Consider the following 445,657-nt stretch of genomic DNA (forward strand, 5'->3'; position numbering starts at 1 on the left):
CTCTATTCAGATTCATGTAAATGCCTTATTTTGTCTTAAATACATGGCTTTTGGCTGAACTACTAGCAGACTATGTTAGTACATCTATGACAATGAAAAAGGTACCAAAATCTGAATTTTGATGATTTTTTAGGATCATCTGGATGAGCAAATCACTGAATGGGCCTTTGAAAAACATTACAAACCACAATCTCAAGTTGTTATTCAAACTATCGCATCCCTTCATGGCAAGGCAACTATTTACATGCAGTCTATCATTCAACAGAGTTTATCATCACTGGGTATTAATCTCTCTCAATACATGAGGTAAAGTTACTTGTTACTACATCAATTAAACCATAAAAATGCCACATCCATTACCACCCATGTAAGTTATATACCTTCCTCAGCATATGGTACACATTTCAACATACAACTGGGATGTATAAACTTGAATAAGGCATAGGTTCAACACCAAACTGATATTTACACAGCCGTGACATAAGTCACGGCTGTGTCTTTTTTCTTACAGGTTCTTTCTTTCTTTCTTCTGTCGACCATTTCATTTGCTCTGGCACTGACATACTTACACCGATTTTGACCTAACTTGGTCACAACCATCACTGACCATGCCCCTACATGTCACATGAAACTCGTGGGGTCAAAGGTCACGTAGAGGTCACAGAGGTCAAAAACGTGATTTCAACTCAAAATGCTACTTCTCCCACAAATTTAGCAGGACAGTGCGCCACTTGCACACATGCATTGTTATCACCCAGTGTCTATAAATCATACACAGATTTGAGGTCAAAGGTCATTAAGGGGTCATTTCTGGTATAAAACCAAATTCCTTCAAAAATTTTATTAGCTAAGAAAAACATAGGAGAGTGACGGTATGTGCACATAATGAATTATGTTAACCTAATGTATATGTGGTATTTTTTTTGTTTGAGGTCAAAGGTCATTAAGGGGTCACTTCCGGTATAAAACGAAATACCTTCAAAACTTTTTATGTGCAAAGAAAAACATAGGACAGTAACGGTATGTTCACACATGAATTGTAGTTACCCAATTCATATGTGGTATTTTTTTATTTGGGGTCAAATGTCATTAAGGGGTCACTTCCGGTCTGAGACGAAAACCTTCAAAATGCCCCTTCTGCCACAAGTAACACAGCAAAGTAGTGCCACGTGCACCCATGCATTGACATTAGCCAATGTCTATGGGCGTTTTCATATATTTTGGGGTCAAAGGTCATTAGGGGTCACAACACGGCTGTGTTCGTGGGTTAGACCACAGCTAAGTCTAGTTTACTTTTCTTCTTATACCAAAACAGTGGAATAGATTAAATATGAAATTTAAGATTTTAAATTACAGAAATGTTATATAATCAGTATAATCATAACTATTTGTAAATCATAAAGTGATGAGGCAACAACATTATCAGAATAGGGTCCTGCCCCAAGTGCATGTATATAATTTTCATGCCACATATATTGTACTTCAAATGGGAGAATTTGCATATATAAATCTTGTACAATCCAGAATTGTGCTGAATATTGCAGCCATATGCCACACCTGATGTAACATCATACCTTTAATTTAAACACAGTTCACTAAAATTACACACACTTCTATTCTAGTATAGAGTTAATAATCCAGAGTTCCTACACATGGGTATGAGATACAATGCCCAAAGTCCACAAGGTCGTGTGTGAGCATTAACCAATAGATACAGGTTAGTGAACTCTGCCCCCCTAGGGGAGGCTTAACATATATATGTAATGCAACTCATTCTTAATATAAACTGCTTGCTTGTGTTTTCTGCATGGGTGGATACAGCAAGCACTTACCTACTCCTACACATGGTAATGTAATCAATTTTACATCATTTGCTTTTTCCTTTCCTTTTTTTTTCCATGACTGTGCTTGCATTTTTCATGCAAGAAAAAAACTGCAATGCTTTTATAAATATTAAACTCATCATTTAATACAAAAAGGGGTTGTTTTATTTTTATAAACATGGAATAAATGTGATTCTTTATATATTTGCTGGTCTTTTTTCACACAATTTATCTTTTCAAATGTAACATTCTGTATGTATATTATGATGGTCTACAATGTATTGTAATACCCACAACATGAACAGCAGGCAAACGTGTTAAACAATCTATATTTGAATACAATTATCCAAACATTAAATTGTAAGATTTGGTAATAAGCTAGTTGCTAATGCCTGTTTCATATCACTTGCATGCGGCAAGGTTATGCAAATCAACCATTCATAGCAGGCTGACTGTAGGTTTATAGTATGTAAGTATGACCTGTCCACTTCCATTCTTTCATAAATGAACCAATAAATCAAATTTAAATTTGTTGCACGATCTCAAAATCAATAGCAAAATGACATCAGTGAAGTTATGTGCAGGGGATAAAATTTCTTTATTTTCTAGTATGGTATTTAAAGTCATAATAATAGCGACGTAGCACACACCATATTTGATATAAGACAAGATTTACCTAGGCCAGGATTTTTCGTGGTGGGTGCCGATTTTCCAAATGCAGACCTTTTTAACAGAAATCTTTATCTCCTTAAAATTTATTCTTGGAATCTATGTTTTAGACACATTTCACAGAAAGTTCATGATTTGGGGTATATTTGTCGAAAATTTTGACATTTTTGGCCCAATTATGCAGACCATTTACTGATTTATGAGAGTGTGTTGCACACCCTGGTCTGGCTAAGGGTCTGAGGTTACCATTAGCAATGGTTTGGTTTGGTCCACCTTGGATACAAGGTTTTTGTGAGTCTAAGGTGCATCATAGCAGATGGTTATGTGATTTAATTACTGCCCTAGCTTCTTGTAATGAAAGTAAACAAAAATCAACTCTTGATGTTTGTAAGTTCTAAATAAAGGTAGGAAATCATAAGCACAGAGTATGACTCATAAATTTGTGCATAAAATGTACACAAGTTTATTATATTAAAATTCACTTTACAGTATCATTCGAGGTCAAGGATCCTGATGTGTGCTTTTCAAATATTATCATCAGATGCTATAGTCTCTAGGGCAAACATGTATTTGCATGACTTTACAATATGTTATCTACTGAAAATAGCAATTTGGAATCAGCTATCTACCTAAGATAGCAAATTTACAACATGATATCCACTGGAGATAGCAATTTAGAGTCAGCTATCTACCTAAGATAGCAATTTACAATATAACTTGAAATTGCTATCTTCAGTAGTTGGCAGCTTACAACATACAATCTATTGTTGATAGTAATTTGAAATCAGCAATCTACCTAAGAGAGCACTTTACAATATGCTATCTACTGAAGAATCAACCATTTACATATGATAGCAATGTACAATATATTATCTACTGAAGATAGCAATTTGAAATCAGCTACCTATAGAAGACAGTAGCTTCCATGATATCTATGAAAAAAGCAATTTGGAATTTGCTATTTACATAAAATAGTGATTTACAATGTATTATGTACTGAAGATATCACTTTGGAATTAGCTATCTGAAGAAAATAATTTGTAATCAGTGAAGGTAACATGCTGCATACTGAAATAATTTGGAATCGCTCTCTACCTGAGATTTACAATCTGCTATCTACTGAAGATAGCAATTTGGAATCGGTTATCTACAAAAGATAGCAGTTTATAACATGCTATCTACCTAAGATAGCAATTTACAATCTGCTATATGCTGAAGATAGCAATTTTGAATCAGCTATCTACCTAAGATAGTAATTTAAAACCTGCTATCTACTGAAGATAGCAATTTGGAATCGGTCATCTACAAAAGATAACAGTTTATAACATACTATCTACCTAACATAGCAATTTACAATCTGCTATCTACTGAAGATAGCAATTTGGAATCGGTTATCTACAAAAGATAGCAGTTTATAACATGCTATCTACCTAAGATAGCAATTTACAATCTGCTATATGCTGAAGATAGCAATTTTGAATTAGCTATCTACCTAAGATAGTAATTTAAAATCGCTGCTATCTACTGAAGATAACAATTTGGAATCGGTCATCTACAAAAGATAACAGCTTATAATCGCTATCTACCTAAGATAGCAATTTACAATCTGCTATATAGTGAAGATAGCAATTTGGAATCAGCTATCTACCTAAGGTAGTAATTTACAATCGGCTATATACTGAAGATAGCAATTTGGATTGGTTATCTACAGAAGATAGCAGCTTAAAACATTCTATCTACCTAAGATAGCAATTTACAACAATCTCGGGGCTTGAAAAAATGTTACTTTTCTAGGAAGCAAGCTAAATTTCCCACAATTTATAGCATGTTTTTATATACAAGAAAGTCACAATTTCCCTCCAAATACCAGATTTCCCTCCAAACACCAATGTTTCCTGGAAAGGAGCTTCCCAAATTCCCCCCTTTTTCGAGCCATAAACATGCTATCTACCAGAGATAATAATTTAGAGTCAGCTATCTACCTAAGATAACAATTCGCATTATATTATGTTATCTACTGAAGATAGCAATTTATTTAAATTCAGCTATCTATGCCTGAGATAGCAATTTACAATAATAATAAATAATAATAAATTTTGGACTTGTATAGCGCATGTTTCCAGCTGTCATGCGTTGCCACTGCTTGAATCATCAGAATCAGATCGCATGAACTATGCTATCTACTGAAGATAGTAATATAGAACACTGAACAAGCCATCTACTAAAGTCATTTCCTTGTAAGCATTCAGTAAAATGATACAGATTTTTCAACTTTGCAAACTTGTGTATACCGGTACTAAATGTATCTATTCTTCATTTAAACAACTTTGTAAAATGCCAAGCTTTATAGAAAAAAAATAAACCAATATACTTTAAAAATTAGACAAAACATAATATTCATGTATGTTCAAAGATGTTTAATTGGTTCAAAAACAACATTTACTACACTTGCAGTCTTATATCGTACCCACATGTTTGAGAGAGAGCTAAATCCAGATCAGTTGTTAACATAACACAAGTGAGTGGGATGATAAGTATTAAGTCCTGCTAACAAACAGGATATATTCAACGCTCCCTACAGAATTGGCCAAACATTATTCAAACAGTAGATTATGCTGACATTTGCTGGCATTCAAATTATATGCCACCTATGCTTAATAAAATACAACTGAATTCTATACTGACAAATTTATTCCAATATGACTTGCTTCATTTTATTATACTTGCATTTACTCCCATTTCTTTCTCCTCTTCTCCAGCTCTCACTCCTTTTCCCCTCTCCATCTTTTTAATGTCTCTTCCCTCTTTTTTAAATTGGTTGTAATTTTGTGAAGGATATATCACATTAATGTTTAGGACCATGGATAAAGTACAATCATGTGTGCTACACATGGCATAGAGAGTGTAAGTATTAAAACCGATCAATAACCTAAATGCAAACAGCAACCTAAGACAACCACACACAGACAACCATCTCTTACTTGAGATAAAGCTAGTGGTTTTGTTTTTTTTAGTTTTTTCCATCACCAAATTTACATAATTTAGTGTTTATACAGACAAACATAATCTAGAATATCAGATATATCATGTACACATTGTTCCCCGTTCTTAAAAAACAAGTGATATTGCTAATTGGAACACACTGCTCTTACGGGCTTCATGTTCATATAGACAGATCTACTTTTGATGCTCTGATTATTTTCTAATCGCATTGGCAACCACCGCCTCTCTCCATAGAATAAGTACCATGGACAAACTACAAAAGAATGCATGCCAACTATTGCCTGTCATGATGCAGGTAATTCCTGCTGGGCAATATGCTAGCTATATTACAAGTATGAAAAACAGTATGTTGTGACAGGGCTAGCTAGCAATGATGGCAAATCCCATGTCATTTTATTGTCTCCACCTACATACTTATTTAAATTCAAATTTAAAGCCTTTTTAACCCCTTAGTGATTGTCTTTAACTATATTGGATTCATATTAAGTTGGTCAGTACACATGAGAAAATCAAGGCAATAGAAAAGCTAGGTGTGCTTAGACCCTCCCTCGGGTCCATGGAGAACGACTGGTAATGTAGATTACATAGCATTAAAAAATCAACCCAATACATGGACCCTCCCAGTCTGTAAGCAATTTGCCTTCAAGTTCCCACAAAATGCTGGGAGTTCACTTTTACGGATTTGGAGTCAGGCAATCTTTCTATATACCACATCCATGTTTTCACTACATTAACGTTTGTGTAAGCGACTAAACAACGATATTGTATCCGACCAATCAACGCAGCTTGGCAGTGCGGGGATATTTGAAAAGGCTTCCTAGCTAAATAATGTGCAAACATTTGCAAACCGAGACGCGATAATATCATAATATGGACAATAGGCCTAAGTCCGAGTCAGTGGTTGCCTTTTTATTATTGCGCATACCATGGGTCTATCAGACGTGTGCCACTTGAGCTCAATACCTCTCAGTTGTTGACAAGTGTCCCATCCGATCTTGCGTCACATCCCGCGGCATAGCTTTGTGCTACCATATTTGAATTGAAACTGGGGCGGGGCTTTCGTAAGTGACATCGGAAACAACATGCTTCGTTGAACGAATACTTGGAAGGGAGATCTCTAACAGATTGGACCAGTCTCGGGAATCAGCGCTCAATGGACTTTCGCGTTCACTTATAATACTGAGTATATTTCTATATTGCTGCATGGTTGACTGTGGTGGGTGTAATTAGTGGCGTCGATTTGTGGATGAAGAGGAATGGGTTTTGGCATTGAAGAAAATAAGGGGGGTTACAGGACTTTTCATATTTTTTTTCATAGGGCATTATGTAATTATTTATTGTTACATTATCCAGAGATGGAACCGAACCGAGACTGGGGGCCAGTCTAGGTGTGCTAGGCCTTAACCAAAAAAAAATGAAATATTGTGTTGGTCCTCACAGGTTGAAAAATAATAAAGGTTATCACTTGAACATATTTAATCTTCATGATTCATTGTTTACTGCCTTAAGGGGTACTACACCCCTGCCCAATTTGTGCCTATTTTTGCATTTTCTCAAAAATTATAAGCATTTGTGACAAGTAAGATATGTATATTACAGCTACTGCACTGGAAATTTTATTTCAACACAGACAACAGTTGTGGAGTTACAGTCAAAAATGAGGGAAAACCAATATTTGATCAATAAATCAATAACTACTTGCCTTGAAGTTGCTGAATTTTCAATGCAGTAGTTGTAGTCCTTGCCCCTATAATATACATATCTTACTTGTCACTAATGCGCTATATTTTTTGAGAAAAATGCAAAAATAGGCACAAAATTGGCTTGGGGTGTAGTACCCCCTTAATTTGTGTATAGCAAAATTGGATTCTGCTAACAAGTGAAAATGTGGCACATCTTGAGGTAAAAATCATTAAAAATGCAGACTGGCAATATTGGACACTCTCCCTTGCAAAAATGTGTACAATACCTTTTGTGGAATATTTAGGATGGTTGGTTTAGGGTTAGGGGCCAATACAAAGCTGCTTAATAATATTTGCCCATCTGTGTTCGAGGAAGTCTGGTTAAGAAAATTTCCTCTTGTAGGTAATAATTATATATCTTACAATAAGGGAAAACACCCAAGAATATGTAAATGCAGACTGAATAAAATCAAATTATCAAAGTGAATAAAATTGTAAAATAAAAATTAATAAAAAAATACTCAATCTGTGTCTTTCTATGACATACCCAAAATATGAATGCAATGAGTTTGAGCAATAAAGGCTCATGTATAAAGGATGAAAACAAAATTCATTTACAAATTGATTTGTATGCTCAATATTTCAAGTACAGTACTGAAAAAGCACTCAAAAGCTTTCGCCGTGGATATTTATCAAAGGTAGCCACTTCGGTCAAACCTAACCATGCTAACATTAACAATAAGGTTTCTTCTATTTTCTGCAAATTCTAGCAATCACAATTTTCTGTGGCTAGATTACTAATCAAATTGTGCATTTTTGTAATATTAAAATATGTCCAGCGCAACATATCAAAAATGCATTGCTTTAGTTTGTTACAAATAAAATGCTTTTGTAGTACTTGTAAGCAAATCAAGTGATACGCTCACATGGTGTGAGGCTTCTCATCAATAATTCATGCCAAGCAGCTGACCCTATACAATGTGTACAAGACTGTTTTTTCCGACCAGTGATAATGTGGCTAAAGCGTTTGTGTACATCTTCTTATGCTGATGTCAATGTGATGCCCACTGGATAGTGAGATGGTAAAAGAGTAGAGAAAGCATCTGTTCACCATAAAGGAAGCATATTTACACAACTCTTATATCAAAATGTTTTCATTTTCCACCAGGCAGACTGATGACATAATAAGATGGTGTGTTGAGTCTTAAATTGTTGTTTTTCCCATTATTCTAAGGCAGAGGAAGGATAACTGAATAATTGACTGCCCTGGAAGACCTAGGTACAGTGAATGCAATTATATTTCTAGTGGGTCAATATTTAGGGTTTTCTACACACTGGACTATAAAAGCTTGCTAGCAACAAATAATATAATGGAATAATTGTCAATTGGGTTTTCACCTTTTTAGTCATTATCATGAATGTATTTCCCCATTACTGATAGTAGGCATACATCTGTTCATAGTGTGCCCACCTGATTGATTGCACATCAAATCTAATGCACACTTAACAAAGGAAATGCTTTACAACTACAATTTTAGGGAAATTAACAAGGTCATTGTATTTGCATGTTAAGAACTTTATACATCACTAACATCATCATAATGATTAAATGAATAGTAATATATTAGTATCATTAGTATGATGGGGAAAATGTTTACCCCAAGATCGCAACATTTCCCATTATTTCTCATTATTTGGAAGCCAAAAAAAATACATATTTTTCCAAGCCTGAGTATTACTATCTTAATCTGCATTATTTTTTATCATTACTACTATCCTCATCATCAATTGATGTGGTGAATATATATGATCACAATGCAGAAGTATATTCTGAAAACTGACATCTATCTTTCAAATATATATGCATCAGACACCATTGTTACAACTGTCAAATGGCACCATTCAGTGTGTGCAGTGCCTAATTATGAATTCTTTGACCAAGCAAATGAATAATAGGCATGTGTATTGGCAATATGGAGAAAATAGGGAGCAACTTATATATAAATATAATATATTCTAATCTAAACAACATTTTTTTTAATAAACACATTCTTCCTGATAATACGTACTCTAACCCCATTAGATGTTAGTAAAATCAACAGAAAATCTTTTAATTACTGTAATTCTGAAATCCAAAAAATCTGCATTTTCCTAAAAAACATCCTGAAGAACATAAACATCCTGAAAACTTGCACCCCTTAATTCATTAGAAAAGTAAAATACGTTTTTTCCTTGCTATCGGAAGGGAAAGAAGAAATGCAAAAGGAGAGAAGGTGAAGAAAGAAGTCACTTGGTACCCCCGGGATTCGAACCCGGGACCCCTCGCATGCCATGCACACGATCACCGACCTATAGCTACCGAGGTTAGGCTGTCCGAGCAGCAATTGCCTGGGTATAGGCTGATTGCGTCATCAAGTCATGTGGAATGCATGCATGCAGAATGGTGTTAATAGTGAGCTTTAGTGAGACTTGGCTGGGTTAGGGTTAAGGAGGTCTAAATCTAGGAAAAACATGTAAATTAACCCCAACCCTACCCGTGGGTTTTTTGCTATCGGAAGGGAAAGAAGAAACAAAAAAGGAGAGAAGGTGAAGAAAGAAGTCACTTGGTACCCCTGGGATTCGAACCGATAGTGAGTTTAGTGAGACTTGATTGGGTTAGGGTTAATGCTTGTTACCAAAGAAGCAACAGGCTTACTTGATAGCTTATAGTTGGTTAGAGCACTGGCTAGATACCCAGGGGTCCCAGGTTCAAATCCATGTTTATGAATGAAAATTTGTCATTGGCCGACTCCAGAAAAATAATAAGATAGGATAATTATATCCCCTATACAAAAGTTAAATTCTTTTAAGTCTTATATTTTACCAAAGCTTCAAGTCTTTTGGTGGAAACTATAATTTTACAGATGCGCAATTCTTCTTTCCCCTGTATATAAAATACTATCAAATTTACAGCATTTCAATATTGTATCCCACGAGTATACTATTCTCCAAATATATTGGTTTCATGGTCAATACATTTTTTTTATTTTTTTAATGCTTTCATGTTATTATGATAAAATGACAATCAATAAAGGAATCCTGTTCCTGTTTGCACCGACTTATCTATATTTGTTAAACCTTTCCATTATTTTGAAGAAAACAAACATTTCCAGTAAGTTCTGCGCAAAGTATTAGAAACCAAAAATGTCATGCTTGTCATTCTTTTTAATTCAATATACATATATCTACCAAGGGACAGAAGCAGGCAAATAGCAAAAGGCTAGCAATGAATATTTTAATAGTATGAAAAGATCCACTTTTCATACTTAAGGTTGTTTCCACAACAAAAAGGTCAAATTTGTACACAAAATATTTGCATAAATTGCTTAGAAATGCTAGTTTTAATTTGAATAGGTGCGATTTGCATGACTTCAACCTTACTATTGTCACACGTCTCAATATCCAGATATTCAAAAATTCAAATGGGAATTTAGAAATTGACTTCTATTTGCCAAAAGGGAAATACTACCTTAAGACCTTATGAAACTATCATAATGTCAACTTAAAATATGGAGCAAGGTGTGAATCACTCAGGTGTTTTGTGTTGCAACTAATATGCAAAACGCATGTCTACAAGAAGAATATATGCTCAAAGCACACACACAAATACACACTTGAACTTTTTCTTTTTAAATTGACTTGAACCAATTTGGCGTTGTCATACCGGATGTTAACACATTACTATGAGTATGCCATGTAATATTAGGTGTAAAGCAAGATGTAAAACACAATTATATTAAAGCGACTCTCATAAACACGACACAATCCATTCCATTTGGCCGTACAAGCAACTCATCGGCTGCATGTTTCTGCGACTGTTAATATTTTAGAGTGGTTGACATTTCTGGCTTTACTGCGTGCAAATTTACTTTGGCCTCAGATAACAAAAGAATCTAGGTGATCTTCCTGTTTGTTTGCTTGCTAGCCCATCTCTAAATTGTCCATCTTGCTTTTTTTTATACTGATAGGCACTGTGTACAATGAAATGGGCTATTCCAGTTGAAACACATACACCCCTATTGGAAGACATGGCTCGATCTCCTACAGAGGGGGTGTAAATGTCAAATTGAGTTATCCATTCAGGTAACACCATTTGTAATTCACACTCTCCGTCTGTAATGATTAAGGATGTGCCTTCCATAAAGGGTGTATGGATTTTAACTGGAAGAGCCCAGAACACAGCTTATAACAGGTGCAACTTCATATTTCTGATAAGTTGCTATGCGAGTTGCTTCTTGTGCTTCATGTTTCCTCAATGTTGTTGGCATTAAGAGTCTTAGACCCCGTTTACACAGAGAGAAGTCGACTTCAATTGCGACATCGAATTCAGATTGCGACTAAGGATTAGCATAAATTATTTCTTGACGGGGTGTTTACACGGTAGTCGACTTCAAAACAAATTATGAATTCAAATTGTATGCCATATCACTTGCTCATGTTTCAAATTACCATTATGAAGTCGACTTCTAATTACGTGTTCGTTTACACTGCAAAAGTCGAGTTTGAAGTCGACTTTGAATTCGACAAATGTTGCTCCAGGTCATCATTTGCAGTCGATTTCTGATTGCGAGTTCAAAATGCGACGACCCTGTTTACACACAAATGAAGTCGAGTTCAAAGTCGGCTAAAGTCGACTTCAGGCTCTGTGTAAACGGGGTCATAGCTAACCATCTATCCACCCCATCATTTTTGGGAGTGCCTCTAAAAAAGCTCTATTGCCTTTGACACAATGCAAAAAAATGTATGTCAAGATTTGATCATATGGTTTGAAACAAATAAATGCAACATTTGTTATAGTATTAAACAATTGTGTGTAGTTAAGGTGGTACTACACTCCTGGTAAATTTTGTGACTTAATTTTTCATTTTTCTCAAAAAATAACTACACACTGGTAACAAAAGTTATGTATATTATAGGGGCAAGGAATACAATTACTTCACTGAAATTTCAGTGATTCAAGACAAGTGGTTCATGATGTTAAGAAATTATTTACATTTTAGCGGTACCGCTTTTCTGATCATAAATAACATACCGCTTGTCTTGAGTCACTAAAATTCCAGTGTAGTAAACTGGATTCCTTGCCCCTATAGTATACATACCTTTTGTTACCAGTTTTATTTTGCGAGAAAAATGCACAAATAGTCACAAATTTATCAAGGGGTATAGTACCACATTAAATGTGCTGGCCAAGTCCCGGGGGGCCAAGTATTCTTACATCTTCCTAAGAGGCAATCAAGCAAGATCATTTTGCTGACTTGATGCCCTGTACAATGCTGTACATCAGATCATTTACGCTCTAACTTTTGGTCACACATGAAGGAGGTCACATACTTAAATTATTAAAGGGGCATTTCGTGATCCACAGCCTCATCCCCCCACTTTTCTCAAAAAAAGTTGAGATTTTTATATCGCTGGAATACTCTGGCTACATAATGTTTATGTACAAAATATTTCTTGCAGATTAATTAGTTTAGCAAAGATGCATGAAATTTGAATTTCGCCTGGTGCACCAGAACGAAATTACAACGCATTGTCTATGGAGCAGTGTAATACACATAATCATGCATAACTCGCAAACGCAAAATCGGAATCAACTGAAATTTTGGGAATATGCTTTTTTTGTGTATATGTACTGAAAAATGTCATAAAAAGAGGATGCTAGGATCACAAATACTAAATTTTAATGTAGCAATATGTGGAAGAACATTAATTCATACCAATTCCATTTCATTTCTTAAAGCCTTTCGTAAAAATATATGAAATTTTAATGTGTGCCAAAATATAAGTAGTTTGGGGGCATCTACTATGCAAATGGGAGCTATAAGGAGTGGATATTTTCACAATACATTAATTTGTACCATTTATGGCCTTCTTAAGCTGTAGGTAATAAAAATATACAATTATTTTTTATGAAATTATTAATCATGTGGAAACATTTACAATAAACAATTGAAATAAATGATTAAGAGCAAACATATAATCACCTGAAAATTAGCGGTTAACAATACTACTCTTTATACCAAGCAGCTCCTACCATTCACCTGCCCATGTTCCATGATTTCAGCTAACAAAGATATATGATACACTCATCCATGTTATAACCATATCATCACATTCAATTAGCTCTAAATAGATCTGCATTAAAGGCACTCCTCACTATTTTATCTCTAGGCAATCATATATTAGGCTTAAAAATGGAAAATCTAGGGTCACGTTTTGTTTGGTTTGTTTTATATTTCATACTTATATTTCCACATTTTGGGTAAAATGCACAAAATGTGCTTCCTTTTATAATTCATTATTCATAATTCTGATATATTTCAACAATGAGCCCGACAAATCATTGTTCTATGTTGTAATTTGTGGGGAACTTTTTAATATCATCTGTGGCAAAATATTACTAAAACAAACAAAAAACTGACAGACCAACCCCGATTTTGGAGCTGTAATGGCAATACAACTTGTCGTTTGATTTGGCCTTACTATTAAAATAGGTGGCTCAGGACTGAGTTTGTCAATTCAAAAGTCAATCTCTACCAAAATTCCTTCCTACAATGCGATATGTGTTCTGCATTAACAAAGTGGATAACAAAGGAGATGGAATAACATATGCAATGTATCTATTGTAATGCAATATGCCCATTAACTTGTGGAAAGGCATTTTGGTACAGATTGACTTCTGGTAGAGAAACCCAAGAGTCACATATTGACTAAAAGATTAAAGCTTTTGTTTTATTCAGAAACAGTAATCATTCATTTTAATATCATTAAAGTCTCTTGTCTTGGTATTGTTGTTAGATTTCCATGTACATATGAACAGGTTTTCAGTAAAGGAATGATAAATTATTGCAAATCATAAATTCATAATTTATTAAATTTAAGCTAACATCAAAATTGATGAAGTACCAGTAACAATATGTTCTTCAAAACTGAGTCGTGAATCAGCATTTAAAGGTCATCATCAATTTCTTTGGAAAGGAATGGCAGTTTATTCTTTATTTTTAATGTAATATTGTGTAACTATCGTGTGTAGGTGTCAAGGTGTTAAATGTTACCATCTTTACCATACGGCACAACATGTCTCTACTGCCATGTATGGTAAGGTAAAGAAACAAGCATCAGCCAAGAGAAATTGCTGATTGTGAAGAAAAGCACTCCTTGCATACAATATCCACGGCTACTTTGGGAGCTTTGCCATCAAATGTCAAATGACATGAGATACTTTACACATCTATGCTATCAATTTAGTATTACCATGGAGTTTATCTTGCATCTTGTTTCCTTCCACCGTTCATTCCAACTTGTTTTTGCCAGGGAATCATTGGCAGCCAGACCCAGACATTATGAATTAATAATGACTTGTAATGTAAGGGATTTTTTTAAAAACCCATACTTTATACACCTTCAGATTTCCAACAGGTTTGCCTCTGGACTGGAATAAAATTGGCAAACTTTTGCCAGAATCAATTCCGACTTGGAGTAGAGGGTTTCGTCAATAAATCAGTTGAAACCATCAACTTCTATTATGCATACACATAAAGTGAGCATTGAAAAACCTATATGGGAGTTTTCACAGTGTCACCATCATTTGGATGTTAAATGTCATAACTGTTATTTATTGTTTTGTGTTTATTCCTTGGAAACAACCCTGCTTGGAAACATACTTCTCATGAATATTAATCTTAATCATTTTTACAATTTATAATATTCCTGTTCACATTTTGTTCACAAATTCATCCACATCTCAAACTCAACTCTTGCAAAAACCAACTCAATAACTCTTTACTAATGTCACATTTATTTGAATAAAGGTGTAAAAAAAATGATGTAAATTTTTCCTATCAATAGTTTTGTAGCACACTCTCGTCTGCTTAAAACAGATCTACGACACATAATTTAATTACATCTTGCCAATTCTGTTTCCAAGATGGTCTCTGCATTCATGAGGAAATCCCCAATGACAGGTCGCGAATAGCCTATGAAGCGCCCTCAGGGCAAATACAGCCAGCGATGACCTCATCAAAAACCCATCTCAGGTACGTACAACTGGGATGTGAAAAACAAGATCTCCATATATACAGACTTCTTGTCAGTCGGTTAACGGGTCATTCTATATGAAAGATGTCATTATTTGTTTTCTTTTTGAAGCACTTTATATAAAATTTATGCTGATTGTACTTCATCAGATTAAATATTCAGTTCTGTCAAATTCACTGTTAAAATCCCAACAACTATGTTTACAAAAGAACCAAGAATTCACATTTTGCTGAATTTTGATGTGAAAAGTCAAACTGTTTGTTAAATAAGACAACATAGCACTAAAAGTAAAACAATATTTGTATATTTGTGATTGATTTTATCACCACACCTGAAATTTAAATACCAATTTTTTGAGGCCGCAGTGATCAGTGACAACCTGTAAAAGTGTGTGCTGAGGCTTGTGGATTATTGTTTAGGTGGTGTGTCTGTGTGTAGTGCACTACAAATCACTGCGATTTTTTGTTTTAAGCAGTGATAATTTTTTTTAAAGCTTTACTCATGAATATTTGTTTTTAATCATGACAAAGGGTGAAAAATTATGACCTGTTCAGCTTCACCCAATCGAGTTACAAACACTATTTCCACACAAAGATTTAAAAACACCAAGATATAAACAAAGATTAAATAAAAATAACCAACATATAAACAGAGCTGAGATAAATAACAGCCATCATCACAAACAAACATACAAACAGACAAATTCAAGCAAAATCAAATTTTATGTGAAAGTAACTGTTGTTGCTGGTATTGTTTTGCCAATGTGAGGCATGAGTGTGTAAATATAGGAGAGAATAATCAAAACTTTTTTATGCAAAAAAAATGTTAAAGGTTACAAAAAAGCCTAAAAAACATAAAAAAGAAAAAGTGACAAAGCTTGAACTGTGAACTTTTACACTTTAATTTATTTGGCAGCCTAATTTAAAATGTAATGCATGGCAATGTTTTGTCAAAAGGCATTTTGTGACTACCAATGATAAAATGGTAAATACTTAAAATGTTTTCATGCGAATAATGTTCATTATCAAATAAGTTACTGACATTTAACCTATAAAATAAACATGCTGATGTATTTATGATACATGTAGATACATTATGATACTAAATTAACCATAACTTGAAGCAGCATATCCATAACTCATCTACTTGATTTATTTCTAAGCTTTAATCTTTAAAAATATATTTTTAACAGGTTTCTTTTGATTTAGGTTGAACATTCTGCATGTAAACAGAGGAAGATTTGAAAGAAACTATTATCTAGGACACTTGGAATGACCCCAATGTTGAAGCTGGCTGGCAAGATAATAAGCTACCGTATTTCCTCGCCCCCATCAAATAAACGCCCCCACCACTTTTTTTCAACGAAGATGCTTAAAAAATGCCGATATTTCCATGCTATCTTGTGTAGTAAGCTTACCAAGTTGCTCACATGGTCGATAATAGCAGCAATATTTGGCGAAAATCTGAATCGGAAACCCGGAAGTAAACCAAAAGTCAGTGTTTCTAGTTCATAGTTCGTCATTTTAGTGTGACTTTTAAGCTTACTTAATGATTTTAATGGGAATTGTTGTGCTAAAAATGACCTCTAATAAACGCCCCCTGTTTGGAAAATGCAACGCCCGGGCGTTTATTCGAGGAAATACGGTAGGTATCTTCACAATTGGAGGTGACAGTATCATGTCTAAACTGTAAACATTATATTTAAATTATATTTTTAGTACAAATTGTTGCCGCCCCTTCAATTATGAAAGTCTTGTTAAGCACACTTTAGCAGCTTTAAGTCCACAGGAGCTTATTCTAATAAAAAAATCCTTTAAAAAGGAATGGGCACCCAATGGGAGATGAGAAGGGGGCACTAATTGCCCTACAGTACCTATACTTTTACACCATAGATCCCACATAACCAGGGAAAATATTGCTTTCTATAATACTGTAATAGTGGACATTTTTACACTACATTTATTTTCATGCGCCAAGCAGCTATCCCGAATATATAAATGCACAAACATATTTCATTTGAGTATAGGCCTACATATGAATGTGATGATGCATAAAATTGTGAGCAAGACAAACAGTTCAAATCAGCTAAGTGCAAAAAATGAATCGAGAAACAATGTCCATTTTGACAGTACTTTTACTGTATACCACCACCGCCTTGAAGTTATTTATCAAGATCACAGAATGCTATAGAATTGTTTCAGATTTAGACATTAGTACAAATATTATAAGGCTAAAGATACCACTGGACAAATATTATACCACACTATTATTAATTACGGACAAAATACTGCTAAAAATAGAAATATTAGGAGAAATTACTTTTGGATCAAACCCTATTAGGACCAAGTTACTGACTCATCCATGGACTCAATTAAACAAAACTTTGGAGCAAAATATTTTAGGACAAAGTAACACTTGGATAAAATACAAGAAACTGAACTTCATTTTTTTGGACAAAATTAAATTTGAGACAACTTACATTCAAAATTAGAATTATTATGAACTACTAGTTCCTATCACTAAATGGTTCTTTTAAGTTTAGAAACTAATATCATTGTTTTTAAATAAAAAGTTGACACTTCAGAACAGACATGGTATTAATATCATTTAAATTCAATTAAGATCGAAACATGTTATTTGGGATAATATTTGCTAATAATGGGTTCACTAATTTTATTGTTTTAACTAATTAATAATTATCACTAAATATTAATATGAAATGATGACCAAGATGATGAGAGTGCAATCACTTTAAAATGCAAGCTCTGCTTGGTGTTCACTTGCAACAGAGAGTGAGGATGAGAGAGAGACAATCATTATCCCAATCATGATGAAACTTCAAAAATAAATATGAAAAAAAAGTGAGACAAGCAATTAAAATATTGACCTTAAAGAGTGTCAAATGTCTTGGAAAAAAGAGGCCATAATGCACGTCATTCCATAATCAGCACATCACAGTTTTTTCTTGACTGTGTGTTAAGAGATACATAACGGAAAGCGAGAGACAGAAAGAGAGAGATTTAATGTGTGCCAGCTTGTTTGCTTTCATCAGTAGACGACAGTCATGTTAGCCATGTCAACTTACCACTAGATACTGCAGTGCCATCTGAATGATCAAGGACAAAAAGATCCCAAAGAAAATAAAATACAAATGTAAATGTCATACAATCATGTTTGATAGCAGTTTAAAAGTGAGTAAATTTGAGCACTAGGCTGGATGTGTATTTGATGGCTGTGACGATGAGTAACATGATACATAAGAACAAACTATGATACAAAAATACACTGTAACAACGCTTTCACAATCCATAACCATATTGCTTACAAATTGAGACTTGTAATTTGTGTGGATGCAATGAACATTAATTTTTTTTAACATCTGCCAAGTGATTAATATCAAGAAACTACATGTAAAGCGAAACATTAGCTTGTAATGATTTTTAACGATTGTGACAGATCATGTGTGCATGTTGCATGCCCTCCAATTTAGCACTCTAATGAGATAATGACACAATAACTCTATGCTTTTGTTTTGGAGTAACCTCATTTTCAGTTTTTAGCAATTACATATCTCAACTACATATATCATACAGTGTCTCGGTAAAAAGAATTTCCAATTACCTGAACTGTCATTCAGGGATTTTTAAAGCAGCCAATTATATTCCTTAAATTTGATATGAAGATTCACTACAAAACAGGTGGTAGCATTAGTGACAGATATCAAATTTCACAATGTCTGTAAATAGTCATGTACAATATCTCTGGATTTTTGCGCTTCTTTTCCAAGCAAATTTGTGCCAGAACAATTCAATCTAGTGAGAAATGCCACTTTTATTAAATATTATACTGATATTTTAAACTATATGAGCATCATACCGATTGTATTAAAGTCGGATATCTTGAAAACCAGCCATCCCAAAAATAAATATCAAAATCAAATCCAATTCCTTTTCAATATCAAAATATTTAATGTAAATATACGTGCATGCGCATTGAGATAGGGGAAGGAAGTAGATGTAAGGCCAATAAAGTCAGAAATTATGTCCATATGTTATGATGGCACAGTTACATCACATAATGCTTAAATTCCTTTGCAACAACTCCAGCTCACTACTAACCTTTAATTAAATCAAGAGGATTGGCAAGAGGTTTATTGAAATTTAAAAAATGCTTGGACCAGTCAAATACATTTATCATGTGGGGCAAAGTACATTGCTAAAATTGGCTGAAAGTACTCACACGTATAGAATTTTGTCTTTTTTTAAATAATACTGCCAGAGAATCTGTTATGTGATTATCATTTTATCATTAAATCTTATTGATTATGCCAATATGCAAATCAGTATGGCAAGCATGGCTACAGCCTCTGTAAGACAATAGGAGCAGTTTTACTCAATTTGAGGGCAAAATTCTGCAAAATAAACCTAGTACAAATCCTATGAATGTTGTTAGCATAATATTCGCCAAACTTACATATTCATGACCATTTTCAGGCAATTTAGCCTGTTGACTTCATTGATTATTGGTAAAAAACAATGATTTCAAAAAAATTGAAATCAATGAATTATGGAAACTATATGGCTGACTTGCCTCAAACAAAAATAATATTGATCAGTTTACCTTACAATAAATGATAGCTCTATTTAAATCATGTCTAGAGCATTTTCTAATTTCAAGAAGTATCCTTTTGAAGCCCCTTGAGGAGAATATAGAATTATATGCTGTAATATTAAACCAAACATGATAAAATAAAAATGGCGATGGCAAACTAGAGCAAAAGCCCCAAAGTCAAACTATATTAGGTAGTAGTTTAACAACAGAGCCGCTGCTGAGTGAACAAATACAGCATGGATGAGCTACCAAGGTTCAACAGTGACGTCGATTCCGATAAATTCTAACCCCCAGTTGACTCGTAGAAAGCTGAAAATATAACGCCTTCTGTATTTTTAGAATGAGGAGTTAAATCACCAGTCACCAACAGGCATTATTTTGCGAATATATTCAGAATGTAATCAATGGTGTACAAGAAATATCCTATATATGTCATCAACATCTTGACTTTTTCATTGGGAACACTGTTCTTAATGCACTCTGTATTGCTTGAAATTGATACATGTGTGTTACAGGAATCTTAAAATTCACTTAGTAAGTGATCAGTGCATGCAGAATATTGAGCTACATAAGAAGGGGGTATACGACACTTATGCAGACTTGCTACTGAGTAGATGAATTAGCATGTTGTTACATGTGTGTAATGGAAGAAACATTTTGGCCAGCCAAACTCCAGTTTCCATACTTGATTCACATTCTTAATTCCTTAATTTCTTGGCAATGCGCTTTTAAAATTGACTGAAGAATAAAAAAAAACAGTATTTTGCTTTAAAGAACAAACAGAACGTGATAATTGAAATCCAATCTGTAAAAACAATTTAAAAAACAAAGCAAAATAATTGTCATTTGATGTGTGCAAATGTTGCCATTTTATTTACACTCTTCATAAAATATTAAAACTTTTATTTACAATCTTAACAAATTTAAAGGTAGTCATGAAGTTAGTCACTCACAGGCTTCATTCCCAATGTTTTGATTCCTCAATCCACCTAGACTAGTACTGGCAAAGTAATAACTTCTCATAACAATTTCATTTGATTATCATCATAATTGACCCTTGTTAGAGTCGATGAGTCAATTGCACAAATTTTTAATTATATATTAAGGGGGAACTATACCCATTGCAATTTTTTTTTGCATTTTGTGAAGAAATGAGGGGGAAAAAAGCATGTAAGCTACATTGATACCGAAGCCACCAATAGAACGAGACGATTTGCCCCTTCATTTTACATACCACTTTGTCCAATTTTTTTTCTCATTTCTTCACAAAATGCAAAAAAAAAAAAATGCAATGGGTGTAGTACCCCCTTAACAGACAATAAAATCTGCAATAACCAAACCGCAATTGATTTGATCGTCATCTCAACACTTCAACCTGTTTTGTACATAATCTCATCATTAATTCACACGTATACATTTATTTATTTTATAACTTCATTTGTGTGTGGCGCATAAACTATTCTCAAGATCTGCATTTTTGTTGACAATTGGGAATTTGTCAGAAAACCATGTTCAAAAGTATTGACAACGATTTGATTTTGAAATGATTTAATTTAAAGGTTTCTTTGTCATTAAAGGTTTCTTTGTCATTAATATTTCAGTTAATTACAGACACTCATGGTGTTTCAAATTTCAAAATAGATTATTGATTTTTCTTCTTTTTTCATTTTAAAACTCTAAATATGTTATTCCATGAAAAGTACGCTGACGCAGAAGGTACATCCTCTCATGATCAAGAATTAGATATTTTGCCTATAATTAGTCTCATGCATAAATACATGATAATATTATTGAAGGTAAATGTTTATCACATAATTGCAGACAACATTTAGAATCAAGAGAGGAAAACAATAAGGGAACTAATTAATTAAACAATCAGGCAAGAGAACAGTTGAATGTCTAATTGATTATTCACTAACAAGGACAACATGTAGCAACAATAAATCAGCATGTCAAATTGCTGTAACGAATATGCAGACTATATTGGCTGTCAAACTTGGAAGATGTATATGAAATATCTTTTTGTTTTTATCATCAACGATATAACTGCAATATAAAATAATAGTGTTGGCCGATCCAACCCAAGATCGGATCTGCCGATCTCCGATCTGAAAATTAGCAGATCGGGCCGATCCGATCCCGATTCATTAAATGTTATTCTACAACCAGTACAAGTTCATTCAAGTCGGGCCCCAGTAATGTTAACGGTCAAAGCTTAATTCCCCAAACCTGTAACTATGTACAACAAATGTAATATGATGACCGTTTTTAGAGGTTTTTCATGTCAATATCAACCCAAATAAAATACCATTTTACACCCCAAGTCCCAGCGTTACTCACTCAGTGCCTCCGATTGTCGGAAGTTTAATCATTAATCCATTTCTCTTGATTGTTTTATTCTTCTTTCTTCTCCGCGAATCAACTTTGAAGCGTGTGTACCAAGTTAGGCGAATCACTTTGCGAATTGATTCGATGACCCTGCAGCTAAATCAGCTCCATCGATATTATAATAATTTATGCATATGACGTATTGGGGAATACCGCGAATTCCCATCCTGATTGGTTGTGCAGAGTTGTTTACATAAAGAATTCACGTGTTCGGAGATTAAGATATGTAATCGTCCGTGTGTGGAGGCATAGCGCTAATGTGCGCGATTCCAACATGCCCTCAAATTCACCTTGGGAAACCCGACATTGAAGGGCGCACGTGTCGAGTGTTAAAGTGTTTACAAATTTTTCCCAGGGACGCACTGTACAGTCGGGAGTGTTGTCACTGAGTGGATAATATTATAAAATACAGTATGAAACGACATGATTCTTGCGGTGGTAACAACGTTTTTTGGAAATATATTGGCATTAAATAGTAGTAATGTTACATAAGAAAGTAATGGTAAGCTTAAAGAATTGTTGTGTACTTTTATTACTGTCAAGTTCAGAGATCGGTAAGCTAGATCGGCAGCTGATAGCTCATCTGCCGATTCAGATTCAAGGCCAATGCAGTCCATATCGGCACCGATCTCCGATTCACAGATCGGTATCGGCCAACACTATAAAATAAAGTGGACTATAGAATGTATAGGGCATAAATTACACAAATTTGCTGAGCTATCTGGAATATCATCACAACTTCACTCCAAATACCCGGCTAAACTACCCCCCTATATTGTTTGAAAATGGAAGAAGCTACAATTATCTTTGTATGAATTAAACACATGAGGCAGCTCCATTTTAATTTCATACACCCTCAGAAAATGATTCAACCTGAATCTTGCACATACATGTAGGGAAGTCAAGTTTCAATTAGAGTTGCCAATGCATTTCCATTTGAAATATACACCCCCCCCCAACAGGGGGAGTGGACTTTAAACAGATTAGCCTAATAATTCTTTCCTTCAAATCTTTAGGCGATACATGTATATATTTGAGAAGCAAGTCTTCGGTACAAGGCTAGTTTGATCATTGGAAGTTCACCAGGATATACACACATACATGCCCTAGTATTCTTGTTTTCATATTACATAACTGGGCCACAACATATTGAATGATCCATATTATACTCAGGTGAGATGTCATACACATAACATGTAACGATTTGTGGATGGGTGGGGGTAATATACATGTACATATCTATTTACAAACACCATATGTTTTGACAAACCGGCTGCCAATCTGAAAATCTAACGCGACACCGGATTAAACCTACTCAAATTTCAAAACTTGGTATATTGGTACGGTTGAAGATACAGTAGTCATATCATCATCATCATCATCATCATCAACATAATGGACATGTGGAATCTCTGGCTCAGCTCAACTCACACAAGCGTAACATGACCACGTATATGCAATAACCATACAGGAACACGACTCACTACATGTATATTACAGCAGTCGCATATTGTGGGCAACTCTGTGTAATACCTCAATATTAGTTTGCACTACAGAAATTTTTGTGCCTTTTTGGATTTATAGTAAAATAATTTTTAAAGCCTGGTATGATAACAGATAGTAAATAATATTTGGAAAAATTGAATAATTCATATGTGAATGAAAATAAAATATGTAAAAGATTTCAATAGAAACATGTTTTTAAATGAAAGGTTGATGATGCATAATGTTTAACTGTAACACAGCTGCACAGGGAGATTGATGAATAACATTGCTAAATCCTATCCACTAAATCCACATGATAAATACACTAGACCTAGTATTCATTCCGCTCTAACAGCGGGACTTGAGTAAGCATGTCTTTTACAACAGTGCTAAGTATTAAAAAAGGAAAAATATCCATAACATTCTATGATTTCATTTAATTTCTCCCCCCTGGTTTATTAATGTCCAATCTGATTCCCCTAACGATATCCCAGCCAATTATTTCCAATAATGCAGTTCACTAGTACTGTTCCACTGAAGATATAGCTTCAGTAGTAGTTCCCAAACAGTCATTATATCACAATTGAGGCACATACATACATTCCATCTTTAACCCACATCTATTCAAAACATCTCCCCGATGTTGCTGATTCCATCAAGCTCCCCGCTTCCCCGACACATTGTCATGAAAATTACCTTACTGCGAAAATGAAAAAAAGAAATTACTCGTATTCTAATAGTGAAAGCAGAGCAGTCTGAATGCCTAGTGTATTGAATGGCTTGCTTGAGCTAGCTAGATGCTGTCTGTTTTGCAATGGTCAATTTGTCTATGAGTTGCCTCCCATCTATCATATGTCAGGAGAGAATATTAAGTAAATATTAATACCCATGCATAAGGGGATACCAGCTTGGTGCAGGTGTAACGGTATAGTATGCAGTATCTCTTCAATTATGGATGATGCTACAATGACATGCTATTATCATTTTTAATTCATAGTTAATTACAAGAGTGGACACAAAGGTGTTGACGGATTCCTTTAGTTTCCATCAAATTCTTTACAACAGGATACAACAGCACTATTGTTGCATATTCATGAGATGGTGCACTGGGATCTGCTTCACTTTTCTTTCCTTCTGCCTTTCTTTCAAAATCCATAAATTGGTGAGTTTACTAATTCGAAATGTTCAGAGAAAAAACATTCAATCTACAAATTGCAGCTCTTCATAAAAATTGTAATTAGATTTAAAAATAATTTTACTTTTGCCTTTGACAAACAGTGCAGTTAGAAAATCCATAACAAATATATTTCTAATAAACATTATGTTTTTCAAGGCTTCCGTAACTTGAACTCGCTCCATGTCTCTGTCAAGACAACTGTCTGTTCCTCAAATTTATATAGGCTATGGTCTTCAAACTGTCCAACCCTCATTCCTAATAAAACAGGACCAACATTTTCAGCCCAACATTTTTTTTTTTTTTTTTTTTGCAATACGTATCATAAGGGTGGTGGCCCTTGGCTTCATTTTAAGCATAATCTCTCTGAACATTCTCTGGAACCAGAGAAAAACTGCTATTTAAAAAAAACTAAAAGTTCTGAGGTTTTTATTCAAAGCTGGATAAAGTTGTACATTTTAAATATTTTTGCTTCTATTGAACAGCTAGCAATAAATGTTAATTCAATATATCCTTGGCTGTTCAATAGAAGCAACAGTATTTAAAATGTACAACTTTATCCACCTTTGAATAAAAACCTCAGAACGTTTAGATTTTTTTTATTTTTTTTTTAATAGCAGTTTTTCTCTGGTTCCACCCTTGAATAACAAGAAATTTAGGGTCTATAACTTTTTTTTTAAATTAAATTTTTGGAAAGCTGTGGCGTGTTTTTTGGCTTCTCAAATCACATTTTTCTCTGGTGCTTAACGTTAATGATAATACATTTATTTACTTGCAGTTTGATCACCCATGTGCAATATTATACTACATGTAGACCTACACATGTAGCAGTCTTCACTGATTTCCTTTTCACACAAAAATGGTACATAATGATAATGTACGATATTTTTCATGTTAGCTCAATTACTTTTAGTATGTATACATTTGTCTTTAACTGTATGATATTGATATATTAAGAAAAAATAAGACTGTGTGATCATTGTCATATGATCATTCCACCTGATGATTGCTACATGCTTGTAGCATGAAACTCGGAGTAGTGGCCATGATGTGTTAATTAAACTTATTTAATTATTTTATTTGATATATTAAAGTGTATATTCTGAGTTGTGTATTTTTAGCTTGACATGTGAATAAAAGGTCCACAGTCCTTGTGTCTGTTAGGGGTTTCCCTTTGCACCGCACGTCAATAAACTTAACTAAACAATGTGTCTTTTCTCTGTCCATCCAACAAATTGTCATTTAAAATTATGTGCTGACTAGATACAAGTGGATGCATGGCTGAAAAAAATGTCAATTTCCCTAAAAGATAGCCAAATTTCACTCTCAGATGCAAAATTTCAAATTAAATTTTCCATAATTTGTTATGTATTTCCTACACAGGGAAGCAAAATGGTTTCCAAGTTCCAAAATTTCCCTCCAAATCTTGCCATATCCTTGGAATAAGCTTCCTGGATTGCATACATTTTATGTAGCTTGTGTTGTTCACACACATCTACACGCACACAAATTTATGATGGTGCAAACAAACCATTCGCTCTGAGACGACACCTGAAATCCTTGATGTGAGATGACATATTTTTAATCACAAACCCGTTTGCTTGGCATGCTTGAGTTTGCTCATCTCTACTCCTCATTTCCACCCATTTTGTAATTAGTAACAGCGCACTGATTGAGGACCTCTTTAGTTTAATGTATCCAGGAACTTAACCAGGCATAAAGCCATCAAGTCACATTCATTATTATGTTAAGCGAGCTACTTACCAACTCAAAATATTTTCACTTCATTTTATTTTTGTGAATTTTGCATCATTTGATGTGATGTTGATAAACAAGCACTCCAAAACAAATTAGGAAAAATAACTTGATATTAATGCATATATTACCCATCATATTAGATGTAAAATACCTCTAAAATGTCTTAGAAGAAATCTGAACATAGAATATAAGATAAAATTTATATAAAATTTTTATGGTTAGTCTGGTGCAGATGAATTATGAATCTGCCACAGTGCACTAATGCTATATCTATTGTATACCCAGCAAACAGCATTATTACAAGGTAAATGTTGACATGAGTCTACTGTCCGTTCCCACTCATGCTAGCTACGACGGAATACTTCAATGCTTACTTGTCTGTCTGCGACATGTGCGACAATATAAAAGACGACTGCGTATCACAGACTGATGCTCTGATGACAAAATTTATAATGCAAAGATGCTAGCGAAGGATCATGTAACAGGTATTAATGGTATAGCCTGTTGGCATTTAGTTGATGATAATGCACTTACAAAATTAATGAGGACAAAATGGATCTTCTATACTCATTACCCAATCAGGTATATATTTGTCAGTGCAGCTGATATCTACATACAGTTTTGAGCCAAAACAAAATTAATGTAATTGATGATAATGAAATAATACAAATAGATATTATTATTTGCATCAATGAAGTTCAAGTTCAAGTCAAATGTCCATCTAAAATGAAATGATTATTTCCTAGAAATTTTTTAAAGAATTTAAATTTTTTTAATCTTCAGAAATAAAGCTGCACTAAATCAAAAATCCTAGGAAAATTTCATCCCATACCGATGTATCAAAATATTTATTCTGCACCAATTCATTTTTATACATAAGCGCTAGATAAAAGCTAAGTCCTGATGTAAGAATTAAGCCCTGGTTTGTCTTATTACAGAGAAATTTTACACTAAATTACTCCGATGAATTTGAGTCTGCTCAAGCATAAGCCAACCATTTAATTATCGTTCAATTGGACAAAGCCACTGTATTGTGCCTTTCATTCATCCATCCACCTTGCTGCATTGAATCATGGAGAACACAAGGAACCAGGTAGCTTGCTGTAAACTAAAGCTCATCGTAATGGCGTTAGCAGAGTTCCTTCATCTAATAAGAGGAGCGAGCACGAGCGATGGAGGAACATTTGCAATATGCTCCACACTTGACAGACGGGCATGTTTGATTTCCCTAGGGAAAAAGGAGTTAAAAGGCATAAGCACACTCTATACAGGCATTATACTGGTGTATGAGGACAGATTATATGGGATGCTCTCACATCTACATAGCTTGCTAGCCATTATACATGTATGCATACTACTGGCCATCCAACCACCAGCCAGGTGTACACATATATATATGCAAACTGATGCTGAAAGATTGATGACATTTTTGATGAAAATACTTGCATTTTGTACTAGATCTCATTGTTTCGTTAAGTTGATCAAACAGGTATGCCAAATTCTGCTCTAGGGCTATTTCATTATAAATGACAACATTGAGTCCCAAAAGGGGTCAAAATTCAAACTCATTTATTTCATGCAAATTCATTATCATTTCAAAGTTCAGATGGTGTGTCAATAATTCTCAAAATATTAGAGCGTCAAACCCTCAGGAACCATTAAAAAATTAAATTGAATTTTTGCTGTGTAAAACATAGCTGCCGTCTGGAGGGACATTTTTTAAACAATTTAATACACAACTTTGAAAGAGTATATGTAACCAACATTGGGTTCATACTTATTCATATTTAGTCTGTAATAATTGTTGTATGTTCCTTTACACTTCAGTGTCTTAAATATGCCAGTTTCAATATAAAACAATTAGTAAATTGATACTAATCCAGATAAATGGTGCAAAATTACTACATATTTTAAGGATAAACTTTATCTTCACATGAAAAATTCATGAAATAGTCATTTTGTCCTGCCCAATAGCTACACTGATGCATAAGTGACTCTGCGTCAATCTGTTGTACTAGTCATGGAAAACCTAAAATAAAAGACCCCTCCTGTGTCATTTGTTCTGGATAGGACACATTTTTTAACACATAATAAAGCATACTTTAACTTTAGAAATAGCTGCATCAATATTATTGCATCAATATTATTGCATAAAAGATCCCCAGCATTTAAAATCCACTACAAACAGGGTTAATATTCTGGTTAAATTAGGAATATTGCAATTTTTAGCTAACCGAAGTTCAATGCAGAATAATATCATATGTGTTCTCAACAACTGGACAATAATTTGAACACTAAAGTGGTTTGTAAGCATAATTTGCAATAAAATGCAAAAATTTCTTGTGGGTTTGGCTCTTTGAAATTTTTATTTTTTAGTTTGTTTACCAATTCATGGAAATGACATAATTGTGCTGGAGAGGACATTTGTTAAATTGCAAACAGAATCGTGGATACAGGCTTGCAAAAATGCAACAAATACCAAATCATGTGCCACCTTGGTAGAAGGAAGACCACTCTTCCTCTACAAATTTCACATTCTATGATATAATCCTTCTTATTTCAACAATTAGTAATCAACTTCAGTTCTGGAGAGGACAAATTTTTAACGCGGAACTGTGGTATCAAGAACAAGTGGTCTACTGTATGTAAAATAAATGAATTCCTCAATCAGTGCCCTGTCCCATCAATTGGTAATATAACACAGATTATACAGGTAGGGTAAGGGTTTATATTTCCTCTTTAATGTTAACAAAAATGGAGGCATGAATTGGAGAGGACACTCATTTTTTATTTAACGCAAAATGCCAATTTTGCAAGAATCTACGGAATTTTAACATTTTTGCACCAATTTTCACCATTCAACTTGCATGATGTTCCACACATATCATATTTTCATTGCAACAAGCACATTGCCATAGAATGTACCTAATTTTTCAAAGAATTTATTCAGAATACATGGGCAAAATGAAATGGGACTCCAAAATTGGGTTAAAATGTACCTTTTGGCAATTTTTTATACAAAAATAGACAGAATTCTGTAAAAATGCTCATGTAGCTTGTAGTTTGTGGCATACTTAGAATTAAGTTAATAACACTGCATTATCACCCTAATTATATCAACCAGATATGATAAAAGCCATTTTTGTGAACGTGTCATTTATAATGAAATAGCCCTCTAACCAAACCACTATTATAGCCTACCCATGAGTAGGAAGGCTCCTTACAGATGGATATGGTACAATTGTTATTGTGAAGATAGTAGAATTGGTTGCAAGCAAGCTGCAAACTTCATGGTACTGAACTTCATATTCTCCAAATACACAATTTAATATTATCCACATATACTTTATCCTTTCCACAGGAAGTGAGAATTATTTTGACAGAAACTGTCAACCAAAACCAATTGTTCAATGTCACTGAATATATAAATATGCCACAGGAATAAGTGCTATTGCTACTGTCAACCAAAATAAATTCAATTGATAACATTGGAAATCCATTTTCTTTTTACATATTTTGTTTTTCTTTTTAAATAAAAATTACAGCACTGCTGAACTATTTTGCATTTTTCTGTAATAATCAGCTTCCTGAATTTCACATTTTATAATATAGAGATAAGATAACATAATAATAAAAAAATAGAAATTGTATAGAATTTAATTTTGTAACTGCATGCCAACAAAATTTTATTTTCCTAACTCAATCACCTTGTCACTTCATTCCCCACAGTGTAATGTACTTCCTGGTTTATTATCAAACAAATACACAAAGATAACTAGATTGTTTGTGACAAAAAATACAATTCAATACAGCCACTATGAAATGAAATGTTTCATTTTGCTTATATTTTGTTTGACTTTACTAACTTAGAATATACAAATTATATATCATATCCAAGGTACAGCATGTCCAATTTTGATGTGTTTTTAGTTTTACAGGCTATTGTAAGACAGAAAAGCGAAACAAACAACAAAAAGTGCCATAAAAAGACAACTTAGTCTAACTCCAAGTGGAGACAGATAAACCTGACAAAACATTTAAAAATTGAATGCTTTATCTAAGTCTAAAACTGATATGGATTTTTTTCCAACAACTGATTTATTTATAGTTACTGTGTTGGTGCATTCTCACATGTTGTCACCGAACTTAGTTCCACTGATCCCAATCCGAAGCACACAAGGCTATCACACCACAGTTTAATATCAACTTTCCACAATGACCACTAATTAATTTTTCTGAGACTTAACATTGTAGATATCATAAGGAAAATCTAGCTCAAATTTAACTTCATAGCAGCTGCAATCTTGATTATTTTGGACATTTACAGGAATCCTTAGCAAAAGAAACTAAAACTATATCATCAATACCAGTGCCCATTTTAAGGCTACTGTAGATGCTCAAAGCTGGCACTAAGCATGCACAGATTGCACACTTCCGTCGATAACACAGTTTTGGTTTCTTAGGCAAGATATTGGCAAATGACAATCCTGAAATGATGCATCCACTATGTGGAGTTGGTACCTGCAGTACTGACTTGATTATACAACTTTTTTAGGTGCAAAATTTTTTTAATTGGAGTGGGGCTATACTAAAAAAAAATTATGATTTGGAATGTCCCTGGACCAGTGTACCTAGAACTAGTAAATGCTAGGATCATTCTTGGTTGACTTAAAAAAAAATTGTCTTCAAATATGCTAAGTGTTATCATTTGTGTTCACATCCTTCTAGACGTCAGGTTTTAGCCTGTAGACATGCTAGGATTTGGATCAAGGATCTAGACTAAACAGTTAAGTTGAGGGCTCATAATCAGGAAGATCAGGAAGGAAATGATTCCATGTACATACACCCACAATTCCGTCCAACGGAAATGAATGAAAATGATTTAATTGTCTCGGATTTCCCAAGAACCTACTAGGTACTTTGTAAGCTGTCATACAAGTCTTATCAAATAGAGATAATTGTTCCTTATATTTGATCATATATACAACAACAACAACAACAACAACAACAACAACAACAACAACAGCAACAACAACAACAAAACAAAAATATGAACTAAGAATATTTTTCTTTAATTTTATCCACAAACACAACTTAGTTACTTGAAGACAATTAAAACTGTTTTCTGATGTCTTGAGGGACCAATCAGTAAATTATTAATGCCAGGAAATTTTGACAATTTTCATATAACAAATTTTGTTCACTTAGAAATATATTTTCTCTTTTGTCAAATTACTTATTTTAGAATTTCCGGATCCAATTTTTCCCCTCTTTTTTGTTCATAAAATCTTACTTATTCATGCACATTACAAGACAGGTTGATGTAAATTTGATGTAATGTGTCATATGAATGATGATAAACAATAAGAAGAGAAACACTTGTTGAATAACACTATCACCATAAATAGTCAAATCATATCCGTTATTGTTTCCATGAAATCTGATGATACAAATGCAAACAGTGACACGAAGAAGATGACGCACTTAGCTACTAAAATGGTCCCATTTATAGATTAATTTGTGGATGATTGTGGCTCACTTGCATAGCAACAACAAGGCTACTGATTTACGTATCAAGGGAAGTGATTTTTACCTCCATGAAGCAAAAGATTGGCTCTAACGATACATGTATCTCATTATCATGGCAAGATTGCATTCAGACCCGGACACAGTATGACGGAGTGGGGATCAATTGCACTACTATATTTAGCACGTTAGTAGGCAGGTCAGATTATTCAAATAGAAACAGTAAAGGTTTTATAGTTCTTTACGCATTGAGAATTGATGTTTTTATTCTGAGATCACTAGTCTCATCTTCCTACAAGTGGTATAGCCAGACATTCTAAAGCAAGCAAAAGCTAGGGAAGCAGATCTGGGGAGGGGTCTGCACCTCTCCATTCAAACAAAAGCCTGGGTGTTGATATGTTGTCAATTTGTCGTGATTAGAGCAGAAATACCATCTGAAAAGGTTATTTTCAGCTATATGTTACTGTCAGATGTACATTTGTATGATACTTCTGATCACAAGGTCGATTGTCAGGGACACTTGGTTTGTTTGTTTTTTGGGGTTTCTTTACAGCAAAGAAACAGTTTTTTTATGCATAATTAATATAGAGAATAAATATGCAAAATTAAACACACACAATATGCACATCCCAAACAGTGCAGCGTTGCACTCTTCCTTGACAATTCAAATGCTTCAAGCTTGAACAACCTTTAACATGTTAACCTATAATAAGTACAACATTTCTTATTATCTTCATGCTACTTGGCTATAATATATTTCTATATATTGAACAAGCATTTGTCACCTAAAAACCACTAATAATTACTGCAGATGAAGAGATGAATAATTGCGTATGCTGTGATCCATGGGCTTTCTCATCAATCTCACCACTCTGTAGAGAGACGACTATCACACCATATTGTGTTTGTGTTTCATTATCATACTTACACCACCCTTGTGAGCTTGGGTTGGTATCATACTTGGATTAGCGGGATAATAACGCTCATCGTGCCACTTGGGACGGACAGTCATATACTACCATCAACCATGTGTTTTGTATCTTTTTCAACAAACAAAACAAAGCAATCCTGAACTAAAAGAAGAGGAGTTGAGCATCTGACATACAACTTAGGACCAGCATTAGCATCGATGCATCTAATATTTAATGCCGTACTTGTTTTACTTGCAAATTAGCTTGTTAGTTTCTTAATCTATTTGGTTTGGTCTCAAAGACCTAAACATCTTCAACAAGAATGATACATGCAGATACATGTACTTTAGTCTATGATAATAAAGCAATGGTAAATTACCTTTTAACATAAATGAAGAAATTTAAACATGTTGGGAATAGACATCAAATGTAGTTTATAAAACTGGTCAACAACAATCATTCTTTTTAACCAAATATTTCAGAGAAACCATTCTCCATCATCAGCGGTGTAATGCTGTTGGTAGACTGACTGGTGATTCTCTAGTGTTTCTAAATGTTGTGATGGTGTTTCAGTAGAGAATGTAACAAGAGACCAGCCCACCCTAAATAGGGACAGGGCAAAAAACATTCCAGAATAAATGATACTAGAAACACCATCACAAAAGACAAAAAAGACAATGACAACATCTAGAAACACTGAAGAATCATCACCAACAGCAAAACACCACTAATGACAGAAAATAGATTCTCTGTAATATGAAGTTTAAAAAGTAAATGCTGTTGACCAGTTTTTAAAAAATTACTTCTGATACCTTTCACCTTTTCTTGATTCAGAAGGACATATTCTAAAAACAGGAATTTCCTTTCCTCTTAGGTTCAAAACTGAAAATTCAGTATAAAAGCAGTTTCATTATTACAGAATTACGACCCCTCTGAATTTAAGGAACATTCTAGAATGATAATTTCTGGAATGATGAATGTTCAGAAAGAGAAATTACATTTTTACATACCACAAGACTAAATTCCTCCTTTTAATTTAGATTTTTGTTTGATATCTCTTTTATTCTCACAATGTATAGTAATTAGAACTGGCACTATAACAAATTCTTTTAAAGAATAAAAATTCTTAATTAGGCCAAAACATTTTAAAAAAGGTTTGTCTAAAAGCTCACGAGTGGTTTGAAAACAAATGCGAAATGTGATTTTTTTTTATGGTATTTTGAGAAAAAAAGTCTGATTTTCGCTGAATTTTTCTGGAAAAAACTAAAAAATCTTTTTTTTTTAATAAAAAAAAATTCTGCATTTCTTTTTTGTCAAATCGCAAGATTTTACAAATGCGCGCGCAAGCTTTGAGACAAACTTTTTTTTTTTTGGCCTAAGCACTGAAAAACAAAATCAATCTCCTCCTCCCCATTATATGATAATTATCATGTAATATTTATTGATCAATTGATTTTCAGTACACTACGGAAGGTTCTTGAGTTGCCACAAGGTGACAGGCATGCCGTCACTTATCATCATTTTCCTATCATAAGAGAAATTTCCTTCTTCCTCGGTTTACATCAACACAAACACATCCATGTTTCCCACATACAAAATCATACAACAATCTCAATCAGACATGACTTATCCAACATCAATCAATGTAGTTTATGTCTTGTTTATTTCTTAACGGTTTTTTTTATATTTCAAATGGCAAAAATGTGATTTATCATCATTTTCTTTTTTATCAAATAAAAAAATCTTTGGACTTCCTTTGCAGGTGAATCTTTTGTCATTTTCAGGTCACTCAAACCCTCAGGTATTAAAGGTGGGTTTTATTTGGAAAATGCAAAATTGTAAGGACAATACAAGAAATAACCTGCAGGGGTAAAAACAGCTGTGTCAAGCTAGATGGACTAGGTTGTTAGCTTATGACAACCATTTACAGTAATAGCTTTACTACTCAAAAAAGGAAAAGATAGTTTGCGAGCCTTTAAATTTTGTCTATTTGTGCATATTTTGAGTGCAGATTAAAATTGCTGTTTGTAACATGTTGGTTCTTTGCCACTATAAAAAGAGAAGTCTTTCAGCAAAATGATGACATTTCAAATCTCTCATTTTATAAACAGATACCTCAAACTTAAGTTATGCATGTGTATAACCTCTCAATTTAACATCATTCAATATCAGAAACTGTTCTTCCAAGATGCCCAGGGTATAGGGTGTACAAACAGACAGGCATTACCCAAATCGGAACTGGTTGTAAGATCTTTGTCTTTGACCTAAATGCTGGGCCATGTTGCTCTCGTAAAACATATATAGTAAATAAATTAACCTTTTTTCATACTAGCAAAATCACTTTAAATTTATAGCAAAAATGCAACAAAAAAATATTTGAAAAGAAAGCTATGTAAATCACATCTAAGTTGACATTATATCTTGAGAAAAAAACTAGTGAATATTTGTGACTGTGTAAAAATGAATATGCAGTTGTCTTATTTTGGCTTTTCCTCAATACTTAAGATGACCTCTTTGTATCTCCTAGGTGTTGGTTTAATAAAATGGTGGGTTTTATCAGAAGCTGCATACTTGGTGATGATAAAACTGAAGCATTTACAAGTGTTATCTTTCTGTGTCAGAGCAGGTATATGGGCTCTTATCAGCGCCAGTGTGCACTACACACAACATGTAATATATATCTTCAGCTTGCTATCAATACACTTGCTCCCATTATACTGAAAAACAAAGTTATTTTTAGAATGTTGAATTAAAAAAATTAAATTTAGAAATTAGACTAAGCTGGACAGTATCCATATCTTTATTGTTATCACTGTTTACTACTAAACTTTACTTCATTTTTGATGGGTTGTGTGGGGTTTGTGTGAGGGGTGGATATGTGGGTGTGGATGTGCATTAGTGTTTGCTTGCTAAATGAAGACATGCAAGACTTCATATTTAAACCATGGATCTACCTGCAGATGAGCACCGTCCTCAGTTCACGGAGGTCTGCAGTAGGTCACAATTGCATGCCACTAATGTGAATGGTAGTGAGCTTTGGCAAAAATTGCATTGATCATTTCATAGCGAGTGTGTAGAAGAATTCAAATATCATAGATATAATTTTGTAGGTCCTGTGGTTCTTGAGTTATGTTGTAAAGAGGGCTGACGTATATCATTAACAACAATAAATCAAGCAAGTTTTTCACAAAGTATATGATTTGTAGAATGACCTTTTGCAAAATATCAAAGTGTTGTTTTTCAATAATATATTGATTTAGATATTGAAAATTGAATTTTTGGCTGCTTCGACCAACAATACCTCGTCTACCCTTAATAGCAATACACAAGGTCTGTGATTTCCTGAGTATGATGGTAGGTGTGTGTGGGAATCTATATGGCTTGTTTTCTTTATAATAAGCGAGTTCAAATTCTGCAAACCACCTTTTTGACAAATTACAGTCACCTACAATGGGAATGAAAATGTTCCCTGTCCCCTGTTGTAGGCACTAATGGGATAGTTTGTGGGAATCTACAGATTTAGGATTAGAGATAAACCAATGCTTTGAAATAGCATCATCCAAATATAAGGTACTGCTTCAAATCTGAACTGTCTTCAACCACAGGTGTGGTTTACAGGTACCAAAGTGCAAGTCATCCAGTTCCTATATGAAAACTAACAATATAGGTAGAGGTGAACTATATATCAATTCATGATACACCTACACAGATTTATTTTATCAATCAGATAATGCTCATCAACCACAAAATCTGTTACATACTGAAGATTGACTTCCTGGTTGTAGAACCCAAAAGTACCTACACCACATATGAAATGATAATTCTTGCTACGGGTACAAGAGGTCAAATTGATTCCAATTTTAGCACATCCGATCCAACTAACAAGATCTGGACTTGCTGTAATAAAACCGATTAAATAGCCTCTTGGCTATTCAACGTGCTTAATTAGCTCGTCCCTCTGTCGTCCCGATTTCCAGCATGTCCCAAGTCACTAGGATCTCTTTTAACTCAGCCTGTCAATGTCATAGTTCTAAGCTTTGTACATGCCATAACTTAGTGATTGGGTTAATTATAACTCATCCTCAGGTCATTTTCAAGATTACATTATAGGATAGAGGTTACAGAACCATGGCTACAGAGGTGATACTATTACAGTTGCCAGCATATTGGAGTGACAATTTGCTCATCTGTGATGCATGAGAATATGAGAGCCAGTGATGCATCACTGCATCTTCACTTTGCAGATGACAGCTCAATGAAATATTTTTTTACAAGTTTGCAGAATTTTTAGCAGAACAGCTCAACGGGCATTTCTGACGGTACATAATTAGCACCCTTCATTAATAAGCACCCCTACCAAAATTCGCTGTGGTCAATGGATACAAATTAAAGTACAAATGCATTTTTATGTTGTTTTATCTAGTATAAGCACCGTCTAGGAATTGTGGACATCCCCTCTTCTCGATGACCTTTGATTATAGGTGTGTCTACTGTTACTCATAGATTCTCATGTGTGTGTCCTCATTTGCCACGTTTACAAGCACGCCCCCACATACATGAACACACCCTTCCCCCTCCCCACCCCCAACACTCTTGCAGATGCTATCAAGTGTGGAGTTTTTCAACCACAGCCGTTTCACACATAAGCATTCTAAATGTGGAGCTCATTCATACCCGACTGACCGACAGTTGAGGTATTCCTATCATATAGGCCCTAATGGGGGTGTTAAATGGCTCATAGACACTGTGGAGCTTCAAGTTTGCAATAAGGTTCCACAGTTGGTATGTGCATAATATACACACATCCACAGTTTGCATGCAATTGCAATGCACATACCCCCACATAGCACACCCATACACACACACCAGTTCACCCCTGCCTTGATCAACTTGCCTGTTGGCTTTGATTGGGCCAGTTGTTGTGGTTAACAACTTGCCCACCAGCATTCCAAATTCACCACTGTAATGAATTATACATCATGTACCTAACTGGTTCACAATTGGTTTGCACACCTGTTAGCAACCCACTTTGTGTTGTGATCATTTTGATTGTGGTTCTGAACACAGATTGCCTGAACCAGTTGACTGGCAATGATAAATGTTTAGCTCAACTGCAAAATTATATCAAGTAATGTTTGATTATAAATCATTACATTTTGTTATAAGTGAGTCCTTAGGATGGGATTCTACTTCACCGATTCTAAGTTACAACTAGACACCTTGGCAAGTTACAGTCATGTTATAACTTGCCCAATCAATTCACAAATCTCAATTACCAGTGGGCGAGTGCCAAATTCAAGCCCTAACACACACACAACAAACGTGCAAAGACACACCCACACACTTTTTCCTTTTTTTTCTATATTTCAGGTAACCTGACCTATTTGTTCCAAGCACATGTTGCAAGATCACAATGCTAGACCGGACTGTCTATTCCATTTACCAATGTTACAGTTCCAATGCAAGACATTCAATCATTCCAAATAGGTGATTATGGAACCTAAATAGAAAACTAAATCATGTAAATTAAGCATTCCTTTGCATTTTGGTCTGGTCAATTAACCTACAAAATACATAAATATTGCATTAAAAAACAATCAAATTGAGGATATTATTTTAAAGGGGAAATTAAAAGCCAGCCAATAAGTTTGACATTTTTTTATAAAATTACCCAAATTGAGAATTTGTATTCATTCAATGCAAACATTTCTCTTGAAATAAATGAAGATTTAATTGAGCCATAATGAAGCACTTCTAACATGTTCCATGGAACTATTATTGCACAGGAGTTGTAACCCAAAACAAATTTAGGGGGGGGGGAGAAATTAAGGTTAAAAAGCACAAAACACTACAAGATTACACAGCATCATAAAAAAAAATAGATGTGCAGTAGGTGTTTCTTGATGAACCAATTTTAGCATTTGGTGAATTGATTGGTGAAAAATCAGTACTGTTTTTCCCCATTCCATGAGCACACCCTCTTTAATTCAATATCAATAGAGCTAGTCGTTGATCAGCAATGAATGATGAGGACTTCATATGGGTTTCATTACACATAAATTGCAATAAACAAAATCACTGATGAGCTACTAGACAGACAGGCCAAGTAAATGTAACATGAAATTTATCACCATGTTTCTACTGAGGGTTGGCTGCGGTATCATGCCATGCATTGGCGAGTAACAAAGCCCAGTAGAAACGGTAGTGGATAATCGGTTGCCGGGTCATGCCGAGTGCTGTACACGCCATCCGTAATCGCCATCGTGTGATGCGCACAGTAGAAAAATAATGTGTCATGCGAGGCACAGCTTTCTGGTCTCAGTAGAAACAAGCTGGGTAAATGGTGGATTACCTCGAAAATGGCGAGTGCAAGATAAAAAGTATTGTCATAAGCACATACTCATACTGTATGAGGTTGAAATAGCTCCACCTTTGAACGGGGAATAATCTTCTTTTTTTTTAAGCATTATGGCAATCAGAGCAAAACATGCAAATGTCTTCATACAGCATTTTATTGAGTGGCAAAGGTATGCATAACATATGGCAGAATAAACATTAGGCGTATGCGAGTTATGAATAAATATTATCATAAGAAAACGATCCATATTTGTTGAATTTTAATTCAAAATTAGTCTAGATTGAGGACCAAATGACTGATTTTTGCCTGTTTTTGATCATGAAATGTAAGTGAAAGTCTGGCATTTCTAAAAAGCATGCAGTATGTACTTGGCCGTGTACACAGATCCTGTTCTCGTAGCTGTCAAATGCATAATATTTGCATTTTGAAATACCCAGAGGTAAAACATTCATATCTGAATCAGATAAAAATATTAATATCAGTTTTAACACCTTTCTCTGAACACATGGTATTTGTAAGTGTTTGTATTTTAAAAGCATCATACTGCAATAGTAAAAATGATGCAGGACATTACTCTTTACCAAAATTGAGTCTATGATTGCAGGGCTCACATGCAGCTGATGGTCCAACTGAAATGACGCTCCTTTGTAAAATTTTCCACCCGCCTATTATCATCAATCTCAATTGGATTGTGAGAGAGCATACTGGTAAGGTCTTAAATCTTCTTGCAGTATTTGTTTTAAGTAATTCATACATGTAAACCATATGATCTTAAAAATCAAGGAAAACTATATTGGTATACTTCAACTGTCTTTCTAAAGGTGAAACTCTATCCTCCCCCAGTTCAATGCTGGACAAAGCCATGCTGTTAGCAGGAACACTGGAACCTTCCCCCTCATTGTGGAGTCAGAGCAGAGCAGAATCTGTACTTCAGGGCGTAAACCACCAAATAACTTCTCCATTGAAAAGCACATAAAAATCAACTTTTTCAAACGGCGTTTTCTACCAGGCGTGACAATATTTTTCACTTTTTTACGTCATCCCTGTATTAATTACGGACTGAAATTTTATTTCAGCTTTAATTTTGGGGAACTTTATAGAATCAGTTTTTTATTATAATATGTTGAAAAGCGACGCCGCTATTTCAACACCAAAACTAGCATTAAAACTTGTTCCGTTAGCAGTAATTCGGACAGGGCCTACTTTTCTTGTGAAATCGATTTGTATAATTTCATATCTATTTTAGTAATTAATAGGCTAGCATCTTTCATTTAAATCAGAACATGTCAACCTCACGAAGAACATGGTCCCTAAGGACACCACGTTGTCTCCAGTAGCCATATACGTTTAAATCGAACTCATCACCATTGCACCTTTCGGCAGTGATTTAGTGTAATACGCCCTTCAAATACATAACTATGGCCTCCATCTGTCTGTCGGTCCATTTTTTGTTTTGTTGACATTTATCTAAAGACCATCGTTTCGCTGTTTTGCTACTGGTTTAAATTTTATTTGGGAATTAAGCAAGTTAGCCATGATTACTACGCCCACTTAGTTTCTTACATACGCATACATAGCCAGTAAGCAACCTCTGATGTAAGCCACTATCTACAATGTATGTACAACCAAAACATTTTAGGCACATGTACTATTATACAGAATGATATTAAGTACAGATATATTTCACTAACTTATCATCTAGAAATTAAGGCACCAGTCATGCTTTGAACTAAAAAAGGAAGTTCCAAGAACTATAACCCAATCGCCTGATTTGTCCCAAATCATAACAAAGAAGCCAGACACATTAAACAAAACTTTTTGATTTTTTTGATCTTGGAAGAAAAATATTAACTTTGAATGTTTTTTTAGAGAATTCATCATCACTTACATTTTGTGCCTACATTGATCAAACAACATGCTAAAAACAAAAAGATAGTTCCACGTTGGTAAAGTCAGATGTAATTGGGCATCTATCTACATATTATCAATTATAACTTTAGGTTTCTGCTTGCTTTTAAAACCCAGCCTATCGTATTGCATGTATGACACAAAAACAAAGGCATGGATTCCACATTTACAGTATTATTTCAAATGGCAAGGATGGCAGTCCAAAAAAGGAAGTTCAAAAAATCAGCCAAATTCTTTTATTCAAATTTTGACAGCATGTGCCACAAACCAATGACAAAACTCATAGCTGGACAATCTGTCACAGCCCTTTTTTTTCTAAATACTAGTATTTGTTTGTTTGTTTTTTATTTTACTTCACAGTATTCAAAGTGTACCGGTAAGTAAATTTGTTATCCAGATTTTATACACAAAACTTGTCAAGTAAACTTTGATAATCAAGATTGTCAATCTTTTAGCTAATATGCCTACATTCTAACAGTCATCACACCCAATATTGCCTACACTTCATCACAAAACTCACAAAACATGATACCCACTGTCAAAAAATCCCCTACTTCTAGCATCCCCATTGATCACTTCTTTTTCCACCACATCGCTACTCAACATCAGCCACTGCTACCATCACCTCAAGCTCTTCCGATCCACCCACATGGTCTAATAATAAATTTTGACTTGCAAATGCACATTCTCAAGTGAAAGTTAATCACCCCCTTCATATGCAAAACACTTACTCTAAAACATGTTTTAGAAATAATTCAAAAAAAAAAAAAACATGTTTGTTTTCCCTGTGTATAAAGCTGCCGATACAAATGAAGCAAATCTAAAATGCTTGAAAATGGGAAAAAGGGCTACGTGTAATGAATCAAGCAAATATTCCACTTCGACTTAGTACTGCACACTTGTCAAATTAAATCAAGTTCTGACTGAGTTATTTATTTCATATAATGCATCAACTAAATATTTAGTATTTTATGAAGATGTTTTTATTTTCAGATGGAGCTGGGTTTTACTATCTTCTGCTTTCTCATCTGTACAAGTCTAAGTTACAAACAAATTACATAGATTTGTAGAGTGAGTGGGTGTTAAACCGATATCGTAATTTAATAATTTGGTGAATTTCACTCTTACAATCTTTATCAATTCATTAGCCTGGTACAAATCAAATCAAAAGTTTGGACTTTTCTAAATCTAATATAGAAGTATTAATTTAAAGACGGTTTCAAGAATTGACACTTAAAACATACATAGGAACACAAACAATCACTCAGAACTTTAATACTGTGCTGCAATATGCTAATCTAGAAAAAAAAAAAAGGGTGTGAGAAGGACTTTGACTTGCCCATATTATAAGTGTGGAAATAACAGGAGTCATATATCAGGGCAAGATACGCTGAAGACTGCTCATGGATGGTTGGGTGCCATGACAACCGCATCCCTGAGCAGCCTCATTCTCCCTGATGTAACATTAGCCAGGCACCTACAGCACCCATTTTAACAGGTCATGTGTGGAATAGTAGGCTGGATGGAGACAAACAATGCACTTTGATTACCACATCATTAGGAAAACAGCTTTAGCATGATTTTGCTTCATTATGAGAGGAACAATATAGCAATGATGATCATCTCATGAAGCGCTGCATGCAAATCAATTATTTATTTAGGTTGAATTTATGCAAATCTTATTTTCAAATGATGCACAAGTTCTGAATACAGAATAATGTATATTCAAAACATTAATGTGCTATATATTAATCCCCGACTGATGAATATTATCTCTTTCCTGTTTCCGAAAGAGAAGCCGAGGAGATAAAAGGAGAAATTCATCATCCCCAGTTTTATTTTTTCATGTATGTAAAGGCATTGTTATCATTATATGGTAAAGCTGACCAGTTGGTGCCCAGAGAGCGGTTTACCTCCTTTTTGAATCTGGCCCGTTTCACAGTTCCTAGGATGTGAGGCGAAGTGCATTTCATGCGCGAGCTGTAGATGGAATGAAGGACATTTCATGACTAACAAGGTTAGATCTTGGAATTACTCCACTTGCACAGTTTTAAAGAATATTATAATTGCTATCTTCTGAAGATAGCTGATGACGTATGTGTGTATATCTTGACTATTACCATGATTACTAAGAAGAAAAAAACATTCCTCTTGGACATCATTTGAACATTTTTGTAGGCCGCCAGTGGCAACTGTTGTATGGCAGACTGTGATGATATTTTTGGGACCAAATCTATGTTGGGTTAGTCTTACTGACTATTACTGTTTTCTTCCAGCATCACCACCTCTATCTACAGAATGTAGTGTCCTCCTGATGGACAGTTGCAGTGAAAATCCAAGCCAATGCAGCCCTTTGGTGTCAACAGTGATACGCTTGCATGGGATACATGTATAATGACAAAATCACACCTGATGCGAGTCAAATGTGTTGCACAATCTTTGTGATAGTCTATTGTGGGGTCAACTCTTGTGGCAATTCTGTGAGTGGAAAGTGCCAATGCTAGTCCAACTAAAAATTGTCCCCACTTTGTTCACCATCTTTCTTTTGGAGTAAATATACCAATAAAAATGGAATTTAGAATCAAACAATGCATCTCTAATGATGCCGAGGCTATGTAATGCTAATCAATACAAATTAAGTCCTGAACAAAATGAGTTATGCACATCTGCATCAATCACTTCTATTGCAATTGCAACATCACTTTCAAAGATACACTATTGAAGTGCCTAAACATATTACCTGTTTTGACCTAAACTGTATCTTTTGCGTAACTGTTAGTTTAATTGTTGAGGTGTTTGTTGCCACAAAGTGCACGAACCTCAAGTTTTATAGCTCATAACATTTTTAGCAATTAATTATCAAGCAACAAATGCCCAGTCACTTGACATAATTGATTGCAGTCCCAAGAGAAATGATAAGTGATAAGGGTTTTTTTTTCTTCAAAATTCAGCTAGGAACTTATTAATGAGACAAAATAGTTACATGGTATTCTGACTGTGTGAATCTGGAAGATGGGATTCATTCCATTCCAAAAAGGTTAGATAGATTAGAGAGTGCAGACTCCAAACAGGCAATAAGCATGTGTAATCTGCCATATTGGATCAAAGCAGCATTATGTGCTTTCTCTCCAGTCTTCAATGAAGTTAAGACTTGAACAAACACTTATCAAAATGGGAGTATAAGTGAAGTGGTTTGCTGAAATATTTGTCCATCATTTCAACAACAAAAAATCCAAAAAGCAGGCATCACAGCTGGCTATAATAGTGGTCCACCATTGATGCATGTATAGGATGCATCATGTCAGGGTTTGTGGGTTATACGTTTGAATACAAATCAATCCCATGTAATGATTTCAATGAAATATTTAACAGAGATTAATTGTGTCTGTTTCAAGCTATCTTTGGCAGGAAATGAAAACAATTGTAATGGTAATTGATAACAGGTTGCTGTGGATCTCATGCTTATTACCACATATGACATGCAAATTCAATTGATGATGGACACATTTAGATAATTAAGACCTGTCATTTAAACACAAATTAGAGAGAAAAACAAAGAGGTTTTTTTCCTTCGCTTATTAATATTATCCCACATCTGGCATCTTGGATCAAATGACCAACCCCTTAAAACAATTCCACCAACATCAGAAACCTTCACTGATGATTGACTTTTGACACTGGTTTTATTTATTTTTTTTGTTCCTGATGCTCACTGTGATCCTCTTTCCTAATTTGTATAATTTAAACATCAAAGAATATTCATTTTAAATTAAAACAATACATTTAAAATGTATATAATTCAAATTTGAAACAAGATTCACAATTTATTAAACAAGATTCACAATTTATTAAACAATTAAAACATTCGATCCCAAGATAAATTCTTTCATTCATATTTGCTACCCAAGTGAAGTCACCCAATAATTAAATTTTTAACTAAATCCTGATCTAGCAGAAGCATGTACAAGGTATATGCACCTTGTAGAATAGCAGACAGACACCCCGTTAGGCCAAGTAAAATAAAATACATGTTTCTCGTCCCCGCCCGCCTCCTTTTTGGCCGCCGCCTCCTTTTATTTACTATTTACTATTCTCAAAAAAAAAAAAAAAAAAAAAAAAAAAAAAAAATCGATTTTTTTTTTTTTTTTTAAATTTTTTTCAAAAGTTTTTAAACTGTTTTTCCTACCTTTACAAACTCTAACCCACCCCAAACCTTACTACATGTATACAAGCCCACCCAAGCCCAACTAGCCAAACACCCTTGCCCCAACCCCCCAAAGAGAATTAGGGGTGAAATTGATTTTAATAAAGTTTCAATATTTTTAGCCTCATCTCATCAAAATGGCACTTTTTATGGCTAATTATAGGAAGGAGAAACCGTTCACATTTTGGAAATTCTTTTACTCTAAAATTCTAAAAAACACAAAAAATACATTCAAGTGCAAAAGCTTTTTTCTTCTGAGTAAGAATTTTTTTCTTACATTCAACAGCTTTTTTCTTGCAGGTTAGAAATTTGATAAATAGGCCCATGCATGCATTTTTTATTATGATGACCTATTTATCAAATTTCTAACCTGCAAGAAAAAGCTGTTCCATGTAAGAAAAAAATTTTACCCAGAAGAAAAAAGCTTTTGCACTGAATGTATTTTTTTGGTATTTTTAGAATTGTAGGAAAAATTTAAAATTTTCAAAATTATTTGAAAGGTTTCTCTTTTATTTTGTTAGCGATAAAAATAACAATTTCGATGAAATGAGGCAAAATAAAGTAATTAAAACGTTACCACATTTATGCATTTTAAAACATTAAATATAGGTCCGATTTTCGGGTGAAATCAATTTCTCCCCTAATTCCCTTTTGGGGATAAGGGCAAGGGTTTTGGATTAGGTTAAAGGTTAGTTGGGCTTGGGTGGGTGTATATGTAGTAAGGTTTGGGGTGGGTTAGAGTTTGTGTAGTAGGAAAAACATTTAAAAAATTTTTTAAATGTTCGGTATTGGTTTGGTATTGATTTCAAACCGATGTAAACCAGGAAATTTAGTATATCGAATATTGTGAAGGTGAACAAATGTACATTTTCACTGTTTCTGAATTTTGAAATATGCTTAGCAAGTTGGCTAAAAATGATACAAATCATTTATTTTGTCATACTTGCATCAGTATACTCAAATGGCACAATATCGGTGATTAAATATACATTGTACAGCCACATTTAGCATGGCGGCCATCTTGAAAAAAATAGCAAAAAAACTGAAAAATAGTAAATAGTAAAGCCCTGCCTCCTCCTTTTTTGAAAAAAGTCCGGACGAGAAACTTGTTTCTTTTTTTACTTGGCCTTATCCCTGCATATTATTATAAACCCACTCCTCACATCAACCTGCAAAACATGCTGCACTCCACAACCCCATTTTTATATTGACTGAATTTTAGAAAATTTCATGCTTAAAAAGTATCAACATGTTGCACGCAAGCTGTTGGGTTTTTTTTTTCATTTCTGAAATGTACATTAGAGAAATAGATACAATTGATGTGCACAATTTAAGATTTGAAATTTTTCAATGAAACAATTTGCTATAATCTGGCAAAACAACTACCACCTGTGTAAAAGAAAGAAATTATTTAGCTCTCTAAACATGGCATCGTCACACAAGTAGGACCCACAGGCACTGCATATAGAGATGGAGAGAGACAGAGCTGGCTGGCTGCAAATATAGAGCTCACATCTTACATTTGTAACTTTGCTCAGTTAGCTTCTTTTTTTTTTTTTATATAAAAGCTTCATTTTGCTTAACAGTTTGATGTAACATTGAAATTTTAAAGTGCTTTTTATCTCAATTTTGTTTTAAATCTTATGTTATTCTATCACATAACTGCACATTTTCAGTCATATTTTAGGGTTGATCACATGCACAGCAGCCAATGCATGATAATTAAATGCAAATCAGTCACTTCAAGTTCCCACATTACTTGCCCACTAAACCCAACAAAAATGTAAGTAACTTTTTCAGGCCACTTGTATTTTTAGTCATATCATGACCATATGGAATTCAGCACTTATCATTCAATAAAAAGACATGTATTTTGTTTTGTCATCTTTGCCATGTTTAAAAATAGTTGTTGTTGACAAGAAATCTGCATTGCCTCCAATCTTCTTATTTATAATCACCCGTTATTCATTACAGAAACAGTTATTCTAGATGCATGCATCAATTGTCAATTATACAAATCAGCAAATGACCATGACATTTACACAAAATCAAATGGACACAACTAAAACACACTCAAGCAATAAAACAGATTTGTGTAGAAATATCTCAAGTGGTTTTTTTTCTCAAATTTGTAATGTCATAATTATTTTGTTGATATGTAAATCGGCGATGGTGACCGGCACTACTAAATTATTAATTACTTATCATTATGTGTACTCATTTATTGAATCATTGTTATCACAAAAGTAATGCCCTCTTGAGTCTACTGTAGTTCCGTTACTTCAGATGTGAGATGTAAACAACAAGGGATTTTTTCATAACAACAGCGTCGTTCAGGAAAACATTAAAACTTCTCCATATTTGTTGCTGTGTTGCTACTATTTTACACTCACTACTGCAACAAAATCAAAGGTTTTAGCCAGCAGGTGTATTGGGCGGATTCCGATCAATGCAGTACGACACAAATGATGCACAATTTACACACACATGGGCTTGGTTTTGCATTATACAAGCATTTAGCAACACCGTTTTGTTTTTCACTATGCTCGTTTGTTGTGTAAATATGTGAAGTTTTCACCATTAGTTTTTCACTAAGTCCCTTAGTTGTGTAAATGTTTACTCCAGTAGTGTTTTATATTATTTTTTGTGCTATTCCAGTTTTTTGGGTTTTTTTTTGTAAGTGAAAAAAAATTCTAATGTGCAAAATAATCTGTCAAAAATAAAATGCGCACACTACCGGAAACAAACTTGTTTTTTGGGGCTGTGTTTCATTTGGCAAAACAAGCTAATATTTTTTAATTTCAAAAAATTAGTCCTGCATTTTTCTGGAATCAGTAATAGACCTGCATCAAAACCATTATAACAACTTTCAACTTATTTGTAGCCATGATGAGGATGTGATATACATGTATTTAGTGTCCGACTTACCTGGTTAATTCTCTCAGTCGGGGCTGTTCCATCTATTGCACTTGCCCACTTCTCATGTCTGTCAAAGGGGACACCCTCACAAAAAACCCTATTGCATTGGTTACAAGGCGTCTCAGTTCCTAAAGTTAATTTTCTCAGCACAGAAAATACCAACTTGCCTTATCTTTGGTCATTTATTTCCTTGATCTAAGAAATCAATAGGAATTGTTTCATCAAGATGTATTTATTTTATTGCATGTTTTGTGATTCCCCCATTTTTCGAACACTGAGTGCAACAGTAAGTGTCCCCTTCATGTCCGAGGAGGCGAGATGGAACAGCCAAATCTTGGCAAAAGCAACCAATGGGAAGAAGCAATATATCGCAAGTGACATCATGCCAACCGAAAGAATTGTGTCATAGTCAAACTGTAATCCTACTGGTAACTGCAGAGCACATATGCATCTATGCCTAGTCCATTTGGCTTCCTCTGTAAACTGGCACCACAACACACATACCCTATTAAAGTTTGTTCGGCTTATACATGCACATATATAAGGCGGAAATTATTTGGCTTTTGTTACTGTCAATAAAGTCCCAACTCACGCTCGCTTAAATTCACATTTATAAGCGTGCGCCAGTCACACATTATGCAACGCACAACTAGTGTAAGCATTTCGCCCAACTGCGTACATGCCATTCTATATCAATACACGGTATTATGCATCTTATTTTTTCGCCTAATATAAACCGAACAAACTTTAGCTACAGCCCTGATTATAATACATTACTACTTTGTAGTGATGTACATGTATAGGCCTAAGTTTTTGTCTGTTGTTGTTGGGTTTTTTTATTGTGGAAATGAAGTTGGGTAAATTGGAGGCAAAAAAAAGCAACAATGTATTTGCAAGATGTGCTTATTTTTTTCAATCAATATTGGAGGAGTCTGTCTGACAGAGACTTTAAACAGCAATACAAATTTGAAAGGATCTTAACATTTTTCGACACTACTGCCTATTTTTTTTTCGTTTTGTAAATTGTCAGAAATAACTACATGTAAGGGGGCTGCTATAATTTTCTTCGGAAGGGGGGTCATGAATATGTCGACCACCAGAGTCAATTTTTGGTGACCCTCCTATTGCAGGCTAAACATTTTTTGACCCCTTATCTTGGGTTCAAAATTTTTATGACCCCCTCCTTCCACCCACAAAATTATTCATTGTTGGAAGCAAGGAAAGGAGAAATTTTGCATCATATAATAACTAAAGATTGTGCACATTTTGATTGCAAGTTCAAATAGACTATAGTCAATTTAAATAAAATAATGGGTATATCTGGACAAAATGATCGGAATACCAATGTTTTTACTTGCTAGCGTCTGACAGTCTCAAAGCACCCTCCTGAACAACATATAAAAAAAGGATTTTAAAAGGGAGCAGGGGTAGGGGAAAATGCTAATTTACATTTAAAGCAAAAAAGGCAGCTAATGCAGGGCTCAAATGTCAAAATTGGGTGAACATGGATATTGTATGATTCCTCTTATTATTAGGATTCAGAAAAAGTATAGTTTGACCTATCTCTGATGTACAGTTTTAAAAAGGCATAGAGGTTAAATGTCAAATTTTGATCTCCACCATTGTCTACAGGGGTAAAAAAAAATAAAAAATGCTCCAATTTTGACCCCAGATACAAAAGTGGTTTCAAAATCTACCATTGTGCTCTGTACACACAAACACAATAGTGATGTTATTGTCCAACCATCAATAAAATCAAACTAGATAATATTGAAGAGAAATACCATTTTGTATCCAGTCCTGCATCTAGGGTCCCCAATATTGATCAATCAAACAGATCGTGTATATGGGCCGCCAGGTGGTATGTGCTGTGCATTCTCTAAATTCAGTAAATTTCCATCGTCAACAGTGTTTTGAATGGGATTATTTTGAAATTTTAAAACGCTTGAAATATCATAAACAAATAGGTCTATGTTAATAAATATAAATACAAGCTAAAACCGTTGGGGTTCAATGATGAACCCTACAAAACTAACCGAGTATATGGAAAATGCCATACGGCCGGGCGGTTTCACAAGTTGCCGGCTCTATCATGCCACTCGCCGCCTGTGGGCCGCATTAGATTTACTTCCAAAATTCTTTTCAATATATTAAAGTTATTTTGGAATTGAGGCTTCTTTTATAACTGTTTTCAAATTTTCAGCCTATTTCCAGTTAAACTCAAATGACCTTTGAACTTAGTGATGCCCTTAACACTGACACATGAAGGTTACCATACTGCGCTTAATGACCCATTTTGCAAGTTGACCTCAAATGACCTGAGACCTTAAATATATGATTTGGTCATCAGCAACCCAAGTTTGGATGCAAATGGATATCATTTGAGATACATGTCATTTTTTTACAAGCTGAGGTTACATAGGGATTTCTCCGTGGGGTGGGGGTGTGTACCATTTTTGTAACATTGTGCAATTTCCTGAACATGAATTTTAAAAATCTGTGTGGCACTTACCAAAAAATTGGTTGAGTCCCAGTCCCCCCCCCCCCCAGGTTTTAAGAGTAACACTAATGTGTTTACAACACAACAATACAATCCAGGGGTCAATACTAGACTACTAGTGGATGTACAAATCCTGTTACCAGGTACTTTCCTATTCAGATGACAATTTTGTCATCCTTGTTTGTTTACAAACAGAGAGAGGTAGACAAAAAAGACCTGTCAAAACTGTTGTGGTTGCCCAAAAACTCAAGTATCAGAAGGATAGAGTGATAAACACAGCATGAATACAGGATTAAAAAGCTGTGAAGTGGGACCAAGAAGTCCCTGGGACCATGTGCTTCTTTTGTCCAGGTAAATCAAGGTTTCAAATGGAAACAGTTTGTAAAATTGTTCTGAGACTGAATGTTCAGACTTGGTTAATGCATGTGCAACCAAGATGTAGATTTTGATGGAATATATTGTATTAAAAAAAATCAAAACATGACATTGAAAACTATAATTGAAAATAACAATCTCTAAATCTACAAGTACAACTATTTAAACTCTTATTTACTATTACTAGCATTACTAGGGATCTGGTTCCCACATCCCTAACAGAGGTCAGGAAATTTGCTTGTTTATACCAGTACTTCCGTGTTTAGCAATAAATAACACCATGTACACATACACATACACCGTACAGGTGTACTACGTGTCCGTACATGATGCACAGCCAGAGACACAAAATCACCGGCATGTTTGCTTTTTATTTCCAACCATAGCACCGAAAATCACCAATAACTTGGTGGAAATGGAAAGCTTAATTCTTTAGCTTAGCAAATATGTGCAAAAATTGAGGTGAATTGAATGCATAATGTATTTTACCTCTAGCCGACAGTTTCTTCGTGTTGATTATTTTAGCTGCATATTCGTCCTTAGAAGATTTCCGCACACATCTCCGTACAACGCTGAATGCACCTCTGTACACAAGCAAAAAACAAGAACATCAGCCATGTAAAAATGCCTAATTATACAACCAAATCAAGATGAAATATCACAAAATTTCTGGATAATATGCTTCACTGTTTCAACTTTCAGATTATAGCATTAAAATGGCACAGTACTCACTTTCCTAGTTCTTCTTTTAGCTCATATTCATCCGTGAATCTTGTCGACGAGGTTTGAGCCGCCATGTTGAAAATGAGCATTGGAAAATACTTGTTTATGATTGACGTATTCGCCAAGCAGGTGGGCGTGGTTCGCGATAACAGGGTTAAAATAAACAGCAAAATAACACAAAATATAAAGCAATATCATTCAAAATTCCAAAATCAGATGCTATAGGGCAATTATATGAATCAATTGAACATTTAGAATAAAGATTTATCCTTTAAATTCATTTTAATTGATTGTTTGATTGGTTAGTTGAACGATTGATTGATTGATTGATTGATTGATTGATCAATTGATCGATTGATCGATTGATCGATCGATCGATCGATTGATCGATTGATTGATTGATTGATTGATTGATTGATTGATTGATTGATTGATTGATTGATTGATTGATTGATTGATTGATTGATTGGTTGGTTGATATATTGATTGCTTAATTGATTGATGTTGATTGATTGATTGATGTTGATTGATTGATTGATTGATTGATTGATTGATTGATTGATTGATTGATTGATTCATTCATTCATTCATTCATTCTTCATTCGTTCATTCATTCATCCATCGATTCATTCATTTATTCGTTATTCATTACTATAATTAATTATAAGATGGGACATACCGTACAAAATAACTGTGTTGCAAGAAAGTCGTACAAGAAGATGTAGGCCTATATAAAGCCAAACCTAAATGATTTTAGTCAAATTTTATATTATGAAATAGGCCTGTTATTATAGCAGCATGTTATCCCAGCAAACACAAAACGTTTTGGATATCATTCGCAAAAGGTTGCGCAAAAAAGTTGTCAGAAAAAATGTCGGATTATATAAAGGACATATATTAGGGTATAAAACATTCAAAAACATTTGTTGATTTTATCTACTGCAAACATTCAAACATCATGTTATTTAAGTGTTGACAAAATATTTAGCAAAAAAAGTTTGTAAAAAATATTTTACAATAACATTAAGGGGCTAGGGGTGGGGTATGAACGTTTGGACAGTATTTATTGTGGGACATTAGAGCACATCAGACATATCGAATTGCATTTTGAATACGAAGAATGTCCTTCTGATATCAAACAATTTTGATTTTTTTTTTAATTCGCAATGTGATACACATTTTATGGCAAATCATTAAAATTGGATATTTTTGATATTTAACAGTACTCGAAGTAAATTTTATAAATCTGATGATTTATACTTGAAGTGTATGTAGGTGGGATGAAAAGCCGACGATCAATGGAAAATTTTGACCTTTCGTATTGAAGATATGGATTTTTTTTTCCAAAACACCAATAAAAATTAGGTTTTTTGGGGAAAAAATCCATAGGGCCTATCTTTAATATGAAAGGCCAAAATTTTCAATTGATCGTCGGCTTTTCCTCCCAGCTACATACACTTTAAGAATATATCATCAGATTTATAAAATTTATTTCGAGGACTGTTATATCAAAAATGTGACAAATATCAAATTTTAATAATTTGTCATAAAATTTGTATTATATCGTGAATTTCAAAAAATGAAAATTATTTGATATCAGAAAGACGGCTGCGTATTCAGAATGCAATTCGATATGTCTGATGTGCTCTCATGTCCCACAAAAAAATACTGTCGAAACGCTTATAACGCTCATTCCAGATCCCTTAACTAACATTTTGAAAATATTGTTGTAGTGTGTTTGTATACAAAAGATTTTAAAACGTTTCCATGATCTTTATAGGCCTATAACATGACATTTAATGTTATTAAACGTTTTTATCTAAACCAAAATCCAAAGTATAACATGTTTAAAACCAGTGGCGGCGCTACGCCCTCTCCCCCAGTTTGCCCCCCCCCCCCCCCGGCTTTGGAGGCAAAACCTCCAAAATAACGTAAATTTCCACTTCTTGCGACAATTTTGTCGATCCGCCCCCCCGAAATTCACTTTGCCCCCCGAAAAAAATATTCCTGGTGCCGCCAGTGTTTATAAAAACTTTTAAAAACATTTTTGTGTTTACTTTCCTGCATGATCATCTGATGTGCTCAATATCTCAGGTCCAACAAAAATACTGTCTCGGTTGAGCCCATATTACGGTAGGCCCCTATTGGTCGAACTATGAGTTTTAATATTGGACAAGACGTAGTCGAGTCATTGCGAGACCACTAAATATTGGGTGTAATGCATCCAATTTTATCATTATTATGTTTTGAGTCCAATTTTTTCACATTATACTTAAAACATAATAATGGGCAAAGGGGGTGACCGAGCCCGTAAGGGGCTGTGCAATAATTATGAGCCCTGGTGGGAGGGTAACATTGGGGGGAGCAAGAAATTTTTGGCGAGCCAAAAGGGGTGGCAAGCAATTTTGGCCAGCCGAGAGGGGGGGGGCAAGCAATTTTGGCCAGCCGAGAGGGGGGCAAGAAATTGGCCAGCCGAGAGGGGGGGCAAGCAATTTTGGCAGGCCGTTCGGAAATTTTACCCCCCCCCCGGACTCATAATTATTGCACAGCCCCTAACATGTCGAAGGCGGCATGGTTTTTGGTTCTTGATCTCGTGATGGTTTTCAGGAATTGACGATGACCATGATGAGTAGCGGGAGGTGTTTTTTGTGTGTATGTGGGTGGATGTTTTTGTGTTGTTATTGGTGTTTTTTGTTTTGGGGTTTTTTTTGTGTTTTTTTTGTTTTTATTTCTTTTTTAATTTTTTAATTTTTTATTATTTTTTTTTGGTTCTATTGTTGTTGCTTTTTCAAAGCAAAATGAGCAATATAGCTAGCTGCAGTTGTATACTCCTTTTTCGACCGCACTAGTCTTCCCCTTTAGAACACGATGTACCCGTACTTTCGTATGAGGGGTAGAAATGGACAAAAACCTCTGTAGAAATGATTCATGTCAGTTGCTTTTTATAATACAAATACTTGAGAAATCCATAATAATTAATTTTATGCGCGGCATTTAATTCTTAAAAACTATTAAACGGGGGGGGGGTATGTTGCATTATGTCTGTCATTTCATTTAGAGGTATAGCTTATGACAAGAAATGATGGCGCTCTTATTTAAAGTAGAAGTTTCCCTGGAAGTGCCAGAGCCTGTTCCAGACCCTAGATTGTAGAAGTTCAGAACCGGCAGGTATGTAGAAGCTCTCATCAGCATATGCACGCATCATATTCCAGCATATATTTTATTATATTTCCTTAGTGCCTGATTTCAAGGATTCAAATTCTTAAACTAATATCGCAAAACAAAGACATGATGTAACATGACATGCAAACAAACAAACAAACCTCACGAATATTATTTTTCATTCCACCAGTGGCAAAGCATGGGTCATCATCATATTGGGGAGGGGGGCACCGACCATGATTGGGGGAACCGGGTCGGGCACAAGCCGCTTTTCGGCAATTTTCCGGGATTTAAAAAAATTTCATGCAGATCGATTGGGGCACGCTGAAAAGGGGGTCTTAATATCCGTATAGACGCGTCACCTCCAAAGTGGGACTCCCCCCCTCCCGGCAAAGCCAAAATGGAATAAATTCTAGTTTTAGCATTTGCCATGAAAAATATTGGTCTCAAAACTAATAGCACCCCCATGATGTAAAAGATAATAATAATCAGTTTATATTCTTGACATTTTGGAGGCGCTGTTATATAATTTAAAACAGAGCTAAACAGTATACGGCTTTATTGCTGGATTTTGATAATAAATAACATTGAGATATTTGATTTCATTTTAAATGAAGATTGAAGAACAATTCGAGACAATTTCCTCCCATTTGTGAACTTGGGGTCACGGGCACGGCATCTGTGATTGGCTTTTGTCAAAACCCCGAATGTTCCCTTCATCCAATCAGAAAATTGTTAGTATCGAACGAAAGCTAACACTTCAGATTGTTGGAAGTGTCGAAATTCTAGAATTCCGACGGGTGTTGGAATTCTGGAATTACGACAGCTGTCAAAAAGTTGGAATTATTTTGCAACGTCGGTTTTTTTTTCATTACGTCAACAGGATGCAATTCATTCAAAAGCCTTAAATTTAAATGTTTAAAGCGAATGTGGTTAATCTGTGAAATGACCTATTCACACACAATTTTTGACAAGATGTATAGGTTTTAAAAGTCAAAAACCCGATTGATCATACAATAATTTGCAAATTTCATGTCATTAAAGGAGTATTTCGCGATCTTAGCATCTTCTCATGACATACCTAAAAAAGCGGTACATGCAGGTAATACCGGACCGCAGGTAATACCGGACCCCTGTTATATTTTTTGGCAAAAACCGGCTTAAAGAAGGTAGGCTCTTAAAGTTTGTGTGTTAAGTATTCAGAGACATCATTTGTGTGTCTAGAAATGTATCATTGGAGACTATGCAGCAAACTGTTTGAAATTAATGCCAACAAGAATTTGTCTTTAAAAAAGACAAGTTCACGGATTAGGTGTATGTACTTTGAGCTACTTTGGTATAACATTCAATATTCATATAAATCATATCTAACCTACTCTGCACTTATTCAACAATAAATAAGTGATATGAGGCTTAATAATGATACCTACGTCTTGACTCTGGAAAACAATATTTTTTAAAAACCTCATTTTGCATTTAGTTTTTTAAGCCACCTCGGGAGCCACCTACAGGATCTCGTTTTGCATTTAGGTTTTTATTGCGTTGCAAAGTAGCAAAACTTTCTTTATATATGGACCAATTCGTGCTTGGAAAAGGCTATCCCCTCTTACAACCTATCGACAGGTCTGATTTCTATAATGAGGTGTCACCGGGTTTGCAAAAGATAATAATACCAAATCTAAACACCATGAAATTTACCGCATCACGACCAAGCTCACATTGGGCGCCCATTCCTTTTTAAAGGAATTTTTATTAAGTCACCTACTAGGAAACAAATTTGGCTATAACTATGAAGAAAATTGTATATTATCACTAAAGTAAACAAATTACACAGCTTGCTCTTGCTAGCTTTTGTCAGGGTCAGGGATATTTGTCTCTTTATAGTCCTGCTTTAATATGAACACCAATATTATACAGGTTTATACACATGGGTTATTACAAGAGTCAATAAACATTCAATTAACTATAGATAATGGACTTAGTTTTGTGTAATGTAGTAATTTTCTGAAGTAAATCGTCTGCTGCACAGTTATCTATACATAATGATATGTTTACTTTGGCCATGACCTGTCTAGTTTTGATTAACCAATCAGTTATGTGTATTGTCAGCATGTGATGGCTATAAGCCAATTGCAAACATGTTTCTAAAAAAGGCTAACAAATTCCTACACTGGATAGACTCTTTTCAGGGTTAGGGCTAATTAGTAAGTTGTCATGTGCGGCAAGATTAGATAAAGGTATGCATGCAAACTAGGGTATGAGATATTAGTAATTATTTCCTAGACTCTTAACCACCGGGCTGGTGGGCTACAATACCTATTCATGACACAGGATATGTAAGGGATAAACTGTGCATATGAGATGTGGGGGAAAGTGGCATCATTTCACTGCCGTGAAAAAATAGTGAAATCGTCCAAAAAATGATGTAATTTATTTGGCCTGATAATAAAATCAATAATGTCGCATTTTATGATTGTATATCCAAATACTCTGGTACTGAGGGTGCATTTGTCAATATTTATGATCGTTCGTTAGGGGATGGGTTAAGCTTATCAGGAGGTATACAATTCGTCCGAGGAGTAGCACTTTCCTGTTATCAATGATTATTTCAAACAGAATGACACCGAAAGGGTGCTGGTAATACCGGACACACGGCTAATTGTGTGCATTGTCAATGCGAAAACCAATACAATTAAGAAATTGGTATTTTCTTGTTAATTTAGCATTTTACATTAAAAAAACATGTAACATAACTATTTTTAGCACAAACGAATGATTTTCTGAAAAAAAAATCACCATAGAGATTACACATGGGTCGGTATAGGCCTACCTGCACATGCAGGTAATATCGGACACTTGGCGATGACATCATTTTGACGTCATAGTGTCCAAACAAACGTAAAAACAAGATAAGATTGCATGTTTTATTAATCTTATAGGACAGCGTGTTAATAACAATAACTTTTTGGCTCATCTTCTTTTGTTTTTATGCAAATTAGGTAAATGTCCTTAGTGGTCCGGTATATTACCTGCACGTACCCCCATTCCCAAAATTGTCTTATATGGAAAAGTAGTCTCCTTTGCTCAAATAAAAGGGGTCCCACAGTAAAGCAATGGGAGAAAATTGTCTTTTTTCACTTTCAACTTCAATTATTATAAAGGGAAAGTCTCTTATTGTTTGGCTCACTCTTAATTGTCTCATGTATATATTAAACTTTACTTTCCCCGATTTTCAAGGAAATCGGATGAAAGACCTCGTCGTACAGGAGCACTTTAAACACCGCAAGGTATTCCCAAAATCTCACTCGATTTACGCGAAATACACTGACATGCATCCCGTGTCATTAAAGAAGTTTGTTATAGACGGCCCTCACTTGATAATAGAAAGTCCGATTGACTTGGCTTAAACGGTATTTCCTAGAAATACTTTGCCAGATTCTACTCTCTAAAAAGGAATCCGATTGGTTACAAAATGACGTCGTACCGTAGGAAAAACCATACCCTCTTCCGTACCAGAGGATGATTTAAGCACTTCCCAGCAAGTCTTGCGGTTAGCACAGCTGTGTGAGTGAACATGACACCACTGCCCGCCCACTGCATACACACGTGCATGGTTAAATTTGAATTTGGACAGATATATTTACAATAAAAACCCTTCAAAAGGTTGGTCGATTTCACATTTTATGATATCTACAAAAGGTGTGAATTATCCTTCATGCATACATCACTTTAGATCTGAAATCGACCAAGTAATAATGACACACGGGCAATTCTAAAACAACATCTTTTGCACAGAGTTCAATGGGATTTGAAAAGTGAAGTGGCAGTTGAAACTCTAGTGATAACACTTTTACAGTGCATGATGGGGCTTCCTTAAATCATCCTCTGCTTCCGTACAGCCCTGCTTAGTGTATCGTGTGGTAATGTATGCATTGTGCATTGACCTTCAACGCCTCTGTACACACAGCGTGCACACACTGGAGTCGAGTATAATTTATTTAAAGAGACTTTCATAGGAAAACTTTTCCATATTCCGATATTGCGTTTGCGAGTAGGGGAGAGCGGGGAGTGTTCAGCCCTATATTTTTCTGACCAGTCTAGCGATGTCAATTTTAAGGTTAGGGATGACCTGATTAGCCCAAAATGAGCCCTATGTCTTATAGATGGCCACAATCCCAGAACTATTATAGGCCTTACAATAGCAACAGGATAGAACAAACAAAAAAGTTTTGCAAAGTGGCGAACTTGCCCCATATTGGGGCAGGTTCGCCCATATGGTGGGGTAAGTTCACCCTAATCACAAAAAAGTTTTAAACATTGCAAAACATATTAAGGGATCTAAAATGAGCGTTTATTGCGTTTCGACAGTATTTTTTGTGGGACATGAGAGCACCTCAGACCTATCGAATTGCATTCTGATTACGAAGCATGTCTTTCTGATATCAAATAATTTTCATTTTTTGAAAATCATAATATAATACAAATTTTATGACAAATTATAAAAATTTGATATTTTTCAATTTTTGATATATAACAGTCCTCGAAGTAAATTATATAAATCTAATGATATATTCTTAAAGTGTATGTAGCAGGAGGAAAAGCCGACGGTCAATTGAAAATTTTGACCTTTCATATTGAAGATATGGATTTTTTCCCAAAAAGACCTAATTTTTTTGGTGTTTTGGGAAAAAAATCCATATCTTCACTACGAAAGGTCACAATTTTCAATTGATCGTCGGCTTTTTTTATCCCACCTACATACACTTTAAGTATAAATCATCAGATTTATAAAGTTTACTTCAAGTACTGTTAAATATCAAAAATATCAATTTTAATGATTTGCCATAAAATGTGTATTACATTGCGAATTTCAAAAATCAAAATTATTTGATATCAGAATGACATTCTTCGTATTCAGAATGCAATTCGATATGTCTGATGTGCTCTAATGTCCCAAAATAAATACTGTCCAAACGTTCATACCCCATTTATCAAGAGTAGCCTATACAGGGCATTCTGGGGAGTCACTAAATTTGTTGCCAGGGGTCGGGTCAGGGGTCCAAAGTGAGCCTAAACGTATCATGTTTACAACTTCAGGGAGATTATGGATTAGGACATAAACGGTGGTGTGAGTAATACTGATACCACAATAAAACACATGCTTTTCAGTAGTTTTACCTTGTTTCGTATAAAAATAAACAGGCCTAGGCCTTTTGGTGAAACATTTCTAATTTTTTTCACGACGCATGATCTGCATGATTGGCAGCCTAATAGCCTACAAAAGTAAAGGCAAACGTGAGAAATGGGTAAGTGTAATAGATGGAACACCCCGATCGAGAGGGTGGGTAAATCGTCAGGTCATGTGGTTCTTGAAGGTAAAACAGTATGTCCAACCCTGCCTGCTTAAAAAAAAAAAATTTATAGCGCCATCTAGAATCGGTGGGATATGTGGGATTGCGCATGCGTTCCATAACATTCAAAATGGCGAGTAGTTCATGCGATCGGTAGTTCGCTTTGTGCAGAAGAAGAAGTATTTCGCCCAATTGTCTGAATTAATTTGATATTTTAATTAGTTGGTGAGTAGTGTGTGATCTGGTCATCTTTGGGTCAATGTGTCTAAGTAGACATCGGGTGGCATGCTCGTTGAATAGACAACTTTCAATTCAAAACAATAGGTCATGTAATGATGATGTACAATGATGTACGCAGCCTTGTCTCGCATTCGTAGACTAGACGTAGTCGACGTAGGCCTAGGATTACGAATTTCGAAGTACGATCATGCGATACACCTTTTTTAACGGGTTTATTAAACTTTATGTCAACTGGCTCTACCACTAGTCCTGCCAGCAAGACTTCAGTCTTTATCATAAACATAATGACATCTACGGACCTGAAGTCTTGCAGCGGTACATAGGGATGCACTGCTGTACGTTTTTAAAAGAAATCCAAACTTCAAGCATCAAGAAATATACCTTGTATTTGTCAGTTTTACCTCAGAGATGCTGTAGACCCTCTCTACACAGTGTAGAAACATCACAAGTAGAATGCTGCTCAATATTATAAATCCAAATCATGAAAATCAAGACATTTTGCAGAGCAATATTTTGACCACTTTTAGGCTAGCTAGTAAATTACTCCCATGAAGATTGCAGGTTTTTCCAACTCAGGGAATTTTGAACCTACCCAAAAGATGAGATCAATGTAGATCAATTACCTCAACTTTGTGAGTATAGACTTACTCGAGAACTCTAGCCAAGAATTTGCTCACCGATAGCTTCACATTATAGGCCTAGGCTAGAGACCTTTGCATTCAAAATCTAGTCGGATCCGCTGAAGCATGACACCATGTAAAGCAATGGAAGGTCAGAAGTAAACACAGCCGATCACGACAGGCGATTGCATCAAAAATGTTGCTAAAATTACACTTCAGCAAAATTTTAGACGGTCCAAAATACGCATAAATCTTGCTCAAAAGATACAGTTGACTCATCGAAAAACTTTCATTCAAATTTCAACATTCACACAATAAATAACCTCCGGTGTTAAAAATTGCACCGCTGTCCGACCAAAAAACCATCGAATGCGTAGCTATCGTGTGCAAATTCGAAGCTAGAGTTCTCGAGCAAGTATAGACTAGTACAGTGGGATTAAAATCATCCAGGCACGCCCAAACCCTGGTACAATGGGATTAAAATCATCAGTGCATGCCCAAACTGTCCTTGAGAGAGTTCCTCAGCTACATCCTTAGAGCCCAAAATGAGCCCACATATTGTGATGTTTCTTGTGGAAAAGATAGCAATAGAGTGCACTGTAACAGTGTAACTCTAGGTATGCCGAGTTACAGTTACTGGAACTAGCTCTACCACCTGCTTGAGTGCAAAAGAACAAGTTGAAGTCCAATATTATGTGGTAATGTCATCTATGTATGTATCTAGGCATTGAATGAGCATGCAATGATACATGCCATCATTCACTCGGTCGGACATCCGGGAACATTGTCCCCTTCGTCCCCTTTGCACAAGCGCGCGCATAGCAACCAGCTCGAGAAAGGGGAACTGCACATGCGCACACTGGTTTTACAAGGCTATTTCCCCTTTGTGACGTCAGCCCGACCAAGAGAATGATTGAGGCATTGACATTGTCATTTGTCAAATGGATTTTGATTTTGCTTGCAGCAAGTTGTTGATCAATAAGTCGGCGATCTTTTCTTTTACACCACCCAAGCTATATTAGGTTAAAATTACGAATTTATGAACTTTCGCAGCAAAAGGTTAAACATGTACATACATATATGTTCTTAGCTACAAACGTCAAACGTAAAAACCTTTTAGGCCAAGCCTCATGGGCCAAGGAAAGTCAATTTTGAGTTTCCCGTCACCCACCCTCACTTCATTTTCTGACTCTCACTTGAATTCATTATTGGGATTTTCCAAACAATATCGATAAAAACTGGTTATATTTGCCAAAAAAATTATGAATATCCCTTTACATTTTGTGGGAAAAATCAAAATCAAAACATGCATGTTGCTGTCAACCTTGCAGACTCTTTTTACTTTTGAATTTCATTTGGGCTAAACATCCATCTTCAAGTACGGTAAGTGAGCGGCAAATAACAACACATTTAACATGCGTGTTGGTTATATAATGAAAGGTAGAAAAATAATGAATTATTATAATGAAAAAGTTACCTCACTTGTTTTTAGAAATTATGTGACGGGAATCTCAAAATTGACTGTTAGGGGCCTGAATATTTCGTCAAACAAGCTTTATTTTGTTCCAAAATCCATGTTTTTATTGCAACATTTGACGTAAAAGAGCTGAATACAAAACCGGTGCTGCAAACCCTAAAACTTTCGCATAGCAAGCGCTTGAAGTTGATGTACGCTTGTTTTGACGGTGATTTACGCTCACGTATCAAGCATTTTCAAGCGCGTTTGACAGTATTTTACTGCATGACGCAATTTTGCATTTATTCAAGATGGCCGATTTCTCGAAAAACACGATGTATTTTTCTTTTAAAAAATACCTCATTTCACAAATTCTTTGCCACTTTTCACTCATCTGATCATCTTTTTTATGTGACGTAAGTGATGCTGATTGTATGAATGAAGGTATGATTCTTGCTTTTCCGATCATTTTTAAATTGTTTTTTGAGACAAAAACTTTTTAGCAGAATAGCCTTTTTCAAAAAGTTGTTTTAACCTTGTTTTTTTACCCCATAATTTCCCTCATTTATCGCAGCCCTGCCCTTCTTCCAATACATTAAACCTTGATTTCAAAGTGCTTGGCAACTGTTTAACCTTGATGTAAAAGTAAACCTTGAATGCAAAAGTAATAATTTAGTCCCTATAATAGCGCGGGTGGTCTAAAGGAAAAGATCGCCAATAAGTCTATGGACGCATTCCACAGGTCAGAATTTCGGCGAGAATCTGAGAATTGATTCGCGCAAAGATTCTTGTAAACAGATTTGTGTGAGTCAAAGTTGATTCTTGCAAACTTAAATAGTTTGCACACACAAGTTAAATTAAATTGCAAGAATAGAGGCCGTCAGGCTCAGCGTGACGTCATATGCCGCCATCTTGTGGGTACACGCTGCGATGGTCGTTCGATCCCCATGCGTGAACAGCAAAATCACTGTGTCGAACTGTCGATGCGCGATAACAGCTGCATAGCAAGCTGCGCCCTTGCCGTAGTGTCCGACGCATGCACACACGTATCATTTGTACCCACAAGATGGCGAAAGGCTGACGGCCTCTATCAAATGATTGGCGATCTTTTCTTTTTATTTAGACCACCCTCACTATAGGGCCTTGATTATTACTTTTCAGTCTTTTGCATCAAGGTTAAACAGTTTTAAAGTCCAGGTTTAAAGTCCGATTCTTGCTCCACATCGCAGTACGATGCGATGCTTTTAAAACCTCACAGTATCGCGCAATGAAATTAAAATGTACATTTCAATTTCATTGCGCGATGCTGTGATGTTTTAAAAGCATGTGGGGTCTGCATCTCCTTTTATGGTCAGTTTGCCGACCTTGATTTTCCAGCAACCAATCACAAGCGTGCACGGCTGCGATATCGCAACGCGATGTTATAAAGTTGAACAAAATCCAACTCCATCGCGGACCAAAATTTCCACCGCGCAATGAGAATTTTTATCGCAGAGCTCGTAAAAACCTGGCTTAGATTTCAGTTTTATAGCATCGCATCGCGCTGCGATGTGGAGTAAGAACCAGACTTAATGTATTGGAAGGAGAGCAGGGCTTCTATATATGAGGCAGATTATGGGGTAAAAAACAAGCTTTTTGAAAACAAGTGAAAATGTCTATTCTGCTAGGAAGTTTATGTCTCGAAAACAATTTTTAAAAATGATCGGAAAAGCAAGAAACATACCTTCATCAAATCAGCATCACTTCCGTCACATAATAAGATGATCAGATGAGTGGAAAGTTGATCGAGAAATCTATCTACTATCCACGACGACACGATAGTTACTGTGTGGATAGAAGATAGATGGTGCTAGTATAACACGTTCAGTCATTTTTATAGCGTTGTCAGTTTTAAAACGCATTAAAACAATTTTTTAGATTGTCCAATTTGGCTACAATTTAGCTTGGCTAACATTTATGTATCTTAGCTGAAATGTTTGCTTACGAGGGGGTATCAAAAGTTTTAGAAATTGCCCAGAAGTGAAAGAGCTATATCAATGAAATTTTGTCAGTGCAATCACTGGTCCTTATGTACACTATGGTGCAAAAATGGTCTCATAAGTATGTTTACTTTTTTTACAGGAGCTAGATGCCACTACCTGCCTATGTAACCGCATAACCAGCAAAATGGAGAAAATTGAGGCATGCAGCATGATTAAGTTCCATTTTAAGGGTAGCAGTGCCCAGAAAATCTGTGATGAAATAAAAATTCCTTTTCCAAAAAGCAACAATGACTTATCACAATCACCACCGAAGATAACTTTCATTTCATCATCAATTTTCTAGGCACTGCAACCCTTCAAAAGCAAGATCTTAATAATGCTGCTTACCTCAATTTTCTCAATCTTGCAGTTTATGCGCAGTAACTGGGGCAGCGGGTTATTGGCATCTAGTGCCACCTGTTAAAAAAAGTAAACATACCTATGAGACCATTTTTGGACCATAATGTACATAAGGACCAGTGATTGCACTGACAAAATTTCATTGATATAGCTCTTTCACTTCTGGGCATTTCTAAAACTTTTGATATCCCTCGCACTTTTAACCGGAAACACAGGTGCTGAAGTACAATTCTGACCATATTATGAGTCCGTTTAATTCTGCAACCTTGCTTGATCAAAGTTGTTTTGACGAATGACCATCGCCGCTCATTACATATCAATGGGAAAATCCAGTGCTGGGCAAATCAATCGATCTCCCGATTGGCAAATGTTGACTTGTCATTGCAATGCAAACTGATGGTGAAATCCTTCCGGTGTCGTATTTTCTTGAACATGTGAGTGAGCCCAGCACTACATTTGTTGATCACCTATTACATTGGCGACATTGATTTGATGAAGGAATATAACACATGTGTCACTAATATGTCAAGAACAATATCCTCATATTTTTGAGGCAATAACTAACTTGAAGAAGAAGTTTTTATTCATATGCATGACATTGGGCCCCAGTGTTCGAAATAAGCACTTATCCTCTTGTCCTCTTGTCCAAAAATCACTGGGGACAGCCATATTGAGCTATGTACTTATCCCCTGGACAACCACTATATTTTACCTCTAAAAGTATGACACATTTTGGGGACAACCAAAATGTAGTGAGGACAAGCAGAATTTATGCTTTAGTTATCCTCGGGATAACCTCCATATTTTCCTTATTTCGGACACTGTTGGGCCCTGTATGGCAACTGTGTAGATGTGCCAAACAAGGTACGTGACATGAGTACAAATACTTGCACCTTCTAACTTTTGTATCACAAGCTATTGGTTGTTAATACTAAAGTTAGAACTTTCGAACAAGTGGATTTTGTGAAAGGAGGGATTTAAAAAAATAAAAATACATTGTGTTTTTCAAGAATTAAGCCATCTAATCTTGAATAAATGCAAAATTGCGTCATGCAGTAAAATACTATCAAAGACGCTTGAAAATGCTTGATATGCGACCCAGGCCTAGAAATCTGTGGCAGTGCGGGCGAATTCATTTGGATTCTAGCAAGAGAATTTTGCGAGAATCCTTGATTTGCGCAAATCTACATCTCGCTCCCGCTGCACAGTGATTGAAAAAAATACTGCCTCATACAGTCTGATTTAGTCATCCAAGATGGCGACAGGCGACTCTGGCAAACAAAAGATTGGCCCGTTTTTTGGTTTTAAAATGCCCTCTCAAATCAGTATTATTGTACAAATTATTAATGATTAACCATAATTCACCATTTTGGGGGTTTCGCCCGGTTAATGTTTTACAAGAATATTTACGTGAATCGATTCGTGGATTCGCGTTGGATTTCTGAGTCAAGCGACCTTAAATCTAAAATCACCATCAAAATGAGCGTACATCAAGCGCTCGTGCTACGCGAATGTTTTGGAGTTTGCATCACCTGTTTTGTATTCAGCTCTTTTACGTCAAATATTGCGATAAAAACATGGATTTTGGAACAACATAAAGCTTGTTCAACGAAATAAATTAAGGTATGTTTGTGTACCTAAGAACATGTTTAACCTTGATGGGAAAGTTTAATTTGATAAATTCATAAAAACCTTATTAGTTCGGGTGGTCTAAAAGGAAAGATCGCCAAATGATTCCCGCAAATTTATTTTGCAAGAAGTCAAGATTGATTCTTGCACTGTGAAACGAAATTCTGACCCTGCTATCCACATTCCACAATCCAGTAACATCACAAAGAATTGTTTTAAGGGGGTACTACACCCCTGTCTAATTTTATGCCTATTTTTGCATTTTTCTCAAAAATTATAGCGCATTGGTACCGGGTAACAAGTAAGATATGTATATTATAGGGGCAAGGACTACAACTCCTGCACTGGAAATTTTAATTCAACACAGACAACAGTTATGGAGTTACAGTCAAAAATGAGGGAAAACCAATATTTGATCAATAAATCAATAACTACTTGCCTTGAGTTGCTGAATTTTCAGTGCAGCAGTTGTAGTCCTTGCCCCTATAATATACATATCTTACTTGTCACCAACGCGCTATAATTTTTGAGAAAAATGCAAAAATAGGCACAAAATTGGCCAGGGGTGTAGTACCCCCTTAATACGTTTGAAAATTGACAACAATTGAATGACTAAAGTACCGGTACTATAGAAAAATTATTTAATTCATGTACATCTTGGAGCATTCAACTACGCTTGTTACTCCACTACTAATCATGCTAACACTAGAGTGTACAACGCTACTCTACACGTCCATATTAGTGAGGTTATCTGCGTATGTAAAGAGAATGTTCCACAATGCACATGAATTGAATAATTTTCTGTTTAAGTAGTTTATAGTTCTACAAAGTAACTATCGAAGATAGATTGATAGATTTCTCGATCAAGCAAGTAGCAGTATGTGCAGTGTCAGTGTTGCTTTGCTTGAAGTCTAGCCACAAAGTATTGATCAAGAAATCTATCTGCTATTCATGATGACACAATAACTTGAATAAGAGCATGGAACTATACCACTTCCATGACTTCAGTCACTCAATCATCACCAAACACATTAAAAACAGTTCTTTGTGATGTTTAATATTATTGGTACCAAAGTTTATTTTGATGACAATGATTATGGCAAATCATTAAAATTGATATTTTTTGATATTTAACAGTACTCGAAGTAAACTTTATAAATCGGATGATTTATACTTAGCGATGTATGTAGGTGGGATGAAAAGCCCGACGATCAATTGAAAATTTTGACCTTTCGTATTGAAGATGTGTATTTTTTTCCCAAAAAAAAAAAAAAAATTAGATCTTTTTGGGAAAAAATCCATATCTTCAATATGAAAGGTCAAAATTTTCAATTGATCGTCGGCTTTTCCTCCCAGCTACATACACTTTAAGAATATATCATTAGATTTATAAAATTTACTCGAGGACTGTTATATATCAAAATTTGAAAAATATCAAATTTTTATAATTTGTCATAAAATTTGTATTATATCGTAATTTTCAAAAAATGAAAATTATTTGATATCAGAAAGACATGCTTCGTATTCAGAATGCAATTCGATACGTCTGAGGTGCTATCATGTTCCATAAAAAATACTGTCGAAACGCTCAAAACGCTCATTTCAGATCCCTTAAGCATATTCAAGTAAAATGAAAATTGAAGGATTCACTGATCATGTTCCTGGTGATTACAAAAATGGCAAATTTCTTTTCATTTTAAAAGTAAAAACAAACTCAGTGTTACTCGAATGATCAAATCTTTTCTCAATCTGTTGCAAAATATCTGGAATGATGGTCTTGTATACAAGCATTACCCCTGTTTTAACATGGTCTTACATCAACAAGGGATTCCATTTGGATTTGCATGAAAAGATAGTCCTATCACATAATTAGTCAACAAACAAGATTAATTGGCGGTTGTGTAAGCTTCTCATCACACCACAAGCCCATTCCTTGTATTCTTTTCTTCATTTAGCGGTATTTTCCACGGTGATATTTTACGCACATCATCAGTGATAGCATATGGTCATCATCAATTTTCTCCATTATGGTGCACATTTTAGGTTCACTTGGCTTAGTCCACATTGCGAACAGCGTATACTATTTTGCTGTATTTCTTAATTGATTCAATGAAGCAGCTGATTATGAAAACAAATATAAAAGTCACATGTGTAAACTTTCACCCATTCATAGATTACTCGGTCAATCATGCAACTGTGGCACCCGAAGGGTAGGGGGTTCAAAACCGCATCCGAGAAAAAAGTTTTCTCTTCTTCTTTCTTTCTTTCCTCCTTCTTTCCTTCCCTTCGCCAAAAAGCAACCTGGATGTTAGGGCTAATAACACCTTAATTTTCCTCCTATATGTTTACCTTAACCCTAACCGTACCAAACATCAAAAAACCTCAATTCAGAAAGCGTAGGCACAAGCAGGTATCCCACGTGATGCTATTTGCGTCATCATGCAAACAGTCATATGGCGAGGGAAAGCTTGGCCGGGCAAGCTACTCCCCCGTGGCAAGGTAGGCCAGTGCACGGGCGTGGCACTCAAAGGGTCTGGGGTTCAAAACCTCACCCGATAACAAAAATTTTCTCTTCTTCTTTCTTTCCTCCTTCTTTCCTTCCCCCTCGCCAAAAAGCAACCAGGACATATTCACTGTTGGTTGGGAATCGGACATGACAACAACTAAAATATTTTCTTTAAATTTAAGTTTACTGCATTAAAATGTTATGGTTTAAATACATTAAAATGATGCACCGCTTGGATAATATTCACAGAAAACAAGTGCTGGAAATTCAGGATTATTGCTCCAAAATCATAGCTATGCTAGCCTATGTACATTTCGGTAGAACGCCGCAGAGGCCACGGCTGGCAGAATTCTCAGCCAGACTTCCAGCAAAATCGATGTGCGTCCAAACATCAAAAATAAAATATGAGAAAATTTGCTCATTTGATTGATTGCTATCTGAATTGAATCTCTACACACGCTGGATCCAACTCATTACCCCATTGACCTTAACTCAGGTGTGATGAACAGGGCAGTAAAGACACAAGTATGCAACTGGAACAGCAATATTTACTGCCTCTTATGGCAAGAAACATTAACCACAAAAGCTTGGTTGAAAAATAAATACTTAGCACGGCCACCAGGTGAATGTGTTATTTTTGAGAACAAATTTCGCACACCAGTTTTGGCAAATTTTGGCCCATTTTTTTTCTAAGTTGGAATTTGCAGTTTGAATAGTTTTTCCCTTTTTTTTCTCACACTTTTTTACCCTGGCGCAGTGCATTGGTTAAAATTTTCCAACACTTGATCCACACTTACTAACTTACCAGACTTGCGTAATTCAGAAATTGAGTTATTGAAAAATTAATGGATATCTTGGGGAAAATCTTAAAATTTCGGTCTGATCTAAAATTTGCGGTTATATCCAAAATTAGTAAAGCAGCATTTTTTACGCGTCATGAATTCTCCCAGTGCTTACTTGCAGACCTTTATTTCTGAAAAATGCAGGAGCTTTGTTACTAACTCTCCTGATTTTTGTGAGGAGCTTAATAAGGAGCTCATATTTTTTAAACCTGTCATAAAACACAGGATTTCAAATATTAAGGGGTTCTACAAATCACACTCCTATAATGCTGTAAAAGGAGAGCTGTAGGAGCTCTGGAGTAATTGGGCTCCTTAAAACCGAAGGCCCGACTTGTCAACCAGGACTTGTGTGTTTATTAGATGTAACCACTGACATTGTGACCAAAACCTTTGGTCTTCAGCTTTTCAAAGTAAATCATTATCTGCCGATATGTAGAAGCGGAAAGTTGATAATTAATATTATATTCTGATATATGTACAATTGGGAAGTTGTTAGCATCTGCCGACGTGTAGTTCAGAAAGTTGTTATTGTGTGGTTATTCCATCGGCATGTACTCTCCTATGCTACAATAGAAAGACTGTTGTGATAGTGTGTGCTGACATTGAGATGAAAATGCGGTTTGTTTCCCCATTATTTAAATTAGTGCAACAAACTCCATGCCATTAAATTTATAATATAATATGGTACTTCAGAAACCAAAGGATGGAGATCCTTGTATGCTATGCCAAGCCTTGTCAGTAACAATACTTAAATATTTATCTGTTCAATGTTTCTTATTCCCATTACAGATCATCAAGATCACTGATAATTCTACGTACCATTTCAATCTCATCTATATCGGAGACAAGATATTGTGTTCATGGATATTTTTGAAGTGCTGGCAGTTTGATGAATCCTCAGGTGATTCATATGCAAACTTTACCGGAACATGTCACGTTATACTGCGAAAACATACGGGAAAAAAGGTGGGCCTGATCCTAAATCCAGCCGTCAATTTGATGAACTGCTAATTGATACTAGAACCACCCGACGTGGGACCATCAGGTTATCGCCTTCCCCAAGTCCAAAAAAACATTCACCAACCAAACAGCCAACAAAGGCACCATCATCACCCAGAACGACTAGACGCACTGCATCAGAGATGTCGGTTGAAGGATTCGACAGCCCCAAACGTCGGAGGATCGCAAGTGGGAATGATGATCCTTTCAATTTCAGTAGTGATGATGAAACGGCAAGGTCACCGACACGCCGATCCTCCACTACCAGAAGTATCCCTAACAATGAGACAGAACAGCTTCATCTAGTTATTCCCTCGTCACCAAATGCAGATGGAACTAAGCGTCAGACGAGGGGAAGTATTGCTATATGGGAGCAAGAGAACAAGATTCAGACAAGATCATCAGGCAGTCCATTGTCTCCTGGTGGACTCCCATCAAGTACCTCCCCAAAGAAGCAGCCTGCTGCACCTAATGTCAAGCAGTCTAAGAGGTCATTATTTAATAGTGCAGATTCTGAATTTGAAAATTCCGCACAAATTAATTCATCTGGTAAGGATAGTGAACTAAGAGTACAAAGAACTTCTAGATATGATATTGGCAAAAGGTCAGGAAATCAAAATGCTACTAAAGTATCAGAAAGGAAGTCGGCCCCATCTTCTGCAGATTCGTCACCGCCTAGTTCACCCCCTGGATCTCCTACGACACGCAGTAGGGCTTCAAGAACAAATAATGTTCAACCTAACAAGACGCACAACAATTCGGAAAATAGCAGACAACACAATGTAGTGAACTCTTCATCAGCAGCCAAGGCATCAACGTTGCAAACAAGTGTTGCTAAACTAGCATTAGGGACTAAGACGTCTAACCAACCAGCACCAGCTAAACCAGAAAGTCTCTCCAAAGATGAATTTGATTTTACCGATAGTGAGGATGAAGATGAAGCTTCACCGGGTAAAGATGAAGAGAAGAACGCAGATGAGGGACAAGGAGCTAATGCTGTACCCAAGAGAATATTTAATAGTCCAAAGAAGGTGAGTTGTAAATCTGTTGTCTATTCTTTGGATCACCTCAAGTTTGGTAGTGACATCAGTGCTTTTTCACAGTTGTGCTGGAAGTGGTGCTGAACACTGAACAGCCCTTGACAGTGTGTGTAATGTATAATCTGCATGATTAACTCTCAGCGCACGATTTGATACTGCAACCAGCGAAATATGCAAAACTTGAGGTGAACCAATGTCTATATGGTTATGTAAATAAATTATGCTTGATGATAGTGGCATAGATTTCTTTTTTTTGACGGGGTATGGAGGATGGCATAAAATCGATCGGGATAATCCATCAAGCAGAGTGAATGGAAAGTCTTTTGCTGCCTATACCGGAACAAATGCACATTTGAAAATTTGCCAATTTGAAGCAAAAGCAGTCATAAGATATAACCGCATGTTAAAATGTGCAATTTTAAAAGCTAAATTGGTCAAGCAACACACATTTGATATAACATTGGGGAATGATTGCATGACCCATCCCCTTTGTCAAGCATTTGGGACCCCCCCCCCCCCATATGCTTGGTGAACCCCCATATGCTTGTTGTACATTGTTGTTTCAGAGAGATTTGTCTTTGAGAATTTTGTTTTTCCTTCATATTTTGTATGATACATGTTTGTTGTTGTTTTGTTACTCATTTTGTAGCCTGTTCCAATTAGCCAGTCCTAAAAAAATGATTATTTCCTGGCAAGATAGATTGAATTTCCTGCCAACAAAGTAGTATTTCCCAATATTGCTTATGTATTTCTTTATCCAGAAAAGCAAAATTTCCCTCCAAATGCCCAAATTTCCTGGCAAGGAGATTGCCAAATTGTCTATTTTTCCAGGCCTGCCAATTAGCTGTGCTCAACAATTGGATGAAGCCAGTTCCTTTTTCCCTTCATGGCCAAGTGATAGTATTCAAATATTGACTGCTATGAGGGGCATACATGTACATGTAGTCATGGTTTTGAGATCAATGCGGGCTTATAATTTTAACCATGCCTCAAATATAAAGCAGTCAATACGGTATATGTTTTATATACCGAATAAAATAGATTCTTGTTCTGTGATTAACTGATTATTTAAAAGAATATGTTTGGCTAGGTCAGATTTAAGCTTCAGGCCCTTTTGTCAGAGTTCAGTTTTGATGTCATTCTTAAAAAGGGGGGCATAGCTATTAGCTAATACAATGACTGCACTTTAAACCAATCAGCAGGGTCCGCATTAAGCAATTTTTTTTGTGTAGCAAAAATGCTGAGATATATAATTTAAGTTTATAATGGAAGAATTACTGTATCCAGATCTCATGGGAACAAACCTAAAGAATGACAATGTTCTATTTAATAAACAAAACTAATTTAGTTATAGGCGTGCAGGCCTGCAAAAATCCAGGAGAATTTTGCCATTTGATTTGTGAACCTGAAATTTTGCTTCCTAAAATAAAGAAAAGCACAAGAAATTGATGAAAATGTTGCTATGTTTTGAGGGAAATTACGCTATCTTTCATAATTTGGGTGAGGGGTTCTTAGAGACTAAGTCATCTGGGGCTCCGGCTCATTTAAAGTCATTGTTAAAATTAAAAATTTCCTTTCCAATTCCAAAGTTAAAGGCCTCTGTCCAAAGGTCATTTTACAAAATGGTTAAAAATGCTCATTTGTCTACAGAATCGGGTAAATTTGGATATACAACATCAGTGGGGTGATCCTTGGGTGAAGGTTCCTCAGAAGCGCAAATTTTTTTTATAGTGAATTGGGCGGAAAAACATGAATTTTGCGGAGAAAATGAAATTGCGTGGAGAAAGGAAAATTTGAGCTGTGGAGCAAGATTTTTTCCACCCCAGATGCTGGCATTTCCTGAATAATACTAACCTGACCCGAACCATCCCGAAACATTTGGAACAAATTTTTTACACCCCTGACCGGCAGATCCGAATTTCTGGTAGCCTCAACCCGATCCATTCTAGCTTTTCCATCTCCCGATTCGAAGTTTTGAATTGGATCAATGATCCCATTCATTTTTATGGATTTACATAATACCACATGCACTTGCATAAATTTGCAATTTTAGTGTGAATTAAGAAATTTAAGTAAACAGAAACACAACATCACTGTTGTGGGATACTTTTTTTTCTTGATAGACCGAAAGAAAGAACCCCAGTCAGTTTCAACGCGACGAGAACTCACCCCGATCCGGCCTAACCCGATGATATATGCCCGATCCGCTTTTGGTCCGGATCGGTCCGGGGTATTTTGGATTTGTCAGGTTGCCCCGCAGGGTCAATGTTCAAAATTATGTGAAAGCAGGTGAGACATAGTTCGAGAACCCAGGTGTTAATTGCAGAATACTGAAATGTAAAAAGGGAAATTTTCGCAGAACACAGCTGCCGGTACCACAAAAATAATAAAATATGTTCCATAAATCTGAGACGAATATACCTACAGGGGTTATTCGTCTCAGCATAAATGTATGGTACTGTTACCGTATCTATAGGTCTAGTACCATGTAAGGAAACTAAAAATCAAGAATAAACAAAAATTACTCACACAAAAATTACCAGTTTAACTTACAGTGCATGCATGTATATACATGTACACACATAAGTATGACTACATGTATATATTGCTGTATACTAGGCACCGGAGTTTCGCGCGATTTTGGGGGTCCATTGCGATTTTGGTGGTCCATCATGAATTTTGAGAATTTTGCCAAACACACTACTTTTCAATGTAAATTCACCAATAAACAAACACAAACTGATAATAAATAGTTTTCATGCAAAAATCGCCAAACCTGCGCAAGATAAAATTCCATTTGATGCAGGCCCAGCGCCTGTTTACGTGAGTCCAGACCAGCACAATATCCTCCCCGGAAGCCTAGACTTGATCCACCAGTCCTTCAACTGCTTACGCACAGTCATCGGGTTGTGCTTGCAGGTGAGGACTGGTAACGATTGCGTTCGAAAATTGGAGCATTTATTAGCTCATGAATAATTAATTAGTTCTTATCACGTGGTCACAGCATCTCCTTTTAAGGACGGATAATTTATTATGAATGAAATATTTGCATTGTTTACTATAATCATGACATTTGACATGAAATTATAAATAAATAAACAAATATGTACTGCCTGAATATTTATTCATTCTAATTTCAAACATCATTTTCCAGGCCGTTTTCCATACTTTTTTGAGTTGTCACTCGTCTCCTCATGCTTTAGCTCTTTGACTTGCAAAATATGCATTGTTTTTCCTTTTTTTCCTTCATCATTTAGGCCTAATACGAACGTGGGAAATTGAAAAAAAAAATATATATTGATTGTAATACAATATTTCACTTTTTTTACTGTTTATTTTATTAATTGTTCAACTTGATTCACGTGTATTTTGTTTCTATGACCAGTGTGTTTGTTATAGGGGGCTGTCATTTTCTTCGAAAGGGGGTGGGTCATGAATATACTGGGGATCATAGAATTTTTAGAGGGGGTTATAATTTTTACCTCAAAATAGAATAGAAGGCTGATGACACAAAATTTGCCCAAGCTGCGCGTGCATTCTTTCAATTTACGCTCAAAATGTACGTACAATCTTTAGTTAATTCAAAATAATATATAATTCAAATTTTTTGCCCGCTCCACGCACCCTCTTTACGCTTTTTTAACCCTATGATCAAAATTTTAACACGCTCCACACACTTTCTTCACATTTAAGTTTTGCATGCCTCGCGCCTTACTAGTTCCGGTGATGAATAATTTGTCGTCAGTCTGTGTAGGTGGGAGGGGGTCATAAAACTTTTTTCGACTCGAGATAAGGGAGTCGTAAAAAAAATTAGCCCGCGATAGGGGTCATAAAAAATTTACTTAGATTATACCGTTTGTAAGTCATGTATAAATGTGCAGTTGGGAGTGGGCCTAGGACTACGGTGCGGGATTGGTAGTCAGTATAGTGTTACGGCACGGTAGTCACAATGTTACGCAACTTACGTCACACAACTTACGTGATGCGTAACTTACATTGCGTTGTTAATTTACGCAACGTGACACCCCTTTACGTTTCGTAACTTATGTTGCGTTGCGCAATTTACGTTGCGTTGGTTGTTAAGTTACGCAACTTACATTGCGTAACCGATGTTACGCAACTTACGTCACACAACTTACATGACGTAACTTACGTTGCGTTGCATTTTTAATTTACGCAACGTAACTTACGTTACGCAACGTAACGTAACTTACGCTGCGTAACTTACGTTGCATTGCGTTGTTAAGTTACGCAACGTAACTTACGTTATGCAGCATAACTTACGGTGCGTTGTTAATTTACGCAACATAACTTAACGTTGTGTAACTTACATTGCATTGCATTGTTAAGTTACCCAACGTAACTTACAAACGTAACTTACGTTGCGTAACTTACGTCACAATGTTACGCAACTTACGTTCTAATAATGGTAGGTACACGGCCAGGCTGTAGACTACAGCAAGTCATGCAAGTGTAACACCGTGCATATATAACGATACGATGTGTGTATAATAGGTCCAATCTTAGACTAATGTGGGGTGCGTGAGACGTAGACTACGGCAAGTATAATGCCCTGATGGTACGATGCATGAGGGCCCAGCCATAGACTACGGTAAGTGTAATGCCTAAATGGAGAAATGCGTGCAAGGCCCAGCCGTGAGACTTGGAAAAAGTTAGGTAAATAGGATTACATGTACCGTACATAGTCATGGTACTACTAGCATAATACTAGGCTTAGCATGACCAGTATTTTGTCCTACATTCATGCAAAACATACCATGACAGGCTAGGCTCAGGCCTATCATTCTTCTAGGCTTACTCACATTTGAATACTTTGTGGCTAAGCCCAAGTCTAAGCCATGAAGCCCGAGCCTAGGCATGATAGGCCTAGTCATAATTGTGGGACTCCGTTTTTTTTTTTTTTCTTTGTCAAATTGTAAAATTGAGTCTTGAGATCCAACCCATGATTTGGCATGAAGACATGAACTTACCAGTTTTTTAACATGAAGAATACCATCCATTCGATTTCAAGTGCAGTGCAGCGTCTGATGTATGAGTCATGCAGTTGCACAGCACAGCTCTCGGTGAGGCAAGTTACAATGTATTGACAGCGGGACTGACAGTCGTGCAATGACAAGCATACTCAGATTCAGACTTGACATACACTGTGACATCGTAATTTAAATTTGTAAACCAGCACCATCACGGTCACACTGTTCATGGTTTGATTATGACATTGAAGACCCGGGCGGGTTCAAGAACATGACAACATTAGCTCTTCGTGCAGCATATCTGTCAATTATGCATGTCTGAATCTGATGTACGGTACATGATATGTATGCCGTAGGTCCTACATGCCTATCATGCCATGGTATGCAATCATCATGATCATTCATGACCATCACGACAATGAATTTCTTTGTCTGTCACTCTGTCTTGAGACCGTGCATGACTTAGTAGCTTTCTGTAGTACTTACATGCTTAGCCGGTGCCTAGGCTACACTGATCAATGAATAACATACAAATTACGGTGTGTATACAATCCGTATAGTTGAATTTATCTGGCTGCTTCTTGACAGTGTACATACAATTCATGAATTGCAAACTAGAAAATACCGATCGCCGTTTACATGGCACAAAAATGCCTCCTATTTTGCTCTAAAATAACCCATGACTTCAGATAAACGGTCTAAAAGATAACTAGCAACGTCACCTTCAACTTCTCCAGCCAAAGTTTCAGCATTGACAATCAGGTTTGAAATTAAACATATTTTGTTGTTTTTTCTATGCACTTTCACACAGACAAGCTGTGGCATCTCTCTGCTCTGATTTCACACAAAAAAATTAATTTCATGAATAATTAATCACGTATCATCTCTTCTACAAGCCCTAACTGGCCGTACAACAAGCATGGCGCAGGCGTCAACGATAATACTGCTGATGAGTTTGAGCTAGTTTCTACGTCATTGATTGAGCTACTGCGCAAGACGCCCGACGTGTTTTCGTGCGTGAAAACAATACAATACAAAAGAATTAATCGCCCCACTTTTTTGCACGGTTCGTTCTCAGGCCCCGAATCGAGAAACGGCCATTTTATTCCGCCATGTTGATTGTTTCGAGATCGGGGCCGAGGGACTCAGGCTACCGGAAGCCCTTCCGTGATATGCAAATGTCCGATTTTTTCCATGACGTGTTACCATGTGTGGTAGTTAATGCTTTACATCGATCGTATGTATGAGTGACGTCATTAATCATATGCATAATTGATTGAGCGAAGAAGGGTAGGATATAAGTCACAGAGCGCACGCGAGATATACGAATCAGTTCATGACAAAAACAACATTTGGACGCCAAAAAAGTACAGTTATGCATTAAAATGTTTATTGTACAGTACAGTAGTAGCTTTTCACATAAAATTTGCATTGTTCACATAATGTATCAACTTCATGGAGAGAAAAACATCTGACTAGCACGTGTGAAATAGGTGCAGAATTCGGCATACTTGATTTACTTCGAATTGCGTGCGACTTCATCAATGGATACAAAAAGTGGTGGAAAACGCATTTTCGCGCTTTTTGACTTGAATTTTCGCGCATTTCGCGCTTTATAAAAAACCGGCCGCGCATTTTGCCGTTTTAAATTGCGCGAAACTCCGGTGCCTACTGTATACAGCATTATATTATTTGAAAGGAAAATTGTGAACAAGTTCTTTCTGCAACATGCATGGTATAAATAGTCTCTTGCTAGGTCTATATTTAGGATGTACAGGCTGTATCAAAATGATTGGTACCCATCGATTTTGATGTTTCTTGAAAAGCTTGCCTCTTTCAATTGCAACATTGGATACTCTTGAAATGTCCAGACTGTAAAATTTATGACTTGTAACCTACAAATTATTTACGTCTTGTGTTGATTTTTGATGTGTCAGACTCATCCATTATCAGTGAAAACTGATGGGTACCAATCATTTTGATACAGCTTGTATAGCAGATGATATCAAGTAGTATTTCCGCATCCATGGTATTGTTGCAGGTACAATTGTACGTGTACACTGGCAAAGATGTGTGTTTACAAATTCAGAAATTGAATGGACATAATGTCATGCTGTACAAGTGTGAAGCATGCATTAAATGTTTTACATGGTGTGCATATTGTTTACATGGATGGACGAGATGTGCTTAAAATTCTCCCTGGTCCATGATTCAACCTTAGAGCCATGATATTTACATCTTACATGTTTGCCCAATCGTAACAGCTGATTGAGATGCTACATGCATAGTGTACAATAATACAGAGATTGTTTCTGTATGGGGTAATGGAACATTTGGTAAAACAAAAAATAAGTTGCAAAAATCGCAGAAAATATCAAAACTATAGAAACAACCCTCATTGAAAATGCCATTTTGTTTTAAATGAGATGAATATGAGGGCTGACGTCGACAAGGCTGTTGAAAATATTGTTGACAAAGCAATAGAGGTTATCCACTTCACTCATGTGTGACTTCTAACAAAAGGCGCTGGTTCCCATAGTATTCCTCATTCATACCATTCAATGCACGACCTCGGAGTTACCTGCATGACTTTGGCACGGGAAAATCGGGCGTTTTTATATAGCGCTATTTTTCTCAAAAAGTAGACCTAAAAGATGGTGTCAGACTCAGTACACCGGTCGATCATACCGTTTCCGATGTTGATTAAGATACTTCTTGCATCGAACAAAAAAAAAAGAAAAAACCAATAGTCATTTTGTCCCACATAAATGAATAAATAACAAAAACCCCCCGATCCCCCGGTGGACTCACCCAAAAGGTGACGTCACACCATATGATCGTCCCTTATCCTCCTTGGTCTCCGACTGACACAGACGTGCTCTATCGATTGTTCATAGCACTGTGTATCAATTTCTCGACCAAGGCGAGATATACGGTTGTAGTTTCACACCTTAGGTAAAACCAAACCGGTATTGTTCGGCTGAGGATAGTTTTGACGGCATTTTCTGGCGAAAAAATAAAAAAAAACGATCCAAAACTTAGCTACATATCGTGCCTCCGTTTGTATACGGGACACACGAGCAATTCAAAATGGCCGCTCGTTGACGCCATTCATTTTGTTTCCCACGTAAAACAACCATTGCAGCCTGTAAGTTACAATAGATGTTTGTACATACACATTGTATTTCATGTACGGTAGGTTATTGTTGCTATGTTAGGGTGATTACTCTATCGTTATGTCTTCATTACCGTCCAATAAAGACGAAGTTAATCAGATATTCATACGGTGGGGATTGGTAGGGACCCGTCTGACATTTTAGTAATAAAGTTAGCCAGCCCTTACTTTACCACTAACGTTAGCGACCAGCCTCCGTGCTCAGGTTTGCTTACTGGGCTTGAGTCGCGTGTTGGGGGGTAGTGCCCCTCCCTTTCTCCTCGCTTCGCCTCGGCCCTGTCGGGCTTGCCCTTCCCTGGTGAAGGAGCGGGACCCACACCCGCTCTGTTTCACCCACAGGGAGTGCTCACGATCTTCTAGATGTCTTTCTTTTGCTTAGGACTCTCCGAGTTCCAGCTTGACGATTGGGATAGGCTCCGTCATCGCCATAAGACGAAGAAGAAATCTACCAAGGGCACTGGTAAGGTCGACACGGTGGATTCTGCTGTGACAGCCCCTATGGGTCATGGCAGGTCTGTTTAAGGGGCTCCGGTCCCCGGACAAGCAGGCGGTTCCTTCGGGACTGCTAAGCTGGCGTCCAAAGGCTCAGCAGCCAGCGAAAGCACTGACTATACGCCGGAGCAAAGTAGCAGGCAGCAGAGCGGTAACCACCAGCGAAAACCCTAGCGGGTTTTGCAGCAGGAGGATACCAGTCGACACGGTAGATTCTGCTGTGACAGCCCCTATGGGTCATGGCAGGTCTGCTTAAGGGGGCTCCGGTCCCGGACAAGCAGGCGGTTCCTTCGGGACTGCTAAGCGCGTCCAAAGGCTCAGCAGCCAGCGAAAAGCACTGACTATACGCCGGAGCAAAGTAGCAGGCAGCAGAGCGGTAACCACCAGCGACAACCCTAGCGGGTTTTGTAGCAGGAGGATACCAGTCCTCTAGCGAAAATCCTCACGGGTTTTTAGCAGGAGGACACCCGTCTGTTGCAGGCATATCTACGGGCTCAAACAGCCACAGTAGTAGCCAGCGACGGGCAGCATGCAAGGGGACCCCGGGCTTGCCTAGGTTGAACCCTAGCATGCATGGGTTCAGCAGAGACGATACCGCTGCTAACGCTGTGGGTGTAGTCTTAGCAGAACCAACTGGGGTTGTCACGCACGGCAGCTTCCATGGCGGGACCGCCGAGTGATACCCTGGGCCCTAGAATAGCTGCTGGCTGTCCACAGGGACTGGCTGGCGATTATTCAGGGGTTGGGCTCGCAGTCTCTCACGGGACAGCGACCCAGGTGCATTCGGGTGGCAGCTACAAAGACGAGCACGGCTTGACTTCAGTGGTAGCCGCTATGCACCCGCCCATAGCTGCGTGTGAGTGGTCCGCCACACACAGCGACCTTGGGCGAAGCTCTAGAGGGTACAGTAAGTAGCTTGAACAGCCTAGCTGATCAACAACCCACTTATGTCCTCGAGAGCCAGCGGAGCGTGGGTGATCCATTACCGTCAATGGGTCAATTACCTCTCTTGATCGATCACTGTCAAATCAACAGGGCATAGCTCCATTGATTGACGCTGCCTATTCAGGGGGCGAGGGGATTGATCGGGGGGTATGCACGCTCAGCTACCCGTGGTACTAGGCAAGCTCCCTCTAGCCAAGGGACAGCCGGTATAGCGGGTACCCATACACACGGCTTGATTCCCCTTGCGGGGAACGCAGTGAGGCATGGGTACAGTGGTACACAGCCGGAGCCCTCACGGGCACCTACGCTGGAACCACGCATACAGCGGTACACAACCGGGCACCCTCACGGGTACCCATGCTAGTACCGCGCCGGTACCACGCCAGCACACAGCTTGATCCCCCAAGCAGGGAACGCAGTGTGGCGAGGGTACAGCGGTCCACAGTTGGGAACCCTCACGGGTACCCACGCTGATACCGCACCGGTACCGCAGCACTCGCTTTAGTCGCCACAGTCTCTGTGGCAACAAGGGGGAGGCGGTGCTGGTACTGCAGTACCATGGGGTTACCCTGGTGGCGGATCCTTTCAGGGTCAGCTGCCGGCTGGGTCGGCCCCGTGGTACCCGCCGCAGGGTGTTTCTTCCACGGCCCAGCACCGTGGCAAGTGTCGCCAGCGATGGCCACGCAGTACCAACATCAGCTGTTGACCAGGCCAGCCGGCATGGGGCTAACCCAGATCTTGATCAGGGTAGGCCCGTGCTGCTAGCGCTAGGGACGACGGCTGCGAGAGCATGCGGACCCAGTGGTGCCATGGCGGATACCTCAGGGTCTTGCGGAGTACTCCCTCTTCTGCTGGCAGGTAGTCGGCGAGCCACACAGTGGTTATGCCTTCTTACCCGCTTTCAGATGCCCGTCCTCAGTTACCGCCATCATCGGAGCATGATACGGATACTGTGGGCGAGGGAAAGGAGTCGGAAGCTGAGTCCGTAGTGACATCACTACAATCTCCTTCCCCGCTGCCCCGCCGAGGGGAGCAACAGCACTGATCTTCCTCCGGACACCCCTAAGGGGGAGTCCATGGAGGAGGACCAGGGATCCTTTCAGTAGGATGCTCAGCTGCTGCTTCCTCACAGGGGACGCCTGCACTCTCATTCCCGGCAAACCTCACGGGTAGATATCGTAGGGCTGTCGAGCTCAGTAGAGCTATGACGCCGCGCGCTTGCACGCTTCCTCTGCGTGTAACGCGGGAGGACCACGGGACCTACCTGAGGGGATCCGAGAGGGACCCAGATGTCGCCAAGCGTCTCACGCTCAGACAACATCTGAGCTCTTCCGCGAGGTGAGCCTATTAGCGGTGCTAACAGCTAGCCTCAACGAGAGCTCCATGGGCCTAGCCCATAGGGTGTCCACTCAGCGCCGGAAGGAGGGGCCTGCCACTCCAATCGCTCAACGCGATGGAAAGGCAGGGTCCTTTTTCTCTTTGGATGCTTCTGCGCCACGGTGGAGGACCGTGCAAAGAAGCTACCAACGGAGCACTCTGAAGAGGTCGGAAACTGCCCTTACCATGGGTAGGAGCTCCGACTTCAGCAGGCCGTGCACCACCAACAGTACCCGAGCCCACTACCTCTGCAGCACCCATTTCTGGGAGGCGCAAGGGTAGCACAGGAACAGCTGGCAAGCCCCGAAGAAGAGCAAGCGCTCTTCCAAGGGAAGCTAGGCAGAGCATTCCTGGGGGGGCTCAGCGGTTTTTCCACAGGGGATCTCCCAGTGGATCGACCGCTTATGGCTTTCACCCAGAGGTGGGAAACCATCTCTTTGAGCGCCTGGGTATGGTCAGTGGTGAGTGGGGGTTACAGACTGGCAACCCAGTCTCCCCACATTCGCCTGCACATTTCAGAGGTCCACAGTAGTGCCGCCAGACGGCCCCCAGCGTCGGGCACTACTGACAGGGATCACACAGCTTCTCACGAAGCGGGCGATTGTCCCGGTCTACCCCCCGTTCTACGGGTGATCTTGGAGCCATTGGCTCCAAGGAAGACCGGCGACGGGAGCCCCATCCGGAACCGCAGGCTGTTGAACACGTTCTTCAGGCCCAAGAGGTTCAGAATGGGGACTCTCGCCTCGGTGCTAGCCTGCCCCATCAGGGGCATGGGAACAGCATCGCTAGATCTCTCGGACGCCTATCTGCATATGCCAATCGCCTCTCAAGATCGGAGGCATCTGCGCTTCTAGGTACAGGATCAAAATTACCAGTTTTGATACCGCCATCCGCCTGTCCATCTCTCCCAGGGTGTTTAACACTCTTGGTCAGAGCGGTGGCAGCGCACCTGAAGCACAGGGGTGTCAACATCAGTTGCTACCTGGACGTTTGGCTCATATACGGACGCACTCCACTGAAGACTACGGGTCTCATGGGGTTGATAGTCCGTAGGGTGCGGGACACTGGATTTTCTGATCAGCTCAAAAAAGTCCAGCGTGGTCCCGACGCAGACACCACTATTTGTAGTGGCCCGGATCACCCTCACGGAGGGGTTCGCAGTGCTCTCACCCGAAGCGGGTGACGAACATGGTGCGGTGTGCCTGACTCTTGGCCGAGTCTCGGGCACAACCCGCTGTGGCATGGATGAAGGTGGTAGGCCTAATGGCCAGTATGGTAGACCTCGTACTGTACTGCCGCTTCTACGTTAGGCTTACCCAACTACACCTTCTAGCCTGCTTGCAGGCCCAGTCGTCACCCAATATCCCTCGCGGTTCCGTTGTCGGAGATCGCGCGAGAGGAACTCTGGTGGTGGACCCATCAGCCCAATTTGACCCAGGGTGTCAGGTTTCCTGCACCCCGGTATGTCACGTAGTGACGACCATAGCGTCGAAACGGGGCTGGGCGGTCCACATCCACGGCGGCTCCGCCTCGGGCCTATGGGGGCCATAGAGACAGAGTTTCACATCAACCTCCCTCGCTTACGAGGAGGTGATCGTGGAATCACATACCGTTGTCCTGACGGATAACACAACCGTGGTAGCCTACCCCAACAGACAAAGGGACTCCGGGCCACCACGATTGAGCCTGCATGCACGACACCTGATAGGGTGGTGCAAGTTCAGGCAGATTACGATGAGAGCGATACACAGCGCGGGCGTCACCAGCATCCTCGCGCACAATCTGTCACGAGGAAGGGTGTCGGGACCAGCAGAATGGTCCTTGTTCAAGAGGTCGCTCAGACGATCTTCAAGGGATGTACCCCCTCGAAAGATCTGTTCGCATCTCATCGCAATCATCCACTGCCGGTGTACTGCTCAAGGGTCGCGGACCCCAAGCATTCACCGTGGACGCTCTGTCCATAGACTGGGGAGGGATGACAGCTTATGCAGTCCCTCCGATCTCACTACTCATGAGGGTGGTGGCCAAGATCGGGTGGGAAGACTGCATTGTCATTCTGCTAGCGGCAAGGCCGCTGGCACTCCCGAGTACCAGATCTACTCCGGATGCCCGGAGCGGAGGTACCCAGTCTATCACTAGAGCACCTGCAGTTAGCTGCATGGCCCTTACCAGGGAACACGCAGCGGAGGGATACTTTTCATCAGAAGCTGTTTTTCTCATCGCCGGGGCTAGACGGAAGTCTACCCTCCGTACGTATAGCCAGAGTCTGGCTCCATACTACGCTTGGTGCAATGAGACAAATAGCTCTCCCGCTAGAGCCTCTGTGCTGCTAGTTCCGGAGTTTCTGACAGAAAAGTTCCAAGCAAGACTTCAGCGGGCCACTGGGGCCAGCTATAAGTCAGCTGTCCTCTCCATTCACCGAGGTTTCGAGACGGGTCGACTATCATAGCCGATGGTTACCTTATTAGTCTACGCCGACGGTATGTTCAACGAAAGTGTCTACCAAAAGGAAAGTGATCCTCCTAAGGGATCCCAACACAGTCTTAGATTACTTTAAGGGTCACCTTTTGACCTTCCGTCAAAAGCGACGCTTAAATACGTAACTCTCAAGATGGCTTTCCGGTTTGGCGTTGGCTTCGGGACGGCGGTGCTGAGTTGCACACGGTCTCGAGGTTAGCTTCCGTGTTCACAAACACTGGAGCGACACTGTTTCGGAGCTCTGTTCTCGTGACTACGAACGGGCGCGGTGCAGACCGACATTCGGCCCTCTCCAATCCCCAGGGTTGGGCAAGGTTCGGCTGAAGCCAAAGATAGGCTGGGGTGTCCGATAAGGCGCTGCAGCACTATTTCTTCCGAACACAAGCCTTGCGAGGGACTCACGACCGCATTCATCACCCTTACAGAGCCTTTCGGTCCAGCCGCTGTCGCAATGGCTGGTCCAGGTGTTGGTGGGGTCCGGGGATCGCGAAGGTTTCGGCGTCCCACCCACCCACTCGACACGAGCTATCTCATCATCTTGGGTATACCGCTCGGTTGTCCCTTGAGGAGATCTAGCAGGCGGTGTCCCGAAGCCACCTTCGCCCTTCTCTACGATACTTCCGTTTACGTTAGTAATCAGAGACGGGCGGAGGTTTACCGGGACATTGTTCGGGCGATCATAATACGGTGGTGTACGGGTACCAGGTTTTCAGACTATACAGAATACTCAGCATGGTAAGAACCAGTGTCGCTATTCTTAACCACCAAACTTATTAAGTAAGGAGGTATATGTCTGTGATCGTGTGGTCTTTTTTGTTTCCCGACCGTTGGGGGAAAATATTTTCTGACCTCGCGAAAACCATCGTTACCCGCCCCCGATCCCTGATCAGATGCTGACCAATCTTGTACCTCCATCCGTCGGTTACTTGCTAGATCGATCTTTCAGATGTTGATGCAAGAAGTATCTTAATCAACATCGGAAACGGTAAGATCGACCGGTGTACTGAGTCTAGTCCCAAACAGAAATGTTTGGTAGACTCATAACGGTGCGATCTTACCTTTCCGATGTTGATTATCCCGACCCCGCCACCCCTACAAGTTTGGTCCGGTAGGGGATCCCAAGTCGGATAAGGGGCGATCATATGGTGTGTGACGTCACCTTTTGGGTGAGTCCACCGGGGATCGGGGTTTTGTTATTTATTCATTTATGTGGGACAAAATGACTATTGGTTTTTCCGCATCTCGGGATCGATGCAAGAAGTATCTTAATCAACATCGGAAAGGTAAGATCGCACCGGTTATGAGTCTACCAAACATTTCTGTTTGGGACTATTTTCAGATATGTTATGCAGAATTTTGTTCTGATTAAGATGATATCAAATATATATTTCAAAGTAAGACGTAACTCGACTTATAGCCTAAAACGTGACCCCTATTTTGCAAGTAAAGTCTATGGAAAGCTATTTAATGGCATGTACCCTCAATTGGTGGTGTTCAAGGTCATATACTAAGGTCAAAGGTCATTTGAGGTCAACATCTTGTAAATTCACAAATTTGGGAAACAGTTCAAATCCTGTTGCAACCATTATTATATTTTGGTGAATCCAAGTGTGTGAAAATATTGGATCCAACACATAATAATGATAAAATTGGATGCTTTACACCCAATATTAATGGTCTCACTATGAGTTTTAAAATATTGGACTTGACTACGTCCAGTATATTAAAACTCATAGTGAGACCATTAATATGGGCTATCAAACTTGGGTCATAGCTGCACTGTGGGAAGGGAACCCTCAGCTATTGGCGTTTTCAAGGGTTCATACCACTAAATCCGCCTGTGAAGCGGTTTCCGGCAAAAGTTTATCACGCCTATAGTCTCAACTTTGCATAAAAATTGTGCAAAATCGGTACAATATTAACAATTTTAGTGTTGAAAATTGTGTTTTACCAGAACTTGTGAATGCCGGGCCTATTTTTCAATGAGAATCACAGAATCGATTCTCGTTATGATTCTCGCAAAATTCGGTTGGGAGAATCAACTTCTCTCATTGTTGCATACAGTACGTTGTAAGTGCAGTGACTATGATGGATTTTGATTCTCGCAAACCAAGACGAAATCTAGGCCCTGAATTTGAATAGAAAACTCAAAAATTTGGGCGATGTTTACGATTATGTGCGCATGAACATACGAGGTCAAAATGTGGTTAGCAGTCAGATGTAAACACTGGAAAATCGGGTCTTTTTATATAGCGTTATATAGCGTTAATTTTCTCAAAAAGTAGACAGAAAATATGGTGTCAAAGTTCATTAAGGTAACTTGACTTATGGCCTAAAACGTGACCCCTATTTTGCATGTAAAGTGTATGGAAAGCTATTTAGTGGTCTGTACCCGTAAGGTCATATAGTGAAGTCAAAGATCATTTGAGGTCAGCTTGTAAAATACCATTATTTTGGACTTATTTTAAAATTATTTTAAAATTTGGTCTCATATGAACAGAAAATCCTAATGCAACCAAACTTTGTTGGTACTATCCATGGTCACATATGGAGGTCAAATGTCATGTGAGGTTATGTTTGTTTGCCACTCGTACAGGTTAATATTGATTTAGCTGTTATAATATAATATCTTTCCGAATTTAAATCGCCCCATGATGGTGGAGGCATCAAAACTGACGTTTCTAGTCTGTCTATCCATCCGTCTGTCTGGAGCTGTTTCTTGGAAATGTTGGATTTCGCGATGGCATAAATTCAAATCAGTGCATTTACGCCAGTGTACAGACAAATCGCCCAACTACGAGTGTATATGAATATGCCCCGCTGGATTAGGTTAGTGCGCACAATTTGAATCTGGGAAATCCTACAACATGACGTTACACTCAACTTCAGACAAGAGAGACTATAGCCACCAGGTTTCTCCAGGAAAACAAAAATCCCCTTGGATTTTCGAGGGGTGGTAGTGTAAGAGTAGCCTTGGCGAAGTTGGGACTGGGTGTGTATGGGACAGGGCTCAAAATAGATGAGGGCAAAGGGCAATCCACCCCCCCCAAAAAAAAGCTCACATAGCCTTCAAAAATTAAATTACGGCCTAGTTTCGGTCCCAGCCGATTTGTGCTCCTTTGTCACTAAACAAACTGTCTGGCGACAACCTCATACGTCTTTTCTGATTTAAAGAATAAACGATAGGAATTTTTGTTTTTACTATCCTCTACCGTGTGATAGACGACAGGCAGGTCCAATATTTTGAGTAGTTGATGCCGGCGCAGCCGGTATCACTACGATCATTACAACCTCATAGTACGTCTTTTATGATTTAAAGAATAAACGATAGGAATTTGTGTTTTTACTATCCTCTACCGTGTGATAAACGACAGGCAGGTCCAATATTTTGAGTAGTGGATGCCGGCACAGCCGGTATCACTACGATAAAAATATTGGACCTGCCTGTCGTCTATCATAGGTAGAGGATAGTAAAAACAAAAATTCCTATCATTTATTCGCATTCTTAGTCAGTTTTAATATTATTTTAATAACTGTAAACTATTTTTTAAAGCCACTTAAAAATCGATGTTATGTTGTATTGTGTTGTAAACTTTCATCATTCTATTGTCTACGTGTAACACGGTTTAAAATCCCCGCCAAAGATCCCCCAAATCCTAAAAGTTGCCCCTGTCCTCCCCCTCCCCCAAATGTTATTCTTGCGATTTTTCCCCCAAAGTAGGGTGAGGGGATGGGTGGAGTGTGGTGATAGGTGTAGAGTGGTGGACTTTGCGGGGAGTAGGGTTTAGTGGGGTAGTAGGTGTGATGGGTGGGTAGAGTGTTGGGGTAGGAGTAGGGTAGGGTAAGGGGTTGTAGAAGAGATTGGGATGGGGTACAGGTAGGCTGTGGTAGGGTAGGTGGAGTAAAGGTAGCCTGGATGAGGTTGGAGATGAGTGGCGTATGGGGATAGAAGTACAATGTTGGATGGGATAAAGGTTAGGGTGAATAGGGTGTGATTGAGGTAGTGTGTGGATGTTTTAATGTTTTGGCCCTTATTTCCAAAAATTAACCAAATAATAAAAGTTGACTTTCATTGCCAGTTAGAACTAAGCGATTAGGATTTACCAGGATATGCTTCTTTTGGCAAAACAAGATAAAATAAAAATTCCCTTTAAAAGGGAAAGCCAGCCTCAATGTAGAAGAGGTCTTGTAATTAGTTTTGGTCAATGTGAAAGGCATTTTTAGGATCACGCTTACATCTACATGACAGTCCACCAAACCATCAACGATGAGAACATGCACACTGAAACAGCAGAAAACATTAATTCCTAATCTCATGTCAACTCTTTTAATTCATTACATGTACTCCAAATTGTTCTGGTCTGTTTGTTTTGTTGTTGTTGTTGTTGTTGTCGTTGGGTTTTTTTGTCTTTTCAGCTTTTTACCCACGATATCTCAATTTCCAATTTTGTAATACCAGAACTTACGAACTCAATATCTTCGCTTAGGAATGTCCGATTTCACTGCTTTCGATATATACACTGCCGGTTTGAGTTAACTTACATGTACATTTTATTTTAAAATAACTTAATTAATTCGCAATGTATAGTTTAAGCCTACTATATTATAATAGATAGTGGCCAGCACATTTATAAAGGACTGGTTACTCACTACAATCTTCACTCTTAAACTGTGTTTTTCTGAATGTGCTGATCATGTTGATTGCTAGTCGGAAACTCCCATGAAGCTATGGACATGGCATCTTACATACTCCATTCTATAACAGTCTGCCTAGTGCCTTGTGTGTTTTCTCTTCAATCATTTTGTTGAATGTAATTTTATGAATCAAATAGTTATGTGTCATTTTATTTATAATAAAGAAGTTATTAAATTAATAAAGTAAGACAATTTATTTATCTATAAGTGCATGTCAAATGGGGTACATTGTTCAATACTATATGCATAAATTATGCCCATATTATAGCTAGGCCCTAAAAACTTTATTTTGCATCGGATTTTTCCGTTGAAAAGACAAAACTGATGTTTATGATAGCAACCATTTCATCAATAACATTTTGAGTCATTTTTATCCATAAAACGTCACAGGATATGATAGATAACTACTTTCACATCAATATGGTCCATATGATCACAGATTGTTGAGAATCTGTGATATAATCAGGGGATATCATGAAGATTTTGATTCTATAGATCTGTTATCAACATGATATCACGCTGTTCAGTGGTCAAGGAGTAAGGACCGCCGGTCAAGGACACTGATATGACATCATAGGTGATGTCAGATTTTCTTCTGCTGACATTATTATTGTTACATTTAGGCCTTTAAACTTTTAAAGTCATAATTAATTAGTTCAAACATAACTTTGGTAATACTCACTCGTTTGCGTTCGTTGAAACGGCAAAACATACTTACTTTTCCTAACAAATCGAATTAAAATATTTTAAAAAAAATTTAACCACAAAAAGTAAAAAAAAAAATCATTCCAATACCACTAAAATATAATCTCTTGAGTAAACTGACCCCAAACCTGAAACAGGTACCAGCCCGAATGGGCTGGCGAAAATTAGTGCTGTATTTTCCTGGAATATGGAGTACTCTAGGCTCTATGGGGGAGTTCGTGGCCATCTCTGTTGTACTCAGTCAACCATGATTTTATTGTTGTACAAGTCAAGGGCTTTCAGAAAAACTTGGGTGATTGATCTGAATTTGCCTAACTTTTTCTATAGAGGGCGTTTTTCAAAATGGCCGCCAAAATTATTACTTTTGACAATTTCTCAGTTTCTGGAATGCGTAGAGACACGATTTTGGTGTCTATACCTATGTTTTTACTACCAAGGAATCCAATAAGACCAGTTGTTTAGTCACTGGCACCTCCTTCGGATCTTACATTTCAAAATGGCCGCCAAAAATTAACATTATTATTTATAAATTAGTTATTTATAAGCAAAGAGTCATAGTTTTGGTGGCTATACCTTTGTTTGTAAGGTCTTATAGTATCCAATGGGAGCATTAAGAATATCTTACATTTGTATTCATTAAGTTTAACATCTACACGGTTTTTCCATGCTTAAAATGCATTTTATATGGTATAATACTATTCAAATCAGACCTAAGCTCACATGACTATTAACCTGACAGTTTCGTCTGGTCGACAAAGTTTCTCAGGAGCCTCCAAGGCATTAGGCAGACTCAGTACACCGGTCGATCTTACCGTTTCCGATGTTGATTAAGATACTTCTTGCATCGATCCCGAGATGCGGAAAAACCAATAGTCATTTTGTCCCACATAAATGAATAAATAAACAAAAACCCCGATCCCCGGTGGACTCACCCAAAAGGTGACGTCACACCATATGATCGTCCCTTATCCTCCTTGGTCTCCGACTGACACAGACGTGTTTATCGATTGTTCATATATAGCACTGTGTATCAATTTCTCGACCAAGGCGAGATATACGGTTGTAGTTTCACACCTTAGGTAAAACCAAACCGGTATTGTTCGGCTGAGGATAGTTTTGACGGCATTTTCTGGCGAAAAAGTGACGAAAAACGATCCAAAACTTAGCTACATATCATGCCTCCGTTTGTATACGGGACACACGAGCAATTCAAAATGGCCGCTCGTTGACGCCATTCATTTTGTTTCCCACGTAAAACAACCATTGCAGCCTGTAAGTTACAATAGATGTTTGTACATACACATTGTATTTCATGTACGGTAGGTTATTGTTGCTATGTTAGGGTGATTACTCTATCGTTATGTCTTCATTACCGTCCGATAAGACGAAAGTTAATCAGATATTCATACGGTGGGGATTGGTAGGGACCCGTCTGACATTTTAGTAATAAAGTTAGCCAGTCCTTACTTTACCACTAACGTTAGCGACCAGCCTCCGTGCTCAGGTTTGCTTACTGGGCTTGAGTCGCGTGTTGGGGGGGGGTAGTGCCCCCCTCCCTTTCTCCTCGCTTCGCCTCGGCCCTGTCGGGCTTGCCCTCCCTGGTGACGGAGCGGGACCCACACCCGCTCTGTTTCACCCTCAGGGAGTGCTCACGATCTTCTAGATGTCTTTCTTTTGCTTAGGACTCTCCGAGTTCCAGCTTGACGATTGGGATAGGCTCCATCATCGCCATAAGAGGCGAAGAAATCTACCAAGGGCACTGGTAAGGTCGACACGGTGGATTCTGCTGTGACAGCCCCTATGGGTCATGGCAGGTCTGCTTAAGGGGCTCGGTCCCCGGACAAGCAGGCGGTTCCTTCGGGACTGCTAAGCGCGTCCAAAGGCTCAGCAGCCAGCGAAAAGCACTGACTATACGTCGGAGCAAAGTAGCAGGCAACAGAGCGGTAACCACCAGCGAAAACCCTAGCGGGTTTTGCAGCAGGAGGATACCAGTCGTCTGACGGCAGATTCTGCTGTGACAGCCCCTATGGGTCATGGCAGGTCTGCTGAAGGGGGCTCCGGTCCCCGGACAAGCAGGCGGTTCCTTCGGGACTGCTAAGCGTCCAAAGGCTCAGCAGCCAGCGAAAGCACTGACTATACGTCGGAGCAAAGTAGCAGGCAGCAGAGCGGTAACCACCAGCGAAAACCCTAGCGGGTTTTGTAGCAGGAGGATACCAGTCCTCTAGCCAAAAATCCTCACGGGTTTTTAGCAGGAGGACACCCGCCTGTTGCAGGCATATCTACGGGCTCAAACAGCCACAGTAGTAGCCAGCGACGGGCAGCATGCAAAGGTACCCGGGCTTGCCTGGGTTGAACCCTAGCATGCATGGGTTCAGCAGAGGCGATACGCTGCTAACGCTGTGGGTGTAGTCTTAGCAGAACCAACTGGGGTTGTCACACGGCAGCGTTCCATGGCGGGACCGCCGAGTGATACCCTGGGCCCTAGAATAGCTGCTGGCTGTCCACAGGGACTGGCTGGCGATTATTCAGGGGTTGGGCTCATGAGTCTCTCACAGGACAGCGACCCAGGTGCATTCGGTGGCAGCTACAAAGGCGAGCACGGCTTGACTTCAGTGGTAGCCGCTATGCACCCGCCCATAGCTGCCGTGAGTGGTCCGCCACACACAGCGACCTTGGGCGAAGCTCTAGAGGGTACAGTAAGTAGCTTGAACAGCCTAGCTGATCAACAACCCACTTATGTCCTCGAGAGCCAGCGGAGCGTGGGTGATCCATTATCGTCAATGGGTCAATTACCCTCTCTTGATCGATCACTGTCAAATCAACAGGGCATAGCTCCATTGATTGACGCTGCCTATTCAGGTGGCGAGGTGATTGATCGGGGTATCTGCGCTCAGCTACCCGTGGTACTAGGCAAGCTCCCTCTAGCCAAGGGACAGCCGGTATAGCGGGTACCCATACACGGGCTTGATTCCCTTGCGGGGAACGCAGTGAGGCATGGGTACAGTGGTACACAGCCGGGAGCCCTCACGGGCACCTACGCTGGAACCACGCATACAGCGGTACACAGCCGGGAACCCTCACGGGTACCCATGCTAGTACCCGCGCCGGGACCACGCCATCACACGGCTTGATCCCCAAGCGGGGAACGCAGTGTGGCGAGGGTACAGCGGTCCACAGTTGGGAGCCCTCACGGGTACCCACGCTGATACCGCACCGGTACCGCAGCACCCGCCTTTAGTCGCCACAGTCTATGTGGCAACAAGGGGAGGCGTGCTGGTACTGCAGTACCATGGGGTTACCCTGGTGGCGGATCCTTTCAGGGTCAGCTGCCGGCTGGGTATGCCCGTGGTACCCGCCGCAGGGTGTTTCTTCCACGGCCTAGCACCGTGGCAAGTGTCGCCTAGCGATGGCCACGCAGTACCAACATCAGCTGTTGACCAGGCCAGCCGGCATGGGGCTAACCCAGATCTTGATCAGGGTAGGCCCCGTGCTGCTAGCGCTAGGACGACGGCTGCGAGAGCATGCGGACCCAGTGGTGCCATGGCGGATACCTCAGGGTCTTGCGGGAGTACTCCCTCTTCTGCTGGCAGGTAGTCGGCGAGCCACACAGTGGTTATGCCTTCTTACCCGCTTTCAGATGCCCGTCCTCAGTTACCGTCATCATCGGAGCATGATACGGATACTGTGGGCGAGGGAAAGGAGTCGGAAGCTGAGTCCGGTAGTGACACCACTACAATCTCCTTCCCCGCTGCCCCGCGAGGGGAGCAACAGCACTGATCTTCCTCCGGACACCCCCTATGGGGAGTCCATGGAGGAGGACCAAGGATCCTTTCAGTAGGATGCTCAGCTGCTGCTTCCTCACAGGGGCGCCTGCACTCTCATTCCCGGCAAACCTCACGGGTAGATATCGTAGGGCTGTCGAGCTCAGTAGAGCTATGACGCCGCGTGCTTTGCACGCTTCCTCTGCGTGTAGCGTGGGAGGACCACGGGACCTACCTGAGGGGATCCGAGAGGGACCCAGATGTCGTCAAGCGTATCACGCTCAGACAACATCTGAGCTCTTCCATGAGGTGAGCCTATTAGCGGTGCTAACAGCTAGCCTCAACGAGAGCTCCATGGGCCTAGCCCATAGGGTGTCCACTCAGCGCCGGGGTGGGGCCTGCCACTCCAATCGCTCAGCGATGGAAAGGCAGGGTCCTTTTTCTCTTTGGATGCTTCTGCGCTACGGTGGAGGACCGTGCAAAGCAGTTCCCAACGGGAGCACGCTGAAGAAGTCGGAAACTGCCCTTACCATGGGTAGGAGCTCCGACTTCAGCAGGCCGTGCACCACCAACAGTACCGAGCCCACTACCTCTGTAGCACCCATTTCTGGGAGGCGCAAGGGTAGCACAGGAACAGCTAGCAAGCCCGAAGAAGAGCAAGCGCTCTTCCAAGGGAAGCTAGGCAGAGCATTCCTGGGGGCTCAGCGGGTTTTCCACAGGGGATCTCCCAGTGGGACGACCGCTTATGGCTTTCACCCAGAGGTGGGAAACCATCTCTTTGAGCGCCTGGGTATGGTCAGTGGTGAGTGGGGGTTACAGACTGGCAACCCAGTCTCCCCACATCGTCTGCACATTTCAGAGGTCCACAGTAGTGCCGTCAGACGGCCCTCAGCGTCGGGCACTACTGACAGGGATCACACAGCTTCTCACGAAGCGGGCGATTGTCCCGGTCTACCCCCCGGTCTACGGGTGATCTTGGAGCCATTGCTCCAAGGAAGACCGGCGACGGGAGCCCCATCCGGAACCGCAGGCTGTTGAACACGTTCTTCAGGCCCAAGAGGTTCAGAATGGGGACTCTCGCCTCGGTGCTAGCCTGCCCCATCAGGGGCATGGGAACAGCATCGCTAGATCTCTCGGACGCCTATCTGCATATGCCAATCGCCTCTCAAGATCGGAGGCATCTGCGCTTCTAGGTACAGGATCAAAATTACCAGTTTTGATACCGGCCATCCGCCTGTCCATCTCTCCCAGGGTGTTTAACACTCTTGGTCAGAGCGGTGGCAGCGCACCTGAAGCACAGGGGTGTCAACATCAGTTGCTACCTGGACGTTTGGCTCATATCACGGACGCACTCCACTGAAGACTACGGGTCTCATGGGGTTGATAGTCCGAGGGTGCGGGACCCTGGATTTTTTTGATCAGCTCAAAAGTCCAGCGTGGTCCCGACGCATGAACACCACTATTTGTAGGGGCCCAGATCACCCTCACGGAGGGGTTCGCGGTGCTCTCACCCGAGCGGGTGACGAACATGGTGCGGTGTGCCTGGCTCTTGGCCGGGTCTCGGGCAAAACCCGCTGTGGCATGGATGAAGGTGGTAGGCCTAATGGCCAGTATGGTAGACCTCGTACTGTACTGCCGTTTCTACGTTAGGCTTACCCAACTACACCTTCTAGCCTGCTTGCAGGCCCAGTCGTCACCAATATCCCTCGCGGTTCCGTTTGTCGGAGATCGCGAGAGGAACTCTGGTGGTGGACCCATCAGCCCAATTTGACCCAGGGTGTCAGGTTTCCTGCACCCCGGTATGTCACGTAGTAGCGACCATAGCGTCAAAAGCGGGCTGGGGGTCCACATCCACGGAGACTCCGTCTCGGGCCTATGGGGGCCATAGAGACAGAGTTTCACATCAACCTCCCTCGCTTACGAGGGGGTGATCGTGGAATCACATACCGTTGTCCTGACGGATAACACAACCGTGGTAGCCTACCCCAACAGACAAGGGGACTCCGGGCCACCACGATTGAGCCTGCATGCACGACACCTGATAGGGTGGTGCAAGTTCAGGCAGATTACGATGAGAGCGATACACATCGCGGGCGTCACCAGCATCCTCGCGCACAATCTGTCACGAGGAAGGGTGTCGGGACCAGCAGAATGGTCCCTTGCTCCGCAGGTCGCTCAGACGATCTTCAAGGGGATGTACCACCCCTCGAAAGATCTGTTCGCATCTCATCGCAATCATCCACTGCCGGTGTACTGATCAAGGGTCGCGGACCCCCAAGCATTCACCGTGGACGCTCTGTCCATAGACTGGGGAGGGATGACAGCTTATGCAGTCCCTCCGATCTCACTACTCATGAGGGTGGTGACCAAGATCGGGTGGGAAGACTGCATTGTCATTCTGCTAGCGGCAAGGCCGCTGGCACTCCCGAGGTACCAGATCTACTCCGGCTGCCCGGAGAGGGGGTACCCAGACTATCACTAGAGCACCTTCAGTTAGCTGCATGGCCCTTACCAGGGAGCGCGCAGCGGAGGGATACTTTTCATCAGAAGCTGTTTTCTCATCGCCGGGCTAGGCGGAAGTCTAACCTCCGTGACGTATAGCCAGAGTCTGGCTCCATACTACGCTTGGTGCAATGAGACAAATAGCTCTCCTGCGAGAGCCTCTGTGCTGCTAGTTCCGGAGTTTCTGACAGAAAAGTTCCAAGCAAGACTTCAGCGGGCCACTGGGGCCAGCTATAAGTCAGCTGTCCTCTCCATTCACCGAGGTTTCGAGACGGGTCGACTATCATAACCGATGGTTACCTTATTAGTCTACGCCGCGACGGTATGTTCAACGAGTGTCTACCAAAAGGAAAGTGATCCTCCTAAGGGATCCCAACACAGTCTTAGATTACTTTAAGGGTCACCCTTTTGACCTTCCGTCAAAAGCGGCGCTTAAATACGTAACTCTCAAGATGGCTTTCCGGTTTGGCGTTGGCTTCGGGACGGCGGTGCTGAGTTGCACACGGTCTCGAGGTTAGCTTCGTGTTCACAAACACTGGAGCGACACTGTTTCGGGCGCTCTGTTCTCGTGACTACTGAACGGCGCGGTGCATACCGACATTCGCCCCTCTCCAATCCCCAGGGTTGGGCAAGGTTCGCTGAAGCCAAAGATAGGCTGGGGTGTCCGATAAGGCGCTGCAGCACTATTTCTTCCGAACACAAGCCTTGCGAGGACTCACGACCGCATTCATCACCCTTACAGAGCCTTTCGGTCCAGCCGCTGTCGCAATGGCTGGTCCAGGTGTTGGTGGGGTCCGGGGATCGCGAAGGTTTCGCGTCCCGACCACCCACTCGACACTGAGCTATCTCATCATCTTGGGTATACCGTTCGGTTGTCCCTTGAGGAGATCTAGCAGGCGGTGTCCCGGAGCCACCTTCGCCCTTCTCTTCGATACTTCCGTTTACGTTAGTAATCAGAGACGGGGCGGGAGGTTTACCGGGACATTGTTCGGGCGATCATAATACGGTGGTGTACGGGTACCAGGTTTTCAGACTATACAGAATACTCAGCATGGTAAGAACCAGTGTCGCTATTCTTAACCACCAAACTTATTAAGTAAGGAGGTTTATGTCTGTGATCGCGTGGTCTTTTTTGTTTTCCCGACCGTTGGGGGAAAATATTTCGGACCTCGCGAAATCCATCGTTACCCGCTCCCGATCCCTGATCAGATGCTGACCAATCTTGTACCTCCATCCGTCGGTTACTTGCTAGATCGATCTTTCAGATGTTGATGCAAGAAGTATCTTAATCAACATCGGAAGCGGTAAGATCGACCGGTGTACTGAGTCTAGTCCCAAACAAAAATGTTTGGTAGACTCATAACCGGTGCGATCTTACCTTTCCGATGTTGATTATCCGGACCCCGCCACCCCTACAAGTTTGGTCGGTAGGGGATCCCAAGTCGGATAAGGGGCGATCATATGGTGTGACGTCACCTTTTGGGTGAGTCCACCGGGGATCGGGGGTTTTGTTATTTATTCATTTATGTGGGACAAAATGACTATTGGTTTTTCCGCATCTCGGGATCGATGCAAGAAGTATCTTAATCAACATCGGAAAGGTAAGATCGCACCGGTTATGAGTCTACCAAACATTTTTGTTTGGGACTAGTTTAACTTAGGTTGTGATTGAAAGAAAATCGTACCAATTTACCATTTGATTTGTAAGGAACTTGATTATCTTCAATAATAGCCCGGAATAATAGTTCATATATATTGTCTATCAGGTCAGTTGTGGAGATTTTTACAGCTATCTGTCTTCTGACACTTGCAGAACAAACTGCATTTTACCATTGCTGCACGGCAAGGACAAGTTACACAAGCACATTTGCCGCAATGACACACCACACTCCAACATGGCTCCAATTAGGCTGAAACAGTATACCGAATTTCTCAGTATTTCCCGGTATGGAAAACATACCGATACCGTCGGTATGTCTTTTATTCAAAGACCGAAAAACCAAAACCGTATTTTATACTGGTATTCACGCATTGCACATCGTTTAATAGGCGATATTTCATCGGGAAAACATAATTTCGTAGCACTACTTGTCACCAATGTTTTTAAAAAATCGCCGTAATAAAAGCTTTAAAAACTAGCTTTACACATCTCCATGATGTCAAAGGAAGAAGGTTTCCATTCTCATGTAGAAAACCATAGTCTAGTGGATCTAGATCCGCTGTTTGGACGATGAGTTGCCTATCCAGAACATGCATGGTGGCATATGCATTGAAGAATGCACGGTAGATGTGAGGTTCCAAACCTTTAGATGTTGGTGGCAGACTCTGGTGTAAAGCTGACTTTGAGAAGTGAAACTGATGTGCTCTGAGTTGCAAAAAATTACTGGACTTGTTTCTAGCATCTATGACTTGCACCAAGTACTGTTCTGCCTGCTGGATAGAAGAAGGCTGCTTTCTTTGTGCTTATTTTACTGGTTATGTCACATCCTGTGAGGCTATGTAGCGCAGGAAGCACTATGTACATCTGAGGGCCCAATCTTGCATACAGAATGTGGAGAGGGACAAAACAGGTAGTGTTGCCTCTCCCTGCTCTTACCCACAGTTCCTGAAGACCCTCGTGAAGAAAGGTAGCCATATAAAACAACAGGGCAACTGTTACATTAGTATAGTTGGATATAACAACGCATGTTTTGTGACCAGCTGGGACACTATTAGTTATTAGGTGAAGCGGAGAGAGTGCGGGGAAATTATCGTGCGCGAAGTGCCATACTGTGTGAGGAGACACTGAGCGCACGATAATTTCCCGTACCATACCGACGCTGAACCTAATAACGAATTTATCATACCACTAAGTATTCTAAATATTGAAATAATTACGTTTTTAAACATTTTAATTGCTGCTAAATAGGAAAAACATTACAAAAAAAGATGACTGTTCGCGTGATTACAGATTGCGTGCATTATGCGCTACCGGTTTACGCTGAATCGCCTTTATACTGGCGTACCATTCGCCGAACACGCTGCGATCGGGCTTTGAAATACGCTCTCACTGACTAGATATAAAGCGTAAAATACGCACTCACTGACTAGATACGAAAAAATATCAGGTTAGCGGTGTTCTTTGATGTTTCCCTTAGTGGTATGATAAAATCTAGGACATGCATGGGTTTACAGAGATCTGCCTCTTCAACTTAAGACTGCAGGTGCTGCATGTTATATTCTGTTCCATTATGGATCTTTATGCACTTCCATTTGCCACTGTCAATGCATAGCTGGCTAAGAACAGTTGGCTCTTTATGCATTTCCATGGACCTATCACGCAAGAATGCATACACTAGTGTTTCAAGCAGCAGTTTATTTTGGCTTGACGGCCAGAACGTTGACATGTCCTTTGGAATTGGTGTAGATACATGTAGCTCAATTGAGCTCAGTACCACTGGAGTTGTGCTGCATCTCCTCAACCTCTCTGTATCTTTCACCGATGGTTCGTCATGGTAAATGTCAAAGATATAATCGCATCTGCCATGGTGATGACTCAGAGAGGTTGTTTCTGCAAACTTTGAGAGCAGATCAGAGAAACGTGCAAGTCCTGATAGAGGCACTCTGCGGATTGCTGCCATGACATCAATCAGGAAGGTTGAATCCTCTTTATGTCGGTAGCAATAGTCATCAGGCTTAAGGGTTTCCTCTAATTCCCGAACAAGTTGGCTCTTTTCTGGTTTGGCCATTAAACCGTCATCACCAAACAGCAATGGGGAAGGTACGACATCATATGTCAGAAGATCATCAGTGCCAAGACCTCTATCTCTAGCCACTTCGATGGATTTGTCAGTCATATCCATGGCTGCGATGACTTTCTGGACTGTTCTCTTGGATTTGTCTTTTATTGAGGTCATTGTTTTGAGATTCCCTCTCTTAGTTTTACAGATTTCTTGATTATCTCTTAACTGTGGAAAGCCTGATATTTGTTCTTCCTTTTTTCAGACGCATTTAGTACATCGTTTCTGATTACTGATGTCATCACCTGCTTGATGACGAAGTTGTGGAGCTCTGTGGGGCACTCTGGAGAGAACGGCGACCCTCTCTTTTCAATGAACTTCATCATCTCTTGAACGTGCCCTTCTTGTTTGTTAGTGACTGAAGATCATGACTCATGATGGTGCCATGCCTTTGAGGTACTCCCGTAGACACCAGTAAATTATCTGTGCAGGTTTTTTCAGGATGGCTGTCCACCCCTACTGTGTCAAGTCTAATATAGTAGTATTGTGGGGTTTCTTGACCCTAAAAACACATGTTTAGACACCAACGTCAGGTCTATGAACCTCTAACGCTAAGATAAAGTAAAAAGTAGTCAATTTGGTGGCCATTTTGAAAAGCGCCCTCAATAGAAAAGTTATTCATATTCTAAATATATTCTATTAGTTTTTTCGGGTTCCTTGCCCCTGAAAACATATGTATAGATACCAGAATCATATCTCTATGAGCCTCTGGAGCTAAGATATAGTCAAAAATAGTTAATTTGGTGGCCATTTTGAAAAGCGCCCTCTACAGAAAAAGTTCACCCAAGTTTTTCTGAAAGCCCTTGACTTGTACAACAATAAAATCATGGTTGATTGAGTACAACAAAGATGGCCACGAACCCCCCCCCCCCCATAGAGCCAGGAGTAGAGTAGAGATAGTGGATAGAACTGTGGCAAGGGTACGTGTAGGTTTAGGATTGGGTGGGGTAAGGAATGAGGTGTGATAGAAATGGGATAATACTAGGGATAGGGGGAGGTGAGGGGGGGATTGGTGGTATGGTACATGGTGAGTGGGTAGGAGTAGCAATAGCATACGGATGGGGTAAGGTATAGTGACAGAGGAAGGTAGGGGCTGGGTAGGGATGGGGTAAGGATAATGGTGATGTTGGGGATGATGGGTATAATAGAGTAGCATGGGTTGGGGTTCATACATGTCTATATGTGAGTTTAGGTGGGCAGGGGGAAGGGTACTAGGAGTGGGGTAAGGGGTGAAGTAGTATAATAGAGGTGAGGTAGTAATAGTATAATAGAGGTGGGCTAGGGTGAAGTTTTTTGCCAGGTCCTTCTTTTAGCAAGAACATTTCTCAGTTTTTAATACAGGTGGTAATAAATGGAAATGAATATTTTGCTCTTGTCCAGTCCCTCTTTGTGAGGGAAATTTTAACCAATTTCGGATTCAATTGTTTTGAGAACTCAAAATTTTGTTGTTGTTCCTGTTGATGGAATACATACTTGTTGATGCTAATACATACACATGTACAAGAGGGCATATGGTTCATTTGGACTTTGCTGGGGGTGTCTTTTTTATTTAAATTATCATACTGTCAAGCACAATATTTTTGTGATACAAAAAGTTTGCAAATAATTCCCAAATTTGTTGCATGAAATTTGCATCAATTTATGTATGAAAGTATTGATTTTAGGACAAATATACAAATTATACAATTTCCATAAACACAAAACCTCACTCACAAAATTTGCATGCACTATAAGCATTTCTTGTGTAAGTTTTATGCACATTTCCCAATTTCCCATCTACATACATATGTATTTATTTTTGGTGCAAATTTTTTTTATTTTTGAGCATGAAGTGAGAAGTGGTATTTTAAGTTTATTTATGTAGCAACAGGATACAATAATTCCATTATTTTCCTTTTAAAAATGAATTTCCTCATAAAGTCACAGTGATGGAAATAATGTTTCCCCAATTTTACTTACATTTGGAATCAAGGATGAAAGAGGTCAGCGGTTCTTCACACCAATTGGTGTCATTTTTAAAAGGCAAACCATTCTCTATGTCAAATAGACCTCTAAATGAACCTATCATGTACATAATGCTGTGCATGTACACAGACTAGAAAAGGTCAGTCTCTGAGCAAAACATGTGCCATGATTGCAAGCAGAAACGAATGTATGAAAGAGACATGCGTACATGTGATAACACTCATAATAATAGTTTATACACAGCCCATACAGGGTTAGCTCCATACAGTGTGATACTATAGACAAAAGCGTTGATGAGTCTTACACACAGTCAGTGCATGAGCTGTAATAAATCTATTATTATTAAAGCTTTCATGTAGGATTTTATTCTTCAATACGTAATACAAGTCAATTGAATTGTGAATTACACAAGACAGATTTGTTTTGGAATGTTTTGGAAATATTCCAGTGAGCTGGATCTAGACATGTTATTTATATTTTTATAATTGTCTAATATTTTAATTGAAGATGGACCTTGATTACACAGAGGTTCCTCTAAACTCATGGGTGAAGAATAACTAATACACATTATAATCATAATACATTAGGCGTTTAATATGCGCAAGAGTAGCCTTGATTCAAGTCTGTATCTTTCCAAAGTCAACAGTTAAGTCAGTACTACATCATACTGCAGTGAGTGTGTATAATTCAATGTGTGTGAGACAACGACAGTGATTCTCTAGCGATAGGCATGGTCAAAGATGGCTCAAGATACAACCTCAATCAATCTGTAGTCTTGCTTAATGTTTTACCTTCTACCATGATTCTGGATTTTTACAAAATACCATCCAATCACATACTGAGATCATGACATATAAGTTTCGTTTTGTTCTCACAGTGCAACTACATGTACCATTTGAAAATCTTAGCATATATTTTGAGAAATTTTCAAAAAAGGGGGCGTGTTTATTAGAGATCATTTTTACAACGATTCCTGGAAAAATAGGGCAAGCTTAAAAATCACTCCAAAATGATAAACTATGACCTAAAGGACCGTTCACAAACACCGTTCAAAAATTTTCGGCACCCCTCCCCCCTTTACAGATCTCAAAAATTTCTGGTCCCCCCTTTTTGACATTCAGAAAATTAAACCATTAAACAATCCATTCTACACTGCAAAAATTGTGCCTAGCATGGAGACATGTCCCATTCTGATCTTATAATTAAGACATGACTTAAAGTCATAATGTACGATCTTATATTATGAATTTGGTTAATTTTTTTCAAACCTGATTTTTTTGCATATATTTGTAATGTTTGCACATGTCACAACTTGCACCTAAATGGAATCAACCAAATTTGTTGTGTTTGTAGGTAAACAGAGCAAAGTTCGACATAAAGTCATAGTTCAAGAAATTATGACTTTATGTCCGCCCATAGAACTGCGTGTTAAACGGCCAAAATAAGAAGCAGTGTTTCTTTCACGTTACCTCCAGTGTTCGATTTTCATCTATTTTTTTGTGTAGCAAAAATTGCTACTCACTTTCAGATTTGAGTAGCAATTCCAAAATTTTGAATAGCGGTTTGTTTTCACCATATTTTATCGATTTTTTTGTATTTTCTTATCTTCTCACAGATTACTCAATCCCAGTACTCAATGCTTAAAAAAATGTTATGCAACTGCAGTGTTGCAGACCGAATGTGGTTCAAAATTCGGCACCTAAAGACTCAGTACACCGGTCGATCTTACCGCTTCCGATGTTGATTAAGATACTTCTTGCATCGATCCCGAGATGCGGAAAACCAATAGTCATTTTGTCCCACATAAATGAATAAATAACAAAAACCCCCCGATCCCCCGGTGGACTCACCCAAAAGGTGACGCCACACCATATGATCGTCCCTTATCCTCCTTGGTCTCCGACTGACACAGACGTGCCTATCGATTGTTCATAGCACTGTGTATCAATTTCTCGACCAAGGCGAGATATACGGTTGTAGTTTCACACCTTAGGTAAAACCAAACCGGTATTGTTCGGCTGAGGATAGTTTTGACGGCATTTTCTGGCGATAAAGTGACAAAAACGATCCAAAACTTAGCTACATATCGTGCCTCCGTTTGTATACGGGACACACGAGCAATTCAAAATGGCCGCTCGTTGACGCCATTCATTTTGTTTCCCACGTAAAACAACCATTGCAGCCTGTAAGTTACAATAGATGTTTGTACATACACATTGTATTTCATGTACGGTAGGTTATTGTTGCTATGTTAGGGTGATTACTCTATCGTTATGTCTTCATTACCGTCCAATAAAGACGAGTTAATCAGATATTCATACGGTGGGGATTGGTAGGGACCCGCCTGACATTTTAGTAATAAAGTTAGCCAGTCCTTACTTTACCACTAACGTTAGCGACCAGCCTCCGTGCTCAGGTTTGCTTACTGGGCTTGAGTCGCGTGTTGGGGGGGTAGTGCCCCCTCCCTTTCTCCTCGTCGCCTCGGCCCTGTCGGGCTTGCCCTTCCCTGGTGACGGAGCGGGACCCACACCGCTCTGTTTCACCCACAGGAGTGCTCACGATCTTCTAGATGTCTTTCTTTTGCTTAGGACTCTCCGAGTTCCAGCTTGACGATTGGGATAGGCTCCGTCATCGCCATAAGACGAAGAAGAAATCTACCAAGGGCACTGGTAAGGTCGTCACGGTGGATTCTGCTGTGACAGCCCCTATGGGTCATGGCAGGTCTGCTTAAGGGGCTCCGTCCCCGGACAAGCAGGCGGTTCCTTCGGGACTGCTAAGCGTCCAAAGGCTCAGCAGCCAGCGTAAAGCACTGACTATACGTCGGAGCAAAGTAGCAGGCAGCAGAGCGGTAACCACCAGCGAAAACCCTAGCGGGTTTTGCAGCAGGAGGATACCAGTCGATCACGGTAGATTCTGCTGTGACAGCCCCTATGGGTCATGGCAGGTCTGCTTAAGGGGCTCCGGTCCCCGGACAAGCAGGCGGTTCCTTCGGGACTGCTAAGGCGTCCAAAGGCTCAGCAGCCAGCGAAAGCACTGACTATACGGCCGGAGCAAAGTAGCAGGCAGCAGAGCGGTAACCACCAGCGAAAACCCTAGCGGGTTTTGTAGCAGGAGGATACCAGTCCTTCAGCGAAAATCCTCACGGGTTTTAGCAGGAGGACACCCGCCTGTTGCAGGCATATATCTACGGGCTCAAACAGCCACAGTAGTAGCCAGCGACGGGCAGCATGCAAGGGTACCCGGGCTTGCCTGGGTTGAACCCTAGCATGCATGGGTTCAGCAGAGACGATACCGCTGCTAACGCTGTGGGTGTAGTCTTAGCAGAACCAACTGGGGTTGTCACACGGCAGCGTTCCATGGCGGGACCGCCGAAAGTGATACCCTGGGCCCTAGAATAGCTGCTGGCTGTCCACAGGGACTGGCTGGCGATTATTCAGGGGTTGGGCTCGCAGTCTCTCACGGGACAGCGACCCAGGTGCATTCGTGGCAGCTACAAAGACGAAGCCTACGGCTTGACTTCAGTGGTAGCCGCTATGCACCCGCCCATAGCTGCCGTGAGTGGTCCGCCACACACAGCGACCTTGGGCGAAGCTCTAGAGGGTACAGTAAGTAGCTTGAACAGCCTAGCTGATCAACAACCCACTTATGTCCTCGAGAGCCAGCGGAGCGTCGGTGATCCCGTATCGTCACTGGGTCAATTACCCTCTCTTGATCGATCACTGTCAAATCAACATGGCATAGCTCCATTGATTGACGCTGCCTATTCAGGTGGCGAGGTGATTGATCGGGGGTATGCACGCTCAGCTACCCGTGGTACTAGGCAAGCTCCCTCTAGCCAAGGGACAGCCGGTATAGCGGGGGTACCCATACACACGGCTTGATCCCCTTGCGGGGAACGCAGTGAGGCATGGGTACAGTGGTACACAGCCGGGAGCCCTCACGGGCACCTACGCTGGAACCACGCATACAGCGGTACACAACCGGGAACCTCACGGGTACCCATGCTAGTACCAGCGCCGGTACCACGCCAGCACACAGCTTGATCCCCAAACAGGGAACGCAGTGTGGCGAGGGTACAGCGGTCCAGAGTTGGGAACCCTCACGGGTACCCACGCTGATACCGCACCGGTATCCGCAGCACTCGCCTTAGTCGCCACAGTCTCTGTGGCAACAAGGGGAGGCGGTGCTGGTACTGCAGTACCATGGGGTTACCCTGGTGGCGGATCCTTTCAGGGTCAGCTGCGGCGGCTGGGTATGCCCGTGGTACCCGCCGCAGGGTGTTTCTTCCACGGCCCAGCACCGTGGCAAGTGTCGCCAGCGATGGCCACGCAGTACCAACATCAGCTGTTGACCAGGCCAGCCGGCATGGGGCTAACCCAGATCTTGATCAGGGTAGGCCCTGCTGCTAGCGCTAGGACGACGGCTGCGAGAGCATGCGGACCCAGTGGTGCCATGGCGGATACCTCAGGGTCTTGCGGGAGTACTCCCTCTTCTGCTGGCAGGTAGTCGGCGAGCCACACAGTGGTTATGCCTTCTTACCCGCTTTCAGATGCCCGTCCTCAGTTACCGCTCATCATCGGAGCATGATACGGATACTGTGGGCGAGGGAAAGGAGTCGGAAGCTGAGTCCGTAGTGACATCACTACAATCTCCTTCCCCGCTGCCCCTTGAGGGGAGCAACAGCACTGATCTTCCTCCGGACACCCCCTAAGGGGGAGTCCATGGAGGAAGACCAGGGGATCCTTTCAGTAGGATGCTCAGCTGCTGCTTCCTCACAGGGGACGCCTGCACTCTCATTCCCGGCAAACCTCACGGGTAGATATCGAGGGCTGTCGAGCTCAGTAGAGCTATGACGCCGCTGCTTGCACGCTTCTCTGCGTGTAACGCGGGAGGACCACGGGACCTACCTGAGGGGATCCGAGAGGGACCCAGATGTCGTCAAGCGTATCACGCTCAGACAACATCTGAGCTCTTCCGCGAGGTGAGCCTATTAGCGGTGCTAACAGCTAGCCTCAACGAGAGCTCCATGGGCCTAGCCCATAGGGTGTCCACTCAGCGCCGGGAGGAGGGGCCTGCCACTCCAATCGCTCAACGCGATGGAAAGGCAGGGTCCTTTTTCTCTTTGGATGCTTCTGCGCCACGGTGGAGGACCGTGCAAAGAAGCTACCAACGGAGCACTCTGAAGAGGTCGGAAACTGCCCTTACCATGGGTAGGAGCTCCGACTTCAGCAGGCCGTGCACCACCAACAGTACCCGAGCCCACTACCTCTGCAGCACCCATTTCTGGGAGGCGCAAGGGTAGCACAGGAACAGCTGGCAAGCCCCGAAGAAGAGCAAGCGCTCTTCCAAGGGAAGCTAGGCAGAGCATTCCTGGGGGCTCCATGGTTTTTCCACAGGGGATCTCCCAGTGGACGACCGCTTATGGCTTTCACCCAGAGGTGGGAAACCATCTCTTTGAGCGCCTGGGTATGGTCAGTGGTGAGTGGGGGGTTACAGACTGGCAACCCAGTCTCCCCACATTCGCCTGCACATTTCAGAGGTCCACAGTAGTGCCGCCAGACGGCCCCCAGCGTCGGGCACTACTGACAGGGATCACACAGCTTCTCACGAAGCGGGCGATTGTCCCGGTCTACCCCCGTTCTACTGGTGATCTTGGAGCCATTGGCTCCAAGGAGACCGGCGACGGGAGCCCCATCCGGAACCGCAGGCTGTTGAACACGTTCTTCAGGCCCAAGAGGTTCAGAATGGGGACTCTCGCCTCGGTGCTAGCCTGCCCCATCAGGGGCATGGGAACAGCATCGCTAGATCTCTCGGACGCCTATTTGCATATGCCAATCGCTCTCAAGATCGGAGGCATCTGCGCTTCTAGGTACAGGATCAAAATTACCAGTTTTGATACCGCCATCCGCCTGTCCATCTCTCCCAGGGTGTTTAACACTCTTGGTCAGAGCGGTGGCAGCGCATCTGAAGCACAGGGTGTCAACATCAGTTGCTACCTGGACGTTTGGCTCATATACGGACGCACTCCACTGAAGACTACGGGTCTCATGGGGTTGATAGTCCGTAGGGTGCGGGACCCTGGATTTTTGATCAGCTCAAAAAGTCCAGCGTGGTCCCGACGCAGACACCACTATTTGTAGGGGCCCAGATCACCCTCACGGAGGGGTTCGCGGTGCTCTCACCCGAAAGCGGGTGCGAACATGGTGCGGTGTGCCTGACTCTTGGCCGAGTCTCGGGCAAAACCCGCTGTGGCATGGATGAAGGTGGTAGGCCTAATGGCCAGTATGGTAGACCTCGTACTGTACGGCCGTTTCGACGGTAGGCTTACCCAACTACACCTTCTAGCCTGCTTGCAGGCCCAGTCGTCACCAATATCCCTCGCGGTTCCGTTGTCGGAGATCGCGCGAGAGGAACTCTGGTGGTGGACCCATCAGCCCAATTTGACCCAGGGTGTCAGGTTTCCTGCACCCCGGTATGTCACGTAGTGACGACCATAGCGCCAAAACGGGGCTGGGGGTCCACATCCACGGAGACTCCGCCTCGGGCCTATGGGGGCCATAGAGACAGAGTTTCACATCAACCTCCTCGCTACGAGGAGGTGATCGTGGAATCACATACCGTTGTCCTGACGGATAACACAACCGTGGTAGCCTACCCCAACAGACAAGGGGACTCCGGGCCACCACGATTGAGCCTGCATGCACGACACCTGATAGGGTGGTGCAAGTTCAGGCAGATTACGATGAGAGCGATACACATCGCGGGCGTCACCAGCATCCTCGCGCACAATCTGTCACGAGGAAGGGTGTCGGGACCAGCAGAATGGTCCCTTGCTCCGCGCAGGTCGCTCAGACGATCTTCAAGGGATGTACCACCCTCGAAAGATCTGTTCGCATCTCATCGCAATCATCCACTGCCGTGTACTGCTCAAGGGTCGCGGACCCCAAGCATTCACCGTGGACGCTCTGTCCATAGACTGGGGAGGATGACAGCTTATGCAGTCCCTCCGATCTCACTACTCATGAGGGTGGTGGCCAAGATCGGGTGGGAAGACTGCATTGTCATTCTGCTAGCGGCAAGGCCGCTGGCACTCCCAGGTACCAGATCTACTCCGGATGCCCGGAGCGGAGGTACCAGTCTATCACTAGAGCACCTGCAGTTAGCTGCATGGCCCTTACCAGGAACACGCAGCGGAGGGATACTTTTCATCAGAAGCTGTTTTTCTCATCGCCGGGCTAGACGGAAGTCTACCCTCCAGACGATATAGCCAGAGTCTGGCTCCATACTACGCTTGGTGCAATGAGACAAATAGCTCTCCCGCTAGAACCTCTGTGCTGCTAGTTCGGAGTTTCTGACAGAAAAGTTCCAAGCAAGACTTCAGCGGGCCACTGGGGCCAGCTATAAGTCAGCTGTCCTCTCCATTCACCGAGGTTTCGAGACGGTCGACTATCATAGCCGATGGTTACCTTATTAGTCTACGCCTCGACGGTATGTTCAACGAGTGTCTACCAAAAGGAAAGTGATCCTCCTAAGGGATCCCAACACAGTCTTAGATTACTTTAAGGGTCACCCTTTTGACCTTCCGTCAAAAGCGACGCTTAAATACGTAACTCTCAAGATGGCTTTCCGGTTTGGCGTTGGCTTCGGGACGGCGGTGCTGAGTTGCACACGGTCTCGAGGTTAGCTTCCGTGTTCACAAACACTGGAGCGACACTGTTTCGGCGCTCTGGTCTCGTGACTACGAACGGGCGAGGTGCATACCGACATGCGTCCCTCTCCAATCCCCAGGGTTGGGCAAGGTTGGCTGAAGCCAAAGATAGGCTGGGGTGTCCGATAAGGCGCTGCAGCACTATTTCTTCCGAACACAAGCCTTGCGAGGGACTCACGACCGCATTCATCACCCTTACAGAGCCTTTCGGTCCAGCCGCTGTCGCAATGGCTGGTCCAGGTGTTGGTGGGGTCCGGGATCGCGAAGGTTTCGCGCCCCACGACCCACTCGACACGAGCTATCTCATCATCTTGGGTATACCGTACGGTAGTCCCCTGAGGAGATCTAGCAGGCGGTGTCCCGGAAGCCACCTTCGCCCTTCTCTCACGATACTTCCGTTTACGTTAGTAATCAGAGACGGGCGGGAGGTTTACCGGGACATTGTTGGCGATCATAATACGGTGGTGTACGGGTACCAGGTTTTCAGACTATACAGAATACTCAGCATGGTAAGAACCAGTGTCGCTATTCTTAGCCACCAAACTTATTAAGTAAGGAGGTTTATGTCTGTGATCGCGTGGTCTTTTTTGTTTCCCGACCGTTGGGGGAAAATATTTTCTGACCTCGCGAAAACCATCGTTACCCGCTCCCGATCCCTGATCAGATGCTGACCAATCGTGTACCTCCATCCGTCGGTTACTTGCTAGATCGATCTTTCAGATGTTGATGCAAGAAGTATCTTAATCAACATCGGAAGCGGTAAGATCGACCGGTGTACTGAGTCTAGTCCCAAACAGAAATGTTTGGTAGACTCATAACCGGTGCGATCTTACCTTTCCGATGTTGATTATCCCGACCCCGCCACCCCCTACAAGTTTGGTCCGAGTAGGGGATCCCAAGTCGGATAAGGGGCGATCATATGGTGTGACGTCACCTTTTGGGTGAGTCCACCGGGGATCGGGGTTTTTGTTATTTATTCATTTATGTGGGACAAAATGACTATTGGTTTTTCCGCATCTCGGGATCGATGCAAGAAGTATCTTAATCAACATCGGAAAGGTAAGATCGCACCGGTTATGAGTCTACCAAACATTTCTGTTTGGGACTACTTCCTAAGCTGATTATCGTGTGCCCTTTCTAAACGCAAATTTTCCTTCAGTAATCAAGAGAAGTCCTACATTTTTGAGTAGAGGAAACTCACTAATTTATTAGCTGAAGCATTAAAATAATGTGAGGAATCTATGAAATCCTAAAAATCTTGTATAATTTTGGAAGATTGTCACCAAGGACACACAATATTTCCATCTCACCACTGAACTATACACCATAAAAACAGTGCTACTTCTATGACGTCTTAAAATTAATATGCACGTTTTTGGGTGGGTGCGGCATGTGCGGCATGCCGCACCCACCCTGTATTCTCTGACTATTGACCTACTTTTTCACATGCCGCAGTGTTGAGAAAATATTCGTGTCGTTTATATCCCAAACACCCACAGAGGTGATAGTTTACTGGGCGAGTTTTGTAATTATTACTTGATTTTGATATGTAAGTAATACGATAAAGTCGTCATAGGCAGTAATGTGTTTGAATTAAAAGAAATAACAAAAATAATTATTTAAGTAATAGAAATACTATTTGGAAATTGCAGCAAGATTTGCAGATGTTTTTATTTGAACAGTACCAGTTCACCAGTTTTGCTAGTTTTCCTAATCTTTGGGCTAAATTAGCACTGGCTTCTGTGCTGTACTCTGATACCTGTATGATGATTTTCCAACTGTAGGATGTACGCTCGGTGCTCCCTTCGGTCGCTATTCGAGAGGCGTTGCGGTTTGTGGAACGGTGCTAGTTCTAGGCTAAATTAATAGCATCGTGAAGGTCATATATATCATTTTATACTGACAGCTTGTATGTGCATTATGTTCAGTGTGTACATAGGCTATTTACTTTTCAAATCTTGTGACAAATAGTGCTTGGTGATGCTTGTTTAAGGTATTATAGACAAATTATTAGAATGCATGTGCACCAGTAGAAATGGCCCAGGTTGAATAAAATAAATAAACATATGAATGAATATTTTATTCCCTGGATTATTTTTGTTGGGACAAAATAATTATATAGTTTGACGCTTTGAAATACAGTTATGTTAATCATAATAAAGTTACAAAGTTAAAAAATAATATCGAAATATTGTAAAATCAAACTTTTCCCCTCATAAGTTGTATCAAAACAACATATTGAGGAAATTGATATGACAGATTTTTAAACTTTGATATGGAAAGATACCCCAGCCCTGTTGTCTCACCAGAGAAGATGAGCAGAAGTCTTTCTATCTAATGATAAAAAAAAATCTAGGTATGATTACAAAAATTGTTTTAAATAACTATTATCTACAAAAGTTTTATAACCATGTTTTATATAAAATGTTAACATAAAAGCGTCTTGTGTTATGATGTGAAGGGTTAATATAAAAACAGGGAAAATCTGTTCCAACTGACCAACAGAGAACAAAGGATAAGCAATAGATCAGATTAAAATCAGGGAAAATATGACACAACCTCCAATGGGGAATAACAAGCGTATAAGCGTATAAAGTTAAAAACTCTTAACTTTGTTTATACGTTTTGTGTTATTCCCCTATTGGAAATCAATGTTGTGTCATATTTTCCCTGTTTTTAATTGTGAACTTGACTTACTCATTCTTTCATTTCTCTTGACAATTTTTCATTTGCCCACCCTATTCCTTTTAAAGGAATTTTTATTAGTTATCTGGTAATACATGGAAGTTTGTAACACAACACGTCATGGAAATAAATTTGCATACAAGGGAGGATACTGTATTTAGTTTAATGGCGTAAACATCACGATTTAGGGACTTTTCCTAAGCGATATTGTGCCTATTGTGGAACCATGTGAATCCCATATCCCTTCCCATAATGCACTTTACCTGATGGAGTACATACATCTACATGTACATTTGTATTCATGCATTAGTGTGACTGAGGAGATGGAGACTTGTTTGCCCAATGATCCTAATAGAGTTCACTGCACAGTATTTATTATGTACTTGAAGTAAATTTAACATAAAATCAGCCTACACATGCACACAGTACTACTGCAAACAGATGAAGGGGATTCGCAGAATTTTACTGGTTTCACTGATATCTGGCTTGATCCAAATTGGAAACCTGACAAATGGAATTTTAAATGGTTCATTTATTTTCATGCTTTTGAAACAAAATCTAGCCTCCGTAAAAATAAAATGTGTGAATATATTCAATTGTGAATGGATGTAACTACAACCTTAAACCATGCTTTGCTCAAACCATGAATTAGGCCTATAGAAAAAATCAGGGAGAGTAGCCAATTTGTGAAGTTGAAACTTGAAAATTACCACCTTAAAAATAATTTGTAGTGTACCTTGCCAGGACTCATAGGCATGAGATTTGAGGAGAGATTGGTCAACAAAAGCAGCCAATCTTTCATTGTTGCTCAAAAAAATATGTGGAGCAACATAAATGCCAACAATGAATAGTACCGTACTGTGACTGAACATTGTATAAAATCCACAATCCCCTGTAATAAACGCCCCTATAATATTTTCATTGAAAAAGTGACCATAATTTCCATGTCATGTTGATTTGATTCTTTGGACACCATTAAATTGCTACAGAGAAAGTAATATCCCACGGCTTTATCAAACATACTTCTTGTGATGCAGAGATTGAGAATTGCAGTAGCTGGGTTGAGTGTCAAGGAGGGCTAGTGAATTGTAGAATTAAAGAATGTTTATCTGCCAATAGCGCTTAGCAGGAAGTAACATATAATATAGGTTCTTTTAGGGTACTTGTTGGCCTATATTGGATATTAAAACCATAACGCTGTGAGGGTGGTTTGGTCCTTCATGTAGCTAAATGCCCTATGTGTTACTGTTACCTTCCGCCACCCAGTGGCGTAACTAGGGTTGGTAGCGCCCATGCAGTGGTGTAGCTAGGGGTTGTGGCGCCCAGGGCTAAGGATACATAATGCCCCCCACCCAATTCTTGAAACAATTGCGCACCAAATTTTGGACAAATGAGGCCTACCACTAATTAATTTTGGTTACTAGAAGTTGAATATCGGTCTTAAAATGTTCGTTTAAATGAATTTGTGCTGAAATGCGCGAGACATTTTTGACATTCATTGCTTGAAGGGGCGCAGAATCGATGCTGAGTTGGTAAATTTGGCACCCTCCTAAGGGTTGTGCCTGTGGCACGTTGCCCCGCCCCTAGTTATGCCACTGCCTCCACTTCCTACTGAAGGGGAGGCAGCCAGGCTGAAGTGTTTTGTAGTATTCATTAGAGCATAGATAGTGAAGATGATTAGAGTGAGTGTTTACAGAACTTTATTATTTATCATGTTTACATGCCCTGACATTTTTGTTTCATGCTAATATATCCATATTGGCAATTAATTTATGTGTGGTGCAGAATATGACACCTGCAGAGGGAAAACATAGTCCTATTTATGACAATATTTTTTCTGTGAACTTATCTTGATAATTCTTTCATGCTCACGATTTTATCCCTGGCAGCGTAATTTTGATCAAACTGGTAAATCATGTAATGATCAGAAATTATACCAAAAATTTGCGTATTGTATTCCCTGAAAAATAGGTGCCCCTGAAATGTGAGGATGTATTTGTGATATGTTTTAGTTATGATAGGAATATATCCATACACAGGGGAAAGCTGGCTGTATGGTTTTTAGTGTTGACTGTTGATTAGTATGCAATATGAAGAGTCACAATTTATGATCATTTGATACTAGTTAGTGTTATTCTGGACTATGTGTAGATTGTTGTGGTGGAATTTTCACCAAATATGCAGTCGGGAACTTTGAATATGGTAAACCTTTGGTTATGCTTCACTTTGCACTCATAATCCACTCATCATGTTTTTCCTCTCTCTCTTTATGTCATTGCAGTCTCCTGCTAAGCCCAAGTACAATGCTCGTTCCTGGAACACACCTGGCCAATCTAACATAGAGGTAAGTCATTCAAAGTGGATGTAAATGCTGACAAAATTGATATTAACCCTAATAAATATACATAAATCTTACAAAATCTTACAAGGAAAACCACTGCGCATGCATGCATTCCACGTGATGCCATTGAGCAATCGCCCCAAGTCATATATGGCAAGCGACTCCCCTGTGGCATGAGGTCGGTGATCGTGTGCGTGGCACCTGAGGGGTCCCAGGGCCAATTCACATGGGTGCCAAGTGAAATCTTTGTTCATCTTCTCTCCTTTTTCGTTCCTTCTCTGCCTTCCGATAGCAAAAAAGCATGATCCTTGTTAGAATTAACAGAACCAAAGCATATTGGTACTACCAATGGTAGATGAATGTCCATTGCAAGTTGCAGTTCTGCATTTCGGAACAACACTTTATCAGATATCCTAAATACATGTTGTCATTTGGAAAATTTCTAGAAATAGCACTTCTCTTTGTTTGGATATATTATCTCAGTGATTTCCATTGATACTTCTACAAAAAATGCTGTGTCATCAAATTGACATGATATAGTGTACTGTGGCCAATTTCAGAAATTTTTGGATTTGAAATGGGCCTATATAATACAAGCAATAAATACCTCAAAATGGCACCGTTTTCATTGCTATCATTGGCTTGAGTGGGTCATAATAGTTGAGGCTGTACAAATTATTTCTGGGAAAGTGACGTCACACCATTGACTTCTCTAAACATAAAAATGAATGTTTGAATCCATGTTGAATGGCTGCTGATTCCTTGTAAAAACAAAGAATCACATTTATAAACTGTTGATGTTATGATGGTCCGTGTCACTTGGATATATTTTGCCGGTGGTGGTCGCCGTGCATTCTCTATATTCAGTAAATTTTCATCGTCAACAGTGTAATTCAATGGGATTATTTTGAAATTTCAAAACGGGCGGTTTCACAAGTTGCCGGCTCGATCATGCCACTCGCCGCCTGATATTTTGCACAACATGTTTAATGTCATATTTTGGTGTAAATACTATAGGTCATGTATAGTAACAATTGCCTGTGTTCAGAAGTATTTCAATATTTGCTGTGCAGTCTGTCAGTGTTCAAATCAAACCCATTGTTGATGGCCACATCTTTATTGGACTGTCTGTGACAGCATGAATGGATCATTCAGTAATCAGGAGAGAAAATTTAATACATTTTAGAATATACAAAATTGCTTATCCAGCAAACTATTGTGTTAGACCTAAGTTTGACCCTCAGAATTTTTATAGTGTGGGTTTGCCCATTTTATAAGCAGTCAAGCACACAACTAAATTCTGTCAAATATCTAAATAAAATACCATCTAATCCTGGCTTAGGATTATGATTATTTTGACTTCAGATACACTATATTTGACTTTAGTTTCATTGTTTTAATTAGTGCCTCCTGAAAGTGACTTATGTGCCCTGGTTGCTGATAAGGTAAAATGTGACACGGTCTGGTCCATGGAGGTCAAAGGCGGCAAATTTGAAATTGGGATAAAGGTAAAAAACAATAAAATACATAAGAAAATAGACATCGCAAAACTTCATACCTTTAAAACCAAATATGCTAGACCTGTGGTGTTTTCATTATAGCATGATGTTTGTACAAGGTAAGAATTGTGGTAACTCAATTTTCAAAAATGCCTCCTTTGGTCTCCATGTATGGACCAGATCGTGTCACAAATATGCTTTCATGAGAAAACACCAAGAGGATGAGGCACAAAATCTGAAACAAGCAAGGTGATGCCTTTAAAAATTAGCATTATGAAGGATCATGAAACAATGCTATGTGGCACAGACAACAGTGTCTGTTGAGGTTGCTGCGTAATAATAGTGAGTCACTCTGATCATACATGTATGCTAGCTTTTCTACTTGAAATGAGGTCACACACATACATACCTCAGTCATGCTCAGAAAGAGACAAGGAAGTTGACTTCGCTTTGATTGTATCGTTAGTGAGGCTAAAGGTATGAACAAACTTATTCCAACTTCAAATTATCGTATTTGATTAAGGGCTAATTAAAGGTAATTTGTTTGCATAAATTTAACATGTAGATTTATTTGCATAGGAATTGGCTGTTGTTGATGCTGGCAAACCAAATTCAAACACACATCAGCAGCCCAACACCAACAAGAATCGAAGACCTGGAGATCCACAAAAGGTGCCCTCCACTGGCATAACACGCTCGGTGAAGTACCCAACCAAACTTAACCACTCGTATGTGACAACGCTCAAGTGTGACAAGCAAGAAAAGCCGGTAAGCAGCTATTATACTAGACAACTGCAATGAATCGTACATGAATATCAGATACGTGAAGTGGCTTGTCAAGGTGTGTGCTTGTAAAACGTGTGAAACAGGGATACATTTGCATTCCATCCCGATAAATTAGGGATACGCCTGCAAATGGAGATATCCCCGATTTTTTTAGTATGCTAATGGGGCTATATAACCCCCTAGAGGGCGCTAAAGACATTAGTTAGAAATATGGGGGTGAGGTCCCTATTGCATACAGAATCAGACGATATACTTATCTGATTCCATACTATCTAACTGGGGATGCACACACATGATTTTTCACAGCGAAGTGGGGACATATCCACACATGCATAGCAACATAGTAGAGTCACTGTTGGATATTCCCAGTTGGATGGCTACACACACGTGGCTACACACAGTGTCCCCGATTCACACGTTTTACAAGTAGTGGTGTGTGTGTTTGCACACATGCGCATACATTGGGTAATCCCCATCAAATGAGAACACCTGCAATCACTCATGCAAGTCTAACTGCAGACAGTCAATCCATCCTCTTTTTACAAAACCATAAAATGCCTCTGAGCCATGCATTATAGTTCCATAGTGTTGTATTGAATTTGGATAAAAATTTATGCAAAAAATAGTATTGATATTAGCATATGGTGGAAACCATCCATGGTGTGCTGATATACCACAGACGGAAGTATACCGTTTGCTCATGGTCTGCTTGTGTGTAAAACCAGTGATTTGCATAGAAAATATATATAATTGGTATGTGTTTCCAAGCAGCAGCAAACGAGGACATACACATCTCTGTGTATCAGTAGATGAACACACAAATTATTATATTAGAGCATTGGGAAAAGGTTAAAGAGCATTGGACCTTAACCATTGTCTGAAAAAAGAATGGAATTAAGTATTATTGATCTCTTCCTAACTGCAGAGAGTTGAGTCAGTGAGTCCTTCAATTTGAAAATAATACTTGTACAGAAATAAAGGTTACTCCAAATGAACGTTGAACTTATAATACTAAATCAAAAGCAGCATAAAAATACATTATTATATAAATAAACAACGACCGCTGTTGGCGGTATAGGGTCAGTCCACATTCAGATAGTAAGACTATGCACGGTAAGGTGAATAAATAAAACCTTTCTATATTTGGATAATGAAAATTGTGTATCACTGTCCATGTTTACCGCTGGTTACATGCAGGGGTGTGGGTGTTTGCCTTACATTATTTCCGAGGACTCCAACATAAAAATGCACCGACACACTAAGGACCTTGTGCATAACGAGGACCTAAATACGTGTCCTCGCTACGGAAACCTAATTAAAAGGCGAGGTCTTATACCCTACTACCCCCTCTGTAGCTTAGTAGCTTACATCCTTACAGCGTTAACCGGTTTTAACACTTGTTCGGTTTTACCAACGTTATGAGCACTTCACATGACAATACACTGACACACCAAGGACATTTGGACTTGTAAAAATTTCATAATTTTTCAGATCCTCGGAAATATTAGTTAGGCAAGTAGGTGTGGGGTGTGTGTATGTGGATAGGGGTGGGTGAGTTACCGGGTGTCCCCAAAAAAGGTTACATGTAGGTTTAATATTGAAAATAATCTAAGTTAATGTTAACAAATATAACTGTCCTTTTCATGACATAATCTATGTACCCTCTACTAGTACCCCTGTGAATGTCAAGTTCACAACCTACTTACTTAGTCCACATTCCAGGCATTCCTGACCAAGATCTTTACGTGACATAATGCAACATGAGGTTTATTATACCACCGTCACAGCCACCGTGCATTTGGCGGGGCACTTGAGTAGGCCCAGCCACAGCATGGCAGATGCAGTGTTTTATTTTGATAAATAAAGAATAAAACTTGTTCAGTTTTATTTCAAGAGTTCGGTCAGAAATATAAAAACAACAGCAGCGATTTAAAGTCAACAAAATCCAAGCAAGGCCAAAATGCAAAAGATTGTTATTCATTTCACTATGTTGATGATAAGCGCTACAGCGTGCAGAACTGCTTTCACCAAAAACGTGCTCTTCTCTAATGACCATATTCCTTTATTTGTCACCACCAAGAGTCAAGAAGTTTTAAAAGTGATTTATTTTCAGTGTGCAATATTTAATTTTTCAATATGTTTCTTTTAATATGTTTCTTTTGTGCAATAAGTTCAACAATGAAAAATTAAGAGAAACATAAAAAGTAATAAAGAAAAAAATCTGAAAACAAAGTTGTGCTTATGATCAACTTTCGTTGTGCGATATTTTGATGGGTAGGTACTCTTGAGTCATGACACCCTTGTCATCTTGCGCTCATAAGTTAAGTTGCTTTTAAGATACGGAATTGAAACTTAGCAGACAGTTACAAGAAGGATCAATAAATAATATCTGAAAAAATGTCATTATTTTGTTGTACCATCACAAAATGCGGTTCATTTTCTACATGTAACCTTTTTATGGGACACCTTGTACATCTCATTGTTTAAAAATAGCTCTAAAATTTGAAGTTTATGAACATGTTATGGAAATCAAATGCCTTCGTAATAAACTCTGTTTATCACTTTTATCAGTGTCCATGAGCCTGCTTGTGTGCATGCTTATGCCTTGTAAATTACCAATTCTAGAATCGGCGCAATATTGAACTTATACAATAAAGTCAAGGTATTTATCAAAAAATACTGACTGCTTTTATTTAGGGAATCTGTTGAGAAAAAATCGTTCAAATCCCTGAATAAGTTGACATTTTGCAGGGCATACTTGAGCATTCATGATGATTTCAGGACTGGCATTGAATAGCAGTTGGTTGTGTATTACATGTTTACATGTACTCATGTCTCTCTGTGTGTCTTTGTGTGATAAATACTAGCAATATGTCAAAATTGATAGCCCTGATCTTTGAGATTCAAACATTGACCCCTAACTCGCTCACTCACTCATGTATAGATTTCATTTATGAATGAATGAACCGATGTGTGCGGATATCCACAAGCTTATTTGTCACTCTACTCTGTAAACTCTTGTTCTATTTATAAACAAGGATATTTTTGCTCAGATTTTAATTTCAGTTCAAGCAACAAACAAGTTTAGGTCCTACATGTCCAGTGACACACAGGTATATTTAGCTCACGGACTTATGGCTTCATTTTAGTGGCAATATTGTACATCATAAATTAGGGTGTCATTGTGCTCAGAATTTTTGGCATTGGAGAGTTTTCAAAGTAAAATGTCACATATGTTATTTTTTCCTTTCCCAATGAACAGATAATGATGCTTGGTGATCAGGCCTGTAGACAGATACAGGATTGGGGGGGTGCAGAGAATTTAAAAGTGGATCTTTTGTGAATTTTTCCTTATAGAAAGCTATTTTTTCAAAGTTTTTACAAGTCTACAAAAATGGACCCGTTTTTCGGATTGGCTATAGGTTTGTTGGTGATGGCCAAGTATGTCTTACTTTAAAAATGTTACTACCACAAAACCAAATTCACAGTGATTAACATGGCAATTTGGTAAAGGAATCATTTTGAAATTATAGTCTGAATTTGATTATGAGAATAATGAAACAAATTAGGTTATTTCAGGGATTGTGTATTTTGTAGTAATAAATGTATATCTTGTGTTTTAAAATGTAGAATAAATTATAGGTACAGAAATGGAAATATTTGTAAAATTAAGAAAATGTTTTTATTTATAAATGAAGTAAATGAAAAGCAAGCCACTGCACTATTTGAAATTGAATGGCATAAATGCAAATTAATGTTTTTTGCCGGCTTCATATGGTGTGTTGGGAAAACGTTAGTTTGTTCACTGCCAGCAAGAATAGCACTCACACACACGTGTATGAAAATAGTGTGGGAGTATTATCAAATCACACTTGGTTTATGAAAATAAGATAAATAGTTGTATTTATTTGTTTTGTTTACCATTCATTTGTAATTGAATCCCTGTACTGAGATTTCTCTCTTCTCTGTACATTAGATTTTATCAATTTAGATTTGATCATTTCTGAATTCACTTGTTTGAACATGCTATATAATATGGAACTTCTACATTATTAAGGGGTACTACACCCTGGCCAATTTGTGCCAATTTTTGCATTTTCTCAAAAATTATAGCGCATTGGTGACAAGTAAGATATGTATATTATAGGGGCAAGGACTACAACTACTGCACTGGAAATTTTATTTCAACACAGACAACAGTTGTGGAGTTACAGTCAAAATGAGGAAAACCAATATTTGATCAATAAATCAATAACTACTTGCCTTGAGTTGTTGAATTTTCAGTGCAATAGTTGTAGTCCTTGCCCCTATAGTATACATATCTTACTTGTCACCAATGCACTATAGTTTTTGAGAAAAATGCAAAAATAAACACAAAATTGGCCAGGGGTGTAGTACCCCCTTAAGGTCACAAATTCTTCAGAAATATGAATATCATTTAAGTCATTTGAAAAATAAATAGTACCCATATTGAGAAATTTGGTTTCACTCAGATTTTAAATTTTGGAAATATGGTTTCACTCAGATTTTGAATTTTTTCCAAAACTCTGATAAAATTATAATAAAGTGCACAAATCTGGAGATTGCTTTGATACGATATGTCACTCACAAGATAAATGTACTATTACTAAACAAATTTGTGTACATGTCTTGGAAATATTGTCAACAAATAACAACAGTTTTAAAGAGTTGATCAAGCCATATCTCCTTGATTTTTGTGAAATCTGCATGCAAGTGCAAACATTGTGCATTTTAGATTTGTAATTGGTAACTTGTTTCATTTATGGAAATCAGAATTAATTTTTTTAAACACTGCACACACAATAAAAACACTATCATGTATGAATATAAATGATCTGAATCCCCAGCTGTGATCAAGAATGACTTTGCATGGATGTGAACGTTCCAGTGAACTATTGAAATTTATTGCACACAGCACTGCTGACCATAATTTATTTCAGAACATATTCTGTGTTAATTAGTTACTAATTATTATAGCCTACATGTATGTTGCTGCAGGGTATTTTTAATTAGGACATTTTTGCAAGATTTTTATTTTTATGCTTTTCAGTGAACTTGCGAAAACTAACACAAATATTTTTCACCCATAGAGTTTGACGTTTAGTTTTTGAGACTGAATAAAACAAACGGAATGAAAAGCGTGACACTAAACAAAGCGCAAAAATTGGCACTTTTACAGCATCCCACTAAGCAGTTTATGTTTGCAGCAAAATATTTTCACAGCAAAATAAGTGATACTCTTTCCTAGCAAAAAAATTCACAAAGTTCTTTGAAATTCCATGAAACCATTCAACTAAATTAATGAAGAAAAATCAGTGTTCAAACAAACTGTCATATTCTCCAATTTCATAAAATGAAAATTCTTTTAACTTGAGTTGAATTTCAGTTATCATGGTCTTCCAGTGAATTCTGTAGAAATTCTAAGCGTGCAAACATTTGATTTATCATCAGACATTGTGTTATTTAATTTGTTAGCTCATTAAAAATAGATGAGGACTGCTGTTTGAATAAGTTATACAATGGAATGGAGATAGTACAATCAATCAGGGAAATAAATAATTTGATTTCCAGTCATGTTATGAATCAAAAACAACCTTTAATTGGGACCTGGAGAGAAGACTAGGGTGTCCTCAAAATAACGGCATACAGATTCAGGTTGTGGTTTGACAGTGGTTACAAGAGTTTGAATTGGGCATTTCTGCAGAATTATTCATAAATTATTGATGCTTGGACATATTTTCGTAACATATAAGTTCAAATATTTGTTTGTGGTTTTTTGTAAATGGCACAAACAGGAAGTTGTGACTTTCTTTCTCTGTTTTCTTTTTGTTTTATTAAAGAAAAATATTTTTAAGAAGAGCAAGGAAATATGGACACCAATGTCAGAAATATTTCACATTAAAAGACAAAAGCAATGCGGCAATCTACATACGATACTTAGATCTGCACCAGTGTGCAACTTCCATAAATCTAGATCCATGTGCACTAAATGCATAGCACGCTTCAGGACTATCTACATGCTGCAAGTGTCTCGCTGTAACAGTACTACAAGTGATGCGACATTTGAAAACAGCTACTGCGTAAATGTGTGTCATGCAAGGTGTAATGAAAGCAGGCATTTAACTTAGTGTTGCATTACAAGGTGCAGTCAAAATTGGACTGGCAAAGATGCTTAATATACACTTTGACCATGCAGTGCAGTAGTGCAGTATTCCTGAGGAGATGTGGTGCACTGGTGCATGCCTTGCAAGTACCACATTCATGTGGATATATGCAGATATCCTCTCGTATCTAGATTGCCCCAATGACTATAATATTAACTTGTTTACTTTTTATGGAAAAATTAGATTTTTTTATTTTGAGATGTGGTGCATGTGTGATGCACAAATTGGTATGTCTTGCACATATTTTTGTAGTTTTGACCACGTCTTTGAATTGGTACATGTACGTATGTGATGCATTATGTGCTAAACTGTAAGGCACACTTACTGACACTGTAATTTGAGGTCAAAGTATACACACAGTTGACTTCCTTTCATTGGCCCTATACTTATGTGTTTAAACAGTGATTAGAAAGCATATATGTATGTGTGGCTAAATATGCACTCTAATATTGCTGTAATTCCTGTGTTTACACTTCCTTGGTTAATACAAAAATATGACAAATGATTTAGTTTTTGTAGCCATCCATACCAATGGATAATTGAGTGATTCAGCAGTTTTAGTTTCTTAGCACTGATTCAATGCCAGGATCCCTGAACTTGAGGTGTGATTTGTGGAAATATTCGAGACATTATCCCATGAGAGTAATCTTCTTGCTTCTTGATTCATTTAGTGTTGTCTATGAAACTGATTTTTCAAATATTTTCATCATTAGAAGTGAGAGGGAGGAATAAAATAGGTTTTGATTGCTTGAGTTTGCTTTGTATCAGGGCTGGAATTGGCCGCATGCCTTGGTGAGATTTGTTAGACAAGCCAGGTTTTAGTAGAAATGTCGCTGACAAATTGTGAACCACAGTGACAGGGCAGATGGACATGTTGTAAAAAAAGTCAAGCAGGAGTCCTGTTTTCTGTGCGACTGTGCATAATTTTTTTTTAAACAGGTACCAAAATTTGTTTGCTTGGGACTGCGCATGTAGTTCATGATCCATTCCGCTGACAGATTGGATTGCAATATGAGAAAAGCCAGCTGGTCATAATCTCTCCTGATTGGTTCTTAACATTTGTTTCTTTTATATATTTTACACAGTTATACACAGTGGTACGACATGTGAAGCAAGCCCACCATTGCCAGGAGTCTGGAGAAAGTCAACAGTTCATTGATGACATAGAGTACCTCTTGGATGGCTTGAAAGAGTCCACCAGTGTTTCCACCAGGTGCCTGAGCACCATCAGCCTTATGGAGAAGAGTGCAGCGCCTGCCTTCAGGATGCACCTACGTGCTCATGGCATGATCTCCAAGCTGTTTGGTGCCCTCAAAGATGCTGCTCAAGATCCGGTATGTAGGACAGGTGTTATCTATTTGTTTGTAAAACATGTTTTATTTGAAATTCCGTTTATGGTTTCAATAAATAAATCATTATCATGAACGACCTATGTTAAAAACAAGTTAGGAATAATAGTCCAAATAAGTTTCAGCATTCAGTTTATTATTATGGATGCCCCTTATAATGAATGGAAGGTTTCTTTATAATTTAGTGTCAATTATACACAGCAATTGGCAAATGAATGCAACACTGGCTGTGTTGAAATATTCATACTAGCTATAGCTTTTAATTATAAGTATTCCCAACAATTGGATCTTATTTCTTTATTTTCACCATGATTAATATCATCTATATTTTACTTTCAGAGTCTTGCATTATGTACAGCTGGCCTCATGTTCATGTTGAGCAGAGATCGTCTCAACATGGATTTGGACAGGGATAGCCTAAACCTCATGGTGCAGCTACTTAGCTCTGACCCTCAGAAGTCTGTTGATGAGGCGATACAGCAGGAATACGACCGTAACCATGAGAAACTTAAGAGTGTCATGGTAAACCTTCCCAAGACTTCACCTTTAGCCAAGGATCTTGACTTTGACAATATCTCGGTAGGTGTGATTTTATTTATTTATTATTTGTCTTATTTATTTTCAAAATACACGTAAATAGTTACTGCAGTTTGTAATTTTAGTAAAATCAAACTTATTATGCAGTTCTATATGAAAATTTCTCATCTAAGTGGTCTCGTCTCAAGTTGAGAGTAATGCTGTGTGTGTATTTTGCAGTGACAGTTTTTAATCAAATGCACAAGTCTTATCCTGCTGGGCATATGTATACATATGTGACATGCTCAAGGGAATTAGTCACATGTTGACCCTGGTTGAAAATAAGCTTTACATGTATGTTTTTAGAGCTTGCAGAAACCTCATATTGATACAACTTTTCTTTGCATAGTTGCGTCAATTTATCAATCGCTGAAAACAATATTAAAAAAAGAAAGAATTTTAACACTTTCTTTGCCAGTGTCTCAAAATCAATATTAGCAACATCCGACTCATTTCCCATGATTGTGTCACATATGTTTAATGGCGGTTTGTCTGCACGCTATGCCAGTGTAAATGCAACCGCGTAAATGCACTTTCGACGCTCAACTTGAGACGAGAAGCAGTATATCATCGATAGCAACAGCGATTTTGTTTTGGCAAAATATTTTGAAATCACTAATTTCACAAGAGTGCTTCCAGAGCCATCAGTATTATAGCATTAAAAATTCTGTATCTGGGAAGTGCTTCAAAAAAAATTCAGACTTCTATAAGGAACACAGAATCTGTATTCTAATGAAGTACTTGATTTCTTTTCAGAGTGCCTATCTTGCAATGGAATCTCTGCTTTCATTGACGTCTCGTCGTGCAGGGGAATGGTTTAAAGAGGAACTAAGAATGGTGGGTGGTTTGGACCACATTGCACAAGCTGGTAAGTAGACTTCATTCAGATTGCATGGCTTTGAAGGGTGTGCCTCTGTCTCCATACATACAGATGGCAGAGAGGATTCATGTGGTTGCAGAGTACTGCAAAGGTAACAAAGACAAAAGGAATACAGTTGATTTTTGTAATGGTTCATCATAGTTGTAGAATCACTTCGTCAATGCAGAAATGAGTACTGCATCTGGAGGTGACTTAACAAGAAGTAAATTGCCTTGTAGACACTTTTATAAGTTCATTATCATCACTAGCGACCAGAGAAGAATGGCACCCACTTGCCTGTGGTGAGAGTACATACATGTAGCATTAACACAGAAGTGGGGGCTGATTCTATCATAACAGTTTAGTAATCTGACCGAGTACACGTCAAAGCTTCGCTTGGGGCATATGACACTCATAAAGGGAACACAAAGCGTGGCGTATGTCGCTTATTAACAATACAGGAACGTTGATCAAAGCAAGAAAGTGCCGTATTCAAGACCTCACACTATAGTGTGTCTTGTCTAACCAAATCTTATTTGTCTGATTTCAGTGATAAGATTAAATGTGCAGCTTAGTACAGTTGAAGAGGAATCCATCAGTGCTAGGACACTGGAGCTGGTGCGGCAACTTAATGGCTGTCTTCGGGTGCTTGAAAACGTGACATTTATGAATGTTGAGAATCAGCAGCATCTGCTGGAGTTGGGTCAGTGCAGCTTAGTCAGAGCATTGTCAAAGTAAGTTTGTTATATATAGTCTCTCTCGTCTCAAGTTGAGAGGAACACCGTGTTGGATTTTACAGTGACAGATATGAGAGGCGCGATTTGTCCACATGTTGGTGATGGAACGCTTGAACATACTTATTCAAATCTGCCACTGGGAAATCCAACATGGCGTTACTCTCAACTTCAGATGACACACTATAGTCTGATGTTGTGCATGCATTTTGCTGTTACCACAAATCCAGGGGCAAAGCAGTAATAATTCTGCCACAGCATTTTGCAAATGCGGCAAAGATGTGCCACTGCAACAGTGTCACAAAGAACAAAGCCATTAACAAAGCTATCATGTTAGTGAAAAACTGAAAACACAGCATTTGTTGTAAAAACATTGAAGTGTGTACTAGCCTGTAGCTAATGATGGTCTAGGTATTGATTTTTGGTCCTTCTATCTCCTAACTTGATACTTTCATTTTTGGAAAAAAGGGTGCATGGTTGCATGATTGACTCGAAACCATCAAGATTCAATTTAGGGCAGATTTTAGGGACTGAAAAATACAGAAATTGTTTCCCATAAAATACGTAAGAATGTAAGGGCTGCTACAGACTTTTTAATGGATGTAGAATATTTGATGCAACATGTCTTCTTATTTAATCTATTCCCATTCTATTTCCAGTCATGTTTAACTTATAACGAATGACCCAAAATTGATAATATACTTCCACCAGACATTTGACGTAATGTATTTTATGTCATCAAATATTCAGTAGAAGTTAAACATTACTCAAAATAGAATGGGAATAGATTAATTTGATTACTTTGAATATTCTATGTGGAATACTAATACTAAAGAGTCTATATGCCCACTAAGAATGGGTTAGGGGTACATCCATCACCATGGATTGTTGAGTGAGCAATATATCACACTCATGATGTGGAAACATGACTCACAAACGTTGATTGTCAATGCCACTTTACTAAATGATCAGCTTACATTATCTTGTCATACTCTCCATCCATCAGCTCTGCCTGCCTGCCTGAGATCATTTGGCACCTCATTTTGTCATTTCAAAAGATGCTACCTGTTTTCAGTCCACTTTTCCTTCTTTTGCCGGAATTCTTCCTTTTTTTTAAAGTACAAATTTCCGCATCTACTTATATTCAGCCCGTTATGGGACTTTTTAGCCCAAAATTATGCAATATTTCGAGCTTTTTTTCACAAGTTCAGGATTTGAGAGAGGTACCAAGTGATATTTCTGCCTGTCAGTCAGCTTGATTGACTCTTCATTTTTCTTTGTTTTCAGTGTGCTCAAGGTGTGTGAACAACTAGTGGAACAAAACAGTGTTGGCTTGGAGCAAGGGTCAAGCCATGGGACAAGCAAGAAAGGACCAGGAGCCACAGTCAGACTCTGTATGCTGTCGCTATTAAGAGTATTACTAAACATAACACATGATAATGGTAAGTTTTACTGTTCAGTTGCAATCCTAGTGGTGCAATTTCTTTCCAAGAAAGTATTTTAGGTATAGAGAAAGAGCTGAAACAACATAATATATGTTGAAGATAAAACATGTTATGAATTGAAACTACATAAATAAATATATATAAAAATAAATATAGAAGATATCTAGAATTTTGCAGTTCTTGGCCTGTGTGGTTCTCGACGCAAAGCGCCGATCACAGTGCCCATACAAGCTATGAAGTAAGTTTATTTATTGTCTTTGTTTTCTTCATTTTCTTCATTATCATTGTTATTTTGTGTACTTTTGTTTTAGAATGGGGCAGTATGAAGGTTGGTGAACAGACTGGAGTTATAAGTACAACCTTAAGTTGTGTGCTACAGGGACCTCAACATTTACCTCGAGAACAGAGATTTGATCTACTTGTACTGGTAAGAAGTAGTGACATTAAAGGCCTATTCAGTGATTCCAATGAAGGTGTAAAAAAAATAAAAATTGTTTATAAATTGCCTAAGAGTGAAGGATAAGTCAATAAAACCAGAAAACATCACTTCCATTAGTAATGACAAACTTGAAGCCCTATTCAAAAATACATGTAGTTAATTTCTCTACTAAATTATAGAAATTAAAGGTTCATGTAAAATGTCTGGGGATTTGCCATTTGGTCTAATACCATTTGGTCTAATACCCATTTCGTCTATATCCATATAATCTAAACCCATTAGGTCTATATCCAGTAAGTCCAATAAACATTTGGTCCTATAAACATTTGGTCCTATAACCATTTGGTCCGATTACCATTTGGTCCGATAACCATTTGGTCTAATAATCAATAAGTCTAAAACCATTTAGTCTAACAACCATTTAGTCTAATACCCATTTGGTCTATAGCCAATAAGTCTAATACCCATTTGGTCTAATAGCCATTTGGTCTACAAACCATTTGGTCTAACAAGCCATTTAGTCTACTAGCCAATTGGTCTACTAACCGATTGGTCTAATAGCACGTGTGAGGCTGCATAGGTGCAATAACGCTATTACACATACTGTGAGTGTGAGGTCATAATCCAGGGTCACCGTGGTCTTAAAGGAGCATGTTTCATAAACAGTGTAAACAGGTCTATAGGCCTACATGTATTATCTACACATAACTGCATATGCAAATGACAAAAACATGAAACTTAATTTGTTTTAATGTTGGAATGGCAATACCGGCAAATGTTCTGTACCTGTGGCACCCCCAGTGATGCGTGATGAGCCTGCTATCACTTTCACTCGAGTAGGCAGTACATGCAGGCTACATGTATCAGTCTTCATTTTTTGGATATATCAATAAACAATAACAATTATTCTACTAAGAATGCATAAGATTTTATACATATAGTACCTTTGTTTACATGTGCTCATCTCATAACACATGCTCGCCTCATTACATGTATTTTCAGCCCGTAACCAGTAGTAGACGAAATGGCAATTTTTTTAGACGAATTGGCAAATAGACGAAATGGTATTAGACTAACTGGTTATTAGACCATAAGAGTATTGGACCTAACGGTTATTAGACCAAATGGTTATTAGACCAAATGGTTATTGAAAAAATATTAGACCAAATGGTTATTAGTCTATATGGTTAGTAGACATACTGGATATTAGACCAAACAATATTAGACTAAATGGACATTAGACTATATGATTATTAGACCAAATGGCAATTATTCTTTCTGGTAATAGACCAAATGAATATAGACGAAACGGGAATTAGACCAAATGGTATTAGACCAAATGGCAATAGACCAAATGTCTCATGTAGTCTGTGATACACAGTTTTCGGCTTAACCACTAAATAGGCTATGTTAGCGCATCTGTGACACTAACAAATGTGCCAAAATATGAATTTTTATGTTTTTTACGATACTCCGTATGAGCAAATCACTGAATGGGCCTCCCAGACAGCATGCGTACACTATCAGGCACACTGTTTGAATGACTTGTACCCACCATCCAATTTGGATATGTCATGTGTTTTACACTTCTTGACAACTTTTCATGCAAGTTTGAAATTGTATATACAATAAGGCTTGCCCCTACTGAAATTTATATAGGTACCATATTGGGAAAGATTGGGATTTTTCCTTTCAAGAAATGTATACTTTTGCTGTAATAGGGTCTAGGGTTGGTGTTTCAAGGATGTTTCAATGATATGTAATCCTTGACATTTATAGATGAAACTAAAAAGGAATCCCATTTCATGATACATGGCCATGTTCACTATTGCCAAGTTCACTAGATACCAATTATAATATACAAATATTGACTGCTATGAGGGGCATGGTTAAAATTATAGGCCCAAGGTGATCTCAAAACTATGCCCCAAGGCGTAGCCGAGGGGCATAGTCATGGTTTTGAGATCACCGCAGGCCTATAATTTTAACCATGTCCCGAATAAAAAGGAGTCAAAACTATGCCCGCTCTTTTAACCAATCAGATGGCGGGAATCTTTTGATGAGGTATATAATACCTCTTATAATTCTATTGCAAAAAGCCAATCGTGTACTGTTCTGGTCTACATGCCTACAGATAATCTAATTATATTTCCCATAGCATGGGCTATGTGAATTCTGCCTATTTTTATTACAGTTCTTTGAAAGAAGCTGATATTACATGTTGTATTACTCTTTATTTTATCTGCAGAGTTTGGGTGTGCTAATTAACTTAGTAGAACATAGTCCTGGCAATGCAAAAACACTAGTGCAAACCAAGACCATGTGTTCCTACGACTCCCAAGCATCAGATGATGATAGTATAAATGTGGATGCAGAGGTTGTTGGTCTAGAGGCTCTTACTCAGGTTTGTATAGTTATTATAGTCAATCCTGAAAATCCAATCCCAACAGAGTCTAAACTAAGGCTGGTACCTTTAAACGTAAATACCACAATGTCATTATAATATTATGATTATAGAATCAACAGAAACCGTTTCTAAGAATCCAATTTTCAATATTTTGTCATGTTAAATGATACCATCTGATGATTTCTGTTATCACCACATACCAAGTGTGGCAGTAAGCGTCTTAATCAATCTGCTGGCATATATATTTTAAGTGTTTTCCAATTTAAGGGGAAAACACCTGATTTGTAAAAACAGATTGACAACAAATGTTAGATATTCATGACTCAATTAACAAGGGAAAACCTCAACTTTCATCATATTTTCTTTACATCTTTTGTATCATCGTTATTCATGTGCATATTTAATTCCGCTGCATGGATTCAGCAATTTCCCAATATATAAAATGATGGAAGTTAAATCACATCAAAATAATTTGGTTGTAATCTTGTATTTTTGCTGCTGATATCAACAGCTTTTCCTGCAGCGTTACCGTGCTGCTATCAAAGCAGAGATGGCTGGGTCAGAAGACGAGGAAGAAATTGATGAAGACTTTGAAGCACATGCTGGTCTGGAATGGGTGGAAGGAGTAACGGTAGAAACAGAAGGATCAGGAGCATCTGGGCTCACCGAAGAGGAAATTAAGAAGTCTGTCAGGAAAGGTGGGTACTCAACAACCACATACTGAAGAATTTAAATCTTAGAATATGCGCCTGTAGTAGCCATTGGCAATTGAGAGTACAGGTGGAAAGTTGTAACATGGCTTTTACTTGACCTGGCTGTATGCTGAACAGTTGTAAATATGGGTATGCAATTTATGGTAACAACACAGAGGAGAAAGAAACAGAGTGTGTGCGACCAGTCAAAAGTCTCAGCATCACCCGATAATGAGGGCCGATTGTTCCATGAAATGCGACAGGCGAGACTGCTACGCAATTACCACATATTATCACAGTTTATCACGTAATCGTGAAAGCACGCAACGCTCTATTGCGTATACGCAAAGGCACGCAGTGCTGGCGTGATTGTTAGACACGGCACGATCGAACAATCGGCCCTCGTGAATATGCAAGAACTTACATCATACAATACACGGGGACTTTGACTGGTTGCATGCGCTCTGTTTCTTTCTCCTCTGTGGGTAACAAAACCTCAAGACTCACTCAGCAAAAATATTTACACAAATATATGGGCAAGTTGCTAAATGCTCTCCATACCAACTGGTCATATCTTGCTAATAGGCAAGGTAATCAAATTAAAAAGTTAGCTGATATGAGCTCTGTACTCTCACTACAGCCCTTTGTAACCATGACATATGTGGCATTGGGTGCCTCCACAAAATGCTACCCCCATTATATGTATTCATCCCGCTCCGACATGCTCATCTTAATTACCATTTACAAAGAACCAGGTCAGTATCACATTAGGGTTGAGCAAAGCTACAGAGATGTCAACATTTTATGAGTTGTTGCAACTAGCCAATCAGGACCCACTCTCATATTTACACAGTAAACACACTACATTGGTAACAAATTGTAAAGGTACTCTGATAAAGGGTGTAGTTGAGAGTCCAGTTACCTTGCTGGTGTTCTCTGTGTGTTACAACATTAAATCAATGTCACTTATGATTTCTTATGTATTGCTTATATAGCTCTTCATACTGCTGGTAAACATGGAGGATAGTATTATATAGTAATGCAGGGTTATTTAAATGGTTTTTTAATAGTTCTTCACTGCTGGTAAACATCAAAGATAGTATGTAGCCTCTTATACATCACTATCAATGTCACTCATGTTGTCTTATTTCATTTGTTTGCTTACAGCTCTTCATACTGCTGGTAAACATATGGAAGATAGTATTGTAGCCTCTTATACAGCATTGCTGATTGGTTGCCTTCTCAGGAACAATCATGTAAGTAAGCCAGATTGTAGTAAATTGTTGCAAACCTTAGACGAAAGTGTAGCTCTGCAATGTTAACAAGGCACAACTCACAATGTGCCATGCATACATACTACGCTTTAAAGGCGTCTTGTTAACATTGAAGGTGTACAGCAAAATACTATATGACCATCAAGCCATGGTTTATCCTACAGACAATTTTAGTGCCAAATCCAAATTACAGTGATACACTTGATAATATTGTGTATACAGAACAAGGTTGGAATATGGAATGAGAGGAGCAGGGAGTCAATGTGTATCCCAACCGTTTGCAATTGATCGCAGGTTGTAACAACATGTGGAGGGATTTCGTCTTTCAGAATTGGTAGTAGTTGGCTAAATTTAATGAGAGATAAACACACCGAAGATATAACTCAAGGCAGAGTTAGAAAGACTAATTTGTGTATGACGTCCTGTCAACTAGACTGAAAATGCCTAGTCGGGATCCAATCACGCCGCGCCTTTGCCCTGATGTCAGACACAAACTAGTCGTATTTGATGTTGTCTTTGATTACACTCATATGTTATGTTTTCACGTTGCATGATCCTGAAATTATAAACAATGGATCATGTGACATGAAACAAAACCTGAGCTATCTTTGGAGTGTTTAATTTCAGGTGACAGAATAATGCAATAAACTAACTCTTATTCATGCCTTCCCTTCATTCCATGCATTTAATTGCTGGTCTGCTGATGGATATTTATATATTCATCATATTTGTCTGCAACTTGCAGCAATTTATTTGTCTATGTCATATTTCATATTGCTACATATGCATGTTTCTTCTCCATCAACAGTGATTTATAGATATCATAATTTGTCTAAATATAATTATATGACCTGATGGAACCGAGACTGTGTGAGCAAAATACAAATAAATTACGGGTTATTGCAAGTTAGGCTAAACATATTGAAGGTTACTGAAAACATTTTATTGCCTTATTTGAGTAATCAGCAGAGTTATCTGTCATCTATGAACTGTATGCATCATATCTATTCTGATCACTATATATTATACCTGAGAGTTTAGGTAGTATTTCAATTCATATATGTGTATTATTTTATTACAGATGAATGTGACTAATGTGCGTAGTTATTTACCAGATGGGGATTTCACTTGCATGGTGGGCATGTTGGAAAAGTTCTTGTCATTTATTGAACTCACTGTAAGTACAGATATTCATCATAATACTAATTATGGCGTGTCCGTCCGTCCGTCCGTCAGTCCGTCCGTACCTGTGTCCATGGCGCCATCGCGTCGCTGCTGAGCGCTTTCGCTGATCCGCTGCGCTATTGCTTCGCATGAGCGCTTATGCGTTGAGTCCATAGCGATATCGGCGTGCTTGCGGATCGCTTTTGCAGAGTAGCAACGGCAACAATAGGCCTAACAGCATCTCATCGGACCAATAGGCCTATTTTAAACACATATTTCAATACGGAACGCATGCATAGTAGAACATGACTATTTCCGGGGTCATCCAGAATGGTTAACATTAAAATAATCAGTTATGGTAAGGCATTATAACCCGTTATATAGGCGTTATTATGCGTTTACTAATTTGGGTATTTTCGGGATCCTCCTTGGATCCTCCTATAGGCGCTAGGCCTATATCATAGTAGTCCGATGGTAGTTAAAAAGGTCAGGGAAGGTATTATTGGTAACGGGTGTTGGGCAATTAGAGATAGGCCTATTACAAGAACTGCCCGACCCGAGAACCGCGAAATCTAGTTGAGTATATTTCGGCAGTAATTACGTTCATAATCCGCCCTTTACACGGGCTTTCACAATAAAATAAAAAAGTGGGCCTACCATAGTTGCTAAAAAAAAAAAAAAATAAATGTAGACATTTATATAGCGCTTTATGCCGTAAACAGCCTCTAAGCGCTTTACATTTATTCCGCCGTCATTAGAATATGTCGGAACCACGTTTGCAGCCTACAAGTGGCGCAGGGTCCATCAGTACAACGACTGTGACTACCCTAACAGCTTCCCATTGCACCTGGGTGGGGTGAGGCAAGCGAGGCAAAGCGCCTTGCCCAAAGGCGCAACTGCGGTGGTGGGACGGGAATCGAACCCACGCACGTCGAGCAAGCTCTCAGATTATGAGTCCAAGGCCGTAACCACTGAACCACCGTGCCCTCAGTGCTATATCTTCATTCTGACATGAATGGTCAGTCTGTTATCAATAGAGATTGCTTTCTTATATTGATCATAATGCAAGGGTGTTATTTGATTGTCCAAATTCATAGTATAAGATCGCAAACTATTCGATAAATACTTCTAATAAATGTCATACAGAAAATTCAACTACGACTTCAAATCAATTTATTGATATGTTTGTTTCAATTTGAGCGATCTGAACCAGACAGCCGTAACATAAAATCAGCTCTCACATCTATTTAGGCCTGTCCAATTCACACTAAGTGTAAAAGACACTTCAACACCAAAGCAAACATGAAGTTAACACATAAACACAAAGAATAATCATATGACGGTATTAAGATCCTAAACATCGGACATGTTGAGTTCCAAAATTGTTTAAAAAGTAATAAAATACAACAGTAAAACATCTACCCCCCCTTACAAAAAAATTCATCACAGATTCCAAAATTTCAAAGATTTCCTTTGACGCTGCTTAACCCTTTTAATCAGTTGTCAGCCTACGCGTCACTGCAGCTGGCCGGCAGCGCGTCGGCGCCTCGTGCGTAATGCGCACTACGCCAATGGGCGCGTAAACGGCGCAGAGCCACGCGTCTGCGAGCCAGAGACCAGTGGACATGATAATACGGAAAGAAGGAAAAATAAAGGACAAAAAGGTGCATGGACTGGTCACAGGATTATGGTATAACGGGTAAACATAGTGAACACGTCCGCAGACATAGACACGCTATGAGAGGACGTAATAAATACGGGAAAAAGATGTGTGTTGTATAAACAACATGAAGCGGTATGAGTAGGCCTAATAGGCAAACGGGTTAAAGTAACTAAATGAAACGGGAACGAAACAAAGAAGGAAAGAAACTAATCAGGAAATGTAAGAAAAAAAGAAGCTAAAATAATGAGAACAGAATGAAATAAATAAATAAATAAACAAACAAACAAACAAACAAACAAACAAACAAACAAATAAATAATATGGAAACGGAAAATCACAAGCTAAGCAGAAGAAACTAAAAAAGAAAATGTAAGAAGAGACAGATTTAGATAAATAAAAATGTACCTTTTCAATGATTCTACCTGTTCAGTAATTCTTCCTGTTATAGTGAACGCTCCCATTTACTCATCTAGCGGGGAGCCGGGGACCCGTGCGAAGCGCGGGTATCCCGCTAGTATTGTATATTTTTACTTGGGGTTAGCGGGAATGGCATGTGAACAGATATTTCGAATGGTGATCAAGGTACTATATTTGATTTTCATAATAGGAAACCAACAATTATAAGCCTCTGTTTGGGAAAATGAAGACTATCACATAATTTGCACACAGAGCAGCTTCAAAAATATTAAAAACAAGTTTGATGAATACATCACAAAATTGTGCTGATTTCTTCACAGATTATGCATTCCCCTTTTGATTTCCCTGGCTTAATAACATTTAATTTTACTTCAGTTTCATGTATTGAGGTGTTCAGAAGTCACTTGTTCAATTTAACAACAAAGCTAATTATATAGATTCAGTCAAATATTGCTATTAGGATTATAAAATTCAAAATTCATTGAAACAATGTATGGGCAGACATGTCAGTGGTTTTGGGTAGAGAGGACTCTTTAACTTTCTAATGACATGAACCTGGGATAAACATACAATTTAACTTTAAACTAAATGATTGATCAAGGGTGTGATCCGATCAACATCCTCATTGCCCATTTTTCTTCATCAAAACTGAGATTTTGGTATCAGAAGAAAGCTCGTATTTTCTCATTACTCCAGTAAAAAAAATTTAACACCCTAAATATGTTTTGTTTTATGATGTGAACAAAATGGGGAAAATTGTGGTAGCCACAATTGGAAGTACATGCTTATGGGGCTGTAGAAAACAGAATATGAACAAATTGGACCAGGCCCCTCTGAGATGAACTGTATCCTTAATCATGTGAAATGCAAAGCTGAAACAAGTGTTTTAAGGTTTGTAACAATTTTTGTTTCCACACTATGATTCTCATTTCAGAATGCAGCCGGAAATAGCGGAAGTAAATCAATTTCCAAAATCATAGAAGTGCTGGAGACATTATAACCTCAGTGGGTCAAGACATTTTAGTCAACCCTACCAACTATATCATAATTATGTACAGTCAGTATGTAGAGGAAAAAAGTATCATGCACCAAACTTTTTATCGATTTGGGAATTCAATTATGTGGATTTTCACTGTGTGGAATTTCATTATCAACATAATTGTGGAATCACTTACAAGTGTGTATGAGGATGCTATTGGAATCTAAATGCAGCAACTATTTTTATGTACAGACATTTGTGAATATTTGTAAACTTAATTGTATAAATCACATGTGTTTTTACTTTGGTCATGAATTGTTATCATCCAAAGTAAATGAGTTGATCAATATGTACATTTTTTTTCATTTTTTTTTTTTTCTGTTAATAACTATTATTGATTATTAGATATATTGCATATTTTTCAATGTTTCATATGATTATTCACTTGATATTAATTGAAATAAAAGTGTGAAATGATATTGGCCTAAAAATAGAACAAGCCAAAGCACCCTTATCGGTTGGGTACAGATATGAGTAAAGAGACTCTTTTTAACTTCGCATCACTGGCAGGAAACAAAGTATGGGGTGGGACCCTGAACAGTGGCACATCATAAAATGAGTATGTTTTATGATAATATTATATTGTACTTGTTTGTCTGAATATAATGAGAGTGAAGTGGGTCATGTTTTTTGACATTGTACCACTGTGGTGCTTCACAACCAATCATTGCAGCCTGGATGTTTTAGTGTGTCTCGAGCATCTAAAGTTGGACCTCTTCCCTTCATTTGTCTCATCATTTGGTATTTGTGCCAGGAGCATCTTTTTGGATGGACAAACAGTGTTACAGGCATGTTCTGCATGTTCAAGTTCCTGTGTATGAGATGCTCAAGGCCCAGATGGATGCAAACCACAGAATTAAAACCAGAGAACCAGGACTCGACCGCCATCTTGATACAGGCATGGAGCAAAAATTGGGGGTATTCGGTTTCCCTCGGAATGCGCTCGAGGCATTCGTTGTCATACAAGCGCGACATGGATGATAGGCGCATTTGAGAGACGCACTTGATGCGACCTGCACACGAGTACCAAGACGCTTCAGATGAGACGCAGAATTGTTTTCGTTCGTCTCCGCGCACCGTCGGCAAGGACCCGAATACCCCCCAATTTTCTCCCCATAACTGATGGCGCGATTGTACGTGGCGGTATACGGAGTCCTCTAATTCTGTGATGCAAACACAAAATACAATTGAATGGTTTCAATTTTATTTAAAATTCAACCTTGTTAGAAAAGAAACCATTTCCAGCAGTTTTATGCCATCAATTTTTTTTATCTCCCTTCATTCAAAGCTATGGATAACGGAAATCATGTCAAACAGTGTTGATTGAAAAATGAATTTATGGATGTTTAATTTATTATCAAGATAAATCTACTGATTTACTCCAATTGCTATGAAAATTGCTGATTATAAATTGTTTTGATAAAAATGGTTAACTAATGATGCTAATGTATGAAGTAAAAATCATTTATCATTATCATGTTTTCATGTACAACTGTGTAGGCAATTGTGTATGGAATTTTAGTTTTCACAATTTTCTGTGAGTGTGTATATGTGCATCAAGTGACTTGTTGACTAGGCCCTTCACGCTTGATTCCAAGTTTCCTGTTGCTCTGCATTTGAATTCATTGTTGTGACTTTTCACAAATTAAATTAAAAAGTTTGTTTTTACATTAAAAAAACGCCTGAATTGGTGATTTTTTTAAAAATTGGGACGCAATCTAAATTCACTTCATGTTCTGATTATTCCCGCCTCCATTCTTTATCAGGTAAATTGGCATGTAGAAGAGACTGTGTTTAATTCCATGTGTTCACTGATATCAGTTTTGCTATGATATATTCACAAAGATCTTAGCTCCTGATATAATTGATGTATAATTTCTTTACAGTAGAAGCTTCATTACCTTATTCTAATTTGAGTGAAAGTACTGTTTTTCAACCTATAGTGGGAATTCCAATTGAATGAACGCAGCTTTCAATAGCGTGACGATTTTTTGCGTACACTTCCTGATGTATGCTAGCGTGTGGGACTGTGTGTGAGTAACGTGAAGTGAATCCAACCATGCCAACGCACTCGTGATTGGTAAGCACTATATCTAAGGTCGTTTGTTCATGTTGTAGTTGTACGATCGCGGTTGGATCAAGTCCAGCTGTTGAAAACTGTTCATTCAATTGGAATTCCTACTAAAATTAATGCTGGTGTGTAAGTCAGCATTTTCAGGGGGGGAGCTTAAAATTATTAAATGGGAATTTGCACACCTGCATAAACAGTTAAAATACTTATTTTGTGTGTGCTTGGTTTTATTACATTCATATTTAAAAGGTTTTCCAGAAGTAATCCACAGTTTTGTTTGCCTTCTTTATAAAGATAACAACGTTATTTAGTGCAGGAAATTCACGTTATTTTAGATGTCATATTATATATGACTTGTATGTTGACCTTTATAATGTTACTTAAGTTGGTATGAGAAGTTTGTTTACAAGAATGGTGTTGTGTGAGAATTACAATTGTCAGCTATAGAAGGAAGCACATCCAAGCAAGTTATGGCCAAAAAAAACATGATCCCCTTGTCCATTCAAGGGCTTGTACCTCACATTGTATTTGAAAGGTGACAAGTTGTGGAGATGTTCTCAAATTAAAATTATTATCTGTTCCAAATCCAGTGACACCTCATGCATATTTTCCTGGGTAGGATTAGGCCTATGTTCACTGGAGGGGCATGGAAACTAGCACTACAGCCCTGTTATAATGATTTTCAAAGTAAAATGCTCATACTTATTTTAATGCAGCCAAAGGTCCAGGGAAATTAATGAGGTATCACTGTTGGAATAGATAATACATTGAAGTCTCATCTCTTTTATGCGGCTGTGGGACCAAGTATGACATTTGCTAAATTTGACAACAAAATGTTTCTCAATATGGGTAATAACACTGAAGTGATGTATGCAATGTAGATATGTCCTTCTAAATGCTTCAGAACATGCAATTAAGGTGTTAACATATCAAAAATCATGTTTCCTATGAAGATCACTGAGCCTATGAAGATCACCTATGAGGCCCAGATATGGGAGGTTGGATTGTATGTCATTTTACTCAATTGTAAGCACCTGCAAGTCAAATTGGAAGTGTAAAGAAAGAGGAATAGGTGCCAATTATTGCAATGTAAAGGTAGTTTGAGCATGAAAGAGTTGTAATTATTGAGTGTAGTTGCAATGATTCAATTTTAAGCAAGTGTATGGCATTTAGTGAAAGTAGGGGCACTAAGTGGTACAGAGTCTTCAAATTTCATGTTTTTGAACTTACTCAAAAGATTTTGATTGCATATTCCCCTTTCAAATTTTAAAAGAGCTAGTATTTCACTGCCCCTTGCTCAAGGAAAAGTTGATCGGCACACCATAAGCTGTTGTAATAGTGTCTTTACATAGGTCACTAACTGCTGATGGAGTAAATATGTTTTCAGGATGTCAGCCCTCTGTTTTCTTGTTGCCAGTTGAAGAAAGTTTGTACCTGTAAAATTATGATGTATTTGGACAGTTTTTATGACAGAAATTTGCAGTATTATCGGTGTAATATAAAGGATGTACAAAGAATTTTAAGAAGATCAGAATGATGTTGGAATTGAAAACTTCTAAAATTATGTAAAAGAGATGCAAGTTGAGGTTGGTCATCAAAATGATGATTGAAATTTAAAACCTGTTTCCTCCATAGCAGTATCATTACATAGATATGAATTATGGTGTAGTATTTATTGTCTGGGTAAACATTTGGACTTTGAGACCACTTTGTTCAAAATGACAGGACAAAATTGTCCACAACTTATGTGATTTTGGGAATGGCTGAATTATAATAAAATTGGGCAAATTTGGCACTGCAAGTGTGATTAACTACAAATTGGTGCAACCATATATTTTGAAATGAAATTTAAATGCATTTAAATATTCTGGCTTGAAAATGTCCTTGTCCCCAAAATGTACAAAAAGAGCAACTAATTTGCAAAAAGTAGAAATATATTTTGCTTTTTTATGTTGTCCATTGTATTGTTAAATTTATTTGTTTATAGGCCAAGTAAAAAAGGTTTGTCTCAGGAGTAGATGGAAAAAAGGCAAAGCCTTGTGCGCATTATTTCCCTTTTTTTTAATAAAAAAAAGCTATGCTATATTATGCTAACCCCCTCACCACCAACCCCTAACTCCCACCCCAAATTATTATCTTATTGTATTTGTTGAGCTTCTTTTTTTGCAGCTTTGCAGACACATTTTCTTATATAATTTTTTTACTGTAAAAAGAAAAAAACTAATGCGCTAAAATGTGAATTTTAAAAGCTACATGCGCAGTCTGCTGAGACAAACCTTTTTTTTTGCCTTATCAAGATTGTGATGTGTAAATAGGATTTGTACTATAAGTGCACAATGGTTTCCTCAATTAATTTGTGATTCATTTTTGCATCAGTGATGTGCATAGCACATGTTAAGTATATTATTATAAGTCTGGTTTGGGGAGAACTGCAGAGTTTGTTAATCAATTAACATGATGTTGGAGATTATGGGAAATCATTACGGTATGAAGTGAGGTAAAGTTCATTTCGAATGTCAAACTTTATTCAGGGGGTGTGAAAGTTTTAGAAAGTGGTTCCACCATTCAAGTAAAGGAGCAGTGAATTTGTGTTCATTTTGTCTTCCGATTTTCACTGTTATTCTTTTCAAATAGGCCATCATATGAAAGGACGAATTGTATATTCTGTGAACTTGGAATTGTAGTTCTCTAATTCAAAGAGTTTCTTCCTATACTTTGTTTTATTTAGTGTTAATTATTTGGTAGTGATGTCAAGGCTTTTTATATAGTTTCATTGCAACCACTGATGAACCTCCTTGTACCTGTGTGTAATGAATACAGAATTAGGTTAACACACACAATTGGAATATGAACCTACATCACTATCAAACTATGAAACAAAGTATACTGGTGTATGTTTGCAACATCCACACATCGGTAAATCCTGTGTTATGGCCAATAGATCCGAATCACTCTACAAAGTCATCTTTTGTATGATGACATTCATCAGTGATTACCAGTTTTGTTAGTTGTATTTTGTTGCCACATTCTGAATGTAATAAGATTGCGAGTTGAATTCAGAAGGAAAAAGGTATTTTGTGATTCACAACTCGACTGCTCGGTGCTGGAAGTGGGTAAGTGCAAATTACATGTTACTCATTTGGGCAATAAATGGACGGTTAATTCTGCCCTCCATAATAAATGTAAGTGACTTCAGGGTCTTGATATGGTCACTTGCATATAACTTGCATATATTAAGTGACTATGCATATGCCCAAAAGTTACTTGCATTTATTATGGAGGGCAGAATTAAGTGTCTATTTGTTGCTGAAGTGAGTAAAATGTAATTTGCACTTATCCACTTCTGTCATTGACGAAGATCCTTGTAATCATGCCAGATATTTCATACAAGAATACTACACAGAATCTAGCATCACCTGGTCATCTAAAGCTTATTGAAAGTGACCTTAAAAAATGCTATGCTAATATTACAACACAAGAGCACCTAATTAAAACCTTACACAAATCAGATGAATGGAACTTGGATTAGAGCAAAAGTGCTTTTATGCTTATTAAATGTATATCAGGAAACGGAAACTGAACAGACTAATTCTCTAAAAAAAAATAGGTCTGCTATGTTCAAATAGCGATGTTGATCTTGAGTTGCCTGCCATGTGGTTACTGATTTGAAAAGATTCCCTTAAAAAGAATGTGATATGCAAACATTTGTATAGATATCAACTGTATTGTGTTCTCCACCTGTAAACTTAAAAAAGGTTGTGGACAAAATTACTAATTTATTTTTTCAACATGTGTAGTTCTACTTGTGAGTTTGTTTTTTTTTTTTTAAGATGAAGTGTTTGAGTTGTGAGTTTTCCTAGTTCTGTAAATTGTTACACTTATTATGTTCTTTTTTGGGAACAAAGATGTAACAGATTTTTTTTCTTGTACATGGAAATTCAATGGTAAATAAATGAGCACTTATAAATGAAATGGTTTTCTTCTTGATTTTTGTGTATTTTGTTGTAATCTTATAAATCAAAAGATGGTGGTTGAAGTCATGTGTTTGAAGGCCTATGTTGAAGTATAGAGTACCAGCCAGGCAGGAGCATAGCAAGAGCCTTGGGGCCCATGGACAAGGAGCAGTGCGGGACCTTTTAACAATATTTATCAGCCGCTATTTCATTCTGGCTTTTGCTTCGTCCACCCTGTCCACCCGCTTGCTACGCTCCTGCAGCCAGGCCCAAATTGCCTTCTATGGTTCCTTTGTTGAGCATCACATGATCAAGTGCAGCCTTATGTGTGTATCTTCTCTGCTTATACTAACACCAGTTGAAAATACACGCAACATTGGACTTGTCATAATACTGGTGTTAAAATCAAATTTGCGATAATGATGTGCTGTAATCAAAAATATGTAATCGCTTAAGAAAAGAGATGACTGATTGATTTGGGGTCCTTGCACTTTCTAATGTAACAGACTTAAACTAATCAAAATATTTTAAGTTGCACACATTATTTTTTAAATAACATATATCGTCACCCTGCTACGATAATTACCTAAGTCATTTTCTCCCGGCATTTTCTGTAATATTGAGAACAAAGTACAAAAGGTGGTTCAAGCATGCATAAGTTGTATAATTACCCTAATTATTTTGGATTATTACCTTGTATCATTATTTGTTCCTGTGCAAAGATTGGTGAATAAATATATTTAAATACATGCTTGAACTATTTACACAGCCGTGACGTTACAGGTTCTTTCTTCTTTTCTCTTTCTTTCTTCTTTCTTCTTTCTGCCGACCACTACATTTGCTCTAGCACTTACATGCTTGTACCGATTTTGACCTAACTTGGTCACAACCATCATTCACCATGCCCCTACATGTCATATGAAACTCGTGGGGTCAAAGGCCAAGCAGAGTTCATAGGGGTCAAAAACGTGATTTCAACTCAAAATGCTTCTTCTCTCACAGATTACGTGGGAGAGTGACACCACTTGCACACATGCATTGTTATTATCCAGTGTCTATGGGGTCCTCACAGATTTGGGGTCAAAGGTCATTAAGGGGTCACTTCCGGTATAAAAGCGAAAAACCTTCAAAATTTTTATTTACTAAGAAAAACATAGGACAGTAACGGTATGTTTACAAATAAATTGTAGTTACTCTGTGCATATGTGGTATTTTTTTATTTTGGGTCAAAGGTCATTAAGGGGCCACTTCCGGTATAAAACGAAATTCCTTTAAAATGCTTCTTCTCCCACAAATTACGTATGACAGTGCGCCACTTGCACACGTGCATTGTTATTACCCAGTGTCTATGGGGTCCTCACAAATTTGGAATCAAAGGTCATTAAGGGGTCACTTCCGGTATAAAGCGAAAAACCTTCAAAATTTTTTATTTGCTAAGAAAAACATTGGAGGGTGATGGTATATTCACACATGAATTGTGTTTACCTATTGTACATGTCGTATTTTTTCATTTGGGGTAAAAGGTCATTAAGGGGTCACTTCCGGTCTGAGACGAAAAACCTTCAAAATGCCCCTTTCTGCCACAAATAATATAGCAAAGTGGTGCCACTTGCACCCATACATTGACATTAGCTAATGTCTATGGGCGTTTTATATATTTTGAGGTCATTAAGGCGTCAAAACACGGCTGTGTTCGTGGTCTTAGACCACAGCTAAGTCTAGTTTGTACTTTGTTCTGAAAATTACAGAAGGCAATTAGCGTAGTAGGCTGACGATATGTGACCTGTTCCCACTAGTACGGAACATGTCGCATTGGCAGATCTTGGAGATAAAGGCCTTTGAGAGATATATTGCCGATGTACACATATTACTTAAGTATTAATGAAAATGTACAAATTTATTGCCCTTTTTTGTCTTTTGTAATACCGACTTATTGCTGTGTATTTTATTTTTCAAATTACCTGTGAAAATTGCACCATATCTTCCAAAATATATACTACAAAAAAAATTGGGTGTAATTTTAAACTTATTTACCAATATGAACAACTGTATTAAAATCTCAAAAATGAACAATTTGCCATGCTCCTGGCTTTGTGGAAACAGGTCACATATTGTTGATGTAACTCCTAGAGGACTATTGCATTTCTTATGGCATTTCTGATTGGACAATTTAGCAATATTTTAATCTGATTGACCAATTAAAATACAGCTTTTAAATATTTAAGCATAATCCTCATCAGCCCTGCCACCAATCTTAGTACTCATAGGGTTAAGTTAGTTGTTGTGAATTAGTTGAATTGTGGTATCTCGTGCAGTGGCGTAGTGTGGGTCATCATATGGGGGGCACCGACCATGATTGGGGGAGCACTGGGTCTGATTTGGGGCACACGCTGTTTTTTGGCAATTTTCCTATGGGATTTTCTCAATTTTAAAATCGATGGGGGGACATCCCCTGTGCTCTTATGGCCTACGCCACTGATCCTGTGCATAGTAATAACCTCTAATAAAAATGCTGTTTATTTTGCACAGTTACACTTTTGTAGGTCTTGTGGTTCTTGAGTTATGGTGTAAGGAGTGTTGAAAGGAAACATCTTCATAAAATTAAAATGATGCATATTTCAAGAACCACAATACATTAAGCAATTTTTGAAAGTGCATGTTTTGCATTACGTACCCTTTCAAATCTTCAAGGTGTAACTGTAACTTCATTAATCCCCTAATTTAGACAATGAAAATTTATTTTTTGTAGTTGAACGACCATGATGCGCCATAAGAAATAAATAGACTACACAATACACAATTTTCACAGTATGGGTTCCAGGGGCCTACATTGAAGGGCCCTTATGGTCCAGGTTTTAAAGCTCCTGGTGCGGTCCATGGCACAAAAGCCCCATTAGCTCTCAATATTTACTAAGTTTCATATAGAGGCAAAAATGGTGCCAAACTAACTTTGACCCCACTGTGACATGAATTAAAATGCAACAAAATCAAAACTGTCAGCTGCCCGGTTGCTATTGTTCTAAACAATGGAAACCAGGTAGAACCGGCGGTCATCCCTTAATTTAGATAAAATTAGCACCAAAATGTCAAAATTCACTCCAAAGACTCGACAACATGAATTTCTATCAAATATAAATATGGGATATTTTGCTCCTATTGGCATTTATAGATGTTCAGGTGCATAAATGATACAAAAATTCACTCAAAGGTGTATCAAAAGAGACGATATAAGCCTAAATGGAAGGGTCCAGGGAAGACTACACCTCCTCAATTTTGGGTTCAACTTGCGGCTGAGTGGCTGAAATATGATTTTCATAGGTGGTAGAAGTGGGAGGACATGCCCCAAAAACATTATCCATGGGGGAATTTCCCCCCTAAAATTAATAGAAGAAAACAAAGGAATATTTGCCATGTTCATCTTCCTTTTGAGCCCCCAAAACATGGTTTTGGGCCAAAATAGGGTACAGTAGCAAAAATGTGTATGCTTTGTGCCCATCAAATATCAAAATTTACCTTCAGTTTCGGCTAAAGTTGTCTGAAAATTAAAATTCATGCATGGAAATACAGTGGCGTAGCGTGGGTCGTCCGATGGGCACCGACCATATTGGGGTGTGGGGGGCACCGGGTCTGATTGTGGGGCACAAGCTGTTTTTTTGCAATTTTCCTATTGGATTTTGCAATCTATGATGCTACGCCACTGCACAAATATATTTATTTATTTATTTTATTTATTCAAACTTCATCTAAAAATATCCAGTAAAACCCCACAGAATTAAAATCAGAGAACCCTGGCTATACCTATACCACCACATACAATATCGCCGTCAGTTATGGGGTGAAAATTGGGGGTATTTGGGTCCTTGCCGGCGGTGTGCGTGAACAATTAAACAAAAACAATTCTGGGTCTCATCTGAAGCATTTAGGTATCCCTTGCAGGTTGCAAGTGTGTCTAGTTTGTGATGTTGCACCTATGTGACAACAATTGCCTTGAACTCATTGGGAGCAAAACTGAATACCCCCCATTTTTGCTCTATGCGGGTATTAAGATGGTGACCGAATCAATCTTCTCTGGTTTTAATTCTGTGGTAAAACCTTAACAAAAATGTTTCCCCCCCCCTAAATTTTAATGCTTCTACTGCTGATTTTGCATGCTTTTTCAAGAAAAGAAGGGATGGTTGTGCGTCGCTGTCACCCAAAGTCCCCATATATTTTTACGAACACATGCTCAGTCACCCGAAGACCCCCTATTTTTCCATTTGATCTGTCACCCAAAGATCCTTACAAGTTCAATTTGAACAGCAACTTTCATTTATCACTGATTTTGTTACTTATTGTGAAAAAACAAAGAAATTTGAAGCCATTTAGAACTAGAAATCAGATTTTCGAGGTTTCTGTGGCGCTGTTGCGGCTCTCACCCAAAGATTCCATTTAAGAAAAAGGTCATGTTCTCACCCAATGACCCCATATTTTTTACATTTTGCTCTCACCGAATGCCCCTAGTGCGAAAGTGGCAGCCCTACATCTGTATTATCACCTGTATCCATTTCATATTGAAGTGCCCCCCCACCCAGGCCCTCTACCCAATTCACCACCCCCATGAAACAACAATATGTAAAGCAGCTAAACAAAGCATATGAGGTCATGATCAAGCACCACACATTTATTGGGGGAATATAAACCTTCATTCTGATTTTTTAACATACCTTACAGAAGTTGTTAGGGCAATTTCTATCATCATTTTAATAATTCATTGTCAGGTCTGAAATTTTCAATAGGGAATTTCCCTGCCTCAAAAGTATTATTATACCGGCCGCATTACACATACTTGTATAACCATCCGCGGTACTGCAGTGTTTTTCCCAAAAAAATAAAAAAGCCAACCATATTAGCTCAAGAGACTAATTATTTATTTTATTCAAATTTAGTTGGAAACATAAGAGGATTACATAAAATTCAAACGAAAGCCTGTAAAACCCCTTTAACCAGTAAAACAACAAACGGGTTAACTTTTGCGTATGAATATGAAAGTTTGCAAGTGACACGGCCTTGATTAACTTTTGCCTGCGTGCGTAATTTGGTAGGCACTGCATGATGCTCAGTGTGTGTGTTGAAGACGTGAATCACAGTCGGGTCGTTCTTGCATATAAAACTCGCAGTATCAAATGATTTTAGAATCAACATTTTATTCAATCTGGCGATTTTATCAACAACTTGACTGCATGTAAGCTTAGCGTTGCAGCTCAGCTACAGTGGATTTTGTTACCAGTGTTATACCATAAAATCAGGACGTTTAAAACAATGGATGGACATAAAAATTTGGAGAAAGACTGCACACCACAGCGGCAAGGCCAAAGGAGATGGCCGCTCGTGCTGTGGTCCAGCGTGTTGACATGCTTGACTTTATTTGCGGTGTTTTGCTGCTTTATTTTGAACGGGAAGATAGCTCATTTGGAAGGAGAAGTTAAACGATTACAAAGTCAAGATCACCAAAGGTTATTCGATGATGACGTCCAAAAAATATTAAGTGTGGAGGTCGACAGGCTGATACAAAAGGTAAGCGTTTCCAAGGAGGAGGAGGAGGAGGGGAGGGGAGATGTGAAAACCGGGGTGAAAACACGGTTGAGGGGACCGGCGAGGGTTTGGTGGGGGACCTAGGCCTTGCAGAACTTGTGATTTTCTCGAATTATTTTGGTATTTTATTGCTACCTATGAAGAAGTTCCTCAAGGTCTTTCTGAGATTTACCAATACCTTCATCACCGTAATAGGGTTAGGGCCTATAAATATGGAGTAAATTGTCTAAGGACACTCACTAGGTCAAATTATGAAGGTTACAATTCCAGATAAACATGAAATGTTTCCATTTATTCCCACCACAATTTATATTATTGTAACCAGTACTACGACATGAGTGCTTGAAGTTTACACAACCTGGCACATCATTCAATACACACAACCCTGTCAGGTAATAAATCTGCCTAACTTTGTAACATACAAGATCATGAAGGTTTTTTTTTGTTTTGGTCAATATCATGATAGCGATTCAGTTATGTTCTTTATTTTTAAAGTCTATAATTATTTGGAAAAAGAAACTCAATGTTTTTCAATTGAAGTCGGAAGAAAAAATGGTAGCAGAATCAAAGAATGGCGAAAAATCCAATCTGCAGCCATACTACAAAATGATGGTCAAACATTTGTTAAATTTATTTTAATCACAGATAGAGGGAATATATAATACACTTGTAATGAAATTTAACAAATATACAGATTATGCATTGACATGTTTGTTTTTTATTCCATTATTGATGAAAACAATACAACAATTTTAAACTTCCTAATCATGCTTATATTAAGTAATTTCCTGTAACAAGACAATGAAGTCTTAAAACTATTACCTGGAAACCAATGTGAATATATAATTAAGAAATAAAGGCTAAACAGTATCCTCTACGCCCAAATAATATGTCTGCGGCAGGTGTCTGAGGCAGCTAGTATTCAAACATAATGTGCCTAATCCCATTTTGACATTTAAATATTTTTACTACTGAAGACACATTATTTGCATGTACACCCTTTATTTCTAGTATTAATACCACAAAATAGCGCGATTTAAAGAGAAAATATCACTTTTGCCCAAATAAATTATTTTAAACTTGTTTTCATCAAGGTGAAGCATGTATCCATGTGTAAACTGTGACAGAGTATATTGATTGATATAAAATTGATATGAAAGTGAATCAATTGAGCTCACATTTAAGGGGGTACTACACCCTGCCCAATTTTGTGCCTATTTTTGCATTTTTCTCAAAAATTATGGTGCATTGGGGACAAGTAAGATATGTATATTATAGGGGCAAGGACTACAACTACTGCACTGGAAATTTTATTTCAGCACAGCCAACAGTTGTGGAGTTGCAGTCAAAAATGAGGGAAAACCAATATTTGATCAATAAATCAATAACTACTTGCTTTGTGTTGCTGTATTTTCAGTACAGTAGTTGTAGTCCTTGCCCTATAATATACATATCTTACTTGTCACCAATGTGCTATAATTTTGAGAAAATTGCAAAAATAGGCGCAAAATTGGACAGGGGTGTAGTACCCCCTTAATTGGTCTCACTATGAGTTTTGAAATATTAACTCATAGTGAGACCAATAAAATGGGCATAACGCATCCATAAAACAAATTACCAGCATATCATGGACTATCAATGCAAATTATGAAACATGGTCTTCATCCGTGGCATTGTCTTTTTAAAGACATTTCTTGTTATCATTATTATGTTCTGGATCCTATATTTTCACACAGAATAATAGCAAATAATAATGTGCCTTGTGACACATTTGGACAAATCACAGTGCATCATTTTGAATAATGGTCTGTGGAAATACTATACAAATAGAATCTGTGGCACTACTTTTTACTTAAAGCCATATTATAACATTTGCTGAGGAAGACGCCCTCACTGAATTTTTAAAATTCCCTTTTTACACATTAAATTGTACTTTATTAAACCAATATACCCTGCAAAAATCAAGACTCTAGGTGCTGTAGTTTTGTCAAAATCCGAGATTTTGAATAAACGCCGGAACCGGCGCTTTATTATTACGATGGAATTATTAGTTGAACGCATACACGATGTTCATAACACACAGTACGTACACGGCGTGCGGGACGGTGATATACACAAGAAAGGGTCGTACCACAACATGAACAAAGGAGTGGTACGTGTTGGCGATATATATGCGCTGGTAGTAAATTCCAATTTTTTGCTTTGCCGTAGTTGTTCGGCTCAAAAATAAAAGGGGATATATCTGACAGTAATATTAAGCTAACATTTTATGGCAAAGAAATGCTAATCTATTTTGTTTGAAAATGTTATAATATGGCTTTAATTTTTGTAACATTTTTGACTTTTTGCACACCCTATAATTGTCTGTCTGGTCTCTTTTATTTCAGCACCTTGATTCCCACACAGAAAAACTGAGAGCACCAAGAAGCATAGATTCTGGCTGCAAATGTGATGCAGGTATGTAGGAAATAGGATTAGTTAAACATTTCCTCTCTTCTCACTAATTTTAGTGAATATTTTCACTTCAAATGTAACTTGACTTTCTGAATGTACAACCTCAGTGATGTAAAAAGTTTACAAATTCATCTATTTACAACTTTTTAAGAAAAGAGAAGAATTGGAGTTATACTATAATTGTTTTACATTTTTGTATCAAGAGTGTCATTTATGACAATGTGAAAATTAATATTGTGAAGTTTAATTTTATAATCACATCAGGGATATCCAAGAACAATGAGGTCATAGGTGTAACTTAACAATTAACACTATCTGTATTGGTGGATATAAAGGTGCTAATTTAATTTATTGTATAAGCATATAGGTTTAAAAGGTTTAATATAGTTAACCATTACATAAAAATCTGTGGATTGAACAGCAATGTAAATGTAGCTTACTTTTAGAGCTTTTAAAAGCTCAGCCTTTTGCAAGATATAAATGTAGCTTACTTTTAGTGAAGAGCAGGTTATAGCCTTTTGTAAAGGGGTATCCAAGTAAAATTGACCTAAACTCACTATCTGAACACATGAAAGTATGAATGTGAACTTATTATGTTGCTTTAAAAATGATAAAATGTACTTTTTCTTTCTTTTACACACAATAGTAATGAAAACTTGTTATGCGCTGGTGCCCATCAAGAAAGACGATCATGGCGCAGCAACACAATAATGCAAATCAAACAAAAACTATTTGTTTCTGAAAGAATATTTTGTAGTTTTATATATAGAAGGGAGCTTTTTCTGCAAAACACAAAATTGGAAGTTTAATTTCCTTAAAGGGGCACTTTGTGATCGACAGCATCATCCCACCAACTTACTCCAAAAAAAGTTGATATTTTTATACCATCACTCAGAAACCTAGGACTACATCATGTTTGTGTGCAAAAACTTCCTTACAGATTCAGTTGTTTGACAAAGATATTGTCCAGTTTGTATCTTCCGGTTGTTGACAGCTGGAAAATACAACCTATGGAACACTGTAATACATATGATATTCATGATAATCCAATGTCCGCATCACCTGAAATTTTGGAAATAAGCTTTTTTTCATGGATATCTATTGAACCATACCCTATAAGGAGGATGCTAAAATCACAAAATACCCCTTTCATTTTGTTTTCAAACTTGATCAGGTCTGGAACTTACACTAGTACATTTTGAACTAGGGAATCAACATGAACATGAAAGCACTCGTTTCAAAATCAATGAATCTTTCAGTAATAATGGCACTATTTTTGGTCAATTTTACCCAATGTCATTTGATGGATAAACTTGAAATATTGCAGAGCTGTCCACTACAAGACTTCACCTAAATACTTGAAAATAAAGTCGTGCTGGGCCTTTGCGGTTAACCCCAAAGCACTATTACTAAGCCATAGTACAGAACTATCACTGCTGTGCAGCTTTATATGAAATCATGAAGGAAAAATTGGCATATTTGTTCATCATTTTGTGGATGTCACAACTGTCTGTGACAGCTGTCTGTGCATAGACAATTTGTATGGTTTTGATTTGAAATGATGGCTTAAGGGATCCAAAATGAGCGTTTATTGCGTTACGACAGTATTTTTTGTGGGACATGAGAGCACCTCAGACCTATCGAATTGCATTTTGAATCTGAAGCATGTCTTTCTGATATCAAATAATTTTCATTTTTGTAAATCACAATATAATACAAATTTTATGACAAATTATAAAAATTTGATATTTTTCAAATTTTTGATATATAACAGTCCTCGAAGTAAATTATATAAATCTAATGATATATTCTTAAAGTGTATGTAGCAGGAGGAAAAGCCGACGGTCAATTGAAAATTTTGACCTTTCATATTAAAAATATGGATTTTTTTACAAAAAAAGACCTAATTTTTTTTTTGGTGTTTTGGGAAAAAAAATCCATATCTTCAATACGAAAGGTCAAAATTTTCAATTGATCGTCGGCTTTTCATCCCACCTACATACACTTTAAGTATAAATCATCAGATTTATAAAGTTTACTTCAAGTACTGTTAAATAGCAAAAATATCAATTTTTAATGATTTGCCATAAAATGTGTATTAAATTGCAAATTTCAAAAAATCAAAATTATTTGATATCAGAATGACATTCTTCGTATTCAGAATGTAATTGATATGTCTGATGTGCTCTAATGTCCCAAAATAAATACTGTCCAAACGTTCATACCCCAGCCCTTAAGTATTCAGTGCTATTTTTGTGTCATAGAGTGCACTACTTGCACCATAAATTTCATATGTGGGGACAGAAGCTGACAGAATACAACTTTCAGAAGCGCAGGAAGTTCTTTCTTCTGTTTAATGCTATTTTTATTCATTTTATATTTTTATAGCGTCCCTATTGTACACCGTGTGAGACATTTAATTTGATTATACATGGAAACTAACTGCTATGCAACAATTAACCTGCAAGTCTATAGAGAAATACAGACTAGTAATTTATGGGATGCCCAAATCACTCATGATTGCGAAGAAATACATTTTCTATGAACATTATTTTAAGTTCTGTGTCCAAACATTGGCATTTGCATCTTTCTGAGAGAGGGGACTGTAACTTGGCTGGTAGATGGTAGTCTTTCTTGTAATGCAGAGTCATAGTTAAGTCTAAAACTTTTCCACTGCTTCCGCTAGAACAAGATTTTGGGTCTTTTTGCGCAGTAAAATTGCATTTTTCAAATTTTGGAGTCCACATGTATCCCATAATTTGAGACCTATAACTTGATTACCATGTCGGAATTTGTATGGAACTCTCCCGGGGGACTCTATAGTTTTCAGATGACAGATTATTGGGTACAACTGGACCCCATCATTTTTGGACCTAGTGGGGACCTAAAAATGCTTCAGTGCACAATTCAACATGCTAAAAATTTGTGAATAACCTTACCCTTTATTGCCTGTTAGTGTTGTATATGAGTAATGCATATAAGGGAAAGTGACAAAGTGTAACACTAACTGGTATCATGCAGGACTGGTATATAAGGGAAATGTCTAAGTGACAAAATATAACACTATCTGGTATCAGGACTGGTATTCTAGATAACAATACTGTAACTAATTCACACCTAGCAGTAGCACTATACAATGGAAATGTATCATGAACTTCATGCATACAAAAATAGAAACTTCTCTGACCATTGAATAAATCATTGTAAATCACTTTTTGGTCAAGTTTATGAAACACTCACTGTCCAGTCAGTCCAAAAAAAGAGTCCTTTGTTGACTCAAATTTATGTCAATTTTTATAGATGAGTTGACATCATTGCCTGACAGTATGCATAGCATCATCACAATTTCCATTGTTTTTTGCCTGGCAGTATGCCCATCATATTATATTCAGGGCCTGTGCTTTCAAAAGTACTGCCACATCATAAGACGGCTATTGATCAATGTAGTGGTTGTATGCAATTCACCTAAGCATATCGATATACCAGTCCCTTGCCTTTGTCGATAAACATTGAGATCAACTCATCTATAGATCGAATATCGGCGTCCAACGTACAGGGTAAAATTATGCTGAAAGTTCTGTCAGCTTGGTGATCAAATTTAAGTTGCAATTCCAGAGCTATGTGGCAAATTAATCAAATACATTAAATAAATTGAATGTTTCTTGATTTTAATCTCAAATCAATTTGAGCAGCAAATGACACTTTGCTTGATTGCATCACAATTACAGATATTCAACAGTTGCCAGAGAAAGGGTGCCTCAAAGTATGAAAAAATGACAAATTATATGTCAATTTGTGAGTGTAATGAGCGTAACATTCCAGAGTTTTGTTTGCCTTGTTCTCCTTTGCAGTAAACATAAATTGTAAGGGCAGATCCTTCCATTGAAAGTTGAGCATATATATATATATATATATAGATATATATATAGATATGTAGAGGGAGTTAATAGAGCAATTAAACTATTAGCAGACTATATCTGAATAACACATGATTTCCTCCCAGTCTGTTGAATTTCAATAATAGAAATCAGTCTAGTAATCAGATTGCAATAAACACTCAATATGTGAATTTGATTAATGCCTGAAATAAACTGAAGGACACATCATAAATAGTATGAAAGAAGGCAAGAATTTGCCAAGATGGTTCAACAAGACAGTTCCACCTAGAAAATTGAACAAACAAATGATCTGAAGTATTCAACTTTGTAAATTCAAGTGGGTGTTTTATGAGTAGAATTTCTGGTTTTTGTAACAGTCCTTCAACAAAAATTTGAACCATTCTCAAAAATGAAGAATGCTTTTACTTCATTAAAACGAAAAAAAACCCCACCAAATTGGCAAATAATCTTCAGCTGGGCTCCAAATTTATATGAAAGATGACAGAAGACATTGTTGAAAATGGAAATGAATGATCATAATCATGCATAGCTTAAAAGATTGTCCCATAAATATGTCATGCTACATCTTCACATACATGTATCCTAAAAGTTGTCACACAGCTGATTTGAATATCAGGTAAACTATGAACTCTTCTCTGGCCAGGCGGAGACAACATGGACATGTTTGACAGTCAAAGACGGCCATTTATCTTATGTGTCCAGTCATGCATTTTCTTTCAGTAGTCTGCATGTATACACGGTCTGCAAAATTGCACGCTCCTGAATGTCTGATGTGCTATTTTATGTTCATCCTTTTAAATTCTGGAAATGTGTTGGATGCTTGATTTGTATGGTAGTGTCAGATTAAATTGAGGCAGGCATTCCATCTTGATGTGATTTGGATGGGAGGGATGCACTATGAACTAGATAATATAAGAAGACAAGTTAAGGAAGTTAGCTACAAACCAAACGTTTGATGATGACCCTGCATGCCTGAAATACAAGTGTGAAATGTTAAAAATTCCAACCCAACTTTGACCAATATTTTAACATTTTGGTTGAAAGTTTTGAGAGATCAAAGATTTATATGCTGGACACATCAAGTAAATTTGTCATAGGTCATCATTTGACCATCTACTGGTACAGGAAATGTCAACAAAGCTGAGTGGGTTGGTTTGTGAGGCTTAAATGTTGAGTGAAATATGTTACTGGATATAGATCTGTATTTGATAGATTATTGTAGATGAGCCTTGTACAGAACCCATACTTCACTGATGACAGCGCAATCATTTGTTAGAAGTGCACAGAGATTTATGTAGATGTTGGGATTGAATTAAATATTATGAGATATGTGTGAGGTGTTTAGATTTGACTCATCTTCCACTTACCATTGGTTATTTGTCACCTTTCCATATTTGTCACCTTTGTTGAACAAATTCTTTCTCTATGGTTGGGGGACAGGTTCATGAGTTACAGGCAGGTTCTTAGCTAGCCACTCTTCCCTGGTACTTGCCCACCTGTCATTTTGGATGGGTAGTTTGCTTCTGGGACAGACAAAATTAATGCCTGTGATATGCTAATATTCCAAAAATAATGCTTGAATAAGTTCTGTGAACTCAAAACAAGACCAGACTAATAAATCAAGGATATAGCAATAGCAATTTGAACTGACTGCACCCCCAGAATGTGCAGAGGTTATGTTTTCTGGGTTAAATTTTGGACAGGCAGTTTTGGTGAAAATGATGGGCACTTGTCGAATCCTAGCTAAAACACTGATTGTAGAAATGTAGGCCATATGCATAAGGGTTGCGTTGTCCGAGTTTAATATTGGTGTGTTTGCCATATAAGTGTGTGGCGTGGGGTGCTCTTTTGTAAACACTGTCAATTGGGGACCAAAACATTTTTGATCTGACACCTGGACCATGCACCTCCTGGATTTATTGTGTGGGCATGATGGGTGTGGGCATAGTGTTATATTATGTCTAGATAGATTAGGCCTAAATATTATTTTCTTATAAAATAATATTTGAAACTTGGTAGGGCCTAACTGGAGTAATTCATAACCAATTCAAATATTACGATCATATTGCACATTTAGCTCAAACCAAACAAATGATGTGTGAGCATCAAATATTTGACATTTTTGGCATGCAAAAATAAGACTGGGGCATAGAAATCGGAAATAACAAATGTTCAATGTTTTGATTTGAAACCTTAAAACACCTTATAGTCAGCAGGGGTTCTTGAATTCTTATGTTTTACAAAATATCCATCGGATGTTTTGTCTTACAGGTGCTCAGTATTTGGTAAACATTTGTCATATTTAAAGATTGCAAATAATTCATCACAAGTTCTCTTCTTGAAAAACAAATTGATATTTTTGTAATGAAAATATCAATTGGAATTTTTACCTGAAAATATTAGGTGTTAATTATCCTATTCAGAGTGAACAGGAATAGAAATGTGATTTTGGAGTATTGGGATTATATCCTGTCAGTAGAGCTCTGTGTTCATACAGGAGTCAGACACTCTGAGGTTCAAAACCCTTGAAGAGTTTTTGGCCCTATGAACACATTTAGAGGTTTGAAACTTAAAGGGAAAGAGGTTTGACCAAAGATACTCAATATTGAGTCTCATTGTGGTTTGACCCACCTAAAATAAAGATAAAGATATCTAAGGGCATTTTTGAACCTCTGCGGATTACTGCACTCAGTAATATGCTCAAAGGAAACTTGCAGGGAGTGGTGGAGCCAGGCCCGTACGCAGGATTTCATTTGGGGGGGGGGGTGCTGATTTTGAAAAAGTGGACCTTTTTTCCAAATTTTGTGAAAAGTGGACTTTCTTCCTAAAATTTTGACCTGTTTTGTCCAAAAAAGCGTAAAAACCCTGATTTTTTGACTCGCTATGCTCGCAAATTCTGACAATTTTGGACTTTTTGTATACTTTTCCAAATTTGGGGAAGGCGTCGCACCAAGCACCCCCTGCGTCACGGGCCTGGGTGGAGCCAGGACTTTTTCAGAGGGAGGTGGAAGTTTAGGGGGAAAGCCAGCTGAAGGGGGAAAATGTTGACGAAAATGGGCTAAAATGTACAAACAAAGTCTAAAATCCTAAATATCAGGGCGGCCAGCATTCCACAGGAGACACCGGGAGGAGACAACTTCTCACAGGGGCAATTGCCCCCTGTCTCAGATGCTCAGAGTGGCTTTTAAAACCTTAAAAGGTTTTTTGTATTTTTTTAACGTTGGAACCATTAGTTTAGTGGTACATGCCCCTCTGAACATGGCCAGTACAGGTGAACATGTTTAAATTTGTTTTGGGTTTGTTATTATTTGCAAAGTATCATGACAAGTGAAATACCAGCTTCTTACCTCACAACATGTTTTCCTTGTTGTATATGTTTTCCTTGGTTATCTTGCTTTTTATTGGATGCTTACAACAAATACCAACATATTTGTCTTCACATTTCCTTCCACTTGTGGTTTGTGTGGTAGTAATCTGTTTTGATCTTCTTTGAGTTGGTTCTACTAATCTCTAGACATGTTTGCATGCTTCAGTCTTTTCCCAATGTTTTCTATAATCCTTCTTAGCATTTGAGATTTGTCACTTTTCAAAAGTAGCAAGCATCTCTCTTTTCTCATTCATTTTTTAAACAACATCTAATCTGCTGTTTGTGACCAATTTTGAGTAGTCCTACTGGGAGGAACATATTTCTTGCATCCAAATGGAAAACAAAATCATTCAACCATAAAGGATTTCATGAATGGTCAGGATGTGAAAAATGGTCACAATTTTATAGATGGCTGAAACCAGGTGGATTTTGCATACATTTTCCTTGCAGAAGATTTCACTGGTGTCCTCAGGCTTATAAAGACACACTCTCAGTGGGCGTGCGCAAAGGGGGGGGGGGGGGCCGGGGGCCCTGCCCCCACTTTTGTTGGTCCTTCGGGGGGTTTGGGGGAAAAACATTAAAAACATCAAAATTTGCTCTTAATCAGATTCTATTCGGCGGAACTGAACAACCTGGCCTCCCACTTTCAATGTGCTGTGCACGCCACTGCACACTCTTGGGAATGGGGTGGAGCGGGATGAGGGAGGTCCTGCAGGCTGTATACTAACAAATATTTTTTTTTGTATCTTTGATACTAACATGTCAAGTTTTGGTTCTAGGATTCATCATTACAGTATGCCTTTGTCCATCCAAAAAATCTGTCTATAGTACTAGTAGGAGGAAGTGGATAAATGATTGCTGCATCAAATTAATAACTTTATCAACCGGCAAAATGGTGCTGAACAGGGCTTCAAGCAGCCCTTAATTTCCTATTTTTCCAAAATTTATATTTTCTCTATATTTTTCTATATTGTTACAAAATTTCCTATAATTCCTATATTTTTTCCGAATTTATGAAAAATTTTATGTAAAAATTTTACACCCCCTTGTGTACAGGCCTGCCCCTCTGTATGAAAGTTAGTGAATTATATGCAGTGAAAAGTAGACATATAAGTAGGACTATCAATCTGTATAAGTTAGTGAATTATATGCAGTGAAAAGTAGACATACCTATTTAAGTAGGACTATCAATCTGTATTATTCTCATCCTATTTTACACTTGGTCAATTTTGAAACGTTAAATATTTTATTATTTTCAGATTTCCTGTGCATTAGAGTAACAATTTCAATTTAAATTGAGCAGCTCAACAACAACATTAGGCCCCCCCCCCCAAAAAAAAGATTGTTTGCTTGGCCATAGACCACTTTTTATAGCTCATGAGATGGGGTTGGTAGAAGTTTTTTTCTTTATTTTCTTTTTTTCCCAAAAGTGACCAGCAGCATCAACATTCATGCATTATCAATGGGGTCTATAAGTTACTAAGGACGCAGTCATGATAGGATGCTTCAATTCTTGTCAATTTTTGTAAATTCCTTATCTCAAATGCAAATGCAGTCGCGTTATATTGGTACATATCCGATGGTGGCAAATATTATTATTAGCATAATAATGAATTAAATTATTACATATAGAAATTTAACCAAAATATTGATTGGAATTGGATTAAGAAATAGGACGATCATCTTGAGATGGTATGCCTAATCTAAACCGAGGACAGAAATATAAAATTAAGTTTTTAAGTAATTCGATCGCACCATTTTTCACTTGCTTAATGGCTTTATTTACACTTCAGTTGATGGTGCATCGCTGAACTATTAAAAGGTTTTAACTTTTTTTTATTTATTAAAACTGTTTGAAGGGCAAATGTGAAGAAAATCAGACCAAAATTAGACAAAAATCACAGAAGGTCAATGAATTTTAAGTTGTTTAAACATGAAAAAGAATGACTGGTGCGAAAATGATCATTTGTGACAGAGAAGTTATCTGTAATTGTAGGCAATCGACTCGTTAAACATAGATGAGTGTTTTATAAGGCCATCATTGTGGTCTAGACCATTCACCAGTAATTATGAATGCTGTGCAGTGACCAGAAAATGTCTACAGCATGCATGATGAGGCCTAAAAAGGTTCGCAACATAACTGGGCCACGTGTGCACATTACTTCGTTAACTGAAGCTATAAAGCAGGGGAGGGTGTACTCAGTACAAATGACCATACAGGGACGTATTGCAAACATGGGTCACATTTTCAGTCATTTGGTGTATGAATTACCTTATTTCTAGCCAATTTTGATTATGGATGAGTCTTTTTTTATGTAAATTTTTCCAGAAAATGCCAATTTTGCCTCATTGTAATCAAAATGTGTGGACAAGTTCTAAAAAATTTGCATTAATTTTGGCTGAAAATTGTGACTTTTGGTAGTATGATAGGCCCAAATTTTGTGGGAAATTGGCATGGATAGCCCATTTCAAATTCATCAGTGGCACATCCCTACCCAAACCAAACTTGAGTATCCCTGGACTCAAAAAGACATGATTATGTCAGCATTCATCTACATAAATGCAGGTACCAATGGTCAAGACATTCAATTGCATTCATTTTTTACGAATGTGTATTAATACTCGTATACAGGCCTGGAAAAAATGTGGAAGATGGGAAGCTCCTTCCCAGGAAATTTGGAAGTTTGGAGGGAAATTAAGGTCCTTAAGGGGGTACTACACCCCTGGTCAATTTTGTGCCTATTTTTACATTTTTCTCAAAAATTTATAGCGCATTGGTGACAAGTAAGATATGTATATTATAGGGGCAAGGACTACAACTACTGCACTGAAAATTCAGCAACTCAAGGCAAGTAGTTATTGATTTATTGATCAAATATTGGTTTTCCCTCATTTTTGACTGTAACTCCAGAACTGTTGTCTGTGCTGAAATAAAATTTCCAGTGCAGTAGTTGTAGTCCTGCCCCTATAATATACATATCTTACTTGTCACCAATGCGCTATAATTTTTGAGAAAAATGTAAAAAATAGGCACAAAATTGACCAGGGGTGTAGTACCCCCTTAAACAAAGAAATACATAAGAATTTGGAGAGAAATTTATCTTTTTGAAGGGAAATTTTGATCATCTTCCAGGGAAATTTTAATTTTTTCCAGCCCTACTCGTACAGTCGTAGATCTTCAAATCTTGTATGGTATACTTCAGTCAGACTATAGGACACATGATTGGGATCTAATCAGACCAAATTTGGCAATAAATGAAATTAAGATATAAGTAAAAATATGAGCTGAAATGAATTCAAAATTATTTTAACAAAGCTTCAGTTTGTCTGACTGATTGTTTTTAAATTTTGATTCTATCTTTATAGTCATGTTAGTATCTTTTAATCCAGAAAGCTCCACCCGGGGGGGCCACTATAGTGTCAAGAGGGGGTATCAGGCGCGTCCGAGGACTCTCAAAAAGCACCCTAAACAAGTATTTCCGAGACTGAAATTTTCCCCCTAAACAAGTATAAGTTGCACGATTTGCTACCCTAAACAAGTAGTTGTCTTTTCTCCAACCCTAAACAAGTAATTGATGCAATTATTACCCCTAAACAAGTAAACACACAGAACCCAGGCGGCGAGTGGCATGATAGGGCTAGCAATTTGTGGAAAGCCGTCTGAATTTTGAGTCATACAAGTTTACGTGGTGCTAAAGCTTACCTCAAAGTTCATGCAGTATGTCCAATATTTTTCAAGATTTTTGGGCCAATAATTTCCCCCTTTTTGGATCACAGGTCCAACCCTTTTTATTGAAATAGTGTAGAATTTATTCTTTGGGATTGGGATGTACCCATTTCTCCACATATCCAAGAGAATTTTGAACTGCAAGTCCAACGCAAATTACGACCATGGCGATTGCAAACCACACATTGAAGTTGGAAGAAGGCGGCAAACACGGCCAGTTTAGCTTGGTTTATTTCCTAATTTCGTCTCGATTTAAAACATCCTAGAGCATTAATTATCATACTGGATTTAGTGGTAAACCCAACAAAATCCTGAAACTCATTGATTTATATTTTAAGAAAGCCAAAATAGTTCCAAATTATTCAATCGTTGTGTTTGTAAATACCCGGTAAAATTTCACACATGTCAAAAGTTCATTGACATAGCTTGTTTACAAACCTAGAAGTTCGTGGTTGCTTTGTTGCTCCTTTAGACCATGTTCCGATCAACCAAATTTTCTGGGCTGGGAGCCACCGAGACTATGAATATTAATGAGTTTAAAGAGGTTCGGCCAATCGAAAATCCTCTTATATTTTTCCTCATAATTTATTGACTCCACTAAAAGAAAAAGCATGCTGATTGGTTGTATTCTGAACAAGTTGTGACCTCGTCCGGGGACCTCGTGTTTAGTATGCTAGCTGGGCCAGTCCTCTGACAGCTAAAAGATGGCTTTTAACTGCTTTTGGCGTGTAGGAAGAAGACACTTTCCTTTCACTTTTCATGAATGAAGGAGAAAGCACAAAATCCCAAACTTGGCAAAACTACCCTAAGTACGTAAGAGCTCCAAAAACATACCCTTTTACACCAATTTTACATGAATTTGATACCCTATTCACGTTACATGCGTAACGTACCTAATCTGAAAAAATACCCTTTTTACGTGAATTCACGGATGGCGCCTGATACCCCCCTTCACCATTACAGTGGCCCCCCCGGGAAGCTCCATTTTCTAGCTTTTGCAACCACATGTATCCAGAAAGTGCAGAGCCCTTCTGATAGCTATGTTGTCCCACAAATACCATCAGCAAACAAGAGCTTAGAAAAGGCAGGCTTCAAATCATAAAATGTTGACACTTTTACTGATTTAACCAAGTTAAGTAACAAAGGAAGCCATTGTTGGATTAGCTTCAGCAATAAGTACTTCACACCCATTCTCCAGACTTGTTCAAATTGGAATGACTTTGTTATTGTAACAAGGGGTCTCACAGAATGTATAATGAGCTTGTCAAAGGGACCTTGAAGATCTGCAAGGTATTCACAAAAATGCACTATATTAAAAATAGAAATTGGAGTATCCTGCCAACCAGTTTCAGTTTCAAGGAAAATGGTCCTGAAGGTTACAGAGGCCTAAAGTCCTATTCAGACTCCACATTGCAACATTGTGTGATGCATTTTTACACCGCAGCATCACACGATGAAAAATTTAAACTTTACTGCAACGATATATCATGTCCGCAATTAAAGTCCTGTTTTTTTAGCAGCCAATCACAATTAAGCATGCATGGCTGCGATATAGCAAGAGAGAGCAAACAAGTTGAGCAAAATTTTCACCGCTGAGCTCATAAAATCTAGCTCAGATTTCATTGTGGCCAGTGTTCTAGCCGCACTGGTAGGGGATATCCGGCTCAGAGTCTTCCTGACCGGTACTAAAGCTTAAATATATTGGTCACCGACCGGCACAAAAAATCTGTAAAATCACAGAAATTGCATAAGTTAAGCGCTTCAGACTCCATATTATACGTACAATATTGTATGTACAATATTTTCAAAAACGTCAAAAAGTATTACACGTGCAATAAATAGTATGTACCGGGAAAATATATATTTTGCTACAATCATAGGTTGCTTAATTGATACGGAGTTGCCAGATTTCTAAGAGTTCTAAATTTAGTGAGTGCACGGAATGATGAACATCTTAATGTCTTCTTGTATTAAACCATGGTAGGTATCATAATACCTACCATGATTCAACTGTACTTGAATTATTATATAATCAATGGGCACCTTTTTAAAGTTAATAATACGTCGTATTAATACTAATATTAATAATAGTAAAATTGTAATAATAATATAAATGGCACATTCAGATCTTATTTATTTATTTATAGATTTATCTATTTAGGCCTATTTATTTATTTATTTATTTATTTATTTATTTATTTATTTATTTATTTATTTATTTATTTATTTATTTATTTATTTATTTATTTATTTATTTATTTATTTATTTATTTATTTATTTATTTATTTATTTATTTATTTATTCATTGATTGATTGATTGATTGATTGATTGATTGATAACTGATTGATTAATTGATTTAGAGATTCATTTATACTGATATTTAGTCATATATATATTGATTTAGAAAGTTTAAAAGTATTATTTGTAGGTCTTTGTATTTATTCTGGTTCTGATTTTATTGATACTGATATTTTTTGTTAATTTTTTTAAAGTTTTGGCATAGCATTCGTTACATTATAACACGCTGTGTTATGAATTTGCAACACCTTGTTACATATTGATATCGTTGAGGCATGTTATGATAGGCCTACTTATGATCATCACAATACATCCATAAGCGTGTTAATGCAGTAACCGAAGCGTTAGGGCACGTAAAGCCCCCCCCATTGATCTGAAATATTAGAAAATCCCATAGGAAAATTGCGAAAGCGGCTTGTGTCCCTCCCCTCATCAGAACCGGATGCAACGCCTTCTATACTTTTTCATTCATTAATTATAGGCGTTGAGTTTTAAAAAGTAATATCCGCCTTTTTTCTTTCTTTTTGAAATGACATACGGTACTTGTTACAAAAACAAATCAGCATGAAAAACATTTTTTTTTTTCGTCAGAGGCAGATATTTGGCCTATTCAGTGTCATAAAGCTACAAAATAGATAATCTTTTAAAATCATTTTTAAATGGCTATTTATTTTTCAACCTTATTGTTTGTATTTGTAATGTTCACACAATCTGAACATGTGCTTGTAGGACAACGATTTTGAATTAAACATGTTAATTGTGATATCTTAATTCCCCTAGAACACCACATGTCAGTTAAGCGTCCAAAATTGTAAGTGGGTTTTCTTTTATTTAACCTCATTATTTCGCTAAAATTACTCGAAAACCGCCCTAAGAGTTGTTGTTACTAATAAACATTTCATAATTTTGGGCAAAGGATAGCCAAATAGTTGACCGAAATCGTATATTTGCACCAATATTTGACTAAAATCGTATATTAACATTACCGCCCCTTCGTGGCTTTATTGCAAGCCAAAGTGTGAAACGAGATTACTTGAAATGTATATTTCAGAGTTGAAAGAGTTTCAAGCCTACGAATATATTTCTGAAACATGTCTCTCTGATTGGTTGATGGTCAAGAGGATTACGGCATCCTCAAAGCCTCTTGCTGTAATTCTCTAATCGATATCTATTATAGGACCGATCTTCTGAAATCCATACAACCGTGTCAAATGAAATAGTCTCGAATCATAATTGGTACGCGATACAACGTTGATACGTCAGATTTGAATTTTATTAAAAATAGGCATAAATCACATTGAACAGGTTGAATGCTGGCAAAAGTAGATAAAATAACTATGGGTCGAATTTACATTAATCAGTGTCCTGGGGCCAGGATAACATTTAGGACTCCTTGAATTCTAAAACAATACTTCGCCAAATGTCCTTGCTTTCATTTTCTCATTTAATTTGTTTTAATTTTAATTAATTTCTTTATCCACTGGCTCACTGGTAAATCCGGTATTGCCAAATATTTCTTGTCCATTACCAGTGTTAATCTATTTATTAATTAAAATGAACCATCTATTAAAGTCCTATAATACAATGTATAGGCCTAGTGTATTTGATAACAAATTTGTTTTTATTTTTGATTGGAATTTGGGTTCCATTACACGATTTCATAATAAGATATGTTTGGGCATGGCGGAATTAGTATATTATTAAAATAGACATACTCTTAGGCCCCTTTTTTAATGTTTGTAGGCCTACATTATTGATATCAATATTTAGGTACAAAATGCAAAAGAATGTATATATTTGATTGTTTTGTAAACATTAAATTTGATGTTTACTCATAATTATGTCTGGAAAGTCAGGGAAAAACTAAGGAGTATCGGTATTTAGTTTCCTGGGAAAGTGGATCAGATGAGCAGTGAGTAAAAACATTTGCCCTAAATCTTTATTTGATTTTTATTGTTTTATGAATTTATTAGGGCTACTGGTAAAGGGCAGAAAAAACCTCCAAATGCACTCTAGGATTTTTCATCAGCAGCAGCAGAAATTTCTCTTGCATAGATTTTCTGGTGACCTCGCTTGGATTTAGCAAACAATGAACCGTCAGGGTTATAGCGCGTTATTTAATCTGATTCAACTCGTGCGTGGCACGTATATTTATTGCACGTGTAATACTTTTTGACGTCACGAAAAGTATTGTACATACAATATTGTACGTACAATACGGAGTCTGAAGCTAGCCTTACAACCAAGACCTGAGAGAACAGTAAGAGATGAATTTGTTTGTGTAGGGAGATTAAGAGATGAATTCGGGGAGAACAGCTTACACCATGGATGAATTCATCTCTTAAATCTCCCTCCACAGATGAATTCATCTCTGAATCTCCCTCCTTACACACACTCAACTACTAAAATTAGCACTGAAATTGTGCTGGCTATAACTCTGATTGCAGTTGTGATACGGAGTCTGAATCAGTCTTAAAATGTATATGAATTTGCTTCCTGATATACAAGGACTGATATTTTCTATAAGAATGCCTGACAAGGGCCTTACAATCACAGAAAGTACAAAGTTATCATTTTGATGATTTGTATTGAATATTTTGAGCACCACTTGATATTATTTGATTGCCCAATATTTTAGTTATTATGTCCTTTGATACATTTCTGTGGACATTTGCTACAAACAGTTTTTGTGATAATGTTGAAAAGTACTCAAGACTAACAGCTTTTACACTTTTACTTGCATTTAGCCATGCTATTATTTTCTTTGTTTGAAATATGTGCAATGATTGCAAATATTATCAACATTTTATCAACAAATGCTTCATTTTGTGAAATATTTATGACAAGCAGATACAGGTAGATGGGACTTGAAAATAATTAGGACCTTAAGGGTAGACGAGGTATTGTTGGTCGAAGCAACCTAAAAATCGATTTTCATTATCTAGATCAATATATTATTGAAAATGAACACCTTGATGCTTTGCAAAAGTTCATTCTACAAATCGTATACTTTGCAAACTTGCTTAATTTATTGTTGTTAATGAGTTATGTGCGTTTTACAAAAGTGTTGTTGTTTCAGACCTCTTACAACGTAACTCAAGAACCGCAGCACCTATAAAAGTATATCTGTGATATTTTAATTCTTCTACACGCTCGCTATGAATTGAGCAATGCAGTTTTTTGCCAAAGATCACTACCATTTGTAAGATGCTGCGAACTACCAAATCACAACAGTTTAAAATAATTAATAACCTTAATTTCATCTAGTCTTAGAATTGAAAATTGGCAAAATAGATACTGTACTTGTATGCATGTAGCATGTGTGGTGAGAAACCCAAAAGAGAATGGTGTGCCTGGGCTGGGTAACCATACATTTACTGAAGTAAAACCAATTCCAGCAATTACCAGGGACTAATATTTGTAAGCCATTCCTAGGAGTGATCTGATTGCTATGTTTTACCTGTATTTTCCTTAGCCAAATGTTACTATTGTTGAAGAAAGAATGCCTGTAACAGTATTATGATGGACAGTAAACATACTTCACAATAAATTCCAAACTTTGCATTAACTAAATTGAAGATTTTCACAAAAGAGCATCTAAACTACATAAATATTACATAAGATTTTAAAACTTTCACAATACATGTATCTATAGGACCAGTGTGTGAAAAGGTTGGTGACCTGTGACAAACGGACTACAAACATGACAAAAATGAATTCATGGTGGGCTGGTCTCTGCTCCTAGTACCTCTGCTTGATTTTTCCATATTCAGAGTCTATGATTTTTCCCTGAATTTGAAAAGACTTGTGGATATTTCCTTCAAAATATTCGGGTGTGAAGAATGTTCGAGTTTGATTTGCGAGTTGTAATTTTAAGTTGTGAGTTAAAATCTGTGAGTTGGGAGTTGAAATTTGTGAGTTGTGTAGGAAGTTGCAAGTTGTTTTGCAAGTTTTGAGTTGATATTTGTGAGATGAAATTTCTGAGTTGCAAGTTATTAAGTACCGTTAGCAGATCATTTCGATTTGTGTAGGTTTCTAGGAACTCAAGTTTTGCATCCAGCTGTACGGTTTTACTTTTTATATGAGTTATTTTTGGTTCTCAATATTCTATTTTAGCTATAGTTTTGGGCAAGGTTCTTCAGCGATCTACCAATTTGGCGTTGTTTATGGCGTAAACACGGACTTGGGGTTATGATTGGTTGATATACATCATCATCACATCTGCACCTCATTCACGTTATCACATGGCCTAGTTCTTTTCGCCAGCGTTAGCTGGCTATGATCTAATTCGGAGATCGTCTTTGTTTGCTAAAGAGATTACGGGTACTAGCATTGGTTTGAATTACTTTGCGGAACTTTTTATGGTGAAAATATATAATAGACCTGTTATTGGATTTGTAAGAAAAAGAAAGTATGTTTTGCCGTTTCAACGAATGAAAACGAGAGAGAATTTCAAAAGTTATGGTTTGAAGGAAATATGACATTAAAAGTTCATGCCAGGCCTATAATAGTTTCCACAGCATATCAACGAAAGAAAATTATAGAATCCTTGTTATCAGGCGTTCTTAGATTTACATTCATGCAGACCTCCTGGAGATCAGCACAGCATGAGATGTGAGTGTATTGATAACATGATTAAAACCTTTATGGACGTAAAAGTCAAAGTAAAAATATCCTATAATCTGTATCGTTTTATGGATAAAAATGACTCAAAATGTCATTTATGAAATAATTTATATCTTAAACATCAGTTTTGTCTTTAAAAAAGAAAAAATTCGATGCAATTTCAGGGCCTATTTTTGATATGGGTATAATTTATATACATGTAGGCCTATTATAATTGAACAATATCAGTCTTTATACATTTTATAATGTGCTATATTAAGTATAAATTGCGAATTAATATAAAATTAATGTGCATGTATAAGGCAAGTAGGATGGCAGTTTTTAGCCAATTAACTAAAAACTGCATTTCTTTTAATAATGAGCTAAGGGTAGCCTAAAAGGCAGAAAAGACAAAAAGACAGAACAATTTGGAGTAATTAATTGACAGGAAGTTATAGGAGTTGTTTGGTTTGCTGTTTCTGTGTGCATGTTCTCATCATTGATGGTTTGGTGGACTGTCATGAAACATGATGGATCATAAAAAAGAGTGATCCTAAAATGCCACCACCCAAACTAATTACAAGGCATCTTCTGCATTGAAGCTGGCTTTCCCTTTAAAGGGAATTTTTATTATAGCAATGATCAGAAAGAGCAGTCAGACCATGGAAGACTACTTGTACTTACATGGTCTGACACAGCTGAAGGACCTTGCCCAGCACTCTAACTTCATCCAAGATTTGAGTATATTGGAGGTCAATGTTCACCCAATGAAGGTGTCATATACTTTGCACTATATATATGGTCATTGAATTGGCTTAGAGCTAATGATGTACACCTTGAAAATGAATCAAGATAATTTGTTTCTGATTAAATCTTACTAAATGCTTTGTGTGATGATGAAATTGCAGTGTTAGCTTCTTGTGTTTATATTGTTCAATTGCCAGGAAAACGGCCATGTTTGTTATTAGAAATTGCTTATTACCATGATGGCCATCGCTATGGACCACAAGAGCCTCATCCCAATGGCATAGTCCAATAACCTCGAATACATAATCATAGTGCAAAATTTGACCTCAAGTTGCAGAGTATGAATTTTTGTACCCAAATTTTCAAAGGTCGTTCAATGAGTGACACATTTATTGGGGTTAAAGAACTGCCCCTGATAGATGAGCATGTTGTGGATCCTAGTGAATGCATATAGATTATATAATTATCTTGGACTGGTGTTAAGGTGATAGTTTTCAAATGTTTGTGACCCACTTTTGTGTTTACACACTCACTTGCTGAAACTAACATGAAAAAATTATGATCAAATTGCTGGCCAAATTGTTCATAAATTGTTCATAATTTCCAATTTTGTATTAATTTATACTACAGATTTACACAGCCTTTACTTCTAACCCCGCCACAATTTACTGTGATATAGGCCTATTAGCCGGGCTATTAGCTTATATAATTGAGTGAACATACTTTGAAAAAAGAGACGTGGAGAGCATCACCTTAAGACTTGGTCAGAGAGACAAGACTTTACATCCTCTCTTGCAGTAAACAAAAGCCCACGCTTGACTGCTTTCATAACCTTTGTCGTTTATTTATTATTACACCACAAATTCATAAACTTGGGTCTCTTCCCAATTCCATCATGATTATAAGTAGTGAAAGAACCAATGGAAGTGTATTTAATTCACACTTAAGACAGGTGAAGTTGTGGGCTTTATCAGAAACTTAAAAAGATGATTGTGAACTTGTTCAAAGATTAAAGGTGATTGTTTTTTACATAACTAGGACCCTAACATATAGAGAGTTTAAGAGATTGTTTGTCATGTACTTTAAATTTTAAAAAGATTTTTGAATTTATGTCATTGAGGTTTTGCCATAGTAAATTACTTCCTTTTATCCAAAATGCTTTAAATTTTGAGGTGATTTTCCACCAAATATTATCCAGTGATTAAATGGCCCATAAACTATTACCAAGCATAAGCAGACCAACATCCAAAACAAGCATTTAAGTACCTGTGCCCACACATTATAAAATGCATTGGTGGAAATAGCGTAAATGTTGCATTAAATTGAAACATGCAATAACATGGAAAAGATCAAAAGGAAGTTGTTGGTTTGTGGAATTGTTTTGTATTGAATTCAATCTAGTTTGGGTCATGTTCAAGGACCTGTTCACACTCAGTCAGCACTGTCAAGTTCATTCTAATAATCATTATGTCATATGTATATGTGTCTGATTGACTTATACAGAAGTAGTAAATGACTATGTTTCAAATGTAATGAATATCACATTTCCATGTTTGAGCTCTCAACTTTTATTTGTTTTCCTCGTTAACATGCATGTTCCTGCCTTATTTTCTAAGTTAACCCCGGTTGTAAGGATATAGGCCTACATTTTCACCCTAAAACAAATAAAGAACTTAAAATCGCTGCAGCTGATTGCTTATGGCTAGGATGCATAATATTTATTTCCTTTAAATATTATTTTTGTAAAGGTAAACATTTTTGTTTTTTAAAATGGAAGGAAAAATAATCAGTAATGTTCACTTTCAACAATAATTAAATTGACACTGAATAATAATTGAATATATTGCAAATAGTTTGTGTTATATAAAATCAGACTCCTTCAAGTAGACTCGCCCAAGATGAAAGACCAACTTCGCTTTGTTCCTCTTGAAGAACTGAATGAGTTGGATGTCTGCCAGTGTTTACTTTCCTAAATTAATAAATTACACTTTGCAAATGCTAAATTTTGTAGAAAATGTCATAAAAATGTAATCACTTGATCTTGAGTTGTGAACTTTTTGTGCTGCTCAAGTGGAAGGATTCAAATACAAAGCAAGTTGCACTTCTTTGACCATGTCTATCTCAAAACCAATTTCCTAACATCCGACTCATTGCACTTTATCCCATCACTTGTGTTTAACAAGATTTGGATGATAGGCTCATCTAGGAATCTATTTAATATAAACTAAGTGAACTTGCAGTTGAGGATGGGAGGAGAAAGGAAATAGTAATGTGAAATGAGGAGCAGATAAGGATATCCAACTCATTGTATTTATCACTTATGATGACAAGATATAGATGATAATCTCATATTGGAAGATATTTATCAGTTATAAGTGAACTTCCAGTTAGGATGGGAGGAGAGCAGAAACTGTAATATGAATCAAGGAGAAATAAGAAATAAATATGGATGACACAAGGATAGAGGAATTGAACAAGTTTAGTTGGACAAGATGGCAGGGTTTGGTAATCTCTTCTAGGAAATCAGGGAGTTGTTTGGATTTTCAGTTCTTTGTTGTCATGTTTCTTGTTTTCTTGTTTCACTTTGCTGTTAAAAGGAATGAAGTTCTAAGTAAAATTGGGGTGACACAAGGAAATTAGTCAAAGTTTTGGAACTTAGTTGACATTAAGCTGACCATTATTGGTAATCTTTTCTACGAAAATGGGGATGGGAGAAGGAGAATTTATCTTATGGATGGATACGACAGACATGGTGTCAAACCACAAAAGTCCAGTGACTGTGTACTAATAAGATAGGAATGGGAGGGAATGGATGTGTAGGAGAGGGTGCTAACCCAGCAAACACAAAAACGTTTTAAAAACATTATAAATAGGTTATATTTTGGCTTTTGGTTTAGGTAAAAACGTTTTAATAACATTAAAATGTCGGGTTATATAAAGGACATGAAAACATTTTAAAACGTTTTGTATGAAAACACACTACAGCAATATTTTAAAAATGTTTTCAAAATTTTATTGTAAACTATTTTTGCAAACATTTTATGCCAAATATTTTGTCATCATTTAAATAACATTATATTAAAATATTTGCACCCGCCAGCAAACACAAAAATGTTCTTAAAATCTTTTTGTCGAAACGTTTTAATAACATTTAAATGTCGGGTTATATGAAGGTCATGAAAACGTTTTTAAAACGTTATTGCAAATATTTTGGGAAAACATTTTTCGCAAAATATTTTTTCAACACCAAAATAACATTCTGTTTAGAATGTTTTGTATCAAGTTTTCAAAAATGTTTTTGGAATGTTATTAAAACGTTTTTATACCCTTTATATAACCCGACATTTAAGCGTTTTCTGTAAAACATTTTGTGTTTGCTGGGCAGTAGATTATCAAAAAATGTTTTTTAATGTTATGAAAATGTTTTATACCCTTAATATACCCTTTATATAACCCGACATTTAAACGTTTTCTGACAACCTATTATAACCTTTTTGCGAATGATGTCGAAAACGTTTTGTGTTTGCTGGGAAGGCTCATCATTTTTGATGCATGCATGATGATCTCTAGGCAATGAGATTCTATGAGGCTTCTTGTCTGTGCCTCATTTTCATCATTGATGATGTTTGTTTTGTTCCATCACATATCTCCACAAGGGGATGATCGACATATTGTTTATACTCTCATTTACAGGTAGGTCAGTGCAGTTTGAATGTCAAACAAGAAAAGCCTTTAAAAAACAGTGCAGGCTAAAAAAACACATGCCAAAATTCAAATCCTATATTTATAAACTTCAAAGCTCAACATTGCCATTGCAAGCCTAACATACACCCCCCACCCACACACATCAATGGGCACCCCTCCCCTCTCCAAACGAGGACTTCAAAGTAAAAAAGCATTGTAGTATCTAATCGAGGACACACATTCCTGTAGTGAATCAACACACCGTGGACATACACACGCACACACTATGAGATGCCACTATCTAAGGGGTATACACTCTGTATAACACCAAGAGGGGACATGCTCTAAATAGCATTTTTGCATAATTTCCATCATCCTGCACCTATCAACAGACTGTGGACAGTCCATGTTTGGGTGTGTGTCCACAGATGGAGGTGTGTTACCACAAATATGGCCTCGTTTGGCGGCGAACACCTACCCAGTCACACAATGGCCCTGTTAAATAGCAAGTCAGCTTGATAACAACATTGCCTGTTATGAGTACATTTATTGTGTTTTCTTGAAAATCACTCATGGAAAATTGCATTGTTCTTCCACATATTGTATGCCCTAAGGAAGGCATTCCATACAAGTCAAACATGATGTGATCTGGATAATCATAGATATATGGGTACAAATTGGACATTAATTGCCAAATAAACCTAGTCAAATAAGACTAGCATTAGGTCTGACAAGTTAGTCTTAAACAATTTACAGGGTGACTCATTTATTCATGTTTTGAAATAGTTGTCTGTCAAAATGCGATTCCTCCGATAGGGAAGAACCTGTTGTATTGGGATTTGAGGGATTTCTGTAGAGCTTATACTCCAGGCTAGGCCGTGAATGAAGCATGGGAAAACACTGTGTGTACAGGATATGTGCAGATGAACTTTGACTGTGTACTTTCTATGTTCACTTCAATATTGTGTGGAAAATTTTGATGAAAACTTCTTGGCTGTAATGCTTTTAAAAATATGACATTACATTGGGCAAAAGACATAATTGAATTTGGTTGTTTTGAATAACGGCCGATGATATGCCTAAATTTATTTATGTAGCATGTGTTTATACTTAATATGATTCTAAACTTTGATTCAGAAGTGTCCGAAGTATCATGGGAGTATCAAGGCCCTAGTTTACATCAAAAACAATTTTTTATTTAAATCAGTCTATTTTGGGCACTAGCCCTGTCACCCCAGATGAACCCCCAGCCTCCAGGATTGAAGGTTTCTGGACACATCTCTGAACAGGGTATATGATATTGGTCACTGTTGTATAATTATACCAAGTTTTGTTACATTGTCAGTTTGGAGAATATTTTTGGGAAATTTGCTGTCATGGTTGATTAACAAGATACTGGACATTCTTTTTTTCATTCTTTTTTAAGTCATTTTGCATGGGACACACTGCACATGCCCTTTTTATACTCGGTCAAAAAAGAATCTGTATGAATATTTCACAAAACATATATGACCGGTAAGCAATAGTATACAGCCCTAAAGAGCAGAGGAAATGCCAGCGTCAACATCATGACTAATTGGCAGATGTCGGATCATGAAGTACCACCTTAAGATTAATAAATCACCTATTTCATGTTTAATGTTTCAAAAAAAAGCAGAACATTTTCTATCAACATTGAACAAAACCCAGCAAAGTGCTATAATCCAAAGCAATGACAGTTCAGAATTTCTTAATTTTCTATTGCTCACTGTGTTAATAGTACTACATGGTGATAGGCAAATGGCCAAATTACGTAGCTGGGGTAACATGAACTTCTGAATGTACTTTTTTAATGTGAATAATTGTCACCACGCTAGGTATCGTCAATTTGTTCCAATCCTGCATACTTGCATGTTTGTTGTATAGCATTTATATGTATTGTTAGCTGATTGTTGCATAAGTAACACTGTGGGTAATAGTTATGTTGTTATCCCCTTCACTGTATCTACCACTGTTTCACATCATTGAGTATAGAGTTTCTCTCAACAATCTATGTTGACATCTTACTTTAAAATTGAATTACCTTCACCTCAACCTAAATTCTATGCATGATGTTAACCCTTAAATTAGATCCTACACTGAGACTAATTTAAACTAGACATGAATATAATAACCCCCCTAAAACATGAGGTGTGAAGGATTCTTCTTGGTGTGGAATAGGTTTGCACAATCACGGTGTCATGTATGCTAGTTCTATACTGTGTGGTTGGAGAGGGATAAGAGTGAGTAAGAGGTAGAGACATACAGACAGACAGACAGATACCCAGACAGACACACACTGACTGACTGACTGACTGACCAGTGGCATAGCGTCATAGGGGCACAATCGATCTGAAATTAAAAAAATTCCCATAGGAAAATTGCCAAAAAATGACTTGTGCCCCCCCCAATCAGACCCGGTGCCCCCCAATCATGGTCTGTGCCCCTCCAATGTGATGACCCACGCTACGCCATGCACTGTAACTGAATTTAGGGAGGCAACTGAGAGAAACCAATGGCATAACCAGGGTTTGGCCGATGGGGTAGCCTACCGGTACCCCCTTGAATTATATTTTTGGGTAAATTTTGGATAAAAGGATGAAGTTAATGTTAAATAAGCCCTCTTGGAATCCTGTTTTCCTCTAATCAGATGGAACAAAGTTCTTCATGTTTGGAATATTGCCCCTTGGCTTTAAAGAGTGGACTGGTTTATATGCACCACACAATGAGAGAAAGAGACGGTTCTTTCAATCATGATTTGCATCTGCAGAATACAATACATTGCAAATCTATCACTTTTGATTTGATTAGGGGCCTCATATCTTTACCAATATCATCTTACATTACTTTCAGATCAAATTCAATCAATTGTCTTCTGCTAAAGAATTTGTAAATCAACCTGCAAAATGTAAGGTCAATTTTGCGCTGAAGACAATATTTACCTGCACAAAATGGCTCACTACTCCCCAGGGCACTAAAAGCCCCACCCCGGGGAGCTTGTTCTCCAATTTCACTTCAGTTTTAAGAAAATCACGATTTTGTTCCAATCTCCTACTACGCATTCTTGTAGTCTTTCACTCAAGTCTAGCTCAACTATAGTTTACTTTATACAGGATTCCAGAAGGATGCGAGGGAAGACTAGTTCTAATTTGTCATGCCTTAACTAGTTCCAGATTGGGTATTTTCTAAAAATAATTTTTCACCTTAACATTTTAAGAAGCAGTTTGTCATGTCCTGAGGTATATGAAGTCCTTCCTACGCTGCATGTCAAAAGTATCTCTAGCTTTGTACTTTGCTGTACTTGTTCATATAATAAACAATAGCATGCATACTGCTTCAGGCTTAATAATAAGAATGAGCTACTCAAGGAATTTTAAACAAGTTTGTCTAAACATCAAATTTGCATCATTAAACATACTTTTTCGGTCAATTACAATAAAATCACCTGTAATCTAGATTCAAAATGCATGAAAGCATATGGACTGCTAGTACCTCTCTGCTCAACAAGCAAGTTGTTCTATATATTTGCATGGATAAAATAAAACCAGTCTATGTAAAAACTGATCAGTCTTCAGTAACTTTACCATGTTTGTGGCAACCTTTTATGTTGACATTAAACCTTGGTGGCCACTTTTGGGTCAGATGTTCGGTTTTGTTATCAGAGTGTCATACACGATTTTCAAGTGCTTTGACAAAAAATAGCCAAGTAGCTAGTACACTTGTCATCAATGAGGTAAAATCAGTTATGTGCATACATTGAGTGTTACATGATTGATTCAATGTTATTTTTAGTAGAAATTTACAATCAAGATATTTGGTTTGGTAAGCCTGGCAAAAACCCTCGTTTGGGCTAATTGACCTCAGAACTCATTCGTTTTATCCAACAACATCATCATCACCACTATTTAAAAACAAGATTTTAACATATCGACCCTCCTCCTTCATTTTTACCAATTCGGCTGCGCCTTCAAAAAGTAGGGAAATTAGGAACCTTCTTCCAGGAACAAGTGTTTGAAGGTAAATTTTATGCTTGAAAAATAAAGAAATCTGTAAGAATTTAAAGCAAAATCACTTTCTTTTTGAATAGAAATGTTGAGTTATTTGTCCAGCTCTGACTACCAATGTAGTCCAATTGTCCACCAAGTAATATGAACCCATTTTAACAGTCGGCAACAAAAAGGAAAAATATACTCAGATTAATATTAACTATTTCCGTCCCTATTGATTTGTTTGATGGTGTTTGTGTTAATATGTCAATTGTCAATTATGAATTCTTAACTGCATTTTAATATTTAATGCCAAATACCAAAAGGTTCCAGTGCACAGAGTGGCACATACAAGCAAGTTATTTAATACCAAATTGGTTTAACAATAGCTCAGAATCCTTGGTTTTTGTTGTTAGTTATCCCGTCAATGTGTACATTACATGATCTAACCATGTAGGTGGTAAAATCTACAGATTTAGTATTGTGTAAGATATTATTATTATTGAATAGTTTTAATAAACAACAATGAGCAATATAATAGGGGAATTGATTGTAAGCTTGGTTTAAGACACCATTGCTTCAATGACTTATGAAGGGTTAGACTTTACAGCATCTTGTCCTGATAATTCTGTGATCATGCTGCTATCAATGTCAATGTCCAAAATTATAATGAAGCAGCTTTTTGAATGGATGTTAAACATCGCTGAACCTGAAAATTGATAATTATAATTAAGGACATTCCCCTTTTGTTCAAATTAAGTTTGTTTTCTGGAAATCTTATGTGAAATGATCCTTGAGACATACATGGATCAATACAATGCAATTGGGGGGAAGGGGTGAATAGGGTCCTAAATCATGAGCCTAAAATAAGGTATTATTTACTGATTTGAGCACTATTTAGTAAGTGATTTGAGTGGTAGGGCCTAAGCTTATAGCGTCCTGATCAAATTTCTGTAGTCAATGTCATCAGCTGTACTGATTAATTAAGCTTTGTCTGAGAAACCTCCGTGAATGAATCCCTAATGTGTGTTTCACTGAACCTGAAAATTGGTGATTAACCAATTATCTATCCCAGGACTTAGATTAACCATTGAGCCTGTATATTATAAGCAGGAATGCAGGATTGTATTTGTAGAAGTTCTAAAATGTGCATGTGGACCTCTCCTCCCTCATGCAAAACTTGACTTATTCCCCCATTCAGAGGGACGTTTCTGTGAGGTGCATTTATATACATGGATTACCATGGTTACAGTTCAATTTGCCACATGGAAAAGATGAACTAAAAGTAAAAAATATGAAAGGGTTTTTCTTCTTTTTATTTGAATGAGATAATATGCTTCAACATCAGTGGACTGCTGCTTAGAAAGATCATTTGCAAAATGCACTTTGTTATGGGAACCAAAAGTAAACTGAGCAGGAGCAGGTGCCAATCCGCAATGCATGATGCTTTGCTTCCTAGTCCATATACCATTGTGCATAGGGTATGGATAGCATACATTTGACAGGGCTTGCTTTGGTTTGGTGACCTTAGTCGGGACATCAGCAGGGGGGTAATCAATATTATTACACCAAAAACTAATTTGCTATTGACAGTTTGATCAAGATGCCTCAAGCACAGGACTTGCTACTGTGTTAGGCTGAAGTGAGCCCTGCAGCCAGTCCTAAGCTTGCTGCCATTGCTTGTTGACCCAGTATTTGGGCTGACCACTACACTGACCATGCTGACCATCAGGCCTAACAATTTCTGTATTACTTTGTGTAAATGACCCTAAAATCTGAAAGAAATAGTTTTCAAAATCGAAATTTTAGCCTACATTTCCCCCCCCCCTCAAGATGTGGGTGATACCGGGTATTTGGAATGAGTGAATTTTGTTTACAACTTAGGGAACAAGTTATGTATTAAATGAAATCATGACCATGATGACCAATGACCCATGTACAATAGGGTTCTGCCCTCTGACATGGTCAAGTGCACAGGTCACAATATTGGGGTCATCATTGTAGTTGTTATTTTCTCAGTAATTTCACTGAGGACAAGGGTTGGTACAATGGATTGAAATGAGACTAATTGCAAACTCCCCCCACACCTAAAATGGGGACGGAGAAGCGGAAAAATGGGGACGAAAAGGGGAGAAAAGAGAGAAAGAATCGGGAAAGAGAGAGAGAGAAAGAGAAGAGAATGGGGGAGGAGAGGGAGGGAGAAAGAGAAGGGAAAGTAGAGGGAAAAGAGAAGGGAAGGGAGGAAGGGGAGGGAAAAAAGGGAAAGGGACGATACTGATGTTTGCCACCGTGGACTGACAATGTTACCTACGTGCCTGCCCCCCTAACAAATGCAGGCCCTAAATTCCTGGCACAAGATCCCTGCTTCATATCCACATGGATCCAGTTTTGTTGCCCCTTCTTGTATATAATGTTCAACATGAATTTGGTGACTAGAGGTGCTCTGTAAAATTTCACTTTTTGAGACAGTGCAGACATCCAACACCATGAATGTTTCCTATACACCTGGATATTTATTCTCTAAACATTCGGATCTTATTCCCAAAATGGTAGAGCATGTCACTGGGTAAACCATGTACATACATGCAAGCTGGTTGGCTAAGTGTAACATGGGATTGACAGGAAAGCAACATACTTGATGATACATGAAACAGGATTTCACTGAAATGGCAAAACAGTTTTCACTCACTGCCTGTTTAAAACTTAAACGGGGAAAATTACTTGATTGAAGACATTGGTACTGTCATGTGAATCTATTAAGAGTGTGCAACTAATGTTGGTACGTGCTTGGTAGGCAAAATGTCAACAAAATTTATTGTAAATATCATTTCCATTTAAATTTGAGAGATTTGTTAAAAGTTGAATTTTTTTTCTTTTTGAATTTTCAATCTTTTGTACAGAAAATATTCTATACAAGTTATGTTGTGCTCAGACATTTTGCATTTAAAAGGGAAGAATTCATATTTTATTGCCATCGTTTTACACATTTTTTTGGTTAAAGAAGGTCTGTGTGAAGAATTTTACCATTTTTTCACTGTTCATGAAATTCCTTTCAATGGAACATGTCTTATCTTTTGATCTCAAATTAGTATGATTATAGGGCAATTGAAATTGATTATAGCCATAATTTGTATATAGGTATTGTGCAATTTTGTTACATGTTTTGTAGCATTCAGTTGATAATCAGACTGACAAAGTGGATGTCAAAAAAGACAATTCTTTTAGTTATATTAAAAGTCAGTTTGAATAGATTTGATATTGTATCACTGCTGTTGCTTAGCAACTGTAGTTACCTAAAGTAGACTGTTATTGTATTTATTTCACATTATTTGATCAAATTTATAATCCTATATACCAATATACAAATGTGATATAATAACCTATTTAAATCTGCATTTATTAGAGGTCATTGTTGAGTTCAACTTGTTCAAATGAACCAATAACTTGCAAATTATGCACCATGATGTAGTATGTCTGTGAAGTTTTGCTATCTTTGATGAAATCATGAAATGTTGTCCCCCATAACCTTGTTTTTGTAACATTTTCAAAAGGCGCCCTGCAGAGGTTGCCAGAATATGCATAAATGCTGAGTTATAGAAAGGTTATAAAACATTTCAATAAAATTTTCAAAACATTTTTTAAAAGTTGGCTTGCGACAAAATACAGTAATGTTATTTAAATGTTGACAAAGGATTATCTTTTATAAAATGTTTTCCAACAAATATTCTAAAATAAGATTTGTAGTCAACATTTTTATAAAACATTTTAGAATAATTCAAAAATTTTGCTGGGCATCGTCTCTCTCGATCACGTATACGATCCACTGCTCAATACAAAAACAACATCACTTCCGGGAAATGTCAACAAGCCGTTTCACGTTTCACGGGAAAAGCAGTGGACCAAGACACTTGTGATCAAGCCATCAACCCAGATGGCGAAAGCTAAAGTAGTGAGTTACTTTTTCATTGGATTTGCCCTGCAAAATGTTTGAATTATTTAATCTACAATCCTACAAATGCATCTATTTACTGAGAACATTTTAGAATGTTTTAAAATGTTTTACTAATTTTCAATAACTCAACATTTAAGGTGTGTGACCAGATTAACAGTCTCATCTCCCATTTTTCCTTACCAAAACTATTAAAGGTTTTGGTATCAAGTAAAGTCATACTTCCCCCCCCCCCCCCACACCGTACAATTCAATGGCTGATGTTTTGTTTAGATGGTGTGAACATAAAAGTGGTAAAAAATCCAACCTCCACCAGAAATATGTTCTATGGGGCATCATGACTTGCTTTTTTTTAAAATTTGGTAACAGGCTGATAAATGGTACTCGGTAGATAGGTAGGCCTCAATGAGTATAAGATAGAAAATAAAATATAAAAATTTCTGACTGCTTACCTATAAAAAAATATGTATTTTGAACAACATTTTAAAATGATATAGTGTTTGCTGGGATGATGCGATTCCAAATAGGCCAAATAGGTACAAATAAGGAAACCTAAATAGTGAAGGACAGAGGATGTACTTGAGATAAGATAGTAGAGATATTCCCATAGAGCTAGGCTGGAAACAGGTGACTAAGTGTCGATCTCAGGTATAATATTAACACTAAATTGATACCTTCCTAACTACATTTAATACTGTCTGTTGGATTATTGCGCTCAAGGTGTTACTTATATGACAGTAGTCAAAATTATGCATGTACTATTTTGCTTCAACATGAATAAATTGATATTAAGTATTCCACCATGCAACACACAATAGCAGTGGAAAGAATTTCATTGTTGTAACTAACTATTCATGATTCAAACCCTGGACCCTCAATTTACCAGTTCAGTGTTCTTCTACCTGAGCTTAAATGATTAACAGGGGCATATTATCATAGGGGCACAGGTGGAGGGGGCATGTACCCCCAATCGATTTGAAATTTTAGAAAATCCCATGGGAAAATTGCCCAAGAATGGTTTGTGCCCCCCATCAGACCAGATTCCCTCCCCCATCATGGTTGGTGCCCCCCCCCCCATGACCCATGCCACACCACTGAGGATTAATTAGTGCACAAGTGAAACCAGGGATGTGAGAGTAGACTCACATCCCTGGTGAAACATAATCTACCTGATATTCAATCAATTTTATTATTAATTTTTGTAATTTTTAGAGATAAATTTACAATTTGCACTGGTAAGAGCTAGGGTTATTCTGTCATCTTGTATGGGTGCAACTGGTGTCATCAACAGATGTATAAATGCTATGTTCACTTCCCATCTGATTTTGTGAGAATCTGATAACAAGATCACTGTAAATTATTCTTAGCTTTTATCAATATGAGAAGGTGTGGAAAGGGGATGAGAAATTCAAACTTTGATGCATTTTATTATTTTTTTAAAATTGTGTTGGATGACTTGGGGTACATAACCTGACGTGTTAGTAAGCTTACCCTAGTTATTCACCCCTGCCCTACATTTTAGGGAACTCAATATACCCAGGCAAGTTTAAGATGATGTTTGAGACATTTGATTGCTCCAAACCCTTCACTGTTTTCTACTTACATCTGCAAAATATTACACTGAATGGCTGAAATTACTTTTATCAGTTTGGATTGCAGATACTTTCCTGTGATATGCTAGGGAAAGGATTTAATAAATATTTAAAAAAAAACACCCAATATTGTTCTGTTGTATTTTCCCCCATTTTGTGGGGGAGAAGAGTAGAGAAGCAGTAGAAGCACCAATGTCAATATGTTGGTGCTAATTTGTTTGTTTGTTGATTGATAGTTTGAATTTAGATCTGTCGCATTTTGAAGTTTCAATAGATGTGCATGGCATCACGAAGAGCACAGATTTGGTAAACATTGTTGAGCTCAGTGACCATCCTATACTCTTACACTTGTGAAATAAAACTTCAAAACTGTGTATTGAACTTTATACCTTATATCTTGTATTTTGGTTGGGTGTGATTTGGGTTATAGGGGTAGTAGGGTGAATCATGATGATAAAAGATGGGCATAGCCCACCAGACTCATAAAACCTCCCCTGACCTACTTGTCATACACATCACATTGTTTAAGTGTAGCTATATCTTTCTCCATAAAATCAAAAAATTGGGGCTAGAGGAGATTTTTGCTCAGGAAATACACATTTCAGAATGGATATACTTCTGTGTATTATGCTGACCCATGGGTCTGACTCAAAACATACAAGATTTCCTTCAACTTATGTTTTATGTGAAATTTAATCTATGCCTTGATATGACATTTGTAACCGTCCTTTGCAATTTACAAGGGGCTCTTTGATATGTGTCCATATTTCATTCAAACAAGTTTTTATTAGATTTTGTTTGTAATCTTTATCATATCAAAGGATGATCTAAAACTTTAAATTAAAAGCATGATTGGGACAACAGGGTCTGTTATTAGATATTAGAATTTTCAAGTTATGAAATCATAATTTGATTTAATTTAGTCAAAAGAGACTACGGTACTGTAAAAAAGAGATAGGACTGGAAATAATGCTCTCATATACTGCATAATAATAATGTTCATGGACCTATTTTAAATAGTATCAGCAAGGACTTGATCTGCATCCTTGGATTTAAAAATACATGTTTATTTCTGTTAAGGTGTTGCCCTACATGCGGTTCAGTGTTAATTAATTCCAATTGATGAATACATGTTTATTTCTAGTAAAGGTGTTGTCCTACATGTTCAATGTTAATTCCAACACATGTGATATATATACCACATAAATGAAGGCCGACACATAATCACTACTTATATTAGCAAACTTGATTGCCTATTGAATTAGAAGTTTCCTCATTTCCATTGTCAAAAACCATGGTGATGACAAATGAAAAGTGTCATCATGTGGGTGTTGCCACCAACAAACATTCTCACAAACTTCATATCAAGGTTTGAAGATTCTTCCTTGTATTAAATTAATGATAGATCCTAATTAAGCTTAATACAATGATATAAAACAATGCAATCCGCAAGGACACAGTTCTTTAACCCCATTTTGCTGGTACTCATAGAATGACCTCTGAATGTGTGGGTACTACTCTCATACCTTATAACTTGAGGTCAACCATTGAGCTATAATGGATACTGAACTGTGCCCATGGAATTGAGATCATTTTGGTTGGTAGTAAGCTTGTTACACCTCCTATGTGAAAGGATCTACTAATCAGGAATTGTTATATAATGTTTGCTGTTATGAGCTTCCTTTCAGGGTACGATGACCCTTTGTGATGTCATAACGACTGCAACCGGAATTTGATTTCATGACTAGACGATAACATGATGTACGCACTACGTAACAAAAAAGATAGTTTGTGCAATTTTAGCTTTAGCAGGAAACCCGACCGGAAGTATAAAAGAGTACGTTACTATAATCACCTGTTTCTTTGTATTATTTAATGTGAACTTTGCAATCTTTGTACCCATTCCTATATAGTTTTTTTAATTTCTAAGGATTATTATTTAATATGGTGTTCATTTTTATGTCGGTTTGTTTAACTGTATATTGCATACAAACTTATGCTAAGTAAGAGAAAATCAGTTATATCCAACCTTGGCCATGATGTGACCAAGCAATTATTTGGGTAAGTGAAATATCCAGATTATAAGGTGTAATTCTGCATTGAATATCTGAAGTGCTCAAATTGGGGCAAAAAGCAGGGGGCGGCTAAAACGAAGGGGTGGCGGAAGAAGAAGGCGGCAAAAACAGGGCGGCAAAAAAGGAAGGGCGGCAAAAAGAATTAGTAAAGAAAAAGGGTGAATATACATCAAAATGTGTTGCTTTTAGGCGCTATTGCTATTCACTTTTTCAATCCACTGAAAAAAATTTGGGTCAACCTTTTCGGGCTGTTGGGAAGGGCGGCAAAATTGAATTTTCTTCAGCCCCCGGTCAGAACATGAAATTAAAGGCGTCAAAGTATTAAAAACATTGTTTCCTAAGAAGATCACCCAGTTAGATAACAGAGAGAAGAGATCCATATAAAAGAGGTCTGGATGAAGGGAGGTTACACTGCACTTTCACTACAAGAGTTCCTCCACAGCTGACGATGTAAGTCTTGGTATGTTGCCAGAAGATAAGGATATCTCGTTAAGAAGACAACATTCAATTAAATCACATGGTTAATTAATGTACCAAGAGTCGTTATAACATAAGCTAAAAGTATGTCCTAATGATGGGGCCATGCTGGTATCGGAGGATGCAAAGAACATACGTAGAAAAAGTTTCCAAATATATTGGTAATATAAATAGATTTAAACTTTGGTGAGTGGAGAAGAAATAATGATCTTATTATAGTGAACATTTTATTTTTAGATGAGAAATTATCGTGTCATGTTAAAAGGTTGATATCATGTCTCTGCCGTGCCTGTCTGCCGCTTTTAGTCTTGGTTTGCTAGTCTTCCAATGCTGCAAACAAGTGCAACATGTTTCAAATTATACATTGCTAAACTACTGTAGTACACTATCACTCTTGTATCCCACAAAACGTGTAAAATATATTAACTAGCTATATCACAGCAATCCACATGTGCCAAATTGTTGAAACATGGCCCAATCAAATTTGCAGCTATATAATTAATTGCTGTGATTAATTGGAACTAATAAACTTACCTTTGACATTGGATTAGACATGATCTAAAGGCCATCAACATTGACACTCAGCAGTAGATTGTATGTTACCATGGTGATATCTAGCATTAATCAGAATATAAACACTTTTCAGAGGAGATGACAAATTTGTGGCCACAACAAAAGTTAAATCTAACTTGAAATTGTAAATAGTGAAATTACAGGCCTAACTTTTTTTTAACTGAAGTCTTTTTTAAACTGAAGATTTTTTCCCTATAGCATGCTAGGTAAACAAGCCAGTAATAACAGAATTTGAACTATGGTGTTACCGGTATATGGTACCAACTTAGTTAAACATTGCTTATACAGAATCATCAGGTCAGAAATGCCACACTTAATATTTTGCTATAACCTAATGCAGTAAGATGTTTATCAAAGAAAAGGTTTGTTGTAATCTATAAATAAACTAGATATTATGCATGTCAATCATTCAGTCGTCTTCAGTAGATGTAAATTGGTTGTTGAACTTGGAGCAAGTGTGTATTTGCTATTTTTAATGTTTATCCCTCAAAATTGTAAGTAAATTCCCAATCCAGTCAAGTCTAATATATACAAGGCGTACCTTTTATCCAATCCACTTTCAAGCAGTCGGGGGGGGGTTAGAATTTGCAAAAAAAGTTTTTTACACTTTTCTGGACAAAAAAGGTCCAAATTTTGTCAACTTTTCACAAAATCGCCCCCTCCCCCCCCCCCTGGAAAAAGGTCCACTTTTCCAAAATCAGCACCCCCCAAATGAAATCCTGCGTACGGGCCTGCAAGCAGTGTCCTACATTTCTTGTGGAAAACCATTAAAAAGTCCATTTCCTAATGCACTCAGTGATGAAACCATAAGATGCACAAACTTGAAAGAAATAGCCTACAGAACACATACCAATGTGACATTAGCGCAGGTGCAAGATTGTGCATTTTTCTATCAGTTAATCAGTGAAAGGCGTGTACTGAGAGCCAGTAATACTACCTTCACTACACTATACTACACAATCAAGACCAAGCTGCCGTAGGCATCCCTCCCCTGAAGAATTAACAAAAAGGTACATGAAATAAAACAAGTTAAATAGTGATGGAGTCCAGTAGAAAAGGGTGTGTCTGCCTAAATTCCGCTTGTATCAGATGCAGCACTGGTTGCAGTTTTGCTGATGTTGTGTTGATTATGTCAAAAGGATGAACAAGTTGACAGTAAATCTTTCCAAATAACAAGTGATTTAATTATGAGAACTAAAGAGAAGAAATCACAACTTTTCAGCATAAAAGAAAGATGCTTCGTAAGAAAGATGCTTCATACTCGGGCTTTATTTTTATGTTCGCTAATTCAAGTTCACTACACATACATACATTATTATGCTCATTTTTGATTTCGCTCAAACCTAAACATTTCAACTTTCATAATATTTTGGAAAAGCTGCTATTCGGCCCAACATGGTGTGTGTATTGATATCTTAAGCCTTACTCTTGCATCTTGTGTTCCAAAGCAATAAGCAAGAATGTGTTACAATCTGACCTTAGCACTCATCCCAACAATCAAGTTCATCATCCCTGGGCTCTAAAAATGACACTAGCAGTCATTTTCAATCATCCAATAGTGCCATAATGGAAGACAAGCCAAGTGTAATAGTTTCAATACTCATCTCTCAAGAGACTGCAACCAATATGAGCAGAGAATCTCCCTGTCCTAACTCCTGGTGTCATTGAATGGATTGAATTGCACTTGTAGTTTGCAAACTAACTTGTTAATAATCATAATAATACAACAGGTACTTTAAGTGTGGTCCTAAGGCCACGTATCTGATGTACGGAATTTTATCAACTTAGGATGAAATATCATTTATATCATTATTTCACATAAAACATTCTTTGTTTGAAAACAATTTGAGGTATGAACATGATTTTGATGGATTAGCTGTTTAATAATAACAGTCCTAAGGTTATATATGAGATTATGTTGAATCATTTAAAAGAAAGTATCAATTCTTTAAAATTGAGGGAGATTCAAATACCCCATCAAAGAAGAATGTTGCGCATGCCTTTTTGTGCAGCAGGACTGAATGTATGATGTATTACTTAAAAGAAAAAGTGATAAAAACAGCTTATTTGATGTATTACATACTTAAAAGTAAAAAGTGATAAAAACAGCTTATTTTAGATCCTTTTCCCTGTAAAAGTGTGATGAAGTTGAAATTTTCAAGTTGAAAATGTACAATATAAATATAGATGCTTTCCCCCTCCACCAAATGCAAACTCTGACACTGATTTATGTGTCCCCCTATTGTGGTATTAGATCATTGATATGGTTTCCCTGGTTCAAGCTCAAAACCTCGCATCCCATTAAGGACCGATCGTTATTTACGGCAGGGGGGGGGGGAATGGGTGTTTTGGCAAAAATATCGACAAAAAATTTCGCGTTCCCCCCTCGCGTCTGCTCAAAATTTTCGCGTTCCCCCCTTGTTTTCCCAATTTTCTCCATTTAAAATTTAACAATCCCCCCTCCTGGTTCAACTAAAATTTCAGGTTCCCCCTCAAGACCAAAAAATTTCGTGTTCCCCTATTTTTACCCATTCCCCCCCCTGCCATAAATAACGATCGCTCCCTATAATAATTAAATTAATAGGGAAACTTGTGGAAGCTCAGTCCCTACGGCCAGTTTGAGCTAGTCTGGCTATGCGCTTACAAGTTATTCCAGCTAGGAACAGGTAGTTTTCTGTGGTTGATTAGATTTCTGGAATAACGATCATTTCCTTCAGACTGCTATACATAGTTTCCTAGTAAAAACATAATAACATAGGTAGAGTGGAAACAATGGCATAATTGGTATACAACAATGTCTTCCTATTGACTTGACCATCAGGTCTTAGACCTCTCAACCATGTTATGCATGTATTAACATTCTTATCCTGTAATTGTCGCATAGTTAAGGATTTGGAGCGGTTTGGTGGTTTGAAAATCAAAATAAATTAGCGTAAAATTGGGGCGTAAATTTGACACGGTATCACTCATCCTTACCTGGTAAGTGGATATGTGGATGTGATTCACAGATACACTATGGACCACAATGGCCTCATCCCAATGGCATCTTTCAATAACCTCAATTAAACAATCATAGTGCAATTTTGACCTCAAGTTGCAGAGTATGAGTTTTTGTATCAAAATTTTCAAAGGTCATTCAATGAATGAAAAAATGTATTGGGGTTAAAGAAATTTGCCCTGATAGATGAGCATGTTGTGGATCCTAGTGATAGTGGTCTTTTACTGTCCATGCACCTTTCTTACCCATTTTTTTTCCTTCACAAAATATTTCATGATGTCCGGAAGGGGTTTTGCACTCTCCCAACCCACAGGTATTAAGCCTATCGTTATACAGGTATTATGGAAAGTCAAATAAATCGGGTTTTACATTTTGAGGTAAAAATCACAAACCGGCAGCGCAGAATGACAGGTGTGGAGAGATGTTGAGTCTTAATTGCCACTTTGACTGCTTACTCCAAAGCCGTGCGCTTCAAATTTCTATATCACAATACCCAACAACCACAGTTCAATTAATCCATTGCATGATGTAAGTTACAAACTGACTCAATGTGATTTGGGTACTGAAAATCATACCCTGAAATTTGAAAGACGACTTTTTGATATACATTTCTGAATCTAAATATTTGAACTGTGCCTTTGACATGGAAATCAAGATGAGATCACAGCAATGTGAAAATAGTTTATAAAGGGAGCAAATAATTGTGGTGTCTTTACATGATATTATTCTTTCTAAGCATGATAAACATGGATCTGCTCGAAAGGATATCATAATTGCATGTTGATGCCTAAACAACATGATTCCAGACCTCCCTGCTGTAAGCTAAAGGAGAATTTTATAACATAATTGAAGCAATTATTTGTGAATTTTATAACACAAAGTAAAAATTACTTTAAAAAAGATGTAAAACACTTTTCTAATATCACTCAACAGTGGGATGTGAATCCCAGCTGTTTTAGGTGTAAATCCTGGAATATTTAACCAAACTGGGAAAAATTATCGTGAAATCGAGAATGAAATAATGATGCGGTTACTAACCATTTAAGTCTGTACAAATACAATATAATCTGATTAATTCTTGAATCACTCATTGAAAGTACATCACCCATATGGAAATGATAAGTAAAAGCATCCCCACATTTCTAATGCCGGTGTCATCCTTGCATTTGTACCCCCGTTGAAATCAAACTTTTGTGGCATAGTGTATGTTTTTTCTAACACCTGCAAGGGTTTATTGCTGAAATATGTTTTCTTCCTACGTGAGCATATGAGTTAAGTGAGAAATAGGATTTGTAACTTTCTACTTGAGTTGTTAATTTTAATACATAGCTTTGATTTTAATATGAAGAGATTCAATTTAGGATCAGTGGTGGGAAAGAGAAAAGATACAAGCAAAAGATCATCATGTTTATGCTTTTCAAGTAACAGGCAATGTAGTCATCTCCAAATTTTACTTGTGGATCCTAGCTGGATGATTTCTCTTGACAGAAGATTTAACACAACAATACATTGCCTTTAAAAGGGACAAATTTGCACAATGGACCAGACAAAATCACCCCACACCCCCACATTGCCCCTCCAGCTATAAGAGCCCTAATGTTTTAAGACTGTCCAGCCGAGCATTTGACGATAATGTTGAGTAGATGGATCCAAATACCGACCACAGAGTCGCCCTTCCTCAATGAACGATTTGCAAATCTGAACGTCTGAGGTCATTGACTCTTTGACCTCTCGTCTCAGCTAGGCCTTGCTAACACAGTCCACTCCTAGCATGGCGGACTTGCTTCAAGCACTTGTTTTAAGTCAATTTCATGGTGAAAACTTGATCAGGAGAGGTGTTATATTTTGTCAGTGCTGGTATGAGTTTGTTAGCTATGTTATTCATGACCTAGTTTGAGTTTAACTCTGCTACGTTGTCTAATAATTTAATTAAATATCCATTTGAAGTAATGTTGTATTATGTGATGTATGGATGGTTATGTCTTGCATAGATAGAATTATGTTTCTTGAATAACAAAAGAACATCATTGGCTCTATAATTATTTTGTTTATTGACATTCAGTATAACTTACAGCTGTGTTAATTTACTAATATTATAGTGACATTTTATTTTTCAAGCTTTAATTAACACAGTGAAAGAACCACGCCTGAACTTTAAAAGTATGTGAACGGTTACTGTAGAAGCTATCTAATTAAATCTAATTAGCCTAATTCAAAAGAATACAAGCGTTGAATTGTGATACTCATAAAGCATGTGCAACATTTTAGCTACAGGGGATATGTTATCATTTTACAAGTACATCATATGTCAAAAACAAAATAAATTGATTGGGATTATCCCAAACAATAATTCTGTGTTAAAACAAAATGGCTGCTGGCCAGTCAATGTACATAGCAACTGGTGAGGATACTTCCTCCCTCGGCAACCAATTATCTCCATTGTCCAGAGGTGTCAGCAGGAAGACGCCAGCAAATTGAGCTCCAACCCAGCATCCCTAGCTGCCTGATTTCTAAACCAGAAATAGGTACTCTTCGGTTGATGGATGAGTTTTAAGGGTAGTCCTACCAGGCTCTGCATCTCATTATACGAGATATGCTGTACTTTACTGGATTAATTCTAAGCCATTTTGCCCTTAATTATCACCAGACTGATACTAGAGGGATATGATATGTTTTATGCATTTTATCATGTCAATATCGGTTTTAACCATGATATTTAAAATTCTAACACTTTCATCAGATTTCAAGAAAGTGGATGTTATTCTATTCAACAACTCTTCCTATACCTTTGTACAGGAGCCAACCGTTGTTAAACCGTGATGAACCCACACTTTTACTGTAGCGTATACGCGAACGCGAGAGAGACTACGCGTTACGCGAGAGCACGTAAAATTCGTCATGCCTGGAACTTTTGTGCGTATGCCAGCTTACAAGTTGAATTCAGTATTTTTCAGGTAGCGGCTAAACATTGCCGTTTTATTCTGTAGTTTTATTGCTGATATCAAAAGAGAAATCATCGAAGTTTTTGTAAGGCTGAGTGGCAATGATTAACTGACATTCCTCGTAAAATAATCGTGAATTATACGATATTTAGCTTCTTTTCGTTGTTGAAAGGATTCAATCATGTTTCACCGTTGTTCATCACCGTTTAACAACTCGCGTCCGGCGCGTCTGTGTGATTTAGCAGCTAAAGCTGCCCTCGCGAAAGTAAACCACGCAGCGACAGCGGCCGCATCGTTGTTAAACGGTGATGAACAACGGTGAAACATGATTGAATCCCTAATTCATAAAGTTTATAGGAAATGTTTTGTCAATAGTTTTCAAAATGTCAATTTCCTGGTATTTACAACCACAGTAAGTTAAAGTCACAGGAAAATAATAATGTTTAAGCTTTTACTTTTCCTTTCCATAAAAATGCTCCTGTCTATACTAATGTTGTGATTATTTACGTATGGAATTAAGGGAGGGACTTAAAAAAAGGGGGGGGGGGGCTCTACAAAAACTGAACATTGAAAAAGTTTCTTCATTCAAACTTTGTGAGAAGTTAGTTATAAAGTTGCAGTAAAATATTGGTTAAGATGTAAATTATTATGGTTTTATCAAATCATGCTGAATGATCAAGAGGCAAAACGGTGGTAAATCGAACACAGATAATGGTTGTGCAATGACTATTCGTTGGCATAGTGCATGTTATATCTGTTAGAATATGACCGTTGCTAGGTTAACTAGCTCATGCTTTCTTTGTTGCGAACCACTGATCGAAATGATCACCACTCAAAGCCTATGGCATATCATAATTTGGAAGAGGTGTATGAGCCAGGCTTGAACCAGTAACCAATGGTTACTAACATTCACTATGGCAGCGAATTAGCAATTCAGTCGATCATGTAGCGAATATGATTTGTGTTATTGTCAAGGTGACTTGATTTCAATTGGTAATGATTTGACGCTGGGCACGCAACTTCTCATCGATCATGGTAAATCAATGTTCAGATGTTAGATGGTGATGCAAAAAACATTAAAAAAACGCTGCTCTGGTAGCAACTATTTAGCATGATATAATGTATGACCATTACATGTATTTACTACTTGTAATATCATTCCAGAACAGCTTATCTAGCTTGGTTACACTGAAAGCCATTTGTGTACACGCTGTGGGACGTTGTCAGACCAGATATTCTCTTAGACAAGATTGAGTTTCTTACTTGGCTGTCGCTCATGCTGCTTCCACCTTAAAGCTGTATCAAGCAGGGATTTTTCATCAAATTTGTTTGGAGGGACATTCCAATTTGTATAGCCTTAAAATAGAAACCAGTGCTCACTTTGAATAAGTGTCAATATTAATGAGCATCTTCAGATTTTATTGTGAGTAACACAATTGAATTTTTGCCTTCAAATAGATATTTTACTGATCATAACATTAAAAATATTTTGATTTTTATTGTTGGAAACAAGATTGGTGTCTAGTTATACTTATTTTGCCTTTAATCTTAGTAAAACTTCAATCAAAGTCACAGTCAAAATGATAATTTCCTTAAAGGAGAGTTTTGATTTTGCAAGATTGTTGTGTTGATTTCAGATTTTGGTTTCTCCAGAATTCCTCCTATAAATAGTGGCATAGCCAGCCTTTTAGTGTGTATATTTGTCCCCTCTTTCTCAATTTTTCATCTTGATTGTTCACATTTAAGTCTCCATTTGTCACATTTCTGTCAGATTTGTCAAATTTTCGTCACATTTTTATTCATTTTAATGATGCTTTTTTTACTTTTCGTCATCACCATTTTCGGGGAATTTCCCATGCCCACAGTTATACCATTGCTTATAAAAATATAAGAAAATGTTAATTTTCAGAATTTTAAAGCACCTTTCACAATTTGCATGTTAGTGTAATCAAATCTGTGTCTGAAAGAAGTAAAACATTGTATTACATATTTTATTTACACTTGAATAGTAAATTTGTTAAGAAATAGATTGTGCATTGCGTGTGACAATGTGATTCAGAAGCGTGGCGGTATTTAGATGGAGGTCACAAAGTCATTAAGAATTGATTCAATTTTTGGCGGGATTCCGCTCGTCAATGAAATACCATTGGTAGTAACAGGTTTGGTATCTCTGCTATGTTTGCATTGAGGGTGTAGGTTTTCTTTCAAGGCAGATCTACTCAACTGGGTCTTACAACCGTTCCCTACTCAGATATTCAAACTGTAAATTCAGGTTGAAGCTCAAATGCTTTTTATGAACATTTATGGTACACTCACATTTTAAGCCTTTTAGTTTCTTATAACATTTTGTTGACATTTAATCTCATTATGTTTTGATGAAATTTTTATACATAGCAAAATAATATTTGGAAAAGTTCATCCATAGTCCACAAGGATAGGAAGTGATGCACCTCAATAGCTAACATAATAATAACAATTACAGTGATCACAACAAACAGATTGACTTTAATAAGTAGATTGTTATATTGTGGTATTTATGCATATCAGTTATTTTCTTTAATACCAATACCAAGTTCTGATACGCTTAGTTAAACTTGCATTCAACCATGCATTCTATATCAAAAACAATATTGCAAACTATCTGTTGGTATTTGTCAACAATAACACAGTCAATTTAATTTGAAAACACTATCAAACTGAATGTGATTGGAAAGAATGTGGTTGATTATTCGCATGGTTGATTAGTTAATAGATCCGGTCCCGGGATCCGGTATTCTTAACTTCATTTCAAGGCAATTTCAGGTGTGATCTTGTATCTACTTTTCAATTTATTTGTTTTAATTTGTTCTGATAAATGTTACATAAATATTACATAAGGAATACATCTCTCCCCACTTAATTATAGTTTTACAGCATGAACATTTATTTTATGTGTAATTATGTGTATGACTCATTCAAAGCATAGTATTAGTAGCCAATATTCTTGGAAATAAATGAGGCCTGGTTGTATCTTATAAAGTCCTAACTTTACACTTAGTCGCTCAGCAATGAGTGATTGATATTTGACCAATGAAGCAGTCAAGCACTTTTAGCTCAGAATCTGATTGGTTAAAATGTTGGTGTTTGTGACTCGGTGATCAAGTGTAAATTAAGTTTTTAGTTGTGAATGATGATATAGGTGACATATTCTGGTATGAATTTTGTACCCTTCACATCTATAGGCTTACATTACATAAATCATGCCTCAGAATCATTCAAACAATGGTATAGCCAAGGTAGGGGGAAGGGGGAGCAGCTTCCCCTATTCAGGGATGCCCCTTGTGAGAATTTCTTGTCCTCCTCCTCCTTATGGGATGCTGGCTGCCCTGATATTTAAGATGTTTAGGCCTTTTTTGTACTATTTGCCCATTCTGACCCTTTTTTGCCCCTTTTTGCCTTGCCTCCACCCCTTCTGAAAAAGTCTTGACTATAAAGCCACAGTATTATAAAGGGTTATAAAGAGTGAAGTTTAGGGCAATTTGCTCACCGGACACTGACTGTTATTTAAAACAAGTACTTTCATTTGACAAAAGATTGGTGTTCAGCTCACCCAGGTTTAAATGTTGTTTTAATAGCATAATTATGGTAATCTGTTAAAGGGATGTAGTCTAATTTTTTCATGTTCTGTTTTCTAACTTACCAAAAAATGTGTACAACAATGCCCCATAGGATAATACACCATCTAAACAAAATATATCTTGAGTGTTAAATTTTAATCCGGTAATGAGAAAATATGAATATTTGATGAAGGAGTATGGGCTGTCGATTGGGTCAAAGACCTTTAAATTGAAGTTAAAATTTGGTAAAAATATGGATAGCTGTAAAATGTAAATACTAATATACATGTATAGAAAGAAATGAAGTTAAAAGTGAGAGACTTTGTTAGCATAGCTCACTTGCTATAGATGTAGTCTGTATCTAGATAATTATAATCCAAACTAGAAATACACTGGATTTATATGGATTTCAAGTGACCGCCATGTTACATAGTTTTGCTTGTGATGGAATCTTGTGCATTTTATCTACATGATAAGGTGATTATTGCCCATGCTAAACTTAATTATAAAGGATATTACAAAGAAAATGAATCATCCAATAGCATCATAAAATTAACTGTGAAATTTGTAGCCTGTATGAGGAAATATGACACTATTTCAGCTGCAAGGGGTCTGCGGAGGTACACTCATCAAGAAAATAATAAAGCATCATGTTTACAAACAAACAACGGCTGGCCTGGACTCTACGACAGTGCAGTGGATATTGGTCCAATATCAACAGATTCATCAGCATCTGCTTATTTCATATGAATGCAACAAATGCTCTAACAAATGAGTAATTTTAATGGAAAAAAAAAGCAATTTTACATAAGCAAAATCTGTGTGACCAATATGGAGCACTATGCAAAGTTGATAGTGGAATGGTCCTGGGAATGATTTAGGATCAAAACAAACGCCTGACTCAAAATTTGATGACCAATATAGTTTGCCAACGGTGCTAGAAAGGAACCTAAATTTTTTTACGCAGCTGACCATAGCTAATGGTGTCTAAGCATATATCCTCAATATAAGTCCAGACAGATCCCTACAGGTATTTCTAGATATTAGTCAAGCCATGGATTTCCTCCAAGGCAAGAGTTTCATATTTTGTAAGCAAATTTATTAAATGACTTGCCATAAATCGTGTACCTTTTACGGAGTGAAATCTATTTCTCCATTCATTCTCTCAATGAGTAGCAAAACCATAACACATTATATATTATCATTTATTATCATTAACACTATTTTGAACATTTTATAGATTGACTGTTAAAACAAGACATTGCATATGAGATAATATTATAGGCCTACCACCAGACCGACTTTTCCTGTCCTGATAATGAAGAAGCCGATATTTAATTAATTCTTTCAGCATGTCATACTTGCACTGTCTGCGTAAAATGTATGTAGTAACCTAGGTAGAAAGTTCATGTTATCCACATACTTTCCTGAATCCACATGGCTTGGGAATTGATGATGTTTAGGCTCAGGTAGGTACAGCCGCATTTTGTGAAGTCATTGTAGCATTTGTATTAAATTGGCGGAATCTGCTTCATTACCTTAATCCTAGTCTTAGACCTGTTTTACAAGGGCCTTTGTTTTTGTTATCAAAATCCATCTATTTTTAAAATATACATTAAAATACAGTGGTCCATTTTAGAGAGAAAAAGCCAATGTTTAATACTTCAAAATGTCTTTGTTTTTCACTTGCCCAGCCGACAATAATTCAGTGTTTCTAGAAGTTGATGATACAAGAAACAAGGGCCCTTGCAGGGCCTGCACTGCCTTTAAATTTGATATACTGAACATTGTTTTTTTTTTAATGTTTTTTATTGTTCAGCTGCAGTTTGTTTTCATTGTCTTGTCTGCTTTCTCTCTCTCTCTCTCTCTCTCTCTCTCTCTCTCTCTCTCTCTCTCTCTTTTACCAAATATGCCTATATCAGTCATTTAGAAAGCATTTAGAAAGCACCTGTAAGTGCTTGATATCTGCTGTAATCACTGGTAATGAAAACATTTTAGACGTCCAAATGGCCTTATGGCATGCATTACATCCTTATCTCACAGTACATATGAACCATGTTGGAATTGAACAAGTCAAAGTGGCAATTGCCCCTTGGCATCCATCACAAGAAATTCAGTGTACAAGGAGAATACAAAAGAGCATTTATCACCCACAAATTTTGAAATCAAAAAGGTTAACAATTATGATCTTAAATTTCTTCAGCAGTACATCTATGTTATAGTTGCAAAATTGTAGAATCTATCCCTGAGATATGTTACTCAAACATATGTGGTAGGTCATTGTGTACTTTTATGAAATGAAACATGGTAATGTGCGGTAAAAGGTGCGTAAATTGGCACAGTGAAATCAGAGAGTGTCTTTGTACAGGTGTCAGGAGTGGATAACAAGGACCTCCAACCAGGTGAAATTTGGTGTGTTTTTTACCTGGTAACAGTTTTACCTGGTCTGCTGGATATGTGTGGGTTGTATATATATTGCTAGATAGTGTTCCGTGGATTCATGGTGGTGTGTGTTATGAGTATTAAAATCCTGGTGAGAGTAGTCCCTGGGAAACATGTGTTTGAGGAAAGTCAGTTTGGATAGTGATGCACTTGAATAGCACATCAAGTTTGCAGCCACCATGAGCCCGCCAGGATGAGTATGGTTACTGGATTGAAATCGGTTCTAGAGCCAGGGAGGGTCCGTCACATCAGTACTGGACCAGTGCTAGGATGGAAAGTCACTCTTACAAACAGTTGATATAGCAGCTTGTTCAGTGCGTAGTGGACTGTGACAGGCCCTCTTTGACATTACAAAATATGTGCGAAGCACGCTTGAGGGCCGCTTCACAGCTGTGCGTGCTTTGTGTGCACCCCCTCCTGGGCACAAGGGAACCAGTTCTAAGGGGATATTGAAATGCTGTGGACAAAATACATAATATGTGCAAAGGAGGACTTTGGTCTTTGGAGACAGGTTGCTCGGGGTTGCTCTTAGTGGCCTACAAATTTTCTGAAAGTATCATATTACCAAATTCTTATTTTCTTGTGACAAGGGGACAATGGAAATGATAGAAGAAACATGAAGCTTAGATTCAAGTTCACACTCAAAGAATCCAGTGTTCTCTGATTACATGAGATGAGTCTTATCATCAGTGTTTGTTACTGACACTTTGGCTTACACTTCATTGCAAGGTTCTTTGTGTTAGTCAAATCATGTGTATTGGTCCTGATAATAATCAATTGTTTAGTTTCATCCCTGGTTTCATTATCTTATTCCTTTGTATCAAGCTCCTCACTGTCCTTCTCATGTTTAGAAAATGGGCCGGTACAATTTTCTGATGAGAAGTCCATTATCATCTTTTTTGTTATATTGAATCAATGGAATATCTGCGTACAAGAAGCTGGGCATGATCCAATATAATATCCATTTCATGGGTTATTATAATAAAACAGCACCAGAAAAGAGAGAGAACGATCAAGAGATGGTGAAATGATGAAAAAAATTGAAAGTCGACTAAAACAAAAGATTATTTAGAATGCATCTGTTCGTTTACCAGACAGGTGTATTGAAATTCAATCTCATATCCAATTTCACAACTAAGTCATACCCTCAGGGAGGGCGCGAGGGAGGCACCTCCTGGCTGGTTTGGCCCCTACCTGCCTCCATGCTAGCTCAAATTTACAGTTGCCATTTGATTTTCACATCAAGGTGTAGCGGGCATCAGATGAAAAAGAGGCAAACTTTACGTGAAAAGAAATTTTGTAGACCAACTTGACCATGGAAAATAATACCGGTTATGTTTCAGAATCAAGTGAAAGTTTTAATTTATGCATAATTATGTATTTACTTATCATAAGGTCGATTGTTGATACATTGATAGTTAACTCTCATCTGATGTATTCTATAAAAGTGCGATATTTGTAGTTGATGTTATGTGAAAATGATCACCTTAAATTAAGCCCAATAGTGGAAGTTTTTAGGTGCCATTTTTGGCAACTTGCTTTATACATATTTTGAAGACTATATGGCTCAGTGAAAGAATAAAATACAAATAAACACAAATGTGCCAAGGAAGCAATGTGTGTGCCAAAAGTGAGGAAAAAGTTGTTGTTAGATTTATAGCTGTATTATGAATTGTACAAAATATGAAGCATTTGTGGTGATCTTTCATGCTCAGACTCCATATCACAGCGCGATGCGATGCTTTTTAAAGGTGAAAATTTTGTCCGCCATGAGAGTTGAATTATCATCAACTTTTTCGCATCGCGCTGCGATATCGCAGCCGTGCATGCTTGTGATTAGCTGCTGGAAAATCAAGGTCAGCAGAATGACCATAAAAGGAGATGCAGACCCCACATGCTTTTAAAACATCACAGCATCACAAAATGAAATTGAAATGTACATTTTAATTTCATCGCACGATGCTGCGATGTTTTAAAAGAATTGCAGTATCGCATCGGCAATATTGTTTGGTAGCAAGAAAACTCCTTAAATAGGAAACCACAAGATTTAAACTTTGTAACCCAAAATATCCAAAAGAGTTGAAACTTGTAGTATGATGAAGAAGGGGGACAAGGTAATTCCCAGAGTATGGTGCAGTGTGAGATCGCGTGTTTGAAGTTTTCAAATTGTCTGTGAAGCTCAAAGCTTCTGAAGTGTCCGTAGAGCGAACTCATTTTTTGTCATCCTGGCCAATTTGATTGATGCTTTATTTATACCTCCCTTGAGAAATATAATAGATTTTATTCTTAATAGATTTATAGAAACATTACATGTTAAGAAAAACAACCTAAAGATTACCGGATTTTTATGCGACAGTTAGCTAAATGCAAAGGATATGGGCGGGAAATAGTTTTTATTGCTTAAATTCCTAAGGTGCAACCATTATATCCTGACAATCAGGACCTGATTTGAATGTAATATCACAATGGATTAAAGCATTTCCATGATAAGTTGAAAACAAATTGAACAATAAATATAAACCATCTTACATCATTTTATACCAAAAATCTTGAAAATCTCGGTCAAATTTGTTTGAAATGCTTTTGGTATACATGCATGCTTAAGATCCATGTGGTTTTTATCTGAAAGCCCCAGGTTGGATTCTGAGTAAGTCTGCTCATCCTCCTCTCAAATTTTGAGATATGAACTCGGTCATTAGAAATAAACCATTCTGGTTCATACTAGTATTTGATGGTGTACCTGGGCCGTTGTGGCTGATTTGATGTACCATTTTCCTGTTAAACCACAATTTCCCTCCACTTCCTCCCAGGCAGCCCCTTTGCTGAGGTCCAGGGGCAAAGTCAGACCCCTTGTAACCTCAAACACCTCCAGATGAGCCCAGTATTTTCATGACACCCCCTATGTTTGTGGTTTTACTTTTACAATACGTGCAGGAACCATAACCTAGATCAAAGCCATGTCCAGGAGCCAACCAAGCCATATGGAGATTCCTCTTTTAATGCATTTGAAAACAAAAGCTATTTTTTCCAGCAAAGTGGATCCTCTTACAAAACACTCCCCTTGGTAGAGCACTTTTTCTTGCCCTGCCTCAGTACCTCAAGAAATACTCTGACAGGCCTATACTGGACACCTAAAACAGCATCAAAAATCTAAGCCCAGCCCAGGGTAATGGAACTTTGATACTAAAGCTGTTATTCATGATGTGTAAGTGAGAAGTTGAAATCATTTATGTTAAGATAAATGTCATCTTAAATGGGTTGAGGAGATCCAATGATGTCATACCAGATGTTTTCCCTTTAAAGACAATACTAGTCAGTTGCAGTGATATTACTGTAATGATTGATTGCGTTTAAAAAAGGAAGGAACATCAGTATCATATGTCCGTAAACCCCTCCCTTCTATGTCTGCTATGTTGTCCTATCATTGTCACCTGTCCGCAGCATCTCCTGCATGCAACAGGTTGGAAGTGGCATTGATATTTTCCATTGTAATGACCATATTTAGAATCAAAATAAAGAGTGACTTTAAATGAGTACAAATATACCCAATTGCTAAAGTTGTTGTTGATATGAAAGTCCTTATTTGTAGGGTCTAATTTCTGACTCGTTCTTGAGTCTATCGCTGCTCATTAGCGAACCCTTTTGTTCTATTCTTGACATCACAAATTTGGTCTGACATGACTCGAATGACCATTTTCCCAATACACGCAAGATTTGCATATAATATAACAGCTAGGAAACACAATAGTACTTATCCGTTCTTGTTGGATCTCAGACTACAAGTGATTTATTTCCTGGCACAACATAATATCCATCCACTTATGCAATAATACGTAATCTTTACGTAATCTTTACGGTAGAAAAGGTAAATCTACTCCGAGATGGTCAAACAATTGTGTGACTTTTATCTTATGATTTAGTGCATCTCGCTGGTAATCCAAAATAGAGGCGCCAGTCATGTAAATTTCAAGTCAGAAGGTGGTGGCTACATACCGCCCCTTAATTGCCATGTGTCAAACATGCAATTACTAAGCACTTCTTTTAATTAACAAACAATAAATTTTGATCCAAAATGGCAAACTAAATTTGGGCCAAAACATTGCGAAATTTAACAATAATCTTTATCTCCAACTTTACTGATCCTGTTGATAGCTGAATATAACACTTATTGATTCAACAATGGCGCTTTATGGAGATTATATACTGTCTATAATGATTTCTCCACTAATATAACTAAGTATAATGTAAGAGTTCACACTGTAGCAGCGCTATAGTCACATTTCACAGTCATAATATAGTTCAAATGATGCTTTATAGTTCTTTGACTGTGGTATCAAACAATTTAGCAAATTTCACTAAGAATCACTGGTTCCATGAGTTATCTTGAATCCTAATCAATAGTGTTCGTGTCCTAATCACAAATGTCCATTGTCCAAATAACATAATCCACATCGGTTCGGCACTCCAGATGAAACATTGGAAGAAGATCATGCGCTGCTGGCTTACTGCTCCAACGCTGCTCCTTACTGCGGGGTTCCCTGAACCGACGGTCCATGATGAACTTGATGAATTACAAACTCGCTGGATCCATTGATCAGCAATTCAAGCTCATGCTCCAACATGAGTGGTACAAACGTTTGCTGATCCTCAAATTATGGTCGGTAGTTCCGAAGCAAATGGCTCCATACAGCCATAGGTGGCACAAACGATTACCGACGCTATTACAATACTCAAAAATATTTTTTATAATTTTTGATTTCTTTTTTATTCAATCTTTCTTTCATACAATAATATTTGTTTTTTGTTGGTGTTTATGGGTGTTTCGTGTCAGTATGATTTTTTCTTCTTTTCTTGAATCAAACCGAACAACGACGTGGCAACTCAAAAACAACATGGTTGCCAATTACAAGTACAAGTACAAATACAAGGAATGCTCTATTTCCATGTTAGGCAATCAAATGCTCACAGATGACTCATCAAAGAATCAAACCTTTGAATCATAAATTTCCAATACGAAGCATATCCTCTCCTATCAATCAAAAGCCTTTCAAAACATTCCACAAGCAAATTGCACAACAATTGTCCATGTCCTGGCCAGAACACACAGACAAGGTTGTGCACCATTGAAATTAGACAAATTCAAACGTTCCAAAAAGGCTCTTCACCAAATTCTTAATAATCTTACTCCGATAAACCCATTTGATTTGTGTTACCGTGTTAGCATCTCTTGCGCGAAAGTGCTGCATCGCGTACCACGCACTGCGCAAGTGTCTCCCTAATGTATAAATTTGTATTGCCTGCGCAGATGTCCTTTGCACCGAAGACCTATGCACTGCGCGAGTGTCACCTAGTGCTATCTGTTATCAATAGGCCATAATTTTGATGATTTTTAACAACAAGACACCTGAGACATTCCCTACCGGATACATCAAGACAAAGTCAATCTAACAAACATAAAAGACATAGGCTCTGGACTTCAAGTCTCCAGAAACCATGGAAACAGACAGCTTATTCTTCTGCCTCCAACAACAGGCACAACTTGCTGATGGGTCTCCGTAGAGTGGATGACTTGGTTCGCACATCAACCTGTCGCACTCGACCATTCTTGTCTGGCAAAGTTGTGACGATCTTTCCCATCAACCAGGAATTCCTAGGAGCTGACTCATCTACTATGAGAACAACGTCTCCCGTCTTCAGATTCCTCTGTGGCTGCAGCCAGCGCTGTCTGCGCTGAAGTTCAGGTAAATATTCCTTCAGCCATCTTTGCCAAAACAGATCGGCCAAGTATTGGATCTGGCGCCAGCGTCTCACGAGCGTAGATGTCCTTCTCGATTAAAGCACCCTGGTGGCATGTCCGCCCTTGGTCTAAGCAACAAGAGGTCCCGGGGCGCGATGACATCCAAGTCATCCGGATCATCCGACACTCTTGTGAGTGGCCTGCTGTTCAGCGTCGATTCTATCTCACACATGAAGGTATGTAGTTGCTCATCCGACCTGCATGTCTTCAGGTGTTGTTCATTGAGGATGGCACATTAATTTCCTTACAGTGCAATTTGCCTTTCCCATACTCCCCGTGGTGGGAGGCTGCTGGTGGATTGTATCGCCATTCAAATGTGTGGGATGTTGAGAAGTTTTGTATTTGGTCTTGGTCTAGTTCTTGCAGAGCGCGCTGTAACTCATTGTCCGCACCGACCAAGTTGGTTCCGTTGTCGGAGTGAATTACTTTGACTGGTCCACGCCTTGCTATGAATCGCCTAATCCCATCAATACAGGAACTAGTGTCCTGGCTGTGAGCGACTTCAATGTGGACTGCTCTGCTATTCATGCACGTGAACAGCATACCGTATCTCTTCCTTGTTACTCTGCCCTGCTTTATATAGAAGGGTCCAAAGTAATCTAATCCAGTGACTGTAAAGGCTGGATCATCACTCTTTACTCGGTAGGCGGGAAGATCAGCCATCTTCTGTTTGCTAACTGGGATTCGGTGTCTTCTGCAGACTATGCACTTCCCTAAGACTGACTTCACCTTAGCTCGAGCTTTCACAATCCAGTATTTCTGTCGTAATTGGCGAGAACGTGGTTACTACCCTGGTGATGAATCTCTCCATGAATATGACGGACTATGAGAGTCGCTATGTGATGATCTTCGGAATGATAAGTTGATGCTTCGCATTCTGCGGTATCTTGGCGTTTTCAGTCTACCGCCTACTCTTACCATCCCATCCATCACCTGTGGGTCCAAATTGGTAAGCTTTGAGTCTAGTTGCAGAGATTTCTGTGCATGTTTTATGATTGCACACTCTGCCTCTTCCAACTCCTGCACAGTAAGTGCGTCTGTGAAGTTGTGACTCTGTCTCTGTTTGGTTCTAAGAATCTTCTTAAGTCTCAGCCACCAGGCCGCTGCTCTTCTGAGCCTTGTCCAGCTGGAGTAGTGCTCTATCAGCTGGTCTATAGCATTATCTTGGCTCTGGTCTTCAGCTGTAATAGCGTGGACTTCCACGTCTGTGGACTCTGGAGATTCTTCTGATACTGCCGGTTCTACACCCGGCCACTCTTCCTCTGGTTCTAACAAGAACGCCGGCCCCTTTATCCAGTCTGGTCTTTCTACCAGCTGCTTGACTGGTAGGCCTCTATCACTCATCGTTTGTTGAACACAGGGTCACATAAGACTGGAACTGGGTCTCCATGGTTTCCAGGCTACCTTCTGTTACACTGCAGAAGTAGGTTTGAACTTGCTGGCTGGATCTTCCTGGAATACCGTACACTGCCCATCCCAGGGGTGTGAGTATAGCGTATGGCTCACCAATTTCTCCTGTGGCTACTTCCAGCGGCATGCTGGCTGCCGGAGTGTTGCTTCCAATCATCATTGTTACCTCTGGAATACATGGGTACTCGCTTGGTATTACTGGCAACTGTATATTGCAAAGGTGTGCCCATCTTCTCAGATCTTCTTGAGTCGGTCGTCCTTTGCGGAAACTGGAATCTTGTCTTCGATATACACCTGTGGTAACGGGATGAAATTCTTCTGATTTAAATCACCCACTAGCAACTTATCCAACACCACCTTTGAGTTCACGGTTTTCTTGAAGTCAAAGTTCCTATTAGCAGTTTTCTTTTTTGAGTCCTCAGGTTCATTCGCTGTTGTAGTAGTGAAGAGGCGAAAACCGCATCACAACCGTTGTCCAAGAAAGCATATGTGGCTATGAAACTATCGCTGGCTTCATGCTTCACCAATACTGGTATAATGGTCATTAATGGTGAGGTGTCACTACTTGTAGCTGCTGAAGCTAGAGTCTTGGTGCAACCAGTCACTACATTACTGCTACTAACAGTTGCCTCTTCTTGAGACTTGTTTTGTTTAGGTAATTGAGATTCTTGCTCTCGTTTGTCTTTATGCATCATGAGTTGGATGTGTTTTCTGACATTTACTGCACTTCAACAGATCCTTACACTGCTTCTTAGCATGTCCTGCTTCCAAACAACCAAAGCACAATTTTTTGTCAAAACAGAAGGCGGATTTCTCCTTAGGTTGCAACTTGGAGAATTTTCTGCATTCCATGATCTTGTGCTTGGTGCCATCTCCACAGTAGGTGCATGACTTGTTTGAAGCTTTCTTCTCTGTGACCTCTTGAGCAGTTGTAGTGAAGGCTTTCTTCTTGTTGCTACTGAAGGATTCTGAGTTCCCTATTCTACCGAACACCGGATTAGCAATTATTTTTGCCTGTCTGTCGACAAACTCAACAAGATCGCTGAACTTTACTGTATGTCCTTGTTCTTCTTCAATAGCATACACTTTATTTCTCCATAGATTCCTGTGTCGGTATGGCAGTTTCGCAACAAGAATCTTCAGGGTGTTAGAATGATCTAACTCACTTAACGCATCCACTGTCTGCATCATGTTCTTACACTCGGTAAGAAATAGTGAAAAGGCATTTAAGCTTTTATCTTCATCTTTAACTTCTTGCCAGGATTTGGCCTTCTTCAGCATTGCTTGTGCAATTTTATGGCCACTTCCAAACTTCTTGGCTAAAGTTTCTTTAGCTTTCTCGAAGCCTTCCTTTGGATCCTCATAATGAAGATAGCTCTCTACATATTTCTTGGCATCTCCATCTGTATGCTGACATAAGAACTCCAGTCTTTCTTTCTCATCATCTGTCTTGTCCTCGACACCAAATCTGAAGGCTCTCATAAATGATGTATACTTTAACGGATCTCCATCGAAAGTCTGGATCTTCGTCTCTGGCAATAAAGCTCGCAACTGCTGTTTTATCAGCAATCGGGTCAATTCACTAAGCTGTTCAGCTTGGTCTGCAGAATGATCTGCCTGTCTTTGCTGTTGAGGCTCTGTTGGTACACTAGTTGTTGGAACATGTGGGGGGCCAACAGGCTGTGTGGGTACACTAGCTATTGGAACATGTGGGGGTCCAACAGGCTGTGTGGGTACACTAGTTATTGGAACATGTGGGGGTCCAACAGGCTGTGTGGGTACACTATATGTTGGATAATATGGTGGGCCAAAATATGGCTGTTGCTGTGGTCTATAGTCCATGTAATATGGCATAAACTGATCATACTGATCACGGGTGCTGGTCCCTGCATGTGTCTATATGGCTTCATAGGAGGTGCATCATCATGCACATGTCTTGGTCGGAATGTATATTCCTCAGCATAACTATCGTAATCAAGCCGTGGCGGTTCACATCACGTTCAGATCTGTGGTCATCCAACTTTGGCTGTCTAACTTTCGGCCTGACTACTGGGTCTATATTTCTAGGTTTCGACGAAGCAGGAAGTCTATTTGGTGGCACTGGTACTTTCAAGTTCACCTGTACTTTCTGTGCTGACTCCTGATGATGAGGTACTATATTCCTATCATCACACTGCTTTATATTAGAAGCCAATTCAACATGTACAGTTTCTCCCTGTGGTTCAGGAAGTATGTCTTGTCCAGCTGCCATAAACCTGTCTACATGAACATCTAATGTAGGCCTTTGCTTTCTTACATCAGATTTTTGCACAACTGGTTCCTGAATTTCAACCTTTCCAGGACTATCATCTTGGTTATCAAGCCAACTTTGTATGCAGTTTTTTCGCTGTCTATAGCAGATGGTAGAGTCAAGCTTTCTCGACTACTTTCTGATGTACTGAGATTTTCATAAATTTCTAATTTGGTTTTTTCTAATTCCAATTCTGCATCTATCTCTATAGACTCCTTTTGTTGTTGCAATTCAAGCTCTTTTTTCTCAATTGCTTGTCTTTTTTGAACTATTGTTTGTTTACTCATTAACTCTGCTTTACAGAGCAGCCTTAACAATAGCACTGCTAATACTACTCTTTGATCTTCTGCTAACTTTGCTTTTAGCAATACTAGCATTTTCAATCTGTTCAATATCACCTGGATATTTTGCAGCCATATTGAGTCTATTTTACAATAAACTGGCTTGTTTACTATCTCACTAAATCTGAGATGGTCCCTGAATTAAATTCAGAAACAAATTTACAACTTTTACTCGTTGAGAGCAAGGACTGACTTTCCAGTCATAACAAAGATTAGACTTATCTAAGTCCAAAACCATGCAAGTTAGACCTAGCCTATCTAGGTCCACTATCAGCATGAACGCAAGTCTTGATCAAGTCTAGCGCCCAACGTGGTTCAAGTGAGCTGATTTTCTCACAGCGCTGTGACTGAGCAGATTGCAATCTACACACCGGGCTATACACTGTCACTGTACGTGTGCATAGCAATGCAATGCATAATGTACGTACATGCACAATAAACTTTTGTGAACTTCGTATTCTTTATCGAAGCTACAACTTTATGTATGAGATAACGATCAAATACACTCTTTTCTACTAATGTAGGGTCTAATTTCTGACTCGTTCTTGAGTCTATCGCTGCTCATTAGCGAACCCTTTTGTTCTATTCTTGACATCACAAATTTGGTCTGACATGACTCGAATGACCATTTTCCCAATACATAAGATTTGCATATAATATAACAGCTAGGAAACACAATAGTACTTATCCGTTCTTGTTGGATCTCAGACTACAAGTGATTTATTTCCTGGCACAACATAATATCCATCCACTTATGCAATAATCACGTAATCTTTACGTAATCTTTACGGTAGAAAAGGTAAATCTCCTCCGACATGGTCAAACAATTGTGTGACTTTTATCTTATGATTTAGTGCATCTCGCTGGTAATCCAAAATAGAGGGCGCCAGTCATGTAAATTTCCAAGTCAGAAGGTGGTGGCTACATTATTAATTAAGAATTGGAAATCCAGGAAATACGCTGAAATCCTTTAGTTGCATGCAAGGATTTAGTGAGGAAATTAAAGCCCATTGTCATCTCAAATTGCAAAATGATTGTGCAAAAATATTGTCTGTTGGAAATTTGGTTCATTACTTGCTACATTATGTGGTGGACTGTGTTTCACTACTGGAGTAGTGTTCAGTTGTGGCAACACACTGTGGCTAAGTTAATTGACCAATCAGATGCATTGTATTACTAGTAGTCATAAGAAGCATCTGAATCACTGTAATGTATGTTGTAAGATCTAAATTCCTGTATAATGTATGATATTATTGGATGATGTTTTAATTTATATCAATATTAATATATTTTTATCTTCTTTTCTTTTCTTTTCATGTTCTGCTTTGCTTCTGAAATTGTTATCTTTATAGGTGAGTAAATTACACTTTAATATAATTATTTAAAAAAATTAAATTTGAAAAACTTATTAACACAAGGATGAAGTAATCAGTATATTATTTATGTTCTAAAAACACTATGAATGTCAAATTTACAGGTGCACGTAACTATTAGGAATAAAAAGTATTCTGTGAAATGGAATGTATGTATTCATTCTCAGGTTAATAAGTTTTTCATCCAAGTGCAAGGTGGGTTGTACTTAATGTTCAATGTTGTCTTGTCCAACCGTTTTGTGTATTACATGCGTAACTATAAGCATAATTATTGAAGTACCATATTCTAAGTACTTTATGTAAGTGTATAATGTAAGTATTTAAGGTGGTTCGAAACGATGTTTCTGGAAAACAGAAACTGAATTTAGAACCATTTGAATAGATTGAATAAGTTAAGCTAAATACACTGAGCAAAATAGTTTTTGTTTGAAGGAAATCGGACATACGGTTGTCAAGATATACATGTTTTTAGTTTCTTTGTATTTTATCATTTTTACCAATATATTGATGAAGTTAATGAGGAAAATTGGCAAAATGTGCTCATGAATATTCATGTTTGCCAATAAGATACCAATATCTTATGAATAAACCTTCATACTACTTTTATTTTATATGATTTTGACATGAAACTTTGCCAATGTGTTTCTATGGCCTAAAACATTAACATGTGATTTTCCTGCCCATCTAATTTGCATATTTGCATAATTAATTAGCATTATACAAAAGGCTAATTAATTATGCAAATATGCCAATTAGATGGGTGGGAAATACACTTTTTGCAATTCGATATGTCTGATGTGCTCTAATGTTCCACAATAAATACTGTCCAAACGTTCATACCCCATCCCTTAAGTATAAATTGCGAATTAATATAAAATTAATGTGCATGTATAAGGCAAGTAGGATGGCAGTTTTTAGCCAATTAACTAAAAACTGCAGTGTATTTCTTTATATTAATAATGAGCTAAGGGTAGCCTAAAAGGCAGAAAAGACAAAAAGACAGAACAATTGTTGACAAGAAGTTATAGGAGTTAATGTTTTGTTTTGTTTCTGTGTGCACGTTCTCATCATTGATGGTTTGGTGGACTGTCATGAAACATGATGGATCATAAAAAAGAGTGATCCTAAAAATGCCACCACCCAAACTAATTACAAGGCCTCTTCTGCATTGAAGCTGGCTTTCCCTTTTAAAGGGAATTTTATTAATAGAGCAATTCAAGTAGAAATCCATGATTTTTATGCTCACCAACTCTTCTTGTCCATTGCTCTTGGATGACCTTGACATGACATTGGCAATCGGACAAAGCCCCAGCCTTTTCAGGAAGTCACCTGTACATGTCCATAACATTAGCAATCCTCCTTCAACCTGGACTCACATGACACACTGTCAGCAGAGGCTAACTATCTAGCTAGACATGCTTTGGTATTTAGCTCAGAGACAGGGATAAGCTTGTCTGTGGAGCTGTCCGTCCACTGACCCTTATAGATTTGATCCTCAACTATGCAAATCCTACGGACCTTCTGTATTTATTTTGTTTAAGGATTTGAGTTTTAAAAACAAAACAAGCAACAGGCGTGAAAAAAATGAAAAACATCGGACATTGATCGGAAATATGGAATTCCGCAGTTGTGATAATAAAACAATAAAAGTGTATTTCTCATGTGTGAGAGATGTGCCTAATTCTTAGAGGAATAACCCACTTATAATGATGCCATCCAAGGTCACAAAGCTCGTTTGTAGAGCAGAACCTATAAACAAACTAAATTTGGTTCCATGTCACTACATTAGGATCCACAACATGCTCATCTATCAGGGCACAGTTCTTTAACTCCAATACATTTATACATTCATTGAATGACCTTTGAAAAGTTGGGTACAAAAACTCATATTCTTCAACTTGAGGTCAAATTTTGCACTATGGTCATTTTATTGAGGTTATTGAACAATGCCATTGGGATGAGGCCATTGTGGTCCATAGTGTATATTTGCATGAGGATGAACTTGGCGGATGAACTTGGGAGACACACAGACTGTCTGTCCACAAATAAACTGTTTGTGTTCTAAATTTTTGGGTAAATCATGAGGGGTAGATTTGTAGAGCTCATTATCCACTGTACCTCCCACTACAGCACTATGGGAGATGACATTACAATAATTTCTCAAATTCAAGATCAAAGTTTTTGGTGTCATATGGCATTTTGGTTTGCTGGGTATGGATAATCTGTTATAAAACCTAAAGGTCTATTTATTGTACGTTCTGTGTTTTCTTGTTTTGTTAGAAATCTTTTATTTGGTATTTGTATAAGCATGGTAAGGGCATAGGAATTCAGCAGCACCCAAGGAGTTTTGGATGGATGCAAGTTTGGTGGAAATGTTTGTGGTGGAAGCACAGGTGGAAGTCAATCCTGTGCATTTATTTCTGTGCATGAACATCTGATTTGAATCGCTCAATTTAATTGTGGTCATTTTTTATCAGCTAAAATAACTTCCAATGAAGTGATAACCATGATAACTGATGCTTCATGTGGTTGTAGGTAGGCTACACTTTAAATTCAACGATTACTATTAAAACCAAAACTAGTCCAACTTGTGCGTACCAACTTGAAATTTTAAGATGTATTTGGCAAAATATCCTGAAGACAACTTCAATTTGGTTATTTTGTGGATGGGCTGTCTGCACGCAACATCTAAATAGGGAGGATGAACATGATCAGAACTGCAGGAGACTTGTGCAAAGAATTTTGATTTCATTTGAATTGATGTTGAATTTATGATCATGTAATAATAGATCCTACCACACTGACTTTGAGACCTGAGAACCCAATCTTTGCATCCAATTATTAGCCATCGTATCATCTTCATCTTATTAGGCCTACATATCAATATAAGCATATTCATGTCACTGAAAACAAAAATTAAATGGAAGAAATGGGAATACCTTTTTTAAAATGGAAATATTTTTGCTGTTTAAAATAAAATTGAATGTTGCAAGATGTCGTTCATTTGTCCATAAGGAAAAAAATACTGTCATCATCAGAACATCTGAAGGCCCTATCTCCAATGCCTAATATATCTTCCTTTGAGTTGCATAACTTTTATACTGCACTTCATTTTGCCTTTAATTTTGAGAGTCAGTTTGTGAATAATTCTCACAAGAAGTGAGTAGTGCAAAAAAACAGGAAAGCTTGCTTTTGTCATTAACAAAATACAGAAGTATCGTTACATTTAGTGTTAGCCAATAAATTTTTTCTCCCATGAGTGGCATTAATAAATTAAATCAAGTCAAGTTTGAACTACTGATTTATTCGTAATTTGTAGACAAATTAGAGTTACACATTTTGAACAGCTACCAAAATTTGATTACTTCAGTGGGTACACAGCTTGGTAGAAGTGTAGGCATAGAGCAGGTATGGATACTTTAAAGTCTGGAACAATGGAGAATTCAGTGAATATTTAATTTGTGTCTTTTCCCCCTCAGCAGGACATTAACCTTTGACCTCTTACACAGGTCAAAATCACTAGTGCCTAGGCCATGCATTGTTGATTGTTATGCTATTCGATGATTATATTGTATATGGCCCATAATGAAATTGAGGATTTGTGAAAGTTCAGTTGCAGAGATTCTTCCCAATTCTGAGGAGAATTGTAAGCTTAGACGGTTTGGAAACACATTTAGCAGCATTTAATTTGCCACAGTGTACACAGTCAAAGAAATACATAAATTGAACATTCTCTCCGCCCGCCCTTGAAGTCAAAGAATCTAGAGCAATAAAATCACTGGGGAATTCTTAGGTCTCTCACAAGACTTCCTTAGGAAGGCGTCATGCTGCAATTTGGTTCAACTTTTAAAATCAAAATGACTCAAACTTGTCATTCCTTTCCAACCATAGACCAATTATACCATCAAAGATATACAACAACATAAGAAAGTTTTATTAGACAATGCTATTATATTGTCTTTGACAAAATCCAGGTAAAATGTAAGGGAGGAACAATAAATATCCACCTTCAAGATCTGTAATGTTGATATGGACAGTTTGATGGTTTTATGGATAATCAGGGAGGAATAAAACAGGTAGATGGAGCAGGCGATGATGAAGGCAGGATATTAGTCAATTTGTCAACAAATAAGTCTACTTATTGGGTGTAATGTTGGCAACATATCCTGTATTTCATGCAGGTGCCACCTGGCAGAAGAGATGGTATGGAACATAATGTAAGAACTGATGCATTACCGACTAGTGTGGTACATGGCTATTTATAATTGTCTGATGCCATTGGCACTTGTTCCTGTGTCCTTTCTCAGACCACATTCTTTGTCCTGATTCAAGGTTAAGGCTTTTACATTTAGATTAGGCTTTTATATTATTATTAGGGTATTGGGTTAAGATTGGGGTTAGGGTGTATGGTCGGGCACATATCCTGGAGAGTAGGGTTAGGGTAATGTAGGGATAGGAGGAGGAAGAGAACTGACTGCTTTAACTGGTTGATTTTGTCTGGCCTAATCACATATAGGGCATATTTTAGTGATATTGTGTCAACAAAATAATATCATCTAAAATTACTTTAATGATTTTAAGTAATTTTTTTTTATTGCAAAGTGTGCTTTAATGGCCTGAGATTTCAATATGAGCAGAATCTTAAACAAGGGCAAAGTGACAAGACAACATGTAAACAAAGCAGGTTATTGGAGACAATCACAAAGGTTTTTAAGTGTTGTCTGGTTACTTTGCCATGGTGATAAAGATTTTGTTAAGATTGAAAGCTCTGGCCACTAAAAACTTTTTCAATTTTTATAGGCTTTTGTTGCAGATAAGCAGGTTCCAGCAGCCTGTGTCTTAACTTGATTTCAATGTACAGGAATAGGAAACCATGAAGTTCAAGGATTCTATTTATTCATCCACGCACAAGGACAAACTCCGGGACAAACCGTGTCCTCTTTGACTTAAAATTTTGTCAATGGTTAAGATAAATTTCAAACCAGAAATTGAAGGATTTTGTTGCTACAACTATTTTCCTGTCCCCAGAGACAGGCAGACTAGTAAAACACAAGAAAGTAAAATACTTAATAATTGAATAATATCCTGATAAAATTAATAGAGATAGAGTGCCTCTTGGCCTAGATAATTATGATCTATGGAAATCTGTACTGTTGGGGTGTCATAGATCTGTGGTGGTGTTAATCTAATTGCTGAAGAACAGGGATTCCATGTTTCCAACTTGGCACATGATCAAAGTAATGCAACATCTGCTGGAACAGTAGATCTAACATTCCAAGATTCATACTACCAGAAAGGAGAGCTATGAGCCTGCTACTGTATGTGCTTATAGGAAGATATGCGGGAAAGATATACACATTTGTAAGATTAGAAGGACTAAATAATGCTTGTAAAAAAGGTCTTTTCAACATTTAACAGAGGTCATACATGCCAAAGGAAAAAAAAACATTGATCTTTAAAAAACACAGTGAAGATGATAAATGAACAAACATCTTCATTATTATTATGTGCTTGTGTTTTGTTTGTTAGTGTTTGTTCTTTTTGCCATTTTGTATTGTTACTTAGCCTTTTGACTGTGGCAATCCCCCAAAAATGTGTTATATCCAGAGAACTGCTAAACCTAGTGACACCCCCCAAAATCGGGTGGTGGTCACTGGGTCTTTAACTTGCATATATCCTTTGTGATCAGTAAGATCACATTTTGTATAATATGCATTGTAGTTATATGGAGTGTGATATCAATTTATTTGAAAGTGAACCATTGCGGCTTGCTATGTCATTATGTCCGACAATACGTGCACATCCATAGTACATAGTTAATTAACAAGATGTGATAAACTCATCATATCCAAGATCTTATCCAACTTGAATGACTGATGTAAACTTGTGGTCACATATACATACAGTCAACAGTCAAACTGCAGCTGTGAGTTGTTGAACATGGCTGCCTATCGCACCCAAATGAAAACATTGCCGATGGCGGATGTGGATCGATGTGTCTGTATGTGGTGCTTGTTCTGGGTGGTTCGCAATAACTGATCAAAACGCCATCTGCGTGACGGAAGACTTTGTCAAGATTGTCTCTTGCTTATTAATCATGTTGTTTATAACACAACTATATCTGCAAACATTTATGTCTGTCCATTATTTTGATACGATCAAATGTCATGGATAGTTCATTGTATAAGTTCACTTAACTTGAAGTCTTAAATGATGATATTGACAAGAGATTGTTTTCAAAAGTTTTTGTAGTAGGATCCACTTTGGTCGAAAAAATAGCTTTTGTTTTGACATGCATAAAAAGAGGAATCTCTATATTGCTTGGTTGGCTCCTGGATATGGGTTTGTTCTAGGGCATGATTCCTACATGTATTGTAAAATCACACAAACATGAGGGATATCATGAAAATACTGGGTTCAACTAGAGGTGTTTGACTAGGGATGCAACTTTGCACCCTGGACCTCGGCCAGGACCATAAGTAAATCTTCAAAACTTAAGGTACTGGGTTCAAATAATGGTCAGTGTCGGGCTTGTGCGCAGGTAGTGCACCCCCTCTAAATCCACAAAGGTCCAGTACTCCACTTTTTGTGTTATTTTCCAATAAAAACATCCAAAAGTAGGAGGAATATTGCTTAAAAATTGTATGTCCAAGGTATAAAAGCCACACCATGGAATTTTTGTGTAGAATTCCTTGTTTTTCTATACACGGCCTAAGACTGTTGTTTGATTGTTTGATTTTGATGTGTGAATCCTGGAGGGTATATGGTTGTCATACTGTACGTCTTGTGTGGGGAATCAGTCCCAATCACTGCTGCAATACCATCTCAAAATACAACTACACATGACAGTTGGCTTGCTTGCTCAAACAGCCTACATTCTCTGATATTTGAAAAACGAGAAAAGTTTATTGCATGTGTTGCTTCTAAATGATATTTTCATGACCTATGGTGCATAAATTTTAAAATGAAGTTTGAATGTTTGATGTATGTTTTGACATTATACTTTCAAATTTCTGAAGTACATGTATGTGGACCAAAGTTTGGTACACACTCACCAGAGCACTTTCACCGGGTCAACCAGTGTCTTCAGCGGATGTTATTGCTCTGAATATTTGTTGTTGCTAGTGATACTGTTGAGACACCTCTGATGACGTCACAGATATAGATGACGTCAAATAAGATGGATTCTACAAAAAGAATCATTTTCTAAGAATCATTTTTATGGAAAGGCCTGTTATTACTGAGAACTATATAAAACTAAGTCCATTTACAGAAAATTGCTTAAATTTTATGAAAAATGAATCATCAAATTCACCGTTTTTGTTTTTAAAAATCCACCTTGCATGAGCGGAAATTCAAGATTGTTTGCTGTCAGGATGAGATGCTCATGTATGGTTTGGCGCATTTATTCAAACCAACCCTGCAGAGATCCGATCATTCAAATCATTGAAAACAAACGGTATCAATAAGCTAGCCCGTTGTCTCATTATTTAGTCCTGTTGTGTATTGCGTGCTTCTTAACATTGATGTCCATATCTCACACTGTAATACCATATCTATTGAAGCAACCTTCACAGCAAGCCTGTCTGATAAACGGAAAGCCAAAATCTGAGATTCATATGTCTCAATTTCATGCTACTGCTAACAGATACCAATAATATAGGCGGAACAAGTTCCTTAGATGTTGTATTCTCACATCAATCATGCCATCGTTTGGGCCATCGGTTCTCATTAGACTGGTCACTAATTAACTACTACTGATTAGGAATCAAATTGTTGGCATTGATAGCATTGTTTAAGAATATGACGTAGAATTATAACATACATTGACTGGAGGCTGTTTGTGTGTTGAAGATGATGTACGTAACCTTTTGACGTTAGTCGTTAAGTTTACACCAACTATCACCTCTGGTATAGATAACTCAACTGAAGATGAGTTATTACCCAAATACCATGAAATGTGAAAGTTTATAGAAAGTATTTTCCATAATATAATGTTCACAACTTGACCGCCATTCTCCGTTATATTATATGCTAATAAAGTGTCTCTTGCACATTGAAATTTTGAAACTTTTTGTTTCCATTGGGTTATGACCTTTGATTTTAAGGACAATATGTACTAGGGCATATAAAAATCCCCTTTAAAAGGTAAAGCTGGCTTCATATTGAGAAAATGTCTTGTATACATTTGATGCTAATTATAGTCAGAAGTTTAAACATTGTTGTAGAAATGACCCAATGATGGTGAAAGGATTAAAAATACTGGTGGAAGTAAAAAGTGTCAAAGCGCCGTCCGGGAGTGTGGTAATGCGAGGTGCTTAGTATGTATAAACATGCTCAAACTATCGGTTAAGCATCATGTTTTTGCACTCTGTTTCAAATATAGCTTATATACCTTCCTGTTTCATTTCAGCAAGTACATGCCTACCAATGATGACAGTTTCAGCATGTTCATGTTTCAGTGTTGACATACCTGAGTGTGAAACATTTTGCCATTTAAACCACTAGAGAAATGGTAGTAGTATCTTGCACTTGTGAAAATATCCTCTTGAAAATGTAACATATGCAAGGTATTCAAGTTGCATTAAGGATAATTGTAAATCAACATTACCAGTATAATATATGGAATACATCAATTGGAGTGTGATGGCAATGTGTTTTAAAACATCTTGAGAAATACCAGAGAAGATCTTCTCTGGAAATATGGAGAGATATAGCTTACCAGATATGTACTTTTATTTTGTAAATCATTGTTTTAAATGGTGATTGCCTATGAGTATATGGACATATTGTTTCAAGATCTTACATTTTAAGCAATTCTGTGACCTGTTCACTGTACTAAAGGCAATCCTCTGAATTTTACTGAACTATATATGATGACTACCCTTGGGTCTTTGTTATAAGGTCACATGATAAGTTTAAACATTAAATTTTGCCTTAATTTCCGCATCAGGTCCGCATCCAAGTGTTAAGGAAAATATAAAATAGAAATGACATATGGAATGTTCCTATGTTGTGCATATTGGATGAGGTATAATCTTCACATGAAAGATGAGTTCCATATCCTATATCTGACTGTCTGCTCGGCAAAAATGAACCTAGTCAGTTGCAACCAACTTACCACCAATTTTGACTAAAATTGGCATATTGCTGTGACAAATTCACAAAAGTATATCATGTTACATGGAAATGTTATGTTTGACAATATTCGTGTATTTTCATACAGTCCGTACTTGTAGTTTGACACCAGTGTTGAAGACTGTATACCTAGAAAGTTCCCCAGTAATGTAAGCTAATAGGGCACCTGTCTGGTACAATGATGACTGCCTGACATAGATTGACTACAATATTAATGCATAGGTGTAACTCTCTGTACACAGAACCAACAGCTTAACATCCCCTCCAAAAGATGGAGTACTGCCATGGTTCATTTACCCAATTTTGAATTTTGTAGAAGTGTGATTTTATTCTACAGATTTTGCCAATTGATTGTGATTGGACATTTAGTAAATAACGAAAACTATACAGATATTGAAGATGGAAGTGTGTGTACTTGGAATCGAGAGTGGGAAGTCAATGAAATTACCCCATAATTTTTTTTTATAGAAGTTTGCATTAAAAGTTTGACAGGAATAAGATACAGGAACAATGCCTTTTAGTGAACTCCAGAACCATGACTCTGAATGACTTAGAACCTTTAAACTGCATGCATGGGTGTTTGAAAGTGAATGCATTCACTTCTTTCTGCTCTCATGCAATCAAAGATACATCTCAATTTCATATTTGATTTTGCCTTTTGTTTGATTTGGCATAAAATGAATCAATTACACTTTGATACAAGCATTAGCTTTACAAGAATGAAACAAATATTCCAAAAAATGGAATTATTCCATAGTTTAAAAAGATACGACTATCCATAATAAATAACAAAATCCAATAGTATCTACAATCCGGGATTGTCGGCATCAGAAGCATTTACTGTCAGATACAATTGCCAATGAGATGCCATAAGATACGAGTGTCAATTACTGTAGTGTGATCCCATACCAACCCTGATTGAATCATGCAATATGATTGAATTCACAACACCTATGCTATGTGCATACCCAGCCTAAGCATTCCTGCCTATTAACACAAACCTGGCTGCCTATTGAACAGACTGAAATTAATAGCATATATCCATCACATAATATTACGAGTTTTCCTATGTCAGTTTATACTACGCTTGTGAGTTTCACTTGACATGCAGAAATTCACTTGATGAACAATAGCAGTAACATTGAAAACTGAGAAAAAGCGCACAAAGCACACTTTCCAAAGCGTTTAAATGTTAGAAGTTAAATTGCCACATTAGAGGCTTGTATAGGGCATTCTCCTCATAGGCTTCGAAGCCAGGGTGAGGCTACATACCGGTAATTTTGTTGCGGGAGCTTGAATACCCTTTAGGCCCCCCAATAATTCTAGGTGAAGTAAAAGAATGTGATCAAATACCAGAAAAGTGTTTTACCTATTGTTTGCCCAATTTTCTGAATCCACGGGGAACCCCTCCTCGGCCAGGCCCTCCTCAGCCAGGCCCTCCTCAGCCAGGCCCTCCTCGGCCAGGCCCTCTTCAGCCAGCCCCTCTTCAGCCAGCCAGCCGCCCCTCCAGAATGGGTCATTAACATTGACATTGACTTTCGTTAGCTTCCCTCATGTTGAAATCTTCCTCAGCCACTGCTCCTTAGCTTCAAGTTGAATATTAGGCTTAGTACTTAGTAGATAGTTTGACATTATATCTTCAAACTTTCAAATCAAATGTGCCAATAATGACAGTTTGTCAACAAACCTTTTAGTCCTGGCTGAAGTAACTGCATGTGGTACGCAGATTTTATATCTTGAAACCAATTGTTTCATTTTGACATTGGCACATGCAGCTCCTGTGTGTATGTGTCCTAGATTCAATTCATATATACCCTTTAATATAACATTAAATGCTTTTGTGCTATAAGTAAATCAATTTTAATAGTCCATGACAAATATGCAAGAAATGTGTCGCATACCCCATTTGTGTTTTTCGTTAATCCTTTCTGCACGTGTATCACATGTATTGTGGCAATGTCATCATTATGATCATGCATGAAATTTGACAAAATATTTAACAATTTAAAAAAAGATTTATTGTTCTGCAATTTTCATACAAGTTTTGAAATTAGTACAAACATTGTATTATTTCCATGGTTTTTGAGATACAGATATATTTATCCTCAATATTTGGTTGCTGAAGCCTAGCTAAGGCAGACAGAAAATGTGGTGCAATAAATAATTGAGAACAACTGTCTTTGTATTGTAGACAATGTTAACCAGGTGTATAATAATGATTAAGTTTACTTGGAATTCAAAAATACAGGTAACATGTACAGGTAGTATTTGTCATTATTGTGTTTTAATTTGTATCATATTTGATTGTACCCATATCCGCTTTATATATTTTACTGAAATGAATGCTCGTCCAGGGTTTTCATACCAAATATTTGAATCCACTTGCAAGACTAAAATGATCAAATTGTTTGAAGAGTGGAAGATGTCCTATTGCTGGTTATAACCAGGGAAGTGAGATTAGATAATTATGATTCTCCTTACAAAATTGTGGCAATAAGATCAAAAAAATGTCCATGTATTACCAATACTTTTTTCTGAACACTTTAATAATGTCATCACACAAAACATGACCAATAGGGGGCCTTCATGTCCTGTCAATTCACAGCGCAACTGTCAATCAAATCGTGAAACTTGACCCATCTAATATAAATGTTACCAATGTTCATTCAATTTCCATATTAAAGTTCCATATGCATTATTATTAAATGAATTGGGAGCACAGCTGACACAATTATTGTAACATTTTCACTTCAATGAATTGGTAAAGCGGGTCTTATTATATTGGATGCTTCCAGCTTCCATTGGTGACAGGTGTTGGTATAGGGAAGATGGACATCCTAGGGTGCGTTCATGATCTAGGCCTATGTTACAGTTTCTTTTGTCACACTATTATATATATTTACAATTATTATCATGAGGATGATTTGTATGTTATTTTGTTATTCCATGCAGTGAATAGAATAACTTGATTTACAAACCGTGCAAATTTTAGCCCAACTTGGATACTCAGTTCAGGTGATGGCGAGTGCAGTCATCAAGTGTCTTGAGACATCTATAGATAGATAGATAGATTTATCTCCAGTTCTTACAGGTTCTCTATATAAAATGCCACTTCAACTTCAAGGGGGTGTGCAATTGAGGAGACTCAAGAGCAACACCCCCACACCCCAAATCCCCTTCCACGATCCCCTTCTAGCTATCCGGGCTTGCTATATATGCTTGGACTATGTTAATGGCTCTGTTGAGGTCACAGAAGTTTTATATAGCTTTGGATTGCATTAAGATTCTAAATAGAATGGTTTTCTTAATTTAGCATTGTGATAGACCATTAATTAGTCAATTAATTAGAGACAACATTAGGAAGTTAGTCTGACAGATTGAAGAGGAACATATTGACATGTTGCAAAGTCTATCTGATAGATGCACCCATAGTGTGTGGAATTGTAAACAGTTCAACTTACCAACTAATATACAAAAACCTTTAGAACAGGAGTTTTTAGGTCAATGAATTGTGTTTTACACTCTAAGCTTAGACAACAAAAGTTTGAAAAGGGTCAACCATCCCATCAGGAGAACCATCAGTGGTTCTTACAAGGAGCCATAAATGATCTCTGGACACTCTGAGGAATGGGGGATTGTGTGCTCTAAAATCACTGGAGAACGTGTAATGGTTCTCCAGTTCTGGAGAATATGTAATGGTTGCAGGCTCTCCAGTTCTTACAGGTTCTCCAGTTCCTATAGGTCTTCAGTTCTTAGAGGTTCTCGAGTTACAGGCTCTCCAGTTCTTACAGGTTCTCCAGTTCCTATAGGTCTTCAGTTCTTAGAGGTTCTCGAGTTACAGGCTCTCCAGTTCTTACAGGTTCTCCAGTTCCTATAGGTATTCAGTTCTTACAGGTTCTCAAGTTACAGGTTCTCCAGTTCTTACAGGTTCTCCAGTTCTGCCTTGAAGTATGAGGGTTCTCCCTGAAGGAGAGGGTTCTCCCTGGAGGGGGACACTTTAGAAACTTTATGGAACCCTCAGAGTGTACATGTACCTTCCACATTTCTTACACAAAAGTGCATACTTGATCACCTGCTATATTAACAAACCTTGAAATAATGTCAAGGCACCACTTTATTGGAAATAATTAATTAAAACACAGACAATAATTGTATCAAAGTGCTTGGATAGTAGGGTGGATTTAGTGTGAAAGTGTATTACTGAGGCCATTTACCTAAAGCATGAATCATATGTAATTCGAGGTATACAAGTATGCAATACATCAAAGAACACTGAACTGGGTTTTTTAAGCTTCCAACCAAGGTATTGTTAAATCTACTTCTATCTTGTAAGGAGACCTCTTCATAGATCTTCTCATATACTTTCCTTTGAGATGTAGCTGCTATGTCGGGGGTGCTGCACCAGTGGACATGCATGCCAAATGTGGGGAAAAGCTTCCAACCTCATGATATGTTAACTATAAGAAAATATGCCATTTGGATCATTCAGAAAGACTGATGTCCAATGAGCTTATCAGAGGCAACCCTGGATCCTTACTGGAGCATTGCCATGTACCCAATGTCATGATCTCTCATGGATCAATGAGGATCTGGGATCCAACTCAGTAGTGGCTATAACACCATTCCATGATTACAGAATCTTGGCAGTATCACCCTGCTTCAAAAAGGTCACCAACACTTACCCTATACATTACCCTGTTTTTGTCACAATGATTGTCTTTCCTATTATTTCATGAGGAGATACAGATTTTCTCAATCATTGTGAATCATTATTTGCAAATTGAAACTTCTGGTGCAATTATTGAAAATAAAGCATTTGCAGCTACTTTATGTCATATTACATTATTTTTCAGTTTCCAAATTAATTTTGATAATAAAGTGGCATAGAACACCTCATAATGTGACTTATTATTTAGGTCATGTGATGATCCATAGGAAGTTGATGCTACTAATCCATTTACTTCCACACAATCCATACCACCTCACATTCCTTAATATAGAAGGAAAATTTATTATGCTTTATATGTTCATTTGAAGACTTGAATGCTATTGAAGGAAGTTACTGTTAAAGAGAGCAGTATGTATTCAATTTGAGGAAATATCAAAATGTCACGTTTCCTTACTCTGTTAAATGTAAATCATCATAGATGTATCAAATATTTCTCGTTCAATGAACTCTAAAAGACATAATGGGGTATACGTAGGTATCTTAATTTTTAACTTTTTTATAGTTACTAGAATTTTAATGTTTTTATTTATTTCAGCTTTTTCTGGGCATTTTAATTGTTTAACTGTACATATTTTGTTAACAGATTTTCACCATCTTCCGTTTGCCATCAAATATTATTCATATATGCATGGCTAGTTGCATCAATATAAATCATTGAAAATATCTCTCAAAATTGCAGGGAAGTTCAAAATTATGTTTTGTATATAATATTTAAAACTATTGAGGAAGATATGTTCATCAAGATAATCAGTTGAACTTCCGACATCACCCCTAGTATATAAATGTATGTGAAAGGCTCCACTAGTTTGAGTGGTCATAACTTTGAGGAAAATTATTTAAAACCAATAAAATGTATATGAACATGTGGAGAATTATGTTAGCTTTAGAATAATATTACACCTGTGTAAAACAAAATCGGACGATTGAGGAATTAACGACTCTATCAAGTGATTTAAAAAGTTGCAGCATCAATTACTATGTAAAGCATACGTTTGAAAGGGTGTCAACCATGCATGATGCTCTCCTTATTGAAATGACATGATCACAAGGTGTTGCTAATATTTGCCGTAGAAGTGACATAATAAGATGATTAACTACCATAGCAATACATGAATACAATTTTTGAATATATCACCCTGCACTACAACGTTCGTACGGTATCTATGCATTCAACCATAGATGTCAAAGAAATGCTGATCACTTGCACCTGTAAGATAAGTATCTTTGAAAAGACCAGTATTGTATTTAATCTATATGATTGCAGACATACAGTCACAGGTGATGAGTGCAATCTGCTTGTAGTGCAGGGCAAAAAAATAAAAAAATTGTATTCATTTGCTATGGTAGTTAATCCTCTTACTATATACGTTATTCTATACGGCGAACATGTATCGATGACACACACTGACCGCCCCTCATTTCCGGTGAATGGAACACGATGCAATTTCACACTGTAATCTCTATGAATTGCATCTTTCCCCAAATAACGTTTATTCATCAATTTATTGATCATTTTGATTCTTTTTTACACATGTGTGGTATCCTACTGCAGCTGACAAAATTCTCCTCGATCATGTTGATATCAATCTTATTGCTTTTTATTGTTTGTACTCAAAGTTACAACTTAACATTAGTGGGGACCAGACCTTGAATTTTAATTTTTGGGGGCACCCATTTTCGAGGCCACTGGGCAAGGCAAAGAATGGTACCAAGACCAACAAGTGATGAAGAATGCCTTGAGTTGACAAAGATCTGGGGCACCAAGGCCAGAATTGAAAAAGGGCAGGCAATGGCTTTGGTGGCCTCCCCGAAATTCGAGCTCTGGTGGGGACATTCTTTTTTTCATGTGTTTACTGAATTCACCTAGTACAAATGTAGTAGTAAGTTTGCATCCTCATTTCAACATCTGAAGCTTGCTACATAGACCTAGTTGTAACAATTTCTTCACACGTAATTGACATCATGCTAAGGACGGCAGAATGACTGCCGTGATATACCTGACCTTCTTACTTCTTGTCTTTCAATTCACAACTGGAACAATTGATTACAAAACTAACAAAAGATATACTAGCTTACAACCATGTCCGTTTTGAAACTCTTTGCTTATTCACAAATATTCTTTACATGGGTTCAATTTCATGGCCATAGTTTGGTTTGATAGAGGAATTTGGAAGTCTCACTTCATGTTTTTGAAGTACCGTAATATGAACCTATTGTTGATTTTGTACCTTTATAATCAAATTTTTTTCAATTGTTTTTTAATTCTTGATATGGTCCAAATATATTGAATAATAACATTGAAAAGTCATACTTCTTTAAGATATTAATTCATATCCATGGATTCATAATATGGTGTTTCACATTCAGTCACCTAATCAGCAGCAACAACAACAGCAACAACAACAACATGGAACCACAACAATAATAATAACAAACAGCATATGATTTTTGATGTGATCAAGCCAAAGAGTTTAAAACACCAAATTTTGTCCTCAAATTTCAGCTTAAATTCTGAATAAATTTGCAGCAAAGACCTCGATATCAGAAGAGACAGTTCCTGGAATGGACAAACAAAAGTTGAACCTTGGATTCAGATAATCTTGCAAGATGAAGGAAAATAGCGATAATGTGAACAAGAATAACAAAGAACAGCTAATTTACTTGAACCTTGTGTTGTAAGATTTCATTATGATCTAAATAGGTATCTCTGCCTTTCACTCTAATGCTTTTTGTAATAATTTCACTGTATGGTAATAATCATAACATTATTAAATGTATAATGGTGCTAATGAGTCTAGGTAGTAACAATAATGTGTTCCGATGAAAATGAATTGTTAAGCTTATTGTGTTCTTGCCGCCATTTGTGATAATCTGTACAAATCCAGGGCTTTTCAACTTTTTTATGTGTCAATATGGTAAATGTGTAATGCAAAGCTATTGTGCACAACCTGGGTTCATAACTTTGACAATTTTTAGGGTTTTTTAACATTTTATCTATCTAATGTTTATTCATTCTACAGATTTCTGACATGAAGTTCTTTACTAGTTCAAGTAAATTTTGTTCTTTTCATTTGACCATTTTTTCATTGCAAATAAGTTCAAAATCTGTGACATTACTAAAAGTGGGCGCAATGTTTATAGAAATTAAGATGTCGGACTGATTACCAAAAATAATCATTATTTTAATCAACAATCATACAATTTCTAAAATAATAACATTTATGCTTCATTCCCAGATAGACCATCTAAGTGAGGAAGAAAATGTATATTTAGGCCTACATTTTTAGTCCATCTCCATCCTTCCCCTCTCCATTTCCCTGCAACCATCTGCCACATACATCTCGGATGCTCTTATAACCCTATTTTGACTTATGGAGGCATTTCCAATTTTCTACCTGCAGTTTTGCAAATGACAAGAAGACACTAAGCCCATCAAAGTTGCATCAAATTGCCAATTAATCAGATAGCATGTTAAAGGACTGAAATCTATCTTAATGACATAAATTACAATAGGATCTTATAACTCGATGATTCTTGTTGTCTCGGTTGGAAATATTCACCTAGAACCTGGTTTTATTTTTGGGTCAGTGTACTGCAAGCTACAGGGTGAAAAACACAGGGGTCCAATGTCTACACGCAGCTGCGAATGCCTATAACATACCGTTACCTGTCTTAGAAATGAACTACTCCACACGGTACAGCTCATTCGGCCGATATACCATTAACTACCATTATGAACTGTGACTTCTGGAGTTGATGGTAAAGTTAATCTTGATGTGTGGTGTCACTGTTGCTTATTAGTGTAACAAGTGAACTTTGCATGGAGGTATGATGTAGTGAAATATTTTGGTAGTATGCAACATGGTTGACTCCGGGATTTGTTCATGTCACTATGCAAACATTGCGTTGGTTGGAAAGGTATCTTATATAGCACATCTTCAGAGAGATAATAGTCACAGGGTTATGTTTCAAATTGTTTGATGTTAGAATGATTTTCAAGCTTACATTCCCATCGTTACAATAATTTATACAAACATGGTACCGCTTTCCTAAAACGTCGGCAGCTGCCTCTGCATTGAACATACAGTTAGGATAGAATTCTATAGGTATGCCAAGGCTGATCATATACTACAGGAAATATTTGATAACTTTTCAGAGAAATTTTGACCAGATTTAACAATTTGAAAGTTGCAGAGGACTTAAAAGTTATCTGTGCACTGAGCACTGTACACTTTAAAATGGCTGCAACATTTTAAGTAACTTTGGTTCTATATCATCAGTACATGTAGGCACACAAATGTCCTTTTCATTTTATGTAACCATGGTAACTGTACTCATCATTATATTAGTAGCCATCTGTGAGAGATTCTTGATAAAAGAGTTCTTATTTTCCCAAAAGGTTTTGTCGCATCACAGCAAAAATGGGGCCAAGTGAAAATCTATAGGAATGTCAAAGATGAAGACATGCTCCTTCCGGACCCTTTGGAGAACCTTAACAGGCAAGAGGTTGTAGTCTGAGTCTTCTTACACTTGATTGGAATATCACCACAGTTATAAACTTATATCACCATAGGATAGAATGTGATAGCCTGCAAAGATAACTCAAACCAGGGAATTGTCCTGCTCAAACTAAGAGTAATCCTGGGTATATCCCAGCCAGTCTACATACACCTGTGCCTCAGTGAAGACAGGGGTAAAACTAGGCCTGACTGATCCTAGGCAAAATGCTTAGCCCCATGCTAATGTAAACAATACAGCCAATACATTTTTTACTAAAAACAACATTCTTTTGCAGTGGTGAGCAAATATGAGCCTACAGAATTCAGCTATTATTATTACTTTATTTCTCTATAATTTTCTGGGATAAAACTCCAAGAATTGTGTCAAAATTTAGTTTTCCTATAGGCCTACAGGTATATGTAGGCCTACAGCCAGAGCATAGCTAATTAGCATAGTACTGGGGCTTATATTTTGTAAATGTAACTAATGCAGTTTGTGGAAGTTTGATGGAAATTGATGAAATCACACAATTTTTAGCTTTGACCTACTAATCAAATACACAGATCACGCCTGTACAAATTTATCAAAATTCACCTAGAAATAATGAGCAAAGTAAGCCTTGGAAGTAAACAAACTTGTTGCCGTCTTTAAAATATGAGAATTCCTTAGCCTTCCAGGAGTCAAAAATATGATTTAGAATCTAGTGTTAACTTTAGAGCTAACTTGCTCCACTTGAACATGTTTATGAAATGCATAGCAACTATATACATTCCTGCATGTTCCGAATCTGAACGAAGCTTAACGATTTAGCGCTCCATGACCCACACTTGAGTAAACTCAGTTTAGCTTGAACACATAGCTTCTCTTCAATCCTACACCAAGTATATTTTGGTGTAATCATGTGCAGAAGTTATTAAAATGTGGGTCGTTTATTTGTGTTGAATGTTGCGCGTGTGGCCATATGACAATACGCGTGGCTGAACTTGAAAAGAAACATGTCACAGTTTTTGGTGTCGCAGTTGGTATGTCGCAGGAAGTATTTACCATTATTTGAAAGTACTAAATAATAAAAATATTATTGCGATTATTATTGCATATTTCCATTTGCTCACTTGCTTGAGAGGATATATTCAGAACATAAACAATGTAATAAAAATAAATTAATGGAGCTGAAAATATGATGACATTAACGCATAGGATCACCATTGACCTATATTTGAGCTGTCAAAATGAATGATTTGGGTGGAAATGCAACAAAATTGTTATGAATCTTTGTCATTTTAGATATTGTGAAGATAAATAGCAGTTTCCTATATGAATGGCTACAGGATGCAAGATTGTCAATGTATTGTTAATTGCGGCAATTTATCATTTTTATTTCCCCACCGTATGAGGAAGCCTATGATCTGCCACAAATTAATCTTAAAACATGACAAAACTTTGGATCCGAATAAAGATCTGCAAGTTAATTTTAGTATTGCAACAGACAGAAGTGTAGTAAGTGGTGGCAGCATGCAGGACAGCCATGGGCCACCCCCAATTTGTCAGCAATTTGTAATGTATTTCTTTATAACATCAGATCAAAACCCTATTTTGGCTGCCCCAGTTCTTTGATGGCTGCCCACTAATTTTAACCTTAAATAGAAGCTGATAGATAAGATAGATATGATACCTTTTCAATGGCCCTGGCAAGGTCCCATGGTCCCATCCTTTTTTTTAGTTTAGTCGACTATTCACAACCTGTCTTTTGGTCATGTCTTAGAAAACAGTTGCTAAAATGACAAATGTTTTATACTACTTGCACAGAAGTGCCCAAATCATGATTTTTGATGATTTTTTTATTTATCGTATATAATTTCTGATTTAGTAAATCACGAGATAGTACCTTTAATGAAATAATAATGAGAAATGACAAACATCCACCACATAATTGTTGACTGTAGGGATATGCCCAATTAGAGGACCTATTGAAACTTGTTCACCTAGGGAGGTAACATAATACTGGGTTAATATTACAAATTTATGATACAATGAAATAAGATTCCACAATCATGAAACAGGTATACTTGGAATTGTTTATGCAGTCATCTTTGTGTCTTTGCATGGTAATTCACAGAAAGTCTAGATATTGCTCCTGCGTCCTCCTCTGTAACCAGCTTGCAACATCCCTGATGACTTGCCCATCTGAAAAGAGATATGATGAAAGTTAGTTAACATATCATTTCCTGTCATCTTGTTGTAATACTTGTATAATATTATATCAAGATGGTTGTGCTAAATAGGTCAAAGGTCAATCATCTGTGTGCATTAGGATGTCATCCATGCTCATTTATCAGGACACAGTTCTCTAAAACCCAATATGTTCTTTTACACAGAATGACCTATGGGTGTGTTGGACTGGGGTGTTGGGTACAAAAACTCATCTTCTCTACAACTTGAGGTCAAATTTTGAGCTGTGTTTTTGAATGAATGTTGTTGAACTATGCCATTGAATATTAGATCATTTTGGGCTCTTTGCATTTCAAGTAACTACATTCTTGCATGTACTATAATAAACATTGAAAGATTTACTAAACAAAATATTATTCCTGCCAGCAATTTTTAATAATCAAATTCCTTTTAACACACTGCTCTTCCTTAGACACTAAATGAAGTTCATTGCACTGTGCCACAAACTTGTTGACAGCTATAATTTGCAAATGGTTGATGATTGTGTCCTTATATAAAGCTTTGTGAGTGATTATGACTGGTCATAATATTGTCTAGATAAACCACATAAAATGACTTCCATGATGCAAATTATACAACTACTTCATACGTCCAGGCTCATTGACGGCAATTTTGACAACGTTTCAAACATTTGTTATTTTTGTGACTACTTGCTTTTGTGATGAGCCTGTGAAAGAATATGCCCTTTATGGGAAGAGGAAACTGGGACGGCCGCGCACACTGTATGTCCAGCACCTCCTGGGAGATACTGAAGGGGTGCTGCCGCCAAACAAAATTGTTTCGCTAGCCCAATCTCCGACGCAATAGTTGGAGAAAACTTGTAGTCACCTGCTCTGCAGCCTATTGATTGATGATGATGCTTTTTCAAGCATTTGTTATTTATGTCACTTGCTTTTTAAACAGTAAAGTAAATATCAATTCCGGTAAAACAATTTCCATTTTGTGAGCGACAATTGAATGAAATTTTAAGCAACATTTCAGACCCCTGAAATTCGCTCTACCCCCTCCCACCATGTCCAGATCATCACATGCGCTTCCTTTTGCCTTCCTTTGAATAAAGTTCTCTGATTGAATCTGCACTAGACATGCTAGAGGAATACATGTGCAAATGGACTGTCCTAATGGTCCCTCTATTTCCCTTGCAATGTCAGGGTGACATAGTCCAGGAAATATTAGTATGTTTTAGAGATTGACAACATCTTCCCTTAGCACAGGGTGAGGAGATCCTATCATTGACGTCTAATTGATGATGTAAGGGCTTCTGTAATTCCTCAAGGAATTCGATCAAATTGAGTATTTTTAACATTTGGTAACCATGGAAATGCTGAGCTGGATTTTGTACAAATATGGGATACAACAAAAGGAAGATTGTAACATTTTAATATTCATCAAACAAAAAATCTCTCATTTTAGAAATCTTTTCGTAGCTAAATCAGGAACAAACAAGGCAAACAAACATCTTATTTTAGATGATACCTCTTTATACTAATTCAGAATATAAATCGACAGGGTATACATTACATGTAATTTGGATGCACTTTACAACATCACATATCAAGAGAGTTTTTATAAAGCCATCCCAAGCGGTGCTGCTTAGCTCATAGGAATTCCCATAAGAATGTTTGTTTACTGTATTTAATGAATGTTGCAATAATAACAGACACATTGTGACATTCTGACATCCATAAGTTCAATTAAAATCATTGTCAACATGACAACCAAAAGCCAGGAAACTTCAGCTTGCTATGTTTGAGGATTGAAATGACTTAAAATGCATGTTTTGTTTCAAAGTTGCTGTCTAATGCAAGATATTGAAATACCCACTTTCCTGTGGATTGCATAACTGTATGGGACTTATTTTATCCATATCGATGAGTGAATATTTATAAGAATACTGTATGTGCTGCTAAGAGCTATAAAAGAATCATGACCAATCCCAAATAAATATCTCTGGGAATGACTCTGGAAATTGCAACCCAAACCTATAAACATTGATGTTGTGAATGACAACATGAATTGAGAAACCCATTTTAAACCCAGAGTTCAATATGCGGTGAAGATGAATGTGCTAGTGAATGTGAATTCTAGCACATTGGTTGCACATTTATCATGTTTTGTTGGCTCCAGGGAATAATGTGCATTGACCACATTACACAGATGGTTTAGTAAAGCAGGCCAGTTGAATGCTAGCTGTGTTACATTACACAACCACAATAATACTAAATCTGCCTAACTTTCTTACATAAATCTGACTAACTTTACCACTAGAAGGAAAGAAAGGGATAAACAGTGACGATGAATGGACAAACTCTTCTGATCAACTTATCTAGAGTGTAGGATGGGGTTCTGGATTTGGATATAATTAGCAATGGCAAGAACTAATTAATCATGCAAAATTAATTGACCACTAAATAATCCAAAGCAGGAATCATGTGGGATGTGGGGGGATACAAAGAAGATTTGACTTGACCAATTATAATTCCATTAGAGAATAATGCAGATATTTTCCTTCTACACAATGAACTACTGATCAGTTTAAAATCTTCCTGAAATGAAAGATATTTCTATAAAAAATAATAATATCATATGTAGAAATAATGCTTGCTAGTCACTAACTTTCCAGTGTCCATAGTATTTTGACCATAGACTGTAGATTTTATTCTGCAGTTTGTGCTTTTGACACACTGAAAATAAGAATTGCCTTTGGAAAAGACAATTGCACATAATTTTGCCCAAATTAGTTCTTTTTTGATTAGAAATACTTCATTTAGTATACAAAAATTGTAGAAAGAGTGAACACTGCACTGGTCATTACACCTGATCCGTTGTACATGATCTGCTCTGTTGACTGGCTGGTCTGGAAGCTTATGAATGCACACCCTTCTTGACAGAGAGGGGTTAACGCAAGTGATGCACTAGTTGCGTATTCAGCTGTTGGTTATCATAGTCCAGTCTGTTCTCTATAGACAGGGCAATTTGTCCATTGCTGGCACAAGTGTTTGCCATTGCTGTCATCCGGTCACACAAGTGCGGCGGACGGCTGGACAAACCAATTCTAGACATTACTTCTGATGCACACATTGGTCCTTTTTGTTTCACTGACATACATCATTTGGACTGCAAATTTGAATTCTTTGACAGAATTCCATTAATATGTACATATAATTATTATAAAAAGCTTTTTTTTTTTTTCAATTTTCAAAAGACATGCCTTTGCAGTTCTCTGTGGATATACATAATTGCAGATCATCACAAGAAACATCAAAGAAGATAATTTATCGAAATAATTTATCTTTAGATATGTACTTGTACTTTTTGTCCATGAAATACATGTGGTTTTCATGGAAAATGTTTTGCTCTGTCACTTGGAAGTCTGGCAGTAACTTTTACTTCAGGCATTTAGACAAACATAAACCTCTAAATGATCAGTCCCTTTGGAACTCATCGGAGACCTTTCTAGAAGCTGTTTGGTGGAGTAGTATCTTTTTCCAATTAAAAAATGTCTCAAAATTGGGCCTGTAGGAAAAGCACAGTTTCTACCAAAAGTTCAAACCAATTTTAGCAACAGTAAAAGATGTTTAAAGGTGATGGAAAATTGAGCAACTTTTTTGTCAAGAATTTTCTGATTGGTGCTGAGGTTCAACATGTTTTGTCGCAATTAACATTAGTATTGAAATAAGGAATAGGAAATGAAGTGTTGGTTCATATCTTGCTGTACTTAGGTTAAGTGGATCATCCTATACTTTGTAGGTCGAACCATGATCAAAATGATCCCAATACAGTGTCTATGGCTAATATATTTTAAAATTTTAGAGTTATCAGAATCATTTTGACAGCAAATTCTTGATTCATAGCACAGGAAACATGAATGTGTAATATTGAGAAGAATTACATTTACCTGGTGAAGTGTGGACAATTTATTTAATTTTACTTTTTTATAGTTTTCATAAGTGTTAACCACTGAACATGAGCCCTAACTTATAATATTGTATAAACATTATGATGATAAAGTTTAATGATCTGAAAGGTTTTATGTTAGTTCAAGTGCACATGATTATATAGTCAAGTGCAACATTTGGTACATGATTGACTGTCAAAGCAGGTGGGTTTTGGGGTAAAAATGCAGGGAGTGTTTTGTCTAGTAAGATGGATGTGAAGGGCATTACTGGTCATCAGTTCAAATAAAGTTCAATTGGGCAAATTAAAATAAACACCAAAATATACAGCTTTAACATGGTTCTTTGTTCAGCCATTCTTGACTTAAACATTGGTGTTTTAGTGTCAGAGGAAGCTTATATTATGAGATGACCCAACATTTATACCCAAAGTTTGACAGATTTGAGGGCTTTAAAAATATTGCACAATTTTGGGAGAAGATTTACATATCATGCAACAACTGACACATTTGTATGAAAATCCATTCACATGTGGGACTAGTCGAAACATTTATCTTAAGTTCAACTTCAAGCACAGCTTCTTATTATTTTACACACCTAAGGTTGCATGTTTTTCTCTGATGGGTGTGTCAAACAGGAGGGGTATTTGATTCAGCTACCATGGTTGTACAAGATATTCTGACAGAAAATGCAATTTTTTTACAATCTTTTTGGAACTTTCATTGTGATTTGGATTATATCACAGTATTTTTTCAAAACAGAGCAACTGATGCTCTTCACCCTTTTACTACTATTCCTACATTTTATTCGATTATTTTATTTGTTGTAATACAACTTGTGCTGATTCTGTCCTTATTCTGCCCTACATTTTTCTTGGGAAATGCCTGTGTTGTAGCTGTAATAAACAGTTTCACCAAACACGTCCGGAACTTTGATGGCCTATTAGTAGTTGTGCATAAAGTCCTTTAATTTAAATTATTACTATATTTGAGTCTTTATTTACAGTATTCGCTTATTTTTTCTAGTCCCAATCAATGTGTGACCACAAATCTACAGGATCTGCGCTGTGTGCATTTCAAAGCGAACAGATATTGTGACAACAGTTCACTCTCAGTTTTGCTTTGGGGTAGGGGGTAGCCATTTATGAAATGGATCAAATCACATCAGTGTCAAATCATGGTGATAAGTGAGACAAGTGAGAATTGATAAACAAATAAGTATTGGTTTTAGGAATGCTTTAACACCTATGACTCTATTTTCTTTCCCTACTCCCTTGTGATCAGTGATCTTATCATTCCTTCCACCTGAGTTGAAGAGTAAGCATTGACAGATCCTTGAGCGGGGAACATTACGTGTTTCTCATATCCCGGCGAAGAGGGGGGTTTAGAAGCTTTGTCGTACTTGCGTTTAGACTAGGCAATTATGTCTTTCTCAAGGAAAAGGCAAGGCTTCATAAGTGCTTCAGACCAGTGTCCATCTTCAGTACGTTGGTGTAGACTTAGCTGCTTTGATGGAGTCATGATGAAGATCAATATTCCAAGCGGAAATTAGCTCACCTGAGAGCTTTTGGAATGTAGCAATATTCCTGCTTCACTCGGTTATGAACTCTTTTGTTTTAGTACAACTTGTGCTGATCACTGGCGTACGCTCAGACACCCCCTGCGTAGTGGATAAACAAGTAGCCATTTGGCTTCTGCTTTCCACATTTGCCAATTTGTATTTAACACACTTTATTGGCCTACAAGTTACAACTGTAGGCAAGGCTTGTTCACGCAAGGCTTCATGGACCGTCATTTCACAAATTTTCGGCTTTTTCAAACCAAAGTTTTACACATTAATCATGCTAATAGTGCCAAAATGGTCCACCAAATCACTTCAATTAGGTCTTCATTTTCCAAAAGTTTCTCAATTCTGAGGGGCCACATCCCCCTCAGACATTTCCCCCCTAAATCCGCATAAGCGCTGACGGGATGACCGCTATCTGGCCATTTCTTTATTTTAGTATTGTTTATCATCACACCCCCCTTGAGAAATTCCTGCGTACGCGCATGGTGCTGATACTGTCCTTATTCTTCCCTGCATTTTTCTTGGGAAATGCCTGTGTTGTAGTTGTAATAAACAGTTTCACCAACAACGTCGGGAACTTTGATGGCCTATTAATAGCCGGGATTAATAGTTGTCCATTGAGTCCTTTAATTTTCTTAAGTATATTTGAGTCTTTATTTACAGCATTCACTAATTTCGCTATTCTCAATCAATGTGTGACCGCAGATCTACAGGATCTGCGCTGTGTGCATTTCAAAGCGAACAGATATTGTGACAACAGTTCACTCTCAGTTTTGCTTTGGGGTAGGGGGTAGCCATTTATGAAATGGATCAATTCACATCAGTGTCAAATCATGGTGATAAATACAAGTGAGAATTGATAAACAAATAAGTATTGGTTTTAGGAATGCTTTAACACCTATGACTCTATTTTCTTTCCCTACTCCCTTGTGATCAGTGATCTTATCATTCCTTCCACCTGAGTTGAAGAGTAAGCATTGACAGATTCTTGAGCGGGGAACATTGCATGTTTCTCATATCCCGGCGAAGAGGGGGGTTAGAAGCTTTGTCGTACTTGCGTTTAGACTAGGCAATTATGTCTTTCTCAAGGAAAAGGCAAGGCTTCACAAGTGCTTCAGACCAGTGTCCATCTTCAGTACGTTGGTGTAGACTTAGCTGCTTTGATGGAGTCATGTTGAAGATCATTACTACAAGCAGAAATAAGCTCCCCTGAGAGCTTTTGGAATGTAGCACTCTTTCTTCTTCACTCGGTTATGAACTCTCACCAAGTTCCATTTTAATTAATAAATTAGTTTAATTTTCTTCATCAAGTCCCTATAATGTAATTTGTCTTGATCTCAATCTATCAAGTACTTTGATCTAGTTTTGGTGCTAAACATTCAGCCATATATTATTAGTTTTGGGAGACATTCAAATCTTAAATGTAATGATATCACTAAGTTGGAAATAGAACTGGTTCAGTAGCTGCACCAATGACTCTAGTGCAAATGGTTATTGGCAAGGATGGTTTGGCAAATCCAGCACTGAAGTTGCTAAGAGATTTTCCAAACTGATCGAAATATTTGCCATTGGACATGATTCAGAGTGTTAAAGAATCACACTGATTCAAATTCAGAACAATTAGAAAATACCAGAATAAACATGATAAACTAGATTGGTGAAACATTGAGACTTTGTTTCCACCAGATCAAATCTTGACATGTAAACTTGTCTTATGCTGAAAGCAAGATGTCCGCCTCTCATTGGTGAATCAAGGGAAGGCACTCTTGAAATCAGTTTCCTGTCTACCAAGACTTGACATATCTCGTGTTGGTCTTATTTCATGCTTCGTTGCAAACTATTTCTAGGATTGCCACATCTTATCCTGTTTGAAATGATTTTTCACCCAAACATAGACAAAAGTTCAAAAAATAGTAGCTGATAGTGTGTCAATGAATTAATGATTAATGTATATTTGTGTCAATTGGTACGTGATGAACTGGCAACCTCAACAAGTGCCGCTGGTTCTTTATCATAAGGCGTAACCACTTAAGTCTCCTTACATTTCAAACTTTTGACAACTTTCAATTCCTTTTCTTTTTACAAATCATATTGTTTCTTTAGACTATGCCATGAGGTATTATGATTTATTTCACTGATTGATAAATTCTTAGACAAACATAAGATTTAATCATCACACTAGGTAAGTCAGCTACTGTGCTTTGGCCTACTTTCAGGATTTAGTCAATTTAGACTAATATTTAATCGTGTATGGGACAGAATCATCTGAAGTTTATTTCCCCAAATCATGAAAAGTGGTTACACAATATTACATAGTGATGTAAATTAAAATCCATAATAGTAAAAGGTTTCCTTAGATAATTTTGAACTATTTAACAATGCTATAAAGATACTAATCGACTGGTCAGTGCCAGAAGTGGGTAAGTTCAACAGCTGCCCTGTGAACATTAGGCAATTTACACACATTATATCTACACATGGCAGCTTTTGCACTTACCCACTCCTGGCACTGAGTCGTCAACTTCCTTTGGTGGTGCTCATTTTCTTCAATTCAAAATATTTTATGAAATGGTGTCAGCCTATATTAGTTTATTAATATCTCAAGAATTAGTGAGTTATCGTGAGTGAGTTATCATTCATGCTCACTACAAATGTAACTGCTATGGTTAGTTTATTTTCCAATTCATTACTGGCAAGTCTTCAAATTATATGTGAACATTATTGTTGATAGAACCATTATTAATGGTGTTTTTTTAGGAAAACCCCGATTTAATTTAAAGTTTTTATATTCAGCAGAAGCTAGCAGAGATCCACATCACTGAAAAAGTATCCTTGAACTGGTTCACCTGCTGTATGTCACTATGTGTTCAGTATGTACATTCATTAACAACATAGTACCTGTTCAAATTAAGGGTTTCAACAGGTTCTCCATGAAATATATACCTGTCTCTTGGATGAAAAGTGCAGTTTACTCGTGCAAATTTTTTTAATTGATCCAGGAAGGAGTCACAACAATGTGTCATCCCATATGTCTATCCCTATGAGCAAAGTGACCAGAATGATAACTAAATCTAGGACCAGGGAAGTCTTGGATTTCATATCAAGTATAAAAAACCACAACTTTTGTTCCAAAAATGGATAATATTCTGTGAATTATCACAACATTCAGTCACATTTCATCAGGTCAGAGGAAATGGTCAAAAATCTTGTCCTGTCTAGAGGTCTCCTGAGTCTTTATTTGCTGAGTTAATTTTTAAAAAGATTTATAAATCAAGTTATTCAGATCACTCCTAGATGTAATAATGATATATTTAGAAACTATTACTGAAGGGGCAATTGTGTTATGTTCAGCAAACCTAATTTTAAGCCATGTGTGGTGCAATACATGGGATAAGAAGACATTATGTGTCACTGTCACATCATAATTGTGATGTGATCAAGCAAAATCAGTCAAAAGTTGGAAATATTGATTTTGAGGTATTTAGCCAAACAAAGGAAGTATTTCCTTTTGTTTCCTATTGTTTTAGAAACTCTTTAACTGCTCATATCTTTTGAACTGGTTGTCCAAATTCAATGGGGGTTTCTGCAAAATGTAGCTTTGCAGATGCTGTTTACAATCCTATAAAAATTAAAATTTAATGTCCGACTTCAGACTGATTTTGCTTGATCACGCCACAATTATTCTTTTTTCAAAGGGCATACTCCCTAACTTGAATTTAATTTGACATGGTTGATGGGTCTTATTTGGAATCAGTGAGTGATGTTCAACCTATTGGCCTACTACTTAAATCTAATAAAAGCATTCAATTTGTTCAAATCAAACTATAAATCTTTTGTTTCATAGTTTAATTTGTTCAAATTAAAGTATAAATATTTTGTTTCATGAGTTAATGCTAATTGTGACCTGAATATGTCTTCTTTTTTGTCTTTCCTATGAAACACATACTGTTTTTCTTGGCTATGATCATGATGATATTTAAACATAACAAAACGCAGGCATATCTGTATGGAGCCTGGGATGACTTAAGGGATTCTGTTTACTCCACACAATTCGCAGCAGGCATATTCCACAGAGAGAGGAATAAATTAGTAACACAATGGTTTCAAATGGAATCCTCTTGTATAGGGAGGAGCAACTAATTGTACGGAAGTATAAAATGACATTGTTCTTGGGTACATGTTGGATGCGTTATCACACAGACACTGTCATTTTCCACTGGGTGCTATTGCTTGTCAGTTAGCCTTGTTATATCATTGTTGCAAAAGTTCAGTTATTGAACTTTTATTAAAGTGTATGTATTTGGTTTGTAGATTTAGACAATGACAATCAGTTGACAATGTTCAAAAACAAAAAAATATACCGACAATAATATACTTTATAAATCAATATGGCAGCAGAACGGGCTCTGACTCATAATTGGAAGGTTGCGGGTTCAAGCCCCAGTGACACCATCGTGTTGTACTGTTGAGTAAGGCACTTTATCTTGAATACTCCTCTCCACCCAGGTGTATAAATGGGTGCTGGCATTCCTATGCTGGGAAGGTAACAAACTTGCTGTGGAGGAGAGGAGCTGTGGCAACCCCCCCCCCCCCCAGCAACATTTCATGTTTCTAATTGCTAACAAAAGAGAGATGCAGATTTGACTCCTTTACCTTTTTTATGAATCAATAACCAACCCAGAGCTGAAAATTCAGTGAATTAGAGAATTGGGTCTCGCAATGATTCTCCTGAACTTACTTAGTTTGCGAAAATAAAAAATGATCCTCTCAGTAAATGAGCTGCTAAAAATTATGACGTCACCTAAAAAGCATAAAACAAATTTCCAATTATGACTTCTCAAACCTTCTTGCATAGCTCTTTGAAAGGTAGCAGGGGCATTGTGCAATCCAATTGGCATTCTTTGAAACTCTAAAAGGCCAAGATAATAAAGATTGATGCTCCTCAAATCATGCCTATTCCACATGTAGTAAGCAAGTTACTAGTCTGTTGCTTGGTTCTCACAAGATGTGTTTGTAATCAATATTGAATCACACACAGTTTGACACACTGCTCTCTGATCAAGACCCTACTTCTGCATGTATAAAGGGCTACATTGGCAACTTATGTGATGGAATTAGGACAGGAACTTTCAAAATGTATTCTATTTAATTATAAAAATGCTGCTAAAGTGAAGGGCATGTTTTAATGTTACATGGGCTATTGTCAAAACAGCAACCCCCACATTGTTTTAAATAAACTTTTATCCAAATAATGCATGAAAAGTCTAGATTAAAACTAGTAGAATTCATTATGACATCTTACATACGCTCAACTATGTTTGAACGACATCGACTGAGTGAGCCAAAATAACTATTATCTTTCCTGACCACAAATAAAAGCACCTGGGGTTTTGTATGTTGCATTTGAAGCTGAAGCATCTTGAATGTGTTATTACATAGACAGTATCATTACCATTGGGTGCTATATGCTGTCAGTTAGCTGGCCTTGTTATCATATATAGAGCACATCATTACAGACTTAGGTTTTCCTGCAAGATGCCAATGTATGATATATAAATGGCTTGAGGTAACAAATAAAAGAGACAGGTTCTTTTATCATGTTTAATATCATCATAATGACAACTTGCAATACAATTGTCTAAACTCATCATGTATCATTGTGTTACATTTGTATTTCATGAGGTTTGGGCAATTCTGATGTATGTCTGATAACACACATCTGTGTGAAATCAGCCTTTGAGGTTGAAGATTGGATTACCTGCTAAACAGATTCCCCTGGAATCAAGGTCCCAGACGGACTCTGCTGAAGTTCATCCAGGTACAGACCAAAGATACTAAATAGTGTACAGACAGACTAGGATCCCTTCTTGTTAGCACTCTCTGTGTAATGTAATCATCCCAGGACCCATCCCAAGGACCCAACCTGAAGGATTCTGATGGATCCTAAAGTGATCAACTGGAGCTGAGCCAAGGACAAGCATCCCAGACTTGAGTTTCCTTGGTACTTGGGATAGCATGTTCTTAATTTTTGATGTGGATGGATTTTGGTCAAAGAGAAGTCAAATTATGCTCAAACAATGTGTCATCTTTACACATTTGTATTTTTATGCCAAGTGTGTTTTCCAAGTAACATTGCATCATTTCATAATAAGAGAGCTAATATGCTATACCGTAGAATTCCATCTAGAAGCATATATGCCTCTAAACGAGGGTTTTTTTTAACGAAAGATATGAAAGCCCAATACCCTTCTTAAAAACATTGCAATATATTGGTCTTACAAATATACATGTTTTTGTACAGCCGCCTTTATCAGTAATATAGTTGTTCAAACTCCAAATAACGTTTTTGTTGAGAGTGTCTGCCTCTTGTCTCTTGTGGCATATATATGCTTGTAGACGGAATTTTACGGTATGCTATAGGTGCTAGTTAGGAGCCTGGCAATTGTGAGCACAAAGTTGAAGTTAAGATTAAGGTTGCTGATGACCCCCATCCCTCTCACAGGTTCCCTATTTTAAATTCATACTACCAGCACATACTCCCTTTTTTTAAATAGATTTTCAAGAATTAGTTGTCGAAGACTTCAGGTCTGTTAAATTTTCCATGATCATGGTGACTCAAATGTTCAAGATTTGTGGTAGAAAATTTGACAATTTGCTTCATCATCCCGATCTTTTTGAAGTTGCATCTCCTATTAGTTGTGGTTAGGGAAAGTAGACCACTATCACCAACCAGATCTGTGTGCAGCTAAATAGTACAATAAATAAATAAATTGTGTGGACCACAACATAACACAATAACCAATCCCATCCCTTGCACTGCAGAACAGACATTGTGGGTACTTGTACAAACAGTTGAGGATCATTGTTTTGTATATCAGCATTTCAAAAATATCATCAGATCATAGAAATATGATCATGATTTCTAATAATTGATCTATTTTTAATGTTGTTCGGTTCATATAGGTAGGGCACTGTGTCAGGATAGTATATACAATATGTAGGTGGCAACTAGATTCGGCTCTGGAGAATATTTTATAATCTGTCTGTGATGCCGCATTTCACTTGCAGATTTTTTTGGAGAAAAGAGCTTGGCATGAAAAAGAGGCTTATTATGAAAATATGTGGCAAAAGTTAAAGCACTTTATTTTTGGCTACCATCATGTTTCAACTAAAAAGTACAAATTGACAAAGTTAGCCAAGTTTGTACCAAATAATTTGTTCCCAAATGATTATTTTGGGAATGGATTAATTATCGATGTCATAAAAATCCTTTCTGGCTTGATGCTGTTGTAGTTAAATATTTTTGAGAATTGGATATAAATTATGTTATTTTGATACATTTGTAGCTGTTGGGATTGATTTTTGACTAATTATGACATCATATCAACTATTAATAGATTGAAGTTTAACTGCCTGTCATCATAAGCCTATTGAAGGTATATTATGATTATCATCATAACGCTGTAGGCCTATAACCATTAGTAGTGCGATAAAAGTTATATTAGGCAATGGAAGCCAATAAGAATAACTAAATAATAAAACAAATGATCACAAATTGCTCTAAAGTAAACACACAATACAATATTTGGCACCGTAACCTTGTACAGACTCCAAGAAAGAAATGTAACGTGATGTTTACAGTCTTCAAGTAAATGTGACTTATGACGGGTACAAATCATAGGATGCACGCAATGTTACACCAAAAATTATATGTAACATATCTAGACTAGATGTTTATGTGTGTCTCTGTCATTTCTATTTATTGAAGCTGATATTGAAACTCCCGGGTGAAACTTGTGCTTCTGTGATCTAACATGTTGCTACAAAGTTTTAGAAGTAATTTAGTTAGCAAAGACAAAATTAGCGTTTGAAAGTGTTATCAGGTAAATAAGACGACAGGAGGTTTCCAGTTTGAGCCATTTTCGCAAAAACTGCAATGTACTTGTACTTCTTTAATACATTGTTCTTGTAGGAAACAGGTCAATTATGCCAATAATTACATTAATATTTCCATAGGTCTTGCAGTTCTTGAGTTAAGGCCTGTAATATATCACAACAAACACCACTAGGTCATGCTCCCCTCCAACCCGCTATAAGCTTTTAAACTGTTTTTTTAAGCTAAGGAACACTGTTTTAGGAATTAAGACAGATGGGGAAAGCCAAAATTAATATGCTGCAATACAATGAGAAATAAACAAACACTGATTTCACTAAATATTCTTCTAAATAAATCAAGAAGCTGAAACCTGCTTCCCACTGCCCACATTTTGTGACATTAATTGTAAAAGATGCAACACACATTCACATTAGTTTAATTCCAACTTATTTGATACGACCCCTGATGCTCACAAATCATTTTGTACACACGCAAACCTATTCAAACTCATCATAATACATGCAACTGGACAAATTGTGACTTTATTGTGTCTCCTTAGTAACATAAAATGTGTCACTGTGGAGCCACACTTTAATACAGACAACATGAGATGCTAGTTTTTCAGAGAAAAATATCTTTAAAAATTCAGTATATATCATTAATAAATTTGCCTTTGATTACATGATTATTTATAGCTTTCAATGGAAATCTGAATGGCTGAAATTAGCTCAATTTGAGACTAAATATTTACCTAGACTATCTTATGCATCTCATATACACTGGCATTCTTGAGGAGCCAAATGATTCAACATCAATTGGACTTTCACTCATCAGTGGCAGTGAATTGCTGCATCTGCAGTAGCAATAATGTGGTGGATGTGTGGCACATACATTGGTACTTCCAATATCTGTGGTATCTGTAGAGACTAGCTTCTCAGGGGTTAAGTCCGATCCTGACTCCACATCGCAGCGCGATGCGATGCTATAAAAACTGTAATCTGAGCCAGGTTTTTATGAGCTCAGTGGTGAAAATTCTCATTGCGCGGTGGAAATTTCGGTCCGTGATGGAGTTGGAAAATGTTCAACTTTTTCGCATTGCGCTGCGATATATTGCAGCCGTGCACGCTTGTGTTTGGCTGCTGGAAAATCAAGGACGGTTGAATGACCTTAAAAGGAGATGCAGACCCAACATGCTTTTCAAACATCGCAACATCGCGCGATGAAATTAAAATGTACATCTGAATATCATCGCACGATGCTGCGATGTTTAAAAAGCATCTCGGTGGTGCATCACGCTGCGAAGTGGAGTCAGGATCGGACTTTACACTTTTAATATTGTGTAAACCATGCATTTTGCAGACCCTGTTTTCAGAGTCTATGATATAAGGGACAGGGTCTATGTGTAAGTGCACAATGAGGATTGGTAGATTTACTCAATTGGTATATTTGGTTTACACTTTGTGTTGATTAGCTTTGATCTATTCTATAGTCACATCTATGTAGTGATGTTATGCCCTGGCCTATCATTGCAAGTGACTTTTTCACAGGGAATGAGTGGTTGTTTCCAAAATGTGGCCTGAAGTGTGTTGCTGATCTTTTAAAGGCTCAGTTAGAAAATTGAGGTATGTTTGGGTGCAAATTTTCAAATAAACTATTAATTTCACATCATCCCAGTTAAAGCTAGTTAACATTCATCAATTTGAACTCAATTTGGTCCCTGTGGACAAAACCCGCTGACAATTCCGACTGATGACGCCAAGTTTGATCTAGTCCGCTATGAAATAACAACTGTTGGCTGTGAAGCCAAGTTCACCATCGTCCAAATATAGCTCCAATACCTGCTGACATTTACATGACATCATGGGGATGTGGAGCTATCTTCATCTTGATGTAACCTTGACATCAAACCAATGGAGGAGGAGGGTTGTCATGGTTGTAGCCAGGGGGGGCCGGCCAAGATTGGCTGAATTTTGACGTTGTCATTGGTTTTACACGTAAACACAAAAATGTCTCAAATTATTCCAAAACTGTACGTATGTTATTAAGCACTATTTTATCAGTCTAAATCCGTTGAGGTTCGCCAGTGAACCTCATTGTAAGTACTGTTTTTTGAATGTTTTGTATGAATAACGCACGGTATGTTTATGATATATACCTAAAATTTCCCCCATTGTGTATCACGGTTCGCGTGGTCTAATGGTAATGGGTCTCGCCTGCGGTGCATAGGGTCCCGAGATCGAGTCCCGCTCACTCCCGGCTATAATTTTTTTTTCTTCACATTTATTTTGAATCCAAAAATATTTATTTTATGTGAAAATTTATACATTCACTGAGAAATATATTTTGTGCATTTTTTTTTTTCTGTAACGGGGCCAATAGAGCTAAAAACACAACTCAGCACGGGGCGTCCAATGTCCAGGCAGTGTTGCCGTCATATTGTCTGTTTTGTTTACGATATTGGCTGTTGCCACAGTGAATAATGTAGTCCACCATCGTCTGGTTGTAGCATACACCATGTACCAAAATGGTCTCGTAGTAATGCCATAAGTCAGTGGTCTCCATTCAAAGTGAATAGCTAAAAATTCAACCTTTAATTATGCAGTATGAGTTTTTGTACCCAATTATTCAAAGTTCATTGTGTGATGTGCTCATATATGTTAGGGTTAAAGAACCTTGGTCTCACAGATGAGCATATTTGAGACAGATAGTATCTATATTGCTATGCCCATGATGTGAGCTTGGTTTAGCTTAGCGCTTCTTTTGATGGTTGATGCGGGGTTGATGCTGACATATCATTTGGGTTACTATCAAACCAATGCTATCAAACATAATTAGTCAGATGCCGACCACATTCAATGCTGACTTTCAAAACATTAATTAAACATTGTAAATGCCACATGAAACATATAACACTTTAGAAGATTGTTGATCAAGAATAAAGAGCTCTACTCAACCAAGCAAATCAGGAATGAAACTTTCAGCCCTTTGGGTGAACAAAATTGTTGGATTCCCTACTTGGTTTTTGTAATTGAACCATAATTGAATGAAATGAAGAAGCTTGTCCATAACAATTGCATTATCTTCAAGCCTTACTGCACTATATCCACAGTCATGCAATTGTAGGATGCCTCTCAGGATTGTAATCAGGTGATCAGACTTAGCCAATGAGCAGTGTGTATCTACACTGGCAAATTGGAAATGTAGGCTGATTGGCTGTGATTGGTCAATATCTATTTTATGTGATACATGACCACACAATTGATTTGTTTTATAAACCGTGTTACCACTGTGACAAACCCTCACATACTGAGCCTATTTATACCTAAAAAAGAGGAAGAAAAAGAGATAAACTGGTTATCTTGAGGGTATTAAATGCCTGTAGCCCACATATCCATTGCATCCCAAGACCTATTTCTTAAAACCATTTTGTAATTTTACACCACCTCAAAAAGTGGACATTTCTATGTAAAATCATGATTTTGAGTGCCGGACATAGCAATTTACTGCTATTATGGTGCTCCCATGTGGCCATTATTGTACATCTCAACAGAATCACAGATAAAAAGTTCACAAAGACTTCCTGTGCAGACAATTGCCGAGAGACGATTTCTGGTATCGAGCTCACTTCTTGTCTGTGCCAAGTACTCCACGTGAGATGGGCACAACGAATCTTCAATTTTGATCATAGCCATAATAGTTAGGCAACTTATCTAGTCAGCAAATTGGTTTGACATTTAAATCATTTCATGTACCAACTAGATACCCAGCATGTCACTTATATTAAACATCAAACTTATTTAATAATGATTTACATTTACAATACTATAATTATTAGCGGTTTTGTATCAATTTGGATTGCTATGTACTGGTGCAGATAGACAAATGAACCGTGCGTGAGGCCCACTCAACACTAAACTTGTGTTCCTTTGTGAAGACATGACAGGAAGAATGATCGCCTACAGTAGTTGAGTTGAAGCATGCAATAGGGAGGGGAAATAAGACATGAAAAACAAAAAGGTATTACAATATGGTTTCTTTGTATTTGGCGTGCCTGGATAGGATTTAGGCTCTTCCGTCCGTCCGCGTAGAACAGGAAACCTATAGCGTGGTTGCCGATAGCGATATGTGGGCTTACAAAGGGATACTTGCACAATTTGATGGCTGCAGTTTTCAAAGAAAGTTTACAGAATATTTGTCAATAGACCAATAAATCAATCTCCTCACCTGATGTGAAGAAAAGTTATGATGCATTGGAGAGGGAAACCTGATGCATTATGCCTAAGGTGTTCCAGGGGGTGCGGACAGTCTTCGGTCAAAGTGATTGATATTGTAAAAGATTATCCGATTGAAACTACAGGCTATTTTATTTTAAATATTTACTTAAAAAATCGTGCAGTTTGATTGTCAGCCCGTCTTGGTCCTTCAATCAAACCAGGCTTTTTCTGGCACTATTTGAGGTTCAGCAACTCTTACATATTCTTTGGCACAAGTTATTTTGGTTCATCATGCCTGATTGCATAAAGTGTCCTGATACTTTGGCTGAACCTTTCATTGCAGGCCCAAACTCAAATGGCAAATTTGAATGTTTCGTGTATGTGACAATTTGTACGACTTCAGACTCAATGCTGTCAATTGCTTTGAGTCTATATCTTCTGACTTTGGTGGCAACATTTCATGGGCCCGCATGGCCCGCCCGCATGGTAGCGATTCGGTAAGCCCACAATGATTTTTATGGGCTTATAGCCCAAGAGCCCATCTTATTTTGAGAATTGGCTAATGCCTCCCTTCAACATTGTAGCTAACCTAAGATTGTATCTTTCATGGGGTCCATTTCGCTAAACTTGTAACCCTTCGTAACTCAAGTAACCATTTACGAATACCCAATGTAAGTTGTAACATTATGATAGGTCCCTGTAGTAAATCCCTATAGAGAAATGGAACTTGTCATAAGTTACAAATGATTTTGAGACTTACAAAGCTTTGTGAAGTTTGGTGAAATGGATCCCTGGTCAAAGAGTCCAAATCAGGTTTTAGCCTTATCAAATTAGATGCATACTATCAATGTCCCTTTTACTGTCAGCATTTGGACTTTTTTGTAGGTTTTCCAGTGGCGTAGATTTCTTTTCGCCATTGGGGGGGATGGGGTTAGAAAAAAATTCTTGAAGTCAGCACCTTTTGGCGACAAAATAAGGTTATGGTTCAAATGCGCTCGAAGCGCGTGAAAAATTTTGCAATATTAAAGCTAAACTGGTGAAATATTGTAAAAAGTTGAATAAATTAAGGTGAGCGAAAAATTTAGCACTTTTAGGTTGAAATGGCCAAATATGGGGTTAATTTGATTGGAAACCCATATACAGGCGTCAACATTGGGGGATGATTGTATGGATCATCCCCCCCTGGCAAAATATTGGGGGGGGGATAAATCCCCCCATCCCCCCCGGGATCTACGCCTATGAGGTTTTCAGCTGACTTTTGAAATCAAACATGTAGAGTACTTGAGGGGATCGCTGGAGCTTCTCCTCAATGTACATGTGTAGCTACCCTTTTCATATAGGGCCATCAAAGGGAGGGTCCCAGTGCGAAACCCCTGCCTCCCTTTGTGAGTTATTGTGCAAGTCGAATGAACCAATGTATCAGTGTCGCTATAATAATGCTCCCTGTACTGATCCATGCAGTGACCAAATGCAAAATGAATGTGGCTAAAGATAGAGACTAACATACATGCTAACCTTTCATAGGTCGGGAATATCTTTATACTAAATATATTCAAATACGTGCATATATCAACCATATATAGATTATGCTTGGAGCTGACATCAAAATGTCTTTAAACCAAGTCAAACGTACACATAGTACATGATGTAGGAAAACCAAAGTTATAGACCTGGCTGAATAACATTGGACATGCTGACTGATAGGCTATGTATACAACATTTAAGTACGACTACTTGATAATGGACGCTAGATAATTCATACAAATGTTCCTGACCCCTTGAGAGATATGAATCAATCATTACAAAGCTCTTAGGCTTCTGAATTCAACGGGTTGGCAGGAAACGTAACAAATCATGTATTTTGTCTGCTTCTATCACGCATTGTTTAAGCAGAAACATTAATGCCCACTGCTATATATAGATAACTGTAGGTAACCTAATCCCGTAAATCCATTCCCCTTCTAGTCATTGTTAATTCAAGATTATGTGTCTTTTCTGACAACCAACCAGGTCAGGGGGATCATTCTATATATCAAGGTAATTCCTGGGGAATGATGGATCATATCAGGATGAATCTTTTTATCTTATAGATATACAAGCATTATTCTTATTTCTTATGTGTTCATATGAATCAAATATATAGCATGGTTGTCTATTATAGTATTAGTAGTCATTGTTAGGCAGTAAACGTGTTGTCAGGTTTTGAGAACAGGATAATCTCCATACCAAAAGAACCCCACACAGGGGCCATTTTGTGAAAAGCGAACTTTCTTCCCAAAAATTTGACTTTTATGACAAAAAAAAGCGTAATTTATTACTTTTGCAGGGGGTGCGGGGGGTGCAGCCACACACCCTATAACATGGCATGTGCTCTCCCTATATAACATACCGTAACTCAGTGTTCCTTTTTAAAGACAACTTTTATTCATTTTGAAAGATTCATGTTTCACCGCCTAAGTTGCAAAATGCTGCTGATATGTTTCATGTATTTTGAATTGCATGTTTGAAGGACTAATTCTGTTGACTAATTTTCATGCTTTTAAACATCTTCATTGAATATAAATTGAATGATCTGATGATTGGATATTGTCATCTGAAGTGTTTGCTAGAGTGCTATATAGCAGCACTCTAGCAGCCTGAACAATACCTTCATTAAAATGTGAAATTAACCAATCAGTGGTCACTTTGAAAACAATTTATAAAGACTTTCAGTGAATTGACAAACAAGAACACACAAACTATACATGGACGAGCACCCACTCAAACATTCTAATCCAGAAATACCCCAGACAGATAAATTCAAAACAGATCAGTTTAATTTGACTTGTAATCGGATAAAGAATTGAGAGAAGAACTCAGTCGAATGTGATATCATTGTGTCTAAATTTGACTTGTTTTATGTGAAATTTGATTTGATGAAAAGGATGTATCCTGATTATCTGTTCTATCTACACCGTCATGCCAATACCGGATATTGTCATTTGATTGAGTGTTAATACCATCTTAAGTTCCAGATTTCATACTTCAAGCACCAATTTTTAAATTTCTTTAAAAGAACTTTAAATGTGTCAACTGTTATCATGGTTATAGTGGTCATGGTTCCTTGGCCCTGTTGCCTCCCGCATTACTAAGACTACTTTGTAGTCCCTTTTGATCAACAATTCACCCAGATATGCCTTCCTTAACACGTGGCTTCAACAGTGAGTGACCGCTCTGCCCATTCTATCATTGAAAAAGGGCCCCTTTTCTTGGGGCATCTCAATTTTGGAATATCAAAACGGGCTTCTGGAAGTGGCTTTGAAGTAGCCCACACTAACTTGGTATCAAGCAGGGACTTCAAGGACTGATTTTTTTTTTTGGGGGGGGGGGTCATTTTCCAACTTCAATTTCCAATTCACTCCGATTTGGGATGCCTTTGCGTGTCCAGTTGGCTGTTTGTTATTATGCTTGAAGTCCAAAAATGAGAACTGACCAGTGACTTGATCTGGACATGATAAGCTTCCTTTCGTGTAGCAAGTGACATGCTCTTGTCATATGAAAGAGTTCCGTCAAGAAATTAAAACAGGATGAAATTTATTCAACTGGGGTTAGTGGAACAAAAAGGTCAGTTAATTCTTCAATGTTTTACACAATCTTGGGTGTAATCTTTGATGGTAAAGTGTGATACAATCAAGATATAGGCAGATGTTTTCTTCAAGGGTATACTCTGTCTGGGGCAACTTCAGGTATTCTGTCTTTGTTCAGTGTTTGCTTAATTACACTGGTCAATAGGCAAGCTATTGGCTAATTCTACTCTCAAGTAAATCTGGTTGGGAGCCCAGTTTGGAGTTTGAGGATGTAAAGAAGGCTGACAAAGGCTGTATTTCAACCTGACATAAGATAACTCCATGTGTCTCCTATATCACATGTACATGTAGCAAAGATCCTAGGATACTAGCCTACATTGCACATTGCAATAATCTGTTTAGTGCATGAGCGTGTACAGTATTAAACAGTACATAGGAGTTGGTGAGCTTTGCTGGTTGAACTTCAGTGATTGGTCCAAAGTTGTATTACTTTGTTTCATTGTTTGTTAAGCTTATAGAAATATCATGAGTATAGTTGATATCTGATCCAGCTTCTTCAGATTATTCTTTCAAAGATATTTTAATAGAAAGAACAATACATTGCTGTTAGCTGAATGATGTAAAGATTACACAGGTCATATTTCAAATTCTTTCAAATAAAACTTGTTATCTAAGACAATTGCATATCCTATGTATCAAAAGCAGACCAATTATCAAAGGAAAATGACAATTATTTGAGCGACTTTGAATTCATCAGGGAAAATCAAAACGAACATTTCACTGTTACAAGAAGACTCCTGAAGAAAGGTGGATAAGGAAATTTTGTTGAGGAAAACATTGCTATTACTTGGATATTATTAATGAATCAATCTACCTAGGGACTGGAATGACATTGAAGTAAACCATTGGGTTCATGTATTAGCAGTCAAAGCTGTGAATCAGGAGTAACAAGTTCATTTCTTGTTGTCAAAACTGGTTAAAGGGAGCTGCACCACTGGTGAAAGTTTACTTTTCCATGGCAACCACTATACAAAATGGCTGGGATTTATTGATTTGGGTATCAAACAGGCTGAAACATGTGTAGGTCAGAACATTGTACTTGATGAAGTTGGTCAATGTTGTCAGAGTTCAACTCTCTAAAATTCCTTAGATTAAAAATCAATCTAAGAGATTGGAATCAGGGACAAATCCTAAATCATATTGAAACATTTAATCTATCATATTGAATATTTAAGTCAGACTTATCCTCAATTTCATTAATATTAGAAGTTTCAAGACAAGTTCATTTTATAGTAAAATTTAATAAAAGTTTTGATTGGGCATAAGATTAATTTGTCTAAAATTATTTAACAGCAAAAAAAAATCATTCAGACAGCGATTACTCAGCAACTTGGTGGGCTTTTTTTTTATCTGATAATCAGGACGAAGATGTCTACATCTGCACTCTTCACTGACAAGGTGCATTACATTCACTTGTATGTTTTATCCTTAACACATAACATTGAGTGATATTGTCACTTCTATGTTATCTTGTTGGCATATGAAGTGTTATCTTCAGAAGATTACTGTTTTCAGACAAAATAAAGTAACCTGTGAATGGGATGTGCAGAGCAGAGTTAATAAAAATTGCACCTCATAAAAATGATATCTCGTTCACAAATTTGAACATCATAGGGCCATAGGGGCTATATTAGTATTGTTTTTCATAATTCATCATTACTTTTCAGTTGTCCCCTTTAACCATGGCTACTTACTATAAGTGAACATTGTGTTACCTGACAATTGCCAAGTTAAGCCACACACTATTACAAAGTTATTATAGGCAACATTTGACTTCTTGACACATGTTCTCACCTCTATAGTCCCTCTCCATTAATCACTATAGTTTGCCATCACACACTAGGGACTTATTTGGCTAACACTAGGGACCTATTAAAGGTATGCACCCTTTCCCTGATGGATAATGATCAGTCAAGTTCAACACCTTGACAATGAAACTACCAAGACACCAGCATTTACACTCGTCTTCTTCAATATCCAAAACAGAATAGTTGCTATCCAGTATCAGTCATGGCTTCTTTCAAGAATGTTGATGAAGATTCACAGTGATGGTGTCAAGGGTTTTAAAGCAGGTAGTTTTATCATTGTAGATATAATATAAATTTATAAGGAATTCAATTTGATCCCCCAAATTAAGGAATTCAATTTGATCCCCAACATGTGTATCAGGCAACACACACTCAACATAATTTTTTTTATTTCAAAATTTTTTATTTTTTTTAGTTTTTCCAGAAAAAATCGGCGAAAATCAGATTTTTTTTTCTCCAAGTACCATGAAAAAAGTCAGGAATAAAAAAAAAAAAAAAAAAAAAAAATCGCATTTCGCATTTGTTTTCAAACCACTCGTGAGCTTTGAGACAAACCATTATTTTTTTTTTTGCCTTATACATAAAATATGATAGATGTGGTATGTTAGTAGGAATTCAATATGATGTAGGTAAAACTGTCAAATAAACATTTAAAGTTCACTGTGTACAATTATTTATCTTGGCAAAACTTGTCCTACCAGTATACCAGTAGAGATCATTTATCGCCATGATTAGAGTGGTTACTTGTTTTGGTTACCATGGTAGCATGATGCAATTATCTAGTCTAGTCTACATTTCAATTGAAGGCATAGGGCCTATACCTTTCCTGTAGGACAGGGGTACAACACTTGTGGACAGAGACCCTATGCTTGAGAGCGGGGTTCCACTCATGGGTCAATTTGGGTACCGGATTTTAATATTGTGGCATTGTTGTTATATTGCTTATAATTCATGGATTTTGGATTTCTTCACTGGAAGTCAATTTGTACCAAATTCCTTCATGCCATTCAATATTGCTTAACCGTAAAGGAGATGGATTAACCTCTGACCTTTATCTATTGTTATGTAATGTGCCTATTGCATTGTGGGAAGGCATACATTGACTTCCGATAGATAAGCCTAAAATCTGCATATTGTAGGCAATATTAAACACAACTGTTTTGTGGCATGATATTTTGATAATTTAGAAACAATACCCAGTTTGGCAGCATGTAATTCTTCATAAATTTGATCAGTTTCTTCCTGTATCATCATGGTAGTACTTCCATGGTATCATGATTGTATGGAAAAATTATTTGCAAAATGGACATTTCCCAAGTTCACACCACGTGCAAAATTCGCAAATGTTTCATATAGAGAGCCGGTATGAACATTGAAATGAATCACATGCAGCAGTACATGGCTATTTTGATAGCTAATGACGTGTGTCCTGGTAATACATTTAACCAGAATATTACCTATCAACAAGATCATTCTACTGAACATCATGCTAAGAAATCATTCCTAAAATAACAAACATTCAATAATCATTCACAAACAGTTCATAAATTATATCTATTTCATCAGCTAGAAATGCTATAAGTCATGAAAGCATCATAATAAAACTGTTCTCTACATTTTCTAATGTGCGGCATGGGTTTTAATGTTACAGCAAAGTAGGTTTATGAAATATAAATTTGATCAGTCACATCAAACATGGAATGTCGGAAAAATTTGTCTCAAAGATAGGCCTACCTGCTAGTGTTGAAATATTTTATGACACTTGTACGTTTTCTTTGTGACTACCAGTCAATTCAATTCAATGTATCAATATTCATGTTTATGTCATGTTGTAGATCTATACTTGTCAATTTAAATACAAACTTTGTCAGGCATGCACAATGATTGTACATACTTTTGTCCAAAATGGGAAATGGGTACATAAAAATATGAAAGAGTGCACACAAAGTAGACATATGCCTAAGGTATAGGTGAATGAGTTGAAATGATCTGAATAGACATTGCGAATACAGGGAATACTGCATGTGTTGTGAACCAAAATAAGAACAATTTCAATTTTAAATGTACAATTAACAAAATCATGCAATCTTATAGAACTTTAACGTAATGCACAAATTCTTTAACATTGTCATAATTGTGTAGACTGATCTCAATGATGCAAATTATCTGCCAGATTTGGAAGAATGTAACTTGTTATTTTAAGATGAAAACTTTAACGTTTTTGTTAAACTTGACTAGTGTGCACAGATTCAACTGACCTGAGATAAGATTTGTTTATTTGATTAAATTAGGTCATGTTTTACTCAACCATGTATAATTTGTGAGGCAGGCAGGCGTTGATGATATTGTGCTTTCTACTGTAGATAGACACAGGTCATTTGCCATTAGGATATTACTTAACAAACCAATTAGTAGCTGATGTTATAAGGTCAATGTGGTCTATCCACCATTATCAAAGTGTATTTCATATGATATAAGTTCAGAGATGATGTATTAATAATCTGACTATTCAATTTATTGTACCTAATTAGTGTTAATAAAAGAATATAAAAGATCAAAATGACAAGTTTATGTTACCAGTACTAAAATTTAACATCCTCATCCTCTGGTTTCGTCAGTTGTTTGATATTTCTTCAATAGTTTGTGAATAATACTTAATGTATGTTTAGATTTCTATGTTCAGTTCTTAGAAATATTAAGCTATGATACATTTATCCTGATGATTTCTTGAATGTCCATGTCAGGGTGTTAGCTAGCCACCCGTCTGGCCGTCATTTTAGACGGCCAGTTTGCTCCTGGGACGGGCAAAATTAATGCCTTTGACAGATGCTATATTATAAATTGTATGTTTTGAGAAGCTAATTGACCATTTTAGTAGACCCAATTTGTAGAACAAGGCCATATCAGCACATATTTGAACTCTTTGATCCCCCAATGGGCTATAGATGTCTGGTAAATGTTTTAAAGGTCAAATTAGGACAGGCAGTTTTATTCAAATGACGGGCAACCCTCAATTTCTAGCTAAGACCCTGGTCCATGTGTTCTACACAGTTCTCAGTGGTAGCTTCTATACATTCTATAAAACCATGATAACTGGGTTTAAAGCTCAAGAGTTCATAGCTGTTGAAAGTAGGAAGTACTTGATAGCAATATGGCGTGGTATTTAACTATATCAGGAAAAGAAGTGGTCAGACATTTGATTATCAAATTAAACTGATACTGATGTTAAAAGTTGCTTTTATGAATTTTAACCCTAACGCCCTAAGGGCTTTTTCGTGACGGAAGGAAAGAAGGAAAGAATAAAGAGAGAAAAGAAGGAAAGAAGTTGTTTGCTCTGGGTGGGATTCGAACCGAGACCCCTCGCATGCCAAGCACTCGGTCGGCGACACTTTGCCACGGGTCTTGGGCTTCGCTGGCCAGTGAAACCGTGCCTATATATCACTTAGGGCGATTGCGTCATCACACCACGTGGGATGCGTGCACGAACAGCGCATATATCAAGTAGTATTTTGTAGTATTCAGGCGGGTTAGGGTTAAGGAAGCCTATACTGAGTTTCGATAGTGGTAACCTAACCCTAACGCCCTAAGGGCTTTTCGCTGACGGGAAGGGAAAGAAGGAAAGAATAAAGAGAGAAAAGAAGGAAAGAAGTTGTTTGCTCTGGGTGGGATTCAAACCCGAGACCCCTCGCATGCCAAGCACTCGGTCGGCGACACTTTGCCACGGGTCTTGGGCTTCGCTGGCCAGCGAAACCGTGCCTATATATCACTTTAGGGCGATTGCGTCATCACACCACGTGGGATGCATGCACGAACAGCGCATATATCAAGTAGTATTTTGTAGTATTCAGGCGGGTTAGGGTTAATCTAGTATGTGTGAACATAGATGTAGAGTAGGTATGTCTCTGGATCTCTATGGTCATTCTACATTTCTTTGGTGTCACTTGATAATTTGACACAATTAATCAAAATTAATGCTTTAAATTGGATAAAAGTTAATGTGGCAGTATTCAAAGTGATAATAAGTTGTGTCTGTACACTGTATGTTTTTCATATGTTTTGTGTATTCTTTTGTAAGATATAAACTAAGTTGATGTGTTTGTATGTGAGTATTGTGTCAGTGGAATAAGGTCTATTGTACTGTTTAATTGTAATATATTGTTTGTAAATTGTAAAGGAATTTAGTAAGAAAGTTTAAGGTGTTGATTAGTTTCGATTATGATATACAAATGATTAACAAGTAAACTTTGACATCAACAGTGATGAGCTGCAAGGTGTCAAAGGTTGCTATACGGTCATAGGTCATTTGCTTGACCCATTTGTATATGTGTAAATAAATGGCTTAGCAGTATGCAAAGTCAACCCCAGTAAGCCATAGCCAAAGAAAATAGATGCTACCCAGCCCATTATTATTCCCTGCATGTCATCACATGATGGTCTCAGTGACGACCACATATCAGACATTGCTCATCACTAATCCTCAAATAGTTGGAGACAAAAGTGTGCACCATTTTGTTTTACATTAAAATAAGACCCTCCTCACCCCAAAGATCCTTTTTGCCTTCCCAGAATGCATATATTCTCATTTTGTGTCACTCTAGCTACACATAGTTCCTTTTGCACTCTATGACCATTCTAGAAATTTCTAAAAGCGTTTACAAAAACCAAGAATGCATCACCATGCATGTTCAACATCACTGTGTATTTTTGCAATTATGTCACGCAATGGTGACCACAACACCTACTTTGGAACACAGTATCGTTGTGAATGCACACTAACATGATGACAAATTCAAGGTTAAATTTGCAAAAGCTTTCGAAATTCGAAAAAGGTCAATGGAGTTACAAAACTTTGAGAATAAAAGCTCCTAGTGCATCATGGGAAGATGAGAAAAAGGATCTTTTATATTGACATGCCATTTTCCCACATCAAACCTGCGGCAAATTGCATTTCTTCTAAGCCAAAAAGTATTGCATGACCATCTATTGTGGCGGCTGTTAGCATGCTCATGAATTGATATTCTGCTATTTGCCTTTTGCTTTTCTTTTTTTCGTTGTCCTTCAGGTCCAAAAGGGGAGCGAGGCGAACGAGGAAACCAGGGCAGACGTGGCAAAAAAGGCAAGAAAGGTGAACACAGGTTTGATTCCACCATCTGCAGTGTTGAAGACTTGGCTCGCTCGCTTCATGCTACTGTGTGATGGCGCTTTTCAATGTATATATGTGCCATGAAGCCTATATGCATACTCATGGGTGGCGAGGCTAAGGCGCTAATGATTGTCTTTTCTTTGTGTGGTTTGCTTATGGTGGTTCATTCCTTACTAAGGATGTTAGTTTTTGCTGTGTTGTCCATGCTTTTATTTTAGTTCATTGCAATATATCAAAAGCCGTGCTCTTTCCCTATAAAGCTTAAATAATGAAACAATTTCAGAATTGTTAATAAGTACTGCAAGTTGACAAATTCAATTATGTTAAAGTGAAATTGGACAAGTTGTAGAGTTGAACATGATTACAGTGATGGTGTAAACTAAATAGTGTGCACATTATTGGCCTTTAAAGTACATTCTTATTCTGAAATTGTTTCATATTATACCTGTTATAAAAGTTAACATTTCATGCATTACCTTTTTTTTAATTAAATGTATCTAGCTATTGTTTACTGCTATGTCCACTGACTACTTTATGGCGCCATTTTTGTCGGCAAAATGATGCGCTGGCTAATTTCTATGACTAATAGGCCTATTGCAGAGCTTTAATTGCACTAACAATAAAGATGTATATTTAAATATTTACACATACCAATTATTATTCTCAGGTTATAAAGTAAATCATCAAAATTATATATAAAATATAGAAGGATATAACCGTTAACCGATTGACAATTAAAACTATTGAAAGTCAAGTTAAATGGAATAAGCCTATTAATTCTCTCCTTAGTCAGGTAATGTAATGCAGTGTGATTTTTTTATTACTTTATTAATCCAGAATTTATAGTTGAATGAATTTCTCACAAAGATTGCATTTTGCAAATATTCTTAGGATGCAAATATTATAAAAAGCCTGTGATAATATTGATTGTGGCCATTTTGAGATGAAAGTAAGAGGTATATTGAATATTATCGTTGCAGCATTGCCACAGACCTTGTGGAATAATATAATAGTAAATCTTCATATTGTGGGAGAAAGTTATTTAACTTTAGGCACAAATTTGGACTAAATGATTATTTGCACCCTAAGATAGGGCATGGAACTAAAGTATATTGTTATTGTTGTGTTTTTTTCCATATTTAACACTGAAATATACATAACCATACGGCTATATTGGATGAGCAGGCTACAAAGGTAACTGTGCATGCTTATCATCCAAACAGATTGAGAGTCTGTTGGGTACATTTTGTGCACTCTAAAAAAGTTTACTCAATGTTGATTAAAAGAGAACAATTCTCCTTATTGAGTTAAACTGTATGCATATTTGAGTAATACCAAATGCAAGAGTGTGCACACATTTTACTCAAATATGCATGTTTTATAGTCCTTTTGTGAAAGATGTTACTCAATAGACAGTTCCCTTTTTATTAATGTTAAGACAACTTTATTCAGAGTGTAGATCAGTTTGGGGACAATGTATATTTTGACACAAACTTTTTAGCATGACCCTGATGAGCCTCACTTTCAAGTTGTGTACAAAATGAAAGTGAGGCTTGAAATAATCAGGTAATCTACATCAGGTATCCTATATACCCTTATTTGTATGTAGGCTAATTGTAGCAATTATTTGAAATTTACAAGATGGTATAATAGTGGTACAAATGAAAATTACCAGATAAATAAATGTATAGATTTATAGGGAAATTTTCTTTGAACTCCACATGCAGTGTCATGGAAAAGTTTTACTGTTCATTTACACTGTGGTTCATTTATCTCCTATTCAATGTACAGTGCAGTCATAGGCAACTGGCAAGTTGTGGAATATTTCGTCATTCAGGAAATCAAAATATACTAAAACAAATGAAGATTAATTGAAGACAGTCATTAGATTCAATACCCTTTTTCACCTTGATGTGGCAGTAACGTCGCATTGAGGCAGCTGTTTTACTTGCGTAAAAATGCGGCATCTTTATTCGCGTGTGTGTTTATGCCAGTACTTTGAGCATCCGCTACCTACTTGAAGCTGCACCCAATGAAACTGATGTCACATGCCACATCAGGGTGAAACAGGGGCGGATCCAGAAATCTTCAATAGAGGGGGCGCCGAGCCACCGTCGCCGAGCCACCGTCGCTGCCGCCACGGCTCGGCACCCACACAAAGTCCGGCGCCGCTCTGCCAAAATACACAGAGTCAGGCCCCCCTCTAAATCCGCCCCTGTGAAAAATGGTGTTACACTTTCCATTGAACTTTGCTTCAATTAAATTTCCCTTAAAATGATGCGACTGCTGTAATACTAACTGAGAGAATATATTTATGTAATAATGTAATAGAGACTAGAGAACAGCTTTATACCTTTAATGGTATAACCAAAGTTAATCAAACATGGGTGGAATTATCAATTTATTTTAATAATGTTCATATTACTAAATCTTTTTTTACATTTTATTTTCTCTTCATTCTTTCACACAGGTGACACAGGGTTTCCAGTAAGTATTTCTTTCTTATCAAATTATCTGAATAGTATTCTAAATAAAGAAAAATAATCGATAGATTTATTTGTTCACATTATTTTATTTATTTGGCATCGTTCAACTACTTCAAGATAATTTTTTATGCACTTTATGCAAATTTCTCAAATTACAGTTACAGCATAAAACCTTAAAACATAATGGTTAATTGAAGTTTTTGTTGTACTTTGGAATTTCTGTTGTATAAGAATGTATGTTTGCAATATTCATGCACCAAGTCAAAATCTTCACTAGGCCTCAGCACACCGCCTCGCACACTGCACCTGATGAAGCCAAAGACATGTAGTCCAATCACTTGCTCAGTTGACCACCAATCACTGACAAACTTGATTCCAGTATGCGAGAAGGAACAGTCGGTTCTTTGGCCAAATGGGCTAATAGCAATCACTTTTCACTAACAATAAGACTTTAAACCTTGCTGTGTTAAATATCAATCAGAAGTTGCTATTTTCATTTTCTCTCACATCACTCTGAAGTAATCACACTCAATCTGAAAGCATGCACAATGTACACTAAGTCTAGAAACCTAGTAACCTTTGACCTTTACGAATCCACCTGTCTCCCTTAAATGTGTCCCCTCCTTCCCCTGGTAGTGATATTCACTGTCATGCCCCAGCCCCCTAGTTAGACAAACTAAGTGGCATTGGCAAACTTTTCTGTGACTGAGTAAACCTACCAAGATTAAATTTTGAATAGTCCAACTAAATGGAACCTGATTGATTCATTTCATCCCGACTCTACTCAAATGTATGTTGTCATGGTTCTTGACATGAAACAGTTGTGCTTGACATGAGTTACACAAGTTGGACTATGCAATCAGCATAATGAAAATGAAGTTGAATCAAATGACGCATACTTGGCAATATTGCATTTTCTGAAACAAGAAATGATTACTTGTGCAATTCATTTCAAATCCTGCCAGGGACCATGTTGAAAGAACACAACATTGGTTGGGCAGAAATGTGTCTCCAATTGGCTATAATATTAAAATTAATTGTCATGAACTAAAAAAGAGTACAGCCATAAAAAAGAAGAAAAAAGTAAAGGGGGTGAAGCTATGCTCACAGACCAGAATGCCCATCTTTATTTCGAAGCAATTGGGCCAAACTCTTCCATGTAATGTTGCTGCATGGGGATCACTACACCGCCTCCACAGCAAGTCTGTTACCTTCCCAGCATTGAATAAAGCAGGTAGCCATTTGTACACCTGGGTGGGGAGAGGCAATAGGGGTGAAGAACCTTGCCTATATAGTGCACATCAGGTTGACGTTGCACCTCAATCTATACCTCGCAAGTATGAATCAAAGTTTTAAACTGCTGCGCCACCGTGCCCTTATGGACCTCAAATGCATGGACCCCGTCCTATATATTACAACATGTATTTCTGTTCAAATTAATTGAATTTGTCTGCAAAAATAATGAATGATTTTCATTAATGACATTGTCAAATATCAATTTTCAATTTTCCATAACGATATATGAAATTGTTAACATTGGGTATCTTTGCATGATGTCAAAAGCATTGTTTTGTGGTATTAGTACTTTTACCATCCATAGAGCAGATGAAAGAAACCGGTTATCATATAATAAATATGTTGTTATTGTAGTAAATTACTACCAAGTGGTAGGTCTTCTACCTTTATCAAATTTATGTTCATGTTGAAAACATATGGAGGATCGCAGAAAGGACAAAGTTTGTGAAACATTGTTTGACCTGCCACACTTTTTGCCAATGCAACATGCCCTACATTATCAACATTACTAAATCTTGTTTAAATTTGCAACTTCTTAACAATTACCCCGCCTATTTCTTGTAGCTATGAATGTTGATACACCTATGTAATAATATTTGTCTGGACAGGTTCTATTAAAGTCGGTATAGATTTGATATCAAAGTACGCCTATCATGAAGTGGGTCATGGGGGTGATATATGGGAAGCAAGCATCATCAACGAAGCTACATGCTGCTGCGGGATTTCTGTATCATTTCCAATTTCCCAAATTTCCCCTTGGTTTATTAACCATGACATTTATGTACAAAGGTAGAGACGGTTTTAAAGTGAAAATGTTTGGTTTTATCATCTGTGGTTATACAGCACAAATTTCATGCTCAATATTGGTGTGTTCACATGGTGCATTTTAATCCACTCTAGTTCTAATTTTAAACGATAGTGAAAAGCCACTTTGTGAAATAAGTCCTGTATGGTAATCTTAAAAGTGGGTCTGGTTTTATCTGTGGTTGAAAACATTAACCATTTACATTAGTCTATTGAATGTATATCTATTGAATCCATATCAAAATAAACTGAACTGGATTCAATTGATGTACCATGTGAACACTCATTAACATGCATGTTTATTCGCCAGCGAAGTGGTTACATAACTCCTTGGTAACTGGATCACACACCTTTTGGAATGCCATAGACTTTGAGTTGCGACCATTTTGATCGTGGTGCAGAACTCAAAAGCATGATCCAGTTGACATAGTGATAATCGGATTACAGGTAACACTTCGCTGGCGAATAGTGATAGCTTCTCATAACATTTAACCTGCACTCTTTTTGCACCTTCTTTCTACATACAGGGTCCAATAGGTTTCCAAGGCAAGAAGGGAGAATCAGGGAACATGGTAGGTGCTAAATTTCAGTTGCTAATTCAATGTGTTATTTTAATATGTGACATGATTTGATTTGATCAAGTGCCATTATGTTATTGAGATTTGGTAAAAATAGAGACCAAAAAACAATAAAATACATTGTACATATAAAAGTTGGCATAATAAATCCATGGTCCTAAAAACCATATAAAGCACCTCACACCACACCATGCTTTCCACATAAACTCTGTCAAATGCACCTTGCTTAAATTTTTGCTTCCTTGAATCTTTATTTTTTAGTCATTTGATTGAAGGATACTATTTGATTTATGATGAAGAACATGTTGGATTTGAAATATAATACTGGAAATCAAATGCAACCATCCACTCTATATATGGGATGGAAATATGAGTTTAATGCAGTCCAGTATACACAACAAAGATTCTCTATTTCCTTAGCAACAGCAGATAGCCAGAGGTGAGAGCTAGGGTAGGGACAAATTTCTTCTGTGGAAATCCATGCACTATCCATAAAAATTGGGATGAAAATGTAAATATTTTTGATATTTTACTCTGCCCTTCTTCTTGCAAAAGCACTTTGTGTGTGTAGTAGTGGCATAGGGGGGGGGGCAAGTTGCACTTCAAATCTTCAGTGATGAAAATGGGACGGCAAAGAGTAAAGTGTTGTTAAAATGACTAAATATGGGTTGAAAAATCGACAAATGGAGACGGAAATTTGGCTTTGGCCCCTTACACTTAAAAACTTTAAGTTGCTGGTGTGTAGGACAAATATCTTTTCACTGAAATGAAGTTTTTGTCTTTCATATACCAACTTTTGTCTGGCTACCTGCTTGTGGATGTAAGCGTGGCTCAATGGTTAGGGTACTTGCCTTTAGTGCACGAGGTCCCGGGTTCAATTCCCCGCGGTGGCGATTTGCTGGGATATTGACTTGGAAAAAAAAAAGTCTGAAATTAATTGGCAACATCTGTAGATTAAATTCAGACTTCCGCTCTCCCATGGTTCATTTAGAATTGGGTAAATGAATCATGAAAGTACTCCGCCCTTCGGAGGGGACGTTAAGCCGTCGGTCCCGTGTGCAGAGAGCCATACCTGTACATGTATCTCACAGCCAGTTTCGAAAAGAGTAGGGTGTTAAACCCTGACTGTTCCCAACCCGTCCCGGTATTCAAATGGACCCCAATGGAAATAAGCTTCAATAGAGGCTTTCTTGGGTTATCCAGGGTTGTCAAAAACCCGAACAAATAAATGACATAGAGAATGTGGAAAGCAAAATCACTACTGGTACCAAGATGCAAGAATCATGATGCACTTTACTAGCTATCTGGTTCTCAAAGTAACATCATGTTTACTGTCATGTCCACTTTTATATCCCAAAATCCTTTACAAATTAACCCTAAATATATCATGCATTTGCAGTTGGGAGAATACACAATCACATTGAACATGAGCACCTGCATAATCACGTATTTGCAGTTAAATTTGTAAAATGTATTTGGTAGTGACCAAAATGATTTAGTGTCTGTGCAGGTGGAAAGCCAAACTGGATTGTGCCAGTTGCACTATATTTAAATGTAATGTCACAACTAATGTTTTAACTACCGGATGATAATGTGAACCAGGATATGAAGAGCATATGATTTTAAAAATCCAAATTAATTACTTGTATACATGATATACTTTGATGATTTACTACTTCCCATTTTTCAGAAATACTAATTTAAGCTTACCTGAGTTGAGATAGCTTTAATGCATGTGAAATTCCTTCAGACGTCTTCATAATCACGGTTGTTTATCTTTGCATACTTGTGTTGCACGCAATTGTGATTTATCTCTCCAATTTAAATATCATGTTCAAAGATTAGGGACAGTGAAACTCTGTATGAAAAAGTACCTTGACAAATGTTTCAACTGTATGGAGGCGTGGTTTAAGGACTGAAATGGGGACAAGCGTAAATGCATATTTGATGACGGGCAAATATCAATGAATTGCTTATATGGCTTTTCTAAATCAAATAAGTTATTGCAAACAATTTTTCCTGTATGAATACTGCAATATGTTTTCTTTGAACTTGAATATACAGTAAGCCAAAAAATTAAGGTACCAGTTATGTTCACCCCTTGTATACCCTAAACAAGATATGTCATAATTGGAACCAGCAGCCAATAGCTGCATCTTTTAGCTCGAATTTAAGACCTCATTTGTTGAAATTGTTTAAGAAATAAAGATATGACAATCCAAAAACCCAAGGAAGATACCAATCTAAAAGTTGCAGTTTGCTCCATTGCGTGCCCTATTGATTTGCACACAATGCGTTCACAAACAACATGAACAAGAGAACTAGCGCCGTGCTTCCATTGATTAACACGTTAAAAGTAGTGTTGTGCTTTCATTGAATAGAACAAAAAAGTGCAACTCTTGATTTCGTTTCTTTATTAGGTTTTAGACCACCGTTTCTTTAATTCTCAACCATTGCAATCCCGGGGGGGGGCACTTCCATGACAGATATGCATCATGTGCCTCGGGATAGACCCCTTTTTCAAACCGGCTTGTACCCAATGACCCCTTTTTTGTGTTATGGTCCTACCTATTACCCAATGACCCCCTTTAAAAAAAATTCATGTACTCAATGACCCCTTTTTCTATTTCCTGCTATACCCAATGACCCCCTTTTAATTCCCAAATTTAGGTGGTATTTGTGTTCTCCTCCAGAAATAATGAGATTTTTCACATTTCCAAGGTGGCCAAGTTGTTTTTACGCAGTTTGGCACTTATTCATGTGTACTTAATGATACCCTTTTGGCAATCCTGTACTCAATGACTCCCATTTTACTTTTTGTTACCCCAATGACCATCCTTTTTCAAAGTTTCATACCGAATGACCCCATTTTTATTCAGGTTGTGTACTGAATGACCCCATATTTTTGTAATTGTACATTTGACCTGAATGCCCCCTACTTTAAACATGGCCGAGGCACATCCCTGCCATTTCAGATAGGGAGTGCCTCCCCCGGGATTGCAATTTCAACAAATGAGGTCTTAAAGCAGAGCTAAAGAGTACAGGTATTGGAAGCTTGTTTTAATTTTGACATATTTTTCTTTCTTTAGGATATACAGGGGTGAACACAACTGGTACCTTATTTTTTTGGTTTACTGTATTTAATATTGTATTCTGCAGAATGTAATGTTTTGTCTACACTCTGTCACACAAGACCAGACTAAGACAGGAGACTAATCTTTAGTAAACAAGAAGTTAGCTAAACACTCTTTGAGAAAAGTGTTAAGCTTATAAGCTACCTAAAATATCAAGCATTACTAATCTGTCTCGCAATCAGTCAACTTTTATGTAATATAGATCCACTCTGAAAGACTTGACCCTCCAAAGATAAGATTTACCAATGATCTTGAACCAGGAGAGCTATTATCTTGTGTCCCCAGCCGGTCATAAATGGTTCTGTCCCCTCCTCTAGGCATGCCTTCAAGCAACAGGTGCCCAGGGATCCACTGGGTCTTGTCTTTCACAAACCACTAGTAATGCTGTGTGCTATAATAGCGTGCACTACCTAAGGCAGATTATATGTTGAGAGATGCCTTCAGTAGAATGGAAAGTAGGACATACTGGCCCTGATGGTTTGTCTTGGTAAAGACCTGTCATGATAACAAGGCATGAAGAAATTTGACTTGATGCCAATCAATGTAATATTAATGTGTCTAGGAAAGGATAGGCAATAGCAATGTACATTGGAAAGCATGGACAGCACCATGATACGACCTGGTTACAGAGGTTGCAGGAGGCGATGAAATGAATCCAGGGTCCATGGGTCAGAGTCCTTTGGTGTATGGGGGTCAGGGTACAAAGCCCCTGAAGCTGTTGGGTTTTCAACATTTAAAATTGAAATGTGTAGAGGAAGAACCTAAAAAGACACACAAGTAAGTTATTTATTGATGCCAGAGAGTAGTATATCTGCTAAAATGAACAATAACTGTCAAAATACTTTGCTTTTTGTACTAGGTTTCTCAAAATTATGGGGAAGCAATATAAGTTTGACAGTGATGTGCAAAACTGTCTGGCTTCAGGAACTATAGGTTAGCAATGATCCCTCATAACCCCAAATTTTTGGCACTGTCAAACAGTAGCTAACAGTATATTGAAGGGTCTCATTTTGGTGGACACGCCACATCACTCCAAACATGAAGCTCTATATAGCTTCATGCTCCAAACCAATTTGTTTCTACTGAGCATGTTAGCTGGTAAGACTGCAAACTGCATTACCTGTAAATTTTCCCAGTAGAAACATGCAGAATATGCAACTTTTCAGGATGACCACTTACATGCTCAGTGGTAGCTTTGGGCTTCGGCTGTATAGGATATCTGCAAAATCTTGCAAAACCAGCCTATTTTGGTGACTTTTTGACATGGCATGGTATATCAAGTGCTTCATGCTTGGTCTGGGCCCTTGTCTGGGCTTCACGCGGGGCTTAACATCCAGATTAATTCTTTACGCATTGTATGTACCCATGGCCATAATATGCATCAAACATGTCTAACTAGCCAGTTTAGTTGCACATTTTCAGTGCTCTGGTGCAGATCCCAGGGCCCAGACAAGGTTCTTTCACCTGCAAGTTACCGCTGGACCTCTGCAAGGTGACAGTCACTGTCGGTGGTGACCTGTACCAACAAGGAGACAAGTGAACTTTGTTATCATCCAGTTTTGTTTAACATATCCATCGTCTGTCTATCACAATATATCGCTACCGGGCATGTTAGCCAGGTGAACCAGTGTATACTGCAACCCCTTTGGGTGAACGTCATTCATAAACAGCTAGCCTATCTTTGCATTCAGACTCATCCTGTATTTATACCTGTTCAATCTTGCCGGTTATTGTACCCTATGTTTGGGTTTATTTTTAAAAAGGGGATAACTGATTTGTGTCAACCTTGTTGACTCCATTGAGATGAGAAAAAATATCATATCCTTCCTTAGTTTGTCCGTTGGTTTAGAAGATACTGTGCAGAAATTGCAGATGACAAGTATGCCTTCAAATTGACCTCTTTTAACCATAATTTGGTTGTATTGCATGATTCAAGACAACTTCAAGCTTTGTTAGATGTTCAGACCATGTAGGACATAGTGTTGACAAATTTGATGGAAAGCTCCCAAATTTAGGCCAAAACAGCCATTGGCTTGATTCTGTCAAACGCTTTGATTGACATCACTGGATCTGATGTTCATCTTGTGCATTTCAAATTTTTATATAACCGTTTGAACTCTAGTGAGGCATGGTCTTTGTACACCTGCTCTTTGCAGAATACAGAATACAGATCCACTTGTAATTCATCTCAGTAGTACTGACTTCTCTGCAGATCCATATCTTGTCAATGATTTGATTTTGCAAGCTTCACTTTGATATATGTTAAGTGGAGCTGTGAAGAGATAATTGTCAAGTTGCTGAGAAGATCTGCATGCATTTTTTGATGATGAAAGTTGAAATTGAATGATAGTTGCCAGGGATAGTTGGTGTCATGAAGCCTGAGCTTAACAAAGGTTGGGCATACAAAGCCATATAGCATGTTCACTATACGTTATCAGCAGAAACACATATTGCCAATCTCAAACAAGCAAACTTAACATAAAATGTGGCAGATTGTCATGAGCAGGACAGAGTGTAAATACATGGCTCATCTATATTCCTTATCTTCTTCATTCATCTTCTTCGTTATCTCCTCTATTGTCTTTGTCTTATTCTTTGTCTTCTTAACCTTTGTCTCATTATCAAGGGAATGATACCTTCACAGAATTGTTTAATTTTGTTTTAAAAAGCAACACTGAGACACCCTGCAAAAAGTACAACAAGGAGTTCCTTGGAAAATTATTCGGGTCTAAACAATTCCATGTCTGTGCATGTCGTCAATATGCAGCCATAGAGTTTGGTGAGACCAAATGAATCCTGTAAGGTATGAGCCCATGTATTGAACTTTGATATTTGGCTCAGTCTTTGTACAAGACATTCAGAGAAAACTTTGTCCAGGTTACCATTGAAGATGACACATACATGATTGACAGCATTGTCTTATGGCCCTCCTCCTACCCTTCAAGCCATTCCTTGAAATAAATAACGCAATTCCTTCCGTTAGTAGGCACCTTACATGTGATCATCCACATTTGCATAGATTTTGACAGTATGGTGTCAATGTTGTGGCTCAGCTATTGATGATATGCCAGAATTTCCTCAGCTTAGCCTCAAATCTAAGCTTTGGGCTTATTATGACCTTATATGGGAAAAAGATTTTAACATCTTTGCAACATTTTCCTGTAATTGTAACTGACAATTTGATGATGTACGTCTTTATACTAATTTTTGTCCTAAAACCTGACTTGCAAAACTGTTCTATGAAACAGTTTCATGTGATAAAAAGTAGGATTTTAATTTTACTCAGCATTTTGAGCTTTGTTTCTCTAAATTTTAGTTGAACATGTTTGAATCCCGAACACAAAATGCACTTGTCAGGCAAGTTAAATTTAAAATTAAAACCGTTCATAAACTTAGAGGTCCATATGCACAAACAAGTTAGACCAGCTAGTCTAACTTTTAGACCTGGTCTAACCATCAGTCTATAATATCGAATTGATTAATTCGAATTAAACAATTCATTGATGTTAGCACTGGGTAGTAGCCATTACTGCCAGTAGACAGGAAGTCTAGAAAGTTGACCTCAACGCTGTAGGTGGTCTTCCTGTGCTTTTGAATGGGACAGCAGTAACCTTAGCCAATTTTTTGACCAAAATTTTGGATTTTTCAGATTTTTTAAAAAGTTTGTGAGAGCATAACAAGACTATCCGTTGATGGATTTTTATTTCCGTCGGTAAATATTTTTTAAATTAAGTTTTTCATAAGATATTAAAAAGGCAGAGACCCCTCCTGTATAATAAATTAGCTAGGTAAGTTTTGAGTAACCTTGGTGAAAATTATCAAAAAAGTGCCTATTCTTTTGTGTGTGTACAGTCCATCACCTGTCATTTGGTAGTCTTGTAACATGTCTAATGGCGCTGCCCATGCCCACTCGATGAATTGTTTAATTCGAATTAATCAATTCGATATTATTTACCATGGAGATTAGTCTTTCGGAGAAGGCACTTTTTGGTATTTACATACCTTCTTCTATATTATTGTAGATCCTGTTAAGGGCAAATACAAGTAACTTAATATTATATGGCTGCAGTTCAACTTTTGGACTTTGATAGGAGTATGAAAAGAGTAAAAGGATCCCTCCCTAAGTCTAACCTCCATGGTTAGACCAGGTGTAACGTTAGATCTGGTCTAAGTTGTTTTGTGAATAAAGACTTTAAGGGCAGGAAAATTGTTGTTTCTATCAGGGCCGTAGCAAGGTTGAAAAATATGGGGCGGCCATCACAAATGTGGGGCAGCCAACATACAAATATATGACCAAATTGAAATAGAGATATAAAGAAAAACATAACAAATTTCTTTTGCTACGGCCCTGGTTTCTATCCATGGCCATATCTTATGAAAATAGGAGAAAACTTATCTTGAAATCAGATAAATGATATGTCCTATCCAACACGTCCAGAATTTTGAGCCTTCATTGCCACTAGGAATAAGAAACTTATTGCACAATGATAGCTTTATGATGCATAGGCATTTGTGTTGATGATACAACAAGACTACAGAATAAACATATCTGTAGGCATTTGATTTTATTATCAGACATAACAATCACCTCAACTGTTGGCCTCAATGCGTGCAAAGCTATTCTTCTTCAACAAGACAGTAATACCAGTCTCCCCATAATACGTAGCAGAATATCCAGCTAGAAGTATCAAAGAAATAAACTGCATGGGGAAGTAAGGATTCTATAAAGCCATACTGGATTTTCATGCATGGGTTCTAAAATGTTCTAATATGCCTCAAATTTTTCTGTGAAAGTCTCAAACAATTATCCCAAAGCCTCTTAATTTTCCCAGGAAGGGGACTTGAAATTGATTGAATCACAAAACAAATTATGTTAGAATGTTGCAATGAACTATGGGATATCGTTTTTTCTCTACTTCTCCAGGGTATTTCTATAGTGCAACCCTGGTACATATGATGATGATATTCCTATAAATTTTTGTGCAAAGTGACTAAATAAATTTTACGTTCTTTTGTTATCATAGACAATAGGTAGTATGTGTCAGCAACTAACAAGAAAAGTTGTCCAAGTTGGCATTGACTCATAAACCTCAATGTCTGCGGCTAATTTTGCTGTGAATTGTGGTCACTGCAACGAGTTTCCTGAGCTAATGGTTGTAATCAATTTTATGATCATCAAATATCAGTATATTCATGGGAGGGAAACGTAACTCGTTTAATGATATGTGATGAAGCTTTGTATCTTTTAGTCTCTCACAGTAGTATATGATCAATAGGGGAACCATAATGGGTAACTTGATCTCGCTTCTTGTCTGATTTGATGAGTTGACAAATATATGCAATATCATCACTTAACCAAAATGGACCGTATGAGTTTGACCGTTTGACCCGTGTACGTCCAGAGTATAAACAGCAATCTTGATAGTGGATAGGACCATGGCTGTCATATGGGTCCATAGCTGGTCACTTGAACATTTTTGAAATTCTGCTTCATTAATTATGAAATTCTGTCTTTTATGATGCATGATTTACAAAATGATCCTGTTGTGCTTTTTGTTGTGCTGTATTTTTGGCAAGCTTTTATTGTCCATCTGCAGTAGGCCGAGACTCTGAGGATTAGGTCTTCTTTGTAAACATCTTGTGTTAATTTGTTACAAGTCTAGAAATAGGTAAATGTGTTATTGGATAGCCTTGTTTTACCCTAAGTGACACATCCTGTATTTTTGTATTTTTTAAGCTTTTGTAAATCCAGAATCAGTTCACTTTTCTATATTTTGAATGTTTGGTAATCTAGGTGGACAAAAATAAGAAATTGTGAAAATGTTATTTTTCCAGAAATTTACATACGCCAGTGTGAATCAAAAGATTTCACTTAACTAGAGCTGGAAAATGGGGAATCCAGAAGCTCATTCCCAGGAAATGTTGGCATTTGGAGGGAAAACTTTCTTTCTCATAGGAAGAAGATATTTGCAATTAGTGGGTTTTTAGTGGGTTCGCGTCGGACAAGTTGAGAACTGTCAAGCTTTCGTCAGGTGTAGCTCTGACTTCTTCAGGACAAAGTACCTAAGAATGAGACATGTAGGCTGTCCCTTGCCTATTGATGGCTCTGAAAAGAGCTGTTCAGCGAAGACTGCCCCTTGTCAACAGAGAACAAGCAGATCTCATCTATCTGCTAAATTTGAAATTTTGGTTGCTCTATTCACTGAAGACTGCCCCTTGTCTACAGAAAACAAGCAGACCTCGCCTATCTGCTAAATTTAAGGTTTGATGGCTCTGAAAAGAGCTGTTCACTGAAGACTACCCCTTGTCAAGAGAAAAACAAAAAGATATTTGCAGTTTTACCAATATTAATGTGTGACAAGTTAGATTAAATTGTCTAGAAGAGAGGGCTTAAAAGAAAAGATGGCTACTTTTTTCTTTATGTTGGGGCATCCCCATGCCCTCCCATGATTGACACCCATGAATCATTGTACATTTGTCCTTTAGCATTCAAGTAGTTAACTTTAATCCAGTGTATGGATATTCAGTATTCAATATCGGCAGCTTTCATTTAGCATTATAAATTAGACTTCATAACGTTAACATTCTCCCTTTCAAATATATAACATTTAAGCTCACATTATATTCTCAATGCATTGCAGCTGCTTTCATTTCATTTGTACTGTTTAAGTAAGAGAGGCATTGTCTAGTTCATCAAAATATGAATATAAGCTTTTTGGCATGGCTTGAGCCTGATCCCATCAGGTTCCATGTGTGTGTCCACCCAGACCGACTCCTTAAACATACAAATAAAAGATGACCATGCAGTTAGCTGTGATAAACTTTGATAATATCCTGAATATGGGTATAGAACTGTGTATACATGCATGCTATGAGGCAGGACACTCCTTGATCCTCTCCTACCAATCACTGATCCTATACAGGATCCTACCTGATCACGCTTGTTATATATGTAAGTCATCAAATAAACAGGTGCATACCCCTTAACACAAGTGTTATAAGGACAATAACAAGGGGGTAAATACCCAACACAAGTGGTGTTAACAGAAATGGGAAATTACCCTTCTCCTGAACACAAAGGATGTGAAGAGTGAGTTTAACAGTGTGTGAAGAAGCATCTACACCAGGTAATCCTGGTTAATCAAGTATCTACAGCAGGTAATCCTGGATAATCAAGCATACTTGCTACTAATTGGCTATCTACATCATGTAATCCTGGTAAATCAAGCAGGTTGCTACTAATTGGCTATCTACAGCTAATCCTGGTTAATCAAACATGATTGCTACTAATTGGCTACAAATTCATCTGTTGAATAGTGATTGATGAACATGAGTAAAACAAATCTGTAAATAAATAGTTACAGTGGTAAAATAAGAAGAGCCTTGAACCTCCTCAGTCATAACCTGGGCCCCCCTTGATCCCCCTCAGAATGAGCAATTTATTGAGAAGCCTAAGATTTCACCCCAGCTGACACTGCCCTTGCCACTGCGCTATACTATTAAGCTTTCCATGTATAGCGTTATATGAAATGCTATTCAGATGGTTCAATATAGAACTAACAAGATCGCATGCTAGACAAATAACAGGTACAGTGCTGTAACTTCATTGTTTAGCACACATCTCGCTATACTTTATATTAGCCGGGAACCATCTGAATAACTTTAGTGTTGCGCATATTTAAAATTTAACCTTGATAACTTCTCAATCAGAAGATCTAGATGGTTGTACTGCTGTAAGAACTTGAGCTTTGCAATGTTGCATATAAAAATAACAAGCCAAGTTTTATTCACGGCTCCACATGTACTTTGATGCACAAGTCAGTACGGAAACCAGCACCTATTACCAATTTTGGTAGAGTCACTTCTGGAGTCATTATTATGTCTGTATGGTTTAATGGAGACAAAAGTGACATTTACTCTAATGAACTCTTTAAAACCATTGGACATCAATATGAAGGTGCAAACCACAGACTACTACAGACCATTCGCAACCAGTCAAAGTCCCTGTGTTTTGTATGCTGTGAATTCTCGCATATTCATGATGGTCGATTGTTCCATCGTTCCGTGTCTATCAATCACGCCAGCGTTGTATGCTTTCGCATATATGCGATAGAGCTTTGTGTGTCTTTGCGTTTATGCGAAAAACTGTAAAACTACTCGGTATGTGCGTAGCAGTTTCGCCTGTCACATCATGGAACAATCGGCCCTCATTATCGGATGATGCCGAAACTTTGACTGTTTGTCCGTTATCTCTTTTGTCTATGGTGCAAACATTACAATTCCCCATTCCCAGTTCAATATAAATAATAGATCTTGGAAATTCAAGTGCAATGTTTCAATGGTCCTGTACCCAGGTCCTATATCATACCCAACTGACCACTAAAGTTATCAATAGAGTGGATATAACCGTGAGCCTGTGGTATGAGACTATGTGGGCTACTTCTGAATTCCCTAGCGACTATAAACACAAGCCACTATGTCTGAATCTCATATCTGAAAGCATCTTCAAAACCTGGTTTTCCTGAATTGTAATTGTACTTGATGATAATATCTGTCAGTAATGGCACACTACTCACAAAGTGCAGGGTCATTAACATACTTCCATACTTATGGCCAGAAAAGTGCAAATTGGTTGTCTTTTTCAAAGAGAAGTGGGTGTTGCTGATGTTGTATATGCCTGTCAAAATTTAGCAGAAGTTAGCACAATAATTTAACAAGGCATGTTAAAATCCTTCAGCTGATTTTAGGTAGCATTTGGTGTGTTATTTATGTGATAAATTTGAAGAGAAGAGTGTAAATATTTCCGTATGTTATTGTCACAATCTGCCTTGTATTCAGTAATATTTCAAATGGGGTTACCTGAATGGGTGACTCCACTTTGAAATCTACATCCCCTGTAGGAGATTAAGGTCATGTCTTCCATAGGGGTGTGTATGGATTTGAACCAAAATTGTGCTACAAGTTTGTTTGTGTGAATTATGGATACAGGATGTGAGAGAACATATTATTATTATTTATAGTTTTGTTAAGCCCTATAATATATAAATAACTGTTTGTTATTGGTCTACAACTATTTATAGTTTTATTATTGTTACAAATATTTCAATTTTCATTTAAATCTTGAATTTAATTGTGGGATACGCTTTTACGACATGTGTAAAATTAGTAAGTTTTTTAGTGGGTTCACCATCAGACAAGTTTAGAACTGTCAAACTTTTTTGTCAGGAGTAGCTCCTGACTTTTTCAGTTCAAAGTACCTAAGTATGAGACATGTAGGCCACACTTGCCTACTGATGGCTCTGCAAAGAGCTGTTTACTGAAGACTGCCCCTTGTGAACAGTGAACAAGCAAACCTCGCCTATTTGCTAATGTAAAAGTTTTGTGACTCTGAAAAGAGCCGTTTACTGAAGACCGCCCCTTGTCAACAGAGAAAAGTAAATTAGTGAATCTGGAGTTGATGATGTTTAAAAAAGAGTGCATTATTGCCTGCATACAATTGGTCACTATTTATTCCCAAAAAAACCTTTCTGGTTTTAAAGCATTTATCATGATTTATATCCCAGGAATCTTAACACTCCCTCCCTCCATGCAAAAAGTATATGGGTGTGTGGTAAAAATTTCACCATATTTGAAAACGTCACCTGCCAACGCATGATAAAGGAACTGCAGTCAGACTTTCATCTGAAAAAAATGTATATCTTTGTTTGTTAAAATCAAACTGTTTGTTGGGTTTTGTGTTTTGTTTTTCTTATAATCAATACAATATTGTGCATAGTAATTTATGATTGATGTTTTTAATTGTATTTTTCAGGGCCCAGCTGGTGTTCCAGGCTCAATAGGAATCCCAGGAGACAATGGTTTAAATGGTGAAATTGGCATGAGAGGGCCCCCAGGGCCCCCTGGCCCTCCAGGAATAGTAGGAATAGCGGGAAAACCAGGACAGAAAGGAGAATCGGTAAGACGCATGGACATAAGATTGAAGTTGTCACGTGTGATCAAGCTAAATAGAGTCAAATTTTACTCTTTTGAGAGTAACTTTTACTAATTTTCACTTTCTTGAGAGTAACTTTCACTCTGAAAAGAGTTAAATTCATTTTACTCTTTTCCATTCACTCTTTTTGATTGATCACTGTAGGCACTCTTTTAAGAAATAGCTTGATATATTCACCTTTTTAGATTAACCCTAACAGAACTAGGACTCACTAAAGCTCACTATTCAAAACGCTCTGAGTGCATGCATTCCACGGGACTTGATGACGCTTAATCAGACCAAGTCATATATACCCAGGGAATCGTTGGCGGGCCAACGTCACCTGTGTAGCTACATGCTGGGGATCTTCTGCGTGGCATGCGAGGGTCCCAGGTTCGAATCCCGGGGGTGCCAAGTGACTTTCTTCTTCATCTTCTCTCCTTTTCGTTCCTTCTTTCCCTTCCGATAGCACAAAAACCACGGGTAGGGTTAGGGTTAAAGAGTACCAGTACTTTGTTTCAGATGGACATTGAAAATACACATTGAACTGATTGCAAATTATGGCCAACTGTCATCTGATTGAAGACATGGCTTCAGATACAGAAAAAGGAGGAGTATTGTAGTGTGATCAAGCAAAATCAGTCTGAAGTCGGGTATATTCCCCGGTATATTCAATTTTCCATTTTCTACATGATTGTATAAAGCGTAGGTATATATGCATAGGTACGTTTTGCAGAAAACTCCAACAAAAGACAACAAAAGAAATGCTTTCCTTTGTCTGGAAATCGATATTTCCGACTTCCAACTGATTTTGCTTGATCACATCACATATCAAATTTGGCATCAAACTGAACTTCATAAGTTTTGTCAAAAAGAACCACATTTGGTGACAAAATGTTTCATGCGGTTTGAAATATTTCAAGAAGATTGATGCATCCATGTTGAGGTTTTATTATCAAACTTATAAACATGATTAAAGTGACCCACATTCACACCACCTAACTTCTAAATTCAGGAGGAAAAATGGATGGGCCAGGTTTGACCCAGACATTGTGACAACACCTTGCCAATGTAAACCTTAATATAAAGGTCCAAATATGCAAACCTTTAATGTCAAGCTTCCATTTAATTTGGCCCAATTAACTTATAAACATAACTGCTTCCATTAATAACAGAAAGCATGGCGAAGACTACCCATATTTTACCAGGAGGGCTGTTGCAATTCAAGCATGCCAGCAGACCACTTTTGTATGTCAAGTATGAATGAGCTACATAAATCCAAAATTTATTTATATGCTCATGCATTGCATAAGCCCTGCTAAGTTCTGATTCTTTCTCTCTCAAAATGTTCATATGTCAGTTTTCTCGAGCCTCAAAAACGTTATTTAAATCACAATTTCTTGGGCTTCCATCATTTATTTCCGATCCTCACATATATTATTTGTGTCTCACATTGTCTTATACCCTGCTAGGGCATGTAGGGTGAAGCATATAAGCCATCTACTTCTTCATTGTTTATTTATCTGCTATGCGGGTTTAGGTTAGTGCACATGATTTGATACTGTACCGGTACATAACTGGTACATCACTACCAAACTCTGGGTAAAACAAAGTATAGGTCAATTTAAAGCATGGAAACTGTTTGGAAAGGGGACCAAATGCATGACCTTACAATTTACACCCTATATGGGCATGGAAGTATATATGGGAAGTGCGCAGCCAAATGTTTGACGTTTTTGACTCTTTTTGCACCAAAATACCATAAACGTGGTAAAACAAAGTTCCTGTCCAGCCAGTTAATTAATTATAACCCAGACATAATTATCTAACACTTTTAAATGTAACCCAGAACCTATTGTGACACCTTGCGTGTCCTGGAGGAATGTACAAACACCTATGGCAAACCAAAACACTTCCGTTCAGTTTAGCCCCTAGAAGTTCAAGCAGTCCATTTAGCCCATCACCTTATAGCATGGCAGTTGACCCAAAAACCTAAATTAGAACCTAAAGTCTTTCACTTGATGTCCTTTTCATGCCTATGTATGGCAAACTTGAGAAGCTTCTAGACCTTCTTGCAGGACAGTCAATGTCTGGTCAAACAAACTTGTTCCTGAAGTTATCCAGAATTATCTCAGACAGTTTTCACACTGTTTAATGTTGCTTCAGAGAAGGTTACATGGTGTTAAGCCTACTTTAACTTGTTTAATTAAGGACATGCTAACAGATGTCTAGTTTATACAATCAGTCAATGTCTAGTGTTTCTTAATGTTATATATCCATTTCTTGACAAAATAGACCAAAACAGGCCAATTAAAAAGAACTTGCAAATTAATTTTATAATACAACTGTTGGCTAAACCACAGGCATGACAGGTGAATGCAAACTTGAAATTCGTTACATACAGGACCATGCTCTCATCAAAACACTATAAAGGAAATTGATATGAAATATTATGCCTTCCAAAAAAGCCTGTTCTTCAACTTTGGAAATGATCTCGCATTATAAGCCCATGCATGATCAAATAATATATTCAATGGCAAGTTGAATGTCACTTGGCTTACAAATTGAATTTTACTAAGACATGGCTTCCTTTTCATAAGTGTCATTCTGCTAATACAAATGTATTGGTATCACACTATGTCGTGCCTATATCACACTCATGCCTATCATAATATCACACTAATGCCTATTTTCACAAAGTTGTGGGTAAAACACTTGGCTGCAGTATAAGGATCAGCATAATAAGATAGGGTTATGTGTAGGATCAGGGTTAGAATTGCAGACGTTTAGAATTAACTCTCTCTCTCTACACTGATGTCGACTGCAGACGACAAATTCCTTCTTTTTTTTAATTCAAAAAATTTAGAATTGTACATTTTCATGACCATATTTGGAATCAGAACGAAAAAATGCATTAAAATTGTTTACAACCAAGAGATAGCTCTTGATATTTTGAGAATATATCTCAAACTTAGACTTTTTATGTTAAACCTATGGTTAGCACATGGAGCATTAACAGACTAGAATTCAGATTAGAATTGTACAGTTTTTGCCACTTTAGGTTCACAATATTATCATGATTATTGTAGTCCTAAAATAGTTATCTACAACATTTTGTTAATATCCTTATTTAAAATTAACCCTTTGAATCCGACGAGTCGCCATAACGGCTCACGGTAACCTGTACCGTAGTCCCGACGAGCCGCTATAGAGGCTTCTACCATGGTGTGTCAAAAACCCGAAGAGTCGCTAAAGCGGCTCACGTAACATCAATTGCGATATGTTTTGTTTACATCGGAATACTTTGGCTATCTGGGAGACCGGGGTTCAGGGGTCGGAGACCTTTTCTTTTGACGTGACGGGCAAAATGCTGAGGCGATTTTCGAGTGCATTAGGAAGCTCAGGGTTGGATGTACGGGACTACGTGGTAGGCCAGGGTTCAAAGGGTTAACATGTATATTGCATATAGTATTGGTTCTGTACCAAAAAAAAGCTCAGATATTAGGGCTTGGAATTGTGGCATCATACCAACATCAAAAAATCAGTCAATTGAAAGGGTGCGGCTCCAAAATATTGTTGATTTAAATGTATTTTAAACTGTGCGGTTGAGGACAATGTTTCAAACACATAAAAAAGTAACTTAAATTTGTTTTTAGCCCAATAGCTATACATGGAAAGTTCCAGTGTTTAGTATTAATGTTCTATTTGACACAAATGGTGTCAAAGTCATTGTTAGAGGGTGTTAGCCTAATAATATAGCATGGTTATAGGCATACTGTTAGCTGATGAAAGGGAAGGCTTGTCTGGTTCAATAGGGCATATAAGTTTGAGATCCAGAGATGAAGAATGAGATAACGAAATATATTGACACATTTGGGTTAAACTGAGAATATATTGCTACCTTTTAAAGTTCTTCATTTTAATTAATAATCTGAAACAAGTTATATGATAGTGAATAGAGTAAATGTGACACGATCTGGTCCATGGGGGCTAAAGGCGGAAATTTGAAATTCAGATAAAGGCAAAAATATGGGGTCAAAAAACAATTAAATACATAAAAAATAGGCATTACACAAAACTTCATAACTTTAGAACCAAGTGTGCAAGACCTTAAAAAGATAGTGCTTTCAGTATTTGATAGCCTAATGTTTGAATTAAATAAGGTAATAATTATAGTAATTCAATTGTCAAAATTGCCTCCTTTGGCTCCCATGGACCAGATCATGTCATGTAAAAGCTTAGAAAGTGCATTTTAGGTGCTGCTCCACTATCTAGGACTAGGAGTGTACTCTCTAAATGTAAAAGAGTGAAAAACCACTCTGAATTTCAGAGTGAATTTAAGTTAGCTCTAAAAGAGTGGGTTTTAGCTCTAAAAGAGTGAAAACAGTACACATAATTTCACTCCTGATTTCGAGTGAGCCTCACTCGCTCAAAAGTGGCGCAAAATCTCACTCTTTCTTGGAGTGAACTGTCAGCTAATCAGAAGCGCCGAAAATCGGCCGATGTTTGTTGAACTTGTGTAACAAAATGGCGAACAGTGTGTGAATGAATGGCGAAAAGAAAGCGTATTTGATGAAGAAATAGACAGCATACTCAATAGTGATTACATTTATGTGTAGGTCATAACTCGTAGCAAATATACACTTGGTCTGGAGACAACGGCGGCAGTAAGCTTAAGTCATATGTGAGCAGTTTGTTACCGGCCCATGCAGTGCCGGTTTACATGTACGCATATGTAAGCTTTATGTAGGTTACGCCGCATCACGCTTCTCCAGACTGTGACCGTAAACATGGTATTTGCCAAGTGTTATGTCCTACACCTAAGTGTACTCACCATTGAACAGTTTGACTATATTAGCTTCACTAAATCCATAGTTTTTCATCATTCATCCCACACTGAAGTTCGACACATTGTGTATGTGCTTAAGCTTTAGACCAGTTCAATATTCCTAGACCGGGCCCTACCCTAACCTGGGGCCTAGCCTCACGACAATTTAAAGCACATAGTAGCTGTTATGAACTGCTGTGATATTCTTGTATATAAAATAGGCCTAAATGAATAAATAAATAAATAAATAAATGCTCTTTTCTGATTCACTCTTTTCAGGAGTGAATTTTTTCACTCTTTCTTGAGAGTGAGCTTCACTCTAAAAGAGTTGTCACTCAGATGGCTCTTTGAAAGAGTGAGATTTCACTCTTTTTGAGTGATTTTTCACTCTTTCACATTTAGAGAGTATGAATTTCCATTGTTAATCTCTGGTCAAATCTCACAATATTGCGAATGTGAATACTATTCTACTAACGAAAGCTACTTCAACCCTGGTATTTACGAATACTGATGACTATTAATTCTTATATAGATGTCTGTTTTTTTATCTGTTGGGAAGGGGAAGGTATATATGACACCAAACAACTTGTATACATTATTGGACATACTATGAACTGTACTTTACACCTTATCACCCTCACCACTCATCAATTAGCAGCAATTCTTGCTATACAGTATTCCTGTTAATTCCAATAAGTTTCTATGATCTTATCACACATGCAAATCACCTGTGTGTAATCTCTAGGACTTCCCTTCTTACCCTGGCCTGTAATTTAGATATCCTTGCCCCTTCCTCATATACAGGGCCAGTGACCAACCCTAACTCACCCTCACAAAGTATACTTCACCCTACTCCATACAGCCAGGGCAAGTGACCACGATGACTTCACAAAGTAGACCCATTTGAGCGCAAATTCAAGGAAATGTTAATGAAAGTACATTTCCCAGACCCATAGCCAGGTTTAATATTATCAATGATTCTGCATTAAATTAAAGTGGAAGTTGTAGCTGAGAATGGGGCCTCAATCTTATTTTAGGGCTCTTTAAACATTTGAATTTTAGATGCCCTCCTCCCTCCTATGGGCCATTTCTGTTCAAGAAACAAGATTTATATCACACTCGTGCAGCATTTTGCACAATTAATATGACTGCAAAGCCAAGATAGATTTCATCTTCTTAATTATTCTACAGTAAAAAATATCTATTTAGCACACATAAAACAAAATAATAACATGGTTTACATAATTATAGCATTAATTAACTATAATGAAAGTTTCATTTATCTATTTTTTTATTTTTTTTAAAATTTTAATTTTTGTTAATTTTAATTTTAATTTAAATATCTCCTGAACCACATTGGTTAACTGTAAAATAGATTTGCACTTTCACAAAATTGTTTCAATACACCCTGTAGCACTATGTGTGTACATTGCATATTTGCAAAGGATTTTGATATAAATGCCACAATTTAAATGCATTCTGACACAACAAATAGCAAAGAAAACACACAATACAAGTGTAAATTCATTTGATTAAACATGTCATAACTAAATATAAGGTTAGCCCCCTTTACTTCTAACTGCATTACAGAATTTGATTTGAGGGAAAATGATGACTACTTTTCAAAGTTTGTTCCACGCAATGTCATGGTAACTGTACTTTTTTGGATAGTGTAGATCCAGTACAAAATGCCAACAGTCAGCATGGGGCTATTCCAGTTGAAATCCATACACCCCCTATGGAAGACATGATCTTAATCTCCTACACAGACGGTGAAGATTTCAAATGGAGTCCTCCTATTCAGGTAACTCCATTTGAAATTCACACTCCCTGTGTGGGAGATTAAGGTCCTGTCTTCCATTAGGGGTGTATGGATTTCAACTGGAATTGCACATTGATGAAGAAGGTGTCCACTTTAATAACGTTTATAGCAAACAACAAATTGTCAAAGTAAGGGAAAACTAACAAAGGTGTGAAAGAAATAGTGGATATTTCAGATTTTTTTCATTTTTCACTAGTACCTTAAATTCTTCATCACGCACAGCTCATTTGTGACTAATTTATTGCAAATAAGGACGTTTTTAATCAAATAAAATCACTTCATTTCCACACTGCAATGAATTCTGTCCATTTCTTTCCTGGTACATTGGTGCATTCTTCTTAGTAAGGATTAAGGTAGTTTAAGTAAAGGCAGCACTTCTTAATTCTGCTATCAAGATCAATTTAATTTTTAAGCCCTATGCTTACCCACTCACAAGTTTTTTTTCTTTTCTGTAGAGAGACAAGCTTTCCTGAATAAGTAGTTAAAATATGCCCTAGAAAGTAAGGGTGGAAATGATTCAATTGATTTGTGAATGAATAATTTGGCATTGAATTAAATAATATTTACACAAGTTATGATTTTACCTGTAGGAAAACTGTTTGATCTAATATTAAAAGAACCAAAAATTGACTACTCATATAAAGACATGTATCAAAAGATAAATTGATCTAAATTTAGGAATTAGACAGTTATTATGGATGCTAGTGTTTATGTCCCTGAGATATATAATGCAAGACTTTGACCATGTTGATGCAATTGACGGACTGAGAAATATACGTCCCTCTTTACTAAATGAAGTGTGAAGCACCAACGTTTCCAAGTTATGACCTCGTCAGTCAGTCGGGGGAAACACACCCAATCAGGAACAAAATTGTGATCTAGGGGGCCTACCTCTTACAGCGAGTGAAGCAAGTCAAAAATTTTGGAACAGTTGGAGGAATTAAGACAGTCGCCCCCTGAATTTTGAAAACCTGCGGACGCCGCTGATGCAACCCACTAGTTCCTAGTAGTTTGTCTGTGTGTCATACCATTGCAAGGACTTAATAGAGACATTTACATTTTAGGTACGCCCTATAATTAATTGAGGATTCATCCGTACCATCTTTTCATTTGGAACATCTTCAATTTAATATGACAGTAAATGAAACATTATTATGTGTGATGACTGAATTGTCTAGTCCTCCTAACCTAAGTCATAGACTAAGACAAAACCTCTAACATCAAACATTCTGCACAGGTGCACTACCATTCAGTAATTTGCTGGACTAGGAACACCCTAAAACTTGTCAAAAGTTTGATTTTGATATTTTTTGGAAAAAAGCTTACAAGTGTGAATAAATCGCACAACAACCAAACATGGAAGCAATCTGACAGACAAAACCTGACATTAAATAACAGTACATGTACAAACGAAAGCCTACAGTAACAGTGTAGGCTGCCAAATTTGTAAACCATTTAAACATTCAAATGCAAGAAGTGTGTGTATGCTGGGACACAGTGTAGCCATACACATTTATGTTTTATTTATGTGTGATGATATGTGAATTGTAATCGCTATAAAGCAATGAGATAACAACATATTATGCATCCAAAATAGGTGAAACTGACATTATTTGTTTTGTGCATTAGTTTGTTTTAACATTTATTTATTTTAATTTTTATCTCTTTCTTTCTTTGTTATTTCAGGGTGAAATTGGTCCAATAGGAAGCATAGGCCCTCAGGTAAGGATTCATGCAGCACATCATTTTGCTTCTTTAATTACCGTATCCCTAATGTGGGCTTCTTGGTGAAGGGGGAGGAAAGAAGGAAGGGAGAAAGGAGACAAAGACAAAAGGTGTTTTCTCCAATCTGGTTTTGAATCATGGACCACTCTGGTGCGAAGCACTGTAAGACCAGGGCTGGCCAGCCATGAGTGTGCATGCTGCCTAGACAGTGTTTTGGTGTGTATTCGCCACTTGCACGGTTCCGCCATTATGCACTATATGCGGGGAGAGCCTCGAACTGGCAGCATACATGAAAGGAAGAATTACGTAACCTTACACAGAATGTTATATGACTGGTTCAATTCCCATTCATGTATGCTGCCAGTTCGAGGCTCTCCCCGCACATAGTGCATAATGGATGAACTGCAAGTGGCGTAATACATGTATGTCTCTGGGATATGTCTGCTCGGATGATTGCACAAACGGCTCATGTGGAATACTTGTGCTTGCAGTTACCTGTATCAAGTGAAATGCTCCTTGCAAGTATACTACATTTGATTTGGATTTGAGGCACATTAAACTTAATCATTATTGTAAGTCTTTATGAAATGGACCACATGTCACTTATGATCAGAATTACCAAAAATGTTCAAATTTCTACATGTATATGAGCATCAGCAGAAATAGATCAACAGAAATACTCTAATATGACTTATTTCCAATTTTATTACTGAATGTTTCATGATGACATACTTGTTGCTAATATACCTATCATATCAAGTTGAGGGTACAGCAATTCGGTAAAGGTACTTTTTGAAGCACAGGTGTTTTGTGGAAGTGATCAACCGGTACATTCTGTATCCTTATCAAGAATATGGATGATTATATCAATTACACTGTAACTTATATATGTCTGAGACATATGAACAATAAATTGTGCATATTTATGGTTATATTTTATCTTGTGTCCATATCTAGTTACACATTAGTCTTAAAAGTACACTAATATGAACTCTTTACCCATTGTACTATTTAAAAGAAGCATATGGCCTAGATAGAATATCATGAGTTCCCTTTAAATGTGATAAATTTGGGGTGAAATAAGGGCTATTGGCAAGCAGTTTTCTTTAATTATTGGTTAAATGTTGCACTCCTTTTTGTTTTCTTTGACAGGGGCCGCCGGGAGTGGTAGACCCAGAAATCGCATTACAAATTGTCAGTATAAAGGTGAGTGGAGTAACATCATATGGCAGATTGAAATCACATACTTTTATCAATCACTGAATAATTCAGGAAAGGTATTGGGGGGGGGGGCACTCACACACTTTTGCTTCACTTTCTTTTTTCCTATTCTGGTCTTCTTTCCTTTTCATTCCTTTCTTTCTTTTGAAAGCATCAGTACATAAGGATAGATTTATTTCAATTACAGTATAATTTGTACAAAGATTCTTGTCATTTGATTGGCCAATTAATTACTGTCGCTATTTTTAGCAGCAACAGAGTGCAATAGTAAGTTTTCCAGTGCACAAACGTACACAGTGACCACCTCGACTCACCACTTTCCGCTTCTAAAATAAATATAGTTTAATTTTTTTTCTAATTTTTTTTTTCCTGGTGATTTATAAAGTTAAGTGGAAGAAAAAGAATATATATACGAGTTATATAAAACAAATATTGAATGTTTTTATGTGTTCAATCTAACGAATATTTTCATTTGGTGAAATATGATCTGTTCCATTCAACTCAGCAAAGCCTTGTTGAATGGAATGGTCCATATGTACTCATAACCATTCAATATTTTTGTACTAATAACATTTTTTCAGGGAGAAAAAGGTGATATGGGCGCTCATGGATTACAAGGTATAAAAGGAGAAACCGGTACCCCCGGCAAACCGGGCGTTCAAGGAAAAGATGGTTTACCGGGCAAACACGGTCATAACGGAACAGATGGCTTACATGGAAGAGACGGTGTCCCTGGAATTGACGGCTTACCTGTAAGTATGCGTGTGGTGATGTGACAAGACTCGTGGATGCTTCTCATTGAATGCTAGGATTAACGTATAGATGATTACAGCTTTTGTTTGCTAGGGGTGACCTCTTGGCCAGGCAGTAGCATATAACCAGAGGAGGGCGGAAAGTATTTGCCCCCTCAACCAGAGCCCTGATACATTCCAAGATGGCAGTTTACACTAATGTGTATGGCAAATGGGCTTATTTTGCCCCCTGTAAAGGATGTTTCCCTCTTGCTGCCCTGTCAATTGCAAAAAGTTAGTTATGCCAGTGAGACCAACATCAATAGGTCATCAAATCTTGTCTAATGAATTGACAATATTGTAAACAAGCAAACAAATAAATAGCCAATATAACATGCTAATGGCAGGCCCGTACGCAGGGGGGGGCCCCTCCAAGTGTACAAAAAACCCCCAAAATTTCAGAATTTGCGAGCATAGTCCACTTTTCACAAAATTGCCCCTTGGGAAAAAGGTCCACTTTTTCAAAATCAGCACCCCATAAACAAAATCCTGCGTATGGGCCTGGCTACTGGTATCAAGATTTAACAATTGATTAAGTTTGGATGATTCCTGGGAGATAATCTTGCTTGGAAAAGTGAATTTTGATTCTCACTATTATTGATTTTGGTAATAGATAGCTCTTTTTATTACTGAACACCAAAACACAGATAGGGATGACACACTTTAGAATCATGGCAAATCCAAAGTCATTATCCCTGGCAAAATTTCTAATGGGCAGGATTGTCATTAGCAAACCATGTGTGTATAAAATATTTCACAAAATTAAAGAAAAAGGTAATGAAAGATCAATTTCCTGATGGGTTTAAGCATTAAGCATTTAAAGCATTCAATGTTTAGCATGTATGCAGTGTCTTGAAATGTATTTTGAATGTTAATTGCTTGTTCCAGTGCTTTTTGGTTTTGATTTCTCTCTTTTTTCATTGGAATGCGACATTTTGCATCTTGACTTCGTGAATCTTACTGTAATTTTCCTTCGACATGTTTTGTTTAATTTTATGTTTGTTGTTAGATATTAGAAACCTTTAAGCTAGCTTATTATTTTGTCATATTATTAAGAAGTTAATTTGCTCCATCGTGTTTTTAGACTAAGTAGGTAGTAAGTAGTGAAAGTTTATGTTTTTTAATATAATTTGCTTATCTCAGATTTGAGTTAATTAATACAATAACAGATAAAATATCATATGGCATATTAACTAAACCTTTTTTATTTGTTAAAATACATTTGATACTAAAGACTAAATGCTAGAGCAAGCATACTTTCTATGTAGTCTCTGCAAAGACATCTTTTAATATTCATCTGTATACAAAGCTCTTCAGCTATAAACTTATTCTCTGCATTTGCAGTAGAGCCTAAGATGCAGAAATGGAAGCTATATGTATGCATAGCTGCCATTATACTTTGATATTTTTATTAATTTGATACTTAATATTCAACATATTTATGCATGTTACTTACACAATCCATTACGATGCTAATATGTTGTGATACATACTGCTCGGCAAAATATTAATCATATATCAAAAGTGGTCATATCTTTGTTACTTTCGGTTTAATGGAAAAGTAAAGAAAAGGTCAAAACTATATATTTCTGTGTAAAAATTACATTTTGTTTACCTCTTTCTTGAATAAGTCTGTTTAAAAATACTTAAATGACTCGGCAATAAAAGAATATATCTTCATCAGCTGTCTCATGAAGTCATATTATTGTATTGAGATAACATAGGATTCTGCAGCACAAACAATTTCTTCCTTAGAATTATGTCTTTGATGTCTTCGTGCCATGCAGCTGAGCCCTACATAAAATGAGCAACTGCTGATAGACATATGTCTCTGTGCCACTGATCCCTGTGCTATCTAGATGCATTCATTGCAGCTAATGGAAATACTGGTACGTCTATGTGCCACTGAACCCTGGGCTATCTAGAAGCAATCATGCAGAAGGCACCTGATGGACATACAACTTTGTGCCGCTGAGACCAGTCTATCTAGATGTAATCATTGATGATGCAGCTAATGGAAATACGTGTTTGTGCCACTGAACCATGGGGTATCTAGAAGCAATCATGCAGAAGGCAGCTGATGGACATACGACTTTGTGCCGCTGAGTCCTATGCTATCTAGATGTAATCATTCATTCAGCAGCTATTGGACAAGGACTTTGTGCTGCTGAACCCTGTGCTATACAGATGCAATCATTGATATGCAGCTAATGGACATACAACTTTGTGCCGCTGAGTCCTATGCTATCTAGATGTAATCATTCATTCAGCAGCTATTGGACAGGGACTTTGTGCTCCTGAACCCTGTGCTATATATAGTAGATGCAATCACTGATATGCAGCTAATGGACATACGACTTTGTGCCGCTGAGTCCTATGCTATATAGATGTGATCATTCATTCAACAGCTGCAGGACAGGCAACTTTGTGCTGCTGATCATTGATATGAAGCTATTAATGGAGATATGTCTTTTTGTTACTGAGCCACCTAATTATACTTTAATTAAATCTTCTTTAGCAAGCAACATAAAAAGGATCAAATATGGCATTTTAGCCAATCATGTCAGTTTCTGTATGTTCAGACTTTTTCCTGGAACTTAAATTTAAATGGAGCTTCTTATATTTTCTGTTCTGATGTTTCTTTATAGTTATAAATAATTTGTGAATTTACAAAATGCCTAATACAAATTTGTCATTTTCAAGCTACTTTTGACACATTTCAAATAATTTCTGCTTTTGTTAGGATAACTGATGGCACCTTTTAGTTTCGAACTTCATTTCATATCTGAAATTCAAATTGGATACATAGAATATAGGTCACACAACATATAGCTCTTAATTTTGATAGCTTTCTGTTGCCCTTTTTGTCTCGCCTGAATGTTCAGGGAGAGACTTAGTAATCACTATGGTGTGTGTGTGTCCGTGTGTGTGTGTGTGTGGGCGTGTGTGCGTGTGTGCGTGTGTGTGTTGGAAAAAGCTTGTGAAGCAGCGTTATCTTGAGAACCGTAAGTGCTATGATGATGAAACTTTATAGGGGTAGCATGACCAGAGGGTGTCGACCTGATTAGATTTTGAGCGCAAAATATGGTAATTAAGTACCTAATTTGCATAATTTATGCGTAATAAGCAAAATACCTTGTGAACAGATTATCTGGAGATCCGTATGGGGTACAGTGACGTAACTTGGTGGGGAGTAAGCGTAGCCAGATGTTCTCGACCTGATTAGATTTTCAGCGCAAAATATGCTAATTAAGTACCTAATTTGCATAATTTATGCGTATTTGATGCGTATCAAGCAAAAAAACCCTTGTGAACAGCTTATCTGGAGATCCGTATGGGGTACAGTGACGTAACTTGGTGGGGAGTAAGCGTGGCCAGATGTTCTCGACCTGATTAGATTTTCAGCGCAAAATATGCTAATTAAGTACCTAATTTGCATAATTTATGCGTATTTGATGCGTATCAAGCAAAAAACCCTTGTGAACAGCTTATCTGGAGATCCGTATGGGGTACAGTGACGTAACTTGGTGAGGAGTAAGCGGGGCCAGAGGTTCTCGACCTGATTAGATTTTGAGCGTAAAATATGGTAATTAAGTACCTAATTTGCATAATATATGCGTAATAAGCAAAATACCTTGTGAACAGATTATCTGGAGATCCGTATGGGGTACAGTGACGTAACTTGGTGGGGAGTTGCGTGGCCAGAGGTACTCGACCTGATTAGATTTTCATGAGGTCAAAGGTCACATACAAGGTCAAAGGTCAACTGAGGTCACCAAATCTTTTAATAATTAATTTTCAACTGTGCATCACATATCCCAATAACAGCTTGATAGGTCATGTAATTAAGGAAATATGACGACTTTAAGATAGTCGCTTTCTTTGTAAAGTATAGCAAAGTAGCACTTTCAATGAGTGATAACTCGTAAAGGAAGCATCTTTCTGTTTTGATTTATTTGATGAAATAGTTCTTTGGTATTGCCAAATTTGATTTTTCAGCGCAACATACTTTTTCCAATTTCGTGAGGTCAAAGGTCACATACAAGGTCAAAGGTCAACTGAGGTCACCAAATCTTTTAACAATTAATTTTCAACTGTGCATCACATATCCCAATAACAGCTTGATCGGTCATGTAATTAAGGAAATATGAGCGACTTTAAGATAGTCGCTTTCCATGTAAAGTATAGCAAAGTAGCACTTTCAATGAGTGATAACTCGTAAAGGAAGCATCTTTCTGTTTTGATTTATTACTTTGATGAAATAGTTCTTTGGTTTTGCCAAATTTTTGGAAGGTCATTACGGGGTCATCCGAGGTCACTCAGGGGTCATCTGAGGTCAAGTTATTAAAAACTCGTATGGGCATGAAACTTGGTGGGTACAGTCATCATTTAAAGCCAAATTTTTGGAAGGTCATTTTGGGGTCACCAGGGGTCATCTGAGGTCAAATTAGTAAAAACTGTCGTATGGACATGAAACTTGGTGGGTACAGTCAACATTTAAAGCCAAATTTTGGAAGGTCATTTTGGGGTCACCAGGGGTCATCTGAGGTCAAATTAGTAAAACTGTCGTATGGACATGAAACTTGGTGGGTACAGTCAACATTTCAAGCCAAATTTTGGAAGGTCATTTCGGGGTCATCTGAGGTCAAATTAGTAAAACTGTTGGATGGACATGGAACTTGGTGGGTACAGTCAACATTTAAAGCCAAATATTTGGAAGGTAATTACGGAGCCACCAGGGGTCATCTGAGGACAAATTAGTAAAAACTCGTATGGGCATGAAACTTGATGGGTACAGTCAACATTTAAAGCCAAATTTTTGGAAGGTCATTTCGAGGCCACCAGGGTCATCTGAGGTCAAATTAGTAAAACTGTCGTATGGGCATGAAACTTAGCACGAGGTGTACAGTCAACATTTAGAGCCAACATTTTAGAAGGTCATTTCAGGGCCACCAGGGTCATCTTAGGTCATATTAGTAAAAACTGTTGCATGGGCATGAAACTTGGTGGGTACAGTTACCATCGGCCAGATAATCGTGCCCAGCCGATAACCGCCAAATTCATTTACCTCTCTACCAACAGTTATCGCAAAAGCAGGTGGTCACAAAAGCAGGCGAGACTCGTGGTTCGAGAACCGCCTTGTTCCTCAAGTAATGGTACACATGGTCTTTATGTATAATACGAATAGAGAACACATTTTTCAACAGTTGACCAGGCATTTTGTATTTATGTCAAATCTAATTTCCTTTTCAGATAAGGAAATCCTAAATGCTCAAGCTGTGATAAATAAGAAATGTCATTAATTGAGCAGTGCGCTCCTTGACAGTACTTTAGACAGAAGATTAAGTGAGATTTGTTCTATGCCATATGTGTGAATCAAAAACATACTGCTCTTAGTTCAACCATGTATTATAAGGAAAGTCCAGAGAGGCAAATAATATGTTCAAGATGTCATATTATTTTATTTAAAACATGTTGGCTACTGACATGCAGATGAAGTAGTAGATAAAATATAAAATTGTCAGGAAAAGGGGAAATTACAATGAACAAGTTGGAATTACTTTAGATGAAAAAAAGAACTTGATTTTAAAATAAGAACAAGTACCATCGTTCTTCAACTTGCTTCATTTGGTCTTGATAGCAGATATGAACAATTTTGGAATTTCATGTGATTCATAGCTAGTCACATTAAAATAAAGAAAATAAATGACCTACAATTCTATTGAAACCAGATTTCTGTATTTATCAAAATATTCTTTTGACATCAATTTGACATTCTGGGGAAGGGTGAAAGAACCCAGGCTGGGCAAAGGAAACCTATGAAATGGGGGCAGAGAGGGAGGCATTGAAAGATCCATTCATTTTATGAAAATAACAAATGTTTGTTGTCATTTTGAAAATATGTTAACAATATCAATGTTCTATGGAAAATATGTGATAATCTGGCGCTTCTGTGTGTCCAGGAGATCTTTTCTTTCTAAAAGTTGATGAATTAAACAAAATGCTCCTACAATTGAATAATTTTATAATGTTCTAGTAGGTGATTTTAATGTCTATATATAGTAATTGAAACAACCAATCTTTTTCTTGATACTTGAAATTTGTCCTTTAATTTGTTTTTAATTAGGCCTAAATTCTAGTTGGTGTTTTTCCCATGACTTGCTATCATTTTATATTATATTTCTGAAATTATTACCAATCGTTTGTCTTCCATGCCTTAGTAGATTTTAAGTTGTTAAAATGCTTTTAAATTGTTTGCAACTTATATGACCTATTTAGTAAAACTTTGTGATGTCTTTACTAGCAATTGCTCATAATATGCAACACTTTATAGATTAAATAGCATTTAGCCCAAGGCAGGATTGGCTAGTACATTAGTAAATTAGAAATGATTATTAATGTTTTTATTTTAGTTTGTTGTAGATAGAATTACTCAACAAAATCTAGATATTAGAAACTAATATGCTTTTGTTTACAGGGTACAAAGGGTCAGAGAGGAGTGGAAGGCTTAGAAGGTTTGAGAGTAAGTTGACTGACTCACCCTGTGCCTAATATTACAGGCCTAAAAACACATTATATAACCGGAGGATTGCAATTGCATGCAACACATAGTTCCTTATTTGTTATTTTTTCCATAGACAATGCACAGGATCATGTCAATTTTAAGTTTCATTCAATTTGTTGTAAAAAAATCTATTCACAAAATTTCTATATACTATAAAGTGACGTCTTGGCAAGAGTTGACAGTAGTGTTTTGTAAACAGACATGTCTGCCTCTTCAATATATAGAAAAAATTGCAAATAGAACTATGATTTATGACAGAAGACACAAGCGAAGACATGTATGCTCAAATTTTACATGTCTTCCAGTAAGTCATGCCTAACCAAGAGGTATTAAAGAAGTCCCTTGCAGAAATTCTATACAGCAAGAAGTGTATCAAAAGTGTATCAAATTTCATCAAGGGACATGTTTCAAAACTGGTTTCAAATGGCATGTCTTACTCTTTTCTTCAAAAGACATGTTGTGCATGAAGACATGACTTTCTGTGTCTTTCATTTGGAGATACCTTGCATAAAGATATGACTTTGTATCTTCCTGGACATGTTAACAGGACATGTCTTAGATTTCCACCAAGACACATGATTCTATTCCTTATGTTTTTGTATTGTTGAAGACATGTCTGATTGCAAGTCACTATTGCCAAGACACACTCAATTTTTACCATTTCATTATTTCTCATTTTAATCAAATTTGTGACATAAAATAAAGCAAATTGAGTCATTGTCAAGCCAAAATCATGTGAGATAAAAATTGCCATACTATGATCAGCTTGTAATGGGCAGGACTCATAACATCTTGGATTGATATAGAATGGTGTACACTGTGCTGGGCAGATACACGAACTGCGCCTTGCGTATTGAGTGGCTGACACACTTGTGAAATTTTGCATGCATAAGTTAGGACTTTGTTGACATGCGCAGTAACAAATGACTCGATTTACTTTATTATGCCACATTTGTTTTATTTATTTATAAAAAGCCATTATTTGAGAGTGAATTTCAAAGAGTAACAGATATTTCCTGTGTATTCTCTAAGTGGACATTATTTTCAGATCCTGATCCCCCGGTCTGAACCCCAGCACATTCATTTATTTTTTTCCTGTTTTGCACTTTTACTGAACTATATTATCTGATGTTGACAACATAATAGCTGATAATAATTAAATACTATTTGAAAATTGCTGCTATTAATTCACCTATAAGAAAGTTCTTCTATATTCCTCACACCATTTGTATGGATAATGTGTATATCACAAGTTGCGATGACAAATGAAAACCCAATTTTAGAGTGAATTTTATTTATAAACATGGTAACAACATAATGCTTGTCACAATCTTGACAACCCCAAATTATGTGGAAACATCTTTTATCAAGCCAGTTAATAGTTTGAAATTTTGTGTGTGTTTTGCTACTAAATGCAGCGAGTATGTTAAAACCTTGGCCATTAGCAAAATGTTGAGAATGAAACGGCTGGGTTGGTCACAACGTGAAAGTTCACACACAAACGTTGGACCATCATACTGACCCTTATTCCACTGTATGTCAAATCATAGACTGTAGGTTTTTTGGGCAGTGATAACCATATCATATTTGCCAGTAGTTGTGTTATCTTAATTGTTGGATCTCCGGAGTTCTATTATATAGTATGAAAAAGAAATTGTTTTTTAGGAAAACATCAAGAGAATATTTAGCTTTGTGCATTGTTATAATTGAAGTAAAAATCTTTGTATATAGTTCTTTTTCCACCTAATGATTACTTTATATTACCAGCATGTTACGCATGTATTTGAGATTTGGATGTACATGTATATATCCTTGTTTATACTCACATTCCCTCCTTTTGCAGCACTCCCTCTATATATTTGGGCCACACCCTTACTTAAGCAATTGTACCTGCCCCTTCCTCACTGCTGTTGACAATGTCTATAATGTTTTAGATGGTTTGACCCCATGCACTGTTCAGCAGGGTTTGGCTTTTACCTCCATTCTTTCCAACTACTCCTGTGGTTTAACCCCACCTCATGTATAAGTAAGTATACAGCTGTTCCACAGGGCTGTTCCCCACCCCTTATTTGCATCACATTTAAGTTCTATGATTTGAGTGATGGAAGGAAGGGTTGAGATGGTTAGGTATCATGGTTCTCTTACCTAAACCTGAAACATATTTGTTGCATGTGGTTCTTGTCCTGTCTCACAGAAATAGACAAATACACAGGTGTCTTTTCTTTCCATTGAGCTCATTAACATATGGTTAAAGACAAGACAAATGACAGGGCCCATCTTACATTCCATATCAACCTGTACCACAGATTCCAATTTTTAGTTTCCAATATTTTTTTATTTTTTGTTGCATGTTTGTTTTTGATTCTGTTTTAATTGTTTTTGTTTGTTAACTGCCAGAACCCAAATTGAAGCAAGAATTCATTGGTTTGCAAATCAGTTTACTTTACTTTGTAATTTAGACACAAAGAACCAGTGAGCACACAATACTTTGTGCATGGGCGGTTGCATGACAATTTCTTTTTTAAGTTTTATTTTGTGCAACATTTCACAAGATAAAAGGTGACATACATTCTATCCAGGTCCTTAAAGATAACACACATCAATGACCACCTGAGTTTCAAATGCTTGATATTGCTGTTTGAAAAGATCAGAGTTTTTCATGATTGTCAATTCATTTACTGCCTTCCTCCCCCTCGACAGGCTAAATAGTGGAATGGTTCAAGTTCAAATGCTAAATAATCTGTATAATTTTGCCATTTGTATGATTATAAATCTACATCTATGAGATTAAAGAGGTTAAACCACAAGAGCTGCAACTTTGTATAGCCCATATGTATAACTATGAGCAATGTGCCATATTGTATTGTCATACATGAGGACTAAAATAGTGTAACACCAAAATCTTTAGCAAAGACCCAAATGAAAGGACAATTGACATCTTACCAGTAAAGCTTTGCAAAGGTTTGCACCATTCAATTAGTACATAAAATGGGCAGCCTTTTCAAAAACATGCTCTAGTAAACAAAGTTGATCAATGGTGAAACATTCTGGTGATCCACTATTTGTCCCTACTTGAGCAACATACAAAAATATGAAAGAGTCTAGGCTCTCTCATTTTCATTCTCTCTCTTTGGTGTTAATTGGTTGACGGTACAATAGGACATTTGTGACCCGCTCCCACAAAACCAGACATAAGTCACTAATTTTGAAAATTGAGTTTTTGATGTCATCATTTAGTATAGGTCTTCAGCTTTCATTTGATACCAAAATTATGTTTCTGGGACATGTGGTCCTCATTCTACGGTCTTTCAACAGGAAGGGGGGAAGCAACACATAAAGAAAAGGCAAATGCAAGAAAATGGCTTTAAAGTTGTAAAATGACATGTTTAAGGTAATACACTATTTTAAAGTGTTGCGATTTGGTAGTTCACAACATCTTGCGAATGGTAATGAGCTTTGGCAAAAATTGCATTGCTCATTTCCTTGTGAGCGTGTAGAAGAATTCAAATATCACAGAAATAATTTTGTAGGTCCTGTGGTTCTTGAGTTATGTTGTAAAGAGGGCTGAAACAACAACACTTTTGTAAAATTTACATAACTCATTAACAACAATAAATTAAGCAAGTTTTCAAATTATATAATTTGTAGAATGAACTTTTGCAAAACATCAAGGTGTTATTTGTCAATAATTTATTGATCTAGAGAATGAAAATTGATTTTTTTGGTTGCTTCGACCAACAACACCTCGTCTACCCTTAAGGACTTGGTTTGGCTCAGAAAATGTTAGATTTGGGTGCATTAGACGTAAAAGAATATTTTGTTTTCAATGGTAGGTTAAAGTAAACATATTAAGGAATCAAAAAATAATAAAAACTGAAAAACAAAATCTGTAAGGTTTTTCACCCCTTTCCCAACTTTGACTTGCCGTATCTCGAAATGGCTGAGTGCGACTTATGGCAGGTTTCGTCAGAGCAGGTCACATATATTCCAAGTTATATTTTTGTTCTGGACTTGATCCCGACCCATTGAAATCCTATTCTTTATACTATTTGCTGTCGTAGTGTGATGTTAAAATCGATCTTTGCAAGGTCAACTGGTTCACGCTATCTGTGTTGAGAACCACAATCAAAATGATCCCAACACAAAGTCAGTGGGTTGCTAACAGGTGTGCAAACCAAGTCATGAACCACTGCCAGTAACTAAGGTATGACATTTTCTCTACGACAGCAGATACAAAACAATGGGAATATACTTGATTTAAAGTAATTGTTGGTTTGCTTGCAGCTCTATCTGTTACCTTACTCATATATTTTGCATGGTGTATATATATCTCTGCTAAGGTATCTGGTGTTTTTGACAATGATACAGAATTTCTTTGTATTCTTTTGTCTTGTATTCAGGGTTTAAGAGGTCTTCCTGGTCCACAAGGTCCACCAGGATTAAAAGGAGAACAAGTAAGTCATTGTGGTTTGATTTTTTTCTAATATAATACTACTGTTCTTAGCAATATTATTATTGTTGTTATTGTATGTTATCTGTTTCAGGAGAAATGTAGCATCACACAGCCGGGCACACAGCATCAAACATTTAAATGTTCCACTTAATTGCAAATTTTTTAAAAATAATTTTGTGTATTTTGTCCAAAAACTTGTTTGTACTATAAACTAAAAAAAAAGGTAATGGTCAGGATGCATATGCTTATTGGTAAATTTTAATTGACACATGGAGACACTTTACAAGATACTAAAGAAGTGGATATACAAGGCTTTTGACAGCTTTCCGATTTCTTAAACCCTGCTAAGAATCAGAAAGTCCAAGTTCAAGTACTCTGTTGTACTACATGTCCGGTTACATTTCTAACAGCAACACCCAAGAGAAAGTCAGGAAACCCCAAACAATTTACTCTGCTAGTTACTGTTTTCATATTCCATTTCATTTTTGTCTCAATTTAATTAGCTCTTTCTGTAAACGGCATGTAGAACCACAAGTATCTGTCAACTCTTATGTGTAATTCTTGTCAAATTGTCTGCATTCGTTAGGTCTTTAGCTTAGCTTTTACAAAGGAAGACTGGAAAGACAGCGTGGTACATGCATAGTGCTGTAAGACCTAGTCCATATGGCCGGCATCCTGTGAGAATCATGGCCACTGACTGAAAAGATTTCCCTTTTTTCCTTCCACTTTCAACACGTCTAGTGCTAAGTGATAGTAGTGTTTCTTAGATGCAAAAAACATGATGGTCAAGTGAAGAGCAAACTTTTAATAGTCGCAGCTGTTGTACCAATACATAAATGCCCATCAAACTTCCAAACTAGTGATATGTTGGTGATATGGGCTTTTATAGCAGCAAAGAAACTTACTCAGTTCTTGGTCAAGATTTTTGTAGGAATATTATGCCTTTTGTGAAAACTTCTTATTATTAAAGGATCTTTAGATGGAAAAAAAATCGAAATATTTTGGTGATAGGTGAAGCAATCTGAAGTTGCCATATGAAATCACACTCTGAAAAGCCCATATCAAATTTGATTGGTTCATCTGATTTAGAATCCTACTCAAATTTGAACCAATGTATAGGTCAAACATTAATTTGAGAGGGATTCCAGATAAAAGTGATCTGGTTCCAAATTTCATATTTAATCTGGTTTCAAATCAGTATGGCGGGGGCCTATGATCTTGGCTTTTTTAAGGTACATGATTCCATTGTTAGTTTATCATCCGTTATTGATATGTTTGGGCAATACACTATTCCAATACAAAATAGCTGAATCATTAATGTGTGCATTTTATGGGACATTGATGGGGAGCTTTTTGATATAAATTTGTTAATTTTCAAAATTAAATGTAATGAATCACTGTTTGGTTTCAATTGATACCTGGTGCCATAGTATATTATACAAGAAATGCGTAATGTAGGAGGAAGGAAATTAAATATCAAAAGTTTGATACACTGAATCTATACATAGGGACCAACTCTTTAAAGGGTTCCAATCATAACTTGGGTCTGAGTTAAGTGGTGCACCTTGCCTTGTTCTTTCTGCTAGCATGTAATCCAGTGGTGCATTAAAAATGTTGCCCCTTCAGATTCTCGTTTTATCCATACCATTTGGTAAGTCAATGGGTGGGGGGAAGGGTAATGTTTCCCACAAAATGTTCGTTTTTTTGTCAGGAGTAAATCGTTGGATGTACGCCTGGAGGAACTTATGCTGACCATCTTTCGCACTGCCACTACTCCTGGCAGTGCCTACCGCTATTCCTAGCAACTTACGCTGACCAATTTCCGCCGGGTGTACGTCAGACATTGTGAACACAACTAATTACTGCTTAGATCCCGGCATTAAAGGTTAAGGATTGGGATCTCTTTAATTACCTCTGGTTGCCAGAAAGCATTCATTTTATTTTCATCATATTGGCTTCAATTCTAAGAACACACACCACAAAGCCTCAAATCCTGATGTGTGAGCAATAGTAACATAGCAGAAGGCAAATCTCATGCATTGAAACATCTCAGCTCCAAACTCCATCTGTCACATTGACAATAGCATATCAATATCAAGGGAAGTACTAAATCAACTCCAATTTTTACTCATCTCAATTCAATCCAATTTAGCAGACAAGGTGATTTGCCAAATGATTACTTATATTGAATCACTCAAGAATCGTACTGGTAAACCTGGTTTTGTTATAATTCTCCTAATTCTGTGTGCTTATGGGCAAACTGTCACTCAAAACAAACCACAAACAGCAGTGTTTTATTTATTTTTATTATTACAAAAGTTGATTTGAGGTATGATGGTCCAGGAGATTTCTTGGTAGACTAGATACTTGTAACCTGAAGGCAGACAACTAGACCCTGGATATTGCCATAAGCATTGTGGTCCTATCGGGCAGGTGATGATGAGCCACCAGGGTGAACCTGCATGGTCCAAAGACCAGACTGTTTGGTTCAGACTGAGATGTGAAGGTGCCTGTAGATAAAGACCTCACTCACCCAGGGATGGCACGGCAAACCTAGCCAACCAACAAGTTGTTAACTCAACTTGCCTTAGGAGAGTAAGAGGAGTTACCTATCAGAGGTAAAGGCCTATTCAGTGATTTGCTCATCTGGAGGATCGTAAATGCACCTTCGTTTGTGTCATAGCCTGATAGTTGCTGAACTGAAAGCTCTGTATTAAAGACAAAATTTGTCAATACCACTGTTTTCCTTAAATGACAATTTTAATTTTGTGCACTTTCGCAGGGATCACTGAATGGCCCCTATAAAACATTTGTCCATTGGCATACTGCACTGGGAAAAGTTCCATACCCAGTAACCCTAATCTGCAAGGGGTGTTTAGGTGGAATTTTGGTGGAGGTGTTGTATGTGTTATACTAGCCCTGTCTTGCTCAAGGGAAAGTACACTGGTATTGGGGTTTGTTTGATGTGACAGGGTTTAGAGAGGACAGGGTGTGAAGTTGCTCCTCCATGCCTCCTGGATGGAGAATGGAGGGTGTACACACAGATTCCCCAGGGCAGGGTTACTGGTTGTCAGTTTTGTCATGGATGGATGCCCCTTGCTTTCTCTTCAGGTCTGTCTTGCCAATGCTATTTTGGTAGTTCCCCTGGATAAAGTAATGCATGTATTCTGTTTTGGTTGTTGGCTGATGGTGATAATTTGGCTGGCCATATTGCACATTATATTTAAGTTAACCCTAATGTGTTGGATTGGCAGTTATCTGCAAGACTATGAAATTTGATTTTAATAATATCCATTAATTTGATGAGGCTTGAAAAACTTGGGTACAGTTTGGCTACTGCAAAATCAGTGAAGTTAGGAACTGATTATTTCACATAATAATATAAAACTTGTAAACAAGAAGAAAGTACAGCCCACTTAAGTCCCAGATCCGTCCAAAGCTAGGGATAAAATCAAATACTTAAGAGATTAATGATATTTATTATATCGTATGAAATGAAAAGCTTAAGCACAATCCACACAGCCTAACTTTATATTCTTCAACGTGATTAAGTACTTTGATTGATAACAAGTGCCAGAATATGTCAGTATTGCCTCGGCATAGATCATAACTTGGCTGTGAAGAGCCAGGAAATTTCAAACTGTGTCCCAGGGGCTCTACCGGAAGTCTTGTCAGTACACTGCTATCCCCATGGGAGGAGGGCCTATGGTCTGCCACGCCAATCGCTACATAGGAGGGTTCTTTCAGTTCAAATCACTAGCATAGGACTTGGATATATGGAGCAAGCTTTGTTGAGGCGAAGAAATTAAACTGTGGATTTGATTCTCAGACATAATGTCTCCACAAGGGACTTATGATTGCATGGGATGAGTAATTAGACCATGCATGAAAACAAGGCAAAGATTTATTGTAAAGGGACTTCACCTCATCATGTCTTTGCCTTTGGATGTACATTGTACTATCATTGCGTGCGTACATTCTGCTCTATATATAAGAACAAGTGTGAGGTTTGACTGCCGGGGTTTGACCATAATAGGCAGCAAAAAGTGTGAACAAGTATGTTATCAATATATATATAAACTAGAACTAGTTCTAGTTCCTCTGGATGGGTGCGCACAAAGCGTGCATGGCCTCGAAGTGGCCAACGAGGTGCCATAGGACTGGTGGATTTTGTAATGTCAGAGAGGGGTTGCCATGGTCCCATACAGGCACTGAACAACTGCTAGGGCCTAACACCTTCCTGTGCATGCATGTCTTCTATGTTTAGAGGGAAATGGTTATTTGGCTATATTTCCACCTAAATGGCTATCTTGGCATAACAAAATTACAATTGAATCCCTCCCTGTTGCTTAGAAGTTGGTGGTCACTGTTGGCCATTGGCCATCTGCATTTTCTTGCAATATGTTTTATATACATGTATCCGAGGGTTTTTGTTTATTATGGAAGGCAAGTAAATGAATTAGCTTCACAATGATGATCTATAAACTACTTAAATATTTATTAATTTATGATAAATTCTATTCAATTTCAACTTTGATCTTTATCTAGAGAAAATTACAGTGGAGAAGAAGTATATTTTCATGCAATTCAACTTAATTTGGTCAACCATCATGTCAAATCTTGTGTCATGAATTGTTCAAAGTGATTTACCTCCAAACATGTATTTGTCATAAGTAGAGCGAATCCTTTCAACAGTCAATCACAAACCAGAATATGTTGGTTATTTTTAGGATTTGGTTGTTCCCTCTAGGTGTGTTGTTTAAACTTTATCTATTTTGTATCATTTATCTTAAAGAAACAATTTGATGAAGCCTTGTATTCTGACTTATCAATATTTTTGAGATTATAACAAACAAAGCTCAGATCATTGTTTCATGGAGGTGACCTGAACTTGAAGGAGGCAGTCACTCAAATTATGCTCAAATAAAGCCCAAAACATTCAGATTTCCTTATTTGTCATTTTAACTTCCATCAGGCCCATACGCATGAATTTGTTTTGGAAGGGGTGCAGATTTTGAAAAAAGTTGTGAAAAGTGGGGCTACTCCAAATTTGGACCTTTTTTGACCAAAAAACATTTGAAAAAATGATTTGTTTGCTCACTACAGTCGTAAATTTGGGGGGGGGTGCGGCAGCAGGGGTCTAACCTGCATCGAGATTCTTGTGAGGGACATCACCTGACAGAATACTCCTCATTTGTTTATATTTTATAGTTGAAACAGAAAACTGTCAATAAATAACTTCAGTCTAAGAATCAAGATTAGTGAATCATACTTAGTGAAAGTTTACTGAAAAGAGAGTTTATTTATTAGGCTACATAGTTGTAGAAGTATCCTCAGCAAAAATTCTTATTACAATAGGTTCTGTTTTAACATTTTCTTGACATTTCCTTTAACACATGCTATTTAAGTAGGTCACATAATAGCATGGTCATGTATCAGACAAGTTTAGTATCATAGAAGCCAGATGATAGGCTATTCTTGAACAAGACAGGTGTCATAATTGTCTGGATCTTCTAACACACCAATGGCGGGCTGACTGGCCGTCCAACCTGACTGGTCAGTAGGATATCATATGGTAAATTTCTTCCCACCATAGGCCTATGTTCCCACATTGTGCATACCGTCTCCAATCAGCTTAATCCTCTGTGCGTAAATGTCAAGGAGGTCTGTTGCTAGGGGTGTGTTCAGGGGGTGATGCATCCACCCATGCACCAAAAGTTACACTATTTAGTGAGTGTACATTGGCATTTGTCCAAGAAGGTCTCAATTTGGGAGAAAACTTGACATAAGGTCCACTTTCTTTTGTGAAAAGTCCACTTTTTAAACTTTTCTGAAAATGATCCACACCCTGAAATATATAAAAAGTGGTACATTTGAAGTTCACGTTTTGATATGTCATAATTTAAATTTCCATTAAAAAGTTTTCAAATATCAATCTAGTGGTTCTTGAGCCCTTGGTATTTTGGATAATCTTCCAATCCATCAGCAGCAAACTGTATGTGAGTTTTAAGCTATACTAAGCTCTTCTGGATTAGGATCAATTAAGCAGCTATCTTTACAGGATATCAGGTTGAGATCAAGTAGGTAGTTCTGGCTTTTGTACAAGGTGCTGTTCTAAGGTAGTGATTGGTGACATCTTAACATACAGGTTTATGTGTGTGTTAAAAATGTAACACAGGAGACTCACAGGGCTGAAGTAGTGTGAGGAAATGGAATAGGCAATGAATATTTTATGGTTGGAACAATGGGTATATTTAAACTTATTTTGAAAATTTTGAAAAGCACCCAATTTGGTGTAAAATGTGGAAGCCATTGTTAAAAGATTTCATTTGATGTAGGTAACAGTTTCATAGCACCTTGAATATAAAAAAGCACCCAATTGGGCGTAAAATGTGCTAGCTACCTGTCATACAAATGGAAACTATCTATTCCTATACTATATGTAATTAATATACCATACCATAAATATTATTAAACCCTATCTAAAACTTTATTATATCGCTCATTCTACAAAATCCGGTGCCAATCCACTAAAAAAATAGAAAAAATAAAAGTTGTTCAAAAAAACCTGCTTTTTGTGTTTTTTAAAAGTAAATGTATCACTACTTTCAGATGTAAAAATTGCCAACACCACTTGCATATTTTTCTTTCAGGATGTCATGATGTTTTTAACATTAAAACTCAATGTAATGTTAGCTACGTTACCGACTATAAAATGGGCTGTTTTTACTCAATCCAAGGTCATAAAAAGCAAATTAAAGATCACTTGAGTGAAATGTAAAACAGATTTCACCATTTCATAGAAGTTTTGAAGATGCATAAATGAGTGTGTAACATAGCTCACAGTAACGTAGTTCACTGGTTTTAATGTTTTTAATGTGATTTGCGAACGTTAGAACGTTATGTCGGTTAATTCTAATATAAATGGGTTTCGACCACTGGTAGCTTTCACATATTATTAGGAAGTACATGTAATACAAGTGCATACTATAGAATCCTGGTAACGTAGCTCACCAATCTTAACATGGTCGGTCGAAATTTCAATGTTTACAACATTTCTATGCCAAAAATGCTACAGCATCACGATTTTTACTGTGATTTTTAAAACCTATGAGTGTTTCCTTTCAAAACCGCAAATTACATTGATACCTCTGTTTTACTTCTTTCCAATAACGTGTGTTAAAAAGGGGTATCGTAGCTCACAGCGTTTTGGTGGAAAGTGCAATTTATTTTAGAATTACACAAAGACATTTTAATCACTAAAAAATAATGTTGATAAACAATATGATGGTGCGTTATCTAATTAAAAAACAACAAATATGTAAAGAAATCGCATTTATTCAAAGAAAATATTTAGGGTTAGATGTGACACTTGAGCTGTGGAAACGCATTTTTAGCGATTTATGAGCCATTGCAAGGGTTAATCAGGCTGAAGAAAGCATTTAAAGTATGGAAAACTATATATGTCCGTGTAGATCTCGTTGAGTTCTACCAGAAAAACAACATATTTGATGCCCTAAATGCTCGACAAAGTTTTTGTGGACCAAAGAATGGAAAAAAGGCTATTGGCACCGGATTTTGTAGAATGAGCGATATACACTATATTAAGTCACATAGTTAATATATAGTCAATTAAAGATCATTGACATTAAGGAAGACTAGCCATGTCCCGAGCCATGTGTCATCGATAACTAAGGCAAGGTAGTGAAATGTCTAAAGGAAGGAAGATTGTAACCGGAACATATTAGTACAAATGAGTAGTATCATTATTTGATATAAATGAAATACTAGTATATTAAGATATATAGATGCACCTGACATCCTGATTACAGTGAATTTGTCATTATTAATGAATACATAAATAGACACATATCATTGGTTTATGATTCATAACATGTGACATTTCCCCAAAGTACTGTACAATTTATAGTTGAACATTTATTCATTTGTACATTTTATTATTTGCTTTTCAGCAATATTAATTTGTTTTGTAAGATCAATCCAGAAATGTTTCATTGTGTCAATATGTCTTTTTACATGTGTCACTATTCATTGGAAAAGAGATCTTTAAACAATTTGAGTAATCACTTAAATAAGACTAAAACCAGGTCAGTCGGCCTTCAAACTCTAAGTTGGTAGCATATTCAGTATGAATTCTGATGCTTTATTATTTGATATCAGATCAGTGTATCTGCATATTTATTAATATTAATGACCTCATTTGCATATTTTCTCCAAAAATACTGTGGCAGCCATATTTTACACACAGCATTCTTCCTGAGACAAAACTCAAAGATCTGCTCTTGCAGATAATCTCATTGCAGTTGTATTTCTACAGTCTCTTAACAATGTCAACTATTTCTTGCCAATTTAATGCAGGGTTTTGATGGCATTCAAGGTGTTCCAGGTTCTCAAGGTCAAATGGGTACACCTGGATTGATGGGTATGGATGGAATGCCAGGTGAACCTGGTCCAAAGGTTAGTTCAAATTGCAGAGATGATTGGACAGAATAAGTATACAGTGCTCACAAATTTTGTACTTTCTATAAAAGAAAGTGAACTAATATAAATCCACTTCACTTTTTTAGTTGCCATAAATGAAAGGAACAACTAATTTACAAAGTATGTTATATCTAAACAGAGTCGTGGTAAGAAAGTTAAAATTTGACAGAAAGTGTTCCTTAAAAAGAGTGCATTTTACATGTTACTGATTGATGTTTTCTGAAATAGAATTATGACTATATGAGTCTTATGAGGAGATCAATCATATCATCTCTCTTACCATTTCTAATTACTAATTTGTCTCATATTTGATACAAATGTAAACAGGGTGATTCCGGATTTGATGGTCAACCAGGCATGCCAGGTGAACCGGGTCTAACTGGACCAAAAGTAAGTACAATTAGTACAGATTTCTCAAGTTACAATTTATTTATGAGAGATTATGTTGTGATACAAACATTATGACTGTTTATCTTGATACTGACACTTTACTGTTTGACAGAATTTCTAACTGATTTTGATAATTGAAAGGATGTAAACTATGTCCAAAAGATGTGACATTCATACATAATGGTTGTATCAATAGTTGCTAGTTATTCATTCATTTTGTGCCTCATCATCTGAAATTGAGATGAATAAAAAGCAATTTGAAAACAATGAAATTGGATGGCAACAGTTCCATTAAGATGATTGGTCAGTTAGTGAGTTCATCTTGACTTGTTCAATAGGCTGTGAAGATGAATCTCTGAAAAGCATCTTCACATGCAGATTCCTGTTATCCATTTTGGTTTAATTGGACCATGCTCCAGTAACATATCTTCCTGGTATGTTCCTTTGCAGTTGATGATTCTTACACAGATCATTTTATCAAAAGTTTGCTGTGTTACTATGACAACTTTATTATGATTGACACATGGTGTTAATGTGCCAAGTAAGACATTCAAGCTAAAACAGTTTGTTTTTGTGTACAGATATATAGTCCCAAGTGACTGGTCTTCACTCTGTTGAGAGCACAAATAAAGTAGCACTTTTCAGTAGCACTCAAAGTGACATTTTAATCGCTGCAGATATTATCAAAGAGAAATTACCCATGAGTCATCAGGGTTATTTACTGTTGTTGATTTCTCAATTTCAAATTACCCAGAATTCTGGTGAAATGTTTTAGCCAGCATACACACGCCATCTAACGAGGATGGTCCTATCATAATATGAGTGTGTTTGGGTGTAGAATAAATAGGTAATATCAATCAACATAATACACAGGAGTTGATAAAACTTACCCATAATTCCCTGCAGGGTGAAAAAGGTAGCGCTGGACCCATAGTAACCAATGATGGTTGGATACAGGTAGGAGCTCTATTAGCTATCATGGCTGCTGCTAGATATGATGCTTAACATAATATAATAGCACACAGTTTCAGCCTCTGCTATGTTTATTTACACCTGGCACATTTTGTTATTATTTTATAGCCTTTTAATAATACTGCTGGTAGCCTACCAGTGATATTTTATTTTATTTGTAGCTCACTTTTGAACAGATTATAAGATCTATGAAGTTGTAATCCTAACATATCCTGAAAAGTGTTTCAGGTCTCAAATGAATGTTTGTCAATACACCTTTACAAATCAGATGTTTGAGAAAAGAACTTAAAAATTATAAATAACCAAACGAAAAGGAAAAGAAATGGACATTTCAAAAACGAGGGTATTTGTATACAACAAGTTGGTGTGATTGAGACAAACATTTATTTTTAGGCCTAGTATACCAAACTTTGTGCACCTAACATAGTATTGTATGACAAAAACTACAATATGTCCTGAGATAAGTATGTTTTATGCAACTTTATTTATCTTTGATTTGTTCTCTGTAGCTTAGTCCAATGAGATACAATGTTTTGAGAGTTGCGAAGCAGGTCTTGAATAAAAGTTTCATTTATAATATTTTTCATCCTAATGTAGCATTGATGTCAACACGTTGAGGCAGCTGTTTACGAGCGTGCATGTATGCAGCATCTTGAAGCGCATGCAAGTGTAGCTACTTAAAGCTGAGCCTAATGAAATGCGCACTGACGTCACCGCCATGTCAGGGTGGAAAATGGTATAGAACAGAATTATTGTTATCGATCTTTATTTGATTTTAGAAATAGGAAATTTAAAATTGAAAGTGGAAATCTCATGACAATTCATGTGGGATAATGTCCTGTCATCAGATTTCACAAAATATAAAATGAGATGAAAAACATCTATATCTGAAGAAAGCATATCTTCTACAAAGCAAAACATTCTCATCTTATTGGACTAAGTTATATAAACATCAAAGCACACTTACTGCTGATGTTATTGTACACAGGTGATGAGTTAGTCTTTATACTCTTTGGATTACATTTGCTTATGTAGATCAGAGGCTAAAAGCAAAAACAATAAATATGCATATCATGTGACACAACAGGGCAATGCTATTGGTTGATGCATTGCCCAATCACAATGTCCTGATTGATGGAATTAGTCCAAATTTGAATTATTGTTTTTGCTTTTGTCTCAGAGACCAGCTTTATATTCCTTTTTACACATGCACTAGATCTTTCAGTTGTACACTTTTAATTTTTGTTTGTATTCTGTAAACAATTTACTATATGACCACTGACCTACCATGTTTAAATGTTGAAATAATCAGTTTCTGCTAATTAAAGCTGCTAGAGACATTTGCCAAAATAATTCAAATGTAGAGGAATTTCCTCATTTGAGTTTTTGCTTTAAACTTGGTAGGTACCATATTGCCTTGTGTGTAGAAAAAGTATTTGAACTCTTTTGAATTTACTTTGTGTTGTTGTTTACAACTTTTTTAAGTTATGCAAATTCTAATATTATATTTATAAACAAGTGTTTCGGCCTAAATATTATGTGACATAAATTGAGGTTTGATATCAAAATGTTGTCACTTGCAATATTAACTGAATTGGGCTATTCCACTTGAAATCCATAGCCCCTGTGGAAGACATGACCTTAATCTCACACACAGGGAGTGTGAATTTCAAATGGGGTTACCTGAATGGGTGATTCCATTTGAAATTTACACTCCCTGTGTGGAACCTGTTGTGGAAGATTGAGATCATGTCTTAAGGTGTGTATGGATTTCAACTTCAATGACCTATTTTGACTGGCAATTTGGATCATCATCATGAAGCATAATTGAATGCACAGCTGATCAATTATTCGCACGCACAGGACCTACTAACATGCAAGTGGCAATATTTGATCACAGCAAACACACATCTATTTCTGAAATATTGAAAAGTACATTTTCCCAATGATGTGATAATATTTAATGTCACATTCTAAAACATTTTGATATGTTAACAGGTTATTGTAACATATTGCATGCAGAGCATTTTGAAAATGTTTTGGCAACAAACATTTGTGCCAAAATTTGTGCAATGATTTGAAAATAATATGAAACTATTTGGTGTTTGGTGAATATCTTCATTGGTGGCAGATTCTAAGTGGCAGACATTTTGTTGTATATATCAAGCTATTAAAACCCCAGTAAAAACCCTTTTCCTAAACCCAATCTCCCCTTCCCTACCACACAACCGTTAGGCACTTTTAGTACTAGGCCACACTAGCAAAATACCAGGTTTATTCAGAAATTGAAGTAAATAATACTGAAAAGGCTTGTTGTATTTTGCTGTACTTGTATTTCCAAAAGCCAGATTTTGCAATGTGCTAGATATTGTAAGCCATCCAATCCGCACAGTTGTGCAATATCTTCCATGAATAACATTTCTGACTTTAATAGGATGATTCATGTAAAATTGAAAATAAGCTGAGAAAGAAAACAAAAACTTAAAAAAACTTATTGTTACGATGTAATCCATTGATGACATTTACATGTCCAACTAAGTTCAAGGTCATGATAGGATCACTGTAACGTTTCCTAATCAAATTTTACAAGATAAATCTCACAAAGTACTGTAAGCAATGTCATATGTGGAACTAATTGGCAAATCTGCTAAGGAAATATTAACACACTACTTTCAACCTTGCACTGTATTGTATAAATTCCCCCTGATGCAAGCAATGAAATGAGTTGCAGATGAATTCTTAAGATGGCCAATGAGTGAAGAAGTCCATGATGAGGTTATGAAAATAAAGTCCTTAATTTGGGGATAATTTGATAGATTTTGCAGCTCAAGTTATATAGACTATATAGATTAGATAGATTGTTCCTGCTATCCTTACCACTTCCTAATATACCAGGGTTACCATTCAAGCCTTCAATTCAATATTGATTGCATTTTTTTCAAAGGGGAGTGAGACTACCTAAATGTGGACCTTCTTATTTTTTTTTGGGGGGGGGGGGAGGAGGAGGAGGTAGTAATAAAAGTGGATTTATCAGTTTGAGTTTCAGTTTGAGTTTTATTTACCAAAAGTCATGAAAATCAAAACATATGATATTGCAATGGAGGGTTTGACTTTTCTCAATAGTCTTTCAAATATCAAATTTTGAGAATTCTTTTTTACATTTGTACCCATACTGATGGAGTTTGGCTTGGAGTATGTGTAACATCCCATGCAAGGAGACTAAAGGAGTCATATAAAGTATCTCGATGCATCTGAACTTACTGCACTGCATGTGATGCTATCAGATTGAACAATTATATTAAAATGATACTTGTTTTGTATTTGTTGCATAGGGGCCACCCGGTGATAAAGGAGACAAAGGAGATTCAGGAGAACCAGTGAGTAAACAAATAAGCAGATATCCACAAAATAGTCAAAAGTTGAAAAAAAAGATTACTTTCCGTGCTTGCTAGAAATTGTCACAATTCACAAAGGCAACACATGAAATATCTTTTACATTATAATGCATTATAGATTGTAATGTTTATTAAATAGCAATATAGTGTTTATGTATATGGTATAGGCTTAAGTAAATATTTATAAATGTGTTATTTGTTCAAAATCATATAATATTATACTAGATATGTGTGTGAAATGTCTGCATTTTAGTGTACAATGCACATTGCACAAGGTTTCATAGCCTGAGTCTTTTCATATCCTATCTTATTCTGTACATTTTGCATATCTTTTATGTTTGCTTGCATTGGTACATCACACTTAACTCATGTTATCACCTGTTATGCTAGAATTTCACATAATCATGATAATGTGTATCATTTTCACTGCATTCACTATATCAACTTGTGTGACACACTTCACTGAATTTGTTATATTGTAAAGATACTGTAAACAAGCTCAATTTCATGCCAAAAAGTGAATGAATCTTCATTTACAATATCTTGCACTTAATTGGTTTGCCATAAAACATGAAAATTATCATTACTATCAGTTTAACATTTATTTCAAAGTAACAAACAAATATCCAGTTGTCAAATATGAACATTGTTCAACTTGAATGAAATCATAAATTGTGATCAAACATATTTATCTGTTTAGAGTATGAAATTTTGCTTGTCATCTTCCAGTTTCTTTGAATTAGCACCATTACTATCACTATTTCTTCCTCATCATAATCATCTATACCATCACATATCTTTCCTATTTTCTGTCCCATCGTTTGTAACCCTCACTCTGTGTTCATTCTTGATCTCATATCCTCTTCCCTGTTTACATATCATCTGTGTGTTTGAATTATGACACATGGCGCCCCCTTTAACCTCATGTAAACCTTTTTCCTCCCATTCTGTGGATCTTGGTACATCCCCATTTTCCTCCTGTCCTATCTCTGCCGTGTTTGAATTATGACACATGGCCCTCCCCTTACCCTCATGTGTTTTCCTCCCATTCTGTGGATCTTCGCATTGTGGCATTTGAAACCTGTTGTCCCTTGATATGACCCTACCTCCCCTGTCCCCATCTTGGTTTGACCCCTGACTCCAATTATTGTACATCCCCTTTTCCTCCTGCCCTATCTCTGACGTGTTTGCATTGTGGCATTTGAAACCTGTTGTCCCATCTTGATATGACCCTACCTTCCATGTCCCCCATCTTGGTTTGACCCCTGACTCCAATTATTGTACATCCCCCTTTACCTCCTGCCCTATCTCTGACGTGTTGCATTGTGGCATTTGAAACCTGTTGTCCCATCTTGATATGACCCTACCTTCCATGTCCCCCATCTTGGTTTGACCCCTGACTCCAATTATTGTACATCCCCCTTTACCTCCTGCCCTATCTCTGACGTGTTGCATTGTGGCATATGAAACCTGTTGTCCCTTGATATGACCCTACCTTCCCTGTCCCCATCTTGGTTTGACCCCTGACCCCAATTATTGTACATCCCCCTTTTCCTCCTGCCCTATCTCTGACGTGTTGCATTGTGGCATTTGAAACCTGTTATCCCATCTTGATATGACCCTACCTTCCATGTCCCCCATCTTGGTTTGACTCCTGACTCCAATTATTGTACATCCCCCTTTTTCTCCTGCCCTATCTCTGACGTGTTGCATTGTGGCATATGAAACCTGTTGTCCCATCTTGATATGACCCTACCTTCCATGTCCCCCATCTTGGTTTGACTCCTGACTCCAATTATTGTACATCCCCCTTTACCTCCTGCCCTATCTCTGACGTGTTGCATTGTGGCATTTGAAACCTGTTGTCCCATCTTGATATGACCCTACCTTCCCTGTCCCCCCATCTTGGTTTGACTCCTGACTCCAATTATTGTACATCCTCCTTTTCCTCCTGCCCTATCTCTGACGTGTTGCATTGTGGCATTTGAAACCTGTTGTCCCATCTTGATATGACCCTACCTTCCCTGTCCCCATCTTGGTTTGACTCCTGACTCCAATTATTGTACATCCCCCTTTACCTCTTGCCCTATCTCTGACGTGTTGCATTGTGGCATTTGAAACCTGTTGTCCCATCTTGATATGACCCTACCTTCCATGTCCCCCATCTTGGTTTGACCCCTGACCCCAATTATTGTACATCCCCCTTTACCTCCTGCCCTATCTCTGACGTGTTGCATTGTGGCATATGAAACCTGTTGTCCCTTGATATGACCCTACCTTCCCTGTCCCCCCATCTTGGTTTGACCCCTGACCCCAATTATTGTACATCCCCCTTTTCCTCCTGCCCTATCTCTGACGTGTTTGCATTGTGGCATTTGAAACCTGTTATCCCATCTTGATATGACCCTACCTTCCATGTCCCCCATCTTGGTTTGACCCCTGACCCCAATTATTGTATAGGGGGAGACGGGTTTACCTGGAGCTCCTGGTCAGAGAGGCATTATGGGCAGGAAAGGAAGGAGAGGAAAGAGGGTATGTTGCTTTTTGTAAACGGTATAAGCAAAAAAACCTGTGCACCCAAAGGCTAAAACACTCTGAAGTATAACCTTCTTAATTTGCAATAAATTAATATAACACAATATGATAAAAGTGAATTTATAAAGCGAAATTGATAATAAATTCAGAAATTAAGAAAAATATCCTATGTTAAGAAATGATCAGTTAATTTGCGACAATAAAGTTGTATTTTAATTAATTACTCTGAAATGACCAGATGCTAATACAGCACTTTCTTATTATTGAAATTTAAAATCCAAATTACTTCAGAATTACCAAATATCACACATTATGAGGATAAAACCTAACAGATGCACCAATATGTTAATAGCAAAATTTATCTATTTGTTTAGAATAAATTTCTTTCAATTCGCCAATGTAGTTCTGTTCACATGAAAGCATTCACCACTAATATAGCATGTTGAGCAGAATTAATGTCTCATATCACTTTGACAACAATGCATGATTAACCAATTATAAAATCTATTCAACTAATATTAATTAAACAAAACACAAATACTAATCAAAAGTTTGATTGTTTCAATAAAAGATTAACCAATTTTCATAAAAGTCACATTTCTTTGATTCGGAATTTAGTCAATCAAACTTTTGCCACAACTTGAAACCTACCTTTTTCCTGTATTGCTAATTGTTAGTAAAATTGACTTAATTTACATTAAACTTGTTCATGCAAACACAAAAAGTACTATTGTCATATGTTCCTAGTACATTGCACAGTGAAATAATGAAACTTAATGAGAATGCTGACCATCATACGCTTGATGAGATGAGAGCATACCTGAGTTACCTCCATGTTAGCATAACAGCCCAAAACAATCCATAATTATTAGTTTTGTTACAAGGCTGACACCCTCCTCCCATCTGTAACAAAACTAGAAGTATATCAAAATAACATTGATGTTCTTGAGAGCAGAACATTAGCAAAATTATTAACACCCTTAATTCTTTCCTTAACAAAACTAGTTCATTGGATATCATCAATCATGCAAGAAATACCAGAAACAATAACCATCCTTATTCCATCTTTATCTTGTTTCCATTCTCATCCCTTGTATTAGGGTTAGCCTCATGTTTTATAACAAGCACGAATTTTCAACTTATAATTCATTCAGTTTCTTTTTTCATTCTTCATCCATTTCTTTCATTCATTTGATTAACATTTACATTTCAGGGATTGCTTGTTGATTTGATAACACCATTATTTTGGTTCTATTTGTTATGCATTCATTTGATTTAACATGCCATATCTACCATAATGTTTAATTACTTGTCTAGGGTCCAGCAGGTTTAGATGGAATCCCAGGAATGATTGGTCCAGAGGGTCCAATGGGAGCACCAGGTTTAATGGGAGAGAAAGGAGATCGAGGAGACATGGGATTATCAGGTGAAAAGGTACGTACTAAGTCCTAAAAAATGTCTTGGTTATGTTCTCTTGTGGATTTCATTCACAATTTGGACATTGGATGTGGACTAGAGCTGACTCAGTTTCTCACATCTAGTAGTTTACCAGACGTCTTTTCCAGTGGGCAGGGGGGGTCAAATTAATTTCAGGGGATCAGAAATCACACAATTTTGGCAAAATTGCCACAAAAATTCATTTTAGATTTTTGTTTTTGTTTTTTATTGAGGGGGGTCAACCAGGAGATCTCTGACTTGGGGAATTTCTCAAATTTTCCCCATTGGTATCGCCACTGCTCAAATCACAATAGCCTTGGGCAGCAACCAGAAATGAGTGGCTGGCTGAGTGTAATCCTGCCATCCACCTGCTGTATTAGGCCATCTCACAAGATATCACAACCTTCATTTTACTATTTTTTTGTCCATTTTCATCCCTTGCATAAAACAATAATATGTAATTTCCATAAAGAATAGATCCTTATTTGTTTCCCAGCTTGTTGAATGGAATACCTTTACTGCTTTCCTTTTTTATACAGGGTGATATAGGATTACCAGGTGTTAAAGGTGATCAGGGCATTACAGGAATTAATGGAATACCAGTAAGTAATGGTGTCATCAACACAATTATTATAATACAGGGTGTATCAAAATGATTGGGCCCCATCAATATCCAGCGAGTATGGACAAGACTGCCACATCAAAATGCAGCATAAGATCAGAGAAGATGAGAATAGAGGAGATCGCTCGAACATATAATCCGATTACCCACAGTTAACCTCCATTCATCTTTCTTTGTTTGGGGTACTTAAAACACCACTTGAATTTTCCTTTACGGTAATCTGTTCATCCGCCACACGCTCGACTGATTCGGTAGTTCTCTAAGTGGAGAAAACATTCCACACACGGAAGTACATCGTTAAATTCCCAATCTGGCAGTCAAATCATGCCTTTTTCTTTTAAAAAATAATACTAACCAGGGTGACCATGATTTTTAAACGAGTGAAAAAGCATTATATATATATCGCAACTCCCATTTAAAAAAAATCAAAATTTTTGTTAAGTTATGGAAATTCAAGCATTAATAATTTTCCAGTAAAATTAATATAAGGTCAAAAGAAAAGAAATTTAAATGACAACCATTTGAATATTTGCGGAAGTTTACGGAAATTTAAAACCAGTGCAATCAGTAATTCAAACCCGTGTCAGTTTCTCCATATGCTCCGTTTTGTGTCCAAACGTGTCCAAAATGCTATTTGGATCCAAAATGAGGGTCTTTTTCACAGGGATCTCGGGTCAAACTTAGCAGCCGGTCATGCCAAACAATACAGAAATTATATTTCGCGGTCAACTGACGTAATAAATTGATATCCGGCATGCGCCGTTTAGAGCTAGACGGTTGTGACTCGCAAAATCACTAACCGTATCAGTTGATCAATCGGATTAGATCATTGTTTCCATCAATAGGCGGATGCACACATTATTTCTTTGATGTGGGCAGCGAGCGACCTCCTCTTTTATCATCTTCTCTGATAACATCCACCTTTTTTTTGTAAATTTATGGCTAAAACTAGCCAATTGTAGTCATTTGAAGAGGATCTAATGTTGAATGTGGAAAAAGCATGTGTTTCATTAGCCAGCAAAGCTGATGGCTTCAAATGATTTTGATACACCCTGTACAAGCCACAACACTGCTGACATCTTGCACCTTAGCTGCTAAAACTTTGTAAGCCTGTTGGTTATAAAAGGCTAGAAAAAAATGCAAATCAAAGCATAAATTATAGGCTTCAGACAAATTAATGTGATAATGTACAAATTGGTGAGGGCAGTATTATAGCCCTTCTGGTGACCATGGCAGTAATCTGATAAGTAGGACCCAAACAAATTCTGCCATTAAACTCTTGTATACAGACATTAAATGTTTTGAAGAAAGAAAAAACCGAGAACAAAACACTAAGAACATTTACGTATCAGGATATAACTAGGGCCCATTTTATAAAGTTTACATAAAACCCAACTCAAGTATGATAGTGAGTTTCATCCCATCAGTAAAATACCTTCACTAAATTTTACCCCAACTCAAGTGTTTGGCAACAAAAAGATACATATCCTCTTTGGACTGAATTTACAGCAACAACCAAAAATTGAAAAAACTACCCCATAGAGTTAAGAACAATGAGAAACCTACCCCCTTTTCTTAAAAATTTGTATTTTTAAATTCCTAAAGAATAAATTTTAATTGCCTAGTAGGCAGTAGCAAGCCTTTTTTGTCACACATGTTTTTTGTTTGTTTGTCTGTTACTGCATTGTGTGTAGAGACACGCTTGGGTCCTGATGGGACCAGGTACAATGCATTTCTTGAGTCTGGTTTGAGCGGTTCAGATGGAAGAATAATTTGGTCCTACTTTTCAAAATAGTTGACATATATATTTTCCTAGCTGCACAGTGCACTCTCTATATTTTGCTCACTAAAGCTAAAAAAATCTGTCTTATCTGCTTGCTTTGCTGATGTATTTATTATGTGCTTGCTTATAAACTTTTGCTACACAGGGTTTACCAGGTTTAAATGGGTCGGATGGTTTACCAGGATTAAATGGGTCGGATGGTTTACCAGGATTAAATGGGTCGGATGGTTTACCAGGATTAAATGGGTCAAAAGGAGAACCAGGGGCACCGGTTAGTTGAAAATGTATACTTGTCATCTTTAATGAACAGCAAATAAAATTATCAAGACAAACAACAAGATCAAGTAATGTGCATTTTCAGAGGGAATGCTTACAATTTGTCTCAGTTTAAGATATAAAGTACCACCCTTTATTATATGTTGGAAAACTATATTTTTAGGATTTATTCAAAACTTAAATGTCTGCATTTACTTAGGATCAATCAATATTCATTTTTTGTATTTTTTTTTTATTTCACACAAATTAAAATACTACTTCTTGAAAATTAACAGGAAATAGCATTTATGATATTTTGTTAAAATATTTTAACTATTTCTAAGTAATCTTAAATAACAAATAATTTTCCCAAAAGATTGTCTACTGTCTCTGCTTGCTGTGCTTTTATTAATTGATTGCATGTTTTATGTGGCATTTATTTTGCAATACAGGGAATCCCAGGATTAACTGGTTCCAAAGGAGAGAAAGGATCGATGGTCAGTAGCAGTAAAAATGTGCAATTAATTCCAATGGATGAATAATTTATCATAGATGTATAACTACATTCAAATTTCAATCCATCTTTCAAGGAACTTGTTAAAATGATTTAGTAAACATTCAAATTTTGATTATGGTTGCTGTCAAAGATAGCAAGATGTTTTAGATTTTCATTGTTAGAGGAAAAACATTCACCAGTGTTTGTATATTTGACTGTAATCACTCTCAGCTAATCTAGATTGTCAAATAAAAAAATGTTTTCAACCCATATAGTAATACACCTTAGTATATATATAGCTTAAAATCTGTCTCAATTTTGTAAAATATTTATATTTAGCTTAAAAAGCCAATTCTGCCATTGCTATAGCTTAAATTTTGCTACATTCTTGCTATTTATATCTTGGCTAATGCTTTCACCTTCCATTTGCTTTGCACGCTTGCTTAATTTACAGGGAGATTTGTTTGAAGGCAGCGGATTATTTGAACCAGTGAGTTGATCATAAATGAAGTTTGTCATTTTATTTTCAATATATTTAAATAGTTTTTAACTCCACTCACGAGTTTCTCTCATAAAAACAACAGAATTGTTTACAAAATGATTAAATATTAATAATACACACGATTATGTTTTAAATGGTTATTTTTTTTAAATGACCCTTTTGCATAATTATTATTAACAATTACATTTTCCCTTTATCAAATACAAGACTGGAAATTATTTAATTTAGTCTGCAAATTGTTTAGTCTTTGAAAGGTTTTGTCTTCAAGTATGATAAATTAATTTGTATTTTTTCACAGTGATTGTATTTATTTATTATTTGTATTAATATATAAATGTATTGTGTTTCGTTACAGGTGCCAGGCCCAGTTGGACCTCCAGGACCTATGGTATGTTGGTGACATCTAACTTTTTTTGTATTTATATAGAAGAATAGTATTGAAATTGCAAAATAGCTGACATTGCATAATTTGGAACAATTTTACATCATCTGTATTAAATACCCATAGCATACTTCTCAGTTCAATAAAACTTTTTGAGCAGCCATGATCATTATTTAGACCCAGATAAAGATTCCCTGTCCAAAAGGATTGGTGAATACATGGCTAGCCATAGGCAAGCTAAGTCTCTGGAGACCTGTGGTTGGAGCTACCTGAATGGGTGACTCCATTTGAAATGTACACTCCCTGTGTGGAAGATTAAGGTCATGTCTTCCATAGAAGGTGTATGGATTTCAGCCCATTGCAGACAAATTGATGATATAGTAATGTGAAAGAATCAAATTGCCGATTATTTCAAACAAGTTTCATAGGAGCCTTTGCCCAATGTCAATTTTCTGAAATTATTTTATCATACAGGGCCCAGAAGGACCAATGGGACCACCAGGAGCAGCTGGCCCAGAGGGAGCAAGAGGATACAATGGAACACCAGGAAATCCAGTATGTATAAGACTTGAAGCCTAATCATGATAATAATATAATCTGCGAGATGGTATACGCATTGCAGGCACTGGAATGAAATAGCAATTTTCTTTGTTTTACCTCATTTGTTTGGCTCAAAATTAAATGGGGATAATGTGATTAATAGCTATCATTGAAAACTAACATTTAAATAAGAATCTATTCTTTATGCAAATCACACATTATGGTGTTACAGGGGCGGATCCAGGAATTTTCAATACGTGGGCGCCGAGCCACCGCCACGGCAGCGGCAGTGGCTCGGCGCCCACACAAATCAGCCATCCCTCTGCAAAAATACACAGAGTTAGGCGCCGCTCTGTAAAAATTAGAGGGGGCGCGTGCCGGGTGCTCCCCCTTCTAAATCCGCCCCTGTGTTAAAGGAAAACAAGTTTTAGACTGAATTTACAGCAACAATTAAATTTATGATTAACAAAATCAATGTGATTTAATTGCTACATCTGAGCTATAACAAAAGGTTTATCTTAAAGTGCTTGAATAAGTCTATTCCATTTTTCACCCTAATGTGGCAATGACGTCAACGCATTGAGCAGCTGTTTTGCGCATATGTATGCCAGCACTTTGAGTGAACAATAACAATTTGTAGCTGCACCCAATGAAATGCACACTGTCACATCAGAGTGGAAAATGGTAAAGTCAAAATCATAAAATACATTTGTTAGTACATTTGATCTGTTCTTGTTGCAGGGTTACCCTGGTGAATCAGGTTCAGATGGTCTACCAGGATTCCCAGGCAGGAAAGGAGAAAGGGGAGAAAGAGGATTTAATGGAACAGATGGAATTAATGTAGGTTAAACCCACAAACTTAACATTGATATTTGCATAACACTATAATTATGAATAGTGATAATAGTATATTCATTATAATTAAGGCCTATATATCATCAAATGTATTGTAGGCTAAACTTCCTTTGCACATTCAATATGGGTATGATTATCAACAGGTATGAACGTCACCACAATCTCAGCTTTCTTGAAATTAGGATAAATCAGAGACATTAGAGATGATGGTGTATTTCCATCATTGTAATTTAACACATCAGTAGAATAATAGTTGTGATGCCTTTGTACTCATCTTCATTAACATCATATAATGTGATTGCTGATGTTGTTTTGCAGGGTTTCAGAGGACCAATGGGCTTACCTGGTATTGATGGTATGAAGGGAGAGAGAGGCACAGATGGACTACCTGGAGTACCTGTAGGCATCTTTTATAGCAAAACTCAACTAACAACTAATTGGGGCCATATACATAATGAGATATCCAGCATATTTGCACCATTATGTAGACCCATGTGGTATACAGCAAATTGAGATTGTTATGAATGACATTAAGAGCAAATTCTTAAGAGTTTATCCCATATATTGATCGCGAAGTTGCTTTTGATGATATCACTCATAAAAGATATCTGGAATTTGAAATTTGGCAATAAGCATATTTTTCAGAATTATCTGGGGCTTATGCTCTGTGAGTGTCGCGCCCTACTCCCAGAAAAAAAGATGTTACATGGTACTGGATCTGTATGTGTATGGCCCACTAATTAAAAATAACATGCAATAACAAATTAACACAACTTATGAAGAATGTATTGTACTCACAGATATAGTGTAAAACTACTTTACTTATTAACTTTTCATTCAACATATGACTCACTGTCTTTTCTACTTTATCTTACACAAATCATATTGAAGAGAATTTGAGTAAGTTGTTATATAGATCAACACATGAACATTTGAAACCACTTTTAAATGGAGTACATTATGTTTCCTACACTACTGTTTAATTGCATTTAATATTTCTGAATCCATCTTTACCCAAGTACATTATGGTTCTCCTTCTTGTGATATTGCTTTGAAGTGCTCTGTATATTTCCCTTTGTAGTTCGTATATACTCATTAACATTGAGATCTTAATGCTCTGCGTGCTCGCCATAGGCTTCAACATTAAAAGTCCAAGTTCTGAGATATTTCTCAAAATATGAAAAGCTATCTTAAGAACCACTGAACCAATACTAGGCTTGTTTGTACTCATTTTAATGCAGTTCACATGCTGATTCCAAATATGGTCATGCAGATTTACACAATTTTTGAATTAAAAAAAACCCATTGAAACTTCTGCAGTCGACACCTGCATGGAGAGAGTTAAGGATAAATGTAAAGGCTGTTCGCATACAAGTGCCTAGTTAGACAAGCTAGTAATTCAGCTTAGTGGACAGCCTGTTAATTAATGACACTAAACCTAACTGTAAACCTAACCCAACCCTAATCCCAACCTTAACCTAGACTTAAACAAACCTTGTTCCAACCTTTAACCCTGTGACCCTAAAACACAGGGGTGTGAAGAATGGTCTAGTTTATTATCTGATGTATTTTGTGTTGTGAAACTAAATATTCATGTGTAACAATTTGTATTTTTAAACATCACTTTAGCGATAGAAACCCCAATTTATCCTCAACCAAGTGTGAATCTCTCTGAAACTATTTTCTCTTTTAAGTTCTTTTAACTCACTAATTTATGCACAACACACTTTATATTGTACATAATTTTATTTATAGTTGTGAAATATGGCTTGGATTGTACTTGTTTAATGTCTATTTGTGATTGGCTGATAACTTTTAATGACTTAACAGTACTAAATCTGTATTGTGAAATTTTTGTAAGTGTTTGATAGCCTTCGTTGATGTTGCATGCTTACTGTTTGTGTGATTTGTGGACCTAATTGGCCATTCTGGCCTTCACAAAATCATTTGATTATGATCTTGACAAAATGTTGCTTATATCATTCACTGCACAAAAAATATTTAATTGATACAAATGAAGTTGCTAGATTGTAACAATTTAACCTAATTACAATAAAAATAAATGTTTGTGAGTAGTAACTTAAAAATGCAACATTTATATTACTATGGGTAAAGGTTAGATCATTTTGAGGTCATTATTCGGAAGCATTGTTATCTTTTTAAAGGCAGTTCTTGTTAGTAGTTTTATCCCATAGTTTTTGAGGCTCTCTGTTTCAAATGTTCTAATTAGTATGGGATGTTATATTTTGATTGTTTCAGGGAAGCAAAGGAGACAAAGGTGACCTCGGTTTTACTGGACCAAAGGGCGAACAGGTAAGTCATATAGCAAACAAATTCAATTTATTTGAAAAAAATCTATCTGAAGATAACCAGTGGAGCACTCAAAATATTACTAGGAATTACAATAGATGTATAATGAAACAGATGAAATTCACCATAAAGTTGTATATATTTATAATTTGATATAGTTTAGAACTGATTTTATATGATGACCAAAATTGTCAAGAGACACATTTATTAAATGATGGCTCTGAAAAGAGCTGTTCAACATGCACACAAAGAGAGCACAGACTACCCAATGCCCACTGTAATTACAGCTTTTTCATTTTATTCTTATTTTCAGGGTGAACCTGGTGTAGTGGGGAAACCAGGAGACACAGGGATGCCGGTGAGTATTTATATTGATTTAAATTTAGTCTTACATCATTAAAAGTTAGTAAAAGATCATATTTTGGCATTATGTAGCAATGTATTGAGATCATTTACAAGACGAACATTACAAAACAGGAATAACAGTTACATCTTTCTTAAAATGTTCTTGGATTTCAGTAATAGACTGTGGCTCTTGTCCGATACACAAGACCATTGCTATATTAGTGTTTGATACCTAACCCTGTGCTAAACATCTTGAATAAACAAATCCACATCAATGAATCCAATAAGAAAAATTGTGTTTTGGATCGACGGGATTGATGGGTTGGACACACAGGATGTGTGAAAGGTCTGTGTGAAATAGGGCTCGAATGGAGTGGCAACAGCGTAGCATCAGAGGGGTACAGAGTGAGGCCGTGGGCCATACCCCAGCAATTGGAGTCAAAATTTGAAAAATTCCATTTAAAAAATACCAACAAAAAAAAGGACCGATGCACACCGTAGTCGGATGTATCCTGCAGATAGGCATGCTTGATGTTATATTTTGTCTGCATGTTATTCAAGTCCATTTCTTACTATTTTATTCCAGGGCAACCATGGTATCCCCGGCAGTAAAGGTGATCTGGTAAGTTACATGTTTTATATATTTTTTGATCTTCTATTTAATATGAAATGTAAAATAGCAAAATATGTAATTATGTTAAGTTGATGTTAAAATAGAACATTTGGCCAGATTGCAAATTCTTCAACTTCCAGAATTGAAGAGCTTGAACTGTATAAAATTAATGAAACCCTAAGTAACTCCAATGCAAAATGTACAATTTAGCTTTTTCCCAAAAATGTGGCAACACAATTAACTGAATCTATTACTTGTTGTGTTTATAGGGTGATACAGGTCCCATGGGATTACCAGGACCACAGGGAGATCCAGGGAAACCAGGACCAAAGGTAAAGACATTGATCTACACTATAGTCAAATTTTCATATCCATTAACTCACAAAGCTTAGAATTTGAGCTTGTAAATTTGGTAATAGTGCTGATATACTTGGGGTTTAGATTGGTGTCTTGCTCATCCTGCATGTATTTCAGAAGGAGATGAGGAGTAGCTAGAGAGGAGGTATGTAGAGTGGGAATATATAACAATCAATAAGATTTCAATGGGTATATGACGCTCATGGTGCTATGCTGTGCATACGTGTAGGGCGCTCATGACGCAATGCCATCTATGCACACAAGAGGAGTGACGCATCCCAGGCATGCATTTTAATGTGAATACTGCCTCTCCTATGGAGTCACCCATTGTGTCTCAGCTTGCAGACTTTTTTCAAAATACCTTGTTGTTTTTGTTTGGAATAGCTTAAAAGCACCAAACTTACACAACCCATTCCACAAAAATGACATTGAAAGTAAATATTCTTTGTGTTTTATACAGGGTGATTTAGGCAGTGTAGGACCTCCTGGTCATAAGGTAAGCATACATTAGAATATCTTGATCATTGTTATACAAAATAAACAAGGAATGTATAAATTGGATTCATATTTTTGTGTAGGTTGTGGTTATGTGTAAAGTAATTCTGTATTTGGTTTAATTTTTGTAGGGTGTTAAAGGTAGAAGAGGGAAGAAAGGATATCCAGGCCGTGATGGTGAACCAGGTGCACCTGGTCTTGATGCACCTTGTCCTGTGGTAAGTTGATGCTTACTGACACATTAGATGAAAATATACACAAACTTGATTTTCTGTCCTTCGTAGAAAAACATTTCGATAGTTTTAATACCCTTTCTAGGATATTTTTTGGAATGTCATCAATATGACAGCAAAAGTGAATCTTGCTGTTGTAGTATTTTAAAAATTGGGCTGTACAAAACTATTCCAGACCTAAATAGTGTGCTAATAAGCATGTCTTTTGTATCCTCATAGAATAATCACACCAATGGCATGGCACTTACCACTTCATTTTTGTTATTAAACACTGAGTGTGTGGAATGTATAACCAAAAGTGAAGTTCTTAATCAAGCAAAATAGGGTCACTCCATATCAAATCAAGGAGGCGCCCCACCTGACCCCCTCAGATTTGCTTTATATTTTAGTCATATGTTGTACCTGTACAAATATTAAAAACCTGCAAATTTGAGGTCTGTAGCTCTTACGGATTTTCTTTGGCAGGCATTTAAAGTTGGAGTAGGGAGGTCTAAATTTGGACCCAAAAGTTACCCCTTAAATAAATTTCATCTTTGGGAGTCTGTGCCTTCTTTATAAAAAAAAAAGAAAGAGAGGTCTGAAACTTTGCATACACACTAACTGCATGCAAAATTTGTCAAAAAATAAAAAATATAAAAATCTGTAATTATGGCGTTGTGTCACGGGGTCATTAAATATGCAAGAAAAAATATAATGTTTTGTAAACTGGCAAGTTTAGCCCCTAAATTCACATTTTTGTCAGATTAATTTTTTTTTTTTTTGTCACCGATGCTATATATAGGATAAATACAATGCATACCCAAAAAATTGGGGTCACAACTCATTTATATTTCGAACAGCGCCCTCACGAAGATGAAATTTATTGCAAATTCAACATTTTCAGGGGCCCAAAGTCGATGTGGTCCACCTTCAAAATTTATAAAACATCACTTTTATATAACTACTAGTCTTAAATTACAACTTTGCTAAGTCCCAGTAATTGTATAGGTTGACTTCATATAAAATGACAAGCCCAAAGTTGACCATTTTCTTATGATTGCATGTAGGGCAAATGTGCCGAATTCGGAAGGCTTGAAAGTCAAATTGGCCACAATATTAAAAATAAATGATTAGATGAGTAGTTATTGGCCCTATTTACTTGTATTTCCATTTCGTTTTCAATATATACAGATTTTCTATGGTAGCCATTTAAAGTTGGAGTGCAGCGCCCTCACGAAGATGTTTTGTAAACTGGCAAGTTTAGCCCCCCTAAATTCACATTTTTTGTCAGATTAATTTTTTTTTGTCACCGATGCTATATATAGGATAAATACAATGCATACCCAAAAAATTGGGGTCACAACTCATTTACATTTCGAACAGCGCCCTCACGAAGATGAAATTTATTGCAAATTCAACATTTTCATGGGGCCCAAAGTCGATGTGGTCAACCTTCAAAATTTATAAAACATCACTTTTATATGACTACTAGTCTTAAATTGCAACTTTGCTCAATCCCATTAATTTTATAGATTGACTTCTTATAAAACGACAAGCCTAAAGTTGACCGTTTTCTTATGATTGCATGTACTGCAAATGTGCCGAATTCGGAAGGTTTAAAAGTCAAAATGGCCACAATATTGAAAATAAATGACTAGATGCATAGTTATTGGCCCTATTTACTTTTATTTCCATTTTATTTTCAATATTGGGGTCAATTTGACTTTCAACCTTCCGAATTCGCACATTTGCACCCTTTTGCACTACATGCAATCATAAGAAAATGGTTAACTTTGGGCTTGTCATTTTATATGAAGTCAACCTATACAATTACTGGGACTTAGCAAAGTTGTAATTTAAGACTTGTAGTTATATAAAAGTGATGTTTTATAAACTTTGAAGGTGGACCACATCGACTTTGGGCCCCTGAAAATGTTGAATGTGCAATAAATTCCATCTTCGTGAGGGCGCTGTTCAAAATGTAAATGAGTTGTGACCCCAATTTTTTGGGTATGCATTGTATTTATCCTATATATAGCATCGGTGACAACAAAAAATAATTAATCTGACAAAAATGTGAATTTAGGGGGGGCTAAACTTGCCAGTTTACAAAACATTACATTTTTTTTCTTGCATATTTAATGAGCCCGTGACACAACGCGCAATTACAGAATTTTTTTATTTTTTATTTTTTGACAAAATGGGCATGCAGTTAGTGTGTATGCAAAGTTTCAGACCTCTCTTTCTTTTTATAAAGAAGGCACAAACGCCCAAAGATGAAATTTATTTAAAGGGCAACTTTTGGGTCCAAATTTAGACCCCCTACTCCAACTTTAAATGGCTGCCACAGAAAATCCAGAAGAGCTACAGACCTCAAATTTGCAGGTTTTAATATTTTTACAGGTACAACATATGACTAAAATATAAAGCAAATCTGAGGGGGTCAGGTGGGCGCCTCCTTGATTTGATATGGAGTGACCCAATAAGGATAATGTTGATTTAGGACATAAAAAGTGAGGGCGTACTTAAAAAGTGTTTTAACATAACTATATGGCTTATGTGTATGAAATGCGATGTGATCATAAATAAGCAATATATCACAGACAATATTGGCAATAGTTTCACATGAAAATCTTACAAATTAAGATAATCTATGCCAATTTATGACTTAAATACAAATTAAATGTCCTTTATTTTGCTTGACCATGCCGGTGTTAGTGAGTTAGGCTATTCTTGTTATAATGGGCTCATAGCTTGGCTGTCCTATTAGTTTTACCCCTTCCCCTCCCCATCAATCTATTTCAGGTCTCTGCAGTGATGTGGGAGAATATTTCAGATAAAGACTTCTCACCATGGATTTAGTGAAATATAACAAATTAACACTATAGAATAGCTTGGTTTAGCACTAAAACAAAGTTTGAGTTAGTGGTTCCCTTACCTTTAGATCCACTCACAAATAGGGCTGATATGATTTGCGGTAGTCCAATTGTTAGACATGATCCAATGAAGATCACTTGTGCAAATCATTTGCTCATTGTTACAATTGGACAGCATACTCAGCTTGAGCCTAGCTGTGAGCCTCCATTTATTATACACTGCAAATTTCTCACAACACCTCGGATGTATTTTGGATTTGTATGAATTGTTTAAGAAGAAAATCTTCTGTTGGTGCATGATTTCATGATTAAGCCCAGGTATCATATCAAGCCCAGGTATCATTTGATATGATTCCTGAGCTTAATGCTATGCATGTTAGCCATAGGCTTCAACATAAAAAATCCAAGATTTGAGATATTTTCTGAAAATATCAAGAGCTATTTTAGAACCACTGAACCAATACCAGGCTTGTTTGTATTCATTTTATTGCATTTTTCATGCTGATTCCATATGTTCATGAAAATGAACAATTCTGAAATTTTTTGAATTTGAATTTTTTTCAAAACTTGTCGTCTGCATTCGACACCCGCGTGGAGAGAGTTAATCAACAATTCAGATGAATCCACAATGCAATGTGTCAGAGGTGTTCTCAGAAATTTGCAATATGTGACCCATTCTATCAAAATGTACATTTTGGATGACCAATTGAATATGTTTTTAGAACATGGCAATAAGAAATCCAGTTTTGGAGAACTCTTAGTTTATTTTTTTAGTGTGCGCCAACTTTCTGAAATGTACATTTAATTGAAATGGGACACATTTTGAATAATATGATTAATATAAGGTTTGATGACATTATTAAGCTATACAATGAAAAGAAACCATTTTTGTACACTGGAAACATACCAGCATAATTAAGGCATTATGATGATGACTGACAATGATGCTCATACCAGCATCCTTGGTTGATTTCAAGAGGGAATTAAGATGCAACTTTCTGTATGTTCCATATTTCATACAAAAATGATTTACTTTTGATAGATGTGACAATACCCACTAATTCAATCATTTACAGGGTTCTGATGGCTTACCACTACCAGGATGCTATATATACAAAAGATAGAAGTGTAAGTCTTTTGCATCTGCATGTACATCCCATGGCATTACTAACACTTATTGCAGGTCATAGGTCAAAGGTCAATCTCTGAAGGCTGAGCAAAAAGAGCAGGCTACAATAATATGTATGAAACTATTAATGCTTGTCAACAAAAGGTAGTAAAAGCTAAACACAATGGTAAGTAAGTTATAGTGTGATGAAAGCTACTAGACTATATGCTAGCTAGGGGCTAACGTCTGTCAGTGTGTTTGTCTGTACGTATGAATCATTGCATCATATCTATATTACACACATCATGTTTATTATCCAATAGAATCATTGTCTTTATAGCTCTCAATTATTACTTGCAAACTTACTGGCATGCTGAATGATTATCTTGATCCATTTGACTGGATGGATCAGAAAGTTAAATTATGATGTGGACCTTATTAAACTGGAAAGGTCATGTTTTGAATACAAATATTATGGGGGGGGGGGCAAGACTTTTCACGGGGTGCAGCTGTCATACCCTTTGCCCTCCTGGCTATGCCACTTTTCAAAGGGGGCAGCTGCCACCCCCTTTGCCTCCCTGGCTATGCCACTAGTGCCATCATGGGACTTTTTGTGATTCTTCACTCACTCACTCATCAGACTGATTCAAGCCCTCCTCCAGCATTTTCCATCTACTTCTGTTCCTAGCTGCTGCATGTCCAAACAGTTGTACTCATGAAGGTGCATGGTGCTGTCATCTCTCCAACATCTTTTTTGTCTTCCTCTTCTCCTCTTTCCAGTCCTTGGCTGCCATTCTGTAAGTCTCTTCGTCCTGTTATCCTCAGTTCTTGATAAGTGACCTGCCCATCTCCATTTTGTTTCTTTAATCTTCTGTATGTTAGATATCTTTGACTTGGGTTACTTTCCTGATTTCTGTCTAACTCTATAAAGTATTGTGATTCTTGGTTCTTTTAATTGTGGATTAGACTTGGATATGTGATATTGAGAAGTCAAGTGTAACACTTTTTATCCTTCACTACATAATTATATTAGGATGCCATTTACATCATTATAGTAGGATGTCATTTATATCATTATGTTAGGATGCTTCTACTGCCTAGCTCACTGTAGAACTTCCCGCATAAGTTTTCATTTTCAAGTCTTGCTGCATATTAATCTGGTCAGAGGTCTTGATGCTCTGCATGCTGGCTGCATAGGCTTCAACAAAAAGTTGAAGTTTTGAGATATTTCCTCAAAATATCAAAAGCTATCTTAAGAACCACTGAACCAATACTAGGCATGTTGGTGCTCATTTTAATGCATTTTCCTGTTCTGAAATTTGTGAATTTAAATATAAATTTGAAACATGCTGTCCGCACCTGCATGGAGATAGTTAAAGGTGCATACCTTTTCCACATCCATCAATGTTGAATGTCCTAACTCTCTAATAGGCTTTGGTTGTCATCTTTGGTGGTCATTCCTACTATACAAAAGGTGCATGGTACATTCACTTCTAAGGGCTTTTTCTTGGGAGATTTATCAACTATTTCTTTTTATATTACATGATTTTAATTCCATACCAAAAGTATAACTGATATTTATCCTAGATGCATGTATTTAATTTGCAATATCACTTAATGCTGTACATTTTTAGAACATGTTTCATCAATATACTACTGCGCCTAACCATGCCACCAAATTTGATGATTCGTTAATCCAAACATATAGCAGAAAGAAAATGCATTTATCATTGATATCTTATACTTAAACTTATGTTTAAACTACTGATGTCAGTAATAATGATGTAATGGTTCATGCCTACTTTAAATCTCAGCTCCAGGTCCCAGCTATAAACAAATTATTATGTATGAATGTCTCATTTTGTTTCTATTTTTATCCATGTTGCAGGGCTCTGATGGCTTACCCTTGCCAGGATGTTACTTAAGACCATGAACTAGTAAGTTGATTACCCAATGCATTTCTTAAATGTTTAAATCATGCTTGCGGGTGGAATCAAAATATTATTCTTTGAAGTACCACTAGTGCACAGCATATATAAATACTAGTTTTAATTTTGCTTCATTCACCCTTCCTAATTTGGCAAAAAATATATTTGCATAGAAATCAAATTTGAATTCCTGGTATGGATGTGTGAAAATAAATCAAATCTAAAAAATTTATGTTACTTAAATACCTTTGTAAGCTTTGCCATTTTCAGCAATTGTCCCATATAAGAACACAATTGTATAGTATTTACAATCCCCAGACATCCCACAGACGTTGCTTTAGGTTTAAGCTTATTGTCCTTAATATGAAGAGTTGTAGACAATTAGGGTTATCTTTTGTGATTATTTGACAGAGTTGACTGTGATGATTCCATGACAACGGGAGACAACATAATGTAATCGGCTGTCATCAGTCATCTGACTTAAGCTTTACAGTAAAGAATATGCACAAGTCAACATTATGAGGAATATACCTGCTTCCCGGCTCGCAATAAGATTTCATGATATAAACATATGGATATTTTGTGCAAAGTGTCAGTTCAATGTAACAACTTTCCAGCAAATGTAATATATTTTATGAATGTATAATTAGAATTATATAAATGTGCTGATAATGTATATTCCCTATTTCCTAGCAAAGAACATTGTGGAATATGCATTATATTTTGGAAGTGATATTATGAAATCTTATTCAACTATCTGATTTCTTAGAGGCAACATCTCTATCATACCCTTTGCATGGTCATCTCAAAATGAGGTTCTACCCACAAAGTGTGTACTGCGTGTACTTACGCCTTTCATACACATGTTTTAATTACCACAAACGCTTAGCAAAAGCCTTCCTTCTGGCACGTTGATAAAAAGTGTGAAAAGCATAAGTGCATGTTTTGCACATGTGTTTGTAGGGAGAACCTTGTTTTGGTAGCAAGATGGTGTATCCGACAAAGGCTCAATTTATGTGTGAAGAATATGTCAAATTAGCATAAACAATGGGTAAATTCATGATTACAGTTGAGCAAAATTGGTCAATTTGACTACTACATTGCATGGGATTTGACTTGCACATGTTCATGCCAAAATACTATAAGTCAAATGAAATGCATTTGGATGTAATTGCCTCTTTGAATCAGACCGGGGGCACTGGTGGAAGCACCATGCAGAGAAGCCTGTAACTAGCATTTGAGTACTATTGACTACGCATACAGGACAGAATGTACATATGGACAAATTGAAGCAAGAATATATTTTTATTGTCAAAAATTGTTATAAATGTTAATCATGAGGATGTGTATTGTGATATATATGAAAATGGTTGTGAGGAAGTGTGTGGGGGTGTGTATGAGAGAGATAGAAAGATTACTTGTGTGTATATGTGATATCATTTTATAACTATTGCATTTGAATCAAATGCATATACATGTATGAGGAATGAGAATGAGGGAATGAGATCACAATCATTGAAAGCTGAGTGTGAATAAGACCAAAAGTTTCAAATAAGTTTTTAGAAGTTGTCTTGTCTGTTAATTTTAAAATGATAATTTTCTCTGTAAAAAGTGTTAATTCTGCATAAAATGCTTACCCTATGCCATAATTGTATTAATAAGTCAGAATTCTATGTTAACTCAAAATATATTATATATATATGTAGAATAACCATGTGCTTTTATGCTTTATTTATATTTTGAAACCAGGATGTCAGTGTAGATATATAGGCTGAAACTATTCATTTGTTAAACCATGTAAGGCAGTTGTTTGTATTAATATGAGGCTGAATTTTGATTAAGGTCACTTACAGAGGTGTGATTTTAAACTAAAAGAATTTTTATTGTTTTTTATTTTTACTTATTTCAGGATTTTTTGCAAGATTTTCAAAAGTACCATTCAGGCTTTTAAAAATTATTATTACATTACTAGAATGTTACCCCTTTTAACAGAAATACCACAGTCAGCTAGGGCACAGAGGTGTGAATATTCAGGTCCAATGGAAGATGGCACATATCAAAAGGCCCTGTTTATAAGAAGTGTGTGAAAAAAAAGGATTCTATACACCAAATGGTCCTTCAAAAGGCAACTTGGTCGAAATGGGATTTGTGTTGCAGGGCCTCAGGCCCCATAAGCCAGTGCCTAGTTACCTCTGTCTCAGGGCCTCAGGCCCCATTATAAGCCAGTGCCTGTTACCCCTGTCAAGGGCCTCGGGCCCCATAAGCCAGTGCCTGTTACCTCTGTCAAAGGCCTTACCACAGGCAGAGTTAGCTACACTTCCAGCGCTGTATTTTTAATTTTCAGAATTCTCAGTTTCTTTTTAACTTTTAATAGAAATGTATATTTGACAGGGACATTTTATGTGGTTTATCTGTTTAATCATAATGGAGGCATTCAAAAGTAATAGCTGCAATAACTGCTTGTGAAACAAAGTATTCATTAACAAATTTATAACATGAAAGAGAACAGTGAATTTTACAATGTTGTTTAATCATGATATTGTTGCGATATTTAAAAAGGGAAGGTATAGTAGTAAAATAATAGCAACTTTTACATATGTTCCTGCATATTTTGTACATTAAAGATATTGCATAAGCCCTTAGTTGCTTCATTTGTTTTGATGAATATTCATCAACATTGTGTACATGCATCTTGGTTTGTATGTACTAGTATTTATAAGTTTGCCTCTGGACAACAAAATAATCCCTGTTCTACAGGCCTGACCAACCCAGATTTGAAGAAATTGGAAAAAAAATCGTGAAACAAATGAATCCCAACCCAAATTTCAAGAATTTAAAGTTTTTTTGTTTGTTTTGTTTTTGAAACTATTGCAAAATATTTCCAGATTTTTGTGACCAACCCTACTTAAAAAATTGGTCTGCCTGTAGAACAGGGGTATTTTTGTGTCATCTAGTGGCAATATCCTTGAATATATCAGTCAACACAGTTTACGCTAGTGAAAATCTTATTTCAATTCAACTTTATTCTACCTTCAGCTAGATTCTGTTTGGCATCCAGAAACACTGATTATATGATACAGCCACAAAATATATGAACATCGAACCCGATGTAGTTGATAATTATGTGAACTTAATTTGCTGATATTGTAGAAAGTTTTAATTTATTATTAGGACATCAGAATTCAGTTCCAAATGATTTTGCTACTGCATATATATGGATGTACTGCAAGAATGAGCCTTCAATTGTGATTTATTCTGGCAAAATATACCTTAAGTAGGCCAGCCTGGCAGCAAGTTCTGAGAAATTTAATTCCATTTCAAATATATAAAGAAAAATTCAGAAGAAATGATCACTAAATTTGTCACAACTGTCTTCAATTTTCAAAAGAAAGGTGTCATCTAAAAGCTTCTTAGTCTAAATCAAGTATTCCAGGTAGATCTCACTTTCTTGGTAAATATGCTTGATGTATGTTTTGCTTGAACATGTTTCAATTATACTGACTTCTATATGGATATTGCCAGTTTAGGGGAATTGTTTTTCTTGTTTGTCTTTAATTTAATTTTGTTATTTTACCCAATATGTAATTTGTTTTGCACAAATTATTCAACAATTTGTCACCTTTTTCATCTATGTCATGGAGGTAAGCATACCAACACACAGATGTACTCCAAGAAACAATACATTGTGATATTCCCTGAGTTGTAATCCATATACACCCCCTATGGAAGACATGGCTTAATCAACCACACAAGGGTGTGGATTTCAAATGGAGTCACTCATTCAGTTAACCCCCATTTGAAATTCACACTCTCTTTTTGTGGCATATTATAGGGTTATGTTTACCATAGGGGTATTACAACTGGACTGAAATATGTAGTTTGTCAAATTTGCATTAATTGTGCTTAAAATTTTTGGCCCAAGAAACACAACTTTAAAACCCAAAATATCTTGATGTATTACCCAGCAAACACAAAACGTTTTACAGAAATATTTGAATGTTTGGTTATATAAAGGGTATATAACTTTTTATTAACATCAATCGAAAAGCATTTTTGAAAACTTGATGCAAAACATTCTAAACAAGTTTATAACATGTTTATAATGTTTTAAAAGCATTAGCATTTGCTGTGTTATTATTTAACAGTAAACCATTACTGTGTTATCCCTAAGACTTGTAAAAGAGATTATTTTATTCAACCTAATTAGTGCCTCTTCTCGAAGTTGCACCCGCTGCCTGTGAACTTTTCTAACTTGCATATGTTTAAATCGCTCTATTCCAGTGCACTTTAAGCATGAAAAGATTAGGTTAAATATGCTAATTAAATCACAGCAAAATGATATCTGTATAGAGGTCACTGGTTACAATATCTGTGACATTTGTCCTAGAGGTATTTTCTATTTTTTACAAAACTGTTTTGCACAAAAAAGGTCCAGTTTGATTGTCAAAATATGGTAATTATTCAACGCCTCTCATTAAATGATTGACCTAATGGTCTATGCGCTAATTAGGTTGAATATGGCCAACCTGTGTTTTATAATTGTGCATTTGTTTGTTTTCCACAATATGGCTGCATATATATAGTATTTGTATAGATCATTTATGTTATGCAACTGAAATATGCATATTTAATTATTATTTCTTTCTCAATTTTCTTTTTTTGTATTTAATTGAACCCGGTAGGATGTCAAATGTTAGACATTCAATGTGGGATTCAATTTATCGTTATGCTAGTAATATATGAATAAACATGTGATACACTCATTAGCATTGAGTTGATGGATCCACCACTTGACTACTCACTGAAGGCTGAATTGGATGCCCATATATGGGAAATTTTTATGTTTTATGTAAACTTACAAAATTATTAACAAAGTATGTTTATGTAGTCAATATGTTGCCCTTCAAAATTGTGTGAAAGGGTTATGTGTGTCAAATATTTAATAGAGTGAAATAGAGTGGGTGGGGGGTGTGTATGTGGAATTTGATAGGACTATATGTTTGACTGTGTACATGACGCTTGTATGCACACACGTCACATGCCTGTATTCTGAGGGGTGGGCTCTACAAATGTCCAGATTAAAATGTGTCGCAAAATGGTTCTCTGGAATGGCTCCCTTTTCTAAGTCGATTTGTGTTTAAAAATTTGTAAAATGAATTGTAACCCCAATTTCACATATATCTTGATCCCAAATTTAAACAAAAATTTAATTTGAAGAAAGTTTTGCAAAATTGTGTTAAACTTGGCAAAATGGGTCAAATTTTATACAATAATTGATATAAATATGGATCCACTTTCAGCTAAAAAACGTGTTTGTACCCAAGTGAACTTGAGTACCCACCCCAGGCCTGTTAACCAATAAGTCTTTGTATGATGTCATGTAGATGTCACGTGTACAAGCGCTGTGTACATAGATAAAAATATAATCATCAATAATTGTAGAAAGTAAATGTCCAAAGTAAATGTTCTCTATGTATAACTATATGTATGTGCTTTTTTGTGAAATATGCATTTTTGCAAGTAAAATTGTATAGCTGAAAATTATAATATTATTCACAACTTGATTGTGAAATTTTCTATCATGTTATTAATTATGAAGAATTTGCATTTATGTAAAGTCTCAATTCATCACGTTTGCTTTGTATTTGAATGTATTCATATCACAGCAATTCAAAGAACTTTGAATTGCCATTTTTGGTAAATGATTTTTAAACAGCATTCATATATTAGGCTAGGTCACCACCCCAGCATGCATTAAATTATATAATATGTATGATATCAGCCACAATTTATGGTTTATAAAGTGTTAAGAAAATTTACTTGATGTTTTAAGAGTGTATGGTGAGGGCAAGTCTTTCTTTGTTTCCAAACATCATGTAACAATCAATTGTAATCATGCTCTATTTAAAAAAATATCATTATGAACAAGTTCTGGTCCTTTGTCAGGGACAATTCACTATTTTGAAATGGGAATCCTAAATAATAATAGTGTTATTTCATATTCATTAATTTATTATTTAGCCAACAAATGGAAATTATGAGTGTAATCAGTGTTTGCTTCACTCAATTAAATGTAAGGACTCCTTTGGTTCAAACCCTTTACCAGTATAACACTGTACTCTGGCTGATTTCACCAATCCCACATAACATTTCCTTCATTTTCAATCAGTTGTTTCTTAATGTGGTTCAATTGAAGTAGCAAAATTATTGAGAAAAACAATGAGAGGGTACAACCTGGGGGGGGGGTGGGCTTGACACGGGTGTGACGCTGGAAATCTGAAATCCCTACCCATATTTAGGGATTATTCAGATGATTTGACACTTTTTACCATTTTATTTCTCAAGTTGGGACCCTTGTTTAGGGTTTTTTTCTCAAATCAGGACCCATGCTTCGGGATTTCTTGCAAAAAATCAACCTTTAGAGCGGCACATCCCCATTATACCTGATATACGCGAGTACCCCTGAGGGGTACAAAATATTGAACTGTCACGCAATGTGGTTCATTTTGCCAGTCAAAGAAAGCAACAAGAAAATACCTGCTGTTTTGTTGATCAGGTATATGTATGCATGCTCCCTCACAATTTGGGGGGATAGGTTGTCTTTCTGCACTACTGCATGGAATACACAAAATATTTTTGATCCTCAAGGTGCAGAAGTTGAGTAAAAAGGGAAATGTATATTGCATCTGGCCATCTGGTATGAGTCAGTTATTGTGTGATCTTATTTGGAATGATTAAAAAAAAAATTGTAAACATTGGTTGTGATGTTGCCCTTGTATACTGTGATATGTTAAGTGAAATGGTGAATTGCAGCTACAAACAAAATGTGAGTGTCATTTCTGCAAACAGCAAGACAGTAATGAGTGATTCAAATGTAGGTATTGTTTTGTCATTTTGAAAAGAAAGATTCCATTCTCCCATTTAAAATCCACACTAACCGTGTGGAAGGAACATTTAGCTGAAGTCTTCCACACAGGGAGTATGAGTTACGATTAGAATAGACAAATTGGGCAACTTCCATACTCACTCCAGTTGTGGAAGATATAGGTAAAACAATGGGAGTATATGGTTTCAAAATGATTAACCCTGACCAATTACATAAAAAAAACTCCCCCTTGTGGAAGATATTTCCAAATTCTTCAACAGGAGTCGTGTGGATTTCAACTGGAATAACCCATTATTTGATGAGAATAATGTCTTGTTTAATTAGAGGGTGACCAACTGCATGCCATGCCAGAAATGTGACAAATATTATATGAAAGTATATCGTATAGTGGGAAGGAGTGGGCAAAGCCCATGTCTAAATGATTCAGCCTACCAAGGGTATATTTTTGTATCCAAAAATCTCTCATTTACTTGGAAATATTCCTTCATGCAGGGGGTACTTTAACCCTATTACAATCTCTGGTAATAATTCATTAGGCCATATTAAAAAAAAAAGAAGATATGTCTTAGCTCTCTTTTGTGAAAAACCCAAAGTGCTATGCATTTTTTAAGGCTATGTGAATGTGTATTTTTTCCACCTTTCTTATCGGTGATCATTTAAAAGTTTTGTGTTAAAACATTTTTTTTAAAAAATTATACGCGGATACAGAAATTATTAAAGCTTTGAGTGTGGGACGCTGAGACATATCTTTTTATTATGACCTTAATTATTATATGCTTGCAAACTTGTAATCTTATTGGATACACTTAAATTGAAGATTTGATATATACGTGTGCTGACTGCTGCCTTGTATTTTTATCAGTATTACTAAAATGTTTTCATTTCATATTTTCTTTAAAATGAATTTTTTGAATGTACATGATTTTAAAACCATGTTTATTTAATTAGTGCCCCTTGTTAACAATCACACAAACTTATTTCCCCTTAATAAAATGTTATTAAAAATAATACAAATGGCAGCGTTGAGATATGTCTGATTTTGCAAATGTACTCTGTAGTTCTAAAGTAATTAAAGTGGCAGTGCTTCCTCAAGCAAAGAAAAATATTTTGAATTGTCTTTTAAGCTAATTTCACTGCCAAATTATTCCATTTAGACAACCTCCATTTGTACTGTTTGAAAATATTAATTTATTATGCTTCTTATATTGTTCTGTGAAATTTTGTAACAACAAAATTAAGTTTATTTTCTGTATGAACGAACATTTTAAGTCACAACTCAAGTTTCAATTGTATGTTGGCAATATTGTAAGGAATTATGAATATCTACCTTGTAGATGGGATTGAAGGAATGGCAGGGGGGGGGCAATTTTTATGTTAATTTTAATCCTCAAATTTACACAATATTGTATATAATACAATAATTCCTTTATTTCCATATAAATATTTATCAATTCCTTGCAAATATTTGTCACAGGCTGAAGTGTTTATGAATGTTTTTCATATTTTGTTTTATATTTTGAAAATTGAAAGGTGTATGAAATCCCTCAGATTCAAACAAAGAGCAGGGCTCAAAATGAGGGATCAGTCATATGTTTTAATAGTATCTTAATTGTACAGACATGCAAAATAAGGGATTGGTCATATGTTTGAATTGTATCTTAATTGTACAAACATGTATTGTCAACATTTCTACTTATTATGTCAGAAACTGCTCTCTATAATTGTGACAATGAATACAAAATAAAATTGTAGATACTTTTTGTAAATATAAACAGTTTGTCAACTTGGTTTGCTTAAATTGTGTGCTGTACTTCGCTCATAAATTAATTAGGGTTGTGCAATACTTTGTACTATGAATCTCCACTCCCTTTATAATAATGACATCAACCATGGAGAAAGTTTGGGGGTATTTCAGTCTTTTCCAACACTAGGTGGAAACAAGGTCAATTTGACATGACATCTAATCAAGAAAGTGTTTTGAATTTACATTTAGTATGCCTAGATCATCTTCCAGTGTTGTGCACATGAAGCGGAGATACCCAGAAAAAACGTAAATACCTCCAATTTTTCCCCATGTCTGAATAAATAATACAATAAGACAAAAACATTTCATACACATAAGTAATTATCATAAGGGGGGCAGAGGTCAATAATACTGTCAAACTCTTTTGAATGGAATAACCAGCTATAGGGACCCCAAGGGGAGGGGGGAGTCAAACTGATAAAATTGGCCCATTGCCAAGGTAATTGTAGCATTTTAAAACTCAGAGTCAGAGGCATATATAGGTAGGGTTTTGTGGCACCTGGAGGATGAGCTAGAAATGAATGCCCCTATCTTGATTTAGGATTGGGTGAGGATGTATGGCTGTCAACTTTTAGGAAAAGTTACCTACAAATATACTAATATTCTGGATTTTGAAATGATTTTGTTAAAAATTTGGCAAAAACATAAATTTGAAAAAGCACCCCATATCTAAATGAGTTTCCTGAAATTTGCAGGCATAACCAGGGACTACTAATATACGGTCCATAAAACAAATAAACAAAAGAGGAGCTTTTCAAGTACATAATTCTACACATGGTTTTTGTTGAAAATGTTCACAGGAATAAATGAACAATGGGATAGGCAACTGAAATCTCGCGAGAATGTGGATGATGTAGCCTAGGTCTAGACAATAGGCGGCCATTAGCAGTCATTTATACATGATGTTATTCATGTGTTGTTATACTTAAATGAACAAATATAAGTTAACAGGTTTACAATTTTTAAATTATATTTTAAGCATACAATATATTCTGAAGTAAATCGATCAAATGACGGTGATTGTTCAGGTATTATATGCTTGATAGAATTAAACCATCTGACCAGCTAGTGTGATTCCAGTCACTCCACATACCTTGTTGCGAAGGCGGAGGAGACTAAAGCTGTATTGACGAACATGCATGTGTTAAAAATGATATGTAGCCTGGGTCCAGCATAATTTGTTGTAACCCACTGACCCGGCATTGCTCCTATGCAGGGCCGGATTTACCATAGGGCCAGATGGGCCCGGGCCCAGGGCCCAGGGCCCCCAAATTTTTGGGGCCCCCAAAATTGCCCTGTGTAGTGTGCATCTTCCATTTAAACCAAAAAACACCAGTTTTGGGCCAAAATATTATACAAGAAGTGCAAAATAGAATAGCAACATTCAACTTCAATTTGGGCTAAAACAGTCTAAAATTGAAATTTTTCACGCGCAAATGTACTAGTAAAATCTAACAACTTTGCCACTTAAGTGCAGATTCCTTCCTCATGGTGCGTTTGGGGGCCTCCAAATTTTGGCCTGGCCCAGGGCCCCAAAAAAGCTAAATCTGGCCCTGCTCCTATGAACTCTCACCATCCTGATGTTCAGTTGATATATAGTCAGTGGCGGCACTACAGGGGGGGTGTTGGCAGGGGGCATTTGCCCCCCATATTTTCTTGCCCCCCCCCCCCACTTTTGAGGCAAAACCCCAAAATCACGTAAATTTCCATTTTTTGCGGAAAATTTGCAAATTTTGCCCCCCTGAAATTCACTTTGCCCCCCCAATGCCCCCCCAAAAATTCCTAGCGCCGCCACTGTATATAGTCTCAAGCAGTGGAGTAGTGTGGGTATATCATATGGGAGGGTGGGGGGCAGCGACCATGATGGGGAGGGGGGCACAAGCCATTTTTTGGACATTTTCCTGTGGGATTTTCTAAATTTTCATATCGATTGAGGGGCATGTGCCCCGATGCTACACCACTGGTCTCAAATGTTCAGGTGAAAGTAAGTTCCTAGTTCCTAGTTTTCAGGTAAACCTAAGAGCTTATCTGTTGCACATCTCTGTACCCAACTGTCTAAGCACTCCTCTCCTCCCACCAGGCCCGAGGGGATTTCTCATATCCAGGAGGGTCTACAATGAGCAGTGGCATTGTCAGAAAAAGGCATGTAATGTTAGAGTGGGGCAGTATTCATGTTGTCTGTGAATATTAGGAATATTGTGATTTATTTGCCCAAGAGTGTAGTGTCTATAATACCACACACAATGATGAGGCAGCATGGAGGGTGGTGATTTGCTAATTGCGTCCCCCTAAATTTTTGCAAAAAGGAACACCCCCCTACAAATCATAACAGAAGAAAAAATGAATCAATAATTGCCATGTACATTTCTCATTTTAGTACGAAAAACACTGTTTTGGGCCCAAATAGGGTACAATTGCAAAATTTGAAATTGAAAGTCCTAGTAAAACCTGAACAAAATATGATCGTCTTCTGACCCCTAAATTTTCTGATTTAAAAACATAAAATAATATGAAAACCTATATATAAATGAATGAATGAATGAATCAATGAATTGTTGAATGAATGAATGAATGAATGAGTGAGTGAGTGTTGAATGGATAGATGAATGAATGGATGAATTGTTGAATGATCTGTGATCTGAGACGAATGAATGAATGAATGATCTGTGATGAATGAAACCAATGAATGAATGAATCAGCATAGCATTCATTCAACGATTCAATCAATCAATCAACATAATGTAAGAATCAGTTTAAATAAATAAATAAATAAATAAATAAATAGATAAATAAATAGATAAATAAATAAATAGATAAATAAATAAATAGATAAATAAATAGATAAATAAATAGATAAATAAATAAATTTAAATAAATAATTTAAATAAATAAATAAATAAATAAATAAATAAATAAATAAATAAATAAATAAATAAATAAATAAATAAATAAATAAATAAATAAATAAATAAATAAATAAATAAATAAATAAATAAATAAATAAATTTATAAAAACTAATAATACAAAAATTTTTAAATTTTTAAAATCAATCATTATAGTGCCGAGTAATGACGTCATTCATGCATATTTATTAGCAACCACATCTCCACTGGTATATAATAATTATCTAAATGCCATTTAGAAAAACATTTCTGATCAGCTCTACCCAAAAGCATTTAGTGATCAAATTTACATGGATTTTAGCAGCACGATGTCAAATCGAAAAAGTAAGTGTTTGTAGGCAATTCTTGTTAGGTATTATCCATTATATTTAATGTCTAATACACAGTATGTTTTATTTAAAAAGATGTACAAGATTTCTGTGCCTGATCAGTAGAGTAGGTCATAGTTGTTGAATTCGGCAGTCGAGATCAAACTTCGTAAGTAAACAAAGCCCGAAAAGTTGCTCAAATGACACGTCAGCGATGTGTTAGTCTCTTAAAAATGAACAAAGTTTGCTCTTGAATATATATGTAAGTCATCAAAATAGATGTCAGCAAAATTTAACTTAAAATTATCACAAAGATAATTAAATTGTCATGATTGTAAACGGTAAATTACGACATATATTTTCATTTTGTACGACAAGTCATGTCCTACTCCTATAGAAAAAAATATTAAATTTGTGTACATCGTGGAACATTCAACTACGCTTGTTACTCCGCGACTAATCATGCTAACTACACGCTCGTACAACGCTACTACGCGTCCATATTAGCGAGGCTATCTGCGTACAACTGCAACTAGATAATTAATATTATGAGTTGGTGGAAGAAAATGTCATCAGCTAGCTAGGGTTAACTCTTCCTGTACACAGCCTGACCAACAGCTTTATCCTAGCAAAATCCTACTCCTAGCTAAGACCCACTTGCGAGGAGGACAATTTTTGGCCTGTTTACAAACAGAGAGGTAGACAAACACTGTTCCGGTTAAATCCAAATATTCAAGCATTAGAAGGATGGTCCACAATAGAATGAATCACACTGCATGAATAGGGGGTTAAAAGCTGTGAAGTATTTCCATCAACTGATCAAGGTCTTAGCCAGCCATACAGTGGCATAGCTGCCGGGGCAGGGGGCAATTCCCCCCCCCCCCCGGCAAAAATTGCCTATTTGGGCCCCCTAGAGGAAAAAGGAGGGAGAGAGAGGAAAAAAGAGAGGAGAGAGAGGGAGAGGAGGGGCAGAGAGATGGGGAATCCATACGATATGCAATACCATACGATTATTATCAATAAGCCTGGCAAAAATTGTCTATTTGGGCCCCCCCCCCCCAAGTGCAGGTAAAATTTGGTGGCTTTGGGCCCCGGCCCCATACTGCCCCCCTGGAAAATATCCCAGCTACGCCACTGCAGCCATACGTCTGCACGGGCTAATCTAATTTTAGACGGGTATATTTAATGGATTTTACATGTGATAGTTCTAAAACAGATGATTTTAAGGGTATTATGAACTTGGGACTAATTCAAAGTGTATGTAAAGGCCAAATCGGGACATATTTGAACCCAGTGACCCTTCCGTGGGTATAGACAAGTTGTTTTATATTTGAGGGTCAAATTTTAGATTTTACGGGTGGTTTCTGATTTCTGGCTAAGAGTAAGACTCTGATTTCCAGGTGCTTCTTTTGTCCAGTTTGCCATTGTCAGTAAGTGTCAGAATTATTCGGACTAACAAGCGAGCATGACCTGAAGCTGAAACTAGTCGAAAAGAAGTACTACACCAATTTGAAAAAAGCTTTCGCACTGCTTGATTTAGCACAGTTTATAGCGTAAACATGAAGTCCGAATTATTGGATAATTGAATCACATCATCATCATCATATCAGCACATCATTCATGCATTCACCAATCAATATACATATCATCACATGATGCAGCTCACAGGCGTGACCTAGTTCTTTTTAAGCTATTGGTCAGCCAGTGTGAAAGGTCTTTGCAAAACACTAAACTTAAACTTCAAGTAGATCACAGTTCTTACTGAAAGCTATTACATGTACATGTAGTTGACCAATATAGTACGGTAAAATTTTCTTGCAAAAGCATGAGTTATAAACTATAGGTGACTGCCTTTTTGCCATTTGATGTCATCCCTTTTGCTTGACAAGTCTAGCATCAAATTTGTTCACCTATCATAGGTTCACATTCAAATCAACATGTTCAAAGCTAGAGTTGCAAGCTATTTAAAGTGTAGTAGGAATTGATGAAGCATCACACAGTGTAAAACAATGGAAGTTTAGAATTAAACACAGAGGATCATAGCCCAAGGTACTCACACCTCCTTCACTATGATTTCCACTAACTTCTCTGCACAGAGGTTTGAGATGCACCGGTCAAGGGCACGCAGAAACCGAAATTATTAACAAAATATCACTTCCTACCATTCCTTACATGAAGATATTTTACTAGATATTGATAGTTTTGGACTATAGCCTCAAATGTGAAACTATCGGTGAGCCAATTTGTAGGTAATGGGGCAACACATTCTGCACATCAACATAAACACAATAGGAAACTGAATATAAAGAAAGAACCTAAAGTTTTACAATTAAACAAGACAGCAAATAAACACAAATTCCCATGGGCACCCAAACCAACTTGAAAAAAATCAAGGGAATGTACCGGTGCGGGATTATTGAGGGTTCTAATCCCGCACCTAAACCTAATTGGGTAAAGTATAAAATTTAGCCCCTAAATGACCTTTGACCTTGTATGACCTCGATAGTATTTTTACATGTCCCCCTCATATCAAGGATTCCATCTATCAAGTTTTGGAAAAGTTTAAAATTTAGCCCCAAGATGACCTTTGACTTTGGATGACCTCAATTTCATGTTGTCATTGCACCCACAAACTTTAAGCCCAATCTGACAAAGTTTGAAATTTAGAATAGAAATCATTTGCAGTGCTCACTGAATTCTGGGAAGACATTTTGGCTGCCAAACCTGGATCAAACATTTTCTGAGGTTCCCAGAATTGCCCAGTGAACATTTTTTATCCACTTGCTGCTTATTTGTTGTGCACTTGTGGCAATTATTTAAATTTCCCCCTGTCGATGACCTTCAACATCAAGCAGGCTCTTTAAAACAACCCCTTCAACAGCGCACCCCTTGGTACCTATCTATATCCGAAATATCAGATTGATATGTTGAAGTGGGGCACACACAGACCACTCATTATTTTAGTATACTACATTGTAGATAGATGTTGTTGATGTAAGACTGTGTCAATTCAGGGATTAATGCTTAGATTGATCATCTTTGCAACAGATTGAAAAAAAATTTGAATATTTTTTGTAATCATCAGGATTTCATTAAATAATTTTCATTACTGAACACCCTCTACAGATACATTGTATATTGTATAAAACAACATGGTGAAATCACCAGCAGGGAATCATAGTTTCTGGATTTGGGAAGTGATTCAAAGTTAATTATTTCATTTTTTTCACTTATTTTAGTGTACATGTCAACTTGAAAGGAAAAACACAAGTTTGCTGCGTCGTGTGAGCGTGGATTGGATGCAATGGCTGATGAGGTACCCTGCCTGCCCAATATGATGGCGCTCTTTGAAAATGGTGTACCTAGTCTGGAGACGCTTCAATATGCGATTGGAGACATTGATCAACAGCTCACTGAGAATGACAGAAGGTAAAGAGAAAATAACCCCCACTCCATGTGTGATACCCTTACTTGTTTGTATACTTGGGTGTATGCACTTTTTGCCACTTACTGTGTCTTCTTAAAAAAGAAATTAGAAATTAAAGAAATAGAATGTGAACAAAAGAATAGCTTCATGAATATTTTAATCAAAGTTTGGTTAAACTCTTGTTGTCAGTGATGTGGTTTCCCCTTCCCATATAGGCAAGCTGAGAGTACAAACAAAAGTATACATGTAACATTATATTTATACATGAATCCGACTTGACACATTCCTACACCTCACTGGCGGACATAGCTGGGGCCTTCCATCCATTATACGCAAAGCCAGTATCACAGGCGTGCAGCGTTTACCGCTCCTGTGACGCGGCGCAAGTGCTACACGCTCCGATGTCTTGGATCACAATCCAAGCGAACTAAGCTAGTTTGTCGCGGATGGCCCCCAGCTTTGGCCGACTTAATCCTGATCATCACTTGGCTCGTCGGATTTGTCTATACTCAAGTCGAGAGTCGGGACTCAAGTACGGTCCATGGGATATGGGTATTTAAAATCTGACAGCTTGTGTAAATACTACTTGTGATTGCTTGCACTCCTATGACCAAGTGACTTTGTTATTATTTTTCTAGTATTGAAAAGGTCCTACAAGAGCTTGTGAAAGCAACCAATGGCTTGTCTGCTGATAACAATTATACCAATATCAAAGATGCCATGGATAGTTTGATTCATACACCGGTATTGGAGGAGTGCGCTTGTCTGCCACCAGAACCTGATGATGTTAACAAACTACTCAAAGCTATTGTAAGTACATTCAAATAAAAAAAACCATATTAGGCTGGGGTCACACAAGAGGTTGTGACTTTATCAGTGAATGCACAAAGGAGTGTAAGTGCATTTAAATAACAAAGCACTAAAAATTGCCTGCATTAAACTGCTAAATTTATTTGTTCAGTAGCTGATTGGAAATCCTTAAAAAATTTTGACAGGTGTTGCATGTAGTAAATAAAACACCACAACTGATTACACATTGGAGACAGTGCAATCGACGAGTGCATGGTGTGGTACATGGTATGAAGACATGGGATTCCCAGAATTTTTCACCATTTTTTGCTCTGGGAATTCCCCCCCCCCCCCAAAATGGTCATTATTTTCACAACCCTAAAGAAGACATGGGAATTCCCAAGAAAAAGGCACCGTTTTATTTTAGGCTTGGGAATTCCCAAAAAAATTGGCAAAAATTTGCCTGTCTTCTTTAGGGACACTGGGAATTCCCATTTTTTTTTGGATAAAATTTTGGTCTGGGAATTCCCAAAATCTATGGTACAAACTTACATGTCTTCTTTAGGGGGGAGGGGGTGCCATTAATTTCTGGAATAGCCCATTGCTCTTACTTGATGCAGTGTATCCAATACATATTCAAAGTGCCAGAAATTGATTTGGTGAATGTATTTTGATGCTCGTACATGATCTGTGTTTTTCATAAAAGTCTTCCTGAAAAGGTTGATCTTATTACAATCTTCTTAGAACATGTGGCTTCTTGAGGTCATCAGAATATGATCATATCATCATCTGTGGATTAATTTGTGTAGCACACAGTGGCATAGATTTCTTTTTGACATTGGATTGGAAAAATTACTTGAAGTATAGTGAATCCAGCACTTTTTAGCGACAGAACAAGTTTATGGTACAAATTTGTGCCATGTTGAAGCTAAATTAGTGAAATGTGGTGCAAAAAAGGAACAGATTCACACGAAGAGTGCAAAAATTTACACTTTTTAGGCTAATATGGCCAAATATGAGGTTAATTTGGTCAGAATTCCATGTACAGGTGTCAACATTGCGGGGTGATTGTATGGTCCATTTCCCTTTATCAAAATATTGGGGGATTACGATTATCCTCCTAACCCCCACCCCACCCCACTATGGTAGTGCAAGCAGGTCAAAGTATAATAATCATTATTATCTGTGTGACCACATTTTGTTGTAGTGTCCATGTTTACACAATTAGTTGTAAGAATATGAATAGAATAGGAAGATGTTATTTGATCTATTGGTAAAGTTTTTTTTTCTCTCCCGTCTGATCTACAGCTTCATCATTTGACATCATCACCAGGAAGTGAAAATGCTATCTTTGATCAACTCCTCTGCCTAGCCTCTCACGAAGGTCTGGGCTTACCCATCAGAGCCCCCAAGCCCGACCTTGTTGGAGACTCCAACTTCTCTCTAAACTCCATCTCCGACTCCAAAGAACAGGAAAATGACCTGGTATGGGAGGATATTCGATCTCGTCTAAAACGTCACTTTTTGGAGTGCCTCCAAAGCATGCCAACTACTAGTAAGTCAGAGAGCAAGATAATTCAGACCAGAAGAGTGGAGTACCTACAGTCTCTGTGCATTCTGTTCCCAGAACTTGAAGTGTGGAATAGTTATCAGCAAGTCAGGTCCCAGCAGCTTATAAACACTGTAAGAACACAACTTGGAGGTGCGCAAGGGGGAGGGGATAAAAATGATTCCAAATCTGAAATGCATACCCCAAGTATTAACACGCCCCCTAAGTTGAGTCTGTGTGACCTTGCCGGACACATGCAACAGTTGGTATCCGTGATTCAGCTCATGGTGAAAGAAGATGGCGATTTGTTTTTGACGGATGTTTTTAACGGCAGAGTGGATTTCATGCAGTGTATTCAGGATCTGTATATGCAGACATTGTCGGAGGAGCTCCAGCCGGTGATCAGCGATACAGTGACTACAGTGGTTGGAAGGGATGATGCAGGGTGTAACGGCAAAAAGAAAGAAGAAGTTGGCAATAATTTCCACAGTCATGTGGCTGATGACAGATTGTTTGACACAGCAGTTGAATCGGGTAAGTTTAACTTGTTTATGTTTTTAGGATTTCTGTCTAACACAAACCCATAAAGTACTGTTTAGTGTTGAAGGAGAAAGCTTTATCATTGCCCAACAATGTTGAAACGTAGTTTGCATGGAAATAATAATGAATGTTTTATGAATGATAGAGAATAGCCTCCTTATTTTAACAAACAACCAACACTATTGCAAAATAATAAACTGTGTATACATGTAGGATGTTACATCATGAATAAATTAACAATCATGCCTTCTAGATTATTACTTCATAGCATTAATTCAACTAAATACTAAAGTCATATATTTCTTGCAACATATTAGTGAAAATGTGTTATGATTCTTTTTAAATTTGCATGCAAGGTCATTTTCATTGTTGCAAGTCATTTGTATCGGGCACGGAATAAGAATTCTTAATTTCTTATTTCTCAACCCAAGGGCTAAGAGTTTTTATTTTCCTTGCTCTTTTTGTCATTCTGTTTCTTTCTAGTTTTTTCTTCATACATGCCAGCATGTTTATATGTAAACTTTACTTGAGCATTTTGCTTGACCTTGAGCCCATCTGGACCCAAGAGTATGTCCACCCGGACTGACTGATTAAACAAACAAACATATTTCTTGTTTCATTTAATGTCAGCCAAAGTTGAACTAAATCCAGAAGACTTGACAGCATTCATTACCATTGTGACTGGATTGGCAGCGTTGGACTCATACATGAGACATCTATTTGATCAAGTCACTAGGGACTTTGCTCCACCAATAGTGCCACGTAAACCAAGATCAACCATCAAAAGTAAGTATGCGGCTTGGGCTACTCCAGGTGAAATCCTTACACTCCTATAGAATATATGACCTTAATTTTCTACACAGGGAATATGAAGTTCAAATGGGGTTACCTGAATGAGTGACTCCATTTGAAATTATACCGCCTGTTTGGGATTTTAAGGATGTCTTCCATAGGGGGTGTATGAATTTCAAATAGAATAGCCAATTATATTTGTGATCCCAGCAAACACAAAAATATTTACAAAAAATGTATAAATGTTGGGTTAAAGGTATGAAAGCTTTTAATAACATCCAGATAACATTTGTAAAAACTTAATACAAACCATTCTAACATGATGGTACATTTTGTACAGATTATCTTTTGGATTTAGCCAGCATTTCTTTGTTTTTAATCATTTGACGAGTATGTCAGGCAAAATGCCTTAAAGGGGGTAACCCTATTGGTTTTGGATATGGATTGTCTTTAAAATTACATAATAATATCAAATATCGCCTCCTTTATGCTGCTTTGTGAAAAAACGAGAGCATTTTCAGCGTAAATGTGAATAAATACCCAAATTTGCAATCCAATACCTTGGTATACGTGAATTGCATTCTGGGCAGGCAATGACGAATGCTGACATGCTGTACAATGCCCGGCCCGTATTGAACGGAAAATGTTTTTTTTTTTTTTTTCGTACCGTATCAGAAAAAAAGGAAACAAAATAAATTTCCCCTTGCAATATGTACATTTCAAATGAATATAAAAAAGTTTGGGTAAAATGGAGAGGAAAAAAACCCTTCCGAGACCGGGTTTTGAACCGGGTACCTCTCGGGTAAAAACAAACGCGCTAATCAATTGAGCTATTTAGCACACCACGCTTACTGTTGCCGTTTTCATAACTATATACGGAGCACCGTCTCCTCAGCAGTTAGTGTGGTTCGCTTTTTCACCGAATGTGTATGACGCGAAACCAAAGTAGCTGTTGCGGAGACTGATATTTCGTTAAAAAAATCGGGGGGATGATGCTGTCGATCGGGTTACGGACCTTTACCCCCAGATGAAATGAGGCACATTTTACTCAAAGTTTTGCTGGCATATCTGTCAGGAGTATCTCCATTTATTTGTAAACCAGAATTGGATTTAACTTCAGCTTATCCAATGAAATATGGACCCAAAGGGTACCGTTATATTACATCAAACTTGGCTTAACTTTTCAAGAGAAAATTTCTCCAGAGAAGTTTACATACATTTATTGAGTCAATCCTTTAATATAAATTCCTTAGAAAAGTGCATATACATTAATTCTACTTTCCTGAAGCCGGAAACATTCAGGAAAGTAATCTAGATATTTGACATATTTCGTTCAACTTCTCATGCACTATTTCTCAAATTTATTAGTTACAATTATTACTATTTGTAAACACTTATACAATTACCTATGGTGATCCAATTATTTTCATATAATTGGATTCAAGATTAAATTTGTGGCCCTGTCCTTTTACCGCCAAACAAATTTAAGGCACAGAAATTTGCCCAACCCCCCCCTTTTTTTTTTTCTCTTCTTTTTTTTTTTTTTTCACTTGTGATTCTATAAGCCTCCACATGAACCCTAGCTATCCTTTTTGACAGCTGAACTCCCCAGGCTTATTAACGTCGTTAAAAACCTTCACAGAATCACTTGAAATGTGCGCCCTTGATGTCATTGACAAACGCAAGGATATTTTAGATAATTTATCTCAACTTTACAAGACACCTTTTGTGTAAGGAAGAGGTACTGAGCTGCACCCAGTATATATTCCCGAATAATAGCCAAACGTGTGCCTATTTTTGTTTGTGCACCGAATTCCTGAGTTTATCTTCCCCTATGTACAACATGTGCTATACTTGTACATTTTAGACTTACTTGTTAAGACTTTGGGCCTAAGAAAAAACAACCGTGGTAGCAGCGGGCTACGAAAACTCGAAAACTCCTCTATTAAATTTTTGGGAGAAAAATTGAGAACATATGATCACCCCTATCTTACTACCCCATGGCACCCTGGTGATTGAATTCCTCCTACATGTATTATGAAGCCTAATTTCCCTGTGCACCCTTGCACATCGATACCTTTACCATGCTGGCAAGTTGAAGGCTTGCGCAACAGCTTATCCTAAGCTTAATCACTGACACCCCGCCTGAGCCTGTGCAATCCACCCCTGATGACGTAACAAGCAAAATGCTGTTTTCGCCAATGCGCAGAAGGCCCTCAATCGGATATATTTTTATTCACTAATTATAAATGTAGTTATGAAGTGAGCAGGCCGACTATTAATTAGCTGTGCAAATATTTCCAAATGTGCCCAGTACTACTGCCCAGGAAGTGAAGTAAAGTAAATTGACTCCATAACAGTGATCATTGTAAGGGCGTAGAGCACTCAATGTATAATAAAAGATAGAAATGGCCAGAACATACTAGCGAGTTAGGCTACCTGCGGTGCCTAACTCAATAATTACACACAATATGGCAACTTTGCTTTGGCCGCGAAGCCAACCCATTTTGCATACCAGTATCTATATATCTATCATTTGTTCCCAAAGAATGAGATTGTCTGACATTGTAACGATATAATTAATGGCATTCAATGGTCATATATATCAGACAACATCATATCATTGGCAAAAGCTAATGTTTTGAGGACAATGAAAATAAGACGTTTAAAATTGATATTCTGCAAAAACCAACTTAAGCGATGAGTTCCCTCGAACAAGACAGATTTGACCTAGAAAAAGTTGACATCATGCATGACTGTGCCTGCTTTGCCAAAAGGGACTTTAAACATTCTCAATGCACATAACGTATACTGTTGTTGTTCACACAAATTTTTTAAAGATATGGATAAATCAGCCGCTTCTTTTTCTTATATATTAGGCAATTGTGATATTACAATTCATATGTATATCAATCATAATAAATATTTGGGCTAAAGATAAAAAATATTAATTTCAGCGCGATCAATCTGAGACAAGCATATAAACCATGTTAAGTCCACAAACTCGTGTACCTTTTTTTTCCCTGTGCAATATTGCAATGCTATAGTTATTATAGTTTCAGTTGGATGAAATATTACAAAGCGAATACAAAGTAACAATACTGTGTGAGGCTTGTTTCCGAAATGAGAACAAAATAGTCTGCATATTGTTATACAGCATTGTTTATGGTAAATATAGTACGACTCATTGTTGCAGCAACCATGTTGTTAATGTCAAACTTGTCAAAGTGATTGTGATTGTGTCACACAGGTATTAAATGAGAGTATGATATAGTGTCCGCTTCCTTTACTTACGTAGTCAGCCGGCTACCTTGAAAATTAATTCCGCTTCAAACGGGGGACGAACCCGTACGAACTTCACCCACACAATTTCTCTTTTTCCAGAAGAAATATGCATAAAAAGTTGCAACAAGTGTCAACTTGTAATTTATAATTATTCTCCTCGATAGAGATGAACTTGTTTTTGCAATAGACCTGCCCTTAATACATAATGTCCGCATTGTACACTGAAAGTGTTCCTGTCCCACTTTGTCTTGTCCTGCCATACGCTTGCTTCGGATATCATTAGATGTGGTCTAAATGGTCCAAATAATGTCCAGAAACGTATTACATGTATATCATTCTTTATATCTTCCCCGTCACATAGCCTCCATTATTAACTGCGACCACCAATATGTTGATTCAATCTGAAATAAATCAGAAAAAGAAAACAGAAACTGGGAAGCAACTTGCCAGTCAACCTTACCGCTATGCAAAATTCCTATTTCATTTCGCCGTTACTACACAAAATTCCTTATCCTAGGAATTAGAGGGACAGGAATTTCCTTACTGTTTAAGTTACCTGGGAAGTTACCCAGACATAGAACAGGAATTTGTTATTTCTATTCGATTTATTATGGTACCTAAATAACCTGATGAAATGCAGTGTATGCTTCCAACTTCCCGAAACCGACTTAATTGATCTTGTGAATTGCCTGGTGAATTGTTAACTTTCAATGGGATCATTCTCCAAGCCTCATGAATACCAACATTGAATGACCTCCCATTGATCTCCCAAATGACTACTTCACTTGATGTTACTGCCCAAATCCTGCCGCTTTCCCCATTTCCCCTGTCTTACATGTACGTACTAGACTCCAGATGACCTTGAGTAAAGCAAACATCTTGAACATTTCTAACCTCCTATGCTACGTACCTCTTTTTACCAAACTCCGTAAACACCCGATACTTTTATCTATTGCCTGAATCTGCTGGAACCCCTTTTATCGAGTTGCGTGACCATCTGACCTTTATACAATGTCTTCAGGTGACCCTGATAAGCCTGACCTGACCCAAGAAATTGTGACTTTGACTGCTCCTCCATTTCCTCAAGTTCCATGAAAAACTCCTTGAGCCTTCTTATTTTGCCCTCCAATTACCTCAAATTCCAATCCCATATTTTTCAACAATCCATACCTTCTGACCTACATTATGACCTTGAACTTCTTAACCATAAACGCTCAGAAAAGAAAGGCTCATGCTTCCCTGACTGAACAAAATCCTTAAGGAGGAGTGAAGCACCACAAACTTCAAAAGTCATAAAATGAAATGTCACATGCAATTGTTAACCAGTTCTGCAAAATTCCAACAGTCGGATAACGGTGGGACAACCTATGGCGATCTGACCCCGAATAACCCCAAACTAACCCTAACCAAATTTCATGAACCTACTACAATTTATACCAGTTTGACTCTGATGAACCCAGATTTACCTTGACGGTTTTTGGTGGGTTTTTTTCCAGTTTCCGTGGTCACCCCCAAATTTCATGAACCAACGACCCTCCATGGTGTTTGACCCCTAATGATCTCCCGTTGACCTTGACCTCTGTTTGCCCTGTTGGGTGTTCGCTCTGCAAATTTATTTTGGAAAAAAAAAAAAAAGGGCAAAATTCTCCCCTTGAAAAAGGGTATTTATATGATATCGCATGGCCCTGTCGCTCTTATGTATTCATCTAATTACCTATACATTCACTAATTTGGTAATGTGGCAGTGGCACCCCTTATAAATTTTTCCTTGCCCAGTTCTCCAAAACCCTGGCTCCACGGCACCCCTTTAATTGAAGGCACAAACTTCACACTAGCCAAAATGTTTGATTACCAAACCAATATAAAATTTTAATTACTATATGGTCTGGGTGCTTTGTCAAGTACTCCATTTTCTGATATATTCTCTCTACCTGACAATATGAATTATTCATGCCACAAATAATTTGCCCAATATTTTATTGCTATCCGATTCATTTTTTTTTTCCAAGCCAAACTGACATGATCACATCCTGGGTTGATTGCTGGACAAAATCTCTTCCTACCTGACACACACTATGACTTATTCATGCCCCCAATAATTTGGCCAGTATATTTTACTTGAGATCTCATTCAAATTTTTGATCCAGTGGATCACATGATTGCAACTAATTAAATATTCCTGAATTCTGACAAAACATTTATCACATCAGCAGTGGCACCTGCACCCTTTTTAATTTTGCCACGCCCATGTTTTCCAAGGCCCCTCCCTAGCCAATTTGACTACCCAACCAAATTTCCCTACCTAAACCATCCAAATTATTCAGGATACTAATCGTCCAAAATGTATTTATTTATTTATTTATTTTTTTTTATGATAATTTTTATCTCTTGTACACAAAGTAAAACTAATTAACCACTCATGAATTTGAAATTGATCAAGAGTAGGGCCTACTTATTCCAGCAACTTCGCAAGTAGTGGAGTGTCAGAACTCGATAGAGTCCATGTTTATAATTAATTTTAACTTTACTTAAAATTTGCTCACCCCGTTTCGACGTCCATGTCCACTCAAGTATCCATAATATAAGTACATAATCACAGTTGTTTCACAGGTGGTCCCAGCTGGTCTTCCCAAATTGCAATACTTGATCCCAACACACAGATTTCGCCATCATCAGACCATGATCGACAAATCGATCCATCATTGCTGTGACTCGCTGCTAGCTGCTGCATTGATGCTTGACTGGGGTTTCATTTACACCTCCATTTAATTCCATTTCTGCTGAAAGATTCAGCATTCGGTAATTAACAGCCTTGACTGCAGCAGACTTACTGGATGAGCGATGTCTTGCCTTCCCGATCGGTTCAAAATTCTGCACCTCTAAATTTCAAAATTCCATCAAGGTGCTAAATATTTTGTATTCCCATGACGGCTGCCATTCCTGTCATCGGTGTTTCTAGACACTAGTTGCCGACATATTTTGCGATCATGCTTCCTTCATTCAGAATAATATATAGCTATTTCTAAATACCTCTGATTATATCATGTTATAAAAGCAAATACTATTTCCTTGAAAAGAATAAGTTTTCCCTTCCATGGAAATAATTCTGTGTAAAAAAATTTTCTTCACATTGGAGACACAACCTTCTCCTTCCATGACAGATAAAATGTGCCTAATCCCTGAACCACTGGCAGTGTCAGAAGGTTATTAACCACTTCCCATTGGCTACTTCCAACAATAGACCTTAAACCTCATTGGTCCTTATATAAAGCCAATACTAGGCAACCAATCAATAAATCAATCATATTGATTTGTCCAAGCACAAGCTATGAACTAGACTAATTCCAATCAGCCGTCTACACTTCGCATGTAGGCCTACTGTCATGCTTCGTAGTGACGACTGATTATCTTACAGCCCAAATCATGACGGACTTCTGAAAACTATTCAATGCGACTTTGGTTATGCGCCGTAGCGCGACTGACTAGCGGCGCCCAGTATACCAGCGTCGCTGTACCCAGCGCCGCTGTGACAAGATCGCTCAGAACTTCTAAAAACAACAAACTCGGTCAAAAGGTCAATTTGACACAACAACGCCGACGCTCTATGCCACAGGAATCCTGTTGCAAAATCCGTCACTTTTTTTCCATGTAGTTTTCTCAGTCGTCAATCCAGACGGTTGACGACTGAGGGCAGCAGTCTAGCTATGAACCAGGGTTAGACTCTTTCACAGGAGGTAAATTTGTTTATTGTATAAATACAATAAACTTTATTAATCGCAAATAAATATTATTGAACAAAATCACACATTTGCATATTAATAGAAAAATTCACATCTATAATAAGAAAAGTAAAAGCAAAAACATAATAAAGCAAAGTGACAAAGCCAAAAACAGACAGAAATCATTATAGAAGCTTAACTTGGTAACCAGCATTTCAGTAAGTGTTGGCAATAATGAATTGGTGTAATTCAGTAAGATCCCTAGCAGAAATTCTATACAGCAAGAAGTGTATCAAAAGTGTATCAAAGTGTATTAAAACTGTATCAAACAGCAATTTAATACAGTTTTGATATACAAAGGGTGTATTGAAAATGTATCAACTGAAAATATAAGGTATCAAAACTGTATCAAATACCACCTAACTGTATCAAAAATGTATCAAAAGTGTATCAAATTTGAACTTAGTTAATTTTGGCCATGCTTGTGGTGTATCAAAAGTGTATCAAATTGAACTTTGCAGTTTTTCAGTGTATGTAAAGTGTATCAAAGTGAACTTTTGGTGCTAGATGTATATCAAAAGTGTATCAAATTGGACTTAGTCAAATTCTGGCTGCATACAGTGTATCAAAAGTGTATTAAATTGGACTTTGCCTGTTTTTTAGTGTATGTAAAGTGTATCAAATTGAACTTAGTTAATTTTTGGTGTCTAGAGGTATATCAAAAGTGTATCAAATTGGACTTAGTCAAATTCTGGCTGCATACAGTGTATCAAAAGTGTATTAAATTGGACTTTGCCTGTTTTTTTTAGTGTATCAAAAGCGTATTAAATTGGACTTAGTTTATTTTGGGTGGCTAGAGGTATATCAAAAGTGTATCAAATTGGGCTTTCATAAACTGACCTTTTGTAGTGTATCAAAACTGTATCAATAACTGATCACATGTCTAGATAATGACTCATCATTTTCAAATTTGCCCATGTGGCATGTATGCAGTTAACACCAGGATTTGCATTTGGAAATGTACTGTATTTTAGAGCAAATTATGGTGTTTTATTTATCATGATGACGATACAAACATGCTTGTAGACTGCACATTAGGTTACAATGTAGTTGTAATCAGGGACTGTGATTAAAGAGGAAATATCTGACTTTGTTCTGATAAGGTAAGCTTACTATATATTATGGTCATTTTCACGGTAAAGGGTGTAACTTTTGATTTTTAGGGTCAAAATTTCAAACCACTTAAATATGTTTCTGTTTACTGTAATCATGCATAGAAGCAACTTAAATTCCAGTAAAATAGTGTTTCAAGGCTTAAACCTTTTGATTTCTGATAAAAAATTTGACATTTCCATAACATTTTGGTTAAAATCTAAGAAAAAATGTATTTTACATAAGCTCATAAAATTATGACATGAAAGCTGGAATACATGTGAAATCCCATTCCAAAGTAAGTCAACAGATACAAGTTAAATTTTATACCATGTTTTGCTATGTTTGTAATTGCAATTTTGAAAATTTTTAACATCAAGGGTCATTTGCAATGGAAATTTCCCAACCTTAAACATATTTTTTAAGTTTTAATTGGGTTCCTAAAATAATTTAAATGTCTAACTTCATGTACAAATACTACTTGATGAAAGGAACCTCCCAGCCAAGTTTCACAGAAATTAGAGTTATTTTTTAGAATTGGCAATTCAAGCGATTTGTGTTTCGGAGGCTTCAGTTAACAACACAGGTGATCATAAAAGTAAAATATTTGGCTAACTACTACAAGTTGACATGAAAAAAAAGGTAAAAAATATCACAATTACCAATTTTCATGCTTTGCTTCTAAGTATTGAATTTCAGTTGTGACAAAAATTAAATTATCACAGCAAGTCATTTTTTTTGTTTCGGAGGCTTCATGTTTACAATGGTTAAACATGGCAGAAGTAGTTTTTTGAAAACAACACTGTTGGGATCATCTAAGCTGTTATTTTCTTGTGTGTATTGAATCAATGATTCTATGCGGCAGATATTGCAGATTTATAACATGATAATTTTTTCACCCATTTGTTAAGTATGGTGTTATTTGCATGTGAAGCCTCCGAAACGGGCTTTCTTGGATATCAGTATATTTTTCAAGCATTAACCATAATATCAATTTTTTTTTTAATTTATGACATTCTGCACATATCATGCAACAATTGCAATGCAGATATCAATATGGAACATACCAATTTAGATATGCATAGATGATAATTAAGTTTACTGTTGTTTGGAGGCTTCATTTGTTTGGAGGCTTCAATTGTTAACGGAAAGTTTGTATTGGGTCCCATTTTCAAGCGGTGATATATATCTCCATGATTTAAAAACAAGTGACTTGAGGATCTACTTTGCTACATTTTGATAAATAGATTGGATGAGCTCTTTTATTTATATTTGCCCAAGCTTGCTGAACAGTTTGTTTGGAGGCTTCAAAAAGTTAACGGAAAATCGGCTCTTTGAAGTCAAGATTTTATAAAAATTTTAAAAGCTTGCAAATCAACTAATTTTTGTTACCCATTTCAAGTTAAGATATCAACTGTTATGAATCAAGAAGAAGTGAAGAAATAACCAAGAATTATGAACCAAAGCTATACCCACAAAGTTTGTTAACAATTGTTAACGGAAAATGAAGCCTCGAAGCGACAAATATCGAAGTCCGGTTCTCAAAAATACAGGGCTGTTCACAATTAAATCTAATGTGGCAGTGTTTACTGAACATATGACCGTACTTTCAGGATAAGAAAAATTATCCATGAACTAACTGAAGAAAACACAGGGTTTTACAAAAATGTTACTGTTTTTTACAGTTTTTCAAAATGGCAATATTAGGTACATTTAAGCCTGCTAAAACTGACGCAGTAACTCCCGAAGATGATTATGCTACCCAAGGTAGCTGCTAACTAGATGACTTATGTGGCCAAAAATCATGGAATTCTGTGGCTTTATTAGAAAACTACGGATCAAAATGTTAAAAATCCAAAGTTACACCCTTTACCGTGAAAATGACCTTATATATAGGGCCTCAATGTATATGTATTAGCATGAATATAGCACATGCCTGTATAGTAGATGTTATTGGTAGCCTTTTTGTCTCTTTATTGAGGGTAACAACTTCAGTGACAAGCACTGCATTCCAAGCAGGCCTTCTGATGTATGTATGTTCCATTTTGGTTGGGTTTTGCTTCTTTTTTGCAAGACTTTCTCACACATTTATCCTATTGCGTTGTAATTTTTAACGTTGATAGGGAAAGTGCATTGAGCTGCTCCGTGATGGGGGAAAGTGCTAGAGGTCAGCATTAGCAGTAGAGGGCAGTGTTGAATTTGAGCTTGATTAGACTAATTTCAAAATTTGACCTTTGACCCCTTCACTTTGGGGTCATTAATGTTTGCAAATATGTTTAGATCATGTACGGATAATTCTTGTTGAATTTGAGCTTGATTGGACAAATTTTGAAATTTGAAAAACTGTATCAAAAGTGTATAAAAACTGTATCAAAAGTGTATCAAAACTGTATCAAAAGTGTATAAAAAACTGTATCAAAAGTGTATCAAAAAACTATCAAAAGTGTATAAAAACTGTATCAAAAGTGTATCAAAAAACTATATCAAAGGTGTATCAAATGGCATGTATCAAAAATAGGGCGGTCCAGCTGGCCAGCATTAGAAATGGAACGCTGATTTGATACAGTGACATATTTGATACACTTTTGATATAATTATGTATAAAATGTGTATAAAATGAAAGGATAAGAATTTCAATGCTAATTTGATACAGTTTAAATTGGCACACTGATTTCATACAGTGACATATTTGATCCACTTTTGATATAATTATGTATGAAATGTGTATGAAATGAAAGGATCAAAATTTCAACGCTAATTTGATACAGTTTAAATTGGAACGCTGATTTGATACAGTAACATATTCGATACACTTTTGATATAAATTATGTATGAAATGTGTATGAAATGAAAGGATAAAAATTTCAACGCTAATTTGATACAGTTTAAATTGGAACCCTGATTTGATACAGTTACATATTTCATACACTTTTGATATAATTATGTATGAAATGTGTATGAAATGAAAGGATAAAATTTGAACGCTAATTTGATACAGTTTAAATTGGAACGCTGATTTGATACAGTAACATATTCGATACACTTTTGATATAAATTATGTATGAAATGTGTATGAAATGAAAGGATAAAAATTTCAACGCTAATTTGATACAGTTTAAATTGGAACCCTCATTTGATACAGTAACATATTCGATACACTTTTGATATAAATGATGTATGAAATGTGTATGAAATGAAAGGATAAAAATTTGAACATAAATTTGATACAGTTTAAATTGGAACCCTGATTTGATACAGTAACATATTCGATACACTTTTGATATAAATTATGTATGAAATGTGTATGAAATGAAAGGATAAAAATTTGAATGTTAATTTGATAGTTTAAATTGGAATGCTGATTTGATACAGTTACATATTTCATACACTTTTGATATAATTATGTATGAAATATGTATGAAATGAAAGGATAAAAATTTGAGCATAAATTTGATACAGTTTAAATTGGAACCCTCATTTGATACAGTAACATATTCGATACACTTTTGATATAAATTATGTATGAAATGTGTATGAAATGAAAGGATAAAAATTTGAGCATAAATTTGATACAGTTTAAATTGGAACCCTCATTTGATAGAAATTGATACAGTAACATATTCGATACACTTTAGATATAAATTATGTATGAAATGTGTATGAAATGAAAGGATAAAAATTTGAATGCAAATTTGATACAGTTTAAATTGGAACCCTCATTTGATACAGTAACATATTCAATACACTTTTGATATAAATTATGTATGAAATGTGTATGAAATGAAAGGATAAAAATTTCAACGAAAATTTGATACAGTTTAAATTGGAACCCTCATTTGATACAGTAACATATTCGATACACTTTTGATATAAATTATGTATGAAATGTGTATGAAATGAAAGGATAACAATTTCAACGCTAATTTGATACAGTTTAAATTGGAACCCTCATTTGATACAGTAACATATTCGATACACTTTTGATATAAATGATGTATGAAATGTGTATGAAATGAAAGGATAAAAATTTGAACGCTAGTTTGATACAGTTTAAATTGGAACCCTCATTTGATACAGTAACATATTCAATACACTTTTGATATAAATTATGGATGAAATGTGTATGAAATGAAAGGATAAAAATTTCAATGCTAATTTGATACAGTTTAAATTGGAACCCTCATTTGATACAGTAACATATTCGATACACTTTTGATATAAATTATGTATGAAATGTGTATGAAATGAAAGGATAAAAATTTGAACGCTAATTTGATACAGTTTAAATTGGAACCCTGATTTGATACAGTTACTTATTTGATACACTTTTGATATAATTATGTATCAAATATGTATGAAATGAAAGGATACATTTCATTTGATACTTTTTGATACATTATCTTGGCATTTGATACACTTTTGATATGTATAAAATGTGTATGCAATGTTAATTTGATACAGTTTTGATACATAAAAGTGTATGAAATGAGGGTTCCAATTCAAAGCCTTTTATTTCATACATTTTTCATACGTATCAAAAGTGGTGTATCAAAAGTGTATCAAATTTCAGCCAGGGGAATCAGTACACATTGGTACAGTGTTTAGCATGGTAGTATTGAGAAATTGGTGCTCTGTTGGGCTACTTCAGTTGAAATCCATACTCCCCTGTGGCAGACATGACATTAATCTCCTACACAGGGAGTGTGAATTTCAAATGGGGTTACATGAGTTAGAGAATAAATGATAGGAATTTTTATTTTGCCTATCCTCTACCGGTGTCGTTTATTCTCATTCTTAGTCAGTTAAATATTATTTTAATAACTGTAAACAAATTTTTAAAGCAAAAACTAAGTTATCATCATAAAAACTCCCCTCATTATAAAATGAACGAAACTTGTTTACAACTTCACATATTCTGTTGCGCGTATTGCTAGCGCGTTCGCGTATTCCGCACTAGTCTACGCATCCAGCGCGATACATACGCCAAGCACCTCTCATGCGTGTTACGCATTATCAAGACGCATGATGACGTGGGGTCGCTTCTACGGCCTGATAGCGACACCGAAATCATGCGATTGTCCAATCAGAAATGTGTCTACGAACTAGACCACTCCCACTGACTAAGAATGGGTGATCTACGCCCCTGTGTGGGACATGTCTTCCATTGGGTATATGGATTTCATCTGATTAGCCCATTTTGCCAATAACTTGTTCAACCAAATGAATCTGCTTTTATTTGTTTGTTGTGCAGGCGTGTTGAAGAATTCTCCACGAGACAGCCTGGACCGTGATGGCAAAGGGAGAGGAGGAGACAGAGACTATAACTCACAGAAGGGAATCATGTCTGATGCTATCCCACCACCATTTGGTGTTACACCATGTATGATGCAATCAGCCAACTCTAATAAAACACACATTAGACAATCAGTATTAGACAGCCCTAGTAAGGTAAGTATTTTATGTCGTTATTTTAGTTGTTGGACAGCCAAGCACTTGGTCCCTGTAGGCAACATTCTGTAGTGTGTGTGCATAGGGTCCTTGTCATTGGAAAGGGTAAGCAGTCACACTGCAATACTGGTTTTACATCACTTGTCTCCTCTGTGTGATGTAAGTCCATTTTGCTAGGTAGTTCTTGTGAGGCAACCAAGCAAAGTGAGTTGTTTATCGCTAAAAATTGGACATAAGAAGCATTAAACTTCCTTCGGATTTCATTGTTTTCTCCTACATGGACATTTTTGGATCTTAAATCCAGATGTCAAAATGAGAGTATATATAAACTGACCAGTAGATAACAGTTGTTATCCTCCTAATTCATGGCATACTGGATGACCTAGGCAAAAATTTTAAGACTTTCCATGCCTTCAAGGTGAAATAAACCTACTCGTGTTACACAGGCATGTTACTTTCTGGCCTGCTGTCTGCCATTTTCCTGGGAACCAAATATTCTCAATGTGGGGCTTTAAGCATATTGTAGGCATGTTATATGAACAAGAAAATTGATTTGCTGTGCCTGTGGTGTACAAACTACACACCTATTTTTTTTGTAGAAATTGCATTGGAATTGGATAGATCTATTGGAGAGACTAGTACCAGATGTGACATGGAGTGTTACCAAGCTGATATTGGATACTTTACAGACTTCATTACATCAAGAAGAAGAGGTGTTTCAGAAAAGCAGGTGTACAAATGAAGTCCCTGTGTGCAGTAAGTTACATGTTTCAGGGATGTAAGATTTTTGCAGGCTCTGGATTTTACCAGAACAAAACTATTTTGTAAACATTTCAGGAATTGGATGAGGATATTCTTGTTTCGCTTACACCTTTTCCTTTTATTGGGCTATTCCAGTTTAATTCCATATGTGCCCTATGAAATACATAACCTTAATCTCCCACACAGGGGGTGAAGATTTCAAATGCAGTCACCCATCAGGTAACTCCATTTGAAATTCACACTCCCTGTTTGAGAGATTAAGGTTATGTGTTCCATAGGGGGTGTATGGATTTCAACTAGAATAGGCCATTTTCAACAGCTACTTACTAACCATTCTGATGTGTTGAGACCTTCTCTAACAATGTTCTCAAAACAAACTATGCTATACTATTTGTTGCTTATTTTGTCATGTTTACAGGGGACTTGGTTAATGGCTCGTTAGATTACCCTAAGCTTATTTCAGTGGTAAGTAACAGCTCTATTGGGCTAGTCATGGAAGACGTGACCTTTATCTTTCACACAGGGTGTATGAATTTTAAATGGAGTTACCTGAATGGGTGACTCCATTTGAAAAGTACACTCCCTGTGTGGAAGATTAAGGTCATGTCTTCCATAGGAGGTGCGTAGATTTTAAGTGGAATAGCCCATTAGCTCCATTTTATAACCTTATGAATATATGCGATGGGTGTGATCCAATCATATTTTATTATTTGTAAAAACGCGAACACAAATCGAGGTCATTAATATCTCACAATTGACCGCAAATTGTGTAATTGTTCCAGCATAAATATTAGTAACCTCCGTGTGCACACCGTGTTGTGCGCCGAACAAACTGCTCGTGTGCGTGGCTGCCATATTTGTATTGCGCTACCTTATTTGCTCAGCTTTTAATTCACATTTCTGTTATTGGTTGTCCTTTTTAGCCTGTTTGATTTTTGGAAAGACAAAATGTTAACATTTTAACAAACTTTTGAGGAAAGTTTTGTGTTATTTTGTAAAGCGAAGAGATGAAAGTGATGGTTATGAATGAGGTTAATAACTTTGCATCGGTAATATGTCGGGCATTATGAAAAACATTAATTTTTGCTTTGGACATCGAAATATTTCAATGGCAAAATGATAAGATTTTTCAAAATGCCCTCTAAATAACTGATGTGAAGTTCTTAACCTCTAAATATTAATCACAGTCAATAAATCTATAAAAAAATCCACTTTATACAAGCAAAAAATGTTAACAAACTCAAGCAGCATTGATTGTTCTGTTTCATTTCAGAGTCTGGCAGAATTGGTATCGGCTCTCGAGAATCTCATGCCATTGGCCGTTCTTGCATCAGAGGGAGTCATGAAAGCCATCAGAACAGCCTTCACAGATGCCATAGAAGCAAATTTGACACAAATCTTCATAACATTGTCAAATGTAAGGACCACTTTCTATTCTATTATTTTTGTTAGAAACTGAAATTGTTAAAACTGTCAACAGAAGTAATCAAGAATGGAAATGATTTCTTTTTCACTTCCAGTAACAGGTTAAAACTAAATGTCGACACAAAATGACTTGTCCTTCTTATTTTGTTTTATATTAGCGATTGAAAACATTTGAGAGTACTTCAGCAGAAGATGGAGATTCAGAAGTTTACACAGGTATTACTGAGGTGTACAAGATGTTATCTGCAGCGGTATTTTGCACATCATACCTGACACATATCAAATCAATACTCACTGATGATGATACCAGGTGAGTTCAGAGGTGAACACTGGTGTTACTTAGATGATAGCAGTTTTTATTTATATTATCATAGAAGAGGTGTGGAGCATAATACATGCATGTCTATTCGCGGGCATGTATTATGCACCAGTCTTACTCCTGTAACTCTCTACATACACCTTGAAAATCATGTTCCAAAACTTCGCGACCACTATTGTATCGCTTGATAGACAACACCCAGGAACCAATCAAATTTAGTGTTTACAAGATAAACCACACCCTCTGTGTATTAAAAGAATGATATGTACAAGATCTTCAGATTGAATTGGAATGGAGGGACCATGAATTTTATTTATGCAGAGACTTGCATGGCATTGATGTATACATCTGGGCTAGTTGAGAGATGTACAGATCTTTTCACTGTTATGTTTAAATGCTTTCTATATTTCAGGAGATCTTTGAGTGGTGTCCATAAACAGCTTACGGAATTCAGCAATGCCATCGTGGACATTACCAAAAACTACCACAGTGGCGTGATTTCATCAAGCATATTACATGATGCAGAGAGCAATAACTGGGCAGATCAGAGAGCATTCTTTGAGGTGAGCTTATACCCTCGTAAACTTGACATCCTGGGTTCAATTCCCTGGTGTGATCACTTTTCCTGTTTCCTCCTTTAATAATTCCTCGATGGCAAAACTTATAAGATATCATCATAGTGCTTACCCCCTCCCTTGTGTAGTGTTTGACCAATGATAGGTATTGTCATCAGAATTAGCCAATTAATAGCTAAGCGACACTAATAAGCCCAATCGCCATTCTAACTTCCGGTTTTTGAGAGCAGTTTTGAGACACTTTGACCTCTGACATATCAGAAAAATTGACGTAATTATTATTAATTTTCTTATTATTCTCATAATTTTGATCATTAAAAATACCAAATAATTAATTTATAAAATACTAATATTTTTCATATTTGTTTTAAATATTGTAAAACATTTTAGATTATATTTTGTACGTACAAAAACCCAATATTTCTGAATTTTCTGAAAGGTCAAAGGACAAAGTGTCCTAAAACTGCAAAAACTATCCTACAATGCATTGCAAACTTCCAATGCCAATTGGGCTTATTGGCAACTAACTCCCAAATTACTGATTACTTGCTCTAACAGAATAAGATCAGTTAATATACATTCCCATCTGGTAAATGAATGAACAGGTTGCAATGGTCATTCATGTTATGTAGGATTGATATATTTATATTAGTTTGTATTTTCTGACATTTTTAGTGAATATTTGTACTAGTCTCCTCCGCAGCCAGTTTGGTTACGCTCCCTCCACACAAACAGTCTGCCAATTGCCACTTATAACGCCGTTTCTGATTGGCTACGATTGTAGCCGTAGAGCTGTACATACGGGAACTTGATTGACCTCACTCAGCTGGCGAGATGGCAGGTCAAAATTGCTCATGAATAATAAAGTAGCCGTCTACCCGATCGACCAATTGAAAGCTTTGTTTGACGTCAAGCTGGATGACGTCGGCAGAAAACCGTTAGCGAATCAAAAAGGACCAGTTCGTGATCATTGGCAGACTGTTTGTGTGGAGGGAGCGGAACCAAACTGGCTGCTGTGGAGACTATATTTGTACAAGAATAGCAAAGTCATGGTATTTTTTCTTTTGTGTGAAGTAGGTAAAAAACTGTGTATTGTTGCTTGAGAAATTGCTGGCGAGTGCATTAGACAAGTATCAACGTTCAGGACACGGGCATTATTTTGTCCAATTTCTCAACTAATAATATGCTGTTATTATATTAACCTATAGTTTGATCAGCTCGTAATCGGCGGGCCTTATAACATCGCGGATTAATATCAATATATTTTATTTTGAGAATTGTTTTATGACATCTCGCCAGAAGCATCACAAGTTATTAATTGGAATCCTATATTTTGTCTACATTATTTAACACACACAATATAGACAAGACAGGTAAATTATATCACTCTTAACATGGGTTTACTTTTCGGCGTAATGGTATAAGCCTAACAATTCCCACCGATTATGAGCTGATCAAAGTATATAAATATAATACTTGTTTATTTGATTCTGTAGGATGAGAGAGTATCATTCAGCATTCAGATGTGGAATCTACACATGAAAGGATTACAGCAGGAACTATTTGCCTCATGCCCACCACGTCATGCCCAAAGAATTCTTGCTCTAGTATTACGAGATTCACTCAAAGTTTTATCCCAGAGATATAGTAGAGCTATGCCATCGTATAAAAGAACCAAGCAATTAAGGTATGTATATCTGCTGCCCACAGTCCCGCACTATATGAGTATCAAATGTTTCAATCAAGTGATAGAAAAAGTTTTAGAATACATCAATTTTGTGCAATTGTCCGATTCCTCTTATTGTCTCCATTTGTGTGAAATTACATTGGATTTGATCATTCAAAAATTGAAATTAATTTGAAAACCTGCAATCCCACCAAACTTTATGTATGTGTGTCTTTGAATCCTATATCAATACAGATCTGACATCACAGCCATCTTACTGACCACCCTAGATTTCCTGTGGTCATCTGCCAATTCAGTCCAGGCCGTACTTGACCAACAAGTGACTGTCCAACCTTATTCAGACATCCACAATTGCTGCATATGCCTGTTGTCCACCATGGCGGTGGTAGCATCACCACTGCAAGATTTCTATAAGGTTTTTAAGAAAGGGTTTCAGCATAAGAGAATGGTGCTTAAAGATGCGGAGAAGGAAGGTGTGCCGATGGTGATACCATGGATGGTGTGGACACGCATGGAGGTGTTCTATGGATGTGAAAAGGGGTAAGTATTGTGGATTTATGTACCAAGAACTAAGGGTTTCAGGAAAGTCTACATTTAATAACCTTATTTCATGTAGGATGTCTTTGCAAAGCAAATTTAACAGATAAATTTAGTTTAGTTTCTCTTGCAGACTGCTTAGTTCTTTTTGATGATAATGTGTACTGCCAGAGCTTTGTATTCTTGAGACTCAGGGGAAATAAGTTGGCTACAATATCAACATTATTTTCCTCACAAGAAACACTTTCATCTGACCTGCAGCATTTTCAGTCGCTTATGTCAAATTGTTGGATCTATTTGCAACCTTGCATTTCTTTTATCTTCTGGAGTCAGAATTAAGTATCTTACTAAATTATTGAAATTTTCATACTGATAACTAATTCAGAAGTAGATGTACCAATTGGATTCTTAATCGTAATATGTGCTTGTAATTATTATTGTCAGCTTTGAGGGCGTACAGAAGAGGTCAGCTGTGTTTATCTTACTCAAATTGCTATCCAGTCAACCATCACCCAACTATGCAATGATTCTACAGGTATGAGAGTGATAATCAGGGCTATTCCAGTTGAAATCCATACACCCCCTAGCTGTGGAAGACATGACCTTAATCTCCCACACAGGGAGTGTGAATTTCAAATTTGTTTCCTAAATATGTGATTTCATTTGAAATCTACACCCTTTGTTTGTGTTGGAGATTAATCTCATGTCTTTCATATGGATGTATGGATTTCAACTTGAAAGCACATTACTGCTGCAGTGAATAGAGGCCATTTCACAAAGACTTGAATGAAGAGGGGTCATTTCACAAAGACTTGCAGTTGATCTGACATTTTATTTATTACATGTAAAAGACCTACTAAATCAAGCATAAAATTAATCATAGGTTATTGTGAAACAGTTTCTAGACTTCATATTAAAATTTAAATGCGATTATTTGCACTAAGAAAGTTACCTGTTGTGATCATAATTTCAAAGTGGGATAAAAAATAGTGATACATTTCTTCATGATCATGCATATTTATTTATCAAATGATATTGTAATCTAATTTCTATTTTGGAGAGCAATTTTGCAACTTAAGAGAAATGTGTGTGTCTATTTTTTAGGTTTGTTTGTCATTTTGTATACATGATAGTTAATCATCTTACTCTTGATGTTTACAGGCTCTGTTGGTTCGTGACAATCTGCTTCCAGTGTTACTGGTTAGAAATGCTGGTAAGGGTTTTCATTTATGATATAACATTGAAGTTCCTCAAAATAAATTCAATAAAATTTGTGATGATTTGCCAATTAATATGTAAAGTTACATGATTTGAATAAAGAGTGTAGCTGAATGTGATGTGTAAGTCTGTCAAATATGTCCATAACTTTACTATTACTGGTAGGTGATGCATACCAGTTGACAGCTTCAACCCCTTCTTAATTGAGCAAGATTTTTTTAAAAACAAATAAGCCTTTTCAAAGCATGGCGTACACAATAGGAGACCAGCATTCAATATGGATAAAACCCACCAAATTCAAAAGCCTTCACCCATTTCAAAGCAGCGCCATCCTATTGTGTCCGCCATACCTCTAAAAGGCTAATTGTCTTAAAACTGCTAACCAATGGTATACACACTAAGTAAAACTGTATGTGAACCGCATGGTGACATTTGGCCAAAGATAAAATCAAATAAAAAAAATCAGCCAACCGACTACCCCAGCTGATTTTTCCCATTTAGGGCAACACAACAATTTTGTTTTTGCCTTACTAGTGTTGTACTCTCAGATTTGGGCATTATAAACATGAGTTATGTGGAAAGCAAAGAGAAAAAGAAAATACCTCCTAGATTTCAATCAACTCACCTTTTGCATTATCAATATAGCTTGTATAATTAATTTTTTTTTTTTTAATAACTGCAGATCAGAAGATGTGTCAGTCATCTCAGGAGAGCCTATCATCTACATCCCCCAACACTAGTGGATGTGGAGGTATCTGTTGTCCTGGGCAACAGTGTTATAGCAACCAAAGCTGTGAGATACCTGATATTATACAACCCATAGTAGATGTATTAATACTGTGTACAGATCACCCTAATGCATTGGCTAATGTCCTCATAGCCATGATTGAAAAGTGAGTTAATCATCTAAAAGGTTGGGAGTTAAAAATAAAATAGTATCTTTGCATGGTGTAGGATAGATGGATTGAAGTATATATGAAATAAAAATGTTTTTACAACCCAACTAAAATGTTTCTTATGTTGTCAAATCACAATCCTTCCAATATGTCAACGTAGAGAGTAGTAAATTTATTATTTTGTACATTACAGAGATGATGACATGAGTATCTTTGAGCCCAACTGCATACCAGGTAAAACAGTTCCTGTGCCTCCATGGTTAGCTTGTGTTTATGAATTACTCTCCTTTTACATTGATGGGTAAGTGCATAGCATGTACACGATCTTTAGGCATATTGTCGTTCAAGTTTTGCTCGCCTCAAGTTTAGTAGTGATGTAGGCGTGGTTTTTTGTAGTCACAGTATTTGGTACAAGGGCGGTTTGCTGGCTCATTTGTGGCATAACCATTAGACAAGAAATAGTTGGAACATTTTATACATTTACCATGCATATAAATTGACCCCTGTTAACCCTGTGTAATGTTGCTTGCTTGGAGTCATAGTATCAATTTTTAGCATTAAGGTAGCTGCCTCGGATACAACACCCTTGCAGAAAAATAGCTCCTGTGTCTGATCAATCAGGTCTATTCATTTAAATCTTTAACATAACAAAGAAAAGTATTTTCCCCACCTATTTTAAGAGTCTTATAAGAATTGTAACAATTCTTCTGTTTTTCTTTATTTTTTTGAAAATTCCCTTAATTTTGACAGTTCTTGATTTTTTTTGCCCACTTATGAAGGAGCTATGGTTACCAAACTTTCAGGGATGGTAAATAAGCTTAATATCTAAATTCTGTCGTCAGTTTTGTTGGATAAAGTGTTTACTTTTTGAAAACAATTATTTTTTCCATTTTTAATTTAGGGAATGTTAGAAACACTATAGCTTAAAATAGAAACACTTAATTGGAAAAAACTGATGAGAGAATTCAGATATTAATCTTATTTACCATCCCTGAAAGTTTGGTAACCATAGCACCCTTCCCTGTTGGCTAAAAAAATCCTAGAATTTAGATAATTTAGTGTTTCTAGACAAAATCAAAAAATCATAAAAAAGTACCAACATTCTTGTTAAATATATACTTAAGTAACACTAAGTTAGAAAATAAACTTGGTTTGTATTATTCTGTGATATATTGGCAGAAAATGAAACTTTTATATACAACTGCTATAAAGGAGAGAAAAATCAGTTTTAATAAAATCTTTGCTTTAAAAAATGTTGCTATTTTGAGAAATTGGCCAAGTGCCAAAAGCCCTCCCCTGTAGTAATTCAATGGGATTTTGAGATGACAAAAAATTGCGTAACTCAAAAACGCTTTGTTGGAAAAAATTAAAACTTGGCAAGTAAGGTTTTCTCATCAATACACACACCCTATATCATTTTCAAGGAGTTTTGAGCATGACACCGTAGCCGATACAGCCACCTTAATATGAAATGATACATCATGATCATTTTTATGATTCTTTCTTACAGTGCTATCAAAGCATCTATTGGCCATCTGACTACAGTAGAACTCCATAAAGAAGTCTCTGTAGGATTTCTAGATTCACTCAGGGAATTGCCTTGTGGCTGTGTACCAAAGAAAAGTCGTAACATGTCAAACCAAACAGGTATGTATGAAGAAACTACACCTTTTATCAGAGTTCCTTAACACATTTTTGCTGATGTGATGCATGTACCTCATAAATACGGAAATGGTGTCCCTGAAGGGTACTCAGTATACTTTGCACTACGGGTAACGGCCCCTCCATCAAGCTTTTTTCCATTCCATAGACCCCATTGGAAGTCCATGTGAAGTTCCCAGAGACTTTTGGCTAATTACCTCCAATTACCCCAACATTTGCTTCAATTGAGCACCAAGTGCTGACGTCAAAGGTGTTGTCCTCGTCCCCCTGGTGGTCTTGGGGGACGAGGACAGGGGGACGAGGACAACACCTTTGAGGTCATCTGCTTCTAGTGTGACGTCATCGAAGGTTGTCAACAAGCCATAAATCATCAGAGCCATAACATCCAGTTGCAGTTGGTACTGTGAAAGTGCTCCTGGCTAGCGATCAAATAAGTAGTGTTGAAGTCAAAAATGTTTATATCGATACCTTTGTTGCAGAATCCAAGGACATACCAAATGCTGTGCTACAAACCTTAATCAAGAGGGTAACCAACGATGTAGTAACAATTCCTATGCCACTGTGTGTGTTCTTTGAGACTCTACGTCAGAACCTTTGTACTAAGAAGATCCGTAGTGCTCACAATACCCCAGGAATACAGGTATGTAGTAACAATTCCTATGCCACTGTGTGTGTTCTTTGAGACTCTACGTCAGAACCTTTGTACTAAGAAGATCCGTAGTGCTCACAATACCCCAGGGATACAGGTATGTAAGTAACAATTCCTATGCCACTGTGTGTGTTCTTTGAGACTCTACGTCAGAACCTTTGTACTAAGAAGATCACGTAGTGCTCACAATACCCCAGGGATACAGGTATGTAGTAACAATTCCTATGCCACTGTGTGTGTTCTTTGAGACTCTACGTCAGAACCTTTGTACTAAGAAGATCCGTAGTGCTCACAATACCCCAGGGATACAGGTATGTAGTAACAATTCCTATGCCACTGTGTGTGTTCTTTGAGACTCTACGTCAGAACCTTTGTACTAAGAAGATCCGTAGTGCTCACAATACCCCAGGGATACAGGTATGTAGTAACAATTCCTATGCCACTGTGTGTGTTCTTTGAGACTCTACGTCAGAACCTTTGTACTAAGAAGATCCAGAGTGCTCACAATACCCCAGGGATACAGGTATGTAGTAACAATTCCTATGCCACTGTGTGTGTTCTTTGAGACTCTACGTCAGAACCTTTGTACTAAGAAGATCCGTAGTGCTCACAATACCCCAGGGATACAGGTATGTAGTAACAATTCCTATGCCACTGTGTGTGTTCTTTGAGACTCTACGTCAGAACCTTTGTACTAAGAAGATCCGTAGTGCTCACAATACCCCAGGGATACAGGTATGTAGTAACAATTCCTATGCCACTGTGTGTGTTCTTTGAGACTCTACGTCGGAACCTTTGTACTAAGAAGATCCGTAGTGCTCACAATACCCCAGGGATACAGGTATGTAAGTAACAATTCCTATGCCACTGTGTGTGTTCTTTGAGACTCTACGTCAGAACCTTTGTACTAAGAAGATCCGTAGTGCTCACAATACCCCAGGGATACAGGTATGTAGTAACAATTCCTTTGCCACTGTGTGTGTTCTTTGAGACTCTACGTCAGAACCTTTGTACTAAGAAGATCCGTAGTGCTCACAATACCCCAGGGATACTGTACAGGTATGGATGCATGGATTATGATCTGGGAATTCTGTTATCAAAATGTTATTATAAACTTCATTGATTATTTTATTGTGCAGCTCAGTATATTACTGTAGATTATCTGACTTTGGCTTAATTGGAATGGAATACTTAATTCCCATATTAGAATAGTGTGAACTACATTAATTTGATATTAACCTCAAGGGGTTAGTAATAAAGACATTAAGAGTTAACATTTCCTTCACACACCAGCATATACCCATGGCGGCCATCTTGGATATGCAAGTGAGGGAAACAATACTACAATTACTTCATAAACATTTCAAATGATTATACGTTATTCTTCAGTTTTAAAATTCACCTTTACTGCACATCCAAGATGGCGGCTCATACCACGGTGGCCATCTTGGATGCACAAGGAAGCGAATATTCCTATTTATGGGTTGTGGGATAAGACATTTCAAATACTTAAAGGAGTAGTTTTTACAAGGTGCTTTGTACATTAATTCTACAGATAATAGCAAGTTGTCTGTACAACAAACTACATGATGTAGAAGGACTGGCTGAACTAGTAGGGCACCCTCTAGAGGCCAGCACATTGGCAAGCCTTGCAACAACCGCAGACTACTGTCATCAAATCCTTACATGTGAAGATGCAGGTAAATCTTTCAATTCATTCTACATAGTTTTTCATTTCTTGTATTTCCGTTTTTTTGTAACATTTTCATGTATGTTGGATGCACTGACAGATGTCTGATGAGTGCCACTATAACGAAAGTGTTATTCTAATAAAATTTGATTTGATTTGATTTGTTTGAAATGGCTTTTGGGAAGATTAAGTATCTAAAAATAGACAGTTTATCAACAAAAAAGAGTTTTTCATGGATAGTTTTTAGACTAGAATTAGAACTGTAGACCGTATTGTAATGTTGATTCCTCAATATTTGCTCTGTTATTAATATTAGAATATCCTTTAAGATCATTTTTATTGAGATGGATATATTTATATTACTTATATTCCCTATACTATGTACGAGGGGCAGTCAAGAAGTTAATAGAACAAGGTATGCTTCTTTGTCGCACGGTAATGAATTTGGTCTCATTTGAAAGCTTGTTCCTTCAAAACATTACTGCAAAAATATTTGATTTTTGCATCGCTGTATATGAGCAGGACACTCTGCAGAGGAAGCCTACCTCCTTGAATTCATAGGTACAAGCAGAAGTAAACACAGGGTCATCATGGAAATCCTGACGGTGGTAAAAACTCAAATGAAATTTAACAATGTACAGTTGCTATTAATGGTGATGAAGTCCTTGATATTCAACAGCAACAAATTGGTCCTTAGAGTTCAAGGATGGATTGAGCGTCCTTGAAGGTCGTCTTGCTGATGTCACCACTAACGATATACGTGCTGGTACAGTGGCATTGATAATGAATAAAGAACCAAACAAGAACGATGATATAGCCAAAAAATATGACAACTCTGATTAAAGTGTTTTCAATTATAAATCCAATTGGGTATTCCAGGGTGTCTTCTAGATGGCGTCCAGAATCTTTATGCACTAAATTGATACCAGTTGACCAGGTCCACACCTTCTATACACTTAGAATGAGGACCGAGACAAGTGTCATCTATATTAGGTTAAAGGTGTCCTGTACCCTATTCTCAGTTTGTCAAGCTGCCATTCACAACAGAGGGGTCAGTTAACTAAAGCAACCATATTGTGGTCCAGGCACGGCCTCCAGTTAATGAAACCTATTTTAGAATCTTAAGCCTTACCTTCATAATAGCAGGTTTGCTGGTGAGCCTCCGCTGAAGAGTTGCTCATGGAGCAATCGGAAGACTTCCATTTTGTTGATATAGAAAGTTGCAAGAAAAACTGTGATGGGGGCATTAAGGTATGCAGTGACCATGTTCAAGATTGAGATTGAAAGTATTTGGCTAGTACTCTTTCAAATACCTTGTTCTACGAACTTATTAAGAGGCATTATCTGTTATTTTGGAGAATTTTTTTAAAATGTTTGCCACGGTCAAAAAATGGATTTCCTTTAAACTTTCATATTTGATGCACCTTGACCTGAAACAAACACACATGAAATAAATTTGGGAAAATATCCCGTTGCCATGGTAACAGCCAAATTTTCATTTTAGACCTATTTTCACAATTTTTGCATTTTTCAGCAGTCAATTTGTCAAGTTTTGAAGCCAGTGTTACTAATATACACAATATATATATACTGTTTTCTTTATAAGGTATGAATAGGTCAAACCTTAGATGCCGCATTGAAAGTATAAAAATAATCACCAGATGTCAGGGTGGGTTATACCATTTATTTGAAATAGGGTGTTTTTCAATTTTTCAAAGTATGAAAATATACCAACTTTGTATAGCTCATAAACCATATGGTAGTGCTCGATTTCAACATCGACCACAGCATGTTGAGATGATACATTGATCTTATGAAAAAGTTACATTTGAGCTTGGGGAAAACACATCTGTATATACAGTGTTGCCAGACATTTTCCTATTTTTCGAAATTCAACACAAATCTCACCTTAAGTTAAATCATGTGAAAATGAAACATCTTTCTTTCAAGGAACATTTATTAGAAAGAGAGTTTTTATTCATATCAAATTTGATCAGTTATAATGGTCAGTGTTGTTCTAAACCACATGGGTGTTGCCATAATTGGGGTTTTATTGTGATTTGTGGATATTTTCAACTTTTTAAAAGTCATAAAAATACCAAAATGCATTTCTATAATAAAGAAAGAAACATCGACCTCGTCATGTTGAGATGATACATTGGCCTTATGAAAAAGTTATTTTGATTCAACACAAGTCTCGCCGTAAGTTAAAAGATATGAAAATGAAACTTCACCTTCATATGGAACATATCTTTTTAGAAAGAAAGTTAATTTCATATTCAATTTGATCATCTGGGATGGTCAGTGTTATTCTAAGCCATATGGGTGTTGCCATAGCTGGCGTTTAATATGACAATATTTAGATATTTTCAGCTTTTTACAAGTCTTAAAAATAGTACACACCTTTAAAATTATTGTGGAATGAATAATATTAAGGTTAAAATTAACCTAAGAACACTTAGTATGTGAATTTAAATTTTAAATTTGAGTTCGGAAAATATTTCCTTCTATACAGTATTGCCAGATATTATCACATAATTCAAAATTCAACGTATGTTGAGCTTTTTTCAGCTTTTTTCAGCCTTTTCAGCTATTTTTCAGTCTTAAAAATGCCAAAATACAATGGCATGCATTCCTAAAATAAAGATGTGAAAATGAAACATCGACCTCAAAATTCAGCACTAGTTTCACCTTAGGTTGAAAATGAAAGTTTATTAGAAAGAAATTTACTTTCATATTAAATTTGATCAGTTGTATAAATGGTCAGTGTTGTTCCGAACCACATGGGTGTTGCCATAATTAGGGTTAAATAGCGAGATGTGGTTATTTTGAACTTAAAGTTTTAAAAATACCAAAATACCATGGTATGCATTCCTTTCACCATGTTGAAATGATACATATTTGGTCTTATGAAAAATGTACACTTAAGCTTGGGGAAAACATATGTTTATACAGTGTTGCCAGATATTTTCCTATTTTTGAAATTTAACACAAGTCTCACCTTAAGTTAAATGATGCGAAAATGAAACTTCACCACAACAAGGAAAGCTTATTAAAATGAAATTTACTTTCATATTAAATTTGATCAGTTGTATAAATGGTCAGTGTTGTTCCAAACCACATGGGTGTTGCCATAATTAGGGTTTAATAGTGAGATGTCGATATTTTTATAAGTAATACGGGTTCAAATAGCGACGTTTTCACATATTTTTTGTGGACCTGATAGCACATCAGACATATTGAAATGTGCGATATAATAAAAATTTTATGGCAAATGATTAAAAATTGATATTTTTGAAATTTAACAGATCTCAAAAGTAAATTGTATAAATCTAGTGATATGTACTTAAAGTGTATGTAGCTGGAATGAAAAGCCGTCCATATGAAAATTTGACCTTTCAGTATTGAAGATATAGATTTTTCACCAAAACACCTAAGGTCTTTTGGGGAAAAATCTATATCTTCACTATGAAAAGTCAAATTTTTCAATTAACATTAATTAATTGATTAGTGGTCGGCTTTTTCATCCCAGCTACATACACTTTAAGTACACATCATTAGATTTATTAAATTAACTGTAATATGTCAAAAAATTTAAAAAATCAATATACATAATTTACCCTAAAATTTTTATTGTATCCCGAATTTAAAAAAAAATCAAAATTATTTTATATTAGAAGGACATTCCTCATATTCAAAATGCAATTTGATATGTCTGATGTGCTCTCAGGTCCGACAAAAATACTGTGCAAAGGTGGGTGACCAACCCCTTAAAATACAACACAGAAAACATCAAACATGTATACTTAAAATATACATAAAAGCCATAATGTTTTTACCAATATACACATACTAGCTAGGCTAAAATAAATTAAAATAACATAAGATTGTTACATTGCAAAAAGATGCATATAAGAGTAAGATAATGTTTAAATTACGCCTACCCCATATTATTAAAGCACACATCCCAACTATACTTGCAAAAAAAAACTATATAGATCCAGCAAATGTCTCGAAAGATATGAGAATAGTCAAAGACAATAACGCACAGAACCTTTTCACAGCCAGACAAATTAATGTCCAGTTACCTTTCCGAGAGGAGCTCTAGGAGAGTCGAAAGTATGAAGAAGAAATGACCATTGAAATGTTGCATGATATTGTTGCTAATTTTCTGTCATTCAAGCATCCCTGCTCATTGATGACATGAATTTGTATGAGCTTGTAAAAAGGAAGCAACTAAAATTAAGCTTTCAAGACTGAAGGAGATTTATATGAACACTTTTGCAGATACTTGTAGGGTTAAAGCAAAATAAAAAATCACCAAATGTTGATAAAAGTTGTCTGAGGAAATATCTGTTTCAAGTAGAAAAAGAGGACTACTGGGCACAGTATACCTATGACATGACCCCGGAGGGGGTTCTCCCTGGTTAAAGGTATACGGGGATGTGCCACGGGTTTGGAGGTACCTTAGAAATTTTGGTATGTCGATTGGTGGGTTTGCAGTGGAGACAATACACCAAATTGGGTGCATTAAGGCAAAAGTGCCCATAAAAGCGCCAAATTAGGACAAATTTGTGTACTTTAAATGAAAAATTGGAATACTATAGCTGTAACTTTAATAAGGTGTCATTTTAAAATTGAAAATGTATCCACATTTCACTATTAACTCCATTTATAGTGGCATCATCCATGTGGTTTATTCATGGCAGCGATTTAAACAATATAAATCCTAAAGTGAGACATACGTTGAATTTTGAATATATGTGATAATAACTGGTCATACTGTATAGAAGGAAATATTTTCCGAACTCAAATTTAAAGTTTAAATTCACATACTAAGTGTTCTTAGGGTAATTTTTAACCTTAATATTGCGTTCATTCCACAATAACAAGGATGTGTATATTTTAAGACTTGTAAAAAGCTGGAAATATCTAAATTGTCATATTAAACGCCAGCTATGGCAACACCCATATGGCTTAGAAATAACACTGACCATCCCAGATGATCAAATTGAATATGAAATTAACTTTATTTCTAAAAAGATATGTTCCGTATGAAGGTGAAGTTTCATTTTCATATCTTTTAACTTAGAAGGCGAGACTTGTGTTGAATTTTGAAAAATAGGAAAATATCTGGCAACACTGTATAAACTGATGTTTTACCCCCCAATCAAAATAACTTTTTCATAAGGCCAATGTATCATCTCAACATGACGAGGTCGATGTTTCTTTCTTTATTATAGAAATGCAATTCGGTATTTTTATGACTTGTAAAAAGTTGAAAATATCCACACCTCACAATAAACCCCAATTATGGCAACACCCATGTGGTTTATCTGGCAACACTGTATAAACTGATGTCTTACCCGCCCCAGATCAAAATAACTTTTTCATAAGGCCAATATATCATCTCAACATGACGAGGTCGATGTTTCTTTCTTTATTATAGAAATGCATTTTGGTATTTTTATGACTTGTAAAAAGTTGAAAATATCCACAAATCACAATTAAATCCTAATTATGGCATCACCCATGTGGTTTAGAACAACACTGACCATTATAACTGATCAAATTTGATATGAATAAAAACTCTCTTTCTAATAAATGTTCCTTGAAAGGATGATGTTTCATTTTCACATCATTTAACTTAAGGTGAGATTTGTGTTGAATTTGAAAAATAGGAAAATGTCTGGCAACACTGTATATACAGATGTGTTTTCCCCAAGCTCAAATGTAACTTTTTCATAAGACCAATGTATCATCTCAACATGCTGTGGTCGATGTTGAAATCGGAACACTACCATATGGTTTATGAGCTATACAAAATTGGTATATTTGCATACTTTGAAAAAATTGAAAAACACCCCTATTTCAAATAAATGGTATAACCCACCCTGACATCTGGTGATTATTTTTATACTTTCATTGCGGCATCTAAGGTTTGACCTATTCATACCTTATAAAGAAAAAATCATATTTATATTGTGTATATTAGTAACACTGGCTTCAAAACTTGACAATTTGACTGCTGAAAATGCAAAAATTGTGAAAATAGGCCTAAAATTGAAATTTGCCTGTTACCATGGCAACGGGATATTTTTCCGAAATTTATACCATGTGTGTTAGTTTGAGGTCAAGGTCCATCAAATATGAAAGTATAAAGAAAATCTATTTTTGACCGTGGCAATTATATTCTCAAAAATAACAGATAGTTCCTCTTAATCGCCCCTCATATCCCTGTCAATATCATACAGGTGGACTGGAAGGTAAATCTCAAGAGGCAGTGGTGTTTATCAAACGTAATTCAGAATGGCTAGAGAAAAACATGAATAAGATGATTGGGCATCTCAGCAATGAGTAAGTAGTGTACCAATAGATTTTAGCAAGGTTCTTCAGTGGTCTGCCAATTTGGCGCAGTTTATCGCGTATACAGTACTGGGGTTCTGATTAGCTAATTGAATCAGGTCATCATCACATCGCCACCTCATTCGCTGGTCAAACTGCGCAGCATTCACAAAGACATGTATGCAATGTCTCTAGATCAATTCCATAACCATTCATACCTAATTTATTGTATTATCATGCCAATTGTCCTGTGGTACCTTATGGAGGACATAATCTTATTTAAATGAGGATGACTCTCATGAGTATTGCATACCCTCTATTATATTGCACAGGACTGGTACGCATCAAATAAAAAACACCAACACAGCAGCCTCTATTGTAATTTCCAAATTGGATATCTTTGTTAAAGGACCGGATCTGCAAGAAAGTTTATGCACAAAAATCTTATGTTGTCCTAGGTTTCTAATGGTGTAAAAATGTCAATTGTTTTGGAGTAAGTTGAAGCCATGGATCACTAACATCATTTGCCTTTTTGATATGTTGACTAGATTGTTGGACGATTACACTGCATATCCCTTGGAAGATTCCCCCTATGAATTTGTGAGTCACTTCATGACAGAGCTAGCTGAAACTGTATGCCAAAACCCTGAAGGTAAGCCTAAAAACTTTCTTCAAGTCTAATTTTTAATCCATAATAATGTTATAAATTATTATTGAACAAAAAAGGTTATTCAAGAAAAAATAATAGTATTCTATAACAACTTGTTCTATTCCATTTTTCTCTTTTGTTAGGTCAAAAAAGTCTCTTGCAAGTCTACCACATACTCAAAAACAATATGGTAAGTTTTGTGATATAATCTACATAATAAACACAAAAGTAAATTTTCATTCACTCATTTGTAACATTTTTTCCTAGTGGATGTCAGAATCAAATAATATCCTCCAGGATTTACAACTGTTCATGTGCAAGTCATGCCTGCAATTAGATGGTGAATATTCAAACAGTTCCAGGACAGATTGGGACATGGAAAAAACAACATGGCTGACACCATTTTGACCTTAAAAGAACCATGAACCATTAAAGCTACAAGTGTCATATTTACTATCTTTATACGGTTCCCGCTAAGATTTACATAATATTATTGTATTTTCCACCTATTAATGCTACAAATAGTGATCAACAGAGCTGCTGCTGAGTGCATGACTCTCTAACAGCATTATTTATCTCTTTGTTTCCAACAGGACTGGTTAGCATACCATCTTGAAATCCCTCCTTCCATACCAAACCAGCAAGATACACCTACCATACCCCACTTCAGTCTTGATGTCCCCCCTCCTCTATCCTCCAACAATGATTTCAGTCCACTAGCCAGTTTCAACCGGTTGGGGGAGTCGCCTTTCAATCATGACGCACTGGCAGAGTTTGCTATCGATTGGCTGAAACTGTTGCAGTCGGATATGGGTCTGAGCGAGGCAGGATTCCGTAATTTGCTGTTGCATCGTCATGAAATGCAGGAGGATGCATATTTGGAGGAGATTGAGAAGAAACCAGTGAGAGTGTTAAGGTTAAAGTATGATCTGGACAATGATGACTTGGTCTAAGATATGTCATGTAGTCAATAGGTCTAAATCATTCCTTAAATAAGTTCATCAGGACTGTTAGATACCATATTAGTAGTATATTATGTTTTGCAAGTCCAAAAATTTACTCACATTTTGAACATTTCATCTTCCGATCGGAAGACTTCATCAGTAATGCAATGAACCAGCAACACTTCTACTCCCATCCCCAGCTACTACAAAGAACTGAACACTCTGGAGATGATAGTAGAAGTGTTGATGCTTTGTCACATTTCTAATTCAGTCTTCCGAAAACATAATATACCAATAGTGTAGGTCTAAATCATGTTCCATTGTAAGATTAATGAGAATCTTATGCAAACCAATTATTAACCTACTCTTCTTGGTTGACATCAATATATCTGTAAACCTTCACTAAGGAGCATTATTTGTTACATGTTTGAGGAAAATGAGTCTGATAATCAAATATATCAATTCTTTTAAAAATACTGCCTTTTGTTGCAAACCCCACAGAAATTGAGCTTGGGATTACCTTGTTGCCAATGGTTCAAAATCAATATTAGTGATATCAGCGACTTATTCCCCTTGATCGCGTCATGTTTTGTAAACAGTCACTGTGGAGATCAGTTTATTTATTCATTATTTATACAGGAAATTCCATCAATACATGAACATGATAATAAAAATATAAGGATTCTATATTATACAAAATGAAGGAACCAAACATAATACAAATGTGTTCAAAATTTACATTCCAATTGCATTTTTAAAATCACCCCAAACTCATTTAAAATTAAAATTGATATGAAGATTGGGAGGAAGCCTGTTCCATGCAACTGAAGATCTATAAAGGAAAGTTTTCTTTCCAGAAGACGTTTTCCATATTGGAATAACTAAACTGTTTGAGCTTGGCCCTATTGTGCATATGAAATGTGTAGAATAAGTAAAAGTAAAATTTGAAGCAATGTCTGTGAGACATTTAAAAGTAAAAATAAGTACTTGATGTGCCCATCTACAGCTAAGTTTAACCCAGTCCAGGTTAAACTCAATTGATTTCATCCAATTTGACATAGTATGACAGGTGAATGCAATAAGCAACAGTAATGTGCCCATTTTACACTTTTATTGGGAGTATGATTGAGGACTAATAAAGAAATTAGACCAGGAGAATGCAGCCACCGTATAGCCTCATGTGTTATGCCGGGGGAAAAACATATTTACCTCAAGCATTTTCCAAGAAAGGCCCCAAATTGATGTATGTTAGATATAGTGCTTATCACATAAGCGGTATCACACATTACATGCAGATTGCAAACATGCACACTAAGAATGAAAGTTTTTCAGGGTGGTACTGTGACCTTGACTAGCTGACCTACAGTTGTGCAATTGAGGAATAATGTCATTCTCTCAAACTGGTAATCTATTTGGAGGAAGGATGCCTGGTGAATCCTTGTGAACAAAAACAAAAGTTACACCCACTGTAATTAGGTCAAACTATTCAAGATGACATTTCTACATGAAATGTGAATTGAATGTTGAAATATTATAACCCCCCCCCCAAAATAGCTTTGACATAGAAGATTGTGGCTGCCTGAAGTTGTAAGTAGTGCATATTAAATTTCTGGCAACTATTTTAGGCAGTTGTGTTATATAAATCTTTACCATGCGTGCATTTTGTGTTTGTGCCAAAAGTGAATTACTTTTGATATTTTATTTTGAGTGTAGTTATATCCATACAGGGTTTGAACTTATTTAACCTGTAATACTGTGATGGTACTAGCATTATACATCCACTGTGTAATTTATATATTTATCCCATTCTTAAAAATCATACAAAACTGGAACCAGTATGATTGTAAAAATGGTTGTTATTTCCTTTACTACTTGTATATTAGGTAATTCTTGGCCAAGCTGAAACGTACCTGTTGCATCCATGTAAGGTTTTAAGTATGTATCAATTGCAAGGCATGTGCATGCTATCTTTTGGACCACTGTATACTTGTGTGTGTTTATCACAGAGTTACAAGCATCTCAAGAATTATCTAATATACATGTAGTGATCAAATGGTAATAATCCGTAAATTTGATGTTCTATTTATGTATTTATATTTACACGAGCAGTTTTCCAAAGAAATGTTATTAAACCCTGAAACTGATATTCATTTTGTAGTACCAAGCCAATGTATGTATATAAGTAGCCAAGATCAAAGACTTCAGTATAGTGTTGATCAAAGTCTGTGATATGTACTTCAATGTATTGTGTGTGCAATGTAACAAATAGGGTGTTTTATATATACTTGTAGAGCTTATATATATAACTTATTTTGTTTGATGTACATAAGATAAATATTATATTTGTTTTAGTTTGTGACATTCCATCATATGTATATTAGTATTGTTAACACATGTATATGAAATACTTGATGTCAAATATAATTGGTGTAAAACATGACAAATTGGACTGTTGTTGGTCTGGAAAAAATTTGTACAATTTGTTTGTTAAAAAACAAAGGATTTCAATTATTAACATGTAATCATGGAGTCTTATTGAAGACATCTATCCATTAAGATTATTTGCCAAATGATGTCATGAAAACCTTTGAATCGTTAACAATAAATTTATACATTAATTTCCTAAAAAAGAAGACTAAATTATATACTCGATACCCCAATACCGGTACTATCGGTATCTACAGCATGTTCTCCGATATGATACTTTTGTCAACTTTTTGGTAATTTATCAATATGTGATGAGCGCAAAAGATACGCGTTGACTCCCGGCCGTTGACCTCGTGAGCCGAGCTGCTTCCTGCAAGTTGACCTACTCATTTTCTTCCAATTTATGAAGGAAAACGGTATGGAAATGTTATTTAAACTTGTAAACCCTTATTATTTTCATCTGTATTGAATTGCTAAGAATGTTGGGTATGTATGAACGGGGTTCATTCATAGGATTTCGGGCATGATCGCTGTTTATGCCCGAGGTGTGAGGGCATGCCCTCAATCTTATGAATGAACCCCTAATTCATGCTTTGATATTTGACAATGTATGATGCGAATTCACATTTGCGTATTACTGTGTGACTCGCCTGCATCTACAAAGCGCTGTGCTCGGTCAATTTAATTACGGATGAGCAATTCTGGGCCACCAAGGATGAATTTTGATTTTTAATTTTGATTTTGGAAATTTTTGATACCTTGATTATGATAATGATGGTTTTATAATGAGGTTTTGATTTTGTTGATTTGCAAATAACAAAAATCAATGCACTTGCCCTTTAATTTCTCCCATCACACAGCACTTTCCCTTCTGGGTCATGCATTGTTCTGGTGAAAAAAATTGATTTTTGTCATTTGCACTACAACAAAATTATGTTAAGTCATTAATTTAGTATAGTTAGTATGCAAGTTGTAATTATATCATGTACCATATTCATTCCATTAACCTCCCAGGGCGTGTAACAAAGTTATTTTGGGTGGGCGCTTATTTTTTACATTGTTTAGAACAGCAATGCGTAAAAAAGGCCCAAAATATTCATCTATCATCATTAGTGTGTCATATGTTTCAGACCATGATTCAGATTTGCATGGGCTGTTAATAAACAAATATCGCAGTCACTGGGTGGGTGCTTATAGGGGCATGGGCGGTTAATGGAACAAATACGGTAGTTATAAATGATAAGTTGTGTTCTTTACACAATTTCCTCCCATCAGTGTACTTAAATGTATAATGTGGATTCAGGTCACTACATAGTATTTTTAAAACGCATGTACAAATTTGTCAATGTCTATCCATGTTGTATGACATTCATACAACTTTATCATTAAATTTTGCAGATATTTTTTGTCATGGGATGTTTAGTACATCAAATATCAAATATTTTCATCAGAATATTTTTTGCATTTTGCACTATATTCTTTTAACCTTACAACTCATAGTGTATTAACAATCATTAAGAGAAAAGAATGTGTTCTTATAAAATCAGGAATTTCTGTAATATCCAACCTACCAGCTCAGATATTTTTCCTTGAAAATGCCAGTTTGCATTTGCCTATATATTGTGACTAGCATATAAATAGTTAAGCAACTCCTTGATAGAAATCAGAATCTTGACAAGCATTGTTCTCAAGGTTTATTTTGCATCATATCATTTCGTTATGGGTTTTGCTTTATATCATTATGAATTTGGCAAACAGCTGAATCCGGATTCAGCTTTTGGTAAATTCATTTTACGCATGCATTACTTTTCAATTAGAGAACAAGGGATCAATGCTGTACATAATGGAGGGAAGCATATCATTTTTTTTAACGGAGATCAGATGATAACAGCATAATAAATATTCAAATGAGGTCGGCACACAGGCAGAGGATGATTTAAGCACTACCCATCACGCCACTGTGTTGACTTGCGGTTAGCACAGCTGTGTGAGTGAACATGACACCACTGCTCGCACACTGCATAGACGTGCATGGTTAAATTTGAATTTGGACTGATATATTTACAATAAAACGCATTCAAAATGCTGGTCGATTTCACATTTTATGTTATCTACAGAAGGTGTGAATTATCCTTTATGCATACATCACTTTTGTTCTGAAATCGACCAAGTAATAATGACACACACAATACTTAAACAACATCTTTTGCAGAGAATTCAATGGGATTTGAAAAGTAAAGTGGCAGTTGAAACTCTAGTGATAACACTTTTGCAGTGCATGATGGGGCTTCCTTAAATCATCCTCTGGCACACAGGGTTAGCTAACGGTGCATCGCAGTACGGTCAACGACGATAACTTGATCTCTTGTTCTCTAATTCAAAAATAATGCATGCGTAAAATGAATTTACCAAAAGCTGAATCTGCATTGTCTTGACCACCTTGATTACGTTTTTACGCAGAGCACTGTCGTCACTTGAAGCACAGAAAGTTTTTAAGGTCAATAGAAATAATTTGGAATTCAGTGCATGGTGTGTTCATCATGATTAAATGACTCGCTGGTCACCTGTGCAGTTTCAACTTAATGATGTGTTTCCTCTTTTCATTGTAGATGCGAAAACATGCAAATAAAAACACATGCTAGTAACCTATTTTCTTCTTTAGTATTCCAAAACAATATATCTTTTATTACAGGTAGCAAATTCTCCATGTTGACAGGGAAAAGTAGGTCGAGTCTGGGAATGAGGCTTCAATTTGGGAATCAATGAGCAATGTGGTTTATGCATTGTGAGTGAAACTATTTGTTGCGATGAAGTATGATATCCAAAATCAAGTGCAAAAGTGTTTGGACACTTACTGTGATGACTCCCCTATAACACTATGCCAATATTGCACCAAATTGTAGCCTGACCCATGTTGGAAACAAGGCAATGTTTTTAAGGACCATTTAGGCCCCTCTGGCTTCAAATCTACAGGCCTAAATGCAAATTTATTAAACATGTTTGAAGACTGTTGTTACACTGGTCCACATTTGCGACACTCTGTAAGAATTCAGACTCGTAAATCAACAAGTAATGCCAGCATTTCTATAAGCCGACAACTTTTCACAAAACCCCCTCCACCGGAGGGCCCGCCTTTATTTCTAACACTGAGCGATGTAAACTTGCACTTTTTTAAAGTATGTATAAAGCCATTAAGCTGAGTAAGTTTTGTACCAATGTATATTTTGATGTATAGCTATATTTGTCTGAACTTGGTAAACTGAAATACTGTTATATTGTGTGTGACTGTGTCCATCCATTAGGCTTAATGTGAAATAGCAACCTTCCAGTATACATGTATGTTGTATTGTTACATGGTATCAAGCTGAATGTATATGTAGAAATGTATAAAACATAAATTTGTGAATGGTTGTAAATTTGTGCTATGAAAATAAAACAATGATTTTGTGTACACCACCAAGAATCCAAACTTGTTTCATTATTTCAGTTATAAAGGTGGATAGGCTGATAGTTCACTTGTGTTTTCTATCTCACATTGAGACCCACCATTAAAGACCCATTCAGTGAAAAATTAAAATTGATTATAAATTGCTTAAAAGTGAAGGATAAGTCATTCAAATTGTCATTTGGTATTTGGGCAAAAAACAAAGAAAACAGCAGTACTGACGAAGTTGAAACCCCATTCAAATACATGTAGCTAATTTAGATACTGTCAGTATCTAAATTACAGATTCATGTAAAATGTCTTATTTTGTCTTAAATACACAGCTTTCGGCTGAACCACTCACAGGCTATGTTAGCACATTTATGACAATGACAAAGGTGCCAAAATCTGAATTTTGATGATTTTTTGGATAATCCGGATGAGCAAATCACTGGGCCTTTAAACAATATTTCCAAATTGGGTTATTATAGACCACTTGACATGTGACGTCATTGCCCGGCAGTATGCGCATGAATTATGGCAATTTCCATTGTTCTTTGCCCTGTAGTGTGTGTACGCATCATAGTTTGCTCAGGGCACATGCATTTTAATTCACCCACCATATTTCATATAGTACAAGAAAGCCATTGAACAGTGTAGCGGTTCGTTCAAGCATATCGATAGACCAGTCCCTAACCTTTGTTGATAAACAATGATGTCAAGTGGTCTATATTGCTCTTGCAGTTTTGATATGAGAAGCAAAAACATGTATAAAATTGCCCCATAGGATAGTACATACTTCCAGTTGCGGTTACCACTTTTGACCACATCTTTGTTCACATCGTCTAAATGCAACATACATTATATAGATGTTAAATTTGACTCGGGCAGTGCCGGCACCAGGAACCGAGGGGGGGGCAAAGCAGGGAGGTAAATAAGGATAATTTACTGGGTGGGTAAATTATTTAATTTATTTTTGCCCTCAAATCAGGGAAAATAATTTACTGGGTGGGCAGCGGTAATTAATGGCATCCCGGCGCTTGGATTTTCAGAAATGTAGACCTGTTTTGCGTATAATTTGGCTTTGATGTAAAAAGTGGACTTTACCCTCCCCTTTAATGCATATTATGGAGATATTAGCATATTCATGTAGCAACATTCACGAATTAAATTTCACATTGGACATCTAAAAATCTTATACTAATTATCGCTCTCCATTACTCCCAGGTAGAAAAAAAACACAGTAAAATTAGAAGGATAATATTTCTATTTGGTATTTACTATATTATAGTAAAATAATGTTTTTGACTTTTACTGTGAAATTTCTTGTCACAGACACACATCACACACAGATTAAAAAAATCTAAATTTATACCTGTTTTGGAGTAAGTGACAGTTTCTCAAATGTTTTGAAATTATTTGATAAATTATGAAAATCTGTTAAAAACACAAACAAAATTGCCAAACCAATATTTTTTGTAAACATGGTAAATGAATACAATGGCAGATGTTATGAAAAGATACACCGCATTCATTATTTAACATCACTTTCAACATGCAAGTTGATTTCAAGAGATGCACCATGGTACACGTACACATCGACAAAAATCGACAAATGTTGCATAAAATTGCTGCAAAAGTGTAAATTCACGTAATTTTGGGGTTTTGCCTCAAAAGTGGGAGGGGAAAAACTGGGGGAGGGGGGCAAGGAAAATATTTGCATTCTTCCAGATGGTGCAAGAAAGCTGTATAACCAAGGAGTATGTGACGTCACAATGAGCATGTTTATAGTGAGCCAGCTTATCCGCTAAGTAGCGTATAAGTACTACAAAATCAATGGAAATTGCAGTAATTTTTTTGCATACAGCCACTATAAACACGCTCAATGGTTATTGGTTGATATGACTTTCTTGCTCTTAACCCGGAATATTGCAATGGAGATGCATTTTGTTTTTCAGTTTTAGACTTGGGCCCAAGTTTGGAAATCAAATTTTTGTTTTATATTTTGTTACCATTAAAAAGCATTTCACAGATTAGTGACTAGGTTTTGTAGAAATCATTATGTGGACAGTGCATTATCAAATTGATGTAGAAAGACCTGTGAAAAAGCCAAAATCATGGGTCATATTTCCTGTCCTAATCTTCACCCGTTTTACCCAGTCAATAACACATGTATTCATACAGACAGGCCTGTACACATGTTATTATTACTGCACAATACTGACCTTCACTTATCCACAATTAGGAGCACATCCAGCATGCCCCTTATGGGAATACTCGCTGTCAAAGATCTAGTTCATCAGGAGTGTCCACCTAATGGCTATGATAATTCAGTGCATACTGCATGATACAACTTTCTTTCTCCAACATGATTGTTGATAAAAGGTCATAAGTGGTACATAGGCCTACGACTTTATTACAAACCAAAGAAGCTAGTTTTTTTGGGTTTTTTTCTTCAAAATTTATCAAGTTATGGACATTTACTTTTTGCAAATTAAAATAAAACATTTCTTCTTTGTATCTTATCATTATGGTTATCATATTATATTATATATATTATATCTGACTATTAAAATCCTGTATAAAACAGAAACCCTGCAAATGACCAAAATGGTTGATGCGACTAAATTGCACTTGATTAGCAACTTCAGCACTTCTTTATCTGGTGCTTTAATATTTTGGTTCACCTCATGTTCAGTAGTACATCAATGCTTATTCGCAGTTGCGCTGTAAGTGTGCCAACAAACCAGTATAGTCAACCATGGTTCCCCATCAATGTCAAATATTTTACAGGTGAAAGATTTAAATGCATCCTCAATCAACAATACATGGCCACTTCAATGTTGTATGTCTAGAATACTGCTTTTATTTCACACCACTACATAACTAACATGGATATAACACTTGGTGAAATGATTCACTGAAACTCTGAAATAGAACCCAAGATCTTCAGATTTCTGGACCAATGCTGCGTATAGTAGAGCAGTAGTCACCTGACAATGGCTATGTTATGTTATTAAAATCAAAGTCATCAGGCCAACAAATTTGAATACCATCAATTACAAATGAGTTCATTAAAACAACTGTTTTAAATTCTTCTGATTTGTTGTGCAGTATTTTGTAGATCCAATCAGATTTTTAGTGTGTGTTTTCTTTAGGAGAATTAGCAATGATTAATCTCAGAAAATAATCTTTGCATGAATCTAAGCATTATCACTGGTGTTGAACCATGTGATTGCTGCCTGCTAGCATTCTATATTTTTACTGTAGCATTGGCAACATACCATTGAATTCCGTCTACAAGCATATATGCCTCTTAACAAGAGTTTTTTGACAAAAGGCAGACACCCTCCACATTCACAAAACATTATAATACGTAATACAATAGGTTGGTCTTACAATATTACATGTGCATACAGCCGCCTGTATCAGTAATATAAACTGCTCAAATAAAGAAAGTCCGCACTAATGTAACCCGTCCTACACCAAAATCTGATGTTGTTATGACAATTTGATTGATAAAGTCGTGTGCAGAATCTTGTTAGCTCCAATTTGATACCACATTTGCCACCAAAACACTAAATTCACAGAGATTGATACCAGTATATGAAATTTGATGCATTTTCCAAAGTTGCAAATTAAAAACGGACCACGCGGACCTGTAGAGGTGAATGGCACAGCGCGACCATTGACATAGCCGAAACAACCGCTAGGTCATATCGATCGATCGTGCCCTAGTATTCATCAGTAAAGCACTGTAGCAATCCATGCGTTTGAAATTAACAATTGAATAAAGCGCGCACTTGGGATAGTCGACATGGGTTCATCGTGGGCAAGCAAGCTTGACCACATTGCCACGCTAAGCAATTTCGACCGCGTGTATCGTTTTGATTTGCAACTTTTGAAAATGCACCAAATTCCATAAACTGGTATCAGTCTTTGTCACTTTTGAGTATTTGGTAGCAAATGTGGTATCAAATTGGAGCTAACAAGCTTCTGCCTGCAACCGTATCAATCAAATTTTCATAACAAGATCAGGTTTTAGTGTAAGACGTGTTACATGACTGCGGACTTTCTTTATTTGAGCAGTTTAGTTGCTCAAACTCTAAATAATGTTTTTGTGGAGGATATCTGCCTTTTGTCTCTTTCATCAAAAACCCCTCATTTAGTGGCATATATGAAAATGGAATTCTTCTGAGTATTGGTTTTATGGTTATAGACAAGGGACTGACCACTTATGTCTGTGGTCGGCATGGTATAACTTTCCTTTTCCTTCAAATTTCTACATATGTTGCAGTCCCCTTCCTTTCTGAAAACTGCATTTCCTCAAAATTCTTTCATTCCTCCACTTAAATATTGATCAGTCCTGAAGTCTATCATTAACAGTTTCCTACAATCCATATGAAAACACTAAATCCATTTGTATATCGGTTTATCAAGTACCAGCTGTATTTCCATCTTTACAGGACTTTTATACCAGTAAGATAACAGTTCCTCGGTGTAACCTATTAAGAAGTAATATTGCTTGGGTGGTAGGGATCTTAACATCATACAGGCCAGGATTATCTGATTAGCTCGTCGCTTGATGACTACTTCCGATACAATGAGATTATGAAATGTTCCGAAGAGAAATCGTCTTATAAACATGTCTTCTAGGATACGTTCTGCTTTGTAATCTTCTCCTTCAAGATTGGCTGTAAATGATATGAAAATAAACAAAACAAATATTGATTACAAAGATATGAAAAAATAAATCTAAATTTCAATGTCAACTTCTGAAGTTCTGTAGATTTAATTCACATTTCTACTAAATTCTAGTGGTGCATATTCATTCATAATTTAAGTAACAGTAAGGTGATCAGAGTATAATATAAACTGGCCTCAAAATGAAACTTATAATTTTTCACAAGGTCATATCTTAAAATCCTGTCCATAAAAATGAACACAAATTACGCACAGGATTACTTCAATACTCTACTCTAAACACAAAGGCCGGTATTCACAAAAGAAGACTAACTTTAGTCCTGGATTATCCCTAGTCCGGGACTAGTTAGTCCTGGTCTAAGGATGATCCACGGACCAGGACTAATTGGTATTCACAAAAGCTGGACTAACTAGTCCAGGCCTAACTCGCGATCTGAAAGTTAATCCGCGGACTAACTTTTCAGATTGCGCGTTAGACCTGGACTAACGCGAGATCTAAAGGTCAATCCACGGACTAATTGAACTGCACATGCGCAACAGCGTCGTCAGAGGCCGCATATCATCGATCTTGAAACACCCTGTTTAGCCTACTGTTATACATTAATACATATTTATTTATGTGTTTATATTTTATTTATGGGTTTTCTTTCTTTATAGGCTATTTTCTTTTTGATTTAAAGTAGGCCAACGGGATTTTGAAAGAACGGCTGCCAAAACAAATAGTTACATTAAACAGGGCATGCGTTTATACAGTAGGCCTAGTGCCTATTTAGTAGCATGGCTAGTAATCGTAGGCTTTATATAGCGTATATATTAATGAAGGGCGGAGGGGCAGTAACAGGGGAGTTATTGCCAGAAAGAGCGGATCCAGGTTTGACCAATTTTACCTGCTCGTGCTTCGCTCACCCCATGTATCACGGCAAATTCGATTAGGCATATATTGGCAATTCTGAGATGAGCTCCAGGGATATGATCGATCGGAGTTGTACAATTTTGCAACAGTTTTATCAACATTGCCTGGTCAAAGTGAAAACATTCACCTTTTTGAATATTTTGTGAACATTTCAGAGCAAAAACAACTTTTAAATCGATTTCGCGAAACCTTCGCATGCTTTTTTGGACAGGAACACGTAGGGCCGACAACTAGTCTCGAAACCGAGTTAAAATAAGCATTTCGAGCAATATTGCGTGCATGATAAATAATTGGACATACATTATGCACATTTATTTTACTTGATTTAGACGAAGAACACCTTTTTGCACCATTCTGCGAATTTCTTTTGAAAAATGAAACTTTTTTGTGCGTCCCAGAAATCATCCCATATTTTACAAAACTTCCGACGAGCATTAGGGGCAGTGCAATAATTATTAGCCCCCCGGGGGGGGTAAAATTTCCAAACGGCTCGCCAAAAATCGCTTGCCCCCCCCCCTCTCGGCCCGCCAAAAATCGCTTGCCCCCCCCCTCTCGGCCGGCCAAAAATCTTTGCCCCCCCTTGAACATGCCAAATTTTGGGATCCCAATTTGCAAACTTTAAATGGTCTATAGGCCTATGTATGTTGCGAGCGCAGCGAGCAGGAAAATTTGCATATTTAAGCGTTTCCGTACTGTTTTCTTAAGCCTTTTAGAGCGTTTTATTAAAAAAGGCGCCCGTGAATGTGTGCCAAAAATCGCTTGCCCCCCTCTCGGCTTGCCAAAAATTGCTTGCCCCCTTTTGGCTCGCCAAAAATTTCTTCCCCCCCCCCAATTTTACCCTCCCCCCAGGGCTCATAATTATTGCACAGCCCCTTAATAACCATGATAACGGCAGATAATCATACACGGGAGTACAGGGACCGTGGGAACTGGATTCGCTCCTGGTTATTGCCCGTAATGTATAGTGTACTGCAGGCAGTGCCGCCGACAAGGAGGGTTAGGGGGTGTTACCCCCGGGCCCGGGGTCCTAGGGGGCCCCGTAAAAAATAAAGAAAGCATACCTTAATGGGTCCATAAAAGCAAATAATTTAAAAGATACCTCAGGGGCCGTAAAAAAGGGCCCGTGCGATCATTTTATCCCCGGACCCGCACGGTAATGGCTCTCGGCGGCACTGACTGCAGGAAGAAAAGGGCTTTCTCGTGGTTAAGAGGAATAGGCTTACTTTGTTGTGATTTAAAATTCTGAGTAATTTAGAAATTTTGAAGATCCCAAGGGGCGTATATTGCAGTAGAGGTCAAGCGGCTCTTGGCCCTTACCCCATCTCCCCTCCACCTGCTCATCAAATTTTCAATAGACATACAAGTGGAATGTCTACATTTAACCGGGACATTTAAAAAACTATTATTTTCTGGTTGTGCAATAATTATGAGCTCTGGGGAGGGTAACATGGGGGGTGGTGATATTTTGGTCAGCTGAAAGGGGGCACAAGCTATTTTTTGGCAAGACATAAGGGGAAGAGGAAAGCGAGTTTTGCCACACTTTCATGGGGCACCTTTTTTAATAAAGCGCTGTAAAAGTCTTAGGAAAACAGCGAAAAGGCTTAAATATGCCAATTCCAAATATTTGGCATATGCATTGGGGGGATTTTGGCAAAGCGCGGGGCGGTTATTTCTTGATCTGCCATTTGGAAATCCCCCGGCTCAGAATTATTGCATAGCGGGCTAAGGACAAAATTCATCATGAAAACTTATTGCCAGCCCTGCCTTAATTAAACAATAAGATGTGTAACAAAATACCATTGCATATAAACATGATAAACAACGGCTTAGAACCAGAACTGCGTATGTCCAAAATAGATGTTTGTTTTGCAATGATGAGTTCAACAACTTTCTGGTAAATAGAATTTCAGCCAAAAAACGTTGTTTTGAAATATAGGGACAGAACACTTCTGTCAATTTTGTCATACGTCAAATAACGACTTCTGATTAGTCCCCTCGGTAATATTCATAAACGTGAAATACGGTAGAAATCCGTCTAGAAGCATATATGCCTCTAAACGAGGTTTTTTTTAACGAAAGATATGAAAGGCCAATACCCTTCTCAAAAACATTGCAATAGATTGGTCTTACAATACATGTTTATACAGCCGCCTTTATCAGTTATAGTTGTTCAAACACCAAATAACGTTTTTGTTGAGAGTGTCTGCCTCTTGTCTCTTGTGTCAAAAAAACCTCGTTTAGAGGCATATATATGCTTGTAGACGGAATTTTACGGTATATTAAATTAATATTATGTTACCCAACTTACCAAAATTCAAATGACCATAAACACACACCCACACATAAGTTATTATGGTTTTCATTTTTTTATTATTATTTTTTCTGTTTTTTAACATGTTTACCAGGAACATCAATATCTTAAATTTTACAGGAATGTCTCTAACTAAGTATCGATTTTGCTGATGATAATATAAATGTATCAATATAAGGTCACTGTGGGGCCAAAACTTAAAAATAGCCCCATCATGTTGTTATGTATCTCAAATTGTTCTACTCATCACAGGGAATAAAAAAGTCAATGGTCATATTTTTCTTAGTTCAGGAGTTATAAGGTCAGATAGGTCAAATTACTCCCTTGTAAGGGGGGGGCTGATGGAAAAAGGGGGCCCTGAAAATTGTTGACCCTCCTAAGGGGGGCCCTGAAAAAAATTACCACAAATTTTCCTGGAAAAATTGAGGTTATATGCTTTTCTATGGGGTTGACCCATAATAAAAAAAAAAAAAAAGGGGGCCCTGAAATTTTCGAGGTCTGTAAAGGGGGGGCCCCCCTTTTTGCATCAGCCCCCCTTACAAGTGTTTGTGAACGGTCCCTTATTATAGGAAATCTCAAACATATACTTAATTCACAATTTGGTACAAATTTTCATAGTCATGTCCCCGTTCAGAGTTTATGCAGTCAAAGTCAAATAGAATGTGCATACATAACCTTTGACTCAGCATGTGATTTCATCTATTCTGAGGTTATACATTTCTCAAACGAATTCCTAAACTATTTTGTTTGCCCAGAGGAGTATTTTGAGACAAGTTGTGATTAAATCGGTGCACTTTGAAAATTTGGCGACTGTGCATGTGATATTTGACCTTTGACCTATTTTACTCTATAACTCCTGAACTAACCATTAGTTCAGAATGACAGTTGACTTTTTTTATTCCAAGCAATGAGAGGAACAAACAATTTGAGGGATGGATTGCAACATGATAAAACAAATTTGAAATTTTGGCCCCATGACCCTTCGACCCCTCATGGGAAGCACAGGGGGCATAAAAATGGAGAACCAATTCTAGTCTTATCAGTTGAGGCATAAGGATGCAAAAAAACATTGGTTCCACTAATCATAATGTAGCAAAACTAGATCCCAAATATTCCCCAATAGCGCCCTGTACTACCATGGCGAAAACAGACAAAATGTTCACTGAGTAACTACACTGCATTTTGGGCAGCTAAAGATTAATAAACAAATGTCAACAAGAAAAGAGGTTACGGTTATCTGCTTTGGCTTAATAAATAACAAGATCAATAATAGCAACTTCAAACTTTAATCTGCCACTATAGAAAGTTGCATTAAAATATACAAATTCAAATTGTATTAATAATTAAATAACAAACATTTTTTTTTTTTTTTTAATGAAGAGGCATGATTATGCTGATTTACTGGAATAGTCCAGAAAAATGTTCACTGCAACTTTGCAATCTATATCAAATTTAGTGGTTCTTTAACATTTTATGTATCATTTGTACATTGATTTCCTTTAAAAATATTCACAGACGAGATCTTGCACAAACATCTTTAGTCATCCAACTGGTGGTGTCAAATGTTACTACTCATCATGCTTGAAGATACCTGTAACAGGAAAGAAAGAAATAGAGTAGTTTTAAAAAAACTCATAATATTGGGGCTCTTTCTAAACAGGACAAATTTCAGGCCCAAAATTTCACTGACATTATGATAAATATATGAGTTTTCTTCTGGTACCGAATCTCTATTTTGATAGGATAATGTGGGAGGGGGAATGAGGCTGTCAATCTGGCTATGTACACCCCTTTAAATAAAGTGAGTCATCACTTGGGATTTTGAGAATAAACCTGAAGTTGGAGTCATTTGGGATTTAAAACTTGAGTCAAGTGACAAATCCCAAAATGATAGGTCGAGTCCGAGTTGAGTCGTTACAAGTCTCGGGGAATTACAACATGTTACAATGTGATTGTAGGTTTCAATTCATGTAAATTTCCAGTTTTCTCAAAACTTACTATGAAATTGAAAAAATTTACATCTCATTAAAATATCAAAATTTTATGGATTTTATGGTTCTTACCAGTAACATTGATATTAAACATGTTAAAAGAAACTCACCATTTATAGATTTAGGCTAAGGCTGTAATTTCTTGCTTTCTGTTCAACCAATGTCTCACGGCACATCTGAAACAACTGAAAACAAAATAGCAACATTTTAGAAATAGGTATCATCTTCAAACATTTTGAACACAAAATTAACATTTTTCCTGTGATGAAAACCAAGTTTCAAACAGTTTGTCATGAAATTTAACTTGGAATTCAGACATGTTATTATAAAAGTTTATAACCAAATAACCAGTATTCATCATGGTATTACCAAGCCCAATTTTAAATATTGGGCTAAGCCATTGGGCAAAGTCCACACACCACCTGTTGAAGATTTAGAAATATCTTCCACAGGGGGAGTATGAATTTCAAATGGAATTAGCACATTAACCAACACTATTTGACACTCACTCTCCTTCTATGGAAGATTCATACTGACTCAAATGGAATTCAAATGGAGCTGCCTAATGTGTTAATTCCATTTGAAAATCTTCCACAGGGGCAGTGTGGATTTTAAATGGAATAGCCCAATATTACTGTGGGTGGGTGTGTGTATGCTCACAGGTGATGTTGAAAAGGTGACTATGCTGGTATGGGGTGGGCATTTGGAGTGGGGTGTAATAGTGTACAGTGGACTGTGCATGAGTCTATGTTGGTTTCAAATCATGCAAATTTCCAGATTTCTCAAAATTTAAAGAATTGACATCCTTTTATCATGTTTCCATTGTTCTTACATTGTATTAAACATGTTAAAAAAGGCTCACCATTTATAGATTTAGGTTACGGCTTAGGCCGTAATTTCCAGTTTTCAGTGCAACCAAACCAATGTAGCTTTCAGTACAACCAATGTCTTGCACCTCTGAAACAACTGAAAACAAAAAAATAAAATAGATACCATCAAATATTTGAACATTTGTCCTATCATGAAAACTTACTTGGTAGCACTAGCAAGTTTTAGGCCTATACTGTTTTTCCATGAAATTGAACTTGTAATTGAGACATTTTGTTATTGTAAGTTGAAATAAACCAAATTACCAGTAATATTGGGCTAAGCCATTTAAAGTCCACACTCCCCTTGTAAAAGATTTTGAAAATTGAAACTCACACTCCCTCAGATGCTGAATCTTTATCAGAGGGTGTATGGAATTCAATGAAGCTGCCTAATGCACTCATTCTATTTAAAATTCATACTCTCTTTTCAGTGGCGGCGCCACGGGGAGTGGAAAGGGGGGAATTAGCCCCCCCCCCCAATATTTTTCTTGCCCCCCACTTTTGAGGCAAAACCACCAAAATCACATAAATTCCCACTTTTTTGCGGCAATTTTGCCCCCCCTGAAATTCATTTTGCCCCCCTCCCCAATGCTCCCCTGAAAAAAAAATTCCTGGCGCTGCCACTGCTCCTTGTGGAAAATATTTGTAACATCCACAGGGGTCATGTGGATCTTAAATGAAAACACACATTAAATTCACGAATTTTTAACCATGTCCCTGCTAAATGTATTTAGTACGGTACACCCACTTTTATATACACCCCATCCCCTGCATACCAGTGCCATGGGCATTATGTTATGTCAAGTCCCCTGCATGAGGTATGCCCCGGCCCAGCATGCCGGCCACTAGGTTACATATCATTCTTGTTGTGCTATCCCGGGTATGTGTGTATCTGAAAGTGTTTGTGTGTGCAAGTTATTTTTGGTACCGCCAGTATGCATTTATTGTGGGTATGCACTCGAAGTTATTGTGGGTATACACTTGCGTGCGCAAAGTTATTGTGGGTACGCACTCGTGTGCGTAGGTGTACATGCGGGGGTGTACAAGCGTGTGTGAGCGTAATTACACACGAACCTCATATTTGGCCATTTTAACCTCAAAAGTGCAAATTTGTGCGCGCTTTGTGCGAATTTATTGCACCAAATATGCTAGATTCACTATACTTCAAGAAATTTGAATCTGCCACTACGAAATCCAGCAGAATTTTCAGCGGTCTGAGATTTGGCACTGTTTTAGCATAAACAAGGCTCTGATTGGCCAAATCAATCATTTAATACATCAACACCTCATTCGCCGGTCAAGCAAGGTAACAAATCATGACCTGTAGTCTATCTTGTGCGCAATCTTAATCCCGCTGAATGTTTACACACACGTAGAAGGGCGCTGGTGACTAAACCGCGTGAATGCATTGATTCGAGTCTGCCACCACTAAATCCAACATGGCATAACCCTAAACTTGAGATGAAACACAGTGTAGTTCTTTTTACGGGAACTTGAGATTATCAGCAAGAGCACTCGGACACCGCTGAAGGCAGCTAGCTGTTTCGCATGTGCATCTATATGCAGCGTCTTTAAGCATGTGCGTGTGTACGCCAGCTGCACTTTGAGCAAACACTTTCGATTTGTAGCTGCGCCCAATGAAATGGGCACTTACGTCACTGCCACATCAGGGTGGATAAAGCCTGGGTGATCACTACTGTACCAACACTGCTTATTATGGCTTTATACCAGTTAAGCCCGGTCCTGACTCTACATCGCAGCGCGATGCTATAAAAACTGTAATCTGAGCCAGGTGTTTACGAGCTCAGCGGTGAAAATTCTCATCGCGCTGTGGAACTTTCGGTCCACGATGGAGTTGAACAATGCGATATCGCAGCCGTGCACGCTTCTGATTGGCTGCTGGAAAATCAAGGTCGGTAGAATGACCTTAAAAGGAGATGCAGATCCCACATGCTTTTAAAACATCGCGCGATGAAATTAAAATGTACATTTAATTTCATCGGGCGATGCTGCGATGTTTGAAAAGCATCGCATCGCGCTGCGAAGTGGAGTCAGGATCGGGCTTTAATGCCTCCGTCATACTTTCCTGCCGCTTGCCGCTGACAAGCCTTGATTGTGTTCTTTTGTCTGCAATGCGCGTGCGCCACGCCGCTCAGCGGCAAGCGGCATGGTAGTATGAAACCAGCATAAGCGTTGGATCGCGGCGATCAGAAGGACATCCCTAAAGTCCGATTCAGACTCCACAACACATTGCAGCATGATGCTATGCAGATGCTTTTTAAACCATTGCGGCATCACACAATGAAATAAAATGTTCATTTTAATTTCATCGCACGATGCTGCAATGTTTTTCATGTCATGCATGTGGGTCTGCATCTCCTTTTATAGTCATTCTGCAGACCTTGATTTTCTAGCAGCCAATCACAAGCATGCATGCATTCAGCATGGCCACGATATCGCAGCGCATTGCGACGCAAGTTCAACTTTCATCCCCGACAAAATTTCCACCACACCCTGAGAATTTTCACCGTCGAGCATGCAAGCTTGTAAAAACCTGGCTGCTCAGATTTCATAGAAGTATCGCAGCATCAGCGATGTCATCGCATCGCGCTGCGACATGGAGTCTAAATCAGAGTGTACCCTAGTCATGCTAGTTAACCTAACCATGTTATGATGTCCTTCTGATCGCCGTGATCCAGTGTTTACCTTTACTTGTTTATACATGTATAATTATGTAGGCTAGCATTTCATGATGTATGGCAAATACATCAGGACATATATACCTACTACGTGAATGCGTAAGCTTACGTGGCATGAAAATTTAAGGTTGAAAATAGCTCTGGTTACGGCATACCTGGCTACTAATTCACGTCTATGCTTCATTACTTTGCAGACCACAGTCTCCGTTAAATCTTACACGAACGAAAATATACAAAATGCATTTTTAGATGGAAAAATTGGGCATTTTTACCCGAGTAAGTTGGCGGTAGGTAGGCTATGGCTACATGTCAACATTCCAATTAATTACGGGCATTAATAAAGCACTTCCGGGAACTGTTGATGGGCGGGGCGTTACTAATTTACATGTTAATGATGTTTCGTCACAGATGTTTTAATTCGTTTTTTTAAATTAAAAAAATGAACAAATAATCACAATACTCACCGGAAATTTCAGCCTTTCTTGTAGTTTCGCGGCCCGATTCCCGGTTTGGTGAACGAAACTCGGCCTATAAACTTATTTACGTAGGTTCCAAGGTGACCTTTCATAACATTTACAAAGCTGCAGTAAGTTTGAAAGTTCTGATCACTTTGTTTGCCCCTGACAGTATTTTTATTCAACAAAATGCTTAAAAAAGTGCCCAAAACTGCTATTTCACAGCCACCGGTCACCGCTTAGTCCACAAGTTAAACCTGCCCTCTCAGTGGACTAAATTTGGTGCCGTTTTTGCATCATTTTAGTCCAGGACTAAGCCTAGTCCACTTTTGTGAATACCAAATAACTTTAGTCCTGGACTAAACCTCCGATTTAGTCCAGGACTAAAGTTAGTCTCCTTTTGTGAATACCGGCCAAAGACACAAAGACAAAAACACAAAGCAGTTGTCCAACTGACACAACAGTAAAATGCACTGACACAGAACAGCTTCCGGGACCACATTCACAGAGAAAAGAAATATGTGAGAATGCGTTTAAGATCCTAACACAGGTGATTATTTCCAAAGAGTAAGTGGAATAATGTGGAGCGGGCTGCTTCTGATTTTCACACACTTTCTTCAGGAAACAGGTCTTGTTCCACAATATTCCATTTACTCATAGATTTATTGTGTTGGGTGCCAATTATTGGAAATGTGGTCCAGGAAGCTGTTCCATGTCAGTGCATTTTGCTGTTGTATCAGTTGGACAACTGTTTAGTTACTGAACAGTGTTTAGAGTAGAGTATTGAAGTAATCCTGTGTTCAATTTGTGTTCATTTTTATGGACAGGAATTGAAGATATGACCTGGTGACAAATTATAAGTTTCTTTATGAGGCCAGTTTAGTACATAGTGCAGTTAAAATAGAACATATCGCTGTACAAAACAAAAAAGGCGAATGGAAAGAACAATGCAGACTATTAGAATAAATCTATTGGAACTTAAAGCTGATATAATTTGAATGAAGCAAAATACTTTGATTGTCTGACCAAGAGTAGCAGAAAATTCCAGATTTAAGAGCACCATTACTAAAGGCAGCATCTTCAGTAAATGAATATGATCTGATGTGAATCAAACTAAATTGCAATCTTCAAATGGAACATTAACAACCCTAACAGCCTGAGGGTTGTTTGTTAGGAGTAATATATATGTTTCCCACCTGCCCCGCTGAAGGTGTGGCGCCCTGGCAGTAGTCTTTTGTAGCACCCGGTGACATTAGGGTTAAGAATCTTAAATAAATAATATGGACTTGTTTAGTTCTTATAAAGACACTAGTAAACAAGCAAGAGGTTTTAAAATGATTCTTTTCTTTTCTTTTCTTTCCTTGAACACAAAATAGATGTATTTCAAAGAACTCTACTTAGAAGAACAATATCCATCACAAAACTAGACAAAATGACAAATGCTGATTTATATACAAACACAAATACTGAACCATGAAGCAAAACCATCAAAAGAAGAAGACTAAACTGGGTAGGTCATCTATACAGATTCCCAGAAGAAACCCAGCACGTCAAGCCCTAGCTGAATTTCAACGAAAAACTAAGCGTCCTGTCGGACGCCCAAAACCAACATGGGTGGCGCAAATGCAGAAAGTAGATGAACAAACTCTTACACAGACCAATGACAGAATAGCCTGGAGAGCAGTAGTAGAGTGCGCAATGACAACATAGCCAGAAAGCGTAGACGATGATGATGATTTCCTTTACCAGAAACCAGTGAAGTTCTTCAGAGATAATTTGAATCAGACTGACCCATTAACAGACAAACTCTTTTGTTTATTGTACAGACTGAGGGAAGATGTTTAAAACCAACTGATCATTGTCCCCTATTCCTTCTCACCTGTATGTTGGGAAGTCCATCCCTTAGTTACTCCTATAGTAAAAGGAGGATTGATTTCTTCATACATAACTGGCTTCTCTCCTTTGCTTCTCTTGATCCTTCCTGCTACTGTTTTGTGACAAACTGCTGTGGTTTGTAGACATCTTTTTGGTAGTTGTGATGATAATAAATAGGTGCCATTTGCTGTGCTAGGGAGGCATGCCTGTAACAAATTAAAAGTCAATTAAGTCAACAAAAACAATCAGTATCAAACATTTCACATAAAACAAACCAGTGCAAGAGAAGTCATGTTTACAAAAGAAATTGGAGACCTAAAGACCTGGAAATGGCAATAAGGCAATAAAAAACAATTTGATAGTCAATTTCATGAAAATAAAATTGGTTGCCCACTTGTGTGTGGAATCGCCGCGCCATTTAAATTGTGCAATATTGTGCAAGTCCTTTGCCAAAATACAAGTTTGACAACCCTAAAAACCATATAACATTTGAGTGAAATCTAAAGAAATTCGCTGAGGGTAAATGTGGGCACCATCTGTTGAATTGACATGGTATTATATATTGAAATTAAGCATGCCAAATCAGTATATTTCTAAAGATATCATTAAAAATCTGGTGAATTACTGATTATTACTCTCAACTGTGGTAAACCATGTTCAAAACCAATTCAACAGTTTTGTTGTCATATCTTCAGAAATACATACACCTATATATGGAAATGTTAAGTGATCGGATAGCAATGTTTGCACAGTATTTTTATGGGACACAAGAGCACATCAAACACATCAAATTGCATCTGAATGCAAGTAAAAATCGATAATTACCCATAAAATTTGTATTATATCGCGAATTAAAAAAAATCTGAATTATTTGATATCATCATGGACATTCCTCGTATTCAGATTCCAGAATGCAATTTGATGTACGTCTGATGTCTCACAAAAATACTGTGCAAACATTGATCGGATTCCTTAATGAAAAAAAATATGATTTCATTTACATCAATTTATGACGATTTATAAAAAATATTTTTATAAATTTTAAATTTACAATTTTATCTACTACTATTTTTAGTCATGTTAGTCCTGTTACTGTAGTGTAGTGCAAACTTGTACATGTTATAGGTATGAGAGGCAAACCTTTAGCACATTTGCTAGTCAGCCAAATTGGCCTAAAAAACTGGGGCCCAAACACAATACATATTTACATAGAAATTTAGAAGAAAAGGGTTGTCAAGGAAACCTACATAAATATGTTGTCTATACTTCACTTGACCCAAATATATGATTTTTTTGTGATGAGACAATCCCCTTATATTCAAATCACTCTTGATATTTTGACACTCAACAGAAAATTACCAAGAATCCCATTGTGACAATCAAGTTAAAAAAAAGCCAACCAGGTCCTGGGAATGCTGAGGCGTAACTTGAGAGGGTGCTCTAAATCAATCAAGAGCTCTGCTTATCTGGCACTCGTTAAGCCGCTCCTGGAGTACATGTATGCTGTCAGCGTCTGCGACCCTTATGAATCCAAGTATATCTACAAGTTGGAAATGATACAGCGCAAGGCTGCAAGATTTATTTGCAACAGTTACGACCGTCATGCTAGCGTCACTGACATGATCAGGGGATTGGAATGGGACACGTTAGAACACAGACGTGAAGCTACCAGACTTGTGCTTATGAAACAAATTCAATTGGGTGAATCAGCTATTCCGAAATCGTTACCTGGCAACATTCAACAGCAACAAAACACTAAATATATCTTACATCAGCATGAAATCCAAAACGAAATCACATACAAACTATATATAACTGCAAACAAGCTAGCAAGACTACCCGACAACATTATCAACAACAGCTCAATCAACCCAAGTTCTAAATCACATCCGGCAAAGAGCCCAAACTAGTCCATGACCACATTACCCTTACCGTGGCTCTACATGGATTACATGGTCTGTCGTCACGTATCAACGATGGAGAAGAAGTTGCGTCATAATAATCAATAAAATGGCATATCTTCGCTAATATTTGACTGATTTTAATTGAGGTATCATCTTGTTCAGAATGGTATGCTCTCTCCAACTATTCAAATAAGTTAATAACATTCTACAATGAATGAATTCTAATTTTATGATTCTGTCCCTAGTACTAGCTAAACTTAATTCTTTATTACTTCCGTGGTCCGAGCTGTGCGCCAAGCGTAGACGAGCGTACACAGAAGAAATAAACAATCACGCTGATTGGCTGATCAACGGACCTGACAACAAGCCGGTTAACCCATTGGTCGTCGACGCGCGCGTAGTAGGCTAACCTTGTCACTTTACGCGATCGCAATTCACCAGCGCGTACCCTGACCACGGTGAAGCGGGATTGAATAAAATAAGTATTTCTGAAAATCACTAACTTGCTTGATTATATAAAATTCGCGTTTTTAAAATTAGCGCTTATTGTGATTCATATATAGGCTGAGCGCATGTGCCGACCAATTAAAATTATGAAAATGATGACCAATCATCATTACGCGTTCAACTCAGAACCGGTTCTGGCTGGGTGGCTTGCGGCGTGGTTAACGCAAGCGATGCTTGGGCCATTCTGATTCAGGTGAGAGGTTTGATTGTATATCTTTGTGTTGACGGCAAGTATATTTAGTGATTTTCGCTGTTTTATTATTAATTATGTCATAAAAATGTTATAGATCAGAAAGTCGAATGTTAGGGAATCATTTTGGAACATTTTCGAAATGTCAGTATCAAAATTTAGGCTTTAAAATTGCATTTTTGAAGTCATGTATCAGTGATCATTTTGCTTGCTTATTGTGCGTAGGCGCTTGCATGTATTCATTTTCCAAAATGTCATGTCAGGATTTTACATCAAATTTCATATTTTTGGCGATACAAAATTCTATTTATTATTTAATAATCATGTTCTATGTATTTTACCGATCATTTTGATAATATTACCGAAGGTATAGGAAGTAGGATTGGCAGAAGGAGGTGGTGGAAATATTTTTGATCATTTTTGATTTTTATTTAGCTAAATTTTGAAGAATGAAAAGTCGCCATTTTCAGAGATTGAAATATTGCGCATGCGCATAATTATGAAGTCGCACATCATAATTATTGTTGAAGTGAAGGAGGGAGAAAAACTAATTTTGAGCATGACAAACATGATTGAGAGGGACGGGATGTATTGCTCTGTCCTGTTAATTAATTATTTTATGGCAATTTTGGGAGGACTTTAAAATAAATCATCTTCCTTCTGCTAATGTGATATTTTATTATTATAAAATACTTCATGCGCCGTGTCATCAACTTTAAACATGTTAAATAAAAACATATTGATATTTTTATGCATGTAGGCCCACATTTTTCATATTATATTAAGGATGTCAAATTCATCCCGGGGAGGGGAGAATAATGTTGTGTATCATGAACTATGTAAATTATTTGTGTTATGAATATTTATGTGTAAACAAACATTCTGTACACACACGCACAGAGATATCCATACCCTGGGGACAGGCCTAGATGTGTGTCACACCTATGGGATATTGGCACCCGTGGGTGGTGCTTGCAGGCTTCATAGGAGAGGAGTGGTGACAGAAGGAGGGAGATGAAGCATTAGGTGTGATCACATAAAGAGAGGCCAGGGGTTAGTGATATTCTGTGAGGTAAGTTGATCATGCATATACATACACACCCATACATATACAAACTGGTTACGGACGCCCCTACCCAGGAGTGTAGTGGATCCGACCCAGGGGGTCGTGTGTCGTCGTTACCTGAGTGTAGACCAGAAGGCGTGCATGAGGGTGCACGTGAAGATCATCATGACAGGTGGAGCGTTACCTTGTGTTGCTTGATGTGAGGGTACGGGGTGTGGGCGTACCAGAGGGAAAGCACACATGGTTGACCCACGGGATATATGACAGCAGGAGAAGGAGGCCGAGGATGATGACCTAGGGGTGTACTGTAAGCTCTGTAACCAGTTTTACACAAATACATTATATACATTATACACACATACTTTAAAGTGTAGGCCTACTCTTCGGGCTTACGTAATAAAACATTAATTTTATAACCTGGGGGTGGGGATATTTTGTTAAATAAACAGATAATGCAGTATTCTTTATTCTTCTTTTTCATTCTGATTCAGGGGTGTTACATGCTGATTCAGATTCAGGATCCGATTCAGATATCTATGTCTGAGGGAGGGAGCTAGGTTGTGGTGAGGGTAGTAGGGAGTAGGTGAAGGTAGATTGTTGTTGTTGTTGTGATCTCAAAGTAAATAAAACTGGTTGATTGAGACATAAATTTTATTGTGCTTCAGTGTGTCCTTACAAGGCAGTAAGTGGGGTTCTGTCCCCCACAACTTATCCACGTTTCACACAAAATTACAGTGTCCCCCAGGGACTGGTGTCAACCAGTTATCCTGACATTCATAATCCATATATTAGACAAACGGCCGTCCCGCTACAACGGAAGTAATAAAAAATTAACTTTAGTACGGTACTATACAAAAACAATGCTACTCTACGCATCCATATTAGCGAGGCTATCTGCGTACAACTGCTTACTATGCACAGCCACGCAAAGAGTATGTTCCACGTCCACGATGTACACGAATTTGATAATTTTTCTATAGCAAATTGAAATAGTACTGCTGAAGTTCCTTAGTTCGCAACGCAAACTTTAAAAACCGGGCAAAACAGACACGTCATTTATCGGTATGACATTTTCGTATTGGTGCTGCCCTATTTAAGTTTGCACTGAAGTGCTATCTCTATTTGGGTGCGCCGATTTGGATCATGTGGTAATGAATTTTTATTTATTCTGGATAAATAATAAAGTATTAATTACAATTTCAAGCATAGGTGTTTAGGCAAGAAGTACAAGAAGCTGCGTAATTAATATTATGACAAACATGCAACTATTTAAGCCACACAGGAGCCTTGTATTTTTTAGTGCAAACTCTAATTGAAATCATGCAATGACGTTGCACTAGCTTTTTGTATACAGATCATCCCATACCGTACTATACCAAAATGCAGTAAACCTTTGACGAGCGCGTATTGTAAGGATACGTCGCGTATTTACTGCGTTGCACACACTTGTCTCTGATTGGCTGCAGAGGCGATCTGTTGTTGCCGAGTGGAAATTTATGAATGAACTGTGCGCCGTACGCGTTGTTAGCGCCGAATTTGCAATCTCACGGTAGTCGCGCTCGTCAAAGCAGGACCGCGACACTCCGGAGGACAGCAGAGGACAGAAAAATGTGACTCTCCTGCTAGTCTCCTACACAACCAGTTAATTATGTTTTTGTTCATACCGCATACAGTCTGGCCCGCGCCCGAGACTAGCAGGAGAGTCACATTTTCTGTCCTCACATCGGTATAGGCCGTCTGCACGTTAATTGTACGGAGTGTCGCTTCTCTACCTTTATTTTCTCTGGTCAAAGGTTTGCTGCATTTTAGTATGTATGGGTTCCTCGTACATAGTAGAAGTTCCTATCGATTTGGAATATCAAAAAGAAGGCTTGTTCATTCGTACATCGTAAAACAGAACTGATCTCAGCATTCTCTAACACCAAATGAATAATATGTCAGGAAAAGATAAGTTTCATACCTGGAAAATTCGATGAAATCGACAACTACTTTTGGGGACAAGTGATGCACATTTTACCGTGTAAGCAGCCATTTTCTACTTCAACAGCACTCGATTTTTTCTATTGATTGATTGACCTTCTATGTAGCGGATTTAATTTTTATTATTATATTTATTAAATGTTTAAAAGTAAAATATTTATTAATTATGTAATTGATAAATATATTAAATATATATTTTAGAAAGTTTATCTTAGAAAATAATATATTAGTCCCAAAACCTTTGTTTCCCTTGTAGCTCTAAAAATAGCTGTGCTGGAAGTGCACGTTATTTACTTCCAGGTTCTCAAAATTAATTTCGACCAGGAAACTGATAAACAATCTCGAACTGTGTAGGTAAGCTTACATTTTTATTCGTTGTTTACAGTGCTGTTTTAGATTCAAACTTACTCAGCAATGTGAAATCTTAATTTTAAGAATTCCTACGGGTACCCTATGAGTGTGTGAGCTGGGGGTTGGACGGTACCACTGGGGGAGGGAGGGGGGAAGCTGCACTTTTTTTACCTAGCATGCCTATAATATTTACAGTAAATTCTTGGCCAAACTGGAACACTATAAACGCTAGTGGCTCCGCGATAAACACACGCGAATATAGCGCGGTACAGAAGAAAGCATACACGCGTCTTACATTGCGTACACGCTTAGTATGTTACATGGACGCAACGCGCATGTTCCAGTTTGGCCATGAAATTACTGAAAATATTATAGCTAGCATATCAATTATCATCATGATAATTATCCAGCATATCGTAGACGTACATGTAGTCGACATGGGCTACACAAAAATGCCTGATATATAGTGAAAGACACAGATAAAAAGACTAGTTCGCATTAGCCCTAGAACTCTGGCCATAGTATCCGTTTTTACTTCCACTAGGGCCAGAGGCACTTACATTGAAAAAATTGTTGGAGATGGTTGAACGCAACAGAACAAATAAATGATGAAAATTGACCTTTTCATTGTGTTCGTGGGTCACCGCAAGAGCTGTAAAATTCCATTTGAAAAAAACATATTTTTCATATTTATGCACACTTTCCCTACCTATTTAAATGAACCTCAATATTGACCAACATATTGTACCCATTTGTGTTACCTTCAATTCGACGATCCCTGTTGATTTGCCGTGAAAACGCTTGCATTTACTTGGAGGGAATTGTTCAGTTCTTCCGTTATTTACATCATTGGCATCATTTGACCTCTTGACCTGATGCGAAATCTTCCCTATAATTGAAGACCGAATTGAAAAGACTAGTTTGCGTATGACGCCCTGTCAACCAGACCAGATATGCCGTTCTGCGCTGGTCAGTAACCTATCACTTCGCGCCTTTGCCCTGACGTCAGACGCAAACTAGTCTTTTTAATTCGGTCTTCAATTATACCATCATGCAGCCGCATCTGACCTCGCCACATCTCGGGGTCGTCATGTCCATTTTACTTGTGGGGTGGATAAATGACGGAGTAGTGGACTAGGAATAGTAAATTAACATGAAACGTAAAACACCTGTATAAAACGAGAATAACTCACGCATGTCCGACCAGCCGGCCGCCCGTTGGAATAAAAAATACACGCTGGATTGTCTTGGAACTCCAAATGCTTTAGTTACAAACAGAGATTGCGCTAGTAAAAATGCATTTCAGCCCCTGCCAAAGTTCATTTTCGGACTCCCCCGTTAAGAAGAATAGTCCAAATTATCGTAACCTTTGACATTGCCAATATCACACAAATGTCGTCTATTTCATACCGTAAAGAAGTATGACCAAGTTTCTGAAGAATATTGGTAAGTTTAAAGGCCAGATATCAGGCTAACGAATATGATCTGCATATATAGAAAGATCCGATCGTTGTCCGAACGTCAAAATTTGATAAATGTGAATGGTACAATTCCAAGCACGTGAAAGTCGTTAGGTCATTTCTCAACACAATACCTGTCAGAGGATAATTTACATAGGCACAAAAGACCGTGTTCAGCGTGGCGTTACTCAGCCAAACATGGCAGAGTAGGTCCCGGATGGTCGTACATGTTCCTATCTCCACAACGTTATACCTTTCCAACAAGGAAAGAGATACAAAAGGCAACTGTCTAGTTCGCATCTGAAATTCTGACAACTAGACAGAAAATGTCGTACTGCGCGATGCACGCCAGCGTGTGCGACTGTGGCATTCCTTTAGGGTTTTTTATTTTTCTGGTTCTGGTTCTGGTTTCTTACAGTTCAACACCCCAAGTGGGGGAAAAAAGTGAACCGGTTGCGGTGTGTGTGCTTTTTGTTGCTTATTTACTTGAACAGCTGCTGTAGTTGAGCTTTGAATGCGATTGGGTCAGATATGGTTATTGTGTCTTCTGGTAGTAAGTTCCACTTATACGTCGAACAACTGAATACAAGCACAACGTGTGGACCAATATATTTTTGTAAACATTTTAGGCCTATATAACAAAATGTATATTTCGTACAAATTGTACAACTATAGTTTCTACCCTATGACCTATAAAAGTTACCTGTTATCAAAGTGTCCGCAAAAAACTGGTCATCGCAAGTATCTTTGATGCTGAAAACTAAGGATATTCATGCAGGGACAGGCCAAAAACCTTACCTCAATCGTAAAATCCAGCCGATGCATGTCATAAATAATTCATTATTCCATTGTGTAAATGTCACTGATTGTGTCCATGTATTGTTATTGCACCTGCGATCTCTCGCGAGAGCAGTTGTCAAGCTGAATTTATACTTGATCACTAGATCACCATGTGAATTCGCCTCTCGAAAACCTCTACGAGGTTGTTAAGCATCGAGCACGCTGACTGGCTTAGCAATTATCAAAGTAGTTTTGTAAACCAATCAGGTTAGACGTACTTTACTGGCGAGTCACATGGTGGTCACATTAATTAATACCGTAAAAGGCCGTCGCGTTCATTGATTGGCTTACGATTGCAAAGAATGGCTTTTGCAACCAATCGCAATACAGGTTATATGACGCCCGGCGGAAATTTTGCAAACGTCCATAATGACGTCATGCCCCATTGCCACGAGGCTGGCTTTTCTGCGAAAGCGAGCGAGTGGTATAAAGTCAGTTTCACACCTGTGATTTAATGAAGCACATCATAAAATCTCTGAGCACATCCACAGCGCATTTGACAGATAAAAATGAAATTGGCAATTCTGAGCAACGGGATTCCATGAAATGGACGATTATGTAAGTTATTCTGCAGGATCGGCAGAATACTGGATCGGTAATAATTAACAGCTGGTCTGCTTTATTTGAAGTGCATATTGAAATTTGTAAGTTTGTGACTTCGTATGTTATGTGCAATTGATATTATAGGAAGCTTAAATTGGCAGGCTCTCATGCAATGTATCCGTCTCTTCCGAACATATATGGACGTTCAGGGCAAGTCATACTGAAGTATGACTTGCCCACACAGGGTATAAGTTCCACTCCGTAACGGATCGTGGTATGACTATGAAGGAATATTTGTAGCAGTCCTTGGATGTATATCCAGGCTGGACACATCACACTACCGTGTGATGTGTCCAGTTCGTCACCGAACTTACATATAAGATGGAGAGCTTAGCATAACGGCCTGCCTATTTACGCTTCCTGAAAACACTCTTGCACATAACATACAAAACCACAAATTCACTAACTTCAACTTGCACTACCGACACCATGAAAAATATTTTAATTATTACCGATCCTTCAGAATACTTGCAAATATTGGCAGTTTCATAAAATCCTGCTGCTGAAAATCGTAAATTCCACAATCTTCTGTCAGATTCAGGTCAGTAATCACAGGTGGGCGAATCTACCAGCGTGACAAGACCAGAGATAATAAAAAGGATGAGAGGCCACGCGGTACAAATAGCTAGCCTGATTGGCAAGCGTCGTCGCTGGCCAGATCTTCTACGGTCGTGTATGATGAGTAGAGACCATAGAGCCCTATATAGCATTATATGGCTCTGTGGAAGAAACGGTTCCTAATTTTGAAGCCATGGATAATATATTCATTTATACGAGAACCATATTTTTGTACCAATCACATAACAGAATTTCACTTACTCACAGCTGTCAATCATTCTTGTGAAACGTAAGCTCCGCCTAGTATCAAGGTCTTCTTCTGCGCATTGGTTGTGCGCATTAACTAGCCTCCAGCACAAATCCTGTGCACACGATCAGGTTGGATGGGCGGTTTACGCCTGGTTTACACAATAGGAACTGCGATGCATCCTAAACTGGATCGTTTCCGTGTATTCGCATTGCATGGTGGGTAATCGCCTGCCAGTTTGCGTAGCTCCACGTTCACAACAGTTTAAAATCAACACAGGTAAATCCATATAAAAATTAACATGGACACAAAATTGACATAGCTTATGTAATTCAAATAATAAAATAATAAAATGTAATATTATCATGATAGATGCACGTTTTATTAAAACTTCAAGGAAAAGATTATTAAGTCCAATAATTTGTTTGTGTTAGCTTGCACGAGTCACAAAATGGCGACCCATCACGCATTTTCTGCATGTGCCGACATTAGTAACTCATAGTGACTGTCCTCAAACTAGCGCCAGTGTGTATCAGGCCTGATAACGACCCCAGGTAATTTTATGCAGAAAGTTTTCTTGCGAACAGCTGCAGATGACAATTAAACAATGAACACTGCTTGTTTATGTACATGCGTGGGGAGGCTTGTACGTCAGCTGACGTGTTTTGGACATGTTCCGGCGTAAAAAAGTGTCGTTTTTCTTCATGAAAAATACCAGCGATGACAAGTTTTTTGTGGGCTATTTGATTTACAGGTATGTCGGTTCGTCATAGGGTAGAAATGATAGCTGTACAATTTGTATAACATACAGTTTAACATAGGCCTAAACATTTATGGGCACAAATCGACCTTCCGTATTATGCACAAGTATGTGGAAGTGGCAGGCATACCTTGGATGGTTGTGGTTGAATAAATGACTTGCTGTGTGACTTGCGAGTGAAGCGCGTTACCGGGTGCAGTACATGTAGGGTTCGAACTGGGACGGCTAGGTGACCTTTGTGTGCTTTCTGGAATAGACTTAGACGAGATATCTTCCGTCTGGTAGCAAGTAGCGGCCAGTCCAGGTCTTGTAGCATGTCGGTGACACTGCTGCACTTGTCATAGTTGTTTTTGACAAAGCGGGCGGCTCTGCGCTGCACAGCTTCAAGATGGTAGATTTGGTCCACGGTGTAAGGGTCCCATATTGCAGCGCAGTATTCCAGCGAAGGTCTAACAAGTGATTTGTAGGCAATGTTCTTGATTTCCTCAGAACATCCCCGTAAGTTACGTTTGATAAAACCCAACGATCTGTTAGCTTTTGCAGCTGTGCGATTGATGTGACAATTCCATTTCAAATTGCTAGCAATATCAACTCAAAGGTATGTATGTGAGTTTGTTTCGTCAAGGAATGTACCGTTTAATGAGTATTTGTGTTGTTTGGGGTGTTTGGAGTTTGTGATCTTTAAAACAAAACACTTGTCAGTGTTAAACGCCGTACACCATGTCTGCTCCCAGCTACAAAGTCGGTGAAGGTCACGTTGAAGTAGGTCTGCGTCTGTGGCGCTGCTGACGGATCTGTAAATTACACAGTCGTCAGCAAAAAGTCGGACGGTGGAGGTGATCTGGTCTGGTAGGTCATTGATATATAATAAGAAGAGCAACGGACCGAGCCCTGTGCCCTGCGGAACGCCTGATTGGACACGTACCCAGTCCAAGTATCACCTCCAAGAACAACCTTTTGCTTTCTATGCATCAGGAAGTTGGTAATCCATGTGTGAGTCGGTCCCTGTATACCATAATGGGCAAGTTTCAGCAAAAGCCTTTGATGTGCTACCACATCAAATGTCGAGGGATTTGGCGAAGTCATTAATAGTCAAAATCAGTTGACTATGGCGAAAGCCATGTTGGTGGTCATTCAATATATATTATCATATTTGTCTAGATGGTTCATGACACTCGAATGGATGACATGTTCCATCACCTTGCAACATATAGAGGTAAGCGATACCAGCCTGTAGTTGGGGGGTTTAGTGCGATCTCCTTTTTTGAAGATTGGAGTAACATTGGCACTCCTCCAATCTTCAGGCAAATTTCCTGTCTCGAGTGATTTCCGAATCTCCTTTGCCCCTATCTTAAGGATACGTGCAGGCACGCTGTCGGGTCCTGTCGCTTTGTTTGGGTCAAGATCGGTCAGTAGCTTTGTGATACCATTTGTGGATGTCAGGCATGCATGGAAACTTTGGGCCTGGTATGTGTGGAAGATTATCAACTATTTCCTGTCGAAAGACCGATTCAAATTGTTGGTTTAGAATGTCAGCCTTTTTGACATTCTCAGAGATAAGAGTACCATCACTTTTTAAAGTTGGGACACCAAAGGAGTCTCTTTTAGACTCTTAATGAAGGAATAGAATTTCTTCATTGACTCTGAACATGTATCTCTGACATACTGACGATAATTCCGACGCGATTGCGGTTCAGTTCTTTGCTGAAGTGATCGAAAGATCTCCCAGTCATCGGTGTTATTTGAGTGTTTGGCCTTATTAAAAGCTTTTTTCTTTTTTCCTGTAGATCCGTGATACATTACGATTGAACCACGGGGGGCTTTTGTGAGGAGTAACTACCTTGGTAGGGATGTTTTTATCCATGGTACCTTTGACCCTAGTGCAGAAGTCATCCCACAAATCATCCACTGTGACCATATCTGAACAGATATCTTGAAAGTCACTGCTTATGTCTCTGAGATCTTCTTTAATGGCTGACCAATCTGCCTTGTGATAAAGGTGAATTGTCCTAGGTTTGGACCTATTAACTTTAGGACAGGTGTTAATTGTGACCAGTGGGATACCAGTATGGTCACTCATCCCAGGTAAAATCCTCACTCTGTCCATCAAGGTATTTTTATATGTAATAGCTGCCTTCTGCACTGGTTAGGGTTAGGGTTATGGTTATAACACTGTACTTCCACAAGGCAGCTATAACATGTAAGAATAAAACCCCTAAAGTAAAGAAACGCCGTGACGGCATTCCTGCGCGAGTGACACAGAAGTGCATCCAACCTAGTCTTGGTCCCAGCGGATTTGTGCTTCTTCATCACTAAACAAACTGTCTGGCGACAACCCCATAGTACGTCTTTTCTGATTGGCTTCAAGTCGCGTACATGAATGGCGATATCATACGATCGACGCCTCGGTGGTTGGCATGGTAAAAAGGGAGGGGGGGCCAAAAAGTTTTGGACCTCAAAAGAGGGGGACCAAAAAGTTTTAGGTGGTAGGAAAGGGGGGGGGGCAAAAAAGTTTTCCTCTTCAAAACCCAAAATTTCTGCTAGCTTCACGCGCATTGAGACCCTCTATATCACTTTTAACATGAGCAAGTTTTGGTTTTCAGTGCTTTTGTTTGAAAAAATGATGGCACTTAGTGTACCGGTACACATATGGTCGCATGTCATAAGTTGGGTATGCTAAAAGGGTGGAGGGATTACACTTTTCTGAAAATTGCGATACAAATTTGATTGGATTACCGTAACCCCATATCCTACAGCAGTGGTCGATACCTCATTTTAAGCCTAATATTATACTCTTTCAGTCTACTGAAGCATATAATTATAAATTATTCAGTAAAAAATCACAGCAGTTGAAATAAAAAATGCCAGGGGTGGAGGAGCAGGCGGATGTGGAGCAGGCGGATGCGGGAGTGTGCAATAGGGCATATGTGAAAATTCACATGTCAGCATGTCAAAACTACTGGTTACTTTTTCAAATCTAGGGAGGGTATGATGTATTGACAGCTTTGAATGTTGAATTTGTACAACTAAAACAATTACTGACTACTTAAGGTGGCACCACACCCTCTGATAAATTTTGTGACAAATTTTGCATTTTTCTCAAAAAGTAACTACACACTGTATATTATAGGGGCAAGGAATCTAATTACTTCACTGAAATTTCAGTGATTCAAGACAAGGGGTTCATTATACATGTATATGTTAAGAAGTGAGGTACATTCTAGCGGTACCTCTTTTCTTATCATAAATAACGTACGGCTTGGATTGAGTCACTGAAATTCCAGTGTAGTAACTGGATTCCTTACCCCTATAATATACATAACTTTTTTTACCAGTGTGATATTATATTTTGAGAAAAATGCAAAAATAGTCACAAATTTATCAAGGTGTGTAGTACCACCTTAAAGGGTTATATGTTCCATTTTTTCATTTTTAATGAAATCCTAAGTTGAATTTCAATATTTTTAGCAATATGCTAATGTACAATTCTCTTCTTGATATTCATTTCCTCAATAATAGAATAACCATCTCGCCAATTATTCATAAAAAGGTCATTGACCTTTACAATGTAATTAACATACGTACAATTATTTTCAATAGTTCATTTGAAGCATTAATGTTTTGAGAACATATACTCCAAATCTGATGACATTCTTGCATAAAATAAAAATTTTACAGTCATTTTTGTAATTGAGGTCCGATTTGAGAAAAACGTATTTGAAAATTGAGATTTACATAGACGCCTGTGTATTAATTAATTAGTAATTAAGCATTATCTCAAAAATTAAGCAGGTGTTAAGGTTAAAAATGGTGTTAATTATTAGAGATTGTCAATATATACAACATATCAAAGAATACATTTTTGGCCATTTTTTACCATGTAATGGAAATTGTACCCAACTTATGACATGCGACCATATCTATTAATTAATATAACATTAAAGATTATCAGCAACATCTGGGTTGGTCTAAGTAATACTGGCACTTTTTTTCATAGAATTTTATATCTCTTCAAAGTAGGCTACAAATATGATTATGTAACAATCTGATCAAAATACAACTAAATCAAGAAAATATTGCAAATAAATTGATTTCTTTGCACGTAAACTGCACACTTCAGTTTACTATTTCTCATTGCAAAATTATTTTGTACACATCCCGTGGGTAGATTTACCATAGGGCAGAGTGGGCACAGGCCCGGGGCACAGGCTCATGTGTCACGGTCTTTGGGGGCTAAAAACTGATACCTCCCGTACATTTGCGTGACCAAATTAATCTCATATTTGACCATTTTAGCTTTTTGCATAAATTTGTTCCAATTTTAACAATACTCACCATTCAAGCTTCAATATGGCCAAATTTTGTGCGCATTTGTACTATCATCATAGCCACAGATCCAAATTATGCGGCTGATGTGCCTATGAACCCCTATGAACCTCCAAATAAATCCTCTATTTCATTTATCCCTGTAAAATCAGATAAACACCCTGATTTGGGACAAATCTAAATTAAGTATAAAATAAAAATTTCCTTGTACTTGTATTTCATGCGCAATTGTCCCACCGGGAATGTTTCAAACATTTGCCTCCCTCAATCAGGTGCGTAGCAAGCGGGGGGACAGGGTGGACGAAGTCCATGGGCCCCGAGGCTTTAGGGGCCCCGAGCACAAAAGCAAAAATTAAATAAGGGCTGATAATGGAGAGCAGGGCCGGATTTTTATACCATTGGGCCAGATGTGCTCGGATCCAGGGCAATTTTGGGCCCTCAAATTTTTGGGGCCCCAAAATTGCCATATGCATCTTTCTTTTCACCCCAATAACAGCATGTTTTTTGGTCAAAATAGGGCAAAATTGTAAAATTTTCCGCGCTTCGTGCACATTCAAGTACCAAAATGTATGTTGATCTGGGTCAAAATAGTCTGAAATTGAATTGAACAAAATATGTTAGTCCCCCTATAGTTAAACCAAAACTTGGTCACTGACTTAAGTGCACATGCCTTCCTCGGCACGTGAGTTTGGGGCCTCCAAATTTTGGCCTGGCCCAGGGCCCCATAAGGTAGGCTAAATCCCGCACTGGTTAAAAGGGCCCGTACTGCTCCTTGTTCATGGGCCCCTGATGCTCTTGCTACGCCCCTGCCCTCAATGACATGTGACCCAGATACCACGCCACTGGAAACAACATTAAGTATGTTTGTTATACGATAATGGGGGGGTCAAAAAGTTTTGTCTGTCAAAAGAGGGGGTCAAAAAGTTTAGCTGCCCATCAGGGGGGTCAAAAAAAGTTTTCGAGCGAAAAATTTGAGGAAGACCAGCCCCCTACCAAAGTATTAATAAACACTCCCTAAGGCCTGGTGTAATGTGTTTAATAATAAAAAATTTTGAAAAAATGAATAAAAATAAATAAATTTAAAAAAAAAAAGAAAAAAAAAGTTCCAAAGGCCTTTATCAAACAAAATTTAGGCCTACAGCATAAAAAGTAAATTAAAAAAAAAATGAAATAAAAAAAAAAAATCCCGACCTACCTACCCTAATTTTTCTTTTATGTTACGCCAATCAAACAATTATTTTTTAGGCCTAAATAGAAGGAGATTCCACAAAAAAAATCAGAATCCACTCAAGAGGGATAAGCCAATTATGCTATTCAACGCGAGTCATCACTAAGTTGAATGGATTTAATCAGTGCAGTCCCTCAAACATGGCCTTTGATGTTTATGATCGTTATGCGACCATATCGATCATCTATTTTAAAATCTAATATTAGGCACCGGAGTTTCGCGCGATTTAAAACGGCAAAATGCGCGGCCGGTTTTTTATAAAGCGCGAAAATGCGCGAAAATTCAAGTCAAAAAGCGAAAATGCGTTTTCCACCACTTTTGTATCCATTGATGAAGTGACACGCAATTCGAAGTAAGTCAAGTATGCCGAATTCTGCACCTATTTCACACATGCTAATCCGATGTTTTTCTCTCCATGAAGTTGATACATTATGTGAACAATGCAAATTTTATGTGAAAAGCTACTACTGTACTGTACAATAAACATTTTAATGCATAACTGTACTTTTTGGCGCCCAAATGTTGTTTTTGTCATGAACTGATTCGTATATCTCGCGTGCGCTCTGTGACTTATATCCTACCCTTCTTAGCTCAATCAATTATGCATATGATTAATGACGTCACTCATATATATATGATCGATGTAAAGAATTAACTACCACACATGGTAACACATCATGGAAAAAATCAGACATTTGCATATCACGGAAGGGCTTCCGGGGAGGATATTGTGCTGGTCTGGACTCATAAAACAGGCGCTGGGCTTGCATCAAATGGAATATTGGTGAATTTACATTGAAAAGTAGTGTGTTTGGCAAAATTCACGATGGACCACCAAAATCGCGATGGACCCCCAAAATCACTTTTTGCGCGATCACGCGAAACTCCGGTGCCTATCTAATATAAACTGACACCCCCATGTGACCCTTACAGGAAATGGATGGTACTAGTGCCCTTTTGCACCGGTTACATTTATATTGTTTCTGATCGTAATTAGTCATGCTGGAGGATGTCGGCGGGACTTTTAAACCAGTGGAAATGATTTGAAAAGGTTTTCCGAGCCTGGCAATGTTATTTCTATGATCCGCCAAGCTTGGTCATAAGAAATATTGGTGTTATAAAATTACAGGAAGTAATTGTTTTTCTTTAGTCCGAATAATCAGTCCCATAACAAAATATTAATTTCTGACATGATCGTGTTCTGGGTCTGAACTGTTTCCGTTTGAAATCTTGATGGCAAATTGAACAAAAGAAGCACATGGTTCTACTTGACAGCTTTTTAATCCCTATTCATGTTACGTGTTGAATCACGCTATTGTGGACCATGCTTCTGATACTTGAGTGTTTGGACAAGCAGAACAGTCTTTTGTCTACCTCTCTGTTTCCTAATAGAAAAGTCAGTGTAATAGTAGGCACTAGTTTTCCTTTGTTTATGGTCACGGCCTCAATGCTTTGTGGGTAAAAATGATGTCATTTTGCTTAGAAGTCGCAAAACTGTGGTTCATAAGGCTGCGAGTGCGATCACATAGAAGTATTTGGTATTCGCTACCTACGAAATACGCTCATTCGATCAGGCTGAGTTCACATAGTATACTCCTATGTGAACTCAGCCTGATGAACTCATAGCGTATACTTCTATGTGATCGCAGCCTAACGAGCCAAGCTCAATAGATAAAAGGCTTAGCAAATCGATTGTGCACCATTCATACCTGATTGCTCAGTATCGACTCATAACGATCATAGTACAAAGGGAACTGGGTTCATGGATTCTACTTCTATTAATAGCTTGATGGTTTGACCTTTCTAGGATGTACTGTTCTTGAGTTAACCAAAAAGGTCAAAGGTCACATTTTTGGTACTATGGGGGTCAAAAACATCAAAGTGCTTTGATTTTGCTAAAAGAGGTGTCTTTTTGACGTTATTTTGCTTAGAAGTTGCGAAACTGGTTCTTAAGGCTGTGATCACATAGAAGTATACGGTATTTGGTATTCGCTATATGAAATACGCTCATTCTGTTTTGCTAAGGGCTCATATTGAAATACCCTACCACGTTTTCACACAGAAAGAAGGCAGGATTCCCCTCGCTAAGTGCGCGCCTCAGGAAAGCTCGGTCATAAAACGGATGGATTATATGCATCAGTGATACGCCCAGGATTTTAACAAAAGAAGGCTAGCACAGGAAAGCTGCAGGATGGCACACACCTTCCTGTGTAAGGGAATTTCAATATGAGCCCTAAAAGAGATTTTGCTAAAATTGTATTGATGGTTATGTTTGTTTTGATTTTTTTCAATTAAAATAAGGATAGCATTGCACCATCTTGGATGTTTCGTTACCTAGGTAACACAGCAAAATAGGTCAAGGTCAATAGGCCTCAATTGCATTCTATACCATACACATCTACGATATGACACCTATCAGCTATTTATACTAAACCCTTGATATGTTTTAAAATAGTATTAACAACCTGCATCAGCACAGAGCTTGTTGTCTGTAAAATTCAGGGTGTCTGTAAGTACTGTATTCTAAAAGCAAGATGTATTGATATGTGTTATACAAATAAACACTTGTAAAATGGATGCATTATTAGGTGAGTGAAGAGGGTTTACATTGCATGTGCTAACTGTGATATTGATTGAATTCAATATTCACCAAGATCATTGATCACCTCCCTCTTGGGCCGGAAAAAAATAAAGTTTTGGTTCTCAACCCCTCCCTCATCTTTTTTTTGGAATTTGTCAGGTTTTTTTAAATAGAAATTTAAGACTTTGGAATGCAATGAATACTTTATGAATAAGTTTATTAGAGAACAAGGTTCCAAGTCTTTTTCGGGTAGTCTAGGGGGGTTATCCCTCAGAATATCACGTTTGAAAAAAAAGAAAAGAAAAAGTGCCCCTCCTTTCCTCAAGCACATTGGAAAACTACGGACAATGCTAATTTTGCATTGGAGGAAAAAAAGCAACAAAAGCCTCCCTCCCTCATCAATTCATGAAAATGTTCTGGTCAAAAACCAAAACATTAATTTTATCGGCCTTGCATGTAGCAGTGGTGTGAGGGTTCCTCTTTTCAGTTGATTTTCTCTTGTTTTGTTGTCAAAATCTATGTGTTTTCTTTTATTTTCAACCCATATTTGGAATTTTAACCCAATTTTATTGCAATTCTATACCCCCGGTACAATTTTATGCTGTTTTTCAGCTTTTTTAAAAAGTCATTTTCCTTGTTTTTGGTATGTGACCAACAACTTAATGTAGCAACTAGGAAATTCCTCTGTTTGTTTTGGTGGATTTTGTTGTTGTACAGATATCTTTGTGTAAGCAATATCACACAGATGATGCATTTAGGAAATTTGCAGGATTGCTGTACAATTCAATGGACACAGTGGCAGTGCTCTAATTATTTGATGTGCTCATTAAAACACTGTACAATACTAATTTAATTTGTGACATGTGCACACAACCCAGTTGCACTTTGGGATATAAAGCAGTTGCACTTTTAAATTTCGTCATTGTGCTACGATAATTGCCCAAGTCATTTTTTGTAATTTTGAGAACAAAGTACAAAATATGGTTCAAGCATGCATCAGATACGTAATCACCCTAATTATTTCAGATTATTCCCTTTAATTTGTCTCATATTCATTTGTTCTTGTGCAAAGATTGGTGAATAAATATGTTTAAATGCATGTGCTTGAACCATATTTTGTACTTTGTCCTCAAAATTACAAAAAATGACTTACACAATATTGTAGCAAGTTGACGATTTGGGATATCTTCCTGAAGATCTGGGACCATGGTATAATTGCCATTATTGGAAAACAAACTCACAGACAATCAGACATCTTAAAAAATAGAGGAAAGAAGTTTGTCTAAACTTGATGTGAACATGTGGACAGGTCCATTATGCAGGAGGGTGCGATGCCCCCAAATTTGGAAAAGTATACAAAAGTCACAATATTTCAGAATTTGCAAGCATAGAGAGCAAAAAATCAGTTTTTTACATTTTTTGGTCAAAAAGGTCCAAATTTTGGGAAGAAAGACCACTTTTCATAAAATTGCCCCTCGGAAAAAAAAGTCCACTTTTCAAAATCAGCACCCCCCCCCCCATGAACTCCTGCGTATGGGCCTGCATGTGGAAATGGCTTAGTTCTCAAATGAAATGTTCTGAATTTGAATTTGTCACATTGAGTTGCACTATATACTCTACATGTATACTCTGCTCTTTCTGCATTGTCTAGAGAGGTTTCTGTACAATATAAGGTTAATTTGACCTAGATAGTTTACCATGAGTTTGTACAAGAAGAGTACCTGCGATACAAGCATAATATTTTTTTCTTGCCAGATTATTCTGATATGCTCTGATATAGCATGTTACAGTGAAGATAAGGATGTAGAAATAAGAATTTGACTATTGTGTGTTACTTTTATGATTTGACATGAGAAATATTTTTGTTCTATATCTTTATATGCAGTTGACTACCAGCAAAAATGTCGGGTGTAAGGCAACGGCAGGCTCAGTCAGCAGGACAAGATGACAAGAAAACATCACAGACCAAAGGTGGTGGACTTCTGACTCAGGATGATGAAGGTGGACTTGAAATCAAATATGTGGTGTTTATCCTCATCATTGTCTTCATAGCTTCATTTCTTGCTGCATTGTACTGTTTAGGCTTGATAGGTGATCACAGTGTGTTACTACAGGGTAGAGATAGCCGTCAAGCACCCCAGTTTGCTCCAGTACAAGGCCAGGATGGCCAGCCATCTTCTCCACTGCAAGGAGAGGATGGACTACCACCTTTGCCCAATCCAAACATGATGCCAACACAGCCACCAGTTGTTGCTACCGGACCACCAAAAGAGCAGATACCAAAACCAAAATCAGATAAAATAATAGCTAGTCCAAGTAGCGACCATGAGCCACCAATTAGGGAGAAACAACCTATTCCACCTGCACCTAAGGGTACAACACTTGACAAACCAACTATCCTATGGTGGACAGAAGCACTGTATCCTCATCGGGATCAAGGTGCTAAAGCGGAAATCAAATGTGGCCAAAGTACATGCATATCAACAGTTCATAAAAACTTGCTTGGTGATCCTATGACAAGAGGAATCATGTTTTATGGCACAGATGTACGCTCGTATGAGATGCCTCTGCCAAGAAAGCCGTGGCATGAGTGGGCACTTTTGCATGAAGAATCACCACAGAATAACTACCTCCTGGCTCATGGACCAATGATGCTACTTTTTAACCATACTGCTACATTTCACCGCTCATCAGACTACCCACTGACAACACAAAATGTGCCAAGTTTAGAATATTTAGTGGAGAGAAAGCCAGTGCCTTTGGAAATTAAAAATGAGCATAGAAAGAAAGGTCTTGCGCCAATAGTGTATATTCAGTCCCACTGTGACGTGCCTTCTGATAGAGATCGTTTTGTGAAAAAATTGATGGAATATATTGACATTGATTCATATGGGAAATGCGTGCATAACAAAGACTTGCCTGTGGAATTACGGGACCCTGTTGAAACAATGGCGGATGAGAGGTTCTACAATTTGATTTCAAAATATAAATTCAACTTGGCATTTGAAAATGCCATATGTAATGACTACATCACAGAAAAATTATACCGTCCACTGTACTTGGGATCTGTGCCCATTACTAGAGGTTCCGCTTCAGTACGAGACTGGACACCAGACAATAACTCAGCCATTGTGTCGGAAGAATTCAACGGACCTGAAGTATTGGCAGAACACATCAAATTCTTGGATGAAAATGATGATGAATATCTGAAATATTTGGAGTTTAAAAACACCGGTGTGACCAATATGAATCTGATTAAAACTGTTGTAGAAAGACCATGGGGTGTGACCAGACACGGTCAGATTAGCTTCATCACAGGGTTTGAGTGTCATGTGTGTGAGAAGATTTCGGAGAGATGGGAAGTAGAGAAAGCACATGAGGCAGACCCTAGTAAGCCTTTATTGCCACCAACCACTGGAAGGTATTCTAATCTACCATGTGCTGAACCATTTGCATCTATTTACCCACTAGAAGAGGCTGGAGACGTGACAGAGTAAGTTGCAATTAGTTGATACCTATGTAGCACTATCACTGCCTGTTTAGGTACAGGTGACTTTTCCTATCATACAAACCATATGCATCTGTTTACCCACTAGAAGAGGCTGGAGACGTGACAGAGTAAGTTGCAATCAATTGAAACCTATAGCACTATCACTGCCTGTTTAGGTACAGGTGGTTTTTCCTATCATACAAACCATCTGCATCTGTTTACCCACTAGAAGAGGCTGGAGACGTGACAGAGTAAGTTGCAATCAATTGAAACCTATAGCACTATCACTGCCTGTTTAGGTACAGGTGGTTTTTCCTATCATACAAACCATATGCATCTGTTTACCCACTAGAAGAGGCTGGAGACGTGACAGAGTAAGTTGCAATCAATTGAAACCTATAGCACTATCACTGCCTGTTTAGGTACAGGTGGTTTTTCCTATCATACAAACCATCTGCATCTGTTTACCCACTAGAAGAGGCTGGAGGCGTGACAGAGTAAGTTGCAATCAATTGAAACCTATAGCACTATCACTGCCTGTTTAGGTACAGGTGGTTTTTCCTATCATACAAACCATTTGCATCTATTTACCCACTAGAAGAGGCTGGAGACGTGACAGAGTAAGTTGCAATCAATTGAAACCTATAGCACTATCACTGCCTGTTTAGGTACAGGTGGTTTTTCCTATCATACAAACCATTTGCATCTATTTACCCACTAGAAGAGGCTGGAGACGTGACAGAGTAAGTTGCAATCAATTGAAACCTTTAGCACTATCACCGCCGGCGAGGTACAGGTGGGATTTCCCTATCATACAAACCAGCTGCATCTGTTTACCCACTAGAAGAGGCTGGAGACGTGACAGAGTAAGTTGCAATCAATTGAAACCTATAGCACTATCACTGCCTGTTTAGGTACAGGTGGTTTTTCCTATCATACAAACCATCTGCATCTGTTTACCCACTAGAAGAGGCTGGAGACGTGACAGAGTAAGTTGCAATCAATTGAAACCTATAGCACTATCACTGCCTGTTTAGGTACAGGTGGTTTTTCCTATCATACAAACCATTTGCATCTATTTACCCACTAGAAGAGGCTGGAGACGTGACAGAGTAAGTTGCAATCAATTGAAACCTATAGCACTATCACTGCCTGTTTAGGTACAGGTGGTTTTTCCTATCATACAAACCATTTGCATCTATTTACCCACTAGAAGAGGCTGGAGGCGTGACAGAGTAAGTTGCAATCAATTGAAACCTATAGCACTATCACTGCCTGTTTAGGTACAGGTGGTTTTTCCTATCATACAAACCATCTGCATCTGTTTACCCACTAGAAGAGGCTGGAGGCGTGACAGAGTAAGTTGCAATCAATTGAAACCTATAGCACTATCACTGCCTGTTTAGGTACAGGTGGTTTTTCCTATCATACAAACCATCTGCATCTGTTTACCCACTAGAAGAGGCTGGAGACGTGACAGAGTAAGTTGCAATCAATTGAAACCTATAGCACTATCACTGCCTGTTTAGGTACAGGTGGTTTTTCTTATCATACAAACCATATGCATCTATTTACCCACTAGAAGAGGCGAGAGACTTGACAGAGTAAGTTGCAATCAATTGAAATGGAATGGAAGAAAAAATGTGTTTAGGGCATTTTGTGTACTTGTTAGGTACCACGGCTAATTTGGTTCTATAGCACTATCAATGCCTGGCCCGAGATCCTATGAATGAACCCTGTTCATACATACCCAACATTCTGAACATTGTTAGCAATTCAATACAAATGAAAATAATAAGGGTTTACAAGTTTAAATAACATTTCAATACCGTTTTCCTTCAAAAATAAGTAGGCCTACTTGCAGGAAGCAGCTCGGCTCGTAAGGTCAACGGCCAGGAGTCAACACGTTCATCTTTTGCGCTCCGCGTGAGATAGGCGCGGTGACATGCGTGTGTACGCAACACTAGCAAATCATGGATCATGTTAATTGGGTTCCAACGTTGTGCGACACAGCTTGTTTATGCCCTGCGTACTGGTCATTAACAGAATTTATGACCAGCAGAAAACGACCCAAATCCAATCAGAAACGTTGTTATATCATGAGTATGTATGAATGATCTTTATACAGTGTATCATTTTTCATTTAAATAATAAACAAAAGCACTGCAAATGTTTTGAATATGTATAGCACTATAGGACCAATTTAGATGTTGTGCCTTTGTAGTTGTACAGCTTGTTGCAACCAATTGAATACCTGAGTGGAAGAAGGGCCCAACTCCAATTTTTTACAAAATTGAGTTTGACCCAACATTCTATTGCCAACAGACTGTTCTTCCTTGTGTGTGAAAGATGAGTCAAAATCCACTCTCCAAATAGTCTTCCATGTACACTTAATCATGGTTTTTATGGAAGAAAGGCCCAACTCCATGGAGTTGGGCCCTTCTTCCACAAATATTGGAATATAAGAGAAATTTTGTTCACCCATGAAATCGGCTTTTCACTACAATAAACTTTCTTGCTAACATATTACATGCTTCTACTTGTGCAATTAATGGATAATTATCAAATTTCTGTGGCTATTTATACCATATCTGCTCACGGAACTGGCACTTACAGTATATTAGTGGAAGAAGGGCCCAACTCCAGCAAGGGTTTAGATCTGTACCGTTGCCATGGAAACATCATATTTAATTTCGAATGTATGTAGTATTGTATGTTCATGTATTAAAGGTCCTCTGAAGATGAAAACATTCTGTCTATAAAACTTTTTCCAAATATTAAGTTTTTTCTTAATATCTCAAAAACAGTTTTGATGGAGTTGGGCCCTTCTTCCACTCAGGTATTCAATTTCATGCCAGAGTGGAATCAAATCCAGTTGTATTATATGTTAGTGTCAAAGTGTAGATTTCAGTTGTCCTAATAGGATCATCATTGTAACAGGGAGGTTACCATACATAATGTTTATAAAAACAAATCGATACATATCTTCTAAAATTCTTTCTAAGCATTTTATGTGCTAAAGAGAACAAGAACATTAATGCTACATTTTTACTTGTGCTTAGTTGAAGTGTATGACATAATTATGCCAGAATCATGTCCGATACAACTTTAACACTGAAAAAGAAGAATTTTAGATCACATTTGACATTACATTTTGTATACATTGTAGTGAAAGTGACTCAGAAGTTCTTGTCTACCAACCAATGTCAATGACATTACATTTTGTATACATTGTAGTGAAAGTGACTCAGAAGTTCTTGTCTACCAACCAATGTCAATGACATTACATTTTGTATACATTGTAGTGAAAGTGACTCAGAAGTTCTTGTCTACCAACCAATGTCAATGACATTACATTTTGTATACATTGTAGTGAAAGTGACTCAGAAGTTCTTGTCTACCAACCAATGTCAATGACATTACATTTTGTATACATTGTAGTGAAAGTGACTCAGAAGTTCTTGTCTACCAACCAATGTCAACGACATTACATTTTGTATACAAATATACATTGTAGTGAAAGTGACTCAGAGGTTCTTGTCTACCAACCAATGTCAATGACATTACATTTTGTATACATTGTAGTGAAAGTGACTCAGAAGTTCTTGTCTACCAACCAATGTCAATGACATTACATTTTGTATACATTGTAGTGAAAGTGACTCAGAAGTTCTTGTCTACCAACCAATGTCAATGACATTACATTTTGTATACATTGTAGTGAAAGTGACTCAGAAGTTCTTGTCTACCAACCAATGTCAATGTTTGTCACATTTCAAATTTTTAGTATCTCCATTTAATTTGAAACTCAATAGACCTTAATGATGAAACTGTTACACTATAAACCCTTTCTCTTTTTCTCTTTCCAAACAGCATCCAAGCATGGAAGGATGATTATTGGTTCAACTTTGACCAAGCAATGGCGCTGAGATACATGATTGAAAAAGGCTACAAGAATTCAGACAAAGTGTTTGATGTGGTGGATAAATTGAGACGGAAACAAAACAGGAGACATTGATGACAGTATTCATCTAGGTGACTGGTACATGTAGGATAGAACTGTGTGATGAAATTGAGTTGTGTATCAACCTCATTGAATTGTGACTTTATAACATGGCTTAGCCATAAAAAGGGGCTTTTAAAGCTCAGTTTTTACAAAGTCAACATTATGTATAATGTAAATTATACTGTATATCATTTATATTTTTGTGCAGTGCTACCATAGGTATTTGACATTCCTGTAAAGTTTGACAAAGCTAGTACATGTATTATTTTATAAAACTGATATGACCATTTTACTTGCCTTTGTATAATACATTTGAACAATCTAGAAACCCTTGCCTTTTTATATACCTTTGTACAGTCTAGAAAACCCACCAGTGTTCTTCCTATTTGGTAGTTCTTATAATGTGTATTCAAAAGATTTATATTTATATCTTTTGTTTCAACTGTTTGTTTATGTATTACCGTAATATGGTATATTTAATTTATCCCTAACACAATAAAATACCATGAGTGCATTCAGTCTATCAGCTTCTTCAGTTGTTAGTTCAACTACTTGTATTATGTGTGTTTCAGACAAATCAAACTTTTCGTTGCAAATGAAAATAAAGTACTATAGATTTATATTGCAATATTACATAGGTCACTGGGCTGTACAAATAGATCAAATGTAATTATTTACAAAAGCTGACAGAGTTTAAATTGCAAGACCTTTAACCTAATTTAATAAAAGCACTTAAAGACCCATTCAGTGATTCCAGCAGCAGGGTAAAAAATTAATTAAAACTGTGTAAAAGTTGCCTAAAAGTGAAGCATAGTCCCATCTTGTAGGACTGATTTTCAAGCCAAGACTATTATTTGAGAAATGACTTCTACTTACGGTAAAGTTACAGATGTGAACAGATTGATGTTATTTAAAACGAGCTAACAATTAATTTGAAACAATTAATTTGACCATTGTGTGTAAAAGTTTATAACATTGAAATGAACATTAAGAAATTTTTTTGATTTTAGACTTCATTGACAGTGTATTTCACATCAAGGCTGTCAGTCAGTGCTAGGTATAACTTTGTCATTAACTGGCCAGGTAGAATGTTAAAAGTACCCACCTGTTTGGCAGGAACCAACTTGTGTGAATAATCCAGATGTTGGGCTAGTGATTTTACATGTATATAATAGAGAGTGTGTTACTAGATGAATTTTTACTGCAAATTGTGATTTATTTTAAACTTCATAATTATATATATTTGTTTCCTGTACGAGGGGGTATCCAAAAGTTTTTGACATCACCCAGAAGCGAAGGAGCTATATCAATGAAATTTTGTCAGTGTAATTACTGGTCCTTATGTACATTATGGTCCAAAAATGGTCTCATAAGTATGTTTACTTTCTTTACAGGTGGCGCTAGATGGGCAGTAGGCGCATAACCTGTAAAATGGTGAAAATTGAGGCACATGAGCGTGAATAAGTTCCTGCATTTTAAGCGTTAGGCCTACAATGCTCAGAAAATCTATGATGAAATGAAAGCTATCTACGGTGATGATTGCCCATCATATGGCACTATTGCTTTTTGAAAAAGGAATTTCCAAACTGGCCACATGTCCCTCACAGATGAGCCAAGAAGTGGACGTCCATCACTTTTGGATGATGTGGCCACAGTGAAGAAATTCAAGAAAGTGGAGAATCTTATCATGAAAAGGTTATGCGCCTACTGCCCGTCTGGCGCCACCTGTAAAGAAAGTAAACATACTTATGAGACCATTTTTGGACCATAATGTACATAAGGACCAGTAATTACACTGACAAAATTTCATCGATATAGCTCCTTCGCTTCTGGGTGATGTCAAAAACTTTTGGATACCCCCTCGTACATAATGAAGGTGGTTCATTTAGCCAATGCTGTCAAAGTATTTATACAGGGTGTCCCAGAAAAAATTACCGAGTGAATAAAATTGAATGTAAGTCGAGAAATAGACATCAGAATCAAAAAATTCAAAATGTAGCGCATAGCCTATTTTGTTGTGCATCACATACGAAAATTTTATTTGATTCGGTTGACTGGTTCCGAAAAAATGAACGATTGCATAATGCGTGCGTCAATGCAGTTCATTCCAAGTTTGATCAACAGGTGCTTTTTTCATACTCGCTCACCACTTCCTAAAGTTTGTGTATCTCGTTAAATTTAGTCCACATTATTTATTAAAATCCGACAGTGTTATGTCATTCATGCTTTCACTGAAGATGAATAACAGCCGAGAAATCTTTTATTACCTGCAATTGGAAGTTCTCCAACTTAAATTCTTTAGGTTGTGCAAATATACTTTACAAAGAACATTTGAGCCAAGAATGACAATAATCGAGTGCTTACAGGTTTACGTGTGATTGTTGACACCACGCAACATTAATGTTGAAGTTTTTAAAAGATTTAAACTTAGCCTACAATTTCTTGGAAAAATATTTTGAAAACATTGACGTGTGTGAGAAATTTTTAAGCCAGCTGGAATTCTTTATGTTGTAATTTTTTATGCAACATTTATACTGCAACATTAACGAAAAAAGATATTTACAAATACCGAGCATCATCTTACATGCAAGCTTTCATTTTCAATATCGTGCATGTTTTCATATTTTAATAAAAACCTAATTAATTTTTTTGCAAGAAACAGGTTGTTTAAAAAGAACGAAAAGGATTTCATAGAACAAAATGTGAAGCCCATTGACAGTGTAACCACTTATGTGCATTGTGTTGAATGATCTTTCTTTCAAACTTGGAATGAAGTGAATGGACACATGCGTTATGTAATCGCTCATTTCTTCGCGACCAGTCAACCGATTCCAGTAAAATGGGTGTATAAGATGCAGAATATAATGGGCTACACGCTGATGTTTAGATTTTTGCATTCTGACGTCTATTTAATTTTTCGACTTACGTCCAAATTCATTTGCCCAGTAATTTTTTCTGGGACACCCTGTATGTGGTGTAGGGTTGCACAACCTAGTCGACTATACATGTAGTCGCATCATGCAGGACTTGGAAAAGGTAATTTTTCTTCAATTATTATCTGTGATAGCTAGCCATTAATATCATTATGTATTCAAAAGTAGTAATATGAGAAGGTGAGTATCCCCTCCAGATGACTTTTACCAGGCTGGAGCTGGTCAGCATTAAGATTATACAATTCCTTAAAATAGTTATGCGGTATGCGCCACTGAACATACCGGTAATTTATGTATCTTCTTATGTCACATAGATGTACATGTATAGACTATAATTGGAATCTAAAACAATTTGTAGTGTACACTATCAATAATTGACTATCACCAGATCATATTTAAAAGTTGCAAATACCACTAACTAGCGGAATATCAATATTCTTGCTTCTCGTGGGTACCCGCTTGTTATTGAGTACACAGGAGCATGTAAACTGGAGCTGTTGGTAAACAGCGGGAATGGATAGCATGTTATCTCATGTCATGTTTACAAACATGATGCAAAAATTCATTGAAACTTCTTGTTGTGCAACCTAAAATTATACATGTATGTAGACCTTCACAGACACAAAAGGGAAATACTTTAATAGTATCATGATATAGGCCTATACATTCCAACTTTTTATTCCTGGTAAGGTTGAATGTGCAATCGCCTTCAATCAAGGACACACACACACACTCCACATTCCAGCCGTGGACCACTCAGCAATGTGGGACTGTCCTCGGTTTGTGGAGGTCTGCAAACGACTGCAAATGCATGTATAATGTATTTCCTGAATAAGTCCTCTATCGTTATATTCTTATGTAGATATAACGTCCGCAGTTACTAGGTTAAAACAAAAATACACACAAAAATGGCTGAAACCGTCGTCGTTTATGTCGATGTCCACGTTTGCATAGTCTTAAACAGCATCCACTATTGGAGGCGATTGCACATATGGTGTGCAATGTTTGGGGAAATTTTGTCTCATTTCTCAAAATTGAACCAATTTCCCAATCAATTTGAGAACATTTTGATTTAAAAAAAAGACCAATCTATAACCAATTTGAATACACACAAAAAAGAGACTGTTTGTGCTTCTTTTGAAACAGCTTTACTTCCCAGTAGTGTTTGTAACAAAAATGTCCCATATACAATGTAGCTATTTGGTACATAGGAATCAGTATGCATAAAATGTGTGCGGCTATGAAATCACCGGCAATACGCTAGTATCTTTGTACATGTGCAGATATTCAACAATTATGTGAATTTTGTAAAATGTAAAACAAGAAATTATTTTTAACAATACTAGATAAGAGTGATACTTAATTCTCTATTCATAACTGAATATATGATGTGTGTGATCCAATGTTATTATTTGTAAATGTGCGGATGCAAACACAGGTCATTAATATTTCACGATTGACCACACCCGTGACCACAAAGTGCATAATTGTTCCAATCTTACACAAGACATTTTTTTATGTGTAGCATTATCAGCTTGCACTACTTGATTTTTGTTACATTTGCACACTTCCCTGCGTAAGTCTATGGCATAAAATTGCTACACATTAAAAAACTGTGTAGCAAAGTGATCAAAATTGAGTAGCATTTTGCTCCACGATACCGGCTATGTCCAATGTTGATAACCTGTGTTTGCGTATCATTTAGTAACATGCAAACAAGCTTACATAATCACTGCAAGAAAACTCACAACTTCACAAGATGTGCATCGCATATTAAATTTGCATTTAAATCAGTGAAGAAACATTTTAAGTAGTCTTTAAAACAAAACAATTATGTTATTTTCATTGAAAATATTGTGGTTATGAATGACAATAATAACTTTGCACCATCTGTTTTACGGTTAAGTTATGCTCCCGAGGAAAAATATCCAGGCCCAATTAAACACAAACCCTGACAATTTCACGCAGTGACCGTAAAACAGATAGTGCCCAGTTGTTATCCTCTAAGAAACTACAGTGTTTTTTGCTCAGTCCAGTCAGTGGAATTGCTGTGACACATCGAATGAACCACTGACTTCTAACTTAAACTTTAGACATGTGACCCCCCCCCACATTCCAAGACGGATTGATGCTAATGTGCGGTTGTGTATCGCATCAACTACTCTAATGTGCTATTCCAATTGAAATCCATACACCCCTGTAGTAGACATGACCCACACATGGATTGGAGATGTCAATCACCCATTCAGGCCCCCATTTAAAATTTACACTCCCTATGTGGAAGATTAAGATTATGTCTTCCATATGGGTGAAAGGATTTCAACTGAAATAGCCTGATCTGGTCAAAAGGGCAAAAACTACCACAAACTTGACTGTGTTGTGGTCCAGTTTGAAAAAACTAGGAACATTGAAATAATGCAGTGGGGGGGCATTTGCCATATTTTTCATTCCCCCTCCCATTGGTTGATTTTGTGCCCCCCCCCCCTGAAATTCACTTCCCCCAACCCCCAAAAAATCCTGATGGTGTCACTGCAATAATGCCAATTTATGCAAACTATAGCATGTATGTATACTTGTGGTTGATTTTGCCCCCCCTGAAATTCACCCCCCCCTAATGCCACACTCCCCACAAAAAGAACTTCCTGGTGCCGCCACTGCAATATTATGCAAACTATAACATATCTGTAGTATATATTTGTGGTTTGCATGTTTCCTGTAGAGGCACATCATTTTGTACAAAATGTTTCTAATGAATTGCTGGTAAAGGATATTCAACTACATGGATTTATGTGAGATTCATTATCATTCCTACAAAATATAATAAATCTCTTTAAGAACAATGGCGTAGCTAGGTTTTCGAACCAGTGGGGGAACACAAACTTATTAATGTACCAATGGAAATATTTGTTGCTGACGGAATTTGTGAATTGGGTGCAATTCTGGTTTACCCTGCATACCCTATTTTTTAGGGTTGGTTTAGGGTAAGGGTTATACTTGTGCACACTGCGCAGGGTATACCAGAATTTTTTTGGCCCAGTGCATTCAAGAATCTAAAAAAAAAAAGGGGGGGGACAAAAACACACATTAATGCTATAATCTTATGTAGCAACATAAACAGGCAGTTCAGGGCAAAATGTACATTTTTTCTTCACATCCACATGCAGTTCACACAAAATTATTGACTATTGTTGACTCAATTTTTTCCGCCAAGGCCCGTCATGTACCAACCCCAGTACTGATGGCCTAAGATATACCAACAACCTTGATGAGCAGGGACTATTCCCCCGGCTAGACCACTGTTGAAGAATGTGGATTCATCAGCTGGAAATTGTATGTATTTGGGTTATATGATAAGGTAGTAATGATACTATAGTGGTACATGTAAGTCACTATTCTGTATATGAAGTAGGTTTATTTTTTACATATTTATAAAATGACTATTTGAAAAGTGCCAATAAATATTGTATACACTGTTTGAAAGAAAATGTTGTGTAAATATAAGGGGTGTGTGCAAGGGGTGTCTGATGGGGTGTATCCGCTAAGAGTTGGGTAATTTTGGAAAATGAAGGTCCACAGTCATGCCATTTGGTGCCCCATTTTCACATTATTTATTGTGATTATTGCTTAAAACAAAACTTGTATCTAAAACAGCAACTTTGTTAACATCTGCATAGGTAAGGGAATACCGTAAACATTTGCCTAATGACACTCTGAATTTGATAGAAATGAGAGAGCGCCATCTTTGCATAATCCCAACAGCATTAAGGATACCTGTAGTTAGATTCTGCAACCTCGACATAATTCAGACTTTCGTGACGTGGTCAAACAGTAAGGTCACTAGGAGCGTGATTATAGTGGCTGTATGCGGAAAGATTATACTACAAAAGGCTCTGGTTCTTGTAGTATTCCTCATTCAAACCAATTCAATGCACGACCTCGGAGTTACCTGCATGACTTTGGTGGGCTATTTTGAAACAGTTATGGTTGCACATGCAGGTACTTCTTTTGAATGTCCAAAACGAGGTATAGCGGTCGCTGATAGGATATGCAGCTTATAGAACATGGATAACCTCTATTGATTTTGCAGTACTTAAACGCTAATATACGCTGAATAATGTATAATCTGGCTCACTATAAAAACGCTCTTGGTTAAGGGATCCGGAACGAGCGTTTTGAGTGTTTCGCCAGTATTTTTTGTGGGACATGAAAGCACATCAGACATATCGAATTGCATTCTGAAGAATGTCTTTCTGATATCAAATAATTTTCATTTTTAGAAATTCACAATACAATACAAACTTTATGACAAATTATTAAAATTTGGGGTCGGTTGTGTATTGACATTTTGCGGTATATTTTGTTGTTGTTGTTATTTGGAAACTTTTATTGTTAGGACAGGGGGTTCTTAATACAGGCCTTCCGGCCTTCCGAGAATGTATGTGTTTAATTGTTGTGCTGTTATATTTCATATTTGAATGAAATAAAGATGAATGAATGAATGAATGGTTTCACGCTTTAACTACATGCACCCTTAATTTTCAGTGATGATACTGTGCTTTTACAGGGAGGGCGCTCTCATTTCAATAAAATCCATCGCGCCATTAGACGAACGTTTACGGTATAAAGGGTAGTTATTTTTGTTTTACTCTTTATTTATGATTATATGCATTATTTTGTGCAGATTTGCGTGTATGAAGTTAATCAATTTTAAAAATCTGCCCAATATAAAGCGTAATTTTCTACAGACACAATTAAACACATTTGATGAATAAATGTGATTTTTCTACACATGTTTGTGTACTCTTAGAAAAAGGGTGATTCTCATGGGAAATTACAAGAACCCCAAAATGGTTCTTTCTTGCCTTTACAGAACCATTTGTTCAAGTGAGAAAATTGTCATACACATTACGCCATTCAGGGGTCCGTTTTAGTGTCTTATGCCATCAAGGGGGTAAAATGTCTAATATCTTATGCCAAAAGGGGTGAAATTTGCAAACCCTATATACACCATTTAGGGTCGAATTTTGAGATGCTGTGAGAAGCATGGGTACCACTTTAGTATAGTGTGCTGAGGCTTGTGGATCAATCTCTATGGTCCTGTGTCACAAACTGGGGTACCTTTGTGTTGCTTAGTAAAAAAATGAAATGTTTCAAATATTTTACCTACACATCTCATTTGAAGTGGTTCATCCTCCTGAGCATTTTGACAACTTTTTTGATGGAAATCGGTTAAAAAATGATAGAGTGCAGGCAAAAACAATCACAAAGTAGGTGGGATTTAACCCCACCTCTTTTTTTCTACATTTACAATCATTCTGAGCAAGTACTAGTCTTTTAAATGACCTGTATTTATCATTGGTTTAGATGTCTGGGAGTTCATTTAGACATTTTTTTTACTAGATTCAAATTTTAATGGGGGTTTTAGATCAAATTTGCTATATGAATCCCTCCCCTTAATCCACCTCCCCCTAATCCGCAACCACCCTTGTCACATTTCATGCCAAACGTCCTAAGAAAGTTAATTAAAAATTATTTTAAAACAGGATAAAAACATGAGTAATATAGAATAAATTAGCCTCAATTTAAGACTTAATTGAATCTTCTAAGTGAAGGAACACTCAAGAGACTGTTTTGAAATCCATGCTGCACATCAAAATGTAAGGGGCTGTGCAATAATTATGAGCCCTGGGGGAGGGTAAAATTGGGGGGGGGGGGCAAGAAATTTTGGCGAGCCAAAAGGGGGGGGGGGGAAGCAATTTTTGGCAAGCGGAGAGGGGGCAAGCGATTTTTGGCACACATTCATGGGCGCCTTTTTAATAAAACGCTCTAAAAGGCTTAGGAAAACAGTACGGAAACGCTTAAATATGCAAATGTTCCTGCGCGCTGCGCTCGCAACAGGTAGATAGACCAGTTAAGGTTTGTAAATTGGGATCCCAAAAATTTGGCATGCGCAGGGGGGGCAAAAGAATTTTTGGCGTGCCGAGGGGGACAAGCGATTTTTGGCAGGCCGAGAGGGGGCAGCGATTTTTGGCGAGCCGTTTGAAATTTTACCCCGGGGCTCATAATTATTGCACAGCCCTAACAAAACCACCTTTTGGGTAACCTAGTATATGACGAGGATGGTGTTGTGCCTGTCACTGCGCTTTTTTTTTATGCAAGTGAGGTTTTTCTAGCCTTTACAGAACCAGTTTAGATATTTGTAGAACTAAAGGTTCTATAATTATTTGAAACTTTTAAACTAATTCACACAAGCAAAATGAAATTTTTGTGACTCATCCGAGTTCACTTCTTCAGCTGTTGTGACTGCTGGTAGACGTTAGCGGTACTGGAGTCATGTGATCGATCTTGTGATATCGATCTATGTGACTCCAGAAGCCTTCCGTAGGTCTTGGGGAGGTGGTGGCGGCCTCTGTCTTGGTTGAGGTCTGGGTTGTTGGTAGCTATGTAAATAGACTCCTTCACACCTCTCTGATACCATCTTTGTTCAGTGTCAAGAATATTGACCTCCTTGGGGTCAAATGAGTGTTTGTGTGATTTCATGTGTGCACCGACGGGGGAGGACTCACGCTTGTGCTCTGAAATGCGTTTACTTAGAGCTCTTTCCGATTCCCCAACGTAGGTGGAAGGACAGTCACCGCACTTGATCTATGATTCTATGATACGAGGGGCGGTCAATAAGTTTGTAGAACAAGGTACTTGAAAGAGTACTAGCCAAATTCTTTCTATCTCACTCTTGAGCATGGTCACTACAAACCTTAATGCACCCATCGCAATTTTTCTTGAAACCTTCTATGTCAACAAAATGGAAGTCTTCCGATAGCTCCTTGAGCCACTCTTCAGTGAAGGCTCACCAACATTGATCACCAGCAAACCTGATATTATGAAGCTAGGACTTAAAATTTTAAAATAGGTTTCACTTACTGGGGGCCATGCCTGAACCACAATGTGGTTACTTTAGTTAACTGACCCCTCTGTCGTGAATGGCAGCTTGACAAACTAAGAATAGCGTACAGGACACAATCCGAGAACAGTCACATTCCTACCATCAACCTTCTTCACATGATGGCTTGACTCAATTTTGCTATCAAAATTGTATGATATATGCCTATGATTGTACTTTTATTTGGCAAATGATCTGTCATCAAGACTCTCCCTGGATCTCAGAAACAGCGATGAAGACCTTGCACTATGGTGACCGGTGATGATCTTCTTAGAGGTGGGAGATCCAGGTGCTTCCACTGAATGCTCTCGTAATTCCAGTGATTAATGTATGTTTTATCACCTTTAGCCACATATAGATTAAACTTGCCTCGGTCCTTATTCTAAGTGTATAGAAGGTGTGGACCTGAATATGTCAATTGGTATCAAATTTGTACATTAAGATTCTGGGACCCCATCTAGAAGACACCCTGGAATACCCAGTGTTAATGGATTAATGTTGAAAACACATTCATCAGAGTTATCATATTTTGTGGCTATCTCATCTTTCTTTTTTGGCTCTTTATTCATTATCAATGCCACTGTACCAGCACGTATATCGTTATTGGTGACATCAGCAAGTCTTTTGGACCTTGGATGATCTTCAAGGACGCCCATTCCATTCTTGAACTCTAAGAATCATTTCGTTGCTGTTGAATATCAAGGACCTCATTACCATTTACAGCAACTGTACATTGTTAAATTTCATTTGACTTTTCACCGCCGTCCGGAGAAATTTCCATAATGACCCTGTATTCACTTCTGGTAGTACCTGTGAATTCATGGAGGTAGGCTTCCTCTGAAGAGTGTCCTGCCCACATACAGTGATGCAAAAATCTAATATCTTTGCAGTAATGTTTTGAAGGAACAAGCTTTCAAATAAGACCAAATTCAATACCGTGCGACAAAGTAGCATACCGAGTTCTACGAACTTTTTGACCGCCCCTTGTAGCTATTTTAGGTTCTACTTGGAAGTGGCATAATGATGACAAATGCAAATCAACTGAAATTTTGGAAATCGGCTTCTTTCATGGACGTCAATGAAAGAATATATATACCAACAAAAATGTGCTGAAATAATGAAATGTACATGTACCTTCCATAACTCCACGGAGGGGAAGGAAGAAGATGAAGAGAATATTCATTTTCCCCAACCCCTCAGGTGCTAGATGCGCAGATGTCCTTGGCCATGCAGCCAAGCTTTACGTGCCCATGCATATGTGCTTTCGCATGATGATGTAATCGCATCACATGGAAACTTGCGCTCACAGTTTTAAGCTGCTGCAGTTTTTTGTGGGTTAGTATGGTTAGGGAATGTTAGATGACAGATGTCATATTTTTCTAGTTTTATCCATTTTTAATCAAAAAACTGCAGTACATTTATAAATGGCCATGTGTCCTGAACTCGCCACCCTTAGCATTACATCACAAATATTATGAATTTTTACACCAATCAAGTTTGTAATTAGATTATCTCCACAATTATCAACCTTAAACTAGCAAAAGTATACATTTTTGGAAAGCTGAAGGCATAAGCAATTCGAATATATACATTTCAACTCATTATACAGGGTGACCTTCAAGTTATACAGGGCGAAATAAAAAAGATTCGGATAAAAATTGGGTTACTTAACGCGGCTGTGTACTCAAGACGTTGTTTCTTTCGCAAAATTGAGTTTTTTTGATATTTGTTACTTTGTTATGTTTTTTATAAATACAAGGAAAGAAAATCCAGATTTATAAACTCCAACTGCGCTATTTTATGGATTTTATTTCACTATTTCATTCGTGTTTGCAATTTTAAAAGAGAGAAAATCTTTGTTGTATCAGCGAGGTACACGCTGGCGCAACAACGCATCGCGCTAAATGTATCGCGCAATTTGTTAACTTTGCACAGATACGCGACGCTTATCTGCATCGCGTGGCGCATCCTTTGGAAATACTAATTTTAAGTGGTCAAATGGCTCCGTTTTAGCTGATAAAATGTGGGTTTTTTCAAGTTCTCTCCCTCGATTTGAATATCAAGTTATGAATGGATTTCGCTCAAACTTCTCAACGGGCTGTGGATTTACCCGATGTTCACGTAATATAAGGTAGAAAACAAAAAACTGCCGCATTCTCCTGTGAGATTCGATGAAAGGGCAAAATGTGACCACTGTAAATTTCAACGGCCATTATTTCATTTTTTTATATTTTGGTCTATTTCCGATTTTAGGCATCATTTTGTGCAAATAGGCGTTTGTGAATTTTTAAAAGTTCATTTTGATGCCTTATATGGTCAATATCTCAAAAACTAAGGCCAATATCAAAAAAATTAAAAAAACCGTTTTGGAATGGAGCCTCAAGATTGAGCTAAAAACAAAATAAAATATTTTGGAAAGAGTGTTTTTTTGTTATGATGTACCTAACAAATATTGCCAAAAACTCACTTTTTTGTGATTTTCTTCATAATTGTTGTTTTTACCCCAAATCTGTATTTATATTAAGATTTATTGATGTCTTGCCTTTATAAAAATGTATACTTTTATATGTCTTTGCTTGAATAATTACAAAGTTATTGCACTTTTACTACATGCATGTCTGAGAGTACACAGCTGCCTTAATGCACTGCTTATGATCTCACACCACCAAATCAGAGTCCCATAGAGATATGTGCTAAATTTGCCTTAAGAAAACGTCATTTTTTCTTCGCAGGAGCGACTCAGTTTCAAGCGACAGCTATGATGGTTGAAATCAGCCCTTGCCTGATCCCTCTGGCTGGGAAAAATATAGGTTGACCGTCATTATTTTTTACGACTGGCCCTCAAAGTCTCACGATGTCTGGGAATTTCCTATTTTTCAGGCAAAACCATGCGGTGTTTCTGTAAAGAAAAGGCTGCTTAAAATCATTAAAAGTTATTCGATCTCTCCCATCTGTGGTACACTTGCAGGAATTAATATTACTAATCATGACCAATCCAAATTTGGCTAAAATTATGCAAATTTCTGCTCATTTTAATGCTTAAATTCAGAATACATGGGTTTTTCTGAGAAGTGAAATTCAAGGGCGCACAACCATATATACTATTTGGTGGTGTGAAATCTTATACCAACTTGCAGTAATAAACTGGAAGTAAACGACATTCATTTGGTTAGAGGATAGGGGGGAGCCCACTGACTTTGGAAGAAACCAAAATCACAGCAGTCAAGTTAGCTCAATCGATAAGGCGTTTTGACTATGGTGCGAGAGGTTGCGGGTTCGAACCCCGGCGGTGCCTAGTATGCTCTCGTGGAAAATTTGAGTTAGCTTGAAATTCCCCTGGACCAAGAACTCGCTGCTAATTTGTCTCGTTGTAACCCGTACAAAACTCGGGGAGCAGATCCTGGTTGCGATGGTTATTTGTGGAATGTCTAGTGTGTGCGCTCTTGGAGCAGCAAAGTCCCTGAAATGCTGTTTAATAGTTTGTGGAATGATGTGGGCCGTAGTGGTCAGCGACAACCTGTAAAGTGTGCTGAGGCTTGTGGATCAACGTCTAGGCATTGTTGTGCCTGTGCGTAGCGCACTATAAATCACTGCACTTTTTTTTTTTAATCTCAGAATACAGGGTGTCGCAAAGTATGTAATTTTCTTTTACAATTCAATACATTTTGAACTGACAAATTTTGCCCCTAACCCATACAGAAAAGTCCATATTTAGATTCCTCATCAAATTTCCCTTCAGAAAATCTATACTTTGACTATGGTGGGATAAGTAATTTAAATTTTACAGTAACTTTTAGATTTCGAAGACATCCGCATTACTTACTACAGTGTTAAATATGAAAACGGATAGTTTTGTATGGACAAGTTTGTATTTTCTTAACTAAACCAATCATAACTGATTAAAAACAATTAGTAGAATTGTTTAGCTGTAAGGTTTTTAGTCTTTTAGATGCTAAATAAAGTCAAAATCCAATTTACAGCCTTTAAAGAAGCAGATTATGCACTAAAAATATCACCTTCGCCACCCTGCCCATTCTGAATTCTATGAAGCACAGTGTCAGTATTAA

At 37.1% G+C, this 445,657-nt stretch overlaps 6 protein-coding genes and 1 long non-coding RNA gene across 12 annotated transcripts in view; 4 read left to right on the plus strand and 3 right to left on the minus strand.

The window, feature by feature from the left end:
- Positions 1-52,202, minus strand: part of LOC140158686 (calcium/calmodulin-dependent protein kinase type II delta chain-like) — a 127,553-nt gene extending 75,351 nt beyond the window's left edge. Inside the window, exons 1-2 of the mRNA XM_072181869.1 lie at positions 52,103-52,202; positions 51,860-51,954 (exon numbers count right to left, since the gene is read on the minus strand). Of these exons, the coding sequence (XP_072037970.1) occupies positions 51,860-51,954; positions 52,103-52,182 (175 nt within the window). The 5' untranslated portion in view covers positions 52,183-52,202. The remainder of the gene's footprint in view (positions 1-51,859; positions 51,955-52,102) is intronic.
- Positions 52,203-60,731: 8,529 nt separating this feature from the next.
- On the plus strand, positions 60,732-139,295 carry LOC140158687 (wings apart-like protein homolog). Its single transcript, XM_072181870.1, has 15 exons — positions 60,732-60,831; positions 71,070-72,310; positions 115,859-115,921; positions 117,997-118,185; positions 125,474-125,722; positions 126,077-126,316; positions 127,070-127,181; positions 127,723-127,906; positions 129,194-129,348; positions 129,663-129,778; positions 132,039-132,194; positions 132,709-132,895; positions 134,057-134,145; positions 135,245-135,340; positions 138,342-139,295. Exons 2-15 carry the CDS (start codon positions 71,210-71,212, stop codon positions 138,405-138,407), a joined length of 3,003 nt encoding a protein of 1,000 aa, XP_072037971.1. The 5' UTR covers positions 60,732-60,831; positions 71,070-71,209; the 3' UTR covers positions 138,408-139,295.
- Positions 139,296-149,568: 10,273 nt separating this feature from the next.
- LOC140158688 (uncharacterized) lies at positions 149,569-340,649 on the plus strand. 5 transcript variants are annotated; one of them, XR_011859816.1, is made up of 33 exons: positions 149,569-150,023; positions 152,429-152,498; positions 259,328-259,390; positions 261,879-261,895; positions 264,522-264,566; positions 277,518-277,661; positions 286,013-286,048; positions 287,204-287,257; positions 287,854-288,024; positions 294,542-294,586; positions 299,029-299,082; positions 307,461-307,559; positions 307,911-307,973; positions 308,880-308,930; positions 312,278-312,322; positions 316,193-316,309; positions 316,852-316,914; positions 318,863-318,988; positions 319,425-319,469; positions 319,923-319,958; positions 320,326-320,358; positions 320,827-320,907; positions 321,634-321,732; positions 322,066-322,146; positions 324,007-324,060; positions 324,371-324,415; positions 324,989-325,024; positions 325,285-325,347; positions 325,833-325,868; positions 325,999-326,085; positions 330,032-330,083; positions 331,952-332,000; positions 332,403-340,649. XR_011859816.1 is itself a non-coding variant. In XM_072181871.1 (32 exons), the coding sequence occupies exons 1-31, from the start codon at positions 149,769-149,771 to the stop codon at positions 331,994-331,996; spliced, it is 2,259 nt and encodes a 752-aa protein (XP_072037972.1). In that variant the 5' UTR covers positions 149,569-149,768; the 3' UTR covers positions 331,997-332,000; positions 332,403-340,649. The 5 variants fall into 5 exon arrangements, 1 of the variants encoding a protein (XP_072037972.1); XR_011859818.1 differs by lacking the exon at positions 308,880-308,930; XR_011859817.1 differs by lacking the exon at positions 294,542-294,586.
- Positions 340,650-343,825: 3,176 nt separating this feature from the next.
- On the plus strand, positions 343,826-389,995 carry LOC140159435 (uncharacterized protein KIAA0825-like). The gene is made up of 25 exons (XM_072182911.1): positions 343,826-343,909; positions 347,133-347,322; positions 347,959-348,130; positions 349,418-350,192; positions 350,829-350,984; positions 364,398-364,594; positions 365,194-365,350; positions 365,775-365,821; positions 366,630-366,773; positions 366,940-367,091; positions 367,513-367,663; positions 369,172-369,362; positions 369,597-369,902; positions 370,344-370,434; positions 371,061-371,112; positions 371,800-372,010; positions 372,207-372,314; positions 373,524-373,660; positions 374,155-374,322; positions 375,175-375,272; positions 375,880-376,024; positions 382,269-382,371; positions 382,908-383,011; positions 383,152-383,198; positions 383,602-389,995. Exons 2-25 carry the CDS (start codon positions 347,198-347,200, stop codon positions 383,959-383,961), a joined length of 4,197 nt encoding a protein of 1,398 aa, XP_072039012.1. The 5' UTR covers positions 343,826-343,909; positions 347,133-347,197; the 3' UTR covers positions 383,962-389,995.
- A 4,054-nt stretch (positions 389,996-394,049) lies between these two features.
- On the minus strand, positions 394,050-411,332 carry LOC140158689 (small ribosomal subunit protein uS3mA-like). Its single transcript, XM_072181872.1, has 3 exons — positions 411,248-411,332; positions 405,625-405,826; positions 394,050-394,497 (listed from the first exon to the last, which is right to left on the minus strand). The coding sequence occupies exons 1-3, from the start codon at positions 411,317-411,319 to the stop codon at positions 394,214-394,216; spliced, it is 558 nt and encodes a 185-aa protein (XP_072037973.1). The 5' UTR covers positions 411,320-411,332; the 3' UTR covers positions 394,050-394,213.
- Positions 399,133-403,597, minus strand: LOC140158226 (uncharacterized). The gene is made up of 4 exons (XR_011859732.1): positions 403,446-403,597; positions 400,585-400,688; positions 399,833-399,907; positions 399,133-399,322 (listed from the first exon to the last, which is right to left on the minus strand). It is a non-coding gene; the product is annotated as an uncharacterized lncRNA (long non-coding RNA).
- A 192-nt stretch (positions 411,333-411,524) lies between the features above and the next one.
- LOC140158692 (alpha-(1,3)-fucosyltransferase 11-like) lies at positions 411,525-437,728 on the plus strand. Of its 2 annotated transcripts, none has more exons than XM_072181874.1 (3): positions 411,525-411,617; positions 426,107-427,714; positions 431,585-437,728. In XM_072181874.1, exons 2-3 carry the CDS (start codon positions 426,123-426,125, stop codon positions 431,727-431,729), a joined length of 1,737 nt encoding a protein of 578 aa, XP_072037975.1. In that variant the 5' UTR covers positions 411,525-411,617; positions 426,107-426,122; the 3' UTR covers positions 431,730-437,728. The 2 variants fall into 2 exon arrangements, with proteins under 2 accessions (XP_072037975.1, XP_072037974.1); XM_072181873.1 differs by having other exon boundaries at positions 411,561-411,621.
- The last annotated feature ends 7,929 nt before the right edge of the window (positions 437,729-445,657 follow it).

The sequence above is a fragment of the Amphiura filiformis genome, chromosome 8, assembly GCF_039555335.1.
Source record: "Amphiura filiformis chromosome 8, Afil_fr2py, whole genome shotgun sequence".
Lineage (NCBI taxonomy): Eukaryota > Metazoa > Echinodermata > Ophiuroidea > Amphilepidida > Amphiuridae > Amphiura > Amphiura filiformis.

Excerpts from the sequence above, each read along its gene's own strand:
- LOC140158689 (XM_072181872.1), bottom strand. The coding sequence starts at position 411,319 with ATGGCTGCTTACACGGTAAAATGTGCATCACTTGTCCCCAAAAGTAGT. Across the intron at positions 405,827-411,247 it reads GATTTCATCGAATTTTCCAG|GCATGCCTCCCTAGCACAGC; the intron begins GTATGAAACTTA and ends AATTTGTTACAG. Across the intron at positions 394,498-405,624 it reads ATGGACTTCCCAACATACAG|CCAATCTTGAAGGAGAAGAT; the intron begins GTGAGAAGGAAT and ends TATCATTTACAG.
- LOC140159435 (XM_072182911.1), top strand. The coding sequence starts at position 347,198 with ATGGCTGATGAGGTACCCTGCCTGCCCAATATGATGGCGCTCTTTGAA. Across the intron at positions 350,985-364,397 it reads ACCAAGATCAACCATCAAAA|GCGTGTTGAAGAATTCTCCA; the intron begins GTAAGTATGCGG and ends TTTGTTGTGCAG. Across the intron at positions 375,273-375,879 it reads ACAATACCCCAGGGATACAG|ATAATAGCAAGTTGTCTGTA; the intron begins GTATGTAGTAAC and ends TTAATTCTACAG.
- LOC140158687 (XM_072181870.1), top strand. The coding sequence starts at position 71,210 with ATGTCACGTTATACTGCGAAAACATACGGGAAAAAAGGTGGGCCTGAT. Across the intron at positions 118,186-125,473 it reads GTGACAAGCAAGAAAAGCCG|TTATACACAGTGGTACGACA; the intron begins GTAAGCAGCTAT and ends TATTTTACACAG. Across the intron at positions 134,146-135,244 it reads GCCTTCTCAGGAACAATCAT|ATGAATGTGACTAATGTGCG; the intron begins GTAAGTAAGCCA and ends ATTTTATTACAG.
- LOC140158688 (XM_072181871.1), top strand. The coding sequence starts at position 149,769 with ATGGATGGACATAAAAATTTGGAGAAAGACTGCACACCACAGCGGCAA. Across the intron at positions 288,025-294,541 it reads CTGGAATTGACGGCTTACCT|GGTACAAAGGGTCAGAGAGG; the intron begins GTAAGTATGCGT and ends TTTTGTTTACAG. Across the intron at positions 324,416-324,988 it reads CAGGAGACACAGGGATGCCG|GGCAACCATGGTATCCCCGG; the intron begins GTGAGTATTTAT and ends ATTTTATTCCAG.
- LOC140158692 (XM_072181874.1), top strand. The coding sequence starts at position 426,123 with ATGTCGGGTGTAAGGCAACGGCAGGCTCAGTCAGCAGGACAAGATGAC. Across the intron at positions 427,715-431,584 it reads GAGGCTGGAGACGTGACAGA|CATCCAAGCATGGAAGGATG; the intron begins GTAAGTTGCAAT and ends CTTTCCAAACAG.